Raw genomic sequence first — 552,760 nt, 5'->3', positions numbered from 1 at the left:
TTCCTTCCCTTCCCATCATTCTTTTTGATGGCTGAATAATATTCATATATATCTTTCTCAATCTTTATCCATTCATCTGTTGATGGACATCTGTGCTCTTTCCATAGCTTGACTTATTGTGAATATTGTTGCTATAAGCATTGGGGTGCATGTGCCCCTTCAAATCCCTATGTTTGTATCCTTTGTATAAATGCCTAGTAATGCAATTGCTGGGTTGTAGGGTAGTTCTATTTTTAGCTTTTTTTTTTTTTTTAAAGATTTTTATTTATTCATGAGAGACACACACAGAGAGAGACAGAGACACAGGCATAGAGAGAAGCAGGCTCCATGCAGGGAGCCCGATGTGGGACTTGATCCCGGGTCTCCAGGATCACACCCTGAGCTGAAGGCAGATGCTCAACCACTGAGCCACCTAGGCGTCCCTATTTTTAGCTTTTTGAGGAATCTCCATACTGTTCCAGAGTGGCTGCACTAGTTTGCATTCCCACTGGCAGTGCACAAGGGGTCCTTTTTCTCTTCACCCTTACCAGCATTTGTTATTTTTTATGCTTTTGACACTAGCCATTCTGACAGGTGTAAAGTGATACCTCATTGTGGTTTTCATTTGAATTTACCCGATAATTAGTGATGTTGAGCATCTTTCCATGTGTCCAGAGCAGCAGAGTTTTGAAGGAAAAAAAATCTGTTTATGAAGAGTTCTTCCTTCCAGGGGAGTGAGCATCATGTACAAGGTGTTCCTCATGAAAACTTGGTGAGTGCTCATTTTCCCAAGGAGATTTTTCAAATTTAAATAATTCTATTAAATGAAGGGGATTTTCATAAACATCTAAACTCCGACCTCTCAGAATAGGTCATGGGGAATTTTGTAAAGAAAACCTCTTCTCCAGGCATTTGAGGGCTTTTGTGTCCACTTTCAGTGCTTCAGAGGAAAAAGTCCTTAAGAATTGGCAAACAACTCTTTATCATGGCAAACGTATCTCTCATTACAAGAAATTTCACACATTTTTATCTCTCAAGGAAATTCAGGACTAAATAAAATGTTTTAATTTCTTGACTTGAGGAGACCAGCATTTTTTAGAAAGCTGCCAAATGCTCACCACAGTTTGAGAAAGAAAAAAGATTTTTACCTAAAGACTCTCAGTGTAAGAAATGTAAGGTATAAAAGGGAGCTACCTAGTTCTGCCTTATAGTAGAGGATGCCTGGCCCACACAGAGGATGGGGCACTGCACTGTGTGCCATGAACTGATGGGTTCCTGTACCCCTGGATCCAGGCAAAAGAAAACAAAACAAAAAGAAAAATAAAACTAGCAGCACACAGTTCACTCAAGAGGGCAAACCTGAATATTCTCACGCAAGCCCCATCGCATCTTGATAACGTCCCTCAAATATGAAATTCCATATGTGCAAATGTTTCCTAAGCAGAAAACTCAAATAACAAATACTTCATTAAAATCAAGATACATGGCAAGACTAAAGTCTGACTGTGTCGCTCCCTGTTTAAAACTTTTCTGGCTCGCCACAGTCTTTTGGACACAAAATCAAGTGCCTTAGAACACACACAAGGTTCTCTGTGATCTGACTCTTTCCTGCCATTGCAGCTTGATTGCCAGTTTCTACTTCTACTTCTCTATTTCTTTGCTATGCTCTCAGATGCGGAACCATTTGTAGCATTGGAATATACTGTGTTGTTTTGCACTTTTGTGCCTTTATTGAAGAATGCCTTCCCTCTTTGTGCATTTTCTTATGCACACTTTAGGGTTTAGTTTGGGTGTCACGTCCTCTAGGGAACCCTGCTCTCACCAGGCTGAGCTAAGAGCCTCAGTTTCATGCTCCCCAGCACTGTTCATCCTGTGGCTGCATTCAACACACTATTTCAACCTGATCTCTTTTTGTGTCTGTCCACCCACTGCAATGCAAGTTCTTTGAACGTATTCTTTTTGAATCCTTCAAATCACTATGGTGTATGGCACACCATAAGTTCTCCAATGTTAGTTTCACTAAACCAAAGCAAAATCATTTATGACATTCTGAAAGCTCTGACCTCAGGAGGGCTCGAGACCAGTAACTGCCATGTGATTGAATGTGCCCAAACACTTTTACATCCAGGTCACATCTCAGCTAGTACAAATTATCTCAGTCACTTTAGGGCTTTCCTCTTTGCTATATGCTAGAGCAGAGCTTGGAAAATTTTTGAGAGGGAATTGCCAAGAAACTGCTCCCTTTCACAATGACCTACAGCCTGGAGGGGTTTGCAGGGCAGGAGATGGGGATTGTTTTCACTTATAAGCCATAGGTAAGAGGCCAAAAATTTTGGAGGTAGATACATCTGAGGTTAGCACTGGCCTCAAGTGCTCAGCTCAACTGAGGATTAATATCCACAGAGGTTACTGAAGAGGCTGTGGCTTAGACATGAAGGAGGCAACGAGTCCAAAGGCCAGCTATTTGTGTGTATTTTCACCAATGCCTAGACTAGGAATTACTACCCTCAAGCGCAAGAGAATCACACGAGAGTATAAGCTATGTATACAAGATAGAGACATTAGGATTAGACAACTGGGGAGCTTGGAAGACACCCTATCCAGGTCATGGGGAGGATGAAGCATGAACTACCAAGAAATATGCTCAGACTCTGTGTCTGCTATAGTCTCTGTGTCTGTTCCCTTCCTCTCCACCGTGTCTGAGCATCAATTTCTTTTAATCTGAAAGGCAACAAATCAGTATAATAGGTAGAAAATATAAAAGTTATGAGCACTCTTCAACTTTGTTCTCTTTCAGTGTACACCAATTTCTGAACAGCCAGCTCAGTGTCTGCAATTTCTAATATCAAACAAGGTAATGTATCAGAGGATCCAGGCCTGGTTTCACTGATTCACACGGAAGGATCAGAGTGTAGGAAAGAAGAACACAAAGGATAATGTTCAAGATGAGCTAGAGAATTTGGAGAGTCAAACACACACAGATTTGGGTATATAACCATCATTTATTTGAGCTCTTGAGGAACGTATGAAAAGAAGATTCTAAGGATTTGTTGTTATTGTTATGGGTGCAATTCTCTTTGGCAATTTTTGAGAAACTTCATGTGCAGTGATAAGGCTATGGGTTACACCGGTTATAACAGTATTTTAAAAGTCTCCCTTTTTATCAAGGCCACCTTCTAGCCATCTAGCACAAAGGGATGTTTTTGATGTCTTCTCTAAGGAGGTGTCTCCATGCCTGACATGAAAACTGGAGGGAAAAGGCCAAGACACCATACTTTGTACAGCAGATGGGGTGGGGAGCTAATGATTTTTGAGATACGTTCCCCAACAGTCTCCCACATTGCACAGACTCTCCCTGACTCCTGTCACCTGGCCCTGGCTGTCCTGGAACACTATCTTCCATTTCAATAGAATTTTGGATTGTTTCATGGCATGTTTATATACATTGTTATCTGATCTTTCTAACAACTCTATGAGGAAAGCAGAGCAGGCATTTTTTCCTCTCTATTTTACATATGGGAAAATCAAGACTACAAAGAAAGGGAATGCCTTTCACGAGGTCATTTAAAAAAACGACCACAGTGGCAATGGAGCCCCCAAATCTGAATCCTTGTTCATTACTCCTCAAGACACACAATTCTTGCTTATAAACAAGTGTAAAGATTGTGGGAACTCATATTCAAAAGGGAGATGAAATGAAAAGGAAACATAACTAAAGACCCTGGGAATGGTGAGTGCCCATTAACACAGTGTGAAAGGCTGATGGCCAACTTGCATGGGATGCTGCGAGGATCTGCAGATCCTGATTCTGGGCCAGGTAGTGGGCAGGTCCAGAATCAAATCCCAAGAGAGATCTGTAGCTGTGGGCAATGGGCTAAATCTAACAAAATAAAATTAGAAGGTAAAAAGCAAAGTCGTAAATGCTGATCTGAAAGATAATCGCATAGAGGTGAGATGTGGAGATACTGCTTAGGATCTTTTCATTCAATTTACTTTTTTTTAAAAAAAGATCTTATTTATTTATTTGAGAGAGTAAGAAAGAGAGAGCTTGAGAGAGAAGACCAGCGGTTGGGGGGGGTGGAGCTAAGGGAGGGGGAGAAGTAGTCTCTGCTGAGTAGGGAGCCCAATGTGGGGCTCAATGTGGGCTCAATCCCAGGACCCTGGAACCACAACCTGAGCCAAAGGCAGCTATTTAACTGACTAAGCCACCCAGGTGCCCCTCAATTTACTTTTAAAATGATTTTTTTGGCACCTTCCATGTTTATACAATGTTCTTGGCACTGAGGTTGTAACCCCAGTAAACAGGAACAAGACAAATGAAGCCCCTACCTTCATGGAACTCAGATTCCAGTGAGGGAGACAGCCAACCTACAAAAAAATTAATGAGTTCATGAAATATCAGCATTATGGAGAAAATGAAGCAGAGTTATAGCCATTGACAGCTAAGAGGTAGGACAGTTTGGGAAGGGAGATTAGAGAAGTCTTCTCAAAGGAAGAAACTGTTCACACTGCTACCTGGAGATTAAGAAGGAACCCAGATATGAGGATTACTGGGCAGTGTTCCAGGCAAAGGGAGAACAAGTACAAAGGGTCTAAGGTAGGAATGACTTCAGAATGTTTGAAGGGTAGAAAGGAAGCCACCACAGCTCATAATAAGTGAATTAGGAAAGATGTAGGAGATGATGCTGGAGGAGACCAGGCCTTGAAGGCCACATTAAATATGACACACTGCTAGTCATCTTCCCAAAATCTATTTTCCTTTTCTTCCTTGGTAAAAGATTTTTTATCTGGGTACCTAGCCAGACAATATACTTCCCAGTCTTCTTTGCTGTGCGGTGTGCCCATACCACCAAAGTTATTACCAATGGAAAATGAACTAAGGAGATGTGTGTAACACCCACTTCACAGGGTGGCAGGGAAAATGCTTGTCTTTAACTTCCTCTTTTTCCCTTCCCTTGAGTGACCAACCTTGCAAATACAGACAATATGCTAGCCTATGGGACAGTGGAGTGAGAAGACAGAAGGAACCTGGGTCTCTGAATAGGCTCATGGAGCAGAACTGTCCTGCCAGCCTGGATCATTATGTGAAAGAGAAATAAACTTTTATTTGAGATCTTTATTATAGTGATGTAGTCTTTCCTATAATTATGAGATATTTGGATTTTTTCTAAGTGAGAAAGAATTAGAAAGTTTTAAATAAAAAAAAAAGTTAGTTTTAAAGAGATGAATAACATGACCTATGCTTTAAGAAGATCGTTCTGAGTTCTTCATGGATAACAGATGATAGGAAGGCCAGCAAGTGAGAAGGGAAAACAGAAGGCTATTGCAGATTTTAGGTGAGAGACAACGGAATAAGATGATAGCACTGGAGATGGATGTATAGAATGGATTATGAAGATATTTTGGAGGTTAGAGTTAACAGGTTTTCTGATTAAGTTCTGGAGATGGGGCAGGAAAAGTAAAAACATCTGATTCCTAGGTCACTGACTTGAATAACTGGTGAGACAGCGATAGATTTCCTGAAGTGGACAAGACTGAAGTACAGGGTGCGGTGGGACATTTTGACAAGAAAAAACAAAAACAAAAACAAAACAATAGAACAACAGTAATAAAACCAGAAATCTTGACACACACTGGTAAAAACAATAAGCAAAATTATTAGCTAACAAAATGTAGAACAGGCCACAATGGTTGGTTGTTTCAATGGCTTCAATTTATGTTATCAATGATCTCTTTCTAACTCTACTCTTTGTCATCCAGGTTGAAGCTTCATCCTAAAACTGATTCCTTTTGTAGTCAGCAACTGGGACAATGGATTTCTCTGCTCACACCCAACAGCATAGAAAGAGAAACCATTCCTTTTTAATATTTAATACTAGCCCTTTCTGCTAGCCTAAATTTGTTGTTTTAGGTCTGCCCTGTTCTGACTGGATTAAATGGATAAGTGCTAGAGGTGGAGTCACTGTCCTGAGTCAGGATTGCTGATTGGAGGGTAGAGGATGACACATTGAGGAGGGGCAGGGATCAAGTTCTCTTCAGAAGGACAGGAGGAAGGATTGCTTAAGAGCTTATAAAAACTTCCTTGCTTTATGAAATTCACTGCATTTTACATAGATTATCTGCGTTTTTATTTTCTACTTCTCTTTTATGATACACTTGACTTTTGACTTGTACCAAAGAGTATTTATGAAATATTGATCTCAGTTGAAAATGTTTGATGAAAAATGTAAGTCCCTTAACATTCTAGGATACATTAAATTTAAAGTTTTCTGAAAAAAAAAAAAGAGTTTATGTTCATGCACTTAAGCTTTTTGTTCCTTTCTCCCCATCTGTGAAGTGGGGGAAAGATATGTGCAGCCTTAACATACAGAGGAGAAGAGATTTTTGCATCCATCAGAAGAAAAAACTAGAGTTGAAGTCTCTCCAGCACCTATAAGAAAAGTCCCTTTTAATATCAAAGGGACCCACAGAGCAAACCTGCTGCCTGAATGATGTCATGTGAATATCAGTGACTTTATTTTTTTTAAGATTGTATTTATTTATTCATGAGAGACACAGAGAGAGAGGCAGAGACATAGGCAGAGGGAGAAGCAGGCTCCCTGCGGGGGGAGCCTGATGCGGGACTTGACTCCAGGACCCCCAGGATCACGACCTGAGCGAAAGGCAGGCGCTCAACCACTGAGCCACCCAGGCACTCTATCAGTGACTTTATTACGGTGACACGAATATGCTGAGACTGATGCGTCCATGTTGCCCTGTAGGGGAGCCAGGCAAAAGGCAGCAAAATAAAACCCTTTGGCTCTGGTTTCCGGGTCTTAGAAACCCAGTCTTTTGGTCTGGAGAGTGATCACAAAGGATTCTAAAACTGTCTCGCTTTTGTAAGTCAGGCCTGTAACATTTTCAGAAACCAGGCCTTGAATATAAAAAACAAACTGGGACTGTGCCATAGAGGTCAAAAGGAGCCTCAGTCCAGAATGAGGGACGTATGAGGAGGGAACTTCCAAGAATAGTGCAGTATTATAAGCCACACCTGCTCTCCAGGCAGGCCCAAACTGGGTGGGCTGCTTTCTTGGTTAAAGAGTCTTGTATGGGGGATCCCTGGGTGGCGCAGCGGTTTGGCGCCTGCCTTTGGCCCAGGGCGCGATCCTGGAGACCCAGGATCGAATCCCACATCAGGCTCCCAGTGCATGGAGCCTGCTTCTCCCTCTGCCTGTGTCTCTGCCTCTCTCTCTCTCTCTCTCTCTGTGACTATCATAAATAAATAAAAAATGAAAAAAAAATAAAAATAAAGAGTCTTGTATGTATGTATGTATGTATGAATAAACAAATAAATAAATAGTCCTGTCAAAAGCTGTTCACAGTTGACTTTGGAGAGGAACCGTTAGGAGAAGGTTTTAGTTAACCTTTGTGATAACCCTGGAAGCACCAATGATTGTCATATTGATGTGGGTTGGGGTCATCTGTCCCCCCCCTCCCAGAGGAAGAGAGCAGGGTTTATTTCCTGTCACAGGTGTTGCTGCCAAAAACCTAAGAAACTTAGGGGATGTGAGGCATTTGCACATCACCCAATTAGTTTGCATCAGACACACAGATTCTGAACCCTTTTAAGCCCCAGAGCATACCTCAAGCCATCAACCCCAATTGCTAAAGATACAAGTAGCCAAAGAAATGAGGAAAAGCTATGAAGCTATCAGTGCTTCAGTTCTGATTTTGAGTCTTCTTTGGGCATGCTCCATCTATCATTTTATATTTATTCAGGAAGATTTTGGCATATTGAATTCTAAAAATGAGTTAACAGTTACTACAAAGGTTGAACAAAGAAGGTAGGAAATCAGAGAACAAGCAACTTTTATATTTAATCTTAGGAATGAACTGGGAGGGATCCCTGGGTGGCGCAGCGGTTTGGTGCCTGCCTTTGGCCCAGGGCGCGATCCTGGAGGCCCGGGATCGAATCCCACATCGGGTTCCCGGTGCATGGAGCCTGCTTCTCCCTCTGCCTATGTCTCTGCCTCTCTCTCTGTGTGTGTGTGTGTGTGTGACTATCATAAAAAAAAAAAAAAAAAAAAAAAAGGAATGAACTGGGATTTGTAACGTGGAGTAACAGTAACTTAGCATTACCTAACACGGAAGGCCTGGCCTTTCACCTGTTTTTCCTGGCTGTGTTGACCTCACCAATCCCAGTTAGTTCACCTGAGCCCACAGTCAGACTTCTTCCGTTTAAATCCCATCTTTGCCACTTTACACCTCCTTGAATTTAGACAACATACAGGACCTTTCTGAGCCTTGGTTTCCCCACTTTTGAATGAGAATAAGAACATTATCTACTTCATAGAGTAGAACAGGCCATGACACAAAGTAACAATAAAATAAATGTCAGAGAATATTATGATTAACCAATCAATTACTGAGTTCTGTCGATTTTAGCTTTTAAATATATCATGCATTTGCCCTCCACGGCCATCTTAAAGTATGTGCAGTGAGATGAAAGGCTCTGTACTGAGGAAGCTGCTTGTTGTGGGAGGACAAATCAGAGGGAAATATGCTCACCAGCGGGCAGTGGCGGAGGGGCAGACATGGACAGCTCAGGCTTTTTGAAGGGGGTTCTTGTGAGGCAGCACTGGGGTGGTAGGTATGAAAGGACAACAGAGAGAAGAGAAGCTGAGGCTGGCAGGTGTGTGGAACTTTGAGGCAAGAGATGAGCATTTTTAAGAATTTTTCTTTCTGGGGGAACCAGGGTGGCTCAGTGGTTGAGCATCTGCCTCTGGCTCAGGTTGTGATCCTGGAGTCCTGGGGACAAGTCCCACATCAGGCTCTCCTCGGGGGACCTGCTTCTCCCTCTGCCCATGTCTCTGCTTCTCTCTGTGTCTCTCATGAATAAATAAATAAAATCTTTAAAATAATAAAACGAATTTTTCTGTTAATTTTTCATATAAACATCTCTATTGTGACTTCCAGTAAACCTAGAGTGAAGACCTACATTGTTTTTCTCTGATATTTCTTAATTTAATTTACATTCAATTAATTAATATATAGTGTATTGCTAGTTTCGGAGACAGAAATCAGTGATTCATCAATCATATATAATACCCAGTGCTCATACTTTTAAAGTAATTTGGGGCAATATTTGGATTTCTTTTACACATGGCACAGTCCAAGATTGTCTTTAATTGACCTATTTTATTTGGACCACATGCAGTGCCCAGAATGGAACACAGCACTCAGGGCATTCTCAGCATCATAGGACAGTGGAAGACCATCATCTTGCCTGAACCAGAGACCAGACTCTGCCAGCAGAGCCTAAGACCACACAGACTTCTGTGGCAGTCACATCACACTACTGACATACCGTCAACTAAAATCCTATAAGCAATATCACATATGCTGATACTTTTGTCTTTCATCATTCATTTTTCATATGGAAGCTTCAAAAAACCTATTCTAGTCGCACTGGCCTCCTTTCAGTTTCTTGAACAAAAATTATTATTCTTGATTCCTTCTAATTTTTAATGGCTCAATTTTAAATGTCCCTTCCTTGGAAAAGCCTTCCTGGTCAGCCTATCTGGTGCCTCTCTTCATCTCCCTATTTCCTTTATGGTGGAAGGTGCTATCTCATTAGCTCGAATATTTGTTACTTCTTTAAAAAATGTTTTTTAAGATTTTATTTATTTGAGAAAGAGAGAGAGAGCATGCACAAGCAGCGGAAGCAGCAGAGGGAGAGGGAGAAGCAGACTCCTCACTGAGCAGGGTGCCTTATGTGGGACTTGATGTGGGGCTCGACCCCAGGACCCTAGGATCATGACCTGAACCAAAGGCAGACACTTAACTGACTGAACCACCCAGGCACCCCTATTTGTTACTTCTTTATTGCCTCTCTTCTCCAGTAGTATAAAATGTGAGCTTACATGGAATATAAGCTTTATGAGGGCAAGAATCTTATTATTTTATCACTGTATTCCAACACTTCCTGGGAATTGTGTCCTGGTGAAGTATTTACTTAATTAATTAATTAATGTAAAACAGCAAACCATAAGGATTAAAAGATTTTAAAAGGCTATTTAAAAAAATAAGTACCTGAGAGTGTTTTATTTATATGTCCTACTCTGTGTAGAGATAGAGCTCTCAAGTAAAAGACTCTTAGAAGTCACAAAGTAATAGTGCTATAGTTGAAGAGATCTTATGGATGAGAGACCTAAGGCTTAGGGGTCTGTCCAGAGCCACACAGCTTGCTAGGGTCTATAGTGTGTTGACTGGTGGCTCCCCTCAAAATTTGTCTATATCCTAACCACAAAAATCTGTAAATGTAACTTTATTTTGGAAAAAAAAATCTTTGAAGGTATAATGAAGTTAAGGATCTCAAGACGAGATCATTCTGGACTATGTGGGTGGACCTAAATCCAATGACAAATGTCTTTATAAGAGATTGAAGAGGAGACACAGAGAGATAGAGAAGGTCACCTGAAGACAGAATTATGTAGCCTACAGCCAGGGAACACTGAGAACCACCAGAAATGGAAGAGTCAAGGAAAAAAGGGTTCTTACCTAGAACTTTCAGAGTGAGCATGTCCTGCAGTCAGACTGATTTCCAACTTCTGTCCTCCAGAACTGTGCTCTCACAACAGAATAAATTTCTGTTGTTTGAGGTCTTCAAATTGTGGTGATGTATTAGCGTAGCCACAGGAAGTTAATACAGGGGCACAGCGAGGAACTACACCCATATTTCTTAGTGCACTTTCTAATCTCTCATTCGTTGGGAGCACTGGGTTGACTAACCTCTGGTACCTGAGGACCAGTGGAGGTTGCTGCGGGTCTGTTGGGTGGCAGAAGTTTCTTCCTGTTTGGTGTTCTTTGCTGGTCATGCTTCTTGCTGCTCCCTGACTATGCAGATTGGTTTTCAGTTTGAAGGCCCCAGCTGCTGCCCAGGCCTGTCTACTGCCACCTGCTCTCCCAAGATCTCTCTCTCTCTTTTTTTTTTTTTTTTAAGATTTATTTATTCATTAGAGAGACAGACTGAGAGAGAGGCAAAGACACAGACAGAGGGAGGAGCAGGTTCCTCACAGGGAGCCTGATGTGGGACCCGATTCCGGACCCTGGGATCACGACCTAAGCTGAAGGCAGGCGCCCAACCACTGAGCCACCCAGGCGTCCCTCTTCCAAGATCTCTTATCCCTCCCAGTGATGGCTGAGCTGGGGATGGTAGTGCCGAGGGCCCTCTGTCTGGTGAAGGACCTGCCGCTGCTTCGTGTCTCTCTTTCCACCCCTCCTTGGCTGATGACCCAGAGCCCACTGATGATGGCATTCTCCTGGCAAGAGAAAAGCACTGTTGGTGGGAATGTGAACTGGTGCAGCCACTCTGGAAAACTGTGTGCAGGTTCCTCAAAGAGTTAAAAATAGAGCTACTCTAAGACCCAGCAATTGCACTGCTCGGGATTTACCCCAAAGATACAGATGCAGTGAAACGCCGGGACACCTGCACCCTGATGTTTCTAGCAGCAATGTTCACAATAGTCAAACTGTGGAACGAGCCTCGGTGTCCATCGAAAGATGAATGGATAAAGAAGATGTGGTCTATATATACAATGGAATATTACTCAGCCATCAGAAACGACAAATACCCACCATTTGCTTCGACGTGGATGGAGCTGGAGGGTATTAAGCTGAGTGAAGTAAGTCAATCAGAGAAGGACAAACATTATATGGTCTCATTCATTTGGGGAATATAAAAAATAGTGAAAGGGAATAAAGGGGAAAGGAGAAAAAATGAGTAGGGAATATCAGAAAGGGAGACAGAATATGAGAGACTCCTAACTCTGGGAAACAAACAAGGGGTGGTGGAAAGGGAGGTGGGTGGGGGGTAGGGGTGACTGGGTGACAGGCACTGAGGGGGGCACCTGATGGGATGAGCACTGGGTGTTATGCTATATGTTGGCAAATTGAACTCCAATAAAAAATAATTATTAAAAAAATAAATGCTAGATGAGAAAAAAAAAAGGACTTGACTAGCCTTTCTGAACTTGAACAGTTTCAGATTATATTTTATTTTATTTTTTGTACAGGTTCTGATTCTAATACATTTCAACATGCTTTTTTTTAAAAAAAAAAATCAGGAACCATGGGCTCCTGGTTCCTCAGAGTGACTGAATAATGATATAATCAAGTTCCAAGTGGCAAACCAAACCATTAGCACCCAAGTCTACAGGCATTTAACTCAAAACAAGTTACATATCAAAATCCCAGGCGAAACCTTTAAGAGCTAAAACTTGAAGAAAGAAAATCTGAATTCTGAATCCAGGGAAAGTTGCTTTCTTAAGCCACCAAAAGAGGAAATAAACTGGACTCTAAAACAGTCCTGACATTCAGGTAGGGATGGGTGGGTCTTGTGGCTCATGGGACCACATTTCTTCCCCAAACTCCATTCCAAGAAATTGAAGCATTAAGAAACTGAGTTCACTTTGCTCACGGGCAGCCTGAATACAAAGCCCATTTTTGTACAATTATTCTGAGCAAAGGTCTGTCTTTCAAGATTCTTCTCTATATCTAAGGTAGGAGAATATGTTTGAGCCAGAGGTAGACTCTTCTCTCTACCAGCTCATTAAAAATGCTCACCATGGGGCGCCTGGGTGGCTCAGTCAGTTAAGTGTCTGCCTTCAGGTCAGGTCATGATCTTGGGGTCCTGGGATCCAGCCCCATGTCTGGCTTCCTGGTCAGCGGGGAGTCTGCTTCTCCTTCTGCCCCAAACCCCGCTCGTGTTCTCTCTCTTTCTATAAAAACAAACAAACAAACAAACAAACAAAAAAATTCATCATGACATCAAGAGTCTTTACCAAGCAGTCAGTGTTTACAAGGGATGAAACTTAATTTCCCTTGCATAATTATAGCATTTCACAGAATTCCACAGGAAATTCTCTGAGCAGTGCTTCTCAAACTTTATTATGCATTTGAATCACCTAGTGATCTTGTTAAAAATTCAGATCCTGGGGAATGCCTGGCTGGTTCAGTCAGTGGAGCCTGTGACTCTTGATCTCAGGGTTATGAGTTTGAGCTCCATGCTGGGTGTAGAGATTACTTCAAAATAAAAGTTTTCAAAATTTTTTCAGATTCTGATTCAATAGGTCTCTATAGGACCTGAGACCCCACATTATTAACAAAGCTCCCAGGTAATGTTGATGCTTTGAAAGGTCCAAAGCAGCAAAGGAATAGAGCTAATTCTTGCATCATCCTTTGATTTAAGTGGTGAACTTTGAAACTCCTATAGATCTGTTTGCATTACACTTTTATGGAGTTGTCCCAAAATAACTCTTTCTCTTTCCCTAGACCACTTGTCAATATTCATAGTAGTGCCAGAGCAAGGAAAAAGGGGTATGAGTAGGGAAAAGCTAGTGTAAGTGTAGATAGATAGGATGTGAAAAATGCTAACAAACAAAAGAAATAAATGTTTGGCATCCATTGAAAAACCAAATGAAGAAATATTTAATTTTCTGAAATCCAGCTTCTTCTACGGACAAATGCTAACATAGTTAGTTGAACATACTAACTCCTGTCAGCTTATAAAATGAATTTAAATTAGATAACCTCCTCAGTTACAATTTGTACATAATCACACGATCAAAAGAATTTGGTTAGCATATAAGTGTCTGAATTCCCTCAGACTGTAAACTCTTTGAAGATAGCAACCATGTCTTTTCATCTTTATATCTTTAACACTAAGCACCTATTAGGTGCTCAAATATTTTTTTGGAAAAAAATAATGAACTATCTCATCATGTTATATAATGCACAAATGATGAGACAAGCTTAACCTTGCAAAGGTTCAGAGTTGTGCCCTCCCCATCCGCAGCAAGAATGAAAAGGGCCAGAGTCATGTAGGCAGATTATCAAATGAGAATCGGTGAGAGCAGAAGTGAACAGCACACATAGTGTGGAGGGTGTGTTTAGAGCCACCTGGTTATCTATCCTCTCTACATCTTTGTCTTAACATTTGGGCAGGAAGACAGTTTTACAATCACTTCAGGCCAAAGTGGGAAGAGGATGAAGAAGAAGGCATAACTTTGGCGGAGTTGTGATAGAAAAGGCAAAGCACAGGATGATCTCTCTAGCCAGAGGACAGCAGATGGAAGGAGCAAGGGCTTTAGAGGACATGAAGGCAGGAAAAAAATCCTATTTCAACATCCTGAATATGGGGCACTCCTAAATCTTCTTCTGTGGCCCAGATTCTCTTCTGAACTCCAACTGTGTAGCTTCCTAGACATTGCAACCCTAAAGATAATAGACTCCTTAAAGTTGACAGGAATAGTACCCAATCCATCTCCCCTGCTCTGACTCAGACCTGCATCTCCTATTGAGTTCCCTTTATTTTTAACTTAGAAACTGTACAGTCATCCTCAACCTGTTCTCTTTCACCCTGCAATGCAACCCTGACACTAGCTCGACAGAATTAGGTTAAATATCGCAGGTTAAGGGCACATCCCCTTATATGTCTGCTCTCATTTCAGATGCCAACTACAACTGGCTAAAAATTGAAGGGCTTTCCAAAACCTTTTCAGGTTTGATAATTCACTAGAATGACTCACAGAACTCAGAAAGTGTTATATTTCTGATTAGAGTTTATTATAATAGGATACAAATCAGGACAAGTCCCCCAAATAGACCATAGTACAAGGTCGGGGGGGTGTGTGTCTCACATGTAAAGTTTCTGTGTCCTTAGGACACAACACCCTTCCAGCCCACTAGTGTGAAGAAAACTCACTCAAGCCTCAGTGTCCAGAGTTTTTATTAGGGCTTTATTATATAGGCATGATTGCTTGAATCATTGGCCATGTGATCGATCTCTATCTCTAACCCTTCCATCCCTTCCCAAGGTTGGGAGGTCTGGCTGATAACACTTAGCTCAAAGTCCAACCCCCCAATCTTATGACTGGTCTTTCTGGCATGGCCAGCCCCATTCTGAAACTATCTAGGGGCTTACCATGAGTCACCTCCTTAGCATAACTCAGGTGTGGTCCAGGAGTCCATCATGAACAACAAAGACACTCCTATCACTTGGGAGATTTCCAGGATTTTGAGGTTACCTCCCAGGAACCAGGAACAAAAATTAAATTTTTTATTGTACAACACACTCCCAGAGCCATTACTAAGCCATGCCAACTTCCCTTCCTAAATATATTTTCAATATAGCCCCTCCACTCCATCCCTACTACTACTTCAATTAGGTCCTTTATTGGCTCTTAAGTGAACTATATCAATAGCCTTCTAGTTGGTTAGTCACCTTCCTCCTGGGCGCACTCACCCATCAAGCCATCCTTCACTCTATTTGTAGTTATAAAGCCCCATTTGATCACATTCTTTCCTTTGCACAAAAATTCTCAATGGCTCCCAACTGCCTATAGCAGCACTGTCCAAAATAAATATTGCATGAGCTAAATACATAATTTTAAAGGTTCTAACAGCCTCATTAAAAAAAAAAAAAAGATTTATTTATTTGAGATGGGGTGGGGGTGGTGGTGTGGTGGACAAAAGGAGAGGGAGAAAAGGTCCTAAGCAGACACTGCACTGAGCATGGAGACTGGCTTGGGGCTCTGATCTCAGGGTACTGAGATCAAGATCTGAGCCAAAATCATGAGTTGGAGGCTTAATCAACTGAGCTACCCAGGGGCTCCAGCCTCATTTTTTAAAAGTAAAAAGAAATAGGTGAAATTAATTTTAATAATGTATTTTTTAAAGATTTTATTTATTCATGAGAGACACAGAGAGAGAGAGAGAGAGAGAGAGAGAGGGAGAGAGAGAGAGAGGCAGAGACACAGGCAGAGGGAGAAGCAGACTCCATGCAGGGAGCCTGATGTGAGACTTGATCCCGGGTCTCCAGGATCACACCTTGGGCTGCAGGCAGCACTAAACTGCTGAGCCACCCGGGCTGCCCCTTAATAATGTATTTTATTTAACCCAGCATACCTAAAATATTATCAACATGTTATCTACCTCTATTTCTTTTAGACTATTTTCATTTTTAAATCTAAAAAAATTCTGTCCCTCAGTTGTTCTAGCCACATTTCACATACTCAAGAGCCATGTTTCGTTAGTGGCTATCCTACTGGACAGCACAGGCCTACCGTACAAGGTCAATTTCCTGCCCATGATGTACAAGTTGTTGACATGCTGCCCCCTTTAATCCTTTCTCCTACCATCCCCATCCCTCTCCTGCCCGCCCCCAGCACAGACACCTCTTCTTCTGGCCACCCCAAACCACTTGTTCTTCCTCCAAACAAACCATACTCTTTCTCACTTCCACACTCATGCACACACTTGACCTGTCTGCCCTCAAAGCTCCCTGTGCCCCCAAAAGTCACATAATTGGTTGAGTACTTTGCCTCCTGTGTGAAAACTTCTCAGACCCTCCAGGCTGAGTCAGTCATGGTCACCACTGAACTTCGGTGGTGTTTTTATTCATCTGTTAATGCAAACCATATTTTCTGCATCCAAGATGGCAACACAGAATTTGTCAACTGACAACTAAGCAGACTATCTGAAAATTATCCACATTGTTTTTGCAATTAGAGTACTTATTGTGTTATATGGAAATTGTTTGTACATGCCTGGGTGGTGAGCTCAAGGACACAGACTGCTCCTCTTCACTGCTGTACACCCCCAAGTCCCTGCCTGCTGACTGCTAGTCCCTTCCCACCTTATTCAACAGGACAGATATCTCTCCCTGGGTACAGCAAACACTCCTAGGAGAGGAAGAAAATGGACCAGTTATATACACTGCTCTTCCCCTTAGCCATCACTCCATTTTGCTTCATCAAAACACTCTTGGAATGTTTATTCCTATTCAAGGTGTACCTAATTGATGACAATGGAAATTGTGACCAATCGTATAGGGGTTTGCATTTTGACAGAGTTCAAAGAGTCAAACTAAGCAGATGAAACATAAGAGCAGAGGGAGAGACATCTTCAGTGAGAGAGGAAGCATTGATCACTCAGGAAAGTTCTGGAGAGTGTCTGAAAACATACCTCATATACGTACTGTTTGGGACAAGACTAAGTCATTTCAAAAATACAGTGTGCTGTACCACTTTTAAGTTTGGTGGTTTCTGACAAAACTAAACATAATCTTACCATAAAACTCAGCAATTTTACCACTTGGTATTTACTCGAAGGAGGTGAAAACTTATGTTCACACAAAAATCTACACACGCATGTTTGTAGCAGCTTTATTCATAATTGTCAAAACTTGGAAACAACCAAGATGTCCTTCAGTAGGGGAACAGATATATAAATGGAGGCACATCAGACAATGGAACATTATTCAGCGCTACAAAGAAATGAGCTATCAAGCCATGAAAGGAGATATTTAGGGAACTTAAATGCATATTTCTAAATGAAAGAAGCCAATCTAAAAAGGCTACATACTGTATATTCCAATTATATAATCTTCTGGAAAAGGCAAAACTAAGGAGACAATAAAAAGATCAATGATTGCCATGTATTAAGAGGCAGGGCACAGAGGATTTTTAAGGCAGTGAGACTATTCCGTATGGTACCACAATGATGGATATGTGTCATTATGCATTTGTCAAAACCCACAGAATGTACACCACTAAGAGTGAAAGCTAATGTAACCTATGGACTTTGGCTGATAAGGACAAGTACAATGATGTTACAAAGTACCTCTCCAATGTAGGATGTTGCTGGGGAGTATAATATGTACATATAGGGGCAAGGGGTATTTGGAAACAATACATTCTGCGCAGTTTTGTTGTGAACCTAAAACTGCTATAAAAAGTAAAGTCTATTTAAATAAACAAACAAACACTGTAAAATGAAGCCAATTCTGTCCATGCACTTCTGTGGTACTTGAGAAAAAGACTCTACACTCTCCCAGGTTCAGAAGTCCCGGGAATACCATGGTGGACTCACTCCACTGACCACCCCGACCAGGTGGATTTACTCATTCATCTCCTCAGCTAGGCTGGAGCCTCTTGAGGGCAGGGACTGCATTTTTTTCAATGTTGCCTCCTCGTTTGCCTGGCACAAGGCTTGGCATCTGTTTGGTGCTCAATCAATGAATCAGAGTGTGGGCAGCTACTTAGCTATGAGATTTTATGCAGTACATCTTTACATGGAAATATGTGAATGACATATAAATTAGGAAAAGCGAATTGCAGAACTATCTAAATCCCATTTTTGTAACAAGAGAATACTGTAATTGTGCATATGCACAGATGCATATTTGTACCTTCCTTGTCTACATATAGAAAAAAACAATGAAAAAATATCTCTGGGCATTGCAGTTGGAGTAGAGAAAAGGAAACTCCTGATGTCAGTTTTTTAAAATGACATATACAAAACATGTATAAGATGGAAAATTTACCAAGTAAAAGATATAAAATGAAAGTAAAAATTTCTGCCCTTGGGACGCCTGGGTGGCTCAGTGCCTGAGCATCTGCCTTTGGCTCAGGTCATGATCTTGGGGTCCTAGGATCAAGTCCCACATCAGGATCCCTGCAGGGAGCCTGCTTCTCCCTCTGCCTAGGTCTCTGCTTCTCTCTTTGTGTCTCTCATGAATAAATAAATCTTTTTTAAAAATTTTATTTCCTTTTCTTCACACCAGCTCACATCCACTAATAACTGTTTCCTGTAATTTACTGCCAAAAATATTTTAATGCATATATCCACATCATATGTAGATCTATTTGTCTATTCTTGTGAAAGTGTTACACATTGTCCTGCAACTTGGTCTTTTGAACCTTGAGCATATACAACTATTTTATCTTTTCTCAGGGCCATCCTATTCATCATATAGATTTACTGGAATTTAGTAAATTTGACCCCTATTTTTGAATACTGAATATTTCCAATTTTTTTGCTGCTTCACAATAATGTAGCAATAAATATTCTGGCACACACATTTTGCTAAACATCTGCAGCTATATATATTGGGCAAATTTAAGGCAGAGGGATTAGTAGTAAAAGGAGATGAGAATTTTGAGTGTTCTGATGGATATTGTCAAAGCATCCTCCAGAAAGAACACACCAACGTACATTTTCTCAACAATTTGAGAGTGCTCATTCTCTCCTCAGTCTTGCAGAAGCAGGCACCACTAAACATCAATATTTGCCAATTAGATCAGTGAACCAACAATCATATCTTTTTATTCACTGTAGCTTGTTTGCATTTATTTAATTATGAGTGAGGTTGTACATTTTGTCATTTGCTTTATAGACTATTGTTCCTTTTTTCTGCCAACAATTTCTTTTGGCCATTTTCCTCCTGGCTTGGTCATCTTTTTCATACTGATTCATATAAACTCTTTAATAATTAAAGAAGTTTAACCTTTTTTAAAGATTTTATTTATTTATTTGACAGAGAGTGCTTGTGCACAAGCAAGGGGAGCATTAGAGAGAGAGGGAGAGGCAGACCCCCTGCTGAGCAGGGAGCCAGATGTGGGACTTGATCCCAGGACCTGAGATCATGATCTGAGCTGAAGGCAGATGCTTAACTGACTGAGCCACCCAGGTACCCCGGGAGGTTTAACTTTTTACCAGTTTTCTTTGTAAATACATTTCCCAGTTTTTCATTAGTCTTTTGGCTTTGTTTATGGCATTTTCCCCATGCAGCTTTAGAAATGTTTATATGGTCAAATACATTGTTTCTTGATGGCTTCTGGAATTTGTTCTTACTTAAAATGATCTTGCTTATCACAGATTATAAATTCTTCTAGGACTTTTATAGTTTTTTATGTTTAAATCATTGATCCAGGCAGAATTTATTTTGGTAAGGAATGTTTACCTTAACTTTGTAGGCATCTGTATTATTTGAGTTGTCTAAAATGAGGATGTATTTGCTTTGGCAATTTAAAAATTCCACTTAAGGTAAAAAGAATATAAAGCATAAAAACACACAGGACAAAGCCAGGAGATGGAAATATCAGGTAAGAGCTATTTTAATACATTGACCACCTATTATTTGTCAGGCCCAGTGCTAGGTACTGAAGACATAATAAGGGCCTGGACTGCAGAACTGACAATGGTTATGGGAAGGAGGGGAAGGATTGATGGAAGTGTTTAGCTCAAGAATGATCACCATGGCAACAGGAGCCTGAATCATCACTATGGAGACAAAGTGCTTGAAATTATGACTAGAGGGATAGTGTGACTCTGTTGGTGAGGATTTTGAAAAAGGTAAATAGGTACGTTACAGATGTTTCAAAATGACACTATTTCTCTCAGTAGAGGTTATTGGCTTTTCCCCCAGTGTTTTACTTCAGGGAGGCTAGAGACAAAATAGTTCAAAGATGACATGGATTAAGACAAGCACAAGCTTTATTTGGTCATTGCTAGTCATGAATGTACCAGCCAGGGAACAGCCTTTTATTCAAAGAATTTAGTATCTAATATAACATGTATTACATATAAAGTGTCCTGATGTCTTAGAGCACTGATCCCCAGGATACCTTCCTTGCTGGGAGAGAATGCTCATATATTTTCTTCCCTGCAGCAACCAGAAAGATGTCCATCTAACACTAAAGGCCAAATAGAAACTTACATATGGTTGGGAGTGGGGCTTTGTTTTCATGGGAAATTTGAGTAGTGCTTGAGGTATACTCCTGAGCTATCAGATTATACCAATATGTGGTAGGCTTCACCGGCTCACCAGTATAGGCTATTATCAACGTCCAAATAATAATGCCTCTTTTCCCGTCTCTCCTACCCCTTCATATAGAACCTCCAGTCTCACTTTCAGTGGTGATGGGGACTCGGGCAGTCTCCGGGGCAGAAGGATCTGTACAGTGCCAGTCAATCTCTGACACCACTACATTACTGTCACTATTAGCTGTGGACACTGCTCCTTGCCCTGCCTGGGATCTCTGTTCATGCTATTGCTGACTCTTCTCCTGCAGTGCCCAGCCACCATGTTATCCTAAACAAGATTATCGCTCCTCTTTCACCAGCCCACCCTTAGACTCTTCCCTAATCCCCAGAGCACAGCTCAAACTAGACTTTCACTTTGGGTGTGTATTTTCGTTAAGTTCAAGGATAACCAAAGGGCAGCTCAAAGTTAGTTGTCCAATGACACTACTTTTGGGGCCAAGGCTCAGTCTCAACTTCCACGATGTGACAAAGGCCAACTTACTTCCATCCTGGAATGCCCTCAACATGTCTATATTCCTTAGTATAAAATGATCCTATATAATTGATATCTGATTTGATCTGTAGCAAACATACTGGAACTTGCCTCTTTTAATTCAATCAGATCAGCATCCTCTCCCCAGGAACATTTGAGGTTCCAAGCCTACAGGCCTCTGCCCTAAAGGTGCTGTAGGTACCCTGCACTGTAAGTCATGTTTAGGAGGGAAAGTATGAGGAATGGATGCACACTGACATCACTTGGTTGGGGGATGGGGAGCTTTGAAAAATACTGGTACCTGGGTTTCATTTCCCAGACATTCTCATTTAATCAGTTTGGAGTGTGGCTTGTGTGTGGTTTTAACACCAAAGTTGAGAAACTATTTTTATCAAAGTTATATTGGGGGGCAAATTAAACAGAAATAATTCTCTGTTAGGGAAAGCAAATCTCAGTAATCTTTGGCCATATCAGGTCCCAGAAATGGAGGGTAGATACCCTTCCTGTCTTCCATAGGCCCCTTTGGGCTTCCCAAAGTAATCAACTGGAATTAACTCCATTGCCCTGGCCCAGTTGGTTCCTAGGTATCCCCTAATGACATGGAAAACACTGGACTACATTGGACATTAGAGTGATTTGTGTGGACATATTAAGTGCTTGATAAATGTTTATTAGCAGTATTATCTGATCAGAAGCTGGCTGTGCTGGACATTAGAACACAGTGCCCTTCTTCCAACTGGCACAGGGAAGAAAAGGCTAAGGCCCATTTTACTGGGATTCTACAAAACCCTGTAACCCCAGTGGCCCAGCAATGTAATAGGTACTTTGGGATGTGAGGCTGCTCAGCAGTCCCTCATAGCTAGTAAAGAAGTGACTTCCAGTTACTATCCATTTGGTATTAGACAGACATCCCTCAGTCACTTGTCACAGGAGCAGCCAAATTTCATTAATCTGGTTTTATTTATTTATTTATTTATGATAGTCACACACAGAGAGAGAGAGAGGCAGAGACACAGGCAGAGGGGGAAGCAGGCTCCATGCACCTGGAGCCCGACGTGGGACTCGATCCCGGCTCTCCAGGATCGCGCCCTGGGCCAAAGGCAGGTGCTAAACCACTGCGCCACCCAGGGATCCCCTCATTAATCTGGTTTACACTGTCTATAACCTTCTCCACACACCAATTTAATGTCATAGGGTCCCTACAGATCATAATGATGGAGAAGTAGCAAAAGGCAAACTTCTAACCTTTTTTATTTGCTTTTGTTTTTTTGTTTTGAAGTCCCAAGCCTCAAGAAACCTACTGGGGAACAGTAAGAGTAAAGCCAACTAGGTCATGCTCTACCATACAGATACAATACCAAAGTTTATTTCAAACAACACATAGAAATGGTGGTAGTCCTACCTCCACATGGGAGAAGCCTGGATGGGACCTGCCTCATGTTCCTGGACTGGAGTCAACCACTCAGATACTATTTTCTAGGTTTGGATTCTTCAGTACACTTGGTAATGGGGGCAGGGAGAGAGGCAATAAATCCAGGCCTCAGACATTTGTGCCAAAACAAAACAAAACAAAACAAAACAAAGAAAAACAGAAAGAAAAGACTATTTTGCCCAAATCTCCTAACCTAGCTGATGTGCACAAGACAAGGTGCAGTGTGTAGAGGGGTCTCTCATAACATGGATGCAGGACATGCATGAACTCTGTCCCCACAGTACACAGGAATCACGGGGTTGCAAGGAGTTGTAATATAATGTGTAATGTAGATCATTGAAAGGATGGCATCAACTATAGTGGTTGGAAGGCATCAGGAATTTCACTCTTCCCTGGCTTGTCTCAGATGAAATTCTTGGTAAGAGGTGGCTGGAGGCACCTGTAATAGGGTGAGCTATGGTAGCTAGTGTATGCACTTTGATGTGGGACTGTCTGGGCTCAACTCCAGCTATACCAGTGATCAGCCATATAACTGTAGGCAAGTTTCTTATCTCTTTATGACAGTTTATCTCCCTGTAAAATAGTGATGATAATAGTACCTACCTTGCTAGTATCCAAAATCTATAAACTCAACACTCAAAAAACAAAAAATCCAGTCAAGAAATGGGAAGAAGACTTGAACAGACATTTCTCCAAAGAAGACATACAAATGGAGGGACCCTGGGTGGCTCAGCAGTTTGACACCTGTCTGCGGGCCAGGGCATGATCCTGGAGTCCTGGGATCGAGTCCCACATCCCACATCGGGCTCCCTGCATGGAGCCTGCTTCTCCCTCTGCCTGTGTCTCTGCCTCTCTCTCTCTATCTCTGTGTGTGTCTCATGAATAAATGAGTAAAATCTTTAAAAAAAAAAAAAGACATAAAAATGGACAACAGACACATGAAAACATGCTCAATATCACTCAGCATCAGGAATATACAAATCAAAACCACAGTGAGATATCACCTCACACCAGTCCGAATGGCTAAAATTAACAAGTCAGCAAACAGGTATTGGTGAGGATACTGAGAAAGGGGAACCCTCTAACACTGTTGTGGGAATGTAAACTGGTGCAGTTCATCTGGAAAACAGTATGGACGTTTCCGAAAAAGTTAAAAATAGAGCTACCCTACAACCCAGCAATTGCACTACTAGCCATTTATCCAAAGGATAAAAACATAGTGATTCGAAGGGGCACCTGCACCCCAGTGTTTATAGTAGCAGTGTCCACAATAGCCCGGATAGAAACTATGTTAAGAGCCCAGATGTCCATGGATATGGATGAATGGATAAAGATGTGGTATATATATACAACAGGATGTTACTCAGCCATCAAAAAGAATGAAATCTTGCCATTTGCAATGACATGGATAGAACTAGAGAGTATTACGCTAAGCAAAATAAGTCAATCAGAGAAAGACAAATACCATGACTTTACTTATGTGGAATTTAAGACACAAAACAGATGAACAAAGGGGAAGGGAAGAAAAAATCAGAAAAACAGAGAGAAAAGAGATTCCATAAGAGATGTTGAACTCTAGGAAACAAACTGAGGAGAGATGGGTGGGAGGAGATGGGGTAACTGGGTGATGAGCATTAAGGAGGGCACTTAATGTAATGAGCATTGAGTGTTGTATGCAACTGATGAATCACCTAGTTCTACCCGATACTAATACTACACTGTATGTTAACTAAATTTAATTTAAATAAAAATATTTTATTTTAAAGATTTTATTTATTTATTCATAGAGACACAGCTAGAGAGAGAGAGAGGCAGAGACACAGGCAGAGGGAGAAGCAGGAACCATGCAGGGAGCCTGATGTGGGACTCTATCCCGGGTCTCCAGGATCACACCCTGGGCTGCAGGCGGCGCTAAACCGCTGCGCCACCCGGGCTGCCCTAAATAAAAATATTTTAAAATAACAGCACCTACTTTATAGGGTTGTGGTGACAATTAAAGAGAGTACTCTGGTAACAATAAGGTACTGTATGTGGGGTAACCCCCTTGGGTGGAGCTGGCAGTGTGGGTGGTGAAAGAATTCACCCAAGGCAAAGGACGAAGAGGATAGAAGTTTATTGAATACGCTGCAAGGGAACAGCAGGCAGGACAGCAAAGAAGAGGCAGTAGGAGGGGGCTGTGGCTAAAGGCCAAGTGAGGAGTTATGGGAATGTCTGGAACTATCCCTTTTTTGGTACTTTTTGGTACCTGTGCCTGGTTGCAAGTAGCCCATTGGCTAGTTAGGGCTTATGGCTACTTCCAAGTGGGTGGCTTAATGAGCCTATTTGCATTCAGCTCAGTGGGCCCTGTGGGCTGCTCTACTTGCCCAGGAGTCCACGGCTCAGGTCTGTTGCTTAAAGGCAGCCATAATAGTACTTTCCTCATAGGATTATTGTGAGAATGAAATAAAGCATGGGAAGGGATGCCCAGGTGGCTCAGTCAGGTAAGCATCTGACTCTTGATTTCCACTCGGGTCTCAGGGAGGTGAGACCCAGCCCTCTCTGGCTCCGGGCTCAGTGGGGAGTCTACCTGAGATTCTCTTTCTCCCTCTGTGCCCGCCCAATTAAATACATCTTAAAAAAAAAAAAAAAAGCATTACAAAACATTCTGTTCCATGCTTGGCAGACATTAAATGCTCTGTGGAATTAACTTTTGTCATTATGGTTATCACAGCAGAGGGGATAAGCACAAAAACTAGTACCAGACTTGGGTTCCCGACTTTACCACTTATTTTATATCGTGGGGCAACTTGACTTTCCTGGGCCTCATTTTCCTCACCTATGGCACGGGGAGAGCAGGAGTCAGGACCTCACCGAGTTATGTCTATTGACATAACAAGAGCTCAGCCTGGCTCCTGGTAGGAGCTCGCTGTCATTACTGATTAGGGTCTGATGAGAAAGGCATTCCACAATGGACTTTCTGCTCTCTCGCTCCTTCCGGACCCAAGCTCTCAGGGTTGGGTCAGCTCTGCAGGCCTTCACCACCCCCACCACCCCCGAGCTCTAAGCCTCCCTTGGTCTTCAGCTCCTAAGCGTGGCAATTCCATTTCTTCCTCTAGGTGACTACCCTGCGTAGAACATGGCAATGATTTTCCAGCCCATTGCTGGCGGGGCTTTATGGTGGCCGACTGCACACCGTCAGCCAGTTAAACTTGAACGCTCCGTGGGGCAGTGTCCTGCAACATTCCTGGAGACCACCCCTGGACCACCAAGATGTGCGCCGGAGGGCTTCTAATCCGTAGGACGAGGGCGGCCACCTTTCAGATGGCCACCTGAGCCCCGCTAGTGGCCGATGGAAGCTGCCGGGGGCGGCCCGCGGGTGCGGCGCTCCGGGCTGGGCTGCCTAAGACGCGGCATCCTCGCCAGCAGCCGCCCATCCCCGAGGCAGGATTAGGGCACATCACCCCCGTGTGGCCGCCGGCGGAAACCGGCCGCGGCCGCGGTCTCTCCCGGAGCGGCAGCGGGTCGCCTCGGCCAGGCGGGCACTAGTCCGAATCTCCGCTTTGCTTCTCAGGGACAGGCGCCCGCACAGTCGGGTCTCCGCGGGCCCGGCCGCCCCGCCGCCGCACGCTGCAGCAGGTGCGCTCTTGAACTGGACACAGCCCTGCACCCACCTGTGTCGCTGCCGGCGACATCCAACCTCGGCCAAGGGGACCAGGATGGAGGCCAGCAGGTAGGCCGGCCTGGGCAAAAGGCTGTTCACTGCCCTGGGCTACCCAGACCTGCGCGATGTCACTGCCCGTCTGCGCGCCGCTGGTCACGGCTGGACCACCACCTCCTCGGGGAGAGGCAGGACCAGCCCGGACCCGGGGGGCGAGGGTCCGTTTTCTCGTGCAGGAATTACTTGTGGCTGCTCCGAGCGGCCTTGGAGGGGTACCCTTGGGTGGGGCTGAACACAGACTTGCCAGGCCGGCGATCGCTCCAATGGCCCAAAGGAGACGGGGATCCAAATTGGGTTTGCAAATCCAAGAGCCTCTTTATAAAAATGTGGAAAAACTGGGACCCCAAATTAGAGAACCCACAACCCCGGCTTTCCTTCATCATGTGACCCTCCTGAGTTTTCTTTGGAATAAAGTTTCCATGAATGAGGCCAGAGGTGGGGGCGATTCTTTGAAGTGTCAGGAAAATAGTGTTATCTCGCATCCACCAACATGCAAAGAAGGGGGATATGTTAATGGGATACTCATCCACCTTCGGCAGCCCATCCTGACCCCAGCAAAATAAGTACCTATCAACACAGAGCCCCTTTGAAAAACTTAGAGGAAATGGAAAAGTAGACAGAAAAACGCATCAATTAACAGAAGTAACTCGAGAAAAAAACAGGACACCCCAAAAATCAGAGAATGGAATTGGAAATTTTTAAAAACCTGCCCTTTTCTCCACCAGAGCAGGGTTGGATGATTTCACAGGGAAATTTTCTCAAACTTTAAAAGAACAGAGAAGCCCCTCTCCCTTTTTATGTTTTATTTTTATTCCCCTCTCCCTTTTAAAACACTGTTTCAGAGACAGAAAAGCAGGAAAACTCCCCAACTCATTTAATGATGTAATGTTTATGCCCAAACAAGGACCATATTCAAAAGTTTTAGATTGATACTAATATTACTCAGAAGTATTATCAATAGATGCAAAAACTCCTAAACAAAATGTGATCAAATCAAATACGCTAGTGTATTTTAAAAATGTATCACAATCAAGGAGGATTTATTCCAGAAATATGAGTGGAGAAAAAAAATCAGTATAATTTACCACACCAAAAAAGTAAAGGAGAAAAAACAGTACAATCCTCTGAATAGATGCAGAAACACATTTATGCGTTCAATGATAATGCATGATAAAACTTTCAGCAAAGTAGGAATAAAGGGTATTTTTTCTAAGTGTACAGCAAATATCATACCTACTGGTGAAATGTGAAAAGTGCCATGAAAACCAGGTGCAAGGCAAAGATACCCACTATGAACAGCCCTGTTCCACACGGTAATGGAGGGTCTGGCCTTGAGCTAGCTACTCAGTGACTGGAACTAGCCACAGGTGGGTTTTCAACTTTCAATGCAATAGATGAAAAAGATGTCTTTACAAAAGCAACAAAAATTTTTAAAGAAATCAGGCATAAATATAGAAAAGATATGTAAGACTAAGCTCCTTACTTTGGAGGAAGTGCTGACTCCCAGCGGGCTTACTGTTTCTGATAAGGATAGAGAGTGGACTCAGGGCTCCAGCAAGTGGATGGGATTGCAGCTGTAACTCCAGGCAACAAATCACCTCCTGGATTTCAAACACTAAGCACGGGCCAAATCTTCAAAAATTTACGAATCAAGTTCGTTCCCTAGGGTCAGGGCAACTGCAGGCAATTCACCTTTCTGGGTCAGCCCTGTGGCTTTCCCTCTGTCCAGAGGGTGAGGTATGTAGTCTGGTCTCCATCCAGCACAGTCTGGATGTCATGAGCAACTCCAGAGCCAGTGTGTCAGTTGACATCTCCCGAAGTGGCCTCAAGTGCCAAAGATCTCTCTAATGCTTGACCTCCATCATCACTATACAAAAATATTTTTTAGCACCTGGAGAAACTCTTTAAAAATTTTTTTATTTATTTATGAGAGACACAGAGAGAAGCAGAGACATAGACAGAGGGAGGGAGAAGCAGGCTCTCTGCAGGGAGCCTGATGGGGGACTAGATCCCAATGCTGGGATCACACCCTGAGCCAAAGGCAACGGCTCAACCACTGAGCCACCCAGGTGTCCCAACACCTAGAGAAGCTCTTGTTCACATTCTGAGTAGTGGCCAAAGGCTTCAGCTAAGTTTTCCAAATTTCAGCTTGACAAGCTGCTTACAGAAGTTTGAAGGGGTTGTTTCCCAGTATATGCAGTTTAATAATTCATGTTTTCCAAAGTTTAAAGGATGGCTCCACAAATACCATTGGTATGCCCACTAACTTCCTCCCTAATGGGAGCTCTTTGAGCCATCTCTGTTTCCCTACAGTCCGTCTGTAGTGTTCTTACTACCATCACAGAAACAGAACCAAGAGGGTCTTTCTGTTAGGCTGTCAGAGTGAGAAAGGGCAAAAGAATGAAGAGCTGCTTCTGAGATTCCCTCCAAGGCACAGAAATATTCTAGCGAGACCTAAGAGGCTGTGCCCAAGGTTCGCTGTCTCTCTGTGTCCTCAGAAGCTGATCTGTGGTCCAGCTCTGTCCCCTATTCTGCCCTTTTAGCTGGGTGTCTATTCTCTGTTGATTGTCCTACCTCTAGCCATTGCATCTAAAGTCCTCTGCTCTACCAGCTGAGCTATGGAAGGGCTCTCTGATTGTTCTAAGGTTTTTGTTTTTTTTTTAACAATACTTATATTTTTACTTACCCTCCCCTGAGGGGAAGGAAAATTGTTACAAAATAATTTTAAAAACAGATTTTAAAAACTAGACTAGCTAATGTTTGTAGAGTTATTTACATTTTATAATGTATAACATATGTACAGTTGACTATTTTTTTTAACATTTTTTAGAAATTTATTTATTCATAAGAGACACAGAGAAAGAGAGAGAGAGAGAGAGACAGAGACAGAGAGAGGCAGAGACATAGGCAGAGAGAGAAGCAGACTCCACGCAGGGAGCCCGATGTGGGACTCAATCCTGGGACTTCAGGATTACACCCAGAGCCAAAGGCAGACGCTTAACCGCTGAGTCACCCAGGCGTCCCTACAGTTGACTCTCTTAATTATTGTCCATCTATATCACAGATCATGGTTCTTCCGTTCTATCCCTTATATTCTGAGACTATTTTAAAACTAACTCCAGCAAAAATGCTTTGATCAAGTCAACCATGATAGTATCAAAACATATGTAAAAACAGTGTTCACTTTTCAGTATTCTTAGGGTTGCTTAGGTATCTTTCATTTACTAGAATCCCTAGATGTCTTCCATTTCTGAGAGTCCTAAAACTCTAATCTCCAAAAGATTAAGAATGGGAAACTCTTATTAACTTCCTGTAGTACTGTTTTGGACTGAATGTTTGCATCCCCCCCACCCCACCTCCAATTCATATTTTGAATCCCTAGCGCTCAGTGTGACCGTGTGTGGAGATGGGGCCTCTAAAAAAGTAATTAAGGTTAAATAAGGTCATAAGAGTAGGGCCCTGACCCAATAGGATTAGTGTCCTTACAAGCAGAGACCCCAGAGAGCTGCCATGCTTATGCTCTCTCCCTCTTACCCTCCCTACACACACACATACACACTGAGGAAAGGCCTTGTGAAGCCATAGAAAGAGGATGGCCCTCTATAAGCCAGGAACAGAGCTCTCACAAGAAACCAAACTTGATGGCATCTAAATCATGACTTCTAGCGTCCAGAACTAGGAGAAAATATATCTCGTTGTTTAAACCACTGTGGGGGATCCCTGAGTGACTCAGTAGCTTAGTGCCTGCCTTCAGCCCAGGGCATAATCCTGGAGTCTCCCGGGATCGAGTCCCGCATTGGGCTCCCTGCATGGAGGCTGCTTCTCCCTCTGTGTCTCTGCCCCTCTCTCTCTCTCTCTCTGTGTCTCTCATGAATAAAATATTTAAAAATAAATAAAATATTACAAAAATAAAAATAAAAATAAACCACTGTGATATTTTGTTATAGCAGCCTGAGGAATCTAAGTACTTATAAAGCTTCAGAGGGCTTTAAGCTGGGACTCAAGGCTAGAAGAGTTTCAATAAAATTGTTTAAAATGTAACCCTACATAGTTTATTTATTTAGAAAGATTATTCTGAGAAGAGAAGGGCTGCAGAGGCTTTTCCAGACTGGCGATGAAATTCGTGGCATAAAAAAAGATTTAGAGCCTCTTCACCTCCTTCTGGCAGTCATAAAATAAATATATGTGGTGTCAGGGTGACATGCCTCTCTAATTGTCTTCAGCCATAAATTTAACGTGGGCCTAATATATTCTAGTCTATAAACTTTAACTGTATTAAAATTTGTACCTCAATATAGAGATTTAAGAAGACTATTACATAGAATTTTCTAAAATATTTTATGCTGACAGACACATATGTTGAGTGTGAGCCACTGTGTACCACTGCGCATAACTATAAATATATACACACAAGTAGCCTAGTGTAGCATAATAAGTATTACAAATTACAGTAAGCGTTATAGCCGTTAATTCAACAGGGCAACTAAAAATATTATCAGTAATATTTTAAAGCTGAATAAGAGTCTTTCCAAGTGAAGCAGAGCTGCTGATGTCTGAAATAGAACAACAGCTCACACATTTGCTGGCAGTGCTCTGGGAAAAAGGCTAATGAGCCAATGTTAATGAGTGGAGTAAGAAAGCCAATCAACAAGTATTTGTAAAGAGGGAGCCAGTGGTTTATAAATAGGTCTAAAAATCCCAAATATGGTATCTGTGAAAAAGAATAACAATAATTTTAATTTCCAGAGCAGAGACCTCTCACAACTCCATCAACATCAAATCCTATTGCCAAAAATCCAATGCTTTATAAAATATAGAATGGGGAAGAATTAAGCAAGCAGAGGCCAAGCTTTCATAGATACCTAAACAAGATTGCTATGAAAATAAACTTTTCGTGGGGCTTTCCTTTGTATTCTATTTGTACACAATTATATTTATATAATCATATATTTATGGTTTATGTAATTACATACTGAAAGAAGTTGCATAAAAATAGGCAATGTATAAATACTATCAACCTTTAACTTTGTTTTAATGAAATGCAAAAAAGATATAATGTAATAGAAATTCTTATTTTATATTGCCCGTTCCCAATATCCTATTGAGTTGACTTTACTAGTTACTCTAAAACTAGTCTGCAACTGGGGAAGAGAAAATTACTATGAGATAGTCCAAAAAACAGATTCTGAAAAAATAGATTAAAGTAACATTTGTAGAATTCTTTACACTTCACAAACTACTTTAACCTACATTCTCTGAAGCTATTTAATAGTTGATTGTATGTAGTATGTAGTGTGTAACTATTGCTATCCCCAAAGAAGATTTAGAATCAGTTTCCTTAAAGTAAATCACCAAATTTCAAATTTTTAAAATTTAAATTCAATTTAGTTAACACATAGTGTAGTATTAGTTTCAGTGAAATTAGTGATTCACCAGTTGTATATCACATCCAGTGCTCATCACATCATGTGCCCTCCTTAATGCCCATCGCCCAGTTACCCCAACCCCGCACCCATCCTCCTCCTGTTTGTGTCCTAGAGTTAAGAGTGTCTTATGGTTTGCCTCCTTCTCTGTTTTTATTTTTCCTTCCCTTATGTTTATGTTCATCTCTTTGATTCCTTAAATTCCACATGAGTGAAATCATATGATAACTGTCTTTCTCTGACTGATTTATTTCGCTCAGCATCACATACCTAGTTCCTTCCATGTCGTTGCAAATGGCAAAATTTCATTCTTTTTGATGGCTGAGTAATATTCCATTGTGTGGATATGTGTGTGTGTGTGTGTGTGTGTGTATCTTCTTTATCCATTCATCTGTTGATGGACATCTGCCAAATTACAAATGTTTTTGATATTTATTTTTGTTAGGTACATTGGTCAGATTTCTGTGTATGTTATATTGTCTAACACTACAGTTTAGGTGGACATTTAACAATTACACTGAAATCAGTGCTAACAGGTGTACAAAGAGATGAGAGAAAAAAGGAATATAATTGAACTAGATGTATAGAGTTACGGGTGCTATGAAGCACAGATGTGATGAGCTAAGAGTCGTATTTCTCCTAGTGGATGGGAAGTGATGGAGATGAAAAACAAGAACTGTTCCTGGAAGATATACCTAAACACTTCCTGTGCCCTTTCCTAGTGCTGCTGAATTGCCCCTTAGCAGGTTCTTACACATGTTTGGATCTGTCTGCAAAAAATGTAGGTAGCTACCCATAGGTCTCAAACCTAGCAGAGGGGGAGAAAGGTGTAGAGGGACTGACTCATGTGGTTTGTTACAGAAAGTCAAGTAACTGGGATGCAAAATGCATCCTGAGGGGTGACAGGGACCGTCTAGGATGTGTGTGATCTGGACAGACAGGCAGAGTTCAGGTCATAAGAAAGTGTAAATGCCAGATTGAGGAGTCTGATATTTGTTCAATACTCAATATGCACCCAGACCACAGTAGGTGACCAGTGTCAGCCTTCTGTGACCATCTCAAGTCATCTCAAGGAGAAATGGACAACAGGAAGAACTGGAAGACCAGTTAATCAGAGGCACTCAAGCACTATTTTTAAATAGTCAGATATGATAGAAACATAATGTATTCAGATGACTTAAGGGTCCTTCTCACATCTGTGTGGACATCAGTAAACCTTCATTTTCATGACTCTAACAACTTATACCTTGTGATGCACAAGTATTTGGAGAACTGCTTGCAAACACACGAGCCCCTTTCCCCTTATGTATATACAATAATTTTATATACATAGTTTGTATACATAATATATAACAAGTTTTGGAGCAGTTCTTCAGAGCAATCTGAAAGACTGTTCCTGGGCTATAGTTCTCAGTAAGACAATGAATAAAGTATTTACTAGCTTACTTAGCTGGTGACTTTCTGTTTACAGTGGGGAGCCATGGAAAAGCAGAAGTGGATAACCACTTTTTAAAAAGTCAAAATTTTGGGGCACCTGGGGGGCTCAGTCAGTTAAAGGTCTGCCTTCAGCTTGGGTCATGATCCCAGGGACCTGGGATAGAGCCCTGCACAGAGCCCTTCATTGGGCTCCCTGCTCAGTGAGTCGTCTGCTTCTCCCTCTCCCTTTGCCCCTTCTCCCCTGCTCAGCTTCTCTCCTGTTCACTCTCTAAATAAATAAAATCTTAAAAAAAAAAAAAGGTCAAAAATTCTCTGGAGTTTCATGAACACAGATAGAAATACTTTACCTGGCTTGTTCATCTTTGTAAATCCAGCACATAAGAGTTCCCAGCAAATAATAGGAGTGTATTTTGCTGAACAAATGGAGCAGCTTGAAGGGGCCTTCGTAGAGAAATTACACAAGATTTCAAAGCAATTAGGATTATTTTCCATCTTTGGAAGGCAATTTGACAATATACACCAAGATTCTTTTTTTTTTTTTTATACCAAGATTCTTATTAATATTCCTATCATTTAAACCAGTAATTCTATTTGTGGGACTCTATCCTAAAGTGATAATCCTAAATGCAGAAAAGGTTTATGCAAAAAAGTTCATTACTTTAAAAATTGCTTTTAATAGAGAAAAAAAAATGGAAACAATCAGGCTAACAATTAGGAAACAAGTCACTGTGTACATTTTATCTGTGGGGTATTTGATAAGCTGTCATTAAAATGATTATAAAGACACTAAAATACCAGAGGAAAATATTTGTATTAGTATATTAAGCTTTAAAAACCGCCACTGTCAGGCTCCCGGTGCATGGAGCCTGCTTCTCCCTCTGCCTGTGTCTCTGCCTCTCTCTCTCTCTCTGTGACTATCATAGATAAATAAAAAATTAAAAAAAAAAAGAACTTTAAAAAATAAAAAAATAAAAAAAATAAAAACCGCCACCAAGATGCACAATAGAAGACAGAGCATGATTATAAATTATGGGGACTGTGGTGTGGGTAGAGGAGAAATCTCAGTTAAAGTTTGTCCGGAGGTAGTAAAACACATTTTTTTCTTTTTTCTTTTCTTTTCTTTTCTTTCTTTTCTTTTTTTTTTTTTTTTTAATTTTTAGCCTTCTGTGTCTTTTCCTTATTTTTCACAATTACTTCATTCATTCCGCAAGTACTTCCTGAGAGCCCAGTATGTGGGCAAACGGCAGTGAATAAAACACAATCCTGTCCACATGGAACTTACAATTTAGCTGGAAGTCGCAGAGAATTAAGACGAATCGATTAAGTGGCATATTACACGATCGGTGCTTGGCGAAAAAATAAGTCGAAGGGAACCAAACAGATACTACACTTACTTTTTGACCTGCCGAGAAAGGTAACTCCTGCAGGTGAAAGGACAGCGCGGGCCGAACCGGGAACTCGCCGGCGCGTCGCAGCCTGCAGGAGCCCAGAAGCACCAGCCCGGCAGGCGCCGCTGCAGCCCACGGCGGCCGCGGCTGCGGGGGGCGGGGCCACCGCGATCACGTGACCCCAGGGGCGGGGGCAGGAGGACCGAGAAAACGGCGAGTTTGCCGCCTCACTTTCTCTTCAGGAAGGCCGGCGGAGCCGAAAACCAAACAAACGTCTTCTGAGCGATTGGGGGCGGGGCAGACGCCGGCGGACTGAGCCTCCAGCGCCGAGACTCTCGCCGCGTTGGCTTTTCGGTTGTTGGTCACCGTGGCAGAGCCGTCTGCGGTCGGGCTGAGACGTGGGGAGCAATGGCGACCTTTGTGAGCGAGCTGGAAGCGGCCAAGAAGAACTTGAGCGAGGCCCTGGGGGACAACGTGAAACAGTAAGAGCGGTTGTGGCGCAGCTTCCAGGTCTCCGCGCCTGTGCTCGCCTGGCTTCGGGCTGCCCCCCGCCCCCGGAGACGCCCCTCGCCGCCCCGAGGCCTGCGCTGCCTCGCGTCCCGGGCGGCGGGGCCTCCGGTTTCTTGGGCCAGCGCGGGGCTGGAGGGCCGGGCCTCCCTGTCTCTGCGGGCCGCGGGCCGCGGGCCTCGGGGGGCGCCTTCGCCCGGACTCCCCGCCCTGCGCGGGCGGGAGAGGCACGTTCCGTGCCTAAACGGTTGCAGGCCTCCATGCAGAGTTCGAGACCGGTGAGGCCTGCCCCGGGCCGGGTGACCGCGAACGCGACGCTCCGCGGCGGGAGCGGGCACCGCGTGGGGCGGCGCGCCCCTGGAGGGCTTCCTGGAGGCGGAGGCTTACTGAGATCCGGGCCCTGCGTAGACCCTGCGTTTTAGAGCGTTGACAACAGTTTCGGAAGGCAGACAGACCCGCGGGTAGAATACCGAACATCACTGCAGTGATAGTGAGGATCTCAGTAGGGGACATTAATTGAACACTTTTTAAGTACTCTCCAATGTACTATCTCATCTAATCCTCACAGCAGGGATGTGAGGTAGGTACGGTTACCCTTCTCATTTGATGAGAAGACTGAGATCTAGAGAAGTTAAGTCTTCAAAAGTCACTGGGCTCCCCGTGCCCTAATTCCTGGCCCTGATACCTTACAAGGGGTTCTTCTTCTTCTTCTTTTTTTTTTTTTTTTAAAGATTTATTTATTTATTCATGATAGAGAGCGAGAGAGAGGCAGAGACACAGGCAGAGGGAGAAGCAGGCTCCATGCAGGGAACCCAGCGTGAGACTCGAACCCGGGTCTCCGGGACCACGCCCTGGGCCAGAGGCAGGCGCCAAACCGCTGAGCCACCCAGGGATTCCCCCCTTATGGGGGGTTCTAAAGGAACCTGCGCCCAGCCAGGCGGACACAAGCAGGTCCGATGTGGAATGGCAGGATGGAAGATCAATACTTCATCCAAGGCCGAAGCCAAATATATTTCTGAAATAACAAGGAGGTGTTTTAGAAGTTGTTGGAACATCAACTGTTATTACAGTTTTACTTTTTAAATTTTTATTATTTTTTAAAGATCTCATTCATTCATTCATTCATTCATTCATTCATTCATTCATGAGAGACACAGAGAGGCAGAGACACAGGCAGCCCTCCCCCCACCCCCCACCCAGCCGAATTCGGGACTTGATCCCAGGACTCCGGGTTCATGACCTGAGCAGAAGGCAGACGCTCAACCACTGAGCCACCCGGGTGCCCCCTCTATTTGGTTAGTAAAGACCAATGCTGGCTATCAAATGTTGGTCAAATATAGATGCTAAAGCTAAATTTGGTGCATATGTAGGGTGAATCACTATATTGCACTAATATTGCAACCAAAATATGCTTTTGTGCCAGGAATAATTAGTGGCACAGGGTTGGTATTTGTTTTTCCATTCTCTCGCTTTTTCCCCTGCTCCTTAAAAAGTGCCTTTTGGTTAAACACTCTGTACTATTGCTATACAGTAATTTCGCACGTTTCCTTCGTGAGTAGTTTGCTTTGGTTTATATAACCTGGCAGTTTAAACATGGTCCTGGGTGGTAGGTAAACCACAGAGAGTGTATTAAGGAACCCAGATAAGAGTTGCTTTCTATTTATCTAGTCCACATGTCCTTTATGTCAGGTTGCATGCCCACATCAGCTTCTAGAAAGACGTGGCCTTTGCTAGCTAATTCAATTTGTGTAGTACCCAGGAAGGTGTCCTATTTAAAGTGTTGAATTTTTTTGGTGGCTTGATCATATGTTATTTAGTTTTCTCTAAGTATCTCCAGTGCTTCCTAGTTTGACCCACTCCCATTTCTCTCCTTTTCATCCTCATTTTCATAGATGTTGACTCTGGTATTGAGGAAAACAGTCATTTGTCCATGGCTGTACAGCAAGGTAATATAGGGACCAGGTTTGGGGAGCAGGTCTCCCAGATCTTTTCGGCTAGGAAGTTTGCCATTGGAGAAGATAAGTAGTATCGATGTTGGCAGAGCTTCCTGTTAGAGCCTTGTTTTACATATAAGTTCACACTCAAAATTTTTGCATCGTTTTTGCCAAATAGTGACACAGGGCTTTTAAATAATGAAATTTGTCTCATGTTACTATCCTCTTTTGTTGGATAGAATGGGCCAGGAAGAAACTTGTTTTTTCTGTAGAGCTTTATTTCCTGTCCTAAAACAAAACAAAACAAAACAAAAAACACAAGCATTTAGGTGTCTGTTGTTAAGAAGTTATTATTGACTAATGAGCGTGTGTATCAGGTGAAATGTCCTGCCAAGCTCTGAAACTAAACATTTTGCTGTTGAAATGGGTCTTGGGCAACTTTGACCCCATTAAAACTATAGTTTTCTCCTGGGGGGAAAAAAGTGGATGTGAGCCCAAAGCTTTGCATGCAGTTACATGCACACATATCCAGTTACATACAGAGGTACATACTAAGATGACTTGAAGATAAGCTATGTGCAGGAGAAGCCCTGCCATGGGTATAATGCAGTGAGAGCATTAAACCATCTAATTTAGAAATCTTTCTTTTTTCTTTTCTGTTAGGAACTCAAATGAGAATTAGAAAATAGCTAAGTGTAAGTTGAAAGTGATTGTAAGACATGCACTGAGTAGTCTTTAATTCTGTTTGATGAACAAGGGCTGTGGATGTGAAAAGTCATATTTTAGTGCTCTGATAATGTTGTTAAGGTCTAAGGGATCAAATCTTTTTTTTTTTTTTTTTCCTCTCAGTGAACTGGTACCTTTTATGACTAGTGGTTGGTTTTCACTTTAAAAACCACTAAGTTTCTCACATCCACGGGTATTTTCTTTGTGGTGAGGTGTATTAGAAACTCATTACTCCAGCCAGTTAGATTAAAACTTGAGTTCATTTGAAAGGAAAAAGTTTATCAGGATCAATATTAATGACTACTCCCCAACCCATAAAACACATACACCTTTTAAAATACAAATCTTTTGGGATCCCTGGGTGGCGCAGCGGTTTGGCGCCTGCCTTTGGCCCAGGGCGCAATCCTGGAGACCCGGGATCGAATCCCACATTGGGCTCCTGGTGCATGGAGCCTGCTTCTCCCTCTGCCTGTGTCTCTGCCTCTCTCTCTCTCTCTCTGTGACTATCATAAAATTTAAAAAAAAAAAAAAATCTTTTTTTTTTATTGAGGAATGATTGACATGTAACATTATATTAGTTTTGGGTGTGCAACAAGTATTCTATCTGTATACTGCAAAATTATCACGATGAGTCTAGTTCATATCTGTCATGACACATAGGTAAAAATTTTTTAATGAACTTTTAAGATCTCTCAGCAAACTTTCAAATATACAATACAGTTTATTAACTATAGTTAATTATAAAAATTAATGTATTTGAAATTAATATTTAAAAGTTAATACTTTTAATAATAATACTTTAAAAATATATATCTCAAATGTAGGATTCTGGAGGGGAGGTCTTTTACAAAGGCAACAGAGAAGAAGGAAAGCTATGGCTGTGATTTTTGGCTAATTGACTCGTGAGTCCAATTGTGTGACTACCTATCAGTTCCTTTTTGGAAGAACTTCTTCCTTTTCCTTCTGTTGGTTTTCTGATTCCTAGGTGTATTCATTTTCAAGGCTGCCATAACAAAATACCACAGATGGGGTGGCTTAAACAACATAGATTTGTTTTCTCCTAGTTCTGGAGGCTGGAAGTCTGACATCAGAGTATCCTCAGGATTGTTTTTTTCTGAGGCCTCTCCCTTAGGCTTGTAGATGGCCACTGTCTGGGGTCACGGGTGTGGGTGAGTGTGAGTGTGTGTGTGTGTGTGTGTGTGTTCTTTCTGTCCTAATCTCTTTTTACAAGGATACTCATCAAATTGGCTTAGGGCCCACCCCCACCCTGAAGAAAACGCCATTTTAATTTAATTACCTCTTTAAAAAGGTTTTGTCTCCAAATACAGTCACACCCTGGGTACTGGGGTAATGATTAGGGCTTCAACGTATGAATTTGGGGAGAAGTGTATGAACTCAGCTCACAATACAGTAGGAAATGCAAAATTTCCTTTCCTCGGTTTTGGAGCAGGTAAGGTGAATTTGGGAAGCAAAGAAGCAGACCCGTTGGTTCTTAATACTGCTTCTGCCTTTGCAGATACTGGGCTAATTTAAAGTTGTGGTTCAAGCAGAAGATCAGCAAAGAAGAGTTTGACCTTGAAGCCCATAGACTTCTCACGCAGGATAATGGTAAAATAATTATCTGGAGAGTTACTTTACTGTTCTGAAGTTTACCCAGATTTGTAATAAATGACCAATAAATAATTGCAAAAATAAATGGCAGTACATTTTGCAGTAAGTCTTTTCACTTAAAAAATAAAATTGGGTTTAGTGGTGTGTAAGATTATTTTAATAATATGGATATTTGAAATAAAGTGTAAAGAATGGCAGGGTGGGGATAATCCAAAGTTAAATAATGGTTTCCTTACATTTTTAAATATTTCGTAAATTTACTTGTGACAATCTTCCCTTTTTCAGTCCATTCTCACAACGATTTCCTCCTGGCTATTCTTACGCGTTGTCAGATTTTGGTGTCTACACCAGGTAAGGGAGTGGAAATACTTCCGGGGATGTCATTCAGCAGAGCCATGGAGCAGTGGGCTTTAGTTTCCTATAACAGACACATCTGTTGTTTACAAGTGAAATGTTCTTTGAACTGCTCAGAAGAAAACATTTATTATGTAGGTAAAGATGGTTTTATAGAACCTTTGTGAAGTAGATGATTTCCCTGTGCTTATATTGAATTTTGGTCTTTACTGTCTACTCATCTTGATTTTGTTTTATTATTATTATTTTTTAATAAAAAAAATAATAATAAATTTATTTTTTATTGGCGTTCAATTTGCCAACATACAGAATAACACCCAGTGCTCATCCCATCAGGTGCCCCCCTCAGTGCCCATCACCCATTCACCCCCACCCCCCGCCCTCCTCCCTTTCCACCACCCCTAGTTCGTTTCCCAGAGTTAGGAGTCTTTATGTTCTGTCTCCCTTTCTGATATTTCCCACACATTTCTTCTCCTTTCCCTTATATTCCCTTTCACTATTATTTTATTCCCCAAATGAATGAGAACATATAATGTTTGTCCTTCTCCGATTGACTTATATTTCACTCAGCTCAGCTTGATTTTATTTTTTATTTTTTATTTTTTTTAAATTTTTTTTTAAATTTTATTTATTTATGATAGGCACACAGTGAGAGAGAGAGAGAAGCAGAGACATAGGCAGAGGGAGAAGCAGGCTCCATGCACCGGGAGCCCGACGTGGGATTCGATCCCGGGTCTCCAGGATCGCGCCCCGGGCCAAAGGCAGGCGCCAAACCGCTGCGCCACCCAGGGATCCCTCAGCTTGATTTTAGATTGCATAAATGAGAGGCAAGAGGGTGAGCAATCAGGATGAAGAAGCCAAGGACCGCTGGTATTAGGAGAGGGTTTCTGTGATCTAGGGAAGATGAGTTAGGGTTAGGCGGAGGAGAAACCACAACGTGGTGAGAATCTGGACTTTGACTTGTATTCTCAAGTAGGAGATTGGCACCTGGAAGATTACAGCCTTAGCTTGTTGGGGAGGTAGGTAGGGGCTGATTCTGTCACTTTACCTGAAATAGATACAGATAAGAAACAGTGACTATTTTGCCCTAATTTTTTGGAGCTTAAGTGGTATAAGTCAGTTTTTTCAACCATCTTATTTTAATCAAGTGATCAAAAATAAATGCATTAAAATTTGCCTCACAATAAAACCTATACTGAGCTCTTGTTAGAAATTTGGATTTCTAGGTATCTCGTGCTGTAGATTAAGTTGAATATTTTTGTTTTTAAAGGACTTGTGGTGATTGTGATAATAATCTTTATGGAGAAATGGCTAGTACTTTCTGTGTTTCTCTGCTAACCTTCTACTGTATAATAATGAACTCAGATGCAGTCTCCTAAAGTCCAAGTCCCCCACACTCAAAGAAGTTGTCATTGGTAAAGAGTAGTTAACAATGAGCATTTGTATATGGAGATTGGAGTTAATAGGGGCTGCTTCCCTTACCCCACACTGCCCTTTTCTGCACATTGTCACGTGTATCTGATTTTGCATGTTCTGTTTTCTTTAAATAGAAGTGGACTTCAGCTAGTTAGATCATAGAGATGATCCACTCCTTAGTGTAAAATTTAATTTGATCAGGAAAGACAGCATTGTGAGAACTAGATCTTGCTCTGTATATTCTGAAGTGGCATATGTGCAAAAGGTGAGTGGTATGTTTGGGGATAGAAACCCTGGTTGATTAGTCAAGAGACTTAGGTTTAAGTTTAGGTTTTGCCACTAGCTTAGGTAGTATAGTTAATTATTGGATGTTCTTAGCTTTTACATTACAGTAATATCTGCTCTACAGATATATATATAGAGGTAGATAGATAATTATATTTATACATATATGGATGAAAGAACATATGAAAAAGTGCCCTTGAAAGTAAAAAAAATGCCAAACAAAATGAAGTATTAGTTAGTATAAGTGGCTGATTTTAACTAAATAAAGCCTTTGATGTTCATGAACATTTGTTATTGATTATTTTAAAATAAATGATGAAATATTTGGAATTTGAGAGGTTATTTCTCTATCAAACACCAAAATATATTTCCTCAAAATGAAATTGATAGTTGCTAGCAACAAAGAGATGATTTCTATTAAAAGTGAAATAGAGGGCAACCCTGTTGGGACCTCTCTCACTTCTGAGAGCTTTCTCTGTATCTTTGCTTTATAAACTTCTATCCTTTTACTCAAAAAAAAAAAAAAAAAAGAAGAAGAAGAAAGAAAGAAATAGAGAAATAGTTCATTGTATGTATAATACTTAGGAGTGGGTTTTCTGTTTTTCTAAGTTAGGCAGGAAAGAGGATTTTAATTGAGTAACTGCAATGCAACACTTTCTGTGCATTCTTTTTAATTGTCACAACTCCTTAGGATAGGTCTTAACCTCCTCTTATGGATTAGGAAACAAACTTTAGAGAAAACAAAAAGAAAAGCAAAACTTACCTGACACTATATCCAACTAGTAAGTGGAAGTGTTGGATCCACACTGAAATCTGCCTAGCGCTGGAAAGCTGTCCTCTTTGTCAGTGAGTCGATACTCACCATGCTGTGCTTCCTTGCTTGGAGTGTGCTCACACATCAGCAGTGTCATGGAACACTCAGGCCGACCAGCAGGAATAGGTTTCTCTGGGAGTCTTCTGGGATTGGCTGACCTCATCAGTGAGACCTGGGTATACCAAAGACATTTAAAGTGGTGGAGAGGAGGAACTTGATTTCCCAAACAGTTTTTTCCCTCTAACATGCAGCGTTATATTAGTTTCAGGTGTACAATATAGTTATTCAACGATTCTGTACAGTATCTAGTGCTCATCATTATAACTGTCCAAACAGCTACTTTTTAACTGGCAAACTTGGAGTATTTTTTTTTTAAAGCTTTAAAAACTTCTTAAAAAAACATCAAAATGGAAATAGTATTTTTGCTTAGATGATGAGTGGGGTTTTTCTTCTGTCTTACAAAAATTTTGGGGAGTAATTTTTTTAAGTGTACTATAATGAGCTTAGATTACTTCAGTTTTTTTTTTTTCCTTTAAACTATATATGCATACACTCATGGTTAGAAATAATACAGAAGCTTTATAGTGAAATACTTCTTCCCCCTCCTGGACTTTTTCTCAAAGACACCTACTTTGTCTCTTGTTCCAGTAGGACTTCAGTAGCTCCTTACTGGAGCTTAAGTCGCTTTCTGCATTTACTGATTTTGGACATCTGTCTTCATGCTTTGTGTTTGTGAGATTTCCTCAGCTGTTTCAACCTTCCTGCCCAATGCGTTCTTTAATTCAGCAATTTTTATAATATCTTCTTTTTGTTTTATGGCTATATATCTTTCAAACTTCTGAAGGTACCAGTTAGAAATTACTTGAAGTCCTTTGTGTTGCCTGAATTCTTTAATCTGGGACCTTTATTTTCTGTTTATTTAGCTTGGTCTTCTGATCATGTTACAGACTATTGTCAGATGTCTGGTGATTCATATTTAAGAATGAAGCATACAATGCTTGGGGCTCCTTAAATGGCAGCATACAGAGAGCTGTGCTCTAGAATGCCAACATCTATACCAACTACGTGAATAGATCCCAGAAATTTTGTTCAGTTTAAGTAGAGGAGAGTCCTCCATTCACTTGTCCCCTTCCCCTCTCTCCCCTGCTGTTGTAGTTACTGTACTATGTATGGGCATGAGCCGGGCTGGCTTCAAGGCCTGTGAACTGCCCAGGAACTCAGACGGGCCCCATCCTTGGCTTAGTGCTCTACTGTGGTTGTCTTGAAATGGTTAATGTTTGCACAAGGGACCTACATTTTTATTTTGTACTGTGCCCACTACTGGTGGTGATGATTTTTGAATATAGACCTTCCATTAATCTTATTTTTAGCTTTATTGATCCCTCCGTGGTTTCTACTGCACTTACCTCCTCCAAATCCAGAATCTTTGTAGATTTCTGCTATGCAGGTAGACTGGTTTCTGTATTTCCCAACCTTGCCTCACCTAGGTTATAGCTTCCATATGTCTGCTTGTAAGTCAGACAGTTTTAGACCGTTGTTGAAATTTGTTGAGATATCATCTTGTTTCACTCATTTTCCTTTTTGTCGCTATTGTGCATATGTGCTGTTTACTTTCCACTGTTACCATTTTTAGTAGGGTCTTAGAGAAATTCATGTGCTCTGTTCACCATCTTGAACTAGAAAATTCTCTCTTACTTTTTTGATATTACTGCTACTTATAAGCAAACAAAACACCCAATAAACATTAGAGTTGAAAATATGAAAAACAAATTGTCTTCATAAAGGAATAATTTTGGCTACAGCTGGAAAAAACATGCTTTGAGATGATTCATAATTTTGTTTAGAGAAAAAAGAGAAGATCTGAATTTAAGCATTTATTATTTATTTTCATTACTTGAGCATTCCATAATTTTTTAGCCCAAAATGAAAACAAACTTAGCAGTTGACACCTATCATTATTTTCTCTATGGTTATTATTTTTCTGTCTCACAGAGGGTGCTGGATCTTTGCACTGGACCGGGGGTTCTGCAGCTAAACCTGGAAAACCAAAGGGAAAGAAAAAACTTTCTTCTGTTCGTCAGAAATTTGATGTAGGTTGTTATTCAATAGATCTTGGTAACAACTGATTTAAATGCTGATGTGATGAAACTGGCCCTAGTTTTTAAATACATCTTAAAATACTAGTAGTAGAGTTGGAAAAAAGGGGGGCATGATTTGAGGAGGAATGTTACTGTATTTGAAGTTGATGAGAGTTTCAAAGATTGTGAGCCCCAGGTATCTGAATTTTTATAATTCTAGTTTGTTATCGCATAAATATTAATATATTTTTGTTAATACCTAATGATTTTTTAATGATTCAAAAAAATATACCTGTATTCTTTCTCCTCTTAAGTATTTTTCTGGAATGAATAATGTTTCTTATATTGAAGATTTGTGTTCCATGGCTCCAGGACACTTGCCTCTGGCAGGATCCTGATGTTGCCCAACTAGGCCCTGAGCCTTTGGGGATCAGCAGAGAAGTCATGAAGGCATTTGGCTATAAAATTTGTAAACATTGTAGAATAACTTGCTTTTTTGTTTGTATTTGGAGAAGAAAGTTTCTCAAAAATATTTCTTTTATAGATTTGACTAGGTGTTAATAGCTTTATTGATTAACCTCACAAATATTTATTGCTACCTTTGTTTTCTATGTATTCTATAAATAATACTCAATCTGGAAGGCATTAGTACCTCCAGAGAGGCATTCCTTGGTTTGAAAAGGGATATTTGATATAAAATACAGTTTTGTACTTGGAAAATGGAAAAACAACCAGTGTTTTCTTTTGCGATACAAACTTCAAACAGGGACAGGTCATATTCGCTACTGTGGGTGTATCTCGCACTGACGATGGAGTATACAGATGGGCTTTCAGAGTCCACCAGAGGAAGGCAGAGGTTTTATGAGTGGGAAAAGGTTAAGAAACACTATGTTATTTTTTAAAGATTTATTTATTTTAGAGAGATAGAGTGCATGTGTGCGCACCTATGAATGGGGAGAGGGGCAGAGGGCCAGATAATCTCAAGCAGACTCCCCACTGAGCATAGAGCCCTATTTGGGGCTTGATCTCATGACCTGGAGATCATGACCTGAGCTGAAATCAAGAGTTGGATGCTTAACCAACTGAGCCACCCAGGTGCCCAAGAAAAATTATTTTAAATAATTAGAATGACTATGTTAGCAAGATTCTGTGTTGAGGATTGTAAGTAAAAGACTATATAAAATAGTTCTACCGTCTGGTGTTCTTTTAGAATACCTGTTATTAAATCTGTTATGTTGGTTGGCTAGGCTTTTTACAGCATAATTGGAGTATTACTATATATTTCTACTTTCAGAACTTGCTTACTTACAAGTATATTTAAAATGCTTTGACTTGTTTGAAAATAATTTTATATCTTCTCCTTCCCCCTAATTGTTATTTTTAGCACAGAGCCATATATTCTGTGGTTACCAAGGTATTAATTGAATAGAATAAACTGCTGTGCATACTACCATTTTTCCCCTTAATTCATGTCTTCATTATGTAATGGGTGTGAATCTGTGATTATTTGTACACAAGTTACTTTTTTTTTTTAAACCCCTCCGGTATGGTTTGGTGAAAATTTGTGAGATCTCAAGTCCAATAAATTGGTTACTTTTGTTGTGTCTCATTACTTGCCACTGTGATGAATAATTTTGAAAAGTTTTCTTACCCATAGCATAGATTCCAGCCTCAAAATCCCCTCTCGGGAGCCCAGCAGTTTGTGGCAAAGGATCCCCAAGATGATGATGACTTGAAACTTTGTTCCCACACAATGATGCTTCCCACTCGGGGTCAGCTGGAAGGGAGAATGATAGTGACTGCTTATGAGCACGGGTTGGACAACGTCACCGAGGAGGCAGTCTCAGCTGTTGTCTATGCGGTGGAGGTTGGTTTGCTGGTGGCAGAAAGAGTTTTACAGCTTGAATGTAACAAGCTTGTGTGTGTTGTTAATTTGATCCTGCAAGAAAAGAACCAAAATGTCATGATCTGAGAATCGTTGTCTTGAAATGGTTTTCTTTTGAGGGGAGAAACACCTCATAGTCCAAGCTGTTGCCTTTAGTTAACAGACTAAGCTTTTCAGAAAACTTACTTATGGCCTAACACTTCTGCTTAATTTGGTGTTTAATTTGTTAATAAGGGAGCAGTTTTTGCTTTTTTTTCTTTTTTTTTTTAAAGATTTTATTTATTGGGGATCCCTGGGTGGCACAGCGGTTTGGTGCCTGCCTTTGGCCCAGGGCGCGGTCCTGGAGACCTGGGATCAAATCCCACGTCGGGCTCCCAGTGTATGGAGCCTGCTTCTCCCTCTGCCTATGTCTCTGCCTCTCTCTCTCTCTCTCTCTCTCTCTGTGTATGACTGTCATAAATAAATAAAAAAATTTAAAAAAAGATTTTATTTATTCATAAGAGACACACACAGAGAGAGAGAGAGAGAGAGAGGCAGAGACACAGGCAGAGGGAGAAGCAGGCTCCATGCAGGGAGCCCGATGTGGGACTGGATCCTGGGTCTCCAGGATCACACCCTGGGCTGAAGGCGGAACCAAACCACTCAGCCATCCGGGCTGCCCCGATAAGGGAGCAGGTTTTATTTTTTTTTTTATTTTTATTTATTTATGATAGTCACACAGAGAGAGAGAGAGAGGCAGAGACATAGGCAGAGGGAGAAGCAGGCTCCATGCACTGGGAGCCCGACGTGGGATTCGATCCCGGGTCTCCAGGATCGCACCCTGGGCCAAAGGCAGGCGCTAAACCACTGCGCCACCCAGGGATCCCCAAGGGAGCAGGTTTTAAGGAAAAATTGAGATGTAGAATCCTAAAGATTAAAATCACTGATTTTTGCTGTGGCACAGCATTTAAAGAGTCTAAACAGTGAGATTCTTGTCTTAGCACACTCTTTCACTGAACCATTCACTTTATTCATTTAATTATTTGACAAAATATATTGGGATCTATAGTGTGTAGGTATGCCAGATGATACTGGGTAATTCCTGATACTTGGGGCCTCCGTTTGCTCTCATGTACTCCAGAGATTATAATAGCTGTCTCATCAAGTTGTAAACATTAAATGAATTTGGTGTGTAGAAATGACAAATTGTATCATGAAAGCCTGGATATGAGATTATTTTACTAGTTGAAACACCAGGCCTAATACTGACTCTCCTGTTATTAATAGTAGACTGGGACCAGCTCTCTCTCTTTATTTTCACATTTTCCATTCCTCTCTAATGTACTTGGCTCTCCTTAAGAGATATTAAATACCTAATTTTTGTTTATTTTCTATATATCTGTTATGTATGTGGTTTTTGGGGAGAGCCAAGCTTCTTTAATGCAAGAATTTTAGTAGATTGGGCATTGTAACCAATAAATTTTAGATCTTGAAACTTTCTGTCCTATTTTAAAACAGGTTTCAAATTAATTTGCCTCCTTTTTAAAATTTTATGTATTTGTTTTGTACTTTAAGGCTATCTGAAAATCCTTTTCTGAGAGGAGCCAATTTGGAGATATAAATAACTTCTTTAATAAATTTCATGTAGAGTAAGCCCATGTTAAATTGAACTAAATAAAGTAGCACATCTCCCTCTTTCCTTTACCCTCCTACTCTGGTGTGGCTTTGTGGCTCTTTGGTAAATAATATTCATTTGGTTCCAACATATGCTAGCTTGTCTCATATCTCCATCCACTAAATGCTAGTAAACATTTTTTGGTCAATGGAAGTTCTATGATTTGCTTTTAAACAAGAGTTCATGCTATTTTTCTTTTCTTTTTTGTTTTTACAGAATCACCTTAAAGATATATTGACATCAGTTGTGTCAAGAAGGAAAGCTTATCGGTTACGTGATGGTCACTTTAAGTATGCCTTTGGTAGTAATGTAACCCCACAGCCATACCTGAAGAATAGTGTAGTAGCTTACAACAACTTAATAGAAAGGTATATGAAGTTTCTTGTGATTTTTGCATCCATCCTTTCCTTTCTGGTTGGTATACTACTGTTACGCATTAGACCACTGTTAAATAATTGCTTATTATGTTTCTGTAAGTCTCAGGTACCTTTGAGGACAGTGCAGTTTTATTTTCTTTGGTGCATCCTTGGTGATAACTAATTAATTGTTTGGTACTGTGTATCAGAAGGGAAGTTGCAGAGTTTGGCTGCCACAAGTAGTTTACTGTGAGTGTGGATGGAGTGGTTCCCTGGGGTCCCTGATGGCTCCTAACCGGCCAGCATCTGCCTGGTGGTAGAAGTGGGCCTGCTCTGGGTCAGAAGTGAAGCCTGAGATTGTTGGCTCAGGGTTGGGTATCGATGGTGGGAGGAGGGCTGGGAGGCATTTCTCTATAGCTTCTGTAGCTATAGCTCAAGGGAGTGGCCTATGCTGGGTGTCATCAGATTGTTCTCAGCATGCCATTGTGCAGACCTGGTCTCTCGGCCCCACACCTGGGATTCCTCTGTCTGCCCTCCACAGAGGGGGCTCCCAAGACTTCTAAGGTCCTCCTGAGTCATCACTTTATGAGACAGCCTGGATCACCTTTCATCTCATCCGTGTGTTGTCTGATTTCACCTCTCCACCTTTCTTTCTTCCTTTCCCACAGATCATTTAGTCCACAGATTGTAAGCCTTTGGGAAAGAAAAAGGAATGATGTGATTTTTCTTGTGGTAACTGAAGTGACTGAATTTCCTTGGGCGCCAGTTATCTGGTTGTTTAGGGAGATGACAGGAGGTCCAAGGTCAGAGCAAAAAAAGTGTGACTGGGAAGACTGGCAGGAGTGATGATGGTGAAGAAGGAATAGGAAGGGAACGTAGGAGACGTGGTAGGAAAGCTGAGAAGAGAGTTGGACACAACAGGGAGGGGGTTGTACCTACTTCATGGCTGAAGACCTTTAGGCCCATTTTGAAGAGCCCCATCTTAAATTAGGTTCACTATTTTTATTTAGATTGCCAAATGTGAAGATTTACATTCTCAGTCTCATTCAGGCCTATCCTGTGTGGGAGTATTCTCTTTGTAAGTCATTCTTTTCTGGAAAAAAAACAAACCAAAAACAGGGAGAGGGGGCTCCTTTTAGTGGCCGAATGCTGGGAGCAGCCTATCTGACCCTGCTAGGCCTCCCGAACTGCCTCTCTCCCCCGCCGGCGGGCCCACAGGGCGTCACCTCAGTGTCGGGGCATCACCTCACTGTCGGCGCTTGTTTCTCCAACAGGGCTGCCTTTGTCTCATGCCCATACCCACGCACATACCCGCTTGTGCTTTGGTCTGAGTTACCTCCTCGTTGTTTTACCTCCTAGATGTTCTTGAGAACTGTAAAGGTCATCTCCTACAGTATTATGATACAAAAATTATGCCTGACTTCCCTGTTGATACTATATCTGGATCCTCTTTTCAGAAATTGGCAAGATTTGGGTTTTCTCCTTCCCCCGTTTTTGCCTGCTGCTTATTCTGTGCCATATCTTCTTTTCTTGCATGTTAATTTTCAATCCTGTTGCCTCCAGTTACATTTTATCTTCCTTTCCCAAGTCAGTTTTTCAATTTCATTCTCCTTTAATTAAGGTCTGTTTTTCTTCCCCCTGACTAGAAGCACTTTAAGGGCAAGAAACAATTTTGGTTCAGTATCTTGAGCTCAGTAAATATTTTATGTGTTTATGTTTTGTTTCCAGCCTGACGGATGGGCTGCCTATGATAATTAAAATTAGAGGCTACTCATGTATATGCTAGCTAAAAAAATAATTAGATTTGTAATTGGGTTTTTTGTTCCTTTTAAGATATTTTTAATAAGCTGTATTAAAGCCCATTTCTACTCTAGTTGTTCAGTTGTCTCCTTCCTAGTTACTGGGAATGTTTTTAAAATACTTTGTCTTCAGCCCTCCAGCCTTCTCTGCTCCTTGTGCTGGTCAGAACCCAGCTTCCCACCCGCCTCCTGATGACGCGGAGCAGCAAGCTGCACTCCTCCTGGCGTGCTCTGGGGATACCCTCCCTGCGTCTTTGCCTCCGGTCAACATGTACGACCTTTTTGAAGCTTTGCAGGTAACTCTTGGCCCCTTGAGGTTTATCTAGATTTATGGTTCAAAGTTCACTTGAGTTTACAAAGATAATTTGGTAGCTTTTCCTCCTCCTGATTTTGGTTTTCAATTTCTATTGTTTGTTATTAAAGCCATTAATACTATCCTCATTTTTCAAATCCAGGGCCCAGGCCTCCTTCCTAAAACTTACCTCTTCCAGCCCCCATGTCCCCAGTGAAAGAAAGAAAAGAAAAAAAAATTTATTCCCTTACTCCTATTTCAGAAGCTTGTTATTTCTTTGTTTTCTTGCTATCTAGTTTGAGCTTTATCATTAGGCATTGGCTTATAGTTTATAGGTATGTGCGTCTTTTGTGTGTTTTGTTGACATAAACCTTACTTTTTAATTTATAAAATGTTGGAAAAATATACTGAAACATAATTGGAGTCATGCTAATATTTTAATCACAGGTACACAGGGAAGTCATTCCTACACATACTGTATACGCTCTCAACATTGAAAGGATCATCATGAAACTCTGGCATCCAAATCATGAAGAACTGCAGCAAGACAAAGTCCACCGCCAGCGCCTGGCAGCCAAGGAAGGGCTTTTGCTCTGCTGAATTAAGGGGATTTGAGGGCATGGGACCCTCAGCAAATTCATTGGTTAGAGAATTGAATGTTTCTTGGGTCCACACTTCAAAACTGAAGTGTATAGTGTAAATATAAACTTTCCTATGGAAATGTGACACTGAGTACATTTTGCGTTGCTACTGTGAAGCCATTAATATAAATCTGACTTTGATAATGACCCATATCTCTGTATGTATATATGTATGTATGTGTGTGTGTGTTCCCAGTTATGGGAGTAAGCACTGATAAAATCCTGTGCCTAGAATGGAGATGTTTTTAGGCATCTGAGGCTTAGTATCCTGTGGTCTGTTTGTGAGGTAGATGACATTCTAGAACAAAGATGCTTTTATAACTTAGTTCCCATGATCAGCAGGACATCTGTGTGTTCAATGACAGCATATATTCTGTTATCTGGCAAGCCTAAAATTTCTGCCTTTTCCTAAAGAACTGTGCTCTTGGATTTGGGTTGAAATAATCCACAGTGTTAAAAATCATATACCTCCTTTAGTGAGCAGATATAGGTATCTCCCCCCAAATTCATTACAACTCTATAGAAAATAGGACTTAGAAATGCTATACTGTTAGACAAAATAAAGTCCTTTCTTTGCATTAAAAACCAAAATAAAAACTCTGGAATGTAACTAATAAAGTTTTTTCTCATAACTTACATTTCTTTTATACTTAATATGCCCAAAGACTTTGGCAAAATTCATCTCTTGATTATTCCTATAGAATAGGTTTTAAGAAGCCCATGTAGACATACTGGATTTATACTTAGAAATTCCCCACTTCCTGTGCAGTATCTGTTCTGTCCTTCCAAATGATAAAGTGCAAATAATTTACATTTTGCAGTGTTACTAATAATAAAGTTTGTTTTTTTAGAGGTGATGCTTTTTATTCAGAAGATAGTGTTGGTGACTAGATTAGAAGGTACAGATGGGTTGTGTAGGTCTAAGTAATATGTATAGATATGTATACATGGTTCAATATTTGTGTATTTGATTTTGTACTTCAAATGTGACAAATAAACCTTTTGGGAGAAAACTTTCCTCTTGTGTACTTATGAAACATATAAGGAATACTGCCGCCTTTAGAAGTTTGAAAAGCCCTGCTCTGTGAGATTTAGAAGACTGTTCAGAGAGGGATGTGGTGGATGAGAAAGATTAAAAAACAGGTTCTTTTCAGGTTCATTTCTTCCTTTTGTGATGTGTGGACTGAAAAGAAAAATTAAACACCTTAGTTTCAGTTCTTGGTGCAAGTCTGAAAAGTCCTTTAGAGTTTTAGATAATTTTTCAGGTTTAGAAGAATTTGGATGGATACTCAGCTGAATGTAATGATTTGGTTTGGGGCTATTCGTAGATCTGGGGCCTTACTGCTGAGTATGTGTTCAATCCATGCAGTCCTTCGATGGAAAGCAGCCAGGAGCCTCAGCCATGTCTGGCTGCCTGTTGCAATGGCAGCTCCCATGGAAGTCCTGCTGCTCCCTAGTGTGTGGTCCACATCCTCAGCCACCTACCCTGGTGGGACCACAGGACACCAGAGGACTCTGTTTGCCTCATGTCTCTTGTGCCTACATGAAAATCTACTTTCTGTGCCAGTTTTCCTCAGGAATCATTTTGTAAAGTGAAAGATGGGGTTGAAGGTAGAGGGATACTTAGGCTTTTTCAAGAGATGCCTTGAAAGATGTGAACACCTGTGTTGCACCGAAGGTTGGTTCCAACTCCCAACTGTTGCCAACTGTGGGATCCAGAGTGAAATCGTGACTGCTTATTACCAAGCATTTAGAAAAGTAACTCTCCCAGTGAGGAAAAAGCTGTTAGAAACTAGGTAATTTCAAAATTAGAATAAAGCTTATTTTTCCTGCAGGAGTGTAATGGCCTTTTAGCTACAGGTGTGTCACTATGTAAACCAGGTTGGATAAGGCCTGCCTTACTTTATACCAGGCATCCCGTGCTGGATTTGCACACATTCTCATTGCCTTGATCACCCCCTGCTGGGACCAAGTACAGGTTCCTCAGTCACTACCCACCCTGCGCCCCCCACCATTGCCTGAAGCGATCTGGATGTTTCTGACTGCACCTCACAATTAACTTCTAAAGGATTACTGTTTGACCATTAGATAAATGCCCATGGGGCAGCTCCGGTGGCACAGCGGTTTAGCGCCTCCTGCAGCCCAAGGTGTGATCCTGAAGACCGGGAATCAAGTCCCATGTCGGGCTCCCTGCATGGAGCCTACTCCTCTCTCTGCCTGTGTCTCTGCCCCTTTCTCTCTCTGTGTGTCTCTCATGAATAAATAAAAATCTTTAAAAAAAAAAAAGATAAATGCCTGTGTTCCATCATATTTTGGCTACTGCCAAAATGCCTCCAGGATGCAGAATAAGGGTAAGGAAGCTTGGTTTTAAGAGTCAGACTTAGGTGCTGTGGCCAACAGATTGGTTCAGCGCTGGATTCTGATGGCTTAAAAAAAGGAAAAATGTCTGGATTGTTCTTAGTAGACTACTAATTTCATTGAATCTGTGGGTATGGTAGATCATCAGGACTAATTTGATTTAAAGCACACCATGAAAAGGGATATAGGTTCTTCTTGCTTTCATTTTTTCAAGAAATTTATGAAAACAGGATACTGAGTTTTCTTCTCTGTTCATCAACTTCCTAGCATGCCTTCACTAAGATTAATATCCCTTTATGGATTTCCATGTGATTTGGTAACGTACCATCCCTGAGAGCATCTGAGATGTGACTGAGGAAAAAACTATTCATGCCAGGCATCCCAACACCTCCTGCCCGACTTTTAATTCAGTTTGAAACCATATACACCATTTTCCTTTGTCTTCAGACACCAACATTTATGTTGCCATCCCAGGATATTACATACACAAACATACCCCAAACTGAATGGAGAATAAAGCATAAATGATAGTTTGAAGTGTGACCTTTCACAATGCTAGCAGGGAAATAAAACCACCATAGCCTATTGTCTTTATTATCAAAGTTTATTGTTGGGGTCAATTTCTATCTACTGGGGAGTACAACTATGTCTCAATATGTGCTATAGTAATTCTAGGGTAATAGCCATTCTGCAAAATAGTTGTACTGGGACTCTGTTAAGCATAGATCATAATTAAGTCTGGAAGAATGAGCCCAGAAAAACCCTGACAGTAGAGCCATTACTCTAGGAAAGTTCCAGTGCTATGCAACCTGTAAGGCATCATCTATCAGCTGATGATGAGACTCAAGAAGGTGTTGGTGGAATGAAATAGGACTTGAGCCCATTTTCTACTCTTTTCCTTAAGAAAACTATGGCTCCAGTGCAGGAACCCAAAATTAGGTCTTATAAAATCATTTATGCTCCCAAAGCAAGTAAAACAGGACGTAAGAGGAAGGGCCAGGAACCAGGACAGTGGAGGAGAAATTAAGTGGAAGTGGAGGGGATGGAAACTTCTGGAATGCAAAGTAGCGGGATTTGGATGCCATTTGTGGTAACGCAAATGTGTTGGTGAAAAGCAAATGGGGAGACAATTCAAACACTGAAAGTTATTCAGATACCAGAAACTAAGTGAAATTATCTCCCCCATCCCCACAACTCCCCTGGAGGAAAACTGGTTTTAAAAAAATGAGAAAGGTGAATCACTAATAGGAAAATGAGTACCTGAGTAGAAATAGGTGTTTCAAGATGCCAAGAACAGTATGATCTATAAATGAGCTGAGTCTACAAGGAAAAGTGGTTACTGTTACTCAGATCTGACATTGGAATGACATTTCTAGCAGTGGCTTGGTCTATAAGGTCCTGGCATATTTTTTGTAGCACAGATAAGCTTAGAAGGAATGTTCTCATGACAACTTATGTGGGAATGCAAATTTCTATAATGTAAAAATTCAAAGACCTCCCATCTATTCCTGCAGGGTAGAGATTTAAAGTACTGAAACAGCTTGTGGCTAAAGGCCCATGTCCTCTCATACCCTTGTGATAAAAATATTAAAGAAATGAACAAGTATCAGATGAGTCAATGAGCCTTGTACCATGTAGACAGCAGATAATTTATGGTGACTTCTTCTGCAGGCAGCCTGAGAAACAGAAGAGCTTGTGTACTAAATGCTGCCCTATCATTACGTATAATGACAAACAGAGTCATTAAAGAAGACCCTAAAAAATTCTAGCTGCCGACCAGATTAGGAAGATAAATAAAACAGCACAGTTTATTTTAACCTGTATCTTCCACACTAACCTAATTTGTCTGTAGAAAAGCCATCTGCTGGCACCAGGCCAGTATGTCTGAATTTTGCTATCATTAGTATTTTCATTTTTCCAAAAGAGGAAATGTATAAGTAGCAGGTATACATAAAAGACTCATTTCCATAAAGCCTTTTCTGTAGTCTTAACCTGTGTGGGGACAGGTTCTACTCTTGGAAGCATTTTTAAAGGCAAAAGAAAACATTTACTTGAGGTTTGCTCCACAGAAAGGACACCAGTGGAGTTGGGCCCATATGAGTCTCTTGTTGGTGTTGAACAAATGGTCTCTTCTCCAGGAAATACCTTTGTTCATTCATATTTACAGGGTTTTTTAGTGGACACATGGATTAATCTCTAAACAAAAAATGGGGCAGAAGCAGTTTCTTCCCTAATCATGTCTCTGCTGAAATCGAGGGTCCCAGACACCTTTTCTGACACCTTGTGGATGTGGGGCGGGGTTAGGCTGTATCGCAGGATGGGGTACACAGGCTGCTGTCCAGATGGGCTTGTTCTGAGCCCTGTGGCCTTTTGCTGTTCCCTGTGCATCCACACTTCGAGGAATCTTCTTGAGGATTTTCCTCCTCACCTGTTTCAAATAGTTCCATTTGCTGGAAAACAGAGAGAACCGAAGTATGAATTAACCCTTGGATTTTGGATTTTAGAAATCGTATACATTTTAACAAACACAATTATTCCATTAGTCAGACTTCCAAAGACATGAGTAGAGGCAGTTTTATGGCCGTCTATCCCCTCCTAAAACTCCTGCTTCCTGAGAATCCCTACTTCTATCACTTCTTCAGCTCACAAAAGGGCAGCTGTAGAGAGAAGTGGTGGTCATCATGGGCAAAAGGTCACATTTGGTATCGGACGTACATGCCTACCTTCGCAGCTGCAGCCTAGCCCTGTCTCTTCCCTCTCCTCTTTTGGTAGTAAAGAGCTTAGAAAAGAAAAAAATGTTATCTAACAAGGAAGGGGGTGCAGAAAAAAGTAAAATGAGAAAAGAATTAAAAATTCACTATAACTCAAAGTTTGATATCCAGCGGAGAATGGTTAGCAGAAAAGGAGGCTGAATTCATGAAGAGAGAGGGAAGGGACATGAGGGGGGAGAAAGCAGTTTCGGTGATGTGAATGGAACAGTAAGACCACCCTGCTGGAGGACTGACAGAACTCCCAGTGGAGACAGTATCTAGGGGTCTCAGAATCACAGTGGAGTTCAGTAGTATGCGTACGATTCGATCTGAGGGCAGGGACAGAGACGGAAGTCACTCTTGCACTTATACAGCAAGGAGTGGGATGAAAGATTTGAGTTAGCACTTCCCTTGAAGAAAACAGCAAGTAGGATGGAACCTTCGAGTTACGCCACAAAAGAAACGTCAAGGTAGTTTTGGGTCCTCTGTAGAAAAAGGAATGACCCTTCATATTAAATACTGTGTGTCTAGGGAAATAAATTGACCATCAGGGAGACAAGAGCAAGAGGGTAAAATGAATTGTATATTCTTTCCACATGTTCCCTCAGTGTACCTGGTTGGCCGCGCTCTCATCTCAAGGTGTGTGTGTGTGTGTGTGTGTGTGTGTGCGCGCGCGTGTGTGTATGTGGTGTAGACTTGCCTCCACCAGTGGTGTGTTCATCTGCACTCCCCGATTCCTCTTAAAGCTGCTCCCCTTCTATATTCAACTTTGAAAATTCCAGGCCTGGACTTTATTCACTGTAGTCCCAGATATGTGCCCTGTTTTCTTTTCTTTTTTTGGTGCAAAGATTCAATTTAGAAATATCTCCCTTCAGACATCAGTGGGCTATAAGAAATTATTGCAATTGCTCATTCCATCCATGTGAAGGTCATGATGAGACTAAGAGATGTTTTAAAAACACTTTTGAACTTCATGGGAAAAGCAAGTCTAAGCTACCGTTTTCACGCCCCCGTGGGCTTCTGCAGACCACTCAAGCATGGAGATGAAGCCCACAACACACAGTTCTCTCCCCTACACCAGGGTGTTCTCCCTACATCATGGTCCTACAGGCCAGTCGGCTTTTTGGCAAAACCTCTTGCTAACTATGCTCTTTCAGGCCCAAATCATTTCTTTGAGCACGATGGCTCTCAGATGAAATGTTCTGGTAACTCTCTCTTGGCTCATGTTATGTACTATACAAGTGCTCCCAGGTCCAGGCCTCAGAGCAAAACACCCACAGAGTAAGCCACGCAACACAAGACTGACATACAGGAAAGGATGCTGGCCTGTTACGTAGGGTACTATACCATAGGCTTGAGAGTTCTCGGAAGCACAAGAAAGTAACGGCAAGAGGAAGGGTATCTGTGGACCACAAACCGGGCCGTCAGCGCGGGTGCCAGGTATGTGCCGATGGCTGCCTGGTTACCTTAGCTCTCCCCTCGGCTGTCAGTTGCCCTCCGGCGCACTCTCCGAATCGCATTCTTTGGGCGCCTCCCCTCCTCCTGGAAGCTCACTCTCAATCTCCCACAGGACGTCATCTTCATCTTCCAAATTACTGGAGATGTGGCACTTCTTGAACCCCTGGACAATGGATTCACTGGAGATGCTATTCCACGCCACCATGACCCACTCGAGGAAGAGCCCCAGGGGCGGCTTCTTGGCGTTGCCAGTGGGGCTCAGTGCCAGGTTCCCTGCCAGAAGCCAGTTGGAGTACTGGGCCCGGACACTGTCATTTAGCGGCTTGTAGACCACTACATCCAACACCTGCAGCTGCGACGTCAGGCCCCCAGGGATGATAACCATGTCGGTGTTCATGCTCTCCATGGAGCTCTTCACAGAATCAGTGGCGTGGCCACGGAAGCCGTTCAGGATCAGCATCCCACGCTGCTTGGGTGCCGCACCCGTCCTCCGCCGCCACACTACCTCCAACCAGTCCTGCATCAAGTCCTCTGTCATCCACCCGTACCGGTGGCAGCGGATTTCCATTCCACTGGGGAACTTCCCGGGGGGGATGTACGTGCCCCTCAAGATGATGTACGGAGGCAGCTTCCTCCCATCTGCCAAGACACCGAGCATCGCTGTGATTTTTAGTTTCTCCCTGCCGGGCGTCTTGACCAAGACAGGCTTTTCGCCCTGGTTGTCCACAGTCACCCGCGATGGCACCTCTAGACAAATGGGCGTCTCGTCAGCATTGCCCATCTGAGCCACCTGGTAGTCATGCGCCCTGCGCAGTGCCAGGACACTCCGCTGGTATGTGACAAGCTTCTCAGTCAGGTCTTCGGGCAGCTGCTGGGGCACAGGCACTTTATGCCTCAGGGACAGGTCATACCTTCGCATCATTCTTCGACACCAGCCCAAGCTAGCCTTGAACCCCTTCTCCGGAATGTTCATTTCTTGGGCGATCTCAAGAGCTTTCAGCTGCATCGCCTCCCTGGTGATCGGGTCCCCTTTGGCCTGCATGTACCTGACATACTCGGCCACACGCTGGTCCACCAGGGCGAAGCGACCGTTTTTGGGACCGCGGAAGGCCCGCCGCATGGCATGGGCATTCTGGAGCTGTGGCTTCACTTTGCGCCAGTCTCGAACATTCTTTTCCAGCACTCCAAACTGCTTGGCCGCCTGGCAGTTGTTGGTGCTCTCGGCATACTCCACCACCATTAACTTGAATCCCGCGTCGTAACTGCGCCGCATGCCCCTGCTGAACTGGAGCTTCCCGGCAATCTCGTCTGCTGAGAGGTCATACCCCGGGAAGCCCATGGCCATGTAGAAGGGGTACCCCTCACTCCACTCGGGCAGATCCGTGAGGTCTCGAGGCAGGCGGAGGCCAAACCCATCTAGGTGCTGGGGCTGAGCAAACTGTGGGGTGGCATGCATCTGGCCGGCCCAGTCTGGGGGCTTGACATCAGACTCTTCATTTTCTGGGAGACAAATGGGGAGGGGCAAAGATAATGACAGTACTTATAATAGTTTCTGGCCAGTTCCCTGATTTTTTGGGTTGAAATACTAAGAATATCTTAATCTGAAGTTTACCCAAAGCAGTAACTTTAATAACAGATAGCATTTCCTAAGTCCTTACTCACATGCCAATTCTTACGGACTGCTACATCCAATTCCATTAATACCTATATATCATCATTACTCCTGCTTTGCAGATGAAGCTACAGAAGTGAAGTGATAAATCCAGGTAGGTGAGCTAGAAAGTGCCAGAGTGGGGAACTGAACACATGTAAAACCTGGATCACATGGTTGTTCTGTGGGCCATGTTTGGGTCAAAATATTTTTATGTGGGGGAGAAGTCAAATAAAACCCATACTACCGGGCAGCCCTGGTGGCGCAGCGGTTTGGCGCCGCCTGCAGCCTGGGGTGTGATCCTGGAGACCTGGGATCGAGTCCCACATCGGGCTCCCTGCATGAAGCCTGCTTCTCCCTCTCCCTGTGTCTCTGCCTCTGTCTATGAATAAATAAATAAAATCTTTAAAAAACAAACAAACAAAAAAAAACCATACTACCATATAAGAGTCCAGAATTTAGATGCATCATGGCCTGCATCACATTCCTTAAACCAAAAAAATCTATGGCAAAACCATACTTAGCACAGCTAAGCTTTTAAGGCAGAAAACTAGTTCCTTCTACTAATGTCAGAACTGGGTTTCATTGTATACATGTATTTAGAAGGTGGTCACAGAAACTGAATAGGACTTGGAGAAATTATCCTATCTCACCAAAACTAAGATGCCATCAGTTGTAAGATATACCATTAAAAAAGGGAAAAAATGCCATTAATTCTAAGAGGCATTCTTAATTTAACAGATGCTAAATTTAAACATCAGAGATGTTAACAAGATGGGGTGGGGGGGAAAGCACGTCTTAGAATCAATGAAATGTGGCATTTTAAACTCTTAGCTATAGAGAAGGTGAATAAAACCAGTGGCTGCTTGAAAGCTGTATTTATCCAACTGTTGTCCTAACTATGATGCCTGATAAAGGACCATGTGCTTCTCAGATATATTTGCTCACATATGTACTACATTTGCTCTTGCTGGCCACATGCTTCGTCATGTGATTTTCCTTGGCTTTCAGAGGTACTTGGTGTACTACTGAGGTGGCCTCCTTCCCCTAGGATGTGCGCTGGACCAGATGCCATACAAGCTTCAGTATGCTGCATGCACATATAACACTGCACATTGAGACATATCACCCACAGCTAACAGAGGAAGAAATGGAGTCTCAGAGAGGTGAATGAAATGGCCTAAAGTCACACAGCACTGGAAAGATTTTGAAACTCCAAAGCCCATAATCTTTCTCCTCATAACCCTGCCTTACTGTTAAATATGCCACACAACATATATGGAAAATCCAGCCTCACAATGCTCCCCTATTGGATGGATGCTGGAGTGGTTTAATTGTAGTACCTGCAAAGGTTCCTCCATGGAGCTGCCATTCATCAGAATTCTGAGACTCCTCATCCCCTTCCAATCGAGTGATCATGTCTGGCTTAGGGAATGGGAATTCTGTTTATAGGAAATAAAACAGGTAACAGCTGTGTGTTACTGTCTTGAAACACTGCCAAAAGTAGTACTTTATAATACTTACGAAATACCCTCCCATGCACATGCTATTCTCAATGTGGAGATACACAAAAGACGGGGGAAAGGGCTCAGGGGTACTTAAAGAAAAAATATAATAGGAAGTTATTCTGTCCAAGGGAATTTATGGATCTTTGCTAAGGAGGGCTGGTACTAGCAACAACAAAAAAAGAGCTGCATTTAGCAGGGACTTGGTGGATCCAGTGACATTCTGGTACATGTATGAGCAACTCAGGAAATGCTTCCAACTGGTTACACTCTAACTATGTAGATTATCAATGCTGGGAGGGGAACCAGGATTCTCTGGTGGTATGTTCCCACGCAACTGAGGCTGGACAGGGCAAGAATAAGGCTTCCTAAGGAATATATGGAACATAGGCCCAGACTTGTGGTGACATTTCTTAGGTTATGTTTTTTTTTTTTTTTTAAGATTTATTTATTTATTTGAGAGAGAGAGAGAATGTGTGCACGAGCATGTGGTGGGTAGGGGGCAGAGGGAGAGGGAGAGGAAGTTTTAAGCAGACACCACACAGAGCCCAATGCAGGGCTCTGATCTCACGACCCTGATATCATGACCTGAGATGAAATCAAGAGGCGGACCCTTAACCGACTGAGCCACCCAGATGGCCCAGGTTATGACTCTATGTGAACACCTGGGTTGAATGAGGATGGTTCAGAGAGCTGGCACAAGTTGCTGAGTAGGAGGACACAATATTTATATGCTGCCTAAATCAAAAACAGGAAATTAAACAGGCACAGGCATCAAGGGGACAGAATCCAAGTTCAGGAGAAAGGGATGTTGGACACCAGAGAAGAGACATGGAAACAATTCTCTGGGCTCAGGGCTTCCAGGAGACAAAGGAAAACAAAGCTTTACCCAGGGACAGGACAGTTTCATAATTCATCCTCATGACTTCCCGGTAGAGGGCCTTTTGTTGCTCCGTCAAAACTTCCCACTCCTCGTCGGAAAAATATATGGCCACCTCATCGAATAGGGCGGGCACCTGAAATAGCGAACAGGCCTTTCTCAACGACTAACAGGCACACGCAGACACAGACTCACACCCTTTCATCCTAGAAGGGAGGGGCCTCGACATGCTCCATCACATTCATCACGGCTCCTAGAGGCACCCTAGGACACAGCACAGGCCCCGCCTGCCCTGCTGAGTACCCTTCACTGCCTTGGCCGACAGGCAGAGTAGCACCCCGAGGAGAAAAACTCCCCAGCACAGATCACCAGGTCACCAAGCGGGGACATCCACTGCGGGGACTGCTGGTCTTGGCTTAGCCCCCCACTCTGGAGCCAGGAGCACCCACACCCAAGCAGACACCCTGGGGCAGTTCCGCTACCAAGACAACACATCCCCTGCCTTCTCTCATCTGCAGATCCCTAGCCCAGTGGGGGCGGGGGGGCGGGTGGGGGTCCTGGGTACTGTTTCCTTTTCCAGGGGCACCAGCCTTAGCGTTTGACTCAGAACCCAAAGCCCGGGGAGGAACCAGTGAGAGAGGGGGCCTCATTTGGCCTTTTCCAACCTACGATCTGAGAGGAGAGCTAATTAGAGCTTAAATTTATGTAATGAGACACCAGAGCAAACTAGTTTGCTTTCATGCCTAGACCTTCTGCAGAAAGCCCTAAGGGCAGAGAAGGCAGCTCCAAAGCTCTCCCCACTGTCCCCCCTCCCCCAGCACTGTGGGAGGGGGCACTGTGGGAGGGGGCGCCGGCAGCTAGGCCACCCACACCAACCTCCTCTTGCTCATCCAACTACATGCCTTTTTTTTTAACCATGATGTTTCTTTCAGTCACTAAAAAGCCTCCAAAGTTCATCATATTCAGTGATCGGAGATCATTGGGCCAGGGTTTTGGGCTGGTTTCTTTGCATTACTGCTTTCAAAGCTATTCTCCAAGGCTGAATCCAGAGCCTGGGTGATGATGAACCCAGTTTTCATCAGCTTAGAAAATTCATGTCTGCACTGTCTGTAGCTTCTTCAGGTGTCCAGCCATCAGTCATGTGACTGGCATGACATACTGGCATTTCCCCTTATTCCCAAAGTCCACATCCTCCCTTCCCACTCTCAGCACCCTATATGCAGGGAGCACTTATTAGGGACAGGCCCCTGTAACTGCTTTATCTGTTTTTTCCAACAACCCCATTTAATCAAGAAGGAAATGGGCTCAGAGAGGCCTTGCTGCTGGTCAAAGTCACATGGCCAATAAATGGCAGGGTGGAGATTTGGACCTGGCACACTCTGGGTTCAAGGCTCCAGCCCCTACAAAGTAAACTGTCCTCCCTGATGACCGGCCGCCCCCTCTCCCCCACCTCCGTGCACAGCTATACTCCATGCCTACTCTTTGACCTTTCACATCCCTGCACATTGCTCTCCCACTGCCTCAGAGCTCCTCCTCATTCTTGATCCGGCTAACACCCATACACCCACCGTCCCACCCATCTTCCAAGACTTAGCCTAGATGTCCTGTTCCCTGGGAAGCCCACCCTGACCTGGGCTGTGTGCCCACCTACACGTTCCCATGATACCTGGGCTCAACACTACGGTGGCACTTAACACAACGCAGTATTCTTTTGGTTTCCTCGTCAGCTTCTTCTTCTGCAGTACAAGCTCACTGAGTGCAAAACCTATGGTTATTCCATTTCCCTCAGCCTAACACACTTCTCGTAGACAGTAATCACTTAAAAATGTCCTTTTGATTTAAGCAAACAATATCCGAATTTCCCTTCCCTTATTCCACTTAGAACGGCTTCAAATGATCATTAAATTTTATCTGTCACAGAAGTAAGCCTCCCCTTTGGAGTATGTGTGAGACACTAGGAGGTAAAAGTGGACGGATCTCTAGGCCTTCCACAGGCTTCATCAATCTGGAAAGCCAGGCAGCCAGGGATTCTCTACCCCACCCCTGCCCACTTCCCAGACTTTTGAACAACCCTCCCTCTGGCCTTTTCTCTCCCTAGGAAATTCCAGATCTAGGCCAGACCTATTTATAGTCCCTTTCCCTTTGCTGATAAAATGGGACACAGGACTAGCCATGCCTGTCATTTCAGAGGGGCTATCGATACTCAGAAAGGTAACACATCCTTGGCCTGGTAAAAACACCAGGAGCCCTGATGTTGTCAGAAGGTGGCTAGAGGCTGGCTGGGGCCAGATTCGTCTCCTCATACACTTATGACTGATCCACAGAGGATCTTCAAACAAGCCCACATTATGCTCTGGAGACACACAGTACAGTGGCTCAGAAATTCCCCTCACAGCAACCCTCTGTGAGAATTGAGCAAGCCTTCAGCCAGGCCCTGTGGTGCATGCCTCCCCTCTCTCCACAGAGGCTTTTCATCTGGCTAAGCACAGCAGAAGGTAAACAGGGCCAGCCCTGGGCCACACTCAGAAGTCAGGCAGCCTGTGTTCAATCCCCAGATACCCTTTCTTGGCCCCGTCCCCTTCCCTTTCCTCAGAAGATCCAGGACACATCAGATAGGTACTCCTGCCTCTAGCCGTGTACTGCCTTGCTCTGCTGGCAAGCTGGCGTTCTAATGCTCATCTCCAAGGGTAACACTGCACAGCCTCACTGATGAAGTGGCCTAACTACCCAATGAAGGTGGCAGGGATCTCAGGGCAAGGGGTTGTTACCAGTGCACCAAGATGGTGCCTGCTGGATGTCAGACACCGGGCAGGGCGCTCCTTCTTACACGCTTAAATAGATTACCTTGTTGAACCCTTTAAATTATCTTATTGAATCCTTTAAATAATATTAAGATATGAGCATCACTACTCACTATTTATTATGAGTGAGGAAACAGCTGCTAAGTAACTTGCCTGCAGTCAGAGTTAGAGAGTCTGATTTCCAAAGCCCATGCTTTCTGCGAGTCTGGAGTGCAGGCCCTGTCCCTCCCCCTGGCCACTGCCACTCGTAAGATTCAGTTCAAGGCGTGTTTTTCCTTTTCTCTACTTGAAACTCTATTTCTACTCCAACTCTCCTATGGAATATTATCCTAATACGTAGCAGGGTTCTTATGTTGGAAGGGCTTTTAAATTCTCTACAACCAAAATATCTATTTAAGGAACAGATTCATTTCTTTTCTTCCCCTAGCGTAATGTCCTAAAGAAGGGTTTTTCAACCTTGGCATGAATGACATTTTGAGCCAGATAATTCTTTGTGGTGGGGGCTGTCCTGGGTACTATAGATGGATTAGCAGTGTCCCTGGCCTCTCCCCAGGAGAGGCCTAGTAGGATCTTCCACTCCCCAACCCCTATCCAAATCATGAGAGCCAAAAATGTCTCCAGATATTGCCAAATGTCCCCAGGAAGGGATGGGCCTGGGAGTCAACCTGCCTACCGCTCAAGACTAGGTAGGTCCATGCTTCCCTTCTGCCAAGAGCCTCTTGAGTTCTCCAGTCTGAATGAGACCGCACCCCTGAGCCAACTTCCCCCACTGCACTCTGAATACCGTACTATGAATTGCATTCACTTCCCTACCTTCCTCACAAGAGTGGCAACTGCAGGAGACTAGAGATCTTGTCTTAAGAACATCACCACTGTGCTCAGTAACTACAGATGGCCTGGAGGCCCCAAAAGCCAGGCCCCCGCCTCCTTTCTCAGCCAAGCATGGTCTTCACCTTGATCTCTTCTCGCTGTCCTGCCATACTTCAATGTCCACCTTCCCTGTACTCATTTTCTAAGGTTTTCCATGCTATCAAGATGTTCTGGGATAGCCAATTTAGCCTTAAAGCCCGAGGTCTCTACTGCCTGGAAGTCTTGCTCCATGCTACATGGGACGGACTCCAAGGTCTTCCAAGGTCTCCCCAGCTGCAAGGGATCAGGCCACGGAGAAGGATGGGATGGGCAGAGAACACAAAAAGACAAGGGCAGTGCAGCCTACAGAGCCAGGCTGCAAGCCCAGGGGCTGGTAGTGTATTATTATTTTTTCTTTTTTTAAATTGAGATATAACATACAACAAAATGCACTACTCTTAAGAGTCCAGCTCAACATGCATTTTTAAGAACAAATGTCAGTGTGCATGCGTATCCTTGGGGCAAAGTAGATAACTCCTCTGCTCCCCAATTCCCTTGTGTGGGAGGGGAGCTGGGCGGGACATTTGGGAGTACCAGGATTCTATGAATACACATCTCCTATTGGAAACAAAGAATATAACAGATACTGATAATGTTCACACATAGAACTAAGCAGAGAAAAGAAATGTCAATTTGTTGCATGTTTAAGATTTTCACCATTCACGCCCAAATGTCAGGGTGTCCAGTATGTACTATGAATAATCATACGCAATTATAACAATAATTCTCTATTACACCCCCCCCCCCTCAGCCACCCACCCCGGTGTTTCCTGAAGCGCCCCTGGCACAAGCCCACTGCAGCCCTGCTCACTTCTTTGGGTGAGGCTTCCAGAGTGCTCGTGCTCACAGGTGCAACCTGGTGGGCCACAGCAGACAGGCAGAGACCGGGACGGACAATGTTGCGTCTACATGTTCATGAATTTACTCTGCTTCTATCAACTTTTCTGTTTGAGTATGTTCCAGATTCTCTGCTGCCCATCACCTCAACCCTTCAATTCAGGCCTGCTCGATGTGCAGCTCTCCTGAGTGTGCTAACATAAGAGACGTTCGCAGAGAACCAATTGTCCTCACCTCCTGCAGCTCTCATGTCAGCTCAACGCCCCAAGTCTTATTTAAAATGGTTCCCTTCAAGCAGCAGCAGACTCTCTCCTTCCCCAACTTTAGTCTGAACCCTCTTCTCCACCAGGCTACCATGTGGGTGCCCCTCCTGCCCTCAGCTAGCCCAGCCCAATCTTAGTAAGAATCCTGCTAAGTCACTTTAGAAAGAGTCCCCCCCCACCCCTGACATGTGATCAACCTAGCGTGCCTTTAGCAAGAATCTTGTTAAGTCAGTTTAGCAAGAATCCCCCCATTCTTGAAGTTTCCTCTTAGTAATTTTCTGTCCCCTGACCCCTCCACTCTGGAGGATTTTCTGGTTAGAAATCCCCGCTCGCCTCACTGTATTCAGTGTTGACCCCAGCTCCCCAGCTCCCTCCTCTACTGCAACAGTCCTGACACCTGTCTCAACAGTCCTGAACAGAATTTTTCTTACCATCTTCACAAACGTCAGAATATTTTTTTCTTTAACATAGGTCAGCAAACATTTAGTTGGTGTCTGCAGCATGCCTGGCACTGAGCAGGATGTAGGGGATTCAGGGGTAGGACAGAGAGATAAGCTCTCCCTGCCTCTCGGATTTCCACCCCGAAGGATGATAAGCTACATGGCTGGAGACTGTTCCCATAACCAGCTCCTCCATTCTTCACAGTGCCTTTTAAAGCCACAGGACTGTTTTCTCAGGAATGCAAACATACCGGGCTGGGCTGGGCTATTTTTACTTCCTATGTCTGCCTGAGGAGGAGACTTAACACAAGCCTGGCTCAGGCCTGCTTCTCTCCTCAGAGCTGTGTGGACCTCACACCTTCTTACTTACCCATCCACCCTCTGAGCAGATCCGGACTTTCTGCATATCTGTGGGGCCATCCTCCAGCTCCCGGCTCTGAATCTCTTCTTCCTCTTCTTCTTCTTTTAGGGTCAAGTTGAGAGTGTAGGCTGTGGACTCCATCTCTGCAAGCAAGATTCAGTTGAGAAAAATCAGGTACGAGTGTAAACTCTTCAAAGGCTAGGATGGGGGCAGCTTGCACAAACCTCTTAGCCTTGAGCACTCTTCAGGCTGGAGTAAGGGAAGGAAACAGAGTCAGGTCTGGGGAGGAACAGATTCAGGAAAGGCACTAGGAAGCTGGAAGGTGACGTATTTAATTACGAGAAGAGGGGCTGCAGGCAGACAGCATACCTGAGTGTCTTCAAATATTTAAAAAGCTACCTGTGGAAGAGACCAGACTGGTTCTGTAGAGACCCAGCAGCGGAACAGGCCTGGTGGGTAAACATTCCTGGACGAGGCTTTAAAGAGCACTGCAAGCCAGAACTTTCTCACAGCCAGTGCCCCCCAAACACGAAATACGTGGCAGGAAGGGGGTGTCGGCTTCCTATGGATGAAGGTGCTGGGATACAGATGGGACGGACACTTGCTCCACGGGGCTGTCTCCACAGCCGGGTTAGGCACCGGGACGTTGGTAGGCCCGGAACACCCGTCACCCGGATTTTCCAAAGTCAAAGATTCTGTCCACGAGCGGGCTCAGGAAACAGCCACTCGGCCTTCAGGGACACCTGGTGAGGCGTGCCCGAGCGCCCGCTGGCCGCCCTCCGCCCTCCGCCCTCCGCCCAGCAGCGGGCAACAAAGGGCCGAGCTCCTGCCCCTGGGGCGCGGGCAACTCCTGGGTGCGGCGAGCGCGCGCCTCGGGGGCCGCCGCGTCCTCCCGGGCCTCGGGGGCGAAGACCCCGCCGAGCGCAAAGTACGCTCCTGTCGAGATTCCACAAAGGGCGGCGAAGGCGGCGGGTCCCGGGAAGAGCCGGACGGGCTTCGGGGCCCCGCAGCCCGGGCCCGAACTTGGCCGCGGCCTGCCCCGCCCGCTCCCGCGCCGAGGCGGGGGCGGCGGCGACAGCGCCCCGCAGCGACAGTGCCCCCGGCGCGGCGCCCGCCGCCGCCCCCGCCCCCGCCCCCGGCCCCGCGCCCCCCGCGCCCCGCCTGCGGCCGCCGCGCCCCCGGGCGCGCTCGGGTGTCTCCAGCCATCTTGTCCCATTTCCCTTTCTCCGCGGCCCCGCGCCCGCAGCGCTCCCGCCGCCCCCGCCCCCGGCCCCCGCCCCCCGCCCGGCTCGGCCCTTCTCGCCGCCGGGCCCCCTCCCCGGCCCCGCGCACCTGCCGGGCGGCGGGAGCCGGCGCCGCCTGCCACCCGGGCGGGCCCGCAACAAAGGCGGCGGCGCCCGCCGCGGCTCCGGCCCCGCGCCCCCGCCCCCGCCGGCGCCGGAACGCCCCGGAGCCGCGGGAAGGGCCGCGCCGCCCGCGCCCGCGCCCGCCGCCCGCCGCCCGCCGCCCGCGCACTCACCGAGCGGCCGGGGCGCCGGCCGGGGCCGCGGGGGGAGACGCCGAGGGCTCCGGGCCGGCTGTCACGGCGCCATCCCTGCCGCCTCTCCGGCTTCCCGTGCGCGCGGCCCCTCGGGAGGGAGCGGGGAGGACACGTGGTGGGAGGAGGAGGGTCCGGCCGCGAGCTGAGGGTGTTGGGAGGCGAGGGGAGGAGCGCGGCTGATGTCAGCGGGCTCGGCGGCGCCGGCTCCGGACACTCCTCCCGCGCGGTTTCCGGCGGGCGCCGCCGCACGGTCCTCCGCGCCGAGCCCGGGACCGTCCTCGGGTCCCCCGGCCGGCCTGGCCGCCGCGCCCCGCGCCCCCGCGCCCCCGCGCCCCCGGCTCCGCCCGGCCCCCACCCCCGCCCCCGCCCCCACCCCGGGGACCGTCGGCTTCGGAGCGCTCAGGGCGCCCTCCGCGGGCAGCAGGCGGGAAGGGCCCGGCTCTCTGCTCTACCCGAGCGTGACCCGGCTTGCGCCGTCCCGACGCTTATTTGCATTCCGCGGGGGTTTGCATTTGCTGAGCTGAGCCCTCGAGGCGCTCCCCCCGCGCTTCAAGGAGTGCCTTGCGAAGGGTAGACCAGCAGGGGACCGGCGGGGACTGAGGAGGGGTCCAGGGCCTTTGGGGAAGCAAGCTTGGATGCAGGCGAGCCCACGTGCAGAACTTCCATCGCGGCCTACGTGGGCAAGGAACTTCCTGGCGTGTGCAGTTGTTACCTGTTAAAGAAAGCAAGCCCTTCCCCTCCCACCTCCCCTCCAACAACCCGCAGTTTGTTTCCTATAGTCAAGAGTTTCTCATGGTTTGTCTCCTCCGATCACAAGTGATCTCGTGGAAGTAGCTCTATAGAAGGATCTTCTCCGAAACGTTCAAAGGACAGCTCTGTGGACCATGAGCACGCGAGCCCCGCCCGTGCCGTTCTCATTCCAGAAAAAAAGATTCTGGGTTTGGGTTTTTGTTGGGAAGTCGTTAAAGAAAGAAAGAAAGAAATTACTCTGGCACCTGTTAAAACGGAAAGGAAGACTATATTCAGAAATATGGAAGTAGGTGTCAAGACTGTCACACTAGGAGAGAGCTGTAGACTGGACTCTCAATACAGCAAAGGCAAGTTGGGGAAGTATAGCCCAGGGACCGAGTGAGGGAGTCGGGTGGAGGTTTATTCAGAGGTGACAGTAAAGGGAGAGGATTCTTGCTGAAGGCAGGCCAGGCCGATGAGACAGCCAGGGTGGGGCGAGTTCTCCCTAAACGGACTCAGGAGGGTTCTTGCTAAAAGTTGGCTAAGGCCAGGGGCTGGAGGGGATTGTGTCCGGGCTAGAGAGAGAGGCCTCGCAGAGGAGAGGGCTCAGAAGAGGCTAAAATTTGGTCAAGGAGAGACTTTTCTCAAACTCCTTAGAGTGTTCTGAGATCTCAGTAGCTGCTAGGAAAAATCTCTCCGGGTTTTTTGTGGCCATTTCTATTTATTTATATATCACCCAACTACCCTATTCCTCCCGCCTCCCCTCCAGCAATCCTCAGTTTGTTTCCTATAGTTAAGAGTTTCTCATGGTTTGTCTCCTCTCTGATCACTTCCCATTCAGTTTCCCCTCCCTTCTCTTTGATCCTCTACGCTGGTTCTTATATTCCATTTATGAGTGAAACCATATGTCCTTTCTCGGACTGACTTACTTACTCATTTCACTCAGCACAATACCCTCCAGTTCTACTCATGTCGATGTAAATGGTATTTGTCTTTTCTGATGGCTGAGTAATATTCCATCATATATATATACATATATCACATTTTCTTTATCCAGTTACCTGTAGATGGACATCTGGGATCTTTCCATAGATTGGCTGTTGTGGACATTGCTGCTATAAACATTGGGGTGCATGTACCCCTTCAGATCATTACATTTCTATCTTAGGGTTAAAAACCTAATAGTGTAATTGCTGGTAAGAGAGTAGTTCTATTTTTAACTTTTTGATGGACTTCCATACTGTTTTCCAGAGCAGCTGTACCAGCTTGCATTCCCAACATCAGTGTAAGAGGGTTCCCCTTTCTCAGTATCCTCGCCAACTTTTGTCATTTGCTGACTTGTTAAATTTAGCCATTCTGACTGGTGTAAGGTGGTATCTCATTGTGATTTTGATTTCTTTTTCCCTGATGCCTAGTGATGTTGAGCATTTTTTTTTTCACATGTCTGGTGGCTATTTGTCTTTTTTAGAGAAATGTCTGTTCACGTTTTCTGCCCACTTCTTGACTGGATTATTTATTTTTGGAGTGTTCAGTTTTATAAGTTCATTATACATCTTGGATGTTAGCCCTTTATCTGATATGTCATTTGCAAATATATTTTCCCATTCCATGGATTGCCTTTAGTTTTGTTGACTGTTTCTTTGCTGTGCAGAAGCTTTTTACCCTGATGAAGTCCCAATAGTTCATTTTTGCTTTTGTTTCCCTTGCCTTTGGAGACTTAACTAGCAGTTGCTATGCCCAAGGTCAAAGAGGTTGCTGTCTGTGTTCTCCTCTGGGAGTTTTATGGATTCCTGTCTTACAGTTAGGTCTTTCATCCATTTTGAGTTTCTTTTTGTGTATGGTATAAGAGAATGGTCTAGCTTCATTCTTCTTCATGTTGCTGTCCAATTTTCCCAACACCATTTGTTGAAGAGACTGTCTTTTTTCATTGGATATTCTCCCCTGCTTTGTCAAAGATGGGTTGACCATAGAGTTGAGGGTCCATTTCTGGGTTTCCTATTCTGTTCCATTGATCTGTGTGTCTGTTTTTGTGCAGGTTTCATGCTGTCTTGATGATCACAGCTTTGTAATATAGCTTGAAGTTAGGCATTTTGATGCCCCAGCTTTTCAATATTCCTCTATTTGTGGTCTTTTCTGGTTCTGAACAAATCTTAGGATTATTTGTTCCAGCTCTGAGAAGAATGTTGATGGTATTTTGTTGGGGATTGCATTGAATGTGTAGATTGCTCTGGGTAGCATAGACATTTTAGTAGTATTTGTTCTTCCAATCCATGAGTGTGGAATGTTTTTCCATTTATATGTATCTTCCTCAATTTCTTAAGTATTCTATAGTTTTCAGTGTACAGATGCTTTACCTCTTTGGTGAGATTTATTCCTAGGTATCTTATGGGTTTTGGTGTAATTGTGAATGGGATCAATTCTTTAATTTCTCTTTCTTCCATCTCATTGTTTGAGTATAGAAATGCAAATGATTTCTGGGCATTGGTTTTATATCCTGCCACGTTGTTGAATTCCTGTATGAGTTCTAACAATTTGGCTAGAGTCTTTTGGCTTTTCCACTTACAGTATCATGTCATCTGCAAAGAGTGAGAGTTTGACTTCTTCTTTGCCAATTTGAATTCCTTTTTATTTCTTTTTGTTGTTTGATTACTGAGGCTAGTTCTAGTACTATGTTGAAAAGCAGAGGTGAGAATGGACATCCTTGTCATGCTCCTGACCTTAGGGGAAAAGCTCTCGGTTTTTCCCCATTGAGAATGATATTCGCTATGAGATTTTCATAGATGGCTTTTATGATATTGAGGTATGTTCCCTCTATCCTTACACTATGAAGAGTTTTAATCAAGAAAGGATGCCATGAATGCAAAAATTCTCAACAAGATACTAGCCAACGTGATCCAACAATACATTAAGAAGATTATTCACCATGACCAAGTGGGATTTATCCCCGGGATGCAAGCCTGGTCCAACACTCATAAAACAATCAATGTGATTCATCATATCAGCAAGAGAAAAAAACAAGAACCGTATGATCCTCTCAATAGATGCAGAGAAAGCATTTGACAAAATACAGCATCCATTCCTGATCAAAACTCTTCAGAGTGTAGGGATAGAGGGAACATTCCTCAACATCTTAAAAGTCATCTATGAAAAGCCCACAGCAAATATCATTCTCAATGGGGAAACACTGGGACCCTTTCCCCTAAGATCAGGAACAAGACAGGGATGTCCACTCTCCCTCTTCGCAGATGACATGATACTCTACATAGAAAACTCAAAAGACTCCACCCCAAGATTGCTAGAACTCATACAGCAATTTGGCAGTGTGGCAGGATACAAAATCAATGCCCAGAAGTCAGTGGCATTTCTATACACTAACACTGAAGACTGAAGAAAGAGAAATTAAAGAGTCAATCCTATTTACAATTGCACCCAAAAGCATAAGATACCTAGGAATAAACCTAACCAAAGAGGTAAAGGATCTATAGCCTAAAAACTACAGAACACTTCTGAAAGAAATTGAGGAAGACACAAAGAGATGGAAAAATATTCCATGCTCATGGATTAGAAGAATTAATATTGTGAAGATGTCAGTTACCCAGGGCAATTTACACGTTTAATGCAATCCCTATCAAAATACCATGGACTTTCTTCAGAGAGTTGGAACAAATTATTTTAAGATTTGTGTGGAATCAGAAAAGACCCCAAATAGCCAGGGGAATATTAAAGAAGAAAACCATAGCTGGGGGCATCATAATGCCAGATTTCAGGTTGTACTACAAAGCTGTGGTCATGAAGACAGTGTGATACTGGCACAAAAACAGACACATAGATCAATGGAACAGAATAGAGAATCCAGAAGTGGACCCTCAACTTTATGGTCAACTAATATTCGACAAAGGAGGAAAGACTATCCACTGGAAAAAAGACAGTCTCTTCAATAAATGGTACTGAGAAAATTGGACAGCCACATGCAGAAGAATGAAACTAGACCACTCTCTTGCACCATACACAAAGATAAACTCAAAATGGATGAAATATCTTAATATGAGACAAGATTCCATCAAAATCCTAGAGGAGAACACAGGCAACACCCTTTTTGAACTTGGCCACAGTAACTTCTTGCAAGATACATCCATGAAGGCAAGAGAAACAAGAGCAAAAATGAACTATTGGGACTTCATCAAGATAAGAAGCTGTTGCACAGCAAAAGAAAACAGTCAACAAAACTAAAAGACAACCTACAGAATGGGAGAAGATATTTGCAAATGACGTATCAGATGAAGGGCTAGTATCCAAGATCTATAAAGGACTTTATAAACTCAACAGCAAAGAAACAAACAATCCAATCATGAAATGGGCAAAAGACATGAAGAGAAATCTCACAGAGGAAGACATGGACTTGGCCAACATGCACATGAGAAAATGCTCCACATCACTTGCCATCAGGGAAATACAAATCAAAACCACAATGAGATACCACCTCACACCAGTGAGAATGGGGAAAATTAACAAGGCAGGAAACAACAAATGTTGGAGAGGATGTGGAGAAACGGGAACCCTCTTACACTTGTTGGTGGGAATGTGAACTGGTGCAGCCACTCTGGAAAACTGTGTGCGGGTTCCTCAAAGAGTTAAAAATAGATCTGCCCTACGACCCAGCAATTGCACTGTTGGGGATTTACCGCAAAGATTCAGATGCAGTGAAACGCTGGGACACCTGCAACCCGATGTTTCTAGCAGCAATGGCCACAACAGCCAAACTGTGGAAGGAGCCTCGGTGTCCATCAAAAGATGAATGGATAAAGAAGATGTGGTTTATGTATACAATGGAATATTACTCAGCCATCAGAAACGACAAATACCCACCATTTGCTTCTACGTGGATGGAACTGGAGGGTATTATGCTGAGTGAAGTAAGTCAATCAGAGAAGGACAAACATTATATGGTCTCATTCATTTGGGGAATATAAAAAATAGTGAAAGGGCATAAAGGGGAAAGGAGAGAAAATGAGTGGGAAATATCAGAAAGGGAGACAGAACATGAAAGGCTCCTAACTCTGGGAAATGAACTAGGGGTGGTGGAAGGGGAGGGTGGGGGTGAATGGGTGACAGGCACTGAGGGGGGCACTTGATGGGATGAGCACTGGGTGTTATTCTATATGTTGGCAAATTGAACACCAATAAAAAAATAAATTAAAAAAAAAAAAGAAAGGATGCCATAGGATGCCTGGGTGGCTCAGCAGTTGAGCATCTGCCTTCAGCTCAAGGCATGATCCCGTGATCCCGGGATATGGGATCAAGTGTTACATCGGGCTCCTTGCATGAAGCCTGCTTCTCCCTCTGCCTGTGTCTCTGCCTCTCTCTCTCTCTCTCTCTCTCTCTCTCTCTCTCTCTGTCTGTCTCTCATGAATAAATAAATAAAATCTTAAAAAAAAGAAAGGATGCTATATTTTGTCAAATGCTTTTTCTGGCTCTATTGGGAGAATCATATGGTTCTTGTTCTTTTGTTTATTAATGTCATGTATCACATTAATTGCTCTGCGAATGTTGTACCATCTCGAAGCCCCGGAATAAACCACACTTGGTTATGGTGAATAATCATTTTAATGCACTGTTACATCCTATTGGCTATAATTTTGGTGAGAATTTTGGCATCCATGTTCATCAGGGTTATTGGTCTGTAATACTCCTTTTTGGTGGGGTCTTTATCTGGTTTGAGGATCACAGTAATGCTGGCCTCATAGAACGAGTTTGGAAGTTTTCTTTCCACTTCTATTTTTTTTTTGAAACACCTCAGAAGAATAGGTGTTATTTCTTCCTTAAATGTTTGGTAGAATTTCCCTGAGAAGCCATCTGGCCCTGAACTCTTGTTTCTTGGGAGATTTTTGATGACTGCTTCAATTTCCTTATTGGTTATTTGTCTATTCAAATTTTCTATTTCTCACTGTTTCAGATTTGGTAGTTTAATGGTTTCTAGGAATGCATCTATTTCTTCCAGATTGCCTGATACTTTGGCATATCGTTCCTCATAATATGCTTTTTAAATTGTTTGTATTTTCTTAGTGTTGGTTGTGATCTCTCTTCTTTCATCATGATTTTATTAATTTTTGTCTTTTTTCTTTTTGATAAGTCTGGCTACGGATTTCAATCTTATTAATTCTTTCTTGAACCAGCTCCTAGATTTATTGATCTGTCCTACTCGTCTTTTGGTTTCTGTTTCATTGATTTCTGCTCTAATCTTTATTAATTTTTATCTCTGGTTGGCTTAGGCTTTATTTGCTATTTTTGCTCCAACTCCTTTAGGTGTGAGGTTAGGTTGTGTATTTGAGACGTTTCTTGTTTCTTGAGAAAGGCCTGTATTGCTATGTACTTGCCTTTTAGGACCACCTTTGCTGCATTCCAAAGGTTTTGAACTGTTATATTTTAATTTTAATTGTTTCTTTTTTTTAAAGATTTTATTTATTTATTCATGAGACACACACACACACACACACACACACACATACACACACACACAGAGCGAGAGAGGCAGAGACACAGGCAGAGGGAGAAGCAGGCTCCTTACAGGGAGCCCGATGTGGGACTTGATCCTGGGTCTCCAAGATCATGCCCTGGGGTGAAGGCAGCGCTAAACCACTGAGCCACGTGAGCTGCCCCAATTTTCATATGTTTCTTTGTTTTTCTCAAATTCTTCTTTATTTTTCTCGTTGACCCATTCATTCTTGATGGGTAGGATGCTCATTAACCTCCATGTATTTAAGTTCCTTCCAAATTTTCTCTTATGATTGAGTTCAAGTTTTAAAGCATTGTGGTCTGAAAATATGCAGAGAATAATCTCAATCTTTTGGTATCAGCTGAGACCTGATTTGGGACCCAATATGTGATATATTCTGGAGAATGTTCCTTGTGCACTCAAGAAGAATGTGTATTCTTTTGTTTTAGGATGATATGCTCTGAATATATCAGTGAAGTCCATCTGGTCCAATGTGTCATTCAAAGCCCTTGTTTCCTTGTTGATCCTCTGCTTTGATTATCTGTCTACAGCTGTGCATGGGGTATTAAAATGCTCTTCTATTACTTTATTATTATCAATGTGTTTCTTTAACTTTGTCATTAATTGATTTATATAATTGGCTGCTCCCAAGTTAGAGGCATGAGTATGTACAGTTGTTAGATCTTCTTGTTGGATGGACCCTTTCATTATGATAGTATCCTTCTTCATCTCTTATTTCAATCTTGGTTTAAAATCTAATTTATCTGATATAAGGATGGCCACTAAGCTTTCTTTTGATGTTCTTTAGCATGATAAATAGTTCTCCACCCCTGACTTTCATTGTAAAGATGGCTTTGTGTCCAAAATGAATCTCTTGTAAGCAGCATCTCAATTTTTTTTAAATCAATTCTGATACCCTATGTCTTTTGATTGGAGCATTTAGTCCATTTACATTCAGAGTAATTACTGAAAGATATTAATTTAGTGCCATTGTATTACCTGTAATGTTGCTGTGCTGGTAGATTGTCTCTGTTCTTTTCTAGTTTTTCTTACTTTTGGTCTCTCTTTCCACTCAAAGCATCCCCTTTAATATTTCTTGCAGGGCTTAGTTTTCATGAATTCTTTTAGTTTTTGTTTTTCCTGGGAACTCGTTATCCCTCCTTCTATTCTGAACGACGCCTTGGTGGATAAAGTATTCTTGGCTGCATATTTTCCCCATGTATCACATTGTATTTATCACACCAGTCTTTTGTGGCCTGCCAGGTGTCTGTGGACAGGTCTGCTGCCAGCCTTATGTTTCTATCCTTATAGGTTGAGGACCTCTTGTCCCAACCTGCTTTCAGGTTTTTCCTCTATATCTTTGGCATTTGCAAGTTTCACTATAATATATTGAGGTATTCACCTATATTTATTGATTTTAAGGGGTGTATTCTCTGCCTCCTGGACAGAGGCAGAGAATGCCTATTTCCTTCTCCAGATTAGGGAAATTCTCAGCTATATTTTGTTCAAATAAACCTTCTGCCCCTTTCTCCCATCATGTTCTAAGACCCCTAATATACAGTTATTATTTTGCTCTGTGGAATTTCTGAGTTCTCTGCCTCCTTTCATAATCTAATAGTTTTCTTTCTCCTTTTCAGCTTCCTTTTTTTCCATCATTTTATCTTCTGTATCACAGATTCTTTCTTTGTATCATTCACTCTCATTTTCATGGCCTCTATTTGGGACTGCATCTTGGAAGTAGCATTTTTTTTAAGGTTTTATTTATTTATTCATGAAAGACACAGAGAGGCAGAGACATAGGTAGAGGAAGAAGCAGGCTCCTTATGGGGAGCCTGATGTGGGACTCTATCCCAGGACCCCGGGGGTCACACCCTGAGCTGAAGGCAACCACTGAGCTGCTCAGGCATCCTGGAAGTAGCATTTCAAATTTTGTTTGACTAGATTTTCATTCTTTTATCTCTACACTAAGGGATTCTCTAGTGTTTCCTTTTTTTTTTTTTTTGAGCCCAGCTAGTATCTTTATAATCATTATTTTAAATTCTAGTCCCGACATCTTACTTATATTGATTAAATCCCTGGCAATGAGTACTATGTGCTGTTCCTTCTTTTGCGGTGAATTTCTCTGTCTCATCATTATGTCTGGAAAAGAAAGAAGAAAAAGAAAAAAGACAACAATAACAACAACAGGAAAAAAAAAACTCAGAGGAAAACAAAACTGAATGAATTAAGAAAAAAAATCAAGCCAGAAACGAAATAGAGCAAGACAGAAAACTAGATCCTCGTTGTATTTTGGCTGTCTGTCATAGGAAACTAGATCCCAAAATAGGAAACAATGAAATATATATATATATATATATTTTTTTTTACACATAGTATGTGTATATTACAATGAAAGGAAACAAAAAATAAAATATACATATATTGTATATATAAAAATAAAAATTAAAAAAGAAGAAAGAATTGAACAAATAAGAAAATATCTGCAAAAGACCTGAAAGACTGAAGAATAAGAAAAAAGAAAAAAAGAAAATCACGAATGCTGCATACTGTTTTCCCAAAGAGCTGAAGTTTAGCAGTTTTCTGATTGGCAACCTTGGTGCTAGCCAGTTGTTCCTGCAGGTATCCTGGGGAAGGGACCTGCCGTACTAATTCTCAGGAGCCCTTGCATTTGTGGAAATGTACCTCCCTTGCCAGGAGGTCAGGCTCAGTGAGAGAGGCTCTGAAGTGCACTATGTGGCACTCTTTTGCTCCTTGAAGTCTTTCAGCATCAATGAGGGGGATGACAATGGTGGTGCCCCACTCTCTAGCCCCAGAGCTGAGAGTTCATGCCCCTCCCTCTTCAGTATGCCCTCAGAGGAAAAAAAAAGGCAATCACTTTTGTCTCCCCGGCTTCCATCTGAATTCTGTGTTCACCCAGCATGTCACTGAACATTTTTATCTCAGGTACTCAACTGAGTTTCAAGTTTCCAAATTTTATGGACTCCTGTGGTGTGGACCTGCACTGTTCCCCCTGGGGGAGGGAGGAGGTTCTCCCCATGCTTCTGCCTTCAAAACTCCACATTTAAAAGGACCTGGTCAGGTTCTCGTCCACTCCTGTCCCCCAAAAGGAACAGCACAGGTCTGTTCCACAGCAAGTGTTCTGTGCACAGCACAGAGGTTTAAGCCTATTGTGGTTCACAGCATAAAGTTGTTAAGAGGTTTTCTGCCCTCTGTGCACACCTCTGACCCTGCTACTGAGCACTGCTCAATGACCCCCAGCTGGCCTTTTGTCTTTGGAAAGGCAAAATATACTCTTCCAAATGTACTCTGGGAAGGGGAGTGAGTGATCTCTCCTTGTGTGACCCAGGGGATCTCCTCACCATGGCTTATTGTGCAGTCCCTACCTGCTGCTCTCGCTCCCACTTTGTCCCACTTCCTGACTTTGCTCCACAAAAAGGGTTCCCTCCCATTTGGGACCCCTTGGGACCTCTAATTCTCAGTTCTCCCCTAATTCTCAGCTCTGAACCTTGCATCTGCCATGTTCTCTCCTCAGATTATCTTCCTAGTTATTCAAAGTAGTTGAATGTTGATGTGGCTGTATTTGAAGGATGCAGCAAATTTATGGGCCCCCTCCTACTGTGCCATCTTCCCACTCTTCCATAATATTCATTTGTTACTCCTAGGCTCGGCCTGAGATGACACAAAACAAATCTAATAACACCTGGTCAATATTTAAACACTTCTGTTTTGTCTCTTCAAGTCTTCTCTAACTATTTCTGTTTTGTAGTTCCTCATAGGGCATGGTTTCAAGTTTCTTGTCACGGAGATTACTTATGATATAATTCAGAGTTTTCCTCAGATTTTAGTAATACCATAATCTTCAAAGTAATTTTTCCACATCTATTTTCCCCTTATTCCTGTTTTCCTCAGCCAAATTCTTTTTATTTCCTTACTTCCTAATTCAGATACTCTGTACTTGTAGATTCATTCAGTTATCGAGTGTCCCCCATATTGTTAAATACAATATCCCTTTCCCACATCTATTTTTGAAGTTTTTTTAATTTTTAAAATTTATTTTTAAAATTGAATTCAATTAGCCAACATATAGTGCATCATTAGTTTCAGATGTAGAGCTTAATAATTCATCAGTTGCATATAACACCCAGTGATCATCACATCATGTGACCCCTTAATGCCCATCACCCACTTACCCCATCCCCCCCCACTCACCCCCCCTTCAGTAACCCTCAGTTTGTTTCTCAGAGTTAAGAGTCTCTCATGATTTGTCTCCCTTTCTGACTTTTTCCCATTCAGTTTTCCCTCCCTTCCCTTATGGTCCTCTGCACTATTTTTTATTTTCCACATATGAGTGAAACCATATGATAACTTTCTTTCTTTGATTGACTTATTTCACTCTGCATAGTACCCTTCAGTTCCATCCACATTGATGCATATAGTAATTATTCATCCTTTCTGATTGCTGAACAATATTCTATTGTGTATGTGCATGTATACACACGTATATACCATATCTTCTTTATCCATTCATCTGTCAAAGGGCATCTCTGCTCCTGCCACAGTTTGGCTATTTTTGAATGTGCTTTTTCCTCTCTTCTTTTTACAGAGAAGCCTCTTTATTGAAAAGGAAAAAACAAACTAGTTCTTCAGCAGAAAAAGTCTTCTCTAGCAGTGAATGCTAGATCAAATTTCTCATGTGTCTTATATAAGGAACACTGAATGATATAATACAGAATGTCCTCAACAACACTTTGAGAAAATATAGTCCCAAAATTAAAATAGTGTAGTAGTCCACTTTTGCTGCACAACAATGGGATGTTGGTGGACATACTGTGAGCAGAGAATTGACCTGTGCTTGCGCAGTGGGACTTGCCTTGGATGCTCTGGTGAGTGGCAATGAAGTTTCCCCTGGGTAGCTGCTTCTTGAACCTGGTCTCCAGACAACAGCATGTGCAGCAGACCTTAGGCCAACCCATAGTCTGGAACCCACTGTGCAAGGACATGTCAATCCTCTGCTCATATTATGTTCACTAACATCTTATAGGTCAAAACAAATCACATGGCCAAGTTCAACCTTAATACACTCTGTCACCATGAGGTGATGGTAAAACTATTGTCTCAGTCTGCTCGGGTTGCCTTAACAAATACCATAGCTTGGGTGGCTTAAATAACAGATATTTATTTCTCACAGTTTGGAGGCTGGAAAATCCAAGATCAAGATACTGGCAAGATAGATTTCATTCCAAGGCCTTTTCTCTTGGCCTGTAGTAACTGTATCTTGTGTGCTTACATGTACTTCTGTTAGTGCTGCATGTAGAAAGAGTGTGAGATCTTTCTCTCATCCTCTTTTAAGGCCACTAGTCCTATTGGATTAGGGAGCCACCTTTATGACCTCATTTAACTTTAATTAACTCCCAAAGACCCTTTTCCAAATATAATCACATTGCAGGATAGAACTTCAACATATGAATTTTGAGAGGCCACAATTCAGCCCAGAGTGTCAATGTATACAACTATGACAAGGGAGTAAATAGTTAGAACCAATAATTTAGCCAACAAAATTATTCACAACCCTCCCTCATGCACAATACACTCACACCCATTCTAAGATCCTGCAAATTTTATGTGATCATGGCATCAGCTCAATGTCCAGACTTTTTTTTAAGATTTTATTTATTTATTCATGAGAGACCCAGAGAGAGAGGCAGAGACACAGACAGAGGGAAAAGCAGGCTCCATGCAGGGAGCCTGATGTGGGACTCCATCCTGGGACTCCAGGATCATGCACTAGGCCAAAGGCAGGCCCTCAACCACTGGGCCACCCAGGTGTTTCAATGTCCAGACTTTTATGACTTCCATCAGATCTGCTTGGTCAGGAGACCTATGAACTAAGTAGGCAAGTTATCTCTTCTCCACCCAGCATCCTCCATATAGAGTGGTGGTGCAGAGATGGGATGACCACAATCAACATTTTGATGTGAAAAGGGGGAAGAATGAGAGGCTGAGAGGTCATATTCATAGAAATTCTGAAAGCCCACTGGGAAAATGTCAGGTCCTCCTGTTCTAAGGGTAGGGGATATTTAACCCTTGGTTAGGCCCTGGGCCTGTTTCTAGGAGTGGCTCCAAGGGTCGTGTTCTTCACCACTATGGCTCTATATTCTGGGAGGTCTTTCATTTTCCATCATTTTCCTTACCCTCTCCTGAAGAAACCATAGGAGAAGAGGCCTTTCTTGGGGGCAGAGTAGCTTTCTCAGTCTGCTCCTTGCTTTTATTTTATTATTATTTTATTTATTTTTATTTTTTAAAGGTATTATTTATTTACTCATGAGAGACAGAGAGAGAGGCAGAGACACAGGCAGAGGGAGAAGCAGGCTCCATGCAGGGAGCCCGACGTGGGACTTGATCTGGGGTCTCCAGGATCACGCCCTGGACCGAAGGCGGCACTAAACCGCTGAGCTACCCAGGCTGCCCTGCTCCTTGCTTTTAAAAAATAGAAACCCAGAGATCCTTTGTGTCTTGAACAGAATCAGGTATTTTTGTTTTGTTTTAATAGCCCAGGTCTGACCTGTGTGGGGCACTTTTTGCCAATATAGCTCTCTTAACAATGTTGTAAGTTTTCTAAGCATTTGATTACAGTTTATATCACATGCCCAGAAAGTCATGTTTACTAGTCTTTTGGGATATGGCTTTCTCACTAGGCACAGTTAAGGAAACTTTGGGGAACTCAGGCTTTGGGCAAAGCTTTTAACATTTTTTTTTAGCAGTCCTTTTGTGCAGCTGAAAAAATCTACTCTATTTTACCTTTACTTTATTTTACTTCACTTTATTTTATCCTAGTCCTTTTCAAGGTCTTACCAAAGAGTCATACATCTGATTTGGTCTTTTTCTTGAGGCTGTATTTAAATGTGATCTCATGAGAAATACTTTCATTTTTACAACTCTGCAATTTTTGTGACCTCTATATTCCCTCTAAGTTCTGCTTGAGACTGGTCAGTTCTTTTCTCAGCTCATTTCTTAGCTCTTTTTAGTACTTTATCAAATGCACCTAGTGGTAACTAGTTTACAGCTAACATGTGCCTTTAAACTTAATTCCTCAACCATTTCATTAGGTACATTATTTGCTTTCAAGTAACTGCAGATCTGGTTTTACCAAATGTTTTACAACTACATAATATGCAAACACACTTTAAGTCTCTGGGCCACCTTCTTCCCAGTCTGTAAACACCTGGGTGGCCCAGTGGTTGATTTTCCTGTATAACAAACTACTTTAAAACTCAGTGTCTTGGGATGCCTGGGTGGCTCAGCAGTTGAGCTTCTGCCTTTGGCTCAGGGCATGGTCCCAGAGTCCCAGAATCAAGACCCACATTGGGCTTCCTGCACGGGGCCTTCGTCTCCCTCTGCCTGCTCTGTCTCTCTCTGTCTCTCATGAATAAATAAAAATAAAATCTTTTAAAAAAAACTCTGTGTCTAACAAAAATAATCATTTCTTTTTATGCTCACTGGCCTGCATGTCAACTATTGTTTAGCTGATCTTAGCTTGGTAGCTATGCTTCAGTCAGTGGGTTGACTGCACATGGCTCCAGCTTGTAGGCTGGGTTCAGTCGCGCTCATGTGTACTCCAGATTAACACAGTAGCAGCAACTAGATGGAAATTCTTCTCATGGTGGATTACTGGAACATGAGAGGGGAAGACTTTCTGTAAGAGCACTTTTCAAGTCTTCACTTACTTACCAATATTATTGTCCAAACAAGTCACAAGGCAAAGCCCAAAGTCAAGGGGTTTACCATGAGGCCGTAGCAGGGGACTCTTAACTTAAAACCCTGAGATCAAGAGTCACATGCTCCACTGACTTAGCCAGCCAGACACCTCTAGGTGTCTAAAGCTTGATCTAAGGAGTGAATTTAGAAATTTTGGAGGAGTAGATGGATGCTCATTTGTTGGTCTCTTTTCTGAATATTATTGTTCCCAGCCTAGCTTTCGCTGGGAGCTAGAAAGGACACAATTTGCTAATGATAGATGGAAATGCTGGTGCCTTATATTGCTCACTGGAAATTTCTGTCTTTTTTCTTTCTTTTTTGGAAGTTTCTATATGCTTTTGAATTCACATCAGCAGAGGGAGAGTTGATATCCAATTATAAAATACCAAAAAAAAAAAAAAAAAAAAAAAGCTCTAAAGAGAAGAGCACCTGTAGACAAAGCCAAACTTTTCTTAAATTTTATTTTTAATTTAAATTTGATTAATTAACATATACTATTAGTTTCAGAGGTAGAGTTTAGTGATTCATCAGTGCTCATCACATCAAGTGCCCTCCTTAATGCCCATCACCCAGTTATCCCATCCTCCCACCCATTTCCCATCCAGCAACCCTCAGTTTGTCTCCGATAGTTAAGAATCTCTTATCATGGGCAGCCCGGGTGGCTCAGAGATTTAGCGCCACTTTTGGCCCAGGCTGTGATCCTGGGGACCCGATATCGAGTCCCAAGTCAGGCTCCCTGCATGGAGCCTGCTTCTCCCTCTGCCTGTGTCTCTGCGCCTCTCTCTCTCTCTCTGTCTCTCTCTCTGTGTCTTTCATGAATAAATAAATAAAATTTTAAAAAATACTGTTTTAAAAAAAGAATTTCTTATGATTTGTCTGTCTCTCTGACAGTGTCTTATTTTAATTTTCCCTCCATTTCCCTATGATCCTGTCTTGTTTCTTAAATTCACCATAAGAATGAGATCATATGATAATTGTCTTTCTCTGATTGACTTATTTTGCTCATCATAATACTCTCTAGTTCCATCTTTGTCTTTGCAAATGATAAGATATCATCTTTCTGATGGCTGAGTAACACTCCATTGTACATATATATCACATCTTCTTTATTCATTCATCTGTAGATGGACATCTTGGCTCTTTCCATAGTTTGGCTATTGTGGACATTGCTGCTATGAACATGGGGATGCATGTGCCCCTTCAAATCACTAGTTTGTATCTTTAGGATAAATGCCTAGTAGTGCAATTGTTGGGTGGGGTAGGTCTATTTTTAACTTCTTGAGGAACCTCCATACTGTTTTCCAGAGTGGCTGTACCAGTTTGTATTCCCACCAACAGTGCACGAGGGTCCCTTTTAAAATACTTTACCTCTTTGGTAAGATTTATTCCTGGGTATCTTATGGTTTTTGGTGCAATTGTGAATGGGATTGATTCCTTAATTTCTCTTTCTTCTGTCTCATTGTTAGTTATAGAAATGCAACTGATTTTTATGCATTGATTTTATACCCTGCCATGTTGCTGAATTCCTGTATGAATTCTAGCAATTTTGAGGTGGAGTCTTTGGCTTTTCCACATACAGTATCATGTCATCTGCAAAGAGTGAAAGTTTGACTTCTTTGCCGATTTGGATGCCTTTTATTTCTTTTTTTTTTTTTTTTTCTTGTATGATTGCTGAGGCTAGGACTTCTAGTTGAACAACAGCGGTGAGAGTGGGCATCCCTGTTGTGTTCCTGACCTCAGTTTTTCCCTGTTGATGATGATACTTGCTGTGGGCTTTTTATATATGGCTTTTATGATATTGAAATATAGTTTCCTCTATCCCTACACTCTGGAGAGTTTTAATCAAAAAAGAATGCTGTATTTGTCAAATGCTTTTTCTGCATCTATTGAGAGGATCATATGGTTCTTGGACTTATCTTAAATTTTAGATGAGTTTCAGCACATGCTTGGTGGGATCCTTAAAAGTTCTAAACCTCAAGCATGGTGAAATAATTTTGGCCATGAACAACTTTAAAGAAGATGTTACAAAGGTTATAGAGAAATAATGGTCTCTATATTTGCCTTACAAAGGTTATAGAGAAATAATGGTAACATGAATCTCTATTGGATAATTTCTACCAGTATAGAAGTATGTTGCAAAATTTCTCATTAAATACAACCAAAACTTTCTACATCATGTCTCCCACCATGTACCTTTTCTTTGCTCTCTTGCCACAAAATCCCTTGAGCTGTCTTGTTCTATTTCCCATGTCTCTCTCCATCTTCCTCTTGGACACTCTCCAGACATGTTTTCTCCCCTATAACAGAACTTGTCAAGGTCATCAGTGAAGTCTACGTTGCTAACTTGAATGACCAGTTATCAATCTGCATCTTACATATCTATGATAGAATGTTACATTACTGCCCTCTCCCCACCAAATCATGGCTCTCCAGATTCATCCATGTGTCCCCTTCCACACCAGCTCTGGACTTGGACATGGAGCTTATTTTGACCCACAGGACATCAGCAAGTCTGAAGCAAGCAGAAGGAACACATACGCTCCAGCTGCCAAGGAACAAATCTGTGCTGCTTCGCTAGAGAGATGATGTGGAGGAGAATCAAGGTGTACAACCCAAATGGACAATCAGATCTGTGGATGAAGCCATCAGAAAAGTGCCAGCTCCTAGCCAAACTGTTGTCTGACTACAGCTGCTTAAGCGATCCCAAAGAAGTCTATCAGGTGTGCTGCCTAGGAGACAGACATCTATCCATGAACAAAAATACTTTTGTGGGTGTTGTGGGATTTAGCACCATATGCTAAGGGACCTGGAAGGAAACCTGTACACCTATGTATCTAGTAATAGAAGAACACACCTTAGTATGGGCTTAGTATGGGCTGCCAAACCAGGGAAGCCAGTCAATCTGCTCAGACCCTTCTCAGTCTAGTTGGGAAAAAGCCTGGAGAATACTGTACTGGCCTGGGTAGATACTCATGCATGGGAAAGAATTTGCAGAAGTCCAGCCTTCCCGAGATAGGATTTTAGCACACCAATCTAGAAAAAAAATAGGAGTTGTGTCACAGTGGAGGTGGTAGTATAAGAAATACTCAGTGTGCCCACTCAAGATCTCCAGGAAATACTTCACCCAGGCTGATGTATCTAGCAGCTGTGACCTCTCTTAAGGGAACAAGATAGCAGTAAGTGAGTGCCTGTACTGTAGCTATCAAGTAGTGACTGGAGAAACTTGTCATTTTTTTCCCAGCAACACCCAGAGTACTGATGTGGGACACCTCCATGATTGGGGGAAGAGAGGATATTGGGACAAGAAACAGGTAAGAGACTCCATCTGCTAACTGCAGTCGTCAAGAAGTCCATTCACACAACTTTGGGAGTACCATGTCCAGGCATCTCTCTATTAGATCCACAGGCACGCACAATGCCCCAAGTGCTAAACCCAACCTCTTCCCACTTTGTGGCCAGCTCCTTGCACCCACTTCCACATGAAGCATCAAGGGAGAACTCCTCATAGATAGTGAGCAATCAGAAAGTCCACCACTGTCTGTAAACAAAGAGTTCAGACTTGAACTGTAGTGTCATCTTCTGCAAAACAAAAGAGGTTTCCAGTAGCCAGCCTGGTGACTTGTAAGAACCAGAGAAGATACAAAATCTTAAGAATCCTACCACAAAAGGAGCAAGAAGAGTGGAGTAGGTGTACCAGTACAAAGAGATTAAACCCTAGATAATAACACCACTGAATAGAATACTCCATCTAAGAGCAATTTGCAGAGATTTAAGGAGGCATGTGCTACTTCAATGTAAAAACAGCAATGCAAAACTACAAGAAATATGAAAAATCAGGGAAATATATAATCACAAAGAGAAAATGATAATTCTCCAATAACCAAGTTCAAAGGCACAGAATTTTGTGATCTAGCTGATAAAGACTCAAGATAGCTGTTTTGAAGAAACTCAACAAGCTATAAGAAAACACACAATTCAATAAATTCTCAAAAAAACCCACAAAATTAAATGTATTCCAAATTTAATTTAATTTCATTTAGAAATTTTAAATTTAATTAAAAAGAGCCAAACAGAGATCCTGGAGCTGAAGAACTCAATAAATGAGATGAAAAATGCAATAGAGATCATCTGCAGTGAGTATAACAAATGGAAGACAGCGTGAGTTAGAGGATAGGAATTTTGGAATACCCCCCTTAGAAGTGAACAACAGCAAAAGAATGAGAAAGAGTGAATACAACCTAGTGTGATCTATGAGATCCATACAAAGCAAACATAATAGAATAATTAGGATTTCAGAAGAAGAGAAGGAGGAAAAAACTCAGAAAACTGATTTAAAGAATAATAGCTGAGAACCTCCCAAACCTGGGGAGAGAATTGAACATCCAAAAAGTGAAGCTAAAGGATCACTTTATTATTTCAGTGCCAAAAGACCTTCTCCAAGACCTTCTCCAATAATAAAACTGTTTAAAATCAAGGATAAGAAAAAATTCTAGGGCAGCCTAGGTGGCTCAGCAGTTTAAGTGCCTGCCTTCAGCCCAGAGCATGATCATGGGGTCAAGGGATCAAGTCCTGCGTCGGGCTGCCTGCATGCTTCTCCCTCTGCCTGTGTCTCTGGCTCTCTCTCTCTCTCTCTCTCTCTCTGTCTATAATGAATAAAATAAATAAATCTTTAAAAAATTCTAAAAACATCTAGGGGAAAAAAAGATCATAACAAGAAATAAAGAATTTCTTAGACAATCAAAGCTGAGTTAGTTTACCACGCTAGACTTTCCTTGCAAGAAATGCCAAAAAAAGTTCCTAAAACTGAAAAGAAAAGGAAATAATCAGCAGCACAAACACAAAGAAAGTATACAACCCACTGGTAAAGCTAAACCTATAAAACTTTAAAGCTGCAATAGTATGATGTGTTGACCACTTAACTATAGCATAAAGGTCAAAGGATCAGATTATTAAAATAATTATAGATACTATATTGTGTTAATGAATACACAATATAAAAAGAAGATTATAAGGACATCAGAAATATTTAAGCGCAGGAGTAAAAGATGAAGCTTTTGTAGACAAAGTTAAGTTGTTATCAGCTTAAAATGGACTACTTTATCTATGAGATGTCTAACATAAGCCTCATGGTAATCAAAAATCAAAACTTAGAGCAGATGCACTAAAGATAAAAAAAAGGTGGGACATCTGGGTGGCTCAATGGTTGAGTGTCTACCTTCAGCTCAGGGCGTGATCCCAGGTCCTGGGACCAGGTCCCATATTGGGCTCCTTGTATGGAGCCTGCTTCTCTTATCTCTGCCTCTCTCTGTGTCTCTCATGAATAAATAAAATCTTTTTTTAAAAAAAGGAAATTGGTTTAATAAATAAATAAATAAATAAATAAATAAATAAATAAAGGTAAAAAAAGGAGAAATAGAGCATATCACCATGGAAAATCACCAATTTGCAGAGATAGGCAGAAATATAGGGGAAAAGAAACAACAGAAATACAAATCAACTAGAAAACAACAGATTGGTGTTAGTAATCCTTCACATGTCAATAATGACTAAATGTAAATGGCATGAATTCATTAATCAAAAGACACAGAGTAGCTGGATGGATAAAAAAAGAACAAGATTCAACTGTATACTGCCTATAAGAGGCTCAGTTCCACTTTAAAGACACACACAGTCTCAAAGTGAAGAGATAGAAAAAGACATTCCATGCTAGAAAAGTGGGAATAGTTATACTAATATGAGACAAAATAGGCTTTAAGCCAAAAACAATAACAGGAGACAAAGAAGGCCATCATGTAATGATAAATAGATCAATGTATTAAGATGATATAATAACTGTAAATACATATGTACCCAACATTGGAACACCTAAATATATTAAGCAAATACTAAGATCTAAAGGGGGGAATAGACAATAATACAATAATAGTAGGTGACTTAAATAGCCTATTTTCAGCAAAGGATAGATCATCCAGACATAAAATCAACAAGGTAACAATAGACTTAGACATTTATAGAACTTCCCTTTCAACAGGAGCAGAATACATGTTCTTCTCAAGTGCACATGAAACATTCTTCAGGATAGACCTTATGATAGGACACAAAATAAATCTTAGCAAATTTAAGAAGATCAAAATCTACCAAGTACATTTTTCAACCACTGTGTTATTAAACTAGAAATCAACAACAAAGGGAAACTGGAAAATCTATAAATATGTGGAAATAAACACATGCCTAAACAAACAAGGAATCAAAGAAGAAATAAAAAATGAAACAACATATATCATATGATTTTACTCATGTGGAATTTAAGAAAACAGATGAACATAGGGGAAGAGGGGGGAAAAATAAAATAAGATGAAATCAGAGAGGAGGCAATCCATAAGAGACTCTTAATTATAGGAAACAAACTGAGGGTTATTGGATAGGAGGTGGGTGTGGGGGATAGGGTAACTGCATGATGGGCATTAAGGAGGGTACTTGATGTAATGAGCACAGAGTGTTACATGCAACTAATGAATCACTATGCCTTTGAAACTAATAATACACTATAAGTTAACTAATTGATTTTAAATATATTAAAATCTGAAAAAAATGAAAATGGAAACACAGCATGCAAAATTTATGTGTGCTGCAAAAGCAATTTTGAAAGGAAAGTTTATAACAATAAATACATTAAGAAAAGAAAAAGATCTCAAATAAACCACTGAATTTCACATCTCAAGGAACATAGAGCAAGAAAAGAGAACAAATTTGAAGCCCAAAGTTAGCAGAAGGAGGGAAACAACAAAAGTGGGAATAAATGAAATAGAGACCAGAAAAATAATAGAAAAAATCAATAAGGCTATTTAAAAATTTTTAATTTTAGTACAATTAGCATAGTTTCAATTTATAATATAGTGATTCAATAATTCCATACATCACCCAGTGCTCATCACAAGTGCTCTCCCTAATCCCCATCATCTATTTCACTCATCTTCCCACTGACCTCCCTTCTGGTAACCATCAGTTTGTTCTCTGTAGTTGAGTCTGTTTCTTGGTTCATCTAAGCCTTAAAAAAAAAAAAAAAGATAAACAAAATTGACAAATTTTTAATTAGACTAAGGAAAAAGAGAAGACTTGTAAATAAAATCAGAGATGAAAGAGAAAACATTACAACCTATACTACAGAGATATAACACATCATAAGAGACTCCTATGAACAATTACATGCCAATAAATTGGATAACTAGAAAAAATGGATAAATTCCTACAAACATACAACCTACCAGGACTAAATCAAGAAGGAACAGAAAATCTGAATAGGTCAATAATGAGTAAGGAGTTGGAGTAAGTAAGTAAAAACCTCCCAACACAGAAAATTCTAGGACCAGATTAGTTTATTGGTGAATTCTACCAAATATTTAAAGAATTAATACCAATCCTTACCAGACTCTTCCAAAAAGTTGAAGAGGGAATGCTTCCAAACTCACTTTATGAAGCCAGAGTTACCCTGATACCAAAGCCAGAAAAGAACTCCAAAGAAAACTGTAGAGTAATATCTCTGATGAATGTAGGTGTGAAAACTAATCAACAAAGTATCAGCAAACTGAATTGAACAACACATTGAAAGGATCATACACCACAATTAAGTGGGATTTATTTCTGGGGTGCAAGAATGGTTCAACATACACAGGTCAACAAATGTGAAATATTAATAAAATTAAAAATAAGACTAAGATATACCATATTAATAAGAATGAAAGATAATAATCTTATGATTGTCTCAAATGCAGAAAAAGCAATAGGCAAAATACAATATCCTTTCATGATTAAAATGTTCAACAGGTAGGGGGCAGAGTTAAGATAACAGAGTTATCAGGGGGACCCTGAGCTTGCCTCATCCTTCAAATACAGCTAGATCAGCATCCAACTACTTTGAACAATTAGGAATATTATCTAAGGATTAAGAAAACAATTTGCACAGTTGGAGGGAGAGAATGCGGTGGATGTGAGGTTTGGAGGAAGAACCAGGGGAGAAGGAAGCTGAGGAGCCACGAGGGGCAGGTAACCTTTTTCTTGGAACAAATTCAGGAAGACAGAGAGAGCACAGTGGGTACGGATCACACAATAAGCCGAGGTGAGGGTCTGGGTTGCACAGAGAGAGACCTCTTCTCAGAGTACAATTGGAAGAGCATATTTTGCCTTCTCAAGGACAAAAGGCCAGCTGGGAGCCATTGAGTGGCCCTCAACAGCAGGGTCAGAGGTGCGCACAGAGGTCAGAAAAACCTCTTAACAACTTTTCACTGTGAGCCACAATAGGCTTAAACCTCTGTGTGTGCACAGAGTGGCTGCTTTTCTGTGGCAGAAATGGACAGAGAGCAGACACAGGCCGACTGCCACCACTTGTCACTTTCTGCCACAATGGATTCAAGCTTCTGAGGCACTGCTTTTCTGGGACAGAATGAAATTATACGGTATTTATCTTTCTCTGACTATTTTGCTTATCACTATGCCATGCACATCATTGCAAAAGGCAAGATTTCATTCTTTTTGATGTGTAACATATATATATAAAATCTCTCATCTTCTTTATTCATTCACCTGACGATGTGGACATATGGGCTCTTTCCATAGTTTGGTTATTGTGGACATTGTTCCTTAAACCTCAAGGTGTATGTGCCCCTTTGAATCACTATGTGTGTATCTTTTGGACAAATACCTAGTCGTGCAATTGCTGGGTCGTGGGGTAGCTCTATTTTGAACTTTTTCAGGAAACTCCATATTGCTTTACAGAGTTGCTGCACCAGTTTGCATTCTCACCAGTAGTTTAAGAGGGTTCCCTTTCTCCATATCCTTGCCAACTTCGGTTGTTTCCTACGTTTTTCATTTTAGGCATTCTAACCGGTGTGAGGTGATATCTCAGTGTGGTTTTGATTTTTATTTCCCTGATGCGGAATCATGTTGAACATTTTTTCATATGACTGTTAGCCAAGACTGAATGTCTTCATTGGAGAAATGTTTTGTCTTCTGCCTATTTCTTGACTCGATTTTTTTGTTTCTTGGGTGTTGAGTTTGACATATTCTTTATAGATTTGGATACTAGCCCTAAATCTCTTATGTCATTTGTGAATATGTTCCATAGGTTACATTTTAGTTTTGTTGATTCTGATGTTAATGGACTCCTGAAAATAACTTACAAGTGACACTGTGGCCCAACCTATCCCACAGTCACAAAGACTTGTCCAGAAATCCCAGTTTACAGTAGAAAATATTTCTTTGAAACACTGAGTCGGAATGGCCCCCACAGTGAAACTAGTTTGAAAAAGTCAGAATGGCCCCCACAGTGAAACTAGTTTGAAAAAGGAGGAAAAAGATGGAAATGGATATACAAAGAGCCAAAGATCTTTTATTTTTATTTTTTAAAGATTTTATTTATTTATGCATGAGAGATACAGAGAGAGAGAGAGAGAGAGAGAGAGAGAGGCAGAGGGAGAAGCAGGCTCCATGCAGGGAGCCTGATGTGGGACTCGATCCCCAGGTCTCCAGGATCAGGCCCTGGACTGAAGGTGGCGCTAAACCGCTGAGCCACCCAGCCTGCCCCAAAGTTCTTCATTAGACATGAAGATGGGATAATGTTGAGAAAGAAGTGTCTAGCAGTCTTCTAACAAGCAGTCTGCCTCAGGAATAACAAACATCTGTGGGTGTGGGCGATGGGAAATCTCCACTGCCTACACCTAGGAGCCCTGTCAGTAAGCGCTCTGGATTCATCCCTCAGAAAGACAGGGAAAGCTCCTGACTTTGTCCATTTATGTTTTTCACCCTGCTGAGCAGTGGATGGAGGGAGCAGTGATCCAGGCATAGCAGTCTGCTACTCCAGGCTGATGTTCAAGAATTTAGAACCAAGTGTAGGTATAGCATTCTTTGAAAAGGTGCTTTCTACAGTGACCAGGTCTTGGAGAATACTGTACCTGTGAGAACCATCTGCTCCTCAGAATGAAGGCATCTCTACCAGCCAGGGAATAATGGTGAGCTGGCTACTCATAACCACAACTAAATCAGCTAGTCATGCACTAAGCAGAGAGACATGATGGCCATTTTCGTTTTAATATATCAGAAAGTGACAGACTCAGCACAGTGCCAGAGTGTGAACTCACCAACAATTCCTGTGTACTGGCAGTATTAGTGACAGCCCACTTTCCTCTGACTATAAACCAAGACCTTGTTAGAAAATCAGCGTGAGGCTGGGATGGCTACAAGGAGATCCAAAAATCTACTTTTATTTATTTTCGTTAAATATTTTATTTATTTATTTATTTATTTATTTATTTATTCATTCATTCATTCATTCATTCATTCATGAGAGACACACACAGAGAGAGGCAGAAACACAGGCAGAGGGAGAAGCAGGCTCCATGCAGGAAGCCCGATGTAGGATTCATCGGATCCCAGGACTCCAGGATCATGCCTGGAACCGAAGGCAGACGCTCAACTGCTGAGCCACCCAGGTGTTCCACAAAAATCTACTTTTAGAAAGAGAATGGGACAAACCTGGGAATAAGCAAAGGTATGAAAATGGAAACATGGAAAACTAAAGTTTCTCTTTAGAGATGAGCAGGAACAAAGCTTTCTTTTTCTTCTCTTTTAAAAATTGTATTTATTTTTTAGAAAATTCGATTAGCCAACATGTACAACACCCAGTACTCATTACATTAAGTTCCCTTCTTGTTGCCCATCACCCAATTACCCCATCCCCCCACCCTCCAGCAACTCTCATTTTGTTTCCTAGAATTAAGAGTCACTTCTGCATTGACTCCCTCTCTGTTTAATCTTATTTTATTTTTCCTTCCCTTCCTTTATATTCATGTTTGTTTCTTAACTTGCACATGAGGGAAGTAATATGGTATTTCATTTAGCATAATACCCTCTAGTTCCATCCACATCATTGCAAAAGGCAAGATTTCATTTTTTTTGATGACTGAGGGATATTTTATTATATATACAGCTATTGTAGACATTACTGCCATAAATATTAGGGTGGAGGTGCCACTTCAGATCACTATGTTTGTATCCTTTGGGTAAATGCTTAGTAGTGCAATTACTGATTCATGGGGTAGCTCTATTTTTAACTTTTTCAGAAACCTCCATACTGTTTTCCAGAGTGACTGCACCCAGTTTGCATTCCTACCAGCAGTGTAAGGGTGTTCCCCTTTCTCTGCATCCTCCCAAACATGTGTTGTTTCCTGACTTGTATATTTTAGCCATTGTGACTGATGTGAGGTGGTATCTCATTGTTGCTTTGATTTTTATTTTCCTGATGTCAAGTGATGTTGAACAGTTTTTAATAGTACTAGAGAAGAACATGGGCAGTAACCTCAGCCCCTTCAACCTCAGTCAGTGCAATTTCTTACTAGACACATCCCCAAAGGCAAGGGAAACAATAGCAGAAATCAACTATTGGGACTTCATCAAGATAAAAAGGTTTTGCACAGCAAAGGAGGACTCAACAAAACCAAAACACAACCTACAGAATGGGAGAGGATATTTGCAAATGTCTTATCAGATAAAGGGCTAGTATCCAAGATCTATAAAGAACATATGTAACTCACCCCCCCCCCCAAAAAAATAATGTTGTCAAGCAGTGGACAGAAGACATGAACAGGCATTTCTTCAAAGAAGACATACAAATGGCCAATAGAAAGCATTTTTCAGAAGGAGGGAGTGAAGATGCAGGAAGAGAAGGGGGCCCTGCTACACCTGGTCCCTTGAATTCCACTAGATAGCTATCAAATTATTATGAACACCTGTGAGTTCAGCCTAAGCTCCAAGAAAAGAATTGCTGAAATTCTACAACTAGAAAAGTGACCACTTTCTGCAAGATAAGAGGTGCAGACAAGTGAATCTGAAGGAATGTATTGGAAGATAAACTGCAAGGGGAGGGAGCCACTATAAGCCAGCTACTGGAGAGTGATATAGGTGCAGAGTGTGCAAAAATCAGAATTTTTAGAGGTTTTCTCCTAGGAGGGAAGTCGCTGCCTGAAAGGTGCTTTCGTGGTGAAGAAGGGCAGAATCCTAGGTGGGAAAGTGTAGTCCCAGGGTCCCCAGGGCCACAGAAAGAACAGGCGTGCCTACGTGCAGCAGCATCCCCAAGCGTTGGAAAGAAGGCTGCAATCAGCAAGCCCAAGAGAGGGCTTTCATCTTAGTGGTACCATAAACCATGAACTGTGGCACAGTCAGGCAAGTGCTCTCCAAGCAGGGGCCCAGCTAGCCTCAGAATGCCAGGGACCCTCCTCCCTCCCCTGGGAAGATCAGTGCAGGTGTGCACCATAAGAGTCTGCAGAGTTTGGCACACACAAATGTGACTGAGTGCTCTTCGCTGAGGGTGCACTGAAGGGTGAGGGCCATGATCGTTCAGCTGTGGAGCTAGAGATCAGGGCACCATGTTTTCCCATCCTCTAAAGAGGCTCAGAAAGCCTTCAGGGAACAAAAGCTACATAGAGCAACCCAAAGCAGCTTACACTGAGGGGTGGTGCAACTTCCCCCAGGCAAAAACACCTGAGAATCAGTGCAACAGGCCCCTCCCCCCAGAAGATCAGCAGGAACAACAGGCTAATACTAAGTTTGTGGATCACACAGAACTGAAAAACTCCTGCACTAGGAGAAAATAGTATATATAATTAGAGGATTTTTCTCATGAGTATTTAGTCTTTCAGTTTGAAAATTGATTTTTCTTCTTTTTTTTTCTTTTCAATTAGTTTATTTTATCAACTCTCTGTTTTTGAGATTTTTAAATTATTTTTACATTTACATTTATATTTTATAGATATATTCTTCATTTTTGGCTTCCTTTCACTGTATCCAACTTTATTTTTGTATGTATATAGGATTTGCTTTCTTTACAATTTTGGGATTTAATGTCTTCTAACATACAGACCAGAATACACCCTGGAACAAGGTTATCACCCTGTTTTGTTCACCTGTGAGATTATATTCTCTCTTTCCCCCCTTTTTTATATTCCGGTTTTGGATCTCTTTGGATTTGTCTGGTGTATATTTCACTGGAGTCATGGTTGGTAGCCTTTATTTTGTACTCTCATTCATCTATTCTTCTCTGGAAAAAATGAATAGAAGGAGAAATTCACAACAAACAAAAGAACCGGAAGTAATACTCTCGGCTATAGATTTAATCAATATGGATATAAGTATAATGTCAGAGTAGAATTCAGAAAGACATTTCTAAAGATACTAGCTGGGCTGGAAAAAAGCATAGACACTAGAAACTCCCTTAGTACAGAAATAAAAGAACTAAAATCTAATCAGGCTGAAATTAAAAATGCTGTAATTGGGATGCAGTCTAAACAGGATGCTTTATTTTTTATTTATTTATTTATTTTAAATAGGATGCTCTAATGGCTAGGGTAAATGAGGCAGAAGAGAGTCAGTGACATAGAAGACACAATGATGGAAAGTAAGGAAGCCAAAGAAAAGAGAGAAAAACAACTAATGGATCATGAGGGGAGCTTAAAAAAATCAGTGATACCATAAAACAAAACAATATGAGATTTATTGGGATTTCAGGGGAAGAAGAAAGAGAGAGAGGGATAGAAGGTATATTTGAGCAAATCATAGCAGAGAACTTCCCTAATCTGGGGAGGGAAATAAGCATTCAAGTCCAGGAGGTAGACAGAACCCCACTAAAAATCAATAAAAATAGATCAACATCCCAACATATAATAGTGAAGCTTACGAACATCAGAAATAAGGAGAAAATCCTGAAATCAGCTCAAGGCAAGAGCTTCTTAACCTACAAGGATAGAAATACTAGACTGGCAGCAGACCTATCTGCAGTGACCTGGTAGGCCAGAAAGGGTTGGGATGGTACATTAAGGGTACTAAATGAAAAAAAAAAAAATGCAGCCAAGAATACTGTCCTTCAGAATGGGAGGAGAAACAAAGAGCTACCAGGACAAACAGAAACTAAAAGAAAATGAGACCACTAAACTAGTCCTGCAAGAAATATCAAAGGGGATCCTGTAGGCAAAGAGAGAGCCCAAAAGTAAGGTGGAGCAGAAAAGGACAGAGAGGGGATACAAAAATGGCAACTTTACAGATAATACAATAGCACTAAATTCCTATCTTTCAATGGTTACTCTGAATGTAAATGGGCAAAATGCTCCAATCAAAAGACACAGGGTATCAGACTGGAGAATAAAGCAAAACCCATACATATGCTGACTACAAGAGACTCAACTCAGAGCCAAAGATACCTGCAGATTGAAAATGAGGGGTGGGGAACCATTTATCTATCATGCTGATGGACCTCAAAAGAAAACTGGGGTAGCAATTCTTATATCAGACAACGTATACTTTAAAACAAAGACTGTACTAAATATTTGCACAAGGACACTATATCATACTTAAAGGGTCTATTCAATAATAAGATCTAACAGTTCTGAATATTTATGCTCTTAACTTGAGAGCAGCCAATTATATAAATCAATTAATAACAAAATTAAAGAAACACATTGATAATAATATAATAGTAGGAAGGGACTTCAACACCCACTCACAGCAATGGACAGATAATCTGAGCAGAAGATCAACAAGGAAACAAGGGCTTTGAATGACACATTGTAACAGAGGGACTTCACAGATATATACAAAGCATTCCATTCTAAAACAACAAAATACATATTCTTCTCAAATGCACATAGAATAATCTCCAGGATAGATCACATATTGGGTCACAAATTAGATCTCAACCAACACCAAAAGATTGGGATTTTTCCCTGCCTATTTTCAGATCACAATGGTTTGAAACTTTAACTCAAACACAAAAGGAAATTTGGAAGGAACCCAAATACTTGGAGGTTAAAGAGCATCCTACTAAAGAATGAATGCGTCAACCAGGAAACTAAAGAAGAATTTTTAAAATCCATGGAAACAAGTGAAATTGAAAACACAACTGTTCAAAACCTTTGGAATGCAGCAAAGGCTGTCCTAAGAGGGAAGTACATAGCAATACAAGTCTCTCTGAAAGAATTAGAAAAGTCTCAAATACAGAAGATAACCTTACACCTAAAGGAGCTGGAGAAAGAGTAGCAAAGAAAGCCTGAACCAAGCAGGAGATGACAAATAATAAAGAAAAGATCAGTGAAACTAGATACTGGCCCTTTGAAAGATTTAATAAGATTGATAAACTCCTGGCCAGGCTTATCAAAAAGAAAAGAGAAGGGACCCAAATTAATAAAATCATGAACAAAGGAGGAGAGATCATGAACGACACCAAGGAAATACAAACAGTTTTAAGGACATGTTGTGAACAACTATATGCCAACAAATTAAGCAATCTGGAAGAAATGGATGCATTCCCTAGAAATTTACAAACTATTGAAACATAAATGTGAAGAACAGACCCATGACAAGCAAGAAAATTGAAACAGTAATAAAAAAAATCTCCCAATAAACAAGAGTCCAGGGCCAGATGGCTTCTCAGGGGAATGCCACCAAACATTCAGAGAACTAATACCTATTCTCCTGAAGCTGTTCCAAAAAATAGAAGTGGAAGGAAAACTTCCAAACTCGTTTTGTGAGGCTAGCATTACCTTGATACCAAAACCAAAGACCCCACCAAAAAGGAGAATTAAAGACCAATATCCCTCAAGAACATGGATACCAAAATTCTCACCAAGATACTAGCCAATAGGATCCAACAGTACGTTAAAAGGATTATTCATCAGGACACAGTGGGATTTATTCCTGGGCTGCAAGAGGGATTCAACATTCACAAGTCAATCAATATGATATATCACATTAATAAAAGAAAGGACAAGAAACATACAATCATCTCAATTGATGCAGAAAAAGCATTTGACAAAATACAGCATCTATTCTTGATTAAAACTCTTCACAGTGAAGGGATAGAGGGAACATTCCTCAGCATCATAAAAGCCATCTATGAAAAGTTCAGAATGAATATCATTCTCAATGAGGAAAAACTGAGAGCTTTTCCACTAAGGTCAGGAACATGACAGGATGCCCATTCTTACCACTGCTTTTCAACATAGTACTAGAAGTCCTAGCCTCAGTAATCAAACAACAAAAAGAAATAAAAGGCATTGTTCGATGCAAAAAAAAAAAAAAAAAAAAGCAAATAAAGCTTCAATGCAAAAAATAGCAAATTAAGCTTCAATGCAAAAAAAATAGCAAATAAAGCTTCGATGCAAATAAAATAAAGTAAAAGGCATTGAAATCGGCAAAGAAGAAGTCAAACACTCACTCTTTGCCGATGCCATGATACTGTATGTGGAAAACCCAAAAGATTCCACCCCAAAGTTGCTAGAACTCATACTGCAATTCAGCAATGTGGCAGGATACAAAATCAATACGCAGAAATCAGTTGCATTTCTACACACTACCAATGAAACTGAAGAAAGAGAAATTAAGGAATTGATCCCCTTTACAATTATGCAAAAATCATAGGATACCTAGGAACAAATGTAACCAAAGAGGTAAAGGATCTGTGCTATTTTTTGGACCAAGATCACAGAAGATTGGGATTGAGATTTCACAAGACTTGGAGGAGATCTTAAGATTTTTGAACAGAGATCAAATGAAATTGGGACTGAGATCCCATTAAAATCAGAAGAGATCTTGTGAGATTTGGACTGAGATCACAGGAGATTTGGAGATCTCATGAGATTTGGACCAAGATCACTTAAGACTCAGAGGTGATGTCACGAGATTTGTTCCAAGATCATGTGAGATTGGGACTGAGATCTCGTGAGAAATGGAACAAGAACACTAGAGAATCAGAGGTGATCTTGTGAGCTATGTACTGAGATCAAGTGAGACTGAGAAGAGATCTCAAAAGATTTGGACTGAGATCATGTGAGGAGATTGGGTGGAGATTTCATGAGATTTGCACTAAACTTATAGAAGAATGCTGGCAACCTCCCAAGATTTGGATGAAGATCACATGAGATTGACTCCCGATATCACGTAAGATCTGGTCCAGGATCTGGCTTGTTCATGCAAGTGGTGACTCTCACACACTCTGGCCGAAATCATTCCAAGCCTAGGAAAACCCCCAGGGGGCTTCCCTGGGTGTTCTGAGGACCCAGCTCCTAGGCTTCTTGCCTATTCCTCTACTGAATGCCCTCCTGGGTGGATCACCTCTTGTATCAGGATCATAAGGGAAGTGGGGGCCCCTCCTTCCCCATTTCAGGGCTCCAATGGGATCCAACACCACAATGGGGTCTGTGGGCTTAAGTGGCATGCCAAGTATTCCCAGGCTTCCCCACACAGGAATCCCCAGGGCATTAAGGCATTAAACCCATCCCTGCCAAGGGCCCATGAGATTTCTCTCCAGCTCTCAAGAGCTTGGCCTCTAGATATGAGAAGATTGGCCCCACCTCTCAGGGGACTTGGACCCAGTTCTTGCAAGTGAGTTATGATCTCTGAGATGTATCCAGATCCTCCTGAGATGTGTTCTGAGGACATGAGGTAGCCAGAGAATTGGCAAGATTGGCCCATGGATGACAGGAATTGCCCCTGAGGACATCACAGTACTTGATTTCAAGCTGTATTACACAGCTGTGATCATCGAGACAGTATGGTACTGGCACAAAAACAGACATATAGATCAATGGAACAAAATAGAGAACCCAGAAATGGGCCCTCAACTCTGGTCAACTAATCTTTGACAAAACAGGAGAGAATATCCACTGGAAAAAAGACAGTGTCTTCAATAAATACTGATGGGATAATTGGAAAGCCCCATGTAGAACAATGAAACAGGGCCATTTCTTACACCATACACAAAGATAAACTCAAAATAGATGAAAGAAATGTGAGATAGAAATCCATCAAAATCCCGGAGGAGAACACATGCAGTAACCTTTTCGACCTCATCTGCAGAACTTCCTAGACAGATCTCCAAAGGCACAGGAAACAAAAGGAAAAAGGAACCATTGGGACTTCATCAAGATTAAAAGCTTCTGCATAGCAAACACAACAAAACTAGAAGGTGACCTACAGAATGGGAGAAGATATTTGCAAATGGACTATCAGATAAAGGGCTAGTATCCAAGATCTACAAACAACTTATCAAACTCAACACCCAAAACACAAAGAATCCAGTCATGAAATGGACAGGAGATATGAACAGACATTTCTCCAAAGAAGACATACACATGGCCAACAAACACATGAAAAATATCCCACATCAAGTGACACCAGGGAAATACAAATTAAAACTACGGTGATATATCAGAATGGCTAAAATTAACAAGACAGTAAACACCAAAGTTAGCGAGGATGCATAGAAAAGGGGACCCTCTGACACTGTTGGTGGGCATGCAAGCTGGTACAGCCACTCTGGAAAACAATGTGGAGGTTCCTCAAGAAGTTAATTTTAGAGTTAACCTATGACCCAGCAATAGCACTACTGAGTATTTACCCCAAAGATGCAGTTGTAGTGAAACAAAGGGGCACCTGCACCCCAATATTCATAGTAGCAATGTTCACAATAGCCAACTGTAGAAGGAGCCAAGATGTCTATATGTCTATTGACAGATGAATGAATAAAGATGTGAGACTATATATATAATATATATATTGGATGGAACTGGAGGGTGTTATGCTGAGTGAAATAAGTCAATCAGAGAAAGACAATTATCATATAGTTTCACCCATATGTGGAATATAAGAAACAGTGCTGAGGATCATAGGAAAAGGGATGGAATGCTGAATGGGAAGTCATGAGAGAGGGAGACAAACCATGAGAGACTCTTAACTTAGGAAACAAAGTGAGGATTGCTGGAGGGGAGGTAGGTGGGAGGATAAGGCAATTGGGTAATGGCATTGAGGAGGGCAGGTGACGAAATGAGCACTAGTTGTTATATGTAACTGATGAATTACTGAACTCTATATCTGAAACTAATTATGCACTATATGTTGAGTAATTGAATTTAAATAAAAACATAAAATAAAAGAATTATTTTAAAAAAACAGAAGGGGGATCCCTGGGTGGCGCAGCGGTTTGGCGCCTGCCTTTGGCCCAGGGCGCGATCCTGGAGACCCGGGATCGAATCCCACATCAGGCTCCCGGTGCGTGGAGCCTGCTTCTCCCTCCGCCTGTGTCTCTGCCTCTCTCTCTCTCTCTGTGACTATCATAAATAAATAAAAATTAAAAAAAAAAACAAAAAACAGAAGGGATAAAATAAGATATTCCCAGTAAACAAAAATGGGGAAATTTATTACCACTAGACCTGCCCTACAAGAAATTCTAAAGGAAATCCTCCAGATTGAAATGAAAGGATGTTAGAAAGTATTATTTAGTAACTAGACACTAGCAACTAGACACCATATGTACAAGTAAAAATCTCAGGTAAAGGAAAATATATGGGTAATTATAATGGCAAGTATTATTGTTATTTTGATTAGTAATTTTACAGTTTTCTATATGATTTAAGAGACTAATGCATAGAAAACATTTATTAGTCTATGTTTTGGGTTACATAATACATAAAGATATAATTTTGTGACATTTTTAACTGAAAGAGAACAGAGATGGACCTGAATGGGAACAGGGATTTTGTATGTTATTGAAGTTAAGCCTTAAGCTATAGACTCAATGTTGCATCTCTCCAAAATTCACATGTTGAGACTTAAGCCTCACTGTGATGATATTGGAGGTGATTCCTTTAGGAGTTATTTAGGTCATGAGGGTGGAGTCCTCAAAAATGGAATCAGTGCCTTTATAAAAGAGTCCCTAGAGATCTCCCTTCCCACTACTGCCATGTGAAGACACAGTGAAGACAGCCATCTGTGAACCAGGAAGGGCTTCCTCACCAGACACCAATTTTGCTAGACACCTTGGAACTCTCAGCCTCCACAATTGTGAGAAACAAATTTCTATTGTTTATAAGATACCCATTTTATGGGTTTTTTTTTTTTTTTGGTATTTTTTAAATAAAAGCCTGAACAGACTGAAGTGTAATCCCTATTGTTTTTTTTTCCAAATAAAACTTTATTTCAAAGCTTAAAAATTACATAATAATTTTAATTTACCCATATTTTTACTTCTGTTATATAAGAGGATATTATTAAAATAATATATCTAATAGATACTCTTAAAGGAGTATATATTATTTAGACAATAAAAAATTTGTAAATAATATTTGTGGGAGTTAAATAATACACTCGTAAACAACCATTGGGCCAAAGGAATAAATGATAAGAGAAATGAGAAAATATTTAGAGATGAATGAAAATGAAAGCACAACATACCATGCTGATGGGATGCAGTGAAAACAGTGTAAAGAGGGAAATTTAGAACTTTAAATACTTACATTAAATAAGATTTCAAATCAACAGCTAAATGTACAATTTAATGATCTAAAAGAAGACATTAAACCCAATGCTAGCAGAAAAAAGGAAATAATGAAGATTAGAGCAAGATAAATAAAATAGACAATAGACATTAAAGAAAATCGGACATGCCTTTAGTTGGATTGATTGAGAAAAAAAGAATATCCAAGTTATTAAAATCATAAATAAAAGAGGGAACATCACTATTAATCATACAGAAATAGAAAAGATTATGAGAGTACTATGAACAATCATATGCCAACAAATTGCATAACCTAGGTAAAATAGACAAATCCTAGAAGTAGAGACCCAACCAAGACTGAATGACAAAGGAAATCTGAATAGATCTCTAACTACTAAGGAGATTGAACAAGTAATCAAAAACCTCCCAACAAAGAAAATCTCTGAATCTGATGACTTCACAATATGAATTTAGAGGGACGCCTGGGTGGCTCAGCAGTTGGGCGCCTGCCTTCGGCTCAGGTCATGATCCCAGGATCTGGGATGAAGTCCTGCATTGGCCTCTCTGCAAGGAGTCTGCTTCTCCCTCTGCCTAGGTCTCTGCCTCTCTCTCTCTCAGTCTGTGTCTCTCAGGAATAATAAATAAGTCTTTTATAAATTGTGAATTTAGAGGAACTGATACCATTTGTTTTCAAATTTTCCCAAAAAATCAAAGAGAAGGAAATACTTCCTAACTCATTCTATCAGTCCAGCATTAGTCCTAATACCAAAACCAGACAAAGGTACTACAAGAAAATAAACTACAGACCAATATCCCCTAAAAGTGATGCAAAAATCCTCAATATATATTGGATCCTTGGCCTATGGGGTGAAACTCACCATAGAAAGGAAAACCAAGTGGAGGCTCAAAAGTATACCCCTGCTCCAGAGTGAATGTTGCATCAAGGAAAAGGGCAGATATTAGCGCCATCCTCAGGGGTCTAAAGAATGCAGGGATAGCATCTCCATCACGTCTGACTCATCAGTCTGGTCCCTTCAGGACACAGATGGACCCCGGTGAATGGCTAGACTAGGGATCTGCAAAATACAGATTTCAGGCCCAAACAGGCCATCATCTATTTTTGTATGTGTGGAAAAAAGAAAAAAAAACACAAATAGGAATAATATTTTGTAATGTGTGAAAATAACATGAAATCCAAATTTAAACATTTATGAATAAAGATACATCAGAACACAGAGGGGCACTTGCTCATTTATGTATCATCTGGCTGCTTTGGCACATTACAAATCACAGTAACCACAGTGTTTCAAGAGCTGCTTACCACGGAAACCACTACCATGGTACTGAAAGAATAGTTACATGTCTATTACCAGACTAGGCAGTTATCCCAATATTCTCAATTCACAAGAAAGCAATGATTAATAAAATTAATTAATATTTAAGCAGGAATATCTCAACAGAACTAATTTTCTTCTTAAAAATAAAAAGTGGAGAGAGAGAGGCAAGATGATGAAGAGTAGGGGTCCTTGTTTTATCTGATCCCCTAAATTTAGCTAGATAATTATCAAACCATCCTGCATACCTATGAATTCAATTTGAGGTATAAAGAAAGAATGGCAGGAACTCTACAAATAGAAAACCTACCACTTTTTGCAAGAGGTGCAGAAAACCTTCAGGGAACAACAAAAAAAACCTCACACAACAAACAGCTTACAGTGAACCTGGCCATCTGGCAAGCAGGCAGTACAACTCCACGCAGGCATAGACACCTGAGAATCAACACAGCAGGCTCCTACCCCAGAAAATCAGCTGGAAGAACAGTGTGTATTTGGCTTAGGTTGTGGTTGATATTTTTGACTCTGCTCACTCATATAGCCCTTCTGCACTGGACAAAATGATGGAGTAATTTACCACAAAAGAAAGAACCAGAGGTTATACTCTGCTACAGATCTAATGGTTATGGATTTAAGTAAAATATCAGAGATGGAGTTTAGGATTACAAGTATAAAGTTACTAGTTGGGCTTGAATAAAGCATAAAAGATTCTAGAGATTTTCTTTCTGCACAATTGAGATCTAATCAGGCTGAAATTAAAAAATACTTTAACTGAGATGCAGTCTAAATTGGATGTTCTAACAGGTAGGGTTAAAGAGGCAGACAAGGGAGTGAGTGATATAGAACACAAGTTGATGGAAAGAAAGGAAACTGATGAAATGAAAGAAAAACAACTAAGAGCCCATGAGGAGAGACTCTGGAATTAAGTGATGGCTTGAGAAAGAATAATATTTGTCTTATTGGTATTCCAGAGGATGTGAAGAGAGAAAGAGGACCAGAAAGTATGATTGAACAAATCATAACTGAGAACTTCCCTAATCTGGGGAAGGTGACGGGCATACATATCCAAGAGACAGAGAGGAGCCCTCCCCACAAATAAAAACTGATCAACACTCCAACATATAATAGTGAAACTTGCAAATTTCAGAGATAAAGAGAAAATCCTAAAAGCAGCTTGAAACAAGAGATTGCAAACTATATAGGGAGAAACATCAAATTAACAGCAGACCTATCGACAGAGACCTGGCAGGCCAGAAAGGGCTGTTATGATATATTCAGGGTACTAAATGAGAAAAATGTGCAGCCAAGAATATTTTATTGAGCAAGGGTGACATTCACCTTTGAAGATAAGATAAAGATAAAGAGCTCCCAAGATAGACAGAAACTGAAAGAATATGTGACCACCAAACCAGCTCTGCAAGAAATATTAAGGGGGACCTTATAAGCGAGGTGGGGACCCAAAGAAACAATCTGCAGAAATGAAGACTGTATAAGTAACACTATGACATTAAATTAATATCTTTCAATAGTTACTCTGAATGTGAATAGGCTAAATGATCCAGTCAAAAGACACAGGGATCAGACTGGATAAAAAAGCAAGGGCTCCCCTCCCTCACAAAAAAGCAAGACCCATCTAATGCTATCTACAAGAGACTCATTTTAGAACTAAGGACACCTTCAGACTGAAAATGAGTGGAGAACCATTTACCATGCAAGTGGACCTCAGAAGAAAGCTGGGGTAGCAATCCTCATATCAGATAAATTAGATTTTAAACCAAACACTAATAAGAGATGAAGAGGGACACCATGTCATACTTAAAAGGTCTACCCAGCAAGAAGACTTAACAATTATTAATATTTATGCCCCTAATGTGATAGCAGCCAATTATTTCAACCAATTAATAACAAAAGTAAACAGATACATAGATAATAATACACTAATAGTTAGGAGACTTCAACACTCCACTTTCAGCAAGGGACAGATGTTCTAAGCAGAAGATCACCAAAGGAACAAGGACTTTGAATAACACACTGAACCAAATGGATTTCACAGATATACACAGAACTTTCCATCCTTAATGCAATAGAATATTCATTCTTCTCAAGTGCACATGGAACTTTCTCCAGAATAGACCACATACTGGGTCACAAATCAGGTCTCAACCAATACCAAAACATTGGGATTATTCCCTGCATATTTTCAGACCACAATACTTTGAAACTAGGACTCAATCACAAGAAGAAATTTGGTAGGAATTCAAACACTTGGAAGTTAAAGAGCATCCTACTAAATGACCAATGGGTCAACCAGGAAATTAGAGAAGAATTAAAAGGACTCATATAAATGAAAATGAAAGCGCAATTGTTCAAAACCTTTGGGATACAGCAAAGATGGTTCTAAGAAGGAAGTATATTTCAATACAAGCCTCTCTCAAAATATTGGAAAAATATCAAATACACAAGCTAACCTTACACCTAAAGGAGCTGGAGGAAGAACATCAAATAAAGCCTAAACCAAGCAATAGAAGAGAAATAATAAAGAGTAGAGCAGAGTTCAATGAGATAGAGACCAGAAGAGCAGTAGAACAGATCAATGAAACCAGGAGCTGGTTCTTTGAAAGAATTAATGAGATAGATAAGCCCTTAACCAGCCTTATTGAAAAGAAAAAAGACTCAAATTAATAAAATCATGAATGAAAGAGGAGAGATCCCAACTAACTTCAAGGAAATATAAACAATTTTAAAACTATATTATGAGCAACTATATGTCAACTAATTAGGCAATCTAGATGGATTTCTGGAAACTTATAAACTACCAAAACTGAAACAGGAAGAAATAGAAAATCTGAACAGACCCATAACCAGCAAGAAAATTGAAGCAGTAATCAACACCCCCCCACCCCCACCCCAATAAACAAGAGTCCAGGGCCAGGTGGCTTCCCAGGGAAATTCTACCAAGAATTTGAAGAAGAACTAATACCTATTTTACTGAAGTTGTTTCAAATAATAGAAATGGAAGGAAATTTTCCTAACTCATTCTCTGAGACCAGTATTTCCTTCATCCCCAAACCAGGCACACACCTCATCAAAAAGGAGAATTACAGTCCAATATCCCTGATAAACATGGATGACAAAATACTCACCAAGATGCTAGCCAATAGGATCCAACATTAAAAGGATTATTCACCATGACCAAGTGGGATTTATTCCTAAGATGTAAGGGTGGTTCATCATTCATAAATCAAACAATGTGATAAATCAATTAATAAAAGAAAGGACAAGAACCATATGATCCTCTCAATTGATGCAGAAAAAGCATTTGACAAAATACAGCATCCTTTCTTGCTTAAAATTCAAAAAACAAAGAATCCAGTCAAGAAATGGGCAGAGGACATGAACAGATATTTCTCCAAAGAAGACCTGCACATGACCAACAGGCACATGAAAAAATGCTCCACATCACTTGTTATCAGGGAAATATAAATCAAAACCACAATGAGATATCACTTTACACCAGTGAGAATGGCCAAAATTAACAAGACAGGAAACAACAAATCTTGACGAGAATGTGAGAAAGGGAAACCCTCATATACGCTTGGTGGGAATACAAGTTGGTACACCATTTCTGGGAAACAGTATGGAGTATTTTAACCTCAAGAAGTTAAAAATAGAGGTATGCTATGACCTAGCAATTGCAGTACTGGATATTTACCTCAAAGATACAAATGTAGTGAAACAAAGGGGCACCTGCACCCCAGTGTTCACAGAAGCAATGTCTATAATAACCAAACTGTGGAAGTAGCCAAGATGTCCATTGACTGATGAATGGATAAAGAAGATGATGTATATATACAATGGAATATTACTCAGTCATCAGAAAGGATGAATACATACCATTTACATTGATGTGGATGGAACTGGAGGGTATGATGCTAAGTAAAAATAAGTCAGTTGGTGAATGACAATCATCATATGGTTTCACTCATACACCGAATATAAGAAATAGTGAAAGGAACATAAGAGAAGGAGGGGAAACTGAATGAGGAAAAATTAGAGAGGAAGACAAACCAGAAGAGACTCTTAACTCAGAAACAAAGGGTTGCTGAAGGGGAGGTGGGTGTGGGTATGGGGTAACTGGGTGATGGGCATTAAGGAGGGCACGTGATGTGATGAGTACTGAGTGTTATACTATATGTTGGCAAATTGAACTTAAAAATAAAATAAAAAAGAGTGGAAATGAGGCTGCAACCAAAGTAAGTTGACAAGAGGCTCATATATTTTCCAAGTGAGGAAAGCCATTTACTGAGGGTAAGTTAATTCAGTCATGTTTGATCACAGCAGACAAAGAAATGTATTCAGAGAACATAAACTTGTTGAAGACTATTAGCTTTTTGAGGACATTGGGAGAAACAATAGTTAATTTTACAAATGCATAATTTCCCAGCAGAGGGCAGCATTACTCCATGGAGCCAAAACCTTCACCATCAGGGAAAGGATTTACAGGGTCTGAAGCATGGATCTGTGCTCATTTGCCAAGATTTAATAACCAATGTATTAGCTCATTTAATCTTCATGAAACCACTATAAGATAGGGTTTGGTTTTATCTTTATTTTATAAATAAGAAAGCTGAAACTCAGAGTGGTTAAGTAACTTTCACAAGGTCACATACCTACCAAGTCCAAGCCATTTGTTTGATTCCAGAATTTGTCTTTTTAAGTAAGTAATTATAAAATGCTTGTTATGTGCCAAGCATGATCTAAGGTCTTAATATGTCTTAACTCCTTTAATCCTTATAGCAATCCCAGTATTTAGGTACTACTAGCAGCATCCCCATTTTACATCTAGAGAAACTAAGGTACAGAAATGTCAGAAATTTTCCTAATGTAATTCCACTAGTAAGTGGCAGAACTAGAATCTGCAAACTGTTGGTTCAAGTTCCTGAAGCTCTTCACAGCCCTGAACCCTGCTTTCTGCTGATGGGCTCAGCATCAAGATAGGCCAGATCTTTTCAAAGTAGGGGTTAGCATCACTTGGGAACTTTCTAGCATTGCAGTTTTGAGACCACAGCCCAGACCTTCTGAATCTGAAACTCTGTGGGTAGAACTCAGCAATCTGAGTTGAACAAGCCCTTGAGGGGCATGTTAAGAGGTATTGATTCTCATTGTGGTTCTCTCCACTCCAGCACCCTCAATACAAACGAGTAAATATGTAACACACACTTGACAGTTATGGGTTGAGGCAAATGTGTTTGTATTGAATCCAGTTCTTGGCTTCCTTTTAATTACCAGGAGCAAGTTTTCTGGGGTGGGGCTTTGGCTATCTATTTACAAATTATTACAACAATAATAACCTTTCTTGGTCCTGCCTCATATCTGTGTAGCTATTCTCATTATGAAACTCTTCCCCTTTCTCCTTATCATTTATTATATCATATCATACATAAACATGATGGTTTTCAAGCATGTGTAAGACCTTGTAGTCCTCTCTAGGGAACTGTGACTTACTCTGATCTAGCACTTTCAAGAGAGAGAGAGAGAGAGAGAGACAGTCAGACAGAGACAGAGACAGAGAGACAGAGAGACAGAGAGAGACTGGCTAGACGTCTATAGAAAAGCTAGGGTAAGGTGCTACTTTGTGTGGCCAGGATTAGGTGAGACAGGTGAGGCTCCCACTACTCAGGCTTGGCTGGGTAAAATGTGAAACAGTGTCTGGTATAGGAGGGGACACTCCTTCAGTGAATCCCTAGCTGGGCTTCTGAATGACTTGGCTACTTTGGATGAGGGGATAAGGAAGTGGAACACCAGTGCAGGGGGATGTGGGAGCTGCTGGATGAAGAACCTGAATAAACATGAAATAGGAGCCTGCCATTTCCTCCCCCAAACACCCTTGTTTCATTTACAGTGCTTCCTTTCTTTATTTTCTTCTTGCTGTTTACTGTCTCTTGTTTTTCTACCTTCTTTTCCTTCTCTCTCTCCTTTCCATCTTTTCCCTCTCCTTTTTATTCTCTTCTTTTCTTTTTCACAAAACAGAAGTTATTTGTATCCTATCAGTAGAAATCCAGTCAGGAGAGAGGAGCCACATACTATTTGCCCAAGAAGGGTTTCATATAAAGAATTACAGTAGCCACCTTCCCCACTGCCAAAATTTCACTTTTCACAGTTTCAGTTACCTAAAGTCAACTGAGGTCCAAATATGGATGGTCCTCCTGACCTACTGGCAGAACGCCAATAGTAGTCTAACACAATGTCTATGTCACAATGCCTATGTCACTTCATCTCATCACATGGGCATTTTGTCATCTCACATCATCATCATCAGAAAAAGATGAATGAGTACAGTTCAACAAAATATTGAGAAAGATCACATTCACATAACTTTTATTACAGTATAGTGTTATAGTTGTTCTATTATATTATTAGTTTTCATTATTCATCTCTTACTGTGCCTGTGCCACTGTTTTAGTATTTTTTAATTGTGAAAATGCAAATTATCTACTGCACGGCCTTTGCCTGCCTTTGACTCAGGCTTAGAATAGATGTTCTGGGCTGGGCCAGGTCTGTCTGTCCATCTGGGCCTTTCTATAGGCTGCCTTGCCCTTGTTCACCACTGCCAAGCCCACCCCTCACAGGGACTGTCAGCCTCTCCCAAAGCCCTCTTGTGGCAAGAACTGTGGAGCATAGCAGGGCAAATTTGCTTCTGCCCCAGTACTGGGAAGACTGAGGTGCGTCTCCCCTGGTGACCCTGGCCTAGAGCCTAACATGCTCCTCAGGAGCTATAGGCACGGGATTAGGGATTGCTGGAGATCCAGGAAGACTTCCTGTAGGAGGCAACATTTGATCTGGCTCTCAGCCTTAAACATGGGGAGGACTTTCTTTTTAAGCACTAGCTCATTTGTCTTTTGAATTTAAAGAAGTAGATGTTCATTGTAGAGAATTTGGAAACTATAGAAGAAAAAAATTAAAATCAGCTGTTGTTAATACCTAACAAACTAAAAAAAAAAAAAAATGACAACCAAGAGAAAAGGGTAGACAGAAAAAGGCCATTTAAACTTCCCATTTTCAACTTTAGCAGTGATTACTCCCAATGGACACCAGAAAACTGAGGGTTTATCTCCCCATGACTTGACATTTGTTTCCATTTTTCAAAAGAATATACATTTTGTGCAGCACCAGGGTGGCTTAGGAGGTTGGGCATCCAACTGTCAGTTTTGGCTCAGGTCATGATCTCATGAGTCTTGGGATCAAGCCCCATATCAGGCTCTGCACTCAGCAGGGTCTCTGCTTGTGATTCTCTCCTTCTGCCTCTCCCCCAACTTGTGCTCTCCCTCTCTAGGATAAATAAATAAATAAATCTTTTTTTTAACAAAAAGAATATGCATTTTTTTACTAAATATAAATTTATTTAATAAAAAATTAATTCTGCTAATTCTTTTCAATGAATGTATACCAAAGGTAAAAACTACTATCTATCTATAAAAACTATTTATCTAGGATAAATAAATAAATAAATCTCTTTTTTTAACAAAAAGAATATGCATTTTTTTACTAAATATAAATTTATTTAATAAAAAGTTAATTCTGCCCTTATAAATTCTTTTCAATGAATGTATACCTAAGGTAAAAACTACTATCATATGGGAGTCAGTCACATAACTAAACGCTCATGTATACACACACATACATTAAAAGAAGTACTTAAATGGTTGAAAAGGACTGCATTCACATAGTCACATTAAATGTTCTAGAAAATAGAGTGAGATTCTAGGGCCTTCATCTCAATATAATGATTTTTCACATTAAGGGAAAAACTTTAGCAGCACAAATTTAACTTTGTAACAGTTTTATGACTTAAACTTTATAAATTTTATAAACTTAAATTATAACAAATTTTAAGTCAGGATTGAACTTGGGTCAGCTCTAGCTAAGTCAAAAGTTATCAATAAGGACATGAAAACAAGATGTACTCCCTGAAGGAAGATGATGCACATACCTTGGTTTACAATGCAACAGTGGGAAAAAAATAAATGAATTTAAACCACTGGATATGTGAAATTCACAAATCATCTGTGGTATCACCTCAGGAGGTCAGAGTTTTTACCTTGTAGTATTACCTAAATTTTCATTCCCATACTTATCCAAGCCTTTTTTGGTGGTCTGACCTTTACTGCGTTACCACAGTTTCCTGCCAACCAGTACCACAGACTAGGGAGTACTAAGAAACACAGTGAGTGGACTGGTTTCCCATCATACTACTTTTTTTAGTGGGTAGCAGTAGCCTAGCTTCATGTGGCATCCCAGTAAAGACATAGACTATCTTTTAATTTTGTTGATTGTTTCCTTGACTGTGCAGAAGCTTTTTTTTTTTTTTAAGATTTATTTATTTATTTATTGGAGAGAGAGAGAGAGAGAGAGAGAGAGAGAGAGAGGGAGAAGCAGACTCCATGCAGGGATGGGACTTGATCCCGGGTCTCTAGGATCACGCCCTGGGCTGAAGGCAGTGCTAAACTGCTAAACCACCAAACCACCGGGGCTGCCCTGTGCAGAAGCTTTTTATCTTGATGGAGTCCCAATAGTTTATTTTGTTTTCATTTCCCTTGCATATTTCTGTATGACTAGTAAGAAGCTGCTGCAGCTGAGGTCAAAGAGGTTCCTGCCTGTGTTCTCCTTTAGGATTTTGATGGATTCCTGTCTCACATTTAGGTCTTTCATCTATTTTGAATTTATTTTTGTGTATGGTATAAGAAAGTGGTCCAAAAAAAAAAAAGGTCCAGTTTCATTCTTCTGCATGTGGCTGTCCAATTTCCCAACAACACTTGCTGAAAAAACTGTTTTTCCCCTTTGGGTATTCTTTCCTGTTTTGTCAAAGAGTAATTGACCATATAGTTTTGGGTCTATTTCTGGGTTCACTACTTTGTTTCGTTGGTCTACGTGTTTGTTTTTATGTCACTATGATACTACAGCTACATACAGATACTACAGCTTTGTAATATAGCTTGAAACCGAATTGTGATGTCTCCAGCTTTGCTTTGCTTTTCAAGATTGCTTTGGCTATTCAGGGTCTTCTCTGGTTCTATACAAATTTTAGGATTGCTTGGTCTAGCTCTGTGAAAAATACTGGCAGTGTTTTGAATGGGATTGCATGAAAAGTGTAGTTTGCTTTTGGTACTATAGAAATTTTAACAAGGTTTGTTCTTCCAATCCATAAACATGGATGTTTTTCCATTTCTTTGTGTTATCTTCAATTTCCTTCATCAGTATCTTTTTGTTCTCAGAGTACAGATCTATCAGCCCTTTTGTTAGGTTTATTCCTGGGTATCTTATGGGTTCTGGTGAAATTTTAAATGGTTTTGATTCCTTAATTTATCTTTCTGATGGGGTGCCTAGGTGGCTTAGCAGTTTAGCCCCTGCCTTTGGCCCGGGGCGCAACCCTGGAATCTCAGGATCGAGTCCCATGTCCGGCTCCCCGCATGAAGTCTGCTTCTCCCTCTGTCTGTGTCTCTGCCTCTCTCTGTCTCTGTGTCTCTCATGCATAAATAAATAAAATCTTAAAAAATAATCTATCTTTCTGATGCTTCACTATTGGGATATAGAAATGCAACAGATTTTTGTGCATTGATTTTATATTTTGTGACTAGTGAATCCATGTATCAGTTCTAGGAATTTTTTGGTGTAGTCTTACAGGTTTTCTAAATATGAAATATCATCTGCAAATTAGTGAAAGTTTGACTTCCTTGTCGACTTGGATGCCTTTTATTTTTTTGTTGTTGTCTTATTGTTGTTGCTAGGACTTCCAGGACTATATTAAATAACAGTGGTGAGAGTGGACATCCCTGTCTTGTTCTTGACCATAGAGAAAAAACTCAGTTTATCCCCACTGGGGATGATATTAGTTGTGGGGTTTTCATATATGGCCTTTATAATGTTGATGTACATTCCCTCTAAATTTACTTTGGTGAGGGTTTTTATCTGTTGAATGCTTTTTCTGCATACATTTAAATGATCCTATCATTCTTACCTGTTCTTTTATTAACGTGGTGTAACACATCAATTGATTTGTGAATATTGAACAAGACTTGCAATCCAGGAATAAATCCCACTTGATCATGGTCAATGATTTTTTTTAATGTATTGTTGAATTCAGTTTGCTAATATTTTATTAGGAATTTTTGCCTCCAAGTTCATCAGAGATATTGGCCTGTATTCGCTTTTTTACTGGAGTATTTATCTGATTTTCATATCAGGGTAATTCAGGCCTCATAAAATGAATTTGGAAGTTTTCCTTACTTTTCTATTTTTGGAATTGTTTGAGAAGAATGGGTATTAACTCTTCTTTAAATGTTTGGTAGAATTTGCCTGTGAAGCCATCTGGCCCTGAACTTTTGTTTACTAGGAAATTTTTGATTACTGATTCAATTTTTTTGCTGGTTATTGGTCTGCTCAAGGTTTCTATTTCTTCCTATTTCAGTTTTGGTGAATTATGTTTCTAGGAATTTATCCATTTCTTCCAAGTTGTCCAGTTTGTTGGTATGTAGTTTTTTATAATGTTCTCTTACAATTGTGTTTCTGTGGTGTTGTTTCTTTTCTCTTGTTTGTGATTTTATTTATTTGGGTCCTTTCTCTTTTCTTTTTGATAAGTCTGACTAGGGGTTTGTCAATTTTTTTTTTTCAAAGAACCAGGTCTTGCTTTCATTGACCAGTTCTATTGTTTTCTTTTAGTTTGTACATCATTTGATTCTGCTTTACTCTTTATTACTTCCCTTCTTCTCCTGGATTTAGGTTTTTTAAAAGATTTTATTTATTTATTTGAAAGAGAGAGTGAGCAAAAGAGAGAGAGAGAGAGAGCATGAGCAAGGGGGAGGGCAGAAGGAGAGGGAGAAGCAGGCTCCTCACTGAGCAGGGAAGCTTAACATGAAGCTCCATCCCAGGACCCGAGATCATGACTTGAGCCAAAGGCAGACATTCAGCCAACTGACCCACCCAAGTGCCCCCGGATTTAGGCTTTGTTTGTTGTTGTTGTTCTTTTTTTTAAAAATCTCCTTTAGGTATAAGTTAAGTTAGATTATTTATTTGAGGGTTTTTTTTTTTTTTTTTTGCTTCTTGAAGTAGGCCTATATTGCTATATACTTAATTCTTTGGAGCACTTTTGCTGCATCTCAAAGGTTTTGGACTGTTATGTTTTCAGTTTCATTTGCTTCCATGTACTTTTTTATTATCTTCTTTGATTTCTTGGTTGACCTATTGATTGTTTAGTAGCATGTTGTTTAGTCTCCATGTGTTTGTGGTCATTCCAAATTTTTTCTTGTGGTTTACTTCAAGTTTCATAGTGTTGTGGTCAGAAAATATGCATGGTATGATTTGAATTTTTATATACTTGTTGAGGCATAGTTTGTCACTTAGTATATGATCTACACTGGAGAATGTTCCATGTGCACTCAAAAAGAATGTGTATTCTGCTGCTTTAGGACAAAATGTTCTGAAAATATCTGTTAAGTCCAACTGGTCCAATGTGTCTTCAAATCCATTGTTCCTTGTTGATTTTCTGCTTGGATGATCTGTCCATTGATGTAAGTAGGTTGTTAAAGTCTCCTATTATTTTTATATTATCATCAATTAGGTACCTTATTTATTATTAATTGATTAATATATTTGTGCTTTCCTGTGCTGGGGACATAAATATTTATAATTGTCAGATCTTCATGTTGGATAGAATCCTTAACTATGGTATAATGCCCTTCTTCATCTCTTGTTACAGTGGTTTAAAACCTGGTTTGTCCAGTGTAAATACTGCTACTCCAGCTTTCTTTTGATGTCCATTTGTATGATAAATACTTCTCCTCTCCCTCATTTTCAATCTGCTGGTATCTTAAGTCTAATCTGAGTCTCTTATGGGCAGAATACTGTGTTTTATCCATTCTGACATCTAATGTCTTTTGATTGGAGTGTTTAGTCCACTTGCATTTAGAGTAATTATTGATAGACATGAATTAGTGCCATTTTTTACTTGTCTTATCATTGTTTCTTAAGATTTCTCTTTTCATTTCTTGTCTTTGTCACTTTTGGTGTTTCTACTCGAAGAGTCCCTTTTAGTATTTCTTGTAGGACTGGTCTGTTGGTCACAAATTCCTTTAGGTTTTGTTTGTCAAGGAAACTCTATCTCTCCTTCTATTCTGAATTTTAGCCTTGCTGAGTAAAGTATTCTTGGCTGCATGTTTTTCCCATTCAGCACATTGAATATATCATATGCTGGGTTGCCAAGTGTCTGTGAAGAGATCACCTGCTATACTTACTCATCTTCCCTTTTAGGTTAGGGATTTCCTTTCTCGCTGCTTTAAGGATTCTTTCCTGATCTCTGTATATGGCAAATTTTACTACAGTATGTCTTTACTATGTCTTTACTATGATACTTTTGTTGATTTTGATGGGAGTTCTCTGTGCTTTCTGGATTTTAATGTCTGTTTCCCTTTCCAGATGTGTGAAGGTTTCAGCTGTATTTTGTTCAAATAAACCTTCTGCCTCTTTTTGCCTCTCTTTTTCTAGGACTTCTATGATATGAATGTTATTACACTTTATGGAGTCACTGAGTTCCCTGTCTACATTTATGATCAAATGCCATTTTTCCCCTCTTCTTTTCAGCTTCATCATTTTCAATAAATTTATCTTCTCTATCACTCATTCATTCTGCTTCTTCCATCCTTGTGGTCATTACTTCTAGTTGGTTTTGCATCTCAATTATAGCATTTTTTAATTTTGGCTTGACTAGTTTTTAGGTCTTTTATCTCTGTGATAAGGAACTCCCTGGTGTCTTCTATGCTTTTCTCAAGCCCAGCTGGTGTTCTTATGATTTTTGTTTTAAATTCTGGTTCTTCAGACATATTACTTATATTGTTTTGATTAGAACACTGGTCCTGACCTCTTGTTCTTTCTTTTGGGATGAATTCTTCCATGTGGCATTTTGTCTAGGTCTCTGTCTTGTGTGTTAGGATTATTTACCACGACCAAGTGGGATTTATTCCTGGATTGCAGAGGTGGTTCAACATCTGCAAATGAATCAATATGATATACCACATTAATGGAAGAAAAGACAAGAACCATATGATCCTCTCAATAGATGCAGAAAAAGTATTTGACAAAATACAGTATCGTTTCTTGGTTGAAACTCTTTGCAGTGTAGGGATAGAGGAAACATACATCACTATCATAAAAGCCATCAATGAAAAACCCACAGCAAATATCATCCTCAATGGGGGAAAAAGAATTTTACCCCGAAGGTCAGGAACACAGCAGGGATGTCCATTCTCACTGATTTTGTTCAGCATAGTACTGGAAGTCCTAGCCTCAGCAATCGAACAACAAGAAGAATTTAATAGCATCCAAACTGGCAAAGAAGTAGTCAAACTTTCAGTCTTTGCAGATGACATGATACTCTATGAAGAAAACTCAAAAGCCTCCACCTCAAAATTGTTAGAACTCATACAGGAATTCAGCAACATAGCAGGATATAAAATCAATACACAGAAATCAGATGCATTTCTACACATCATTTCTAAATGCTAACAATGAGGCAGAAGAAAGAGAAATCAAGGAATTGATTCCATTTACAATTATACCAAAAACCATAAGATACCTAGGAATAAACCTAATCAAAGAGGTAAAGGATCTGTACTCTGAAAACTATAGAACACTTATGAAAGAAATTGAGGAAGGCATAAAGAAATAGGGAAACATTCCATTCTCATGGATTGGAAGAATAAATATTGTGAAAATGTCTATGCTACTCAGAGCAATCTACACCTTCAATACAATCCCTATCAAAATACCATCAACATTTTTCACAGAGCTGGAACAAATAATCCTAAAATTTGTATAGAACCAGAAAAGACCTTGAATAGTCAAAGGAATGTTGAAAGAGAAAACCAAAGCAGGAGTCATCACACTCCTGGACTTCAAGCTGTATTACAAAGGTGTAATCATCAAGATAGTATGGTACTGGCACAAAAACAGATCAGTGGCATAGAATAGAGAACCCAGAAATGGATCCTCAACTCCATGGTGAACTAGTCTTTGACAAAGCAATACATAATATCTAATGGAAAAAAGACAATCTTTTCAATAAATGTTGGGGAAATTGGACAGCCACATGCAGAAGAATGAAACTAGACCTCTTTCTTACACCAGACACAGAAATAAATTCAAAATGAGTGAAAGACCTAAATGTGAGATAGGAATCCATCAAAATACTAGAGGAGAACACAGTAAGCAACTTCTTTGACCTCGGCCACAGCAATTTCTTCCTAGACATATCTCCAAAGGCAAGGGAAACAAAAGCAAAAATGAACTCTTGGGACTTCATCAAGATAAAAAAAAAACAAAAAACTTTTCACAGTGAAGGATATAGTCAACAAAACTAAAAAGCAACCTACACAATGGGAGAAGATACTTGCAAATGACGTATCAGATAAAGGGCTAATATTCAAGATCTATAAAGAACTTATTAAACTCAATACCTCAAAAACAAACAAAGAAAAATACGTCAAGAAATGGGCAGAAGACATGAACAGATATTTCTCCAAAGAAGAGATAAAATGTCCAACAGAGACATGAAAAAAAGCTCCACATCATTTGGCATCAGGGCAATACACATCAAAATCACAATTAGGGGCACCTGGGGGGCTCAGTGGTTGAGTGTCTGCCTTTGGCTCAGGTTGTGATCCCAGGGTCCTGGGATAGGGTTCTGTATCAGGCTCTTTATGGGGAGCCTGCTTCTCCCCCTGCCTATGTCTCTTCCTCTCTCTGTGTCTCTCATGAATAAATAAAATCTTTAAAAAAAACCCCACACATAATGAGACACCACCTTACACCAGTCAGAATGGCTAAATTTGACAACTCAGGAAACAACATATGTTGGTACGGATGTGGAAAAAGAGGAGTCATCTTATACTTTTGTGGGAATGCAAACTGGTGTTGCCACTCTGGAGACCAGTATGGAGGTTCTTCAAAGAGGTAAAGATGGATCTACCCTAGAACTCAGCAATTGCACTTCTAGGTATTTGTCCAAAGCATACATAGTGATTCAAAAGGGCACATGCATCCCAATGTTTATATTGGCAATATCCACAATAGCCAAAACCTGGAAAAAAACCCAGATGTCCATTGACAGATGAATGGCTAAAGAAGAGATGGGATACATACGTATACAATGGAATATTACTCAGCCATCAAAAATGAAATCTTTCCATTTGCAATGAAGTGAGTAGAACTAGAGGACGTTATGCTAAGTGAAATAAGTCAGTCACACAAAGACAAATACCATATGATTTCACTCACATGTGGAATTCAAGAAACAAAACAGATGAATACAGGGGAAGAGAAGAAAAAAAAATAAAAGGAAAGCAGAGAGGGAGGCAAATCATAAGAGACACTTAACCCTACCAAACAAACTGAGGGTTGCTGGAGGGAAGATGGGTAGGGACATGAGGTGACTGGGTGATGGGCATTAAGGAGGGCACTTGATGTAATGAGCACTGGGTGTTATATGTCAGTGATGAATCACTAAATTCTACCCCTGAAACTAGTAAGACACTTTATGTTAACTAAATTGAATTTAAATTTTTAAAAAAGGTAAAAAAAATCTTCAAAGAAGGGTAGAAAGGAAACTTCTAAGAAAATCTACGTAACTTTTTATTTTGATTGATGTAATCTTAAGGCTGATGAAATCACTATATAGTTAACAATCACAAAATTGGCAAGCATTCATTCTTCTTGTGACAAATATGTCTTTAAACTCTGAGGTGAATAAGCACAGTTCTGCTGCACATGGTTTCCTGTAACAAACATTTATAATTTCAACATTATAAATCAATAATCCTTGGAATTGCTAGATTAAATATCCAAATATTTTCAAAAAGTATCAAAAGTCTATGATTCAAATTTATGATGACAAAATATAGAACAATTATAAATTTAAATTAAAATATGGAGTATGCAAATGTATTCATATGCCAACCCTTCATTTGGGACTGATAAGTGAAGCCTATTTCCCTGGTTTGGGAGAGAGATAAAACAGTGAGTCAGAGTCTCTAGAGTCAGATTGTTGATGCCCAACACTTACTAGCCATGTGATCCATGATATTACTTATTCTTGCTAAGCCTCAGTTTCATTCTATCAAAAATGCATAAGATCCCAAACCTGCCTTACAGAGCTATTGACTAAATGATATAAAGCCTACACTCAGCTATGTTCACCCAAAATGTGAGTTGTAATGGTTATTAATTACTACTAGTATTGTCATTACCACTACTCGGTGGTATGATGAGTTGACAGAAGCAAAATGCCTGGCTTTCTTAAATAGAGAATATGTAGAGTAGGAAGCAAGAGCACTATGGATGGGACTACATTGAACAATATTTAAAGCCAAACAAAGAAGAAGAGCCATAAAGGGAAATTAAGGTAAATGATGCAGAAGAAAAACCAGGAGGCAAACCTGAGAAAGCAAAGTAAAAAAGAGGGTTAGAAAAAGAAGGGGATAGTTGACATTTTAAAAACACTATATAATTCCAATGGGATGAAGACTGAGGAAAGGTAATTGGATTTTGATGTAACAAAATTACTGGTGATTGAAGCAAATGTAACAGAAATGAAATGTATTTAGTAACTACTAAGTACACTTATAGATGACTTCCTGAAGAAGAACATAAGAATAACTTCAGTGGGGTTCCTGGGTAGTAGAGTTGGTTAAGCATCTGACTCTTGGTTTCCGCTAAGATCATGATGGCAAGCTTGTGAGATCAAACCTGCATAGTGCTCTGTACTCAGCAAGAGTCTGCTTGAGATTCTCTCTCTCTCCCTGCTCCTCCCACTTGTGCTTTATTTAAAATAAATAAATCTTTAAAAAATAAAAAACAAAAACAAACAAAAAACGACTTCAGTAGATTAGGGAGGGAGAGCTCATACCAGAATACCACTAATTAAGAAGTAAATGGAAAGTTAGAAAATGGGAGTGTATTAGTTTGCTAGAGCTACCATAAAAAATTACCACAGATTGGATAGCTTAAACAACAAGAATTTATCTCCTCACTGATTTGGAGGCAAGAAATCCAAATTCAAGGTACCAGCAAGGTTGGATTCTTCTGAGGGTCTCTCTTCGGCTTGTAGATGGTCATCTTTGCCCCAGGTTTTCACAAGGCCTTGCCTTTATGTCTATGTCCTAATCTACTTTTCTTGTAAGGACACCAATCATGTTAGATTAGAGCACACCCATTGTACCCTAATTACTTCTTTAAAGGCTCTGTCTTCAAATACAGTTACATTCTGAGCATTGGGGGAGGGGGGATTAGGACCTCAGTATATGAACGGGGGGCAAAATGTAGTTCATATGGGAAGTATTACATGTCCTTTGTTTAAGACATTCAAGTATAAAGCTAAAGTCAGACACAAAGTTTGAAAGCAAGCAGATTTATAGAAGGTAGACTAAAGATTTAAAGAGAAACTTGGTAGGCAGAGGACAGGTATCCTGAAAGGAATTAGATGAATAATCACAGTAGGGGGGAAAAAAACTTGCTTCATCAGAGGCTGTTAGAGTTGGAATATTATGGCTCTTGATAAGTGATCTTTTAAAAAAGATTTTGCTTATTTGTTCATGAGAGACACACAGAGAGGCAGAGATACAGGCAGAGGGAGAAGCAGGCTCCCTCAGGGGAGCCCGATGCAAAACTCCACCCTGGTACTCTGGAACCATCCCCCAAGCCGAACTAAGGCAGACGCCCAACCGGTGAGCCACCCAGGCACTCCTTGATAATGATTCTTGAGAGAAGAAATGGTAGACATGAGATGAAGCATAAATAAACCAACATTCAACATTCAATGGCTTTGATTTTCTGTACCATATTGGCAGTTATTTGCTGTGAATGAGGAAAATACATGTAGGGAAGACCTTGAGGAGGGATGAGGGATGTAAAGAATTGAAATGCCTCTTGAAAGGAATGAAAAAAAGAAGGTAGGGACACCTGGGTGGCTCAGCGGTTGAGTGTCTGCCTTTGGCTCAGGGTGTGATCCTGGAGTGCTGGGATCGAGTCCCACATAGGGTTCTTTGTGTGGAGCCTGCTTCTCCCTCTGCCTGTGACTCTGCCTCTCTCTCTCTTTTTCTGTCATGAATAAATAAATACAATCTTAAAAAAAAGAAGAAGAAGAAGCTAACAGTTGAATGCCAGAAGGACTGAGGGGTAGCATGCAAAGGCCTGGATGAGTTTAGAAACAATATATTAGAATCAGTATGGTTACAATGCTTCCTCAGGAATAGCCAGGTAAACTGACAGCAGATGGTTGAATTAATCCAGAGTTTGAGGTACACAGAACCACTTAATTGCAAATTATGTAAAATTGGTGGAATATTCTTGTATATTAGTCATCTATTCCTGTGTAACAAATTGCCCCTAAATTTAGGGGCTTGAAGTAACAGACATATATTATTTCATTATTGCATATGGGTCGGAAATCTGGGTGCAGTTTAGGTAATTCTGACACACAATCTCTCATCTAAAGCTTGACTGAGAAAGTTTATTAGTCTATTTAACCTGCTATAACAGAATACCATAGACATGATCTTACATAAGAAAGAGAAATTTATTTCTCACAGTTCTGCAAGCTAGAAAGTCCATGATCAAGGTACTACTAGATTTGATGTGTGGTCAGGCTTGCTTCCTAGCCAGCCATCTCCTGTAACTTCATGTAGCATGAGCAACGAGGCAGCTTTCTCAGGTCTCTTTCATAAAGACATTAATTTCATTCATTCATGAGGGATCCACTCTAATGCCCTAATCATCTCCCAATGGCTTTATTTCTTAATACATCAAAATGATCATTAGGTTTCAACACATGAATAGGTAGTGGGGGCTGGGTTGTGGGGGACACAAGCATTCAATCTGTAGCAGGAAGGATCTGCTTCCAAATTCATTTATGTGGTCGTTGGCAAGATTATATTCATTGGGTATTAGATTGAGGACCTCAGATCTTCCATAGCTGTTGGCTGAAGGCCTCACCACTTGGGGGAGCTCACAACAGAGCCTATAAGTAGAGGGACAGGCAGGCAAAGAGCAACAAGAGAGATGAAGTATTAAAGTATTTAGATCTGAATATTTACCATTTACATCAATGTGAATGGAACTGGAGGGTATTATGCTGAGCAAAATAAACGAATCAGAGAAAGACAATTATCATATGACTTCACTCATATGTGAAATATAAGAAATAGGACAGAGGATCATAAGGGAAGGGAGGGAAAACTGAATGAGAAGTCAGTCATCAGAGAGGGAGAAAAACCATGAGAGACTTTTAGCTATAGGAAACAAACTGAGGGTTGCTGGAGGGGAGGTGGGGGTGGGGATGGGGTAATTGGGTGATGGGCATTAAGGAGGGCACCTGATGTGATGAGGACTGGGTGTTACATGCAACTGATGGATTATTTGAACACTACATCTGAAACTAAGTATGTACTATATTATATGTTGGCTAATTGAATTTAAATTAAAAAAAGTATTTAGATCTAGTAAGGCTTTAGGGGACATGGAATCAGTGGTGGAGATGAAAGTAGAGTGACCAGAAGCAGCCAAATTGTAAAGAGACATGGGTGTTCTGCTAAGATGTTTATATTTCACTTTATGATAAATTTATCACTTTATGATAACAACTAAGGATTTTCCTTTCTTTTTTTTTTTTTTTTAAGATTTTTATTTATTTATTCATGAGAGACAGAGAGACAGAGAGAGAGAGGCAGAGACACAGGCAGAGGGAGAAGCAGGCTCCATGCAGGGAGTCTGATGTGGGACTCGATCCCAGGACTCCAGGATCATGCTCTGGGCCAAAGGCAGGCGCTAAACCACTGAGCCACCCAGGTTTCCCCTTTTCTTTCTTTTTTTAATTTAAATTCAATTATCCAATATATAGTACATCATTTATATATATATGTAAATGTGTATCACATATATATAAATCACATCTTTTTAAAAAATTTTTTATTTATGATAGTCACAGAGAGAGAGAGAGAGAGACAGAGACACAGGCAGAGGGAGAAGCAGGCTCCATGCACCGGGAGCCCGATATGGGATTCGATCCGGGGTCTCCAGGATCGCACCCTGGGCCAAAGGCAGGCGCTAAACCGCTGCGCCACCCAGGAATCCCTAAATCACATCTTCTTTACCCATTCATCTGCCAATGGACATTTCAGCTCTTTCCACAGTTTGACTATTGTGGACATTCCTGCTATGAACATGGGGGGCAGGTGTCCCTTTAGATCACTACATTTATATCTTTGGGGGTAAATACCTAGTAGTGCCATTGCTAGGTCATAGGGTAGCTCTGTTTTTAACTTCTTGAGGAACCTCCATACTGTTTTTCAGAGCAGCTGTACCAGTTTGCATTCCCACCAACAGTTCAAGAGGGTTCCCCTTTCTCCACATCCTCACCAACATTTGTTGTTTCCTGTCTTGTTAATTTGGGCCATTCTCACTGATGTGAGGTGGTATCTCATTGTGGTTTTGATTTGGATTTCCCTAATGCCATGTGATGTGGAGCATTTTTCATGTGTCTGTTGGCCATGTGTATGTCTTCTTTGGAGAAATGTATGTTCAAGTCTTCTGCCCATTTCTTGATTGGATTGTGTGTTTTGGGCTGTTGAATTTTATAAGTTCTTTATACATCTTGGATACTAGCCCTTTATCGGACAGGTCATTTGCAAATATCTTCTCCCATTCTGTAGATTGCCTTTTAGTTTTGTTGACTGTTTTCTTTCTTTCTTTCTTTTTTTTAAAGATTTATTTATTTATTTATTTATTTATTTATTTATTTATTTATTTATTTATGATAGACACACACACACACACAGAGGCAGAGACACAGGCAGAGGGAGAAGCAGGCTCCATGCCGGGAGCCCGACGCGGGACTCGATGCAGGGACTCCAGGACCACGCCCTGGGCCAAAGGCAGGCGCCAAACCGCTGAGCCACCCAGGGATCCCCTGTTGACTGTTTTCTTTGCTGTGCAGAAGCTTTTCATCTTGATGAAGTCCCAATAGTTCATTTTTGCTTTTATTTCCCTTGCTTTTGGAAATGTGTCTAGCAAGAAGATGCTGCAGCTAAGGTGGCAGAGGTTACTGCCTCTGTTCTCTAGGATTTTGACGGATTCCTGTCTCACATTTAGGTCTTTCATCCATTTTGAGTTTATCTTTGTGTATGGTGTAAGAAAATGATCCAGTTTCATTTTTCTACATGTGGCTGTTCAATTTTCCCAGCATTTGTTACAGAGACTTTTTTCCATTGGATATTCCTTCCTGCTTTGCTGCAGATTAGTTGACCATAGAATAGAAGGTCCACTTCTGGATTCTCTATTCTGTTCCATTGATCTATGTGTTTGTTTTTGTGTCAGTGCCATGCTATATTGATGATTACGGCTTTGTAATACAGCTTGAAGTCCAGCATTGTGATGCCACCAGCTTTGGTTTTCTTTTTCAACATTCCTCTATTTGGGGAATTTCTGGTTCCATACATATTTTAGGATTATTTGTTCCAGCTCTGTGAAAAATGTCAATGGTATTTTGATAGGGATTGCATTGAATGTGTAGACTGCTCTGGGTAGCATAGACATTTTCACAATATTTATTTTTCCAATTCATGAGCATGGAACATTTTCCATTTCTTTGTGCCTTCCCCAATTTCTTTCATAAGTGTTCTATAGTTTTCAGAGTACAGATCCTTTGCCTCTCTGGTTAGGTTTATTCCTAGGTATCTTATGGGTTTTGGTACAATTGTAAAGGGGATTAATTCCTTAATTTCTCTTTCTTCTGTCTCATAGTTAGCACTTAGAAATGCAAATGATTTCTGTGCATTGAGTTTGTATCCTGCTATGTTGCTGAATTCCTATATGAATTCTAGCAATTTTGTGATGGAACCTTTGGGTTTTCCACATAAAGTATCATGTCATCTGCGATGAGTGAGAGTTGACTTCTTTACCAATTTGAATGCTTTTTATTTCTTTTTTTTGTCTGATTGCTGAGGCTAGGACTTCCAGTATTATGTTGTACATTGGCATCCCTGTCGTGTTCCTGACCTTAGGGGAAGCCCTCAGTTTTTTCCCATTGAGAATTATATTCCTGTGGGCTTTTCATAGGTGGCTTTTAAGATATTGAGGTATGTTTTCTTTATCCCTACACTGCAGAGAGTTTTAATCAAGAAAAGATACTGTATTTTGTCAAATGCTTTTCCTGCATCTATTGAGAGGATCATATGATTCTTGTCTTTTCTTTTATTGATGTGACCTATCACGTTGATTACTTTACAAATGTTGAACCACTCTTGAATCCCAGGAATAAATCCTGCTTGGTTGTGGTGAATAATCCTTTTAAGGAACTATTGGATCCTGTTGGCTAACATCTTGTTGAGAGTTTTGTCATCCATGTTCATCAGGGATATTGGTCTGTAATTCTCCTTTTTGGTGGAGTCTTTGTCTGGTTTTGGGATCAAGGTAATGCTGGTATCATAGAAAAAGTTTTGAAGTTTTCCTTTTTTTCTGTATTTCTATATTTGAAGCAGCTTCAGAAGAATAGGTATTAATTCTTCTTTAAATGTTTGGTAGCATTCTCCTGGAAAGCCATTTGGCCCTGCACTCTTGTTTAGTGGGAGATTTTTGATTACTGTTTTCATTTTCTTGCGGGGTTATGGGTCTGTTCAGATTTTCTATTTCCTCTTGCTTCAGTTTTGATAGATTATAAGTTATTTAAAGAGCTTTAATTTCCTAATTTTCATAATAACTCTGACTGGCATTTTTCCTTAACACTAATTTTCATTTTGTGGCCACCTCTTTGTTTTTCTTTGACTAATTTTTTCCATTTCACTTATTTTTCATTTAAATATCTTTTTTATATCTCATACATCATTTTTAATCTATAAAATTTTAAAGGAGTTTCTTGGGAAGATAAAGTGAAATATCCCTAGCAATAACATGTTCACTTCATATACTGAAGATAGTAGCATCTGTTAGAGAGAAAGATAGAATCTTTTCCCTGGAATTAGGTTACCCTAATGTTCACATACAAAAAACTAGATTGAAACTTTCATTTACAGAAGGAAAAATGCTTTACAGACATTTATTCAAGTGATATTTTCCCTGTTCTGTCATAGACTGAAAACTCCAAATGTACAGAGCTTGTTGATATGCCACAAACTAAGCACTTAATGGATTACATTTCAGTGATAATGCTGTAAAGCCATAATGTAGTCCAGTAATTAAGGGTTAATTTGTAGGAATTTTTTAAATACTGGGAACCACATCAGTAAGGACCAAAGATCTATGGGGCAATTGTATGCAATTTTACTCAAGACAGACAATGTCTATCCTACTAATTCAAGTGGTATGCAAACCTTGATTTGAATCTTGAGGAACAGAAATGCCTCTAAAATACCAGAGTTCTGGAAAATTCTCAGTAATTTTTGTCACTTTCCAGTAATTGGCTAGTTGGCAATGTGGTTTATAAGGCTGCAAGCATACTATTGGAAACCAGTGGATAACTTTTTTAAAAAGCTCACAAAAGATCTTAAAAAAAAAAAAAAAGCTTTATTGAGGTAGCCCCAGTGGCTCAGTAGTTTAGTGCCACCTTCGGCCTGGGGTGTAATCCTGGAGCCTCGGCATCGAGTCCCACGTTGGGTTCCCTGCATGGAACCTGCTTCTCCCTCTGCCTGTGTCTCTGCCTCTCTCTCTCTCTCTCTCTCATGAATAAATAAATAAAATCTTTTAGAAAAAGAAAAAATAAAAATAAAAAAAGCTTTATTGAGATATAATTCACAGATTATACAATCCACCCACTTAAAATGTAGAATTCAGTGGGTTTTAATATATTCACAGAGTTGTGAAACCATCTTCACAATCAATTTTCTCCTTCCCAAATCCATACCCATTAGGAGTCACTCTCCACTTCCCCCCAACCTTTTCCAGCCCCTGGCAACCATTAATCTACTTTTTGTCCTTATGGATTTGCCTGTTCTGTGAATTTTACATAAATGAGATCATGTAATATGTGGGATCTTTTGGTTTTAAGAGAAAGGGTAGGGAAAGAGCACTGCTTTGTTTTTCTATTATTGTGAGTTTCTTGTCTTAGGATATTTAGAATCCTTCTGTTCTTAACTATTATTTTTCTAATTCCCAACACAGCTGATGTCCTGGTTAATTATGATGTTTCCCAAAAGCAAGAACTGATACCTTGCTGTACAAAGTACATGCTACAATAGGAATGGGAGGGCATGTCAAACTCATACTCTTTTCAGAAAACAAATGCTGATTCTGGGTTCCCTAGAAACATAAATCACCCAATAAGGTAATTCAGAGTAGGAAGAAGTCAGATGTATACGTATAAGCTGGAATTCAGAGAAAGTTGAGAATCCAACACTTGAGAAATGAGCTAAAACATTGAATGGTGTAGACAAAAGTAAGATTAAAGTTATGATATGGCAGCTAGTGTTTAAAGTTAGAAAACAGATCAGAATAACAGTAGGTAAGAAGCAAGCAATTAATATTCACCATGTTGGCCAAACTTTTTGATAGACTTAATCTAGAACATAGATCTTTTTTTAAAATATTTTATTTATTTATTCATGAGAGAGAGAGAGAGAGAGAGAGATTAGAGAGGCGGAGGGACAAGCAGACTCCATGCAGGGAGCCTGATGTGGGACTTGATCCCAGGACACCAGGATCACGCCCTGGGCTGAAGGCAGGTGTTAAACCGCTGAGTCACCCAGAAATCCCCTAGAACATAGATCTCCTGTTGGAAGGCACTGAAGGGTCAATTATTCTGTGCCATTCATTTAAGTCTTTGTGTTCTTGGAGAATGGTTAGACATTTTTGGTTGCCTTCAAAGTATTTATCTCTCCCTCTCCCTGCTCCACCACAAATCCCTTCCTCCACTCTGGCTAAGTATATGTCTGAAAATGCTAGGTATTATATTTCCATTTCTTCTTACAGGTAGAGCTAAGAATAAGATCCAATCATAGCCAATGTGACCTGGTGGAAGATTGCTGGTAGACTTCCTGGAATGGATTTATTCCACCTACACCCCCCCCCCAAAAGATTCACAAAAAATTAATATTCCGGTAAGACATTGTCTTCATCGGATCCCCAAAAGTGTAATAACCATCTTAATACCATGAAGGGACAAGTCAAAGGATGCCAAAAAGGAAATATAGAATACATCCAAGTCCTTTTTTTTTTAAATTTAATTTAATTTATTTATGATAGGCACACAGTGAGAGAGAGAGAAAGGCAGAGACATAGGCAGAGGGAGAAGCAGGCTCCATGCACCGGGAGCCTGACGTGGGATTCGATCCCGAGTCTCCAGGATCGCGCCCTGGGCCAAAGGCAGGCGTCAAACCGCTGCACCACCCAGGGATCCCTACATCCAAGTCCTTGATGTCAATGTTGTACTTCCAATATAACCGATCATGGAATGCCTCTTCTCAGTTTTTGTTTGTTTGTTTTTGCTTATTGCTTTCACTTTTAAGTAGGCTTCATGCCTAGTGTGAGGCTCAAACTTGCAGTCTCCAAGATCAAGAGTCCATGCTTACTGACTGAGCCAGCTAGGTGCCCCACTTTTTTTCATCTTTTTCTTATATAAGTTTAAACTACATTTAATTGGGTATTCTGACACTTTTTATAGAAAGTATCCTAGAATGGTATCCTGGAAGAAATATACTACTTTTGGAGGATCATCGGTTATGAATTTTGGTTACCATATCACATCTATATTTGTACTTCCTGTGTGATTTTAATCTCTTTGATTTCTCCTTGAAAAAACCCTCCCAGTTGGTGCCATACTTGGTCAATATTACAAGATCTGGGGATGATGTTGTGGAATAGAAGATCCTAAGAACCAAAGATAGCATTTTCAACTTTCCTTGGCAATGAATACTTTCTCAGAAGCAGTGAGACCATAAAAACACCAAGGTACAATGCCAGAAATTGGCTGATGGAGCAAATCAGCAACTTGAGGTGGGAAGGTATGGGGGGAGGTGCAGTGAGGGAGGCTGATTTTCTTTGTGTTATGGATTCTAAATAATAGGCTTTCACAGGTAGTGCTTTGGGTTGAATTATAGCTGGGCCCACTGACTGGGACTTGTCTATACAACAGCTCATATTTCTATAATTCTCTTCAACAAAGACGTTAAGACTGGCCTTAGCTAGAAACCAGAATACATCATTTTGATTATGGTTTTAGGTAGCAAAAGCTAAAAGCAGGGCCCAAACTCACTATGATCAACACATTGTGACATTGCTCAGAAGAAGTTTTGATAGCTCTTGAACAAGAAATAAATTTCTATTTTTTAAAAAGATTTTATTTATTTACTCATGAATTACAGAGAGAGACAGAGAGAGAGACAGAGAGAGAGAGAGAGAGAGAGAGAGAGAGAGGCAGAGACATAGGCAGAGGGAGAAGCAGGCTCTCTGCAAGGAGTCTGATGTGGGACTTGATCCCAGGCCCCAGGATCACACCATGAGCAGAAGGCAGATGCTCAACCATTGAGCCACCCAGGTGTCCCTAAATTTCTATTTTTAAGTTAAGATGAAGATGATACAATCATACTGCCTAGTGGTACTACCCCTTCTAGAAAGTAGTAGGGTCTTATGCCAAGCAACTGGGCTGTACACCTGTCTTAATTCCCTACCCTTACATTAGAGAAAGTCAAGAACCATCAAAAGATGTATGTGAACACTCTCTTCAATAAAGTACTTCCATATTCAAGCAAAAGCCTGTTATGCAAAAGGCTCTTTGGACTCTCCCAGCTAAACACAGAGTTCCTCTACCTATGCCCACAATGAACCACATTATCAGTCTTCCTCACAGTTTTACCTCTATAAACCGGTGAGATAGTGGAAACACCATGCTTCCACACAAATGATGGGTTCTGTATGTTTATTTAAAAAACACAAACACAAAACAAAGCGAAAAAAAAAAAAAAAAACTAGGCATGGTGGTTTGCTGGATTTCATGTAAATTTTTGGTTGTGGGGAATAGGAATGAAATTGGGATCTTACACATCTGTGAACACTAGTCAAGTGGCTTCACTCAATTATCTCATAAGTTGAATAACACATTGGATACCAGATATTAAGAATCTTTATTTCATGTTTAGGAAAATGACCTTAAAGCTATTGCAGTTTCTAATCTGAGGACATGATTAGACACTTCCACAGCAAGTTTCTCTAATTCTCATGTCTACATGGCCAGGCCCTAAGTGTGGATGAAGAAGCCATGTGGAGATGGTGATGAACTATGCCCATGTAAAGGGGACTATGCTATCCAGCTTCATTGAGGTTTTTATCATCTGATGATATAGGCTAGTGTCCTCAGATCTTTAAAATTTTTCTTGAAACGTATTTGACAGATAGTATTGTGTAAATGTAAAGTATAAAATGTGTTACTTTGATACATTTATATATTGTAATATGATTGCCAGTGTAGCAATAATTAGCACTGAATCATGTTACATAATTATTATTTCTTTTTAGTGGTTGGAATAATTAAGTTCTAGTCTCTTAGCAAGTTTTGTAATACAGTATAATCATTCATATTCATTATATAGGCATTAGATCAAATCTTTAAAATTTTTTTTAATCTTTAAAATTTTAAAAAGAAGCCAGAACACCAGCTACATGAAACTCCTAATTTTTTAACATTTGGCAATTAATTTAAAACCAAAGTTCTCAGCAATTTTTTTGGCCAAGCAAAGCACTTTTACAAGCTGGATGTGTCGGGTCTGAAGGTGTCTAGATGCTTACTCAGCACTACAATGCTGCAAAGTAGATACATTGCATGTGTATATCCATTTTCATGGTTTTATCATAATGAACTTTTAAGCCAGATTTGAAAACCTGAAGTACTGAAAGGGTTAATTAGTGCCAATGCAGCTCAAGAGACAGGCTGTACATATGAACTCTAAGGTTAGAAGTCTGGCCTTAAGATTGAAACTGATTTATTCAGTGATCTTGAATAAGGTTGTTTTCCAGGAGTTAGTCTCCGTATCTGGGTCTATGTAACACAAAGATAGGAACTGCTAAGCTATTGTGAGAAAAGCTAATCAACAGGATTTGAAACATTTAGCTCCTTCCAAAAAAAAAATGCTTTAAGCATTCAAAATAGGGGTGCCTGGGTGGCTCAGAGGTTGAGCCTCTCCCTTCTGCTCAGGGCTTGATATGGAGTCTCAGCAATAAGGATCTAGTCCCGTATTGGGCTCCGTGCAAGGACCCCACTTCTCCCTCTGCCTTTGTCTCTGCCTTTCTCTCGTGTCTCTCATGAATAAATAAATAAAATCTTAAAAAGAAGAATTCATAATACTCTCTGATAAATGCAGTGATCCAAAGGGGCACCTGTACCCCAATGTTTATAGCAGCAATGTCCACAATAGCTAAACTATAGAAAGAGCCCAGATGTCCATTGAAAGATGAAGGAATGAAGAAGATATGGTATAGATATACAACAGAATACTACTCATCCATCAAAATAATGATATCTTGCCATTTGCAGTGATGTGGATAGAACTAGAGGATATTATGCTAAGCAAAATAACCCAATCAGAGAAAGACAATTATCATTTGATCTCACTCATATGTGGAATTTAAGAAACAAAGCAGAGGATCATAGGGGAAGAGGGGAAAAAATAAAAATAAAATGAAATCAGAGAGGGAGACACATCATAAGAGACTTTTTAAAAAAAGATTTTATTTATTTATTCATGAGAGACACAGAGACACAAGCATTGGGAGAAGCAGGCTCCATGCAGGGAGCCTGATGCAGGACTCAATCCTGGGACTTGATCTGGGGATTCCAGGATCATGCCCTGGGCAGAAAGGAGGCACTCAACCACTGAGCCACCCAGGCGTCCCAAGAGACTTTAAAAAAATTTTTTTTTTCCCCAAGAGACTTTTAATCATAGGAAACAAACTGAGGATTACTGGAGGGGAGATGAGTGGGGGGCATGGGGTAACTGAGTGACAGGCATTAAGGACCGCATGTGATATAATGAGCACTGGGTGTGATATACAACTGATGAGTCACTGAGCTCTACCTCTAAAACCAATTATACATTATGTGTTAATTAATTGAATTTAAATAAAGTCTTAAAATTAAAAAAATCATAAAAAGTTAGGTACTCCTTTTATAAATTATAACATATATTTTCCAGGAAAGAATATTTCCATTTAAGTCAATATTTTCTTTACAATTCCTTAAGCTCTGAAACTACCTTGTAAGGCATACTAGAAAAATGAAAACATATTCAATATTTTAAGCCTCATAAATAAATTGGTGGAAGGTAATATTTAACTTCTTTGCTAATCCACTCATATCTGTACATGAGCCTTGAGTTGAGCTATGAAGAGTGTTTATTTACACTATTCCTTATTAGGATATTGTAGTCCATTAACTATAAAGGGCTCTTTTTTATTTTGTTGCTAATGCTAAAGTGTATTTAATATCCCCATGCTGTATTTTATAAATCTAGATGTGAACCGCACTGGTATGCAAAATAACTATAATTTTGAAAGTTCCAGCTCAATTTAGTAAATTGTATACACTTCAAAATTATTTCATGGTATGTAATACCATATTTTACCTATTCGTCAGTACAGAAAGTTTTACTTTTGGATATGGGCATTTTAGTAACTGATCTTTAGTAACTCCCTCAACATCCTCCAACCCATCAATGGCATTAAAAATGAATCCTTATGTTTCTAATTTGCAAACTTTTGTAATTTTCTTCAGCATTATAAATTAGTTGATTGCTGTTCTCAAACACCTATACCTCCTTTCTCTAAAAAATTTACAACATTGATCTCACAAAATCAACATGAACATTTCATTTTTGTGCATCCTTAGTATCCTGACATGTTCCCCACCTCATCCCCACTGTTCATTTCTCCTCCCCCACCTCTTTAGCCACAGATCACCAGCTCCAATAATTCTGCCTTTCTTTGCTACTTTTTTATCTGAGCCTCTTTTTCAGCATCCTCTTGCTTCACACAGACCTGATTCATTTGGCATCTGTGCGCATTTCTGACCCTCCAGCCTCCTACATGCAGCTTGCTTGCGCTACTCTGCCCAAGCCCATCTTCTGACTGCATGCTTTGTCTCCATCACCCACTCCCAAACTCCATCCCTTGTTTTTTGTTGACCTTTATCCTCAGAGCTGCCTCCCACAAACATTCATAAACCTCCTCACTGTGCTCCCTCAGATCATTTCCCCAGAAGAGCTTTGTGGTCTGCAAGCATCCTGCTTTTGTGTCTGTATGTCACACTCCTAGCTGTTTCTGGTTCATTTATAGCAATTCACTTTTCCTCCCTGAAAGACTTTATATGGAGACTTAATTTGTTCTGGATACTTTCTTTACAGAAATAATCCGGGGGCGGGGGGGTTGCCTGGGTGGCTCATTGGTTGAGCGTCTGCCTTTGGTTCAGCTCGTGATCCTTGATCCAGGGTCCTGGGATCAAGTCCCGCATTGGGCTCCCTACATGGAGCCTGCCTCTCCCTCTGCCTCTCTGTGTGTCTATAATGAATAAATAAATAAAATCTTAAAAAAAAAGAAATAATCAGGGAAAGTACAGCAATGTAAGTTAAATAAAACTGTATAACATTTATTTTGAAGTGAATTATGTAAACACACAGGCAGGAGTAATACTGCCTGATGATCAGATGGAACAATGATGGGAGGATCTAAATAGTTTCTCACACATCTGGGAAATTTACATCTTTGCTATAGTATTTAATAACCACTACTATTAGGAATTTTGAACTTTTTAAATAATAGTGCCAGGTTGATCTAAAAGGCTTTTTAAAACTGACTTTATTATAGACATAAGAACACCTTATTAGAATCCCCAAGCAGTTTCATTCTGTATAGTATATGTCTTGAACTGAATGAATTTGTATGCATTTTAAATCTCTTTGAAAGCAAACACTATTATTACATCTTTTTCAACTAGAGCAATTACCAAACAATCTTTAGGAAAAAATATTTGTCCTGTGTGTTAGTCTCAGACTCAGCATTACATTGATCCTATGTACTTAATTTAAAAGTAGAAATAAAAGGTATGATGTGTGCTTTCTTGGTGAAAATAAAAAGGAGAAAATATTTGTCATCTACTTGCTTCAATAAAACTTGAGGCAGTTTTTAAAGATTCTGTGTTTGAAAATCCCCTGTGATCACTTATAAACTAATACAATAATAATAATGATAATAAAAATTACAAGCTTTTGGACTCATTGCAAACTAAGGCCAGAGGGCAGGCTGCCAAACCTCTCTTTAGAACGATAGCTCCCAGTCTAGGAAAAGATTGATGCTAAATAAATAGTTCACTGCTTTGCCCAAAGGCTCAAAAAGTGCCCTTTGTCCTAGATAGTAAAAGTAGTGAAAAAGAAGTGGAGGTCCAAAGTCTTCATTTGGTCTTCTCCAGACATTCCATCAAGCACAATCTCCCCTTCTATTAAGCTATTGGCATGTTATTTATTTTGACAATTACACATGCAGTTTTTTCTTTCTCCAGGTGTTTGTCTTCCTTATGTAGGATTGCTAGCGGTGGGGACCATAGAGTATGTTATTTGTGCTTGTCACTTCAGCATTGGTACAATGCAAAGTGAGGTACCTGAATTCATTCAGTAAATATTTGCTGCATATTTATCAAGTATGCACTAGGCCCTGTAAAGGGTCCTAGAGATACAATGATAAAAAAGACAAATTCTTCCACTTAGAGAACTGAAATCTAGTGGGAGTAAAATAGGCAAGTATCATAAAAGGTACTGATTGTCACTGAAGCCAGGATTAAGGGTTATGAGACCACATTTGGAGGGATTTGAACTGCTTGTAAAGAGTCCAATACGAGCTCTCAGAAGAAGTGGTTTCTATCTTGCAATCTGGAGATAAGTGGAAATTAGCACAGTAAAAAAGAGCTGGGGGAAGCCGACAGTTTAAACCCATCCTAAGAAGTAAGAGAGAGCATATTTTAAGAAACAATAAATATTTCAATATATTTGAAATTTATAGTGGCAGAAGAGATTCAAAATGGGGGAAAGAAGGTTTAAGGATGAGCAAAGCCAAAGAGATAGAATTTTGGTCTTGGATCTTGAGGGTCATGAAGGGCAGGTTTTGAGCTGATGTGTGGCATAATTACAGCTGGCCTTGGAAAGGTCTTTCTGATTGAACCATGATGAGATGGTTTGAGGAAGGTTCAGTGGCTATGGCAGTGATCCAAGTGAGGGAAGGAGGGCCTGTCCTGGGTAATGATGAAGAATGGAGAGAAGTGATTGCACTCACTTCTTATTTGGCACAGAGAGTAAATAAACAAGACCTGGTGGATGACTTTGTGTGAAGGATGTAAGAGAAGGAAAATCAAGAGGGCATTATGTTTCCAGGTTAGTCAACTGAAAGTAGGCTAATAATTCTAGAGTAGCAGTTCTCAAGGTGTGGAACAGCAAACTCTCATCACCTGGGAGCCTATGAAAAATAGAAATTCTGAGCCCCACTCTTGACCAAGTGAATGAGAAACTTTGGGGATAGAGACTAGTGACCTGTGTTTTAACAAGACTCACAGGTGATTCTGATGCCTGCTTAAGTTGGAAAAACAATGCTCTAGCTTGCAGATGTTCAAATTATTTTGCTCCGTAACCGAAGAAATCTTTAAAAACATTGTATCATTCACACATTTTAAATTTGACATCTAAAAATGTTCTTTACAAGTATAAATAGTTGCAAAGGATATAATTTCCAGCATATTAAAAAATGTTATGTATTTTAAATAAATTCAAAGGAATCAAAATACTCTAGCAATTTAGTACCCACCATCACACATTAAGAAAATGAACAAGTTATTTTTTATTTTTTCAACAACTATAAATTTTATAGTGTACTTTTTATGTATTTATTTTATTTCTTATTTATGTTTTTAAATTTTTAAAAATCTGTTTTTAACCATGGAAACCCCTGGCATGGAGCCCAGTGTGGGGCTTGAACTCACAACTCTGAGATCAAGACCAGCTCAAATTAAGAGTCAGATGCTCAACCAACTGAGCCATCCAGGCACCCCTATAGTGCACTTTTTTCCTGAAACATTTATATCTTTTTAATTTCCTTAACTGAATTTTAGACTATATTATTAATCAGCCTACCATATTTATCTGCAAAAAATATGAATGCAATAAAATATTTTCCTCACTTTAGTTATAATGATTTTAGTGCACAATTGATAAAAATAACGTGTTTTTATAATTTTGATAATAACTACAAAACATGAAAAAGTAAGATATTTTTGAAATACATCTTCTAATGAGATAAATAGGGCTTTTGAAATTTGATTTTTATTTTCATATTTTTATTTATATTCTAGTTAGTTAATATATAGTGTAGTATTGGTTTCAGGAGTAGAATTTAGTGCTCATCACTTACATATAACACTTACTGCTTGTCATAACAAGTGCCCTCCTCAATAACAACCATCACCCATTTAGCCCATCCCAAACCACCTTCCTCCACCAACCCTGTTTGTTCTCTATCCTTAAGACTCTCTTATGGTTTTCTCCACCGACCCCCCCCCCCACCTTTTTTTTTGTCTTCCCTAGGTGGTGGATCATGTGGTTCTCAACCTTTCTTTTACTAATGTGGTGTATCATATAAATTGGTTTGCTAATATTGAACCACTCCTGCAGCTCAAGAAGAAATCCCACTTGTTCATGGTGAATAGTTTTTTTAATGCACTGTTTGATTCCTTTTGCTAGTATTTTATTGAGAATTTTTGTATCCGGGTTCATCAGGGATACTGGCTTGTAATTCTCCTTTTCTAGTGGGCTCTTTGTTTCAGCATCAAGGTAATGCTAGCTTCATAGAAGGAGTTTGGAATTTTTCTTTCCATTTCTATTTTTTTGGAGTAGTTTGAGAAGAATAAGTATTAACTTTTCTTTAAATGTCTGGTAGAATTTCCCTGGGACCCATGCTGTCTGGCCCTGGACTTTTGCTTTTTGGGAAGTTTTTGATTACTGATTCAATTTCCTTGCTGCTTATGGTCTGTTCAAATTTTCTTTTCCTCCTGTTTCAGTTTTGGTAGTTTGTAGGTTTCTAGGGATTTGTCCATTTCTTACAGATTGCCCAGTTTGTTGACATATCATTTTTTATAATATTCTCTTAGAATTTTTTGTTTTTCTGTGGTGTTAGTTGTGATCTCTCCTCTTTCACTTGTCATTTTATTTGTTTGGGTTCTTTCTCTTTTCTTTTTGATTAGTCTGGCTAGGAGTTTATTGATCTTATTAATTCACTCAAAGAACCAGTGCTTAATTTCATTGATCTGTTCTACGGTTTTTAAAATTTCTATAACATTTATTTATTCTCTAATCTTTATTTCCCCTTCTGCTGGATTTAGGCTTTATTTGGTATTCCTTTTCTAGCTTCTCTAAGTGTAAAATTAGATTGTGTATTTGAGATTTTTCTTGCTTCTTGAGATAGGCTGGTATTGCAATATACTTTCCTCTTAGGGCCACCACCTTTGCCGCAAAGGTTTTTGCATTTTCATGTTTTTATTTTCATTTGCTTCCATATAATTTTTTATTTCTTTCTTAATTTCCTGGTTAACCCATTCATTTCTTAGTAGGATATGCTTTAGCCTCCATGTATTTGTGGTCTTTTCAAATTTTTTCATATGATTTATTTCTAGTTTCATAGTGTTGTGGTCAGAAAATATGCAACACATGCTCTTCATCTTTTTTGATTATTATTTTTTTTTAATTTTTTTAAATTTTTATTTATTTATGATAGTCACAGAGAGATAGAGAGAGAGAGGCAGAGACACAGGCAGAGGGAGAAGCAGGCTCCATGCACCGGGAGCCCGACGTGGGATTCGATCCCGGGTCTCCAGGATCGCGCCCTGGGCCAAAGGCAGGCGCCAAACCGCTGCGCCACCCAGGGATCCCATCTTTTTTGATTATTGAAGACTGATTTGTGTCATGGTATGTGATCTATTCTGGAGAATATTTCATAGACACTGGGAAAGAATGTGTATTTTGCCACTTTAGGATGAAATGCTCTGAATATATCTGTTAAGTCCATCTGGTCCAGTGTGTCATTCAAAGCCATTGTTCCCTTGTTGATCTTCTGCTTAGGAGATCTGCCCATTGCTGTAAGTGGGGTGTTAAAATACCCTACTATTATTGTATTGTTATCAATGAGTTTCTTTATGTTTGTTATTAATTGATTTATGTATCTGGGTGCTCCCAAGTTAAGGACATAAATATTTATAATTGTTAGATGTTCTTGATGAATAGACCCCTTAATCATGATATCATACCTTTCTTCATCTCTTGCTATAGTCTTTGGTTTAAAATTTAGTTTGTCTGATAGTATGACTACTTTAGCTTTCTTTAGCATGATAGATGGTTCTCCACCCCTTCACTTTCAATCAGGTTGCCTTGAGCCTGAACTGTGTCTCTTGTAGGCAGCATATCAATGGATCTTGTTTATTTATCCATTCTGAAATCTCTTTTCTTTTAATTGGAGCATTTAGTCAGTTTACATTTAAAGTGATTATTGATAGATATGAACTTAATGCCATTGTGTTATCTGTAAAACTAGCATTTCTGGTGATGTTTTCTGTTCCTTTCTAGTCTTTCTTTCCTCTGGTCTTTCTTTCCCACTCATTGAGTCCCCTTTAATATTTCTTGTAGGGCTGGTTTAGTGGTCATAAAAATCCTTTGGTTTTTGTTTGTCTGGGAAATGCTTTGTCTCTTCCTCTATTCTGAATGACAGCCTGCTGGATAAAGTATCCTTGGCTGCATTTTTTCCCATTCAGCATGTTGAATATATCCTGCCACTCTTTTTTGGCCTGCTAAATTTCTGTGGACAGATCTTCTGTGAACCTGATTTGTCTTCTGCTGTAGATTAAGGAGTTTTTCCCCTTTGTGCTCTCAAGATACTTTCCTTGTCTGTGTATTTTGTGAATTTTGTGTGTTTAGTTATGACATGTCTTGGTTTTGGTCAGCTCTTGTTGAATTTGATGGGAGTTCTCTATGCCTGTTGGATTTCAGTATCTATTTCCTTCCCCAGATCAGGAAAGTTTTCAGTTGTAATTTGCTCAAATAAACTTTCTGCTTTCGGGCAGCCCGGGTGGCTCAGAGGTTTAGCACGCCTTCAGCCCAGGGTGAGATCCTGGAGACCCGGGATCCAGTCCCACGTTGGGCTCTCTGTGGGGAGCCTGCTTCTCCCTCTGCCTTTCTCTCTCTCTGTCTGTCTCTCTGTCTCTCATGAATAAATAAATAAAATCTTAAAAAAAAAAAACCCAAAACCTTTCTGCTCCCTTTTCCCTCACATCTACAGGAACTCTTATGATACAAATGTTATGCATTAAGGAGTCACTGAGTTCCCTTAGTGTACATTCACAATCCAATACTTTTCTTTCTCTCTTCTCTTCAGCTTCATTGTTTTCTTTAATTTCATCTTGTATATCACTGATTTGTTCCTCTTCTTTGTCCATTCTCATTGCATCCAGTCAGTTTTGCAACTCAGTTATAGCATTTTTTATTTTTGGCCTGACTTGTTTTTAATTCTTTCATCTTTTCAGGAAAGGATTCTCTAGTGTCTTCTATGCTTTTTCCCAAGCCCAGGAGTATCTTTAGGATTGTTGCTTTAGGGACGCCTGGGTGGCTCAGTGATTAGGGGTCTGCCTCTGGCTCAGGACGTGATCCCATGGTCCTGAGATCAAGTCCCACATCAATCTCCCTGCATGGAGCCTGCTTCTCCCTCTGCCTCTGCCTCTGCCTCTGTCTCTGCTTAATAAAATCTTTTAAAAAAATAAAATGAAATTTGTTTATTTGTTTTTAGTTAGGTTTTTGTTTTTAAAGAGAGAGACAGAGTATGAACAGGGAGGGGGCAGAGGAAGAGGAAGAGAGAGAATCTTAAGCAGACTCTATGCCCAGCACAAGCCCAATATGGGGCTTGATCTTATGACACTGAGATCATGACTTGAGCCTAAATCAAGAGTCAGATGATTAACTGACTGAGACACTCAGGTGCCCTTCTTGAGGTTTTTAAAAAATAAATATTCAATTTATTAAAAATCACAGATTCAAAACCCTAGTTCTTCCCAAAGTTTTTAAGTCCATATTACAATATTCTTTTTCTATTTTCAGCAATAATTAATTGTCATTTCTGGGGAGGTAGGGGGCGATGCTAAGTCTCATCCTTTTTGATACATCCCATTTCCCCTACAAGTATTTTGACCTAATAAACAAAACCTAAGTACTAGATAATTCTTATAAATGTAATAAATTGAATTTATAAATACAGTGAGGGTTAAAGTCACAAAAAGGTTCCAACTCAGGAAGATTTTAACTAAAATCATGAGTATAAATCAATTTCTCAATCTCACATTTTAGAATTATAAAGCTGAAGTTCTGGTAGGACAAATTATTTTATAAATTAATAGAATACTTAACAGAATATCATTAATACTATTAATACTATGGTTTTACTTTCCTAAACATTCAGAATTTTCCTAAAACTGAAAAGATGCTATCCATTAAGGAAAACAGCTATACATGTCAAAACACAATTTCATCAATTGTAACAGATGTACCACTGGGGAGCAAGACAACCATAGCAGGAAGGTTATATGTATGGGGGGATAGAGAGTATATGGGAACACTCTGTACTTTCTACTCAATTTTGTTGTGAACCTAAATGGCTCTAAAAAATACAGTCTATTAATTCATTAAAAGGAAAAAAAAGACATTCACCATCTCTATTAATAGGAAATTTTAGTTGGAAGGCTACATTTTTTGTCCACAATCCTCAAACCTATTTGTAGTTGCCATGTCAATGACTCCGTAATTTCAAGAGGTAAGGCATTCCCCAGATTCAAGTTATACTCACTATTACATAACTCTTGAGTCTTTTACAGAACTCTGTAGTCCATGCAAGTTAATCACTTAATTGAGTATTGCGTGGTTTTGGCTTTTAAGATATGGCAATATTTCTTCTTTACATGAAAAGATCTTTGAACATTACTAAATACCTGCATTTCATATATTTATTTTATATATGTGTCATAGGCACACAAAACAGATATTAAAAGTATATCTCTGAACTTGTGTATTTTCACGTCTTCTCTGATGTTGCAATTTACAAGGTCATTTTAATAACAATGCTCCCAAAACCCTAAGAGCTTATAGAAGAGATGTAACTAAATAAGTGTACCATATGTTGAAATATTCAATTATATAAGCAACTCACATAAGACAACGATATTAGAAGATAAACTAATTCTTGGTGGGGAGAGGTATCATGTATGTGTTTTCAGAAGACTGATGACTAGAAGAGTTTATTTATTTTTTATTTTTTTCTAGTAAGCATTTAAAATGTTAAACTAAACTTACTAGTGTCATGTTAAAGGCAAATGCTAGGCAACTAATACAGAAAGAAATTCCAACAAGGAATGAAATATGTCCAAATCCATACAGAATAGTTGACCTAGGACAGTGCCTGACAATTGTATAATGCTTAATAACCATTTCTTAAGTAAATGAATGAATACATGAATTGTGAATAAATACAGCATAAAGTGCTTATAGAAAAAATAGAGCATAAAGTGCTTAGTTTGTTATTGCTAGAGTATAAAGTAAAAGGGTTATGGATTTTGAGTTATAGTAAAATAAAATCCATTGCACCCTAAAACCCCGTTGTGCTGCCCCTATTCATCTGCCCCCTTCTCCCAGAACCTATGGCAACCACTGATCATTTTGCTATCCATGTAGTTTTGTATTTTCCAGATGTTGTATACTTGAACTAAGTAATATGTACCTTTTTCATACTCGCTTCTTTCATCTAGCAATATACATTTAAGATTCCTCCATGTCTTTTCATGGCTTCTTTTCATCACTGAATTATGCCCCATTGTATTGGTGTACCACAGTTCTGTTCACCCATTCAGCTAATGAAGGACATTTTTGTTGCTTTCAGTTTTAGGTGACTATGAATAAAGTTAGCAGAGACATTTTTTTGGAAGGATTTTGTGTGAATATAGATTTTCTTTTTTTTTTTTCCTTTAATATTTATTTATTCAGAGAGAGAGAGAGAGAGAGAGAGAGAGGCAGAGACACAGGCCGATGGAGAAGCAGGCTCCATGCAGGGAGCCCGAGGTGGGACTCGATTCCGGGTGTCCAGGATCACACACCGGGCTGCAGGCGGTGCCAAACCGCTGCGCCACAGGGGCTGCCCTGAATATAGATTTTCAAATCCGTTGTGTAAATAAGATTTCTGAGTCATATGGTAAGATTGCTTGGCTTTGTAAGAAACCACCAAACTCATTAAAAAAAAAAAAAAAGGGATCCCTGGGTCGCGCAGCGGTTTGGCGCCTGCCTTTGGCCCAGGGCGCGATCCTGGACACCCGGGTTCGAGTCCCACATCGGGCTCCCGGTGCATGGAGCCTGCTTCTCCCTCTGCCTATGTCTCTGCCTGTCTCTCTCTCTGTGTTACTATCATAAATAAAAATTTTAAAAAAGATGTGTGTCTTTGCAAATGTTTTCTTACTGTCTGTGACACATCCTTTCATTATCTTAATAGTCTTTCACAAAAACTTTTTAAATATTAATAACGTCTAATTTATCATTTTTTCTTTGATTAAATGTACCTTTGGAATTGTACCTAAAAACTCATAGCCAAACCCAAAGTCACATAAATTTTCTCCTGTTTTTTTTTTTTTTTAAGATTTTATTTATTTATTCATGAGAGACAGAGAGAGAGAGGCAGAGACACAGACAGAGGGAGAAGCAAGCTCTGTGCAGGAAGCCTGATGTGGGGCTCGATCCCGGGATCCTGGGATCACACCCTGAGTCAAAGGCAAATGCTCAACCTCTGAGTCACCCAGGTGTCCCATTTCTCCTGTTTTCTTATAGAAGTTTTACAGTATTGTGTTTAATATCTAGTTCCATAATTGTGAAATAATAGGAAAAGTATTGACTTCTGTCCCTAGGCTGTGGCATAGAGCTCCTAAGATGGTTGTAATTTCCTACATGATAAGAATATCTGATAGAGATACCTGGGTGCCTCAGTGGTTGAGCGTCTGCCTTTGGCTCCGGCATGATCCTGGGGTTGGGATCGAGTCCGGCATTGGGCTACTTGTTGGGAGCCTGCTTCTCCCTCTGTCTGTCTCTGCCTCTCTCTGTGTGTGTCTCTCATGAATAAATAAATAAAATCTAAAAAAAAAAAAAAAAGATATCTAACATAGAACTTCCAAATCCCTTGGAATTTCATGAGTGATAAAAATGTGTTTTTTTTTTCCAATGAGAGAACTATTGTTGGACTCCTGGATGAGATCTGGTCACCAGAAAGATCAAGCCATAATTAGAAGTTTGAAACTTTCAGCCCCACTTCCCCTCCCTAGAGAGGAAGAGGGGCTGGAATTGGAGTTAATAATGGATCATGCCCATGTGATAGAGTTTCCGTTAGAATCCCAAAAGCATGAGGTTCAGAGAGCTTCCAGGTTGATGAATATATCCACATGGCAGGAAGATGGTACACCTCAACTCTTTGGGGGCAGAAGCTCCTGCACTCAGGACCCTCCTGGACCTTGCTATATGCATCTCTTCATCTGGCTATTTGCCTGTATCCTTTATTATATAATGAACTTGTAATGTAAGAACGTATTTCCCTAAGTTCTCTGAAGTGTTCTAGCAAATGACTGACCTGATAAGGAGATTGTGGAAACCTCTGATTTATAACCAGTAGGTCAGAAGCACATACATTACTCAGTGCTTATCATAATAAGTGTACTCTTAATTTCCTCCACCTATTTCATTCATAACCTCACCCACCTCCCCTCTGGCAATTATCAGTCTGTTCTCTAAAGTTAAGAATCTAGGATTTTCGTTTGTCTCCTTTTTCTTTGTTTTGTTTTTAAAATTCCACATGAGTGAAATCATATGATATTTGTCTTTTTTCATGTCATCTGCAAATAGTGAAAGTCTGACTTCTTCCTTACCAATTAGGATTCCTTTTATTTCTTTTCTCCCCTCCCCTCCCCTCTCCTTTTATTTATTTTTGTTATCTGATTCCTGGAGCTAGAATTTCCAGTACTATGTTGAATAAAAGTGGTGAGAGTGGACATCCTTGCCTTGTTCCTGAACTTAGAGAGAAAGCTCTCAGTTTTTCACTACTGAGGATGATGTTAGCTGTGTGTTTTTCATATATGTAGTCTTTATTATGTTGAGGCGTGTTCCCTCTAAACCCACTTTGTGAAGGTTTTTATCATCAATGGATGACATACTTTGTCAAATGCTTCTTCTGACTCTGTTGACATGATCATACGGTTGTTATACTTTCTTTTATTCATGTGATGTATCACATTTCTGAATGTGATTAATTTACGAATACTGAACCATCCTTTAAACCCAGGAATAAATCTCACATGATCCTGGTAAATGATTTTTTAAATATATTATTGGATTCAGTTTCCTACTATTTTTGCACCTATGTTCATTAGAGATATTGACTTGTAGTTCTTTCAGTGGTGTCCTTATCCAGTTTGGGTATCAAGATAAGGCTGGCCTTATAGAAGGAATTGGAAGTTATCTTTCCTTTGTTGTTGTTGTTTGGAATACTTTGAGAATAGGTATTAACTCTTCTTAAATGTTTGGTGGAATTCATCTATGAAGCCCTTTGGACCTGGACATCAGCTTGCTGGGAGTTTTTAAAATTATTATTGACTCAACTTCTTTGCAGTTTGTTCAAGTTTTCTAGTTTTTCCTCTTTTAGTTTTGGTAGTTTAAATGCTTCTATGAATTTATACATTTCTTCTAGATGTCCAATTTGTTAGCATATATTCCTAATTCTCTTAAAATTGTATTTCTGTGGTGTTGGTTGTTATTTCGCCTATCTCATTTGTGATTTTATTTGAGTCATTTTTCTTTTTTTCTTTATAAGTCGGCTAGGAGTTTATCAATTTTGTTGATTTTTAGAGAAGAACCACCTTCTGGTTTCATTGATTTTTTTTTTTTTTATCAATTTATTTCTGCTCTAATGTTTATTCCCTCCTTGTACTGTTTTAGGTTTTATTTGTTGTTATTTTTCTAACTCCTTCAGGTATAAGATTAGGTTGTTCATTTGAGATTTTTCTTTCTTTTTGAGGTAGGTTTATACTGCTATAAACTTCCCTCTTAGAATCACTTGCCACATCCCAAAGGTTTTAGACCATGTGTTTTTATTTTCATTTGTTTTCATGTACTTTTAAAATTTCTTGTTTTATTTCCTGGTTGTTCCATTCATTGTTTATAGCATGTTGTTTAACCTCCATATATTTGTGATCTTTCCAGATTTTGTTTTGTGGTTGACTTCTAGTGTCATAGCATCATGGTCAGAAAAGATGCATGGTATGACTTCAACATTCTTGAATTACTTGAGGCTAGTTGTGTGGGCTGATATGTGATCTATTCTGGAGAATGCTCCATGTGCACTTGAAAAGAATGAGTATTTTGCTGTTTTAGGATGGAATGTTCTGAAAATGCCTGTTTAATCAATCTATTCCAGTGTGTCATTTAAAGCCACTGTTTTCTTGTTGAGTTTCAGTTTGGATGATCTTCAATGTATGTGAGTGTTAAATCTCTCTACTATTATCGTACAGTATTAGTATCTATTAGTTCCTACACGGTTATTAATTGTGTTATGTATTGGGTGTATGTTGGGGGCATAAATATTTACAATCATTATATATTCCTGTTGGATAGTCCCCTTTATTATTATATAGGGTCCTTCTTTGTCTCTTGTTATAGTGTTTGTTTTAAAGTCTATTTTTTCCAAAATAAGTATACCCTTTCTTTTTACCCTTTCTTTTGACATCCATATGCATGACAGATGTCTCTCCATTCCCTGACTTTCAGTCTGTAGATGTCTTAAGGTCTAAAATGAGTCTCTCATAGGCAGCATATACATGGGTCTTATTTTTTTAATCTGTTCTGTCACCTATAGATTTTGATTTGAGTGTTTAGTCCATTTACATTCAAACTAATTATTGATAGATATGTATTTATTGCCATTTTATTACTTGTTTTGTTATTGTTCCTGAAGCTTTTCTCAGATTCTTCCTTGTCTTTCTCTTTTTCATGTTTTGCTGATTTTCCTTAGTAACATATTTAGCTGACTTTCTCTTTATTCTTTGCATGTTAATTAGTGCTTAGTAACATATTTAGCTTACTTTCTCTTTATTCTTTGCATGTTATACCATTAGGTTTGTATATACCCTCTTCTACATATAGCAGTATTTTACTAAGTTGATAATCTTTTGAGTTTGATTCCATTCTTTTCTCCTCTTCTCTCCATGTTTTAGGTATATGTATGTATCCTTTTGTGTGTGTGTGAATTCCTTCACCGATGTTTAGAGAAATACTTTCCCCCCACCCCCCATTTTTGTGTTTTTTGTGTGTCCTATCCTTATACTTTCACATTTGGTCTCTCTTTTCCACTCAAAAAAGTCCCCTTTAATATTTCTTGCAGGGTAGGTTTAGTGATCATGAACTCCTTTAGTTTTTGTTGGAAAGGAAAACTCTTAATGTCTCCTTCTATTCTGAATGATAGCCTTGCTGGATAGAGTTCTTGGCTTCAAATGTTTCCCATTCAGCAGTTTGAATATATCATGCCACTCCCTTCTGATCTGCCAAGTTTCTTTTAAAAAGTATCCTACTAGCCTGATAGGTTTTCCCTTCTAAGTTAAGGGCTTCTTTTGTCTTGGAGATTTTAACAAGATCTTTAAAAAAAACTAGTCAACAACCTGACATATAATAGTAAAACTATAAAATTTCAGGGATAAAGAGAAAATCCTAAACAGCTCGAGACAAGAGATTCCTAACTTATATGTGGAGACATATCAGATTAACAGCAGACCTATCGACAGAGAACTGGCAGGCCAGAAAAGGCTGGCATGATATATTCAGAGTACTAAACAAGAAAACATGCAGCCAAGAATACTTTATCCAGAAAGGCTGTCATTCAGAATAAAAGTGGAGATAAAGAGTTTTCAGGATAGAAAGAAAGTGAAAGAATATGTGACCACCAAACCAACTCTGCAGGAAATATTTGGGGGAACCCTATAAGTGAAGAGGAGGCTCAAAAAAAAATCTGCAGAAATGGAGACTGTATAGGTAACACTATGAGACTAAATTCATATCTTTCTTTTTTTTTCTTTTTTTTTTTTTTTCAAAATCCAAGCAGACTCTGTGCTGAGTGCAGAGCCCAACACGGGGCTTAATCTGACAGGCCTGAGATCATCCCTGAGCTGAGACCAAGAGTTGAACACTTGACCGACGGTGCCAGCCAGGCGCCCCTGTATTTTGTGTAGTTCTGATCCTCTGCAAATATGTTCTGCCATTTCCGTGTAACATTAGTCCATTGGTTGAGTTAAAGCTATTTTATTTTATTTTTAATTTTTATTTACCCATGATAGTCACAGAGAGAGAGAGAGAGGGGCAGAGACACAGGCAGAGGGAGAAGGCAGGCTCCATGCACCGGGAGCCCGACGTGGGACTCGATCCGGGGTCTCCAGGATCGCGCCCTGGGCCAAAGGCCGGCGCCAAACCGCTGCGCCACCCAGGGATCCCTAAATTCATATCTTTCAATAGTTACTCTGAATGTGAATGGGCTAAATGATCCAGTCAAAAGACACAGGGTATCAGACTGGATAAAAAAGCAAGACCCATCTCTATGCAGTCTACAAGAGACTCATTTTAGAAATAAGGACATCTTCAGACTGAAAATGAGGGGTATGGAGAACCATTTACCATGCAAATAGGCCTCAAAAGAAAGCTGGGGTAGCAATCCTCATATCAGATAAATTAGATTCTATTATTATTATTTAAAGATTTTATTTATTTATTCATTTGAGACACACACACACACACACACACACACAGAGAGAGAGAGAGAGAGAGAGAGAGAGACATAGACAGAGGGAGAAGCAGGGTCCATGCAGGGAGTCTGATGTGGGACTCGATCCCAGGACTCCAGGATCATGCCCTGAACCAAAGGCAGACACTTAATGGCTGAGCCACCCAGGCATCCCTAAATTAGGTTTTAAACCAAACACTGTGATAAGAGATGAAGAGGGACGCTATATCATACTTAAAGGGTCTTTCCAACAAAAAGGCATAACAATTGTGAATATTTATACCCCTAATGTGGGAGCAGGCAATTATCTCAACCAATTAATAACCAAAGTAAACAGCTACATAGATAATAGTACATTAAAAGTGGGAGACTTCAACACTCCACTCTCAACAAGAGACATATATTTTAAGCAGAAGATCACCAAAGAAGCAAGGGCTTTGTGGGATGTCTGGGTGGCTCAGTGGTTGAGCATCTGCCTTTGTTTCAGGGCATAATCCTAGGTCTGGGATCAAGTCCCACGACAGACTCCTGCATTGAGCCTGCTTCTCCCTCTGCCTATATCTCTGCCTCTCTCTCTCTCTTTCTCTCTCTCATGAATAAATAAGTGAAATCTTAAAAAAAGAAACAAGGGCTTCGAATGACACACTGAACCAAATGGATTTCACAGATATATACAGAACATTCCATACTAATGCAACAGAATATACATTCTTCTCAAGTGCATATGCAACTTTCTCCAGAATAGACCACATACTGGGTCACAAATCAGGTCTCAACCAATACCAAAAGATTGGGATTATTCCCTGCTTATTTTCAGACCCCAGTGCTTTGAAACTAGAATTCAATCACAAGAAGAAATTTGGATGGAACTCAAACACTTGGAGTTTAAAGAGCATCCTACTAAAGATCAATGGGTCAACCAGGAAATTAGAGAAGGATTAAAAAGATTCATGGAAACTAAAGAAAATGAACACACAACTGTTCAAAATCTTTGGGATACAGCAAAGGTGGACCTAAGAGGGAAACACATCTCAATACAAGCCTCTCTTGAAAAATTGCAAAAAATCTCAAATATACAAGCTAACTTTACACATAAAGGAGCTGGAGAAAAAACAGTAAATAAAGCCTAAACCAAGCAGGAGAAGAGAAATAATGAAGATTAGAGCAGGGGTGCCTGGGTGGCTAGGTGGTTGAGCATCTGCCTTCCACTCAGGGCGTGGTCCTGGAGTTCTGGGATTGAGTACCACATTGGGCTCCCACAGGGAGCCTTCTTCTCCTCTGCCTGTGTCTCTGCCTCTCTCTGTGTGTCTCTCATGAATAAGTAAATAAATAAATATTTAAAAAAAAGATTAGAGCAGAACTCAATGAAATAGAGACCAGAAGTACTGTAGAACAGATCAGTGAAATCAGAAGCTACTTCTATGAAAGAATTAATGAGATAGAAAAACCACTAGCCAAACTTGTTAAAGAAAAGAGACAAGATTCAAATTAATAAAATCATGAATGAAAGAGGAGAGATCACAACCAGTACCAAGGAAATACCAACAATTTTAAGAATGTATTATGAGCAACCATATGGCAGCAAATTAGGCAATCTGGAAGAAATGGATGCATTCCTTGAAGCCTACAAACTACCAAAACTGAAACAGGAATACATAGAGAATCTGAACAGACCATAACCAGTGAGGAAATTGAAGTAGTCATAAAAACCTCCCAAGAAACAATAGCCCAGGGCCAGATGGCTTCCCAGTGGAATTCTACCAAACATTTAAAGAAGAAACAATACCATTTATACTAAAGGTATTTCAAAGAATAGAAATGGAAGGAATACTTCCAAACTCATTCTATGAGGTCAGCATTGCAGTGGTTCCAAAACCAGACAAAGACTCCACTAAAAAGGAAAATTACAGACCAATATCTCTGATGAACAAAGATGCAAAAATTTAAAAAATTAGATCCTAGCCAATAAAATCCAACAATACATTAAGAGGATTATTCATCACAACCAAGTGGGATTTATCCCTGGGATGCAAGGGTGGTTCAACATTTGTAAAACAATCAACGTGATAGATCACATCAATAAAAGAAGAGACAGGAACCATATGATCTCAATAGATGCAGAGAAAGCACTGACAAAATACAGCATCCATTCTTGATTAAAAATCTTCTAAGTGTGGGGATAGAAGGAACATTCTACATATCTTAAAAGCCATTTATGAAAAGCCCACAGTGAATATGATTCTCAATGGGGGAAAAATGGAGAGTCTTTCCCCTAAGATCAGGAACATGACAGGTGTCTACTCTCACCACTGTTATTCAACATAGTACTAGAATAGGCCTAGCCTCAGCAATCAGGCAACAAAAGAAATAAAAGGCATTCGAATTGGCAAAGAAGAAGTCAAACTGTCTCTCTTCTCAGATGACATGATACTGTATATACAAGACCCAGAAGAGGGGGACCTGGGTGGTTCACTGGTTGAGAGTTTGCCTTTGGCTCACGTCATGATCCTGGGTTCCAGGGATTGAGTCCTGCATCGGGCTCCCCACAGGGAGCCTGCTTCTCCCTCTGCCTATGTTTCTTCCTCTCTCTGTATGTCTCTCATGAATGAATAAACAAAATCTTGAAAAACAAAAAAAAGGAAGAAGAAGAAGACCCAAAAGACTCCACTCCCAAATTGCTAGAACTCACACAGGAATTTAACAACATGGCAGGATACAGAATCAATGCAAAGAAATTTGTATTTCTATGCACTAACAATGAGATTGAAGAAAGAGAAATTAAGGAATCAATGCCATTTACAATTATGCCCAAAACCATAAGATACCTAGGAATAATCCTAACCAAGGAGGTAAAGGATCTATACTCTAAAAACTACAGAACACTTATGAAAGACATTGTGGAAGACATAAAGAGATGGAAAAAACATTCCACTCACATGGATTGGAAGAATAAATATTGTGAAAATGTCTATGCTACCCAGGGCAATCTACACATTCAATACAATGCCTATCAAAATACCATCAACGTTTTTCACAGAACTGGAACAAATAATCCTAAGATTTGTAAGGAACCAGAAAAGATCCCAAATAGCCAGAAGAATGTGGAAAAGGAAAACCAAAGCTGGGGGGATCACAATGCCTGACTTCAAGCTATACTATAAAGCTGTGATTATCAAGACAGTCTGTTACTGTCACAAAAACAGACACATAGATCATTGGCACAGAATAGAGAATCCAGAAATGGACCCTCAACTCTATGGTCAACCCATCTTTGACAAAGCAGGAAAGAATCTCCAGTGAAAACTGACAGTCTCTTCAATAAATGGTGTCAGGAAAATTGAACAGCCACACACAGATAACTGAAATTGGACCATTTTCTTACCATACACAAAGATAAATTCAAAACGGTTGAAAGTTCTAAATGTGAGACAAGAATCCATCAAAATCCTAGAGGAGAACACAGGCAACAACCGTTTTGATCCTGGCCACAGCTACTTCTTGCAAGACACATCTATTAAGGTAAAGGAAAAACAAAAGCAAAAATGAACTATTGGGACTTCATCAAGATAAAAAGCTTCTGCACACCAAAGGAAACAGTCAACAAAACTAAAAGACAAACGACAGAATGGGAAAAGATATTTGCAAATGACATACCATCACATAAAGGGCTAGTATCCAAGATGTATAAAGAACTTATCAAACTCAACACCCAAGAAACAAACAATCCAGTCATATAGGCAGAAGACATGAATGGACATTTCTCCAAAGAAAAGATACACATGGCCTACAGGCACATGGAAAAATGCTCCTTGTCACTTGCCATCAGGAAAATACAAATCAAAACCACCATGAGATACCACCTTACACCAGTGAGAATGGCTAAAATTAACAACACAGGAAACATCAAATGTGGGAGAGGATGTGGAGAAAGGGGAACCCTTTGGCACTGTTGGTGGGAATGCAAGCTGGTACAGCCACTCTGGAAAACAGTGTGGAGGTTCCTCAAGACTTTAAAAATAGAGCTACCTATGACCCAGCAATTGCACTCCCGGGTATTTACCCCAAAGATACAGATGTAGTGAAATGATGGGACGCTTGCACCCCAATGTTCATAGCAGCAATGTCCACAATAGCCAAACTGTGGAAGGAGCCGTAATGTCTTTCAATAGATGAATGGATAAAGAAGATGTGGTATATATACACAATGGAATAGTACTCAGCCATCAGAAAGGATTTATACTTACCATTTCCATCGATGTGGATGGAACTAGAGGTTATTATGGTGAGTGAAATAAGAGAGTTATCATACGGTTTCAGGCATATGTGGAGTATAAGAAATAGTGAAAGTGTCCATCAGAGAAAGGAGGGAAACTGAGTGGGGAACAATTAAAGAGGAAGACAAACCATGAGAGACTCCTAACTCTGGGAAACAAAGGGTTGTAGAAGGGGAGGTGGGTGGAGTAATGTGGTAACTGGGTGATAGGATTAAGGAGGGCACATGATGTAATGAGCACTGTGTGTTGTACCATATGTTGGAAAATTGAATTTAAATAAATTATAAAAAAGATTTTGTGTTTATCACTAAAATTCGCAAGTTTCATTATAGTCTGTCTTGGTGTGGCTCTCCTCTTGTTGATTTTGATGGGAGTTCTTTGTGTCTCTGGGATTTGGAGATCTATTTCCTTCCCTAGATCTGGGAAATTTTTTTTAAAGATTTTATTTGCTTATTCATGAGAGACACAAGAGAGAGGCAGAGATATAGGCAGAGGAAGAAGCAGGCTCCCTGCAGGGAGCAGGATTCAGGACTCAAACCTAGGACCTGGGGATAATGACCTGAGCCAAAGGCAGATGCTTAACCACTGAGCCACCCAGGTGCCCCCTTTCCTATCATTTTTTTGTGTAGCTTCCTCTGGATATTTAACTGTGGACAGTTTGTTCTGTTAGTCTTTGGGTCATTTTCTGGGTTAGTTGCACTGATGTCAGTGTTATCTAGGTGTATATGGGATGAGATGAACCTATGATCCTCCTAGTCCACTATCTTCTCCAGAAGTCTCTCTTTATAGGTTTAAGTTCTATGTATACAGTTTTTTGTTTTTTGTTTTGTTTTGTTTTGCATCCAGAAGTCCAATTGTTCCAGCAGCGTTTGTTGAAAAGATTCTCTTTTCTCCATTGAATTACCTTTGTTTGTTGTCAAAGATCAATTGCCTGTATTTATGTGGATCTATTTCTGGGGTCTCTTTTCTTTCTTTCTTTCTTTTTTTTTTTTTTAAAGATTTTATTTATTTATTCATTAGAGACAGAGAGAGGCACAGAAACAGGCAGAGGGAGAAAGCAGGCTCCATGCAGGGAGCCTGACGTGGGACTCAATCCCGGGTCTCCAGGATCACACCCCAGGCCGAAGGCAGTGCTAAACTGCTGAGCCACCCGGGCTGTCCTGGGCTCTCTTTTCTGTTGTATTTTTCTATCTGTCTATTTTTTTCCCTTAAGTTTTTATTTATTTATTCATGAGAGACACAGAAAGAGATGCAGAGACACAGGCAGAGGAGCAGGCTCCATGCAAGGAGCTTGATGTGGGACTTGATCTGAATCCCGGGAATCGGGGATCACTTCCCTGAGCCAAAGGCAGACGTCCAATCACTGAGCCACCCAGGCTTCCCTATCTGTCTATTCTTTTAGCAATACCACATTGTCTTTTTTTCTTTTTAAGATGTATTCATTTATTTATTCATGAGATACATAGAGAGAGAGAAGCAGAGATACAGGTAGAGGGAAACATAGGCTCCCTGCAGAAGCCTGATGCCGGACTCCATCCTGGAACTCCAGGATCAGATCCTGAGCCAAAGGCATCTGCAGGTAAGGAGCACCTGGGTGGCTGAATGGTTGAGCGTCTGCCTTTGGCTGAGCCACCCAGGTGTCCCAATACCACACTGTCTTAATTACTGTGATTTATTTTTTATTTTTTAAAAGATTTTATTTATTTATTCATGATAGACATAGGGAGAGAGAGAGGCAGAGACACAGGCAGAGGGAGAAGCAGGCTCCATGCAGAAGCCCGATGCAGGACTCAATCCCGGGACTCCAGGATCACGCCCTGGGCCAAAGGCAGGCACTAAACCGCTGAGCCACCCAGGGATTCCCAATTACTGTGATTTATAATAAATTTTTTGCCTTTAATACAAACTTTAGAGTTAATTTGTCAATGTCCACAAAATACATTGCTGGGATTTTGATTAGGACTGCTGAATCTATAGATCTGATTAGGAAGAATTGACACCTTAATAATATTGGGTCTTTCAATCAATAAAAAGAGTACCTACTTATATAAATCTCAATTTAAATATATTAAATAATGAAATGAGTTTATTTACTCACATAACTGAAAATTTCCAAAATAATATAGCCTTCAGGAATAATTTCATGCAATGCTCATGTTATCACCCTAGGACACACGCTTGCCCTGCAGAGGCTAGATTGCCCTTAGTGGGCTTTCCTCATGGTGCTAAATTGACCTCTAGTATTCCAGGCCGTTTATCCATCTACCACCCTACCCAGAGACTTTGTGCATGAAATTCTATATCCATGATTTGAGCTACCAGAGGTTATATGCACATTATTTTTTTAATATTTTATTTATTCATTCATGAGAGACACAGAGAGAGGGGTAGAGGAGGAAGCAGGTTCCTGTGAGGAACCTGATGCAGGAATTGATCCTAGGACTCCAGGATCACGACTTGAGCCAAAAGCAGACGCTCAACCATTCAGCCACCCAGGTGCTCCTTATAGGCACATTTTTTTTTTTTTTTAAATTTCACTTACTTATTGAGACGCGCGCGCGCACACACACACACACAGAGGCAGAGGGAGAAGCAGCCTCAATGCAGGGAACCCGACGTGGGACTTGATCTCAAGTCTCCAGGATCACACCCCAGGCTGCAGACGGCACTAAACCACTGCGCCATCGGGGCTGCCCTATACGCACAGTCTTGAAATAGTATTTCAGTATTAAGTCACACATACTAGCTATGGGGTAAGGGTGGGTGGCATCAGCTTCCCTGTAAGCCCATGGATTTCTAAATGGAAACTGGGTACTCTTCTTAGAGAAGCAATCATATATACAGCTATAGAATGAAACTGAAGTGGTAGTGATCAGATCGTTTTGTGTAACGTAAAGTAATGGATGGATTTTACACAAGAATGTGAACTGGTTAGATTTATATGTTAGAATTTTTTCTGTGGTCCACTTGGAATGAATTGAAGTTTATATGCCTTGAGGTAGATTACTTAGGAAGCTGTGACAGTGGTCCTGAGAAGCTGAAGTTTTTGAGATTGACTGTGGTGGCTGTGGCAAGGAGGAGAGCAGATTTGAGGAATACATACGATTTTAAGAACATTCCAAAAAAAGCACTTAGAATCACTTTCTGATTTCTCTGACAACCTCACTGATGAGGGAAAAAGTAATATTAGGGCATGTGGGTCAGGGTGGGGTAAGTTGGTGAACTATTGGGAATGTTGGATGTGGAATATCTTTGAGTAAACCCAAGGAAATATGAAGTAGGGAGTTGGGGATGTATTATAGTTAGACTGAGGGCAGAGAAAAACTGGTTATCACCATATATGGGGAGATTAAAACCAAAGAGCAGGATTCAAGCAGACTACATTTTTAATAAAGAATTGGAAGCAAGCAAGGGAAACAAGCAAAAATGAACTATTGAGACTTCCTCAAAATAGAAAGCTTGTGCACAGTGAAGGAAATAATCAATGAAACTAAAAAGCAACGGACAGAATGAGAGAAGATATTTGCAAATGACATATCCAATAAGGGTTAGTATACAAAATCTAAAAAGAATTTACCAATCTTAACACCCCCAAAACAAATAATCCAGTTAAGAAATGACAGAAGTGAAATAAGTCAATCAAGAGAAAGACAAATATCATATGATTTCATTCATATGTGGAATTTAATAAACAAAACAGATAGACATAGAGGAAAAGAAGGAAAAAAGAAATAAGATAAAAACAGATAGGGAGGCAGGGATGCGTGGGTGGCTCAGCGGTTAAGCATCTGGCTTCCGCTCAGGGCATGATCCTGGAGTCCCGGGATCAAGTCCCACATCAGGCTCCCAGCATGGAGCCTGCTTCTCCCTCTGCCTATGGCTCTGCCTCTCTCTCTCTCTGTGTCTCTCATGAATAAATAAATAAAATCTTAAAAAAAAGATAGGCAGGCAAACTATAACAGACTCTTAACTATAGGACAAATCTGAGGGTTGCTGGAAGGGGGAAGGGTGAGAGGATGGGATAATTGGGTGACAGGCATTAAGAAGGGCACTTGATGTAATGAACACTGGGTGTTATATGCAACTGATGAATCACTAAACCCCACCCCTGAAATGAATAATACATTATATGTTAAATAAGTTTAATATAAATAAATAAATAAATAAAAAATGAGCAGAAGACATGAATAGACACTTTTCCAGAAAAGACATCCAGATGGCTAACAGATACAGGAAAATATGCTCAACATCATGCATTATCAGGGAAATACAAATCAAAACCACAATGAGATACCACCTCGCATCTGTCACAATGGCTAAAGTTAACAACTCAGGAAACAGCAGATGTTGGCAATGATGTGGAGCAAGGGGAACCATTTTACACTGTTTATGGGAATGCAAACTGGTGCTGTCACTCTGGAGACCAGTATGGAGGTTCCTCAAAAAGCTAAAATAGAACTACCCTAGAACTCAGCAATTGCACTTCTAGGTATTTACCCAAAGGATACAAACATAGTGATTCAAAAGGGTGCATGCATCCCAATGTTTATAGCAGCAATATCCACAATAGCCAAAACCTGGAAAGATCCCAGATGTCCATTGACAGATGAATGGATGAAGAAGAGATGGGATATATACACAATGGAATATTAGTCATCAAAAATGGAAATGGAAATCTTTCCATTTGCAATGATGTGGGTGAAACTAGAGGACATTATGCTAAGTGAAATAAGTCAGTCAAAGACAAATACCATATGATTTCACTCACATGTGGAATTTAAGAAGCAAAACAGATGAACATAGGGGAGGGGAAAGAAAAATAACGTAAGATAACAGATAACAGAGAGAAGTAAACCGTAAGAGATCTTAAATATAGAGGACAAACTGAGCTGGCTGGAGGGTAGGTAGGTGGTGGGATGGGCTAAATGGTGATGGGCATTAAGAAGGCTCATTTGGGATGAGCACTGGATGTTACATGTGATGAATCATCAAATTCTACTCCTGAAATCACTACTATACTATATGTTAACTAACTTATTTATTTATTTATTTATTTATTTATTTATTTATTTATTTATTTTTAAGATTTAAAAATAATTTATTCATGAGAGACACAGAAGGAGAAGCAGGCGCCCCACAAGGAGCCCGATTTGGGACTCAATCCCAGATCCCGGGATCATGCCCCGAGTTGAAGGCAGATGCTTATTCCGTGTTTTATATAAACACTTGTGATTGCGTTGGGCCCTCCTGGATAATCCAGGATAATCTGCTCATCTCAAGGACATCTATCAGTTTAATTCCTTTTACAGCCATAATTCCTCCTCTCCATGCAACATATTTACACATTCTGGAAATTATAATGTACATCTTTGGGGGCCATCATGCTACCTACCATAGTGAGTCTATGTAACCATGACAGACCTTGTGACTCTTCTTTCCTGGCCTGAGCAGGTTGGATCAGGATAGATGCTCCTCATTGGTGGAACAGACTTTAGTTGTGATGAGTCAAACATTGCTTAGTACTTGAACTGTAGGATTATATGGATCCTGGCCTTGCTCAGTCATTTTAGGTCACATACATGCTGTATAGTAAACAGAAAAGACAGGAAATTGTAGATACATGGAGAGCAATAGAGGCAAGAAAGTCCAGGGAGACAGATAAAGTAGCTGTGTGATGACTTTTAAGTCTCTGTGTATGGTTCAGTGTTCTTCGTTTCAAGTTCTTTGAAGTCCATGCAAATGCCTATCATGTCCTTGAAAGAAAATCTTCTTACCTGGACTTTGAGTGAATATTGTTTCCTTGCAGCTAAGCTACAAGTTCCCTAATTGAAGTTGTTTATACCTATATGAAGCAATAATGATTAATCATTATTGAATATTAATTTGAGGATTGGAAAAAAAAAATTTGGGCTTGAATTTAGTTTTTCATACTCCTATTCTTTCCCTTCTAAGATTAACATCTCAAATCAATGAAGAAAGGAGTTAAAAGATTGATTCAAAAGAGTTTCCTTGCTGGAGATCCAAATATTTGATGGTCTCTGTCACTCCCACTGGTGACTAATAGATTTTCAGCCCATCTTTCAGTATAGCACTTTAAAATATGTTTTATTCTCTTTTGCTCTTTTATCACTAAAAGGAAACATTACAGTATTTGGGGATTGGCAATATCAAATTCATAATGTGTATGCCAGCTGACCTGTTACTATCAATAATACATGACAAACCAAACTAGAGTTCCCTTCTTTACTAAGCTTATCTAGTGAGAGCCATTCCTCAGCAGCCCCACCCCTTATGATTTGGAACAGTCATCTCTGGAACTCATTTGTAATTCCTTTTGGATCTGAGACGCGAGTCAAATTTGGGCACCCAGGCCAACACTGCAGAGCAATAGAACCTAGGCCATTTCTTGTCAGGAAATCATTGCCGCTAAGCTGAGGCCCAAAGTGAAAACCATTCACTTTTTATTTTTTAATTTATTCTTACTTTTTAAAAGATTTTATTTATTTATTCATGAGAGACACAAAGTGAAAGGCAGAAACACAGGCAGAGAGAGAAGCAGGCTCCTTATGGGGAACCTGATGCGGGCCTTGATCTTAAGGCCTCTGAGCCAAAGGCAGATGCTCAACCATTGAGCCACCCAGATGCTCCCCATTACTTTTTTTTTTTCATCATTCGCTTTTTAAATTAGTTTTTTATTAATGGTTTTGTGGAGGTATAATTTACATATGATAAATTCACCTGTTTTAATTCCGTGACTTCTTAGTATATTTACAGAAATGTATAACTATCACCATGATATATTTTGAGTGTTTCTACCCCTATCCTCAAATGAAACCCATGCCCATTTATAGTCAGTACCCATTCCTGCATCAGCTCCAGGCAACCACTTGTGTACTATCTTTCTCTATAGAATTGCCTTTTCTGGACATTTCTTATAAAAGATGTGGCCATTTTTCTCTCTGGCTTTTTCACTTAGTGTAACATATTCACCCCTTGTGTAATGCTTTTGAGGTTCATCCATATGCTAACATGATCAGTACTTCCTAACTTATTATTGCTAAGCAGTATTCCATTGTTATGAATATACCACATTTTGTTTATCTGTTTTCTAAAATATTAATTTTTACTCTTAGATCATGAAAATGTATTCTAGCTCAGAAAATGTACTCACAAATCTGCCAGATGTAGTCAGATCTAGGGTACCAGGGCAGATTCAAATCTTTCATTATAGTTGGGAATTCTTGAGTCAATGTTCTTTCCCTTGAAGAGGACTCAAAGTTCAGCTCAGTCTGAATCTTCTGGTTGGGAGGCCTGAATAACTGGCTCCAAGTTCATTTTCTATGGACTCACATCTCCACAGCCGTGGTAGATAAAATCTAGCATTTAGGGGCAGGAAAGCTCTAGACCAACAGAAAAATACTCACCCCTTGGCACACATCTGAGAGTAGCATAAGTATAGGATCTTGGTTGGCAGGAAAGCAATAGTTCAGAACACCTAACAGAATTTGAGAACATCGAGCTCCTCATGCCTGGCAGGCTTTCTCATCCTTGGTGAATTAAAAATTTTGCCTTTTTGTATTTCTAGGATTTCTCAGCTGTAAGAGGTCTGGAAATTTGGGGATTACATAACTGGCTCTTATTTCCTTTGTTCAACATTTATTGAGCACCTATTATGTGCTTGGCCATTTGTATACATGGTCAATTAAATCCTTGTAATAATCTTATAAAGTAGCTACTCTTATATTTATTTTACTGTTAGAGAAATCAAACCTCAGAGAGATTTTTTGCCCCAAATACCCAGGCCAAATGGTAATCAAGATTTGAACCCACTTGATCTAAGGCCAATTCTTCCTACACAATAACAAGCTGCTTTAACCAGGGAGCTTTAAAAAAAGGAGGTGGAATTTAATTTATTGTGGTCAAATGGCGATAGAGAAAGTAGGAGATAGTTAAAACAGATCTTTCCCAGTGATTTTAGGGAGAGAAAAATGACATAGGCTTGATAACTATCAGAATCATGGAGGGAGGGTGGGATCAGGGGAGGAGATGCTCACCTGTTCAGTTTGAAAGTGCTCCTAAGGTGATTCTATTAATCACGGTTCCCCCAGTCCATACCATTGCTTGGTTCATACTCTAGTTACATAAATAATTGTAAGGATCAGATAGTTGTTAAAAGATAGATAATTAATACTTCATTCTGTTGTGATGAAAATAGGTGATAAGCAGAAATACAAAATATTAAGAGACTTCCTAGGAACTTAGATGCTGTGAAAGTAGGGTCATAGATTCTGAGGCATAGAACTAAACTACTTGTTTGTTTTTTAAAAGATTTTAATTTATTCATGAAAGACACACAGAGAGAGGCAGAGATATAGGCAGGGGGAGAAGCAGGCTCCCTGTGGGGACCCCGATGTGGGATTTGATCCCTGGACTCTGGGGTCATGACCTGAACCAAAGGCAGATGCTCAACTGCTGAGCCACCCAGGTGTCCCAACTACTTGGTTTTTATTTTATTTTTTTATTATTTTTTAAAGATTTTATTTATTTATTTATGATAGTCACAGAGAGAGAGAGAGAGGCAGAGACACAGGCAGAGGGAGAAGCAGGCTCCATGCAGGGAGCCCGACATGGGATTCGATCCCAGGTCTCCAGGATCACGCCCTGGGCCAAAGGCAGGTGCCAAACCGCTGCACCACCCAGGGATCCCACTACTTGGTTTTTAAACCTTGATTCACACTTTTTCCTCTGCCCAAATACTTTTCTCACACATTTTGCTTGTTTGAAACCTTCTCAACCTCTATTTCTCATCATGAATGCCAGCCCTTGCAGAAGACTTCCCTAAGGTGAAGTATAAATAAACCCACTTTAAAGTATGTTAGTCTCATTCTTAAAGCACCTGTTTTTAATGTCTTTGTAATGATCACAGTTTGTAATTACATAGTATGTTGACTTGTTTAAGGTTTGTCTTACTTCATTCTTTACGCTGTAAATTCCTGGAGGGTAGGGAACAAGACTGTTTTAATCACCACTACAGAACCATCTGCTAGTGTAGTGCTTGAAGGATCTCAGTGAAAAAAGTTTGTGACTGTATGAGGCTGGATGTTACCTAAACTTATTGTGGTAATCAATTTGCAATATATGTTGTATACAAACTTTTATGTATTATATGTCAATTATACCTCAAGAAAACTGGGATTAATTTAATATAAGTTAATAAAAATAAATTAACAATATAATCAATATATTATTGTAATATAATTAATATATTTATATATAACATTTTAACATAATTTTAATAGTAAAATTAGTAATGTAAATTAATATAAAAATTAATTTATATTAATTAAAACAAAACACTATCAGTAATAAACAGGTCAGGCTTCAAAAATGCTTTTGAAGCCTACTTTCAAGCTCCATAAATATGTTTTTAAAAAATATTTTACTTGGGTAGCTCCAGTGGCTCAGCGGTTTAGTGCTGCTTTCAGCCCAGTGTGTGATCCTGGAGACCTGGGATTGAGTCCCATGTCAGGCTCCCTGCATGGAGCCCGCTTCTCCCTCTGCCTGTGTCTCTGCCTTTCTCTCTCTCTGCATCTCTCATGAATAAATAAATAAAAATCTTTTAAAAAACTTATTTATTTATTTATTTATTTATTTATTTATTTGAGAGAGAATGTGAGTAGGTGGGGAGAGGGAGAGAGAATCTGAAGCAGACTCCACACTGATTGTGGAACCGGACATGGGGCTCTATCCCATGACCAAGCTGAAACCAAGAGTCCAGAGCTCAATTGACTTAGCCACTCAGGTGCCCCAAGCTCCTTCAATATTAAAGGGAATTGACACTGTGGGAGTTAACATATCTTGTAGACCAGAAGGCTGCTGGGTACACATACTTCCAGTTGCACTCAGCCCACTTCAATCTGGCAGCTGAAATTGATCCACCTGGAAGCTTTCTAAAGTCGTCATTGCCTGAGGACCATAAAACTATTGTTTTGATGGAGACAACTTAGCAAGCTTGGCACCTTTCTCTCTAGGCACCATAGATCTGACAACTCAAGAAAATCCAGAGAGGACCTTCTACATTTTAAAATAGGGATGCCTGGGTAGCTCAGCAGTTGAGCGTCTGCCTTCAGCTCAGGGCATGATCCCAGAATCCAGGATCGAGCCCCACACTGGGCTCCCTGTGAGGAGCCTGCTTCTCCCTCTGCCTATGTCTCTGCCTTTCTCTGTATCTCTCATGAAGAAATAAATAAATAAGTAAAAATTTAAAAATAAACTTATCAACTGCTTAACAGCTGTTTTAATTTTTGTTGTCATTTTTTAGATTTTGCATGTGCATATATCTTAAATGAAGTCCCAGTAGCTTTAGTAAGAGCAGAGGAAGAAATGCCTAGAAAATATTTTCCTTGGGTAGAAAGCATCTGGAAGACTAGATGAGCACTAAAGTGCCAAATAGCTCTAGCAGTCTTAAATACAATGCCACAAGCAAAGAAAGGCAGACTTCAAAACAGTTTTCTTTTCCTGCCAATCTCTGAGGAAGTATTTATTTATTTTTTAAAGATTTTATTTATTTATTCATGAGAGACACAGAGAGAGAGAGGCAGGCTCCATGCAGGGAACCTGATGCAGGACTTGATCCCAGGACTCCAGGATCACATCCTGGGCCAAAGGCAGGCACTCAACTGCTGAGCCACCCAGGTGTCCCTCTGAGGGAGTATTTAAAGTGTAGTAGTAGAGAGGTGCCTGGGTGGCTCAGCTGATTGAGTGTCAGACTCTTGACTTCAGCTCAGGTCACGACCTCAAGGCCTGGGATTAAACCCCCTCTTGGGGTCTGCACTAGGTGGGGAGTCTGAGGATTCTCTCTCCCAGTGCCCCTCTCCCTACCCCTGCTCCTCCACACACTCTCTCGTTAAAATAAATAAATCTTAAAAAAGTGTAGTAGTAGACACTGTTAAATTAATTCCCAGTAAGTATTACAATCATTTTGTCCTGAGATTCTGATGATAGCCATTTCTAATCTGTTACCAGAACCTAGTTATATTTTTGATAGTAAAATTTTCCCATTTCCCAGCGAACGCCTTGAAATCACATTTGTACAGCTGAAGCACCAACACAGGTGAGTGAAATAAAATCTCCCACCAGCCTTTTCCTGCTTTTCTGAGGAAAATTAATCTGAAGCAAAGCTCCACACTGAAACCACTGTGTTGTGTGGCAAAACAAAACAAAAACCAGCAACCAGCTGTTTTCTAGTGAGGTATAAATTATTTGTGGGTAATTCTCAGGAAAGATCTTCAGTGAGAGATGTGAGTTTCAAACTTCTTTTGGATTCTTGTGATCAGAACAAGTTTCTCTTAATTTCTGTGTGAAAATGCAAAGGTTTAAGGTATTTGTTTCATAAAGAGCAGGCAAGCCATGCCCCTAAACTGAAACATTTATTTTCTTAAAAAAAAAATTATTTATTTGAGAGAGAGAGAGCTATCAAGAGAGAGCACATAGTTGGAGGGAGGGGCAGAGGAAGAGGGAGAAGCAGACCCCCTGCTGAGCAGGGAGGAGTGTGGGACTCTATCTTGGGATCATGACCTGAGCTGAAGGTAGTAGTTTAACCAACTGAGCCACCCGGGGAACCCCTGAAACATTTATTTTCTCCTCTTCACCTTTTTTTGTCTTTTTCCATTGTTAAAAAGAAAACCACAGGCTCAAAATGGAATCATTTATGTTAAGGCTCCATGTTAGCGAAACAAGACTTAATACTGAACTTAATTGAGGCTTCAGCTTCCTCCAAAATGTGACCTTTAACCAGGTAAGCTGAAATTTCCTGATTAGCACTTGGAGATAATTCATTGATAGACCGATTTCTTTTTCTTTAGGAGGGTGACCTTGACTAAAACAACACATTCTTTGCTAAAAGTTTCTTTTTTTTTCTGTTCCTTCTCTTCCATTACCAAGTTTTCCTTTTCTGCAGCTTGATGGAGTTCCTTTCTATTTGCTACATGAGTTGCTATCCAATTCATGAATTGCTGAATAAAGCCAATTTAATCTTTAAATTTAATTCAAAGAATTTCAATTAATATCATATTGTGGTGATTAGGTTGGCTCTTAAATTTGAAGAGAAAATGCTGACACTTAGAATTCAATGTAAAAGCACCTTTAAAAAATATAAATTGTGAATATCTTAGGGAGCAGTATTGTTTAAACCAATGTTAAGATCATCTTCTGGGATATGCATAGACAAACTAATGTCTCTTAGGACAAACACATATGTATGCATGCTTTTTGTGGTGTTTTGGTTTAATGAAAATCCATGTTTAGCCTAATTTTTGTGGACAGGCCCTTATTTTAGTAGTAAAGGCAGAGAAAAGATTAGCAAAACCAGAGTGCTCTGTGGAATATAGTTTTCTCTCTTCTGTGTATATACCAGAATCTCTCTTTTAAATTTTTTTAAAGTAAGGCTCGAGGCTCAGTGTGGTGCTTGAACTCACAACCCTGAGATCAAAAGTCATATATGCTCTACTGATTGAGTCAGCTAGAATCTCTTCCCATGCCTGTTTCATGGATTTTTTTATTGTAATGGTAGCAAGCTCTGTCAAGAGCAAGGACTTAGCCCAATTACATTTCTATTAAAATGAATGGTTAATAAAAGGTTTATAATTTTTTCCCAAAATATGTTAAATAAGAAATGTTATGCTTACATATGAGAACATACAGTGTTCTACTACCTACATGTCATTTTAAGTCTATCAAAATACATAATACTATTTTAAAAATAGCACAGTTTGGATTAGTGTTTGCAGGATTCTAAAAGTTGCTCAAAAAGCTCTGAAAAATCTAAGGCTAAGGCTGCACTGTCCAAAAAGAATGACCTTTTGCCATAGATGGCTATTAATCAATTAAAATGTGACTAGTCTGAATTGAGATGTTGCCATTAATAAAATTCACACTGGATCTCAAAGACTTAGTGTGGAAAAAAGAATGTAATGTATCTCCCTAATAATTTTCATTGATTTCTTATAGTAATATTTGGGATATTCTGGGTAAATAAAATGTATTCTTCAAATTATTTTATTTCGTTTAGGCTTTTTAATATGGCTACTAGAATATTTATGTTACCAATGAGGCTTACATTACATTTTTATTGGAGAGCAATGTTCTCCAGGCCAAGGATTAGCTGTTTCAATCTTAATTTCGTATTGGATCTGTCTTTAGAATGCTTTTTGTTGCTTCTTGCTACTGAACATGGTACATTATGGCGTTACAGTAGGCTTTCTATAGGTAATTCTGAATAGTTGCTGATTACTCACTTGAGAGTCCCCCGATGGTCCCTTTCAGGCAGAAAGGCCAACTTCACTTACAAAGGATACATCTGGAGAATCAATACCAGGACTCTTTAGTTTTGTAGGAGATTCCTTGTGACATAAGAACAAAATAATGTTTTTCTTCCTTCCTTTGTTTCTCAGTTACAAATAATCCAAAATCTTTTTGGCTAATCTATGTTGAAAGCTAAAGTGTATTCACCTATCTAGGAGGGAAGTTTATGTTTCGCTTGTAGCAGTGAGAAAGACATGTGATTTATAATTCATTACCTTTAACTCTTTTCTAAAATAGAAATTTGTAGTGTATTCTGTATTGCTTAGGGACAGTAACGTTTTGACTTTTTCTCAGTTTTGTAAGCACTTAATTTCCACGCACTGCATGGGTGATAACATGAAAGAGGATGGTAAAAATGGAAAGCTACCTAATTCTTATGTGTAATCCACATAGTAATTTCTGTAAAAGAGCTCTCAGGATTCTGTACTGAAATTTTCGGGTAAGATTAAGGGCTTTTTATAATGTTAGCAGGTACATGAACAACTGAAATATTTATACAGATATATCATTTCATAGAATATGAATGTTTCAGAGGAGAATTAATTCTCCATTTAAGATATAGGTACTATAGACACAGTGGTTAAAATCTTATTTGTCCTGTTAGGTTCTGCTTTCAAGTTTCTGATTTGGCTTGATTAGCTGAGAAATAATTTTCAAAATAATAATTTTCATTCCTTTTCTCATTCATTAAACATTTATTGACTCAGCTCTGGTAAGGGGCTTCATGATAAAGCAGGTGCTCAACCACAGCATTATTGACATTTTGGGCTGGATCATTCTTGGTTGAAGGGAGGGGGCTGTCCTGTGCATTGTGTTTAGCAGCATCATTTCTGCCAGCAGCACCCATTATGACAACCCAGAATATCTCCAGAGAAGGCCAAATATTCCCTGGGGGAGCAAAACATCTCCCCAGTTGAGAATCATTGATGAAAGCAAGAAAGAACAGATGGGATTTGGAGTGAGGTAGGAGAAAGATGAGGGAAATGACATTTGGGATTGAAGAGATGAGTGGATTTAAGAGATAGAAGGAAGAAGAATAGAGATGTCTCTGTTATTGGTAAATTGTGTGGAATTAAGGAAAGGCAGGAGTTAGCAACAAGTTGGATTTGTGCAACTGGAAAAATTGTGGTGCATTTCCCGAACAAAAAAATAAAGGAGGATGAAATATGCAAGAAAGAGGAGTCCCATTTCAGATATGGTGGGTTTGAGTGGGGGCATGGCAGTGGAACTATTGTCTAGGAAGTGGGTCCAGGAGTCTGTAGTATAGGAGTAAGTCAGGACTGAGAGATGGATTGAGGAGGCCAAGTCTCAGTAGGTAATACCTGGACAGAGTTATCTTTCAAGATAAGGTCATTCACCTGCTGGAGAGAAGGGCAAGTTGGATATTATCATCCAATCTGATTGTTTTGATAGAGATTCTCAAACATTCCACCAAGATGAAGTGGAGAGAAAACTAAAAACACATGTATGAAAACATTTTAGTATTGAGAGATACTGAATTGAGAGAGTGATGGAGGAGTGGGAGAGCTGAAAGAAGAGAGAAAAATGATGTTTAATTCAGACAGATAGGTAAAAGTGAAGAAAGGAGAGTTTGCTTATTCATTTGTTGTTTATTGAGTGCTATTAACCATTATATGATTTTATGGGACACCTAGGTGGCTCAGCGGTTGAGCATCTGCCTTAGGCTCAAGGCGTGATCCTGCCATCCCAGGATCAATTCCCATATCAGGCTCCCTGCAGGAAGCCTGCTTCTCCCTCTGCCTCTGTCTCTGTCTCTCTCTCTCTCTCTGTCTCCCATGAATAAATAAAATATTTTTAAAAACCATTATATGATTTTAATTTAAGAGAAGCTGGGAAATTCACACATTCTTACAACCCACTTTCTTATACCACATTTTAGTGTAAAAAATTTCAAACATACAGGGGATCCCTGGGTGGCTCAGCAGTTTAGTGCCCTTTGACCCAGGAGACCTGGGATCGAGTCCCCTGTCGGGCTCCCTGCATGGAGCCTGCTTCTCCCTCTGCCTGTTTCTCTGCCTCTCTCCCTCTCTCTGTGTCTCTCATGAATGAATAAATTCTTTTTAAAAAAATTTCAAACATACGAAGAGTGGAAAGAATTTTACAGCAACAGCATATATCCATCACCTAAATTATACAATTAAAATTTAAACATACTTTATTATGTTGTCTATCCATATATCCATCCATTAAAGTATCTTGATTTTTTAAAAAAAGATTTTATTTATTTATTCATGAGAGACACAGAGAGAGAGAGTTCAATCACCGAGCTGCCCAGGTGCCCAGCATCTTAATTTTTCGATACATTTTTGACTAAGTTGGAGAGTTTAGTACATTTATCCCAACTATATTCACATATGCATATTATGAACTGGAGTTCAACATTTGTTAAAAATTTTCCAATCTACTTATATTATTTTTAAAGTCCATATCCAATTCCCTCTATTGGAAAATATTGGGTAGCAACTCATCTTATATACTTTTTTTGTGACCTGTTTGGGATGCTAATGCTAAAGACTTTTACCAACAATTATGCTAGATTGGATTCTTGAATATAGAGGCTGGCCACATCTATTTCTTTTCTGTACCTTGGTACATGGCATAGTATTTGGTCAAGCATAAGGTAGGGATCTCTATATGTTAAATATGGTTTTTTGCAGCTAGAGATATGACATCCCGTCTTGATCAAATGGCTTAGGCCATATCCCAGACATCTTTGGGATTACTAAATACTATCTGCCTTCATGATGCTCTTACCAGTCTGTGAAAGAATAAACTATACAGTGTTGTTTGTTATAAAGAATTTGGAACCGGCCAGCCTGGGTGGCTCAGTGGTTTAGCGCCTGCCTTCAGCCCAGGACCTGATCCTAGAGACCTGGGATCGAGTCCCACATCAGACTCCCTGCATGGAGCCTGCTTCTCTCTCTGCCTGTGTCTCTGCCTCTCTCTCTGTCTCTCATGAATAGATAAATAAAATCTTTAAAAAACAAACAAACAAACAAAAAAAGAATTTGGAACCTAAATCTGTAGGTCCAAGTATTGTCTTTGCTGCTATGTGACCTTTGACAAATCTTTTAGCTTGATCTTTTTTTTTTTTTTAAGATTTTATTTATTCATGACAGACACAAAGAGAGAGAGAGAGAGAGGCAGAGACACAGGCAGAGGAAGAAGCAGGTTCCATGCAGGGAGCCCAACGTGGGTCTCCATCCCCAGTCTCCAGGATCACACCCCAGGCCAAAGGAGGCACTAAACCGCTGAGCCACTGGGGCTGCCCTTTTAGCCTGATCTTAATCATTTATTAAATTGGATTGAGAGAACCCACTTACATTTGATGCCCACACTTGTGAGTTTCCAACAAACCTTTGCATGTAGTAGAACTCTGTAGCCTGTGACCTCCTACATAATTGTCATCTGGTATTTTGCATTTAAAGGATGTGGAAGCATCAGCAGTCTTCACTCTCCTTTTCTTCTCTCCTGTCCTCCCTCCTTGCCTTCTCCTCTCCCCCCCCACTTTTTTTTTTTTAAATCTCTGGAACTTAAATATATCACAGAAGTAAACAGTAAACACACAAACAAAACCCCCCAAAGACCTCCAAATAGTTCAGAGTCAAAGATATATTATTAAAGAAAAAGCAAAAATAAAAATCCATACTACCTCAGTGTTCAAAGAGGCAGAAAATTATAATGGTCTTAGGCAAATTGTTCCCTCTGAGGAGCCTACATTCTAGAAGAGAGCAGTCTTGTGAAAGAGGGGAAACAAAGGCTTTTCAAACACTCCAGAACTGTTGAGAGACAGGGTTGTTACTCTGCTAGAGTTATTAAAGTTGACTTCTCCAAACCGTTTACTCAAAAAAGACACCTAAAATGACTGGCTGGCTGACTTTAAATTATCTATATTTAAGAACATAATTTGAAAAAGGCTAGTAATTATTGTTGCATAATACTTTTACACTGGAAGATTTGTAGGACTTTTTTTTTTAAAGATAAAAATGCTCTAGGAGAGAGGTTTAAAATGCAGTGCACAACATGCAAAAGAACATTTGCTTGCTGCATTTAAATTGCATCATATAATATGTAGTGCCTTTTCCTCCTTTGGGCTTATTTAAAAATACTAGCATGTTGGATAGCTACTCCAATATATTTTCAAAGTGTTTAACAATGAATTTGCAACTCAAATACTTGTAACATCATTGATTAATGCTGCTTTAATCTCTTGGAACTTCTTTATTTACCAGTGATGTTTAAACTTTTTTTTTTTTTTTAATATGGGTAACTAAATTTACTAAGTAACAGTGACAAGATTTACAATGAAGGATATTTTCCTATTAATACAGGAGCCAGAATGTTAAGAGACTCTGTTATAGTAAACTATTATACACTTTTATAATAAGGCAAGGACAAAATTTGCCTTGAAGGGTTTGCTTGGGAAGCAGTGGTTTACACCATAACATCTGATTTCATGTGTTTGTGCCAAGGGTGTTTCCTTTTTTGTCTTTTTCCTTTTTATATGCAACAACAATAGAAGCATGTTTAATATTGATGAGCTTGACCTCCTGGGAATTATAGTATATGTACCCTTTTGGAATACAAATGCTATTTGATTTATATGGTAAATACGTAGAATTTTGGAGATTAGCATTTTAATCAACTCTAATCTCTTAGGATTTTTTTTTTTATTCCCCCACCTTGCCACTTTGTCAGGAAAAGTTTGAAAAATGAACTTTTGATATGGCTAATGTTCTCTCACGTAGATGGATGCTAGGTCTGCCTCAAACATAAAAGTAGCCCTGTATGTAGTAATCTTTCCTAAACCATATGCACAAGCAGATTGAGCATTGAAGATCAGTTATTAAAGAAAAGAATAATCCATTCACTCAACAAATACTTCTTGAAGGGCCACGCTTCTGCACGCGCGTTGAGGGGAGGGTGGGTAGTGCATGTGGCCTCGGTATCACAGCACCTCTAAAACTGGAATGTAGCTTGTTTTCCCCCCATTTAAAATTCTCTTTTTTTTGTGTGTAACTTTCTTCCCTGCAGCTCCCAGAGCTTTGAAGTTCCTTGTGCATCTTCCAGCTGACGAACCTTTTCCACGGGGACAATGCATTCGATTAGCACGGTAGAGATGAAAGTCCCCGAGATAGAGCAAACATTTTTCGCGCCCCGCTTGGGCGAGGAGCCCAGCGAGGGCGCAGGGGCTGGCGGCGGCCATCGGGGGGCCAGGCCCGGGCTGTGTTCTGCGCAGCCATTGGCTGGCTCCGAGCACCGCACTGAGCATGTTCGAGCCCCACTAGCTCCCGGCGGCAGCGGCAGCCACGGCAGCCGCGGGGGCAGGCGCGCATTGTGCGAGGAGGCGGCAGATGCGAGCAGGGCCGGCCCCGCGCGCGTTGGCCTCCTCGCGCCGCGGCTCGCCTGGCCGCCTCGCTGGCCCCGGTGCCTCCACCTCTGCGGGCTGGGGGCCAAGCAGCGCTGGCATGGCCTGAGTGCTGGAGGCGCCTCGGCTCAGCGGCGGGATTACAACATGGGGAACCAGGATGGCAAGCTGAAGAGGAGCGCAGGTGATGCCTTGCACGAAGGCGGAAGCAGCGCAGAGGATGCTGTTGGGCCCAGAGACCTGGAAGCCACAAAGAAGGGGAGCGGGGGCAAGAAGGCGCTGGGCAAGCACGGCAAGGGGGGAGGGGGCGGCGGCGGCGGGGAGTCGGGCAAGAAGAAGGGCAAGTCGGAATCCAGAGCCTCCGTGTTTTCCAACCTGCGGATCAGGAAGAACCTATCCAAGGGGAAAGGCACTGGAGGCTCCCGCGAGGATGTGCTGGACTCCCAGGCCCTGCAGACTGGGGAGCTGGACAGCGCTCATTCCCTGGCCACCAAGACCCCAGACCTCAGCCTCTCCGCGGACGAGACGGGCCTGTCGGACACCGAGTGTGCTGATCCTTTCGAGGTAACCCGCCCAAGTGGCCATGGACCCACTGATGCTGGGGTTGGGGGCAGGGTGGTCTTGGAGGATTTGGAAACAGCCGTGGGGGTGCAGGATGGACAAAGGACCAGTTCAGGCTCGGACACAGACATCTATAGCTTTCATTCGGCCACGGAGCAAGAGGATTTGCTCTCAGACATCCAGCAGGCGATCCGCCAGCAGCAGCAGCAGCAGCAGCAGCAGCAGCAGCAGCAGCAGCTGCTGCTCCAGGGCCCCGAGGAGCCTGCAGCACCTCCCACAACCGCCTCCCCCCAGCCCGGGGCCTTCTTGGGCCTGGACCAGTACCTGCTGGGGTCCAGCCGCGCAGCCGGGGAGGCCCCTTGCAGTCCTGACACGCAGCAGGCTCCGTCTGCGCTCTCTGACCTGCCTGGTAGCCTAGTCACGGAGCCCCAGGTGCCCGAGCAGCCGCCGCCCCCCGGCAGTCCCGGAGCCGTGGCGGTGCCTGGCCTGCCGGTGGGCCAGCCCGGAGCCGCAGACTCGCCCTCCTCCACCGCCTTCCAGTTCCCGGAGTCCTCAGCAGGGGAGCAATCGGCCGGAGCCCCGGGCCCAGGGGCTGGGGACACCGACGAGGAAGGCGAGGAGGATGCATTTGAGGATGCCCCTCGAGGCTCGCCAGGGGAGGCCTGGGGCCTGGCGGTGGGAGAGGATCCCCCGAGGCTGGGGGCAGAGCCCGAGGGGGAGCGCAGCGGGCCTAGCGCCCTGGCGGCTGCCTCCCTCCCCAGCAGCCCCGCGCCCAGCGCCCGCTGCTTCAAGCCCTACCCGCTCATCACTCCCTGCTACATCAAGACCACCACCCGGCAGCTCAGCTCGCCCAATCACTCCCCCTCGCAGTCCCCCAGTCAGAGCCCCAGGATCAAGAGGCGGCTGGAGTCCTCCCTGAGCCGCGGGCCCAGAGCTGCCCTGGTGTCAGCCGCCGCTCCAGCCAAGAAGCACCGGGCTGACGGCGGCCTCGCCTGTGGCCTCAGCCGCTCGGCGGACTGGACCGAGGAGCTGGGCAGCCGCGCGCCCCCGGCGGGGGGCTCCGCGCACCTGCTGGAAAGCGGGGCGGCCTCGGAGGGAGGCGGTGCGGCGCCGCCCGTGCAGGCAGCCAAGGTGTCTGGGGCACAGGCGGCAGCGGATGGCTTCCAGAACGTGTTCACAGGTGAGTGTGCCCGCTGGGTCGCCTGCCAATCAGAGCCTTCCCCTGTCACCTGCTGTCCTCACTCTGAGAAGCCTGGGCCAGCTGGTTGCATGTCCTGCCTTCTTAGGGCAATCCTAAAGTCCTGCACGCCAGTTCAGTAAAATTCATTTCTTTTTCTTTTCTCTACTTTTTTCCCCCTATCTTTTCTTTTACAGAATCTTCAAGAGAACAACTTTGTTGTGTCTCTTAAGTCATCTCAAGAAAGGGCTCCTCTGTCCGTTTCTCCAAAACATGTGGTGTTCTCTATGTCCAGGGTGTCACCAAGCAGATTAACTTTTTTTTTTTTGGGGGGGGGCATAGTTAGCTAAACCATCATCCTCTCTGTCCGTCCTTATCCTCACAGCACTAAAAAGCACAAAATTGTTAATGATTCTTTGACAAGAGTCAGTATTGGAGAAATAAATAATTTATTCCAGTACTATCCTCAGCAATGAGGCGATCTCTCATTGCTCTAATATATATGTGTATGTGTATGTATGTAATATGCAGTTTCTATTTTGCAGCAATCTGGGTAGACTACTCAGCGAAGTGAAGGGGGCACTCCTGTTTGCTGATGCAACCAAATCTGATACATGCTATTAGAAAGTTAATACATAATGAAATATAATATTAGGGATAATTTTCATTTGGTTTTATGTCCAATCAAAACAAGATATAGGTTGGAGATAGTAAAGGTGAGAAAACCAAAAGAACATGTAATCCAACTAGTACCTCTCTTTAGCTTTTGTTATCGATTCTGATGGGCACCATAAAAGCCTAGCTAAGGAATCCCTACTTACTGTGGTAAATAGCAAGTAGTATAATGAGTTTCTCCATTTTTATAGGCTTAAATGTCCCAAGGCCTTACCTGAAGTACCCACTGGTAGAGTGACAGTTTGTTTCATGTTCTCTTCTACTCTTAATTATTAAAGATTTTATGTATTTATTTATGAGAGACACAGAAAGAGAGAGACAGAGGCAGAGACATAGGCAGAGGGATAAGCAGGCTCCCTGCAGGGAGCCCGAAGCCAGGACTCGGATCCCCAATCCCGGGATCAGGACCTGAGCCATCCAGGCATCCCTCTACTCTTAATTATTAAAGGAAATATTCACTATAAGAATTTAAGGAGTAGGAAACAGTGGAAATTTATGCAATTACTGGTAGGTTTGTGATAAGTATTTGAATGATTAAAAATTTCAAATGTAATTTGAAAAGCTTAACAGCTTCTATTACTTTAATAAATGGGTTATCTATAAAACATTCTTCTTATTTTAAAGATTTTATTTATTTATTCATGAGAGACACACAGGGAGAGAGAGAAGCAGGTTCTCCACAGAGAGCTGAATGCGGGACTCTATCCCAGGACCCTGGGATCACAACCTGAGCTGAAGGCGGGCACTCAACCAGTGAGCCAGCCAGGCGTCCCCACATTTTAATTTTCACCTATGGGTTACCTTTTACTTTACATTTATAGATTCTTATACTTAAGAGTAACCTTTTTTCATTCATTTATTTATTGCTCCTTTTCTCTCTCTCTCTCTCTCTCTCTCTCTTTTTTTTACTTCTCTCTTCCCTTTATTGTATAGGTTAAATGAAAAGTAATGTTTATTGTCTAATACCTTTTACATAAATTGTAAAAAAAAATTTAAAAACCCTCCAAATCCCTGGAAGACCATTTTTGAAGGATGAAGATAGGAAAGTTCTTGAGTTAATTTTGTGAATTTAATGTTGGTGAGAAATCATGTGTTTCCTCTTTAGTTAAGTAATCATTCATTTACAAATATATATATGTATATATATATTTTAAAGATTTATTCATTTGACGGAGAGAGAGTGCAGGAGGGGTTTCAGGTAGGGGCAGAGGGGGAGAACCTCATGTAGACTCCCTGCTGAGTGCAGAGCTGGACTTGGAGCTGGATCCCAGGACTCTGAGATCATGACCTGACTGAAACCAAGAGTCAGACACTCAACCCATTGAGACACCTGGGCGCTGCTATAAATATATATATATTTTAAAGATTTTATTTATTCATTTATGAGAGACAGAAAGAGAGAGAGAGAGAGAGAGAGAGAGAGAGAGAGAGAGAGAGGCAGAGACACAGGAAGAGGGAGAAGCAGGCTCCTTGCAGGGAGCCCGATGTGGGACTCGATCCAGGTCTCCAGGATCATGCCCTAGGCCAAAGGCAGTGCTAAACCACTGAGCCACCCGGGCTGCCCTAAATACATGTTTTTAAATGAAAATATCACCATGATTTAGATGATTATTTCTTAATATTAATGGTTGCTCTTCCTAATAGCATTAGAGTTTGGATATATATTCATTTATTTAATTTAACAAATATATATATGTATATACATAGATATACCCGCATACATTCTGGGTAATATGTTAGTGGCAGGACATATAAAGTTCATTAAATCATGGTTCTGCCTCTCCAGGGCTTCCTGAGTACACTAGAGCAATAGAGACATGCCGTGCAGTCTTCTGGGACATCAATTTTGTAAAAGTCCCCTTTACAGGAACTGATTTCCTTTGCAGGGGTCAGGGAAGAGGACTTCATAAGAAGATTGATCAGAGTCCTGAAGATCATAGGCCGTATTTAGGTTGAACATTTGTTTTCCTTTAGAGAAAAAACAAAACTCTCGCTACTTGGATTGTATTTTAATTTGCTGAGTATTTCCTAATTTGAAATTTTAGACTCTTAAAGGAGTCCTGTTCAGTAAGTATCTGTGTTCTGTTGCCCTCTCCAGGGAGATTTTTACTGTGCTGGGCAAAAGTGCAGAGTGAGTTCTTTCAATATGGACCTCACCGATTTTGTTTTCGATGGTTGAATATAGCTGCTCAGTGATCCATAGATATTTGTGTGGCTATTTCCATATATTTATCTCAGCCACTTACTTTCTTAAAAAAAAAAAATTGATAAGTTTAACCCAGTCTTGAAACTGGTGGGGAAATGCAGGTAGGTAAACAGATGAAATAACTTTCTCAAGGTCACACTGTGATTCATTCTGAGGCAGAGCCAGAAATAGAAGCTGAGTCTACTGATTTAAGTCTGAATGTCCTTGCTTATTACTCATTTTTGAATGTTGGGTATTGTAAGACAACTTTACTTTAGTAAAAACTTTACTTTAGTAAAAACTGATTACTCTTGACTACAAGATTTTCTAGTTTGTCTGTTTTTAATAAGGTCAATCCCTTTAATTGCTGAACATCTGGGCTTCCTTGGGCTGAAAGTAGAGTGATTGTTGGTCAGACTGAACCAGATTCTCTCGAAGCAGCTCTCAGGGAAACTGTACTTGTGGTGGTAGAGTGAATCCAGATTGACACATGCTGCTTGTTTTCTTGTCATCTGGCATCACATTTGCTTCTTTACCATCCTCTACAATTTAATGGGTGTCTTGGATATTACTGGGGAACAGTAATAGGATAGGCCTGGGGAACAGTGGCATTCTCCTTAGGGAAATTGGGGTTTTTTTGGCCTTTTTTTTTTTTTTTTGCACGTCTTTGGATCTATTATTAATTGCCAGCTGCCTTTGAAGCAGGTGATCATTATATGTATAAGATTCCATAAACATCTTTTATTTTTAAACCATAGAATGAAGGTTGTCAACTCTATAGAAAGGAACAGATGTTTTTCTCTTTTTACTGTTTTCCAAACGTAGGGAGAAAATTCAGGCAGATAGAGATCTTCGTGGCACATGTTTTTATTTGTTTGGTAGATATAACAACATTTAATGATGACAGAGACCACAACTTTATCTTGTTTTGTTGATGATGTTTTAGGGCATTGCACTGAAATATTTCCACAGTTAATTTGTTTGACATACATCTTTTTCAGTGTTGAGTAGAAAAAAGGCTTCTGAAATTTGAGAGGTTCCTTTGCACAGTAAATCTAGCAGAAGCTTGTTAATAGATTTTTGCAGTTAAAGTTTAGACATGTAAAATGTTAAATTTGTGATGCTAAATCACTTTTGATGGGAATCTTTCCAAAATCAGTTATGTGCTTATCTGTCTTTTTAAACACATGGAATCAAAGTTTAATCTGTTTTAAATGGCTTAATGTCCTCTTCAGACAGGTCATTGTTACATGCCGTGAAAACATTGGGGATGCCCTCCACCGCTGTTGAGGTATGCAGGGTGCTGGTTCCAGTCTGCTGTTTCCTGACTTTGTTTCTTGACTCTTTGCACTTTTGTTTGCACCTTTGTTTCTTGACTCTTTCCTTTCTGTCAGCTCTTCATTCATAGAGCTGTCTTTGTCTCTTCTCCACCCCCCATAATTCTAATTTGATTTTTCTGATCAATTTGTTATTGGTTGGCAAATCCTTTCATTATGATATAAAGTTATATTTATTGCACTTCTACTAAATGCCACTGTGTGGTGCATTATATAATTATCTGTAATCCTTAGAACAGTCTTGAAGTATAGCTATTTATTTCCATTTTCCCAGTGAGCTAAACAAGGTTCTGACAAGTGAAATAACTTGCCTAAGGACTTTAAGCCAGTAAAAGCCTCATCTAGGATATGTACTTAGATAAGCAAATCTGTTGTTCATGTGTATAAAATAAAATCGAGGTTATCATTGAGCTTTTAAATGACTAGCTAATTAGTAAATGGGTTGCACATTAGCATTTGGATCGTATGACTCTCATTTTGGCTTTTCTAAAGGTTATCTTGATTTTTATATCCATAGAGAGGGACCCACTATAGGAGTACAGTACAGGTTTTCTTATATAGCTTGTTAAATTATTAAACTTCTGAATTTGTTAAGGCCAGTTGCTGTCTTATTTCTAGCATCTGACAGAGTATCGATGTCCTTCATGTCCAATACATGAAGTCAGAATCATGTCTGATGTGTATATATAATGCATCTGTCTTACTATATAACAGGAGAGGGGATTGATTATATGAATACTGTCCTTTTTCCTTTATCTTGATTTACTGGGTTCCATATATCAGAATAGATTTTGGTAACAAAAGCTGGGACTGGAAGCACTGTTCTTAAATCATTTTAGTTTGGTCTGAAATATCCTTTCCTCATGATGTTTTTTTAAGACTGTGGTTTGGATTGAAGTCAAGCACCCCAGTGGTGAATTTTCATGACTACTTTATGAGCTGAGGACTGGCCTACTTTTAAGTGCATTTAAGTATGTGGATGTAAGCCATGTGTATTTGAAATTCGACAGGTGCTTTTAGAGCTGTGTTTCCTTCTGATTCTATTAAAAACGTTCTGAACGTATATACAGTCAGGTGATGGTACAGCAATTATTCAACTATTATTCTAGATTAGTTTGTATCCTAGCTTTTTTAAGTGACTCTCAAGTAATTTTTTCTTACATATATGAAGGTAGAGGAGTCATTTCAAATTGATAATGTTAAGATTAAATGAAATAGTATATATGAAGCCACCACAACTCTTCCTGGTATGTAGGAGGTCCACAATTGATGCTATTTGCTTTCCTCTCCTAGTTTAATAAACTTCATTGCTCAAAATGGTCCAAAACCAAATTGGTTAAAACAAAACAAAACAACTCTGGAATTGTATACAGAAGTTTGATTAATATACCTAATCACTATTTTCCCCCCAATCATTTATGCATCATTTTTTTTCTTTTAGCATTTTCTATGATTGTTGGTTTCCTTCAGGGTTTGGATAAGGAAAGCATATGATGGAGGTGTGGCTGTGTGATTAGGTGCAGGTGCTAATTTTTAAAGGAGGGGTGGGGAAGAGGAGGTAGCAGGCAGATATCCTCAGTATTTATGTTCTGCATAGCATCTGGCTGCAATGCCTGACTTTGCAGCCTTAACCTCCCACAGTTTCCTTCGTAAGCACTCAGCTTTAGACAAGTTAATCTGCTTACCCTCCTATGAATGTGCATTACATTTTCCTGACTTGTGCCTTTATGTAGAAGTTTTTACCCTCTTGGACCATACTATTTTCTCTCTTGATTTAGCATCTGAAAGGGCTAATTAAATTTCCATTTTCATTTTTTAATGTCTTTACCGATGACCTCTAACTGGTGTCATTTACTTCAGTATCTCTACACTTACTGTCTGCATCATATTATGTATACGTCTTGGGTTTAGGGATTCCTTGTCTTTTTTCTCACCTGTTTCTGCTCTTCTTTCCTCCTCGTATGCTCATCTGATTCTGTCCATCATTTAATCTTCTATCAGTACATCCACCAATATCTTTTCTGTGCTGCTGTGTGCCAGTGAATGTGATGGACACTTAGCATAAATGGACTCCATTTATACTGTGGGATAAAGAGGTCTTCATGTGGGGTCTCTCTCTGCGTATTTCATGAATTAATAAAAATCTTTTTTTTAAAGATTTATTTATTTATGATAGACATAGAGAGAGAGAGGCAGAGACACAGGCAGAGGGAGAAGCAGGCTCCACGCCGGGAGCCCGACGTGGGACTCGATCCCGAGACTCCAGGATCGCGCCCTGGGCCGAAGGCAGGCGCCAAACCGCTGAGCCACCCAGGGATCCCCTGAATTAATAAAAATCTTAAAGAAAAAGAGGTCTTCATGAATAATACTTTGCCACTTTAATGAAAATTTTTACTTGTTTTTTAAACTATTTATTTATAGTGAGCGTGAGTAGGGGGAGGAACAGAGGGAGAGGGAGAGAGAGAATCTCAAATGTATTCTCCACTGAACGTGAAGCCAGATGCAGGACTTCATTTCATGACCTGAGCCGAAATCAGGAGTCTGATGCTCAGCCAACTGAGCCACCCAGGCAGTCCTGCCATTTTTTAAAAAACAGGCAAGTTGGGTATCTAGGCTTCTTATTGGTAACTTCCTATTGAATTCAGGCTGGAAAATTATTAACATTTTTGATTAGTTGAAATTAATTATTTTCATTGAGTTGTGATTGAATCTGATGAAAGTAGAATGATATTTTGATAGAACTTGTTTTGAGAGAACATCTATTCCTATATTTGTTGGTTGATTTTAAAATAGCAATGGTAATGCAGTAACTGAGCTTCCAATTATAAATTTTATTGGTAATGAAAGAAGTAAGGAAATAGAGAAACTTTTATTACTGTGTTTATTCGTGCTTATGCATTATAAGTAATAACCTGATGTTAATGAAATTTAGCATTAAGGGACCATTAGGAAGAAACAAATAAGTACTGCCTGTAACTTGATAGTTATTGGATATAATTTAGTTACTGGAAACTTTCCCAGGCTTTTTTTATATTAGAAATATAAATATATGACAAATATGACTTCTAATCAATTTGAAATGCTATTTAGTAAAGCAAGGTGTTATCACATCAGTGTTATATGAACAAATAATGACAGTTATTGGATGCTGTAAGAGGACTCTAACCATGCTGGAGAATTGTTACTCTTTGACACCTGTTCCTCTATGGATGAGAGAGAGGGAAACATGTATGTCTTCCTCTTTTCCAAGAATGTCTTGGGAGATGTTGACTGGATAGGAAAATAGCTATGACTCTTCTGTGATCTGGTCAGTTTCTGCATATCCTGGACCCACTTGAAGCTGTATTTTCTGTTATACCAGAGCCATCATGGCCTGAATATTGTCCTTTTTTTTCCAGGGGGAAGGAGATGATTTTTTGAAAAAATTAACCCTGTATTGATGTTTTTTAAATATTTAATTTATTTATTCATGAAAGGCACAGAGAGAAAAAGGCAAAGACATAGGGAGAGGGAGAAGCAGGCTCCCCTTGGGGAGCCCTATGGGGGACTTGATCCCTGGACACCGAAGGTAGATGCTTCGAGCTACCCAGGCTCGAAGCCACTGAGCCACCCAGTATCCCCTGTATTGGTGTTTTAAAATGATGCTTAAACACTACTCAGTTGCATCTCTTTTTTATACTTCAAGCAGAAGAGTTCTTTGTTGTAATATAGTGTAATATATGTATGGAAATCAATTTTGTGTCATTTAATTTGTTGCTTTGCATACACAGGAAGGGAAAGTGATGTTTATCAGTAAGTTCCTAGCACTGCTAATGGCAGTAGTGCAGGCTGAGAAGTCTTTCAATCTGCCTCCCTTTTAAAGTATCTCAATGATTTCCTGGAAGACCCGAGGCAATAATTTCTTACCTCTTCTTGGTACCCTGGTTTCCTAGATACAAAAATGAAAGATTTTTCGTCCAGTTCTCTAACTTTGAGTTCTATAGATGTGACAGTTCAGCAATTACCTTTTCTCTTAATGGCGATACTCTGCATGTTTAGTTTTTCTTTATTGTTAGAGCTGAAGAAAATCCCTGTGCTGGGGGATCCATTTATACTGTGGGATAAAGATACTTTGGATATTGGTAGTAAGTGATGGTGAGAGCAATGATGTTTTGATCTTGCTAGTTATGACCAATTGTTGATTGATACTACAGGAGATTTGGATTGGTTGGACTGCCATTACCTAATGCATATTGAGGATCTGGTGTTTTTGGACACTAAGTTAGTGACTATGTGTGGTGAGTGGTTGACATGTTTTATGAAAAGGAAAATTGTGTTGTACAATGTATGATGCCAGGAGTATAATGAGTAGAAGTATATGGAATCTTTCTAATATTGACACCAAACATATTGAGAAAGTCCTTTTTGTACTTATTGTCTACAATATAAGTCATCTCCTATTTTTGGATGGATAATTGGCTTTGCATTTTTCTTTTAGTTTATACTGCTCAAGAAAAATAGTACTATTAATTTTCTTATTTCATTGTACTTTCACATTCATTTGACCCTTGAACAACACGGGGATTAGGGGTGCCAACCCCCACCCCTGCAGTCAAAAATCCTTGTATAATTTTTGACTCCCCCAGAACCTAAATACTAATAGCCTACTGTTGACCATAAGACTTACCAATAACAGTCTACTAAAACATATTTTGTATGTTATATGTATTATTTACTACATTTCTTATAATATGGTAAGCTAGGAAAAAGAAAATGTTATTAAAAAAAATGATAAGGAAGTTGAGGCACCTGAGTGGCTCAGTGGGTTGAGCATCTGCCTTAAGCTCAGGTCATGATCTTGGTGTCCTGGGATTGAGCCCCATTTTGGCTCCCTGCTTCTCCTTCCCTCCTTCTCTCCTTCTGCCCCTCCCCACCCTGCTCCTGTGTGCATGCTCTCTCAAATAAATAAATAAAATCTTAAAAAAAATAAGGAAATTAAAATACATTTACAGTACTGTATTCTATTTATATATAAAAAAATCCACCCATGCAGTTCAAACGATTGCTGCTCAAGATTCAACTACATTGGTTTTTGTATGTTTTCAAGTTTCCCTTCTGTCCTATATGCTTACTCAAAATTTTTGTTAATCCCTGATGTTCCATGTAGAATTTTTCATTGATTTAAACTTTCTTAGAGACTGAGGCTAAAAGATATTGAGAACTCCTAGGATTTTTACTTTTGTTTTGTTTGTTTGGTTTTATTGTCCTTAAAAAAGTACATCTTGTTTAAGCCCATTAAGAAGCAAATAGACTAGAAGAGAACTATTTCAGCATCACAAATGAATTCATTTGAATACTCTGGAAAGTTATGTAAACAATGATTCTCTTCATTATTAACATACAAGTCTTATCTTTCAAAAGATGAATGAAAACAATGGGATAACTATAGAGATAATCTTTTGGAACTCATTTTTTAACTTGTAGATCATTGGCCCTTCCTCTTTCACTCCACCCTCTTTTATTTTATTTATTTATTTTTTTCCCACTCTCTTTTAAATCTGTAGACTAATACTTTCCCTTTGGAGACATAAGGTATGTAAATTCTTTATGGGAGGTGTTATGTTTTGCAGCTACCCAAGATGTTCTGCAAGACAATTATATCTTACTGTCCTTATAGTGCTATTTTGGTTAAATGGCTTTAAGACTGTTAAATGTTTGGATAGTATCCTGGTAGTTTATTTCGGGATATAGGGTTTGATCTGTCTCTTCTAATTTTAGAAAATTCCAACATTGTGTTGACGCTGTTGGATCTAGCATATAAGGTTGTATAAGAACTGCAGTGATTTCTGTAGCGAGACAGTTGTCTGGGCCAAACATGTGATATAAGTGAAAAAGTCATCCTTTAACAGATGACTTTTATCTCTGATTTGGATTATTTCTGTAAGGAGGCTTATTTGATTCTAAATTCACAGATCATTTTCAGTACCATCTGCCTTGTAAAAGCTGGGCATGTAGATTTAGGTAGCTTTAGCCCAACCCCAAGGTTGAGCTACCAGTTTCCTTTGTATGTACCTTCTTGGTTTTATTACCAACCAAAGTTACCAATCTGTAGCTCCTATCTCTTCTCCTGGGTATCAGGCAGATCCCACTTAGTATCATGGCTCTGGCTCTTTGATTATTCTCTATAAGGTGGGATGCTTGGGTGGCTCAGTGGTGAGCATCTGCCTTTGGCTCAGGGTGTGATCCTGGGGTCCTGGGATGAGTCCCGCATCAGACTTCTTTTAGGGAGCCTGCTTTTCCCTCTGCCTCTTTCTTATGTCTCTCATGAATAAATAAATAAAAATCTTTAGGAAAAAAATCTCTACAAGGCAAGAGAGTAAACTAATAACAATATAAAGATGAGCTAAGATGAGCTGGTGATTGCAGTTTAGAAACATTTCAGTGATTCCCTACTGCCCTGAGGCTAAAGTTTAAAATCTTTACTGTATATGTCTTAATATTCTAATGCTCTGTGGTTTTCTCCCCTTCTTGTTGCGCAGTGTCTGTCTGTCTCATCCTGTCTTGAATACTTCAGTTCTTCAGATATCTCATGTTCTCTCTAGTAGTTTTAAGTATTAATGACACTGTTTCTGATCTGCAGGATAAAATACATTTATTCATATCCCTCAGTATATGGCATACCCCATCATTAGTCCATGCAAGACTCTTCATTTTGTCTGTTATTTATTCCCTGTATGGAGTTACCTTCATCATCCAAAAGCACAGCATTCCTACGAAAACTTTTGTAAGCTGAAATGGTATAAAACAAAGAAATAATTACCATTAACTTATATGGGAAAAATTTTGAAGGTTCCCAGACTCAAAACAAACAAACAAACAAAAAAACAAAAAACCCCTCTCTGAGACTTTTTCTGATATCTTAGGATGCATCTTGCTATTGGCTGCACAAAATAAATCAAGGTACAGAACAGATGCCCACAGACACTGGTCAAAGCTCTGGTGGCATGATGCTGACATGCTAAGTCATTCCTGGGGAAGACGCTGGGGTGGGGGGTACCACTCTTGTGTGGGGTGTAAAGATGGCTTGAAAACAAATGCTGAATGCTATTTTTGCCTTTTGCCTTTTTTCAAGAAAGCGAAAGTCCTTTTTGGATTTCTTTTGGTTACTGTAAACAAAGTACTAACATGGATCTTTTGCAAAAACAAACTGGTGTTTTGCTACTTTTCAAAAAGCAGGGAATAGCTGTATGTTCATTTTCTATTCTGCTCTTTCAATGGGCATAGGAAACTGCTTTTGATGTTTGATTGATATCCTTGGAATTGTATGTATTTTTGTAAAGTATGTAATATTTCTGTATATGTTTAATTTAGTTTATACAAACACTCTGATTTGGACTTCTTTCTCTTCTTATTTTTTATTTTTAAAGATTTACTTATTTACTTGAGAGAGAGATTAGGAAGGGGCAGAGGGAGAGAGAGTGTTAACTAGACTCCTGGGTGAGCAAGGAGACCCACACCAGGCTTGACCTCAACTTGAGTCAAAACTAAGAGTCATTTAACCCACTGCATCACCCAGGTGCCCTTTGTGTGCTGGGGGAGCCCAGTTATGGGGCTGACAGCAGATGTAACACCCAGCCATGAGACTTCATAATTCTAGCAGTCAGTGGGAGTGTGCTGTGGAACCCAGGACTTTAGATCAGAGAAGAGACAGCCACTTCCTTGGTGGCCTGGTTTTAAATTGTGTCTTGGTGAGTGACGGAGGAACAGGGCTAGCTGAGGACAAAGCACAGCTGATATCTCACAAACAACCCCACTTAGAGTGGGATACGTGTGGTATTCCTCAGGAAGCTTCTAGTCCTCTTAATTTTTTTTTAATATTTTATTTATTCATGAGAGAGAGAGAGGCAGGCAGAGACACAGGCAGAGGGAGAAGCAGGCTCCATGCAGGGAGCCTGATATGGAACTGGATCCCGGGTCTCCAGGATCAGGCCCTGGGCTGAAGGTGGCCTGAACCACTGAGCCACTGGGGCTGCCCTAGTCCTCTTAATGTTAATGCTTTGCTAGAGGGAAAAACAATCTTTAGCTTGACAATGGCAATGCCTCCAATATCTTGTAGGTTCTCCTTAGCATTTGAAAATCCTTTTGAAATCTTCCTTTTCCTTACTTCCCCCAACTCCCAAGTATATAATCAGCTACTTCTCACAAACCCTAGGCAGCAGCACTTCCTGCCCACATGTCCTGTCTTTGTGCTTTATTTATTTATTTTTAAAAGATTTTATTTATTTATTCATGAGAGATGGAGAGAGAGGCAGAGACACAGGCAGAGGGAGAAGCAGGCTCCAAGCAGGGAGCCTGGTGTGGAAATCGATCCTGGGTCTCCAGGATCATGTCCTGAGCCGAAGGCAGACACTCAGCTGCTGAGCCACCCAAGTGTCCCCTGTCTCTGTGCTTTAATAAAATCGCCATTTTGCATCAAAGACGTCTCAAGAATTCTTTCTTGGTCAATGGCTCTGGACCTTACCTATATTCCAAAACTTCATCAGTGAGTAGTAGTTCTAAAAAGATTGTAGAATCTTTTCCTTCAACCCTTCCAAGATTCTGTACAATAAATTCTTCTTACTATTTAAACTATTTGGAGTGGATTCAGTTGTATGTAATCATTGGAATCTTAGCATATACAATCAGTTTTACGTATTATATATATTTATTATATATATTTATATATTTATATATTATATATTTCACCCTTTACATTTAAGCTTTCAATTTATCTAGTATCCAGTGTATGATGTGATTAATGTAGGGATTCAGTTTTATTCTTCTCAACATCATCCCCTGTATAGTTTTTACTCAGTGATTTTTCATACTACCTTCATGTGATTCCCATATATAGGTAAGTTTGTTTTTGAGGTCTATTCCTTTTATGCTTGATTTTCTATCTTCATTCAGTACTATACAGTTCTTTTATTTTATTTTTTTTAGATTTTATTTGTTTATTCATGCAAAGCACAGAAAGAGAGAGAGAGAGAGAGAGTGAGAGAGAGAGAGAGAGCCAGAAACATAGGCAGAAGGAGAAGGAGGCTCCATGCAGGGAGGCTGATGTGGGACTGTATCTTAGGACTCCAGGATCACACCCTGAGCTGAAGGCAGATGCTCAACTGCTGAGCCACCCAGGCATCCTTGGTACTATATAGTTCTTAAAGTGTGGCTTTGCAATGTGTATAATTCCTGGAAGTGTCCTCCTTTTTCAAAATTGATGGACCTGTTGTCTTCCATAAGTGTGGAGTTTCTTAAAAAGTCCTAATGGTGTTTGATTGATATTTTATTAGGTTTATAGATTAAATTAAGGATTATTGTTGCTTCTGTAATATCACCCATGACTGAAAGGCATCTTCATTTATTTAGATTATTTATGTTCTTTTACTAGAGTTTGGACTTTCCTCTACAGAGGATTTGTGTTTTCTTTGATGAGCTAGTTTCTGAATGCTTCATATGTTTTATTGTTAAGGGTCGTGGTATCTTACTTTTGTATTATTTCTAGTTTCTATTGGGGATAAAGACATCTTTTCACTGTCTTTCAGTTGTATGGTATGATTTCCCTTATACATATTTTTTAAAACTAAAGGTTAGTAATATCTAAGCTTTAGAGTTAAGATTCTTTTTTTTTTTTTTTAAAGATCTTATTCATTTATTTGTGAGAGACACAAGAGAGGCAGAGACATGGGAAAAGGGAGAAGCAGGCTCTATGTAGGGAGCCCCATGTGGGACTGGATCCCGGGACTCTGGGATCACGCCCTGAGCCAAAGGCAGATGCTCAACCACTGAGCCACCCAGGAGTCCCTATAGTTAAGATTCTTTTTTTTTTTTTTAAGATTTTATTTATTTATTCATGAGAGAGAGAGGAGAGAGAGAGAGAGAGAAAGAGAGGCAGAGACACAGGCAGAAGGAGAAGCAGGCTCCATGCAGGGAGCCTGATGCGGGACTCAATCCTGGGCCTCCAGGATCAGGCCCTGGGCTGAAGGTGGCGCTAAACCACTGAGCCACCCGGGCTGCCCTATATTTAAGATTCTTATCCAACTCTGATGTGTGGGTTTTTCCCTCCACAGCACTAAGCAGTTCTTTATGACTCCAGCTAGATGTTTTATAATTCAACTTAATTTTGACAGTATCTACCTGGAGATAGTGTAGTACCAGATTGCCCCCTCATCACTTGCCAACCAAAATTCCAGACCTGGGCTTCTGACTGACCAGTTATACGTTCCAACAGCTCTCTCCTTGGGTTCAATTAGTTTGCTAGAGCATCTTACAGAACTCAGAGAAACATTTTACTTACTAGATTACCATAAAAGGATATAACTTTAATATAAAAGTTTATTATAAAAGAATATGACTCAGGAACAGCCAGATGAAAGAGATACATAGGGCAAGGTATGGGGAAGCTGTGGAACTCTCATTTTCTCTTAGCATGCCATTCTCCCCAAATCTCCATGTGTTCACCAACCAGGAAGTGCTTCTAAAGCAGTCCTTAAGTTTTTAGGAGGTTTTTAAGGAGGCTTCATTAATCAAATTCATTTGATTAATGAAACACAGGGCGCACCTCTTTTCCGTGCAGCTCATACCTGGTGGAGTGTGGTAGTCGTGGAGGTGTTCGAGTGTCTCGGAGGAGACACTTGAACATAGGGAGGTCAAGAGTAGAACTAAAAGTTCCAGCCCTCTAATCACAAGGTTTTCCCCCTGGCTAACTGTCCTCATCCTTAGGTGCTTTCCAAATGTCATGTCATTAACATAAATGCAGCTGTGGTTGAAAGGGGTTTGTTGTGAATACCAAGATGCCTTTAGTGCTCTATCACTTAGGAAATTCCAAGAGACTTAGGGGCCAGAAACTGTGTGAAAAACAAATATATATTTCTGTTTATAAATCATAATATCATGAGGCACCTGGGGTGACTGGCTCTTGGTTTTAGCTCAGGTCATGATCTTGATCAAGTTTTGGAATACAAGTGAGGTCCGGAGCCGACGACCAAGAAAGATTCTTGAGATGTCTTTGGTGCAAAATGATGGTTTTATTAAAGCATGGGGACAGGACCCAGGGGCAGGAAGAGCTGCTGCCCCTGGCCCGTGAGGGGTGGCTGATTATATACCTGGGCGTTGGGAGGGGTTTGAGGATAGCTGTACTCTAAGGAATTTTGGAAGAAAGGTTTCCAGGACCTTGAGGGGGCTAGCCATTGGTGGGAAAAGGTGCACTTATTACTGTCTAATAAAAACTGAGTCATGAGACCCTTCAGATGTGTATCGGTGGGCCATGTCCTTTGGCAGATGATTGCCATCATGCATCTTGGGGGTTTAGAGATAAAGGAAAATTTTTTAAAAAGAATTTTATTTATTTATTCATGAGAGATACAGAGAGAGAGAGAGAGAGGCAGAGACATAGGCAGAGGGAAAAGCAGGCTCCAAGCAGGGAGCCCGATGTGGGACCCGATCCTGGGTCTCCAGGATCATGCCCTGAGCTGAAGACAGGCATCAAACTGCTGAGCCACTCAGGCATCCCAAAGGAAATTTCTAAAGGAATTTTTATATGTTAAAGTAGGTTTACAGGCTCTTGGGGGTTGGGCTAAGATTGCCTTCTGCCCTTAGCAAAGCATTAACATCCAGGCAGTTGAGTCCGTAGAAGGTCGCACTCCCTATTTCAAGGACTTGTCAATGTGCTTTGTCCTCAGCTAGTCCTCTGTACCCTCATCAATCTCAGGGTTATAAGATCTATCCCCACATCAGTCTCCGTACTGGGTGTGGAGCCTGTTTGGGATTCTCTCTCTCCTTTCCCCTCTGCCACTCCCTCACTCCAATTCACACTGGGTCTCTCTCTCAAAAAACAAAAAATCATGGTATCATAATAGTCATATGGGTTTTAAAAAGCAATATTTTTTTTACAGCAAAATGATTGAAATATAATCTTATGTCATGATATGAATTATATATATTCTTTTGAAAATACTGTGGTTGTTATGGCTTTCTTTTTGTCATTGTATGTGATCAGTTTTTGTGTCTGTGCCTCTCTTTGGGGAGTCATAATCCTAAAATCCAGAAACATTTCTAACATTTTAATTTAGAAGGTTGTGTTTTACACTCAACATTAATAAAAATCTCTAGTATTTAAAGTGCTTCAAAGGCACCATTTAAACAATTATATAATATTTTACCAATCAGAAAAACATCCACCCGTCAGTGTTCATTACATACTCTTCCTTGGTTTGCCCACTATATATTGGGCTAACTTTTCACACCTTCATTTGGTCTTTGTCCACCTTAATTTAACATCCACCCTTGCGTATCCTTTCCATGCATATCTCAAATTTCTGTTTCAGTTCAATAATGAATTCCAGGCATAAATTTCCTATTGCCTTAAAAGTATGATTGTAAGGATATGGGCGTAGATCCAAACTCAACTTCTCTTTCCTCTAAACCCCAAATGCTCCCTTATTTATTGCCTGTCCTGGTGCATGGTTAACAGTTCTGGCACAGCTCTTTACCCAGTTTCTTAAGCCAAAATCTGGGAGTTATGCAAGTTAGCCAAGTTCCTCACACTTACTCTTTCTTAAATCCAGTCAGTCACTAAATCCTGTTAAAATACATTTCAGAACATCTTTCTTAAAATACTCATCCTATTCTTTGCAGGGGAATGATTAATGCTCTTCTCACAATTATTCAATGGCTCTGCATCGGCTTCAGGGACAAATTTTAAACTTTAGGTATATATTCAAGCAGAAAGTTGAATGTGTTAAAGGACAGCGAACTAGATTTGCTAGCAGTTGTCTGATTTAACTCAACATAAAGAAGGCTGTCTCTTATAGAATGTCCAGCCTTGGAATGGATGATCTTGAAAGGAGTGATTTCACTGGTCAAGTGAACACTGGAGATGTTCAAGTAGAGACTAAATGGGGATCTATTGGGCTACTCATAACTCTGGAGAGTCTGAACTTGGTAACCACTGATATTCCTTCCAGAAAAGAGAATGCTGTTTGACTTCTAAAGTAAGAGCAGCCTCTGTGGTCTGTCTTATTCCTTTGATTTGACACTGCTTTAAAGAGATAAAAAACTCTTCAACTAGAGGTAATTTAGAAGTTGCCATTTATTAGGTTCACTTTTATGGATTTAACTTAATAGATTAAAATTAAGTTTTTTTCTTTTAAAGCATTTCTCTCTCTCACATGTTTAAATTTTCCCTTTGAGCTTTGATTTGCTTCAGGTATTTTATTTATTTTAAAGGTTTTATTTACTTATGAGAGACCCACAGAGAGAGGCAGAGACATAGGCAGAGGGAAAAGCTGGCTTCCCACAGGGAACCTGATGTGGGAATGGATCCTGGGACTCTGGGATCACACCCTGAGCCAAAGGCAGACAGACACTCAACCACCAAGCCACCCAGGCATCCCTGCTTCAGGTACTTTAAAAATGTTCCCAGATAAATCCATACTCTAACATAGGTCCTAAAAATGTTTGGTAGTCATTGTTATTTATGTTCTATGATATTCTTTGGCCATTTTTTAATTAAATTTATGAGATTAAATTTCTTGATCTGTTTTTGTCCAATTTCATCTCTTGATTAATCAAAGTTGCATAACTCCTTTTTTTTCTTTCTCAGAGAAAAGCCTTGATGGAAGCCAAATATGAACTGTATATACATTTTTAATAGGCTGTTTTGTGACTCTAGTCAGAGGTCTGTAAAAAATTACCAAAGTAATTTTTTTACCTTATTTATTTACTTATTTATATGTGGTTGACACATAATGTTGCATTAGTTTGAGGTGTAGAACTTAGTCATTTGACAAGTTTATATAAATATTATGCTGGGTTTACAAGTGTAACTAACATCTGTCAATGTACAATGCTGTTATATCATTGATTGCATTTTTTATGCTGTGCCTTTTAGTTCTGTGACTCATTCATTCCATAACTGGAAGCCTGTACCTCCCTCTCCATTCACCCATGTTGGTCAATGTCCTCAGTCCCTCTCTTCTTGCAAACATCACTTTGTGTTCTGAATTTATAGGTCTGATTCCACTTTTTGTTTTATTCCTTTTTTTTCTTTTGAGATTTCACTTATCAGTAGAATCATATATTTGTCTTTCTTAATCTGACTTACTTCACTTAGCATAATACCCTTTATGTCCATCGGTATTGTCACAAAATGGCACGATGCCAACCTTTTTATGGCTGTGTAATATTCCTCTGTGTGTGTATGTGTGTGTGTGTGTGTGTGTATGGTGTGTACACCATATTTTCCCATTTCATTTATTAATGGATACTTAGGTTGCTTCCATATCTTAGCTAATGTAAATAATATTGCAATAAACATAGAAGTGCATATATCTTTTCACATTAGTGTTTTCAGTTTGAGTAAATACTTAATAGTGGAATTATTGGATCCTATGGTATTTCTATTTTAACTTTTTGAGGAACCTCCATACTGTTTTTCACAGTGGCTGCCCCAATTTACATTTCCACTGACCGTGCAGGAAGACTCCTTTTTCTCCACATCCTTGCTAGCATTTGTTATTTCTTGTCGTGTTGATTTTAGCCATTCTTACTGGTGTGAAGTGATATCTCATTGTAGTTTTGAGTTGCATTTCCCTGATGATGAGTGATGTTGAGCATATTTCATGTGTCTGTTGGCCATCTGTATGTCTTTAGAAAAATATCTATTCAAGTCCTCCTCTCATTTTTAAATCAGATTGTATCTTTTGGTGTTGAGTTGTATAACTTCTTTATATATTTTGGATATTAACCCCTTATTGCATATGTCATTTGCAATATCTTCTCCCATTCTGTAGGTTGTCTTTTACTTTTTTTGGTGGTTTCCTTTGCTATCAAAAAGTTTTTTTTTTTTTTTAATTTTGAGGTAATCCCAATAATTTATTTTTGCTTTTGTTTCCCTTGCCCTAGGAAATGTATCTAGAAAAATGTTGCTATGGCTAATGTTTTCTTCTAGGATTTTTATGGATTCAGGTCTCACATTCAGGTCTTTAATCCATCTTGAGTTTATTTTTGTGTATGCTGTTAGAAAGTAGTCTGGTTTCTGGTTTCATTCTTTTAAGTGTAGCTGTCCAGTGTTTGTAGCACCATTTATTGAAAAGACTTTGTCTTCTCTGTTCTGTATTCTTATGTCCTTTATCATAGATTAATTGACCATATAATCATGGGTTTATTTCTGGGGTGTCTATTCTGTTCCATTGATTTCTGTCTGTTTTTGTGCAGTCCCATACTGTTTTGATTACTACAGCTTTGTTTGTGGTATATCTTGAAATCTGGGACTGTGATACCCCCAACTTTGGTTTTCTTTCCAGGATTGCCTTGGCAGTTTGGGGTCTTTTGTGGTTCCATACAAATTTTAGGATTATTTGTTCCTAGTTTTGTGAAAAGTGCTGCTAGTATTTTGTTAAGGATTGCATTAAATCTGTAGATTTCAGGGATGCCTGGGTGGCTCCGTGGTTAAGCATCTGCCTTTGGCTCAGGGTTGATCCTAGAGTCCCACATTGGGCTCCCTGCATGGGGCTTGCTTCTCTCTCTGTGTGTCTCTCATGAATCAATAAATAAAATATTTAAACAAAAATAAATCTGTTGATTGCTTTGTTTAGTAGGAACTCTTTAACAATAATTTTTCCAGCCCACGAGTGTGGAATATCTTTCCATTTGTTTGTGTCATCTTCAAGTTGTTTCATTAGTGTTTTATAGTTTTCAGAGAAAAAGTTGTTCACTTTTTTAGTTAAGTTGATTCTTAGTTATTTCATTCTTTTTGGTACAGTTGTAAATAGGATTGTTACTTAATTTCTCTTTCTGCTACCTTGTTACTAGTGTATAGAAATAGTATCAATTTCTGGGTATTAATTTTGTATCTTGCCACTTTACTGAATTAATTTATTATTTCTAGTAGCTTTTTGATGGAGTCTTTATTTTTTAAGCTTTTAAAAAAGATTTTATTTATTTGAGAAAAAGAGAGAGAGAGAGAGAGAGAGAGAGAGAGAGAGAATGAGTGGTGGGAGGGTTTGAAGGAGAGGGAGAAAGAGTATCTCCAACAGACTCCATGATAAGCACTGAGCACAATGCAGGGCTTGATCTCATGACTTGAGATCATGACTTGAGCTGAAATCAGGAGCTGGATGCTTAACCAATGAGCCACCGAGGTGCTCCTTAATGGAATCTTTAGAAATTTCTGTGTATAGTATCATATCATCTGCAAATAGTGACAGTTTAAGTTTATCTCTTATTTCTTTTCATTGATTGTTGTGGTTAGGACTTCCAGTACTATGTTGAAAAAAAGTGATGAGAGGGGATATCCTTGTCTTGTCCCTGCCTTAGAGGGAAAGCTCTCAGTTTTTCACCCTTGAGTATAATGTTAGTTACGGGTTTTTCATAAATGGCCTTTATTATTTTGAGGTATGTTCCTTCCTCTTTTTGTTGAGTTTTTTTTTTAATCATGAATGGATGTTGTACTTTGTCAGATGCTTTTTCTGCATCAACTGAGGTGATCATATGATTTTTATTTTTTGTTTTGTTGATGTGGTGTATGACATTGATTCCAAAGTCACTTTTTCTTTTTTAAAAGTAGGCACCATGCCTAGTGTGGAGCCTAATGTGGGACTTGAGCTCATGATCCTGAGATCTTAGACACTTAACCAACTGAGCCACCCAGGCACCACCTAAATCTTTTTTTTTCCCCCAAAGATTTATTTATTTATTCATGAGAGACAGAGAGAGACGCAGACATAGGCAGCAGGAGAAGCAGGCTTCTCACAGGGAGCCCGATGTGGGACTCGATCCTGGATCACACCCTGAGCTAAAGGCAGATGCTCAACTGCTGAGCCACCCAGGCATCCCTAAATCCTTTTTAATGCTCTGTTGTAGTGTGGCATTTTATTGTAATGATGTCAAATACATTTATTACTACTCTTTTCCATATTGTCAGTGTTAGGTAACAAAATGCAGCAAATGTGAGTCCCCTTTCACCACGCAGAGCAGTCAACTTCTTCAAAAAAAAAAAAAATGATAAAGGTACATAGAATTGAGGACTCAGAAAACCAGCACATCTGCAGGCCAGTCTGCAAGTGTTTTATAAAGTTTAAATATCAAAATATTTCTTCCTTATCTGGAATTTTGAGCTTGATGATGTGCTCAGAGGAGGGAATTTCCTGCAAGAGTGGCTAGTCTGTGCTGTCCACAGTTGCAGGGGGTTCTGTTCAGAGGGAGCAGAGAGCTTCATCCTCATCTGTTCACATCCCTTCATGAGCTGAGGTCATCTTCTCTGCAGGTAGGGACTGAAGGTTAGTTATCTTCATGTGTCCTATGATTTATTTTTTCTATGACATGTCTAGCAGTTTGACTACACATATGTCTTCTTGCCTCAAGACAACCCTAGATATTTATACCGAGGAGGGTCTTCTTCTTCTTATTGTAAAAGTTGAAGCATTGGTGTCTGAAACTAGACATGGTAGTTTCTATTTGATCATAATTGGCCTCTCATACCTGTTTTTTCTTATTTCTCCAGCACAGATCATCAGTACATGGTAATATACAATATGTGATATCTCTGTATTCACCAACATCCTAAACTCAGTTATGTCTAACTAGATTTGCTGTCAACAACACATTTCCTTTGTCATTTCTATTGATGGTTACTATGGGCTTTCAGGAGAAGTTTATCAGATAAGTCTCAGCTAGAAGATCAGGAGCTTAGCATAATAAGACTTCTGTTTAATTCTCATTTTGCATAAGATATAGAACCTGGAAGAAACAGAAACTTATACTGACCCCTTTCAAAATATAGCAGTTATATTTTGTTCATAATTATAAATGAATGATGTTATGGGCCATAAAACAGCATCAGACTCACACTCAGCTCTTCCCCATGTATGGCCCGGGATATATTAGTCAACGATTTGAGTACACTGTCATAACGTATTATTATTATTGTAAGGGACAGGGAGCATGTTTTCATCATGATTATATCCTCTGGTGGACCTAGGACATTCTTTGCAAATGATAGACTCTTCAGTGTTTGGTTATATCTTGTCTTTGCTACTTTCTCTTTTTACTATTTCTGCAAAGGATGTTTAATTAAGATACTGTATTCTAAATGGACTGCATTTAAAGCATTCCTTCATGGGCTTTGGTCATTATAACTGTCTTGTCAACCCCAGCAGGGTGCATGCAGATCATGTGGTCTATTTCTTTTATATTGTAATAGAGAATGTTGGTCAGAAGCTTTTCCCAGAGTTGCTGGCTTACTCAGAAGTAGAAGATCCCTGGAATAAAAATTAGGAGAGCAGAGCATGCATCCAGTTTTGGCACCGTTACCCTCCAGTCTGTAGCCTGATTCTACAACCTTTTCATCCTTTGGTTAGTTGCTTTGAAATCGTGATGGTAAATCCTTGCTTTGCTTCACAAGCTGACAATAGATGTGGAAGTGCCCTTTATATTATATCATTCTGTCTGAAATACAGGTTTTCTACTTTTTATAGCATCACTGCTCACTGCCCAAAAGAACTCCAGTGCCAGGGACTCATGATTTTACTTTTTCCTAGTGTTGGAGGATGACTGCATTTGGCCTTGTTTCCATGTTTGTCCAGCTCTGTGAGTTTTGCTTAGCAATGCAAGAAGAGTATTTGAGGATAGTGTGTTATTACAAAGCTGATACCACATGCTAAAGTGAGTATTTTTACTAACTAGTGGGTAAGTGTATGCAAGAGGAAGTAGAGGGGATTAGTGTAGAAATAATTGGAGAACATTAGTGATTAATAGGTTCTCTCTCACTGGGTGAATATTTTTTAACATGAATTTAACAAATATAGTGAAACATAATGCAAGTTAAAAAAACATAAGTTAGGAATTCTAGAAAGCAGAGTCTTAAATATTACCTTAATATCTTTTTTTTTTAATTTTTTTTTTACCTTAATATCTTAATGGTGTCATTAAGAGCTACTGAATGTAAGAGAAAAAACAAAAATGGAAAGGAAAACTTGGTGGACAAAGATTTTAATCTGTGATCATCCTGCTTATTATCATACGTTCTAATGCGTTTAGGTTAGAGGTATATTCTTAGGATTACATTGATTAGTTATGATTTCCTTTCTCTAGGTTAACCAAATTTTTATTTATCCTATTTAAGAGTACAGAACCTTTGAAATGAATCTTGATAAAAGTAATGATAGGGTCATATTATTGGACACTGTTAAACTTGTTACAAAAATTATTTTAACTTAGTTCTTTTTTTAATAAAGATTTTATTTATTTATTCATGAAAGACACACAGAGGCAGAGATATAGGCAGAGGGAGAAGCAGGCTCCCTGCAGAGAGCATGATTCAGGACCTGATCCCAGGATCCTGGGATCACTACCTGAGCCAAAGGCAGACGCTCAACCACTGAGCCCACCCAGGCGTCCTTCAACTTAGTTCTTATAACAATCCTAAGTGGTAATGAAGATGATTATTTCTGATTATAGATAAGGAAGCTGAGGCTTCAGAGAAATTAAGTAGCTTGTCTGAGGCCATAGCTTGAATAATGATACCATCACGAAGGGCACCAAGGCAGTTGGTTTCTATAGCTTAAGGTCATGGCTGCTGAACCATACTTCTTTCTCTGGGTCATTTTATGAAGTCTAGAGATAGATTCCATGTATTTGAAGTGGAAAAGAATGGGCAGATAATAAGAAATGTTCTCTATTCTATATAAAATAAAAGAATTAACCATGGGTGTACTCTTCTAGACTTCTTCGGGTTATATGTTAGATGTGTAATTTGTGTGATGAGTGAGATAAGCTTTTCTTGGATCAAAATAGTGTGACCTTGGGCAAAATATCTAATATCCCTGGTCATGCATTTCTTAATTGATGAAATGACAGGTAAGGCTGGATTTGAAAGATAGAAAGATTGCTCTTCCATTGGGTCTTTTATTTGGGTCCAGGGAAGTAGGGGAGAAGAAGAGAGAGCCTGAGAAAATTTGCCTGTCTCCTGCCCATGCACTTAGAGTCATAAATCCACCAGAAATGACTTTTTATGTACCAATGGAATTTATAGCAATCTGTACTGTAGAGAATGATTTTATTGGCTTTTAAGAATTTTCTCAAGTTGTAGTGTTACTGCAGCTACCAGGGGGATATTGCCTTGGCTGTGGTCAAACCTAGCTCTTCCTTTACCCGTGGTACCTTTTCGCATTTCCTTGGTATAAGTAGCCCAGGACTGCATGCACTTCTGAGGGGCTGCCCTGGCTGACCCTGTGGCCTTAGCCATGGGGCTGACCTCCTAGCAGGCAGCACCCCACCAGCCCCTGTCATGCTCACCGCAGTTTTTCATGACTTGTTGATTCAGCAAATAGGTTTTTGGCTAATTGACTTAGAGCTACTCTGCACCTAGAAAGAGCTTGGGAGATATTGTTGATTAAATAATGAATGAAAATCTGAAGTGAAATGAACACTTAGGAAAGTTATGCTTATGCATATTCTAGGACCAATTATTTTCAGTTTTTGGTGTAGCCAACATGTCTCAGTCTAGTATAGGTGCTTTGACCAAGGAATGATGTAAGGTGACTAGGAGTGATGGGACACCCTGTTTGTAGGTAGGGTGTAGAAGAGGGTAACAGAGCGAACCTGGGGCCTCCGAGTCCAGGTCCTAGCCAGCCAGTTTGTACAGTTAAGAAGTAAGGTTAAATTCATAAGGTTTTATGTTGGCTCAGTCTCTCCCTAGTTTGGATTCAAGGCATTCCTGTAGTAGGTGAGTGTGTCCCAGTTAAATCCCCATTTATCAGCTGTGAGAAGAAAAACAGAAGTTCATGTCTCTCTGTTCCTTCCACCCTAGTCAAATTATATTCATAGCCAGAAAGGGAGCTCAGTACAGTCCAGCTAGAGTGCAGGTCCTAGAAGTAAAAACTTATGATGTTCCTACCACAATCATTTGACCCTTTAATAAATTGAATTCATGTCTCTTGTTTTTGTAGAATAAGGAGGACACCTTGTTTAGCTTTGCAATCTTAAGAGTCTCATGTTCTGACTGAGCCAGTCAGGTGCTATCTATCTATCTATCTATCTATCTATCTATCTATCTATCTAGCCTTGCAATCATTAATGTTTTTAATGGCATGATTTAAGGTATTTGTTGTGAAAATTTGATTGTACATACACGTAGAGGTATGATGAGCCCCATGTACTCATCACCCAGCTTCAATAATTATCAACGCTGTAATAGTTTTATCTGCCTCTCCCAAATACACACTTTCTTATGGAATTATGAGAGGATCATGAGGATCATGTTAACTTCAAGTACTTTAATATGCATCTCAAAAAAGGACTTTTTAATATGCTGCAATGCCATTATTATATTGAATGCAAATCAAATTTATTGTTTAATATTATCTGGTAACTAGTCCATTTTCAGAGACCTCTGATACCTTAGATTAGAAGTTAGGTCCAATCTGACGTACAATTCAATCTTCTTCTCTTTTTCTCCCAGGGATTAGGGATAGCACATGTGCTAGATGGACAGTGCTATATACTTTCTAAACCCATATCCAGGAGTCCTTACTGTATCTGCCTATGTCAGTTGTATTGAAGCTGTGAATGATTTGTGGGTTTGTTGGTGGCAGCCTGATTCCTTCTTTGCAAATTTTTCAGTTGGCTTCTTCTCTAATGGGTTTCCTATCCATTGGCTATTCATTAAGTGAATCATTAAGGATTGCAAAAGGGCAATTTTCTAATTTTGTCACTTTTTTTGTTCCTTTTGGCTAGAACTTTTCTGTGTTGAAACTTTTCTTTATTCACTAGGTGTATTACCCTGAAATCAGTTCATACTGGAAATGTTTCTGGTATCTCCCATTAATTCTCTATTATCAGTGATGTTTGTGCCCTAGTATTCTCCAGTGATATCTATGTTTTATTTTCTTCTTCCTTTTCAATATGTTTAAATTAATTGAGTTACTATTTTTTCTATAATAGCATGGTTTTTAAAAAAGATTTTATTTATTTGTTTGATAGAGAGTGAGAAAGAATGAGCAGGGAAAGTGAGAGAGAAAAAGGGAGATGCAGACTCCCCACTGAGCAGGGAGCCAGATGTGGGGCTCTGTCCCAGGTTGCTGGGATCATGACCAAAGGCACTTAACTGGCTGAGCTATCCAGGTACCCCTAATTGTGTGATTTCAATGGCTACATGTATAGCCATTTATATAAAGCCATCTTTTTTACCCGATATTTTGTTGTTACACATTCTAATTCCTTTCAATTCTTTACTATTAATAATTTATTATTGCAGCAGGAACTGTGCTGAGCACTTGATTTGTAGTATGTCATTTAATCTTTGCAGTAACCCTGTGACACATCACTCTTTGGATATATCTGAATATTTATGTAGGATTGATTTTACAAAGTTGAATTTGTGGGTCAAGGGTTGAGATTTTTCAGATCATGGACACATCACAAAATTGCCCCTTAAAGCTCTTCCTGTTAATTCTGTTGGTCCCTTCTGGATTTCAGCTTACCTTGAATCCAGGTTGGAGAAAAAATAAATGACAAACTCATTGGCCATTTGGTGGTCCTTAGAATTCTAATTTTTTTCTCCCAGTCTCCTACTATTACCATATAGTTCAGGATCTCACTAAGCTTCCCTGTGCATACTGTCCATATATGATGTCACTCCGCCACACTCAGTTGATGCAGTGAGAAATCTTCCTGGTTTCATGTGGAAGATAGACTGGGTGAGATTATATGAAATAATAAACGAAGACTAGAGAATAAGCATAGAATGATCTGGGAAGCACTCACTCATACATTGACATGTTGAGTTGAGAAAGCAGTAAAGGGGACTTGAGAGACAGTGGCCAGTGAGTTAGAGAAAATACAATGTGATATCATAGAGGTGATAGGAGAGTATTCTAAGGAGTACAAGTGAATCAACAATGGAAATTTTTGAGAGATTAAGAAATTGAGTAAGATGAAGACAGATGTCATTGGTACAGTGTTGATTATCAGTTTCTATTGCATTGCAAATTAGACTGACAAATTAGACTGCTCAATGTGAGAAGCTAGAAGTAACAAGCATAGGTAATTCTGGTCAGTAGTTTTTTTTTTTCTTTAAAGATTTTATTTATTCATGAGACACACACACACACACACACACACACACACACAGAGACACACACAGACACAGGCAGAGGGAGAAGCAGGCTCCATGCAGGAAGCCCGATGTGGGATCCCCTGGGCTGAAGGCAGGTGCTAAATCGCTGAGCCACCCAGAGATCCCTGGTCAGTAGTTTTGATGCAAAAGAAAATCAAGAAATGGGACAGTAGTTGGGAGTAAAGAGTGATGTGGACTAAGGGAGAGTTTCTTTTTTTTTAAATTAAGCATGTTTGTGTGATTCTAGAAATGCCTAGTAAAGAAGGAAATGTTCCTGATTCAGGAAAGAGAAAGAGTATAGGAGTGAAGTCCTGACCATGCCACAAGGAATTCAACTAGGACAACGAGGGGAAGGTCTTGCTTTTGTTTGGAGCAGGGTCTGCTTCCTCTTTAAGGAAAAAGGGAGAGAAGGCATATTTGCAGTTTGTCTTGCTTTTTTCCATTTTCTCCATACATTATTTGAGAAGATCATATATCTCATAATTGGAAAGACTGGATTAAGGGGGAGGAAAATGTATAAAATTGTTTTGGAGACTATATGCTTAGATGAGAATACGGAGCAGTGTTGGGCCTAATTCAGGCTTATAGTCACATGATTTTAAAGTGAAAACAGGCTATGGGTGAGTGTCTTTCCTTCACAGTGTTCAATTGCTTTGGTGTAGGCAGAAAAGGTGGATGTCTAGACTGGAATGAATTGGAGTTTTGGGGTTTTCCCATGCTACAATGGTGGGAGGGAGGGGCAGAGGAGCTGGAGTGTTTGAAGGATGTGATTGCAGTGATCAACATGGAATTTAGGCAGGTGAGGAGGGAGTGATGGATTGTGTGATGGTGCCAAGGATGACTGACTCAGGATCGCTGTGGATAATGGAACTTCAGAGGGGGTTCTAGAATATAAGCTGAAATGATAGAAGGTAGTGGTCAGGGATTAGATGTTTCTTCCAAATATTTGTTTATAGGTTGATTCATTTATGATCAAAACATTAATTGATCAATTACACTGTGTCAGGTCTTTCTTGAGGTACTGGGTAAAAGATGGTGACCAAACAATGAAGTCTGCTAACATGGAGTTTACCTTCCATGAGGAGGAGACAGACCACAGTCTCACATAAATTTAAAGGCTGAGATCTCTGAAGAATAAAGAGGAATAACGGAAAAAAGAGTGACTAGCACGCTATTGAGTGACTAGTCAGGAAGTTCTCTCAGTGTTGAGACAATTAGGCAAAGGTCTGAATGAGATGAAAAGGTGGGTCATTTAACTATCTTGGGAAGAGTGTTCTAGTACAAAAGACTGAGGTTAGAGTGAGCCCTGTGTGTTGAGGAGGAGAAGGCCAGTAAGTAATCACCTTCAGGGAGAGCAGGAAGAGGTGACAGGTACGGGGTGGGGGGTGCTCTTTAGTTGTGGTGAGGAGTTGGGTTTTGCTTTAAGGGTGATGTGAAACCATGGGGGGCTGGAGTAAAGTTTGAAATTGGTCTTCTGAATGGATTGCTTGTGTGGGGTTGAAACACTGGAGGTGAGGATTCAGGGTCTCAGCTGAGTTATTTCTCCAGGTGTTGGTTTGATCTCCATGGGGATGTCAGAATCACTGATAGAAATAGGGGTGGAAAATATAGTGATTGGTCAGGAAGTAAGGTATTTAGTGAATGGTGGAGAGGCAGTAGGGAATGACAAGAAGTTACTGTATGGCAAAAAGGAGAAGGATGGCAAGTGGTTTAGTCAATGGCAGGAGTTAAAAAGATGCTGATGGTTTCAAAGGAGAATAAATCATTTGACAGTGCTCAGGGGATCAAGGAAGTCACTCACTCACTTCCTAACCCTACTATATGTGGGATTTGACACAAAATGTCTCCATGTGATAGGACTGCTGGAGGAGAACTGACTGAATGACAGCAGGTTACTGTCTGTGTGAGCAGGTGCAGTTTCCTTCAGAGAGGCTGAGGCAGGGATTCTCAAGCTAGGGGACATTTGGCAATGTCTGGAGACACTTTGGTTTTTAAAACTGGAAGTGCAGTGGTTATGCTGTTCGCATCTAGTAACTAATGGCTAGTGATGCTGATAACATTCTATAGTACACAAGACACATGGGATTTTCTGTCCCAAGGTGTCAGTGGAGTTATGGTTGGGAAACCCTGGTTGAAGGATTGAGGGGTATTTGTTCATCATGGAGCTGAAGTTCCAGGGAGCTATATGTCCCTCTTTTCCACATTATTCCATAACCCTTTCTGATAATTTTTGGTTTGATATACACATACACATTTACTTGCACACACTCAAATATTCTTATATAGGGGAGCTCCTATCTATCTTTCTGTTATACACAATTTCTGTCATACACAGTTTCTAAGCAAGCTACTTAGTTTCCTGGCTGTTTTCAGTCATAAGATGTGTAAGATGGGTATACTGCAACAATAATTAATCATTTGAGAACTGAGGGATGTGGTTTCCTTGTTTTTGGTGCCAGCTAGATACAGGGAAACAAGTTCTATAGAAGAAAAATCCTTTATTTCCTTTCAGAAAATATCATGGGAGACCAAAGAATGTTCTCTAGTGACCAAAAGGAAAGAAGAAAAGAAAAAGGCCTCTTTTGCCTTGCTTTGTTATTCTACATATCAGAGGAAGATTTTTAAATGAGTTTTGGTAGATAGACTTTTACAAAATGGTGAAGGAGTAGGAGACCATAATTTTGTCTGGTCTCAGGAATTCTGCTAGATAGTTATCAAATCATTTTGAACACCCATTAACTCAACCAGAGATCTAAGAAAAGAATTGCTTCAATTCTGCAGATAGAAAGCAACCACTTTCTGCAAGAAAGACAAGATGGAAAAATTCACTTCAAAAAAGAGAGTAAGAGGCAGTATTGACTGCCAGGGACCAAATGAGGTGGATATAAGTAAGATGTTGGAACTAGAGTTCAGAATAATGATTGTAAAGATGCTATGGGCTTGAAAAAAACATAGAAGACACTAGAGAATCCCTTTTTAGGTGAAATAAAAGAACTAAAATCTAATCAAGTCAAAATAAAAAAGGCTATTAATGAGATGCAGTAAAAAAAAATGGAGTCTCTAACTGCTAGGGCAGAAGAATTCATGATCTAGAAGACAAAATGATGGAGAATAAACAAGCTGAGAAAAAGAGATAAACAACTACAGGATCACAAAGAGAGAATTTGAGATAAGTGATACCATAAAGTGAAACAATATTAAAATAATTCAGATAGAAGGAGAAGGAAGAATAGAGACTGAAGATATATTAGAGAAAATTACAGCTGAGAACTTCCCTAATCGGGGGAAGGAAACAGGGATTCAAGTCCAAGAAGAACAGAGAACCCCCCTCAAAATCAATAAAAATAGGTCAACACCTCGACATACAATACTGAAGCTTGCAAATCTCAGAGACAAAGAGAACATCCTGAAAGCAGCTCTGGGACAAGAGGTCTGTAACCTACAAAGGTAGAAACATTAGGCTGGCAGCAGACCTATCCACAGAAACTTGGCAGGCTAGAAAGGACTGGCATGATATATTCAGAATGCTAAATGAGAAAAATATGCAGTGGAGAATACTTTATCCAGAAAGGCTGTCATTCAAAATAGAAGGGGAGGGATCCCTGGGTGGCGCAGCGGTTTGGCGCCTGCCTTTGGCCCAGGGCGCGATCCTGGAGACCCAGGATCGAATCCCACGTCAGGCTCCTGGTGCATGGAGCCTGCTTCTCCCTCTGCCTATGTCTCTGCCCACCCCCCCCCCTCTCTGTGTGTGTGTGACTATCATAAAAAAAAAAAAAAACACAAAACAAAATAGAAGGAGAGATAAAAAGCTTACAGGACAAACAAATTAAAACAATTAGTGAGGGACACCTGGGTGGCCTTTGGCCCAGGGTGTGATCCCAGGATACTGGATCGAGTCCCACATCAGGCTCCTTGTGGGGAGCCTGCTTCTCCATCTGCCTGTGTCTCTGCCTCTCTCTCATGAATAAATAAATAAAATCTTAAAAAAAAAAATAAAACAATTTGTGATCACTAAAACTGCCCCTATAAGATATATCAAAATGGATCCTTTAAACAAAGAGAAATCCTAAAAATAATATAGACCAGAAATGATCAGAGGCAATATACAGAAACAGTGACTTTAGAGGTAATACAATGGCACTAAATTCATATCTTTCAGTAGTTACTCTGAATGTAAATGGGTTAAATGCCCATTCAAAAGACACAGGGTATTAGATTGGATTAAAAAGCAAGACTGTTGATATGCTCTCTGCAAGAGACTCACTTTAGACCCAAAGACACTTCCAGATAGAAAGTGAGGGGGTGTAAAACCATTTATCATGCTAAATGACATCAAAAGAAAGCTGTGGTTGCACTCCTTATATCAGACAAATTAGATTTAAAACCAAAGACTGTAATAAGAGACAAGGAAGGTCACTATATCATAATTGAAGGATCTATCCAACAAGAAGATCCAACAATTGTAAATATTTACGCCCCTAACATGGGAACAGCCAATTATATAAACCAATTAATAAAAAAATTAAAGTACCACTTTGATAACAATACAATAATAACAGGGGACTTTAACACCCCACCCACTGCAATGGACAGATCATCTAAGCAGAAGATCAACAGGGAAATAAGGGCTTTGAATGACACACTGGACTGGATAGACATCATAGATATATTCAGAACATTCCATCCTAAAGCAACAGAATACACATTCTTCTCGAGTGCACATGGAACATTCTCCTGAATAGACCACATACTGGGTCACAAAGCAGGTCTCAACTGGTACCAAATGATTGGGATCATTCCTTGCATATTTTCAGACCACAGTGATTTGAAGCTTGAACTCATTACAAGAGGAAATTTGGAAAGAACTCAAATACATGGAGGTCAAAAAGTATCCTACTAAAGAATGAATGGGTCAGCCAGAAAATCAAAGAAAAATTTAAAAAATTCATGGAAGCAAATGAAAATGAGAACACAACTGTTCAAAATCATTGGGATGAAGCAAAGGCAGTCCTAAGAGGGAAGTATATTGAGCAATATTCAAATGCACAATCTAACCTGACACTTAAAGGAGCTAGAGAAAGAAAGAATGGCAAATAAAGCCTAAACATGGCAAGAAAGAGAATGAATAAAGATTAGAGCAGAAATCAATGAAATAGAAATCAAAAGAACAGAACAGATCAATGAAAATAGGAGCTTGTTCTTGAAAGAATAAGATTGATAAGCCCCTAACCAGACTTACCAAAAAGAAAAGAGAAAGGACCCAAATAAATAAAATCATGAATGAAAGAGCACCCAATATGAAGGAAAATACAAAATGAGATCACACCCAATATGAAGGAAATACAAAAAATTAATATAATATTAATTTTTAAATTAATATTAAATTAAATTAAAATATAAAATTAAATATAAAATTAAATATAAACAAGTATATGACAACAAATTAGGCAATCTGGAAGAAATGGATGCATTGCTAGAAACATATAAGCTACCAAAACTGAAACAGAAAGGAATAGAAAACCTGAACAGACCCATAACCAGCAAGAATATTGAAACAGTAATCAAGAATCTCTCAACAAGAGTCCAGAGCCAGATGGCTTCCCAGGGAAATTCCACCAAACATTTAAAGAAGAATTAATGCATATTCTTCTGAAGCTTTTTTTTCAAAAAATAGAAATGGAAGGGAAACTTCAAACTTGTTCTGTGAGACCAACATTACCTTGATCCTAAAACCAGACAAAGACTCCAGCAAACAGGAGAATTACAGACCAATATCCCTGATGAACATGGATGCAGACATTCTCAATAAGATACTAGCCAATAGGATCCAACAGTACATTAAAAGGATTATTTACCACAACCAAGTGGGATTTATTCCTGGGCCACAAGAGTGGTTCAGCATTCACAGATCAATCAATGTGATATGCTACCTTAATAAAAGAAGGGACAAGAACCATATGATCCTCTCAATAGATGCAGAGAATGCATTTGACAAAGTACCGCATTTGTTCTTGAGTCTTCTAAAAGTCTTCACAATGTAAGAATAAAGGAAACATACCTCAGCATCATAAAAGTCATCTATGAAAAGCCTGCAGTGATATATTCTCAGTGGGGAAAAACTGAGAGAGGAGGGTCAGGAACATGACAGAGATGTCCACTCTCACCGTTCAACATAGTATTAGAAGTCCTAGCCTCAGCAGTCAGACAACAAAATGAAATAAAAGGCATCTGAAAAAAGAAAAATCAAAGGCAAAGAAAAATCAAACTCTTAGTCTTTGCAGATGACATGATATTCCATATGGAAAACCCAAAAGACTACCCCCAAATTGGTAGAACTCATACAGGTATTCAGCAATGGCAGGATATAAAAGTCAAGGCAGGCATGCCTAGGTGGTTCAGCGGTTGAGCGTCGTCTGGCTCTGGCCCCGGGCATGATCCTGGGATCCCGGATCGAGTCCTGCGTTGGGCTCCTTGCAGGGAGCCTACTTCTCCCTCTGCCTGTGTCTCTGACTTTCCCTCTTCTCTGTGTTTCTCATGAATAAATAAAATAAAAAAAGTCAATGTACAGAAATCAGTTGCATTTCTACACACTAACAATGAGACTGAAGAAAGGGAAATTAAGAAATCGATTCCATTTACAATTGCATCAAAATCTATATGATACCTAGGAATAAATCTAAGCAGAGAGGCAAAAGATCTGTACTCAGAAATCTATAAGACACTCATGAAAAAAATTGAGGAAGTCCTAAAGAAATGGGAAAACATTCCCACACTCACAGATTGGAAAAAAAATATTTTAAAAATATCTATGCTACCTAGAGCAATTTTGCATTCAGTGCAATCCCTATCAAAATGCCATCGACATTTTTCACACAGCTGGAACAAATAATCCTAAAATATGTATGGAACCAGGAAAGACCTCAAATAGTCAAAGGAATGTTGAAAGAGAAAACCAAAAGCTGGTGGCATCACAATCCTGGACTTCAAGCTTTATTACAAAGCTAATCATCAAGACAGTATGGTACTGGCACAAAAACAGGCATATAGATCATTGGAACAGAATAGAGAACCCAGAAATGGACCCTCAACTCTATGGTCTACTAATCTTGGACAAAGCAGGAAAGAATGTCTAAGGGGGAAAAAAGTCTCTTCAACAAATGTTGGGAAAATTGGACAGCCATATGTGGAAGAATGATACTGGACCATTCTTTACCCCATACACAATGATAAACTCAAAATGGTTGAAAGACCTAAATGTGAGACAGAAATCCATCAAAATCCTAGAGGAAAACATAGGTAGCAACCTCTTTGACCTCGACTATAGCAACTTCTTGCTAGACATGTCTCCAAAGGCAAGGGAAACAAAAGCAAAAATGAACTATTGGGACTTTATCAAGATAAAAAGTACAGCAAAGGAAACAGTTTTCAAAGCCAAAAGACAACTGACAGAATGGTAGAAGATATTTGCAAATGTCTTCTCAGATAAAGGGCTAATATCCAAAATCTATAAAGAACTTATCAAACCCATCATCTAAATAACAAATAATCTAAACAAGAATCAGGCTGAAGACATAAACAGACATTTCTCCAAAGAAGACACACCAATGGCTAGTACACATATGAAAAAGTGCTCTGCATCACTTGCCATCAGGGAAATACAAATCAAAACCACAATGAGATACAACCTCACACCAGTGAGAATGGCTAAAATTAACAAGTCAGGAATCAACATGTTGGCAAGGTTTGGGAGAAAGGGCAACGTCTTAAGACTGCTGGTGGGAGTGCAAGATGTTGCAGCCACTCTGGAAAACAGTAGGGAAATTACTCAAAAAGTTGAAAATAGAGTTACCCTATAATCCAGCAATTGCACTACTAGGTGTTTATCTCAGAAATGCAAATGTAGTGATCTAAAATGGCACCTGCAATCCATGTTTACAGCAGCAGTGTCCACAATAGCCAAACTATGGAAAGAGCCCAGATATCCATCAACACATGAATAGATAAAGAAGATGTATACATGCACACACACGTACACACACACACACACACACACAAAATGTAATACTGCTCAGCATAAAAAAAAGAAATACTATTTGCAATGATTTGGATGGAACTAGCGGGTATTTGCTAGCAAAATAAGTCAGAGAAAGACAATGGTATGTTCTCACTCATGTGGAATTTAAGAAACAAAACAGAGAATCATAGAGGAAGGGAGGGAAAAATAAAACAAGACAAAATCAGAGAGGGAGTCAAACCATATAATAGACTCTTAGTCATAGGAAATAAACTGAGGGTCATTGGATGAAAGGGGGGTTGGGGGAGATGGGGTCCCTGGGTGATGAACATTAAGGAGGGCATGTGATACAGTGAGCACTGGGTGTTAATATGAGACTGATGACTCACTGAATTCCTCCTCTGAAACTAATAATATACTATATGTTAATTAATTAATTTAAAGAATAAAATGAAGCGCCAGGAAAATTGTATGACTAGTATCCTGATAGATATTTATACATTTGAAATTTAGTTGTTCTAACTGAAGTACAGACCTGGACCTCATTTTGCACAATCACAAACTTAACATGCTTTTTACATTTTGAAACCTATTCAGAACAAAAATCAAGAAGAATGTGCAACATAGACCTTCCATTACCTTCCAATCCTAAAATATTTACTGTTTGACCCTTTATGGAAAGAAAAAGTTTGTTGATCTCTGGTATAGATGTATTTTCTATCTAGTTTTGACCATGATAAAAGAGTATTTGTCACAGAGTCATAGCACTGCATTTATTCAGAAATCCTAAAACTATTTATTGATACTCCTTATGTGCAAGTGGCTACATTTGCAGGATATATGCTGGTTGTCAGAGAGTTTATTTTAGTACGAGGTGTAGGTTTTTATTTTTTTTAAGGATTTATTTGAGAGAAAGAGAGAGAGCCAGGAGTGAGGGAGGGGCAGAGGACAAGGGAGAAGCAGGCTCCCTGCTGAGCAGAGAGCCTGAGGTGGGGCTGGATCCCAGGATCCCGGGATCATGACCTGAGCTGAAGGCAGATGCTTAACTGACTAAGCCACCCAGCACCTGCATCCTTACAGAAAGTACTAAGAAGGGTTTCAAAAAAGTATGGGAGGGGGGTCATTGAAGGCTTTTTTGGATAAGTGATTTTAATCTAACTTTGAAGAGTGAATCCACCAATTGGAAGGATGGGCAGGAGCTGGGCAAGAACTGAGAGGCACTTGTGGCCCTGAAATGGATCCTTTCTTATACCAATGACTAATGGAGAATCAGCTAAATCAATTTCTAAAGGATAATAAATTAGAGAGAGAGTAGTATCAGAAATGGATTAGGAACTTGCAGTTATTGTGTTGTCCCAGATGAATCTAAGGTATAGCTAGGTTTGAGAACCATGGCACTAGGTTGATGCAGGCCCTTTGGGGTCCTCTGCCAGTGGCCTCTTCTCATCTCTTTTGTCTCTTTGATGGAAATAAAAACTAAAGTTTGCACCTAGTGTAGAGCTATGGTTCTGAGGAGCATGTGATAAAATTTTGAGTCTGTATATCTTTCTTCAGGGTGATGTGTTGGCTGGCCAACTCTTTCCTCAGGGGTAAGGGCCTTTGTCTGCCTACTGTCCCCTCATTCCCTGTCCCTCCCCTTGGCCATGCCAGAGACTGTGAATGTCAGTTACTGATATTTTTTAGCTCACTTGGTGGTTGCTAACTGCTCCCTCAGAGAGCCATCAGCAGGGTAAACAAAGAGGAAGGAGGGTTACCAATGAAATCCAAAAAGTTGGGCACTCTTCAGGTGGAAAATGTGCAGCCAATCATGTGGCCTCTTTTGGGGCAGGAGATGTTTTGGGAGATGGGAGAGCAAACCAGATGTGACTTTTTCCAAGTGGAATCCCAGGCCTCAGACTGCAGTTCTCTGTGATTGGGAAGCTGCTGTCGGTGCATGTGAGTAGCCTTGGCAACAGTGATGCTCACTTGTGTTTTCTAGGCCTCACTCCTCTGGGATGGTTCTGAGCTAGGTGACCTGCCAGTGTTCCTTCCTAATGACTGTTTCATCTGCAGGGCGAACTCTGTTGGAGAAGTTGTTCAGCCAGCAGGAGAACGGGCCTCCAGAAGAAGCAGAGAAGTTTTGCTCCCGGATTATTGCTATGGGCCTTCTACTTCCTTTCAGTGACTGCTTCAGGGAACCCTGTGATCGAAATGCCCAATCAAGTTCAGCTCCATTTGATGTAAGTAGGAACATTTACTTCTCTGTCTGTGAGGCAGATTGCAGTAAAAAAAGCAACTGTGAAGTGTGTGCCCAATCACTCTATAATTTAAAAGCCAACATGTGATGCAAGCTATTCTCTCCTCCACCACTCAGCAGCTAAGCATGTCGGTGTCTACGCTTTCCTTGAATAATCTTAAGTATATTGGCCAAACCTCCTTTTCTTAACAGATGGCCACACTCTTGACAGTTTTCCAGCCTGTTTTAATCAGTGATGATTTTAAAGTGGCTATAATTTAGGACTGCTGACTTTGCTGGTTGTGGACATTACTTCAGAAGCAGTACCATAGGGCTAGAGCTTTGTTCCCTGTAGGCCTTTGGTTTCCATGGGCACCTAGAACACTATTTCAGTGCGATCATAGCTCATCTGTTATTAACTATTGGTATGAAGCAGCGCTGTCTGCTTCTTCCCTAGCTCCCATTCACCAAGAGAATAGTGATTATTGCAGAGCAGTAATCCAAAAGGCATATAATTCCTAATGAATATCAGCACAGCTGGATTATCATTTTCAAGCCAGGTTGTTGCTAATCTTTCTCAGGTATGTGGTACATGTGTGATATTGGTAGTTGTGTTGAGTCTGCATCTAAAACCCAGATATAGGGGATCTCTGGGTGGTTCAGCAGTTTAGTGCCTGCCTTCAGCAGGGTCTGATCCTGGAGTCCTGGGATTGAGTCCCATGTAGAGCTCCCTGCATGGAGCCTGCTTCTCCCTCTGCCTGTGTCTCTGCCATTCTCTCTCTCTCTCTCTGTGTCTGTATATGTGTCTCACGAATAAGTAAATAAAATCTTAAAAAAAAATAAAACCCAGATATATAAGAATTCTTCTGTATGATTTTCTCAATAAAAATTGAAGGTCTAGTTGGCTCACTTGTGTGGAGCCCAGTATTTATAAGGCAGAGTAATGGGTTCTCAACCATATGGGTTAGTTGCAGTTGTTCTTTGCTTCTGACTATACCCTTCTTCTGTGCCTTCAGTATATGTACTATTGACCAATGAATGAGACACTGGTGAATTTTGAAAGACGATGAGTCCCAACTGAGATTGAGGTATAATAGTAAATAATAATATGTCTATGTGTCCTGTATTTCTTCCTCCTCTTCTTCATACATTATGACCTATGTTCTTCCTTGATCTCCCTTCAGTATTAGAATTAATCACAGAAAATATTGTGAGATCTTCTTGATACTTCTTCCTATGTGAAAGAAGTTTCCTCAGTGACTTGTGAAAGTTGCTTAAGATCTTTTTATTTATTTAAGTATTTTAAAATGACATAGATAATTACTGCTAGGTAGATCTTTCTCTTCTGTAGGAAGAACTGGACAATTTAAATTTTTTCCTTTTTTATTTTTCCTTTGTGTGTGTGTGTGTGTGTGTGTGAGAGAGAGAGAGAGAGAGAGAGAGAGAGATGTATGTGTTATTATAGACACAGGACCTGGGGACTGTGTTGTGCTAAAAGTGTTGTAGAGCTATATTCTAGAAAATATATCAATTTGCAATTTGGAATTAAAATCAATGTGGTATAGACAAAGGAAGACCCTAGGCATGTCTAAAGCTTGCCTTTTGATTGAAACTATTCCCAAGTTGATTGCATTTTCTTCTCTTAAAGTTTAGATGTAAACAGTTTTATCATTCAAAAAATGTGAAATTGAAATAAATGAAAAGAATAGAGTAATTTTATACCTTCTTTTTTTAAAAAAAATCACTGAACTGGCTGCTTCTTATCTCCCACCTCTTGTGTTAGAGTAGTAACTCCTTCCATCATTTACTATTTGGAAGACAGTTGGGTGTGGCATGAAGAGGGAAAAGCAAACAACAAATAAAATTCCTTAATATGGTAGGAAATAATTTCATCAGATTGAGGAATTTGTTTCCTCCAACTTTATAGGTTTGCATTTTCTCCTTTCTTTGTTGGCTCTGTAGTATATCTCTACTCCCTCTGCCAAACTAAACACAAAACAAATATGAAATTAAAGGCCCTGTAGTAAGAAATGTTACTCCATATACCTAAGCAGCAGTTCAGTCACAGAACTGTGCATTTGCTGTACGTGTAGTTAAGGATTTTCTTCAAAACTCAGAAGAAGTAGCATTACAAGGAGTTATGTAGACTGAAGTATTGGTGGAATGGGGAGGAATGCATTTATTTGTATGGAGATAAGTTTCTGATAATTAGTGTCTCTGCTGATTTCCAGAAAATTGCTGTTGGGAGGATTTCTAACCAGAAATTCTCTTGAGGACAGTTGCCTTCGAGACAGAGCACCATATGGGACTAAACTCATAACTGGCATTCTTCCCACCCCCAACTTTGTTCCCTTCTCTGAGAGCATTTAGTCCACTCCCCCTTCTCCTCTCTCCATTTATACACATAACTAAAGTAGCAAAGGGTTTTGATTTAGGGGTCTTACTGATCCAGTTTATGGCTTAGCCTTCTTCATTCAACCCTTTTGATTTTAGTTCCATGTTAGGTCATTCATTTTTGGGGCCTAACATTTTGCTTTAGAAATGCTATAGAAAATATGAAAGGACTTGACATTTTCTCTTCATCTTTTAACTTGGTTAAAGTTTCAAGAACCCTAAAAGGCAAAGAGCTGTGAGTGATAATGTTAATTCATTCACAAATACTGACTACATTCTGTAGGCAGTGTTGCATTATGAGGAAGAGAAATGAGATTTTTTTTTTTTGAGAAATAGTTTTCTGTTCTCCTGAAATTTGTATCCTTATCACAGTCGGGAGAGACACATAAAAACCAAAAACCAAAACATCAATAATAAATAAGAGCATAGATCATGAATTTCCATCAGATTGTAATAAATGCTATAAAGGAAATAAACCCTAGTAATATGATAGGGTGAATGTAGAGGAGGCCTCACTAAGGATCCATGATGGGAGGTCTGAAGGAAGGTCATTCTATGAAGTTACTTGGCAAATACAAAGGGCCTGGGGAGAGCATAGGCATGACCTAATCAAGGCACAGCTTGAGTGCCTATGTAGCTGAAGTTTCACGGGAGGAGGGCAGAAAGGACCTGGGGCTGGAATATGTAAGTCTTGAAGGCTATGGAAGGAAATTTTTTTTTTTTAAGTAGGAGATTTTGGAAGGTTTTGTGCAGGGAAAGAACATACTTTACATGGATGACTCAGTCTGGTCTTTGGGTAATGGAATAGAAGGGTGGAAGTAGAAGCAGGAACACCAGGTGGGTGACTGTAGTAGTGGAGTGAGGGACAGTGGCAGTAGCTTGAGGTGGGATGCTGATGAGAGTTAGAGAAGAGTTCTTAGGTGTGGGACAGATTCTGGAGGCAGAACTGATGGGACTTCCAGTGAGTTGGGAAGTCAACTACAACTTCTTGGTTTTTGATTTTATTTTATTTTTTTATTTTTATTTTTTTGGTTTTTGATTTTAAATAGCTGTGTGGATGGTTGTGACATTTATTGAAATGGAAAGGACAAGTCCATTTTAGGAGGAAAATATTGTAAGGATATACTTTTCTTGAGTAAAATTCTGTTAATTTAGAAACTAATACTGAGCATATAAGCTGACAAACATAAACTTTTGATTTTTGCTTGTGGAATGATGTTGACTTTATTAGCCAATCAAAATTAGGGCCATGATACTCAAAGACATTTCAGCCATCAGAAGGGTTGGTCGCCCTTTCTTTGCATTGCCATGTCTTCATAACAGAAAGAAAGATTGGGCTCCTTTAAGGGCATAATAACATTGTCCATTATCTTTTTCCATTTCCATTACTAATCTGGGGACCCAAAAGCTATCACCTTACTTCGTATTCTCTGGTAGTATGCTCACATTTGCCTCTTGCTTTGTTTGTTTCTTTTCGTTTTATATCTCAGAATTCTAAGCTAGATCATTTCTTTTTCTTTTTTTTTAAGCTAGATCATTTCTAATAAGAGAAAACACACGCATAATAAAACTGCTTAGTAGATTGTATTGTTTAGTTGTAAGTCAAGTTATTTCTTGTGATGAGGAAAGACTTTTTTCTTTTTGAAGTCTGTTCTAGTCATTTCTCAAGTGTGAGGAAAAATATCTCTCCTGAAAAGGTTTACTGTAAATCCTTAGAAATAGCAAAACCTTTGTTATTATGACACACAGTTGACCCTTGAACAACATGAAGTTTAGGGTCGCCAACCCCCTACACAGTAAAAAATCCACATATAACTTTTGACTTCTCCCAAATTTAACTACTAATGACCTACTGTTGATTGGAAGCCTTACCAATAGCACCAACAGTCGATTAACACATTTTATATATGTATTGCATGTTGTATTCTTACAACAAAGTAAGGTAGAGAAAATGTTAAGAAAATCATAAGGAAGGAAAATACATTTACTATACTATAAAAAAATCCACATATAAGTGAACCCACATAGTCCAAACCTGAGTTATTCAAGACTCAACTTTAATTTGCATTTTTGGGTCACTGCCCTGCTACCTGTGAATAAGATATTGCTAATCCTCACCCTGTGGCTGACCACAGGCCCATGCTCATTGTCTGTTAGGTGTGAGATGGAGATTATTTTGCAAGAGTAGGTCCAGTATATAGTCCCTTAAGATTCATTTTCTCTTGAATACTTTTTTTTTTTTTAAAGACTTTAATTTACTTATTTGAGAGAGAGAGAGGTAGAGCATGGGTGGGAGGAGGGGCAGAGAGAGAGGGACAAGCAGACTCTCCAATGATCCAGGATCCCAATCTGTGCTCAATCCCAGGACCCTGAGATCATGATCTGAACCGAAGTTGGACACTTAACTGACTGAGCTACACAAACACCCCTTCTTTTGAATACTTTTATTCATATTGGTTTTTCTGGGTCATATTCATCAGTGGCTGTTGTCCAGCAAATTACAGTTATTTCACATAATTTTTGATTATCCATTAATAAGCTCTTCTAGGGTTTCTTCAGTCATCACTGTGTTAGATATCACAATATCTCTTTATAATATGAAAAATCAAGCCCAAAGATTTTGGCTGGAGTAGATGATTATACCTACTTAATCCTTTAGAACTGATTCTATCTATCTATCTATCTATCTATCTATCTATCTATCTATCTATCATCTATCTATCTAGAAAGATTTATTTCTTGAGAGAGAAAGGGAGAGCATGGGGGAGGGGAAAGGGTAGAGACAGTCTCAAGCAGACTCTGTGCTGAGTGTAGAGCCACTCAGGGCACTATTATAACCCCGAGATCACAACCTGAGCAGAGACTCAGGGTGGCCTGCTCAACTGACTGAGCCACCCAGGCACCCCTAGAACTGATTTTAAATGTCTTTCTAGTAAAACATTTTTGGATGCTGGGCTTTTTTGGGGTTGGCAGATTTGCTAATTTTACTAAATATGCAGTGGTCCCTATGCTTACCAGATGGATGGGAGTTTCTTGCTATGTATATAAATAGACATAAGTTTAGATGAGTGCATTAGCAGGGCCAGAATTAGCGAGAAGAAGACATAAAAGTCTAGGCTAAAAGGAATAAAGGAAACCTGATCCTGAACCTGTTGGAAAAATAATTCATTAATCAAAACCAATAGTGGTCTCGACCAGAAAACTAATGGAATGTACTCTGCTCACTGTCACCAATAGCCAGAATGAAGACTTAAGTGAATAGAAATGATCATTTGTATTGGAATCCAACTTTTTTCCAGAGTAGGAAGAACACTTGGATGCTATGTAGTGAAGCCCACACGCATCTTTTACTGAGAAGCAAAAAGAGCCATGACACAGCTTTCAGCTCTAAGAGCACGTACACACACACACTCACACGATCATATGATCATACAACACATATATATATTACTGCTCTACTTTTATTCTTGAAACATTGTTTTTTTTTTTTTTAATTTTATTTATTTATTCATGAGAGACAGGGAAAGAGGCAGAGGCACAGGCAGAGGAAGAAGTAGGCTCCATGCAGGGAGCCCGATATAGGACTCGATCCCGGATCTCGAGGATCAGGCCCCGGGCTGAAGGTGGTGCTAAACTGCTGAGCTACTCCGGCTATCCCTACTCTTGAAACATTGTGTAGAGTATTAACTCTCAGGAAGTTTTTACCTGTGATATTAAAATTGTACTTAATTTTCAAACCAGCTTTTTAAATTATTTTAGCTGAACATTTCTTTTCCTTGCAGACTTATCTAATCTTAACATAGGAGTCAGTAGTAAATAGATTTCATTTACTGATTCATTTTGTAGGCACATTTTACATCTATTCCATACTCAGGTAATCATTGCCTAAACTCATGAGAAGTGGGGTGACAACAATAGGTTGGAAACTATAATCCTTTCTCTCAGTTTTATTCTAGTTTTTGTTTGTTTAATTTTAAGGACTTAAGGGATGTCTAAGATACTACATTTGCCTCTTAAAAAGCAGTTCTGCTCCTCACCTGGCCCCTCCACTCCAGTCCTACCCCAGCCTGGTTCTCCTTATTCTTGTTTTTCTGGTTTTGACTTTGATATTTTTAAGTTTGCTGATTCAGTTTGGTTAGCAACATTGCTATTGTCTTTGGGCTGTCACAGATTAGGATTTAGGTATTTCTCAACACTTCCCCTCCCCATTCCTTCAGTATAGTTAATAAATCTTCTAACTTCCCTTTAATAATTCTCCCTTTAACCTTAACTTATATGCTTCAGGTTATTTTGCTGTTGTCTCATCAATTCAGATAATGTCTGCTGCAGTCCCACCCACCTTATACAATTAGGCTGTCGCCTTCCCCTCTACCTAGTTTAAACCTCAACTGTTCTAGCTTAAACCAAGAGTACATTGATCCTAAAGTATATTTTTAAGGTTAAGTTTTAATTTAATTTATTTTTATTTTTAAAAAAGATTTTATTTATTCATGAGAGAGAGGCAGAGACATAGGCAGAGGGAGAAGCAGGCTCTTCACAGGGAGCCCAGAGTGGGACTCGATCCCCAGACCCGGGATCACACCCTGAACCAAAGGCAGATGCTCAACCATTGAGCCACCCAGGAGTCCCTTAATTTTTAATTTTAGTTTAAGAGTTGAAAACCTATGGACACATTACGACTATTGCCCTGCGGAGCCAATAGTGTGCTCTAATTTTATTTCTTTCTTAATACCCCAATATCACAGCCCCCAGATCCCTCAAACAGGGATGTTCCTGGGGTTAAGTTCCAATGGATTCTGTTATTTTAAGAAACAATCACTTGCTTAAAAGTGATATTTAGTTCAGTGTAGTTCAGTTTACATTGGATTTATCCCTTTTTTATACAGGGAGCCCTCATCTAGTACAACAAAGTTTTTGATTGCCTTTTATTTTATTTTGGGAGAAGAAACCTATACCTTTCTTTCTTTTTTCCTCTATATTCTCAATATCTTTGAGTTTGTACCTCATTCTTACCATTTAGTGGAGTTCTGTCAATTTTTCTTGAAGACTACTGCTGTTGTCTGAATATTTGTGTCCAAAATTCATAGATTGGAATCCTTAGGTCCAAAGTGATGTTGTTTGAAGGTGAGGCCTTTGGAAGGTTGACTGGATCATGAGGATGGAGTCCTCATGAATGGGGGATTCCATACAGCTGTCTCTCCTACCATGTCAGGGTATGGTGAGAAGGTACCAGCAATGAACTGAGAAGAAGGCTCTCACCAGATAAAGAGATCATGTTGGTTCCTTGATCTTGTACTTCCAAGCTCCAGAACTGTGAGAAATAAATTCTGCTAATAAATTCTGTTTATAAGCCACCCAAACTGTGATATTTTGTTATAGCAGCCTTAATGGACTAAGATACCTACTAGCTTCCTCTTCTAATTTAGATCAGGTTCTTGATATGTAATTATGATTTCTACTTGTTTTTTTTTTTCAGCTCCTCTCTTTTCTCTTGCCCTGCCCCTACTGGGGACAGATAAATGAAAAAAAAAAAAAAAAAGAAAAAAAAGAAAAAAAGAAAGAAAAGCTTTTATTCTCAACTGATTTATAGCCACTTTAGAAAAATAAGATATGCAAAGAAATTATTAGACTATGGTGGTTGAAGAGGGTTCTGTAGTCAGACTGTCCTGGATTTGAGTGCTGGATTTCCCACTTACTGTGTTAACTTAGGTAAATGGCTTAGTGTCTCAAAATTTGTTTCTTCTGTAAAATGAGCAGTGATGTAGTAAGTTTCTAAATAAGAAGAAGGTATGAATACAAGTAAAGCATTTTGCACCTTATGGGGCAGGGCATGCAGTTAGTGTTCAATGTATGTTAACTGTTACCACAAATCATAATCAAATTTGGAGTTTAGTGGAGAAATGTATAGCGGGGGGAGCAAAGGAGAGGATTAATGTGTCTCTTTGGTACCTCAGGAGATAACTTTTGGGGTGAGACTCAAGAGTGTACTTGGAATTGGTTGCGGGGATCAGCCAGATACAGAGAAGTCTATGTGTGAGGTATACAGATGTAGGTGACTACAGTTTGTAATTATTCTGGAGTATAAATTGGGAGAATGATAAGTGGGAGGAGGACAAACATAAAAACAAGGATATTTATGTCACTTTGGAGATATTTTTAGTATATGTGCTGCTGAAGCAAGCGCTCCTTGGGGATATTTGTAAATAATTTTTTAGGAGTTAAGCTATAAACAGATTGGCATTTATAAAAAAATCATTCTGGTGGCAGAGTGGAGAATGAAGAAATGTAAAATTTAGTGTCTGGGTGATCAGTAAAAATGCCTAAACTCAAACAGGCAGTGCAGATGGAAGGATATAGCTATGGGGAATATATAGAATTTAGAATTGACAGGACTTGTCATTTGATTAGGTATTGGGAAGTAAAGGAGTAGATGATTTCTTTGGTTTCTGATTGGCACCTCTGGGTGGATGATGATACTCCACAAAGAGGCGGAATATTAATAAAGGAATAAGTTTTAGGGAAGATAATAATTCGTGGACATCTAGAATGTGTGGTTATTTGGGACATGATGGTTGGCAATTCCCAGAGGGTGAAGGAGCTGATGTTACTAGCATCACCATTGTTGCTTAAAAGATAAACAGATGTAGTAAATTTAAGACAGAGAGTAATTAAGATTAAAATTCTTAAGGACAGTGAAGAATAGGTGTGTACTGGGAGGGGATTCATGAGAGGCCAGAAGATACTGGGATTTAAGAATTCAGAGGTGAAGCTGTTCTATTGATTCCAAAGTCCAGTCTGTGGAATGCAATGTGCATTGTCATTGGAATTGAGGCTTTGATGGTATTGGTTTGGATTCAGTGTCTCACCAAATTGTGGAGGAGTAGGTATTGAGGTGCAGACACAGGACCAGGCCATATAGTCCTCCAGGAGTAGAAGTCCCTGTGGAGTTTAGTCAGTTTTTGCATTAAGAGTGGATGATGATACTACTGCTTGATACGGATTTCAAAGATGCAGAGGATTTTGCACAGAATGAACAAGGAATATTCTCTAGATGATTATGGAGGGCTATATTACAAGGCCATGTTACACTGAACTTTTAGTTCAGTTCTTACTTGCTTGATTTATCACATCAACCTTTTTAATTACCTTCTTGCATCTGCCCATTACTGGTCTCCAGTCTGGTCTCCTTATGCTTTCCTAGGAATTCATTGTTGGAGCCATGTTCCTTTCCAGATATATATGGCAATGTCTGAAGACATTTTTGGTTGCCACAGTGGGGGAGGGCTGCAGCTGGCATCTTCCCTCCTCCACGAGGGATTTCCCAGTACAAAATGCCAATAGTTGAGAAACACTGCAATGTATATCCTGCATAAAGCCTTTAGTGGTTTCTCTATCAGAGTGAAGTACCAGTTCCTTGGACTTCCGTGATTTGCCTCTTGCCTTCACCTCTTCCATGTTTTTCTAGCTCACGATGCACTTCCTTTCTGTTCCTCCAAATTTTGTCTTTTATGATGCTGAAGTGCTATCAGTTTCACAATTGTCTATACGTTCTCTCATCTCTGGAGCTCTGTGAGTACTACTGCTTCTGTTCCCCAACTATTATTATCCAGTTAAGTTCTACTTTTTATTTTTTTAAATAGAATGATGTTCAGAGATCCCTCTGAGATACCTTCTTTAACCAGGTCTCTGTCGAAAGGTCTGCTGTTAATCTGATATCTCTCCCCATATAAGTTAGCAATCTCTTGTTTTGGGCTGCTTTTAGGATTTTCTCTTTATCTCTGAAATTTGCAAGATTCACTATTATATTTCGAGGTGTTGATTGTTTTTTTTCTTTATTTTAGGGAGGTCTTCTCTGTCTCTTGGATATGTATGCCTATTGCCTTTCCAGATTAGGGAAATTCTCAGCTATGATTAGTTTAATCATACTTTCTGGTCCTTCCTCTGTCCGCATGTCCTCTGGAATCCCAATAAGATGAATATTATTCTTTTTCAAACTATCCCTTAATGTCCAAAGTCTCTCTTCATGGGCTCTTAGTTGTTTTTCTCTTCCTCAGTTTTCTTCCTTTCCATCAACTTGTCTTCTATGTCACTCACTCCTTATTCTGCCTCATTAACCCTAGCTGTTAGAACATCCAGTTTAGACTGTATCTTAATTAAAGTATTTGTATTTTGCTCTGATTAGATCTGCATTCTGCAGAAAGAGACTCTTCAGAGTCTTCTATGCTTTTTTCAAGAGCCACCAGTAATTTTTAAATTTTAATCCTGAATTGTATCTCTGACATCTTACTTAAAGCCATATCCATTAGATCTGTGGCAGAGAGTATTACTTCTGGATATTTCTTTTGTCGAGATTCTTCCTTCTAGTCATTTTGTCCAGTGCAGAATAGCTGTATGAGTCAGCAGGGTCAAAAATATCAAGCACAATCGAAGTAAAATACATTCTAGACAATACCAAAGAGTTCAGGGGCCAGAAATAAAAGGGGGGGAAAACAGACAATGAAAGTGAAAAAGAAAAAATGGAGGGGAGGCAGAGGTGGTGGAGAGAGAATATAGTCTCAGAGATTGGACCAAGATGGTGATCATCTGGTTCTCAGTGTATTTTGGTGTGTACGTTAGAAGGCGGTAAATTCTAAATTTATGTTAAGAACCAAAACTTACATAGAGAGATGACAACAACAACAACAAAAAGAAAAACATGAAGAAAAAAGAGGGGGGCAGAGTGGATAGGAAGATAGAATATAATCTCACAGAGTGGACCAGCATGGTGCACCACTTGGTTCTGAATCTATTTTGGTATATAGTTTAGAAGGTACTAAATTCCAGAAATGTGAAACAAATCAAAACAGAAAATCCAAAATACCCCCCAAACTTAAATGTATCTACAAAAATTAAATTGAATACATTGAAAGGAAGCCAAAAATGAAGAATTTATCTATGACATGTAATTATAAAAAATATGAAAGTCAAAAAGGAAAAAACTTAAAAATGAAGTTTTGATAGAATATTGCAGTTAAGACATGAAAACGATAGAATATGGGAATTTTTTACCCTGAACAATAAACAAATCTTAAGGAAAAAAGTCTCGATTTCTATATACTATTTCCCCTCAGTCCTGGAGGTTTCCAGTACTATTTGATCAGTAGACTTGCTGTTTGCTTGTTCTTCCAGCTGGTCTTCTGGGGGATGGGCCTGTTGCACTGATTTTCAGTTGTCTCGGCCAGGGTGGAGATGCCCTGTCCCTTGCCTGGTGGTCAGGCTCCATGTTAGCTGTTTGCCCTGTAAGGTCTTTGTTCCTTGGAGGCTGAGCTTCTGCAGGTTGAAAGGAGAAAAAAAAATGGTGGCAGCCAGATCTCCAGCCTCTAAGCCAAAACCTCCCAGCCTGTAGCTACCTGTGGTTTCTTTGTCTGCACTGCCTCAGATCCCTCTGGGGTCAGTCATGGGGGCAATGACTCATACAATTTGAAAGGTAACAGGTGGTGTGAGAGGTTTCCCAGTCTTTTTTTTTTTTTTTAAAGATTTTATTTATTTGTTCATGAGAGACACACACACACACAGAGGCAGAGACACAGGCAGAGGGAAAAGCAGGCTCCACGCAGGGAGCCCGATGCGGGACTCGATCCCGGGACTCCAGGATCACACCCTGGGCCAAAGGCAGGCGCTAAACTGCTGAGCCACCCAGGCGTCCCAGGTTTCCCAGTCTTACGTAGTCACGAGCTCTACCTCTCCTGGAGGAAGTGCAGCATAGCTTGCTTCTATCTGCTGCTGGGTGGTGGGTTGGAGAATGTTCACCTGCTCTAGTGCTACCCAGTCTGCCTCTCTTGGAAGATTGCTGCATTCCAGTCCTTTATTGGGACCGGGATGGATGGTGTTTTGCGGTTTATGGCACAGGTTGAGCTTTCTCCGGGGTGCCCCTGTTCTTTCTGTGCCTCTGGGAATACTGAGACCTCACTGCCCCTCCTGTGATTCTGCCCTGTTTCTCCACTAAGCATTTTTCAGACAGGGAATACTGCCTCAGGAGCAGATTTCTAAAGGACCTGATAGTGCACCCGAAAGCTGTATTAGTTTCCCCCAGCAGGCTTGCAAAGGCTCCCTCCTCCAGCCATATATCTTCTGATATATCCCCTCCCTTTCTCTTCTCTGGACTCCTACTTTGCAAAAAGCATTGACTTTTCTCCCTGTAGCACCCATTGATTCTTTCTTTATATCTCAGGTTGAATTCATAGATTTTTCACAATGGTTTGAAATTTATCTGGCTAAATTTGGGAGACCAGATGAAAGGAGGACCCCTGCTCTTCCTCCATCTTGCCTAAAATCTGTATTTAATAATTTTTTTTTAAATTCTACTTATTTATTTGAGAGAGAGAGAGAGAGAGAGAAGCAGAGGGGGAGAAAGAGAGAGAGAGAGAGAGATCATGAACTGGGGGGAGTAGCCCCCAACTGAGCAGGGAGGCCAATGGTGGGATCAATCCCAGCTCCTTGAGATTATAACCTGAGCTGAAGGCAGACACCCAACCCACTGGACCACACTGATGCTCCCCTGTTTAATAATCTTTAAACACCTGGAGGGAGAGCAGATAGAGAATGGGATGGAATATGGATTGCTTAGAAATTAGTTGGCTTGAGAATTGACTCTGTTGGATATCTGCTTCTGGGCTTTTTGCCATTCTTCTTTCTTAATCCATTTGCTACTCATGATTTTACTGCTCTCATTGCCATATTTTCCCCCCAACCTGCCCTCTCCACTCTTTCCGGATGGAGTCAAATGGAGGTGGAGAGAGTAGGAGAACCTATGGAGAGGTAACTACAAACTGTGAAGGGAAGCCAGCATGCCCACTTGGTCCTGTGTTCATGACCACTTCATATTGACTACATGCTGTCTTTTGTTCTGAGAAGTATTACTCATATCTTGGCAGATAACTTACATATTTGCTGCTTTAGCTCTCAGTGTTTGTGAGTGTGAATGTCTGGCATACTTTACAGATAATGTGGCATGAATGAATGGCTTTCTGTAACACCTCCCCAAAGAATAAGGACCTCTGTTTCACTCCGCATTCCTAAGATAGAGAAGCCAAAAAGGCAGAGATTTGTTTGCTAAACAACATTTCTCCTCTTTCAAAGAACTCTACCACATGGAATAAGTTTGATTTTGATTGGATAATTCAATAAAAAATTGAAGGGACCAGTCAATAAATATAAACAAGGAAAAAATGTGCTTATTATTATTTGTTTTCTCCAAAAGACATTTTTTTAATTTAAATTTATTTTTAGTTATAAAATAGATTTATTTCACAAAGAATATAATAAGCAGGTATGTATCAAGAAGTTCCTACTTGATTTCTTTCTTTGCAAGCTGTACATTTGTAATGGTTTTAAAAAAAATTGCCATACTAACCTTTCTTTACCACGAGATTGATTATGTGTTGTGTTAAATTATGTCTGCCATGTTTGTAGTCATACAATTCAGTGTGAATTAGAGGACTTTGATATATATTTTAAACACTGTTATTTTTCTGGACTCCATTATTTTAAAATGTGTTCTGTTACATTCTTTTTATCCTGACAATTTATAGTGACCGGTCCCTGGTTACTATTCAGTGAATGGTTCTATGACTGGATCCTGTGGTAATCAGTGTCCAAGTTTTACACAGTTGAGTTTAAGCATGTATATTTTAAGATTATTTGAATTTTTTGATCTGATATGTGATTTTAGTAAATTTCTAACACATGTGCTTTTGTTTATTTTAAGAAGGTAAAACAAGGTTATTTAAGAATAAAAGGGGGTCATGAGTTCAAGCCCCACAGTGGGAGTAGAGGTTACTTAAAAAAGTAAAGAAAAATTAAAACAACAACAACAACAAATACCACGGATTTGGTGGCTTAAACAACAAAAATTGGGGTTCCTGGCTGGTTCAGGCAGTAAAGGGTGGGGCTCTTGATCTCAGGTTTGTGAGTTACAGCTCCACATTGGGTATAAAGAGTACTTTTAAGAAAAAGAAGATAAAACAGGTGAATCCCCCACCCCACCTCCAATTAGGCTGAATTCAAGAGTGTTGTTATAAAAGTGGTAAGGGTAACTAATTGTTTATTCCTTCTCCATAGAATTTTCTGAGTTTAGAGGAAGTACCACCAGTACATTGTGGATTTTAGAGTAGTCTCCAACCATAAAGTTAATTGAAGTTTAGAAAAATCAGTTTCTAAAAATACATTATTGGCAGTCATACTTTCTAAGGCAGTGACATACTTTCTTCATGATTTGTTTTTTTCTCAGTTGAGAGTATTAAGCTATTAGAGATACCTATTTCAGCTTTTACAACTGGTACTTTTTATCATCTACTTGGCAAACTGTGCTGAGTGACTCAGAATTCATTTTGAATTTGTATGATGGACTTTTATTAAAATGGGCGACTTAGCCCAACTTTTCTGTCATGATTTCTTTTTGTATTCTTTTCCTGGATATGCACTGAATATTAATAAGTTCTGTTGGTTATTAAGTTTGTTTCATGTGATCTTTCTTTTTTTTTTTTAAGATTTTAGTTATTTTTTCATGAGACACACACAGAGAGAGAGAGAGAGGCAGAGACACAGGCAGAGGGAGAAGCAGGCTCCCTGTAGGGAGCTCGATATGGGACTCTATCCTGGGATTCCAGGACCACGCCCTAGGCAGAAGGCAGGTGCTAAACTACTGAGCCACCCAGGGATCCTGTGGTGGCTCCTGTGACCTTTCTTATATCAAGAGCCAGGAGAAGTAGAGAATTATGAATCTGTGGCACAATGAAGGTGACGTGTATTGAGAAAACATCACCCACACAGATAGTTAGAGGGTTATTTTTTTGTTTTTGGGGTACCTGAAAGAAGAGTTATTCCAACGCGACCAGATAGAACATATTTTAGGCTTCAGAAAATATTTACAGTCTTTGTCACAACTGCTGTTATATGAAAGCAGCCACAGACAATGTGTAATGAATAAGCATGGCTGTGTTTCCTAATGAAACTATTTTCAAAAATGGGCAATTGGCCAGATTTGGCCTGTAGACTGTGGTTTGCTGACCCCTGGTCTATACTCAGGTAAGATTTTAAAAGTGAATCTGTTGTGTGAATTGATTTTTCTGTCTTTATGTGTGGTTACTGGCCAATTACACAATATTTATTGAATTTTTTCCATGAAAAATGCAGATAGTCTCTTGTATTTATTTGCTTACTGTCAAAAGAATGGAAAGACGTAGCAGCATACTGTTTAATAGGGGGGTGATGGTAGAAGAGTTTTGAGCTTTGAGTGGTCAGTATGACCAGAGCAGAGTCACACCAGGAGACAGGGACAGAGGAGACAACATTAGATGTTGGATGGTATCCAGAGCCATTTATGAAGGCTTCTGAAGGAATGTTTAGAAATTGGAACTCAGGGCAGCCCAGGAGGCTCAGCGGTTTAGTACTGCCTTCAGCCCAGGGTGTGGTCCTGGAGACCTGGAATCGAGTCCCACATCAGGCTCCCTGCATGGAATGGAGCCTGCTTCTCCCTCTACCTCTGCCTGTGTCTATGCCTCTCTTTGTCTCTCATGAATAAAAAAAAAAAGAAAAAAGAAAAGAAAAAAAAAAGAATAAAAGAATAAAAAAGAAATTGGAACTCAATCCTGAAAGCATGAGGGTTTTAGGGGGAGGAATGTGATGTAATCAGATCCATGTTTTAGAAAGAACATTCTGGGTGTTTGTGGAGTATCAACTGAGAGGTGTTAGATGGGTATGGTTTGTAGGCCGGAAGATTCTGAGAAGATGTTGCAATAATCCAGGAGAGGGGAGATAATTGCCTTTGACTATATAAGTAGTAGTGAGGATGAACAAAGGGGAATTCTTTTTTCTTTTAAAGTTTTATTCATTTATCTGACAGAGAGCATGCACAGGCAGGAGGAAGGTCAGAGGGAGAGGGACAAGCAGACTCCCCACTAAGCTGGGAGCCTGACATGGGGCTCCATCACTGGACCTTGACATCATGATCTATGCTGAAGTCAGATGCTTAACCAATTGAGCCACCCAGGCACCCCAACAAAAGTCAGTTCTGATGGTTCTTAGTTTTGAAACTCTAGTAGGCATTTGGAATCACGGAGGATTTGTTGAAACACTGATTGCTGGGCTCCACCTCTAGAGTTTCTGATTCCATGAGTCTGAGGATGGGGTTGGAGAATTTGCATTTCTAACAAGTTCCCAGTTGATGCTGATATTGCTGGTCTGGGGGACCGCACTTTGAGAAGCAAGGGTTGAAATGCTTTAGAAGGTTGAGTAGACAAGCCTTGAGAATTAGGTTGATTGTGTAAAGGGGAGGGAGAGGCAGAAACAAGAAGGATGTGCCCAGATTTCTGGCTTGAGTGAGAGGGAAGAGGGTGATGCTATTTACTAACTATAAAACACAGAGGAAGTGGGCTGGGAGGACAATTTAGGTCTTACTGAATTTGAGGATATCTACTAAAACATGTGCAAAAATAATTAGTTGTTTGTATTTAGGGGTCAGGAGAGTGAGCCTATGGGGAGAGAGATTGAGGAATCTTTAGTGTGTAGATGATACTCAAAACCATTATTCATTGAAAAGTGCCTGCAGGTTGAAAAGGGATAGGGGCCTGCTATATATGGATGAACATTTATGCAATGGGCAGTGTTAAAAAGGATGCTGCAGGAAGATAGAGAAGGATCAGTCATAGAGGTAGGACAGAAAAAAAGATTTTGGAATATTAAGTGGTACCAAATGTTGCCAAGAGGTCAAAGTAAGATTAAGACTGAAAAGTAGTTACTGAAGGTACCAAAAGTTAATAACCTTGTAGAGAGGAATTTGAGTTGGATGCTGTGCATACAATTCAGATTTCAGGAAGCTTAGGTTTGAATGGATCTTGTGTGTAGATCAGAAATGTGTTAGATTTTCCTGAGATCTTTGAAGTTGGGAGAGAGCTCTCCTTGAGGATGAATCGGCATCCTCCTTTTTTTCTAGGGCTAAGATTCTCAAGGTTCCAGTTAGACTCTATGGAAGATCCTATTGACCATATCAGAAGCATGAAAATAGGGTATCCTTGGAAAGAAAAAGCATCTGGTGCAAAGCCAAAATATAAATTAGAGACTAGCATTAATAGAACTTTATTGAATCTGAAATTGGCCTCATGTAGTAATAAATTGACTGTATATCATATCTATATTTACTGTAAGTGAATGAAGAAAAGGACTTCTGAGCAAGCAGAGAATAACAATGCCCCTACGATCACAAGACATAGTGGAGAAAAGTATTTATTTTTAATATTATATTTAGAATACAGCCAATATATACTACAATGTGAGGTGATTTTCAAATTCAAGATAAATGGCAGCAGTAGCTAAGGCAAGGTCTGAGACAAATCTTGTTATTTACCATAGAATGCTATAGCTCTTGACCAAGTACCCTGCAAAAAGGGGGTGCTTATTAGATAGATAATGAGATCAAGCAAGAACTATTAAAGGTCTTTGAGGTGCCATCTCTTGGTGCTTATAATCACTCTTCTTACTATGTGTGAATTATGAAGTTGAAAGACAATGGTCTAAGTATGGTGTTTTCAAAGTAATTTGAAAAAAATGTATATATTAAGGAATTTAATGTCTAGTTTGCTATCCAATAAGAAAAAAAATTTACTCTTAACGTAAATTATAGTGATAGATATTTAAGAGCTTGCCCCTGAATTAGCAGACATCAATCTTGATATTAGTATTGTGCCATTACTGTTGACAACTGCTATAGAGTGTATCCTTTAAGATGATATCTTGACAAAGTGGTAATTCAGACTCATTTTGGATATAGGCAATGAAGACCTAATGGTGGGTGATGTTTTCTTCTATGTAAGTAAGAAAATGGGAAAGGGAGTGATTATATCCTATGGTGAATGCAAATTAGTGAATCCACATGTCTGTTTGGTTTCCCTAGGCCAAGTGGGGAATACAGAAGACAGTCAGAAACTGGTGCAAGCCACCTTTGTCTTGTGTCCGGACCACAAAAGTAGTGTCCTAATTAGTCTACCTGGTTCCATTCTTGGTCCCTCCAGTTCCTTCTCTGCAAAAGAATGATCCTGGTACACTTGCTAGAGATGCTTTATCTTTAGGATAACACCAGAGCTCTTATTCATGGCCTCTAAGGCCCTCCCTTACTTACGTCCTGGCTAGGTCTGCAGCTTCATCTCCACATGTCTGTGCTTCCCAGGAAGCTTCCTAAAACGGTAACTTTGTGGTTCCACTTAGGGAATGTCCAGTCGACTAGGTATGAGGATGGACTCTGGATATAAGGGATTTTGATCAGCCAGCTTTGGGAGAGCTTTGCTCTAGAAAATGTGTTCTTTCAATATAGCTTAGATGTGGAAGCTGCTCTTGGCTTTTTGTAAACTCCAAGAAGGGCCTACCTTGAAATCTCCAGGGTTTTAGCTCAGCTAAAGCTGAGAGCTGCTGTGCTAGAACTAAGCTTAATGAGGGAACATTTTCCCCAACTGCTTGTTAAGGCTTTTCTTCCCTTTCTGTAATTGAGAAGCTGCTTAGATGTGAGAAAGAGAGAGAGAGAGACAGAGAGAGAGAGAGAGAGACCAAGTTGGTGTCTAAGTGGTTTATAGGATCTTCAGTAGAACTAATGCCACTTTTAATTTCTTACAGGAATGTCCTCTGTTTAACTTTCATTCCTCTTATTAAAAAAAACAAAAACAGAAAAACACCTTGAGATGTAAAATGCAGATATTCAGACCAGGAAATATAACTTTGAATAAATCCTTATCTTTAACGAATAATATATCAAATTTAATCTTATTCAATATTTACGTGGCCCCAGGCCTAACCCTGGGATTTTTCTTCCTTTTGATTCTTCCTTTATAGATTTATAAGTGTGTTCTTTTGGTTTTTACCTTTGAAGTATTAGACGTTGTGTAACATTGAGGTTACAGAACATTAAGGATAAACTAATTGCTTATAAATTTATCGAAGTTTCAAATCTGAAAGAAAAATTTTAAAACCTCTTCAACAATTTTGTCTATAGAGTGTGTATTTTAGATTAAGGAACTGTTATGGAATGCATATACAGATACAAATTACATTTGTAGATTAATTTATATACATATTTTTATCTCTACCCTTAGCACATATACCATGTATTTCTGATTTGATTTGTAAGCTATTTAATTGTACCACATGTATGGCATAAAATGAAAAAGGTACTATTAATGTTACATTATTTCATTTGTTTATTCTGTTAATTTCAAGCATTTCTACTATGGTTATTTATTCTGTTGCAGTGTTGATTTTATTTCCCCATTTGTACTAAAGAGAATTTTATTAGGTTGACATTTCTTCTTGACATGTCTCCAAATTCAGCAAATATAGCAACTGAGGTGTTAAATTTCAGTGAAAAATAGAACTTGTCAGCCTCTTTTTGGAAATTTTTTCTCATTCATGCTCAGGATTCCAGGTATCAAATGTTTAGTTTTGCCCTCTGCTGGTCATTTCAAATTATGGAGAGGGAATTGGAATTCTCAGAATGGTCTTAATTTCCTTCCAAGTTTAGAGTAGCCAGAAGACATTTTAAAATGTCAGCACTGCAAGGTCTATTCACTAGAAAATTAATTGTAATAGTCTTGATTTTTAAAATTTAAAAATTTGTTCATTTAGTAACTTTAAAACTGGAGAGAAGTTTCTACTTTTTATATTGCTCAAGAAAATAGCATTTGTGGTTTTCTTCAAGTAAGATGAAAACAAAAATACATGTAGTTAAGGTTACAGTAACATTAGAGAATGTCCAATATTTTAAATGCTGTGAGGCCGCCTCCTGCCCAGCCTTCAGCCGCCCCCCCCCCCCGTTTTGTTTTTTTTTGACCCTTCAAGAAATTTACTTCTTAAAAATAGCCACCTGAGTGGTGATGGTGCAGGGAAACAGTGGTGATGAAGACTATGGTCTCAGGGCCCATGCAGAGGGAGCTCTGTGGGAGCCCATTCCCTGCCGGAGGGATACCTAATATTACAGCAGCCACACAGGGTCAATAGGAGGCTCAGATGGAGGCTCAGGGAAGGAAGAAGTGGAAAGGAAGCTGACTTGCCCTCTGAAGGGTTGCTGTCACCAGGACCAGAGCCCCCAAGGGAGCTGGGTCACCTAAGGCAAGCAGTGGCTCATCCTCCGCTTCGACCACCCAGACCCCCGGCTCAGCCAGTGGCAACAGAAGCACATCATCCTCATCCTCTGGGGACAGGACCATTGTGTGGAGTTCGGGTGGCGTCCGAGTTGGTCCTCGCAATATTTTAAATGCTGATGTTGATAAAGTTAAAGGATTTTTTTTTTTTTTGTACTCTACTGACACAGCACTTACTCATTTAAAGCTCTTGATAAGTCTCTTAAGTTGTTTTAGGTTAAAACAGTATACCTTCTTTTTTAGATAGAACAGATTTTTCATTAAGTTCAATTTGCTAAGTGATTATCTCCTTTAGCTAAAGGATTAATTTATTGAAATATTCCTTCATTTTAAGGATTTGCACAGAACTTTGTAAAGGAGCTTATATCAAGATTTAAAGGTAATGGGAGTTTATATGTAGGATGAGCTGGAATTCCAAATTTGAGGAATTAAAATGATTAAACAGGACTTCAGTCGATCCTATGTTCTCTTTAGCTATGACAGAGAAGCTGTATCTGTAAGCATGAAGAAAGTTTCCACGGGGTAAGATTAAGCACTACACAATTAAGGCATATATTGCTCAGAACCTTGTTGGATCATGCCTTTAATTAAGGTCACACTGACTTTGAATGATTTGAGACTAAAATCCTGCTAAAGAGGTACTGAGCTGGTGATGAGAATTGCTTTTGTTTTTAAGTTACTACCAATTCTGTGACCTCACTGGTAAAATGCAGCATAGTTCAGTGACCCCTAATGGCCTTTTAAATAATAATAGTTACTATTTTTTTTTGTGTGTGTGTGTGACCTTACTTTGCTAAGGATTTTCCACAGATCATTTGATCCTTATAACACCCCTGGGAGCTATTATTATGTCCATTTTAGAGAGAAGGAGACTGGACATAGTAATTAGCAGAGATATGGTTCCCATCTACTAGATGATGTTCTGTTGAACTTTAACTGCCTGCTCTTAACTCTCATGCCTATTATGCAGGTCTGTGAGTCTATTTTAGAATAATCATTATAGGCTGTGAATACAAATGTGTTAGCATTTCACAAGTCTGTTTAGAAGCAAAGGAGCAAGTTCTAACAGGAGCCTCTCTTTCATCAGTAGTTTCAGAAAATAAGTAATAGGTGGTAGAGTAAGGTAATAAGCTCTCTTCCCAATGGAACTGTACATGGATATATTGATAAATTTGCTGCTTCCTAAGAGTCAACTGTTACATCAGTTTAAGGACTTGTTTTTTAAGAAATGGTTGCTCAAAGCCTATTTTGTGTAGTCCTATTTAAGCTCTATAGATCAAGGCATTGCATTTGAAGATAGCCCTTGTTTTTAAATGGTGATGATCATCGCTCTAACCATAATGGCAATGCATTCTACCAATTATTGAATCATTTTCCCTTTTAAGCATCCTGTAGGTGTTCTTGTCTGTAAGTAGCAGAGCTTATTACAGATCTTTATCTCACTTCGAGGTTGTTTTCTCTGCTATACATGGTTGGTGACAACTTTTAAGGCTGAGACTTTATTTTAGCTTTTCTTTCTGTGAATAGAAGCTCAACATGCCGCTTTAATATATGTGCTAATTCAGCTTGATATGTGTTTTCCTGGAGCAAATTATCAAAACTCACCTTCAGCTAACACCTTTTGTTTTTTTTAAGATTTTATTTATTTATTCATGAGAGACAAAGAGAGAGGCGTAAACATAGGCCAAGGGAGGAGAAGCAGGCTCCAAGGAGCCTGATGTGGGACTTGATCCTGGGACTCAGGGATCGCACCCTGAACTGAAGGCAGATGCTTAACCACTGAGCCACCCAGGCATCCCTTCAGCTAACACCTTTTGGAAAGTGTTAGCTCTGCTGTGTGAAGCCTGGATTCTGAGGGAGGGGAGTCCTACAAAATCAGGAATGTTAGTTTTCTACAGTACTTCCTTATGGTTAAGAAAGTTCCAGTATTGGCATCCAGATATTCTCCCTCTCAATTTGAGATTTGTTGATATTTAATTATAAGACTGGATTGCTACTGAGTGTGAATCTACCTCTCACTGAGCAGAGCTGCATAGTACAAGCAGAGGGACTGATGGGGCTTGTGAATAAATGGTTAGCCCCTGCCCTCAGGAGTCTTCCTTTTCCCTCATTGGTGGTTACTACCATGAGCTGTGATATTTACAGTTTACACATCATCTAATTGAGCTCTGACGCTGTGTCTCCTTCAGGCCCAATCTGAATCTAAGTGTCCTTCTCTGGGCCCTTTTGACACTCTGAGCTCATTTAAAAAAATAAGCTTTTTTCCCCCCTCAACAAATTCCTTTTACTTCTTTAACTCAACATTGGTTTTCATTTATCAAACCATAGTTTTTTGAAATCCACTTCTTTTTGGAACTTCTAATCTCATAGTGTCAGGAGGTAGGGTGCACATTTGTGTTTGGTCTAGCTATAGCTTCCTACCATGCTGTCCTCTTTTGGGGCCTGTTTTCATGTCATTGGGAACCTCAGCACACTGCCTGTGCCTACTTCTGGTGTGAGCTGGAGGGTGAGGCACACATAGAAACTAAAGTTATGCTGGAATACCAATTGAGGAAATTCTGCTTTTGGAACCTTTGCTGCTCTACTAAACAGATCTGTGCAGAGATAAGCTTGCTACTGAGAATTTCACAGATTTTTGATCTGGAGTTTTTACCTTGCTACCCACCACCTGCTCTCTTGTGCAGAGCTGACAGCCAATTACTGGAAAAAGCCACAAAACGGTGGCCATAAAGTCCACCATGTCTTCCAGAAGCCCAGTCTGAGCTGCCTGAGGACTCTTGACTGCTCGGCTGACATTTCATTCCCATTTGAAACATGCCTTCTCTTCTCAACAACCATATAGCCCACTGACTCTGAACTGGGACCCTCTAATTTTCCTGGGAAGTTTGCACTTTTATGTGATCTTTCTCTTCCTCTTATAGGCATTGGCATCTTAGATTCAACATATCTGCTTCCTGAGAGTGGCATTATTTTCACTTTTTCTCCTAGGTGCAAAGCCTTGACTGCCTGTCTGCACTGATGGCACTGTGGCCTCTTGCCTGTGTCCAGTCAAGCTGCAGAGGGTCTGCCTCTTGAGCCTCAGGGTACTACCACTGCTCTGCTCCAGGCTTCTTGCCAGGATCAGTCCCCCTAACTCTGGTGCCTCTACTTATTCCAACTCATTTTTACAGTGACTGAGTCTGATTTATTTTACTTTAATTTGCAAACATCACTTTGAGCTCCCCAGTCCTACCTAATGTAGACATACCCTGACTACATTCAAGGCCCTCTTCATGCCTTCTCTTGTACTTTCCTTCTCCCTTTGTTGAGTTGGACTTGCTGCCCCTGGCATGTCTCATAATTCTGATTTGCTAACAGCCCCCTTTTCCTGAATGCTCTTCAGCCATTATTTTTGGTTTTTAATTTTATTTTTAAAATGCTTTTTTAAACCTTTTGGAAAGGTTTTCCTGGTAGCCTCACTGAGAAGAAATCTTATATTATTTTGATTACCATAACACAGGTGTTTTTCCTATGGTACATATTGTCTTTTCTCTGTTTTATAGTTTTTTTGTACTTTTTATAATCTAGCATTTTGGCTGAAGCACTTTGAGTTTAGACACAGTTGGGTTTGAATCCTAGCTTGTTTGCTCTGTAGCTGTATCATTTGGGGGCAAGTTATTTACTTGAGCCTCAGTTTCTTCATCTGTAAAATGGGGAAAGTAGAAGGGATTTTGGGGAGCATCAAATTAAATATTGGTCACTTAGGGAAAGTGAAATAGCTTTATAGAACTTACGATTGAATCCCCAGTTGTTTGATTCTTGGCTTTGCCTCATACTTGCCATGTGGCATTGGTCAGCTCACTTGTCCTCTCTGGGCCTCTGTTCCTAGATAATGAATGGGGAGGCTAGTGGCCACATCAGTTGTAATGGTGATAATGCAATGCACGGCACAGAATGGGTGCTCAGTAGGTACCAGAGCCATTTTATATATTGTTGTGTTCATGCCAAGACTTTTTCAGGCAATGTTCATATATCGTTTCATTTTATTTTCGTTTTCAAAAAGATCCCTCTCTCCCTGTGAGCTGGTTGTACTACCAATTTATACACAAGGTAGAAGCCAGGATTCCATGGTTGTTTCTAGAAAAAGATGGGACTATGATCTATGATTTAAATCCGGAAGTTGCCTGGCTTAAACTTCATGGACTTTTTGTTAGATCATGATAAGCTAATATGTAGTCGGTGATTCAGTAAATGCTAATATCCATATCCACTTAAGAACAATACATAGTCCACGTCTTAGGAAATCTTATCGTCTAATTGGGGGTAGGGAGTGGACAGACAACATGAGAGAGAAAGAGAAGTCAACTTAGAGAAAACGCTGCTACGGAATCTACAAAGAGTTGTGGGAATATGGAAGATGATGCCATTAACTCATACCTGGGAAAGGACAGAGGAAGAAGATCCCTACTTTAGAGAGATGACATTTGAATGTCACTTGAAGGTTAAGCAGAAGTTTGCTAGGTAGAAAAGCTGAGTTGTCTTTTGGGAGAAGAACTGAATTCTCTTTGAGGGGCATGGGGCTCTGAAAGATCCTGGCACATTCAGGAAATGGTGAGCATTCTCCAGTGGCAGAAACAAAGGGTGATGGAAAAGGATGGGAGCAGAGAGGAATGGGTCATTGGCCATTCATAGGATGGCTTCACATGCCAGAGCAGCAACCTGAATTCTATCTCAGAATCATTGGAGATCTGAATGGTTTTAGCAGCAAGAAATGAACATGTTCATCTTTGCTTTTGATGAAGACTTACTGCATAGTGGGAGGTGAGGTGCGGGGGTGTGGTGGCTGCATATGAGAATTTTGAAATCTTTTAAACTGGGTCTGAGTGGCTGGGATATGGAGAGGCTAATTCTAGAGACACATGTGAGATGGAGTTAATTGGTTTTGCTAACTTACTGGATTTCGGAGGTGCAGGGTTGTCAAAGATCAAGGTTTTTAATTTAGGAGACTAGATAGGGATGTGTAGTCATTTTAAATAATTCATACTCTGAAAATTTTTGATGAAGAATTCACAATTTGTCCACATGTGGACTCTTTAGCTATATCATTAAAAAAATAAAGACGGACCATCTGTATACTGGCACAGCAAACCTAATTAAATGCCGTCGTCGTCGTCTTCTTCTTTCTTCTTTTTTCTTTCTTCTTTCTTCTTTCTTCTTCTTTCTCCTTCCTTCCTTCCTTCCTTCCTTCCTTCCTTCCTTCCTTCCTTCCTTCCTTCCTTCCTCTCCTCCTCCTCCTCCTCCTCCTCCTCCTCCTCCTCCTTGTGGCTAACACTTGGGATTTTTAAAAAATGTGTATCACTGAAAAGAGTCCCAAGCAGAGGACAACATTCAGCTGGGTTTGAAGCAGATCAAAACCATTTGTCTGAATTCCAAACCAGTGGCTGCTTGTGAAATTTTATTTTAGTATACTTAAATTTTATTGATTACCTGCTCAAAAGCTTTAAATCTCTGCAGAGGGCTTTCTTTTTAATTCATCCATGTTGCTCATGCTGCATTTTCAAAGGAAATGCTAGGGAGAGAATGCTGAGTCAGGAAACTGGTTCCAGTAATGGGTGGGAAGTAGTAAGAGCAGGTTTGAGTCTGAAACAGAGACACTGAACTTGCTTCAAAGGAGGGATACTTTTTCTCTTTAAAAACACTTCCAACAGCTAGAGTAGAGCACACTAGAGTTGGCAGTCTGGAGATCCTGGCTGGCCCTGGGATCCTAAGAGAAATAATCCACTTTTGTTCTGAGAAGGCCTCATGCAAAATAGAAAACATGTGTCATGACCCATGTCCCAAAAAGATAAAGCAAAATGTTCTGACCAAAATGATGGAATTTAAACATCTTATGAAATAGTATATGTGTCAGATTAATAGATATAATTGTTCTTCATTTGAGTCATAATATATAGGAAAGACACGCAGAAAGAAGAAAAATATAGTCTAGAAACATACAAAAGATTTATTTTGCCACTTGAGAAGGCTTTTTAAAAGTTTTAGGAAGAGTGGCACAGCAGAATTACACAATTTTAAGTCCATTTACTCTTTATCATACTTGCTGAAATCTATAAAATGAAATTAAAAAAAATTCTTTTTGATGATAGCAGGTGTGTAACTACCAACTTTATAAAATGTAGATTTGCCTAACAGCTTACATTGTTTACTGTGACAAATTATTGTTTCCCCTACAGTGCTTTGCTATTAGCAGATGCTTTATAGGATGACCATCTTCTGAAGCTGTAGAAATGTAATTGACATTATAGTATTTTCCGGTGTATCTGGAATAAAGTAGTTGCTCACCATTGATTACTCCTGAGAACTGAAGTATGTGTGTCATAGTGAGAAATGTGTGGGAGTGTGTGGCTTCATTAAAAATGGTACTTTTTCAGTCATCGTTATATTAGTTCAATGCTTTCTTTGAAATCTCAGTTACTTAGAGAACTAATTGCTTTTGTGATGGCTGTGCTCTGCTATGTACTATATGATTTATTTCTACTTTTTCCAGAAGTATTGTAATAAAGCAATCTCCTTCATGGCTGCGTTATATGAAGGTAAAAGTAGTAAATGATTATAATATTAACTATTATTAATAATTATATTTGGTACTATTTATTGAATATTTACCAGAGATTGAAGCACTGTGATTTGCAAAAATTATAATTTTCTCATTCTAAAGAGGGAATATTGAGGTTCAGGGGGATTAAGTAATTTATTCAAAATTAAGAGTAGAATCCAAGGTTTAAATTAATTTTTTAAAACTCTAAAACTATCCTCCTAATTGCCTACCTCTTCCACTTGTTTTTTATTTCTGTCAGCTGGATAATGCTAGAAGCTGTGTTAAATATTGAATCCAACCAGATGCCAAGTTATATTCAGCTTGGATTAAAAATATATATATATATACATTCTTCTTCAAGGTCTCAGAATAATAAGCTCTGTGTATTCTAGGAAAATTTATATATTTAGCTGGATGTAGGAAAATCTTACTTTCTTTTTCTGGATTGGCTATGACCTTGGGTAAGTTGACTGACCTTCTTGGGTGATATTCAGAGCATTATTGATGTTAAATAATATATTCTTATCTATGCTACAAGCAAGATTGATTTGACATGTTTCCTTCCTAATGTTTGATGAGGAAAGAGAATTTTAGACTAAGGTGATTTTTTTTTTCCACCCTCATGGTCAACCAACATTTTAGATATGACAAGTTGAACAGAAATTATTTAAATATAGGTACAATACTTTTTAATAAAAATCACATAACTGTGTCTCCTTTCCCATGCCCAAATTTGATCCACCTACTAAAAAGATCTCCGCAGGTCCTGCCCAGCTCCTCCTGTCAGTACATTACTGAGCAGGGCACCCGTCCCATATCTGTGCCTGATTACTTATTAAGGAAATTTCTTCTGAGCCCCTAATGTATCCTCTGTTGTGACCACATTCTGTTAAAGTCTCTAGTGGAGAAAATGATAGGCCGAATATTGTGAATTTCAATATTTTAATTCAGATCTAATAACTCTTAAGAATTGAGCTAATTAATAACATGTTTATATGCTTAATATTATATTATTCATTCTTACTCTTGTCCTAATGTGAATACTCCTTCTTTCCCACTGTTTTAGTGGTGTCTGGTAAAGAAAACTCGTGTGATACTTCCTTTCAATTGATATCTTAAGTATTTGGATTAACAGTAGTTATAGTATGACCAATCACATCCTCTATAAAGATAATCAGAAACAGGAGTTACACTATTTCCAGTTCCTATCTTTAGTTGCTGTGGGAGTAGTTCAAGTGCTGCATAATATTTATACACACTCTTTTATCTGGAGCTAACAAAAAGATTTGAGAAAAGTCATTAAAAAACTGTTTCCCTCTAACTTGACAGCTTTGTTCTGTTTCCTTTAATTCTGTGCTTATATATTATTTGCTTTATGTTGCAGATGGTAGAATAATCTTGCATTACAAATTAAGAGACTCATAAGAAACTGAGTTGGCCTATTCAACCAATACAGAGTTATAAAGATTACCTTTTTATGTGGTTTTCTTAATATACCTTATGAAAAATTTTTAAATATTTGTCTTCCATCTGATACCCCGGAGCTTAAAGTAAGTTGCAGTAGCTTTATTAGAAATGAAAGATATTGTATTAGTGTCTTGTAAATGGCCTCTAGTCTTTTGGAAGATATTCTCCTTTATTCCAGGCTCAGTATTATTTTTCTCTGATCTTGTTTTAACACCTTTGTCTTCTTTATTGGACAATAACAGCTTCACTTTCAAACCTCAACCAACAATCTCTACTTTTGGTATAGAGTTCAAAGTACTACTCCTCACTCTTCTAAGAGGCAGATGTTACTTTGTTCTGACTGTGGGAAGTGGAAAACTAGTGAAATAAATTAATAGTATCTTCAAGGTGAAACACACTTTATTCCAAACTCATAGCAAGTCAGAAAGCCTCTGTGCAACATCATTGTGGGGTCAGAACAGAGAGTGGGAAGAGAGCCCAATCCATTGATAGACAACTCTGACTGCCATTTATTTTGGTTCTAGTTAGAAATAATGCATGTTCACTGACAAGTTTTGAAAAATTTATGAAAGCTCAAGAGAAAGTAAAAACGTCCATACTTCCAAGATCTTGGGCTTTTACAAATTTTCAAACTTTTATTGAACAATAATTATTTGTATTATGTGTATGTACACCTATGCACCGTTCACATTTAGTATTAAGTTTGCACACACCCCTACCTTTTGAAATATTTTTGTCATTAATAAAACAAGCTTGTTAACAGAACAAAGAACACCTGGGGTTGAGGTGGCTTCATTGGTGAGTTTCACCAAACCTTAAAAGAAGAAATAATATCAGTCCTACATAAGCTCTGTCCAAAAATAGAGACAGGGACACTGTCCTTTTTATTTATGAGGCTAAACTTTCCCCAATACTGGAACTACACAGAGTCATTAGAAAAATGCAGAGAAGTATCCCTGATCAAAACATAACTAGGGCATTCCCTAACAAAATATTTGCACATTTAATCCAATATATATATATATATATATATATATATATATAAAGGAATGTGAGGTTGACTTAACATTTGAAACTCAACTAAGTATAAAGGAGAAAATTTTTTTTTGTATTCATTTTATTTTATTATTTTTTTTAATTAATTTTTATTGGTGTTCAATTTACCAACATACAGAAAAACACCCAGTGCTCATCCCGTCAAGTGTCCACCTCAGTGCCCGTCACCCATTCCCCTCCAACACCCGCCCTCCTCCCCTTCCACCACCCCTAGTTCGTTTCCCCGAGTTAGGAGTCTTTATGTTCTGTCTCCCTTCCTGATATTTCCCAACATTTCTTTTCCCTTCCTTTATATTCCCTTTCACTATTATTCATATTCCCCAAATGAATGAGAACATACACTGTTTGTCCTTCTCTGATTGACTTATTTCACTCAGCATAATACCCTCCAGTTCCATCCACGTTGAAGCAAATGGTGGGTATTTGTCGTTTCTAATTGCTGAGTAATATTCCATTGTATACATAAACCACATCTTCTTTATCCATTCATCTTTCGATGGACACCGAGGCTCCTTCCACAGTTTGGCTATTGTGGCCATTGCTGATAGAAACATCGGGGTGCAGGTGTCCCGACGTTTCATTGCATCTGAATCTTTGGGGTAAATCCCCAACAGTGCAATTGCTGGGTCGTAGGGCAGGTCTATTTTTAACTCTTTGAGGAACCTGCACACAGTTTTCCAGAGTGGCTGCACCAGTTCACATTCCCACCAACAGTGTAAGAGGGTTCCCTTTTCTCCGCATCCTCTCCAACATTTGTTGTTTCCTGCCATAAAGGAGAAAATTACATAATCTCAGTAGATGCAGAGAAAGCATTTTAACAGAATTCAAGCCCATTCATAATAAAAAATCTGGGCAAACTAGGAAGAGAAAGGAAGGGCCTCACCCTGGTAAATAGTATCCTATGAAAAACCTAGAGCTGACAACGAGTTTAATGGTGAAAGACAATATTTTCTCCCAAACAATGGGAACAAGTCAAGGATGCCCACTTTTACCATATCTGTTCAACATTATACTGCAGATTCTAGCCATTGAACTAAGGCAAAAAAGGGAATAGAAGACATAAAGATTAGAGAGGAATAAAACTTTCTTGAAGTGCAGATTACATGATTGTTTATGTAGAAAGTTCTGGTGACAGTACTTTTTCCTTTTTTTTTGTTTCAAGTTTTTATTTAAATTCCATTTGGTTAATATATAATGTAATATTAATTTCAGGAGTAGAATTTAGTGATTCATCACTTACATATAACACTAAATGTTTATCACAAGTGCCCTTCTTTTTTTTAAATTTTATTTATTCATTCATGAAAGACATAGAGAGGCAGAGACATAGGCGGAGGGAGAAGCAGGCTCCCTGCAGAAGCCCGATGTGGGACTCGATCCTGGTATTCTGGGATCACACCCTGAGCCAAAGGCAGACGCTCAACCTCTGAGCCATGCAGGCGTCCCACAAGTGCCCTTCTTAATACCCATCACCCATCTAGCCCACCCGCCTGCCCATATTCCCTCCAGCAACCCTCAGTTTGTTCTCTATAGTTCAGAGTCTGTTTTACGGCTTCTCTCTCTCCTTTCCCCCCATGTTCATCTGTTTCATTTTTTAAATTCCACATATGCATGAAGTCCTATGGTATTACCTTTCTCTGACTGACTTATTTCATTTAGCATAATACACTCTAGCTCCATCTATGTTGTTGCAAATGGCAAAATGTTATTTTTTATGGCTGACTAGTATTCCATTGTATATACCATATCTTTTTATCCCTTCATCAGTTCTGATGGCAATACTAAACAACCATTACAACTAATATATGAATTTAAGTTTATTAAGCAAAGAAAAACATATGAAAATCATAGTTCCACATTTAGCAAAGAACATTTGGACTATAAAATTGAAGAAATAATACCATTTAAAATTGCATGATAACTGGAACTTCGATAAAAACTAGGAGGAAGAAAAAAATACCATGAAAAACATAAAATATTTAGAGATAAATTTGATAAAATCTAGGCCAGATCTATATTCTGAAAACTACCTAACATTGCTAAGGTTACTTAAAGAACTAAGTTAAATGGGAGATTTCTCACCATGAATTGGAAGATGCAATATTAAAATCTCACTTTACTCCCAGATTGATCCAGAGATTCAGTATAATCCCAATAAACATTCCAGCAGGCATTTTGTAGACATTGACAATGGATTTTAAAAGATATGGTGAGGTGCAAAGGAATTAGAAAAATAAAAATAGTTTCAGAAAAGATAAAGTTGGCAGACTAACAAATACTTTCCACATATATGCCAAGGCACTCAATCTTTTTTTTTCCTTTTGAGAGAGAGAGTGCACGTCCATACACACACACGTGCATGGGTGTGCACACATATGCACGCACGTCCATGGTCAAGGATGGACAAACAGAGAAGGAGAGAGAGAATCTTAAGTCGGCTCCACACCCAGTGCAGAGCTGCACACAGGGCTTGATCTTACAACCCTGAGATCATGACCTGAGCTGAAATCAACAGTTGGATGCTTATTTGACAGAAACATCCAGGCACCCCAAGGCAGTTCATTTTTTAAAAAAGCTTTAATATTGGGAAATACAGCTTACATATAGAAAAGTACACGAGTGTAGCTCAGTGATTTATCACAAATATATCACCCATCTTACTGTTGCCCAGGTCAAGAAATAAAACATGGATAGCATCTCAGAAAATTCCTCCCATTCCTGTTCCTTGTTGCCAAAAGTGATTAATGCTCTGACTTAAATGGTAATCACAACCTACTTTTCCTTATGATTTTACTACACTAGTTTCTTTCTTTTTTTTTTTAAAGATTTTATTTATTCATAAGAGAGACAGAGAGAGAGTCAGAGACATAAGCAGAGGGAGAAGCAGGCTCCCTGCGGGGAGCTTGATACAGGAATTGATCCCAGGACCCTGGGATCACACTCTGAGCTCAACCACTGATCCACCCAGGTGCCCCACTATACTAGTTTCAGTCCTAAAATACTGTAGTTTAATTTTGTATGCTTCTAGGACTTTGAATAAATAGCCAAAAGTATGTATTTTTCTGTGTCTACTTATTTTGCTCACATTACGTTTGCAGTTTGTGCAGAGTTGTAGTTTATTTTCTTTTGCTCCATTGTATGAAGATTTCATATTTTACCTAGCTGTCCTGCTGTTTATGAGCATATCTGTTTTCTGTTTTGAGTGATGACAATACTGTTATGGATATTCTTGTACATTTATGTGGATGAACAGGTACACATTTCTGTTGGGTTATAGGATATGCATATATATTCAGTTTTATGAGATGTGGCTAAATACTTTTCCAAAGTCGTTTTACCAATTTACAATCTCAGCAGCAACATATGAGAATTCCCATACTTTACATTCATGGCAATTTTGGTATTGTCACCCTTTTATAATTGTTTTTGCTACTATTTTGATGACTTTAACCACTTTGATGGATGTGTAATGTTATGACACTCTGATTTTAATTTACCTTTCTCTGATCATTAATGTGGGTGATAATTTTTTCATACATTTATATATATATACTTTGAAGTTTCTTATTCATTTTTTCTATGGGTTGATTATAATTTCTTGGTGACTGTAGCAACTCTTTTCTTATGGATTCAAATCCTTTGTTTTACTTTATGGTGTCCTTCAGTGATTACTTTAAATGTAGTCCAAATTATTAGCCTTTTCTTTGACAGCTAGTATATCAGATATCCTGTTTAATTAAAAATCTTTGCTTACCATACAAGCTATAAGATATCCTCCGATATTATCTTTGCAAAATTTTGTTGGTTTTGGCTATTTGGATCTACAATCACCTTAGAATGACATTTTAGGTGTGTAAGGTAAAGACCCTATTTTATTATCCGTCTGTATGGGTGAGAGACTGGTATGTGAATCTCTATTCTGTTCCATTGTTTGTTAAGTCTTGATGTCTAGAATAGCAAATCTTTCCACTTTGAGTTTTTTAAAGACTGTTTTAGGTCCCTTTAATATACAATTCAGAAACAGTTTGTCATATCCACCGAAATACACATGCGTACTTGACATGTTGATTAGAATTGCATTTAACTATCAGTTTAGAGAAAAGTGAGATAACCGAGACCTAAATACACAAATGTTATAAATCCATTCATATATATTTAAGTCATTTTTATTTCCTCTCATTGCAATTTGATAAGTTTCTTCCTAAAGGCCAGGCACATTTATATTCAGTGGCTCCTTAGGGATTTGAGTTTTTATTTTTATTTTTATTTATTTATTTATTTTTTGGGGGATTTGAGTTTTTAAATGCTACTTTAAAGTACTTTTTTTCAGCAATATGGGGGGATTTGAGTTTTTAAATGCTACTTTAAAGTACTTTTTTTGATGGAATCTTGTCTCACATTTAGATCTTTCATCCATTTTGAATTTATCTTTGTGTATGGTGCAAGAGAGTGGTCTAGTTTCATTCTTCTGCATGTGGATGTCCAATTTTCCCAGCACCATTTATTGAAGAGACTGTCTTTCTTCCAATGGATAGTCTTTCCTCCTTTATCGAATATTAGTTGACCATAAAGTTCAGGGTCCACTTCTGGGTTCTCTATTCTGTTCCATTGATCTATGTGTCTGTTTTTGTGCCAGTACCACACTGTCTTGATGACCACAGCTTTGTAGTACAACCTGATATCTGGCATTGTGATGCCCCCAGATATGGTTTTCCTTTTTTAAAATTCCCCTGGCTATTTTCCATCAAAATCCTAGAGGAGAACACAGGCAACACCGTTTTTGAACTTGGCCATAGTAACTTCTTGCAAGATACATCCACGAAGGCAAAAGAAACAAAAGCAAAAATGAACTATTGGGACTTCATCAAGATAAGAAGCTTTTGCACAGCAAAGGATACAGTCAACAAAACTAAAAGACAACCTACAGAATGGGAGAAGATATTTGCAAATGACATATCAGATAAAGGGCTAGTTTTCAAGATCTATAAAGAACTTCTTAAACTCAACACCAAAGAAACAAACAATCCAATCATGAAATGGGCAAAAGACATGAAGAGAAATCTCACAGAGGAAGACATAGACATGGCCAACATGCATATGAGAAAATGCTCTGCATCACTTGCCATCAGGGAAATACAGATCAAAACCACAATGAGATACCACCTCACACCAGTGAGAATGGGGAAAATTAACAAGGCAGGAAACCACAAATGTTGGAGAGGATGCGGAGAAAAGGGAACCCTCTTGCACTGTTGGTGGGAATGTGAACTGGTGCAGCCACTCTGGAAAACTGTGTGCAGGTTCCTCAAAGAGTTAAAAATAGACCTGCCCTACGACCCAGCAATTGCACTGTTGGGGATTTACCCCAAAGATTCAGATGTGATGAAATGCCGGGACACCTGCACCCTGATGTTTCTAGCAGCAATGTCCACAATAGCCAAACTGTGGAAGGAGCCTCTGTGTCCATCGAAAGATGAATGGATAAAGAAGAAGTGGTTTATGTATACAATGGAATATTACTCAGCCATTAGAAACGACAAATACCCACCATTTGCTTCCACGTGGATGGAACTGGAGGGTATTATGCTGAGTGAAGTAAGTCAATCGGAGAAGGACAAACAGTGTATGTTTTAATTCATTTGGGGAATATAAGTAACAGTGAAAGGGAATATAAGGGAAGTGAGAAGAAAAAGACTCCTAACTCGGGGAAACAGACTAGGGGTGGTGGAAGGGGAGGAGGGCGGGGGGTGGGGGTGAATGGGTGACGGGTACTGAGGGGGGCACTTGATGGGATGAGCACTGGGTGTTATTCTGTATGTTGGTAAATTGAACACCAATAAAAAATTAATAAAAAATTAATAAAAAATTAATTTATTTTAAAAAATAAAGTACTTTTTTTGGTTAGTTTGTATTTGATGTACAACACTGTGTAAATTTAATGTGTACCGGTTGATTTGATACTTTTGTATTGCAATAAGGTTGCCATGGTAGCATTAGTACCTCTGTTTTGTGACATAGTTACCATTTCGTCTAGTTTTGGGGACAATTAAAGTCTAGCCTCTTAGCAATATTTACAATATGGTTTTGTTGTCTGTAATCACTGTACTGTATTAAGTCTCCAGGACTTAATTTTCTGTTTGGAAGTATGTGCTCTTAAACAACATCTTTCTCATTCCCCCCACCCCAACCACTGGTAACCTCCATTTTACTCTCTGCTTTTAAAATTACAATTTTGGGGATCCCTGGGTGGCGCAGCGGTTTGGCGCCTGCCTTTGGCCCAGGGCGTGATCCTGAAGACCCGGGATCGAATCCCACATTGGGCTCCTGGTGCATGGAGCCTGCTTCTCCCTCTGCCTGTGTCTCTGCCTCTCTCTCTCTCTCTCTGTGTGACTGTCATAAATTAAAAAAAAATAATAATAAAATAAAATAAAATTACAATTTTGATCAAATAATTTCCATATATAAGAGATACCATTTCTCTGTCTGACCTATCTCAGCATAATGATCTCAAGGCCCATCTGTGTTATCGCAAATGGAGAGTGTCCTTTTTTTTTCTCATGGCCAAATAGTATTTCATTGTATATTTATACCACATCATCTTTGTCCATTCATTTGTTGGTGGACACTTAGGTTGTTTCCATATCTTGGTTATTGTGAAAAATGCTGCAGTTAACATGGGAGTGGAGATAATCTCCTCAATACTATATTTTTTATTTCCTTTGGACATATATCTAGAAGTGGAATTGGTGGATCATATGGCAGTTTTAATTTTCTTTTTTAATTTAAATTTTAGTTAACATACAGTGCAGTATTTGTTTCTGTAGTAGGATTCAGTGATTCATCACTTACATACAACACCTAGTGCTCCTCACAAGTGTCCTCTTCAGTACCCAGCACCCATCTAGCCCATCCCCTACCCACCTCCCCCATCAGTCCTCAGTTTGTCTCTATCCTTAAGAGTCTCTTATGGCTTGTTTCACTCCTTCCTTTTTTTCTTTACCTGCTTTCTATATGTTCATCTCTTTCTTAGATTCTACGTGAGTGAGATCATATAGTGTTGCCTTTCTCTGACTGACTTATTTCAATTACCATAATGTGCTCTAGCTCCATCCATGTCATTACAAATGGCAAGATTTCTTTCTTTTTCATGGTTGAGTAACATTTATCCATTCATCAGTTGATGTATATTTGGGCTCTTTCTATACTTTGGATATTATTGATAATGCTGCTATAAACATTGAGGTGTATGTATCTCCTTGAATTATATTTTTGTATTCTTTGGGTAGATACCTAGTAGTGTGATCACTGGATCATTGGGTAGTTCTATTTTTAACTTTCTGAGGAACCTCCAAACTGTTCTCCAGAGTGGCTACACCAGTTTGCATTCCCACCAACAGTGAGAGAGTTCCCTTTTCTCCACATACTTACCAACACCTGTTGGCTCTTGTGTTACTAATTTTAGCCATTCTGACGTGTGTGAGGTGGTGTCTCATCATGATTTTGATTTATATTTCCTTAATGATGAGTCATGTTGAGCATCTTTTCATGTGTCTATTAGCCATCTGGATGTCTTTGGAAAAATGTCTATTCATGTCTTTTGCCCATTTCTTAACTGTATTATTTATTTTTGGGTGTTGAGTTTGGTAAGTTCTTTATAGATTTTGCATACTAGCCCTTTATCAAATACGTCATTGACAAATCTTCTACCATTTTGTAGGCTGCCTTTTAGTTTTGTTTAGTTCACTGTGAAGAAGCTCCTATCTTGATGAAGTCCCAGTAGTTCATTTTTGCTTTTGTTTCCCTTGCCTCCAGGGATGTGTCTAATAAGTTGCTCTGGCCAAAGTCAAAGAGGTTGCTGCCTGTGTTCTCCTCTTAGGATTTTGATGGTTTCCTTTCTCATATTTAGGTCTTTCATCAATTTTGAATTTGCTTTTGTCTGTGGTATAAAAAGTGATCAAGTTTCATTCTTCTGCATGTTGTTGTCCAGTTTTCTCAACACCATTTGTTGAAGAGACTTTTTTCCATTGGATATTCTTTCCTACTTTGTTGCAGATTAGTTGACCATATAGTTGTGGGTCCATTTCTGGGTTCTCTGTTCTGTTTCATTGATCTATATGTCTGTTTTGGGTGCCAGAACCATACTGTCTTGATGATCACAGGTTTGTAATACAGCTTGAAATCCGGAATCATGAAGCCTCCATTTTTGTTTTTCTTTTTCAGAATTGCTTTGACTACTTGGGATCTTTTCTGGTTCCATATAAATTTTAGGATGTTTTAGCTCTGTGAAAAAAGATGGCATTATTTTGATAGGGATTGCATTAAATGTGTAGATTGCTTTGGGTAGGATAGACATTTTTAAATTTTTTAAAAATTTTTATTTATTTATGATAGAGAGACAGAGAGAGAGGCAGAGACACAGGTAGAGGGAGAAGCAGGCTCCATGCACCGGGAGCCCAACGTGGGATTCGATCCCGGGTCTCCAGGATCGTGCCCTGAGCCAAAGGCAAGCGCCAAACCACTGCGCCACCCAGGGATCCCAGGATAGACATTTTTAAAATGTTTGTTCATCTAGTCCATGAGATTGGAATGTTTTTCCATTTCTTTGTGTCCTCTTCAATTTCTTTCATAAGCATTCTATAGTTTTCAGAGTACAGATCTTCAACCTTATTAGTTAGGTTTATTCCTAGGTATCTTACTGTTTTTGATGCAATTGCAAATGGGATTGATTACTTGATTTCTCTTTCTGCTACTTTGTTTTTGGATATAGACATGCAACCAAATTCTACAAGTTGATTTTATATCCTGCAACTGTGATGAATTCCTGTATTGTCCTAGCAGTTTGTTGGTGGAGTCTTTAGGTTTTCTAGATAGAGTATCATATTGTCTTCAAATAGTGAAAGTTTGGTGTCTTCCTTACTGATTTGGATGCCTTTTACTTATTTTTGTTGTCTGATTGCTGAGGCTAAGACTTTCAGTACCATGTTAAATAGTAATGGTAAGAGTGGCCATCCTGTCTTTATTCCTGACCATAAAGGGAAAAGCTTTCAATTTTTCCTCATTGAAGATGAGATTAGCTGTGGGTCTTTGTATATGGCCTTTATGATGTTGAAATGTGTTCCATCTATCCCTATTTTGTTGAAGATTTTTTATCAAAGTAGCCTGCTATATTTTGTCAAATATTTTTTCTGCATCTATTGACAGGATCATATCATTCTTATCCTTTCTTTTGTTAATGTGGTATCACACCGATTGATTTGCTAATATTGAACAAACCCTGCTGACTAGGAGTAAATCCCACTTGAATGTAGTGATAATTCTTTTAATGTACTGTTGAATTTGATATTTTATTGATAAATTTTGCATCCATCTTCATCGGAGATATTGACCTATAGTTATCCTTTTTAGTGGGGTCTTTGTCTTATTTTGGAATCAAGGTAATGCTGGTTTCATAGAATGGGTTTGGGAGTTTCCTTCCATTTCTATTTTTTGGAACAGTTTGATAAGAATATGTATTAATTCTTTAAATGTTTGGTGAATTCTCATGGTAAGCCACCTGGCACAGAACTTTTGTTTGTTGGGAGAGTTTTGATTACTTATTCAACTTCTTTGCTGATTATGAGTCTGTTCAAATTTTCTATTTCTTTCAGTTTCAGTTTTGGTAGCTTGTAGGTTTCTAGGAATTCATGCATTTATTTCTTCAAGATTGCCCTGTTCATTGGCATATAATTTTTCTTAGTATTCTCTTATAATTGCTCATATTTTTGTGGTATTGATTGTGATCTCTCCTCTCATTCATGATTTTACTTATTTATATTTTTTCTGTTTTCTTTTTGTTAAGTCTGGCTAGGGGTTTATCAGTTTTATTAATTTTTTTGAAGAGCTACCACTTAATTTCATTAATCCATTCTATTGTTTTTGTTTGGTTTCTACATCATTTCTTTCTGTCCTAAGCTTTATTTTTTCCCTTCTTTTGGTGGCTTTAAGCTTTACTTACTGTTCCTTTTCTAGCTCCTTTAGTTGTAAGTTTAGGTTGTGTACTTGAGACTTTTCTTACTTCTTGAGGTAGGCCTATATTGTAATATACTTCCCTTTTAGGACTGCCTTTGCTGCATTCCAAAGCTTTTGGACTGTCATGTTTTCAATTTCTTTTTATTTTTTAAGATTTTTTTAAAAAATTATTTATTCATGGAAGACAGAGAGAGAGAGAGAGAGGCAGAGGGAGAAGCAGAGAGAGAGAGAGAGAGAGAGAGAGAGAGAGACATACACAGAGGGAGAAGCAGGCTCCCTGCAAGGAGCCCGACATGGGACTCGATCCTGGCTCCCCAGGATCATATTCTGGGCTGAAGGCGGTGCTAAACTGCTGAGCCACCCAGGCTGCCCATGTTTTCATTTTCATTTACTTCCATTAAAAGAAAAATTTAAGTTTCTTCTTTAATTTCCTGGTTAATCCATTCTTTTCTTAGTAGGATGTTCTTTAACCTCCATATATTTGTGGTTATTCCATGTTTTTTCTTGTGATTGACTTCAAGTTTCATAGCGTTGTGGTCTGAAAATATGCCTGATATGATCTTGATCTTTTTGTACTTGTTGAGGGCTGATTTGTGACTCAGTATACTATCTGTTATCTGCACTCAAAAAGAATGTGTATTCTGCTGCTTTAGGATGAAATGTTCTGAATATATCTGTTAACTCCATCTGGTCCAGTGTGTCATTCAAAGCCCTCATTTCCTTGTTGTTTTTCTGCTTAGATGATCTATCCATTGCTGTAAGGAGGGGGTTAATGGCCCTTACTATTATTGTATTAATATTAATGAGTTTCTTATGCTTGTTATTAATTGATTTATGTATCCGGGTGCTCCCAAGTTGGGGGTATAAATATTTACAATTGTTAGATCTTCTTGATGGATAGACCCCTTAATTAGGATATAATGCCCTTCTTCATCTATCATTACAGTCTTTGGTTTGAAACTTAGTTTGTCTGATACAAGTATGGCTACTCTGGCTTTCTTTTTTTTAAATTTAATTTTATTTATTTATTCATTAAAGACACACACACATACAGAGAGGCAGAGACATAGGCAGAGGGAGAAGCAGGCTCCATGCAGGAAGCCCAATGTGGGACTCGATCCCAGGACCCCGGAATCACGCCCCTAGCCAAAGGCAGATGCTCAACTGCTGAGCCACCCAGGTGTCCCTACTCTGCCTTTCTTTTGACATCCATTAGGATAGATGGTTCTCTATCCCCTCACTTTCAATCTGCAGATATTTTCTGTCTGAAATGAGTCTCTTATAGGTAGTATATAGTTGGATTTTGTTTTCAAATCCATTCTGATATCATGTATTTTTTAGAAAAGATTTTATTCATTCATTCATGAGAGACACGCAGAGAGAGGCAGAGTCATAGGCAGAGGGAGAAGCAGGCTCCCTCCCTGAGGGGAGCCTGATGCAGGACTTGATTCCAGGGCCTCAGAATCGACCTGAAGCCACCCAGATACCCATACCCTATGTATTCTGATTGGAGCATTTAGTCCATTTATATTCAAAGTGATTATTTAAATATATGAGTTTAGTGTCATTGTGATACCTGTAGAGTTGGTGTTTCTGGTGATGTTCTTTGGTCATTTCTAGTCTTTCTTGCTTTTGGTCTTTCTTTTTCCCCACTCAAAGAGTCCCCCTTAAAATTTCTTGCAAGACTGCTTTAGTGGTCATGTACTCCTTTAATTTTTGTTTGGGAACCTCTTTATCTCTTCTATTCTGAGGAACAACCTTGTTGATAAAGTATTCTTGACTACATATTTTTCCCTTTCAGTACTTGAATATTTCTTGCCATTCCTTTCTGGCCTGACAATATCCTGTGGGAATCCTTTTCTGTCTTCCCTTGTTGGTTAAGGAATTTATTTTTTCCATGCTGCTTTCAGCATTATTGCCTTGCCTGTGTATTTCCTGAAGTTGACTATGATATACTTTGGTTTTTATTGAATTTATTGGGTGTTTTCTCTTCTTGGATTTGAATGTCAGTGCCCTTGTCCACATTAGGACAGTTTTCATCTATAATTGTTTGAATAAACCTTTTGTCCCTTTTTCTCTCTCTTCATCTTAAGGGCTCCTATGATATGAATGTTACTACATTTTAATAAGTCGTTGAGTTCCTTATATGTAATTTTGTGACCTGTTACCATTTTTTCCCTCTTCTTTTCAGCTTCATTATTTTCCATAATTTAATCTTATATGTCACTTATTCATTCCTCTACTTTGTCCATCCTTGTTTTGATGTCCTCCCTTTGGTCTGCATCTTGGTTACGGCATTTTTAATTTCAGCCTGACTAGATTTTAGTTCTTTTATCTCTTTAGTAAGGGTTTCTCTAACTTCTTTTTTGCTTTTTTCAAGCCCAGGTAGTAGCCATATAATTGTTATTTTTAATTTTAGTTCCAACATCTTACTTATATCTGCATTGATTAAATACCTGGCTCTGAGTTCTATCTCCTGTTCTTTCTTTGATGAATTTTTCCATCTCGTTATTTTTTTCAGAAAAGAAAAGAAGATAGAAAGAAAAAACCCAAACACAAAGCAAAGGAAAAACAAACAAACAAACAAACAAAAAACTAGATCCTGAGTGTGTTCTGGTCTGCTTGTTAAAAGAATCTCCATCCCAATATAAATAAAAAATAAGTGAAGGTTAACTATATAGAGGTAAACTATATGTATTCTACATATATAAAGATAAAAGTCTAAAAAAATTAATAATGAAAAATAAATTGAAAAAAATTAGAAACTAAATGAAAATAAAATAAAAAAAAAGATTATAAAGGAAGCTAGATCCTACTTCCGTAGATCTGAAGCTTTGCAGCACTCTGATTAGTAGACTTGGTGTGAAGGAGTTATTTGGGCTGGTTTTCTGGCACCCGGGCCTCTTGTGCTGATTCTCAGGTGGACCTGCCCAGGTGGAAATTGACCTCTAGGATGGAGGGGGGGGGGGGGGCTTAGCGTAGGGTGCTCTGACCTCCACTAGGCGGTGCTCGCTTGCTCCCAGGAGGCTTTCAGCGCTGATGGGTGGGACGAATATGGCTGCACCTGCTCCCTAACCCTGGCGCTGAAAGCTCATGCCCCTGCCCCTACAGTGAGCCCTCACAGATGAGCAATCACTTTTTGCTGCCGGATTTCTGTCAGAACCCTGCGTTCACCCTGCCTGTGCCCAAGATTTTTATCTCAGATGCGACTGAGTTTCAAAACTCCAAATTTTAGGGACTCCCGCAGCATGGAGTTGCACTGTTCCCCCGGGGTGGGGGAGGGTCTCCCCACACTTTTGCCATTTGCTGGCGCGTTCCAGGAAAACGATCTTATTACTGCAGAGCAGTTCACAGTTTCTTTCAACATGAAGCAGAAACATGGCACTAAGACCCCAGCTTTCAGCGGGCTTCCTTGCTAGTGTGCCTGGGAACAGTGCAGAGTTTGGCGTCCCCATTCTTGCGGCCCAGGGGATCCTCAAGCCACGCTGTTACACCTGGGATTCCACCTGGCCTCACCATCCGAGCACCTTTAAGCTATGCACATTTCCCACGGTAGCAGACTTCTAAAAGTTCAGATTTTGTGGCAGCCTCTGGAAGCAGGCCCCCTCTCCTCCACCATATTCGGTCATATCTCTCCTGTGTGTGCTCTCTGCACCTCCTACTTTCCAAAAGGTGATTGCTTTTCTCCTTGTAGACTTGCAGTTTTTGTCCTCTCAGACCTCTGGTTGATTTCTTGGTTGTTTGGAATGATTTGGTAACTATCTAGCTGTGTTTGAGGGAGGAGACAAACCTAGGGTCCCCCTACTCCTCCACCATCTTACTCCTCTGGCAGTTGTATTTTCAATATTTAGAGAACCTCTGTAGTGAACTCCATAGTGGCTGAACTGGTTTACCAGCAGTGCACCGTGTTTCTCTATATCCTCACCAGCACTTGAGCTTGTCTTCTTGATGGTTACTACTCTTATAGGTGTGAAGTGATACCCCATTGTGGTTTTGATTTGTATGTCCCTGAAGGTTAGTGATATTTAGCACCTTGGGATGTGCCTATTGGCAATATAGATGTCTTCTTTGGAAAAACGTCTGTTTAGTTCTTCTGCCCATTTTTCAAAATCAGTTTTTTTTTCTTTTTTGTTACTGGGTTGTATGCATTCTCTATAAACTTTGAGTATTAATGCCTTATCTGATACATAGTTTGCAGATTTTTTCCTCTCATTCTGTAGGTTGCATTTTCATTTTGTTTCTTTTGCTGTGCAGAAGCTTTCTTTCTTTCTTTTTTTTTTTTAAGATTTTATTTATTTATTCATGAGAGACACACAGAGAGAAGCAGAGACACAGGCAAAGGGAGAAGCAGGCTCCATGCAGGGAGCCCGATATGGGACTTGATCCCTGGTCTCCAGGATCAAGCCCTGGGCTGAAGGCGACGCTAGACTGCTGAGCCACCGGGCTGCCCTGTGCAGAAGCTTTTAAGTTTGATGTAGTCCCATTTGCTGATTTTTTTCTTCTGGTGCTTGTGCTTTTAGTGCCATATCCACAAAATCATTGTCAAGACAGATGTTGAGGAGCATCTTCCCCATGTTTTATTCCAAGAGTTTTATGGTTTCAGTTCTTATGTTTACATCTTTGATCCATTTTGAGTTAATTAGTGTTACAGGTGTAAAATAGGAGTCTAGTTTCATTTTTCTGCATGTGGTTATCCTGTTTCCTCAACACCATTTGTTGAACACTGCCCTTTTCACACTGGGTGTTTCTGCTCCTTTGTCAAATATTAGTTGACTATATATGCAGGGGCTTAATTCTTGGCTCTGTATTCTGTTTCCTTGGTTTGGGTGTCCCTTTTTTTTTTTTTAAGATTTATTTCTTTATTTGAGAGAGAGTGTGTGTGTGTGGAAGGAGGAAGGAGGGACCAAGGAAGAGAATCTTCAGGCAGACTCCCCACTGAGTCTAGAGCTTGACTCAGGGCTCCATCCCATGACCCATGGCAGCATGACCTGAGTTGAAACCAAGAGTTGGGTGCTCAACTGAGCTACCCAGGTGCTCTGGGTATCTATTTTTTATATCAGATTATAAAAGTATGATGTTTAAGCATTTTTAAAAGTTTATTTTATGTTTGTTCATGGAGAAATACAATTGATTTTTTATATTGAGCTTGTATTCAGAACCATGTGATATTTATTTATAATAGTTTATCTGTAATTTATTTGAAATTTTTATGTATACAATCATGTCCTCATAAATAATGGCATTTTTAATTTCTTCTCCAATCTCTTGTCTGTCTTGTTTAACAACTTCTAGACTGAATAGGGATAATTTTGAAATACAATACAGAGTGATGATAATGGCATTGTTTTTTCTTTCCCAGATTTAGAAGGAGAAACCTACAAAATTTCAGCATTTAATTACATAACCAAGTTTCTTCTATTCCAGAGAGTTTCTATCATGGATGGGTTTTATCAAATGCTTTTCTGATACTTCTGTTGGGAATACCTTTTTCTCCTTTGTTCTGTTCATATGGAATATTACATGAATTTAATTATAAAATACAAGCTTACTTTATTTTCCTGGAATCAACCAACTTACTTGTGATATATCATTCTTTTAATGTTCTGCTGAATTTCGATTGCTAATATTGCGTTTTAGATTTTTTTCATCCATGTTCAGGAAGGTATTTGGCCTGTAATTATCCTTTCTTTTAATGTCCTTTTTATATTTTGGTAACTCTGTTATGTTGGTCTAATAAAATAAGTGTATTTTATTAGTGTTCTCTCTTTTTCTAATCTTTGGTGGAATTTGTGTAAGATTAGTGTTGCTTTTTCCCTAAGAGTTTGGGTAGAATTTGTTCATCTAGCAACATGAATGTGCCTAATGAGACATTTTAAAAATTTTAGTTTAGTTTGAGTTATGGGGGACACCCAAGTGGCTCAGTTAGTTAAGCATCTGCCTTTGGCTCAGGTCATGATCCCGGGGTCCTGGGATTGAGCCCCATGTTGGGTTCCCTGCTCAGCAGGGAACTTGCTTCTCTCTCACCCTCTGCTGCTCCCCCTGCTTGTGTTCTCTTGCTCTCTCTTTGTCAAATAAATAAGTAAAAAATCTTTTAAAAAATTTGAGTTCTGGGATTACTCACATTTTTCCATTTCATTTGTCAGTTTGGATAAATTCCTTTTTAAAAGGAGAGATAATTTAATAATTTTATCTGATGTTAAAAAATGTTTAAAGTTATTTTAAATTCTATTTTTTAAATGTCTGTAGGATCCGTATAATGTTTCCATTTTTATTTCTGACATTGCTTAATTGTATCTTTACTTGATTATATTTGTCAGAGGTTTTGAATTTTATTCACTCTTTTAGGGGACTTCCTTTCTTTTATCTTGTGAGTTTTTATTTAAATTCCAGTTAGTTAACATACAGTATAATAAATTGGTTTCAGGTGTACAATTTAGTGATTCAACACTTCCATGCAGTGCTAGTACTCATCACAAGTTCCCTCCTTAATTCTTATCACCTATGTAACCTAATCACTGCATTTCCTCCCCTCTGGTAACCATCAGTTTGTTCTCTATAGTTCCTTGGTTTGCATCTCTCTCTCTCTCTCTCTCTCTCTCTCTCTCTCTCCCTCTCCCTCTCCCTCTCCCTCTCACTCTCCCTCTCCCTTTCCCCCTCCCTCTCCCCCTCCCCTCCATCCTCTCATTTTCTTTACCCCATCACTTTATTCATTTATTTTGTTTCTTTTTTTTTATTTATTTTGTTTCTTAAATTCACATATGAGTGAAATCCTGTGGATTTGTCATTCTCTGACAGATGTATTTCACTTAGCATAACATTCTCTAACTCCATGCATGTCATTGCAAATGGCAAAATTTTGTTCTTTTTTATGGCTGAGTAATATTCCATTGTGTGTGTGTGTGTGTGTGTGTGTGTGTGTGTATGTATGTGTATTCTTTATCCATTCATCAGTTGCTGGACACTTGGGCTGTTCCATAGTTTGGCTATTGTAGATAATGCTATTATAAACATTGAGGTGCATGTATCTCTTTGAATTAGTACTTTTGCATTTTTTGGGTAATTATCTATAGTGCCATTGCTGGATCTGTAAGGTATTTCTATTTTTAACTTTTTGAGAAACCTCTGTACTGTTTTCCGCAGTGGCTGTACCAGTTTGCATTTCTACCAACAGTGAAAAGGTGTCTTTTTTCTCCACATCCTTGCCAACACCTGTTGTTTCTTGTGTTGTTGATTTTAGCCACTCAGACAGGTGTGATATAATATCTCACCTGTGGTTTTGATTTGTATTTCTCCTGAGGATCAGTAATGTTGAATATCTTTCCATATGGCCATCAGTATGGCTTTTTTTGAAAAATGTTTATTCATGTCTTTTGCCCACTTTTTTCATTGGATTGTTTATTTTCTGGGTATTGACTTTTATAAGGTTTTTCTATATTTTGGATACTAACCCTTTATTAGTATATATCATTTGCAGATATCTTCTCCTATTCTGTAGGTTGCCCTTTTTTTGGGCTGTTTTCTTCAATGTGCAGAAGCTTTTTATTTTGATGATGTCCCAATAGTTTTTATTTTTGCATTTGTTTTCCTTGTCTCAGGACACATATATAAAAGGAAATTGCTACAGTGGATGTCAAAGAGGTACTGGCTGTGTTCTCTGGGATTTTTATGCTTTCTGCTGTCACATCCACTTTGAATTTATTTTTGTGTTTGTGGTAAGAAACTGGTCCAGTGGGGATCCCTGGGTGGCTCAGCGGTTTGGCGCCTGCCTTTGGTCCAGGGCGCAATCCTGGAGTCCCGGGATGAGTCCTGCATTGGGCTCCCGGCATGGAGCCTGCTTCTCCCTCTGCCCCACCACCCCCCCTCTCTCATAAATAAATAAATAAATCTTAAAAAAAAAGAAAGTGGTCAGTTTCATTCTTTTGCATGTTGCTGTACAATATTCCCAAGAAGAGACTGTCTTTTTTCCTGTGGGATATTCTTTCCTGTTTTGTTAAAGATTAATTGAACATATAATTAGGGATTCACTTCTGGATTTTCTGTTCCATTTTTCTAGGTATCTATTTTTGTGCCAGTGCTATACTGTTTTGATCACTACTGCTGTGTCATATATCTTGATGTCTGAATTTGTGACACCTCTAGCCTTGCTTTTCTTTTTCAAGATTGCTTTGGTTATTCAGGGTCTTTTGTGGTTCCATAGAAATTTTAGGATTCTAGCTCTGTGAAAAATGCTGGCAGTATTTTGGTTGGGATCACATTGTGTAGATTGCTTTGGATAGTACAGTCATTTTGACAGTATTTGTTCTTCCAGTTGATCACCATGAAATATTTTTCCATAGCTAAGAAAACACCCCTTTTTTTATATTACACTGAAACATTTTCAAAGACCTCTGCTCTCCTATAGATTTAGTCTTTATGATGTTACTCTTATTATTCTTTTGTATATATCATTTTTATATACCCTTCCAGGTTTATAACTTCTTTTTTATTTTTATTTTTTTAAAGATTTTATTTCTTTATTCATGAGAGGCAGACATAGGCAGAGGGAGAAGCAGGTTCCCCACAGGGAGCCTGATGTGGGACTCGCTTCTAGAACCTCAGGATCACACCCTGAGCCAAAGACAGATGCTCAACTGCTGAGCCACCTAGGCATCCCTATAACTTCTTTTTTAAATGCCGACCAGGGATGCTTTGAGCAGTCACATTCACATGTTCTCTTTAGAGTTGATTGAGTATATTGTAATGCTAATTGTGTCAAGACTGTTGCAGAAATATAATTTGTAAGCATGACTATGATGCAGTGATTTAAAAAAATCTGTAGTATGTTATTTATTAGAAAGCATGTACACCATGATTACAGCTACATAAATAATTCAGTATAGACAATAGATAATAATATATTCAGTGCATGCTGTCACATGTGGTACTGGTTAGATATTGTTTTTCTTATTCCCCTTACCCCAAAGCAATTCTATAGAGTTGTGCTATTGGTTTTTTTTTTTACAATTAAATTGTCAATACAAACCAAAATATTGTGAGTACAATTTTGTCTACTATCATGGATCTACTTTTTATCCAGTCAGATATCTTACAAAAAGTTCAAATGAGCTAAAATAGGCATATGAATGGATCTTTCTTCATTTCTCTAATACAAATTATGTGTTTATTGCTAGCTTATTTCAAAAACTACTTAGAAGATTAGTAAGAAAAGTAAGACATCATAAAATAAAAAAATTAGCTATCAGTATAAAGGAAAAAAAAAAAAACAACAAAGAATAAAATGGAGCCAGAAATGGGGTTGATAAAAAACATGTATTCTGTTAACTCCAAAACATGAGGCAAATGGAACATATGCTTATTTTAAGTTTTTCAGTAGCCAAAACAATAAACAAATTTGGTTAACACAGTGGTCCATAAGATGAAAAAAGTACAAAAAAAAAAAAGTACAAATAAACTCAAGATACCATCCAACTATTGAATATTTAGGTTAGGCTATGAAATTCTAGTTTAGAAATAGTTATCTTCAGAACTCTCTCATAGAAAATATTGTGTGATGGGATGAATATTTTCAGCTGTCTTCTTTTAGTGAACCTAGCAGTCTTTTTTTCTTAGAGGTCACACCCAAGCGCAGTTTAGCTGAAGTAATTCTTGAGGAAAAAGAGTCCTTGGGTGGCTTGAGATAGGTTTTATCTATGCACTCTGTGGGTGAATGGAATATATGTAAAGAAATGGATGAACTGTATACTTTTTTGAATTTTTTTTTAGTTTTCTCCCACAAACATAAACATATTATTTATGCATAATTAGACATCCAATGTTACATTAGTTTTGGGTGCACAGCATAGTGGGGTTAACTAGTAGCCAACTCATGATTTCAACCATGATTTCAGGGTCCTTGAATTGAGCCCCACATCAGGCTCTATGCTCAGTGGAGAGTCTGCTTGTGGATTATTTCTCTTTTGCTCTTCCTTTGCCCCTCCCCCCATTTTCTTTCTCTTTTTCTCCCCCTTTGAAATAAATAAATAATCTTTAAAACAATCCTATACATTTTACACAATAACTATAATTACCATCTGTCACTATATGCTATTATAATATTTTTGAATATAATTCCCTTTCCTGTACTTTTTATCTTCCTTTATCTATTTTATAACTGGAAATTTGTACCTCTTGAATCCTATTCACCTATTTCTCCTATATCTTCTGGTAACTACCAGTTCTCTGTATTTATGAGTCTGTGTCTTTTTTGTTTTTTCATTTGTTTTTCTTGTTAGATTCCACATATAACTGAAATCATTTAGAATTTGTTTTTCTCTGTTTTATTTCACTTAGGATAATGCCTTTTAATTTGGTCTAGGTCACAAATGACAATATCTTGTTCTTTTTCATGCCTGAGTAATAATCCATTGTGTGTGTGTGTGTGTGTGTGTGCGCGCGTGTGTGTACCCCACACACCAATAGACCACATCAATCACGTCTATTGATGGACACTTCAGTTGCTTCGGTATTTTGGCTATTATAAATAATGCTGCAATGAACATGGGGACAGAGGACCTGAATACACATTTTCCCAGAGACATGCAGATGGCCATCAGATATAAGAAATGATTCTCAACATCACTCATCATCCAGGAAATGCAAATCAAAACCACAATGAGATAATACCTTACACCAGTCAGGATGGCTAGTATCAAAAAGACAAGAAATAACAAGTGTTGGTGAGCGTGTGTTGATAAGATTATCCCTGTACACTGTGGTAGGAATGTAAATTGGTGCAACCACTGTTGAAAACAGTATGGAGTTTCCTTAAAAAAGTAAAAATAGTATTACCATATGACCTGGGAATTCCATCATGGGTATTTACCCATTTAAAGTACTGCCATGGGAACATATTCTTGTTTTAATCCAGATAGAAAATTATGATTTGATTTGTCACAAAACAATTTTTATTGCTCTTGACCCTTGTAGTTCATGTGTACAGAATAATATCCTGGGGAAAAAGCGGGATATAGAAAAAAAACCTCAAACACTAATTTTACTTTATTTTATTATTTTTTTCAAACACTAATTTTAAAATATGTATTCACCCTCAGTCAGACTTCTGATTTTTTTATTTTATTTATTTTTTATTTTTTTATTTTTTTTAGACTTCTGATTTTTGATAGGGGATTGTACTTCTTAGAATATCTGAGATACAGTTCTATAACTTGCCACTCAAATATAGATCTATCAGCCTTGATAGACACTTGAGTAGGGGCAGCACTGAGGAGTTTCTGAGGAAGTGAGCAACTCCAGACTAAGACTTATTCCCGTATGTGTGGACATCCAATCCCCACTCACTGATGAGTCATAGGAATACCAATGGGAGGACAGTACTTCTCAGAGAGTAGTTTATTTTATTTTATTATTTTATTTTATTTATTTTTAAAGATTTTACTTTATGAGAGAGAGAGACAGAGGGAGAAACAGGCTCCATGCAGGGAGCCCAATGTGAGACACAATCTCGGGACTCCAGGATCATGCCCTGAGCTTAAGGCAGACGCTTAACTGCTGAGCCACCCTGGCATCCCTCAGAGAGTAGTTTAGATTGTGCTTTAACATATAGACTAATGGACCATGACATTTTCTTGCATAAAGCACTATCAGAAAAATGTTAACATGAGATATTTTAAACTGATAAACAAACCTTACTTTGGGTTGAAAAATCTCAATGAAATACTCTTTAGAATGCTTAACTTTGAGTATTATATTTTCCAGTGGGTTCTCTAAAATAAACTATTTATGCATTATAGCTCTGAGTTATTTTGGGGTTATTATTAACTATCTGCTATAAGTAGCTATTCTTTCTTTTTTGAAGTAGTAGGCTTATGGTCTATTTATGTCATTTTTGGTATGTGATTTTAAATCTTCTGATCTGCCTATGGTAGAAAGCTTATATTTGTTTTCTTTAACAAGAAGAAATGATCCAACTCAACAAAAGTTAAAACAGACTTCAAGAATTTAAAGTACTGCCATGGGAACATATTCTTGTTTTAACCCAGATAGAAAATTATGATTTGATTTGTCAAAAAACAATTTTTATTGCTCTTGACCCTTGTAGTTCATGTGTATAGAATAATATCCTGGGGGAAAAGTGGGATATAGAATATGGTAGTTGGAGCAAGGGGCTTATAACCCTCCTTGGGAAAATAACAAATATATTTCTGGAATATTAGAAAGAAATACAACAAAGAAAAAGAAATTCATGGATGGTTGAGGAAAGATCACAGGGCAATCATTACTTGAATTAAGAAGTTAGGAACAATCAGTGCAATTGCCAAGAGAGCTCTGGAGACCAAAGTGTGCTGAACTAGCTTCCTACCATAAAGCAAAGATTTAGTGTTGGTTTTATATCTTGATGTGTACATATGATGACAATTTTGAATTCCTCTGAAAAGGATTTTTTATTTTATTTTATTTTTTTTGAAAAGGATTTTTTAAATACAAGAAATGATCTAATCAAAAATAGATTTAAAAAATCAAAACAAGTAGTACTCATGATGTATTATTATTATTTTTAAAGATTTTATTTATTTATTCATGAGAGACACACACACAGAGAGAGAGAGAGAGAGAGAGAGAGGCAGAGAGAGAGGCAGAGGGAGAAGCAGGCTCCATGCAGGGAGCCCGACGTGGGACTTGATCCTGGGTCTCCAGGATCACACCCTGGGCTGAAGACGGTGCTAAATGGCTGAGCCACCTAGGCTCCTCATGATGTGTTATTTTTGAATAACAGCATGTCATTATCATAGCTCTTTCCACATAGTATTTGCTCCTACTTCATGCTAGCCATATAAAAAAAGCCGTATAAAAAAACGGGCAGTCGTTTTTCCTGATTTACTGATAAGAACATCAAGACCTTGTAAAGTTAAGAGATTTGTCTATGATGCAGCACTGATAATGTCCTAGGAGTTTTGTCTACTCCGTATTTTTCTTTATATTGTATATTTGCCAATAGAATTAGGTAGAACAGATTATTTAATAGCTTTGCTTTACATGTGATGTCCACAAAGTACCTTTTCAGTACCTTGTTAAGTAAATGAAGAAAAATGGGATTACCAGCTACTGTCACTGCTCATATTGATAAGCCATCTCTTCTATTTCTTTTGTATCTGATAATTCTGTTAATTCAGTAGTCAGTTAAATGACTTTTATGGAGTCATCATCACATTATCAAGTGCTAGGGGAGATTTATAGGACCTGTGTACATACTTCACATGCTGAAGGAGTTTTCGGTCAATTTGGGGAAAGATCAGATGTACTCAGAAAAGTGTTAAGCCACCATCCTGGATGGCATACCATTACTTCTCAAAATGAAGGATGGCAGGGTGCTGTATTGGTGTTCTGATGGAGGAGTGGTCCAGGTGAGGTGGGACTTCAGCTAGACTTTTACTGATAGATTAGATTCTATGAGTGGAGAGAACTGGAGAGGCATTGTAGTAGAGTGAAGCTTGATTTAGGGAACATGGAGAGATAAATTGGGGTGGGGGTGGATGGAATTTAGAAAAATTTAAATGATAGGTTGAAGAGTTGACATCTGTATGTTTTAAAAAGCCACAAAAGAAATTTGTGTTTTGCTTCTTTTCTGCTAGTGGAGCCATGCTATGAAGGAGCAATTTTGAGATTACCATCATAGCATTGTGATATATTACAATCCTGGGGTGTGGCTTCAAAAACTGGAGGACTGACCAAAATTTATTGTTGTTGTTTGTTTATATGAGGCTTATAAAGTGCTTTTAGCATACTTTGTATTTTGGTGAATTGTGAAATCCTAAGTGAAACTGTTTATCTTTTTTTTTTTCTTTTTCTGTTTATCCTCTTGACTATTGTTGCCTTTTTTTATATGGCGCCAAGTCTGAGGTGGAGTGGGTCTGTTATTAAGATGATGAAGCTCTTTAGGCAAGAGTTCCTTTGTCAGGGAATGTACAGCTTGCCACCCGGCTAGGTGCTTGACTACACTTTCCATGAAAGGTTCACGTGTTGCAGACACGAAGGAAGCAGAATTCTGTGTTTAATGGTTGGCAGCAGAAAAGGAGACATTTTTCTAAAGCAGTGACTGGATGCTGCACTGCATCAGGCCTTGACATTGTCTCTCACCCAAGTCTTACTCTGTTCTCATAGGGATGAGGATATTCTCTGATTATGGTATATGTTTTGTTTGTTTGTTTTTAATTTGCTCTTCACCTCTATCATACTGTTACTCTCTTTACTTTACTTATGTTGATCAAAAGGTATGGGGAAATATACCTATAAGTAAGGAAAATGTCACAAAGAAACCTAGGGCATACGTATATTGAGCGCATGCATCCTAAAATGGTTAAACATGTTATTCTGAAATCCTAATGAGCAATTTTCCAAGGTGTTTATAGGCCTCAAAGTGACTTCCTTTGTGAGATTTCCACTTTGCTCTCTGGCACTAGGTATAGTTATGAGCATTCTCATTCTGTCCAGATTCTGTTGGTCGGCAGCTGGGAAGCACTTTCTTTGCCAGAAGATCCCTGTCCAATTCTTTTATTCTTGGCAGGTTCATTTACTTTTTCATGGTTTCAGTTCCAAACAGTTCCCAGCCTGGACCCAAGATAAGTCGGTTTCCTAGGCTTTTTGTTGTTGAAGGCAAGGAAGCTATTATTGTCCAGTGGTGCCCAAGTACAGCCTGTCCTTTGACTTTGCTACGAGTGTTTAAACAGATTTTAAAGGGACATCACATTCAAATGTCTTAAAGATGCTAGTTCAGGGAGTTCTCGGATTGAATGTCTGGATTTTCTGATAATTCCTTGCAGACCCCTATGGCATCTGTACCACTGAAGAAACACTGAGTTTTGCTATAGAAAAGCAGTTGAGACAAGTGTAGTCATGAAAATGAAATGACTATGTGAAAGGATGTTTATGTTATGAGTCTACATTGGATAGTATGAAGTGTTGTTTTATATGTGTATATACAACCCCAAAATGAATGTATATATATATATATGTGTGTGTGTGTGTGTGTGTGTGTGTGTGTGTGTGTATGATAGAAATGAAGTTGTAGTGATCAAAGACTTCATTTTTTTCATGATTGATTAAAATAGCTTTACATTGTATTTATTTATTTTTATTTTTTATTTTTAAATATAGCAAGATCAACTTTATACCTGGGCTGCAGTCAGCCAACCCACTCACTCACTGGATTACACAGAAGGACAGTTTCCCAGGCGAGTCCCATCTGTTTGGCCACCATCTAAACCTCGTGATGAAGAACACAGGCCCAAGGATGCTGAAACAGGTGGGACCCCAGGAACAGTGCATGTTCTGAAAGTGCATAACATAAAGTACCTGTGCAGTGCTTACTGGCTAGTGAGTCTGCATTTCTTTTCTAAGTATTTCTTCGATTACAGTCTGCAGCTAACTCAAGTAAAATCACTGGGAGTCTTGTTAAATTGAAAATTCTTATGCTCCACCTTCAAGACTGCTGAGTCAGAATTTTAGGAAATGGGATACTGGAATTACACAGTTATTATTGTGTATACAAAAGTTTGCGAACTACTGCTTCAAGTGACCATCTATAGCCACTACCTGAGCTTGAAGCTCTGTATCATGTGTGGACTGAGAACTCCAAAGGGAAATTTCTGTCTCTTGCCTTCAAGGATGGTGACTACCTTACTTCTCTACTCTGACTGTCTTGCTTTACTGCTTTTCCTTATGCTTTTCTTGATCTTTTTCTTTACCTTCAGAGTGATAGAGATAAAAATTTCATTAAACCTAAATTTTAAATGATCTTTTCAAAACTACAATGTTCAGATGTATTTATTCTTCTTTAAAATTTTTCTTTTTGGTTGTTTTTGTATCTTTTGTTATCTTAAAGTCTTTTGTGTTATTGGCTGGGAAGATAGCATGAGATTAATATCAGCTTTATATGGAGTCTGAAAGTGGGAAAACACTTTGTGTTTGTTTTAGGAATTAAGAATCATATTTGTGTAAGAATATTTTATGAAATTTGGTTGTTTAATTCCTTTTCTTACATTCTTCAATTTGGAATAATAAATTCCGGATTTCTCAGTGGACTGACTCATAAGTGGAAACTACATGGGAGGGCACCATTACTCTTTAGAAATCTACCCTCACCAAATTTTCCTAAATAGTAGCATGAATGTTAGAGTTAAGAATTTTGATTTTTTTTTTAAAGGTTCCTGGGTGGCTCGTTTAAGCATCTGACTTGTGATTTTGGCTTAGGTCATGATCTCAGGGTCATGAGATTGAGCCCCAAGTTGAGCTCTGAGCTCAGCAGGGAGTGTGCTTGAGATTCTCTCTCTCGCTCTGATCCTGCCCCTGCTCATAGAAAGAAAGTCATTAATCTGTACTTGTAATAAAAGAGTATAACATAAGAGCATGGAGGTTTGTTACCTTGGGCAAATTTCTTAATCCTTGTACTCAATTCCCTTACCTGTAAAATGTCAGTAAGAATAGCATCTACTACGTAGCGCTGTTTTGAGGATTATATGAATTAATGCATGTTAAAGCACAGTTAGCATTTAGGGTGCAATGCCAGGCTTGGTTTAAGTGTTTGCTACTGTTATCATTATTAGCACTATTTGATATCTTTATTAGTTTTCCATGAGTTCCCTTTAAAACCAACAATGGCCCACAGTGTCAAGGATTTTATTCTAGGCCCCTTTCCAAAGTGAATATGGTGTTTACAATCCAGTCTCGGGAGAGATGCATTTATTTACCTTTCTTTCTATTAAAGATCACATGTCCAGCTAAGTCAGAGTTCTTTCTATGGGAGCCCACACTCAACCGTGCATGTCCCCTTTTTAATGTCTAACTAAATGCTTTTGAAACCCTACTTAATGCTCACTCTGTGGACTGTCACAACAAATGGAATGAACAACAAATGAAAAAGAGAAAGTAGGAAACATTATTAGTGTTGGGCTCTGAGTTTCTTTTAACACAGAACAGTTGATCAAGGGCCAAGGTGTAGAGTTCCTTAATGCCTATGCTTTCCAAGATGAAGGGGTTCTAACATGATAGCACCTGAAAATAAAGCAGTCACATAAAAGCATATTTAGTTTTAAAAAGTTTTAAAATATTGTTCCCGTTAAGTACACTATGTTATTCATGTTAAAAATTACTTCAGCTTCTTGACAGGAAAAATCCAGGTGTAGGTATAGTAGAATTGATTAGTTTCATTGAGAGCTTTCTTTCCTGCTTTCCATGTCTTGTGTTTTACATCATGATTAGTGTGGTATTTTCATTTTTTTCTTCCCTGGTATATTTTTACCCACTTTTTGGAAACATTTATATTCTCCTCTAAAATTTTAAGACACTTTTAAAAAGTTTGAAATATTTTATATTACTGATTTTGTATGCTGGAAGAGGAATAAATCGAAAGCTAGTGATAATCTAAATTTTAGTTTGGTAAAAAGTGATAACTGGAATTGATACCAGGAACTTCATAATGTAGTTTTCTTTGTTATTTGATGTAGCTTGCAAAATGCCAGATCAAGTAATTTTTAATATAGTAACTTGTATCCTTTTAAAATATGCATTCTTGAAGAGGATGATGGAGGTAAGTAGAAAATAATATTGTGTAGTGATTTTTTTTTCTCCAGTTGATCTGTTATAAACCTCAACAACTGTATAGCATTCTTTTGTCCAAATGATCTAATGGCACTTTTTAAACCTTTCCTGCTGTGACTTCATAGGGCATTCTCATTCTGAGGACCATACTACCTTCTCTCTCCTAGTCAGAGTAAGAATATCAGTAGTATAGCAAAAATCTTGCATAGAATCTACTGCTTTAAAAAAAATATATATATGGAGCAAACTTGATAACATAAATATTAGTAGTAATAAACTCTTTGTAGTACACTTAATGACTGATTGCTATACATTGTTGTGTAATGGCACCATGGTTAAAACCAGTATAAAATTAACATGTGGCCCCTTTCAATTTTAGATCAAAGTAAAACAGTTCAGTGACTTTTTTCTTTTTGAAGAAAAAGACTTTCAGTTACATCTTAGAAAACTGAAAACTTGTTAATTTTGGTCTTGCGGCTCTTTTTCATATTGATTACTAATTCACATGTCCAGCTAAGTCAGATTTCTCATGCATCTGACTTAAATATTTTTATAATTCCTTCTGTAAGAGAGGTTTTTCTCCACCTTTCATATAATGATAAAAAAAAAAAAAAACCAAACGTCCTTTATATGGATTTGAAGTGCTGAGGTCAAGGTGAAGCCTTGGTGTCTCTCCCTACCAGTAAGCTGGACAAAAGCTTCAAATTCTTGGGAATCTTTTGCAGTTGGCATTGTCACCACAGAAGAGCCCAAGGTGTGAAAATTGACCTTTTGAAGTCTATAGAATGTCTCCTGGAAGGATAAGTCTAGCTGGACAGGAAATTAGGAAGCAACGTTTTGCAAAGTTTGGTGGTAGAAGCATTGATAAGAAGAAAACCTTTCCATTTAGGTTGTTTTCTCTTTATCTTCTCTCCCTTCATTTTCCTTTACTTATACTATGCAACACCCTCCTCACCCTCTCTGGTTGTTCTTTTTTCTGGAGTCCCATGGCATTTTATTCATATCTGTATCATTCAAATTACATATGCATTATAATTTATCTGTACATATCTGTCTTCCTTGGAGTCTCCCAACATTTCAAGACTTTTGGGCACATAGTATATGTTTATATATTTAAGCCAATAAATTAAGATCTTTTTTTGGAAGAAGATCAAAAATAAATATCTACTTAGCACATTAATACAAGTATTTGAGAGAGTTTTGTGTGTGTGCTGGAATAGCCCATGGATCATTTTCCAGACTGAATACCAAGTTTCAAAAATTATTCACTAGATTCACAGAGATGAAAGAGATAATAACTTAGTTATGGAGAATAGGGGCAGGATGTCTAGATGTGTGTAGGGACTTGATCATTCTTTGTTGCCTCTTTGAAACATCAAGCCTTTTATCTTTCTCTGAAAATGTAAAAGGCTGGAGAAGTAATATTTAGGAAGACAATTTTGGGGCAGAAAATCCTGGAGGAAAATACGTGGAAGGAGAGGTGGTAGAAACATGGCAGAGACTATTTATATTGAAATTCTAAAACTCATGTTTAAATGTTGGCTGAAAGCAGTGTAACCCACCTTTGCTCTAGAAGAGAATTGAGCAGCATATAAATATCTAAGATATACAAAAGGATTACAAAGGAAAATAAATCAAGCTGAAAGGAATTTAGGATAAACAGTAAAATGAAACTGAGGTAAGGTAGCACACAGATGTATTTCAGAAGCACTTGGAATTTTCAAAGGTAGTTGGAAATTTTTCCTCAGATTTTTAAAAAAAATTTTCCTCAGATTTAAAGCAGAAAGGGAAATGGAGACAATTCTCTCATCATTCCCTATGTCTATGAGATTAAAAGCAACAGTGTCTCAGAGAAGCACTTTTCTGGACTTCTATATAAAAAAGAAGTGTTCCTAATAAGAGAGATTCTGTGTGATGTAAGGCAAACAGTATCATCAACTCATTTCCAGGTGTAGTCTGAATGCTTTAACATATATACATTCCATTGAGGTAATACAGAAATTCTATAAGGAACCCAGGAAGAATCTGATAGTGTTCTATTTCTCAGCTTGCCACTTGATTAAGGGATAAAATGTGCTAGAAAATATTGAAAGATTGACCATGTCTCCTATAGGTAATTCTTTCTTTTTTTTTCTTTTGTAATTTTGGCCTGCATTTCTTTCTTATGTATGCAAGCTAAAGCTTGTGTATCACAATGACAATGAGGGGTATATCCATACTGTGAGATAATCAAATAAGCAGAACATAGAGTTGAACTCTTTTAGGAAAATTGCATGTTTAATTCTATCTTCATTTATGGAAGGACATGGTATACCAGAATTAAAAACATCTCCCATTTATTAGGTAGCTAACCATAAGTCATACTATTTAAATAACATTTAATAAGTTCTCCCTCAGTTAAATTGACTAGACTTGAATCAAATTGATGTATGTATCATTAAATAAACTGTATTTTGATAATTTTATGTAAGTGCATTTTTACTTAAAATGTAAAACTGGAGACTGCTTAATTCATTTTTAGAAGGCATACTTTATAAGCTTTAAAAAGGTGATTTAGTTTATTTTCCATTCATTGCACAGAGGAATATCCTCATTTTCTTTCTTTCTACAAATATAAAACTCATCCAAGTTTGTTTTGTTTTACAAGTCATAGGCTTATTTTGTGATGATTAAGAGCTCATTTCTGAAACATATTTGGAATTGTGGGGAGCCCAGAATTTTAGATTATCGATTTATTTAGAATACTTAAAGTTTTGTCAGGAACGTTCTTTCTCCTACTGTGCTTCAGAGTGATTTTTGTTTTTGTTTTTGTTTTCAAAAACAGTCTAGTTTCTGAATTCTTAAGAAGGGTCAGTGAAGGAGTTGGCAGTTTAAATGTACCCTTGAGAGAGCTCTCACTGGGTTACTCTTTAATAACAACTATCCTGGGTGATGAATATGTAATGGGGACTGGACTGTCAGTTCCAGAGCTGAATGGAAAGCAATTCTCGAATGCCTCTGGATGCTGGGAGAGGAAAGGGTTGGTAATAAGTGTCATGGGCGTTTGTACCAGAGGTAATTATTCTAAGAATGTTAGAACTAAGTGGATTTCTCAAATTCACTGGCCCATTGACCCTAGCTTTTAGCAGCTACTCAGAAACCAGCTTACTTATCATTTGCTGCAAACATGCCATTTTCTCTCTACTCACACTACTTTGTGCTATATCTCATGCTTCTTTTTATTTTCTCCTTCCTATGCCTTGTTTGTTTTTTCTTTACTTGTCTTCTCCTTAACTTTTTTCTTTTCTCTTAGTTCTCTTTCATTTTACCTTTGTTTTGCAGTGCAGTTACTCTGTACATCTTTTTTCATCTTAAAATCTTGACACTTTCGATAGAACTCCTATGCTTCAGTTTATGATTTTGAAGAAAGCATTTTCCATAAATTTCTCTTAGATGTTGTAATACACTCATTCAAAGAAATAAGAAGTATAATGGAAGAGAGGGAGTGGGGAATGAATTAAATTCTGGCACCACTGAATTTTTTGACAGAGGGAAACTGAAAGTTTGGGAGGAGGAGGATTCAGAAAAATGACTGTCTTTCTAGTTCATTATTCTAATAAACTGTATGCATTCTTCTTTAACATCAGAGCCCAGAAGTTTGCTTTTTTGGGGTGGGTCACCAAGTCTATGGCTATAGGGAAAAAAAGCTAAGAAACACTGTATGTATTTCTAATACAAAGAACTGTTGGTGTTCCACCAGGAGATCCTTTGGGTTCTCCCTGAACTATCAAAATAGAAAACAAAAGAAGAAAAGTGTTTTCCATCAATACAAAGCACCAGGACCTTATCTAGAATCTATTGTGTTTGGGGATTTGGAGGTAACTAGAAACAAAAGTGTTCAAGAGTTCAGATTTGCTCTAATATGAATTGCTGCTTGGCTTTGATGTTAGGATCCTTATTCAAAATGAGCTAACTCTGGTGTTAAGTTCAGAGCAGACGTAAAAAAGGACACTCCCTTTTTAATTACCTCAACGAAATCGAATACTTGTCTGGGAAAATGCTTATGTTTTAATGTAAGGCCACTTGTTAATATTCTATGGCCACAGTGACCTCTGTTGGTAAGTGACTACTTCATGCTCTTTTCAAGGATTTTTCTTTTGAAAGATGAACTCTTAGCTGAGGTGCAGGAAGTAGCTAAAGGCAAAGTGGTATCTATATTGCCCCCTTTAAAATCCTTACTCCCATTCTCCCTCCCCCAGAATACCCCTTTCATGATTTGATTATTCTCTTGATCACCCCTTCCATTCACTCCTACAATTACTCAGCAAGTATTTTAAGCACCTACTTTGTGCCAGGCACTATTCTAGATGTCAGAGATATCATGGGGAAAAAAGGACAAAAATCCCTGCCTTACGTTATAGTAGAGTAAGAGAGAGAAAAATTGGAGGCGATCACATGTAAAATAGGCATCACATATAACATGTGAGGCTCCATGTTACAAAGAAAGTAAGAGACAGGGGATGAGGAGTGATAGCAGTGCGTGGGATTGCCACTTTATTCAAAAGAGTGCCAGGAAGTCTGAAACAAAGCCCTAGGGAAGGGGCAAGGCAAGGGGACATGCCAAAAGATATTCCACCTCAGCAGAGACCTTGTGGAGGGAATATGATTGCACGTTTAAGGGTAGTGAGAAGGCCAGGGTGGGGGGAAAGGCAGAGATGGTCAGAGAGGTCAGGGACTGTGGACAGATGGAAGAAGGTCAGTGGGCCTGTCCAGAGACTGTGCTTTATTTAATCTCTGTGAAATGCAAACTTTCAATGTAGTTTAACAATGTTACAAAGTTTAAATAGTAGGCATATTTTATTTTTCTATGGCATTGTAACATGTATCAACTAAAATCCTGCTAAATTAGGAATGTCTAAATTATCCTCAAGAGTGACTGCTATTTTTTGTCAGGTGTCCGGTCTGCATGCTAGTTGTGGGTGGGGAGCCATGTGACTGGAGACAAACTCTCATCTCAACTTCCCACCAATTGCTTATAGTATAGCCTCTGATTTCCCAGCTATAAATCTGGACTGAGGACACAATGAGTTGGTTTCAGATTATGCTCCGTGGAGCACTGGGGATTTCTGAAGGCGCTTTTGTTTTTATTTTTTGTTTTTAAATTTTCATGCAAGTTTCACTTAGAAGAAATTGCTCCTTCACCTAAAAAGTAATCCTGGAATTGGTTATCCCTTAGGTTTTCCAGCATGAATTTGCCGACTCATAGAGTCTCAAAGGCAAATAAAGGAACAAAATCCCTTCAGAACCCCTTATTACTCAATGCCTCTTGATGGCAGTGAAATTAGAAGGTAATTTGTCAATAGATAAGACAATTAAATTCTGTCTTTAAGATTGATGAGTTGGCTTCTGTCATTGTACAGACTTTGGCTAAGTGAATAATATAGTAAGTAAATGTTTCAGTAGAAACACTCAGTTGAAACTGGCAACTGAGAACAGTAATTATGATTGATGTGTCAAGAGCCTGAGGCTATTCTAATTTTAAAAATAATGACGTGTTAGTCATTAAATGTGTTCTATATACTGAAGAGTAGTTATGTCCTCATAATACAGAAATATAACTGGAAGATAAATTGGATGTTTTTGGTAGTTCGGGGTAAAGATATATTTTAGTTCATTTTGTTTTCTGTTGAGGAAATGGGAAAATTTCTTCTCTAAGATACTGACTACCTTCTTCTTTTCCAAACCAGAATCTCAGTCTGCTGTTTTGGAAACTCCAAAAAAATGTTCAGATGCTGTTCAGCGGGTAAGAAGATCTTATTAGGATGTTGAATCCTACTCTTTCTTTCTTACTTTCTCTCTTGCTTGTCTTAAAATTGTGACAGATTCTGATTTATTTTTTCATCTGCCAGCTAGCTTAGGCCACCCTTATTTCTCTTAAGCCTTTAGGGGAATCTAGTCATGTGGAAGGGAATGTTTTCTTCCATTTAGGCTTTGCAAAGAAAATCAACCTTGAAGTGGAACTGACTACAGGCTTTTTAGAAGCTGCATCATTCTATATCTGGCCAAAGAGTTGGGCCTGACAGCAGCTGACTCCAGGAAATGGTGGCCATTCCAGATGTCACGTGGAGATGTGCCTGGATGAAATAATAGTCACATGGATACGAGTTTTAAAAAAAATTCCAGAGCTTTCCTAAAATCAAATCATTTTCCTAAGTTGCTTTAGTGGATGAAACATTAGTTAGTGTCTGTTTAATTTCCACAGAAATATTTTTTTCTGTTACTAAAAAAGCCAAATTTTATGTGTTTTTTTTTTCTTATATCAAAATACTATTAAAGGAAAAAAGACTTGAAGAAAGGAAATGCTTATATGGAATAGTAATTGTGGATAGCAGTTTTTCTTTTGGATACAAAACCATTTTTTAAGAATGTATTTATACTTTCCCCCAACTAATCTTTTGAAAATAACTTAGTATTACAAATTATCAGTAAGAAGAGTCTGTCCTCCAGAGTGGTCTAGTAGGTGACAAGACTTTCTTGTTAGTGTATAACAACATACGAGGCAATTTGGGACATAGTGTTTTTCTCAGTATAATTAATGAATTTGATGGTTTTTTGAGAGCTTTTCCAAGTTAAAAAATGACTTCCCTTTTGAAAAGGAGCAGTCCTGCACCAGACATGAAAAGTTGTGCTCCTCCTGAGGAGAAGTGAGGATGTAACACTGGTCAAGAATTTTATCTTAAAACTTACTCGTGCTTTAAAACAAAGATAGCTATAAAGTTATTACAATATTACAAACACCCATGCTATACTTTTCATCCTTATGACTGGTTTCTTTTATTACTGGAAGTTTGTACCTCTTAAATCCCCTTCACTTATTTTACCCATCTGAAACTAATATGTCAACTGTACTTCAGTTAAAAAAATAATAATTGGAGTGTCTGGGTGACCCAGTCAGTTAAGCATTTGACTCTTGATTTTAGCTCAGGTCATGATCTCAGGGTTGTAAAATTGAGCCCCACCTCAGGCTCTGTACTGGGTATGGAGCCTGCTTAAGATTCTCTCTCTCCTTCTGTGCCTTCCCACCCCCATGTGTACTCTCTCTCTCTAAATTAAAATAATAATAATAATAATAGTAATAGCAATTCAAAAAAATGTAGCCACATTTGCCCATTATTGTAAGGTTAAGGACACTCTTAAGGATAGTGTCATAAAACATGTTCTTTTAGCTTTTTGTCAGAGCAGAGAACTATATGAGGCCAGGGCACTTGGAGAGGGATGGTGTTCTCAGTTAATTAACTGTGTAATGATTAGCCAGTAGTGATTGAGATGAAGAAAGATAAAAAGAGGTAAAGAGAAATAAGTTCAGGAATAATTAAGAAAAATAGTGCCCTCAAAATATCCTCTCATTTTTATAGCCTTTTTTTTTGAGGCATGACTAAGTACATCTAATGTAATATACTAGATTTACATGTTCCTAAATTTACATGTTACTTAATTTTGTGATACATGATAATGCCAAAGAAAGCCTCAACAAAATATAATCTATACTATCAAAAATGATAAACGTGCAACTTTGCTCTATGTACCAAGATTCAAGGTATCTTATTCATGTATATAAAATTAGAGTGATTTTTCAGGGAGGCTGGGTGGCTCAGTTGGTTGAGCCTCCGGTCATGATCCCGGGATCCTGGATTGACCCCGCATTGGGCTCCCTGCTCAGTGGAGAGCCTGCTTCTTCCTCTCCCTCTGCTACTCCCTCTGCTTGTGCTCTCTCTCTGTCAAATAAATAAATAAAATCTTTAAAAAATTATAGTGATTTTTCTATTTTTCTTGAGCTGTGAACCGTGGTAAAATATATCGTAATAAGCAGAAAACCTGATGGCACTGGGTGATTTACAAATGCTTGATGTTCTAGTTTTGGAACCTCAGCGGTGAAATAGATGGATTTAAATTTCACATCTTTCCTTGTTGCCTGTGAACTCTCTAGAAGCCGAAAGTAATTGAGAGGAAAAAATAATTTGGAAGCAATTAATGTTAAATCCTCAACAATGACATTGCTTACTTTCTTTGTCATCAGTTTACTTATAGATTGGTTCCTTCCTTTGATATGTGTATGTTTCATAAGTGCTGAATCTAAGTGGCCATCAAAGGGATACAGGAAAATTGAATTAATTACCAATCTACTGTGCACATACTCTTTCACTGTATTATTTTATGCAATTCTTATAATAGTTCTTTAAAATAGCTATTATAATTAATGTTTAACTAATACAGAAAAAGATGTTTATAGTAGTTAACTTATTTACAATCAGAGAATTAAGAAAGGGTTAAGAGCCAGGACTCAAATATAGGTCTGTTTGATTTTATACATGTTTGCTATAGTATGATACAAATTATACTTAAACATGAGCAATTGCCTTATGAACAGTTGCCAAAATCATTAGATTGATAGATGAGAAGTTTATTTTAAAAGTTGTCCTATTATATTTAAACTATATAAGTTGTAAGAGGCAGAGGTCAAGATATGTTTCAGAGGCACATAGACTCATTAGTTTACCTATACATTTTTAAGCTTTAGCATGACTTTGGTGTGCTACATCATGCCAATTTTGCTAACCTCAGTGTTTCATGACTCAAAAAACTTACAATTTAGTTTTCATGTGAAGTACCCTGCTTTTTTCTTCTTAGTCACTAGATGGCAGTTCAGTATCTCTCTAAATTACCACTGCTGAAGGATATGCGAGATTTTAAGCCAGTTTACTCTGTACAAATGATGAATAGAAGAGTTTTTCTGGTCCATCCCAGGCTGCCTGCATTATTCTGTGGTTGTAATGCGAGATCTCTAGGACTGCTTAGTCAGAGGCATGGAGCAGGGTTGGAAAGCACCCTCTTAAGTTTTTCTTCAGATGTGAGTTCAGGCACCTGTTCTCTCAATCTGAGCACACTGGAATTTATTTGAATGAGTTTTGACTTTTACTCTTTCCGTGTAGTTAATAATTCTGAGAGCTCCATATCCCTAGAAAAAACACATGACTCATAAAATCTTTTCTCAACTAAAAGAAGGTAAAGGCTGTGGTGTTGTCAGAGAGTCTGATGCTTAAAGCAAATAGAGCTGGCACTTATGCGAGGAGAAAGAACTATAGCTTTCTCACTGAGGCTTTTATTGATGGCTTTATAGAATTAGAAAGTTTTCAGATAAAACTACATTATTTAGGACCTCATTAATTGATTATTTTCAAGTGCTACACTCTGAAAATCTGCTATGCCTAAAGGATTATTTCAAAAACAAATAGGACTGTCTTTCAATTCTGTTTTAAAAATTTTCATAATTTGAAATACTACTTAAACTGTAAACTCTTTTATATTCTACAACATATAATTATAATTTCTAAAAATGTTTGCCTCTATATTAAAGATTAATATACGATAGCAAAACTGGTTACTACCCAATTTTTAACTTTTTTTTTTTTGCATTTGAAATTATAGTTGGTTCCTGAACAACCTGGGTTTGAACTGTGCAGGTTCATTTTTATGTGGATTTTGTTCCCATAAATACAGTACTATAAATGTATTTTCCTTAAGATTTTCCTAATCCTATTTTCTTTTTTCTAGCTTACTTTATTGTAAGAATGCAGTACATAATGCATATAACATACGAAATATGTGTCAATCAACTGTTTATGTTATCACTAAGTCTTTTAGTCTACAGGTAGTTAAGTTTTAGGGCAGTCAAAAGTAATACAGAGATTTTTGGATGTGTGGGTGGTTGGTGCCTCTAACTGTGCTATTCAAGAGTCAACTATACCTATATAATGAAGCATTTTCCTAAAACTCCTTATACCTTTCTAATGCAAATGGACCAGTTGAAAGGTAAATAGAATAAAATTTGATGTTTAAAAATTCAAGCTTTGGGTAAGAATTGATAATATCAGGCAGTTGAAAGTTAAGGCTCTCTACACATTATGGTTTTTATGAATTGTGTATAGCCATGTCTATTACAAGTCTTGGATAATGAAAAGAAATTAAACAATATCAGCTCTCTCTTACCCCATATGTTGTATAGTTCATCTGCAAATAAATTCTCAAAGTTCAGCAAAATGCTTATGACTTGAGATAACTGGCAAAATCCTATATCAGTCCAATTTTAACTTTCTTTGAAATTGGCTTAAAAACTCTTCTCAGGGAACACCTGGTTGGCTCAGTGGTTGAGCATCTGCCTTTGGCTCAGGTTGTGATCCCAGGATCCTGGGATGGAGTCCCACATTGGGCTCCCCACAAGGAACCTGCTTCTCCCTCTGCCTATGTCTTTGCCTCTCTCTCTGTATCTCTTATGAATAAATTAAAAAAAAATCTTCAAAACAAAACTCTCTCTTAGGATCCTGCTCTGATCAGTGCTCCTGGATCTCCTCAATGCCTAATTTATCACAAACTCATTTGAGGAATTAAATATTTTTTCCATTGGTTCTCCGTAAAAGTGTTTATTATAGTGCTCTTCATACAATAACCACCCAGTACAATTTATTATTAGTTTCAGAAACATCTTTATTTGGGAACAAATCAAGGAAATAGATGTGAGTAATATGAGGTAGCCTAGTTGATGGTGCTTGAGAGTTACTCACATGTGTCTTAGGATAGAAAAATTTAGAGAGTAAAAGAAGTATGGGTCAGATCAAAAGAAATGTGTGGGGTGAATATAATTCTGAAAGGATAATGATGACTTATAAAAATAAGAAGCCACTTGAATTTTGTTGGAATGTATTACACATATCAAAGGGTTGGAAAAAATTGTTTAAGTTCCTTCAAAACTCTAATGATGAATTTCCATGGTTATTATAAACCTACAAAGTGATGATTTACAAGACAAGCAAACAACCAAAATATAAACCATGGTAAGGAAAATAGAGGTTAAAGGAGAGAGGCAGAGAGATGGTTGAAGGGAGAAAACATGAGTCAGTCTAGCCATCCTTGAAGTTACCTCAGGCTGAACATTCTTAGGCGTTTGACAAACACATTGACCCAGTGAGTCTGGAGAGGGGCAGGGTGAGAGGTGGTTGGGAAGGGTAGAGATGCAGGACACAGTGGTGGAGGCACTCACATTGAAAATGGGTAATATTTGGGCAAGGTATTTACCATAATATGTTAAGAGGAAGAAAGGATTTTTCTGGAAAATATATTTTCATTTTGTGGAAACCCTCTACTAGCTCAGAGAAAAATTAAGACATTTTAACTACAGAAATAAAGAGAAAAGAGAAAGTGTTCTTAATTTTAAGAATGAAAACCCATTAGCATCTGAAAAACAGTTAAAATTTGAGATGAGAATGTGAAGAAAGAATTAGATCTTACACTGTTTTCTCTTTACTCTAGGGCAGTAGGGCTGGAAGGCGAAATGACGTTATATCTTTGTTCTGTTGAATGTTAGATGGTATAAACCTCATTTGTGCCAGACAACATTGTTGATGTCCTACAGAGAATGACAAATAGTTCAAGCAACTGACCTGAAAGAATAGCCGAGCCAATAGAAGTTCTTAGCTTGGTTGCTTAACCTTTATTGGACATCTGTTGAAATCCTATGCACAAGGTATTTGTGGTAGGTATTGAAGGAAATTCACACAATTGTAAGGTCCCAGGCTCTTCCACATACAGGAAATGATTTGCAAGATATAATGTGATCCTGCTGAGATGTTTAGTATAATAATGTATTGCAGAACTTAAAAAAAAAGGGAAATATTATTGAGAAAATGTAATTAAGGACAACTTAGGGAGGCTGAAATTTAGATCAAGTCTTCAAAGTGATCAGTTTTGGACAGATGGAGGGAAGGAGAGAGAATTTCAGGTGAGAAAAGAGAATAAAGGCACAAAGGTGAACGTGAATGTAGCATTTTGGCAAGGGGGCTTGAGGGAGGACACAATAGACAGAATAGTTCAGGTGACCTGGTGACATTAAGAGATGGCTCAATTTATTCCTCTAGCAACCCAGCTTTGCTTTCCACCTCCTGGGCCTCTGCCTGGGGCCCAGTCTTATCTGGATTGCAGGGATAGTCCCCAACAGGACTCTATACTTCCTCTCTTAATCCCCTCTAATCTTTCCTCCACAATGCCTTGAGTCATCTTTCTAAACTCCAGATTTACTTATGTCTGATATCTGCTAGGACTCATTCAATGACTGTTCCTAGCATTTGAGGGGGAAAAAAAAATCAGGCCCCTGAGCTTGACATACAGGCTTTTCCTTGCCTCCTCCATCTGCAGCCTTACCACCCACTATTTCCTATGTTTGGTTTGTTCTAGCATTAAAAAATACCCTAGTTTTCTGAAAAATAGCCTAGTTTTGGGATCCTTTTTTATATGTTTTGTGCTAATTCCTGTTTCTTAATCTAAACTCATGTTAAACTTTACTTCCACTTAGAGAATTTCCCTGAGACTTCAGTCTGGAGAGTTCTTTTGGCATCCCTACTCTGGGAAAAATATTTTATTTTCTCTGTGCCTCCCGTATCTAACATAGCACTTGACATTTTTTTAGGAGCTCAGAAAATATTGATGAATGGCTAATTAGTCACCACACTGACTAGAGCAGAGGGTGCTTATTGGGAGTGATAGAAAATTCGCCTCTATTCATACATGGTAGTTGAGGATGTGGGCTTTGGACCAGTTTCCCTGGGCATAAATACCACTATTCTTTTAGCTGGCAAACCTAAGCATACTATTTTACTCCCTGTGCCTTAGTTTCCTCATCTATAAACTTTTATCTCATACGGGTTTTGTGAGATTTAAATGAATTAATTTAAGTGTATTCATTTAAATGCATTAATTTAAGTGCTCCTGACAGATAGTAGGCACTCTATGTTAGCTGTTATTTTTGTTATTATTGTTGTTATATCAGATTTTGAAAGTTGTTTTCATAATTTAGTTGATCCTCATTATTCATAGATTCTGTATATGCAGAATACGTTCTGCGATGTTTGTATCCCTAAAATCAATACTCACAGGCTTTCATGTTCATTTGTAGACATGCACAAAGCGGTGAACAATTTGAGTTGCCCTACATGCACTTTCCCAGCTGAGGTGGACCAAGGTGATACTCTACCTTCTTGTTTCAGCTTATACTGTAAACAAGTATCCTTTTTGCAATATATTTAGTGCCATATTTTTTGCCTCTGTGCTTTTTGTTGTTCTCACTGTTTATAATGACCCCCTGGGCATAGTGCTTCAGTGATGTCTAGTGTTCCCATGTTTGGGAAGATGTGACGTGCCTCACGGAGACAATGCATATATTAGATCCGCTTCATTCACACAGGAGTTAATAGTGCTATTGTGTGAGTAAAATGGCTATAAATCCACAATATTTATTACACAAGGTGACTTTAAACAGAAACGAAGAGAAAACAAGGTTATGTATTGATCAGTTGATGAAAATGTGGCCAAAGGCTTGTGGGAACCTAACTCTGTATTTTCCCTAGGATCTATGGTTGAGTATTCACTAATTAATTATCCACTTTATAGAGTATAACAACTGTGAATAATGATAACTGACTGTATCTGTGTAATCCTCACAATACCCCATTGCAGTAGGCAGGGTATGTAATAGGGTATCTACTTTTTACAAGCTATGAAAGACCTTGTGAGCCAAGTAGAGAATTTAAAATGTCTTATGCATAACATATGAGCATAAGAGCCATAAGTTTTTGAGCAAGAAAGTACATGAGTTAATGCTTAAGATACAATTATCTGGCAAGAGAATGGAGAATTAATAGGGAAATAGGAGGGAAAATAGAGCAGAAAAGAGGACCACTTATTAAACTCTCCATATGTCCCCATAGTCAGGTAAGGAGAATCTGAACTAAGGTGCTGATCTGATAAAGGGGAAGGTAGTAGCCAAAGGTTGAAATAATGGATTTGGCAACCATGTCTAGGATATACTTTGGCTGTAGTTCTTAAAGTGTGGTCCCTGGACCAGTAGCATTAGCATTTGGGACCTGGTTAGAAATGCAAATTCCCAGGCCCTTCTCCAGAACTACCAAATTGGAAACTCTGAGGGTGAGAACTAGGAATTTGTGTTTTAACTAGTCCTCCATGTGATTCTGGTACACAGTATGGGCTAGTGAATTAGAAAAAATGATTGAAAGATATTACTATTCCTAGATAAACTATAAGGCATGGAGTTGATATTTCTTTGGAAATAAATGCATTTTAAATTTAAGGAAAATACAGAGTAATCAAAATGCAATGATAGCTAAACGATCACAATATGGAAGAGAAGGTGAGGAAAACAAAGAAATAATCATATAGAGATGAAGACTAAAGACGTAAAAATTGATGCTCTTGCAGCATACATGGAAAAGATAGTGGGCTAAAGGACAAAGTCTTGGGAGTTACTGTAGGTTTGGTACCTTGCTCCCCCCCAAAAAAACAAAAGAGGGAACAGAGAAAAAGAAATGGGAAGGAGAGAGCATAAAATTACAGACAAAAGAGGAACAGGAGGGATTATGGGGACAGTAATGTAAGAGGATAGCAAGGTGCAAAGCAGCTCTACCACTCTGGCTAACATATCTAATCCATTGATTTCCTCCAAACTTTGCTTTTTATGAAGTCTTTGATGTTGGGGATTAGTTGGATGTTAAGGAAGGTGGTAAGGAGGTAGAAAACTGAGGTGTACCTTATATCCATAGATCATTAATGAAAATAAAACTATAATAAAATAGTATTTTTTTTCCCTTGCACTATTTGGGACTATATTGCTTTAGAACATGGTTCAGAATGTTGCCACAACTCTAGCTCAAATAACCAGAGAGAAAATTCAGAAGATGTAGGGATACCAAAAAGCCAGGTTCTCTTTGCCATTTCTTTCTCTTTTTTCTGACCCCCTTTCCTTATTATGTTTATTACTTCTACTTTGGTTATGCACTAGGGATGTTGACTTTCCATTGATCAAATTGTTATCAACTATTGCAATAAGGAGATGTTAAAAGGAATACGGCCAATTATGAGTTCTAACTAATCCCTCCCCCTCACATTTCTCATCTATGCAATGAAGGGATTGGAAGAGATTTGTCATATCCATTCCAGTTTGATGATATTATAATTTCACTAGTTCATCTGTTTCATTGTAAGGATTCCAGAAGTACCATTTTAGCTCTCTGTGTGAATCTCTTTTTTTCCCGTAATATGTTCTGTTTTAAGAAGACCTAGGTAAGTTATTTTCTACTTATCATGTATTCTGATATTCTCTCCTTTCCTGAGATTTCCTTTTCAAACTTGAAATTGACAGTACTTTATTTTTGTCCATAATCTTATCTATTTAAAATCTGGATTTTTCCTGCCTATAATCATGTATAGCATCTGTTGGCTTATTGTAAATGTGGAATGCCATTGGTTTGTTCAAAAACCTTAGAATGTTGTTTATAATTTAGATCATGACAGAGAATTTATATGCTTCTCTGAAGAGTAGGATTTATATTTTACAGATGTCTAGAGGTATCTTAACTTGCCAGTAACATGGCCTTAGAATTTAGCAGAACTTGAAAATCTGAATATGATAGAAAATAAATTACATATCTCATATTAACATTTACAAAATAAATTATCACAGTCTTAACTTACCAATAGCTGTTTTTGTATTCCAGGCTCTGAAAGTATCTTGCTTACATTATAAACATCATAAAGTTTCAAAGACGAGCAAATTAACTTTTCACCAAAAGCTTTACTTGAGTGTATCTTGGCTTCCTTTTTGACAGTTTTAGCCTTAATGTTACATTAATGTTTCTTTTTCTGGGAATCAGATAATCTTGTAATTGGAAAAAAATTTTGGTGAACATTTTATTTTTTAATGGAAACTTGTATTTTGTGATATGCAAGTGTTCAAACAATTTATAAGAACTAACCATCACCACCCACATATAAGATTATACAGGAATAGAAGAATTTTGGCTGATGTATTGTATATAATTGTTCAGCCAAAGTGGATGGCAGACTTTACTACTTATAGTGATTTAGGGGATTGAAGTAATATTTTAAAATACAAACAATCTCAACATTAGTAATATATAAGGTATATTACATACTGTTTTTTTTTTTTACATACTGTTTTGAATAACTAAAGTCGACTTGTTATCTTTTCCCCATTTATAGGATGTACCCATTATTTGGATTCTGTGCAAAATTATAAAGATTACTTATTTTCTATTCTCCTTTTTAAAAATTTGTTTATTTTAATTTTTAATAGTGAGAACCATTAGTGTTGGGTAAACCGTCACATAATTATTGGAAATGCTGTCTTTTTGAAAAGTTTAGAAGTCTAAAGGTAATAGAAAGTAGTGTTTTACCATAGTTAAGTCCTTTGAGGATCTGATAGGCCTCTATCTAGGTATATATCCTAAAGAGATGGAAGATTAAGTACCAGGCACAGGACACAAGGAACAGGCTCTCCACTTGAGGGCCCTCCATGGACCACTGAGTGCCTGGCAGGCTCTTAGGAGATTAAATCTGAGCTTTGTGGGTGGGCCCTAAGAGGACTTTTGTTTAAATGGCCAGAGAATAGGCAGTCTTTTTTTCTTGATAGGAGTTATTATTTACCATGTAAATTTCTTTATAAATCTTTGAAAAAAAATGAAAAATATAACCCAAATAAAAACCAACTCTTACTGATGATAGGCAACACAGCCTTCACTAAATAGCTGTATAGGAATGTCCTCAGCTGATGAAATTGGTACTCTCTGAGAGCCAGCCAGCTCTCCATTGATAACTCTGGATAAGGAAGGTCAGATAAGATTCTTTGAAGACTCCCCGCTGAATTCAAAACCAAAAATCTTACATACATTTGGCTACTCTGTAAGAATAGATGGCTGGCCTTATTTTATGGGTTAATCAGTTAAAGTTTGAGATGAGCTTAATTGTTTTTTCCTGGAATGGAAAAGGAGGATTGCAACATTGATTAGGGCTGGGATGTTGAAGGTAAAGATAGGGTCATAGAGGGGAATCCAAATTTTAGCAAATTGGTTTTTTGTTCTCTCTACACTGGAATTAATGTAAGAAGCAGATAGTCTCTCACTCCAACTTTTTTCCATGTCCTCTGTCTGTAATAATTATCTCTACAAAACAATCCTCTATGCAAATATCAGCCTTTTGTCTTTGTGGTCTGTTTATTCTCTATGAATTCTTTGACTTCACCACCTTCCTGGCACCACAAGTTTAGCATCACTATATTTACTGCAAAGTCAGTTTTTGAGTTTCATTGTCTATTTCCTCTGCCATTTCCTCCTCATTCTAGTTCTTATTGTATCTTACATTTGAAAACCTATAAAGTTTATGGAATGTGTCATTCCCTTATTTTCTCATCTTTTTCTTATCTGAGTGCCCTCAATTATCACTTTTTAAAGAACGTAAGTAAAATAAGTAACAGAACAATATACTCTAATAAATTGACCACTTATAAAATTAGGTCCAACCCCAAATCTATCCCTACTTAACTTAGACCATCTGTTATTATCTACCATGCTTTAGTTTGGGCAGTGTCATTTTATCAATGTTTTTCGATGTTTTAAGCCACATGATACAAATACAATGTAAGGTTAAATTGTTAGTCTTGCAGTAGGTGTAGAATTTCCTGAAGTCAGGGGATGGTGATGGAGAACCTGAATCACATGCAAAGTGATTGATTAATGAGTACCTGACAGAATTAGTTAATTTGGTAAGGATAGTAATTGACATATATGTATGAAAAGATTATTTTGCTTATCAGAGGATTGTCAGAGGCCACTGGGAAAAAAGGATGAATTTCTCTAATGTTATAATTGATATTACAAAAAAATGACTGTCTTTTCATAAAAGTTGTTATATATCATGGCATTATATACTTTTGCTGGAAAGTTTGTGCTGTAGAAAATTAAAGTTGGGTCATTTTAATTCTAACAATTTGTTCATGCTTACCATTAGGAGAAAAAATTGTTTAAGAAATAAGAATATAGTTGTTTTATTTTTTTCATTTTTTAAGGAAGAATTTTTTTCCACAATTAAAATATATTAAAAAAAACCCACTTTTATATGCATTTATTTTATGCTGAATGGATTTTTAGGCTTTAAGTTTTCGTTTCTTAATTTTCTTCTGGAATCTCTCTCTCTCTCTCTCCTTTTTCCTATGTAATCTCCTCTTCTAGTTTAGAAACTACATTTTCAGTAAGGATCATCTCATTGTGGCAATGGGAGATCATGTATGGGTTAATCTGACTGTGAGCTATATAAATCTGGCAGTATGTGTTTGGGAGCTTCATGTATGGGTTAATCTGACTGTGAGCTATATAAATCTGGCAGTATGTGTTTGGGAGCTTTTGTTTACGTGGATATGCTCCATGACCAGATAATCATCATCTAAACCCTTAAGTTCAGCATTATTTTCTGCATTTTAGTAACATAAATAAAAATTCAGCAGTCTTTTTGGGCCACTGACCCTGTGTCCAGCCTTAGTGTTTGGCCTGGATATGCTTACCAATAGCACCATTGTGTCTATGGAATGGCGCTTGTTGCTTCTGTAAAGTGACATCTTTCAGATACTTAGTGGCTTTTCCCATGTGCGTGCCCTGGGTGATGTTCTTAAAGTGAACATGAAGATTTGAACCTCTTGATTTGCATAATGTTTTTGGATTTTCTGAGTCAAATGAAAGTGAATCATTTTTAGAGATCACCTTAGGCTGCTTACAGGAAGATCCTTTTTTCCCTTCATATTTTAATCTGAAGTATTAGTAACTAGTTATTATCAATCAGGCTTTATTGACGAACAAGAAACCATACTAAATACATTAAACAGAAGGGTTTACTATATAAAGTTAACTTTTTCATGAAAAGGTTAAAAAATTTGAAAGATCTGTGTCTAGCCTGAAACTTTTCAAAGGGATCATATACAACTGGTATACCAGGGAAGCTAAAATCTTTGAGGCTACTGTTGGAAACTGGAGAGTGGACAGTAGAACACTGTTCTAGAGCAGCTTCCAGTTAGCAGATCTTGATTGCTAAGAACAGTTAAGGACACTGGAGTATGGTTCCTGTCTTATTCCACTTGCTAAATCTCTGGGCAACTGCATCTAATTGGATGAACCTAATTGCAAGGGAGCTATAAATGTACTTTTTCTTCCCACTTCTGCATATAGAAGGAGAAGGAGCTGGAGGTTGGGAGAGTCAATCCACAATAACTGCAAAATTGTCTTGATTCCATTTAAGAAGTCTTTTTCTGGTATAGCATATATAATGGAATACTCTTCTACCTTTTTCTTGCTGGCTGTATAAGTAATCAGAAAAGCTTAAAAATCTCAGGAATCTTTCTAGTCGCTGGTACTATGACCTTCTATGCTTATGGTCTTTGAGTGCTGTGTTGGACTAGTTGGCTTGTAAATGTGGGAGCATAAATTCATGTAGAAAGAAGTGTAATAGTTGCTATTACAATAGTTGCTAAGCTGTCATGATTTAGGATTAATTCCTCCTCTTATTTGTTGTCCTCCTTCCTGTCTTTTATTTTTATATGCTTTCATTATATTCTTTCCCTAGATGCAGAAAGTTTTCAGCTATGATTTCCTCAAATAAATTTTCTGCCCCCTTTTCTCTCTCTTCCTCTAAGACTCCTATAATGTGAATGTTATTATGTTTAATGGGGTCACTGAGTTCCCGAAGTCTATTTTTGTGTTCCATAATTATTCTTTCTCTCTTTTGTTCAGCTTCATTATTTTCCATCATTTTATCTTCTATATCACTTATTTATTCCTTTGCCTCTTCTTTCCTTGTTTTCATTACATCTAGTATGTTTGTAATCTTGGTCATTTCACTTTTCATTTCTGACTGTTTTTTAACTCTTCTATCTCTGTGGTAAGGGCCTCCTTGAAGTCTTCCATGCTTTTCTCACGTCCAGTGAATGAGTATCCTTATGATTGTTGTTTAAAGTCTCCATCAGGCATATTACTTATATGTGTTTCAATTAGATCTCTGGCCATGACCTTATCTTGTTGTTTCATTTGGGATGAATTCCTTCATCTTGGTATTTTGTTTAAGTCTCTGTCTTCTTCTCTGTGTTAGGAAAGCCTGTTATGTTTCCTGCTCCTGAGACTAATGGCTTTATGAAGAAGAGGTCATATAATGCTTTCATTATATTCAAATCTACAATGAAAAAGAGCTGGCCTTGGTAATAACATTTAAGAAATGAGTGCTCAAAAAGGGTATTATTTATTATAGTTTCTTTTTTTTTTTTTTTTTTACCATGGACTATTTAGAAAATGGCATGATTTCTCAAACTATGCATTGTAATACTTTTGTCTTTTGTAGACACCAATGTAGACATCGGTGAAAAGTAGCAACAAAGTACCTATATATATATATATGTATGTATATATATATAAAATCTATATTTACAAATAAATAGCCCCTCAAATTTTGCCTGTTTAAAGTAAATTACATTCCTTTATTAGTTGAAAAGTAAATTAGTTTCCTTTTTAGTTTTCGTCCATAGTAAGGACTATGTGGCATTACATGACAAAGCACTTTGTGGAAAGGCCATGCCTTTGAGGTTACAAGTTCTCTTTAGTTCTCAACAGGCATCATAACTGATCTGAAGGAAGTTAAATGTTGTAATAAAAGATAGAGTTTCCAGGGAAGAAGTTACAGGGATTAGTATTAAGACTACTAAATTAAAAAAAAAAAAAAAAAAAGACTACTAAATTAAGGGACGCCTGGGTGGCTCGGTGGTTGAGCGTCTGCATTCAGCTCAGGGCATGATCCTGCTCTGGAGCTCGAGTCCCGTATTAGGCTTCTTGTAAGGAGCCTGCTTCTCCCTCTGTCTATCTCTCTGCCTCTCTCTCTGTGCCTCTCATGAATGAATGAATGAATGGATGAATGAATAAATAAATAAATAAACAAAATCTTAAAAAAAAACAAAAGACTACCAAGTTTATATCTTCTTTACTTCCCATGGGAGGGATAGGGAACTAGCTCTGAGGACTTTTTTTTTTTTTTTTGATTTTTAAGAACTATACACATAGCACCAAAATTCTTCATTTATAGTACATACAATATAGTAAATATTGTACATACATTTATAGAAAGAACATTTCTGTCTTGTCCATCTACAAATTTTCCATTGCAGATGGGTTAGGTGTTTGTTTTGGATTTAATAAAAGGGAAATAAAAAGCTTATTTTTTATTTTGTGGAGAGTTTCCTTGTATCCAGAGTTTAACCTTGGGCAAGCAGAATATGAGTTTAGTTTTATACTTAACATAATCTTGATATTACCTCTTAATTATTCTTGCATTATTTGTAAAGAGCAGGTCTGAAGTGGCAGGTTCAGGCTCCCATATGGGGAAGGTAATAGATGTGTATGTCTGTGGACTATGGCTCTTTATGGAGACCCCTGTTGGGATCATCTGCGGAAAGCCCTGGGACACTCTGGAGAAACAGCTTTTACTATGAGAACTCTCCCACATTCTCTTTGCCTTGTATGCGAGCCTTGAATGAGCAAATCCATGTCTGCCTGAGCAGTTGTCCAATGTTGCAGCTTCACATAGCTGGGGTTTGTCTCTCATCTCTTCTACCTTCTCCTATTCCTTTTTTCCTCCTTTTTCTTTACCCCTACCTTATTCTTCTAAACGCATTTTGCTCATCTGTTATTTTTATTTAATTTACCCATAAGGCTTTCCCCCTCCTTTGACCCCCAAAGCATTTTCTTTTTCTTAAAGTATTTCTGGTTGATTCTATGCCTTGGGAATGAAAGACACTGTTTAGAGGTGAGGGTGATCCATACATTGGCACAGTTGTTATCAGGAGTCTTCATAAATTGTGCAGAGTCATAGACATCACTTTCTGAAATGTCTTCGGTAAAAGATTAAAGTTTCAGTAAACATGATGTAAGTGAAATGGTAACATGTGCATATGGATGTCAGAGCTGTTTCAAATAATCTTATTGGAGACTCTTTCAATGACTACCTTTAAAAGGTAGTGATAATTTTTAAAACAGGATTTAAAATGTCTTTAGGGAACATAGTAGTAGCAAGTGTTACTGGGCAGGTATGAGAGGAGGCTGTCTTGTAAATAAACTCGTTTATTACTCAGAATTTTTTCCCCCTGTTGTCAGTGATCCACTTGTCTTTAGTAATATCATTTAAAGATTGAACAAACAAGAGCCTTTGGACTTTATGGTAATGTGTGTAAACCACTTTGAAGTCTAAGGGTGGGAAAGAAGGGATACATAGAAACACTAATAGTATCTTTCTGTGGAGGGATATTTCTGGAAGTATTACAACAAACAAATATAATTTGCAAGTTTTAAAATTATTATTTTAATATTTTTGATCATATTTTATATTTTAATATATTTAACTTTGTTACCCCTCAGGAAGTTTTTGAGATGAAGTCTGAAGGACAGGCAACTGTAATTCAGCAGCTGGAACAGACCATTGAGGATCTGAGGACCAAAATAGCTGAGCTGGAAAAGCAATATCCTGCCTTGGACATGGAGGTGGCCAGCGGCCGTCATGGGGCTCAGAATGGAATGGCACCCTTAGAAGGTGTCTGTCTTGAAGCTCTCAGGTTAGGAGAAAAGGATGTACGTCATCAAAGGATTTTAGAGGCAAAGTCAATCCAGACGTCCCCGACAGAAGAGGGTGGGATACCAACATTGCCTTCTGTTAATGCACTGCCAGAGTGTCCTCCCCACCCACCTGGGGCCGAAAGTGGAGACTCAGCTGTGCCCTCCTCACCTTCTGGACCTCAGACAAAATTCTGTTCAGAGATTTCTTTGATTGTGTCTCCAAGGCGAATATCAGTACAGCTCGACACACATCAGCCCAGTTTGCCTCCACCACCTCCATCCCTTCCGTGGTCTGACGGTCAAAGACAGGCCGGGTTACAACCTTCCCATCCTTCTCTTCATACTGAATTTGAAACCAGCCATGAACAGTCTGTTTTCTCTTCCTTTGAAAACAGCCATAGCATCCAACCCTCACCACCTCTGCCTTGCACAGAGTCTTCCAGCTCCATGCCTGGAGTGGACATAGTGGCTCCCTCACCTCCCCCTTTCCCTGCTCTGCCCAGTACAGCCATCCCCCCACCTCCTCCTCTGCCTGGTAGAGAAATGCTACCACCCCCTCCTCCACCTTTGCCTGGTGAGGGAATACCTCCTCCCCCTCCTCTTCCTGTAGTGGGGATACCTCCTCCCCCTCCTCTGCCAGGTGAAGGAATACCTCCTCCCCCTCCTCTGCCAGGTAAAGGAATACCTCCTCCCCCTCCTTTGCCAGGTGAAGGAATACCTCCTCCCCCTCCTCTGCCAGGTGAAGGAATACCTCCTCCCCCTCCGCTTCCCAGTATGGGAATACCTCCTCCCCCTCCTCTTCCTGTAGTGGGGATACCTCCTCCTCCTCCTCTGCCAGGTGAAGGAATACCTCCTCCCCCTCCGCTTCCCAGTATGGGTATACCTCCTCCTCCACCTCTTCCTGGAGTGGGGATACCTCCTCCCCCGCCTCTTCCTGGAGTGGGGATACCTCCGCCTCCTCCTCTTCCCGGTATGGGAATACCTCCTCCCCCTCCTCTTCCCCATGTGGGAATACCTCCTCCCCCTCCACTTCCCAGTATGGGAATACCTCCTCCCCCACCTCTTCCTGGAGTGGGGATACCTCCTCCCCCTCCCCTTCCTGGAGTGGGAATACCTCCTCCTCCTCCTCTTCCCCATGTGGGAATACCTCCCCCCCCTCCTTTGCCAGGTATGGGGATTCCACCCCTTCCAGCTCCCCCTCCCACTTCTGGAGCAGGCATTCCCCCACCCCCTCTGCTTCCTGGATCAGGCCCTCCACTCCCCCCTCAAGTTGGAAGTAGCACTTTATCAGCACCACAAGTATGTGGCTTTCTTCCTCCTCCATTGCCAGCTGGCTTGTTTGGATTAGGGCTGAACCAAGACAGAGGGAGTAGGAAGCAGCCAGTAGAGCCTTGTCGGCCCATGAAGCCTCTGTATTGGACGAGAATTCAACTGCATAGTAAAAGGTAACATGAATTGGAGCTCATCTTTGCACAGTTTGTCAATATGAGGGAACATTTGTCTTTACAACTCTTGGGGAAATTATATTTTAATGAATTTTTTAGTACTGTTCTGAAACTTTTCTGTAGATTTTTACATTAATGTTTAGTGAAGCATCTGTTATTTAGATTTTTAGACTTTTCTCCAGAAGTATCAGAGATATAAAACAAATGACATACATGTATCAATGTATAAGGTGTACAGCTATCCATCTGTATATCCATCTGATCAACCCTGTATAAAGATGGAGGGATATATTTTTCTTAGCATACATGCTCTATTGACTAGTTCTAGAACCTCACTCTGACAAATAGCTTATAAATCATAAATCAAATTCTTAAGACAGACTGAGCCTCGAGAATATTTTTTGCAACCTTTTGAAGGCACAGCCTTGTCTTACTATTCCAGTTTTATCTGCAATAATCTTTCTCTTCAAAGATGTGCTATACAAAAATACACAAATCCATATGCCATGTGTGAAATAATTTAGTTTTGAGAATTTCCTGGCATTTCTATAGATAATTGGTGACACAGTGTGAAGTTATAAAATCATACTTGGGAATGATATTTATAAAAGAATATTTCCCAGAAGGTAAGCTTAAGTATGGTATACTTATCCATGCCTAGTCTATAGTTGGTTTCCCCGATTCCTAGGACAGTGCTCTGATGCTTGGCTGAGGAATGTGCCAGTGGGAGACAAAACATACTCTTTAAACTTCACTGGACTTCCTTGTTATACCTTTTCATGATTCCTTGAATTTTTTTTTTGTATGATATGGCATGCATTTAGAATAGGATATTTACCAAGCCTCCTCATATGTTACACTAATATTCTCTTCACTGAATCAGAGTAGGGGAGAAGAATCTATATAGTTTGACTACTTCTAACTTCACAGCTTATTTTCTGTATAATTGCCATGTCACTTATATACACTGATGCTTCATTTCAAATCATGCTCCAAACTCGTTTTATCCAGATACATTATATGAAGTTATTTTATTTTGTTGTTCCTTTGCTCTAAAAAATAGACCTACCCTTTTTAGGTGGTATGACATGAATCTGCAGTCACTGTAGAGTAAAGGGAAGTGGTAGGGAGATGGAGGATGCTACCTTGGATCATAAAATTTCTTTTTTTTTTAATAATTTTTTTAAACATATGCATAGTCCACAAAGCTGATGAGTAAAGTTGGAATTGTGAGATAGTAAGCATTCCTGTGTTTATAGCTTATACTGAGAGGGGTTTTTCTTCTACATTTTTATACAGGACTTGATAACTAAGAATTCTTAGAAATTATTTTTCTTTTTAGGCAAAGGTTTCATTCTGTATTGATGGTATTTTAACTTTATCATCAAGTTGATAAAACAAATGGCAGTGTTAAAAAGAGTATTCTTTTCCTCCTTATTGCTTTCCTCTTGCCCTCCCTTCTCCCTGCCTCCCCCTATTCCCTTCCTTCCATACTTCTTTTCTTCCTACCTCTCATCTTTTTTTTCCTCTCTTGCCCTTCTTTCCTTCTGTTCTTCATTTTTGTTTATTATACTCACAATGATATCTTATAGTTCAATTTGATAGCTATTTCATTGGTTTTTTGCTTAACTTTAGAGACTCCAGTGCTTCACTTATTTGGGAGAAAATTGAAGAGCCATCCATAGATTGTCATGAATTTGAAGAATTATTTTCTAAAACTGCTGTGAAGGAGAGGAAGAAACCTATTTCTGACACCATTACAAAGACCAAGGCTAAACAAGTGAGTACTTTTGTGCACTTCCTGATATTGGAAACTATTTTGGGCATAAATGTGAACTTTGATTAGAAAAAAAAATGAAATTGTTTTCTGAGCTGTGTAACCTCCATAAACCTTATAGATAGTAGAAGTTAGAATTTTGGGACATGTGGACAAATAAGACTATCCCAAATAGAACAATAAATCATTGTCTCTACCAAGTGATAATGTCCTGATGATTTTATTTGTAACCTCGTGATACATATTCCCAAAATTTCAGCTATTGCTTGTTTCTAGAATTAGTTGTCTAGAAAGAAACTGTCAGTTGATTGAAATTCATCTGAGAACTAGTATGGATAGAAAGGTTAAAAGTGGGCAAAGAAATACAAGTAAGTAAGAAGTCTTAGTAATCTATAATGTGTTTGGTATTTTGTGGAATTGGACATTCTTTAGAGTCCAGCTAAACAATCACACTGTACTTGACATATGAAAGTCTTATATCTAGTACCAACATCTCTATTCTGTGATAGATCCTTTGATCTAGCTTGTGACACCTGAGTTAGAAAAAGAAAGAATATGCATTTGGAGTAAAACATTTCCAAGCAACATTTCCCAGCTGATCCACCCAGTGGACTTAATCATGAAATGATATTGTAAATTTCTCAAGGGTGTCATTTTCAGGAAAGTATAGCAACACTCCACAATAATGAGCCCCAGATAGGAGTTATTGCTATTGGTATCCATCGTTTACCCTAAAATGGGGTGTGGCTACATTTCTTAACTTTATTGGGTGAGTGAAAAAGTGTATGGAAGTGAGAGAATGGTGCATGGTCTTAGGGGGCAGTAAGAGAGAGAGAAATGAGACCCAAAGTTCCCAGTGTTCTCCTGGACTGTTATCTCCAGATGAGTGGTAGCCAATGGAATTTCTGCCTCTGACCTGAAAGCTGTAGCTAGTAGTGTGACCCAGTTGTTTCCGTTGATACTTATTTCAGAGCACACAACTCCCAGCATATGGATACTGCCAAATCTAGCCAGGGAAGGATAGATTTGAATGGCACAACTAGACCCCTTGAATGTCTAGTTAAGTGGATTGACAGGCTCACCCCAGGCATTTCTAATAATCTGAAAATGACGCAAACCTAAAAATTACGCAGTTGAATTTTGAGAATCATTTATTGTAGTAAAGCTAGCCTCTGGTGACCATAGGTCAGGAACTATGATGAAGTATACAGCACCTGGTATATTGTAGGCACTGAATAAAATTTTGTTAAAAATAAACCAACTAACTGAGGGAGGAGGACCTTATAAATATCAATGACTATGCCTAGTAATTATTAAAAAAACAGAAAATCATTCATCTCATAATAATTAGTATGGTCAAGGTGGCAGTGCTAAGGGGAATAAAGGTAAATGGAAGTCACATTTTCTCTGGCAGAGATAAATATTAAAAAAATATTTTTCACAGTACATTTGCATATAGCACACTTAGTCTGAATCATACTTCTTCTCAGGGACTGTCAGAGATGGGAAAATTAGGCAAGGAATCTTGTCAGAGTGACTATATCAAGGCCAGTGAGGCAGCTAGGATTGTCATTTAATGAGGTGCCTGTGCTGGGCAGATGTGACACAGAATGTCTCTTGTCTAGGGATGAAATGCTCAGAAAGGCAAATGATGCCTCCCTCACCTTCCATCATCACTTTTTTCTATTGAGTGAACACAGATAAGGAAGATGCTTCATATGTTGCCAGCAACTATCGGATTTCATGACTTATTTGATATAATATTCAGTTTTAGCTTACTGAAATACAATGTTAAAATCATCAAAACTTGAAATTCAACTAGTTGGTATGAGATGGCCTCTTTGCACATGAACAGTTCATCTGTACTGAACATCATCTGGACACAATCACCTTACTCTGTTATTAGGACATTTCATAAACTGTGGGTAAGAGACTTCGCCAATGTCATAGTTAGCACTTATTGATGGTGATGCTACTGTTGACCTTCAACTTCAAACAGGGTTAATGGAATAGTTTCTCTCCTGACTCCTGATAAGCTTGCTCTGCATCTCTTTGGCCTGGCTCTTGGTACTGAGCCCTCCACTTCAGATCTGGTTTTGGAGGGATAAGATTTGTTTTCTTTCTTTCTTTCTTTCTTTCTTTCTTTCTTTCTTTCTTTCTTTCTTTCTTCTTTCGTATGTTGGAGAGAGAAAAATCTGTGAAGTGATATATTGCTGAAGAAACCTAGTTTTATTTAACTTTGTTGTATTTGGAAGAAAAATCTATTCATTCCATCTACTTGAGACATTTAAAATTTTGTTTAAGGAAAATATATTTTCAGGATGCATGCAAATAGTTCCCCTTTTTATGGGAAATGTATACTGATTGTATGTGCAGACATTTTGGTACCTCATGATTCATGTCCAGTGAAATGAATAGCCTTTAATGCTCTGGCATATGTTTATGGAGGTATTTCAAGCAATTCTTCTTATATACAATGGAAGCTAGAAGTTCTGTTTTTCTTTAAATATTTAAAAATAGCCAAATAATTTTTCTGTGATCTGTCTTCTTGAAAGTAAGACTGTGGTCAAATGCACTGGTATTTAATGAGGTGCCTGTGCTGTTTTTACTCTTTCAGAAGAGACATTTTCAGCTTGATAATAGAAGATTCTTTAGCTGGGCACATTGCCGTTAGGCATGAGGAGAAAGAAGGTTACTCTTTGGGTATCTAGTCTAGTAGTAATGATGGATATCTTGTATTTCCAGACCCCTTTTCCTCAAGGAACCTAAAACAAAGCATTTCTTATTTTTTTCACATAACATATATATTTCTGTGATGACTTCTTAGTTTATTCTTTATTTTAAAGTATTTAAACATTAGAGGATTAGCTGAGAAGGTATATGTGAGTTTATCAGACTTTGATTTGACATAGTTCTTAACCAAATGAGTGTGATACTCATACATCACAATTAAATATCAATCTACTAGCTTAATAACAATAACTCCATTTCATAAGGAATCAAGAGGAAAATAGGAAAAATAGTTTTTTATGAGGCCTGTTTTAAATGCTGATAGGCATACATATTTGATCATTATTAAGGAATGGTCTAGAACTAATAAACACTTAGCCCAATCTCCTCTCTATTGCTGGGGTAATCCAGAAATATTAATGACGATAATGATAATGATCTTAAGTCACTTCAGGATCTTCTGTGTTTCACTAAAGGTTAAGTTTAACCTGAGCAGAAAAGTAAAGTAAGAGCTGCCTCACAAAGAAGTTTCTAGTTAATCCTGTGTCAAACGAGGTCATAAACAAGTATATTTTGGTAAACATGGCAGCAGTTGTAGTAGTAGCAACAGCAATACTAATAATAGCGCGAATTCTGACAAGAAACCACAAGGCATACTATACTTTACCATGTACCAGTCATTGCTGTTAGCATTCTGCTTATATTGATTGACTCATTTAATCCTCCTTGTCATATGAGGTAGACAGCATTATCACCAGTATAGAGTACAGAAAACTAAGGTGTAAAGGGATTAATGCTTCCAGGCTAGTTTAAACTCTAACCATCTGGCTTCAGAGACTGTGCTCTTGATCATTAAGTAATATGTATGAATGTGAAGTATTTTATGTAACTATGAATATACTATTTTATTTATCTGGAAACCAGAATAGATACTTTTAGAAAATAATTTGAATTTGTATTGGTTTTTATATATGCTCCATATTTAAATGACTAGTTACACTAACAAAATTGTATATGAAGATACTTTTAAAGCATTTTCCATATTCTAACAGTTTTGACAAATACATAAACTATGATGCCACCAAACATGACATTTGCCCAGTTAAGTAAAAGTTTATCTGAGAGATGTGAACTTGAGACACATAAACTTCTGCAAACAGTAAGAATGAGGGTCATTTGCTTGTTTGGCATGTAAGTACTGGTTGGAGGTCTACAGCCACTTTGGTTAAACCTCCTCACCAAATGCCAAATGATGATACCTTTGATTCATTCCATGACACAGAAAGGAGCCATCTCTATAAATATGTCTTAAGTAAATAAAATCTAATCATACTTTAAAAGTCTGTAAAAGAACATGCTATGCACAATGGAAATTTACACACAGAAGTTAACAAGAGTGAATAAGAAGAATCTGTGTTATTTTTAAAGTAAACTGACATTTGTATAGTCATTTAATGTAACACAAATGAATCTCTTTCTGGACTTCTTCTATTTATCAGATTAAAATGCTCTGCCCAGAGAATGGCAGAGCAAAACAAGTCATGATAGTTAAGTATTTGTTGGGATTTAGCCTCTGGAAATATGATTAGAAAAATAGTTAAATCTGCTACTTATTTTAAGGAGAGGTAATAACAGAATTTGTTAGAATTCCCATTTAATACAAATATAAATGTTAAGGAATTAGACATTTGGTATCTTGTTCTATTTTCCATTGTGTTTGCTAACCTAACCTCTAAAAAGGCTGTTTTTGTGTGTATTATAAAAACCCATTATCACAATGGAAAAAGAAGTGTTCATTATTCAGATGTTCCTATATAGGGGTGTATAATGTAATGCTATCAAATGTTCTTACCTGAAATAGTAATTGCCATTATAAGGCTGCTTTCTACCATGTGGAGGCATTGGGAAATTGTATGTACTATACTTCAAATATTGTCTGCTGCTGTAATATTGACCTTCATGAAAAGGAAAAAGGGGTATGTATTTTACTCATGAATCTCTATTTATTGCAAATGTTTTACCATCCTCACGGGATATTTTAGTGTAGGCTGGGTGATAATCTGAGTAGTAGAAATCTAGTTTTTTTTAAACTGATGTTAATTTTTCCTATTGTAGCTGACAAGGGTGTGTTTTGGTTGATTTGGATAGTTATATTGGTGATCTAGACTGAAGACCTAAAATAATGTCTGAAACAAAAAATATCTTACAATAAGACAATTTAGATTTGTTTTGGGGATACATAATAAACATTTGGTACTTTGTAACTTTTAGCATAACATCTGTTTTTAATAGAATACATTCCTATTGCAAGCCTTAAAATGTATTTACATAGAAAACCACATCAAAATACAAAGCTATAATTAGACAAACATAGGTTTTGTGGAATCTGGATTTGTTTTAGATGTTGAAAGATTTATTATTTTTTGAAGATGCTATTCCCATAACTATTTGTAGAGCATACCCAATCAATTCAAAGAATGCAAAAATAATAATGTCTATTTTTAAATTTTCTTTCAGCCAAAAAATTGTTTTTATACTTCTAAGTAAATGGCAAAAAAAACACCCCAAAACTACTGGCATAATGAAAAGGAAAAATAATTAGGCTAAAGTTCCTTGACCTTGCTATATTACATATTAGGAAAATTATGTTTGATTAATTATGCATTGAAATCGCACAAAACCTAATCATGATCCTGAAAGTTAATTGTTTTGGACCTTATATTCATATATTATAATGATACTAAGATTCTTTTGTACTAGATGTATAGGAAAGAGTTGTTGGTATTTAATGACTGAGATGTTCTGTTTATCACAATCCATAGGTATTGAAGAAATGGTTGTTTGGAAAATTCATGTACAATTCATTACCTTATTATGATTATTTATGAACACTGAATGTCATCCTTGCAAAAGTAAGGAAAGATTTTTCATCATTCACAGAGTCTAAATTGTATAATTTGGAGCAGGTGATGGGAGGGTATTTTCTCAGTACTACTAATATTGTGTGGGACAAATACTACAGACAGCCCTGAAAAACCAAAGAAAGGGAGCACCCCGAGGAGAGTAGGATTTATTCATTTCAGCAAGGAATACAGTAAAGAAGAGAAGGCTGCCAGGCCAGAGAAGTTTTCTGGAGGGTTGATTTACTACTGTCTCCATGAGACATGGTATGAAGTAATTCAGGTTTAGTCACTTGAATTACTCTTCAACTTTCACACTATATTCTAAAATAATAAGTGTTGTGGGTGGTCAGGAGGAGTTTAACAGAGCACACTGGCTGGACTTAGTGTGAGGCTGTGTAGAAGAGACGAGGCTTGAAGTAGGCCTTGAATTTATTGTTTAGATATGTAGAGAGGATTAAGGATGAATTTTGAAAATAGCACCATGTGCAAAAATTTCCTTGAACCTTATTTAAAACCATAGTAAATCAGTCAGTTTTTTTTCTCTTTTTCTTTTTCTTTCTTTTTCTTTTTCTCTTTCTCTTTTTTCTTTTTCTTTCTCTTTTTCTTTTTCTTTCTTTTTTTTAGTACTCCTGTGTGTGTGGAAAGCTCCTGTTTGATGGTTTCAGGACTGCGGATAATTTGTTTCCTTAGCTGAGTATGTTTCCTTCTCATCCCAAAGACTGGAAAAAGTCTTTAGGCTTGTCTTAGACATAAGAGTGGAATGGAATTTCATAAATTAGACCTGAAGTTGGTTTCTGATGTCTTGATATTACATAGTGGAAGGTATGTTTCTTTACCATGGACAGCAACTGTGTGTTAAATTATCCTAGAGTGGAGAATTTATCTCATTTGATTCACATAGTTACAATTATTATAGCTCCTACCTTTTCCCTGTGGAAAGTGATGCAGATGACAGTAGTTGGATAGTTCACACTATACTTTAGTGTAAGGTAAGCTGAAAAATGATTCCAATTATTTGAGGATACAAGTTTCAGACTTAGAAGAAAATGATGAAGTTTTATCATGTCTCTATATTTTTATTTAAAACTTTTTTGTGGTTTCAACTAAAATGTAGATTTGTTTCTTTTTCCAAAACCCTGTTTATAATGAAGATTTCCATCATTTATGCTTTTATTTTGTTAAATGTTAATATAAGAATTTTTAAAATTACTTAATTATAATTAGAAACTATCTGAAGTATTTTAAAAAAATATTTTATTTATTTATTTGAGAGAGAGAGCATGCACAAGCAGGGGCAGGAGCAAAGGGAGAGTCAGAAGCAGGCTCCCTGCTGAACAGGAAGCCCATTTTGGGGTTTGATCCCAGGACCCTGAGATTGTGACCTGGGCTGAAGGCAGATGCTTCATCAACTGAGTCACCTAGGCACTCAAAACTATCTGAAGTATTATTTTACAAAAGAGGTGGGCCTTCTAGATCAGCAGAACAAGGAATTTCGTGGGTTCTTTTACCAGCAAAACTGCAATTAACTGTGAAAAATATAACAAAAATATTCATTTAAAGTCTCTGACAGTTGGCCTAAGGGTATAAAGGAAATAGAGAAATAGTCATTCAAGAAAATCTACCAAGGCGCTGTGAGAATAATGAATGTCTGAGGTATTTGAGTTCTGACCCACTCTAATACCAGCTACCTTAACTCTGTGTGAGGAGATTTCTATCCCTGGTGTGTATAGCTGAGAACACATAACCTCAGGTTATGGTTACTTTAGAAGAGGAAGGCATTCTTAATTCCCCAGTCCTCTGTTGCAGAAACTCTATTCCAGGCAACCAGGCAACCATGGAAACTAAGGAAAGGGCCCTCCAGGGATCAAAGTCATCTCTGGAATCAGGAAGATTGTGCACTTGTGCTAGGTGGTATACTCTCAGGAGCAGTCAGAGTAAGATATGAGATACCATGAAAGCATTCCTCAAACCTCATACAGATTCATCAGAACTGAGTGCAAGAAGCTTCACCAGCACAAGTTTTAATCACACCTTTGTTGAAACATTGAACATAAGCTACTTTGACCCAAACACAACTGCTAAGCCAGACTTAAAAATAAAATTGGTCATTCCTGAAAGTCTGGAAGCTATGTATATGCCCAGGGCTATACTTTGCCTGAAGCAATTAGAGAAAATCCAAGTTGCTATCTTCTTCATGGCTGAATGTGGGGAAAAATTTCATAAACTTGAAACTGTGATAGTCGCCTCCAAGGCACGCATCCTACCCCACCCCCCAACATACACACAATAGTTAAGGGTAAAACTCTAAGGAGTGAGAGGAACTTTAGTATAATATTTGGCTCAATAAATGGTACCTAGGTAGTCAGGCTAAAAGATAAAATGATAGAGGAAGAATGTGTGTAGGAACATCAGATCATACACTGTAGTAGATAGATTTCACAGAACTAGTCAGGCCAAAATAAACAAGTAAAAAATAAGCAAACGGACAACAAAAACAACTCCTGGGGCAAGGAAGGAGAAATCAGTATCCAGAGTTGCTAGAGTATATTATCTGAATGTCCAGTTTTCAACAATATGAGAACTATAAAAAAATAATAAAGTGTCACCCATATACTGGAGAAAAAAATAGACAAACAGGCACTAGAAACATTATACAAAGAGGCCCAGATAGGATATTTAACAGACATAGACTTTATTTTTTTTTTTTTCAGACATAGACTTTAAAGCACTCATGCTAAGTATCTCCAAAGAATTAAAGGAATCTATTTCTAAGAAGTAAAGGAAGGTATGATGACAATATTTCATGAAATTGAGAATATCATAAAGAGACATTATTTAAAAAATTTTGGAGTTGAGAAGTATAACCAAAATGAAAAAAAAAAAACCCCACAACTATGTAATTTAACAAGTGATTTGTGGTAGCAGAAAAAAAGCTAGCCACATTTAAGATAAATCAATAGAGGCTATGAAATCAGAAGTACAGAGTAAAACAAGTGAAAAAAAAAAGACAGAACCTTAGAAAAATGTGAAACACCATCAAGTGACAAATATCAATGAAATGTGAGTATCAGGAAGAGAGGAGAGAGAAAGGTGCAGAAAAGAATTGAAGATGTGTCCAGAAATTTGATGAAAAACATTAATAAATATACCCAAGTTCAGTGAACATCAAGTAGTAAACTCCAAGAGATCAACACCTTGATATCCCTTAGTCAAAATGTTGAAAGCCAAAGACATAGAAAAAAATTCCTGAAAGCAGTAAGAGAAAAACAACTCATCACATACAAGGAAACCTCAAAAATAACAGCAGACATATCAGAATGAATGGCATCCCGAAGGATAACTTACAGTGTTGAAAGTGAAAGTGATCAACCCAAGATCTCATGTCTAGCAAGACAATTTTTCCTAAATGAAGGTGAAATAAAGACATTCTCACATAAGCAAATGCAGAGAATTTTTTACTAACAGATTTGCCTTTCAATAAATGCTCAAGGGAGTTCTTCTGATTGAAAGTAAATGACATCAGACAGTAATTTGCAATCATATATACACACACACAAAAGCACTAGATACATAATTTTTATCTACACAAATGATATAATTGTATATTTCTTCTCCTATATTCCCTTGTCTGACTTTAAAAACATCTTCTTAAAACAGTATGTATATTGTTGAACCTATGACATACAGAAATATAATGTAACAGAATAATAACACAAAAGACCAGTGGAAACAAAGCTGTATTGGAGTAAGGAGATGATACAAGGTAAAGTCAAAGCTATAGAAAGAAATGAACAATGAAGGGTAAATGAAATGGTTAATATAACAACTGTATGAATATATATTCCTCTCCTCTCAACTTCTTTAAAAATTGTAAGATTATATAAACTAGTGATTATAACAACTTGTATCATATATTAAACAAATGCACAGAGAGTATATCTAACAGCAATAGTATAAAAGGGTGAGAAGTGAATGGAGCTATAGAGGAATAAAGTTTCATGTTTTTGGAATTAGATCAGTAAAAATTTGAGGTAGATTCTGATAAATTAAAGATATATTGCAAGCCCTAGAGCAACCACTAAGAAAACTGAAGTATAAGAAAAATCACTAATCTTTTTAATAAAAAAGAAGGTAATGAAGAATGGGGAATAAAAAAGATGAGGTATATTAAAAACTTAAAAATATACAGATGTAAATCCAACCATATTGATAACATTAAATGTAAATGGGTTCCATAATCCATTCAAAAGGTAGATGTCAGATTGCATAAAAAATCGAGTATATTTGTATTTGTATTACTAGAGGCACATTTCAGATTCAAAGATATAAATAAGTTGAAAGTAAAAAGATAGAACAATTATAAGCAACCGTAAAAAAAGGTGGAGTAGCTATACTGATAGCAGATAAAATAGACTTTAAAAAAATTACTAGAAAAAAAATTACTAGAGATAAAGAAGGGTGTTCCCTGGTAATAAAAGCTAAATCTATGAGGAAGATAGAGCAGTTATAAACATATATGCATCTCACAGTACTGTCTCAAAATACATAAAGAACAAAGTGACAGAATTAATGGGAGAAATTAGTAACATTTGGAGACTTCAATAGTCTGCTTTTAATGATGAATAGATGGTAAGCAGATCAGCATGCAAGGAGGACAAGACTTGAACAATAGTATACACAAACTAGATCTGACATCTCTAGAAGATACCACCCAGTAGCAGCAGAAAAATGTATTTCTCAAACATACATAGAACAGTCTCTGGGACAAGCCATATGCAAAGTCCACAGAACAAGCCTTAATAAATTTGAGGAGATTAAAGACTTAATAAATTTTAAACTATAGAAAATGTATTTTTCTGATCACAGTGGAATTAGATTAGAAATCAGTAACAAAGAAACTTGAGGGTATTTGCAGATATGTGTAGGTTAAACCTCATGCTCCCAAATAATGTTTCAAAGAAGTCAAGGAAAAATTAGAGAATACTTTGAAATGAACATAAATGAAATCATAACATACTAAAATTTATGGTTTGCAAGTAAAGCAGTGCTCAGAGAAATTTATAGCTGAAAATACCCATCTTAAAAAATCTGATATCAATAATCTAAACTTACATCTTAAGAAACTGAAAAAAGAATAAACCAAATCCAGCAGATAGAAAGAAGGTAGTGATAAACACTAGAGTGGAAATAATGAAATAGAGAATATAAAAACAATAGAGAAAATCAACAAAGTCAGAAGTTGGTTCTGTCAGATTAAGAGTACTGAAAAACCGTTAGCTAGATTGACCAAAAAAGAAGACAAGATGTGCCTTCTCATCACTTCTGTTTAGCAGTATCAGCACTTCTTTAGTTACGAAAAAGAAGCAAATGGCATTCAGATTGTGATGAAAGAAATAAAAACTACAGGTGACATCTCTAATATAAAGTATCCAAAGGAATCCACTAAAACCAATGATAGGACAGGAATTCAGTGTGATTACATAAGATACAGAATTAATGAATAAAAACCAATTATGTTTCTAGACATTAGCAATTAACATCATGAAATGTAGTTAGGAAAACAATTCCCTTTATTTAATCAAAAAAGTAAAATATTTAGTATAAATTTAACAAAAAATATGTAAGACGTATGAAATGAAAACTAGAAAACACTGTTGAAGGAAGATAAGGAAGATCATAATAAATGCACAGCATGCCATGTCCATAGATCTGAAGACTCAACATTGACCTATAGATTCAACAGAATGTCTAGCAATATCCCAAGTTTTCTGTTTTTGTTGTTGTGTCTTTTTTTCAGGAATTAACAAGCTGATCTTGAAAATTTATATGCAAACACAAGGGGCCCAGGGTAATCAAAATAATCTGGAAAAATGACAAAGTTGAAAATGACACACACTTTCTGATGTGGAAGTTATTACAAGGATAGCAATTAAAGTGTGGTACTCTCACATGGATAGACATACTGGTCAATGGAATAGAATTAAGAGTCCAGAAATAAATCTTTAGAATTTGATTTTTGACAGTGCTACAAACATTTCAAGGGCAAAGGAAGTCTTTTCAACAAATGGTGCTGAGACAACTGAATACTCATACAAAAAAAATGAAGTTGAACCTTTATTTCATACCATGAACAAAAATTAATCAAAAAGTATCATAGACTAATTGTAAGAGCTAAAACAAAGAAAAATCAGAAGAAAACATAGGAGTAAGTCCCATAACATTGGGTTACATAATGGTTTTTTTTAGATATGACTCCCAAAGCACATGACAAAAGAAAAAAATAAATTATACAATAGGATGATGAACAATATTTGTGCTACAAACAGTACTATCAAAATGAACAAGGTGACTCACAAATTAGAAAATATTTGAAAACTATATACTTGATGAGTTAATATTCTGGATGTATAATGAACTCTTCCAACTCAACAACAAGAAAACAGACTGGTTAAAAAATGGTCAAAGGATGTGAATAGACATTTCTGCAATTGTACCAGTGGCCAATACATGTATGAAAGGCTACTCAATGTCAATGACATTAGGGAAATGAAAAAATCACAATGTAACACTACTTCATATGTATTAGGATGGCTAAAAGCAAAGAGAAAGACAATAATTGGAATGATAAGGATGTGGGGAAATTGGAACTCTTATACACTGATGGCAGAAAAATAAAAATAGTGCAACCATTTGGATTTCAATAAAAATTCAAGTCTTAATCCACTAATTCATATATTTACCATAAAATTCTATTTTTCATAAGAGAAATATTTTTTTCTGACAGCTCTAATTACCCATCAAATAGTCATAATATCAGATTATAATTTGGGGAGATAAATTTTCAAGCTCAGAAAACTTTTAAGATGAAACTTTTCCCCCTAAAATATATTGTCAAAAGTGTAAGCTATTTTTAACTTGAAGCACATATAATTTTATTAGGCAAAAAGTCCATTAACATCTGACAGAGAAATCGATGTATTTTCTCTTTGCTTTTGATGAAGAGGCTAGACACATATGGACTATGATTTTCTCCTTAAGTGTGTAAGTCCTGGGAATATAATTAAACCCCTTTAGAAACCCACTGGCCTTCAGTGAATGCTTTGGGACAGTCACCAGACTCCCCCAGAGGATAGATTTGCTGTGTTATGAAAGTGACATCTGCTGTTAGCTTAGTATTGACTATAAACTGGCTTATTGCTTATTTTCATCAGAGCTTTGAATAATTTTTCTTCCTTCAAGTCTTCATATCTGAAATAGAACTAAAAACAGAATTTCAAGACTTCTGTGCTTTTTAACCTATATATGCTGCAGAGGAGATTTCCATTATTGAAGATGAATTTATGTGAGTAAATTAAAATTAGCCCATACTGGCACTCTTCAGCTCATTCTCTATCTTACTCTCTCAGTCTCCCTCTCTCTCTCTCATATGCGGTGGTATGTGATGTTTGATGCTGTCCTGTGATCTGGCATCTCTTACCCTTTACACAAATGTAGAGAGCAAAAACCAAAAACTGTTGATTTCCTGATGACATAGTTAATGATGCCTCCACAGAACATGTAGCACTTATTTTGCTGCTGATTATGTTACCATTGTAATTGTTTATGTTTAGGCACAAAGCAAAAAATGACTATTTTGGTATTTGTATTGAATTGTTTTATATGAAGTTGTGCCAGGATTAAAAGTGAATGAAATGCCTATCCTTTCATAATTGGCAAATTATAATGAGGGTAGGGAATGTGACTTAGAAATATCAAGTTATAGAAAACAAACTCTAGACTAAATCATGCTATCTAAAACTAATTGGAAGGTAAAATGGAAGTAGTATAAAGAAACTTGAGAGCAAGGAAAAAAAAATGAGAGTAAGAAAGAAAAACAAGAAAGACCCGAAGTCAGCTAAGGCTTTGCAGAGCATTTAGATATTTTTTTCCTCATTTTTTTGTTATAGTCATAAAAATTATTGTTTTGAGATGAATGTTAAGCAGGAATGTAGGCAAGGTTTTTCTTTAATTGCTCCATATGGCAACCTTTATGTATGGTTTTGTGTATTTCTCCATATGGATTTTAATGTCATTAAAACATTTTCACAAAACATAAACAGGTCATTCTTTATAGTTCTTAGCTCTAAGTATAGTACAAAATCGTTTTTTTTTTCCTTAAATTTTAGAACTTTTCTATGTAATGTTGATGTTTTTACTAGTGGTCCCTTTACTAAGTTTTGTATACTTTAATCAATTACTGTTACAAGTAAAGCTTTTCGTAATTAGGATGGAATTTCTCCCGCTTTTTTCTAGTGCCAAAAAAATAAAACTAGCATGTTCTTCAGGCATCACTGGAAGCTAGAATTTGAGTTGATATCCACTTGAAATTGCGGGCTTTTAAAATTATCAGCCTTTCTTTTATGGCCTATGTTGGCACAGGGCCTCATAAAAGTTGGCTTTGAGCATGTCCCCATCCTTTGAACTGGCAAGGAAAGACAAAAATCACATTTTTAAATGTTGTTTTTATTTTAATTTCATAGTAGTCAACATACAGTGTTATATTGGTTTCAGGTATACAATATAGTGAATCAGCAATTCCATACATCATTCAGTGCTCATCACAAGTGTATCCCTTAACCTCATCATTTATTTCTCCTCCCCCCACCTCTGGTAACCATCAGTTTGTTCTCTATAGGTAAGAGTCTATTTCTTGGTTTTGTCTCTCTCTCTCTCTCTTTCCTTTGCTCATTTGTTTTGTTTCTTGAATCCTACATATGAGTGAAATGATATGGTATTTGTCTTTCTCCGACTTATTTCACTTAGCATTATACTGTCTAGCTCCACCCATGTTGTTGCAGATGGCAAGGATTCATTCTTTTTTATGCCCAACTAATACTTTATTGTATCTTCTATATCCATTTATTCATTGATGGACACTGGGGCTGCTTTCATACTTTGGCTATTGTAAATAAAGCTACAACAAACATAGATATGGATGTATCCCTTTGAATTAGCATTCTTATAATTTTTTGGGTAAATAGTAGTACAATTACAGGATCCTATTGTAGTTCTATTTTTAATTTTTTGAGGAACTTCCATAATTTTGGGGGGAACTTTTCCCCACAGTGGCTATACCAGCTTGCATTCCCACCAACAGTGCAGGAAGGTTCCTTTTCTCCACATCCTCAGCAACACCTGTTGTTTCTTGTGTTTTTTATTTTAACCATTCTGAGAAGTGTGAGTTGATACCTCATTGTATTTTTGATATACATTTCCCTGATCAAAAGTGATATTGAACATCTTTTCATGTATCTGTCAGCCAAGTGGATATTGTCTTTGGAGAAATGTCTGTTCGTGTCTTCAGCCCATTTTTTAAAAAAAGATTTTATCTATTTATGAGAGGGAGAGGGAGAGAGAGAGAGAAAGAGAAAAAACACTAGCAGGGGGAGAGGGACAAGCAGACTCCCTGCTGAGCAGGGAGCCCCATGCAGGGCTAGATCCCAGGACCTCAGGATCATGACCTGAGCTGAAGGTAGATATTTAACTGACTGAGGTGCCCCTCTTCTGCCCATTTTTAAATTGGATTATTTGCTTTTGGGGGGTTGAGTTGTATAAGTTCTTTATATATTTTGGATACTAGCCCTTTACCAAATATGTCATTTACAAATATCTTTTCCCATTCAGTAGATTGCCTTTTCATTTTGTTGATTGTTTACTTCACTCTGCAGAATCCTTTTATTTTGATAGAGTCAGAGTTTTGTTTTTGTTTCCTTTGCCTCAGGAGACATATCTAGAAAAATTTGCTATAGCAAATGTCAGAAAAATTACTGCTTGTGCTCTCTTCTAGGATTTTTTAAATTATTTTTATTATTTATTATTTATGATGGTCACACACAGAGAGAGAGAGAGAGGGGCAGAGACATAGGCAGAGGGAGAAGCAGGCTCCATGCACCGGGAGCCCGATGTGGGATTCGATCCCGGGCCTCCAGGATCGTGCCCTGGGCCAAAGGCCAGCGCCAAACTGCTGCGCCACCCAGGGATCCCTCTTCTAGGATTTTTATAGTTCCAGGTCTTTCACCCATTTTGAATTTATTTGTGTATGGTGTAAGAAAGTGGTCCAATTTCATTCTGTTTATGTCTGTCCAGTTTTCCTAACACCATTTCTTGAAGAGACCATCTTTTTCCCATTGGATATTCTTTTCTGCTTTGTCAAAGATTAGTTGACTATTGAGTTGAGGGTCCATTTCCGTGTTCTCTATTCTGTTCCATTGATCTATGTGTCTGTTTTTGTGCTAGTACCATACTGTCTTGATAGATTTAATGTCTTGAATTCTGATACTTCCAGTTTTGTTTTTCTTTTTCAAGATTGCTCTATTTTGGGTCTTTCATGGTTCCATATAAATTTCAGGATGGTTTGTTCTAGTTCTGTGAAAAATGCTATTGGTATTATGATGGGATTTACAAGAACTCTGTAGATTGCTTTGGGTGTCTAGATATTGTAGCATTTTTTTTTTTTTTTTTGGAATCCACAAGCAAGGAATGTCTTTCCATTTCTTTGCATCCTTTTCAATTCTTTCTTCAGTGTTTTATAGTTTTCAGAGTACAGGTCTTTCACCTATTTGGTTAAGTTTATTCCTAGGTATCTTATTACTTTGGATGCAATTGTAAACGGGACTGTTTTCTTGTTTTCTCTTTCTGCTACTGCATTATTACTGTATAGGAATGCAATCAATATTTACTTATTGATTTTGTATTCTGCAACTTAACTGAATTCATTTTATCGGTTCTGGTAGTTTTTTGCTGAGGTCTTTCGAGTTTTCTATATGTAGTGTAATGTCACCTGCAAGCAGTGAAAATTTTACTTCTTCCTTATTAATTGGGATACCTTTTATTTCTTCTTGTTGCCTGATTGCTGTGGCTAGGACTTTTAGTACTATATTGAATAAAAGTGATGAATGGACATCCTTGTCTTGTTCCTGTCCTTAGAGGAAAAGCTCTCAGTTTCTCTGATCAGGTATGATGTTTGCTATATGCTTGTCATTGATGATCTTTATTATTTTGCGCTATGCTCCCACTGAACCAATTTTGTTGAGGATTTTTATCATGAATGGATATTGTATTTTGCCAAATATTTTTCCTGTATGTATTGAAATGATCATATGGTTTTAATTCTTTCTCTTATTGATGTGATGTATCACATTGATATGCAAATATTCAACCACTTGTATATCTGGGAAATAAATCTCACTATTTGTGGTGATTCATTTGTTTAATGTATTGTTGGATTTGGTTTGCTTGTATTTTGTTGAGGATTTTTTGTGCTTATGTTCATTAGTGATATTGGCCTGTAGTTCTCTGTTTTTGTGGTCTCTTTATCTGGTTTTGTGATCAGGGTGGTACTGATATCATAGAATGGATTTGGAAGTTTTCTTTCCTCTTCTAATTTTTGGAATAGTTTGAGAAGAATAGATATTAATTCTTCTTTAGATATTTCATAAAATCACCTTTGAATTTGTCTAGTCCTGGACTTTGGTTTGTTGGGAGTGTTTTGATTGGTTATTCAATCTCCTTGCTGGTAATCTGTCCAAATTTTTTTTTTTCTTCCTGCTTCAGTTTTATGTTTCTAGGAATTTATCCATTTCTTCCAGGTTGTCCAGTTTGTTGGCATATAGTTTTTCCTAATATTCTCTTATAATTGTGTTTCTTTCTTTTTTTTAAAGATTTTATTTATTTATTCATGAGAGACAGGGAGGGAGGGAGGGAGAGAGAGAGAGAGAGAGTGCGTGAGCGAGAGAAAGGCAGAGACATAGAGGGAGAAGCAGGCTTCATGCAGGGAGCCCTATGTGGGACTGGATCCTGTGACTCTGGGATCACGCCCTGAGCCAAAGGCAGATGCTCAACTGCTGAGCCACCCAGTGTCTCTATAATTGTGTTTCTTTAGTGTTGGTTGTTATTTATCCTCTCTCATTTGTGATTTCCTTATTTAGATCCTTTCTCTTTTCTTTTTGATAAGCCTGCTAGGAGTTTATCAGTTTAATTTTATATTTTTCAAAGATCCAGGTCCTGGTTTCATTAACCAGTTTTATTATTATTATTATTATTATTATTATTATTATTATTAATTTTTAGTTTATATATCATTTACTTTTCTCTAATCTTTACTATCTTCTTCCTTCTTTTGGTTTTGGGTTTTATTCGTTCTTTTTCTAACTCCTTTAAGTATAAGGTTAGGTTGTTTATTTGAGATTTTTCTTCTTGAGGTAAGCCTGTATTACTATAAACTTCACTCCTAGATCTGTTTTTACTGCATCCCAGAAGTTTTTGGTCTGTTGTGTTTTCATTTCTTTCCATGTACTTTTTGATTTATTCTTTGATTTCTTGGTTCACCCATTCATTGTTTCATTGTAGCATGTTATATAACCCCCATGTATTTGTGGTTTTTCTAGATTTTGTGTTATGGTTGATTTTTAGTTTCATAGTGTTGTAGTCAGAAAATATGCATGGTATGCCTTCAGTCTTTTTGAATTTTTTGAGACTTGTTTTGTGACATAATATGTGATCTATTCTGGATAATGTTCTGAAAATATCTGATAGTTTCATCTGCCAAGTGTGTCATTCAAAGCCACTGTTTCCTTGTTGATTTTCTGTTTGGATCATCTGTCCATTGATATATGTGAGATATTAAAGTCCTCCGCTATAATTGTATTAGTACCTTTTTAAAAGATTGTATTTATTTATTCATGAGAGAGAGAGAGAGAGAGAGGCAGAGACATAGGCAGAGGGAGAAGCAGGCTCCCTGCAGGGAGCTCAGTAGGACTTCATCCCAGGATCCCAGGATCACACCCTGAACTGAAGGCAGATGCTTACCCGCTGAGCCACTCATGTGCCCTTAATTGTATACTATTGATCAGTTCCTTTACATTTCTTATTAACTGTGTTTTATGTATTTCAGTGCTCCTGTGTTGGATGCATCAGTATTTACAATTGTTATATCTTCTTGTTGGATTGTTCCCTTTGTTATTTTAATGTGTCTTTCTTTGTTTCTTTTTACAGTCTTTGTTTTAAAGTCAATTTTTTCCCAATATAAGTATTGCTACTCTAGCTTTCTTTTAACAACTAGTTCCAGGATAAATATTTCTCCATCCCCTCATTTTCAATCTGCAGGTGGCTTTAGGTTTGAAATGAGTCTCTTGTAGGCAGCCTAAGAATGAGTCCTGGTTTTTTTTTTAATCATTCTTATACCCCTTATCTTTTGATTGGTGTGTTTAGTCCATTTCAATTTAAAGTAATTATTGATAGGGATGCCTGGGTGGCTCAGCGGCTGAGCATCTGCCTTTGGCTCAGGATGTGATCCTGGAGTCCCAGGATTGAGTCCCACATCAGGCTCCCTGCATAGAGCCTGCTTCTCCCTCTGTCTGTGTCTCTGCCTCTCTCTCTCTCTCTCTCTCTCTTTGTGTCTCTTAGGAATAAATAAATAAAATCTTTAAAAAAAACAAAGTAATTATTGATATATATATATTTATTGCTATTTTGTTACTTGTTTTTTGGTTGTTTAGGTAGTTTCTCTCTGATCCTTTCTTCTCTTGCTGTCTTTCGTGGTTTGCTGATTTTCTTTTGTGATACACTTGGGTTCTTACTCTACATTTTTTGCATATCTGTTAGTGGTTTTTGATTGGTGGTTACTATTAGATTTGTACATATAACCTCTTCTGCATTTAGCATTCTATATGAAGGTGATGGTTGCTTAATATCAATCCCATTATTTACTCTTCTCCCACTTAGGTTTTAGGTTTATGGTATCATGTTTAATATCCTTTTATTTTGTGAATCTCTTGATGATTTTTTAATAGAAATAGTTATTTTTATTGTTTTTGTGTTTCTTCTTTTTACACTTTCATATATGATCTTTTTTCCACTCAGAGAGTCCCAGTCCCCTTTAATATTTCTTGTGGGACTGGTTTAGTGGTCATGAACTCCTTTGATTTTTATTTGTCTGAGAAACTCTCTTTTTCTATTCTATATGACAACCTTTCTGGGTAAAGTATTCTTGTTTGTGGATTTTTTCCTTTTCAGCAGCAAAGTAACATTTTTTTTAAAGTTAGATTGCAATATTCTGCTGCCAATATCAGATAGACTGCTGGTTTTTTGTAAGCAGAAACTTTCATATTACTGTAATGCTTAGCCTCCTTTTGAATATTGCCACACAAGAAGCAGTTAGAGAGGACTCATATTCTGATGACAACAATAAAACTCTCATTAGACTCTCTTTTTGCATTCTGTATTGTTTCCCCAAAACCAAACAATGCAAAGCAGCCAAGTATAAGACCAAAACAAATTTCCCATTCTATAAAGATTAGAAATATTTCCTCCTTTTTATGCTGAGTATGGGTAAAGCTTGGTGTTATTTCAAAATCTGACCATTACACAGTACACAGGAAGAAAATAACCAAATGACAAAGTGGATTCAGTTTATTCTGTATGTTTTGGTGATATAAAAAATTAAACAGGAAGATAATTAATTTAATTTAAGATATATAGATGGTAGTTACACTAGGGAGCAGAGCATAACATATAAAGGTGTCAAATCACTATTGTACACCTGAGGCTAATGTAACCTTGTCAACTGTACCTCAATTAAAAATGCAAATTATGCAATTGGCTAAATTAGAATAGTACCTATAACTTGGAGGAAAAACACAGCTTCTGAAGGCATAGACATTTGAGACCTTGAGCTGTTGAATCCAAAGTGGTATCCCAGGGGCTTGGAGTAGTTACAGGTAGGACTTGAAATGATTTGATGGTTTGCATTTTTAAACTCACGAAATAGCTAATTGAGAGAGATTTTTCTACTTAAACACTATAAAGTCCCTTATGAGGTGATCCTCGTTGGTGTCATGTTATTCAACAGATGTCTTCAGGAACCAGAAATAATGGTTAGGAATAAGTTTTCTTGTCAAATTTATCAGGTCTTTAGTATCCTTCTGAGTTTCTCCCTTTTAAAATGGCCCCCTGTTCTCCAAAGCATTTCTAGGCACTTCTTACACTCATTTATCTTCATTGTGTGGTTTTCTTCCGGGTAACATGTTTCATGTGTTTCCTCCACTTTTCCAGGAAGTATTACTTATATTCTGTATTAACCGTGAGTATCCTAACATTTATATTACCGAATCTCTTCCATTTGATCATTCTTTTACCTAATTTGAATTCATGCAACATGATGGAATTCAAAACCTACTTTAAGAATCTTTTTAAAAATATATTTATAACCTTATTTTTAGCCAGGCCACATCAGCTCCTAATGTTTCCAAGAATGAGAATGGATATCTTAATTATACTTAAAATTTCACATGATTCAAGAATCTGTCCTCTTGTATATTTCCTGTTGTGGTAGTATTACTGTTTCATTTATTGCAATCAATAGTGCATGCAAAATTGTAGAAAGGAATTTAACACATGATTCATACCTAATTTGTTGTTTGCTCTCTCTCTCTTTTTTTAAATCCCACTTAGTAAGTTATGCTTGCCATTCTTGATGTTACTAATATGATTTCATGGATTTCATTGCTCTGTGTTAATACCTATACCATTCCTCCTTCATAATAGTCTCCTATACCTTTTTCCCCCCACTAGGCCACCCAGGACTACATTGAGTCTCTCATTGTCATCACTGTCTTTCTTACTCATCTTACTGTGGTCTTGCCGTTTGCTCACATATTTATTTAATCTTATATGTGTTTTCATTTACACCAATATTGTATTTTTAAAATGTAATCTGGTGTAAATTTTTAGTAGTTTATGTATTGTCTATCCGTTTTTTTTTTCATTGATTAAACTTTCACAGGCATTTCATAATCTCAAGTTTTTAGAAAAGTACAGTTTTTGTTTGTTTGTTTGTTTGTTTTTGTTTTGTTTTGTTTTGTTTTTGCTTTTGTTGCACTTGCCTGGGGAGACAGATCCAAGAAAATATTGCTCAGACCGATGTCCAAGAGTTTACTGCCAATGTTTTCTTCTAGGAGTTTTTTGGTTTTAGGTTTTACATTTAGGTCTTTAAAACCTTTTGAATTTATTTTTGAATTTGATATAAGAAAGTCATTCAGTTTCATTATTTTGTGTACAATTGTCCAGTTTTCCCAACACCATTTATTGAAGAGACTATTTTTCCCCATTGTATATTCTTGCCTTTTGTATCATAGATTAATTGATCAAATAAATGTGGTTTTATTTCTGGAGTCTTCATTCTATTCCATTGATCTGTGTGTTTTTGTGTCAGTACTGCACCATTCTTAACTAGATTTGTAGTGTAGTTTAAAATTAGGGAGTGTTATAACTCTAGTTTTCTTTTTCATTCTTAAGATTGTTTTGGCTATTTGGGGTCTCTGTGGTTCCATACAAATTTTAGGATTATTTGTTCTAGTTCCATGAAAAATGACATTGGTATTTTGACAGAGATTGCATTGAATTTGTAGATTGCTTTGGGTAGTATGGACGTTTTAACAATATTATTTTTTTTCTGTCCATGAGTACAGTATATTTTTCCATTTATTTGTGTTGTCTTTAATTTCTTTCACCAGTTCTTACAGTTTTCAGAGTATAGGTCTTTCTTTCTTTTGATTAAATTTATTCCTAGATATTTATTCTTTTGGATGCAATTATAAATGGGAGTGTTTTCTTAATTTCTTTTTATGAAAATTTATTGTTAGTATATGAAAGTGCAACAGATTATATATATATATATATATATATATATATATATATATATATATTAATTTTGCACCAGTAAAGTTTCAGTAAAGGTTCTCTAAAGATTCAGTAAAGATTCATTTTTCAGTTTAGATTTTTTTGGAGTCCCTAGAGTTTTCTATATTTAGTATCATGTCATCTGTAAATAGCAACAGTTTTACTTTTTCAATTTGAATACTTTTATTTTTCTTTTTTCTCAGTTGGCTGTGGCTTGGACTTCAAATACTATACTGAAAAATAGTGATAAGAGTTCGTCTGTGTTCTAAGCATGTGAAACTCTTTTGCTAAGATTACTTTATTGATTTTTTTTAACTACACAGGTCATTTTTAGAGATTAACATAATATCTTTATGAAGACTCATGCTAAGGTTCAGAGAAGTTGACATTTGAAAAGATATTACTTATTCTGAAAAACTCAATACAATTATCTTAGAGGGAATAGGACCTAGTTTCCCTTACTAATTCGGGATAAAATGAAAATATTAAATTCCTCCCTTTTCTATGTTTTTAAACAAAGAATCAGAAGCAAGAGAATGATCTCAAACATTACACATTGATCTCCCTACCTTGACAAGTAAAGTGGGCCATTCCAATTATTTGGGAACTTTGGAAATGGGTTCCTGAGAACTATTGCGATACCTACTGGTAACAATGTGTGTATTTCATAGTTTCTTTAAAGAGTGGGGTATATGTGAGTCAACCTTTCAGATGGATGAAAGAGATGTGGGTACAATAGAATTGTTACAGTGCATGAATTCACTTTTTCCCTGGATCCTTTTAATTGAAAAGATATTTTTTAATTGCTTGATGGCTGTGATAATTGGTTCCTTTTCATCCATTCCAGTTAGCCTGTCCTTTAGCCCACAGTGTCAGCTGGTTTTCTGTGGGGACAAAGCAAAAAATAAAATAAAATAAAAAGAGAGAGAGAGAGAGAGAGAGAGAGAAAGAAAGAAAGAAAGAAAGAAAGAAAGAAAGAAAGAAAGGCAGAAAAAATTCGAAGAAATTATTGAATTTTTTTTGCATTAACAACCTCCTCAGGTGACACTCATCCCCCCTACCCTCGCCATGATTCTTACCCTGAAAAGAGGAGGAAAAGGTGAGGAGGGCCAAAGAAATTTTACACACTGGGCAGAACTTCTGTCGGAGAAGATATCAAGGGTATAGAGAACTTCCAGAAAAGGGAAAACCCATTGTAGAAGAAAGGGAAAGAGGCCTTGGAAGGGTGAGTGCACTTGAGCATTATATGTGAAGATGCCAATTTGTGTCTCTTTAAGCCCAAATCTAGTCTGGGTTTGCATGTCTGTTTCTTTTCTATCACAGAGACATATGTCACACTTGTCATAATTGTATGTTGCAGAATAATTATATAACTTCTGCCTTAGGAGATGTATAAGAACTTCTGTTGTTACCAAAAAGGTGCATATGTACCAGTCTCTCCACAGATTAGATGTAATTAGAAAATCATGTTGAATTGGATGAGAATAATTCCTGTATTTCCTGTGATCCTGAGAAAACACAAGACGTTATTTTGCTCTTTACTGGCTAGCTTTCTGACCTTATGTTTTATCATATCAGGCATGTTTTATCAGACCAACTGTAGAAACTTGAATCCTTCTCTTTCCTGCCTTTACTTTAGTTACTAGGTTTTTTACTTCAGTTCAAAAATTGGAATGGGAGAAAAAGAAGCCTGAGATATTGTAGTAAATCAAGAATGATTCTTTAATGTCCTAGGGTGTCTCCATAGTAGTTGGGAAAAAGTGCCTGAGCCTGGGTATCATTCTTGCATAATTAAATAGAGGGACTTCTAGGTCAAGTTATCAATCTGAGATGAAGTTAAAGAATATTTGTAAAATTGTTGTGATACTTTTTTTTGTGATACTTCTTTTCTTTTCTTTCTTTCTTTTTTTTTTTTAAGATTTTATTTGTTTATTTGAGAGAGAAAAGAGAGACAAAGAGAGAGAAAGCACAAGCAAGGGAGAGGGGGCAGAGGAAAAGGGAGAATTGGGGAGTTTGATGCTCCCAGGACCCTGGGATCATGAGCCGAGCGGAAGGCGGATGCTTAACTAAGCTATCCACACATCCCTTTATTTGCTTTTCTTTTAAGAGATCTTTTTATTTCGATCAGTTACTGATTTGTTGAATATGTAATCTTGCATCAGTGAACCTGAAGATTTTCTTGTCTTCAGGTGGTAGAAGTCACCTGATAACCTCTGAGAATAAGGGTCCGCCTCTGTTCTCATCCCTCTCCTCCAATATCCAATTTGGAATGGCAGATAGAATTCCACTCAGAAAGTTTAGTAACTTACTCATTAGTTACTCATGATTACTCATATATCCTTAAAAAAAAGTGTGATGATATTTTAATACTCTAGGATATTTGTGTCTATTATGTTATATGTGAGGGCTCCCTGTTTCCCTCTTAAGAAACTGTTTTTGGTATAGAATTAGCTTGTGTTTATAGTGGGATGGACATAAAAGTGTGGGTTGATGATTCTGTTCAAGCAAATTTAGTTAATGAGTGACCTGTGAAAGTTAGATGAGATTCTCTTGAGAGTCACAGCTTCTTTTGCATGGCTTCTGTTCTTTGCATTCACTTAGTTCTGTTGGTAGAAGAACAGTTTCCTTTTAGAGGATTACCTACAAATGGATTTTTCTTCCTCCTCTCTAGCAACATCTATTCTCTTTACAACGGAAGGTTTTAGTTTTGGGGAATTTAGCCTGGCCCTTAACTGTATACTTCAGGCCCCTAACACCGTAAGATAGCTCGTGGAATGGGTCCATTACCAGTCTTATAGATGATGTGTTTCCTAATCATTAGACTTTTTGACAAAAGGCCATATGTAAATTACATTGTTCTTGGAGTTTCAGGAGTTTCATTTTCCTCTTGTTTGCCATCTTGGGCTTAGCCTTTTATGGAAGTGCCTTAGGAAATTCAAAGACATGAAAGAAAGTCTTTACCATGTCTTCTGCAAATTTGGTATTGCCTTCACTAAGAATAGCTATGTATAGGATGCAGGTGATCTTTTAGACAAATTGGACCAATTATGGAAGAGGCTTGCATTTGGAACTTGGGTCCTCAGGTTATATTTCTACCTCTTGCCCTATAAAACAAAACAAAACAAAACAAAACAAAACAAAACAAAACAAAACAGTAATCTGAAGACTGGGGTAACAATTTTGTTTTCATAAGAGATAATCCATTTATTTGACTACAGAATTCTATTCCATGTATATACTTGAGTCTTTTTGCCTTCTTGCTGCCCTAGACTCAAGAAAACAATGCTGAACTGAGAGAAACAAACTTGTAATCCCAAATAATATCTGATTCTGATATTGCTTTTATTTGACTTTTGAATAAATCCTTTTAAGAAAAATAATTTGTTTCCTTATTATTATGATTTGACTTAGTTTCCTGGTTTTGATTAATTTGATCTGACTTGTCTTTTCTGAACATATTACACACAGATTCTAGGAGGGAATGATTAAACTGTTGTTCTATGAGAGTGTGACAATTATTTAGTACAGTAAAATTTTCTTTAAGTGGAATTGTTGAGGGGTACCTTTGTGGCTTGGCAGTTAAGATTCAACTCTTGGTTTCTGTTCAGGTCATGATTTCAGGGTCCTGAGATCTAAGGCCTGCATTGGGCTCTGTGGGGAGTGTGTTTAAGTTTTTCTCTCCTTCTGCCCCTCCCGCCTCCACTCCTTCCCTCTGTCTAAAATAAATCAATAAATCTTTTTAAATAAATAAATAAATAAATGGAATTGTTGAAGAAAGGGAATATGTTAACACACAATCCCTCAAAATGGTGCCATCAGAAAGACGACTATTGGTCTGTAAAGGCTTAAAATCACATATTGAAACTTTTATTCTCTAAAAATGAACATCATAAATTAGCTCACTGACAAGTCCATGTTTATCACTCTTTTACTTCCAAACTCTAGGAGGTCTTTGGAAAATCAGCCCGTTGCTTAGTCAGTATGTCATTTCCAAAAATAAAGATTGTACAATTGCAAAAAAGCTGGACATGTGTTCTTCAACAGGGTAGGATCAAATGCAATTTCACTCTTATATATCTTCACACTGCTAAAAGCACCATAATGTTCATAGATAGAGCCAGAAATCAAGTTTTGTCTCTCTCTGAGGGCAGAAAATAATGTCATTGCCAATGGCAGAAGAATAGGAAGAAAAGCAGCCTGAGCAGGCCACAAACTGAAAAACATTCACTGAAAAATTAAAAGTTTGTTATGTGATTCTACTCAATAAGCTTAAGTTAGGTGGTCATTCATATCCTGAATATTTAACTTCTTCAATATAATACTTTTAATCTAGGGGCCCCTGAGTGGCTTAGTTGGCTAAGTGTCTGCCTTTGGCTCAGGCCATGAACCCAGTGGGACTGAGGCCTGCATACAGCTCCCTGCTCAGCCGGGAGTCTGCTTCTTCCTCTGTCCCTCTTCCTGCTTGTGTTCTTTCAAATCTCTCTTTCTCTCAAATAAATAAATAAAATCTTAAAAAAAAATAACACTTTTAATTTGAATTTATCTCTGACATGTTGTTACACTACAAAGGAAGGGAACTATTTCAGCTTTTGTTTTTAATATTTTGCCTGAAATTGAGTAATACAGAAAACAGAATATCCAGACAGGGGGTTTTGGTTTAAGGTTTGCATTTTAGCTAACAATTTGAAAAATAAATTTATTCCCATGTGTTTTATCTGTCCTTCATTTTATATAATAACACAGGATACTGAGGAAGTTGTGGGAAAAGTGAGGCATGGTGGGTGAAGTGCTTTGTCAGAAAGTGTGCTCTTCGTATAGAAGGTTCCAGGTGGTGCAGAGAGTGGCTCAGAGGGCAGGACCTGAGCCTGACTGCGTGGGTGCACATCCTGCTCTGTCGCTACCTGGGTGTGTGATGAGCTGTAAAACATGGACAGTAGTAGTCACTGCTTCACTGGGTTTTTTCAGCAATTCCAAGAATCAACAGCCTAAAGTACTTTATTATTATATGCCAAGTAGTATTGTCTCAATGTAGTTGCCATAAGATAATAATAAATGTGAAAATGGTTTCAATAAGAATTGTTTATTCATTTGGGTTTGTCATTATTTTACCTACATCATATCTTTTATTTGTGATGATTAGCATCACTCATTGATAATAATAAAATATGAAGTGAGATGTTGATGTCCATATTCTGTAGAACCATTTGATCCAAATATTTTTAGTAATATTATGCAATATTTAGATGTACTGACGATTTTTTTGATGCTTTAATTCTAATCCTAACCTGTAAGAGTTCCCAGTGAATTTTAAATGCTAAAAACATAAAGTTAACATTTAAATATCTAAAACCAGATTTTTAGAAGGAATTTTAAAGAGAAAAATGCAATTTAATAGACTTGCATGTTATCAGATAGATGCAACATTGTTTTCTGATCACCAAGATATTTGAAATGAAGGACCAAGTTATATCTTTCATGTATCTATATGACAAAACTGGCTACACTGGCAAAAGGCTATGTCTAAATAACACAAGAGAAGTTTATGTATGTGTGGTTTGTTTATTTGTTTGTTTTTAATTCAAGGAGCTTAAACATCTCTGTATGTTTTCTCTGTGTTTAAGAAGTAGAGAGAGATGGGGATTTATGGTAGTTGGTTTTAATTAGAAAAATACTGTAATATCACAGTGTTATTTATTTCAATGTTTTATTCCCTGTTACTATATTTATTAAATGAAATATGAAATTTGGAAATGTAACAAGCATTTTATTAAAATCTAACTTAATATACTTTTTTCTCATTAATTTAAGTATCATTTTAGATTCTTTTTTTAAAATTATTTTTTATTGGTTTTGTTCTGTTAGCCAAGATCATTCTAAAGACTTCACTATAATATAAGAAAGGGGAAGTTGAGATAATAAAAATGGAATTCTTTCTTTGTTCTCTCTCTCTCTTTTTTTTTTTAAAGAGATAGTGAAAGGAGTGGAGGGGGGGGAAGGGGCAGAGGGAAAGGAAGTGAATGAGAGAGATTGAGAGAGAGAGAGAGAGAGAGAGATTGTTAAGGAGGCTCCATGCCCAGCAAGTAGCTGGACACTGACATCATGATTTGAGCTGAAACCAAGAGTCAGATGCTTAACTGACTGAGCCACCCAGGGGACCCAGAAATTGAATTTCTAATTCTTTTAAATTTTTCCCTTTAACAAAAAATCTCATAAAGCCCAAGATTTCCCCTTGTTTTATTGTTAGTGGATTCTCATACAATGTTTGGTACTCTATGTCAAGGGTACTGCAAGTGATGTGTGTGTGTGTGTGTGTGCGCGTGCGCGTGCACACGTGTGCATGTGAGTGGCTGAAGGGGCCTAGAGTAGGGGCAACAAGTGAGCTTTGGAGTCAGGCAGAGCTCAGTGGAAATTCCAGCCTATTCCATGTTGTTGTAGATCTTTTGCCAATTTTACATTCTGAACATTGCTTTCTTCTTTTGTGAATCAATACATAATCGTTATTTTTTTGGCAGACGTGATTTGAATATGCTGTCTATGGACCGAACTTTTTAGGATACTTAATTACTTCATTCAGTTTGAATTTATTGAGCACAGGCCTGTGGCTCTGCTCCTTTTCTTTACCTGCCTGCATCTTAGGGTGCAGAAGAGAGGAATCAAACCACTGAGTGGATAAATGAGAGAGATCTTGTGGTCCAGATAGATATGACTCTCTATTTGAGAGCACCATTCTTGAAACAAGGAATGACACATATTTCTTAGAGTTTATCAAATGAGCTTTATGTAACATACATTTGATGTTTCTAAATAAGAGTTTTGTGTCTGACTTGATTTCTGATATAATGATTTATAATGGTCCATGAGTGTACAAAATATAGCAGAGGAAGATATTGTTATTGAAAAACAATGGAGATCCAGGTGGATAGTAGTTTTTATTTGGTGAGATGTCCCATAGACTTATTGTACTTACTTGAAGTTCACGCTTCCAATTATTTGGGACAACCTGGGATATGGGAGCAGGACACTGGTCTCAGGATCATGGACTAAATGAGAATAAGAGCAGGAACCAAAAAGATGGTGCCAGAACAGGTTGAAACAGTTAACTCATTTAGTCAAGGAACAGCACCCAGATTATAATAGAACCAGGAAACACAGCTTTTTAAACTGACATCTAAAATTTATATTAACACAACCAAGTGAGGGATGTTGACAGTCAGGGAGAACACACATAGGTTCTTACTGATGACCTTACCAAACTCTACAGCTCTGTCTCCTCCTGAGGTTGACTCAGACTCACAGGCAGCTCTGGAAGAGCAAGTAGCTCCCATCGAAGCTGTAGCTTGACACCTATGCCAAGACACTCATCCAGGACTAAGTTAAGAAGCAGGTAGTTTTTATCATAATAGAATGTGATTTTCAAGGTTGACTTCTAGATTCTTAGTCAGTGAAGGATTCAGATATCTCACCAATTAGCAGACTGTACCTGTTTTGTTTCCCAGATTGTGCTGAAGCTGCCCAAGTACACAGGGTTGTCTGGTGCCAACCAGATAGTCTGGAGATATCACTCCTGGGCATGGTCAGTGTCAATGCCTCCTCTGGTCTGTAGTGCCTTGGAATGCTGTTGGATGCCTGTGAGGCCGACCACCCTGCCCTGAGGCTTAACAGTAATCGGAATAGGAGAAGGTGGTAGTGTAAATAAGACTGCAGTCCTCCTTGCCTGTGTATGTGGACTAAAAAATCCCTGATAACCTCTTGCTCTGCAAAATCCCATACAAACATTCTTTACTTTTGAGTGCAGACTATTTAAGATCTAAGATGTTTGCTTTTTTCTTGAAATAGTATCAGACAGTACAGAGAAGTCTCTTGGTTCCTGATACTCATTGGATCAAATATCTAAAGATGACCATATCTTTCCAAAGTAAAAAAACTGAGTCCATATCAAGGTTATGAGATGACCAACAGTATAAAGAGTTCTTAGAAAAACAGCACTTTGCAAATTTGTGAGGGGGTGGGGATTAGCTAATGTGTGAGTTGTTCTCTTAGTTCTAGAGTTAGCCAAACTTTCTTTAGTTTAGTCCTTATGACTTTCTATTATTGCTTGTTTTTTTGTTTGTTGGAATAAGCTCAAGTGGTTTTACAACATTATAAAATATAACTGCTACTTACTGGATTGTTAAATTAATACCAACACCTTGTATTTGCTAGATGTTTTATACTTTAAAACTATTTCATGTTGCATATTTGATTGTCTTAAATTATTGGCATATTGCATGTGGATTATTAACTATATTCCACAGAGAGGGAAGTTGAGATCCACTGGATAAAGAACTCGTTCACAGTTACATAGCTGCTAATTTAAGCAAAGACATGAAATGAAATACAGATTTCTTACCTCTACACAATTCAAATTGTTGGGAATTCTAAGACTGGCAATTATGCTCTCTCAGCATCTCCTCCTATCCTTAAGCTTTTTAGTTTTTACTGTTTCATATTTCTCATATTCTCTTGTTACTTTCTCATTAGAGTATTCTTGGATGCTTTTTGCATCTGTTGCTCCTTGAGTGCATTGCATACCATTTGATATACTGCCTTGTGCTCTAATATCTGTGTGAGAAACAGCAATTTTTACATTCTATAATTCTGCTTTGGAATTTACCTCTACCTAATCTCTGTAGTTGACTCTTCTTATCTTACCCTACTCAGAAAGGATTTGCCTTATTGGATCTGGCCATTTATCCCTCTAATCTAATATCAGTTTCCAGCAAGGCCCTGCCAAACCATTTCAGAAGAAAGCAGTGCACTCTCCCTGACTGGGAATTAGGAAACAAAACCCTTGCTGTGACTGCATTTAGGCTATGAGCAAGTTATTTGGTTTCTTTCTTTAGTGTGTGATTTCAATAGATTGTAGTAAGAAACTGCAACTTCAAGTTATATGTTTGTTGGATACTTAATGTGTAAGCCTTTGATGCATCAGCTTAATTATGTATGTCGCATGGAATACTAGATAAAATACATACTTTACTAAAAGTTCTGAATTAACAACAAACACCATTGTGGATTGATTAATCATTTAAACATGGTTTTAGTTACATAATAAATATAGTTCATATTGGCTTTCTACTATGTCTTAACATGACTGTCAAATTACATAAGTTCTTATTTTTCAGTTCTTTTTTTTAGCTTTCAGTTCTCGACTTGAGTTTAGTTGTGGAATCACACATAAATTAGCAAATATTTAAATACTTTCTTAACTGCATCACCATTAGCTGTGGAGTGTTTAAGAAAATGTATATTCCAGAGCTTTATCCTAGAGAAAAATGACTTTTCAAAGCAGAGAGTAGGATCCTTTGTTTAAGAAGCTACTTAGATCATTCTGATCTATAGCTAAGGGTGAAAACTATTTTTTGAAGGTATGGGAGTGGAAATGCTTCTGGGGTAAGCTGAGTAGTTTAGACAAAGGTCACTCATTCAGCAGACATGTACTGAATATATGCCTGTGGTATATTCATCTTTGTTGGAGGAACTGAAGCACATGGTAGGATAGCTTCTATCTGGAGGTGCTGGTATTATAGTGAGAATTACCCCAACAAGTACTTTATGGTGTGTATATTATAGAGGAGACTGTACAGTTTCATGACACTAAAGAAGAAGGTCTTAAGTCAGCCCAGATAAGACTTGCATGAGAAATGGGAGGAGGTTCAGAAAAAGTCTCTTAGAGGAATGACACTTGAACATCCTTTCTGGAGAGTTGTCTGAGTTTGTCCTTTTGATAGTAGAAAATAGAACAGAAAAATAAGAGGCCACTACATGTCTGTTAAGAGGAGTGGCACGGTGAAAGCAGCCTTTTGTGAGAGCAGGACTGTGGTTCTAGAGGCAGAAAGTTCCCATGCTGTGTGAGTAGGGGGAAAGAACTGGTAACAAGGTGGTGGTAGTTGAAGAGAGGAAGGTAAGAAAAGGAAACATCAGTGGATTTTGATGTGTGACTTGTTATGGAAATGAAGAGAAATGGGTCAAAGTTCTCCACCTCGATATCAGGCTGGTGGTGCTCCTGGGTAAAATACAGGGGTTGTGGAATAGAGATAGGTGAACAGAGGATGATGAATTCCTCCCTGTTTTTGGTCTTATGTGCATTTGCCCCTGTGTCTAATAGAATGCCTATACTTAGTGGATGCCTTAGTTAAAATATTCATTTGGCTGCATCTACTGGAACCTATAAAGGATGGAAAGTTAATCTTCCTCTTTATGGAAATGTCTGGGCAGGTAAGTGTCCAGGGAGGTAGAGTGGCTCAATTCCACCAGGTTGTCCAGGGATTGATTTCTAAGCTCTCTTGTTGCTTCACTGCCCCTAGGATATATTATGGCGGAAGATAGCTTATTTCCATAATTCTGCCTTTAAGCAGGATTCAAGAAGGAAAGAGGAAATAGAAAGCAAAGAGATTCCTTTTTGAGGCTGTGTTGTATTGCTTTCTATATTCTGTTGTCTCTCTTGGTCACATGGCTATATCTAGGTATCAAGTAGGCTGTGAAAAATGGTGTGTTAGCTGGCCAGCCATATAACCACTAAAACTCAGAAGTTCTATTGCTAAATAACCAAGAGGACTTTGTGGTATAAGTTCTTAAACATGGGACCTGCTGCAAAGGTCATTAGTTTTGTTGACTAAGTATGTTAGTATTTGGTCAATTTTGAGTTGAAGGAGAGAGGGCCTACAAGTGGAAGTGCCCAGGAGGAAATTGAAGACATAGACTTGTAGTCAGAACTGTGAGTAATCCATACAGTATAAATATGTGAGGCCCTTCTAAAGACTATACATGTGCTTGTTAGAGTAGAGAGAAAAGCAGTTTAAAAAAAGGCAGCAGAAGGGCCTTGAGGTTCTTGTAGTTTAGGTGGTTGGAAGTGGAGAGAGAATCCAAGGAAATAATTGGAGAAGTAACCCTCTAAAGACCCTGCAAAATATTGTTTCCTGAGGCAGGAAGAAAAACAAGATAAAATGATATTGTGGAAGGGGTAACAAAATTGAGAAGGACAAAAATAAAAGATGTAGGGGCCAAGGCAAATGTATGAGGGGAGAGAGCTGACTACTGAACAGAACAGAGTATTCAGCTAAGATTTCTAGCTAGCCAGTATTAGACTCCATTCAGAGTCTCAGATCAGATGGACCAGTCTACAGAAGGAATCTGTTCTGTCACAGAAAGACATTGTTTAAAAGATATATAATAAAGTAAAGGTTCTATTGAAAGTATGGAAATATGTCTATGAAACTGTTAGTATGGTTGTATGTGAGAGCTGATACTACGCTGGATAATTATTTCCTACTATTTCAATGCTGAAATTGACACTTAAAGATTGATTATAATTTCTGTAAACAGTAAAAAACAACATATTATTTTAATTTCTATAAATAGCTTCATTTAGGTTAGTTGATTATAATCAACAAGTAGTATGAACCACATTTGATTAATTGGAAAGTTCAAATCCAGTCTAAAATGATTTTCAATATATGATGTTTCAGTTCTCTGTAGTATTGTGTGGTGGAGAGAATTATCTTCCTAACTAACTCAGGGGCCTCATATTCTGGCATTTGTGTCATGTCATTCCCTCGAAGTATACTTTTGACTTGTTTTGCTTATACTATCTAATAGGGAACAAATCTGACATGTTTTTTTGTTTGTTTCTGTTTTTGTTTTAACTGACCTGGAAGTGAGACCTGTTTAACAGCCAAGAAAACTTTGACACATGCCATCATTAGCTTCCTTTATTTTTGAACTTAATAGAAAGGAAATCTAGGTACAAGCTAAATGGTTTAGTGATTTGTCTGAATTTGTTAGATCTTATTGATCCGTGCTGCCCAGTAGAAATATAATGCAAGCCACATATACAATTTTCCATTTTTTAGTAGCCACATTAAAAAAATGCATGAAGAGACAGGCAAAATAATTAAAAAACAAAACAAAACAAAACCAACTCTTTTAAGTCTGCTTATTTCAAGTGCCTGACTAGCTATATGAACTAGTTCAGTATTGGACAGCACTGCTCTAGAGAATTCATCAATCATCTTCTGAGAGTCCTACTGCTATCTTTATTTACCCTGAGGTTGTAGGGAAAGGTACGGGGAATTATGAGTAGATTTTGGGTCAGTGTCATCCTTATCATTCTGGCCTTCCTTCCCCAGGCTTAGTCCATTCAAGCTGCTATAACAGAATGTCATAGACTTGGTGGCTAATGAACAACAGAGATTTATTTTTCACAGTTCTAGAGGTTGAGAAGTCCAAAATGAAGGCACTGGCAGATTCACCATCTGGATTAGAGCCTTCTTCCTAATAGCCATCTTTTTGTTATACCTTCACATGGGAGAAGGGTGAAGGGTCTCTTTGGGGCCTCTTGTTTAGGGCATTAATCCCATTTTTAAGAGTTCCACTCTTAATTACCATCCTGAGGCTCCACATCCTAATACCATAATGTTGGACACAAGGCTTCAACATAGATTTTTGGAAACACAAATATTCAATCTGTGGCACATCAGTACTGTCCTTTGCCCAGGTGCTCCCATCTCAAGCTGTCGTAGTGGAGGACCAGTTTTTAAATCCCTAATCCATTATGTTCTGAAACTTTTGTAAACTACAATATAAATGAATTACCACATAAATGAAATTAGAAAAACCCCAAGAAAGATACACAAATCCAAATTCAACATATAAAATATCACCCCATCATATTGCTGTAAAATTTCTAGTTCTTGCTCTCAATTTCGTACTGGACAGGTAACACAGAGGACTTGACAGCAGCCTATGATCTGCATTTTGAGTAGGCAGCACTTCTTTACATCTGCAGTAATCCTCATATTAACCTGCATATAAAGCATGCCCTCTCTTTTTCAGATCAGGACACAAATATCAAAGTGACTTAGTAAGATGCCCAAGGATGTGACAGTGATGGAGCTGGAATTTTGAACCAGAGTTGCAGCTAACCCACAAGGAGTCTTGTTAGAATTATGGAAAGGTATCCCTTCCCCTGGGCTGGCTGGCTCCCTGCCCTCACTCTACATGCATTGTGGAGCATAGCCTGAACAATGTAGGATATGGTCCTGTCAGACTTACTCATGCTCTCCCTGTCTAGCTTTGCCAGGATAGAAGGGTAAGTGAGTGAGCAGTGAGAAGAAGAGGTAAAGGGAAGACTATGTTTTGTCTCTGTCATTCTACTGTACATTTTTAAAAGAGTATTTATTTATTTATTTATTTATTCATGAGAGACACAGAAAGAGGCAGAGACATAGGCAGAGGGAGAAGCAGTCTCCCTGCGGAGAACCTAATGTAGGACTGGATCCCAGGACCCCGGGGATCATGAGCTGAGCCAAAGGCAGATGCTCAACTGCTGAGCCACCCAGGCATCCCTCCACTCTGCATTTTCATAGAAAGGTGGTTAAAATTGAGATAAAACAAAATTTTATTTAGTGAAAATGAGTAGTTTTCAGAATTCTAGTTTTAAGTTGTGTTCAACCTTAAGCTTTTGGTGTACCTATTTAATTACTGTATGCTGTCCTGCAACTCCAATTATTAGAAATTTCCATACAGTCAGCCAAGTTATGGGGGTTCAAGATAACACAGAAACTGTTTAGCAATCTACAGAAATATGTGTGAACACATCCTTGTTATCTTTGTTGCTCCTACCATCATACATCTACTCTTAATTTTCTAGTACTGGTTTAGTTTATAATTTAATGAAGAAATTTTTTAATAGTACAGACAGTGGAAATAGACCAAGGATATATCTCCTTGATATGATAATCATTCACGATACACACTAGTTAATGTTAATTTGAAACACATTTCTAGTTATGCAATCTAATTATATTAACTATATTAGGGTTGTAAAAGTTTGACTGGGGCCATGTGTATGCTTTTGTTCTCTTTCTATGGCCTAAAATTGCACCTGGTCACAGCAGACATGCCATTGGTCATGTACAATGCCAGGAAGAGAATTAAGGGAGAAGTCATTTGCACATTTCCACCACTGGAAAACTATTTTGAAGTAATAAAAGTCTGGATTTCTTAGGAAATTATCTGGAGGAAGAAGAGATTATTAATTCTCTCATAGACTTAAACTGAGTAATGACAAGTTGGCAGATATTTTATTTTTGAGAAGCCATTTAAAATGCTTCCCTAATTATTTAAACTTTGTATAGCTATTACTGTCCAAGTGAGTACACTTTTTGCTAAGTGTATTCCCAAGACTGTCAAGTGCATTATGCTGAATATTCACTACAGTTTTTTGAAATTAATGGTGCTGTTATTTTTTAAGATGAGGAAACTGAGACTTTAGGATGTTGATGTAGCTTTTCCAGAAAGCTGTATCCAGACCTAGGAATCAGAATCAGCATTTAAAAAAGATCCCAAATAATTCATGTGCATAATAAAGTTTGAGAAATAATGCTTTATTTTCCAGAGTCCATGTTCATAATCTCTACACAGTCCTGCCTCTTTGGGTAATCTAAGATAAAAATTTTAGTAAGAACAGTAGCTGAATCTAATATGTGAATTTAGATAACTTCAAAATAATCCTTTTTTTTTTTTGGTTATATGTTCTAATTTTGTAGATCTCAAATTTGTTAATTCTGCATTTTCCATTTTTCAGCTAAGTTTTCTGAGATCATCTTCTAAGAGTCAACTCTCTCCTCTCCATCGCACCTGTGGTCACTGGGATTCTAAGAATGTTCTAGTTTGATAGCTTCAGGTTCTTGTTATCCAAGGTGTTTTTTTAAAGGATAAATAGTGACTATGGTAGTGTTAATCTACAGAATTATAGAGTTGATATTTTTAGACATCTATCCTCTGCCTTCTAGAATATGATGATAGCTTATTATTTCTACCTTTAATCTTAGGCATTTAAATGTAAAATACAGTTTGTAATAAGTTCATTTGAATTATAACAGAAAAAGCAAGTGAACAGTCTATGAGACATTTAAACATTTTTTAAAATTGAAGTATAGTTGACACATAGTGTTACATTAATTTCAGGTGTACAACATAATGATTCAACATTTTTATATGTTATGCTATGCTTGCCGCAATTATAACCACCATCTCTCCTCATACATCACTATTATAGTATCATTGGCTATATTCTCTATGCTATACTTTTAATCCCATGATTTTATTCATTTTCTAATGGGAAGTCTATCTCTCCCACTCTTCCCCCATTTTGCCCATCCTCCTACCTTCTTCCCCTCTGACAACTAATAGTTTGTTCTCTGTGTTTATGGGTCTATTTCTGTTTTTTTTTTCGTTGTTGTTGCTATCTGTTTGTTCAAGTGTTTTCTTTTTTAGATTCCACATATATATGTGAGATTATATGGCATTTGTCTTTGTCTTGTCTGACTTATTCACTTAGCATAATAACCTATAGGACCAATTATGTTGTCAATGGCAATATTTCATTCTTTTCTTATTGCTGAGTAATATTCCAGTGTATTTGGCTTTCTTCCATATCTTGGCTATTGTAAATAATGCTGCAGTAAACATTGGGGTGCATATGTCTTTTCAAATTGGTGTTTACATTTCCTTTGGGTAAATACCCAGTAAAGGAATTACTAGATCATATAGTATTTCTATTTTTAATTTTTTGAGGAACCTCAGTACTGTTTTCCACAGTGGTTGCACCAATTTTCATTCCTACCAATAGTGCACAAGTGTTCCTTTTTCTTCATATCCTCACAGGTACTTGTTATTTCTTGTATTTTTGATACTAGCTACTCTGACTGATGTGAGATCATATCTCATTATGGTTTTGATTTGCATTTCTTTAATGGTTAGTAATGTTGAGCATCTTTTCATAGGTCTCTTGGCCATCTGTTATGTCTTCTTTGGAAAAATGTCTATTCAAGTTCTCTGCTCATTTCCTAATTGGATTATTGTTATAAATAATAATAGTTATTATTTTTATTAGTGTTGAGTTATATAAGTTCTTTATATATTGTTGGATAGATCTTTTTGCCAATATCTTCTTCCATTCAGTAGGTTACCTTTTTTTGATATACAAAAGGTACATTTTTACATTTAATGTAATGTTACATTTTGTTGATATACAAAAGCGTTTTATTTTGGTGTAGTTCCAATGATTTATTTTTGCTTTTGTTTCTTTTGCCTGAGGAGACATATCTAGAAAAATGTTACTAAGGCCCATGTCAAAGAGATTACTGCCTATGTTGTTGTTCTAGGAGTTTTATGGTTTCAGATCTCACGTGTAGGTCTTTAATCTACTTTGAGTTTGTTTTTGTGTATAGAATAAGAAAGTTGTCTAGTTTCATTCTTTTTCATGTAGCTGTCCACTTTTCCCAGCACCATTTATTAAAAAGACTGTCCTTTTCATTGTATATCCTGTCTCCTTTGTTGTATGCTAATTGACCTACATAATTGTGGGTTTATTTCTGGGTTTTCTGTTCTGTTACATTGATCTATATGTCTGTTTTTTTTGTGCTATACTTTTTTGATTATTATAGCTTTGTAGTATCTCTTGAAATCTGGGATTGTGATACCTCCAGTTTTATTCTTCTTTTTTCAAGATTGCTTTGACTACTCAGTTTCTTTTGTAATTCCATACTAATTTTAGGATTATTTGTTGTAGTTCTGTGAAAAATTCTATTGGTGTTTGATAGAGATTGCATTGAATCTGTAGATTTCTTTGGGTAGTATGGACATTTTAGCAATATTAATTCTTCCAATCTATACTCTGAAAACTATAAAAAATTGATGAAAGAAATTGAAGATGACACAAACAAATGGAAAGATATTCTATGCTCATGGACTGGAGGTCTGTATGACCTTTTAAAAGACTAACTTGTAAACATGAGCCACTCAGGTTTAAAGAACAAGGAAGGATATGCAAATATCAGAACTCTCAGAGATGGTACTTGGAAATCAGTTTGGAAAGTGGACAGGAAGCAATGAGAATCATCAGTGATCCTAGAGTCACTTAAAAGGCCTTTTGAAGTGCAGATTGAGGAAAATCTGAAGCCCATATTTTCTGGCTAGTCAGTTTGTGATAGGGCCCATTATTTTGCATTTTTAATTAAGTTCCTAGGTGATGATCATGCCTGCTGATCCAGGGAGCACACTTTGAGAGCTACTGCACTAAATTTGGGAGGCTTGTTAGAAATTTTTTATATTGATCTATGTAAGATAAAACATATAAATAGATGCTGATAATAGAATTGAAGAGGAAGAGTGGGTTCTAAAAATATAGAGGAATTATAATTGACAAGACTAATAGGGCAGAATGTACAGCTGAAGTAGAGGTAAGAATCTAGATTGATTTCTAGATTTCTAAGTTTAGTAGGTGGATGGAAAACGGTGGTGCCATTATCTCAACATATGGAATAAAAAGAGAAGATGGATAGGTTTTGGAGTGGACTTGATGATGAGTTTGGTTTTAGACATGTCAAATGGAGTTGTGCAGATGCCTGTTAGGAAAGTAGGATACTGTAGAGTTGAAGATACAGTTACAAGAATGAATTTATAAGTGCTGGCATGTATATCTATAGAGGAGAAATGATAGGTCATAAAGTGAACAGAATAAGGTGCTGAGAATAGAACTCTGAAGATTGCCAATATTTAAGGTGAAGTCAGAATAATTCACCTTGAAAGGCTTGAGAAAGGCTGCCAGGAGCTGTGAAATAAAGAGTTTCTATAAAGATGTGATTAGCTTGTCACCACTGCAGAAAGGTTAATTGATATATGGATTCAAATACATTTAGTTTTGTCAGTATCATAGATGGGACCCAGATTGTATTTATCTGAATTTAGAAAGTGTTTTTTTTTAGGACAGGATACATGCCTTTTGTTTTTCTGGTATTAAATTTCTGTTCACTTCTGAAGAAGATAACACTGTTGATAGAAATACTTGGTGTATGACTGGATTCATATTCAAGTTCTAAGCTAATATTTTATCTGAAATTTAATAAAATGTTTAAAGAGCAAATGAAGAATCATAATTTACATATATATGTGTGTATATATACATACATATTCTTTTGAGGAAGCACTGTCTCTTGTGGGGTATTACTCCTTTCTACAAGAAGCTTGCATAAATGAGTGTGGAGGTTTTTGTGGTTGGTCCTTCTGAAAGTGTTTCGTTTTTTTCTCCACCCCCATCCCTTCTGGGGAACCAGGAATGCTGTTATTGCTATTAAGAATATTGTTTTACTCTGTGACTTTATGACAGCTGGGCATGATTATTTTATTAGTTTACTGATTGGTCCAAGTTAAACGAAAAAGAAAGACAAGGTCATCAAATGTGATAACTGTTAGGGCAGCTGTCACTTCTGGTAATCTGACCATAACCTTTTTTTCCTTTTCCTCTAGTGTTTTTTTCTAAGCAGACTTATAACAAAACCATGAGAGTTAAATAGAAATTGCTGCCCTTCAGGACCTGGGATAATGGTTTCATAAGCAGGATTTATCAGTGGTGTGTTAGTATCTGGAGAAGATAGTTTAAATGTGTATGTCCATAGCAGCATGCCTACCTCTGTTTTAGGAAAACTTCTTGTGGGGTATGTGGATTGACTGACTCGTTAGGACTCTCTGGAAAGCCAGATTTGAGATTGAGCAGACATAGCCGTTTGGATTTGCTGCTTGTATTCCTCTATTAATTAGTTGGAAAGTTCCCCACAAAACATGGCCAAATGCAGAATGAGAGGGACTGCCAGTAAAAGAGTGAGTTTTCTGAAGGACCAGAATCAAAGCACGTTTTCTGTTTTGTGCTCACACAGATCTGTTCTAACAGATTCTCTGTGTGTAGACTTTACTATTCACTTGTTGAATACTTTTAAAAATTCAGGCTGCAAATTATCGAAACTGTGTTTATTGTTTCACAGAGACCAAACTAATACCCTAAGCTATTAGAAATTTTACTCAATGACAGATCAGTCTCTTAAAAGACTGGTAAAGGGCATGCTATTGAGGCTGATGGCATGAAGATGGTAGATTTTGAAGATGTAAGACGTAAAACACAAAAGTTCTTTTTAGATCAGTTTTGAATACTTTAAGTAAAGACCTTAAGTTGTATGTTCTTCATTTAGGATTAAAAAGAACATGTTATCGAGCATATCATTGGAGTTCAAATTGACATTTCCCCCTTTTCCTTTCTTTGAGCAGGTGGTCAAGTTATTAAGCAACAAAAGATCACAAGCAGTTGGAATATTAATGTCTAGCCTTCATTTAGATATGAAAGATATACAACATGGTAAGTATAAAAATAAAAATTCAGGTTTTGAATACCCAAATTTGGGCTGAAGGATGTGCTGTTTGGTGGTAAAGTTATTTTAGAGCTTTTGAGATTAGTATGTTTCCTATAAGTGTTACCAAACTTTCTATCATGATTGTTTCTGGAGGAGTTACTAGTAATGTGTCTTTTATGTTGTTTCTGTATTTTGCTAAAAGCCTAATTCCCAGGCGACATAGTCTGCATTAATAAATACTTAATTTTTAATTCATCAGAAATACTAGTCCCACTGTGCTTTGTAGCTAATTAGATAATATCTGAGGGTATTTACATCTGGATGTCCTGCTCAGAGTGACTGATAACAGGAATGATAGTGGAGTATGTCTCAGCCATTGAAAATACCTGAAGATAGTGTACTGGAGAGATAAATATGTTGAGATTTCAATCTCAAGTGTTTGATGAGCTAACATAAATGTTCTAACAGATTGGCTTCAACCAATGTAGGAGTTACATGGATGCTTGTTTTGATTGTTATTATTTTAAGAATGTTTTTATGATTAGAGATGTTGACTAGTAGACTGGATTGCTATGTGTAGTAATTAAATGAAAACTCAGATGTGCTTAAGAGGCTGAATGATCATTTGTTTCAGATGTCTGTAAGCATTGGACAAGTAAGGAGGCATTTTCTCTTAGTCTTCCTTTTCCGAGATACGATGAGATGCTGAAAGAATCACAAAAACAAATTTATCGTGTATAGCTTTTTAGGGTAGAAAACTGTTCCTCTTCTTTCAGTTATTTGGTGTGACTATATGTAAACTCCTGGGCTTTTCTATGCATGGAGGGATTGAATTATTTTTTTTAAATAAGCATCAAAGATAGTTTCAAATGATTCTTGCCCACTGATACTGTTGGTGATCCAGACATATGGAAGCAGTAATATCATGGCCTGGTGTTATTTCTTTTATGTTGTTGTTTTAATTTATATTTTTAACAAGGCTTATAAAATATTCTCCTATGTTTAGAGTTAGGGAGACTTTAACATTTTCTAAGTGGCTTTAATGTCAATATTTTAAATACTTGAAATCCATCCTCTCATTAACAGGCATTCCTATACTGTATCTTCCTATCACATTTGTGCTGAGAGATATTGTCCAAAGGTGAATAGAGGAATTAAATTTATATTCAGATTGTCCCATAAGCTGCCCCCATAGCCTTAGAATAGATTTAAAGCAGATTGAATTATCCAATGGAATGCCAGTTTACCTATTAAAGAAATGTGGTTTCAAGTATAACACAGACTTTATAAATCATGAAAACATTTAACTGGCTTTCTAGCTTACCCCTGTATGAATGTGGATTCTATTTGTTAGCCTTAAAATATTGTGTGGAATAATTCATAAATAGCACAAGCCTGGGATGCTTTGTCAATTGATGAGTAACTCTTAATCATAATTTAAGTTTTTATTAAACTGTTTTGATGGTGAGGAGACTTCCTCAAACTGAAGCATTGGGGGTAGTAGTCATAGAACAGGACGCCAAGGCTGGCGCCAAGAAGTACTTGGCGTTTCTAAAGCTGGCAGATGTAGTCCAGTTAAGTCATAGAATGAAATCTGAAAATAATGATATGGTCCTTTCCTTCAGTCAAATATTCAACCCGGGTTGAGTTAATAATGAGAACCTTATGAACAAAGGAGTCCGCCTAACATCTGTGTCTGTGGTAAAGCCAGTGAGAGTTCATTGAAAATTTGCTAGCTTAACATGCAACGCTAACAATAACATGGCATGAACGTCAGTAGTTGAAGGGTCACACAGAATTATGCATAAACTTTATCCTATTAGGATATGAAGTGGTTGCTTGAGTCACTTTGAAACCCTGTACACGGTTTTCTAAAAAACAACCGTCTTAAAATTAAAGTCTGAAGAAGCAAGTAGTGTGCCTCTCAGTGAACAAAGTCCTGTTCTGTCTCAGTATGTTGTCTGGAACCATGATTTACATGTGTGAATCACTTGTGGCCTCTAGAATAAATTTGACTTCTATCAGGATATGCCTCCACTGAGAAATCCACAGAAGCATAAACATCATTGATTTTGGTTGTAAAAGCAGCCACAGAATTTATCTAGACCTCAGTGTCATCTTGTAGAAGAGCAAACAAGACCTTTTTGGTCATCAGGTTTCTTTTTCAAGGTCACAAAGCAGGTTAGTGGAACAGACTAAACTTGGGCTCAGCCCACTTCACTCTCTGGTCCTGTTCTTTTCATTCATATCAGCTGCTGCTTCAAGATTATGCTTTTTCTACAAGCAGCCTCAGTATCTTGAAACAAAATCTATGTAACCTTGTATAACAAGAATAGTTTTTTTTTTTCTCTTTTTCTCTTTTCCCTTACCAAAACTCTGGAAAAGTTTAGAGTTGAGTTTACTCTGTAATGTTTCTATTTTTAAAGTGCCACATTAGAGTCATCAGTGTAGAAGGTTTGGATGAGAGGTGCCAAAAGTCTAATCGTGGTCTTCCCACCATATCCAGTGAACACCACACCCTGCTCCAGACTCAAAGGTATTTTCTACAATAGCACATGTAGAGTCCTCAGTGTCACACAGAGTCAAAGGGTAGAGAGGGAGAAAGGATCAGTTTCTTACCTAAGTTTACTAACAATACAAGTGAAGCAGTCCCAAATAATTAACTGTGTGCATGTGCGTGTGCCCATGTGTGCATGTGAAGGTTATGGTGAAGACGTGAGCTGCTCTAATACAGTGTAAATGTGTCTGGTACCTTCTAAACTATCCTGTAAATTATAGCGGTTTTCCAATGGGAATGGTGAGATTGTGGTGTGCCACCTCTAGAAAACAAAACATTCCAATCCTTTAGAATAATTTGGAGTCTAGGATGAAGGTGCTTTTTAGAAATGACTTACCTAGTGTGCTAGAGTGTAGGGTCATTATGGCTTTAGGATCTCCTTAAATTGAGCTCTAAGGATCCCCTGGAGTAATGCCTGAGTTTTTTTTCCCTGGGTACATAGCACTTTGAGTTCCAGTTTATTGTCACGTATGTAGGTCTAGAATCTCTACTTTGGGTGGGCCCTGTGTTTTAATATTTGGCCTTTGGCTGCATCTGGCTGTCAATAGTAAGTTAAGATTTGTTGGGATAGGGCTAAAGCAGTTTCTGAACTGGCTTGTTTTTCTGCATTCTCTCTTGATTAGCATGGTAATTCCTATCTTGCCTGCTTTTTGATGCTTTTAAGATAATTGATAAATATTTCTTTTTTTTTAAAATTTTTATTTATTTATGATAGTCACAGAGAGAGAGAGGCAGAGACACAGGCAGAGGGAGAAGCAGGCTCCATGCACCGGGAGCCCGATGTGGGATTCGATCCCGGGTCTCCAGGATCGCGCCCTGGGCCAAAGGCAGGCGCCAAACCGCTGCGCCACCCAGGGATCCCTGATAAATATTTCTTATCCATGATTTTAAATTGCTCTCAATGGGAGGATTAATTCCAATCATCTAGCCTATTATTGTCACTATGAGAGTATCCTGTAGCTCTCTAATTGAGTTGTGTGGAAAGAGAGGAAAGTTTCTGTACAGCATTCCATCCGTATTTCAGAAGTCAGTGTGGTAGTCACAGCTTCAGGCTCATTCTGGTAGAAAATAGTAGCTGCAGAGCAGTTTGAAATTTCATGAGGCTCAGTTTTATGTCACACAGTCTCAGTACTAGGTAGAATATTGAACTGTGATAATTTTGTGAGTGGAGGGGGTTGCTATGACTAATATCACTTGGGCAGTCAGTGCAAAGTGGAAATTTTGCAGGCACATCAGGAGTAGGGTAACTCTCCTATCAGATCAAATGGAGATAAATTTCTGACATGATTCTCCATTATATATTTATGTATTTATAGCTTCCTTTATATTTCGTTTATAAAACAACTATTTATTGGCCAGGGAACTAAACCGTTTGAAAAGCCTGCTTTGTAAACCTGAGGTTGTCTAGTGCTCTGTCCTTTTGGTACTCATGTCCAAAAGGTTTGTTCCAGATTGATGCAAACACATCACATAGGCAGGAAGCTGTTACCCTTACAGTCTGCAGCTGGCAACTAGAAATCTAACTTAGCCAGTAGCTAGACCCAGGACCAGTTAGAGACCGGTCTCCAAACCTCCAACAGCATCCTTAAAGATCCAGGTGATAGAACTCCACTAAATTTTCCTGCTCTGTCTGTGAAAATGGGTGGAGCATCCCTAAGAGATTTAAGTAGCCTGTGTGTCTTGTATCTTTTTAGTGTCACCATTAAATACCTAATTGAGCTGTTAGAATTATTAGTTAGCAAGCCTCAGTTACTGATCTAGACTTGAAATAACTACCTCTGAAGTATGGCTTTTCTTACAGAGTGCTGGCCCACCATCTCTGAGGTAGGGATGACTGCTTCTAAGTTGAAGCTTTAACTGGCTCATATACACTATTACATTCCCTCAGTATGCATGTTTTATAATAGATTAAAGATACTGTAGCAAAGGAAACCCAAGATGTATTTAATGATCTCACCCATAGAAATAAGTTTTTTTAACCTTCTAGAATTGTCCAGCCCAAAGTATTAATGGTTCTTGTTCCTTTTTTCCTTTCTTCCTTTTAATGTCTGTCCTGTCTAAAGCCACCTGGCATTGTGAGCCCATGGGCAACAAATACTAATATATGTCCTTGTTGAAATTTCTATCCTTTTTCATCATGATTTGTCGAGATCATGTATCTTGACATCAAATATGATAATTTTGTTAACTCCCTGGTCAATAAAATCATGGATATTTTTCTTCTTTGGTCTCTAAGCCTATTAACTGCTTTTTTTCAAACACTTTAAATAAAAAAATGCAGGTAGGATACCTTACAAGGACAATGACATTCTTTTAGGTTTAAATCAGAAATTCCAGGGGCACCTGTGTAGTACAATTGGTTAAGCATCTGACTCTTGGTTTCAGCTTAGGTCTTTTTTTTTTTTTTATAGGATTTTATTTATTTATTCATGAGAGACACAGAGAGAGAGAGAGAGAGAGAGAGAGAGAGAGAGAGAGAGACACAGACACAGAGAGAGAAGCAGGCCCCATACATCCCTGGAGCCTGACGTGGGACTCAATCCCGGGTCTCCAGGATCACACCCTGGGCTGAAGGCAGCGCTAAACCGCTGACCCACCCAGGCTACCCTCAGCTCAGATCTTGATGTCAGGGTTGTGAGATCAAGCCCTGTGTTGCACTCTGCACCCACACAGAATCAACTTGAGATTTTCTCTCCCTGCCCCTTTGCCCTTCCTGTGCACTCTCTCTCTCTCTCTCTCTCAAATAAATAAATAAATCCTTAAATAAAAAATCAGAAATTCCAGTGAAGTCTTTGTGCTAATTTCTGATTCCTTACTGGATCCTGTATCATGTTGACGTTTTTTTGATCTTCTGTGACTGACCTCCCTCAAAAGGGCTCAGAGTTATTAGAAGCCTTATCCCAATAACTGTGTAGGAAGATATCTAGTTTTGCAGGTCTTTAAAAAGAGAATTACTTTTGACAAACAGGGCACATACTCTTTCATAATCAGATCTTTTTATTAGTATCTGAAGAGGTGAAATTAAACATTGTCTTGAATTTTTACCTCTCCACCCCTTTCTATCATTTGCCAATATAGGCATATCTCAGATATATTGTGGGTTTGGTTCCAGAACAGCAGTAAAGGGAATATCAAAATAAGCTGAGTCAAGTGAATGTTTTGGTTTCCAGCGCAAATAAAATCTGTTTACACTACACTATAGTCTATTAAGCACACAGTAGCATTTATTTTAAAAAATCGTATATGTACCTTCATTAGAAAATACTTTATGGCTAAAAAATACTAACCATTATCTCAGTTTTCAGTGAGTTGTGATAATTGAGCACAGATCACTGTAATAAGTATAATAATAATGAAAATTGAAGTATTGCAAGAATCACCAAAATGTGACACAGTGACATGAAGTGAGCAAATGCTGTTGGAAAAATGGTGGTCATAGACTTGCCTGAAGCCAGTTGCCACAAACATTCAATATGTAAAAAATAACAGCCAAGTCAGTAAAACGAAGGGCAAGAAAATGAGGTAAGCCTGTAGCTGTGTAAAGTGGTCCAGAAGGGAGTTAATTTTCATTATACAATGGAGGGAATGAAGGCTTATAGATTAAGCCTGCCTGGGGCTTCACCTTAATAGGACCAGAATTGGTGTCCAGTTCCTTTGGATCCCACTTTGTTGCCCTCCATAGCATTTTAGCTTTTTTTCAGAATGAGGACCTGTGTTTCCTAATAAAATGAGAATATGCAACATATGCAAAAAGAGAACTGGCAAAAAGGCACAATACTTCTGGCCAGCAGTTTTGTTTTTTTGAGTTACTAAAGCACTAGAAAATATATTTAGCAAATTTCCTTTATTCCTTTGTCATTTCATACAAATTCCCCAGTTTGCATATTGACTCTGTTCCTTAGAGAATGAAATGGATTTTTTTCACAGCTATGAATTAGGGGGAAAAATATTTTAAAGGGAATTATTAATGAAGTTGCTTATTCTTGACTGAACCAAGAAAAGATAAACACATTTATTAGAGAGAAAGCAAGCTGGGCTGAGCTTATCAATGAGCAAAAGCAGGTTGTGATTACTTGTAGAAAGCTTGTGATACATAGGGCATGGGACTTTCCCTGCCTTTTTTTTTTTTTCCAAATTACTGATGGTCAGAGAGTTTAGAGAGAGATACATCCTCATTAAATCCTTGGGGATGCTTGCTTTCATTTTGTACTCATGCTCTAAGCATAATTCTTTATTCCTTTTGTCTATAGTCCCTGGGTTTTCCCTTTATTTTCAAGTGCAGACTAACGTTGATTAAGAGCCTGATTCCAGAGCCACACTGCTCAGATTTTATTTTGGACAGAACATTTGTCTCCCCTCAAACCCTAATTCATCTGTTGAAAGCCCTAATCCCCAGTGTGATTGTGCTGACCACAGGGCCTGTGGGAGATAATCAGGTTTAGATGAGCTCATGAAGGTGGCTCCCATGATAGGATTAACATCCTGTAAGAAAAGGAACAGAGGCCACAGGTTCTGCACACTAGCAAGAGGGTCCTTACCAGTTCCAGCCTCCAGAACTATGAGCACTAAATTCCTGTTTAAACCACCCAGTCTGGGAGATTTGTTAGTGGCACCAGCTGACTAAAACAGACTGGAATCCCAGTTCTGCCTCGGGTTAGCTGAGTAACAACCTGGGCAATCCTCTTCATATCTCTATGGCTCTATTTCCTCATTAGTAGAAAAGGCTGTTAAATGAGTTATTTCCTGTAAACACACACACACATTAGTCAATATTCATTCTGTCTTTGCCTTTCTGCATTTCTTAGGAAATGAGTTGTGTTAATAGGCTTTGGAGGTGCTTGAAACTCAGAAGTTGGCCAACCCTAGTGAGGAGAAGAGAACATAAAGGTTATTTATTCCCCCTTCTGTTGTGAAGAGGTCTGCTACAAGCCTTTACCATGAGGAAACAGGTGGTGGAATGCAGACGCTGCTCCTTATGGCATTTAAGAGCCCAATGAGAGGAAAGAAGTGGGAGTCTAAGTTCAAGGGGCACATAACTGGGGCAGATTCGATTGTTCTGGAGCTTGGGTTTTCTGTCAATATTACTGAAATAATGAGTTAGTACTGGGCTGTGTCCATCTCTGTTTTCTGGATGGAGATAAATATGAGGATTATTTATATGAGCAGCCCTTTAACATTGAGCCCTGGCACACCTTTGGACTGTACTTTATCTGCAAGGAGAGCAATTTGCTTTTGAAATTTGAAAGGTGGGGGGATCTCCCCTAACTGTGTGGTTTCTTAATCATTGTCGCTGGGTACTGTGAGCTCACCATATTCCACATGTTCTGCTGTTGACTCTGGGTGGCTTTTGAGGGTAGCTGGGAAGGGAGTTTAGCGTTGTTACTACAATGAATCTTGGTAAGGAGCAAGAGTAGAAGAAGTGGAGGCATGGACAGACGCTTCTGTTTCTTGATTTGAGATATTATTAAACTGACAGTTAAACTGGTTTCTAGGTCTGAGTGTAAAGTGTAAAAATCTGGAAATTCCCTTTTGAATACAGGAACTTATGGTAAGTCTTCCCATGAATTTTGATAGCCTACACACGTAGCAGTTTTTTTTACCCTGTTGGGCTGCCACTGAATAGTGTTTTTCTTATGAAATTTTCTACCAAACAAGTTGTAGATTACAAACTCCTGGTCTTTTTCCTGGAGTTTCTGGTTTCATTCTTGGAGACACCAGCTTTTTCACTTGCCTATTAATTACCATAAGAAAGTTTATCCATAATCATTTGTTTGTTTTTGTAATATTTTCAAAAATTGGGTTTAGTGTGGACAATGTTTTTCCCAGTAGGTTTTCCAGTGTCTGGTTTCTTTATGAAACTCAGGTTTACAAGGCTCACTTAGAAATTGCTTCATGCCCTTTTTTTTACCTTTATTTTAAGTGTTTTCCTCACATGGGATATGGAGTTTTAAGACCTGTTTATTATATTTATTGAGACATTAAAATCTAGTAAATGCTGTTGGGAGGTTTAGTGAATGGTTTTCATTGAAATGTAAAGTCACTTAGAATTAGAAATTTGAGAAGAAAGTAGGCTCCATCTAGTGAGCTGTGTAACCTTTTCATCAATTGTAGCCTTGTCATGGAGAAAAGTGCATGTGCAATTGGTCCACTTTCATTAAAACCTACTTTTAGAAATTTAATATCAGAATATGTTTTAATTTAAAATATAAATTCATTACCTAGAATTTCTTATAAAAAGAAAGACCTCCTAAATCATTTTAAGTCACACATAGATTATTAAATCAAGGGAAAATGAATTATTATAAGTCTTTCATTACAGGTTCAGAAAAAACCTGGGTTGAACTTAGCTTATATTTTTTTTATGACATTATTCCACAGTTGGGCTTTTTGATTATGCTTTTATGGGAAGGAGAAACACAATACTTAAGGCTGTTCTGAAACTGTGAGCTTTGGATATGAATATTCTTTTCCTTCATTGCCCTTAGTATCTGATTGTGTATCAAGTGTTTGGGTGTTTATTTTTGCTGGCCTCCCCCACCTCCCACCCTCTCTCCCCTGTAAGCTCTTTGAGACCCCAAGACAGCCCACTGCAGCTCAGCTCAGTATATTTTTGCCCCTATAATGCTTTACCTGTTCTTCGCAATTATCAAGTGATTGTTAAAGGACTTGTCTAGGACCAAATGGGGCATGTATAAAAGGTGGAGCTCAAATTTGAGCTCAGAAACTCAGTATCCGAGTACAAAATTAATCACACCAACTTTGACTCTTGACTCACTGTGTGTTAAAGGTGCACTTATTGCAAAAATATTCCTTTTGCATAATCCTTGAGAGGGGTGGGAATGCAGACTGTTATTTTTTGCTGGGGAGCCTTTTTGATAACTAGAATCCCGTGTGTATCTTAAAATTGACTTCTTAAAATTCTGTGTGTTTTGACAAGTGCTTTTTCAGCACCCAAAGTGGCCACCCTCAAGATGCTTTCTGGTTTTCTTTATCCTTTGAGATGAAGTAAGAATCTGAGAGTACTAGAGATGAGGAGAGAAAGGAGTGATTGTTACTTTCCACATTTCCCTTAGAAGCCACCTGTGTCCTATTCCTACTAGGTACATTCTAGAAATATCAGAAATATAATCAGCCCTGCGTGCTAAGACATCAGATAAAATGGCTAAAAATGTTACATAATGGCATGTTATCTTTGAGCATGACTACAGTAATGATATTTCATGCTGATGACTATCTTTCCTCTTTCCTCATGGTCAAACATGAATACAATAAGATCTCTACTTCCCCAGTAGCAATTTTCAGCCAAATACCTTTGAATTTGTTGTAAAATTTATTTAACAGTTTCAGTCAATTATTATTTACATGTAATTAAGAATCCAATAGTACAGAAGGGCTTGCAATGAAAAACCCCAGTTCCCAGTTCTCCATATGGGCTTCGTCACTTCCATGATGGATTGTAAAGGCGTATTTTCCCCTTATTTGGGCCATTGTGGAATAATCACAGCCTCTTTCAAGGAAATGGTGGAATGTAAGAGAAGGATTCTCTATCGTCAATGACAGTATGAAGTCCTTATGAATTAAATTGTTGTGAAGTGAATTCTAAATTGAACGTGATGTTTAAATGTATTTTCTGCAAGTTTTTTTTTAATTCTAAGATTTGTGATTCTAAGTTTATGGTTGCACAATTGCTGATGATAATAATATTAATAGCCAGCATGTAAAGTTATTGCTGTAGGGTTTGCAATAACTCAATGAGGTAGGTAAGTTATTATTTCTATTTTAGGGATGAGAAATTGAGAGAAAGAGGCAAAAGAAAGTTAAACAGCAGGTGGTGGGCTGTGATTTAATCACTGGTGGTCTGGTTGCAGAGTCTGCTTTGAAGCCCTGTGCTGTACTTTCTAAGAACTCTCAAATGGTAGTAATTGTATTAGTAACTTAAGCTGGAGAAAATAGTGCATGATTTTTATCCTCCATGGTTTGTAACTACCAAATCAGCAAAGAGGTTACTTAATTGATAGTGGAGGATTTGTTTTAAAATTCCTTTTATTATCACGTCTTGTCCTGTCTTTTGTCAGTTCTGTGACTTAGGTGATGCTCAGATATGCTTTGCCAGAGAAAGTTGCAGAGTAGAGGCTGTCTCTATGCCCAACTTCTGTGCCAATTAAAGGGATAAAGAGGAAAATGTATTCAAAGGCTATGACCACTTTAGCAACATATTTTCATATAAGTATCAGAGTGTATTAGGGTGACTAATTATATTGTTATAACCATTAGCCCCTATTATAAAGATGTCAGAATTGATATTTAACTTATAGTAGGAAGATCTTGATTCATTCATTTCTATTCTACTATCTTCTTTCCTTTTTTCTTTTTTTCTTCCCATAGTTAATTATTCACTTACTCAGATATTTACTGAGTACTTACTTTGTGCCCAGCTCCATTCCTGGCACTAGGACATTAAGATGAGAACAAAAAAGACTAAACAACAACAATAGCAGCACACGGCTGTGTGGAACTTACATTCCAGAAGGGGAGAAGACTTTTTTAAAGTTTCTAACTCAAATTCACTCCTCCTAGATGGAGGAGGATGGAAATCAAGTATTGAGTTGATCATTGTCCTCAGTTTCCAGAAATAATGTGAGTTTTCACAACACCTTCAGGATTATAGCCTACTTGAATCTACTGTGATGTTGCTTAGAGTATTCTAGATGGGTTAGGAATTAGATGAAGTGGAAAATGAAGAGCAATGAGAGATATATTTATATTGAACATATTATATATTTTTAGTGGTTCTATCTGGAAAGAGGAAATTATATAAGCTTTCTTTATTTTTCCTCATTTGTGCATCAAACTTGGTTCACTAAGAAAAAGGATAATTGGAAATTGTTTAAAATCAGATTGTGTTTTTATATTATTTCCACTAAGCAGTTGGTTCTATTAATGATTTATTTCATAAAGAGGAACATAAACAGGAACAGCTTTCTTGATTTGCTAACACTCATGTGAATATAAATTTGAAATATTTATCTTTAGAGAAAATATTAGTAGCTAAAATGCAAGCAGAAAATTTGATTCTATTTAGTGAACTGTGTGATAACATTGTGAATTTGTCATAATAGCCATTTGGAAGAGAATACAAATTGAATATGTTATACACATTGATAGTATTTCCTTTGGGAACAAATTTCTTTTAATTCTTAGCATTTTTTCTTTTAAAATTCAAAATTTTATTATCAATCTGTTTTAGACCTATTGGCACATATGCTCTAGAACTGCTATATATCGATGTAGTTCAATTATGTCTTTCTTCCTTTAAAAAGTTTTAATTAATCGAGAATGGAAGTGTGTTTCATAAAGGTTATGCCTCAACCAAAATGTCTTACTTTTTTTTTTTAAGATTTTATTTATTTATTCATGAGAGACACAGAGAGAGAGAGGCAGAGACACAGACACAGGGAGAAGTAGGTTCCTTGCAGCGAGACTGATGTGGGACTAGATCCCTGAACTCCATGATTACACCCTGAGCTGAAAGCAGAGCTTAACCACTGAGCCATTCAGGCGTCCCTGTTTTACATTTTTGAAAATCTCTTATAGTCCAGTTTAATAGATAGCCAGAGTCTCATATCTGCTTCTGCTTATATTCTTTTGTTATATGTTGTTTTGGTTGAAATGTATGAAGAAAATCTGTGTTCACACAGATATGTAGTTGAAAAGAGTGAAGTTATTAGTCTTTCATACTATACCATAACTTAATAAGTAATAATTTCCTAATGGTTAGTTGCAATGTGGAATTTGAAAGCCACATAAATAACTTATAATACATTAAAGAAAAGATTATGTCTCATTCAACATTAAATACCTGGATCTGCTAACATTATATAACTGAGTTAAGGCATTTAAATTATTTAGATATTTGGCAGAAAACATAAATTTAAGAATATTGAGTTGAGTTCATTTAAATGAAACCCAGATATTCATTTAAATCTGAACAGGCTCTGCTATGTTTTGAAGTGTTGGAGATGTTTAGAATAGTTCTAAAACAGCATACTTTGCCTTTTTGAGATAAATTGTATATTTATTTTTAACTAAAATTCACTCATTGGCAGTTTTCTGGATCCTAATGCCAGTTACAATATGTGTATGTTAATGTTGGTTGCTCAGTGCCCTATTTTACGTTTAACTTGGAACTGTGCAAACAGACATTTGGGCCTTCTGGCTTCACAGCCGAACAGTGTAAACTAGCAAGCAGAGCGTCAGTCATCCTTATCTCAGTCATAATCTCTGGAATGAAAGATTCCCATCATCTGTTGCACGTAGCAAAAGGTCTGGGTGTCACAAGGAAATGACATCAGTTTTCTAGCATCTGTGATACCCTCGAGTAGTAATTTCAGAATACTTAGCAAAGGGCTTACATTGTTGAAATATGATGTAGTCTGGGGAGTTAACTTTTAGTCTCAATCTCTAACTCTTTTATTCTGTGCCAGAAAGGAATTTTGCAAGACAGGATGAGTTTTCCTTTATGGTAGCCTGGCTAGTGGGGATGAATACACCTACTCTCCTCTTTACTCAGAAGAGAGGAGAATGGAAGGAGATGTGATATTCGCTGGGAAATCTAAGAATAGGAAATTGATTCTTCTTGAACAGTGAGGTTCATGATATCGGCTGAGTGTATTTTTAGTGCTTTGGCAAAGTATGTTAGCCAACCAGCAACCATTTCGCCTACACAGATACACTCAGATGGACTTTGTCCACCTTGAAAGTAAGGAACAGACACAAAAACATATAAAAGAATATGTATGGGAATTGTGAAATTTGAAGTCTGTGTTGTTCTGTTTTGTTTTGTTTGAATGGTTGAATTTTTCATGGGATTATATATGTACGGAACAGCTAAGGAAAAGATATTAGCGAATTATTGTGATGGTGGAAAACGGTTCTCCTGGTCAGTTGAAGCAATAGGTATGGGAATGTGGAGAAAGTTTCTAAATATTAATTCAGTTCTTTGGGTGGAATCTTGAAGAAACATCTATTATTCATATAGCACTCTCATTTCTTTTAAAGACTTTATTTATTTATTCATGAGAAACACACAGAGAGGCAGAGAAAGAAGCAGGCTTCCTGAGAGGAGCCTGATGTGGGACTCAATCCCAGGACCCTGGGGTCATGCCCTTGAACCAAAGGCAGACGCTCAACCACTGAGCCACCTACGTGCCTCTAGAGTACTCTCATTTTGAACTGTAATTCTTAACTAGTTGTGGGGAAGAGACTGGTAACTTGTATTTTATGATGGAGGAGAACTGTGGTGAACATTCAGGATGCCCAGGGTAGGTTAAACCTCTTCTCCCACCAATGTCTTCCATCTAAAGCATTTCTAAATGGTGATACCCACCCTCTGTTTTGCACATATTGCTAGTCATCCAAGGAATGCAGGAAGCTCTGACCATGAAAAAAAAGCTTTCTTTAATTAAAAAATTTCTTACAAGCCACAAGAAGAAAAGAATAGATGCATCTTGCTCAATTAAATGAAACATTTTGAGGCATTGTAGTTGCAGAAATGCTGAAGTCACTGAATATTGAAAGTAATGAAGGAAGAAGGGGGAGGAGGAGAAGCAAAACTAATAGTCTCCTTTGTACAGGCACGATTCTGAGCAGTGGGTGGTCATTACTGAACTCTAGAGAATGGGCACAGTGGTGACCGAATAGCAGATACAAGGAGGAAAATTGCCCCAAGGGTGGCCTTACCATTCACCAGACAGCCCCTAAAGCTTAATTAAGGCACAAAAGTCTGAGTGGATGAATTAGAGGCAGTTCCATTTTACATTTAAAGAGTTTGTTTTCTTAGAAGCGATTTTTATTCCTTAAAAGCATATCAGAGATCAGAATATTTGGAACTCCTCCCCATATTTATCTGATCTCTCATTCTTGGCAATGAAACATCGCACTAATCCTTACACACAAATATATACATCATAAAAGAAGAGAGACCTTCATTAACTGAACAATGACAAAATAGACTTAACACACACATAGACTAGTGCATCACATTTTTGTACGTATTAACTACATTTTAAGCTAAGCAAACCACAAAATTATTCTTAGGGGAACAAAAGTATTGTGTGTAGTCTTTAGATTTTTCATATTTTTAAGTTTTTTTGGCAAACTAGTCACGAGACAGAAGTTGTTAGTCAAAGTCATGTCTGTGGTGCAATGAAAGGAATTACCTTACCATGTCACATCTTGGTATGCAAGCTCTTCATATTCTCAGTCATATATTGTAAGGTCAAAACTATAAGTTCTCTTTGGTTTCTGATGAATTTTTAATTTTCAGTGACTAAGCTTCTTGGTTCCTTTCCCATCTCAACATGTCTGCCAGTATATAAATGATATTATATAATATGCTGAGGAAGCTATGTAAGTGCATGTTTGAGTAAATTCTTTTAAAAATTATTTTTCTAAACCACAAATATAATCTTTGTGTTTGTAAATTTGAACTTTCTCTTTACGGTTTCTTTTGAAGTCAGACATGTTTGTGAAGAATCACACTGAAAAAGTATAAGTATTATCTGTGTGGATGTTATTTTAGCATCAGTCATTTTTAAATTTCTGATAGATTGTGTATTTCTGGAGCAGTGTATATGCATGCATTCAAAATAAAAATTAATAGTGTTCCCCTTTTACAGCATGTGTTAGAAAACAGTGGCAAAATGTGATCAGAGTTAGGGTCTTATTTTCAGGGAGACTCACTAAGCTCTATTTTACAAGGGCATAAATGTTTACCTAAGCAAGAAGGTGAAGTCCGTTATGCCCAATAAAGGACATTTTGGAGTGCTGGTTTACGGAAAACATTTAACAGACAGTGGATCTTTTACACAAAGTACGGTGCGTTGTTTGAAACTATTTGCTCATCTATACACTATGCTTAAAATAAACACTGGGAATATGCCAGTTTTTTTTTTCCTCTACCTTTTAATTCCACACCCTAGATTTTGTCACCTGCCAAAGTCAAATAAATCTTATCTAAACAGTTGAGATAAGCTTTGAGTTGTACCCAGTATGGTCAAATCAACAAACCTCTTCAAAAACAGAAATGAAATACAATAACGCTAGATTAAACAGTCTACAATGGCAATTGTGTTTGCATTTAAAGATTTTATTCCAAAAGGATTACAGTCTTGGTATCCATTTTTCTCCCCGCTGCCTAGACAAGAAGGAGACATACTGAGTTAAACAAAATGCATTTGTTCTCTAACAATTTAACTTGTACGGCTCTTATAAACAAGGCCCATAGGTGTATGAAGCCTACTGACTTAATCACTAACTTATGTCATTATCCTTGTATAAGCAAGTATGCTTGAGAGGTACCAGTGGTGGATTGAGTATCAGATTTATTTTTTCCAGCAGGAAAGTCTTTCTTTATATAGCCTAAGTACAAAATCTATAGAATTCTGGCATTTTATTGTCTGTACCCTAGAACAAATCCCCACCAGATTAAGCTTCCTGAAAAGAGAAGATAGTATAAATGGATATGATTTCTAAATTAATAGGCTATTATAAAAATGCAAGTTTCTTCCCTTTTAGGGCATACATCATTTTAATTGCTAATAAAATATATACTCTTACAAGGGCAGGAAGTATGTCTGTCAGGTTTACCATCATGTCCCCAGGGCAGAGAAGACTACCTGGCCTGGAGTTTGAACTCTATGAGTATTTATTCAGTGAAGGAGTAAATGATATTTTCAAGAAGAGGCTGTTTACTTTGCAGATAAATACAAACATTTCATAATTATTTAATCAGTTATTGATATTTAAAAGTAAGTTTCTGAAGTGAATACATTTTATCATGGAGTTAAATGGTTCCCTTTCAATGTTACACTATTTAATTGGCAGTTTATTTATGTGTAATCAGTAGTAAACAGATGTTATTATTTCAGTCATTGTCAGATAGTATTGACTTCTGTGCATTTCTTGACCATAGCGTAATTTATACACTGCTTGGTGATTTTTCACTGATCTTTAAGTACATCTTCACCTACTTGAATTTAACCTTTAGCACATCTGAGAATTAGCCAAACTGGGTATAGAATTGGGATGCTGATGTGCTGCCTTTGTCTTATTTTTAAGGCCCAAACAATGATATAAAATATATATTTTCATTTTACAAACATGATACATAACATAACTTATGTTGTTTTGTAAGAGCAATTATATCTACAAATGTGTGTATGATATTGAGACATTTAGAGACAACTAAGAACTTTCCATTTTTGAGTGCCTGCTATGACAAGTACTGTGTGCTACACAGTACAGGAATTACCTCTAATCCTGATAATAACCATTTGAGGGAGATATTAACACCATTATTTACCCATTTCACATGTGAATAAACTAAGTCTCTGAGAGCTTACCATGTCTCTCCCAAGAGACATGCGCTAGTCTGTGTGAATCTAAAGCATTGAGGTCTAAGGTTTCAAGTAATTTTGGAAAAATCCAGGCTTGTGAGTTATTATTTGAGTAAATTAAAACTTTTCAACTCAATAAATACATTAATGTGTAAACCAGGGATTTGAATGGAAGGAGCAATAATAAAACTTAGAACTCTTATAAATAAAAGGAATGGAGTGCGGTATTTTAATTTGGAATCTTTAAAAGAAAGCTATTGACATATTTGCCATTAAGTTTATATGGTCTTAAAAAAAAGTTTATATGGTCTTTAGATAATCCAGAATTTCTTGAAATATTATTGAAGAACTTGTGTGTTTTCCATGTATGTTAAAAATGTGTAGCAACATGTATTCTGGCAAGTTTCCCACGGTATGCACATGCTGGGTGTATGTTTGACAAGCATGTTTGGTAGTAGGATGTGTAAACACTGCAAATGTAGTGTTTCCTCTTATTATCAAGGGTGAAATTTAGATGAATATGGTACTGAGTATTTTTCTTTCTGAGAAATGTTAGTTTTTTAACTTGTTGGGTATGTTTGGTTAACTAAACCAAGCAAAATCAAACAAAATCTTTAAAATTGCTTCACTGCATCATTAGGAATTTTTTGTTAAATAATACATTTCAACATTAAAGGCATTCAAATTGGCAAAGAAGAAGTCAAACTCTCCCTCTTCGCCGATGACATGATACTCTACATAGAAAACCCAAAAGCCTCCACCCCCAGATTGCTAGAACTCATACAGCAATTTGGTAGCGTGGCAGGATACAAAATCAATGCCCAGAAATCAATGGCATTTCTATACACTAACAATGAGACTGAAGAAAGAGAAATTAAGGAGTCAATCCCATTTACAATTGCACCCAAAAGCATAAGATACCTAGGAATAAACCTAACCAAAGAGGTAAAAGATCTATACCCTAAAAACTATAGAACACTTCTGAAAGAAATTGAGGAAGACACAAAGAGATGGAAAAATATTCCATGCTCATGGATTGGCAGAATTAATATTGTAAAAATGTCAATGTTACCCAGGGCAATTTATACGTTTAATGCAATCCCTATCAAAATACCATGGACTTTCTTCAGAGAGTTAGAACAAATTATTTTAAGATTTGTGTGGAATCATAAAAGACCCCGAATAGCCAGGGGAATTTTAAAAAAGAAAACCTTAGCTGGGGGCATCACAATGCCAGATTTCAGGTTGTATTACAAAGCTGTGGTCATCAAGACAGTGTGGTACTGGCATTTCAACAGTTTTTAAAGTAACTCCCCAGGTGTGTGGATTCTCAGTTGGGGATTAACACATCAGTATTTCCTTATAAAGGATTCTTGATTCCATTGTCGTCAGATTGCACAGTGACATACACTTACCAAAGGTTTCTATGCTTTACTGAAACTCAAAAAAAAAAAAAAATAAGGATAGTAATTCTAGGCATTTCTACCTAAATTGTTTTTCCCTCTTTTGTTTTCCTTTTTATATCTTCCTGGCAGGACAAATAAAGCACTTCTAGAAATTCCTGAATCCATAAAAACTGACCATTTGCATCCACCACATTTTGTAGATATGAAGAAGGAAGAGGAGGCTTCTTCCTCTGGAAATATCTTTTACTCTGTATGCCTTAATTTCTTCCTTCATTGTCGTGTGGATGGTTATGCGTATAGTATTGTTTGCAGCAGTTATCACTGCCCATGCCAATATTTGGCTTTAGCTTTCTCAGGTGTTGCTGTCTTCATGGATTGATGGGACCAATAACACAGAAAGGTGACTGGTAGTGTCTCTCTGTTAAGGTCAAAGATTATGGCTTCTCTCTGAAGATTCAGTAATGACTTTATTTTTCACATTTTAAGCTTTTTAAGTTTTCCACTTTATGTAGAACACTGGCATGTGCTGATGATATCTAAAGCAAGATCCCTGCTATTAGGCTATTTAAAATCTCCTTGGAGGGACAAAGCACCTAAATTCTGTATGAAAGAAGTACTTGAAATTATCAGGTGATTTGTATTTATGTTAAAGGGTTCAAAGAAGAGGTCAGGATGTCATCATGAGCCATGGCACTTAGGGAATGTTTCAGAGATTACTTAGGCTGGAGCCTGAAGTTGCTATTTGTTAAAGATGGTGGTTTGTCACCTTGCCCACATTTTTCAGCTTACCCTCCATTTTAGGTAACCACTGGAAACTGTTCTGGCCAGTGAGACATAAGTAGAAGTTCACTAAGAATTCATATTTAATAAGCATTGCATATGTTTTCTTATTGCTTTCCTTTTCCCTCAATTTTTCCTGGAATGTGAAAGTGATGGATGGAGCTATGGCAGCTATTTTTCCACATGAGGAATAATTATTTAAAGACCATAAAAAAAAAAAAAAAAAAAAGACCATAAAAACTTTTTTGTCCCTAACCTTTTTTTTTTTTTTTTTTTTTACTTTCTGAATCAATGCCAACCTATCTCATTTTTAAGTCATTATTTACTCAGGTGTTCTTTGTATAGCGAAAGACAATTTTTAGTCAGTGCAAATATATTTAGTACTTTTGCCATATTATCAGGTAGCTAATTGTCAAGAATTTATTCATATTTCACATGTCTTTTTACTCTACTACAACTAAATGGTTGACATCACTCCCTACAATAGTCTAAAATGAGCCAAACTATTAAGTTGGGTGGAGGGGGGTGGGGGGGAGGGAGGACTAAGTTATAAACAAACATGAAGAATGACATTTTTTTTCCCTCCACCTAGTGGAGGGAAACCTTTTACTTCCTAATACATCAAAGGTTTTGGAATTCAGCTCTTATTTCTCCTTACTCCACCAGGATCTAGGTACTCTTTTTTAAAAATTTCCTTCCCTTCCTCAACTGTCCTCAGTTTGCATTAATCACCCTTGCACTTGGAGGAAGCTCCACCTATGTAAGTATTTATTTATTTTTTTTAAGATTTATTTATTTATTCTTTCATGAGAGACAGAGACAGAGAGAGAGAGAGAGAGAGAGAGAGAGAGGCAGAGACATAGGCAGAGGGAGAAGCAGGCTCCATGCAGGGAGCCTGACTTGGGGCTCGATCCCTGGTCTGACCCAGGATCACTCCCTGGGCTGAAGGTGGCACTAAATCGCTGAGCCACCCAGGCTGCCCTATGTAAGTTTTTCTCAACATATTATTACTTTTGCCAAAACTAGAGACAACCACAAATTGAGTTAGGTAAGAAGAGGGCAATATTTCTATTAATAAGGAAAGACTTATAAGAGAAAATAAGGTGATCAAAGTTTCTAGCCTATGGTCTCTCTTTTAGCTTCAGAGTCCCTAAAGTTTTAAGAGCACTTTTGGGGGAGTAGGCAATATCATGAATGAATTTTGTGAATACCGAGATCACTAGGGGCAGGGCTTCTGGCTGTGCTAGAGTATGAGTCAGGTGCTGTATATCTAGCAGAATATGGTCAGAAGAGAGTGTGTGGGATCTCTGTGAGGAACTGGCCAAAATTATTATTTTTTCTCCTAAAACTCCTTTATTATTGGGATATTGACTTTCTTGAATTGGTTCAATGTTCTTAATGTTTTCTTTTTGATGTACTTTGGGCAATGCTCTCACATTTATTTCTCATTCTTTCCATGAATTTTTCTACTTATATTACCATGTTTTTATGTGTGAAGAACCATTTTCTTTTTCCAATTTGGAGGGTATTGCAGCAATTCAGGCAATAGTTAAGAGTGTCTGGGAACAGGTTGGTAGCAATGACAGTTATGAAATGAAGTCATATTCTACATGTATTTGGAATGTAGAACCAGGAGGATTCATAATGTATTGGATGTAGAATGTGAGCAAAAGAAAGGAATTAAAGATAGTCCGTCTGCCTATGGAGTCTCCATCATGTAAGACAGGGGATTGTATGGGCAGAGTGTGTCTACCTCTAGAGTTCAGGTGAGCTAGCTGAGAAGGCTGTTGGTTCTACAAGCTGGTGGTTCAGGAAGGAGGTTGGAGGCTAGAGAGGAAAATGTCTCAAATCTGCCATGAGACTAGAGGGACATCACGAAGGTTGGAGAGTAGATGGACGTGAAAAGAGGTAAAAAGATCAAACCCTAGGATCCTTCAATAATAAGAGGTTGGGGAGAGAAGGAGCCAGCTTAAGAGAATGAGGAGTGGAAGCATTAGGAACAGGAGGAAGAGGAAGAGAGTGGCATCCTGGAAGCCAAATTAAGCATGTGTATCTGGAGGAAGGAATTAGTTGCTGCATCAAATGCTGCTGAGGATGGAGTAATGTGCATTTGGATTTCACAGGACTGAAATTACTGGTGATTTAGTAATTTGAGCAAAAGCCTCATGGCGTGGGATTAAGAAGATAAGGGCAGAGAAGAATGTGGGGACAATCAGTATTGGCATACCTTAGGAAACTATGGAGAGTAGTGTTCTTCCCCTGTTTTCTGGTCTCTAGTATCTGTGTTAGAGGCATTCTGTAGATGATTTGATCTTTGGCTCTCCTGGCTGAAAAGTGGCAGAGGTAACAGCTAATGAGAAGCTGTGAACCCTCTTCCACAGCCTTTGACTCTCAGTTCAGTGTGTTATTATCTGGCTATGTTATTTTTTGGGCAACCACCCAAGTCTTTTTGTTCTTTCCTCTTGGAGTGGTGAGATGCTCCAGAGACTTCCAGTTTCTAGCCTGAGAGAATAAAGGTCTGTCTGGTAGTTTTCTGGGCCCCATGATGGGGAAGAGAGTTGGCTAGAGGTAGCGGGGGACGCGGGATGGGGAAGAGGTTCTGTCTTCCATAATGCAGTACTGCATGTTGTCCTCATGTTTTCCGTGTAGTCCTCTGGTCTAAAATTGTGCTTGTCATCCCTCTGCCCAGAGATTTTGTTTTAATTTCTCAAGAAAATGAACCTGACATACTTGAGGAGGACATTTTCAGAATGGAGATATAACCAATGGACATATGCCACTCACCCAGAGCTCCTTGTTTCTGGCACTCCCCACTTTTACTCTCAGCTGGACAGCTATCTGGTGCTGCCAGTTGCTTGGCCTTCAGAGTTAGTTCTCAATGTTCCCCCGGACAGCTGTAGATTCGCCATTTGCAGGTCTGCTAAATTAGGTACAACTAGTTTCCATATTTTACTGCTGTCACCACCTCATCTTTCAATCCTTATGAATTTATATTTAAAAAAATCTCTCTACTATGGAGTAGAGAGTGGAACTTTAGGGGAGAGCAAAACTGAATACACATTTTCCCTCTGCCATCCAAGGCAAAGATGCTTCCGTCAGTGTCTCTGTATCACCAAATAAAATGAAGCAATTTAAATGCTATTAGGATTTATACCGTCTATTTTAAAAAAGATTTTATTTATTTATTCATGAGAGACACAGAGAGAGGCAGAGGGAGCAGCAGGCTCTATGCAGGAAGCCCGATGTGGGACTCGATCCCCAAACTGGGATCATGCCCTGGGCCAAAGGCAGGCGCTTAACCACTGAACCACCCAGGCGTCCCTATACCGTCTATTATTCATTCACTTTCAGAATATTCTTTGAGGATCTTTTCCACTTGATGATTGCATTATTTGTCTCCCCTTTGCACAAGTTCTGCTGTGCACTTACAATGCCATATAATTGTATGCTAATGTCTTTCCATTTCACCAAACTGTGAGCTCCTCTAGACAGAGGAGCTTACATCTCCAGATCTGCAAAATGGTTTACCGTGCATTTACAGAAGAGATAATAAATATTTTCAGAGAAAGTTAATAGCAACTACATCCCCCCTCAAAGGGGGAAATTTTTAATTGAAATGTACAGTGAGTTAGAAATTATCTTCACATACGTCCTTTTCCCTGACTTTAAAGTATAATGACAAGTTGTTTGCAATTCCTTGAAGAAATCTTTTAGAAGATTTTGGTCCTCAGTGGCTAGGAGATGATGACAAGCTTGGAACCATTTTTAACCAAGAGATGATTCTGATCTTTGCTACTTAAGATGAGTTTCTACTTGAACAAAGGTCTTTGCTTTGCTTCTAAGCAATTTGCAGAGCTGACTTCGTCTTAATTTTTCCTGTGGCTTCTGAATTCCAAATTCAGAAGTTAAGATGGTTTCTCTAAGCCCTTATACTCTTTCTTACTATGTCAGTGAGAAGAGGGCATGAACTGTAAATACAGGCTGATTTGCACTTGTTTTGTGTTTAAGCTTCTGCTGACTCTGCTCCCTTCTCATATACCTTATCCAAAATTAGTGTTGATGGTTTCCCTGTGGGTGAGACATGTTTAGTCTCCCATATTACTATGGTACAAGTAAAACTCATTTTTCTTTTTGCTGGGAGTGTTTTCAACCTAGTTTGTCTAAAATCTTTCAATCAAAATACTGATTTGGAGAGATAACACTATGATATTTTTCATATACGAATGTTAAAGGGGCCATAATAACAAACACAATCAACATTTTCTGAGTATTTGCTACAGGAATGGCAGTGCTTCTGGGTGTTTTACTTGAATAATCTCCTGCAAGAATCCTATAGGGTGGATGCTTTTATTCCATCCATTTTTATAGATTCAAGCAAATTGAGACATCCAATGTTACACAGATAATAATAATTGGTGGGGCCAGTTTGACTTCAGAGCCCTGTGTGTTCTACTACCTTCCATTGGTCCTTGTCAAATGATATGATCTTACATATTATTATCTTTGCGTTTTATGATTTTGCACCAAAAAGTCATCTAGAATGAAGTTAATTATTTATGAAAGGGCAATCGGGGTAAGCGCATAGAATATTTTGTTTGTCTAGTTAAGTTAAAGGTACTGTTAATTTTCAGGAATTACTAACCTCCCAGCCTATTTCAGCCTGTCAACATCCAGCAAAGATTTTTTCCAAGCCTCCTTTTATGTACTTGTTTTTTTAATTTTATATATGGTGAAGTACATAACAATAAATTAGGCATGATCATGTAATTGTAGAGGGAAGGATCTGTTAATATTATCTCATGTCTCTGTATGTCTTTATATCATGCCTCAGATAAACTCAATCCCATTGAGACTAGGAGGCTCAGCTGATTTGATAGGCTCTGCCTGTATGAGAAGTCAGCTTTCCTGACTAGTGCGTTTCTTCTGTCTGGTAAATCATGATGCCTCTTCCATTTATTCTGTGCCCTTAGAGTCTAATAGAAAAACAAAAACATTGATGAAATTAATACATGGTAGAGAATAATAGAGAGCCACAAGTTGAGATTTGAAATGTAAGGAACAAAGAGCCAGAGTTAGCAACCTGGCATGGTGGGCAGCCTCTTAGATGGCCTCCAAAGATCTCTTATTCATGCTCTTGTATGTGGGCTGAGTCTAGAGACTCATAATCAATAGAATATAATGGAGATGATGGAATGTCACTTCTAAGATTAGGTTACAATGAGAAAGTGCTTATCTTTTGTGCCCTGTCTCACTCCCTCTGAAGGAAGCCAGCTGTCTTATTGTGAGCTTTGCTATGGAGAGACATATCAGGCAAGAAACTGAGGCTCATTTTAAGCCAACAGGCAGTGAGGAGCTGAAGCCTTTACTCTGAGGAACTGAATCCTGCAAACAACCACATGAGCTTGGGAATGGATCTCCCCATAGAGGCTTCATAGAAGATCTCAGCCCCAGCCAATACCATGACTGAAGTCTTATGAGAAACCTTGAGGCAGAGGCACCCAGCTAAGCTGCACCTGGATTTCTGACCCACAGATAATACACTGATAATATGTTTTAAGCCTCTAAGCTTTAGTGTAATTTGCTATGCAGAGATGGATAACTAATATTCTCAGTAATAAACACCATGAGGTTTTTTACTTTTGGGGGTCTCTACCTTCAGTTTAGCAGGTCATGTGGGAGGGAGGGATTAAGGCAGGAAATCATAGCAACTGGAGTCAGTGTTCAGGGAAGAGGCCATCAAAAGCAGCCTCAGGGCTGTCCTATCCCACTGGGGAGACCCCAGCTTAAGAAAACCCAAATAAACAAGAGTGGAGTCGTCAAACACTAACAGTGTTCCATTGCTTAAAATACTGCATTCAGTGAGAGTGTATCATACTGAATTACGCCAATAAAGTGAACTACTTAATCTGGCTGCTCAAAATATATGAAACATTTACAATTTGGCTAATAATTAATGTTTTGGGAACTTTTGTGTGAGTTTCTTTTAACATAACCTCTTTTATGCACTTTTTATCAGAAGCAGAGGCTGGATTCTCATTATCATGCAGTAATTCAGACAGATATGTTATGTTACACTCTAGTCTGTGAGTGATTTAACATTGTAGTAAGTTAGAATAAGCAACATGTCCCACGTTTCTGGTGTTGAAGAAGGTAGCTATGTGTAAATAGCAAAGACTGAGTATCCAGGGAATGTAATACAGGTTTATGACTATCAACTGTTTGTGTCATTGTGTGTACAATGTCACGTGTCCAACACACCATCATTTCCCATGTTGGATCTAGAATTCTTTTTGTGTAATGTGATATCTTAAAATTAGAAGGAAATATATTTTTTCTTCTGTTAGCATAGTTCATTTTGATACATTTTTATTACCTTAGGTTAAATTGACTTTTTATATTCTAAAATAGGCTATTTTACTCTTCATTTTGTAACAGCATGGTCTAATGAGAAGGTGTTGGATGTCAGCAAGTGTGTACCAGTGGAGTTCATGAACTAAAGGACTGGTCTTAACTTTTGATTATTGAAAACAAATGTTCAATCCCAAACCTAATTTTAATCTAACACATTCCCAGCCTGTCTCCAGTTCTAACCAATGTGTTCACAGATAATACACATTTTAAAATTAATTACACAAATTATTTCAAGGCTTCTTGAATTATCCTTCTTACTATAAAATTGCTTATTTTCTCCACATGATAAACATATGCTACAGACAAAAGTTATTATCCCACTTGATAAAATCTCAGAGAAGATTAGTGTCTTGATCAACAATACACAGCCTGTTGGTAGAAAAGCCAGAAAGAGTACCATGTTCTACTTATCACATCCTTGGCATTTTATAAAAGTTTAAACTTAAAAATAAAAATGCTATCCACTTTGGTCTGGAGTGATTATTAACACATGATCATTTATACATTGTTTAAAGAGAATGGTTAAAACCTCCATATGTTCTAATCCTGGAAAGTCCATGTCCTTTACAAATAAATTAATAATCTTTTAACATGCAAAAAAGGCTAGAATTTCCTCTCAACACTTAGTCTTGCACTCTTCTGCATAAAAACAGGTGCTTCTTGGCTAAATACAGAGTAACAAATTTATATATATTTATGGGAAAGCAATTAAAACTGCTCGGTAGACCCGCAGAAGAATGTTGAGGTGGGAAGTGTGATGAGTCCCAGTCAATGATGGCTGCTCCTGAAAGTCCTAGAGCAAAGTGTAGGAAATGAGTATGAAATATTTGCATAATCTGAAGCATAATCACATAAGCACCTAGTGGACTGTTAGAGAATAAAGTAATCTGAATTCAAGATTTATCACTAAATATCCTTCCTAATTTGGGATTTGTATTTTGAAATCTAAGTCTTATGCCTAACAGTTTAAAGGCCAAGTAAAAAGAGTTATGATGAATGGATTACAGTAGCTGTAATGTAAGCCAGGCTGTCATTTAGTTGTGGTAGTTCATTGTTCAGGTGAACCCCTTAATAAATACAGGTGGAGTTTTTCTTTTTGGTTTATGAGGGCACAAAACACGAGGAGGAGAAAAAAGGAACTTGTTTAACCTGAAGTTAGATAATAAAGCTTATTAGAGCCAGAACAGTTGAACTTTTGTGAAAACTTGAAGAGAGAAATATAACTAACCAACCACGTGCTAGATTATTTTTTTTTAAGATTTTATTTATTTATTTATGAGAGATACACAGAGAGAGGCAGAGACACAGGCAGAGGGAAAAGCAGACTCCTCGCAGGGACCCCGGTGTGGCACTTGATCCCAGCACTGGGATCATGCCTTGAGCCACAGGCCGATGCTCAACTTCTGAGCCACCCAGGAGCCCCCACATGCTAGATTTTTTTTTACTTATTCCTACCTTTGGTCCCCAAGAAACCCAAAATCATCCTAATATTTTCTACGATTTCCTTTTCCCCTCACCCCTGTCCCCCCTAAAGACACTAAAGATTGTCAAGTTAAGTGACAATTGAAGTAATGCAGCACTAAAGAAAAATTTAAACCCAGTAAGTTCATTTCCATGTCCTGGGTTCTTTCTACATCAGTAAACCATCCTATAAAGATAGAATTCCTTTTTGGGGGAAAAGAGGAACTATCACCTTGTTATAATCTCAAAAAAAGATGTTTTCCTCTTAAAGAAGGCTGAAATTTTGTACATGGAATCAGGGAATTTGTGAGGTGCTTTTTCTTTGAATCTTTTGCCATCTTAAAAAATGTATGTGTATTTCTATTTACAAAAATTCCTTAGCATTGCCATGCCTGGAAATCCTAATTGGAGTGGTCTCTGAACATCTGGTTGTCTGCAGCCTTTTGAGGCTGAGAAATTGAGAACATCCACATCAAATAGCTTCAGTTTCAGGTCATTGTTTCTCAAGTAACAGTTAACCTGTGTAGTAAGTTGCCTGAATGATAAGAACACTTTATATATTATTGAGTACATGAGTGAGTGCATTGTTTTATTTCCTTGATTTTAGAATTTTATCAGTTAAAAATATACAGATTTTAAGGAAAGGAGCACTAGAAGGCACCACTAAATAGTAAGATATGAATTTTAGTCTGAGTTTTGATTTCTGAAATGTTAAAATGTGCTTTTTAAACTGAATGAATATAGCACTTCAGTAACCTTAACCTTTCCCCCATTACTTCTTTTGCCTTTATTGCCCATCTTAACGTCCTGTCATTCCATTCATTCATCTGCCTGTATCTAATCATCTCTAATTTTCAGCTAGTGAAACATGACTATATTGTTCTCTCAAAATTGCAATTCCCATCAAATTGCGTTAGCATCTCAAGTGTAAAGCTAACTAGGAGAAAATTGTGAGGAAAAATAGTAACAGTATTTCTTTCCATGGTGATTTCCTTGTGGATGACTAAAAGTTAACTTTTATGGATTAGGAACTTTGGAGGACTTAAAGCCATACACCTATGGTTAGCACCACATTCCATTTATTAAGATACTCTTAAGGATCTGACATCGTGTGAGATAAATCAGTATATATGTAAAAAAAGCTTCATGTGTGGAAGCTTATAGGAATAACATGTTTTAAGAGGATGGTTAAAGTCGGAGGACAATTGTAACTTTTATAAAGAATTTTGACATAAGTATGAATGATTTTATTGTGTCATTTTACCTTGTTCCAAGAATGAAATCTTACACTAAGTTGACTACTGGCATTTCCTTCATTGTTTTCCCATCAACCTTTTGCTGTATCATCAGAGGAATGTAGAAATACTGGATTATTATCTAATGAATTCCAAAGTCAGAGATCTTTGGATTTAGTGTAAGATTTTCTTTAAGGGCTAGCTCGACAATGCACAAATCCAAAGGGATAATTCCACACATGAATTTGCTGTCTTTTGAGTTTAATTCATTTTGTTACATTATAGCCATATTACCACCAGTGAAAATTTTTTATTAATCCCTTTCAATTAATTTCTGAAATATAATCAAAGTTAGTTTGGTCATGTTTTTACTACTTTGAGTCATTAAATAGATTGTGATATGTTTACCTTATGTGGTCTAAGGAATGAATAGATTTGTCTGAAAATCTTAATCAAATTCTTAGATTGATATTTGAGACATAATTTTTTGGAAATGGAGATAGTGGAATATTATTAGGGTGGAAGTATCATATTCTACTTACTACGATCTTTGTTGGTGAATCTGGGCTCTGTTCCCAGCTCCAAATAGAAATGCTAAATTATCTTGGTTAGATTTCTGATCCATCATATGCTTCAATTTCCCACTTGTCTTTTTAAATTCTTTCTTGGTATTTTGCCAGAGTCAACTAGAAAATGTCTCATGTACTTTAGGTTTTAAGAGAGAAGACAGTATAAAACGCCTCAATTATCAGAATAAGTCTAACTAATTTGTGATGATCCACTTTGTGATTTTTCTCCCAGAAATCTTTAATCCCATAGGAGCTTCATTGGCTACTTGGCACATATCTGATCAGGGCAAATTCATGTCATTTCTAGCAAATATATATGTAGGTAATGCAGAATGTTTTTGATTAATCTGTGCCCAAACTGCATTATAAAGCATACTGACTCCAAAATCCAACGTGCTTCTCAGGCCAAAAGAAATGTATTTAAGAACATATTCCCAGTTTTTTTTATTATTATTTTTTATTTTTTATATTCCCAGTTTTTGATTATCCAGTCCTCTTCTTCCTTATATAAGTGTGGGTAGTTTGTACTTTAAGAATTGATTTTGGAAAAAAATAAATAAAATAAAAAATAAAAAAAAATAAAAAAAAAAGAATTGATTTTGGGGGTGCCTGGGTGGCTCAGTCAGTTGAACGTCCAACTCTTGATCTCGACTAAGGTCTTAATCTCAGTCTTGATTGGAGGCCCACATTGAGTTCCACGCTGGGCATGGAGCCTACTTAAAAAAAAGTGAGCTTTTAAGGTTGTATCTGTGTTAATCTCAATATCATAATCAATGAATTCTCCCTTGATTATAACAATTTAAAAAATTATAACAAAATGCATCTTTCATTTTTATATGAAGTCCTTCAGTTTAGGGATTAATTTCACCTTTGTCATAAGTCTAAGAATTGGCAGATGTGAGTGCTTACCTCACAAAATCGGGTATTGCAGTAACAGGACTGATTTGCCTGTTTCTCTAGTATTAAGCAAATTTTTCAAATTCATGCATTTGGGCCTTGAAAGACAGACTCACAGTTTATCTTTGACTTTAGACTGGGTCATATTCATGGGATTTTGCATTTAAGGAATAAGTGAAAGTTTTAATACCCCTGCACCCATTGAAATTCCCTGGGCACAGTATTGGTAGTGGGGTAAGTGTGTACATTTAAGTTAGAACATTATTCTGGAGATGGTCACTGTTATTCAAGATGGTCAAACATCTTTTCACAGCTGGCTTATGACAATTTATATTCTTTTGTGTTTTTTCATTTTTTTCTACAGCTGTTGTGAACTTGGACAATTCTGTGGTTGATCTGGAGACCCTTCAAGCTCTCTATGAGAATGTGAGTAATAGAAGGAATTTTATGTGTGAGTATATAATACATACACAATACTTGCCAATATGCACATCTAGACTCATTGCCTTAATGTCCTTTAAGAAAAATTGATCTGGGTGCACTGAATTTACTTAAGTCTAAATTTATTAAGATATGGTCTAGGCAACCTACTGGACAAATGTGCAGTCTCATAATTTCAAAGATTGTAGTTCAAAGCTTGCAGCATATGAAGTCATTCACATTCCCTCTTTTGAAATATAATAGTCAATGCTTAATGTAGGGGTTAATTTGAGCTAAGCATTGTTCTGTGTACTAACTCCACATGAAAACTCTAGGTAGGATCTACTATTATCTCCATTTTCCAAACTTTAGGAATTTTGTGGAAGTTTAGGCATAGCAAGGTCAGATGACTTGCTCAAAATCATACAGCAAATGTAGTATAGCTTGGGGTTTAATTCATTCTGGCTCCATTGTTCTAAACTGCATAGTTTGCTTCACCAAGTGGCTGAACATTCAAGCTTTCTTCTCATAGCACTTTTTCTTAATTAGGCAGGAAAATGTATAAGTAACGGAGAAGTATGACTGTAGCATGATGTAGTCTGTGCCTTTGGAAAGTGCGATCTGTGTGGTGATATATAAAATGGTTTTAGATGAGACATAGCATTTAATAACATTGATTCACTTAGTAAAAAAGTGATTATCTTATTGGGGCCTTTACAGTGCTTCTGGATTATATTTAGGAGAAAGTCTCATCGTGACTCTATTTTGTACTTGGTATCTTTGGGCTCTCTCTCTCTTTTTTCATTTTGTTTCTGCTCTTGACGCTAATGCGCCTGGTATGTAAGCCTCTGTTCTCTTTAGGGGCATGGCCTTAGTTGGTCCTTGACTTTTCAGCCCCAAGTTAAAGACTTCCTGGCTCTGGAAGACACACATGGTCAACAAGGATGCAGACTTTCTTCCCTGACTACTCCCTTGGGAACAGTGTATTGCAACTGCTTGTCCACTCTTGAACTTGGTACTTTTTAAACTTATGCATATGTGGTCTCCCCTGTGAAATTTAGACCTCTGTAGGAGAAAATATTTCTAATGGTATATCACATAGAATCTCTTGGTCAAGTGTAGAGTCGGTACCTGGTCAGCACAGCGAACATAGCAGTTAGATGAAGTCATTCAGAAACCCTGAGAGGGCAGATTTGAGTAGTTGATTATAGAGTTGCCACTACATGATGGAAAGCTGTAAAAAATAGCTCATGTATTTAGTATATTAGTATCCTAGTGAAGTGGGTATTTAAAACATATCTATTCAGAGGTATAGAGAGTTTTCATTTCTCTTGAATCTTTGATACTAACCCTCCCCCAACCAGGAGAGCCATATGGAAGAAATGAGGAAATACCAGGGAAAGGAATTTCTTCAACAAATCATAATGATATATGATGTTGGTATATGTGTAACTGCTTCTTATACATACATTACATATACATATATACAAGTGGTTAGTTATATACATAATTTATGTGTGTGTATATGCATGTGTTGTGTATATTATATGAAGATAGATGAATGTCTTAACTTGGTATATCCATGTGCACAAGTATACATAGAAAGAATACATAAATTGGGCACAAGTATATTTATGAGGGAAGTTTAATTTGCAGTGATTCAAAGTATTTTATTTGGAAGTTTTTAGCCTTTAAGAGCAAATTAATTTCATGAAATATAAATTTCTGATTGAACAAACTAGATAGCTACCCAGAATTTGTGTCTATTTCTTATCATCATACTTTGTGAAAGTCAATTGAGTGTTAGCTGGAACTGGTTGAATTTGTGGCTTTCTTTTTATTGTTGTCGTCAAACAGTGGTTCAGGCTTTTGTTGTGTCAAGGAAACAATAGTGAGGATGGTTCACAGTAATATTAGTTCAGGTAGGAATAGTCTAGATTTCTTTGATAGCTATCTATGGTAGAAGAACTTAAAGAATCCATTATGAATAATAGATAATTGTATATAACATATACAAATAGAACTCATTTTAGTGCCTGGTTAACTTCCATTAAAGTACAAGCCCAAAGAGGGAGAAATATTTGTTTTATCCATTGACAATATCTCCAGCATCTAGAGTTAAGGAATATTGGGCACATAGGAAGTATTTAGTAAATGTTAAATAAATATTTATATGAGTTAATGAGTGAAATCTACTGATAGGGTTTATTTCAAAACCTCTTTAGGGCTATCATGTAGTTTTAAGATCCAGTTTGTCTGTTCAAACTGTTTGGTACCCACTAGAAATAGGGATCTATATTGAATATCTATTTGTGCTATTTTTATTTCTTTAGTAACTTAAGAGGATTTAGTGTCCAAAATAATTAATGATTCTTTTCTAGGGATAAATGCTGAGAAAAAAATTTGTGCTTTTTTTGAGTAATATGCAACAGTTGTCGATAAAGTCTTCCTCATTTAGCAAATGAATATGCCTATAACAAAGCAAGGATCTCCTTCTAAATTAAATAATTGAAATACATATTCCCAGCTCCAGCAAAGATGCATTTATTCAAATTCCTTCTTTTCAGTTGCTTAGTTAAGTCCCTTATATGTATGAATTAATTTAATCCTCTAAGTGGCCTTGCCTATGATTTCTGAAGAAGAAATGCTATTGTTATCTAACCCTTTTAGGAAAAATGAGACAGAGAGAAGTTCTCACAATTCTGAGCTGGATTGACACCTGGTCACTTCCCCTCAGGAATGTGCTCTAAGCACAGAATTTCCTGGCTCATGGTGATAACTGAATAGAGCCTTCAGGGGGGCCTGAGATAGCACATTGTGGTGGAAATGAACATGAGATAAAAAGTCATAAGAACTCTGTTCAGGTCCTAGCACCACAATTAAATAGATATATGTCATTGTTTTCAGTTTCCAGATTCTCATTTCTAAATGGGGTTCCTAATAATTCATAATAATATCACCTTTTTCATCACTATCAAATCGATGTAGAAAGACTTTTCTGGATTACTCAATACTTTTATACTTTAATTTTTTAAAATAAAAATAGGTGTGGGCATAGAACTATGTCAAATTGCAGATGATTTCATCTAGGATTGGCAAGATTGAGGGTAACAAAGTTTGTGTGCCACGTAAATTAATGCAAAATTGGACCTTTCCCTCAAGGGTCTCAAGATTTTGCCAAGTGAAGCAGATTAACATTACATGTTTACAAGCAACATCAGTTAATAGAGAATACTTTTTAAGTTATAAAACTCACAATGATACTACTTTACTCACAATCATTTTATAATTTGCTTTAGCTTTTGAAACAATCTCAAAATAAAGTTGCAGGTGTGGCACAAAGATAGATATATCATAGCTATAAATTATATATATATAATAAATTGCCAACATTAGGCTCTATTTTCTCTGAATACTTGGGTGCATACTATCTACAAATAACAAACCTTTAACCACAATGCAACCATCAACATTAGGAAATTAACGTTGATATATTACTATCATGTAATCCTCGGAACCCAGTCAAATTTTGCCAGTTGTTCCAATCGTGTCCTTTATATTTTGGACATCTTTCAAATATTGTTGTGTTTCCTGTTGTCCTTTCTTTGGGCACTTGCCTCTTTTGTGCTTTATATTAATTATCATTATGTGTGTATATGTCATATCCTTCAACTGAACTATAAATTCCTTATTAGGATTTGTATATTTCACATTTAAAATAATGGTTGGCATATAATATAATAATTACTAATTAATTAAGGAGTGGCCTGTTTTTGTTCTCGATATAGTTTTATAATGGAGGTGAAAACTGTTTATATCACTATATTTCAAATGCTGTATTTTTTGAAAGATCAGTGTAAATGTGATGATCTCAGAAATATATTTTCAAAGATTCAGAATTACTGTGTAAATAAAGTTAACCATTACTATACCAGAAATATTTCATTATATTATGTGTGGTTTTCCAAAAAGCAGTTTGAATTAAAATAGCAACATTCTTTTGTAGGGTAAACAGCATGTTTGTTTCATTTATGTTGTAATTTTGGAGATTATTGCCTCAAGAGTCCCTTGTTGCTAGCAAAATCTTGCCTTTTCTTAGATTACCTTGAACCTTTTGAGTGTCCAGGGGATTGTCAGGCAGCTTGGGCTTTCTTTTCTCAATTGACACTAAATAACACATACTTCAGTGAACCCAGATGAACCCAAGACCATAGAGCCAGTTATAGTTTATTTTTTGTGCACAGTGCAGATAATTTTTTCCATGTTTTTTAGTTGCTGTCTGTATATTTACATGTGACTGATAAAAATAAGGTAGCATGCTGTATGAATGCACATTTCTGGCATACCTTAGTGGGAGTCCTACTTCCCACTTCCCAAACTTTACAGCAGTATCATAGCTAGATTAAAGTATACCATAGTTTCATTTAGCGTGATGATATGAACATACTTTTAGTACTCTTTCCCTCCTCTTCTACTCCAAATCACACAAAGGCATACCCAGAAGAAGTTATAATTCTAGCTACATGAAACTATCCTAAGGTGACAGATTCTTCCTATTTTCATCTACAGTGTATCAGATAGGGCAGCAACCTATGTAATTATAATAGAAGTTTTATATCTTCTCTATGCTATTTACTGGTGTGGAATGAATGAGTGAATGAGCTCTTTGAAACAGCAGCTCAGCACAGTAAAATTTTCAGGCTATTTATCACTGCAATTCCTTTCCCTTTCACACTTCTAATTCCTTTCCCTTTCACACTTCCAGCTTCCTAACTCACATATACATGGAGATTAAGCCATCTGATTCATATACACCAGTTTTTCTTCATTGGCCATTACCATTTTCTCTTTTTCTAAAACAAATTCTATAAATACCTTTGTGTCTTCTTATGTTCCAACCAGTGAGATGTTCTCATTCTGTACTCATTTCTTCTCCCAGCTCTCCTTTGTCAAAGCATGCTCAGATGTCACTCAAATTTAAAAGGAAAATAAATAAGTAGCTTACTCTCTTTGCTTAATTATTTATCTCATTAAAAATATTTACAGAATGCTAACTAAATGTCAGACACTATGCTACGACCAGTGCTCAGTAGTAGTAGCTTCTGTGGTTTGTCTCCTCCAGATTTCATAAATGACGCCTTCCTCTGGTTCATGTACACACACACTCAGAAAGAGAGAGAAGGAGAGTTAGAGAAGTCAACCACAAATGGGCTCTGAACACATGTAATCGGTAGGGAAAGCATCTCTGAGGAAGGGATGTTGGGAGTGAAAGTAGGAGTCACCCAAGAAGGAAATGAAAATGTTCTAAGCAGAGAGCACAGTGTGTGCCAAGATTAGGAAGCATGAAAGGAGTTAGAGTTAGCACACTGGGGAGAAGAAAGTATGTGTGAGTAAATAGCTCTGGAAGGAATGGGCAGAAAGATGTGGAAGCAGACAGTGGCTAGGTTTAGCTAGGGATTTTAGGGCATTTTAAGAGAATTGTGAAATTTAAAAATTTTCCTTTTAATTCTGTCAATTTTTACATCCTATATTTGGAGGCTTTCTGATTAGACCCATACACATTTAGATGTATTTTTGGGTTAAATGTCGCATTTATCATTATGAAATTATTTCCTCTGGTAATACCTACCTAGTTTTGAAGTTTATTTTAACTAGTACTTAAATAGCCATTCTACCATTCTTATACTTACTGTTTACATGGATTTTCTTGTTCTATCCATGTACTTCCAACTTACCTGTGTCTTTTTAAAAAAAAGATTGTTTATTTATTCATGAGATCCAGGATAGCCCTACAATTTTGCATTCCAACTAACAGTATACGATGAATGTTCCAATTTCTCCACATACTCATCAACACTTATTGTTCTTGTGTTTTTTGTTTGTTTGTTTTTGTTTTTTTGATAATAGCCATCCTAACAGGGGTGAGATAATATCTCATTGTAGTTTTGATTTGCAGTCTTCTGATGACTGGATATTGTACATCTTTTCATATACCTCTTGGCTGTTTGTATGTCTCATTTTTTTTTTTTTTTAAAGAGAGAGAGAGAGATAGAGTCAGAGAGAGAGTCAGAGTGCAAGCAGGGGGAGAGGGAGAATCTTAAGCAGAGATCATACATGAGCCAGAATCAAGAGTCAGACACTTAACCAACTGAGCCACATAGGTGTCCCTAACCTATTTTTTAATCATGTTATTAGGAGTTTTTTTTTTTTTTTTTGCTATTGAGTTATTGGAGTTCGTTATACATTTTGAAAATTAAGCCTATAAAATTTATATGATTTGCAAATATTGTAATCCCACTTGTCTGTTTTTGCTTTTGTTGTCTGTGCTTTTGGTGTCATATCCACAATATCCTTGCTAAGACCAATGTGATGAATCTTTTCCCTATGTGGTCTAGGAGTTTTATAGTTTCCAGTTAAGTCTGTGGTTCATTTTGAGTGAGTTTTGTGTATGGTATAAGAGTCCAGTTCCATTCTTTTGCTTGCGGATATCCTATTTTCCAACACTACTTGCTGAAAAGGCTGTTTTTCTCTGTTATGTATTCTTGGCACCCTGGCTGAAGATTGTATTGAATTGATTGTATATCTATAAATTTATTTCTGTGCTCTCTGGCCTGTTCTATTGCTCTATATATCTGTCTTTATGCCTGTATCATACTGTTTTAATTACTGTAGTTTTGTAATATAATTTAAAATTAGGAAGTTTGATGCCTCTAGATTGGTTCATCTTATTCAAAATTGTTTTATCTGTTGGGGTCTTTTTGTTGTTACAAAAGAATTTTAGATTTATTTTTCCTACTTTTGTTCAAAACAAAACAATCCAGTTGAGATTTTGCACTGAATTTGTAAATGGCTTTGGGCAGTTTTAACATCTCAATAATATTTAGTCTTCTAGCCCATGAGCATAAAATATCTATTTATTTGTGTCATAATTACTTTCTTTCATCAATGTTTTGCAGTTTTCAGTGTACAAGTCTTTCACTTCCTTAATTAAATTTATGGTTAAATATTTTATTTTTTTTTGATGTTTTTACAGATAGGATTGTTTTCTTAATTTCCTTTTCAGATAGTTCATCATTAGTTTATAAAAACACATCTGATGTTTTTCCATGTTGATTTTGTGTCCTTTAAATGTTTGGTAGATGGGGTGCCTGGGTGGCTCAGTCTGTTAAGCATCCCAGTCTTGATTTCAACTGAGATCATGATCTCAGGGTTGTGAGATTGAGCCTTATGTTGGGCTTTTATTTGTTGAGAGTTTTTTTTATTACTGATTCATTCTCCTTAGTTATTATATTCAGGCTTTCTTTTTCTTTTTGATTCAGTCATAGTAGGTTGTATATTCCTAGAAACTTACTCACTTCCACTTTGTTGGCTTACAATTTTCATAGTTGTCTCATGATCCTTTTTATTTTTGTGGTATCAGTTGTGTTTTCATTTACATTTCTGGCTGTATTTATTTGAGTCTTCCCTTTTTTTCTTGGCTATTCTAGCTAAAGGTTTGTTTTTTTTTTTTTTTCTTTTAATTTTTTTTTTTGCTAAAGGTTTGTTAATTTGGTTATCTTTAAAAAATATCTCTTAGTTTCACTGACTTTTTTTCTATTTCCGTATTCTATTTTATTTCTGCTCTATTTTTATTATTTCTTTTTTTCTTCTAATTTTGGATATAGTTTATTCTTTTGTAGTTAGTTCTTTGAAATGTAAAATTAGGTTGTTTATTTCTTCTTTTTAAATATAGGTGTTTATTGCTATAAACTTTCCCCTCAGTACTATTTTTGCTGCATTCCATAAGTTTTGATATGTTGTATTTTCATTTTCATTTGTCTCAAGATATTTCCTGACTTCTCTTTTGATTTCTTATTTGAACCATTGGTTGTTTAAATATGTCTTGTTTAATTTGCACCTATTTGTGAATTTTATAGTTTTCTTTTTGATACTGATTTCTACTTTCATTCCACTGTGATCAGAAAAGATACTTGGTATTAATTCAGTATTCCTAAATTTCTAAACACTTGTTTTATGAACTCTAACATGTTTTCTGTTCTTGAGAATGTTCTATGTGTGCTAGAGATGCATGTATATTGCATTTTGTTGGATTAAAAGTTTTGTACATGTTTGGTCCATTTGGTCTATGGTGTTAACATATCCAGTGTTCCTTTGTTGATTTTCTGTCTGCTTATCTATTCACCATTGAAAGTGGGATGTTGAAGTTCCCTACTAATAATTGTTTGCTGTTTATTGCTCTCTTCAGATCTGTCAGTATTGCTTTATATTTTCATATGTGTAGATGCTGGGTGTGTATATATAATGTTTTATCTTCATAACTGGCCCTTTTTTCTATATAATGACCTTTGTTGGCTCTTATAAATAGTTTTTTACTTAAAGTCTGTTTTTTTTTTCTGATGTAAGTATAACCTCTTTTGCTGATTGCTATTTGCATGGAATATCTTTTTCCATCACTTAACATTCAGCCTATGTGTCCTAAATCTAAAGGTAAGTCTTGTAGATAGCATATAGTTGCATCTTATTTTTTAAACCATTCAGCTACTCTCTTTGATTGATGAGTTTAATCTATTTACATTTGAGGTGATTATAAGTAGCGAAGTATTTGTTACCATTTTGGCAATTGTTTTCTGTTTGTCTTTTAGATCTTTCACCCATCTTTGCTCTTTCTGTCTTCTTTTGTGTTTTGTTGTCGTTTTTTGTTTTTCTGTTTCTTATTCACATGCTATGATTCCTTTGTCTTTGTGGTTACGTGGGGTTATTTAAAATATCTTATAATTAATTTATTTGATTTTATACTGATAATAATTTACCTCTACTTGCATGGAAAACCTAACTTCTATTACTCTGCCTCCCACATTTTGTTATTGATTTCACAATGTACGTATATTCCTATTGGGTATTTATTAATTTATTAATTTTTTAATACATTTGTCTTTCAACTTTTATACCTAGATTGAGTGATTTTTTCACCACCAGTTTAATAATACAGATTATCTACATGTTTACCTTTAGTAATGAATTTTATACTTTCATATGTGATATGTTGTAATTTAGTGTCTTTTCATTTGCAGTTAAAGAACTCTCTGTAGCATTTCTTGTAAGATATTTTTACTGATGCTAAACTCCCTTAGTTTTTGTTTTTCTGGGGATGTTTTAATCTCTTTTATTTTTGAAAGGCAGTTTTGTTGAGTACAGTATTCTTGACTGGCAATTTTTTTCTCTTAGTGCTTTGAATATATATCATCTCACTGCCTCTTCTTTTACCATGTGTCTGCTCAAAAATCTACTGATTGCCTTATGGGGATCTTCTTGTTTGTGACAAGTCACGTTTTTCTCACAGTTTTCAAAATTCTGTTTGATTTTTGAGACTTTGATTATAATGTGCCTTGAAATAAGCCCCTTTGTATTGATCTTGTGGAAGATCCTTTGAGCCTCATGAAACTGGCTGTCAACATCTATTCAAAGATTTTGGAAATTTTCAGTCATTTCTTTATTTTTTTTAAGATTTTTTTTTTTATTTATGATAGATATATAGAGAGAGAAAGAGGCAGAGACATAGGAGGAGGGAGAAGCAGGCTCCATGCTGAAAGCCCGACGCGGGACTCGATCTGAGGACTCCAGGGATCGCGCCCTGGGCCAAAGGCAGGTGCTAAACTGCTGAGCCACCCAGGGATCCCAAGTCATTTCTTTAAATAAGCTTTCCACCCTTTCTCTTCCTTGTCTAACTACTGGCACTACCATAATGTATATATCAATCTGCTTAAAGTGTCTCATAAGTACCTCAAATTATCCTCATTCTTTTTCATTCTTTTTTTTCCCTTTTTGCTTCTTTCTTCTAGTGGATTAATTCCAATGTTTTTGAGTTTACTGATACTTTCTTCTACTTGATCTAGTATGATTGAATCCCATTTTTTAATTTTTCAGTTCAGTTATTGGATTCTTCGGCTCTATGATTTGTATTTGTCCTTTTAATTACTTTCTGTTTCTTTGTTGAAATTCTCACTTTGTTCATATATTGCTCTCCTGACCTCAATGATCATCTTTAAGATAGTCATTTGAATTCTTTATCAGGTAAATCCTCTATATCTATTTCATTAGAGTTATTTTCTTGACGTTTATTTTGTTCTTTTATCTAGAACTTATTTCTCTATTTATTCACTTTCCTTGACTCCCTGAGTTGATGTTTGTGCATTAGACAAAACAGCCTGGCTTTGTACAGAAGACCCTTTCTTGTCACCTATTCAAAGATTCTGAGTACCTCTTAAACCTTCATGCTAGTCCAAACTACTATCTTTGTTTGTAGAGGCCTCTAGGTATCTAGAATATCCTACAACCCATTAGTTCTCTGAGACAGGTTAGATGGAGGCCGGTGTTTTGAGAAGCTGCTAAAAATTTGGGATGCTATATGTATGGTCCAACTCCTTTACTCCTTAGAAAATACTGGGAGGTAGAATTTATTGCCTTTTATTCTGTGCTGAACCAGGGGAAGTAGCTGTGGCAAGGGCCTGCATGCTTTTCAAACTGCTATTTGTTTTGTAAACTCCTCATGAGACTAGTGAATGCTGCTGTCAGACACCGATGAATTAGGAGTCAATCTCTTTGGTAATAACCAGAAAAGTTGTAATTCTAGATGACTAGTCCAACTCCCTTACTTCTTAGAGAGAAGCTGGGAGCTGGAGTTTGCTGCCCATTCATTGTGCAGTAGGCCTAAAGGAAGGTCTATGGCAAGTGACCTATGAAACTGTTGCTCTGTTCTCTATCTCTGTCTCTGTCTCTGTTTCTCTCACTCTCGCACAGGTAACGGTGATTGCTGGGGTCTGTCAGTTCTCAGGGACAAATGAGTTAGAAGCTAGACCCATGGGTGATAACCAGAAATATGGATTACTTTCTGTACATCCCAAAATACTTACTCTGGGAGAAGGTGAATGATGGAGGTTGTCTCCCAACTGTATGACACTGTGCCAGTGGTGCAGATTATGACAAAAGTGCATGTCAACTTTTCCTATTAGTTTCAATATGGCTTGCTTCATACTTGCCCAGAGTGCAGGAGCCTCTCATCTAGCTTCTATATTTCTCACAAAGTGAAATGATAAATGTGTTGTTGTTGAATCTGTGTGTTCATGTGGGAAAGAAGAGTTCACAGCCTCTCATTCCAGCATCTTGCTACCATTACTTTTTCTTCCTTTGTTCTTAAAGATCAGATTTCCCTCCAATATAATTTCCTTTCAGTCTGAAGAAGTGTGTTTAATATTCTTTAAGTAGAGATCTTTCCATAGTGAGTTCTCCTTATTTTATTTTATCTTAGAATGTCTTTATTTACTTAATTTCTGGATGACATTTTCATTGGATATAGAAATATGAGTTGACAATTTCTTTCTTTGTGTATATTAAACATATTCCATTTACCTCTGGACTTCACTGTTTCTTGTGGTAACATTAAGATATATCTGGGCATTGTTTTCTTTGTTTATATTGTGATTGAGTTTGATGAACATCTATTTGTTTTTTGTCACATTTGAAAAATATTCAACCTTCCATCATTCAACTCTCAAAAACTCTTTGTATCGCATCTCGCAATCCTCTCCTTTTGAGTTTCCAGTGACATATATTTTAGACCTTTTGATATTTTCATAATGGTCCCTGCAGCTGTGTTCATTTGTTTTCCTCTGTCATCTTTATTTCATACAATAACAAAGTTTCATTTTCAGTATTGTAATTTTCTTCTTTAAAATTTTCATTTGGCTACTTTTTTAATAAATAAAGTTCTATTTTTGTGATTATTTTTGACATGCCTTTTTGTGCATTTTTAATATATATATTTTTAACATCATGGAGCATAGTGATAACAGTTGATTTAAAATCTTTGTCGGGGGGCACCTGGGTGGTTTGGTGGTTCAGTGGTTGAGCATCTGCCTTTGGCTCAGGGTGTGATCCTGGGGTCCTGGGATTGAGTCCTACATCGGGTTCCCCACAGGGAATCTGCTTCTCTCTCTGCCTATGTCTCTGCCTCTCTCTGTGTCTCTAATGAATAAATAAATAAAATCTTTAAAAAATAAAAATAAATAAAATCTTTGATAATTTGAACATATGAGTCATTGGTGTTGACATCTGCAGGTTTTTTTTTTTTTTTTTTTTTTACTTTTTTCAGGTGGTCACATTTTCCTAATTTTTCATTTTTTTCATACATAGGATAATTTTTATTGTATCTTGAACAACATAGTGTACTTTTTATATGTATAATCGTACTCAATTCTTTTCTGAACAAAGCATTTAAGTGAATTTAGTACTCTACTGTACAGTTTGAGTTTTTTGAAAAAGAAACATTCAGTTTTGGAAGCGTGTATTCCCCAGTATTGTGTTTTTTAAAATAAATTCGGTGAAACACTCTTCTTCTTCTAGGTTGTAATGAAAAATGTGTTGCATAACCAAATAAGTTGAGGGAACTGTTAACTTAAAGTTAAAAATAAAATTGTCCAGTCATAATATATGCTTAATTAAATGATAATTTTCAGATGGGGAGGCATTTTTAATTGAATCCTTCATTCAATCAAATTTGTTTTGTTTTGTTTTGTTTTTCTTTCAAGACCTTCAACCAAATTATTAACATAGTGAGAACAATTTAACATTTTGTAGTTTGGGAAATGTTACCATAACACAGTTGAAGTAAACTCAGACCTTCAGAATTATGTCTATTATGTAATTCCAAAGAAGTATCTATTATATAATTATAACTTAATATTATTACTATCCTACTTATTAAAAAATCATTGAGTATGTAGCCCTTTTATGTGTTTTTTCCATTTACAGTTCTTACTGTAAGAATTATTGCATGAAAATGTCATTTTAGAATTTTAGAATGTTTATAATAATTGGATATAAATAGTAATTATAAAAAGTCAGTATAATTATTTTAAAGACCTCAAATGTAGGGTTTTTTAGAATAAATGTATGTATAAAGTTTAAACTTTTTTTGTGTTATGGAGAAAAAAATCAACTTGAGGAAAATGGAAATTGCTCAGGCTGGTAGGTACAATTTAAAATATTATTTAAAGATGACATTTTAAATAGGAATTGCAGGAGATGAGGAAGAAAAGCTGTGTGGATGTCCTGGAGATGGTATCCACCTAAGGTGTTAGCAAGTCTGATTTATTCAAAGAACAGCAGGAAGGCCCAAGTGAAATGGTGCCAGGGAGGGAAGTATATAGTCAGAGATAATCAAAGATGTATTGAGGGGACCAGCTTCACTAGGGCCATATAGGCCTTTGTAACATTTTGACTTTTACTCTGTGCAAAATAGGAATTTAATACACAGAGAGTTTTAATCAGAGGATTGCATTTTAGAAGGAAACTTTTGATTACTGAACAATAGATTATGGGGAGCCAAGATAAAATGTCAGAGACTGTTAGGAGATAAGAGATGATAATGACCTGGACCATAGTAGAAGTAGTGGAACTGGTGAGGAGTGGTCAGATTCTAGAAATAGTTTGAAGAATAAGTCCATAGAATTTGCTGATGATTTAGATACAGACTATGAGAAAGAAGAATCAAGAGTGATCTCAAGAACTTTGGCCCAGGCAGTAGAAACAATAGAGTTGCAATTAACTGTTATGTGGAAGCTCTTTGGTTAAGGATAGGAAAATAAGAATTTTGTATTGATCCTGTTAGGTTTGAGTTGTCAATTAATTCATACAAATACATATGTCGATTGGATATCATGTCTAGTAGTCTCAAGCCAGAAAATGATGTGGGATGGTCTATTAGTCTGGGTCCAGTCAAGGAACAGAAACCATGTCATAATATATATGGAAATTTAATATAATGAATGATTAGCCTGTGATAGGGGAGCACAAGGATGTAAAGGTAACTCTAAGTGGTACCCTAGGATTGAAGGAATGTACTCAAGGAAGGATAAACTTGAAAGGGGAGCTTTCTCACTAAGGTTGGGCTGCAGATTTCCCTGGAGAAGGTATGGTTGTAGCCCACTGGTTTGTCTGGGTCAAAGCTGGTTCCCAGTCTCTGAGTGAGCAGGAAACAAACTTCTGGGTAGCAGGTAAGCCACAGCTGGTGAGCAGACATGCAGGAGAAGTCAGTATGCTGCACAGGGCATGAAGCCCAGAGTGTATATTACCTGTGTTGAGAGAGCCCAGGAAAGAAATCTCATTTCACAGGTAAGCCATGGCTGGTACCAGTGCATAGTGTGCATGGTGTTCACATCAGGCACAAAGAGGTCACCAGGCTTAGGCTGCATGATGTTCTGTATGTTGTGCTGCTGCAATTTGGGCAGAGGACCCCTAGGGGTCCTTACACACTCATACTGCTGATTACCTGTGCAGCAGGAGGAAGAAAAGGCAAACACCTATATACTAGAATCAGAAAGAGGAACTCCCTTCCTCCTGCAGTGTCTCTCCAGAGCTTCCTACCAGTAAAGGTTAACATTGTGTTCACCGTAAAGGAGGAAATTCTAAGAGCTCCATCCATTATCTCAGAGTGGGTTCTATGTGGTAAATTGAAGGGTCAGAGGCAATAACTGGCATGGATGGTAAAGAGGGTTGAGACATGAGGAGGTTTGCTTTTATTTGGTGACTCGTCACTGCATATACATGAGCCTTGCTCATATGAAGGTATCTCCAGAAGGAAACAGTGATATGTTCATGTTAATACTTGGCTTGAGTTCTCCTTGGAAATCTTTCAGAGTTTATTGTGTTAATAACTTCAATTATTCATTTCAGATCCAAAAGAGTATCTGAAAGGTATCCTGGTAGAGTTTTAATTTTGCTTTAACAGTTTCATAGTGGTATTTGAGGGGACATTTAAATTTTATGTATAAAAAATAAATTAATCTTTAAACTCATTTTTTGTTGTTAAATATGAGTAATAATCATACTTACCATTCCACTACTTATTCTTAAGGATAAAAAACATAGCTAACCTGAATCCTTTCCCATAAATACATGCTTTCTTTTTGCCAGATGCTTAAATGTCATCGGACTGTTTTAAAGTAGTTCTATTTGATCTCTGTGAAACAGATGGAAGTATTTGTTATACAAACCTTATTTAGAATGTAATCTTTTTTTCTCCCCTCATTGCATATGTTTGGCAGTCAGCTTTCTCTTCTAGATGTGAATGAATTTTGGGCAGTCTCCAAATCTAAACACACCCTAATTTCAAAAACCACAATCCTCAGGGCCCAATTCCTGTTTACTGAGGAATTAAAACCTAGTGAAACCACATAGTTACTAAATACAGTACATCCTACTAGGATTTTTAAAACAAAAATCTATACAGTTTATTTAGGGTTAGTGACTATCATTGAGTTCAGAGAGTAAAGTCCCTTCATAAATAGCATATAATAATTATAGTTAGTTAAAAATATCTATCGTTCCCAATTCTTAATATGTGCCCAAGTGAGTTTGTGAGTAGGTGGGAAGTGATGGACTGGGGAAAGGGAATGGAGGAATAGTTGAATAGTTGAAGCCTTATTTTTTCGTTAGGGTTTTGAGTGATTAACATCAAGCCAAAAATGTGTCTGTAAAAATGTCCATGTATAACTATCAATTGAATTTTTTTTCAGATAATGGTTCATTTTTTCCTTTATTTCATGTTCAAGAAATGAAACTGTTAAATATTCAAACCAAACCAAACCCTGAAGTGAATTCTATTAGAAGTTCAGCTGAAAAAAATATATAAAAAATATAGGAAGCGAAAAATATCCCACACCCCTTTGTAATTAAACAGCTCTAATCCAATTAGAAGGAGAAAAAAAAAAGCAAGTAGGGTAGAAAGAATTAGAGGTTTAACTTTACACTTCTCAGGATTGGATTTCACAGGCAGGCTTTATAGTTTAGTAATCTTTACTTAGGGTAGTAGTTGACATACCATAAACTTTAATCTGAAAGAAGAATATAGCACATGTCACATGATATAGCATCCTCAAAAGTGTATACCGTATTACATTAATGAAAATGAATTGGATTAACCATCTGTGTTCCCATAACTTCCTAGAGGTATTTAACTGATTCATGTTTTAAGAAACATTTAATCATTAGTTTCTTCAAACACGTGAGAAGAGTATTGGCTTTCTTCACATAGCTTTTTTAAAACCATACTCATATTTCATTGTTTTATTGAGTTGGTTCATGGAATTCCTGCAAGTATGCTCATTTTCAACTAAAAATGTGCTTACGGTGAATTTCAGAATTAAAAAAGAAAAGCTTTAGATCTTGAATCACTTACAGATTGACTTTGTAGACTTAATAAAAACCAGAAAATACATTTCTTTTTTGTTCATCTAAGATGTGATAATGCCTGCCAAATCATAATGTTATTGACTAACTTTTTGATAGCTCTGCCCCTTTTTATGAAACAACTATCTCCAGTGAATTTGTTGGAAAATGAGAGTTAACATGATTAACACTACTGCATTGGAAAAAAAACAGCATGAGATTGTTCATATACATTTTCACTTTAATATGAGATTTTAATTTGATTGATTATTTTAATATATTGACTTACTGGAGAACACTTAATATTTTCATGTTCACTATTGGCTTGTAGAGTTTATGGATATTTATTATTTGCAGGTAAGTTCTCTGAGCACATCTCTTCTATTTCACCTTCTTACACAAGCACCCAGCTATCTGGCCTATCCATTTCTCACATCCTCCTGGACCCTCTACTAGAACAGAATGGACAAAACAATTCTCTCAGCAAATTTCTACTACCATCTCACCCTACTGAACGTTTTTGAATCTTCAAGTCTTCGTCCTTCCTTCCTTAAGCATTTTTCCCTGTCACAAATCCTCCTCTTATAGATTTATAGCAACATATATCTCCTCTGTTGAGCACATGGCCTAGATATTCCACACCCATATATTGATTATCCTTACTCTCATGTTCTCTAATTTCATGAAATATCTGTCTGTTCCCCCCCCCCTAGTATTTTGTATTGCTTTGGCACCCAGTAAGTGCTACAAAAAAATTATTTTTTATAAATAAATGCAAATGCAAACTCTAACACTAGCCTTGATAAGTTTTCTTATTTGGACTATAGTTGAACAACATGGATTTAATTGCATGGTCCACTTCTGCATATAGTTTTTTCAATAAATACATTGGAAAATGTTTTGGAGACTGGCAACAATTTGAAAAACCTTGCAGCTGAACTGTGTTGCATAGAAATTCTGAAAAAATTAAGAAAAAGTGAGATAAAAAATACAGAATACACAGTACATATAACATATAAAATATGCACAAATTAACTTTATGTTGGGGGTAATGCTTCCAGTCAACAGTAGACTATTAGTAATTAGTTTTGGGGGAGTTAAAGTTGAATTTTTGACTTAATGGGATGTTAGCCCCCAAGGCCCTTGTTGTTCAAGGGTCAACTCTATCTTTAAAAATATTAATATTTTGATCATTAATGATGTCACGTATATCAAGGAAGAAACAGTAACTATGATCAGATATTCCACAATGTTAATTCGAGGATCAGTTTTAACTTTTACATAGGAAACACTCCTGCTTTCTTGTCAGTTGTGACAGATAGCCAAATATCTAATGGTGTGTTACAGAATCTGCTACCCCAAGTAAGATATAGTTGTTGAGTGCCTCACACATTTCCCTAGTGCTAATCTATTTTCGCATCAAGATTATTGTCTTTCTTGTATGCCAATGAGGGAGAAGTGAGAATTTTAGCACTTCTTCCTGCTTCTGACTTCCTTTATTCCCCCCCACATACCCACTCATCTTGTTTTTAATTATTAGACTCACTGCAGAAACTAGTCCCTTGAAATTTACCATGTTACTTAATGTGCAGCATTTGTCTTCCAAATTAACAGTATTCGCAATTACACTTTCCCTTTTGAATCTCTTTCCTAAGAGAGCTGCCTATAGAAGGATGAGTCCTCCTGAATGCGCAACTGCTAGACTATGCCATTAATTCTCCATTCTACCCATCCACTGCTTCCTTATTCTAACAAATATTTATAATGTTTCTTTTACCAACCTGAAAAGAAATTGATGGATAATACAATCTATCTACATATATAACAAATCATCTCATGTAAGCCCTATAATATAAAATAGAAGTAACAAAGTAATCCACAGAATTATATGATCCATTTAATTAAGTGCTTGAAAATGATTGAACCAAAAGATATTATGAAGTAAAAAGATATTTGTCCTTTTATTTATAATACTTTAATTATAGCAACTAAAAATAGCTTTATTACAACTTACAGGATTTTATAAAATGGTAGATACTTGGTAAAGTTGAAGTGTGTTTTTTTCTGAGATATGCCTGGTTGCTGCATTTCTGGAAAATTCCATATATAATAATGTGTACATTATGGTCTTGAATATTTAAATATTTAAAATATTATATATAAAATAATAATATTTATTAATACCTCAAAAATATTTCATGCTTACGTGTTTTGTTTTCCAATTTATGCCTTTGTATATGATATAGAAAATACACTTACCTATTACCTGCCTAATACCTATTACCTGCCTCTGCAAGAAGAGCATAGTTTTTGGGGGGAGAGAAAATATGCATAAAAAACGTGGCTATCATATAAGAATTCAAGTGCTATCATATGTGATGAAATAGTGGTTTAACATAAAATATAATATGCTTTAAGTCTCTCCCCCTAAAAAGGGGGCAGACCATAAAGACTGCGCTATCTTGAGGAAAGGAGATGTGGCCCCCAAATGTAGCTAAGAGCACAAACAAAGCTTAAGTGGAAAAAATGAAGGATTGTTGTATTACGTATGCCGTATTTCATACTTCCTTGAAAAGTTCTGATTCAGCTACTGACCTATTACAAATCACAAGCCTGTCTTCAAGAGGTACTAACCTGAAACTGTAGGATATTCCAGTTTTCTACTACTTGCAAAGAGAAGAAGAGAGAAGAAAAAGGTTATGCTATTACTGCTGTCCTAAATTCCTTATAAAAGTAGATAGAGAGGGGCACCTAGGTGGTTCAGTCAACTGAGCGTCTGCTTTTGGCTCATGGTCCTGGAATCAAGCCCTGCATTGGGCTCTCTGCTCAGCAGAAAGCCTGCTTCTCACCCTTTCTCCCCTGCTTGTGCATGCACTCTCTCTCATGCAAATAAATAAAAAAATATTTTTTTAAAAAAGTAGATGGAGAATAAATCCTTAATAAATTTTAAAAAATGGAAGAATGGCTTGTATGTTGGCTTAACACTAGCTTTAATTCCTGCTATGTTTTCTTGTGTTTTAGTTCTAAGTGTAAATCTTGTTTGATAATAGAAGCACTTGTTTGCTTCTCCTTTTATCACAACTTCTTCCCTCAGAACATGAATTGTATATCCTTATGTGTGGTGTCAAATTGTTTATAAGCACCCTGTCTATCCACCAGATTTTTATATGAATCCTATTCTACTGTGATCTTTCTCTTGTTTCTCTCCTTGAGAACATTAACAACCCTCTTAGCTTGGAAGGGCAGAGAAAGTATTTTTTGCAGATCCACCCAGTCTCTTCTGACACACATATGCTAAACATTTCCCAGTATTTTTTTCATGATGGCTAGCAGGCATTAGAAAGATGGTGGAGGCACTTAGATGACTCAGTGGTTGTGCATCTGCCTTTGGCTCAGGTCATGATCCTGGGGTCCTGGAATTAAGTTCCACATTAGGCTCCCTGCAGGGAGCTTGCTTTTCCCTCTGCCTGTCTCTGCCTCTCTCTGTGTGTCTCATGAATAAATAAGTAAAATCTTAAAAATAAAAATAAAAATGGCGCAGTTGGCTAGCACCATGATATACTTTTCCAACCTAATGCCATAAATGTTCACTATACCTTCTTAAATCCCTTTATTCTACTGATATCACAGGAATGTACTTATGAGTAGGAATCTTACTTACAGTTTATGTAGAAGACTTTCTAGTTTGGCTTGTGTATGGTCATATAAAGTAGAAAGCTTTCAGTGGTGGCAAAAATTTATTGTTTTAAGTACCTGCTAAGAGCCATGGTTAATACTAAAGTTGGGTCGTGACTTGAAATTATATGACAGGTATAATATTTGATGGCTTTGACATATCAGCTTGAGAGCATCATTCGCCTTCCCTCCTTGTTGCCCATGATTGCAACAACTAAAATTTAAGTGGGCAATAAATTTATTAAGGGAGTAAGTAGTCAACTCTTTTAATAAAACTCTTATCATATTTCCCTTCAATAAACTTATTTAGGAAGTTGAATGATTCCAGATGGCATTTCTTGTGTATTTGGCTCAGAATTTCTTGTTTACTCGCATATTTGCCAATATATGGTTAAGTGTTCAAGGTTTCCAGGTCTCTGAAGAGCTGTTCAGCCCTTAGACATACAACTTTAGTTTGCTATGTGTATATGGCAACCATTTTGCAAATTGCCCTCAGCCCTTGGTATTTAAAGATATCCCAGTTGTTTATTGTACCTAAGGAAGAAAGATCTGTGGGACTATAATTCGTGTCTGTTGACTATAGAAAGTATATCTCTTAAAAAGCTAGTGTTCATGATTAGAGGAAGTATGAGCCAACAAATAAGTATACAGACCACCCATAAACTCTTGAGTATGTAATGTGCAAAAGTATATTTTAAGTGGTCATTTAATAATGCAGAAGCATTTTCCCTTACAATTCCTGAGAAGTCCTCAGTCTGTTCCATAATGTCCATAACATACAGATTTTTAAAACTGAAATAAAATGAGAAAACCTAACCATCAGGTGGAGGATTATCAGATCAGATGGTTGAATGCTATAGCCTCTAACAATTATTAGAGGCTAATATGGTAAGTGGTGGACTCCAATACTATAGAAAGAGCAGGATAGTTGCTAAATAGGTAACAATTATTTACTGTCAAGGGAGCTAGAATAATCGTCATAGTGAGGCTATAGTGTTTTGGGTTGTTCTTAAATGTTGGTTGATAATATGCTCGAGAGAAGAGATGAGTGATGTTCTCAGCAGATGGGGCAATTTGATCAAAGGCTTACATGTGGAAAAGTATAATGTATTTGGGGTAAGGAATGTGTTGCTAGAAAGTAGTACAATAGGGGAATTAGAGTTGGAGTTGGGGCAGGTGTTGAAACTGACAGGTGTGGATGTGGTCAGATGGCTCTGGGGTGGGAGTGAGATTGGGGAGGGAGAAATTTATTTTTGAGTCTTCAGGGCTGAACTAAATAGGAAGTGTTGCCTAACTGGGTGTGGGTGGGGAAGGATTGGAACTAGGCTTTCTTCTTGGGTGTTTGGAGAGGATGGTCATAAGCAAGATTAGGTTCCTAAAAAGATGAACAGATTTGGGAACATAAAGGAACAGTTCCTCAGTGGGTCATGTTGAGTTTTTAACTTTTCATTTTGAAATAATAATCAGGGATCCCTGGGTGGCTCAGCGGTTTAGCACCTGCCTTCGGCCCAGGGCATGATCCTGGAGACCTGGGATTGAGTCTCACATCGGGCTCCCTGCATGGAGCCTGCTTCTCTCTCTACCTGTGTCTCTGCCTCTCTCTCTCTCTCTGTGTCTCTCATGAATAAATAAATAAAGATCTTTTTTTTAAAAAAGAATAATAATTTCAAAGGACATAGTGAAAAATACATACAAGCCCCATTAGCTTTCACCTAGTTTTCCCCAATATACCATCTTAAAATCATAGTATAGTGTTAAAAACTGGAAATTAATATTGATATGGTCCATAGACATTTTTTTAGATTTCACTATTTTCATATGCACTCCTATATGTGTGTGTGCATGTGTGCGTACACATGTATGTGGACATAACTCCTATGCAGTCTTATCACATGTTGATTCATGTAACCATCACTATAATTAGGATGTAGAATTGTTCCACTTCTACAAGGTTTCTTGATGCTGTCCCTTTATAATTATGCTAACTTCCCTTTTCCCATTCCTAACCTTTAGCAGTCATTAATCTTTTTTCCATTTCTTCAGTTTTGTCATTTTGTGAATGCTATATAAGTGGAATCATATGGTATATAACCTTTTCAAATTAGCTTTTTTCACTCATTATAATTCCCTTAGATCTGTCCACGTCTTGAGTGTATCAAAAGCTCATTTCTTTCCATTGCTGAGTAGTATTCCATGGTATGGACATACCAATATGTTTCCTTCATTGAAGGCCATTGAGATTGTTTTAAGTTTTTATCTATTGCAGATAAAAGTGTTGTGAACATTCATATAGATTAAATTCTTTTGTGTGGAGATTTAATTTTCTTTTCTTTGCAATAAATGCCCAGGAATACAATACAGTTTTGCATGTTAAGTGTATGTTTAGTTTTTATAAAACTATTAAACTATTTTACAGAATGGCTATCCTGTTTTATATCCTCAGCAGCAATATATCAAAGATCAGTTTTGTTGTACCCTCTCCTTGTATAGTCACTATTTGTTCATTCTAGCTGTTCTCATAGATGTATAGAGGCATTTCATTGCAGTTTTAATTTGTATTTTCCTAATGGAAAACAATGTTGAACATCTTTTCATGTGCTTACTTTTCTTCTATGTCTTTTCTTTGGTGAAATATCTGTTTATGTCTTTTACCCATTTTCTAGTTAGATTGTGAGGCTCACTAACACTACCAATAACCACTTAATTCTACCTCATTCCTGTTGGGTCAGGGGTGGAAGTTCAACTGGCAGCTAGGCCCCCTGGACACCAGGATAGGAGGACATTGGGGGAAGCAGATTGCTGAATAGCATTGCCTCCTACCAAGTAGCTTTACCTCATTGCTGACACATTGGGTGAAAGGGCAGTTCTGTACTTTGCCACACTGATTCAATGAAGGGTCAGTTTTTCCCTTTGATTTTTGGCTAGAGTAGGGCTGTATTAAGAGAAAAGTATTCTATTTTGCTAGATATTGTTTCCTAGAAATAGGTTTTCCTAAAACCTATTTTTTAACCTGTGTCTGCTGGTGGTTCCAGGTTCTGACTTCTCCAATATCCTATCTGATCTGAGCTGAATGGTTGGGGAAGAAAACCTAGGGAGCTCACACCATTCTTTGATTTGTGAGGGGGCTGCCCACCCAAACTGCCTTCTATTTTTGAAAGCCTTCCTCTGTTTGTTTGTGGAATTAGGATTTTTAGTTGCAGAAGGACTTTTAGTGTAATGACTTTATCTTGGCCCTCATGTTGATTTTTTTTTTTTTTTTTTAAGGATCTAGGATCCTTCAGTAGGTAGCTTGGGGCTTAGAGTTTTCTGAAGAAATGTAGGGCCATTGACATCAATAGATGATAGATGAGCCACTCTTTGGATCTTGGCTCCTGTATTTACTAGTTGAGACTTTAAAAAAGACTCCACTTTCTCATCGTAAAAATGAGGATGATGTTGCTTACCTATTAGGGGACTGTAAGGATTATATTAGATTATGCATGTAAAACAGTTGCAGGATTTGCCTGACAAATACTGAGTACTCAATAAATATCAGCTCTTGTTTTATCTGCAGAGAAATCTGGCTTTTAGAAGATCGTTGTTGAGTTTAGTGAGAGTGATTTGAATGAGAATTAAAGCTAGATTTCTCGGATTCAAAAAGCAAACAAAATATGAGGACAGAAGTCCGTATGCCTTCAGGATACTGTGTTGGAAAAGTAGAGGAGGCAATAGAGGGTTGTGGAGGGATTCAGGAATGTGGTTGGTTAAGGGAGAAGTAAGTTTGAGATTTAGATAGAAAAAAAGAGAGGATTATTTCAAATAAATTTGAACATGAACAAAAGACTGAGGGGAAGGGGTTAGTAAACTGAGGGAGAAACGAACATGTAAATTATAGAAATGGTAAGGATGCTGATGATGCTGGATTAACCGCACAGGTATAAAGAAAAGACAAATTTATTCCTTGGAAATCGAGCTCACTCTTCCCTCCAACATCATCCAATATAGACCAGTTTCCTGGGTGTTATCATTGATGTCACCAAATATCTTGACCTCTATTTCTCCAAAAATAGTCACTGGAAGTGTGACCCCCCCCCCCATTTCAGTTCTAGTAGTTTTGTTTTTATTGCAGAAAGGAAAGACACAGAAGAAAAACTGAGACTGAATGAGGAGATAGGATAATAGGAAGAAATGAGGGAATTTGGAAGAATTTATATATTTAAGAACTCCATTCATTCATTTATTATTATTTCATCAGATAATTATAAAGTGTCTACTGCAGGCATGTGCTGTCTTACAGTGATAAAAATAGATATTATCTTTGTGTTTATGGAGCTTTCTTTCTAATATGGAGTTAGACTCAAATATTCATTTACAATTGTGATAAGTGTTATGAAGGAAATTGCATTTCTACAGTGAGAATGAGGTAACGGGAAGATTCATTGTTGATGGGGAGCTTAAGAAAGGCCTCCCCAAAGTAGAGAGTTCAGAGCTGAAACAAGGAGAGGGTGGATACTGTGGAAGATGAGAAGCATGGGGAATGTATTTGGCACAGGGAGAAGCTAGTATGAAAGAGGAATTGTGATCTGTTTGAGGAATGAAGGGAAGCCATGGAGAATAGAATGTATGTAGCATGTGGATATATGGCATGAGATGGAATGCAGAGGGAGGTGGGGTATGGGGGTAATGAACCATGTGGGCTCTGTAGGCACCTTAAAGTCTGTGGTATTATTCTAAGAATAACAGCCATTAAAGAGTTTAAAGTAGAGTATACATATTCTACTTAACAACTTTAAAAAAATTGGGTGCTGTGTAGGACATCTGTTAGAGCCAGGGATGATTATGGAGAGACCAGGCATGGTATCAAAGTGGGTGAAAGGTGGCAGCAGTCTAGACAAAGGTGATAACATTGGAAATGAAGACAGGTCTTGGTGATTCATAGGACGTAGAAGTAAATTACAGACATCCAGCATGATGCCCAGCTTTCTGATTGGTGACTAGTTTTCCAGTTTACAGGAATCAGAATGACTGAGTGTTTGGGGAAAGTATACATGAGTTTATTTTTAGACTTTTTTTTTGTCCGTGATGTTTCTGAAGTATCCAGGTTAAAATGCGGACAAAGTAATTGCATGTCTGGATATAAAGGGAAAACATGGGCTAAAGACAGTTGTTATATAGTATTTAGATAGTGGATGCAATTCTGGCAGTGGAGACTGACAAGGTCCAGCAGAGAGGTAGGAGGATATCTAGGAAAAGATGTAATGTAATCAAAGGGAACAATATTGGAGGTAAAAATCACCTAGTAAACATCAGGGATGATGATGTTAAAGAAAAAGATAAAGATTTAAGGATTGACTTTAGTTTTATTGTGAATATTGAAAGAAACTGGACAAAGGAACTGTTAAAATTTGGCTAGGGACAATGTTTCCATGTTCTATCCCTAGAACACTGCTTCTCTGGGAGTGTTACTGTCATTTTCTCCTCTGTCTGGCTGTCTCTGGCATGCATGCATTTTTGGTATCAGTTAAGTATGAGGATTGCTCTAGAAATAGTCTTTTCAGTAATATAACTTCTACGAGTATTTAGCATGTGAGTCTTAAAAATGGATATATAATTCCTAATGAATTTCAGGAATCTAAGTTTGTATTCTTTGGAACACTGTTTGAGAAACATTTGCTTAGCACCATTAATAAACTAATGCAGTGGAAATGCTTACTGTGGAAATGTATACCAACTGATTTCAGTGTTCTTCCCTCCCTCTCCACCCCTTGCTCCCCATTTCCTTACTCTCTAGAAGTAATGCTTCTTCCCAGGAGTTGGAATAGCAGGATTCAGTTTAAGGGGGTGTATGGGCCAAGGTAGTGGAAGTCAAAATATATGGTGAAATCAGTGTTGACAGCCTGGAATCTGGGTCCATTTTGGCCAGCGGTTAGATAACGAGTTCTCCAGGGTTTTAAATGTGATGAATCTTTGGTAACTGTTGAAAACATCCAGTTTAGCAGCACCTGAGGTCCATTTCATTCATAGGCAAACACACTAAATCCTGGTACAAATCTGCAGGTGATTGGGGAAGGTGCAGGACGGGCTAACATTAAAGAAAGAGACTGAAATGATTTAATCATTGAAGTGAGTGGGACTGGGAAAAGGAAAGTTTGTAATTTGAATATCTGGAGCTTAGAAATTCCTTTATTTTATTAATTGATGTTTAAGTTTGTAGCGTTGTTGCCCAGGTCTTTGACCATAACGAAAAATGAACTTGGGATATCCAGGTGGCTCAGTGGTTGAGTGTCTGCCTTGGGCTCAGCTTGTAATCCCAGGATCCTGGGATCAAGTCTTGCATCAGGCTCCCTGCAGGGAGCTTGCCTCTCCCTCTGCCTATGTCTCTGCCTTTCTCTCTGTGTCTCTCATGAATAAATAAATAAAATCTTAAAAAAAGAAAAAGAAAAATGAACTTATTTCAACAAATCGCTGTTGGTGTGGTAGTGAGAACATTAGCATCCTCTTCATATATGGGGAGTCATATATAGTTTTAAAAAGCAGTGGAAGATCACTATAGAAGGGTTAAACAAGTAAGAGTGATATTATGAGCTACTTGGTACATTATGTTTTAGGATTTTGCTTGAATCTGAAGGCTAAGATATATATCTTTTTATCCCCAGTACCTGGTGTAATGCTGGTAAATGCTGGGCCTTTAAATGAATGGATGAATGAATCCCTAAAAGTCATTTGTTTTAAAGTTTGATCTTGATGATTACCTACTAGTGGACCAGAGAAGAACACTTGACACTAAATTTACTGTGAAGGCCAAACAGAGCCAAAAGTATCCAGATGACCTCTGGTTCTAGTACCAATTTATAACCACTAGCTTGACATAAGTTGTGTGGTAGCTATTAAGAACAATAATATGGGGGCATTAGCAGATAAAAAATATCTGACTTTTGCTTGATCTCTCATGCTTTGCAAGGAGCAAGCCAAGATGATGGGCAAGATATACACTGATCATGGTATATTAATGAATAGCAGAATCTTGCTGAATTGGTTAACATTGCTTAAACCTATTATGGTTTAGTCCTGCTTATTGTACCTTTAGACACGTAAGTATTTTTGCATGAGATGAGTGATGGGGCACGAGAGTTGTGTTGAATGTATAGATGAGTGAATTCATATGTACTTCTGCTGGGCATAGCTTTCTTATTACTTTTATTTACTTATGTTGTACTAGCATTTGAAGTGACTCACTCTGTCTCACACATTCACATTATCAATTTTGGAGTTCAAATGACCTCATAGCTGCCCTCATTATACTCTTAGGATGATGATAAGCAGTTGGAATTATCTGCATATCTTTATGTCCTCAATACTTCTTAGATTGTTCTGTCATTATGCCTCCTCTTTTTCCTGTCTGCTCTCCATGACTTGGAGGCCTTTTTTTTTTGTCATATTCAATTACTGATACAATTATTCAGTGTTTAAAAAAATATCACTGACTGCTTACCACATACCATAAGCTCTACTGGTTACTAGGACAATAAAGATACGTGAGATGTGATCTTTCTCAAGGAGCTCCAATCAATAGAAGGTGTAGACATATATTTATATCACCACTAAGATGCTGTGATAAGCATAGCATAAAACAAAGCAACTATTGGTTCTCTGTTATCATTTTGGAAAGAAAATAATTATAGTGGAGATCAAGGTGGTTGAGGCAGACTTTCCAGAGGAGGTCATTCATAAACCAAGCCAAGAGCAGCAAGCCAAAGTGAATGCTACATATTCAGGTAGAAGATCTGGTGTGATAGAGTCGTCAGGTCCTGTGTCTTCAGCGGTGACTGCGAATACAAGAAGCAGAGAAATTTTAGAGGCGAGGCAAATCAATGAGATTAGTTCTCCATCTATTTAGGGTCAACGTATTCTTCAAACTCGGGTCTTACCTCTTTTTTCTGAAGCTCTACCCTAGCCACGTTACCCTAGCCCAAAGTATTTGCTCCACAGTATTACAAATTTATGATCTCAAGCTATAAAATCTTAGAATAGTTGATTATATGTAGAAAAAAATAACAAGTGTGTTGTTGTGCTTGAGTCCAAAATAATCAGTTTCATAAATACAGAATAGGAGAAGCAGAATAGAGTCTATAAACATGAAAAATAATGCAAAGGTTTTAGACCACTGATAAAGGATATGGGGCTCCTCCAAATATTGTCCTTAATTTTAGGCTACACTAACAGCAGCAGTATTTCTGGAATGATGCAGTTGAGAAGCAGACTGTACGATGGGAGAGTTATATGACACTGTTGTGTGTGCCTCATTTGTAAGCCATCAGAAAACTACTCAAACAGCAACTGTAATTATAATAAGCTCACATTCATACCATAGGAAATGTAAAGAACCAAAATACTTAGAAGACAAAAGAGGAAAAATTTAGCTTTCCCAAATATTTGAAAGGAATTTTCAGTTGTTTAGGGTGAGAATGAGTTTTTGTCACTGGAGGTGTTTGAGTATGGTGAATGTTGAAGATAATATAATCATCATTTGGATAAGAAGATTTTACCAGATGTCAGTTTCCAAACTCTGCTCCGTGGGTGCCCAGGGACTCTACTTTTTTCCCCAAAGGGGTCTGCAAGATAAGAATGATTTTTCGTAATAACACTAAGATATTACTTGCTTTTCTGGCAGTGTAAGTGTTTGTACTGATGGCTCAAAGGCAGTGAAAGGTAAACATTCTGGCACCTCTGCCAGTATCAAGGCAGTAGAACCACACATTTACACGTCATTATAATTCTTCATTGCCATGCAATTGGCAGGGGCGTAAAAAGATGACTTAGTTTAAGAGTGTCCTTTATGAACAGTGAAAATTATTATATTTATTAAAATTCAACTCGAGTATGTCTTTTTAATGCTCTGTGTGATAAAATGGGAAGTACACACAAAGTGTTTCTGTTACATGGTACAGTACAACAGATAGTTTGATAAAAACCACTTGTCACTGGACACCATTTCTATTTGAAAATCTGATTGGCAAACTGGGATTATTAGTAAGTTGGGGTTTGGTAGATATTTTCTTCAAAATGTACAAAGTAAGTGGTCACTTCAAGAAAAACAATTGATGATTGTTGCCAACCATAAAATTCAAGATCTGAAGTAAACAATAGAATTTTGGAAATTTTATGTTTGCTACCATAAGCTTGAAAGCTTCATTATATTTAAAGACTTTTTAAAAATAAGATGAATAGTGATTTTTTAAAAATTGATTTAATTTTTTTATTTTTAAAGATTTATTTTTTATTAGAGAAAAAAAATGAGTGGGGGAGGAGCAGAGGGAGAGGGAAAGAGAATCCTCAAGCAGACTCCCTGCTGAGTGTGAAGTGGGACTTGGGACTCCATCCTAGAACTCTGAGATTATGATCTGAGCTGAAATCAAGAGTTGGATACTTAACCTACTGAGCCACCCAGGCGCCCCCAAAATTGATTTTATTTTTAATGCCATAAAGTTACATACGCCAGTATTTGGAAGAAGAATGCAGTTTATGGGTCGTGGATATGAGACAAAGCAAGCACCAGATTCGAGTCCCCTCAGCCCTGACTGTGAAATTCAGTGTTCCTTGGCTGCCTCCATAAGGGAGGCTGAGGGGAAGCTAAAACTCAATGCCTTTTGAGTAGCCCATCTTGCAGGAATTTGGAAAGAGGATGCTTACCACAGATTGGTGAAGACTGGACCAAACCAGTCTGTGCCAAGATGCATCCCAGCACTGACCTTTCCCCAACTTTTCTCTTCAATGTAATCCTAAAAATTATGCCCAGGGGTGGAGATCTAACATGTTGATTAGATATGTGATGCATGAAGAAGCATAATCTTTAAGTGCACAGGTGCTAATAAGTCCCTGCCTCTACATGCTTAGATGTCACCCTTTTGCCACCTAACTTTTTTTTAAGTTCTTTTTTTTCCATTTGTTTTTTTGAAGTTTAATTTGCCAACATATAGTATAACACCCAGTGCTCATCCATCAAGTGCTTTGGGGAGCTTTATCCTTCTCTTGTGTATTTAATTATTATTAAGATTTACTTAGCCATCTTCATTTGTCTTGTTGCTGTCTCTTGATGTGTGTGTGTGTGTGTGTGTGTGTGTGTGTGTGTGTGTATGTGTCTAAGCCCTAGGGAAATTTACTCCTCAGTGCCTGTTACCCAGTTACTCCAACCTCCTGCCCACCTTCCCTTCCACAACCCTTTGTTCATTTCCCAGAGTTAGGAGTCTCTCATGGTTTGTCTCCCTCTCTATTTTTTCCCACTCAGTTCCCCTCCTTTCCCTTATGATCCCTTTCACTATTTCTTATATTCCCCATATGAGTGAAACCATATGATGATTGTCCTCTCCGACTGACCTACTTCACACAGCATAATACCCTCCAGTTCCATCCACATGGAAGCAAATGGTGGGTATTCGTCCTTTCTGCTTGCTGAGTAATATTCCATTGTATATATATATACACCATGTCGTCTTTATCCATTCATCTGTCAAAGGACATCGTGGCTCCTTACTCAGTTTGGCTATCGTAGACATTGCTGCTGTGAACATTAGGGTGCAGGTGTCCCAGCGTTTCACTATATCTGTATCTTGGGGTAAATACTCAGTATTGCAATAGCTGGGTCGTAGGGTACCTCTATTTTTAACTTTTTGAGGAACCTCCATACTGTTTTCCAGAGTGACTGTACCAGTTTGCATTCCCACCAACAGTGCAAGAGGGTTCCCCTTTCTCTACATCCTCTCCAACATTTGCTGTTTCCTGTCATGTTAATTTTCACCATTCTTACTGGTGTGAGGTGGTATCTCATTGTGGTTTTGATTTGGATTTCTCTGATGGCAACTGATGCAGAGTATTTTCTCATGTACTTGTTGGCCATGTCTTTGTCTTCTTTGGTGAAATTTCTCTTCATGTCTTCTGCCCATTTCATGATTGGATTGTTTGTTTCTTGGTGTTGAGTTTAAAAAGTTCTTTATAGATCTTGGATACTAGCCCTTTATCTGATATGTCATTTGCAAATATCTTCTTCCATTCTGTAGGTTGTCTTTTAGTTTTGTTGACTGTTTCTGTTGCTGTGCAGAAGCTTTTTATCCTGATTAAGTCCCAATAGTTCATTTTTACTTTTGTTTCCTTTGCCTTTATTGATGTGTATCTTGCTACAAGTTACTATGCCACCTAACTCTTAAAAAAAAAACAAATAAACTCTCCCTGACCTCTCTTCCAGAAATCAGCTTGTGGACATTTTTCTTTTGTGCTCTCTCCTTTGTGCTCCAGCATGAGCCCCAATAAAGCCTTGCCTGAAACTCTGGTTTGGCCTCTGATCAATTCTATTGTTTAGAGAGTCCAGGGACCCAATGTGGTATGGCATAGAGTGGCATTTAGTTCCCTTTATCATCCATAAAGTAGCACTGTCAACCCAGGGTAGCTTGCTTTCTAGAGTCATCAGAAATGGTTTAGTAGAGCATAAGTATAAAGAACTTTGCAATTAGTAATTTATGTGTACTAAATAATTTAGAGAATAACTCTATAGTATTGCCAGAAAGTCACTATGTTCTCAAGACATTGGGGAGCTTTGTCCTTCTCTTGTGTATTTAATTATTATTAAGATTTACTTAGCCATCTTCATTTGTCTTGTCGCTGTCTCTTGATATGTGTGTGTGTGTGTGTGTGTGTGTGTGTGTGTGTGTGTGTGTCTAAGCCCTAGGGAAATTTACTGAGTCGGTGGAGTCAGCTTCTAGTCATTGATCTTCTTGTACCAGGACTCAACTAGGTTGAGTCTATGTCAAAGTATCTAAAGTTCAAAAAACAAAAATTAAGCCAACAAATTTGATTACTTTATCAGATTGTAAGAAGGTGGATTTCCAATCCACCCCCCACCCCAACCCCGCCCCTGAGGTTTGAGTATTGAATGTGCTTGGGCTTGAAGATAGCAGACTAATTTTCTGCTTTGGTAGAACTTATTTCTTTTAAAAGAATGAGAGATTATAGGGACTAGAAGCCTTTATAAGGTATAATTTGGTATGGACCTATAGTTCTTTTTTTTTTTTTTTAATTTTTTTATTCATGAGAGACACAGAGAGGCAGAGACACAGGCAGAGGGAGAAGCAAGCTCCATGCAGGGAGCCCAATGTGGGACTGGATCCCAGGACTCCAAGATCACACTCTGAGCTTAAGGCAGATGCTCAACCACCCAGGCATCCTCAAGCATGGTTATTATTAAAGGTCATCTTGTTACTTGTTTTTAAGTGGTATAATGATAGTATCCGTCGAGCTGACTTCTGGGCGGTAACTATGATAAATAAATGAGGTGGTGTTTACCCCCCTAAAATTCTGGGGCAAGGCCATAATAAACTGAAGGAAAAAAGTAAGATTATTATGCAATTTAAATTCTAGGAACAGGTTCTAAAACTTTCAAGTAGCATTAAACATATTCCTTTTATACCTTTGGATCTTTTGTTGTATTATTTTAGATAGAAAATTTATTTTCAAATTCAAATCCTCAGAAGATTTACTGATCTGCTATCTAATCCCCTGTTAAAAGAAGCTTCATTTGGGGTACCTAGCTGATTCTGTTGGTAAATGTGTTACTATTGATCTTAGGATCATGAGTTTGAGCCCCACGTTGGACATAGAGCTTACTTAAAAGCAAATAAATAAAATTTAAAAATGAACAGCTTTTGGGTCATCTGAGGCCTCCATTGGTTAACTGTCTGCCTTTGCCTTGGATCACCATCTCAGGTGATCCTGATCAGGGTCCTCGGATCTAGCCCTGCATGGGGAATCCCTGCTCAGCCAGGAGTCTGCTTCTCCCTCTCCTCTACCCTCCACTTGTGCTCTCTCTCTGGCTCTCTGTCTCAAATAAATAGTCTTTTAAAAAAAATGAAAAAAAAAAGTAAAAAAAAAATTTTTTTAAATGAGCAGTTTTTTTTAAAGCTTCCTGTGAGAAACTAGTCTTTGCCAGTTAATCCTATTACCTGAAAACTTGTATTTCAAAACAATAAGAAACAGAACATAACTGTTTTTCATATAATATCTTTAGTTTCTATAAATCTATCACATTCTATTCTATACAGTAGTCCTTGGCTAAACTGCTTAATATTTAAACAAAAAAAATAATGTGAAGGGAATTTAAGTTCTCATGATTAGACTCAAATTCAAAGTATGGTAGTCTGGGGCGCCTGGGTGGCTCAGTGGTTGAGCGTCCGCCTTTGGCGTGATCCTAGAGTCCTGGGATAGAGTCCTGTATCGGGCTTGCTGCAGGGAGCCTGCTTCTCCCTCTGCCTGTGTCTCTGCCTCTTTCTCTGTGTGTCTCATGAATGAATAAAATCTTTTAAAATAGGAAAAAGTATGGTAGTCTACTGACATTTCTTAATGCATAGGAATATTGTATTTAGCTATTTTGGAACATCTTCATGAGTTATAAACTAAAGACAAGACTACAAATAAAAAGCATCCAAGTTTTTCATAAAGAAGAATAGATTAGTGTTTTTCAATGTCTATAAACTCTTCTATCATATATTGAAAATTCAGGAGAAACTCTCCTACAAAGAAATTTAGTAGGAAGGATAAAAGGAGATACTTTGGGAGAAAAGAAGCCTGAAGCCATTTTTGTGTCAAAAAGAAAACTCAGCAGAAGAATAAAACCCTTTTATTTTTGTCCCAGCACTTAATAATTCTATTGTATTTTTCCCTTAAAAAAAGCCATAAACAATGATTGTAATAGTAAATAAGTACTTTTTTTCCTTTAAATTTCTTATAACATTAGGTTCACATTACTTCCAAATTTAACTTGGTTGATTTCTGAATAAGACATAACACTTTAAAATGAAGTTCTTGTATTCTAGAGAGTATTACAAACAGCCAAGAAACAAGAGAGGAAAACTGTATTGTTTTAAAGCATACTTGAATAAATAAATGCTTTGCAGATCACTAATAGCCAATAACATTATTTGGAAGGTTTAGAGGTGATCTGGTTTGCATTTAAACATATTTACACTTTAAAATGCCTTCATGAATTAAGTCAAGCTTTACGGCAAACAGATGCTAAGAAATATGAAAACATATAGAGGTTTTCTATATTAAAATTACCATTATCTAAGAGATTAATTTCACCAGATTTTGAATAACTGCTTGGCATTATTTTTTCCAGAGAGCACAGTCAGATGAACTTGAAAAAATCGAGAAGCATGGCCGGTCCTCCAAAGACAAGGAAAATGCCAAGTCTCTGGACAAACCTGAACAGTAAGCACACCTTGAAAGCTTGTGAGGGTGGCCAGGCTATGGGCAGCCTGTTTCCATATGGAAAATATAGTGTCTTCATAATTGTTCTGATAGGAGAATAGACATCTGTTTATGTGAATTATATTTTTCCTCTTAACTTGGCTTTATTTCCTTAGGTTCCTTTATGAACTGTCACTAATCCCCAACTTTTCAGAGCGAGTCTTTTGTATCCTGTTCCAGTCCACATTTTCAGAAAGTATTTGCTCAATTCGTCGTAAACTGGAATTGCTACAGAAATTGTGTGAGGTGGGTTCTGGTCTGTAGAATGCTGACAATTGAGTTCTGATGCAGAATTGTATTCAGTCGTGTTCATATTTTAAAAACTTTTTTTTACTGTATTCTCTAAGTATGCATAAATTTTCAGGAGAGCAGTTCCACAGAAGAGAAGGTACCACAATGGCTTCCAGATCAAAGCAAACGATGATTGGTGCACACCGTCACAGGGTGCTATTGCTGGAGTATGCTTGTTGGGCTCCTACCTCTAGGGATTTCTGTTCCCTCTGCTTTTGCCAAAATGGTCTGATCCTGTCCTACCTCAGACTCCAGATTCGATGTGATTTGAAGGCATTTCATTTACTTTCCTTCAGTTTTGGAAGGGGCCTTCAACAAACTGTTAATGATTCTATCCAAATAGTTTAGTAACAGCTGTATGACTCAACAGCAGATAAATATTCTTCCAAAAATAAAGAATAAATGCTTGGCAGAAATTGCCAATATTTCCATTTAAAACAATTTGTCAAAAATCAATTGTACCATTCGTTCTCGTTGTGGTAAATCATTTTGAAAACTAGTAAGATGTTATTAAAGACACATTTTCAGAGGAAAGGAGACATGCAAATTGCAGCTGAGCTTTGTGTTTTGGAAGAAGTGAGTGTGAACTTTTCAGGGATAAATCTAAATTTGGAAATTAATCTTTATAGCTGTGTTTTGGCTTCCCACAGCTTGTGCCAAAAGTTTCTATTGCTCCAGAGTTAGGTACAATTAGGGTGATGGCAATGACATTATTTTGTAGTAGTTCTCCTATTACAACCTTATTTGTTTTCTGTGCAATTATATCATAGAAATAGCCTAGAATGGTATCTCTCAGTTTACAAATGTATATCTGAATGATGTAGGTGGCACAACTTCTTAAAATTAACTTTGGAAACACTGCTCTTAAAATACCCTAATAATAAGCACCGATACATTTTGATTGTCACCCAAAATTATTAGTGTAATATCTGCCACTGATTTAAGATAATTCAAAGAAAACTTTGTCTGAGAGAGAAAATTTTCTTTATGCTGTTTTGCAGACATTAAAAAATGGTCCAGGCGTTATGCAGATTCTGGGTTTGGTTCTTGCTTTTGGCAACTACATGAATGGTGGAAACAAGACTCGAGGACAGGCAGATGGCTTTGGATTAGACATTCTTCCGAAGCTGAAAGATGTCAAAAGCAGTGTAAGTATTTTGTATGAATGAATGTAGGCAATTTGAGGATTAGATGTTTTGTTTAGTAATAAGTTTGACTCTAAACCTGTTGCAATAAATATGTTCCGAATTCTTTATCTTCTGAGTCAGATAAAAGTATATGGCCATCAAAAGTTTATGGTTTTGTGAATAATAATACTTTCTAAAATGAGTAATTGTGAATCCTATGACTAATGAACAATTGAGTAGAGAATTTTTAAATAGAATGAAAAATAATTATTTTTATCATTACCATGTCTGCTAATATTTATCGCTTTGGACTCTGAGGACTAATTTTCATAAATTAGACATTCTTCTTCTCTTCTGTGTTAAATAATGGAGGCGAACAGGCTTGTGCTTTTAAAACAAAGCAAAGATGGGTGAAAATAGATTGTAAACAAAATGTAAAAGATGATCCTGCTTTTCTACATATCATTCTCCCCTTTATACTGATATGTGTGAGAATGCCTAAGCCTTTTTGCAGGACTAATTAATTTTTGATCTGCTTCTATACTTGTATTTGTTTAAAATTAACATCTCAGATTATGAGTGTCAGTAAAAATAGAAGATTAAGGAAACAACTATGATGTTTAGAGTTAATGTCTGAGACTGTAAACTTAGAAAATAGTAGAATTCTGTTTCTCTGATAAAAGAATCTCCACACAGAACTGTTTGATAAAGGAAATTAGGGTAATGTTTTTAAAATAGTAAATTTAAGTAAACAACTGACTCATAGAAATGGAAATACTAGAATTGTTTTTCCTAGATAATGAATATAGTTCACCCTTGAATGATGCCGAGGCACTGACCTCCTGCTCAGTTGAAGATCCACACATAACTTTTGACTCTCCCAAAGCTTAACTACCAATATCCTACTGTTGTTGATGAGAAGTCTTACAATAACGTTACTTGACACCTATTTCTTGTTACATGTAATGTATACAGTATTCTTACAATAGAGTAAGCTAGGGAAAAGAAAATGTTATTAAAAAGATCAAAAGGAAGAGAAAATATATTCCCAGTACTGTACTGTATTTGTTGAAAAAACCTATGTGTAAGTGGACCCACACAATTCAAACTCATGTTATTCAAGGGTCAACTATAATCTCCCACATAAGAAAGACATACTTCTTTTTGTTTTTTCTATTGGCCCACAAATAATTTGCTCATTCATTCATACTTCTACTCATACATCCATTTACCATTCTTTTCATTGAGTTCTGTGATATGCAACACACTGCTCTTCCAAAATTCAATAAAGCTATCATCCTGTTTTGCAACACCAGCAGCATATACTTTTTGTGATTTTTAAAATTCAGATCCTATCATATTTGTATGTCACAAGTTTTCACAGGAACCTCCAATTTGTCAACCTAATAAATCATATTTATCCAAAAGCAAAAGCTCTCTTTGAAGCACTTGAATGTGGCTCATAGTTCTTCTTCTTCAAAGCACTATGAATGTGGTTCATAGTTCTTAAGAACGATGGCTGGTTTGAAGCAAGTAACATTTGCAAATAACACTGGAATATAAATATCATCAACACAATATTTAAGTTACAAAAGTGGATCTGAAATAGATTCTGTAATCATAATTATATATAAGGGATTATTTGTTTTTTTATTGGTTGATATATCTCATTCAATCCCCCAATAAGTTAAATTTTATTAATTTAAATAACTAAGGAGAAATCTAGATAAAATTACATAATAAAATCAAGAAGCAAGATTTTATTTTATAATTTCACTTGCAGTCTCACAATATATAAAGTCTTCCTGATTTGGTTCTTTCTCTATAAAACAAATATAACTGTATCTACTTCTTAGTAGTATTTGTAGACCTACATGGACAGAGCTGTTATTTAGATGACTTAGAATTTTCACTCAGCATGCATATCAGCACACATTTAATAAATGCTTTGTTAATTGATTCATATACTGTTAACCATTGCATTGATATATGTTAGGAAAGAGAAAGGTAAGTTGCTTAAATTATTTACAAGCAAAGTCTCTAATAAATACACTGCTTTTATTATTGTAATATATTACTAGTAATATATTATTATTATAAATTACTATGAGGGAAGTCTCTAAAAGGTGAATTCATATCAAATTAAATTATAAAGGGATATTGCTTTTTATAAATAGAGGGAAAATGATGTTTAGGCTGAACACTTTAGGAGATGTAGTTTGTGTCATAAGGTTTTTAAAAATATATATATATTTGTCCTCCCACATTCAAATTATCTAGCAGTAATTTCAAGTGATGCAAAAAAAGAGAAATAATTAAAACTTAATATCTCTAAGTATGCCAGAAAGAGAGTGTAAAACTATTCCTTGAAAACTATTAGAATAGAAACAATTCTACATGTTTTTCTATAGTTGTAAATACATTGCATTATTTATAGTTGTGAGGATATTAATTCCTCAATCTCAGTTGCTGACTAGCAATTTATAATATGCATATTTGCATTTTTAAAGCTCCTGCTTAGAGGCACCTGGGTGGCTTAGTGATTGAGTGTCTATGTCTGGCTCAAGTCGTGATCCTGAGGTCCTGGGATCGAATTCCACATTAGGCTCCCTGTGGGAAGCTTGCTTCTCCCTCTGCTTATGTCTCTACCTTCCTCTGTGTGTCTCGTATGAATAAGTAAATTTTTAAAATTGTAGAAAAAGTAAAGTTCCTGCTTTTTAAAAAATTTTTTTAATTTTTTTATTATTATTTTTTTAAGTTCCTGCTTACTTAAAATAACACTTAACTTTATTTTCCTAATCTATATACTAATAAGCCTTTGTCAAACTTACTGTTGGAGTGATACCTGCTGGTCCAGAAATGGTATAGAAATGCTGGCAATATTTAGTCATTTCAGCTAAAATAATAGTTATACCTTTTAATAATAAAACATGACAGTTAATGAACTAATTTTCTGACTGAGGAGGGTAAAAACAGGAAAGTATTCACAGCTGAGACTCCACCCTTGAACAGCTGTGCTTCCACTTGGAGCTTAGATTAGAACATTGGGAAAAACAAGATCTTCTGTGCCATTAAACTCCTTAGATGCAGTGGCTGAAGTTCTTTGAAACATGGACTTTCACATTTTATTCTAAATGTTTCCATTTATATATTGATTTACTGGTATTTATTTTATTTGACATTGTATATTTAATATTTCAAAAAATATATTTTTACTTACTTTGGTCTTTCTGCCTAGGACAATAGCAGAAGCCTTTTATCATATATTGTTTCCTATTATCTTCGAAATTTTGATGAGGTAAGACATTTTTTACATATAGTTGATTTTGTTATTCTTTGTTGTTGAATGATTGGCAGTGTTTGTTGTTGTTTCACCGTTAGCATTGTTGTGTTATTCTTATTTATATTGATGATGATTTGTTTTAAAATTATGTGTTTCTTGCTAATTAGGATGCTGGAAAAGAACAGTGTGTTTTTCCACTGCCAGAACCCCAGGACCTTTTTCAGGCCTCACAGATGAAGTTTGAAGATTTTCAAAAAGATCTCAGAAAACTCAAGAAGGACTTGAAAGGTAACTCATAATCTTAAAGAATCATGTTTTGTACTACTTATGTTTTTTTAATGAGAAAAACACAGACTTTTCAATATTTTTCAAGAACGTAAATCTTTAATAGCTATGTAAAACTACAGTTTTTTTTAGTGTGGCAAAAGAAAAATGATCTCATTCATTTGTTGTTTAAAAAGTTATATGTATTAGACATTTAGCTATTGAGTAGTATATTGGTTATTTGAATAGCAATCCCTTTCATCAGAAGCAAATTTGATCATCTTGTTTTCACTTTAAGCCAAGCATTTGTACATTTATCATGTTATTGTTAAAAGAGAAATAGTTCTTCCTATACTCCCTTGGTATACTTTGCACAAGATGTTGTGGCTTATGAACTTTCCTGGGAACAAAAATAATATTCTTCTTTCACATATTTGGTAGCATTTTATTTTTAGTAGAGAAACCTTGTATCAATTCATTTTGAACTGAGTCTGGAATTTTTCAGGTTTTTAAATTAAAAGTAAATTTAAAGGGCACCTGGGTAGCTCAGTCGGTTAAGAGTCCAACTCTTGACTTCATCTCAGATCATAATCTCAAGGTTGTGAGATCAAGTCCCAGGTCAGGCTCTGCACTCAGCAGGGAGCCTGCTTGAGATTCTCTCTCTGCCTCTGCCCCTTTACCTATCTCTTTCCCTTTCTCTCTCTCTTAAAAAAAAAAAAAGTAACATTTAAAGTAAAAGCTCTCCAAATTGGAAAGGAAGAAGAAAAACTCACTATTTGCAAAGGATAATATTTTGTATATAGAAAACCTTAGGAAAAAAGAAAAAAGAAAAGAAAACCTTAGAGACTGCACCAGAAACTATTAGAACCAATAAGTTAAGTTTCAGGGTACAAAATCAATAAATAAAAATCTATTGCATTTTTATACACCAACAACAGACTGGTGTATAAATTCAAAAGAGAAATTAAGGATTTGATCTCATTTACAATTTCATCAAAAAAAAAAATACCTAGGAATAAATTTAACCAAGGAAAGACAAGATGTATACACTAGAACCTATAAGACATTGGTGAAAGAAATTGAAAAATGTACAAATAAATGGAAAGCTATTCCATACTTATTGTTTGGAAGACTTAATTTTGTTAAAAATGTCTGTATTACCCAAAGCAATCTACAGATTCCATGCAGTGCCTTTTGAAATTTGAATGCCATTTTTCACAGAATTAGAACAAATGATCCTAAATTTTGTATAGGAACTACAAAAGATCCCAAATAGCCAAAGAAATTTTGAGAAAGATGAATAGAACTGGAGATATTACACTCCCTGACTTCAAGCTATATTACAAAGCTATAGTAATTAGAAGAGTATAATATTGGCATAAAAACAGACACATTGGTCAACTGAATAGAATAGAAAGCCCAGAAATAAGCCCATACATATACAGTCCATTTAGGACAAAGGAGGCAAGAATATTCACTGAGGAAAGTATGGTCTCTTCAATAAATGGAGTTTGGGAGAACTGGACATCCAAATGCAAAAAAATGAAACTGGACAATATCTTATATCATATTCAAAAATTCACTCAAAATAGGCTAAAGACCAGAAACCATAAAACTTGTAGAAGAAAATATCAAGCTCCTTGATATCAGTCTTGGTGATATTCTTTTGGATCTAACTCCAAAGGCAGTGGCAACAGAAGCCAAATAAACAAATGGGACTATATCAAACTAAAAAGCTTCTGCACAGCAAAGGAAACTGTTAACAATAGGACAAATCAACTTACTGAATGGGAGAGAAGATATTTGCAAATGATAAATCCAATAAGGGGTTAGCCACGAAAATATATAAAGAACTCCTACAACTTAAAAACAAAAACACAAACATTCCAATTAAAAAATGGGCAGAGGATCTGAATAGACATTTTTCTAAAGAAGACATACCAATGGCCAAGAGGCACATGAAAAGATACTCAGCATCACTAATCATCAGGGAAATGCCAATTAAAACTATAATAAGCTATCATTTCACACCTATTGGAATGGCTATTATCAAAAGGACAAGAAACAGCAAATGTTGGCAAGGATGTAGAGAAACAGGAATCTGCTTACTCCGTTGGTGGGATTGTAAATTGGTGCAGCTACTGTGAAAAACAGTATGGAGGTTTCCAAAAATTAAAAAATAGAACTGTCATCAAATCCAGCAGTGTTACTTCTGGATATTTATCTGAAGAAAATGAAAACACTAATTTGCAAAGCTATATGCAGCCCTCTTGTTCATTGCAGCATTATTTACAATGGCCAAGATATGGAAGCAACAGAAGAGTCCATCAAGAAATGTATTGATAAAGATGTTTTATTTATGTGTATATGTATAGTTTGTATACATGCACACAGGAGTATTACTCAGCCATAAAGAAGGATGAAATCTTATTTGCAACAACATGAATGGACCTTGAGTGTATTTTGTTCAGTGAAATAAGTCTCACAGAAAAAGACAAATACTATATGATTTAACTTATGTGTAGAATCTAAAAAACAAAGTTGGAAAACAAAACAAAGCTCATAGATACAAAGAACAAATTGGTAGTTGCTAGAGGGGAGGGGTTTGGAATGGTGGGCAAAATGAGTGAAGGGGATCATGAGGTACAAATTTCCAATTATGACATAAATATGTCATGGGGGTGTAACATAAAGCGTAGTGAATTTAGTCAGTAATACTGTATTACAAATTTGAAAAATGGTTAGAAAGGAAATCTTACGAATTCCCATCCCAGTTGGGGTGCCTGGGTGGCACAGTGGGTTAAGTGCTTGGCTCTTAGTTTTGACTCAGGTTGGAATTTCAGAGTCATGAGATCAAGCTCTGCGTTAGCCTCTGGACTCTGTGTGGAGTCTGCTAAGGATCTATCTCCCTCTGCCCTTCCCCACCTCTCTCTCTCTCTCTCTCTCTCTCTCTCTCTGTCTCTATCTAATAAATAAATCTTAAAAGAACTCCCATCACAATAAAAAAAATTAACTATATGTGGTGACTGATGTTAACTAGACTTATTGTGGTGTTCATTTCACAATGTATAGAAATGTTGAGTCATTATATCGTACACCTAAAACTAAAATAATCTTGTATGTCAATTATACTTTAGTGATAATTTTTAAGATAAAGAGAGTTATAGTGAAAAAAGGTAACATTTCCAGGGAGTCAAATAGTTTATCATTTTTTTTTAGTTTTATATGTAAAATCTCTTTATTCCCTTTATGATCATGAGGGTTCTTGTTGCAGAATTGAGAGTGCCTCTGCTGTCTGTTTCAGCTCACTCTTGCTAAGTGTGTTTGTTAAGTACAGACAGACAGGGAATAAATAGATTTATGTAAGATTTTCATTTGAGGTTGTATTACTAGATGAGAAGAAGTGACTTAGTTACCTCTTTCCATAAATCAAATATGATATCACTTTTTAAGAGATTGAATCCTAGTTTTGAAATAGTCATCCAAAGATTTTGTTCTGTAAGGAAATTTATGAAGTTGTTAAATTCTTATCACAGATGCTTATAAAACTTAAATCAACAGAGCAACATTATATAGTTTGCTTATATTTTCTAAACACTCTACAACATTTATTTATAGCCCTGATGCATGTTATGCATTTGCTTGTGCTATGCATAAGAAAAGTTATAATCATCACTGCCAAGGAGGGGTGAAATTCTGTCCTGTAGATGTTCTCGCTTAGAACCTCAAATATGGGTGCTCATTAATTGAGCCCAAGAATGACTGCCTTGTAAACAACCCAACATTCATGTATAGTATGTATTATACTTCAAAATTTGCCAGGTATCTTGGTTTCCTTAAGAAATTCTGTATTTTCTCTCTCTCTCTCTTTCTCTGTCTCTTTAATGTGATGCTACGGGGAATTTCTGGAATATCTGCAAAGTACTTTGCACTTTGATTAACAATTTGGTCTTGCAGAGAATTCTGTAGTTTGCAGGTGATTTATTACCAGGGGATTCCTGTTTGCTTTGGATTCCTGTGCATCACTTTGGAATGTTACCGCATTTATTTATCTACATAGTTTTTTACTATAGTTATTAAATATACATGTAGCCCTGAAAATGCCACGTTCTCACAAGTCTCTTTGAGCTAAAACAAAGAAATTAGCATATACCAGATAGTGGTTTTGAAAAGGACAAGTAACCAGTGCCACTGAGTACTGTTTCCTCTTACACATCTGTCTTGTGATAAACTACACAGATTAAGCATTGAGGGGGCATCTTGGCAATTTTTAGTACCTCAGAGGGGTGAGAAGGTGACGATTTTAAGCCCTACCATTTATACTTTTTGTTGGGATACGACTAATTTCTCTAAAAAGCCTATTCCCTAAACTAGGACCGATAGCATTTGCTCATCCAGTATATTTCCTCATTTGTGTGTGATTGTTAAAATTTGCTGCTCTAGAAATGGAACATTTCATGACCAAATGAAGATAAGAACTGCTGGGATAAGATAAATTTAAAGGTAATTCACAGGGATCCCTGGGTGGCGCAGCGGTTTGGCGCCTGCCTTTGACCCAGGGCGCGATCCTGGAGACCCGGGATCGAATCCCACATCGGGCTCCCGGTGCATGGAGCCTGCTTCTCCCTCTGCCTGTGTCTCTGCCTCTCTCTCTCTTTGTCTCTCATGAATAAATAAATAAAATCTTTAAAAAAAAAATAAAGGTAATTCACAGTCTTCTCAGAAAGAAGGGTTGGCAAGCAGTTCTCTAATTTATTTGACCACAGAGTACATTTTTCAGAGTATCTGGTAGTTTCTCTAGTTGGTGGAACACATTTTAAGAAATGCAAGCCTGGTACCATGTTAGTAGCAGAAGCATGGCATTTGCCTCAGAGGAGCTCACAGTGAAAGTGGGGAAATGAAACTATAGTTTAAGAACTAATGTAATTATGTATTACTATTCTTGTAAAATGATATTAGCTTGAAGAACTATTTACAAGGCTGTCAGACTCTGAGGCATCCATTAAATACTGACAAAAATCATAATTTAATCATACCTATTATGTTTTGCTTTTCTAGAATTTAAGTTTTTCCATTTAAAAAAACATTTCGTGATACAAGGAAGGAAATCTTATGAGCTGAAATTTAAATTCAATTTCTGGGAAAGTTTTAGCATATGAATACAGCATTTTATATCAACAAAGCATAAAATAAAATTGCCTTGTGTCCCTTTTGGAATGCGATGGGTATAAATAGATATATACATTAATTTTACTGAATAGGAGTCAAATGGGAGAATATTGGGTTGTATTATTTTTTATATAATTTAAAGTAATGTCTACTTTGACAAATAGCCTATTAAAAATGACTCCTCCTAAGTGATCAAATTAGATAATTCATTTAGGAAGAGTCAAATAGCCTGTTCACTTTTTTTTTTTTTTTTGGCAGAAGCAAGTTGTTTCAAGATGGTTTAGAAAATGAGAGATGATGTGTATAGGGAATTTATCCTACTACTTCCCACATTGTAAATGTCCAATAAATATTAACTACTCATAATAAAGAACAAATAAATGGTGTGATTAGTTTGATAAAAAATAAACTATACCCATTAAATTACTTGTTTTCTGCCTCTATCACTTCTTTTTTTTCTGCTTACAGATGTGATTTTTATTTCTAAGGAAATACTGGGAATGATGTGTTATGGCTTAGGCATTTTAATAAAACAACTGAATCTCGTCTTAGCATTTGATAAGAACATCCACTAAGTTTAGTTTCTATACTTGTTTCCCAAGATTTCCACAGCTCCTCAGGGTGCTCCCCTGGCTTTCTTAGCTCAGTGACATGTAGTTTGTTAAGCAACCTGATCTGCTTTTGATCCTTCTGGCTGTCAGCAGCTTTTCTTGATGCAGTCCTGCCAAATGACGACTTCTATTCCAGTGCCTTTCTCAGCTAGAAATTGTAGCACTTGCCACATGACTTAAATCAACTCAACATGTACGGGGCATTGGGTAATTAAATTACCGGAACTGGGCAAGAATGTTCTCATGCAAATTATTTCTGTATCCTCCACTCCTACCCCTGCCTTCAATAATCAACTTGAAAATGTTTGAAATTCATGAACTATATCTTCAAGTTGAAGTCATGTCTGTGCTCAGAGATATACAGGAAAATTCAGCCTTCAAAATTGCTAACATAGACATATTTGTGCATAGCAATTTTATTTACAATTGTAAATTTCTAATGATTTTTGTTTGACAGATAAATGATATAAACTCCATTCAAATGTAACCAATAGCCTTTTAAGAAGCAACATTTTATTATGATTATAAATATCAGTTCAGCATAGGAACATCAAACAACACTGAGAAATGTAGAGAAAATATGTTTATCTGTGATTCTACAGTGCAGTGATAAATAATATTAGTATTTGATATATTTTTATCTAGTATGAGTGTTTATTTCACATGTAAGCACAAATTATACCATTGGAGCCATGACACATATAAATTTTGTCTATTGTACTTTCTGCCTTATAGTTGGGTAAATTAACTAACATTTACATTCTGTTTTTCTGGTTTTCTTCTGTGTTCACAAATTTTTCAGTATTCTCTCTCTGATTCCTCTAATGCATTTTGGAAGCTATAGATAATTTCTATTAATTTGTGGGCTGATCATAAATGTTTAACATATTTTCTTTATATAATGTTTAATATGCTGTAAATTTATTTAGTGTATCTTCCCAAATAAGATGGAAGTTTTAGAACATTCTAACTAATAAAGTCTCATCTTTCTTCTAGGATTTTTTTCAGGCTTCTAGTCCCAACATTTTTCTTCTGAAAATTACTAGTGTTTTATAATCATTACCTAATAACATTTATCGGTATTAAATCAGTCACTATGCTGCCATTATTGCATTCCATTTTTCTCCTTCTCATTTGGTTGTTCTCTCATTGAAGGTTGGTACATTTGAAATTTAGTCCAAAAGATGATTGGAAAGAAATCCTTATTTTTAGTTATTATTTTGTTGGATAGATAATTCTAGATTGACTTGTTTTTATCAGTATTTAGAAGATATCTTTTTTCCTTCTGTCATCTGATAAGACTGTATTAAATGTAATTGTGATTCTATTGTAGATAATCTATCCTCTCTTTGGATGACTTTTATAATTTTCTTTTTTTAATAATTTTCTTTTTTATTGGTGTTCAATTTGTCAACATACAGAATAACACCCAGTGCTCATCCCGTCAAGTGCCCCCCTCAGTGCCTGTCACCCATTCACCCCCACCCCCCACCCTCCACCCCTTCCACCACCCCTAGTTCGTTTCCCAGAGTTAGGAGTCTCTCATGTTCTGTCTCCCTTTCTGATATTTCCCACTCATTTTTTCTCCTTTCCCCTTTATTCCCTTTCACTATTTTTTATATTCCCCAAATGAATGAGACCATATAATGTTTGTCCTTCTCTGATTGACTTATTTCACTCAGCATAATACCCTCCAGTTCCATCCATGTCGAAGTAAATGGTGGGTATTTGTCATTTCTAATGGCTGAGTAATATTCCATGTATACATGAACCACATCTTCTTTATCCATTCATCTTTCGATGGACACCGAGACTCCTTCCACAGTTTGTCTATTGTGGACATTGCCGCTATAAACATCGGGGTACAGGTGTCCCAGCGTTTCATTGCATGTGTATCTTTGGGGTAAATCCCCAGCAGTGCAATTGCTGGGTCGTAGGGCAGGTCTATTTTTAACTCTTTGAGGAACCTCCACAGAGTTTTCCAGAGTGGCTGCACCAGTTCACATCCCCACCAACAGTGTAAGAGGGTTCCCCTTTCTCCGCATCCTCTCCAACATTTGTGGTTTCCTGCCTTGTTAATTTCCCCATTCTCACTGGTGTGAGGTGGTATCTCATTGTGGTTTTGATTTGTATTTCCCTGATAATTTTCTTATTATCCCTATTCATCTTTGGCTTTGCTTTAAGTGCACAATATTCATTCATTCATTCATTCATTCATTCATTCATTCATTGTCTTGCTCTGTACTTAGTGAGAACTTTCAGCTTAAAGACTGATATTTTCCTTAATGTCTTCAGAATTCTCAATGATTATCTGTTAGTTTTCATCACTTTTCTCTCTTTACCTGATGCTGTTTTTAGATGTACATTGGAGATACTTAGCTTACCTCTCTGTCTCCCAACTTCTCTTTCATCTTTTAAAAATCCACCCCCACCTTTTTTTGCTATAATCCTCAATGTTGTCTTCTAGCTCTTTGTCTCTCTTTGACTTTGTCCAATTTGATATTTGTATTAACAATGCAACTAATCATGATAATATTTTTGTTTGCAATATTTCTTTTTTAAAGAAAAAAGTATTAAATATATTTTTAAAGAAAAATATTTTTTCTTCTTTAAAAAAAGAAAAAAAAAGAAAAATATTTTTTCTTTTTATTTATTTATTCATGAGAGACACAGAGAGAAAGGCAGAGACACAGGCAGAGGGAGAACCAGGCTCCATGCAGGGAGCCTGATGTGGGACTCGATCCTGGGACTCTAGGATCATGCCCTGAGCCAAAGGCAGGCGCTAAACCACTGAACCACCCAGGCATCCCAGTTTGCAATATTTCTAATGTGATTTTTATCACATACCTTTTTAACTTTAAAGTAATTTCTTGTTCTTATTTTAGATATTATCTTTCATTTATCTCTTTGATATTTATAAAACCATATTGAAGACCTTTTTTGATTTTCTTTAGTTCTTGTTTCACCTGAAACGAATTAATATTTCATTTATTAATAGTTACAAGCTATCTTTCTATTCATTAGTTTTATTTTGGTGTTGCAATGTTGATTTAAATCAAGTGTCAGAAATTCACAGCCTATCTGTTAATTGAGCCCTCTTTCTGTAAATAAAGTTCAGTTGGTACATAGGCATAGGCACACAGTTATGTCTGTATTATTTAGGATTGCCTTTGTATTGCAAGTTGTGGATTTGACAGAAACTGTCAGTCTGCCTGTCTTTTGTTCTTTCCCTTCTCCTGACCCCCGTAATCCTTAACTGTCTCATTTTTTTTTCAATGCTTTGACACGGCCTGTTTTTGGCCTGCAGGCCAGAACCAACGCCTCTATTAGCAGCCTGTGCCCACGTATATGTATGTATACTTGCATATTAGGCTTATTACAGATTCAGTATCAAGATAGTGAATGACTTAGCTGAGGTCTTACCTGAAGGCTCTGTCTGCCTGTGCATCCTGCTCCAGTCACACAGCTGCATGTAGTCAATAACTGTTTTCTTCCTCCTTTCATGATTTGGAGAGCTCAGTCACAGCTCTGGTTTTCTAGTAGTGAGACTGGTTCCATTTCTGGCTATGTGAACTCTTTCTTCACTATAGTCTCTATGTAAGCCAAGATCTTTACCTTCTCTACATGCATACTACAGTGACCTCTCACTTTAGGTCTGTTTATTAACTTGGGCTACTCTAATATTTCTGGTCTAAGGAGATATTACAGTTTTTAAAGCATACTGTGTTGTTTGGTTTTCTCTTTTTATGTTTTCATTTATTGCTATGTGTTTTCAGCAGTAGGAAGGCTCAGCCTATGAATTCATCATTCCATTTGACTGGACATCTGTATTCACTTTTATAACTTACATGTTTTTTCCCACTGAAAATTATAACATGAGCATTTTCCCATGCCATTTAATACAATTCAAAAACCATTTCAGATGATTTCATAATAATCCTTCTTATGATTGTGCCATAATTGAGTAATTTGATTCTTGTAAGAAAGAAATTAGACTTTTCCCAGTTTTCCCTACTCTTAAGAAATATGTTGAACATCTTTATTCATAATGTTTTTACTATATCTCTGATTATTTCCTTAATAGACTCTTAGGGGGGATCCCTGGGTGGCTCAACAGTTTGGCGCTTGCCTTTGGCCCAGGGTGTCACCCTTGGAGTTCCGGGATTGAGTCCCACGTCAGGCTCCCTGCGTGGAGCCTGCTTCACCCTGTGCCTGTGTCTCTACCTCTCTCTCTGTATCTCTCATGAATAAATAAATAAAATCTTTAAAAAAAAATAGACTCTTATAATTACGAGATCAGAAGCAATGAACTTTTTTTTTTCAGATTCTTGATAATTTATTAGGTTTAGATTGTAAGGAATCTTAGAGATATTATAGTCCAACACCTTAATTATCATTCAACACATGTTTATTAAATTATTAGAAAGTCCAAATAAAAAATAGAGCTTTCCTTCATAGTTCATCAATTAATAAGAGGCCAATGATTATATGGATAACCACTTTGTAGTATAACAAATATTTTTTAGTTATATAAATAAGATACTATAGAAACACAGAAAAGGTAATGATTAAATATAATTGAGAAATTATATTTAAATCAGACTTTGAATCAGTAAAATTTTCTCCAGGAGAAAGAAAAAAATTCAACAATGGCAAAGAGCATGAGCAAGTCACTGGTCTTGCAACTATTTTGGCTTTGATTATTGACCCATGAGGCCAGAGTTTTCTTAATTTATATCAGGTTTACATCTGATGGATAAAAATACTCATACCTGAGTTGGCTCATTGAAGAAGAATTCATAAGTAGGGTCAGAATTGTGCATATATATGGTTTGATAAGGCTGCTCAGCCAGTAATTTTGATTTGCCTTTCGAGGTAGATTGCTTGCCTACTCAGTGTCTGTGTTTTACATGCATTAACTCAATTTAATTCCTATGATGTTGATATTATCATTAATCCTCTCCTCAGTGATAAGGTAGCTACAAATTAGAGATGTTAAATACCCTACAAAGGAGGCTCTATTTGAACCAGGGGAACCCAATCCAGAGCTTTATGTCAACACTAGTATAGCTCCCTGTTAATGGAATTGAACCCTTCAGTGAGGATTTGACATTGACTGTGCTTAGCTCTTAGCACATGCCTGACTTGATCTGGACTCAGTAAGTAAGTGAGTGAACCAATAAAGGAAAGAAATGGATGGTAAAATCTGATAAAACTAGAGTATAGAGTGGTCAGGAATGTGCAATTAGAGGATGTCAAGGCATCCTTGGGAAGGGTCTTGAGGACTGACTGAGGAGTTCGGACTTGATTCTGCAATTGTTGCTTAGACATGGAAATGTTTTTAGGCAAGGATGCAACATATTTAGACATGCATCTTTGAAAGCCCATCATGAGGATTGTGTGAATGATGGTTTACAGGGGAGATTGGAAGCAGAAGACGTAACTAGTCATAGATGTTGATAATATAAATTCCTTGTGGGGGAGCCCGGGTGGCTCAGCGGTTCAGCACCACTTTTGGCCCAGGGTGTGATCCTGGAGACCCGGGATCAAGTCCCACGTTGGGCTCCCTGCATGGAGCCTGCATCTCCCTCTGCTTGTGTTTCAGTCTCTCTCTCTCTCTCTGTCTCTCTCTGTGTGTGTCTCTCATGAATAAATAAAATCTTTTTTTAAAAATTTTATTTATTTATGATAGTCACACACAGAGATTGAGAGAGAGAGAGGCAGAGACATAGGCAGAGGGAGAAGCAGGCCCCATGCACCGGGAGCCCGATGTGGGCCTCGATCCCAGGTCTCCAGGATTGCACCCTGGGCCAAAGGCAGGCGCCAAACCGCTGCGCCACCCAGGGATCCCATGAATAAATAAAATCTTAAAAAAAAAAAAAAAAAAGATAAGTTCCTTGTGGTTAGAATGAAGAGGAGAAAAAGTTATAGGAGTTTTCCAAGATACACTGGAATAAGATTCTGTAATTGTACTGATCTATACAAGGTAAAGAAAAGAGAGGTACACAATTTTTTTAATTTTAGCTTGTATACCTGGATTGATACAAAACTATTACAGAAGGGAACACAGGAGGAGTAAATAGAGATGGAAAGTAGTCTCTTGACTTATTTTAGACATGTTAAAGTTCTTCAGAACTTGAGGAAATTATGTCAAGAATGAAGTAAAAAAATACACAAGGAGCATGAAAAGCCCACAATCCTGTTGTGACTTGGCTAAGATCAGAGCTCCAAGCTGAGTCAGGATCAAAGACCCCCCACACACACATTTTGGTTCAACACACCTCACTCACTTATAGTGAGTTCTATAGCCCATTTCCTATTACATCTAGAATTGTTATTCCTACTAAAAGTCAAGAGCACCCTTATTATAAGGATGATATGATTTTAAAATTAGTCTATTAAGGTATTCTAATTTTAATTAGAAATAGGTGAGAACTTGAATCTTTGAAATTATAGTGTACTTTAGCATGGCATATGAAAGAGTTGAAGGGATACTAATAGAAGTACACAGTAGTTATTGAGCTGTTTTCTTTTTTTTTTTCATTTTTAAAAATTTTATTTAAGTTCAGTTTGCCAACATCTAGTTTAACACCCAGTGCTCATCTCATCATGTGTTCTCCTTAGTGCCATCACCCAGTTACCCCATTCCCCCCAACCTCTCCTTCTGCAACCATTTGTTTGTTTCCCAGAGTTAGGAGTCTCTCATGTTTTGTGTTCCTCTCTAATTTTTCCCTACATAGTTTCCCCCCTTCCCTTATGGTCTGTTTTCTCTTTTTATATAGCATTTCTACATGACCTTGTCTTCTGTTATGTGTGTCTCATGTAATGTGAAATTTTTACAAGTAATCTATCATTTTCATTATTCTTATATTCTCATCTGAAATATTAGAGCTGTATTTTTTTAATTAATTTTTATTGGTGTTCAATTTAGAGCTGTATTTTTATTGTATGTAATTTTATTGTTGGAATTTAGTATGTATCAAGCATGTCTGTAAAGTACTGAGCTTGTCTTTTTAAGTCAACAAAGTTTATCCAAATAGGTGTTCTCAGCTATACTCAGAACTGGCATTTTTTGAGCACCTGTTAATGAAGATGCTTTGCTCCATTCCTAGAGTGAAAATATGAATATGAAATTGGTTGTTATACTTTAAGAATGTATTTTATAATCGAGAAGCCTAACACTGGCATGTAATTATACCGTCGTATCATAATCATGTTAACAAATTGGTATAGAGAGCAGAGTGGAAGGTAAGCCTGGTGCTACCTAATTGGTTAGGGTAGGCTTGAGTTAGCAATTGCTGTTAAATGGAATCACGACAATAATTTACAGGTGAAAAATTTATGGAGGGAGATTTGAGGCAAATCACTGAGTTCCATTGCATAAGATGAGTGTGTTCTTGGAATTGTGAACAATCCTTTGTGACTCAAATACAGGCTTAGTGCAAGGAAGGAGAAAGTGATAAAACCACAGAGATATGCAGCAACTAGATCACAAAAGCCAATACAGGCATACTGGGCAGGAGGACTGGAAATGGATAAGGAGCATGTATGTACCTGGAATAGATGGGAAGGAGAATGAGGAAGAGCAGAGAAGCATTTTGGGCAGTGGAAAAGTCTAAAAGCCTCTGTATTCTGAGAACGCAGTGAGCATGACGTGAGAAAGTTTTCTGGGGATCCCTGGGTGGCGCAGCAGTTTGGCGCCTGCCTTTGGCCCAGGGCGCGATCCTGGAGACCCGGGATCGAATCCCATATCAGGCTCCCGGTGCATGGAGCCTGCTTCTCCCTCCGCCTGTGTCTCTGCCTCTCTCTCTCTCTGTGTGATTATCATAAATAAAAAATAAAAATTAAAAAAAATAAAAAATAAAATTATAAAAAAAGAGAAAGTTTTCTGATCATATAGAGTATACAAGTTTATGTGTTTTATAAGTTTACATTTTATCCCAAATGCAATATCCAGCCCCTTAATGATTCTACTTACGGAATTAGAGTGATATGACTTATGTCATGAAAACATTGCTCTGAAAGGCATAGAACTGGGGAGACCAGTTAAAAGGGACTCAAATGATGATAGTAGTTTTTACCCAATTTGGTATAGAGAAGATGGAGAGAACCTAACAGATCTTTCTAATTGTTAGGGGCAGTGAGGATGGTGTAAAGTATTACTCCATAATCTTCTAGTCAACACTATGCAGGTTACTATAATGTTTTGCTGTTTGAGATGTTTACATTCCTTTACGAAAGTTTTGTTTTTATTTTTTTCTTTACAAAAGTTTTGAAAGAAACTTTTCATTTTTGTTATTTTTTCCAAAGTTAGTAAGCTTCAAATATCTTTCTCTTCTCACCCTGTCTTTTCTCCCCTATATTCATATCCATATGCACTCAATTCAGATAAACATTTTTCAAGATCCTTGGACTTTTCATGCTGTAAATCTCTTGAATCTCCATTTCTTTCAGTGGTAATTTTGCTAGTGGAAGGGAGAGTTGATGAGAAGAAAATCAGGTCATCAGTCATTCAATTTGAAGATTTGATGCCATTTATCCATATTAGAAGAAACTAGTAAAGTTGTACTTCCTCATTTTCACTAATCACTTGCTTTTCTAACCTGGCTGTGGTTCTTGAGAAAAACACAGATAATTAAAGGTGATTAGTTCTCTGACACTTTGAGTTAAGATATATTTAATTTTATAAATTACCCATGATTGTGTTACAAAGTATACTCTACAAAAATGTTTTTCTTTTTGTACAACAGCCAACTTAGATTAATTCAAAGACGTAAAATGCATGTTTGCACAGGGACCCCGTAAAAGCAAATCATCACTTGATGATTTGGAAGCAAAGTCTTCCCATATGTAGTATGTGGTCACTATTGGATTAAAGTCATTTATAACAGTCTGTATGCGAATGTTGCATCCTCTATGACTGAGGTTCTCCAGTTATTTCTTTTTTCATTAACATTAGCAAACTCCTATTCCTCTTTCTGTACTCAGCTATAATGATTTCTCTTCAGGAAGCTGTCTGGTTGGACTTGCCCTATAGGAGAACATTGATAAAGGTATACTGGTAGATGGAGATTTGCAGGTGCATGACAGCTTGTTAAACATGAAAGTGTAAGTGTCATGAGCTTTTTAAATCACACCTAGCATTTCATTTCACGATATAGATTAGTATCCTTTTCAAAAATATAAAAAGTCAGAGAATGTGAAATTGGCAAAGATGTGGATGGATTAGTGAGAAGTCTTATTACACTGATAATGGCAATAGAAATTGATGTCCTTTGTTTTGAAAACTTGAAGGTAATGATTGGCTGTGGGCCCCAGGGTGGGATGTAGGGAGCACAAGGGACTTTTCCAAAGTATTCAGTAAGTTTTATTTCTTTTTTAAATTGTTTATTTAAATTCAGTTTAGTTAACATATGGTGTATTATTAGTTTTAGTGGTAGAATTTGGTGATTCATCAGTTACAAGTTCTGTTAAGTTTGAAACTGGTTAAATGTTAAGTACATGCTAAATATGCTCCTCTATAGGATGACATTTTTAATAATTTTATTTAAGAGGAAATAAAAATAGGCAACCATCCAGGAATAGATTTAAATTAGAGTTGAAATTCAGTCATCTGGGCCCCACTAATTTAAAATGTCTGATTACTCAGCCTTTTTTTATTCTTTATGAAGAAATTATATAGCTTAGCAAATTCAAAAGTAAACATAATTAAAGAACATATGAAATTTTTTTTTTTTTTTCGGTTTATTTTTTTTTATTTATTTATTTATTTTTTTTAAATTAACTTTTATTGGTGTTTAATTTACCAACATACAGAAAAACACCCAGTGCTCATCCCGTCAAGTGTCCACCTCAGTGCCCGTCACCCATTCCCCTCCAACATATGAAATTTAATTAAAAGTACAAGCTATGTTTTTTTTTTTAAAAGAATTTATTTATTATGAGACACAGAAAGAGAGGCATAGACACAGGCAGAGGGAGAAGCAGGCCCCATGCAGGGAGCCCGATGTAGGACTCGATCCTAGGACTTGAGGATCACGCCCTGGGCCCAAGGCAGGCGCTCAACCGCCGAACTACCCAGGCATCCGCACAAGCTATGTTTTAAATGACTTTAAATATATGTTTGTAGGTGAATGGTACTAATAATATATAACATTTTGGGTGGAATATTAATCTGAAAAACTGGCGCATCTTCTGGTGAACATTTCAAAAAAACATTATGTACAAGCAAGTAATAAAAATTAGATTAAATACTAGTGCCAGTCAGAAAGCTGCTAAATACTTAGAAAAAGATAACTCATTCATTTTGATTTACTGTTGTACTAGTTCTGAGTGATGTCAGAAAAGCAGAACCACACTTATTATTTTAATAGAATTAATATAGAGAATTAGGTTAGCACATGTTAGGACAGAAAAATCAAAAAGGGAATGCTCAGATAAGTAGTGGAGTAGCTCTCATTCCTATGGCAAGGGGAACCAAGTGAAGAAAGAACTAAGTTATCAAAGAACCTAGAAATTCTAGGTAAGTGCTCTGTGGGGCTGGACCCTAGACCTCTGTGGAGAGGGTACAGCCTGGGCAAAGAGTACCTGAGCAGGTTGGATGGGGACTCTGCAGAGCTGGATTGAAGAAGACAGGATATGAAAGACCCTTCAGAAGAGAAATCAGGGAGTGGTTTTAGCAGAGCTGGGACGAAGGAGTTTGGAGAGAAGGGGCTGGATTTGGGGAACCTAGAGGAAGGGTTTCTGCCTGGCTGACTGGTACTTTCAAGAGGTGCAATGGTGCTGGATTGGGGCCAAAGAAACAAGCCAGGACCTAGAACTGATATTGGCGGCGGAGGAGGGTCTGGGGGCTGTGCTGAAGGGAGCAGCAAATCCCCATCAGCTGCACTCCTCCCACTCTCTTTCCCCTTGGGGAAACCTGTGAGAAAGCCTGCTGGCAGAGGAGAGAGGTAGTTTGTGGAGACCCAGTGTCCCAGACCTCAGTATGGATGTGTAGTTTGGGAGCTAAGAGACTGTTTACTTATTTTATTATTTAATTTATCTATTTAAATTATTCTAAGGTGGCCTTACATGTTTCTGCTATGGCTCTGAAAGCTAAAAATAAGTCAAGGAGGTTTATAGTTTTTGGAGATGCTTAAACCATCCTGTTTTATTCTCCAGTCAACATTTCTTTTGCTGTCTTCCCTCTTTATTTAGTTCTTTCTTTGCTGCATTGTAGACACTCTCACAGGTGATTATATCCATTTCCAAAACTCAGAGAAGAAAAAATCAGAATAGAAGATGGATAGATAATTCTAACCAATGTCTAGTAAAATAGAAAAAGGGTATGCCTATTTGAGTAACACATTACAGTTAATGGTACCCTATGTGTACCACAAGAGTTTGGTTCTGGCAGTTTTGACTTGTTAACTTAGTTATCCCCATGATTTGTGGGTCATTTTTCACAGATCTCTGCCGCCTTTCTGGGCTATGCATGTTCTTTACTTCTGCATCACAAGGTGTCTTCTTTATAGACAGAAGTCTATAAAGTCTCTGTGTCTTTTGAAACTCATGGCTTCTGATAAACCCTATAATTTATCAACAATGCTTAAAGTTCTTGTGCTGTATTTGAAGAGTTCAAACTTCATAGAAGTTTCTAATTAATTTTCTAATTAATGAAAGTAAAAACAGAATAATAGATTAACATGTACTGAAGCTCTCCCACAGGTGCTGTGCACCTCATATACATTAACCCTTGCATTAAATTGCTGGAGGTGAAGGTTGCCAGCTCCATGTTGCAAATGAGATAATTGAGGTGAACTAGATTCAGGAACTTGTCTGAGGTCTCAGATAACGAGTAGTGAAAAACCAGTTTGAATCTAGTTCCCAATCTTGGGTGAATATCCTGGTGTGCTACTTCTCTAGTTTATAAAAGTGCTTCCCATTTCTTCATCTACATTAATAGAATATTAAAGGATATCTAGAGATACTGGTCATAAATCCAGCAGATTGGATCCTAAATGTTATTTCCATAAAATTTCTCTCTTAACCACTGGGGAATGTTAGAGATGATCACAACTGCATTGATAAATTTCTTTGAATTCTTACAGTAGTTTAAAATACTTGAGTCAGAGTTACTACCCTCTCTCTGTTTTGCTTTGTTTTGTTTTTGTTTTTGAGATATGTTTAGTAGACTTTACTACTTTCCCAAACTTAAAACCTACAAATACCTTAATCTTTAACTTCATCCTATTTCTTTCTAACACTTACTGTTCCTTTGAATGAGAGACTAGCTGGTACATCATTAAGCATTTTGATAACTCACTCTACATTTCAAATGCTTCATAAATTTCTCAGCATTTCTTATTGTTCTCTCCTCCTGCATATATATTTCTCTTTTTTGGTTCTTTCCATACCTCCTCCTCCTTTCATTCTATGATTTTAGGAAACTCAAAGGAACAAGACAAGACATTTAAGCCCCGAGACTTTGCTTTAAATATCTTTTGCTAACTTTATGTTTGTAGGTCCAAACTAGAAAACATTTCCATTTGGAGGTGGTCTGTCTTGAATTTTGATTTCTTAGGCACTGGACAAAATTTTGGTTTATATCTTGAAAACACACCAGTTAAGAGTTTTACTCGTTGGGTACAATATGCTTCATCTTTAAATATTTTTAAAATTATAAACTACTGTTATACCTCAATGGAGCCCACTAACAAGACACCATTCCAGTAGCAAATAACAGTCCTAATTGGGACTGTTAGGGCTCTGTTTGAGTTGATGGATGCCACCCACTGCAGCTTGACTGCATGGGACATTTACTAAACTCTTCTATCTCATTGAACACCTGCCATGTCAGTTACTCCAATTCCAGCACCAGTGCACATCAGAACTGGAAAATATTGGCAACCATAGTGACAGTACTACTCCAGAACTCTCAAGGAGACTGAGATTTCTAGGCCAGTCATAGATGCCTGCAGTTATACCTCAAGTCATCATCTAATAACGAGTATGGTGGGGCAGTCAATATGCAACCAGGCACCTGGCCAGTATTATCAAGATATTGTTATTTCCTTCTGTGAAAGTCATTTATACCCTCAATAAACATTATCACCTAGTCCTATGGTTTTACTGTATCTTTAGAAAATGTCAGAGGCTTTGCATTAAGCTCACATATGCAGAATATTAGGTACATTGTATAATACTTCCAGTTTTGTGTAAATCACTTTTATACTCAAGACATTGTAATGTTTATAGTATTGTTTAATGTTAAAGAATTCATTTCTGGTGAATGAATTCTGGTGGTTCAGTGTGGTGGGTGTCTGCCCTCAGCTCTGGTCATGATCTCAGGGTCCTGAGATCAAGTCTCTGAGTCATTTGGTCTGGCTCTCTCTTCAACAGAGAACCTGCTCCTCCTTCTCCCTTTTCCCTCCCCCTGGCTCATATGTGTGCATGCTCTCTCTCTCTCAAATAAATAAAATTTTTTAAAGCAAAAAATTTAGAAAAAAGAACTAATTTGATAGATCCTAAATATTTGAGCAACTTGCTAATTCTTGAAAATATTATGGTTAAAGATATACATATTTGAAGAATTCTAGAACCATATGTCAAATATTATAAACAGGTTAGTTTGTGGTAAGGGTACTCTTATTATTTTATTGTAAGATGCTACATCTGTCATCTTAAATATGGTTTAAAACTATGAAGTAATAACCTTTTACAACCATCTTAGGTAAGTTGAATATCTTTACTTATTTGGAAGAGTAGAGTTTGTAGTCATCTTTAAAAATCTGCCTGGTAACCATTACCAGTGTGTTTGCTGTCACCCTGAAGTGCCAGTCAAACCATCAGCTAAAGAGACACTTGTATCTGCAGCTGTAGATCCTTTAACACTCTTAAATTGAAGCCAGATGTAAAAGAAAACCAAGCTTCACACTATTTTTGAGGCATACCTTAACTGTTCTTAACATTCTAAAGAAGAAATTCTATGGAAGCCCCCTAAAACCAGGTCCTTTGGAGTCTCAAAAGTCTAAGTTAGACCAATTGGGGCATGTTGTCATTCTTTGTTGTTTGTTTACAACTTTTTATTTGATATAAGTCAAATGTATAGAAAACTTGCAACCTGGTACATGGAATTCTCGTCTATTCTTTCCCTAGACTATCAGTTGTTTATTTTTTGTACCACTTGCTCTATCATTCCTGTCCTCCTGTCTCCCATATATAGACATGGATGTATGCATGCTTATGAAGACACATGTGGGTGTACATAATTTTATTTTTCTGAATCATACATCAGCAAGTCAGAGATATAATGCTTCTTTACCCCTGAAGACTTTAGTGTATATATGCTAAGTATTTGGGCATCCTTTTATGTATGCACAGTATAATGACAAATTCAGTAAATTTAACACTGATAAATACTATTATGATAATAATCCAAAGACCATATTCAGAAGTATTCTTTATAGCTATTTTGCCAATCCCTAGATCACACATTGCATTTAATTTTTATATCTCCATAGGCTTATTTAATTTAGAGCAGTTTCTTAGTCTTTATCTTTCTTGACCCTACCATATTTAAAAAACTACTTATTTTGTAGGCATCTCCTCCATTGGATTTGTCTGCAGAAGTGGTATGTGTTCTTTATGCAGGTCCATGATACCAGCTTGTCTCATTACTGCTAATGCTGATGCATCATTTTGGCCACTCTTGTCACTTTGCTTAGGTGGTATCTGCCAGTCCTCCACTATGAAGTTATATAGGATTTTTTGTTTGTTTTTAATTAGTAAGTAATTTGTGAGGTGACTCTTTGAGAGTATGTAAATATTTTATTTCTCAGCACCTTTTACCCAGGAATTCTAGTGTCTATTAGGGTTTCTAGCCCATTATTCCATCTTAAAAAGCTTGCCATTCTTTTGAATGCATTTCTTTCAACAGATTTTGGCATTTTTTGATTCCATTTTACATTAATTTAATCTTTAAAATTTGTGAGAGATTAGTCAGTATGAACTGAGGAGATGTTAAAGGAAAACTTGGTATGCTTGTTCCTATGAAGTCTCAGTGTTATCTTCAGAATTCCTGCAAATTTCTATAGTTTGCTTCATGTTCTGTGAAACATTCTGATCTAGTACTAATGTTCATTCTCGGAAATCAAAAATTGCCCCTATGAAATATGATATAATTTGGAAAAGGAGAGATGCTAGAAATAGTCAACTTTATTTTTTTAGTAGAAAATAGTCTTTAGTAATGTCATTATGTCATCATTTATCATATTGTTGTATTCCAAAAGACATTTGATTTTAAAAGATTAAGTTTGATTTATGTATGGTTTTATGGAAATTTATCACTGAATATAAAAATTCCCTAAGACCTTTCCTTTGGCTGGTTTGTGGATGGTTCAGAAATTTAGAAGAGATACAATGATCTGGAAATAAACAGATCATTCTTTACTACATAAATGCCTTCTTTTCACTTTTTTTTTCATACTATAAGTGATGCATGATCTATTCTAATGGAAGAAATATGTGAGTATCTTATGTATTTAACCTCTAAAGGAAATACTGTGGCAAATGTATTGTTTTAAAAGGGAACATCATGTTGCCTTCTGAAGTTAAATAAGAGCAGATCTCCACCTTTAGGAAGTGTTGTGATTCATCATGTTGGTACCTTTTTCTGTTTGCATTGTTGACCTTGTTAAAAAAATAAATATTCAGACAATGGGATAATATATATATTTATATTTATATGTATAAATACATATATTTTTCAAGATTTTTTTTTTATTCATGAGAGACTCAGAGAGAGACAGAGACATAGGCAGAGGGAGGAGCAAGCCCCCCGTGAGGAGCCTGATGTGGGACTTGATCCCAGAACCCTGGGGATCATGACCTGAGCCAACCTGATGCCCAACCCCTGAGCCACCCAGGTGTCCTGGGAAAGTATATTTTAGAACATCAAACCTCATCCAAATAAAAAAAACAATAGTCATTTTGGAAAAATCACAACAGAAATATTGCATCATTTCTTTTAGTCCTTAGAGAGTGAAGTGGGTCTGTGTTTTATGTAGGATATTGTTATAATATCCTTTTTTAAATTATTTGTGCACATGCATGCGTTAGCATTGGGTAGATGCAAGACTGCTAAAAGATCTATCACTATAGGTCATCGCTATTCTATAGTCTTGAGAGTCGTTTCATTATTTGCAATATTATAACATCTGTTATCACTCCTCACCCAAACAGACTCTGAATGTCTTAGTGGAGACCAGTTATTTTAGCATTCTTAACCAATCATTTTTTTTCTTCCAGCCTGTGGAGAGTAAAGTAGATGGAGTGATATTTTAAAGTTGAAATGAAAGTAGATAGAATTGTTTTCAAATATATAAAAGGCTATCTTAGTTACTTCCTTTGATTCTGTGACATACATCTATTTAATGGTGTCTTTTCTGTCGAGTTACACATAGACTCTTCAAAATCCTTTTGAAAAACATGCTTCAAGTGCCCACTATTATACAACCAGAATTGATATTTGAAATAAAACTTGCTATCCTAAGATTATACTCATTCTGTGTTGTACCAGTGGACAAGACCTAAGGTCAATATGTGAAGCTAAAGGCAGAGAATTCAGTTCTATATAAAGGAATGTCTCCAGATAGGAACTGAAACAGTGGAAGGGCTACCATTAAAAGTAGTGAGCCCCGCGTCACTAGAAATATTTACGTACAGGCTCAGAATAACTGTATGGTCTATAATTGTCATGACTTTATTGCTTGCAAATGTTAAGACACTTCTGTTTCATTCAGTACATTGAAGGTTGAGTCAACATCAGTGTCTCCCCCCAAAGTGTATGGAGTACAAACTTGTGGAAAGTTTTGTTATATAAAATGATGTTATTTTCACAGATACCATATATTTCAATTGATTTTGAATTATTTCAATTTGACTTTGAATCCCCTTATTAACAGAGTGAATCCATTTAAATGATCTAAATGACCACTGTGTTATTGCTTATGATAATAAAGCATTAAGTTTTCATGTTTCCCAAGGCCAAATGTGAAAAGCAAATGTATTGCCAACGATGTACACTCACAATTTGTCATGTGTTTGTATATGTATAAATATATATACAACTCATTTTCAGTTGTCCCTATGGAAATATCATACTCATATTCTGAAGCATGGCCTTCTCTGCTTCTTTAGATTTAGAAATAGAAATAATGGTCCAATTCCTTGTTGTGTATTAGTAATTGTGGTGTATGGTGGTGGTAATAGTGTCACAGGAATTATAGCAAACATATTACTCTTACAAAGCATGAAGCACATATTATCTCTCATATTGCAGATGAAGAACTGAGGAACAGAAAAGACTACTTTTTTGAAAATCATAGCTATTATGTCTTATTGTTTTGTAACCTGTAGATTATATTTGTCCATGGAAGTATATCATATTTGAAAACAGTGACTTGTATATGTGAATTGACAAACAAAAAAGATAATTCCTCTTATAGAAATGATTATTTAAGGAGCAAAACTATATGTATTGCGCTTTCATCATTTCAATTTAAAACAGTGTTCACTTCCAAAACCCCTCAGTTTGAAGAGGACACCTGTGAAACACCTGTTAAAACGTATACTTATACAATCGTTCAGTTCAGTTTAGCTTTGTTTTGAGGTATAAACTGACGAGCTCAGCGTGACCTTAATATATTGCACTGGCAATATTGCTAAGTCTACCATGTCCAAACTAAGGTACTGTGGGATTTGTGTGTGTGTGGTGTCTCTGTCCTCTTTCATTATATTTACATGCTAAAGGACTACTTTGACATTAATTTGCAGACATTTAATTCTTAGGGATCAGATTTTTCTGAAATCCATCTTTAGGACAGATACACAAATTTTATAGTTAACACACAGCTGAATCTATGGATGCACTGTTGGCAAGACTAGGATATTTTGAATATTATTCAGAAGTTTTAAAGGATTTGTGTTCATTTATTTATTCATCATTCTTCCCATTGCCCATTGCCACAGCACACCTCTGCTGGGCAGGTTTTCTGGGACTTTTCTGCTCATAGGCCAAGATGTTAACGTTCCTGGTCTATTTCTGGGTTCTTTGATTCACTACTTCTCATTCCTTCCTCAGTTTGCTACAGTGTGTCTTTTTTCTCTAGCACAGTTTGCCAACTTCCTATCTCTGTTGCATTTGACTTGCTATCACTAGCCTGTTGGCTTCATTAGTCGTACTTACTGTTGATTCTCCTTATGGTATCTGACAATTCCTTCTACATCTTCTTTCTGCAGGGCCTTCTCTTTCTCTGCTTCTTCATAAAAGTTGATATACCTCAGGTATGCTGCTGTGGCTCAGTCTTCTCACTGAAGCCTTTCCCAAGTGATCTTATTCAGTGATTCTATTGTCACTCTGATCTGCAGAGTTATACACCCAAGCACTTGGTGGAAAACTACTCATGGATGTTCCACTGGCATCTTAAAATGCAGCAAGTTCAAGACGAATTCATTTTCTTTCCTTCTACAAGCTACTTTTCTTCTTGCATTCTCTCTCCACAAAGCACCTGCACTGCAAACCCAGATGACATCCTTCATTCCTCCCCTCAGTCTTACTTCACACTTCTGTGTGCATTAGAATCATTGTGTGGACTTTTTCTGAGCCTTATCCTGGAGATTACTTTTCTCCAAGTATCTCCCAGGAGATGGGAGCATTGGCAGGCAGATTCTGAAAAGGCCCTCCAGTTGACTTTCAGGTTTGTCTCTTCATGAAGGGATGGCTTATATACAAACTACTCAGTCACCAAGCTTTGCTGTTTTCCCCTAAATATTCCTTGAGCTTGTGCATTCTTCTGTGTCTGCATATGATTTTGCTTTTGTCATTGCATATACTCTTGAGATATAGTGAAGTCAGATAGTGTCTTTTTGCTGCTTCTATTTTAATTTTGTGGTTTGGATTTTGTTTTATTTTTTGTTTGTCACTTTTTGTTTTGCATGTTTGGTTTTTTGGGGGGTTTCCAGGCTTTCAAGTAGTGACATGGAGAGGTTGGATTTTACTGAAGCAGTATGACAGTCCGCCGCTGTCACCAGCTCCCTGAGTGTTGAGACACATTTTTTTTTTTGATGGTGCATATTTATCAGGTGAGATTTGAGTCTAAAACCACAGTTGAGACTGTGGTATCCACTATACAGTTTAGATACTGAGTGGCTCAACTAGGGCCACTTCTGCAGTTTTGTTCTGGGAGCTGTTCCTGAAGACCAAATGCAGAGCCAATTTCTCTGTTCTTGCAAATATTTATAAGTATCATTGGCTGCATTGATCTGCTTTAGGTAGCTAAAATGACTTCTGTTTCCAGAAATTGAATCCAAAATAATAATCTGAACCAGGTGTACATGGGAAACAATTTGGTGTTAGAAGAAAAAATGTCTGATTACTCAAGTTTGTTTCTTTTCTTATGTGTCTGTTATGTGGCTTCATTCAAAGTTGCTAAAGCAGGTTTATAAATTCCAATGACCTTCTGGAACTCATAGAAGAGCAATGACTCTAAACTGATTAACATTGATTGAACTTGGAGACTTGTAAAAGTTATAGCTGGAATATTTCACTTCCCTAAAAAAGTAACTAAACTGCTCATGAACATGATTCATTTTAGAGAGTGATATGTAATGTTCTTGTTTTAAAATGAAAGTGATAAGATGGTGTTTGCCGAGCCCCCAAACATGCCAGTCTGTGGATGGCATTGATGTTTTAGAACCCATATTGCAGTGAAAATGTCTAAGACATTTTTGTTCTTCCAGTCCCCTAGCTAGATTTTTTCTTTGTATTTGGAAATTTATGCTTTCCAGTATTAGCTCTTTAACCCAATACAAAATCATTTGGGATTAGGAACTTCTTTAAATCAAACAAAAAGCCAGCTGATTGGAATTATTGAGTTATACCAACATCCCTTAACAATTTTTTTTTTTTTTTTTTTTTTTTTATTAACTTTTATTGGTGTTTAATTTACCAACATACAGAAAAACACCCAGTGCTCATCCCGTCAAGTGTCCACCTCAGTGCCCGTCACCCATTCCCCTCCAACACCCGCCCTCCTCCCCTTCCACCACCCCTAGTTCGTTTCCCCGAGTTAGGAGTCTTTATGTTCTGTCTCCCTTCCTGATATTTCCCAACATTTCTTTTCCCTTCCTTTATATTCCCTTTCACTATTATTCATATTCCCCAAATGAATGAGAACATACACTGTTTGTCCTTCTCCAATTGACTTATTTCACTCAGCATAATACCCTCCAGTTCCATCCACGTTGAAGCAAATGGTGGGTATTTGTCGTTTCTAATTGCTGAGTAATATTCCATTGTATACATAAACCACATCTTCTTTATCCATTCATCTTTCGATGGACACCGAGGCTCCTTCCACAGTTTGGCTATTGTGGCCATTGCTGATAGAAACATCGGGGTGCAGGTGTCCCGACGTTTCATTGCATCTGAATCTTTGGGGTAAATCCCCAACAGTGCAATTGCTGGGTCGTAGGGCAGGTCTATTTTTAACTCTTTGAGGAACCTCCACACAGTTTTCCAGAGTGGCTGCACCAGTTCACATTCCCACCAACAGTGTAAGAGGGTTCCCTTTTCTCCGCATCCTCTCCAACATTTGTTGTTTCCTGCCTTGTTAATTTTCCCCATTCTCACTGGTGTGAGGTGGTATCTCATTGTGGTTTTGATTTGTATTTCCCTGATGGCAAGTGATGCAGAGCATTTTCTCATGTGCATGTTGGCCATGTCCATGTCTTCCTCTGTGAGATTTCTCTTCATGTCTTTTGCCCATTTCATGATTGGATTGTTTGTTTCTTTGGTGTTGAGTTTAATAAGTTCTTTATAGATTTTGGAAACTAGCCCTTTATCTGATATGTCATTTGCAAATATCTTCTCCCATTCTGTAGGTTGTCTTTTAGTTTTGTTGACTGTATCCTTTGCTGTGCAAAAGCTTCTTATCTTGATGAAGTCCCAATAGTTCATTTTTGCTTTTGTTTCTTTTGCCTTCGTGGATGTATCTTGCAAGAAGTTACTGTGGCCAAGTTCAAAAAGGGTGTTGCCTGTGTTCTCCTCTAGGATTTTGATGGAATCTTGTCTCACATTTAGATCTCTCATCCATTTTGAGTTTATCTTTGTGTATGGTGAAAGAGAGTGGTCCAGTTTCATTCTTCTGCATGTGGATGTCCAATTTTCCCAGCACCATTTATTGAAGAGACTGTCTTTCTTCCAATGGATAGTCTTTCCTCCTTTATCGAATATTAGATGGCCGTACATTTCAGGGTCCACTTCTGGGTTCTCTATTCTGTTCCATTGATCTATGTGTCTGTTTTTGTGCCAGTACCACACTGTCTTGATGACCACAGCTTTGTAATACAACCTGAAATCTGGCATTGTGATGCCCCCAGCTAAGGTTTTCTTTTTTAAAATTCCCCTGGCTATTCGGGGTCTTTTCTGATTCCACACAAATCTTAAAATAATTTGTTCTAACTCTCTGAAGAAAGTCCATGGTATTTTGATAGGGATTGCATTAAACGTATAAATTGCCCTGGGTAACATTGACATTTTTACAATATTAATTCTGCCAATCCATGAGCATGGAATATTTTTCCATCTCTTTGTGTCTTCCTCAATTTCTTTCAGAAGTGTTCTATAGTTTTTAGGGTATAGATCTTTTACCTCTTTGGTTAGGTTTATTCCTAGGTATCTTATGCTTTTGGGTGCAATTGTAAATGGGATTGACTCCTTAATTTCTCTTTCTTCAGTCTCATTGTTAGTGTATAGAAATGCCATTGATTTCTGGGCATTGATTTTGTATCCTGCCACGCTACCAAATTGCTGTATGAGTTCTAGCAATCTGGGGGTGGAGGCTTTTGGGTTTTCTATGTAGAGTATCATGTCATCGGCGAAGAGGGAGAGTTTGACTTCTTCTTTGCCAATTTGAATGCCTTTAATGTCTTTTTGTTGTCTGATTGCTGAGGCGAGGACTTCCAGAACTATGTTGAACAGCAGTGGTGAGAGTGGACATCCCTGTCTTGTTCCTGATCTTAGGGGAAAGGCTCCCAGTGCTTCCCCATTGAGAATGATATTTGCTGTGGGCTTTTCGTAGATGGCTTTTAAGATGTCGAGGAAAGTTCCCTCTATCCCAACACTCTGAAGGGTTTTGATCAGGAATGGATGCTGTATTTTGTCAAATGCTTTCTCTGCATCTAATGAGAGTATCATATGGTTCTTGGTTTTTCTCTTGCTGATATGATGAATCACATTGATGGTTTTACGAGTGTTGAACCAGCCTTGTGTCCCAGGGATAAATCCTACTTGGTCATGGTGAATAATTTTCTTAATGTGTTGTTGGATCCTATTGGCTAGTATCTTGTTGAGAATTTTTGCATCCATGTTCATCAGGGATATTGGTCTGTAATTCTCCTTTTTGGTGGGGTCTTTGTCTGGTTTCGGAATTAAGGTGATGCTGGCCTCATAGAACGAATTTGGAAGTACTCCATCTCTTTCTATCTTTCCAAACAGCTTTAGTAGAATAGGTATGATTTCTTCTTTAAACGTTTGATAGAATTCCCCTGGGAAGCCATCTGGCCCTGGACTCTTGTGTCTTGGGAGGTTTTTGATGACTGCTTCGATTTCCTCCCTGGTTATTGGCCTGTTCAGGTTTTCTATTTCTTCCTGCTCCAGTTTTGGTAGTTTGTGGCTTTCCAGGAATGCGTCCATTTCTTCTAGATTTCCTAATTTATTGGCGTACAGCTGTTCATAATATGTTTTTAAAATCGTTTGTATTTCCTTGGTGTTGGTAGTGATGTCCCCTTTCTCATTCATGATTTTATTAATTTGAGTCTTCTCTCTCTTCTTTTTAATAAGGTTGGCTAATGGTTTATCTATCTTATTAATTCTTTCAAAGAACCAACTCCTGGTTCTGTTGATCTGTTCCACAGTTCTTTTGGTCTCGATATCATTGAGTTCTGCTCGAATTTTAATTAACTCTCTTCTTCTGCTGGGGGTGGGGTCTATTTGTTGCTTTTTCTCTAGTTCCTTTATGTGTAAGGTGAGCTTTTGAATTTGAGATCTTTCCAGTTTTTGAATGTATGCTTGTATTGCGATGTATTTCCCCCTCAGGACTGCTTTTGCTGCATCCCAAAGATTTTGAACGGTTGTATCTTCATTTTCATTAGTTTCCATGAATCTTTTTAATTCTTCCTTAATTTCCTGGTTGACCTTTTCATCTTTTAGCAGGATGGTCCTTAACCTCCACGTGTTTGTGGTCCTTCCATATTTCTTGTTGTGATTAAGTTCTAATTTCAAGGCATTATGGTCTGAGAATATACAGGGGACTATCCCGATCTTTTGGTATCGGTTCAGACCCGATTTGTGACCCAGTATGTGGTCTATTCTGGAGAAAGTTCCATGTGCACTTGAGAAGAATGTGTATTCAGTTGAGTTTGGATGTAAAGTTCTGTAGATATCTGTGAAATCCATCTGGTCCAGTGTATCATTTAAAGCTCTCGTTTCTTTGGAGATGTTGTGCTTAGAAGACCTATCCAGGGTAGAAAGAGCTAGATTGAAGTCACCAAGTATAAGTGTATTATTATCAAGATATTTCTTGAGTTTGGTTATTAATTGGTTTAAATATTTGGCAGCTCCCACATTCGGGGCATATATATTGAGGATTGTTAAGTCCTCTTGTTGGATAGATCCTTTGAGTATGAGATAGTGTCCCTCTTCATCTCTCACTATAGTCTTCGGGGTAAATTTTAATTTATCTGATATAAGGATGGCAACCCCTGCTTTCTTTTGAGGACCATTTGAATGGTAAATGGTTCTCCAACCTTTTATTTTCAGGTTGTAGGTGTCCTTCTGTCTAAAATGAGTCTCTTGTAGACAGCAAATAGATGGGTCCTGCTTTTTTATCCAGTCTGAAACCCTGCGCCTTTTGATGGGGTCATTAAGCCCGTTCACATTCAGAGTTACTATTGATAGATATGAGTTTAGTGTCATCATATCTATTCAGTCCTTGTTTTTGTGAATTGTTCCACTGAACTTCTTCTTAAAGGGGAATTTTAAGAGTCCCCCTTAAAATTTCTTGCAGAGCTGGTTTGGAGGTTACATATTCTTTCAGTTCCTGCCTGTCTTGGAAGCTCTTTATCTCTCCTTCCATTTTGAATGAAAGCCTTGCGGGGTAAAGTATTCTTGGTTGCATGTTCTTTTCATTTAGGACCCTGAATATATCCTGCCAGCCCTTTCTGGCCTGCCAGGTCTCTGTGGAGAGGTCTGCTGTTACCCTAATATTCCTCCCCATAAAAGTCAGGGACTTTTTTTCTCTTGCTGCTTTAAGGATCTTCTCCTTATCTTTGGAATTTGCAAGCTTCACTATTAAATGTCGAGGTGTTGAACGGTTTTTGTTGATTTTAGGGGGGGATCTCTCTATTTCCTGGATCTGAATGCCTGTTTCCCTTCCCAGATTCGGAAAGTTTTCAGCTAGGATTTGTTCAAATACATATTCTGGCCCTCTGTCCCTTTCCACGCCCTCAGGAACCCCAATTAAACGTAGGTTTTTCTTCCTCAGGCTATCATTTATTTCCCTTAATCTATCCTCATGGTCTTTTAATTGCCTGTCTCTTTTTTCCTCAGTTTCCCTCTTTGCCATCAACTTGTCTTCTATGTCACTCACTCGTTCTTCCACCTCGTCAAGCCTCGTCGTTAGGACTTCTAGCTTGGATTGCATCTCATTTAATTGATTTTTAATTTCTGCCTGATTAGATCTAAATTCTGCAGTCATGAAGTCTCTTGAGTCCTTTATGGTTTTTTCTAGAGCCACCAGTAGCTGTAAAATAGTGCTTCTGAATTGGCTTTCTGACATTGAATTGTAATCCATATTTTGTAACTCTGTGGGAGAGTGGGCTGTTTCTGATTCTTTTTTTTGAGGGGTTTTCCTTCTAGTCATTTTGCTTAGTGCAGAGTGGCCAAAAACAAGTTGTATTGGGAAAAGGAGAAAAAGAGAGAGAAGGAAAGAAAAGAGAAAAAGAAAAAAGAGAAAGAAGAAAAAAATAGGGGAAAAAGAGAAGAAAAAGAATGAAAAAGAAAGAAAGGAGAAAAAAGAAAAAAGGGGGGGTGGGGGAAGCAATCAGAAATCAAGAAGAAAGAGAGAAAAAAAAAGCACAAAACAAAACAAAACAAAACAAAACAAAACAAAAACAAAAACAAAAAAACAAAAAACAAAAAAAACCACGGGGGAGTATCTTCCGATTCTGTGTAGTTTAAGTCCCTTGATTTCCCTTGGAACTGGTCCCTGTCGCTGGTCTTCTGGGGGAGGGGCCTGCTGTGCTGATTCTCAGGTGTTAGCACTTGGGGGAGCTGCTCTGCCCCTGCCTGGTGCAGGGCTCGGTGGGGGTTGTTCACCCCGTGAGGCCCCGGGAGGAAGCCACAGTGGCGGGGGCAGCTCTGGGACCCTCGAGTCAGCTCCCGCAGTAGCTCCGGGGCTCTCCGTCTGCAGGGCCTGGGGGCTCCGGGGCGGGGCCGCTGATCTGCTCAGTTCCAGGCAGGAGCGTCCTCGCTGTCCTGGGCCCTCCCGGCCTCTGCCTGTCCCGGGGGAGGCCGGATCCTGGGCTGTGTCCCGGCGCCCTGTGCTCCGGGGCCTGCGCTGTTGGATTCGCGCTCCCGGCGGTGCAGCCCCCTCCGCGGAGCCGCCGCCCGAGCCTCTCCGAGCTGTTCCCGGAGCCGCGCCGCCCCCTCCGCGGAGCTTCTTCCTCTGCCCGAGCCGCCACCGCCGAGCTGTTCCCGGAGCCGCGCAGCCCCCTCCGCGGAGCCGCCGCCCGAGCCCCTCCGAGCTGCTCCGGGTCCCGCCGAGCGCTGCAGCCCTTAGGGAGCTCGGCGCACTCTCCCGGGGCGCAGTTCCTCTGTTACTGTCCCAGGGAGCCCGAGGGCGTCCCCGCCTTTCTGGGGATCCTGCTCCAATTCCCGGGGAGCCCCTTTCCGCGGGGAAGGTCGGTGCAGCTCCTGCTCCTCCGGGACGGGGCTCTCCTGTCCTGGGGACACTCGCCCCGGCCTCAGCCCGGCTCCTCGGGGCCCCTCCCCCTTGGAGGCCTTTTGTGTCTTTATTTCTTTTTCCCCGTCTTCCTACCTTGATAGAAGCGCGAACTCTTCTCACTGTAGCGTTCCAGCTGGTCTCTCTTTAAATCTCAGGCCGAATTCGTAGGTTTTCAGGATGATTGGATGGTTTTCTAGGTAATTTGCTGAGGACAGGTGACCTGGAGACCCTACTCCTCCGCCATCTTGCCCCTCCCCCCCTTAACAATTTTTTTAAAATTTAGATTTGAGTATAATACAGATTTTCCAGGAACACTGTCATTGTTATGTTTTTAGTAATGTTTCTAAATGACCAAGTTTATAAGATTATAGCAGTTGGCATTTTTTTTTTTAAGTTTACATAGTCACCTACCAATTTTGAAGATGATAAGTGATAGCTAGGATGATACGTTATGTACCTTGATGCACTACAGTTAAGAGAGGAATGGGGTTCAGTCTTACAAACAAATTTCCTTATTCCTGGGACCCCTGGGTGGCTCAGTTGGTTAAGTGACCAACTCTTGATTTTGGCTCAGGTTATGATTTCAGGGTCATGGAACTGAGCCCTGTGTTGAGCTCTATTCTCAATGTGGAGAGCTTGAGATTGTCTCCCTCTCCCTCTGTCTCTCTCCCCCACTCCATCTCTTTCTCTCTCTCTCAAATAAATATATAAATCTTAAAAGAAGAAATTTCCTTATTCCATAGCATATTGAATATATTCATATGTATTATTGAATATATTAGATGTATAAAAGAATTATGTCTATATAGGAGTATATATAAACTCTACAGCTTGATATTTTATTTTTATACTTCTCCAACAGCCTCTTCCTTCTTAATACAGTGAATAAGTAAAACAAGAACCATGTACAAATAATTGTATAGGTTGTGTATCACATTGAAGAACTTTGGAAATTTGGATTGGGTTTTTGTACATTTTGCATAAGACTTATGTGAAGTTACAAATGATTCACAACTGAAGGCTTAATATCCAGATTAAGGAAAGTCATAATTATTGACATAGTTGAATGTGAGAAAAGCACAATGTGCTTTTTCCTTTAGCTTTTCCTTATATTGCAGACACTAGGCACAGAGAAGTAAATAGACAATCCTTGACTTCAGGAATGAAAAATAAAAGTAAGTCAAGGACAAATATGCATAAACAAATAAATGCAATGAGATAATATCATTAACAACAATATGGTTTTTTGGGAGTTTTCAATGGCTTAATGCTTTAGCACTCAAGTGCCACATCTTCATCATTCCAATTTCTAGTTAGGCTCAGATAACTTAAGGAACCACTTCAAGATCACATAGCTACTAGTAGAACTAGGCTTGGGTCCACATCTCTTATCCTAAGATTTGCTTTTATCTTATATCATTTACACATGTTGTACAGAGCAGAGAGATAGAACGTTCAGGGGGAAATTGACTCTCTTGGCTTGGGTTGAAAATTGAAACGTGGGATGCATAAGTAGAAGTACATTGGTTCTGAGGGGTAAGAGTATATCAGATGAGTGAATAGTATACATAAGGTGTGAAGAAATTTGAATAGGTATGACATTTTGAAAATTAAGAAAAAGTTCATTGTGCCAGGAGGGTCTAGTTCATTTATCCATTCATTCCACAGATAATTGTTGGATGCCTATTGCCTACCAAGGAATGTTAATCAGTAAATGAAGAATGGTAGGAGATCAAGGTCTTCATCTGTCTTCAAAGAGGGTAGAATTTCTCTGTAACTCACTAAAGACCCAAACTATCTATGGTGGACTTTATTTTTTTTTACCGATTTTTTAAATTACATAAATAGTTATATGACTATATCTGGAGCATTTTATTACTATTATTTTTTCGAGAGGGTGTAGCGGGATAAGGGAGAGAGGGACTCTCAAGCTGACTCCACGTCCAGCACAGAGCCCCACATGGGGCTCAGTCTCACGACCCTGAGGTCATGACCCGAGCCTAAATCAAGAGTCAGATACTTAACTGTCAGAGCCACTCAGGTGCCCCATATCCAGAGTATTGTATGTATGTATTGTATGTATGTATCTATGTATGTATGTATTTATTTATTTATAAAAGACTTTATTTATTCATTCATGAGAGATACAAAGAGAAAGGCAGAGACTTAGGCAGAAGGAGAAGCAGACTTCCTGAGGGTAGCTGATGGGGGACTTGATTCCAGCACCGCCTGATCCTGACCTAAGCCAAAAGCAGATGTTCAACCACTGAGCCACTGAGGCGCTCTTTCTGGAGTATTTATTTATTTATTTATTTTTCTGTAGTATTTCAAAGCAAACTCCAGATATATCATTCCATAGGAGAATATATCATAGAGATTTCTGCTTAATATGTAGTTGAAAATTCCAGTAATTAAAACAACTCAGTAAGGAAGAAGCTGCCTGGTAGGGAAATGAATGGACATCACTGAGATATATTACAAGCATTTTTTGTCGCCTTCTAGAAAGAAGACTGAAAATGAGATGAGGTTGTTAGTAAATGACCCAAAAGAACTTCTAAAACTAAAATTCTACCTTGTTCTTACTGTGTACATGAAAATCTATAAGTGAGGTAAAAAGAAGAAATAGAAAAAATAGTTTTTGTTTACATTTATGTTAAAAATATTAAGTTCGTATGAATGGGCCAAGGACAGTTGTGAAAATAAGAGAAAATTAGAATAGAACTTTCCCTCAGTTTTTTTACATTTTAAGTATTTATTATAAATTCTGTTGTTTCAAAGTTACTGAGTACAAATGAATACTTAGAGAAATTTTGGCACATTTTAGAAGACTTTCCTATGGACTGTCTTTGATCTAACTCTGCTTTCCTAAGTAGTGAAATCCTTCTTAAGTCACCTGATCCATCAGATGAACTTCTGCAAGTTCCTAGTGTTAGGGTCTTCTTACAGCTCACTACGCTTCTAGACATAGTGTAGTATCATGAAAACAAAGACAGTTACTACTTTCATTCTCTAGTAAAAAGTAGCAGATGAAGCAATTGCAACTAATTGTCAAAACATTAATCTTTCTTGCCTCAAGCTTTTAAGTTTTGAAACTTAGACCAAGTGGAAAACTAGATCCTTTTTTGCTTTTATTTTTTATGTTGGCCTAATTTATTAGATACTAGGCTATTAGTTTTTACTTTTCTTGTTGGAATTGGAAAATAGTTAATTAAAGACTGTGTATTTTCAAAAAAGGCAAGCCCTCTGAGGACAGGGATTTTTGTCATGGCAGCTTTGTCCCATAGGTTGCATCATGCGGGAGTAGGCTGGTTAGCAATTACAAGCTACTGAAGACCATTCAGAACAGCTCTTCATGTGATTTTGCCAAAAATGATTCATTGCATGATGGGAAGGGCTGATAAATTTCTACCTCATTCCTTTTAAATAATGCAAACTGTTACTTTTAGAAGATACCTAAAGTATGACACTAAATATGTCTTTTGTATCCATGTAGAGATATTACAGAACATGGAATTTCTGTTACATGGGGCTGTCATAAGTGAACATTACAGAGGAAGCTGAATGCATGTTTTCTCCTCAGACTCATCCTCTTTACCACATTTCTGACAAGTAGCCCACTATTTTCTGAAGAGTACCAGTGATGAAATGCTCATCTCCTCATATGACTGGTTACTTCACTATGGGATTGTCCTAAACATTAGCCATCTTTTTTACTTAGAACCAAAATCTTTCTGTTCTCTAATTTTTGCTTGTTTAACTCCTTCCTTCCTTGGCATCAACATGAAAATTTACACACTTTTGTCCCTGAGACCACATTTTAAGAGCAGCTATGATATTTCTTCTCAGACTTCTCCAAGCTACAGCTCATTCAGTGCATGCTGAACTAGAATATAAACCCTCTATCTCCATCTACTAGTTTCCAACATCTAGTATGTTCTTTCTTCAGCAGGAGCTATTTATACAGCCATTAACCCATCCAACAACAATTTGTTGCTTGTATCAGGTACTAGGAATACAGATGAGAATTAGATTTCCTCTATGTAGCTCTGTCTTGTGAAATAGAATAGATACAATCACAAATAAGATTAAAACAGTGTGGTAGCTGATGTCCTTCAACAGATGAATGGATAAAGATCTGATATATATATACACACACACACACACACACACACACACACACACACACAATGGAATATTAGCTAGCAGAAAGGACAAATACCTACCATTTGCTTTGACATGGATGGAACTGGAGAGTGTTATGCTGAATGAAATAAGTCAATCAGAGAAGGACAATCATCAGATGGTTTCACTCATCTGTTGAATATAAGAAATAGTGAAAGGGATTATAAGGGAAAGGAGGGAAATTGAGTGGGGAAAAATTAGAGAGGAAGACAAACCTTGAAAGACTCCTAACTCTGGAAAACAAACACAGGGTTGTGGAAAGGGAGGTGGGTGGGGAGATGGGGTTACTGGGTGGGTGATGGGCACTAAGGAAGGTGCTTGATGGGATGAGTACTGGGTGTTATACTATATGTTGGCAAATTGAATTTAAATTAAAAAAAATTTTTTAAAGTGGTAGCTGATACAGAGTTCCACCTTCTCAACTTATGAACTGTGTAAACTTGGATAGTCTCTGTATTTTATTTTTCTCTGACATAAAGCAAGCATATTACTAATCTATTTCAAGGGGTTTTTTTGATAATGGAGAACATATGCAAAGTGTGTAGCAGTCCTTGACATATAGAAAGTACCCAACATTACTTTAATTCTGTATGCACAAGATGCTGTGGGGTCACAGAGGAAAGACCCAGTCCTAGCTGAAGACAGGAGATAAGAAATGGAGAAAAGCCGGGGTTGTAGGAAACTGAGAGGAAATACGTTTTAGGGGCAACTACATTGAGGGTAAGTCATGAGGTAATATTGAGAATGGGTGAGATGAAGGAGATAAGATAAAGGAGGTAAAGTAGTGAAGCATTCCAAGTAGAGGAACCAAGGTTATGGAGACTCAATATGCATTGAGTCTGCAAAAAACATCAGGAGTAGAGGTGGATAAGTAGAAAGTTGGGCAAGGCCTAGACTTTGAAAAGTTCTCTACTTCATATTATAGCATTTTATTTTTTTAAAAGATTTTATGTATTTGAGAGAGAGCATGCGCCTGCGTGTGCGCATGAGTAGGGGTAAGCAGGAGAGGGAGAAGCTGACTCCCTACTGAGCAGGGAGCATTATATGGGTGCTCCATCCGAGGAACTAAGGATCATGACCTGAGCCGAAGGTAGATGTTTAACCAACTGAGCCACCCAGGTGCCCCATATACTATAGGGTTTTAAGTCATCCCTTTACTCTGGGTATGGTTGTGAAGATTGAGGTCATTGAACAGTTTTAGGGAATTGGTCAGGTTTCTTATGGATGACTTTAATTTAATTTAATTTAATTTTTGTTTATTGCTGAAGTATAATTGACATACAGTAAGTGTTACATTAGTTTCAGGTGTACAATATAATGGTTCAACAATTCTATACATTACTCAGTGTTCATTATTATATGTATAATTACCGTCTGTCACCACACAAAGTTATTACAATATTATTGACTATATTCCCTATGCTGTATGCTATATCCCCGTGTCTTATTTATTTTATAACTGGAAGATTATATCTCTTAATCCCCTTCACCTATTTCACCTATCACCCCACCCACCTTTCCTCTGGCAACCATCACTTTGTATTTAAGAGTCTGTTTTTGTTCATTTGTTCATTTGTTTTTTTAATTCCATGTATAAGTAAAATCGTATGGCATTTATCTTTCTCTATATTATTTCACTTAACATAATACCATCTAGACCCATCCATGTTGTCACAAATGGCAAGATTTCATTCTTTGTATGGCTGAGTAATATTCCAATATTCCATACACACCACATCTTCTTTATGCATTCTTCTGCTATGAGGAGAGTTGATCTATGTAGGACTGGTGGTGGAATTAAGTTATGAGGCTTTCCTAGTAGCCCAGTGAAGAATGATGAAAGCATTTGAACCAGCATAAGGCAGTAATGGAGAGAATAGGTAGATTTCAGAAGCATTTAGGAGGTAAACAAACAGGATATTAGGATAAGGAGAGGAAGTCCAGGGTAACTCTCCTGCTTTGGTATGAGTTACTTAGGTCAGATCATGGTACCACCAATAGAAGAATAAATAAGGAAGTAGCAAGTCTAGAGAAGGCTGTAATGAATTCTAAATGAAAATATTGATATGTGAGAAAGTTTAATGTATGAATCTGAAGATACAAGGTATTGGACTGAATGTGGATTGGGTAGTCACAACTTGTGAGAGCCTGTTCTGGCAGAGTGAGGAGTGCTGGGGAATGTGGGCAGAGAGAACACTGCATCTATCTAACTGGTCTTAAGTCTTACTAGGCCTACTTGTTCTTCACATTTGATGGGAATAATAGGTGCTAACAATACAGTTCCCCTATATTCTCCTGCTTAGACAAGCTAATAACCTGGAAGGAAAAGAAAACTATATTTAATAAGAGAAAAACATATTTTAAAGAGTGGAATTTCAAAGTTGCCTTGAGGAATTAATTGACAACCCCACCTTAAGAATTGTAGTGAGAAGTATGTTTTCCTGATTCAGACATTTATCTGCCCTAAGTTTTGTCTTTCACATATATGCTTTTTAAATTTTGATTTCTTTTTGCCAGTATCACCATAATGGCAGGAGTTTCCTCAGAAATTTTCTTAGAAGTACTTCCTAATTAACCCTTATGGGATCTGCAGCCCACTAAGGCATTTACGATGGCATGGACATAGAAAATAAGCTCTCGAGTCAGGCCAGGATTTCATTTATGGGTCTGGTACTTATTATCTGTGGATGCATCAGCAAATAAGTACCCTCTGAGCCATTATTTCCTCACCAGTAAAATGGAATAATGTCCACTCTTACTAATTTCTTCTTAAGATTAGGTTAACTAATAGGTTAAAAGTATCTGCCATCTAATAGATGTTCTGTAATTATTGATTTCTATACTAACATTAGCAGTTATCATTTGTTGTTATTTGTAGGAAATACTGACATATTGCTTTACTGTCTGCCAAGTACTACTTGAACACTTTGTATCTATTAACTGATATGATCCTCGTGACAGTCCTGAGAGGTAAACATTAGTGATGTACTCATTCTACAGATGAGACTGAAGCTTAGAACTTAAGGGACTTGCTAAATTTGCACAGTTTGGTAGTGACCAAACTTGGATTATAGATTCTTAAGAACTTTCTATAGTCCCCCAAAATGAAGCCTTGATCATAGACTTCTTATGTCAGTATTTGGATGTTTCCAAAATATGTAGAACATATATCAATTAATGTGGTTAACAGGGACTTTTAACAGTAGCTAATATGTTTTAAAAATTGTTTTAATACTCCATTAATACTGTGACATTTTAAACAATGTCTTTCTCTGATTTCAGCCTGTGAAGTTGAGGCGGGGAAAGTATACCAGGTATCCTCAAAAGAGCACATCCAGCCTTTCAAAGAAAACATGGAACAGTTTATTATTCAAGGTAAATTCTAAAGAGACATGTTGCATTTCCCTTTTTTTTCCCCCGCAGAATGGTAGGTAGAAAGCATTTTTAAAAATATGCATTGGTTTAAAGCAGATTATTTTGACATCACAGAAAAACAAATTATGTTTAATCAAGAGTCATACAGGTGTGAGTAGCAATTTGGTATACATTCTACTATGGATAATTATCATTATTGTTTTTTAATGACAGTAAATGTACTAGGTTAAAATAGCACCTGTTTATAAAGATATTAAAATTTTATGCTTTTTGTGATAGAAAATTAGACATTCTTCTGAATTTTAACTATGTTTATGACTTCAGTTCAACTTTGTATTTATTTAATTTGTCCAAACACTGAGCCAAAAAACAAAGTATATTTATGTTTTCCAGATCTTAAAACATTACAGTCTATTTTTTGTAGGATGTATAAATACCTCTAGATATTTAACACCTTTTTTCTAGAAAACTTAAATACTTAATAAATATCTTATTGACTCTTCCTGTTACATAAGCAAGGATGAAGAATTTCAGAAAATATATTTAAAAATTGTAGGACAGAATATCTATTAAAAAAGTCTTGCTTGGGATGCCTAGGTGGCTCAGTGGTTGAGCATCTGCCTTCAGCTCAGTTCCTGATCCTGGAGTCCTGGGATCAAGTCCCCCATCAGGCTCCCACAGGGAGCCTGCTTCTCCCTATGCCTATGTCTCTGCCTCTCTCTGTGTGTGTCTCTCATGAATAAATAAAATCTTCAAAAAAATAAAAATAAAAACATCTTGCCATTTTAAACATACAATTATATCAAAGCATTTATTACTCAAAACATTTCTGCTTTGGAATGTTACATCTCCTCTGAAGATCAGATTTGTGTCATGCCATGCTCTCGAAAGTTCTTGTTGTCAGGAATTTTCCTAGAGGCCGACATGGCTTCAGACTGAGGCCAAGTAATACTCTGAAGATTGGCTCCATCCTGTGTTTATTAGGTTATGGTTTTTATAGGTTGTTCAAGTGTCATTAATGATAATTTACAATGAATGAGTCGTATTGGAATTTGATTAAACATTAAACACACAAAAAACCATTAAACACAGCTTATTTTAAAGATGGGAAAATACTATTTAATCACAAGACAATCATGAAGATTGAAACAAAACTTTGGTCAGATTCATAAATCAAAGGAATTGTTATTTCTAAATTCTCAGGTCCTCATGACTTAGAGTGGAAAATCTACTTAGTAATTCCTAAATAGTCCTTGGGATAAAATCAGAGTCCTGTAGTTGGTTATATATTAGAGGACACTATAAGCTCACTACAGTCTTAATGATGAATAAAAATGAGTTTTGCTCTCCTCATTCAGTGAGGTTTTAGGATCAAGAACATGCAGTTTTAGAGGACTATATAGGTAAAGGAAGAGATAATCTTTTTGCTTATGGGATAAAGGAGTCCTTAATTCATTAACTCAGTAAAGAAAGAATGAATCTTTCTTCATAGTTCTTCTTCCAGTACTTTCAGTGACCTTTTTATTTTATGTTTGTCTGATTCAAGTGTTCTATGATTACATGTTCATTGAAGAAAAATTTGAATACCTCCTATGTGCTTAGCCATTCTTTTGGCTCCTGAGTTATAGCAATGAATAAGAAAATATACATTATCCAGAAGACAGACAATGACAATAGCACATTCTTTGGAACATTTTATGTAGATCAAATATGTCAAAATGTAGAAGAAAAGAGTCCAGCTTTAAACATAAGTACTTACGAGCCTATATTCAATTATTTCAATCTATAAACAATAGATTTCAAAATGTTTCTCTTAAGATAAAGATTTTAGAATATAGCCAATTTATTTTTTGGTCCCATGTGCCCTCTAGTTATCAGTACATATTCTGCAATTAGGTTTATATTTTTAAAAATGAATTCCACCTTAGTACAAATAATATATGCCAAATCTTTGCTTATAATTAGACTTTCCTCAATAATAAATAGTATTCTTACATTAACCTCTGTGTTCAGATTACCTTACATAGGTAATATTAATGTTTTATATATCCCATCAAAGTCTTTTTAAATGTGCCACATTTCAAAATCTAAAATCTCTCTTCAACAATTAGGAGACTATGCCCAATACTGGCCAAACATTTTTATTGCATTAGCTGCCACAACATTATAGAAACATCTCTTATCCTCATAATTCAGTTATTGTGTGACCTATGGACACAGAGTAACAGTCTTTGGATTTCATCTAGCCCTATGATCTAGTGATTCATCCACTTTTTTACTCCCTGCCTTCCCAGTTTTCCTCAAGCCAAGATTTTTATGGTCTCTGCTTAAATATTTCTTCCTTGGGAATGTCCTCACCCCTGTTCTAAAAGAGGCAGATTTAGAGAATTGAGTCCTGCCTCTACAAGGCATGTATTGTTTGTAATGGTGCCAGCTATGTATGATCTTTGGGAGAATTGAAGTGCTCAATTAATGATATTAACACTAATAAATAAGTATTTGAATTATTTATTGAATTATGTCCTGAACTCCACCCAGCATCATTTCTTCATAACACTTAATGTTTTCTACAGTTGTATTATTTATTTGCCTCTCAACAATGTAAGCTCCATTAAGAAAGCATCCTTGTTTTGTTCCCAGTTATCCTTATACCTAGAACAGTGCCTAGCATGTTGTACACACTGTCTTGCTCACCTTACAAAACCCAACAGCCCTCATTAAACCCATCTCTTTGCACCAGGGTAGCTCAACGTTTTTTTGTTTTTGTTTTTGTTTTTGTTTTTGTTTAATGTGGGAGTGGTCTGAACACCAACTGGTATCCTGTAGAAGTCATGACCACAGACCTACTGTTAGAACTCATTTCTATTCAGCACTTCTATAAGATTGTCCTTGCAAATTTGATTTTCTCAATTTCTGAGATTTGTTCTTCTATTTTCCTCTCAAACCTCCAAGGCTTTCTCTTCTGCTTCCTCATGACTCTAATGATAACCTCATTTTATCCTGGGATGAGAAAACAGATGCTGTTATACAGAAGCTCCCACACCTCCCCACCACACGTTTACAAATCTGGCTGAGGGATTTGGGCTTCATCCTGAATCCTTGGGGACCAGACGTTTAAAGACTTAGAAAGTTTACACTGGCAGCAAGTAGGATAGACTCAGTGGAGATAGATCAGACTTGGAGGCAGGAGTTGTAAAATTGGTATGAAACATTGTTAGAGAAATGAGGTGGCCTTGTTCTAAGGACATAGTGTTAGTACTGAGGAGAGGACATATTTAAGGAGTAATAATAACATAGAAGAAAAAGTACTTGGTGACCGAAGAAACTTAGAGGTGATGCATAGGTGTCTAGATTTCAGGTTTCTGTGGCTGGGGATTGGTGGTGTTAATCACTAGGATAGAGAATGTAAATATAGGAAAAGCTCTGAATAGATAGCATGACCATAAGTGGATAACATGACCATAGAGCAGGTGGATATATGCCTTAGACATGGCAAAGAGTACAAATGGAGGACTGGGCATTGTAAGCCAGGTGATTGTTGAGAAAAGAAAAACAGACTCAGGGATAGAATTCTTAAGGAGGTTACATTTATAGGATGAACAGAGGAAGCCATGACAGGTGTTAGTGGTGAGTTTAAGTAGAAAGAAAAATAAGAGGCTGTTGTGATAGAAGCCAGAATTAGGAAGAGTTTCAGAAAGGAGGGAGTGATAATAGTAGTTACTGGATGGAACATTTTTCTTGGATCGATAGAGACAGAAACCAGTTTTCTGAGCATTTAACATTTAAGAGAAGTGAGGATATAGAAGGGCACAATTCTGCAACAATTTTAAAAGTTACTGTAGGATATTGTAATGTGCATAACTGTTAGACAACTGTTTAATCAAAGTTACTATAATTTAGCTTATTTCTGATTTATGCCAACATATGTGATGATTTTATTTTTTTGGATGTATTATGATGAAAATGAATTAGTAATGACCTGACTCTTATTGAGCCTTTATCTACCATTTTTGTTAAATTTTCTTTTGTGCTTCTTTTTTAAATAGAAAATGAGAGAAGAAGTAAATGAGACAACTAGGGAATCTCATGCTAAGCTAATATTTCTTTCAGAACTCAGCACTCTCCTTCCTTTTAATTTTTCCTCTTTCTATTTGAATCCAAGTTGTATTGTAGACAAAGTATGCACATGAAAACCATACTTCGGAGCTATAAGTAACTTAGATCTAGTGGATTGTCTTTATAGGTGTCTGAGTATGGTAAGATTGCCAGGAAAGAAATACCATCCTAGTTCTATGCTGTTGGCCTCCACAGCCTTTTTACTCATATGATATATTTTGATAAGTGTATATTTTAAAACTCAGCTCAACTGTGTTTTTAAGTGAATGGCAAATTTTGTAAAAAGGTAGTCTCCCGCTATTAAATGAAGTCAAGTCCTTATTGTGATTTTATAAATCAGAAATGGCTAATGATATTTTTATTAGCCTAGCTCTCTATATCCCCACCCCCTCCCTTCCCAAACATTTTTTTTCCTTAAATGAAGCATAGTAAATTATAGCTGAACTAGAGGAATAGAACCAAAGTGAAGATGCATAAATCTGTAATCACATGCTTATCATTACAAGGGTATTGAAACCTCAACTTTCAATATACAATCTTTAGTGTTGGCAATTCTATGATTGAGAATGAAGGGATTGGGAAGGCAGTAGCACTAATCATGCCAAAGACTTAGATGAGAAGTCTGACAGAAGTATCTTCAACTGGAAACAGTGCCCATGGCATCCAATAAGCAGTACTCCATATTCAGCATGAGCATGTTTGGTCATGTCATGTTTTAATTTCTTTTTCTGAAAATATAATGAGAACACGTTTTAGTGATGACAAAAAAGGTGTATCTAATTTTTGAAAGTCTTTCATTGACCATTTAAAATAAAAAAATAAATAATTGTCATTTAAGCACTCAACTTTTTAACTTATTATTCATATAACAACAATAATATTAAGCATTAATACCAATTTGTTGTAGTAAAGAATTAACTGAAGTCGTTTTGTATTCCACATGATTTTAATTTCATAATTCTTCAGAACAGTCTTAAGTAGCCACTGTTATCCTCATTTTCCAATAAGAAAATGAATGCTCAGAGGGCTCGATACTTGACTAAAATCACGAAAAGAGATGGCAAAGTCATGTTAGAACTGAGACTTTCCATAAGAAGCTTTAGCTATATTTTATTTTAATTTAAACACTATCATTCAGGACTCCAGGAGGTAGTGGATAAGTCAGTTGTGTAATATCAGGTGGTAGAAACCATAATGCAGAAAAAAATCACATGTAATTAATAAATTAATTAAACCCATAAGTCATAATCAGAAAGTGCAGACACTTCTATATTCATGCAATATGCATGCTGACACTTTGTACCAGATAGACAAAGCTCTCTCCCCTGGTATATTGATAAATGATGATTCCATTGTACTGCTCTTGTCACTCTTAACACAGAAGAAGCATAAATTTGAAGTGATTCTTCTGAAAAGAAGAGTAGTCTATATTACTACTTCTCTCTGAGGGTTAGATTTCCACCAGCCGCAGTCATTCATTCTGTGTCGTGGATGAGAAATGATCAAAGAGCCTCTGAGGAGTGGTGGGAATTGATTCCATATGCGATTTGCTAACAACTACCTCCTGCATATTTCTACTTAGATGCTCCCACTGATGCCTCATACTAAACATCTCCATAATATGTTCCATGCTGTATCCTCTGCACTCAGTACATAACAGATTCCAAATAAATATTTATTTCATAGATAAATGAATGAAGGGATGACTTTATCAATTCAGTCAAGCCCCTCAGGTCCTCTGCCCTTCCTGTATTCCTTGTTGTTGTGATAGAACCCCCATCTGGTTGTCCATAACAGGGACTTTGGCCTCATTGTCCATTTTTAGTGGATGATTACAAGAAATAATTTTTAATAATGCATGAGTTTATTATAAAATTCAGGTATATAATGAAATGTAAATCATCTTACTATTACTTTCCTCTATTTGGACAATGTTGTATTTCAGTTCTATCCTTCCAGAGGTAATTTGTGCATATACATATACATATACATATACATTTGTATTTATATATATTTTACCAGTGGTTAAATCCTACTTGTTGTTTTTGTCCCTTGGTTTTTCATTTTTATGACAAAATATTTTATCTTTATGTGTATTTTATATTTATATATAATAGACATAGCATAAATATACATGGATGCATGCAAGTTATAATTTTGTATGTTTTATGTTCATTTTTTATATAACACAAAACTATATCTTATTATTCATTATTTGCTATTAAGTATGTTTTATAAAGTTGCCACAATACTGAATTAATTAACACTGAACCATTACTCATAGGAGCAAATACAAGGTTCAGTTTCTTCCAGGATCTGGTTACATTGGTCTCATTTTCATCAGTCAACATACAATATTGTTTTTTATGTGTGTTCATGTTTTTTTATTAAATAGGGTTTATTTTTCTCAAGTTTATGTGTGCTTATGTTTGAAGACACCTCGTTTAATATACATTGTTGATTCATAGTACCTTGCCAACAACCAGCAGCATCATAAATTGTACCGGAACCAAGCGTATCTAACACATGTACTTTCTCTGTAAGACACGTCACAGACTTTTGTGTGCTTAGGAGTGAGCACTAGACAGCACTATAGCACTGTATTGATGGCCATTTTGAAAAGATAAATTACCAAAAAAAAAAAAAAAGAAAGAAAAAAGACACCAAAAATGCAAGAAAAGTCACAATATGGACTAAGAAAAAGACATTAGTTTGTTTCCCAGTTAGGAGTCTCTCATGTTCTGTCTCCCTTTCTGATATTTCCCACAAACTAGAGGTGGTTAGAAAGGGAGGTGGACGGGGGCGGGGGGGTGGTGGTAACTGGGTGATTGGCACTGAGAGGGGCACTTGATGGGATGAGCACTGGGTGTTATTCTATATGTTGGCAAATTGAACACCAATAAAAAATAAATTAAAAAAAAAAGAAAAGAAAAAGACATTAGGGTATTTGAATCATCGGGCTCCTAGACAAAGCTTAAACAAAGTTTTAAATGTTTTAAAATGTTTTAAAAAGTGATTAGTTCCGATCTACACTTGTATCAGCTGAGTTCTAGTTGTATCAAATACTTGTCAGCATGTGGGCCTTAGATACAACAAGTCTATTATTTAAAATGATATTCAACAGAGGTTTTAATTTGCATTTGATTTTTTTTATGAGAGGTTAGTATATTTTCATGTCTTTATAGTTGCTTCGTCTTCTATGAACTACTTTTGAGTCTTTTGACTATTTTTCTGTAAATTATTTCTCTGTCTTTTTCTTATTGAATTATTAGGAACTCTTTATGTATTTAGGATATTAAAATGTTGCAAGCATGCATATCTCCCACTTTGGAGATTCCCTTTCCACTTTTCTTGTGCTGACAATTGATGAACAGAAGTTCTTTATTTCTGTATAGTGATATTTATCAACCTCCCTCTTGATGAGATACAATTTTTATCTTATTTAAGAAATCTTTCCATGTTACAGGGTCATAAAGATATTGTCCTATATTATCCTGTAAAAATATCATAGTTTTACTTTCAAATTTAGTCCTTATCAGATTTTTATGTATGTGTATAATTGATTTTTATGTATGGTCTATAAAAGTCAAACTGATTTATTTTACATAGATAATGTTTTAGTCATTGAGTACCATGTAATGAATAAGCCATTCCTTCTCTTCTAAAATGCAGTGCTATTGTGTCATGTACAAATTTTCTGTATATGTATATGTTGTTTTTCTGGGTTTTCTCTGTATGATTGCATTGGCCTATTTCCAGTATTGATCTACATAATGTAACCTATTACTATCTTATTTTCTGTAGCCTTCTAAGAATACTTGAAATTAGATTAGATTTCCATTTTCTTTAGGAGCGTTATGCCTCTTATTATTAACTTATTCCATATAATTTTAGAATCAAGTTGTCAAGTTCCACCAAAAATAAAATTCTGTTAGGATTTTGAAACCATTAGGCTATACATCAGCTTGGAGAGAACTGACATCTTATGAATTGAAACTATGAATATGAGGAAGACTAGCATCCATTTATGCCTCCTTTGAAGTTGGTATAAAAAGTTGTACAATTTTCCTTAAAGGCCTTTACATCACTTTTTTTATAGTATATTCCTAAAGATCTTATTTTTTACTATAATACATTTTGTGAATTGCATTTCCTATTAGTCTCTGAAGATATTTAAAATTCAAATAACTATTGTATAAAGCTGTGACATCCTAGAAACTTGGTGAACTCCGTTATTAATATAGTAATTTGTGAACTTTAAAAAGTTTTCTCATAGAGATCACTATAAATATTGTCCATTTTATTTCTTAGTTTCTTTTTTCTGGCTGTGTTGTACTGGCTGGTACCTTCAGTATAATATGGACAGGAAGCATGGAAATGTCCTATTGCAAAGAGGTATGGTTAGAGGAATGGAACTTTGTAAATACATTACCACTGATTGATGGTTTTCTTCTCACTCAACATTTCTCCTCTGCTATGCTGCAGATTATATTCTGTACCTTTATTCTTTTAATGCATACCTTTGATATTTCAATAGGATTCTTTAACAAAATCTAAGATTTAAAATATTAAAAGTCCCTAGAATGCTTCAACTATAACCTCATCCATTTATCTTATATGCCATTCTTTTCCAATGTTTCAGTATCATCTTCTGTTTTGTATAAATAATACTTTTTTGCTCACCATACCCTCATACTATGCCTTCCTTCACAATACTGTCTTTTTCTGCTCACCTTACCCTCATACTGTGCCTTCCTTCTAAGATGATTTTTCTTCTCTTTGAAGTACATTCTTTAAAAGTTAGTTTGGTTTGAGATTCTGGATTGTAGACTCCTTTTTTTGTCTGTCTTGAAATATACATCACGTTATTTTTGAGAGATAGGTCTGCTAATTATAAAATTCTTGGAGGAAAATAGTTCCTTTCAGGTCTGGGTGCCTTAGACTCTTCCGTCATTGGGTTAGCAACTCTTCTTTGTCCAATTTTCGTGAATTTGTTTCTAATCTAAGTTTTCTCTCAGGCTCTTTCATATTTTCTATTTCTCTTTATGTTTGTTTTGGCTAATCATCAGGGGGCACTACCAACTGAGAACTATTTTAAAATACATTCTTCCCTTGCATTTTAGGATCACATATTGTGGATTGAGGCCCAATGCAGAGTGATTGCCCATTTGGGATTATGGCTTCTCATGTGGGAGGTTTTCCCCTCCCACAGAGCCACGGGGAAATGGACACATTTTCTCAGTGTGTACTTTACTGAGGTATAATGATTTTCAGTTTCCTCTTCACTGAGGGAGGGAGTGTCTCTGGACACTTTTGAGAATTCAAGTCCTATTCAAAGTGTCCCTCCATGGCCTTTTAAACTCCAGCTCTAAGTTGCTGGATTTAGTGATGTCCCTAAGTCAGTGCCCTTTTACACCCCTTTGGAGTCTTGCTTCTATTTGTTTTTATGGCCTCAGAGAATTTTCCTTATTTTCCAGCCAACTCAGCCATGCATTCAAGTTTGTTTTTTATTTTTTTTCTCATGCATTCAAGTTTATTTTCATCCAGTATCTTTGTGGGCTTTGTTGTGAAACTTTGATATCTGGTCCTTAGTATGGTTGAAAATAGAGGTCTATCTTGGAGTTTTTTCAATTAAAATATCTTTGAGATGATTTTGTATCAGTACATGCTTCTTAATGACTTTATGGTATTTCATTATAAAAATGCATCATTTACTTCCTCTTTTTTTTTTTTTACTTACAAATCTTCTTTCCTACAGCATTGATTTCAAAAGAGAAAAATTATAGAGGATCAACATGCATATTTCTCATATTGCATATGTGTACAGGATATTCCTAAATATTAGGTCAAAAGCAATTTTGGCCTTATTCCCAATGCCTCTGTTTCCTGTTGTTCTTCCCAAACTTGCTTCTCTTATCTGCACATGACTGAATCCTGTATATTTTCTCAAACATATCAGCTTCTCTCAAGCCCCATTGCATTCACCATATCCTAGCTCAAAATATTTCTTGTTTCTATAATGCTAGCCCCCTCCTAAAAGGTCTCATTTTTCCTTGTTATCTTCATTCTGTTGTAGCACAATCGCCAATGAACCTTGTAATAACCTATTCTCTTCTGGAAAAGATTGAATTATGTTCAGTACCATGATTATTAATATATATAAGTGATCATTATAATTTAGATCTATTTAAATTATATCTAATATATTTTAAAATATGTCAAATATCTGACCCATATTTAAAAGATATTCCTTATTTGCCCTCCATATTACATAATAAACTATTAACTGCATATTCTTTTATAATTCAACCTCAACTTTCTTTCCATAGGTCCTGGGTGCTTGGAAAGGATCCACTATGAGAATCCTGACCAGATTGTTATGTTCTTATAGCAGAAACCCAAGTACATTCCTTAACGGATGATCTGGCACTTTCTAGATTTTTTGAAGAAAACTCAGCTAGAAATGGAACTGATGACTATTACTTTTAAAGTCATAAACATTTTTTGTTAAAGCATTTCTGGTGTAGTAAAACCAAAGAATCCTTTTCTGTAATTACTTAGGAAATAGCAACATGTTGATGCAGAGGGAAATACTCATAAATTTAACCATTTCGAATTATAAAGATTTTTCACTAATATTTAAAAATCTGTCAGTCTATTAGTTTTCTGCTTGACAGGTTTTTTTGGAGGTTACTTGGGCAACAGGACTATTAGCAACATTAGAATTAAGGAAGTATGTCCATATAGGATGTCTCTCATTATCTGTGTCTACTCTGAAGATGAGCAACACTTATGAGGCATAGATCCATGGCACATAGGAGTGCTCAGGTATGATGACCCCTCTCTCCACTGTAAAGGAATAAAATTTTTGTGAGATACTCATAAAGCATATTAATCTAAGAGAGAACTCATCTGACCCAGATGGCAAATGATATCCTCTCATGTGCCACATCTAGTAAGTTGATGAATGGCTTCTTGGAGTCTTGTTTGGAGGATAATTCTTAGGTTTTTAACTGGATTCTTGAATTTTAAAGAGTAGCTTGAGTAATTGGCTTTGTTCTGATTAATGCTTGTGTAATGCACCTTTATCTATTTTTTACTTTTAACCTAAGTGTATATTAATATTTTATGTGGGATTCATTGAGATTGTATATAGTTAAAATTTTTCTAGCCAATTTGAAAATCCTTGCTTTTGAATCACATACATTTACTATAACAGTCAATATAGTTGCTTCATTCACTCTCTTTATATTTGTCTTTTGTCTGTCACATTATTTTCCTTTTTTTTTTTTAAGATTTTATTCATTTATTCATGAGAGACACAGGGAGAGAGAGGTAGGCATACAGGCAGAGGGAGAAGCAGGCTCCATGGAAGGAGCCCGATGTGGGACTCAATCCCGGGTCTCCAGGATCACGCCCTGAGCGGAAGGCAGGCGCTCAAGCCCTGAGCCACCCAGGCATCCCTATTTTCCTTTTTATCTCTTTTCCTGCCTTCTTATGGATTAGTTGAGTATTTTATTTGTATACTTGGCTTATTATCTTCATCTTTTTGTTTTCTCTTTTTAGTGGTTTTTCTACGATTTAGATTGTACTTCTTTAATTTATCACAGTCTACCTTCAAATAATTTTATTCAGTTTCAAATATAATCTAAGAGCTTTATGACAGTATATTCCCACTCTCCCTCCTGTTGTGTTGTTGCCACATTTTTACCTCCATATGAATCATAACTAAAATAATATATTGTTTGTACTTTTGCTTTTAACAATCACTTATCTTTTAAAGAAATGTATAAATGAGAAAATGTCTTTTATATACTTCCACATATTTAACATCTCTAGTTCATTTCTTATGTAGGTCTGCCATTGCCAAAGCTTTTAGCATTCGATTGCTTACAATGTTTTATCTATTTGTTTTTTTCTTCATTTTTGGTAGGTCTTTTCACTGGATGTAGAATTGTCAATTGACAGATTTGTTGTTTTGTTTTGTTTTTTCTTATCACACACCAGGATATTTTTCTCTTGTGTTCTGTTTGTGTAATTTCTGATGAGAAATATGTATTAGTTTCCTATTGTTGCTATTTTAAAAATTACCACAACTTTGTTCACTTAAAACAACACAGATTTATTATCTTACAGCTCTGGAGATCAGAAATCCAAATGGATATTGTTGAGCTAAAATTATGATGTCAGCAGGGCTTTGTTCCTTCTGGAGACTCTAAGGCAGAATGCATTTCCTTGACTTTTTCAGATTCTAGAGGTTCCCGCATTCCTTGACGCTGGGTTTTCTTGCATCTTCAAAGTCAGCAATGGCTGATAAAATTTTTCTTATGCTATATCACTTTGACACTGACTTTCTTGCCTTTTTGTTTCACTTTTATAAGGACTTTGTGTTTACTTTGGGCCAATCTAGATAATACAAAATGACTTTTCATTTCAACATCAGCTGATTAGCAACATTAATCCCATCTGCAACATCAGTTCCCCTTTGACATGTTACATAACATTCACAGATTCTGGGGATTAAGACATAAACATTTTTGGAAAGCCATTATTATTCTGCCTCCCACAAAATCTTTGGCAATTTTTATTTTTTGTTCCCTGATATTAAATATTTCCTCCCACTTGTGGCTATTTTAAAATCTTGTGTTTATTGCTGATTTTTTAAGATTTGGATAATAATGTGCATTTTTGTGTATATTTATATATATTTTTTATTGTTTGGAATTAATTGACCTGTGGGATCTGACAGTTTTTATCAGATTTGAAAAATCTTTGACCAATGTTCTTTTATCTACTTTTCTGCCCTGGCTCTCTCCTTTTCTTTCACTATTCCAATTTCGTCTATGCTGGACTGTCGACTATTGTCCCAAGGTCTTCAAGTCTTGGTTAGTATTTTCAGTCTTTTCTTCTGTATGCTTCAGGTGGAATAGATCCTATTGTTATGTCTTGAAGTTAATTCTTCTTTACTTCTGAAATATCTAGCTTTATGTTATTTTCATTTTTAAGTGAATTTCATTTTTTAAAAATATTTTATTTATTTATTCTTGAGAGAGAGACAGAGACCAAGAGAGGCAGAGACACAGGCAGAGGGAGAAGCAGGCTCCATGTAGGGAGCCTGATGTGGGACTCGATCCCGGGACTCCAGGATTACGCCCTGGGCTGAAGGCAGGTGCTAAACCGCTGAGCCACCTGGGCTGCCCATGAATTTCATTTTTAATTCAAGTCAGTTTTTCATTTCAGATACTGTCTTTGTTTCATCTCTATAAGTTCCACTTGGTTCTTTCTTTTGTATCACCCATTGTTATATGCTGCACATTTGTGTCACCCAGAGTTCGTATGTTGAAACCTCACTGTGTTGGTATTAGGAGGTGAGGTTTTGAGAGGTGCTTAGGTTATGAGGATGGAGTCCTCATAGATGGGACTAATGCCCTTGTAGGAAAAGACATGAGAGAGCATGCCTCTCTGTTCTGTGGTATGTGAGAATGCAACAAGAAGTTGCCTGTCTGCAAACCAATAAGAAAACTCTCACTGGAACCCTATTGTATAGGCACCCTGATCTCAGACTTTGGGCCTCCAGAACTTTGACAAATGAATGTTGTTTAAGCTAGCAAGTCTGGTATTTTGTTACAGCAGTCTGAACAGTCTGAGACATCCATATTTCTATGTTGATGTTTTTCTTTAATATTTGAGCATAGTTATAATCACTGCTTGAATTTTAATGCTTTTATTTTATTTGTTACTTCATCTCTTGTTATTCCTGGTTCTTTTTCTATTGATTTGTTTATCTTCTGATTATTGATTACATTTCCTGATATTTGATTGGTCTAGTAATTTTTTTTATTAAATCTAAGGTACTGTTATTGTTGACTGTGTGGATTTTGTGTATTACTCTAAAGAATATTTGGATTTACTTGTGTAGATAATTTAAATTACTTACTTCTCAGTTTTGATCCTTTAAGTCAGGTTTATGAACTTTTCTGCAGCTAGTTTATTTTTTGCATCAGTGATAATTCAGTCCTAATAAGGTGCCTCCACAATCCCCACCCCACATCCCCTGCTGGGGTCTCCAGTAGCTATCCTGTCTCAGGTGGTCAACAACAGCTGTCCATTCCCAATTTGAAAATCTCTTGGCTCCCTGTATGAGCTCTGAGAATTATACAGCTTATAGCTCCTTGATTCTTTGCTTTGACTAACCAAGTCTTTGCTTTACTCTATATATGTGCCACCTAATACTCAGCAAAAATTCAAAGAGACCTCAGTACAAATTTCTGGCCTTCTTTTCTGCAAGGCCCTTTCTTCTCTGGCTTTCTGCCCCATAACTTTCAGCTACTTGACTCCCCCAAATCCTATCTGTATTTCCTCAACTCAGCAAGACTGACTGGCTTATTTGGGTTCCCTTTCCAGGCCCACAGTCTAGAAATTGCCTTTAGACAGAAATCCAGGAAGATTTTAGGACTCAACTAGTTGGTTTATTACCTTCTTCCAGAAAGGAGAGCTTTATGCTGCCAGTTGTCTAGTATATGAGAACTGTTGTTTCATATATTTTATACAGTTTTCTGGTTAATTACAGAAAGAGGTAAGTTTAGTTTTTGTTAATAAAATCCAGAAGTGAAAATCTCTTTCCATTGGTTTAAAGTGAACAAAGTTCAGTCTCCTTTGCCTCATTTGTTATGCTATCACACCATAAGAGGCAGAATCTGTCTCTGTTCCACAGCTTTTTGGCCAACTATTTTCCATTATGTTTCCTGTCTTGTCTACATTATATCCTTTCTTCTTGAAATCCTGTACTATGTAGCACTTATGTCTGTTCATTTTTTCCTGCTGTTTTTTGTTTAAATGTCCTCTGTAATCTCTACTTTTTTTCATTTGACTGATGCTTGTCCACCATTATAGTCCTGGCTCAGCATTTTGCCTTTCTCTTTTCCTTATTAACATCTCTCCCAATAGGTAAATGTTTCACTTAAATTGTTCTTATGACTGACTTGGCAGTATGGCTCTGGGGTCAGACTGTGTGAGTTTGATTCCTGTATGTTTCTCTTAATTTCTGGATTTCTGATATGTTGGGCAAGTAATTTATTTTTATTTATTTTTATTCTTTTATTTTTTTGGGGGGGCAAGTAATTTAACAGCTAATTTTCTTCTTGTAAAATGGGAATGATTATAGTGCCTCTCTTATAGGGTTTTATTATTGTGGATTATTATATATAAAGAATTAGAATGGTAATGCCATCAGCTGTATCTGTATTCTCATTGAGCTTCCTCTGTAATGCTTATTTGCATGATGATTTGTCCCTCTCCTCAAACATTTTCTTTTTTTTTTATTTTTTTATTTTTTATTTTTCTCAAACATTTTCTTGAAAAGAAAGATGCTGTAATAGTTATCCACACATTAGCCCCTAACAAAGTATCCAAAACATATTGGATGCTCAAAGTTTGGTTGAAATATTGTAACATTAAATCATGTGGCTTTTGTTTCTAAGATTGCAGTACCCTAACCTTTCTACTGTAATTGTTGCATTGTGTGGGTGAGTAAAGTTGAGAGGAAGAGAAAATACATCAGGAAAGATTTCCAGATTTTCGGATTTTTAGTTTAAGCAGTTTTGCATTTTGATATTTTGAATTTACAAATTAGAATTAATTAATACTGCATTTAATATGGAAAGCTCAGTCTTAAAGCATGCATTTACATAGTTTTGGTTAAAGACTCAGAAATTTTTGTGTTATTTGAAGGGTGCTAATTTAAGTTAAGGTTAGAATTAGTAAGAGGGTGTTCTTAATTCATCTTCAGTGAGGTAGCTTTTACTTGATAAAAAAGAACAGGATTTGCTACAGATCTTTTGTTTATGCTAAGATTAGTGAAAGTTTATGAGAGATTTACTTAGAATATAGGTAGAATAATATGTAGACTTTGTGATTTTATTTTAAAAATTACGTTGTGTAAACAATATTTCATTTGGAAATCAATAGCTATTTTATAATGTATTGTTCACAGAATGTGAAACTCATGCATGCACATTACGTTTTCCCATGTCGTTTTCACTTTAGTTTTAAAATAAAGATTTAGAAAGGAATTTCACTGAGGACCACTTCAATAACTACATCAGCCTGGGTGATAATAGCACATAGCTTTCTTGTATTTTAGGTTTGGCCAGAAGCCACATATATCAAATTTTTAAAGTATGCATCATTTACTATAGTATGTACGTTTCTTGAATTTTTATAGCAAGCACCTATTCATTATGTTTACAGATACCTATATTCCTAGGGACACAAATCGTATATATTTTTATGCACAAAATAGGAGTAACCCTCAATATTGACTCAAAGTTGGCTGTGGACTATTGCAAAGGCCAAGCTGTAATTTTATACTCTAGATATTGTTTTTCTTCCTCCCAGGAATATCCTACAACATTTGTTTTATTGTCCTAAGAACATTTGCAGCATCAAGGAAGGAATGCATTGAGAGTTAGGTATTTCTTTTGCTGTCTAAGGAAAGAAATTCTGATACTCATTCACTCTCTGATATATATAAACTGCCTAAATTTACTTGACTTTCAGTTCATTGTCTGAACTGAACAGTGTCTCAAACTGTCCAGGAGCAGTGTCTCAAAATTCTCAAAACCAAAGCAATATATCTGCAATTAAATGACAACTTTAAATGACTCAGAAGAAAGGCACTGCATGTCTAAAAAATAACCCATACTGGCTGCACTTAAAAGCAACTGAAATGCACATTCATAGCTAATTATAAACAAAAACTAGTTAACACTTTAAATAAAAGGAAAAATAGCAAAAAAGATTTAGAGCCTAGACAAGCAGATGAAAGGGTTCTAAGTTGCCTTCCATCTGATATTACTCAAATGCAACTCTGTCTCCAATTACCTGGGAATATGTGGTATTCCCTCATGAAAGCTCCAGATCAGAAAGGGCGTCCATTCCGTGCCTCTGCTTACTCACAGTCATTTGGAACCAGTTCAGCAGAAATATTTAACATTGCAAAAGAGTCTGGAGCCAGACAAGCGACTACAGACGCTAATCACTGGGTCAAAATAGTAACTTAGTAGGACAACAACTGCCAGAAAATATTTGTGGAAGCAGAGATTTTAGGGAGGAAGTATTTGTGCTGTTGGAGAAGCTATCACTGAATGCCAAAGTGCTGAAACAGAGTCATTAAAACACTTTTTAACCACTTGCAGGTTTGGGGACATAGCAATGTCCATGCCAATGGCCTCTTTGCTAGGTTTGGATTTGAAGGGTAATCTTATGCCCTAGCCCTAAAATAAATAAAGAGGGGAGGGGAAACTAACCAAATAAATAAATAAAGGCTGCCTGCTAGAAAGTTCAGTGTTTATTTTATTATATGATTTTAACCACAAGCTTCCTCTGCCTCAAATTGCAACTTACTAGTTTTTGAGATTTGGGGAGCAGAGGGAAACCATCACTATAACAATTAGAATATTCTGATTAATATCTAAGACCCTATTTGCCCCTGAAGTGCACCATTTGTTTGATCCACTTCTGTAAGGTCCATTTATTTATACACTTTTAGATTTTAGGTCTGTTAATGTGAATTATGAATATTCTCTGGCGATTATTTCTCCGTAGAAACCGCTAATTATTTGCACTACATTGCACTTTTCTTCCCTCCAGTACCAGTATAGGATTAATTGCTTTATTCCAACATTTCATTTCTCTTCTCCATACTTCAGACTCTGTTTTCAAGATATCCAGTCTCAGAACATTTTCTTGGCAGTGGAACTTAGATGAGGATGGTTGCCCATAGTATATATATGGAGTAAACAAAAAAATGTATGCTTTAGAGGAACACTGCAGCCTTTGAAAATATCATCTTATCTTTTGAATTTATGTAGTTTCTCCCTAAATTTACAAAAGGTATTGTCTTATTCCATACAGCAATTTCATTTACTGCTGTTCTTCAAAAAAGGGACTGAGAAACTGTTAGCCTCTGCTTGCACTATAAGGATTGGGAGTTCCCCAACACACACCAAATTAAGTAGAAGTAAAAAACAAAAGATATTAAATACAGAGTTATTCCTTGATTTTTGTAAAAGTTTTTGAGTCTCCTGTGATACTTCTTGGTCCATAACTTCTTTATATTGTTATAAGGAGGCACGCTTATCTTAACAATATATGTCTCATTCTGAATCTGGGTTCTATCTGTAGAAGCATTAAGAAGAAAATATTTGGTGCTCCTACAATGGAGAAGTATTTGCATATCCCAATCCTTTTTTATAGTCAAGGTAATGTGGAGAGGAAAAGAAAGAAAAATTATTACCTATGGAGCAGGTGATTTATACATTATTTAATTAGGCAACTCAATGCAAAACAAATTATTACCCAGTTTTAATGATAAATAAAAGTCATTAAATCAAACGTGATTACTAAGGCTATTGAAGTCTCACATAATTTAGTGGCTGATCTAGAACTCATATATTGGTCTGTCTGACTCTGAATATCATGCTCTAATTCCAAACAGAGCCCGATGGGAACTGAAAACAAGAGTTTGAGTGGTAAGAACCTTGTCAAGGAAGTGTGGCTTTTTCATAAATGATACAAGAGAGGTAGTTCCCAGAGATTGAGACCAAGGAGGCCCTTGGTGTCGGTTAGGGGTCACAGCAATTCCAGTTTCCTGGGCAGCTGGGTGCAGGGAGCCTTGGTGATTGGATAACATGACCATCCCTCCAAACCAAGCTTCAGACATGTTGGTCTATTTTAAATGCTTTAAAAAATGTTTCTATAGTTATCATTATCATGAACAACTAGAAGGCCACCATCCTCATTTGATAGGTCAAAAAAGAAATGAGCTATATGCTTTAAAAAATGGGAAAATTAATCTTACTTTAAATAGAAAAGTGGAAAAAAAATAAATAGAAAAGTGGAACCATTTCAATCTCTCATCTATCAAATTTACATATTTTGTTATAAAAGTTTATTGACAGTAGGTTATAAATATATAGGAAAGGGCTGCTAAAAGTAAATTGGCATTCAGAACTAGTCACAAAGCCCTCTGTGTCATTAGAAATGACCTGAAAACAATATTTATATTTCTGAAAAAGTACGTCAGGAATAAAAGAATTAGAAATAAAATATTAACCTGGTGTATAGAAAATAATCTTATTGCTATGTCACCTTTAGCTTTTACTAAAAAAGATGTATATATAACACAGATGGCCACAACCTCTCAGAAGCTTTTACTCAGACTTAAAAACACAGTCTAAGATTTTGTCACTGCATGTGACTAGCTTGAGTACTCCCTAAATGAATGGCTGTGTTATTCTTATTTTGTTTCTAAAATATACCTTAATTTTCACTAACTTAATTACGTTTTATTTTACTTTGGTAGATTTCATCCTCATTAACTAAAGAAACTGAATCCTGCATTTGTCACTAAGTTAACATAATAAGTGTTTAAAAGAATCATGACAACAAAATATTGATGGAGTGTTTATACAAGCAGCATGTTTGAAAGTGGTATCTCAGTGTTCCCAAAAACGGAATTGCACCCCAACTTTTCCAGAATTTTTGTTTCTAAGATTGCCATACAAAGGAAAATCTAATTCATTGAATTGTTGACTCTATATCAACAGATGAAATGTGTACTCTGATGTACTTTCTTTGATCTCTCATTTGACTGTTTATCAAAGCTGATTAAACTCTGGATACACAAATCCTCTTAGTTTCAAAATCATGTAAAAATAATGGATAATAGAGCATTTTAAAGCATTCTCTGCTATTCCAATTTGGTTTTATGATTGTAATATGGCTATTAGGTCGGGGAAGAGAGTCTGTTTTTATGTTTAGTTCCCTTGGTAAGATCCAGTCTTTTGCCACATTGAGTTAGAGTGTTTTTTCAGCCAAACTTGCTCATGCAGTGAAGCAAGAGCTGTTTTAGTACACATCAAAAGGAATCATTACGAACATATGAAACTCAGTTCATTCCACTCACCACAATTTAGGGGCTTACACTTTTTGAAAAGTTGTGTGTGCTTTCTTTATCTGTATATAAGTTGAGACATAATAGAATAGCAGTTGATGTATTCAATTATAGATAATTACATATTATATCGCTTTATGAATTTCAAGAGCTTAACGTCCAACATTTTCAAAGAACATATATTTAGTCCCTGCTTATTATTGGAGGCACTATGCTAAATATTTTATATATGTTAACAGATTAATCTATTTGCCTAAGATTACATAGCTAATGTTAGTGGAAGAATCAGGAATAGAACATAGATCTCTAGTATCTTATTCTAACACGTTTTAAATTTCGTAAATCATTTATTTGATTCTTCTAACATAATCCAGAAATTTTTCTTCCAATCTCAGTCTTAATCTCTGTATTTTAAAAAAAGGGATAGATATACACATGAGGGTGATTAGAAGAATGTCCTTCCTGAAAATGACATGCATTATGGTGCTATGTTGTTTCCCCTTACACACTTTATATGGCTCTAGAATTGCTTCTTGAAGTAAACCATTATTATGCTAGGCAGCCCAGAGCAGATTTTATAAGATGATATGCTCATGTTAGAACCTTTTCAAAGTAAAATCATGGAACACTTATTCTGTTTTTTAATATGGTTAACAACTGACTTGTAAGTTCACATAAACAACTAAAGTACAAAAATGAAAAGAGGGAAACAATGCTCTCTGCTGCCAGCTCAGATGATCCCTGTTAAATTCGACAATCCTGGCCAAGAGTGGCAGTGTGACCCTCGATTATGGCTTTGCAGATACTGTACAGACCTTTGAACAAACACTATTTTGAGGTTATAAAACATTAACCGGCCCAAGGGGGACTATTGTGTTTTAAGTAGTGATAGAGACACTTTGACAATTCTCAAATGACCATGGGTTTGATTTCATGCAGTTCTGATTTTTTATAATCAACTTTCCCTATTCCACTTTCTCTTCATTTTCCAAATGGTCACAAGTGTGACCCAAAAGAAAGTGATTATAAACAGGCAACTTCTTCTAGCAGTTCTAGGTTTTCTTTGAGTTTTTTTAACTTTTTGTTCTGTCGCTCAGTGATTTTCAGAGTGTGTGACAAACTATTAGTGAAGCATGAAATCAATTTAGTGGGTCACAACTACACTTTGAAATCTAATAGAATGGACTAAAAATATTTGAGAGTATTGCATGAACTAAGTGCATTTGTGAAACTTTTGTGTCAGGTGTGTGTGCATGTTAGAGTGATACATAAATTCCTAGAATGCTTGCTGGTCAAAAAAAGTAAAAGTCACTGCCACACCTATTTTGTGTGATGGAGTTCCTATGTTATTTTAAATAACTTCAAATAGTGATATAATTGCTTTCTCAAATGTGATCTATTGGTTTATGTCAGGCTGCCATTTATTTTTAGACAAAAATGATAGCAAATAAATGAGTATACTACTGCCTCCCTACTTTCAATTAGTAGAAAATGTTAGTATCTTGTACCTCTGTAGAAATAGTCTTTGGATCTGTTCACTTGTGATCTGGTGCAGAGAACACTGGTCAAGGTCACATACCATTTCTGTTTAGTTTCTTGACTTAGTTGCTGTACCTTTGCTTGGGAGAATTATTTTTAACTAATTATTAGCATTTATATCCTTGACAAACGCATTTAATGTGGATATGAATTTAACTACTGTTTTGTTTTCTCAAGTTAATACGACTGACTTAAAGAAATTAGAGAAAAAGAATTAGAATTTTAAATTTGTAATTCATTATATATCTTATGTGTGTTAATACATATTTTTAACATAATGAAAATTAAATATAACCTATTTAACCATATTTTATATAGATTTAAAACAAACTCTGGAATCCATTAGAATTAATTAATGAATAAAAGTATATTTCATATTATTTGGATCATATTTTGCTTAAGATAGTATAATTATTATGTATCTCATTTTTTTTTCTTTTCTTGCATTTTCAGCTAAAATTGATCAAGAGGCAGAGGAAAACTCACTGACAGAAACTCATAAATGGTGAGAAATTACTTTAATATAAAAATTTATTCTCAGAATAGGTTTATAAAGTACTTATTAGTATGCTGTATCTGAAAGAACCAATTATTAGCTCAGTTTTTATTTTCAAGCATAAAAGAAAAAGAAAATAATAGTTTACTTCAATATTATATTGAATTTCTGAATCTTGTTTTTATGACTCTGAATGATGTATACATCTGTTAAGTACCAAATTATTGTGAATGCTTTAGTACCATCTCTTTTGGATGAGATTTAGGACTGTGGAAGTACAAGAGAAGGGAAGATAGCAGAAACCCATTTCAAGAAAGAAGGGTGAAAAGTTTGGTTATGGGAAACTATTGAGTTTCCACATTTAAAAGTGGAGTTTAAGTTGGAAGCCTGGTGCTTCCCTTGCATAGACTTTTACTTTCAGAATGGAGATTTGGCAATCATGAGTGAGTGTGCATAGAAAAGTATCTCACAAATCTCTTGGCTTCTCTGCCTCAATTTTCTCCTTTTCTCCTTTCTTTCTATATTAGTGTTCTCCAGAAAACAGAACCAGTAGGGGTGTGTGTGTGTGTGTGTGTGTGTGTTTACAGAGAGACTGAGAGAGGTTAAGTAATTGGCCCCATAGCAGGTTGGAAATTCCTGAAAGGAGTTGATATTACAGTCTCAAGTCTGAGAGTATTCTGGAGACAGGATTCCAGAATTTTTTCCTATTAAGATAACCATGGTCTTTTTTTTCCCTAAGACCCTCAGCTGATTGGATGAGGCCCATCCACTTTGAGGGTAACCTGCTTTTCTCAAAGTCTACTGATTTAAATATTAATCACATCTTAAAAATATTTTCACAACATATAGATTGGTTTTTGACCCAAAACTGGTTACCATACTTAGCCAAGTTGACACATAACAAATTAACCATCGCATTCTATAAAGAAATCTGACAACTCCTGAATGAAAATTTTGATTAAAGAAGTTCTTTACCATTACTTTATTAGGCAAGATCCTGTATATTCTGTGAACAGATATCACATTTTTAATTGTTGTTTATTTAATATGACATATTGTGCTAGACAAATTAGTGAAGAGAATTCACCAGTTTCCTTTTCTTAAAAAAATTCTTTTTACTTAAATTCAATTAGCCAACACATAATGCATCAATTATTTCAGATGTAGAGGTCAGTAATTCAGTTGCATATAACACCCAGTGCTCATCACATCATTGTGCCCTCCTTAATGCTCATCACTCAGTTACCCCATCTCCCCACCTCCCTCCCCTCTAGCAACCCTCAGTTTCTTTCCCACAGTTAAGGGTCTCTCATGGTTTGTCTCCCTCTGATTTCTTCCCATTCCATTTTCCCTCTCTTCCCCTATGATCCTCTGTATTGCCTCTCATATTCCTCCTATAAGTGAAACCGTATGATAATTGTCCTTCTCTGATTGACTTATTTCACTTAGCATAATACCATCCAGTTCCATCCATGTTGATGTAAATGGTAAAATTTCATTCTTTCTTAAGATAGAGTAATGTTCCATTGTGTATCACATCTTCTGTATTCAATTATCTGTCGATGGACATCTAAGCTCTTTCCATAGTCTGACTATTGTGGACACTGCTGCTATAAACATTGGGGTGCAGGTGCCCTTTTGGATCACTACATTTGTATTTTTGGGGTAAATACCTAGTAGTGCCATTGCTGGGTCATAGGGTATCTCTATTTTTAACTTATTGAGGAACTCCATACTGTTTCCAAGAGTGGCTGCACCAGCTTGCATTTCTACTAACAGTGTATGGGGATTCCCATTTCTCCACATCCTTGCCAACATTTGTTGTTTCCTGCCTTGTTAATTTTAGCCATTCTTACTGATGTGAGGTTGTATCTCATTGTGGTTTTGATTTGCATTTCCCTGATGGCAAGTGATGTGGAGCATTTTTTCAGGTGTCTGTTGGAGAATTGGCCAATTTCAATGAAAAGCAAAAACAGGTGAAAACAACAACAGCTTCCAGGGAAGATGGCAGAGTAGGATGCCCTATGCTCACCTGGTCCTATGGATACAACAATATAGTAGCCACCTCAGTATAAATAGCCTAGAAAATTATCCAAAGACTGGCAGAACAGAATCTCTATAGATAAATGTAGAGAAGAGGCCACACTGAAGAGAATAGGAAGGGTGGAAACACAGTTGGGAGCTAGAGGGACCTATAGGACAATCCACAGGAGGGAGGGACACTGCTGGCACCAACATGGAAAGAGGAGAAACAGAGTCTCACACCAAAGATCCCACACAGGAAAGATGAATCCCTATAAGATTTGGCTTTGAAAACCAGAGGGGTCATATTTTGAGACATCTTAAAATTAGCAGGGGCTTAAAACCTGGAACATTAAGAGTCAGCAGGGCAAACAGAGAGAGGAAACTGAATCTTCCATCCTTAAAGAGATAGCAAAACAGCCCTACTGAGGTACAGCATAGAGGCAGCAGTTTAGAAAACACCTGCGGTATATAGGAGGGGGATTTGTTTACCAATATCAGAGCATATGCTGGAGGGGCAGGGATCTTTGGGAGATTTCTTCAGGAACAAAGTACTTGACAGGCACCATTTCACTCCTCCACCCCATAGCCTCAACACATGGTACTTCTGGGAGCCACCATTCCATGATGCTCTCTATCTAATGTGATAAGAGCATGCCCAGCCCAGGCATTCTCCTGTGGACATGCTGGGTCAGCTCCAGGTGTCCTTCCACAGTAGACCCATGCAAATCCTGATAACACTGAGCATCCTGCTCCCACCTACTTTTGTGGATACCCCCCTTCCAACCCTGCGTGCTTCAGTCCCCAGGAGCTGCAGGTCACCTCCCACCTAGGTGGACCTTTCTGGCACCACACACCCTGCTTTCACTGTGTCCTAAAGTTCAGTGCACTGAAAATCTGACAGACACCTGGTAAGACTGAGGCCCAAAGTGGCTCCAGATACTAGCACTACGGGGACCAAAAAGTAAAGCAGCCAATAACAAACATAAAGGAAGTAATTGATGGTAGTACAATAGTAGTAGGGGACATTACGTCCACTTACAGCAATGGACAAATCAAACAGAAAATCAGTGAGGAAACAGTAGTAGCTTTGAATGACAAACTGGACCAGATGGGTCTAACGGATATATTCAGAACATTCCATTCTAAAACAGCAGAATCCACATTCTTTTCAAGTCTACATGGAACATTCTCCAGAATAGATCACATATTAGCCCACAAAACAAGTCTCGACAAATTCAAAAACATCTAGGTCATACCATACATATTTTCTGACCACAGTGCTATGAAAGTAGAAATCAACCACAAGAAAAATTCTGCAAAAACCACAAATACATGGAGGTTAAATAATATGTTACTAAACAATGAATGGGTCAATCAGGAAATAAAAGAAGAAATAAAAAAGTACATGATAACAAATGAAAATGAAAACACAGCAATCCAAAACCTTTGGGATGTAGCGAAAGCTTTTCAAAGGGGGAAATTTACAGCAACACAGTGCTACCTGAGAAAGCAAGAAAAATCTCAAACTTTTAGTCAGACTCATCATCAAAAGAGAGAGGTGGGAAAAAGATTCAAAACAACAAAATCAGAAATGAAAGGGGAGTAATCATTGACACTACAGAAATACAAAGGATTATAAGAGAATATTATGAAAAATTATATCCCAATGAATTGGACAACCTAGAAGAAATGGATAAATGCCTAGAAATATATAACATACCAAAACTGAACCAGGAAGAAATAGAAAATTTGAACAGACTGATTACCAGCTGCAAAATTGAGTCAGTAATCAAATAATTCCCAACCAACAAAAGTCCAGGACCACATGGCTTCACAGGCAAATTCTATTGAACATTTAAAGAAGAGTTAATATCTATTCTTCTCAAATTATTCCAAAAATTGAAAAGGAAGGAAAGTTTCCAAATTTACTCTTTGAGGCCAGCATTACCCTGATAGCAGAATCACATAAAGACATTATAGAAAAAGAGAACTATAGGCCCATATCTCTGATGAACATAGGTGCAAAAATCCTCAACAAAATTTCAACAAACTGCATCCAATATGTTTAAAAATCACTCACAATCAAGTTGGATTTATTGCTGGGGTACAAGAGTCATTCAATGTTCACAAATCAATCAATATGATACATTGTATCAACAAAAGAAAGCATATGATCTTTTTAATAGGCCCAGAAATAACATTTGATAAAGTAAAATATCCATTTATAATAAAACTTCAAGAAAGTAGTTTTAGAGGGAACATACTTCAACATAGTAAAGGCCATTAATGAAAAACCCACAGGAAACATCATACTCAATGGTGAAAACTGAGGGCTTTCCCCTTAAGAACAAGAATGAGAACAAGACAAGGATGCCCACTCTTACCACTCTTATTCAGCATAGTACTGGAAGTTCTAGCCACAGAAATAAGTCAAGAAAAATTAATAAAAGTGATCTAAATCAATAAGGAAAAAGCAAAGCATTCACTATTTGCGGTGACTGTTACTGTATGTGGAAACCTGCAAGACTCCACCAAAAAACTACTAAAACTGACAAATAAGGGCAACTCCAGTGGCTCAGCGGTTTAGCACCGCCCTCAACCCAGGGCGTGATCCTGGGGACCGGGGATCAAGTCCCACATCAGGCTTCCTGCATGGAGCCTGCTCCCTCTGCCTGTCTCTCTCTCTCTCTCTCTCTCTCTCTCTCTCTCTCTCTCTCAATTAAATAAATAAAATATTTTTTAAAATAATAATAAAACTGATAAATAACTTCCATAAACTTACAGGACACAAAACCAATGTACAGAAATCCATCTCATTTCTATACACTAATAATGAAGCAGCAGAAAGAGAAATTAACAGTCCGTTTACAATTGCACCAAAAGTGATAAAATAACTAGGAATAAACTTAACCAAGGAGGTGAAATTCTATTCTCTGAAAACTATGAAGCATTGATGAAAGAAATTGCAGGCAAGAGAAACAAATGGAAAGATATTCCATGCTCATGGATTGGAAGAACGAATATTGTTAAAATATCTGTACTCCTCAGAGCGATCTACAGATTTACTGAAATGCCTAGCAAAATACTAACAGAATTTTTCATAGAATGAAAACAAATAATAATAAAATTTGTATGGAATGCCAAAAGCCCCTAAATAGCCAAAGCAGTCTTGAAAAAGAACACAACTGGAGATATCACAGTCCCAGATTTCAAGATACACTAAAAAATTGTAGTAATCATAGTAGTATGGTGCTGGCACAAAAATAGACACATAGATCAATGGAACAGAAAAGAGAGCCCAGAAATAAAACCCACAATTATATGGTTAATTAATCTTTGACAAAGTTGAGATTGTATAATGAGAAAAAGTCAATCTCTTCAGCAAATAGGTGCTTGGAAACCTGGAAAGCTACATAGAAGAGAATGGAACTGGAGCAGTTTCTTACACCATACACAAAAATAAGCTCAAAATGGATTGTGAACCTCAGTATGAGACCTGAAAGCATAAAAATCCTAGAAGAGAACACAGGCAGTAATTTTTCTGACATTAGCCGAAGCAACATTTTTCTAGGTAAGTCTCCTGAGGCAAGGGAATCAAAAGCAAAAATAGACTGTTGAGAATAAATCAAAATAAAAACTTCTACACAGTAAAGGAAAGATTCAACAAGACTGAAAGCCAGCCTAATGAATGGGAGAAGATATTTGCAAATGACCTATCCAATAAAGAGTGTCAAAATATATAAAGAATTCATACAACTCAACACACACACACACACACACACACACACACCTAAATAAAAAGTAGAAGACCTCAACATGCATTTCTCCAAAGAAAATATCCAGATGACCAATAGACATGTGAAAAGATGCTCAACATCGCTCATCATCAAGGAAATGCAAATGCAAACCAGCATGATATATCACTTTATAATTGTCACAGTGGCCAAAATAAAAAACAAATAAAAATACCGGAATAAGAAGTGTTGATGGAGATACTGAGAAAAAGGAACCCTCATGCACTGTTAGTAGGATGCTACTAGTGTAACTTTTATAGAGGTTAATCAAAAAAATAAAAATGGAATTATCATATGATCCAATAATTCCACAACTGTGCAATTACCCAGAGAATATGAAAATACTAATTTGAAAAGATATATGTACCCCTATATTTATTGCAGCATTATTTACAAGATCTACATTATGAAAATAGCCTACATGTCCATTGCTAGATGAATGGATAAAGAAGATGTGCTATATATACAGTGAAATACTACTCAACCATAAGAATGAGATCTTAACATTTGCAACAAGGTGGATATATCTAGAGATAATAATGCATAGTGAAATGTCAGTCAAAGAAGACAAATACTGTATGATTTTACTCATGTAGAATTATGAAACAAAACAAATAAAAAAGAGACTAATCAAAAAACATACTCTGAACTATAAAAAAAAAAACTGATGGTTTCCAGAGGGAAGATGGGTCAGTGGATGGGTGAAACAGGTGAGGAGGATTAACAGAACACTTACCAAAATGAGCCCTGAGTTTGGCATTTCTGAATCACTATATTGTCCACTTGACTAATACAACATTGTATATCAACTATACTGGAATAAGAAGAAAAATGTCCACATTATAACAGAATTTTCAGTTAGTTGCATGAAAGAAAAACTGCCTAATGGCCAACTGTTAGGAAAAAGCCATTTTTTTATAATTAAACAATTATGAAATTCAAAAATAAAAATTAAAGGATGCTCAGGTGGCTGAGTCCATTAAGTGTCCAACTCTTGTTTTTGATTCAGGTCATTATCTCATGGGTCATGGGAGTGAGCCCTGTGTTGGACTCCACTCACCGGGGTATCTACTTGAGGATTCTCTCCCTGTGCCCCTCCCCCTGCTCCCCTCTCTCTGTCCCAAATAGATACATGAATCTTTAAAAAAATAAAAATAGCATTTCTCAAAGAAATATATCTTTGTTCCATGTTTGTAGCAATCTCACCTGACCAGGTCAGCAATCAGTAGTAATTCTATTCAGGAAGGCCCCGGCCTCATGGCCTTGTAGTCCAAATCCTGCCTTTCACGTGTTAGCTCTGTGATTTTGGGCCAATACTTTAACAGTACCTACTTCTGTAGGTGAGAATTGAGTTAGCTAATATTTGCCAGATGCTTAGTTTTTAGTAAATGATCAGTAGATGTTAATTGCTATATTATATTCACATTATCTTAATTAGAGATAAGAAAAATTTGGTGGTAGTAAAAGAAACCACAGACAGATTTCAGACTCAGTCCTTGTATTTATTTGTTTGGTTTATGTTCTTTACTGTCTCCACTGGATCAGACATTGGGCAGCCTCATATGGTTATAGAACATAGATTTTGGTATCACTTCTGTGTATCTGCACTTACTCCAAAGTGCTGGTGCTATGGCTTCAAGGATTATCATAACTTTTGAATCTTTGTCCTTATCTGTGAAATAAGAGAAACAATACCTAGATTGTAAATATATATATTATATATATATTATATAAATATATATATAGAACCCCTTTGTCATATAGATTTTACTAAAATACTTGAAAATAAAATAAAATACTTGAGCTTAGGAGACTGACTTCCAGAATGAACTCTCATCCCAAAAAATGAACAGTTAACTGGAGAAAATAATCTAAAACAATCATTTAACAGCTCAAGAAAATGTTCTAAGGGCATCCAGCAAATGGAGAATCATTCATTTAAGACAATCTACTAAATCTTGTCAAGAACAGTGGGAGTCTGTGGCATTTAAGCCACAACCCATTCTTTCCAAGTTTGATCTTATGGAAACTGCTCTCAGAACTCTAATCCAAGCAGGTAGTCTGTCCCTAGGTACCAGTCTATTATTTCACCCTAGGATCAGCAGACTGCCAACATTGCTCATCCTGCTAGCTGCAGCGTACTGTAGAAGCTCTATTCTAGATGAATGATGTAGAGAGGAGGGGCTCCTTTCCTTAACCCAGCCCCCATCTGCAAGGTGTAAGCTCTCTCCCTGGGGTGGCAAATGAAGAATATTGGGCCCCCAATTTTTTTCTCCAGCTGACTGTTAGGATGAGGGTTCTGTATACACCAAGAAGTGCAAGCCAAGATGAGTAGGGGCTACCCACCTCAGCTCCTGCTTGTAGAACAGAAGTCTCACTTTAGGACAAGTGGGCCACTTTCTCACCTCCAGCTTTAGCTCTTGTGCAGAGACACAGAGGTCCTGCCCAGAGATCTGCAGCTCTATCTGAGAAGACTGACTGTATTTGGGACAGAGGAGAATTCCATGGCTAGATGTTTGTTGAAACAATGGAGGTCTTAGTGTAAAGTAATTAAGAGGCCACTCACAGCTCCTGGATACAAGGAGCAACAAGCAAAATGATTTAACAGACAGAATCAGGAAGGAGATAGGATCATCCTGGGATTGCAGTCCACCCGAGGGTGGGGAAGGCTGTGTGTAAGTTTCCCAGGTGGCACTTCCTCATGAGCCATCAGACGAGGGTGTAGAGCTGACTTGAGAACATTCTCCAGGATGTATTCAGACCCATCAGCAAATGAGATAGAAGCCTCTCAGGCGCTAGGGGCTTCAGTGTAACCTCTGACCAGTCCTTTGCTGATGATAGCTCTTCTGAGCCAGGGGTAGGTTTTAGGAAGCTAAGCTTAAAATAAAATCACACACATGCCTGGCAGTCTGGAATATACGAGACTCTGTGGAATTCATGGCTTCTCCTAGAACTGTATGTAAGCAGTCAAAAGCGTTTCTTCCTGACATGCTAAGGGGGTTTCACAAAGCCAGGTTGGCTGCATCCTCTCCTGCAGCTGAGGGAATGGTAAGTTCGACTGAGATTCTCAAGTCTTGGGTCTCCTTCCCAGCTATGAGGCCTTGGCCATCTGGTTAGCCTCTCCCTTCTCATTCCTAGCTCCAAGGGCTCTCTCTACCAGTATAAACTTCTTGGGAACACAAGGCCTCAGGCTTTTACAGTTTCTTTGTACTTGTGTTTCTTTGTGAAGAAATCCCTCTACCTAGGCTATCCCCCCCCCCAAAAAAAAACCCCTAAATTTAAAATGAAATGCCAACTCTATATTTTGTTTGATCTCTTTGAGTTGCCTAGGCAAGGCCCTGAAGGAGAGGAGAGCCAGGAATATGTATTTGAGCAGAGAGCTTCTCAGTCTCCCATTCTTCCTTTATTTTCTGTTTATTACAGGTTATTATTATGTTCTATGTGTCATATTATTAAGCCAGCTGCAATCCATTTTGGAGGTAAGATGGTATATAAACACACTAATTCTACTTGGTCTGCATGTCTAAGTACCAACAAAGCTGAACTTTTTCATTTTCCTGACCTTGAGGCAGTGAATATACAGTAAAGTTTGGTTGTATGAATATATTGGAAACATCTTCATCAGAGGAATTTCTTTGTGAGGTTCTGTTTTTATCTCTGTGATGCTATTACAACACAAGACATTTTAGTTTTACTTTGTACCCTATCACAGGAGGCCCTGTGACAATCAGTGACAAATGTATATGCTTTTATTTTTAGAACTAGTTGAGAATCATTTAGAAATAATTGTGATAACTGAGTTGGGCTCTAAGTGTCCTGAAGATCATATTGTGATAGAACTTTTCTGTTTCTCAAAGTTTTTGAGGCAATTTAGCATTCCACACACTCACTGCAGTTGCTATGAAAGAAGGCAAATCAGTGTGGTGGACAGGGTCCTGACAGTTCTACCTTACAATTGCAGTCGGAAAAACCACAGAAAGTGCCTGGACCTCAGCTTCCTTGTTTGTAAAAGGTATATAACCCAATTCTTCCTTCTGTGTTCTAGGGCTGTAGGAACAGAATACCTTGCTTGTTCTTTGCAATATACAAAGTTTCCTCAAGTTCCCTCAAGTGAGGCCAGTAAGAGGCTTTTACTAGAAAAGTGTATTGATGAGAATGGTTCGTGAACTAGGCAAACTGAATCAGCATGCTTTGAAAGAAATTGTATACTAATTCATCTTTATATTTGAGTACTTACAAAGAAAAAAAGAAGTCTGGGCTCTTAGTTTAATGGTTAAGTGAACTTTTATCAAGATACTAATTAGAATTTTTTCCATAATGGAATATTATGGGGTTTTTGGGTCATTTTATAATTTCCTTAATAAATAAAAATATTCAAAAGAAACAATGGTTCGTAAATTTTTTAAAGCAAATCAGACTTTTTTATGTGCCATTTGTTAACATAGTTTTATATGCTAATTTTTTCTGTTTACTCACACATTTTTGCTATGAATCTGAGAAGTAGGACTGTGTTCCTATTTCACATGAACAAAAATGTATGGCTTTTGAATAAATAGTTTGAACTCTTCAATTCTCTCAGAAAGTAAAACAACTGAGTAGATGATTCTTGAACATTACCCAAAACCCAAATACAAATGGATGAACATACTCTCATCTTCAGATGATTTCACTGGGCAAGCCAAACTATCGTATTGTATTACAAGATGGGTTTCAGCAGAATCTTGTTGAGATTGGCTGCATACATACTGTATGTGTTTATTTCAGCTTCTGCTTTTATTTTATTTTTAATTAACATAAGCGCTCTCTTCAATTGTGGAAAAATATTACCAGACCAAATATGTTGTTTTTATTTTCCCACAGAATTACTCAGTGTCTGTCTCAGCTCACAAGCAGAGAATGTAAGAGATTCTGGATTTGTCTAATAAGTGGCCATTCCTTTAAATCTCTACTTAAAGAATAATGAGAGTGGGAGTTATAAGATTGGTTTCTAATACTCAGAGATCCTTTTTTGTAAATTGTGACTAGCTTGAATTTTTTCTTAGAATTTTTACTATTATGTTCCACTGGTAAAATACATGTTTTATGGTGAAACTGGCTTTTGAAATAGAAAAAGAGCAGATTTTAGAAACAATTTGTTTCAGCTACCAATTCCTGTAGTTTCACTAAATTTATTATTCTGGCATCAATAAAGCAGATACAAATGACCAAAAATAAAATTTGAATTATAACTATTACATTAGATAGTTTACCTTTGTCAGTTAACTTATATGGAGTTCCAGATAAAGTAAAAAAGAGGTGAGAAAGATATAATTAACTTGTGACACCTTATGTGGATAATAGAAAACAAAGCAATTTGTTTGTAGCACTTCTTTATTTTAAAGGGAACTATTTTATTTTTTTAGAAAGTATGTGATTTTTTTTACAAATGAAAAAATTTGATTCAAATATGTTTATATTTTCGACAGGACATATATCCTACTGAAATTTTTATGTAAAGTTCTGTTTTTAAAATGTGTTTCAGAATGAAAGTCCCCAATGCTATCCCAGGAGCTAAAGACAGGAAAAAGAGTAGAATGTAACTAATCTTCTAATCATAAGTGAGATAACAGTAAATTTAACTAGAAAAGCAATGATTATAATCATACTTCAGAACTAATAAATTAATGTGCTTCAGTTTGGCATTTTGATGTGATGAAGAATGTATAATTTTAACATACACTTAATGTACCTCATACTACTAATATTTTTTTATTTTTAAATTGAATATACTAGTTCCCCTCTCTCCTCCATTTAATATAAATAATAACAAAGGCAATTGGAAACAACCAGTAATAAAAGCTGAGAAATAGTAGGGGAAGAAAGCACATTTGTGAAAGAATTTTCAATCACATGTTTAAAAAAATAAATACTATTTCTGCGTGTAATATTGCTTGAGTGGTATTTTACCAAAGCCAAGATTGCATAACGAATGAGTTGAAATGGAAAATTAATCTTTCGTGCAAAATAGAGACAAAATAAAGGAAAGAAAGAAAAGGAATGTTGGTTCCAATCTTTTCATATAGTATGTAACTGTTCATTTGTCATGGGAGAGAAAATATTTAATCAGTCCTGAAATGATGCACACATACTTTATCATGTTTAGTGACTTTTAGAGTGTCAGTTTGTAAAGTGTTTATCCAAGGAATGGACTTCTGGCACATGGATAAAATGAAAAGTGAAATGTTTAGTTCATAATAGGCATATTTTCCAGAATCTTTCTGAGTAACTATCCGGAGATGAATAGAAAGACTACAGGTCTGTGTTTATCTGGCTTATGCTGGCAGACCAGGCAGGCTCCAGCCTGGTATTAAAACTGAAGTGACATGGAATGTCTTTGCAAAACCCCCAAACAATTACATCATTCTCTTAACAATATTGATAAAGTAAAACAAAGTTGGAGTTTGTTATTTTCCAATTTGGATTTCTAGTTAACTACTTCAAATCCTGCTAGAAGGTTTAGCAGTTGGAGGCTCATAGGAGGAAGGCTTCCTAGACTCAGTGGTAGACTCCATTTTCCATACCTTTTATTCAGGCGAGGTTGTAAAGTTTAGATATGGCACTTTTCTTTGTACAAAGGGATTTTCTCTGTGGCTGCATTATTAAAATTTTTATAAAATCCATTGATTTTCAATAACGTGGGTGCCTATGACATCTGGTGCAGATTTGCTGGCTTTTGTCACTTATAGAAAATTATTCCTGTTGGTCTCTCCTGAACATTTTTGTTAGCCTTTGTGTATTCTGAATAGGAGGACTTCAGGACCTTCTCTCTCAGAGTTTGGTATGTTTCCTTTCAATTTTGGTTGATAATTGTAAAGGGCAAAGAATACATCACAGAATTACTACCCTTTTGCAAAGTTTTGTTTTCTTTTTTTTAATAATAAATTTATTTTTTATTGGTGTTCAATTTTCCAACATACAGAATAACACCCAATGCTCATCCTGTCAAGTGCCCCCCTCAGTGCCCGTCACCCATTCACCCCCACCCCCCGGCCTCCTCCCCTTCCAACACCCCTAGTTAGTTTCCCAGAGTTAGGAGTCTTTATGTTCTGTCTCCCTTTCTGATATTTCCTACCCATTTCTTCTCTCTTCCCTTCTATTCCCTTTCACTATTTTTTATATTCCCCAAATGAATGAGAACATATAATGTTTGTCCTTCTCTGATTGACTCATTTCATTCAGCATAATACCCTCCAGTTCCATCCACGTCGAAGCAAATGGTGGGTATTTGTCATTTCTAATAGCTGAGTAATATTCCATTGTATACATAAACCACATCTTCTTTATCCATTCATCTTTCGATGGACATCGAGGCTCCTTCCACAGTTTGGCTATTGTGGACATCGCCGCTATAAACATCGGGGTGCAGGTGTCCCGGTGTTTCATTGCATCTGTATCTTTGGGGTAAACCCCCAGCAGTGCAATTGCTGGGTCATAGGGCAGATCTATTTTTAACTCTTTGAGGAACCTCCACACAGTTTTCCAGAGTGGCTGCACCAGTTCACATTCCCACCAACAAGTGTAAGAGGGTTCCCTTTTCTCCGCATCCTTTCCAACATTCGTGGTTTCCTGCCTTGTTAATTTTCCCCATTCTCACTGGTGTGAGGTGGTATCTCATTGTGGTTTTGATTTGTATTTCTCTGATAGCCAGTGATGTGGAGCATTTTCTCATGTGCTTGTTGGCCATATCTATGTCTTCCTCTGTGAGATTTCTCTTCATGTCTTTTGCCCATTTCATGATTGGATTGTTTGTTTCTTTGGTGTTGAGTTTAATAAGTTCTTTATAGATCTTGGAAACTAGCCCTTTATCTGATACGTCATTTGCAAATATCTTCTCCCATTCTGTAGGTTGTCTTTTAGTTTTGTTGACTGTATCCTTTGCTGTGCAAAAGCTTCTTATCTTGATTAAATCCCAATAGTTCAAAATAGAAACTCACCCTATTGTGCAGAGTTGGGAAGATCTTCTCCATTCCAATATTCAAAAATCTATTTGGCCTTGTGTCGACTAAAGTCTTTCCAGAAGCTACGTTCTCCAACTTGATAGAAGTTAGAACTCCTAAACTCCTAAAGCAGTTTAAAGGAGAATAATGAAATCGCCATATTATCATTGAGGAAGCCTATGGTTATGTTCTTAGGAGGGGGTTGGAGAGGGTGAAGATAATGCAAGAAAGACAGATTAAGCTATTTTGACCACTGTTTTACATTTTAGAAAATGAAAGTAGAAATAGTAGGGGTTAATTTAAGCTAGCAGGTATATTTAACTGTAGTATCATGACTCCATTAGGGTTGTTGAACAAAAACAGTTGAACAAAAATAATCTAAAATCATTTACAGAGGGAGAAAAATATTTTTTAGAAAAGATTTATTTATTCATGAGAGACACACACAGAGAGAGAGGGAAATACAAGCAGAGGGAGAAGCAGCAGGCTCTTTGCAGGAGCTCCATGTGGGACTTGATCCCAAATCCTGGGATCACGACCCAAGCTGAAGGCAGATGCTCAAGCGCTGAGCCACCCAGGTATCCCAGAAAAAGATTTTTTATTGGTAAATGAAATTAAGAGAAAATGAAACTGTTCTAGGTGACTTTATCTATATACATATTTCATAAGGCAAATTACAAATCTGCTTTAAAAATAGTTATTAGAAGACTCATTTGGTTATACATTACAGAGAACTACCTTAAATTAAGTCACACCTCCAAAGAGATTCCCAGAGCCCTCTGGAGTCCAAGTAAAGGTAAGCAGCTTCAGGAGGGGTGGCGAAAGGAGAAGAAGCAGGTGAAAGTACAGGGTCCCCACCCCTGGCCAGGTGATAGTGGAGTATTCAACAAATCCAGGTTTACCTTTTTGTTTCAAAGTTGTTTAATGTGGGGAATGTTATTGAAACTTTCTGTACCTCTGTTTCCATATTTCTAAAATGAGAATAGTAGAACAGTGCCTTGCACAGAATAAGGATAATAAAATTACTTGATATTATCGTTACTTTACAATGTTTGTCATATTGACCTACCAATAATGGCTCACATTTGAATTTTCTCTGTTGTGATTATTGCAAATTCTCAAAAGATGAATCTGATTGACTCCTAGACAGGTGACATGGGCTGCCCCAACATGGGCTATGGATGAGGCAAGTTTTCTAAAGTTAATAACTAGCAATATATGAAAATGAAGGTTGAAAAGAGATAATTTTGTAAATGATGAATGAGCTTTTATAAATTGATTTTGTGTGTGTGTGTGAGAACTTCTACTTCATAAAGCACTTAAATCATCTCATTTTTTTATTGCTGTTATCAGATATGGATAAACTTAAGTGAAAAATAGCATTACCGATTTTTTTGAGGGGTGCCTGTGTGGGTCAGTCAGTTAAGTGTCTGCCTTCAGCTCAGATCATGATCCCAGGTCCTGGGATTGAGCCCTGCATTGGGAATCCCTGCTCAGCGGGGAGTATGCATATTCTTCACCCTCTACTGCTCTGCCTACTTGTGCTTGTTCTCTCTCTCTCTCTGTGTCAAATAAATAAATAAAATCTTAAAAAGAAAAAGAATTTTTGCAACTGGTTTATTCATCATCTGTTCTGAATGGCAACATAGTTATAGACTGAGGCCAATAGAAATTATAGCTGCATTAACCTTGCAGATTTTTAATCAGAAGTGGAAGAGGGACATAGTGTATATATTCTGAAGTTATATGTCTGCAGAAAATGTCAAGGAGGAAGATAACAACTACTTTCAGGTCCATGGCAGGCTAATTAGTATTTCAGATCTTGGTTTTTCTTCATTTGTTGTGAGAAGTCAGTGTGATCATATAAATATTGTATTTAGCACAGTAGCTAAACATGTAGTATGTGTAAAATAAACACAGCTTTTTCCCAAGGAGTATGCAGCTTTCTACTTTTCAAATAGCAATTTCTTTTAATGGTCCACAGTTTTCCACAGCTCCTCTACTTCCTCCCCCAAATAGCATCAACCCATCTGGGTGAGACCACAAGGTCACACTCCTAATTCTGGTCACACAGTCTCCTAAACAGAAACATTAGCATATTTGCAATGAAAATATATTTTAATCCCTCTGGTAATACTGTGGTGTGGAAATTTGCATCTATACCAGTTTTGAAAGAGTAAGATTATTATTGGCACATAAAACCCAAGATTAGCATGAATAGATGTAGATTTTACATTCTACTTCCAGAAAGTTGCCAAACCTTATTGTATATTATTTAACCCACTAAAACGGTTCCCAAAGTGAATGGGGATTATTTTTAGATGTTATGAAAATATAACTTTACAAAATAATTCATCAAGTCTTTTTTTGTTTTTGTTTGTAGTCTTTACATAGAAATAAAATCATGAGTATTTTGGGGAAAAATTCCCGAATTAATAAAAATTCTTTGATTTGAGGGTATTGAAATCAAGTTAAAAAAAAAAGAAAAGAGAACATGTGACATAGTTTTCAAGATTGATCTAAAAAAAATAAGAGAAACTAGGCCAGAAGACTCTTGACTTCGAGCTACTCGCAGTCAAGAATCCACCAGGAGGAGAGTATAGGATGGAAAAGGCAATACAAGATCAGAAAATAAGTTTAATAAATAGAGAAAGGGAGAGAAAACCAGAGGTTGGAGATAGTTAAAGACATTGTAACAATTACTGTATTTTTTCTTTTCTTTTCTTATATGAGGGTGTTTGAGTAACTAGAAGAGTGTCATAGACCATGTTATTTTTTACAGCCTGAAATGTAGAGTTAACCCTTTTAAAGTTGATTTTCATTTCACGTATTCAATGATAGCTGAAAACAAGGCTGCATATTGGTAAGAGAGGTAGTTAGTTATTTAAAGAACTTAAAATATAAGCTCATTAAAAATAAGAACCAGAGAAATCATTGTTTCTAACATTTCAATTGTAAGTCACCTATCTGGTATAACCAAAAGAAAAAAAAGGTACCTTTGTACCTCCAAATCTGCCCTTAAAACTGAGCTGCTTTTGTTTCTGAAGGTTCTCAGAATCCTCCAGTTATGTCTCTGGAGAAACAGGATCTTGTAGTTTGACATACATACTTTTAAAATCTCTGTTAAGGACCTTTTAATTTCTATTCTTATTTACAAACATATAATGGAGGTTTCTTTTTTTTTCAAAACTCATGCAACTTATCTATCTTTCTTCTCTTTAGTTGCATCCCATTTGTTCCTGGTTAGATAGGAATAAATTAAGATAATATTCCAAACCTCTCAACTTTATTTGAAATATGTATTTTTATCAACTCTGCTATTTTAAGTGGCTAACCCATGTTCTCAGATATAGGCTTACAGCATTTCAACCTCATTTTAAAAGCAACCTCTACAGTTTGGGTATGCATTTGCATAGGACATTTTACATTTTCATAATGGTAAAAGGCATTTCATACACAGTGCCTACAGAAAATGTGAGATTCTCTTTTAATGGATTATAGGATTTAAGTTCCTAATGTAAATCCTTGGAGGTAGGGGTTAGCATCCCTTCCCTGTCCTCCCAGATCACGTGTGCACACAGTTATTCAGCTTTGAAATAATTGTATAAACTCCATAAATTATCTTGCATTGCAGTATTTTAATGGAAATGCCAAATAATAAGTAAGGCATGTAAGAGGTTAAATAGTGATAAATGTCTTTATTGGTTTGCTAAATCTGCAGTTGGTAAATATTATATTGATTTAAGACAATGGCATTTCCCCTCCATAATCTAATACGTAGTTCAAGGTCAAAATGTACTAGCAGTATGAGGAAATGCATACCTGAGTAACTTTTATAATATTTTTTAAAGCAGTAACTAGCTACTCTAGTACTATTTTGACAAAAAATTTAAAAATCTAATTTTAAAGAAAACTAAATGTCAGAATCCAGAACTTGATAGTTTATATCAAGTATAATGTTTAGCATATGATGCAGAATAAATTTAGCTAATTATAAGATTTAAAGGACATTGAGTGAAGGGTGAGATATCCTGCCTTCCCCAGTAGTAGTTGATAATTTAGAAAAAGAGAGAGAGAGAGAGAGAGAGAGAGAGAGAGAGAGACAGCTATATAGCTAGCTGATATAAAAAAAATAGATAAAAGTTAGAAAGGTGCCAGCATTTTAAAAATAATTATTTCTTAATTCCATTCTAGAAAAGACATTTAGGTTACAGCTTAGAAGCAAAACACTACTGTTAAAGTTTTCTGTTTGCAGTTTTTCACTAGATAAATCTAGCAATCTGAAAAATTGACAATGATAGAGCAGCAAAATGAAGACATTTTGAAATGATGAAGCAAGGTCTTAGAATTCAGAAGGGAAGTTAACCTTAGGATAATGAGGTTCTGCTGGAAGTAGATACAGATTTCTGAATTTCTGCCTCAGGTCATCAAACAGAAAAATTGCAAAAGGATTAAGGAAATAAACATTAAAATTGAAACATTAACAAGAAGAAAATATTGGGAAATACTTATAGGGTTTAGGATTGAGAGGTTTGTAAGCATCATACTCTCAGAATATCAATGTTTATTTCTATTTTTGTTACTTATTTCTAAGTGAATCATTGTTTGTTGGTGTTCTACTAAGTAACAAATTGCAGAGGGTACATAGTAGTCAAGTTAGTTTAGAAAAGTATTGCCAGCTATTGTTACCCTTATATTTTTTCAAGCATATACTTCCTCTCTAGTTCATTTCATTTTTTGTTAATTTTATCTCTCAGTTTTAAGTGTAGAAATATTTGAAAAAATTCAATTATTCGCACAAGGCTTATAACAAAAAGCAGCAGCTTCCTGCCTTGCCCTCCCCTCTTCCCTCTACATTTCCCTGTGCTGTTTCCTCTGATATTTTCTGCCATAATTCTCAATCATATCCTACTGGTATGTCATTATTTATTAACTTAGCCATTATCTACTATTTTACAATAATAAGCTTTTAGTTCACTCTTATCCCCATCTTATTTCTTTATTCTTCTAACCTTCATGCGATTTTTAGTTAAGTGTTTTAGTGTTTGCTTAATATCACTATTTCAATATTATTCACTGGTCTATCAGATTGTGTGATATGGTTGTTTCTTTCTTAAATGATTTATTTTTTTTCACTTGAAGTTTAGAATTATTATTTTTTTCATTTGCTTAGTTTCCTCTGAGTCCATTCTTAGTTCTCACTTAACCATATGTCCTAAAGGCTTTCCCTATACTATTTTCCATGTGGTCAGACAGATCTAATAAACTATGATATTTATTTTTATTTTCCTCTTTAAGGTCTGCATCCTCTTGATTCGATCTGCATGGATTTCTTTGAGCTTTTTGCTCGGATATCATCCTGAGACTGTTGCCAGCTACTCTCCTTTGTTGGGCATCTCTTTCTCAGATTTTGTGTTTTTCTTCTTCTTGGGCAACCCCCCCCCCCCTTTTTTTTGAAGAGGGAGTACATTCTAGAGTATATACTTCTTAGGAAAGTTATCTGAAAGATGATGTTTTCAGACACACAATATCTCAAAAAATGTATTCTTCCCTCACTCTTAATTGATAGTTTGTTAGACATAGAGTCCTAACTTGAAAATCATTTTTTTCTTAGAAACCCAAGGGCATCATTTCTTTGTCTTCTACTTTTCAGAAGTCTTCAAATATTCTTAACGGCAGGCAGTCCCTTTGTAAAGTTTGTCCTACAGCATTTCTCACAGGAACACTTAGGTTTCACTCTGTTGTGGTGTAGAAGTGTATACTTCTTAGGCCCTCGTGATTGCCTTTTTTACTCTTCTGGAAAGTTAGTGAGTTTTTTCTGTTTTTTTGTTTTGTTTTGTTTTTGTTTTGTCTCATGTGCTATTCTGGGGTTGCTCTTGGAATGATCCTCACATTTCTTTTTTTTTTTTTTAATTAATTTTTATTGGTGTTCAATTTACCAACATACAGAAAAACACCCAGTGCTCATCCCGTCAAGTGTCCACCTCAGTGCCCGTCACCCCTTCCCCTCCAACACCCGCCCTCCTCCCCTTCCACCACCCCTAGTTGGGAAATATCAGGAAGGGAGACAGAACATAAAGACTCCTAACTCAGGGAAACAAACTAGGGGTGATCCTCACATTTCTGATGTAGAGGATTAAGATGGGTTTCTAAACTGAGGTAGGGATAGGATAAAGCTTTAGGTGTATATGAATCAACCAAGTAGAAATGATAACTATTTGGTTCAGTATTTGAGTCTGAGGCTCAGGAATGTAGCCTGGGAAATATCACTATCACAATCTGATAGTGAAGTGATTGCACTTTGTATATTATCAGATATACATAACCCAACAGAAGCAGAAACCATGGAAGTGCATGAGACTACCCAAGGAGATGATGTCCCCGTATTATCAGGGCCACAAAAAAAAAAAATGACCAAACCACACACACACACACAAAAATCACATCCAAGGTGCTACTAGAGAAGGAGCACATATTAGAGAAAGAGGTCACTTCAAAGCAGTGAGAAGAAAAAAGAGGAGAGGTATTAGAGGTATTAGAGGTCTTGGTAAATCAAAGGTGGCAGGAAAGCCCAACAACAACTATGATCCATAGTTAAAAACAAAGTATCTGTTTGTTTTAGTGATGGCAAAACAATTTGTACCCTTATCAAAAATAGTTTTGAGTCTTGACCCAGTTTAAGTAATTGGGTCAGCAGCTGTATTGCAGTAGGCTAAAGAGAATAAGGAAGTGAAAACTGAGAGTAGACCACTTTTATCAGAAGTTTGCAAAAGGACAGAAAGAGAGACTGGATGGAATATATATTTTTTTTTTCAAATAACTTTTGATTGCTACACCTGAAGATGTAGATATAGCTCCGTAACTGGAGAGATAATCCACATTTTAGGATAGACAATTGTTACAATAGCCACAACACAGAAGAAAGCTATGATCTAATTGCTCTTGGGTGTGAGGGAGTTAGAATTATGGAAGAAGTTGAGTAACTATGAGTGAGGTGTGGCTCATCTGATGAAACAGTGGTTGCGAAGGGCACTGGAGGACAAAAAACAAGGAGATCCCTTCTTGACTCCCTGAATTTAAGAGGGTTTTGAGACAGAAATGTAAGGATTCCACCGAACATTATGGGTGACATGGGATCATCTAGTGAAAGCTGTACTTTTATTAAGGAAAAAAAAAAAAGCAACTAAATATATTGGAGAAAGAAAGTGTGGCTATAAATATATCTCCCCACTCCCAAACAAGCAGGAACCAGAGGACTTGAGAATAGAGCTAGTAGAGCCAGTCAGTGATTGGTGTTACAGACTCTGATCCATAGGGATGTAGGTACAAGAAGAAGAAAGGGAGTCGAGGTTGGAGGGGCTTGTACCTAGAGAAACAAGCTTGTCTGTCAGTGAGGAAAGGTAGACTGGAGGTTCATAATAGTAGCACAAGAACTGAGTGCTTTCTTGACTAAATTATTTTAATGGTGAGTGTTAATAGGTTGACTGTGGTGCATTGATTTGTCGGGGAATATGGTAGCACATCCACTGTGACATGACCTCCTGGATTTGTTGGGCTTAAGATGGGTCTAGGAATGGCCAATAGAAGTAGATCCTGACTGGCATTCTTGGGAGAAGAGGGGCTCGTTTCCTCTGAATCAGAAAGAATGGGAAAACAAATAAATAAATAGGGGGTTTATCTTCAAACTCAATACAATAGAAGGGTGTCAGAGTTACCCAGTGGCTTATGTTACCTTACAATGCTGTCTCCTTGATGGCACTTTTTCTTTTTTCTCATATGTTCAGAAATCATAGGAGATAGGCCCTGTAGAGATGGTCTAGAAATGGGCTATTTCTTTATGTTTCAAACTGCATTAGTGTCTTCAAAAATGTCAGGAGGCCAAATAATCTAATTAGCTTGCAGATACTTCTGTGGTAGGGCTTGTTTTCCACCTCAACAACTGCCATGAGTCTCCTTGCTTACTCTCATAAGAAAAGGTATTCCACTCAGTATGACAATGCTATGCAGTTTTCCACATGCCACAAATATCTTACAAATATTGTTGAGCTAGTAATGCAGAGATTTATCTGAGCAGCAAAAGTACATTTTTTAAATGCCAGATATTGTTTGATTATTATTATTATTATTTCTTTCGCCAGCCTCAGATTCTGAATTTACCTCCGTGGAATTTGGGTTTCCATGGACCTGGTTGTGATTAATTGCTACTGCCTGTGAAGGGAGCTTTCTAACATGTCTAATTCCTATTGTCACAGAAATGAAGGTTGTATCTTCTCTACCTGAGACCAAGGATGGGAGGGCTTGGGGACCTGAACCCACCACTTCACACACTGTTCTTATGAGAAAAGGATAGGGGAATTACTAATGCCCATTTTACAGATGAGGAAACAGGGAGAATTTTATTCCTGTTAAATTATTTCCCCTGTATCAAGGAGAAAAGTAGCACAAAGCCAAGAATGGAATTCAGGCCACTCTAAAAGTTGTTAAATGTTAAATGTTGAAAGTAGTCTGTTATGAAGTTGCAGCGTTCTGACATTTTAAAGCCAAAATGAACTAGTGTTTGTGAGCATTTTTGCTACTATTTAATTCTGCCAAATAATAGCCTGTAACTCATTTCTTATCGTGTTCCTGCCTTGCTGACAGAAATGTAAAGATAAAACTAGCAATATATTTTAAAACACTTTGTGAATTACAGGGCTCCTCGGTAGTACATTCAGTTAAGTGTCCAACTTTTAGTTTCAGCTTGAGTTGTGACCTCGGTTATGAGATTGAGCCCTGCATTAGGCTCTGTGCTCAGGGTGGAGTCTGCTTAAGACTATCTCTCCCTCTACCCCTCACCCCCCCAAAAAATAGATAAAATCTCTTTAAAAACTACTTTGTGAATTGTATGGTGAAATATAAATATGAGATATTTGAACTGATATTACTTTATTTACAAGTATATGGGCTGTTATTGCCTTTAATTATGTCAGTGAGAATTCAGACATAAAATAAATAGTATTTGTGATGCTCATATAAGTCTATTATTTTGACTTGTGTTAGGAAGGCCTTGCATCTAAAAGTGGAACCCCTGCATAGTAGTATACTTTTAAGACTGATGGGAAATCTGTTATATTTCTGAAGAGCGTGGTTGCCTATATGTCTATTCTATATGTCTCTTCTGAAAATTATATCAAAATACAAATGTCTGGAATTAAAATCGTCATCTTCATTCTGAGAATTAACATTGATGTGGCATAATAAGATTTTTGTACTGTTGGCCATGAAATACCCTGTTCTGAAGAAATAGCTGGGGAAAAAATTTAATACTGAAGTTTCCACCTGAGCTGGGAAATCTCTCTTCTGTGTATAATGATTCCTATAGTATCGGTTCTATACAGTATCTCCACTGTATGTGTGAAGTCAAAACAGTGAATGTGTTAGATGCCTTAGCTTCAATGTGAAGAATTATGTGTAAATACACCTAGAAAACAGGGATGATAAGCCTTTCATGAGAAGTAGGCTTGAAGTTTGCAGTGCAATGCAGTCCATACTTATTCAGTGATTAATACAGGTAAGGACTGTGATAACTGCCATAAGAACTTTGAAGTTTAAGGTACATGCCTGTTTTCAAAACACCACTATGAGATTGTCAAATGCAAGAAATGTTTCCTCAAAACACTCTTGTTTCAGGGCACCTGGATTCTTGGTCTCGTCTAGGTCATGATCTCAGGGTCATGAGACCAAGCCCTGCAAGGGCCTCCCTCAGCATGGAGTCTGCTTAGAATTCTCTCTCCCTCTTTCTCTGTCCCAGTGCTCTCTCTTGTATCTCAATCAATCAATCGAATCTTTGAAAACAAAACAAATCACTCTTATTGCACAGTTTATCCAGACTCCTTAAACTTCTGTTCTCTCTCTTTGCTGCTCTGCTTGCCCTAATTATTTTACCCACTCCTAATTTCATAGAGTAAATCCCCCAGGCCAGAACTCTTTCCTCTTTCTGTTATACAACTGTCTTCTTTTCTTCTTAGAAGTCTTTTCCCATCAGACAGTTCCTCTAGATCCTTCTGCTTGATTTCACCTTCTCCCTTACAGCCATTCATGCCCCTATTTCATTATTATCATGATATAGCTGCTTAAAAACAAAGAAACAAAACGTGGTCTCTTGCCTCAATATCTTTCTGTCACCATCTACCATCTCATTGTATCTGTATTTAGGTTCCTAAATAATATTTCTTCCTGCCTTCTTTTACAATTTCATGACCAGTCCTTTAGGAAAGTTGTCTATTTTACCATTCTGGCAAAATAACCAGATATTTTAGTTTATTGAGTATCTCCTTTCCTGCCCCTTTGGAGGAGGAGTTCTTTCTATTTCACACATTTCTACCCTTTAATTATCCCATCTTTCTACAATTTATGGCCATTGTTGTTGTTTTTTGTACTTGTCAGTTGAATGAATAATTCATTTATTTTAAATTTTCCTGTTTTTAAACCATACATTTACAGCTATAAATTTGCCTTTAAGTTCTACTTTAACTACATCCTATTAGAAATAAAATATATTTTTGGAAATATATATAGAAATATAAAAATATATTTAGAAATAAAATATATGTCATTGCTGTTAAGTTATAAGTTGTCATTTCATCTTCAGGTAATGAGTTTTTTTGTGTACATTCATTGTGTTTGTTTCAAGTGTATGGGTTTCATTTGTTTTTTTTTTTTTTTTTGCGGTCATTTTCCTATTGATTTTCAGTCAATTGCATTGCAGTCAAAATCGAGTCAGTATGATGCTCTTTAAAAATCCATTAAGACTTCCTTTTTACACTAGTGTACATACTCATATTTAGTAAATACTCATATTTCCTTGTGCACAGTGTGTTGTGTGTGTGAATCTATAATTTATCAATTTTCTGATGCACACTTTTTTCACACTTTGTATCTCTGAAACTGAGAATACATCTTATGGTTGGCCACATTTTATGATTGATATGGGCCTGTCAACTTCTTCCAGAGGGCTTCGAATTTGTTTTCACCAGTCAAATGAGGGTATTGTCAACCCCAAACCACTTTAAATTAAATTCTTGGCTTTTGTCTGAGATTATTTGTTTTATGAGACCTGGTAGTGTGAGTTCACAAGAAAACTTGCATAATTTCTGTCTGGCTTATGATTCAGATTGTCAAAGAAGTTGTTTTTTGTTTGTTTGTTTGATTGGTTTGGATTTCATCTCTTTACCTAGTGCCTGAGTTGAGACAGTAAGTTTCCTTACTGTGCCTTTCTGCAGTGGGGCTTTTAGAAAGAAGCCTTTGGTATCTTGGTATGAGCCTTTGATAAGAGCTCTTTGGTGTCTTGATTCATGATGCATGGAAGTAGTAGAGAGGGATTCTTCTATAAAGATTCTTCATATTGGTTTATTTTTCTTTATTAATGGTACTTAAAATAATGTTAGTTTTTTCAAATCCATAGTATATTAAATTAGTGAAATCTAACATCTTAAAAATAGAAATTGATTATAGTTATTAAATCTACATCATTAGTAATTTTTAGAAGACTCCATTATAATCTCCCATTATAATTGTGGCTTTTTCAGTTTTATCTTTTAATTCCGTGTTTTTAAACTATATATTTTGAAACTATGTGATTTTTATTATCTTGGTGGAATGTTTGGGGTTTTTAAAATCATCACACAATGTCCCTCTTTATTGCCACTAATGTTATTTGTCTTACATTTTATATTGCTTAATATTAGAATCTCTTTACCAGCTTTCTTTTAATATTCCCTTGGTATAAATTTTTTCATCTTTATTTTTATTTTTCTGGGGGTATTTTGGACTAGACATGTCTTTGTAAACATGTATCTGAGATTTTATTTAAATATCCATTCTGAATGACATTCTTCAATAGGTAATTTAAATGATTTTACATGTGTTATGATTGTTGATATATTTTGATTTATTACTACCAACTTAGTATATGCTTAAGTGTTTGGGTTTTTTTTTTCCTTTTCTTTTTTCCTTCCCTCTACTAGAAGGAAAAGTTTTCTTTATTCTACCTTTTGACACTTTGCTGGATTAAAATTTGTTGATTTTATTTCTAGTATCTTGGTAGTTACCTTTAAAATATAGGCTTTCTAGCAGATAATGAAGTCTTTAATTTTATCTCTACTCCCAAACAATTCAAAGAATAGTTTGTTCTCCTACCTTAGTTTTAGTCACCAGTTTTTAGACACAAAAAAATGAACATTTAAGAATTTATTTTTAAATTTATTGAACAAATAACTATTTAATGACTCTCTTTACAACTGTTTCCACTCTTCTGGATTAAACTTGTCTTCTTTCTGAAGAACTTTCTTTAGTAGTTCTTTCAGTGAAGGTCTTATTAGGACTTCTTTGTCTCAGGAGTTAAAAGAAGTGTATTTTTAAATTTCCCAAATGTAAGAGATTTTAAAAGTTGTCTCTTTTTTCTGCTTTTTAATTATATGAAGGTTACATAAAAGAACACTATCTGTATGAGATTAATTCTTTGAATTTTTTGAGACATGCTTTATGGCCCAGAAGAAGATCAATATGTACAAATATATCAGCTGAGTCTGAACATAATGTTTCAGAGTTAAGCATAATGTTCTCTATTTGCTTATTGTTTTAAACTGGCTCAAAAATTGTTCAAATACGCAGTATCTTTACTGTTTTTTTTTTCCTGCTTCTGTCTGTCAATTACTGAGAATGGATAGTGAAGACATGGTAGATATGTCAGTTTCTTCTTACAGTTTGCCATGTTTGCTCTGTGTATTATTTTGCACATGTTTTTGTTTTGTACATAGAGATTTAAAGTTGCTTTTTATCATCCTGATAAATTAAATCTTGTTTTTAATGCTGCCTTTTTTTCTGGTGATGTTTTTTGTATAAATTTCTATTTTGTCTAACATAGTTTGTCTAACATAAATATACCTCAACTTTTTTTCAGTTAATATTTATTTGTTATGGCACTGCCACAATTTACTTTCGACCTTCCTGTATCCTTATGGATTAAAAAAAAAACAATTTACAGATTATTCCTAGTGCTCTAGTATGGTCATCCCAATTGTATGCTCAGTGAGAGACTGTGTGATTGAACTTTATACTTTAGCCAGGATTCTGTTATTACCTGGCCATGTGAACCCCTGCGTTAGTAGAAGTGGCCATGGTGAAGCTGTGGGTGTCTGCTCAGACCCTGTGTCTCATAGTCCTCAAAATGTCTGCATATTTCCCTTTATCCAGTGTGCAGTCACCTGAGTGATGGCTGCCGATTCCTTTGGACAAGGACTGAGGGAATCAGTACAGTATATACTTGCTGTTTTTCAGGGTTGTTCCTGAAAGCAGGAACAATTTCTCCTCCTTTATCCTCTTGTTTCTCTATTCTTGCCCTTTGTTGTAGATTTAAGCAGTGCCCTATTTTTTCCCTTAGGGTACATGATCTGTTAACCATCTCCATCTTCCTTGCAGGTCAAGCTTCTGTATCTACCCCTTACCTTGCCTTTTACCAAGGTAATCACAATCCCCAGGCTTCTGGCCATGGAGCCTCACCATTTGGCCCCTGTTAACCTCAGGGGTCTATCCTCTCCATGGATCTGAATGAGTTCAAGCTAACCCTCTCCTCCTGTCTCTCCAGACCTACAAAGAAGAGCACCTGGTGCTCCTGTTACTAGTGCCTTGTCCTTCCATAAAAAAAAATCCTTTGCTCAGTTTTCTAGACCATGCAATATATACAGGTATGCTTATTGCTCTCAATGTCTTTATTCCTTCCTCTGCCTTTTGCCTGGGGAACTCACCATTTTTGCTTTCCTCTGCATTGGCCATCACTTATTCTAGGCCTATAAGAGTCACTACCTGACTCCTGCCATGGCATGACTGCTAATTCTTACAGCTCCTTGGGTGTATAATCTCTTTTTTCTTTTCTCAAGTCTAGCACTTCCCTAGCTGGGTTATGCTGGGATTTTACCTTAATTATTATCCTAGCAGCTAAGAGAAGAGGCAAGGCAGCTTCTGAGGGCACCATTATTATTATTATTTTTTTTTTTTTTTGCTTTTCGTAGTGTCTTCTAGCACAGGGAGGGACTAGGGAAGAGTGGACTACCTCTTCAAACATTGAAGAGTTTCAAGGATCTCCATCCTTTGTTTCAGGATCCAATTTTTCCCAGCCAGGGCTCAACATTAGCTTAGCAGACTTACTTTTTTCTGAGCATTGAAGTATCTCTGGAGCTCTGCAACTCTAATTCTTCAATCTTCTTCTTGCTCAGCTGTGTCTATCATTTCCTTGCAGGAGATAGGTGCCTCTTTCCCAGCTACCCAGGAAGCCCTCTGACAGTCCTTTTTTTTTAAGATTTTATTTATTCATGAGAAACACACAGAGAGAAAGAGAGGCAGAGACACAGGCAGAGGGAGAAGCAGGCTCCATGCAGGGAGCCCGATGAGGGACTTGATCCTGGGACTCCAGGATTACACCCTGGGCCAAAGGCAGGTGCTAAACCACTGAGCCACCCAGGGATCCCCTCTGGCAGTCTTTAATTGCTTATTAACACCCTAGCTCTCTCCTTATCCCTCTGCAGGTGTCTATCCAACTTAGCAGCAGTTAGCTAACTCTACTGTCTGTATGGCCTTGTTCTCCCCTTATAATCAATAGCTTGAATCATCACACCTGTGACGACATTCCCAGACCAGGACATTTTTTTCAGCTGAGGTGATATCTTTGCAGTTCATGGCCATCACTGTATTGGGATCTGTCTGTACCCCACATACCACTCAGGACAATGGCGTGGTGAGTGAGCCTATTCTAGAACCCCACCTCACTGCTTGTGTTCTCAGGACACTTACAGCCTTACTTATGTTATTTTAGGTTCTTCAAGAAACAAGTGCTAAGACTGGCTTTATTGGGAATACTAGGAAGGGGGCCAGAGAAAGCTGGGACAGCTATTCGGCCTGGATGCAGATCCAACCCCTGTGGAGGAGAGGGAAGGAAGGCAACATGGATCAGAAAAGTCTTAGGCTGCCGTGCTAGTTACAAGAAAGTTTTGGCAAAGCCAATAGGAAGTTCTTGATCCAGAGTTGCCCTTTAGAGGAGTCTTTTGTCCACTGGGATTACACCTGAATCCGTATCTCTGCCATGTCCACTCACTAGCTGGGAGGCACCACTGGACTTCTGTGCAAGTAAAATGATTGCTTTCAGAGCATGCATCTGAGGGACCTTGGTCATTTTTGTTTTCCAAATGGAAACCTGGGAGATCTGAAAAATGTATACTCATGGCAGCCATGAAAACAATACATTTTATTTCTCTTACTTTTGATGATTACCTTTAAATTAACAAATATTATTAATTTATTTTATTGTTCCTGCTTTCCAAAATAGCATACAATCTTCAAATTATTTAACTTTTCTTACCCTCATTCCACAAGTTGCTGATCAATTATTTTAGATCTTGTGTGTGCGTGTGTGTGCGTGTGTGTGTGTGTGTGTGTGTGTGTGTCGATTTAATGTTATACCTTTGTATTCCATTTGGGTTCTATAGTAAAAAATATATATGTATATATAATATATATTACGTATGTATTTATTTACTTTCAAGGTTTAACTGGTCAGTGCTGATAGTAATGGAAACAAAAGGAAAGCAATTGAGTTTTATCTATTGACCTATATCCTTCAATCTTGCTATATTTGTTTATTAATTTTGTGAAGTTATTTTGTAAGTTCATTGGCATTTTGTACATAGACCTACTCATCTGCCAGTAAAGATGGTTTTATGTCTTATTTTCCTATGTGTATACATTTTATTTCCTTTTTTCATCTTATTATATTAGTTAGGACTTCCAGCATAATGTGAAATAGGAGTAATAGAGAGGATGCCCTTAATTTATTCCCAGTCTTAGGAAGGCATTCAGTCTTCTCATCTTAAGCATAATGTTAGCGGTAGTTTTTTGAGGATGTTCCTTATAAATTTGAGGAAGTTCTCTTTTCCTAGTTTGCCAAGATTTTTATTACGAATGCTGTTAGATATTTGTCAAATGTTTTCTCTACATCAATTGATATGATTTTTTTTTTTTTTGGTTTGTTGATGTGATAGTCTACACCATTCAATTAGAATCTTGAACTCAACTTGCATAACTGGAATAAATCTCACTGGGTCATGGTGTATAATTCTTTTTATTCTTGTTGAACTCTATTTGATAATATTTATTGAGGATTTTTGCATCTGTGTTCAAGAGAGATACTGGCTTATAGTTTTTGTCTCTTGTTATGCCTGCAGCTTCTTTTGGTATTAAAGTAATGTTGGCTCATAGAATGAGTTAGGAATTGATTCTACATTTTGGAAGAGATTTCAAAGAATTGCTATCATTTTTTTCTTTAAAGATTTGATAGAATTCACCAGTGAAATCACCAAGTCCTGGTGGTTCCTTTTTAAGAAGGCTATTAAATATTGATTTAATTTCTTTAATAGATATATATGCTTTTAGATGATCTGTTCCTCCTTATGAGTGTTTTGGTAGTTTGTGTCTTTCAAACTATTGATTCATTTTATCTAAGTTATCAAATTTGTAGATGTAGAATTGTTCATAATATTCCTTTAAATGCCCATAGGATTGGTAGTGATAACTTTTCTTTCATTATTTTTATAATACTAATTTGTACCTTTTCTTTTTTCCTTAGTCCAGCTAGAAGTTAATCAATTTCATTGATCTTCCAAAATTTTTATATGCTGTATTTTCAGTTCAAAAATCTTTTCTAATTTCCCTTGAAATGACCTCTTTATAAATTATTTAGAAATAATGTGAAGATTTCCCTATTATTCTCTTGTTGACTTCTAATTTAATTCCAGTGTGGTCAGAGGACAACGTATGATTTCCATCCCTGTTCCTCTTTTTTTTTTTACCCCAAATAATTATGAAACAACATAAGAACTTTATATAAATTAAAACTGATATCATTATTCAGTATCCTAAGGACAGGAGGCCAATGCCAGTGTGGTATGACCACCCTTACTCATTCCTCCATATTCATCTATGCAGTTTTATCTCCTTTCTCTCAGAAGAAACTTTGCAGGAGCTCCTGCCAAGAGAATTTCTCTCACTTTCATGGTACTGATGTTAATTTCTTAGCTTTGACAAATGTATTGTGATTATATAGGAAATTAATACTGGAAGAGGCTGGTTGAAGCTATATGTGGACTCTGTATATTTTCAACTTTTCTACAAATCTAAAATCAATCCAAAGTAAGGTGATGACATAGATAATCCAAAGCTTCCATAATTGAGATTCATGAAGGGAAAATGGAAATAATGTATTTTATTCCATTGGCATAGGTCACTGTAAGGAGTAAAAAAGATGCTCTGTTAATAACTTCTTATTTTTGAATTCAAGTAAGCAAGATAGCAATGGTCCCATTTTAAGGACATGAGAATGAAAATTGCTAAAAGTCATAGGTTTTTCTTGGGGAACCCTGAGAGAAGAAATATGGAAGGGTAGCCTATGAAGCCAGATTTCCAAATGTCTGAGGACACAGAAGCATTAAGTTGTATAGCAATAATACATAAATTATGGTGTCTCTCAATGAGTCTACATGACTATGAGGAGTATTTTTTAATGGAAAAATCTATATTTGCTTTCAGGATCAGAAAAAAAACTTATGATAATAAGAGAGTTATTAAATGCTGGAAATAGGAAAAAATGGAGTTGATACCTTCCTAAAGGAAATGGTTGTAGATAGGATAAAAGCCATGTAGGTAAAGAACTTAGTCTTGATTGAGAGGTGCCAAAAGTCCCCCTGCCTTTAGAAATAAAAATGCAATGCTATATATAGAAAAAAATTAGAGTGATGATTTTACTAATTATGTAGATTAGCAAAGTGAGGTTGTCATGGAAGAGAATTCAGGACATCGTAAAGAATAGAAATAATTTAGTAACAAATTTAGAGTATATATATGTATAAGCTGCAGGAGATGGAAAAAGAACTGCCTTCACATTGTTGACCATAGTTACTGTCCGGTTCCTAGTTTTAGAGACTTCTAGTTGCTTGGTGTTGGGCATCTCTGTGACTTACATTGTCCTCTTAGGGCCAATCAGTGCCTGAAAATGTGTCATATACATTTTTAAGCTTCTCTTCCATGTTTTATATAAACTGATACTTGTTCTTGTGTTGAACTACCTTTTTTCTAAGAGGAGTTGGCTGCTTTGAGAACACAATTACCCTGAAGGTGGAAATACCATAGTTCTTCATTTTAAGAGAAAAGAAATACCAGTTTGTCTTCTTACCATTCTGAATTCCTCTGACTTTCCATTGCCTGAAGCAAAATCATTGGCATGAGAGTATTCTGTGTGCTTTTTAGAAGGGATGGAAGACCCCTCAAAGGCCTTTTAATGATGAACGAAGGGGATTTATTCTTCCTTATTGGGGTAATAAAATTTGTTACACTTCATGTAAGTTCCTATGGGGGTGGAGGAAGGACGTGGAAGTGAGGAGGATGATTTGGATTCCAAAAACTGCAGTTACTTGTGAAAGGTTTTAACTGAAAATAGATCTTTCTCTTGAGATTTTAGTTTGTTCTGGAGAATAATGTTACAAAATCCAGCATTGCACAATAAAAAGGCAAAAGCAAGAGAAGATTTATGATGATGATCCTTGGCAGTTCATTTAAACTGGTATGCTCTCTTGGCCTCATTTTTAATACTGAGATGCTTTATGTTCTTGGGTCTGCCTATATGAACTAAATTAAGTCATAAATGTGCAACTTTTATTCTGTGTATAAACTGTCATTTAGCATGTGACCTTTTTGCTATACTCCAAATGGACAATGGCATTGAGAGAAGGAAGGGATAGTCACAGAGGCAACAAAAAAGAAAGCCCCCACCCCCACCCCAGGCCCACTCAAATGGGGCCAGGACTAAATTGCTGACTCACTGAAAGGCCACTCTGATCATAGAATGTGCATAAGAAATGACCTCATCAGACCCCTTCACTTCCACCCACGAGTACAAACATAGCAGTGTCTCAAAATAGCCTTAACTGCCACGTTGGCAGTTGAGCCAGGGAGGGAGGACTTTGGTCCTAAAGCTTGTTGGCATTAGCATTAGAGAGAGGGGAAATTAATAAATGACCTGTTCCTGTCTGCACAAAGCTTGGAGAAGCAACAGAACATAAGAACAACTCAGATGTAAATTGTAGTATTAGCTTTACTGATAACTCCAGCTATATTTGTAGTAGGAAGAAGGGGAAGTTGGATTAAATGGATTTATTACTTTCAGCAGGCCTCTTTGCTTAGCTGGGGACTGTGCTATGTCTGTTAACGAGGTGCCAGGAAAATTGGTGCCTGTGTGGATGCCTGTGTTTGTGCATGTGCACACACACATAAATGAAATATATGTCATGGAATATGAGCCAGTCACATGAAATAGACTCAAGAGTGGTACCTGGGTGGCTCAGTGGTTGAGTGGTTGTCTTCAGCTTAGGTCGTGGTCCCAGGGTCCTGAGATCGAGTTCCACATCAGGCCCCTGAGAGGGGAGCCTGCTTTTCCCTCTACCTATGTCTCTGCCTCTCTTGTGTATCTCTCATGAATAAATAAATAAAATCTTTAGAAGAAAGAAATAGACCCAAGAATAAAGGATGAAATCCCTTACTGTTCATCTCTTACATGGTGCCAGGGTAAAAGGATGTTTTTTCTCTCTACATAAATGAAGTGAGAGGAATTCTTTCAACAGGAGTTACTGCGAACTTTTTCCTAAACAGAATGAGATAAACTGCACAGGTGAATAGGGAAGAATGGGTAATGTGGTCACCCCACTGGGCACTGGCCTATTGTCTTGGGAGACTGGCACAATGATATTAGTTTTAATTTGTAAATTAGCCCTGTATTGTCTCATAATTATGTGAGTTATCAGAAAAAAAGAAATCATTCTCCTTAACTTATCTGTACAAGCAACAGGCACCAAATCTTCTTATACTCTGTGAACATACCAAAAAGTCTGAAGAAGTGGTGGCTAGTGATAATAGAACCATCACTTATAGATCTTACTATACTCTTGGCAACTCCGTGAAGCATATTGCCTGCTTGATCTCATTAATCCTTATAAGGATCTGCATAGGCAGGAAGCACTGCCATATTCACATTACAAATGAGGGGACAGCTTACAGGAGAGTTCATTAAGTCAGCAAAGGTCCACTTTGGGTAGAGCCAGAACTAAATCTTGGTTCTTCTGATTCAAAACCCTTGTTTTTTGATGTCAAGCATTTTTTTCTACTACTGAGTTTCTAAAGATCAGAGTTTTTTTCCCCAGAACTATCTATGCCAGTCGTTCAGTGGAGAATCATTCTCTAAGCAAATATTTGCTGAACAACTTCTATGTGCCAGGTATTGTTCAGATGCTAGGGATAAAGCAATGAACAGAAGAGATAAACATCCCTCATAGAGGATGAATTCTGGAGGAAGACAACCAACAGTGAACAAGTAGACAAATTATCCCCTATTTCTGATGGCAGTGAGTGCCTTAGAGAAAAATAAAGCAGGGATATTAGATAAGTCCAGTGTTGCAATTTTTCTTTGGCTTTTCATGTAGGATCTCACATGAGGAGGTAAGTTTTGAGCAAAGATCTCAAAGAGGTGAGAGGCAGCCATGTGGAGTTTGGGTGAAGAGCATTGCAAGCAGATGCAAAAATGCAAAATTGGAATGTCATGGCCTGTGAGTCTAGATGAATGGGAGCAAGAAGCCAGTGGGTAAAGATCATTTGGTATTATTATGTTAACTGGAGTGGAAAGTGTCTTTGACATCGATAAAGATACTGATGACTCTGAAAATCAACCTTTTCTTTTCTTTTTCTTTTTTAGGTTTTTAGAGAGAGAGAGAGAGAGAGAGAGAATGAACAGAGTTAGGTGCCACCAAAATTGTTAGGCTTAAAGGCAAGGTTTTATATAGTGCTTGACTGGGGATAAGCCCTGCTCATAGATGGGAAATAACTGATAGCAAGAACAGACAATATATTATTTTTAAATATTTTGTTTGCAAAGAACATGCTTCTCCATATAGATCATAACCTGTGGCTAGAAAATGCTATTTTAGGATAATTACTAGCACCTCTTTTGTAATAAAAACCAAGTTTTGAGTCATTCTTTATGCACACAGTTCCCAGACAGAGAACTGCTTTAAAAACAGATGAGGAGTTTAAAAGAATATAATTCTCATTTTGTGGTATGGCCCCTTTTCAAATAAGAAAATCAAAGTGGTCTGTTTTGATTATCTGTGGAACATAACTCATAGTCAAAAATGCTACCCACTAGAGGTCTTTCAAGCAATGTTCTAACCTTTTAAAAATATTTCTAGAATGCCATTTTGAAAGGTGCTTATAATAGCCATTCTTTGTGTTAGCCTTTTGTATGTGTATTTGTAATTCAAAAAAATTCTTCATTATGGAAAATTGAAGACATGTTCTAAGTTAAAGAGTGTACAGTGATCCACCATATAGCCATCACCCAACTGCAACAATTACCAATGTGGTTTCATCTATACCCCTACCAACTTGGCCCTCCCATGGTATTTCTGAAGCAAATCCTCAACAGATCTAATTTCATCCATGTCTATTTTAGTATGTATCTCTGAAAGATCACTTTTAAAGAACATAACCACTGGGACACCTGGGTGCTCAGTGGTTGAGCATCTGTCTTTGGCTTAGGTCGTGAACCCGGGGTCCTGGGATCAAGTCCCACATCGGGCTCCCCGCAGGGAGCCTGCTTCTCCCTCTGCTTGTCTTTACCTCTCTGTGTGTGTCTCTTATGAATAAATAAATAAAAATCTTTTTAAGAAGAGATAACCTAACCACTTTTAACCCCTAAAAATAATAAGAACCCCTAATGTTACAAAACACCCAGTCTCTTTCAAAAATCTAATCAGTTCGTATATTTTATAAATGTTTTTAATTCGTTACAGTTTGTTTGAAACAGGATATAAAGAAATTCCAATCTTTATAGTTAGATTATATCTTTTAAGTCTTTATAATAGTTTCTTCTTCACTACTTCTTTTCCCCTTGAAATTTATTTATTGAGGAAACTAGATAATTTTTTCTTGCCTTGGTTCTAGCTTTTGTAACAAAATACCATATATTGGGTGGCTTAAATAATAAGCATTTATTTCTCACAGGTCTGGAGGTTGGAATGTCCAAGATCAAGGTGCCAGCAGATTTAGTGTCCTGTGAGGGTCCTCTTCCTGGCTTGCAGACCAGCTGTCTTCTTGTTTCTTCACATGGCAGAGACTGACATTCAGGGAATAGCTCTGGTTTCTTCTTCTCATAAGAGTACTAATCTCATCATTGGGGGGCTATATGCTCAATACCTCATATAAACCTAATTATCTCCAAAAGGTCCCATCTCCAAATACCATCACACTGAGAATTAGGTTGTCAGCATGTGAAAATTTTGGACACAAACATTCAGTCCATAGCAGTAGTATGGTGTTTCTCTAATGTCTGGATTTTCCTGATCTTATCCTATTAATGCAGGTAAACATGATCCTCTGTCCTGTATTTCTTGAAGATTAGTAAACAGCTCTAGATGCTTAGTCAGTTTCCGATTTAAATATTTTGACAATTATTTTGTAAATTGTGGTATGTTACCAAGTGGAAGTATATCATATTTGGTTGTCTTTTTTTGTGATATTACTAGCCTTTGACAATCAATGTATAGATGAATTAATTTATAAGGAATTGTAAAATGGTGACAATTTTGACATTTTTCTCAGTTATAGAAGAAAAAACATTCTCTCATTTGGCATAGAGCTATTCAGTGATTTGGTTCATATGGGAAATGAATATTCTTTTTCCTTAGTTTTCCAGTTTTCAGAATAATGAGGTGGTTATCTAGCATCTTCCAACATTAGGTAAATATATTTTTTAAAGTTTTAAGCATTATGATGAGTTCATTGAATGAAATATATTTTTAGAGATTTCAGTTCTTTACACTTATTAGTCTTACTAATACAAAATATCCCATCTTTAAGTTCACTTCTGAGTTATTTTTGATAGGACCTTCCTTACTATCTTCTTTGATAGGACATTCCAGATTCATTTTGTACCTTTTTTCCCCCGTCCTGGATTGAGCTATTTATTGAAGCAGCACTGGGTTCATTATTTAGAATGGTCTTTGGAGATCACAAACCTGGGTTGTAGTTTTATTGGTATTGTAATTAGTACTATAACTAGACTTGTTAGTAAACAGAGCTAGAATTAAAGTACATTGTTAGTTCATACCAGCACTTCCAGTTCAAATTCAGGACAGAGTTCTTAACTGTAAGATTCGACATCCTGCATCCTTTCCAATGTTGAGAAACCTGAGCTGCCCATCCTTACATCAGAGTCTCTTCTGTCGTCTTGACTTCCTGAATCTCATTTTCAAGTAGATTCTTCAATAATTGGGTGTTAGAACAATATTTCTTCAATTTGTTCATACTAAAAACAGTCCTCTGCCCTTTACACTCAAAAGTCAAGTTTGGTTGGATATAAAACATTTGGTTCACTCTTTCTTTAGTATCTTAAATATATTATTCCACTGTCTTCTGACATTGGATATATTCTAAATATACGATGATAGTAAGGGGTTTTTTGTTTTGTTTTGTTTTGTTTTGTAAGGAACTTGGGTTTTTTGAATGATGACCAAAGCAGGTTTTTTTTCTAATTTTTTAAAATACAGAAGTTTTACTAGAATATGTCTCAGGGTTGATTATTGACATGCCCTTTTAACATGTAGTTTTAAATATTTTTATTTCTTTCAAAATAATTTTCTTGAATTCTATTTTTAAATATGTGTTCTATTCCATTGCTTTGGTTATCTTTTGTAGGGCCTTAAGAATACATCTGTGGGAATGTCTTGGCTTCTATATTTGTAACTTTCTCTTTTCTTTCTTCATTTCTCTTTGATTTAAAGTTTTTTCTTTCATTTTATCTTCTATTTCTACTATAAATAATGCCCTTTTTATTAACTCTTTGGTTTCTAGTTTAGTGTTCATATGTGAAATATTTTGTTTTATTTTTTATTTTTTTATGTGAAATATTTTAAATTCCATGGTTCTTTCCTAAATTCTATCACCTCATTTCTGAGTTTTTCTACTTTAAATTGTGTTTTTTTATAGCCTCTATTATTTTATTAATTTCTTTTAGCGTGACTTTAAATTATTAGCCAACAGTTTTCATCTGTTTATAGCTCTGTTTCTGGCAGGTTCTCAATTGGTCTATAGAGCCATTATTTTATCCCTGGTTTCTTTTTTCTCTTAATAACTATTAAACATAGGACTTAATCACAATCTCCTTTCAGTTCCTTCTTTTTCACTCTCCTTCTCTCTTTTTTTTTTAAATTTCTTTCATTCTTTTTTTGTTCATCAAGGCATAATGTATATAATAAAACAAGTTCAATGAGTAGCTACCATTCAAACATGATTCAGAACAGCTCTGTTGCCTCAATCTGTTTACTCCACACCCTCTGAAGAGACAATCATTATTTTGACTTCTATCAACATAGATAAATTTTGTATATACTTGAACTTCATATAAATGGAATCATATGCATAATTTTGAGAATGATATTAGCTATAGGCTTTTCACAGATGTCATTTATCTAATTGCGTACTATCCCTATCTTATGAAGAATTTATCCTTTTTATAATAATGAATTAATGTTGAATTTTTCCAATTTTTGTTCTCCATTTATTGAAATAATGTGACTTTTCTTCTTTGCTCATGTGGCAGGTTACATTGATGGCTTTTCAGATGTTAAAACAATTTTGTATTGGGATAAACTCCAGTTGTACATGACATAGTATGCAGTTTTGAAATTGCTCCATTCAATTTGTTAATATTTTATGAATGATTTTCTACCTATGTTCACAAGGGATATTGGTCTATAAACCTTCCCTTTTTCCGTTCATTTGTTTTCAGTTTTTGTTATCAACATCAGAGTAACTATGGCCTCATAAAATAAATTGAGAATGCTCTCTGTTTTCTGAAAGAGTCAGTGTTAAAGTGGCATTATGTCTTTATTAAATGTTTGTAAATGTACCTGTGAAACAATTTGGACTATAAGTATTTGGGAAGGGGTATTTTTTATTAACAACTTTATAAAAAATAATTTATTATTTATTTAAATAACAAAGTTTATTAAAGTTATTGGTAAAGGGTTATCAATTTTATTAAACTTTTCAGTAATCCAGCTTATGATCTTGCTAATTTTCTGTAAGGTTTGTTTTCCATTTCTTTGTTTTGTGCTCTTTGTATTATTTCCATTCTTCTGCTTAGTCAAGTTCAATTTGTTCCTTTTTAGTTTCTTGAGTTAGATGCCCACATTATTCATTTTATACCTCTATTTTTCTAATTATAAGTATTTTAAAGTTATAAATTTTTAAGTATTGTTTTATCTGCTCATACATATTTTGATATTTTATGTTTTCAATTTTAGTTCATTTGTAGCTTTACTGCTCTAAGCTTTCCCTTTTGTTACTTGTGCACAATGGTAAAAAAGAAAAAAAATGATCTCATACTGCCTGCAAATTTTGCCCTCTAATATATCTGCATTTTCAATTTCCTTTGTCCTTTTGCTATCCTGCACAATTTGAATCTACTTCCAGCATTTTCTATCAATGCAGAGTTTTGCCATAAGAGGGAGTTTCTCTTGGTTGGTACTTAGACTTGATATATTCCAGACTGTTGCCAGCCCTTTCAGAACTTACTGTAGATCTTTTCTTCTCTTCCATGCATTAAAGTGTATAAAACCCCTTCCCATTTCAGCTACAGTTCTCAGATGTCCCTTAAACAATTTTCAGGAGTGCCTGTTTGTGATTCAGGAATTCTTCTGCTTTTAGGGAAGTCCCCCTGTCACTTTGCTCTGCCTCTTTCTATACAGACAATGTTACTAGTTGGGTTTTGTGTTATCAATGGTTTGTCTCCCCTGTTTGCATTTTGAGGTGTGTGGTGATATTGAACACAGTGTCTTTGCAGATATTTTTCTATTAGCTTTGATTTTTAATATTTCAGGTGCTCTTTCTGTTTTTATGTGGGGATTCAGAGAAATTTCAAAACAATTCTGCTGGAACTATCTTTTCAGAGCTCTATGGCAAGCTCAGTTGTATTACAGAGCAGTATATTTATACTGTTTTGTGTTTGTGGTGAAAGAAGCATAGTACTGATCTCTTCTAGAAAGAGCTTTTTAAGAATCCTGATTATAGGGTTCTTGATTGTTTGGTGACCTCTGGAGTTGTCTCTTACTATGCTCCATTTTCTTTGTGTTATAACTACAGTTCTTTACTGGCTCCTAGTGTGTCATGGTCATTTCAAGAAAGTCTCACAGAACAGCCAGTAGTGAGGAAGGCTCCAAATAAAATGCCTGCCCTCTTTTGTGTTCTTATGTTGCTGTGTGGTAGATGGGACCCTCCTGGATTCAGATTTAGAAAAAAGAATAATTCAGAAAGAATGGAACCTATCCTTTCTACCCATTATCCAAGTGGGTATCTTTCATGTCATATAAGTTTGAATTAGCTGAATTGCCACCTAATACTGCACAGGATTATGTAACCAAAAATGCCTCTAGTATGCAAATTGCCTTGATAACTTGTAGAAATTATTGCCTATACTTTATTTGGTTATTTTTGAAAAGTGCTTCTGCTTTATTCTAGGGAGTGGGGTGGTTGAACACAGTTGAGATAGCATTTGGGATCCTCAGATAATGCTTTACTCTTCGTGTCATACTTAGTTGATAAGTTCTTTCACTGTGGCCACTTCCAAAAAAATGACTACATATATATTGTCGTCACTGACAATCATACTCAGCAGTTTCATGCATTGACTTCAATTCAGTTGTAGGCTACTAATGTGTCTCACAAATTCATTAAGTTTTGCACAAAGAGCACTCAGTGAAAAATGCTTGATTTTATAAAGTTAATACATATATTGCTATTTTAGTTTATAATACGCAAGTACTTTTCATTTAATCTTTATGATAACTTTGAAAAGCAAACATATCATTCACTTTAGAGAAGAAACTGAAAAACTCAAAAGTTGCTGTCTTAAAGCTATGTAGGCAATATATGACAAAGCCAAGGGGAAATTATTCAATAATTACAATAATTACTACCAGTATCAGAAACCTCTATGCATGCCAGTAATTCAAAAATATCTCTAGGGAACATGATCACATGAGTATTTTTTAATAAATCAACTTCAATTGAATTAGTTACAGTATAGAGATAATTTTTAGTAAATATATATTTGTATTTCTTAATATACAATATAGAATATGCAGTATATGTAATGGGAAATAATATGCAGTACAAAATAAATTTGTCTCGTGTTAGAACAATTTGGAAATTAGTTTTATGGAATTCAATTGTTTATTATAGTCACTACTTTATAGATGAAAAAGCTGAGTCAGAATGATGTGAAATGGTTTGTCCATGTAGCTAGTCAGAGTCAAGATTCAATACCCTGTGTCTTCTCATTCTAAATCCTATATTCCCTCCTTTATACCCTGCTGCCTCATAATAGAACTTTCAAAATGGTTTAAGTGGCTGAACAGATGAACCAACTCTTGCAATTTAGACATGTCTGCTCAAACAAATTGGCTTGGTCTGTAATAATCAATTTATGAAGTATAAATACCAAGAAATAATGGGAAGAATAAAGGATTTGAGACCTAATTTCTGCCATTCAGGTCATAAATAGTCTTTAAGCACATAAGGAGAATGACCTGTTTTCTTAGGATGGAAGTATGTGTATACTTTATCAGTTTTAGTAAAATATGACCCAGATATGTCTTAGACTATTCATGCTCCCTGCCATCTACTCTCCTGGCAGTCCTCACCCCATCAACACATTCTGCGGACACATTCTGATGTCATTACGACAGCTTAGGGCAGCCAGATTCTCACATACCATATCCACTTCACAGCCTGACTCTCAGGACTGACTGACTTTACTGCGTCAATTTTCCTGCTAGGCTAACTAGGGAGAAATACATAATTCCCAGGAGCTACACATTTGATCAAATAAGTGATGCCATCTCTCCCTAGAATCTAAAAACTGGTGTCCTGGGGAATCTTGATGTTCAGAGACTACCATGAGGCAAGCTTATAAACAGAACAGACTAGCCCATTGGTCATAGTCAGGGTGGCTGTGAATTCTTGATTTTGTGTGTGATACTCAGTCTCCTTTACCTTCTGAGCAGATTCACCCTACACGTCTCATTTTATTAATGCTCATCTCAATTAGACATTTTTCATGTATTTTTCAGGATAAGGATTTGAAATCAGCTATATGACAAATTGAATATATACACAAATGTGTGTTAATGTATGTATGTATATACACATATTTTTAACCAAGCAATGCAATATGGCAAAATCAAATTGCCTTAGAAATTTTTACTTCATAGTAAATCAAACTTGAGCTTTGTGTGACAGCAAAAGTGCTGGCCCTCTGCCAGGGTAGGAAAAAAGGGAAGGAGGGGCAAAGACTATTGGACTGTCATTCCTTTTTTGCTGCAACTCTGGCCATACACTGACCAGCTGCCCAGGTGTCCTCACTATGACATTACCAGTTTTATTGGCCTAAGTCCTTTCCAGGCCATTTTTTTTTTTTTATGGGAATGGAAGACTTTTTGTTGAGTCATAAAGCTACCATTTACCAATTGTATGTTCTTTGTGAAGTAGGCCTTTTGAAACTCTTTGGAGCTTCATGTAGTTGTAGTATGAAGCAGCACCTTTTAAAGACTGGCACTATCTGTCTATTGTCACAGTGCTGGCTGCCATATTGGTACATTGGTATCCACTCAATGATATTTCCATGATCTGATGAGAGACTTCTTTACCATTTCTTGGGACTCACTTTTTTTTTTTTTCTTCAGCAATGTAGGAAGCTGAAGTACATGTAAGCAATGTAAAATGCATGTAGAATACATATTAGTTTGGGGACAAGTAGCTGATATTTTACTTCTTTAGAGTGTAGGAAAAAAGTATAGACCCATTACTTACAACATGTCCCAAGTTGACTACAAGTTTATTTCTGAAATATGTCAGGCACTTAGTGATTCGCTTTGAAAATGGAATTGAATCAAGGGTAGTTATCAGTATGTGAATGATTCTTATCAGCAGCTAATATCTGTATCCAAAACTCTTAACATGAAACCATAAGAGACTACTGTTCATGCTTGAAGAGTTTGAGTCTTCTTAGTAACAATAACTGCATGAATGAAATCAGCATTTGGATGAAGAAAGAATATCCCATATTGGAAAGTAATCATAGCTTTTATGCTTGTGTGTGTGTGCTTTGACAGCTTTTTGGAGACTACAGCCTATTTCTTCATGAAACCAAAAATTGGAGAGAAGGAGGTGTCCCCAAATGTTTTCTTCAGTATCTGGCATGAATTCAGCTCTGACTTTAAAGACTTTTGGAAGAAAGAGAACAAACTCATTCTACAAGAAAGGTAGGTTTTTTTCATTTCACAATGGCATTTTAAAACTGGTATTTTATTAAGTATGACACCATTGGGGTTGCCAACTTTTATAGCCTGAATGAAAAATTAGATAGCCCTCAACCTGGGATATCAAGTCAAACAGGGTGCTAAGAACTGGCAAAATTTGGAGTTTGAATAAGAAAGGTTGGCATACAAGCTATGATGCTACAGAGAATAGCTGGGGAGATGGTTTGCCAGGACCACCGTCTGGTAAAACAACTTCTGTGATGAGGAAACCACACAAAAGTAGACCATGTAAGTGGAGTGGAACAACCCTGCTGAGATGATAAACCTACTCACCTCAAAAGATCAGTAGCAGAGACTGTATGAAGGTAAGATGAATCATTTTTTGTTTTATTTTGTTTTTGCTCAATTCATAAGATATTGTCCAAATTTCACCATTTGTATTAAGATTTCTGCCAGATGTCACCAAGAAACAGATGATCAATATTTTTTAAAAGAACTTCCAGGATTCTTGTAGAATTACACCACATTTCCTAAAGTAAATTTTTCAGGATTGAAAGAAAATTTTTTTCTCTTAAATATATGAAATAAAGTCTCTGTCACTGATTATGAAATTCCATAGAGACATATTAAATATTAATTCAGGAGGAAAGCTAGCCCTCCCAGGACAGCAGCCCCAAATAGTTGGGTCTATCAGGAGAATGAAAATGAAACACGATCAGCACTGTAAGCCAAACCCTAACACTGAACCAATTAGTGTACTTTCCAACATCCCTACACTAACAATGACTTTGCTTTAGATCTTTAGAAAACTTAACATCCTAAGGGACTTTGTTCATCATACCACAAAATTCCACAATTTCTGCTTGTTGTCTTCCTTACATACAGAACTGTGATTATCCACCTAACTGTGATTATCCATTATCATTATCCATTATCATTATCATTGTATCCATTATCATACATCCTTAAATAAGATGAAATTTGCTGGCATATATTGAGTGCACAAACTGCTATGAGCGCTAACTCATATAATTCATTACTTAGATTCCATAGAGTTATCATAGAAGAAACTTTACCTCAGTGACTAGTAGATGGAAAAAGAGAGTGGTCTGAACAGAAGGGAAAATAAGCATCCACTCTAAAGATAATGAGAGTATTCTACTTAAAAGTGGTTCATTAGGGGTTAACCTAAGAGATACAATTTTAGTCAAAAGTCCATGCAGGTAAGATAGGAGAGATAATTGCTGAAATATAAGCACATTAAATTGTCATTCATGTCCTTCAAATTTAGCTATATATTATCTTTGTGGGGTTTTTTGTTTGCTTTTTGATTTTGTTTTTTTGTTTTGTTTTTGTTTTTGTTTGTTTGTTTTTGTTTTTACAGAGCAAGGGCTGTCAGTTTGGAAAATTGTAAAGAGGAATCTTTTTTTTTACTGCAGCCCAGCACCTACAATATCCCTTCATGTCCCTCACTGGTTCCCATTGGCCTCCTTGCATCTCTAATCTCAGTTTATTCCCCCGGAAAAGGGCCAACAGCTCAGTCACATCAATGTACAAATCTGACAGATGAGTATTCCTTTTTCTTTAAAAAGATATTTATTTATTTATTTATTTATTTATTTATTTATTTATGGGAGAAAGGGAGATAGACAGAGAGAGAACATGAGCAGGGGGAGAAGCATAGGGAAGAAGGACAAGTAGACTCTGCACTGAGTGCAGAGCCTGGCATGGGGCTCAATCTCATGACCTGAGATCATGACCTGCACTGAAATCAAGAAGTTGGATGCTCAGCTGACTGAGCCACCCAGGTGCCCCCGACAGATGAGTATTTCACCATGTACACCTATTTGCTTGTGGCTGGGGCTAGAGAATGAGAGTGGAAGTAAGGAGAGGTCAGCATCCACAAGATAAGGCTGGTAGAGCTGTAGTTTTGGAGTAACTATTCTGCTAGCACATCAGGGAAGTAAGTAAATCATAGCAAGGCTGGCATATTCCTATGGTGGCACCCCTGGAGATCCTAGGGCAAGAAGGTAGGTAGACACTCTCATTGTAGTTTGCCTTTACTCTGTACATGAGTACATGAGTTGGTGAGATGCCATCTCAAGGGGTTGTTGAAACTGACCAATTCAGTTACACAACTCTCCAGTGATACCCAGTCTCATCTAGCCTGTGCTCCATGAGGTAGAGTTGTGTCTCTAGGTAACACATTGATACCAATCCACTGTTCCATGATATTTTATGCATTTAACATAACCAAAACTAGCTTTTCTTTACCGAGTATCTCATAAAATCAAACAGATGCTTCCTATGCTTGTCATGTCCCAGGACTATGCTGTGGCTTTTTTGACCCAACCCTTGGTTGATTTTGCTTTTTGATGCAAACTTTGGTGACTTTGCTCACCCCTTGGTGGCAGTGTTGTGATTTGGCAGATTACAAGTGCTCTTCACTGTAGACTTCTCATCATTCACTATCATTTGCTTTATTTAAGAGCTAAGGAGGACTATGTGGCAGGTGAGCCAGTGCTTCTTTGCCCTTTAACTTCTGAAATATATTATACCTCCTGGCAAATAGCTGCTTTGATAAGCAAGACCATTGGTCTGACTCATCTGTAGAGAAACTTTGTCCCTTTCCTTTAATATAGGACCAGTGACACAATTTCCAGGAAACAGTGCTAAATGAAAACATTGGGCCCCTTTTTCAAAAATTAATAAACAATTTCAAAACAGGAAGTACAGAGCCCTTCCAAAAGTGTGCAAACAACACCCATGAAGCCAACTTTGCCCTAGTGTAAGCTTTGTATCATATTTTCTGTAGGTAAATGGAAGGATATTTTAGGAATGCTTCATACCCTCAGACATCAATTGGAAATGGGATGTGGTCAGTTAAGGGTCTTACACTTCTGGTACAGTCTGTGTTGATCTAAGTAGAGCTTCACATAGCACTAACTTCAAGCACTTAAAATGGGATGTTGTTCTGCAACCTGATTGTTCCCTCCTCTGTACCCTGTATTTATTATCTGCATATTTTGTTTAGTCAGTTTTATACTATGATAATGCCTAATGATGTGTCTGTTTTTATTTTATACCATAACCATTTTGATATTTGCATTTTAGTCTTTATTTCCCAATGAGATGTTTCACATCTTCATTTCTGATGTAGCTCTCCCTGTCATTAAGTTGGAGTGCCTTTCCACTCTTCTGATCTCCATAAATATTTGCTGATTTGACTAGTTACATCATTGTATTTGACACAGACACAGGAAGAACTTAGGTTATGAAGTAACGAACATGCTTTTCTACATACCTTAAACTTATCATTGTAAGTAATAAAAAAATACCATTCCAAATACTTTAGGCAAAAGGAAAGGCATTGTTTAGATAGTCAAACCACAGAAGGGCAGGGATGGAACTTGTGTGTGGATTGCCTGAATACAGAAATTCTAACTGCAGTCTGTGGGAATTGGTCAGATGTGTCCATGCCTATCTCTCATGATCTGTCTTAATAAATGTTCTCTTTCATCCTGCTTCCTCTTCTTCTCCCTCTCTCTCTTTCTCTCACTCTGATTCTCATGTTCTCACTCTCTCCCCCTCTCATCTCCCTACCATCACTCTCCTTTGTGGTTTATCCTAGTTTCCAAGCCAGGCTATTCCTTTAAGGGTGGCCCCATGGCCACTGGTCACAGCCATGACTCACATTCTCACAGCCCAGTAGGAGAGAGCACTCTCCACAATCTAGAAAAATTCCAAAGAAGAACTCCAGATGAGTTGTGCCCAGTTCTAGATCAGGCACTGTGGTCAGAGATTTGGAGTACTATTGTTCAGCAATTCACAAACCCTGTTGTACAGCCAGAGAGGAGGGCTGCCATGATTGACATTCTCCTTCATTGCAGTCACTGGAGTTAGGTAGGGAAGAGCAATTTCTAAAAAAAGTAAATAATATTATTATTACCCAAATTTATTAAGCCTTTAAAAATAACCTGTGTAATTAGCAGAATGTCTTAGCATGGTAGAAAGAAACCTGAATGGTTTCATGATATAGTTGAATGTTTACTTTCCACTGTTCCTTGATCTAATTTGGAATTCACAGACTGACTATCTTTAAAGTTGTAAATCCTGTAAGAATATTTCTTATCCTATAATTTCTCTTTGGTTCTTATTATAGAGTGGTAGTAACTTTGTGTTTTCTGGCTTTGTCCTGATGATTCCTATGATTGAGTAAATGTATTTTTTGAATTGGTGAATTTCTACACATCCATGAAAGGTCTTAAAAAGGTCTGCTCTCTTTCTAATTGATGTGGTTTGGAAAACATGAGGATTTTTATGTTAGTTCTTCCACTTACCCGCCTAGTCATAGAAAGCCATAGTGTCCTAAACTGCAAAATGGAAATAGTAATATCTCTCTTGAGGCATTATTGTGTACACTAAGTGAGATAATATATTTAGAGTATACAACACAGTATCTACATGCCAAATGCTCAATCGTTCTTCCTCTATCATTTAATATAAATGATTTCCTGATCATAACTACCTACAAATGTAACATATTGTTAAAGCATGTTAAGAATGTATTCAGTGGATACAAGGCATTTTTGTGATTCAGTTACTTTTTGGTTAGGTAAAATGTTTTGATTCTTAGTCCAAGGGAAAACTTGTTCAAGAATGTTCACACAGTCCACCCCTCCATTATTTATATCATGCTATGCAAAAGAATTCCTGTTTTAATGCTTTTAGACAAGTGACCCATTGGTTTTGTCATGAGTCAGAAAATGTGTTTTTTTCATATACTTGGAACTAGGCGCATACAATTGTTAATAAGAAACCCTTCTCTAAAAAGAAATCTAGACTTGTTATCACTGAACAGCCCAAAACATATGAAAAATCATTTTAAAAAATGAACTCAACTATATCCAGAAGGTGAGATAAACCAACATTTACTCTGCTAAACATCTCTCCAAAAGGCTCACAGAGCACAGTGTTAATATGGCAGGAAATGGGCAGTCCTTATCTCTTTTATTTTCAGGTAGGCAGTAGCATTAGTATCACCTAGCTGCCAATGAGGCCCTATGGAGCTTGAACAATAAGAGTTTTATTAATTAGAGGAAAGAAGTATGGATTGATTGGGAATACTTGTGCTTTTTGACCTTGATGGGATTGTGGTTCTTGGAGAAGATAGTGGGGCCCAAAAACAACTCCACTTCTCACTGTTTTGTTCTGTTGTAAGTGGTCTTTAGTTTTTTGGCAGTCTTTGGCTATGTAAAATTATTTGTAATTATTCTCACATTCCATATGGGGGAGTTTTTACTATGCATAAGAGACACTCCGTGCAATTGGTGACACGAGCTAACAACCTAGCCAGGTATGGTGTTATATGCAATGGGAGAAACTGGGGGCAGGAGTTAATTCTGTCCAGAGGATTTATGACAAGGAGACTGGAGTTGGACTAGGATTTTCACAGGCAGTCCAGTGTGGTAAGGGCATTGTAGGCAAGATAATGTGGCTCTGGCAACTGTACCTCAAACCCCATAGTGTGCAGTGTAGCCTATCAAAATTCTGTTTAGTGGGCTTAAGACATTTTAATTTAATAAATCAGTTGTGACATTAGGAAGGGTTATGTTTAAAGTATTGTCTAACTTAATTTACAGGTTTATTTCATTTTGAGACAGGTAGTCTTTGATAACCCAGGAGAAAGGATAACTACTCCTCTAATTTGTGCAAGCACTTGGTAATCAGGTCTGGTTTCTGCCCAGTTTAAATCTGCAATTAGAGGGAAAGGATTTCAATGCTTGGCTTTAGAAGGTTATGCATTAAATTGGAGAGCACCTCATGCCATGTTAACGTTCCTGTTTCCATAATTTATATTTAAGTGAGCTGTATGTTCAGATTTAAGTTGGACATTATTAGTGTAGAAAGAAGTGACCGTTATAAACGATTGAAAATAAAACTGAAGAATTGAGGTAAGGGAGGAAGGTTTATTGTTATATAATAACGTATTTGCTGAATACCTAGATGAAATTGCCTCTTGGACTGCATTGTTGCATTGCAGCATTAAATGAATTTATCCAACCATTTACCCCTTTAATTGAGCCACCAATGTCTAGAAAAACAACACAAAGAAATTCTCTTCCTACTTCTGTCTTTTTATAGCAGAAACTTTGGCACAAGAGCTGACAAACAAGATAGAATCATGGCTAAGGGGACCTGAGAAAGTGTAGGAAATGTGATCTGAAGGAGTAATTAATATGCATTAAGACATAATAGACGATTCATTTATTTATTAATTTATTCAAAGTTACTTTGTCCTACTGTGTGCTAGCCAAATTTTCTGGCGATATGGTTCTTACCCTTTAGTTAGAGAAGCAGACAATTTAAAAACCCACAATTTTAAATTATAGGTTCAAATTAGTGCTATGAGGAAAATAATGAGCCATTTTTGCAAAGCAAAAAGCAGAAGAGGTTCATTTAGAAAGTGTGGTCAGAGGAGGCCTTTCTGAAGAAGCAACATTTATGCTGACACTTGAAGAATTTGTGAGAGCGGCTATGTTAAGGGGCAACACAGTATATGAGCCTGCCAGGCAGAGATGTAGGAAGTTCAAGATAATATGACAAAAAAGATCGGGTGGACTCCAAGAAAGATGAAAGTGATGAGATGAATTAATGAAATAGGCCTTGTGGATCATGGTAAGAGATTGACTTCTATTATGAATGCAATAGAAAAATCATCAAAAGGGTTCTTAGAAAGGGAATAACCTGATGTGATTCATGTAATGAAAAGATTATTAATTCAAATGTGTAATAAATTGGACAGTGGTATTGAGAAACAAGTTAGGAAATTAGGATAGTAGGCCAGGTGAAAGATGTGATGTTGTGGACCAGGGGGAAGGTGACAGAAAGGAGAGGAAATGGGTGTGTTGGATATATAATTTGGAGGTATACCTATACAAACTTGCTATTTGCAGATTACAGCCTCTACTAGTTATAGAGGGTCAGAAAATTCTAAGTGTCAGCTCAGATACTGACAAGCTCATGTTAGCCAGGATGTTAGAGATCAAGAATGCAAACTTTCCCTTTCTCTTCTAAAATGATTTTCAAAGGCAAGGTTAGGGAAAGATGTGAAACCTCAGATATTAGGAAATTCACTTTCCAAAACTTAGTTCTCCAAGAATGATGTAAAATCATAAGGTGAACGTAGGATGGAAAAGATCTTTGCATTTCTTCTTCATCTTGCCATGTTCCAAGACATGTTTTTTAAATCTTAGAAAATCCTTTCTCAAAAGCTTCATGTTCAAAAATGGAAGAAACTCACCCTCAGAATCTCTGGTTCCAGCTCCCCATCAAAGAATCAGAACTAAGAGCCAAGAAAGTAGCCTGTCCAAAGATATTTTTGCTTTGAAAAGGATTTAAACATTGAGGTACCTTCCAGTAAATTTGTAGAGACTTGTAAAGTTATCTGAGCAATTATTAATTTCTCTTCAGCGTTTGCTAAAAATAGTTTTTGACGTCTTAGCAAAGTTTGTAGTAAAACCGTTTTGGATCAAAATATACTTTATGGAGGAGATATTTCAAATTACCCATTAAAAATAACATCATGTAGCTTATATGGGCTGAAAACAATTTCTATATAAGCTGTTCCTTTACAAGCAAGATGGTATTTTTAAGGGGTCACTTTAAGTTTTGTTAGGATATTCTTAAACAATGTCATGATTATAATCTGCTAGAGGAGGAGATCTAGATCTGCTAGATTTGTATAACGTCAAATTAACAAAATCTTAAGTTTGTGTGGGCTTCTGCTAGAGCCTGGATTTTTAAGATAGTGACAAATTTTAGAAGCCAGAGGCTCCCCACAATTCATTCTCACTATAATGCTCTCCATACTGACTCTGACCTTTTTAAGCAAGGGAATTCCACCTGCTTTGCTTCAGGATTCCACTCTCAAGACACTACTCCTGTTCCCATTAGTGATAGTGAAGCTTTAGAGAAATGAGAAATGCTTCTTAAAAATTTGGGATTCTAAGGTAAATAATGGATAGTCATAGACTAGTCATGAGAGGTAAAGATGGAAGAGATTGTCTTCACAATGTTTTAGGTATTGGTCTCTACAACAGATTTGAAGTTGATGGCAAAGTTTAGACCAAGATATGTCAGCAGTTATTATATTTGACAAATAGCAATTAACTTACTTGGTTTTGCTGCTGAAGTCTGGTTGATTTAGAAGCAACTGTGAGAAGGCATCAAACTCAATTTTAAAAGAAATCATTTGTGAAAGCATGTGCTGAGTTTATATGTATGTGTAGTGGAGGGGGGACAGGGTATGTGTGGAAGGACCCCAAAATGGAGATCAGTACTGAAGAAATTTAAGAGTGTGTATTTTAATATAGGGCACATAAAAGAAATTAGATAATATTTGTATGTCTTTGTGGAGAGGAAATGGAGAATGTTCTTAAGCATGTAGAATGGCTAATAAACATATGAAACAATGCTCTGTATCATCATCCTTCATGGTAATGTAAATCAAAACCCCAAAGAGACGCATGCTCATTATGATGGCTATACAAAAAAAAAAAAAAAAAAAGCAGGCAATAGCAAGTGTTAGGGAAGATGAGGAGAACTTGTGAAACTCTCACACTGCTGGTGGGAATGTGGCAATGGTTCAACCACTTTGGAAAACGGTTAGGCATCCCCTAAGAAAATTAAACCTGGAGTTACTGTGGAACCCAGGAACTTCTTCCTAGGTTTATACCAAAGAGAAGTAAAAGCATACATCCACCCAAATGCTTGTACACATGTGATCATGGCAGCATCATTCATAATATCCAAAAGATGGAAACTACTCAAATGTCCATCAACTGATGAGTGGATAAATAAAATGTGAATATTACAATGGAATATTATTTGGCAATAAAAAGAAATGGAGCACTGATACATGTGCCATGAATGAGCCTTGAAAATAAGAAGACAGTCACAAAAGGCTATATATCGTATGATTTGATTTATATGAAATGTCCAGAATTGTCAAATATATAGGGTCTGAAAGTAGATTAGTTGTGTCAGGGGTTGAGGAAGAGGAGAGGGATCGTTAGTGAAGTTTCTTTGGAATATATGGGATGTTCTAGAATTAGATGGCTGCACAACCCTGTGAATATACTAAAAGAAACATTGAATGTCCACTTTAAATGGGTAAATTTTACAGGATGTTAATAACTCAATAAGCCTTTATTTTTTAAGTAAATAGATCTCTCACATCAGAGCTCTAATCATAAACACAGACCACATAAGTCTTTTAACTACTAACATGAACATTAGCTAAATCAAAAATAGAGAGATAAATCTGTTGGCAAAATCTGTAAAAAAAAAAAAAAAAAAAGAAAAGAAAAAATTGTATAGCTCGGTTCAAAATCAGAAAGGCCCCCATCAATTTAGATGATTAATAATTTATAATAACTTGACTCTAGTGATGAAATGAACTAGTGCTTTTTCTATGTAAATCCATTTCAGGAAATCACAAGTCATGTTAAAAATACACACAATGTAATAGATATTGTGTGTGTTTATGTATGTGTGTATTTTGAAATTATTCATCTACTGCAAATAAACATTTTTTTCAAATCTTATCTCCATGGGAGGGGATTGTCAAGTTTTCCTAACTTATATTTCTGATGAAGTGATCTACAAAAATAGTAGATATAATAAATGGTTAAAAAAAAAGAAAAGGGAAAGAAAAAAAAAGAAAAGGGAAAGAAATTTGTGTTTGCTATGGGGTAAAGCCTCATGTCTTTCACTTCTGTCTTGTTAACCCTTCCTTCACCCTTTTGCTGTAATGTCTCCAGCCCTTTCCTGGTCTTTTTAGTGCTCATTCAGGACTCTACTCCTCAGGCCTTCTGGCCAATGTGCTGCTCAAGGTTTTTGCTTCTGCTTGTCATAAACAGTTGGGTTAGCAGTGCGAATCATGGGCAGCTGCTAGGTCACGAGTGGAATTTTGACCCATGGAAAGAAGACATTTCTTTAAGGCAGACAGTAATAAGGACAAACCATTGATATGGTGCACCTTAGCCAATGGGCACTCAGTGAAAACCAACCCTGTTGATGCCGAAGAACTAGCTGTGGAATTATAATGTGGTCTTGGATATTGCCATTTCCAGTCAATTCAAGTGTCTATCAATTGAACAACTGTCATGGCAAATTGGTATCACATAAGCTTGGATTCTTTGGTTTATATAGAAAGCTGTTGTTTACCATTTGCTCCTCCTTAAAAGGACCTTCAGATCAATGTTCTCATCATCATCATTTTTGTTATTTTATGCATATTATAATTTCACTTCTAATTCTAATGCTCTTAAAGTTTTAGGAGCTATGGTTTTGTAATTTTTAAGACTAATAATGTAACAGAACTATAAAATGAAAATTGCATCATACCTAAATATAATTCCTAAAATGGTAATTTTTTTGCACTTTAGGTTTTCTAATTATAATATTATCAATATATAAATACATGGAGAGTTTGCTTATTCCTTTCGAATGTTGTGTTATGTGAAACCTGTGAGCATTTATTTTATTTTATCTCATTTCATTGCATTCCATTGGGATTTATTTTGCTTTTGTCTCCTGAATAGACACTGTAAAAAAATACTTAGAATCCTTGATGCCTTGGATGTCTTTCTAAGTTTGAAAACTGTATTTAATCAATTTCATCTATCATTTTATCTTATTGAATAATGTTAAACATTCTCTAAATAATCCATCAGCTTTGTCTCCATCCTCTTCCACACACCCCTGGACATGTTCCACCTCCAACTGATTATAAAGGTTGCCCTTCCTTTAGGAATAACAGACTGGCACCCGTGTGTCACACTCTATATCTAGATGAAAGAAAGTGTTCCTGGCCAACATGTCTCCACAGCTCATTGATCTCTCTCTGGAGAAAGGCTGGTATGTGTCCTTACAGATTCCTTCTTTGAGTGATTTAAAACTTGATGCTGAGCTATATAAAGTCCTGTTTGGATAGCTGTGCCTTACAGAATGAGGTTCACGCCACTTCTGCATTTACAGAAAGGGCACACAATCCTCTCCTACATGAGCTGCATCTCCTATTGCATTGTATGGAATTAAGTGATAGTTGCACTTGGCAAAGTAAAAACTAAGGCTCAGAGGAGAATCAAAGTATCTGGTGCACAGTCAGGAAGTAGACCTGCCATGTCCTTTGGAGGCAGATTCAAGCTCTCTGGCTTTTTATAAGGAAATAGTAATTTTCAGAAAGTAGCCATCTCCGAGGACAGAATTCTGGGTGTGTTGGTGGAGGCCATAGCTGTCTTGCAGCAAGCAGAGTGAACCCAGAGCCAAGAGGTCACGACTATCTCTTCCTGGGCTTCTCAATGTTGTTCTGTCGAGATGAGATAGGAAGTAAGAGATGAGATAGTGGGAGAGTGCCCTGGAAGGAAAGGTGGCAGTGAGGTTAGAGAGGGCTCTATCCCCTGAGTTCCATTAACCTAAGATGACCCTCATCTCTACCAAATTAGAACTGGGGCAGTGGTGGGGCACCTGGGTGGCTCAGTGGTTGAGCATCTGCCTTTGGCTCAGGTCATGATCCCAGAGTCCTAGGATCGAGTTCCGCATAGGCTCGCCATAGGGAGCCTGCTTCTCCCTCTGCCTATGTCTCTGCCTGTCTCTCTATCTCTCATGAATAAATAAATAAAATCTTTTAAAAAAAATTAAAGAACTGGGGCAGAAGTGTCTTTGATTTAGTATTCCATCAGGGTAATCTTGTGTCATAGTCATGTGTAGCAGAAGCCAGTAATAAGACATAAGTGCAGCTTTTTAATTTTTTAAAAAAATATCTTTTGAAATTTTTAAAGATTTATTTATTTTATACATATAAATAGAGAGAGAGAGGGCACGAGCACAAGCATGTGGTGGGGGAGGGGCAGGGGAAGAGAAACTGGCTCCCCACTGAGTATAGAGCCCAACCCAGAGCTGTCTTATGCCCTGAGATCATAACCTGAGCTAAAATCAAGAGTTGGGTGCCTAACTGACTGAGCCACCCAGGTATCCCCAGCTATTCTATCTTTTTTAATAAACAAAATAATCTATCATCATAATAATGAATTAGTACTTTATTCCATATATTTAAGCCCTATTAATATTCTTCTATTGTTTTTATAATATGGGCATCTAAGGTGGGCTGCATTTACCATCACTTTGAAAAATGATAAAACTTAAAATTATGCCATATTACATAAGCATTCATACTTTTTTAAAAGAGTGTATTTAATACTCATGTCTTTTAGGCTTTGTAATATTATGGTTTATAATAAGAAATATGTATTTGATCTTCAGCTGAATTTTTGGCACAGAGTCCCTAAAACATGTGGGATTTCCTAAGTGATGAGAGTTATAAAGATGTCTTCTGTTATATTATCAGGTGGCTTTTAGAAAGCCCTTGGGTCACGTAAGGATGACCAGGGAACCAAACTTGTGATGAGAGGGTTGAAACTTTCTGTCTTATCCCCTGACCTCTGGAAAAGGAAGAGGGACTGAATCAATCACTAATGGCCAATGATTTAATTAATCATGCCTATGTAATAAAGCTTCCATAAAATCCCAAAAGGACCCACACATCTTGCTCTATGCCTCTTTTTCACTGGGCTCTTCTGAGTTCAAACCTTTTATAATCAACTGGTGATCTAGTAAGTAAAATGTTTCTTTGAGTTCTATGAGCTGTTTTAACCAATTAATTGAACCCAAAGAGGGGGTTATTCTAACCTTTCATCTCTAGCCTGTGATTCAGAAGTACAAGGACAACCTGGACTTGCCATTGGCGTCCGAAGGGTGGTGGAGCAGTCTTGTGAGGCTGAGCCCTCAACCTGTGGGATCTAAAGCTATCTCTAGGTCAGAATTGAATAAATTGCTTGGTGGTATGAGAAAAACCCACAGGTCAGAATTAGTATCTTTATCAGGTGAGGAAAAGGGAAGGAGTAGCAGTACTAACTCTTTAAAATATTCTAATTATCATTATACATTTAGGTAATACATATATTGCGAGGATAAAACATCAGAAATAAAAGCATATTCATAGTTTTTCTTAACTTTATTTAAAAAAATTAACCTCTTTGGTTCAAAGGGGTGAACATTGGCCTAGGGGTGAACATTTTGATAAAATTCCATTTGGCCACATTAAAGTTTTCCAAATGTATGGGGGAGGTAAATGAGATGAAGAATAGTTACAAGAAGTGTATTTCAGCACGTAAGACAATTTCAGATGCTCACAGGTAACTTAAAAGCTTTCATTTCGAAAGTCCTAGATGTAATCAATGTATTCTTAAATTCATGTGTTGTTTTTAGGGCAGAAATACTCTTAATTCTGTATTGAGTTTGTACATGGGTTTATTTTTTATGGTCTCTATTAATTTTTTTAATATTTTCATTTTACAAGGGCCAAATAAAAGAATCATTTCAGAGTACTAGAGCATGAACTAGAAGCTAGAGAATGTTGATGGACTAATTATTTTTTTTTTTTTATTTTTTTTTTTTTTGTTTTTTTGTTTTTTTTTTTTTTTTCTTTTTGTTTTTTTTTTTGATGGACTAATTAGATAAAAAAGTCAAAAGGCAATTGTTTTTTAATATCATAGATAAATGACTAGATGGCTGAACAGGTGGATGGGCTGTGGATCGAGAGTTACTGGAAATTGCACATAAAACCATTCAGGAAAAAAATAGAAATCCAAAAAAGTAAAAATGATGTTATTATGAAGAAAGCTTAAATTGACTCCTATTTTTTTAAAAGCTTTCTACTTCATCTATCATTAATAAAGAAAAAGAACTCACAGCATACTTTACCAGTAGTTATGGTCTATTACTGTGTCCCTAACATTCACATGAGATTCAAGGACCATGCACAACCACTTAGCTTAAGAGAGACAAGAATGGGACCATCAGAGAGCTAGTGGATCATAGTAAAAAAGGAAAAAAAATGTGCTGACTTCAATAAAATATATATTTCAGCATTTGCAGGTAGTTACTGAAAACAAATTTCCTAGTAATGCTGATCAAAGAAAAATTAAGAATTAAGTGTTCACATCCAAATTCTCAATTATTAGTGTCCATTTCCTATTTTCTACCTGAGGGTATAACGAATTCCCTAACAGGGATAATAGAGTTCACAAACGCTGAGAACAAGTATTATTACAGATTTGGCTTTATTCATTCATAGTTTTATAGTTCAGAGCCATAATCCCTTGTCTACAATTTGGAGATCCAGAACACCTCTGACATCAAACATTTTTTCATAAGTTTTTGGCAAACTCAATTTATGTGAGACTATTTATGAACTTTTTATTCATCCCACTTACTATGAATGTTCATATGTCTACTGCAGAAATGGTAACATCTTTGATTACTTCATGCTATGTCAGACCCATTTGGTAGTGTTATGTACCATCTTTCTGTCTGAAATTAGAAGGTTCTGAATTCTGTAATCCAACTGGCCCCAGAAGTTTGGGGTAAAGGATCACAGAATGAAGAGTTATCTGGCTGACTGAGCACTGTATTCACTAGTCCTAATTCTACTCCTTCTCAAACACACAAATAAATCCAATCCTTTGTCCATGTAATGGGTCTTCACATTTAAGGTTAGCTATGAAAATACTATCAAGTTCTCCATCACCATGATAGAACATTTGTGGTTCTTTCCATTGTTCTAGAATCTCATCCATTCATCCATTCATGGATGGAGCTTCCTGCCCAGCCTGGGCCACATCATCTCTTATTCCTGCTGTGCCCTTACTGGCATTACACAACCATTATGTCTTACACAACCAATTATACTTCTTAACACTCCCAGTATCAGCAAGGCCATACCCTTCACCTTTCTTGCTCTAGGAGAAATTTCCTAGCAGGGCTATTTAAAAATCAGTGTTCTCCAGCCTAAGGTAGCTTCTCTAAGGAATGGAGATTCTGAGATAAATCCTGGGAAACATGAGGGGGATGAGAAGTCAAGAATGCTTTTATGCAACTTTTAATTGTCCTTTATAATTGTTCCCTGCGGTGCCTTCTACTTTCTTCCAACTCTGAACACCATTTCTGCATTCTTCACTGTGAACTTATGACTTGTCCGCATGTTTTACTGAGGTCATTCAACAAGAATTTATTAAGTGGTTACTATATGCCAGGCACTGGAGCTATAAACAAAACCAAATCCTGGCCTTCTGAATCTAAATTAACATACACTATGAGGACTGATACAGACTTTGACAAAAAAATAAAGTAGGGTGAAGGAAAAAGCGAGTTGTAGGAGGTGGTGGTCTGACTATAAACAGAGACTTGAGGGTTGTGAGGGAATAAACTCGTGGATACTTGGAGACCGAACATTTCAGACAGAGAGAACAGCAAGTACAAAGCCTGAGGAAGGAGCATGTTTAGGGAGGAGGCTGAAGTTGCTGGAACAGAGTGAGCAAGGAGGGAGAAGTAGAAAGTAGGTATGGAAAGGGTGTGCCTGCCAGGCAGGGTGCAGAAGGGGCTTAATTAAGGAGGAGGAGCTTAAAAGAAGAACCATGTGAAATGCTGCTAGTATTCACATGAAGGAGGTGAGGACCAAGAAGTGACCTTGGAATTGGAACTGGAATTGATGGCATCCACAAAAATAGTCTATCCAGTGGCTGGGTACGGATGTCTGATGAGAAGGGAGCAGAAAAGTGGAGACAGTGAGCACAGGAACTTGTGCGTAGAAAGGGTCACAGAGAAAAGAAGTCCAGCTGGAGAGGAAGGTGAATTAGGGTTTTTTGTTTTTTGATGATGATGGGATAAACAGCATATTTTTAGCCGGATAGGAATAATCCAGGAGAGGAACTATTATGACCCTTATTCTCCCTTAATATGTGCGTTTCCTTGATCCCATTCCTGCCTTGTATCTCCCACATCTTCCTCTTAATTAAGCCGTACTTCCTCTTGCATAATCCTAAAGCATCATGATATAAATAGCTTTCTGGTACTCTTTTATGAGTTTTACAGGGAGGAAATGTGATAAACTCTCTATAAACTAATTTCCATGTCTAATAGCCCTTGAATTCCTCCCCACGACAACAAAAAAAAAGTCTTTAAAAAATAGGATCCAAGTTATTCATACATGTCATCTTTTGCTAGAGAAGTGTCAAAACAAAAGCCATGGTGTATGTACCAGCAGCTTGAGTTTATATCTCACTAGCTATAATCAAAAATGTTTCTGAACCATATGCAAAAAAAATCACTGACATTAAGAAAATAACATGTGGAAAGAGTAAAACGATGTTTGCATGAAAAATGTCAAATGTAGTAAACACCATTATTCTCCTGCAATAAAAGATTAATTTTGCTGTCACATGTGATTTTGTTATAGTTTTGATCATCATGTATGACAGAAATTTGTTTTATTTGCTATCATAAATTTGTAGAACCAGGGATTGTCATTAGACCATTTTCTTAGGATATCTAAAAATCTTCAATATATATAGAAAGAACATGGTCATTCTGTTGGGACTCAGATAAAGGGCACATCAGCTGAGCTACTTTTGTAAACTCCATGTAAATCCACATCTAATATAGAATTAAAATAGTCTCTATTGCAAGATCCATGAGAAAAACAAACTTTTTTTAATAAACCAGAGATTTGGGCAGCCTGGGTGGCTCAGCGGTTTAGTGCTGCCTTCAGCTCAGGTCGTGATCCTGGTGTCTCAGGATCAAGTACCGTGTCAGGCTCCCCTCGTGGAGCCTGTTTCTCCCTCTGCCTGTGTCTCTGCCTCTCTCTCTCTGTCCCTCATGAATAAATAAATAAAATCTTTAAAAAATAAATAAATAAACCAGAGATTTTAAATTAGTGATGAAAAATATGTGATGAGGAGTTTAAAAATCCTAGCATGTGTATGAACTCAAATATTCCTATTTTCAATGACTGCTGAAAGCTTATTGTCTAAGCATCTCAAAAAGTTCTAAATAGTACCTTCCAGATTTCTCAGCTTTTTCTGATGCCATGTTTAATTCCTGTGGAAGAACATGAAAAAAAAAAAAGAAAGAAAGAAAGGATACTCTTGGTTTGACAGAGTTTAGTTCAGGTTCTTTATTTACACAGTTGGAATGTGAACCTTGCTGTTGATTCCGTGAAGCAACTATATTTTCCTTCTTCAGTAGCACAGAACGTCAGCCTTTCCAGCACTTGCCACCTACTCCTGTTTAGTTCAGAGCATTGCAATGTGCTGCAATTAAGGAAATATGCTGACTATCCTGGATTTTTCAGACTTTTATGTCTGTATCAGATTAGGTCACCAATGAGCACCTGAACATACTTGAAGAGTGTGTTGACTTCCCTGTCTTCAGAAATGTCTTTACTGAGTTAATAGTTTAAAATATATATTGAAGATTTGTGTAAAAAAGCCTCTTCCTTCTGTATTTTTTAGGTTAGTACTGATTGCAATTCACATGCTTATTCAGAGAACTACATCAAAAATAATCTTCTAGAAATTAGAATCAAGAAAATGTGGTAGTAGCTTTGTTTTCTCCAGTCTTACACACTTTCCTTTTTCAAAGATGAACACTATAGCCTGTTGTGTTTCCACTGCTACTTTTCCTTGAGTAAAGTTCAAAATTTGTGCAATTATAGTACTTCTCCCCAGTATGTAATAAAATACATGTACCCATTTTTCTCAATAGTTTCTCTTCTCAAAAATCACGTTGAACTGCCACACTTTATATGTTCAGGGTTGTAAAAGATTCAGTCTTTAAGAATCAAATGCTTCTAAATATATAAATGATAAATATAAATTAATATAGCAAGTGGAAATATATAAGTATATGATAAATATATACATGGAAATAAATAGAAGATATCAATGGTTATGTATTTCGTTTTACCTATGGATTTGGGTAGTAAAAGGCAAATTTCGGTGGTTAAAACCAAACTGTGAAGGTTGATTTTCTTAGTTTGACTGGATTTGAACCACAGCCCTGCCACAAATTGGTATATGGCCCCAAGCAAGTAATTTGACCATTTTAGGTTTCAGTTTCCTCATTGTAGAAGTTGGGAAACAATAGTATCTACTCCATGGGATTATTATTCTCCTCTATTTAGAGGAGATAACATCTGTAAAACCCTTTTAGCCTAGTGCCGGGCATATAAGGTGTCCTTAGTAAGTGTTAGATGTTACTGTGATGAGCCAGATGCTGTGCTGGGCATGAGATATGAAAAGGAAAGACATTGCATTCTTTGACTTCAAGGAGCTTATATCATAGTGTCTTTTAAGACACTTACTCTGTGGAAGCTTTCTAAAAGGAAAGAGAAGTAAAATAGGAAGTAAAATGAACATCATCTACCCTAGTTTACTTCCCATTATGGGAATACCATTTTTTTTACAGTACTAATAGGTAGACATTAAGCCCATGATTTTGTACCCTTTCTAGTGGGAATGATATGGAAAGAGTGCAGACTATGAAGTTGACCAGATTATTCATTCCATTATCATGTGACCTCAAGAACCTCACTGAGTCCCAGGCTCCTCCTTTTCAGAAGAGCATAATGGCATCTCTCATGCTTGGTTGCCAGATGGTTGGATGAAGTGGTACACATGAACCACTCACTCACTCACACACTGTGTCTGGTACACCACTGGCTTACTGTAAATGTTCACTTTCTTCAAATAAAAAATCATCTCAGTCAATTTTTGGACATCTGTGATTGCTAAGACAGTTTATTAAAACAGTCTCTGTATAAATTTTACTAGTTAATTGTGCTTGATCCTCTTCAATGGGTTGCTTTGTAAAACAGGAACATAATCATATGTAATGACACCCTGTTATCTTTTTTTTAGTATATTTGACCATCATAAATTCATCTAAGTATCCAACTCCCTATCATTTCTCTTTCTAGTCTGCAGACATCCCATTAGAGATTCTTTAAATGCTTTGTTGAAAAGAAGATTTATTACATCTATGTCATTTATCTTTTGCTACTAACCTAAGGGCTAATAAGAGTTAGTGACATGATTTCATGTGGAATCCTTAAAGGCTCCTAATGATTCATATAATGTATATAAACTTAGTTTTTCTTTAAGATGGGAGAAAATGAATATGATACACTAAACTCTTTCATAAATTTTATGTACATTCATTTAACTACACTGTTATTTATAGATGGAATTATAATAGTAAATCAGTAAACTCAAAGGTCAGGTCAAATAGAACTCTGCATAGCTTACTCAAAATGTGAATTGGACATCCAGACTCATTGCTGCAGGGTTCACTGGAAGAGAGAGGCAGAAACAAGAGATTTAAATCAAAGTCCTAGTTATTTGTCAAAATTTATCCCTGTGATTTTTTTTAGCTTACTTTTAATTTCCCTGTTCATCATCATTTATTCATTTAGTCAGTTATTTTTCAAACATCTAGTGAATACTTACCTGTATCAGCTTTATTATTATCCATGGGAATGTAAAAATGAATGTACATGATCCCTAATCTACAGGACTTACTATTCAGCAAAGCAAAAGACAGATATATGAATAGCTGTAAGTCTTTAAAATAAGCCTTCCTAGACGGTCAGATGTACTTTCTATAGGAAGACTTTTTTGAGCTTAACTTGAAGGAGCCATGGAAGGAGGAGAAAAAAATGGGTAGACCCAAAAGAACAGTTTTAGCAAAGACCTCCCATTGAAGTGGGGAGTGTTTCTGCATGGTTGGAACCAAAGGAACATTGTAGAGACTATGGAGAAATTAGGTTAGTTTGCAAATGGCCTTGAATACCATTACTAAGAAACTTAAACAGTATTTTCTTGGCAAATGAGTAAGTGGCTCAGATGATTCCCATGTTTTGGACATTTGTAAAGGATGGATTAGACCAGTGTGAATGCCATTCAAGCAGTGGTCTAGACATAAGGAGAAGCTTGAAAAACAATCAGGGGATCCCTGAGTGGCGCAGCGGTTTGGCGCCTGCCTTTGGCCCAGGGCGTGATCCTGGAGGCCCGGGATTGAGTCCCACATCGGGCTTCCGGTGCATGGAGCCTGCTTCTCCCTCTGCCTGTGTCTCTGCCTCTCTCTCTCTCTGTGTGTGACTATCATAAATAAATAAATAAATAAATAAATAAATACAATCAGGTACAGTGGAATTTAGCTTGGGACAGATTTAAAAATCATTACTAAGGAATCATTAGTAACAGAACTTGTTAACCATTTGCATATATATGGAGGGCTGGTGAGGAGGGAGAGAAAGGATTCAGAGGATGAATAGTTATGGATGGTTGTATTCTTAACCAAGGAGGACCAGGTAAGGGAGGAAAGAAAAATGTCCACTGGTATCTGGAGCTCGGGGGAAAGATCAGAACTAGAGGTATGGATCTGAAAGTCTTCATTATAGTTAGAATTATAAAGTAGAGATTACCTATAGATACCACAGAGTCAAGATTAGACCCTGGGTAAGGGAGAGAAGTTTAACAAATAAGCACCAAAAGAGATTGAGGAAGCATGTCCAAAAAAATACTTGGAAAACTCAGAAAGTCTTCAAGGACAAAGAGTAAGAGAATTTTAAAATTAGGGACTAGTTAACCACTTGAGTGATTATCGTGGTGGAGGAGGTAAGAACTAGAAAGTGCTAGTGGGCTTGCCAGTTAGGAAAGGATTGACAACTTTTATTCCACAGAAGGGCTAATATGAATGACGATTTGTGTTTGTTGGGGAGAGGGGTGTTTTGTTTGCTTTGAAATGAGAGCATAGTGGCATACATCAATGGTCATCTTTTGTTATCTATTACCATTCCAAAACTATAGGAAAGTTTTTTTCTGAGGTAGCTCATCCTTGTTCTACATTTTTAGAATCTTAGACAGTCACCAAAGAGATTTAGACCGTAGGGATCGATTGGATTGGTTGAATATGTTTTCTTCTGAATAAATGGTGCATCTCTTTTCACCCACATATACCTCTAGGAAACACTGATGAACCTTATTCTGCTTATTGGCTTTATGTATATATTTGCAGTTTTTAAAACATAAACAGAGAACGTGTATTTTGTCATGGAATCCTAGATTTTACACCATGTATATTTCTCAAAATTCAGCTACTATCGTTGATAGAAGTGGCCTGCATGCACCATGTCTTACCGTGACATGAGTGCAGTACCATGTGTGAGGCATCTGTGCCAACCCCTTCTTCAGCTCATACTGAGCCGTTCTCTTGTTACATCAAAGAAACTGAAAGGTATTCTTAAAGCTTGGTTTTCTTGAATCAAGGGCAATTTTGTGTTCCTTCTGATTGTTCTCCATAATTGTTTGAGGTAACAAGTATAATGTTCTCTCTGAAAAGTCTGAGATTGTCAATAATAACATTTAGAAATTCATATATGCCTGAGAAAACTGAAGTTCTTTTTACTTGAGGATAATGATAAGTGGCATTTCTGGTTGATTGTTCCCATTATATTGTCAGGGGCTTTGTGGTACTTTTGTGTGTGTATTTTAGATCATTAGTTATATAGGAGAGAAGATAGACAGGAGTAACCTCCCCCAGATCTACCTTTAATTCCAGAAGGCATCTAACACCTATTTCTGTCTTTTACCTGGAGGGAGAGAGACCCACAACTTTAAAGCTGGCACTCCTAACCAGCCTTTGTCCAAAGGCTGCCTGCCTTCTCTGTGTGTATATATGTGTGTCGTCCCCCCCCCCCATTCTCTTAAAAAAAATTGTAAATTTGTTGGCAGACATGATGGTGTTGTATTTCAGTGAAGTACATTGTGAATTGGTAATAATGATAATTATGTCTACTCTTAGCTTTTTAATCTGTATATCAAGACCTCCAACATGTGACATCCCAGCGCCAGGCTGTGCTTAAATCTCTTGCAGGCTGTAGGCTCCAGTAAGGAATCAGGCTACTCCCAGCAAGGCTCATTGGAGCCAGCAGGAAATGAATCCGTCTGCCACAGATACTTATTTAGACCAAATTATTAATGTTTAGTGGCAGAAAAGTGACTCCCTTTCTCCTTCGATTGAATGATGAGAGCGTATCTGTTTTCTTGATAAGATTGTGGCCAGCCTGGCTTGTGCTCTAGAAGGTAGATAAAAATTATTCTGCCTGCAGGCCTCAGGGATGTCTGGTTTCTTTTCTCTGTTTCTGTGCCAGAGTGTATCTCCCTTATTCATCTCACAAACTGTCTTTAAACTTAATCACACTGAACTTTTTGTATATGTTTGCCTGACAATAAATGGGTCTGGGGATGGGGGGAAACGTGCAGAAAAAAATACATCTTTATTAGGAGAGAAATAAGAAACCACTCTCTCTGTTTAGAATAACCCTTAGGTCAAATGTGTCCGGTTATATTAAGGACAAAATTTGAGAAACTTTTCATTTGTTTTTAAAAATACCAAAATAAAAATAATAATTGGAATGCAAATTAGTTTCAGGAAATTCTGTAATTAAAAAGTATTTTTTTTCATTCTATCATCTACCTCTGTCTTGTCTCTAATATAGACTTTAAAAACATTTTCATTGTCCTGGGCAAATTTTCTATGCTTCATAACTTCTGAATTCATAACTCTTTAAAAGCAAATGAATATGTTACAACTTAGGGTATTTGCATAGAAGGAATAAAAAAATCCTATAGATGTATTAATATGTATTTTTCTTTTTTACGTTATATTTACAACTTTATTTTTTTAGAAAATAAATTTAATATAAAGTTTTTTAAGTAAGTTTAAATTTAAGCTTTAATACTTAAAGATGTTTTGTTTTTCTTGGTCGGTTTGCCCTGGACTGAGAAAACAGTTTCAACTGAGGGATAATCTCAGAGTCCTGTTCCTCACCAAATGCTTCCCTCCCTATCCTGTAGGTGGTTCTCTGATGCATCACAAAATCTGTCATTACCAATTAATGATGTCACACTTCTTTACCTTGATAAGCTTGAATTTCAGATTTTACCTTGATTCCAGCATTACTTTCCATCTTTGTGGACAACCCACTGAGTAAGCAGGTTGGGTGGTACAATATGGTGACATGGTCCTAAAATCTTATACTCCTAGACAGTTAGAGCAGTAAAGCCCTGCCTATCCGTAAGTCAGAATTCTGGCCTCCCCAGCCTTCCAGACACAGTTGGGAACTCTGAAGTATGTGGGAGGTATGCAGCATAAGGGAGAAGCCCCTGTGGCAGCTGGAAGTACTGCCTCCAGGTCCAGGAACTCTATTCGTTTAGCTAGAATTGAACTCAGTCTTACTGCTCTAATTTGAAGCCTATTTAAATTAGCTCTGTAATCTGGTTTTCCCATCTAGAGAAGATAGAAGTTATTAGAAGAAGATAAAGTCTCTACTCAAGGCAGGCATACTGGCACCAGCAAGATGAGAGCACAACTTGCTGTGTTAGCCAGAAACACAAACCTTAACAAGTGGACACAAAGTAAAGCCAAGTCAGTGTTAAATCCATGCAGGGGCAAGCCACGATGTATGTACGTATCTTAGGAGGCCGTGAGCATAGCCCTGTATCAGCACATTACAGCAGTGACGAAGGCTGGGACAAGCATGGGCCATCAGGTATGAGGTAAATCGTTCTAGTTAATAAAGAGAAAAGTTTTATTTTTTTCAGAAAAACTTTATTCAAAATTGGTTATACAGAGCTGGCCCTTAACTGGACCAAGTTTCTATTTTCTGGGAATCACACACTGATTCCTGTCACTCTTCCCAATTGTTGTCTGAATGAAACCTTTCTTGTGATAAAAATTGTTTTGTTCAAATTGGTCTCCTACTCTGTTTGCCGAACCTGATTCCATATATGTCTTCTGGTTATTTCCTATAATTAAATTCTCCCTTAAAAATAAAGAATGTCTCATTTTCTGATTACATTTGGTCTTCCATGTAAAGGATAAGTACACACGTTTGATATTTATTCAGCATAGTTTTGCTTTGGAAGTTCTGTAGTCAATAGAAGCTATGATGGTGAAATATTAACATAAACATCAAATTTTATAGCCATTATATACTGCTCAGTATCCTTTTCCTTCTCTTCTAAAAGGTAATGCTATATTTCCTTTTTTTTTTTTTTTTGGTAATGCTGTATTTCTTGTTTTCTAATCCCTGCTTTTCTGTGTTGTTGTTTTTCCAAGACCACTAAAAATGATGAATGAAGAATTTTCATTATCATATGGTTTGTTTTTTGCTCCTGTTTTCTTTCTGTAATCTAGATTGCTGATTGGAAGTTGCAACTGTTAAGTAAGCCTATCAAAGATGTCATCTGAAATTTTTTACTTCCCTTTTTAGTTCTCTGAGAGGGTGAAATCGTGATTTACAAATGCCCTGGCAGTCCCCTTTGTGTGAAGGCAGCCAGATTCAAAAGAACATGTCTTCATGAATCAAGCATTAGAGCTTTGTCTGCATACCATCCATAGCCCTCACCCTAAATGGAGTTTAAACTCAAGTGCCGACGACATTTGGAAGCCAAGGACTTTCTTCTTCCACCTAGCCTTTGTTTCCTCTCTCTCCTTTCTCTCTTTATAAAGTATCATTCGTCTTTTTACTCCCCACCTCCTTTCCAAGCAGGACGTGGTGGCCATTTTTACTTCTTGTTTGACATGTTATCACCGCCATGCTTTTTCACTTAAGGCCTAGTGATGTCTAGTTATGAGATATACATCTTTTTCCTACTCAGTTTAAGAAATTTTCAGTGTGATTGAATGAGGGGTGAGGCAGGAGGGAAAGAGGATGGAACATGTACAAGTAGTTACTCAATAGGCCTCACTTGGACGAGCCAGCTGACGAGCCCGCCACGCTCGCCCAGATGGAGAGCGAGCAGGAGACACTCATATGGACAGCTGCCTCGGCCCCCTCCTTCCCGGCTTCTCCCTCGTTATGCTTCTTATTTCTGCCAACTCTGGCAGCGTATCTCACCTCCAGGGACACATTCTTTTTTCCTGCCTAAAGTGTGGAAAAAATTTCTTGTTGTCAGAGTTTTGTTGAAATAAAATTGGCATTTGTAAGAAGCCACATTTGCTGGGAAGCTTAGGAGGGGCACTAGCACAAAGTGCTGAAGTGAGCAAGATCTCAGGGTGTGGGCTGGGACCCGGTGTGCACTGGAAGGAGAGAGGGGTGAGGAAACACAGTGGTCGGGGCTCAGTGCAGCTGCCCAGTCCAGGCTTCAGGGGAATACCTCGGGGCCGGGGCAAGCAGTGTGGCCTACAGGCTGTCTTCATCATGTCCTCTAGTTAGGAACTACTTAGAAACATAGCCCTCTCCCCAAGCCACCCCCCACCGGGGGCTGCACCAGAGTAAAACAGATCCAGAAAATTGCATTTTAACACATGCTCCATGCTTGTGCTTCCAAATCCAAAGAACAGCTCCTTGAGGTTCTGGCGCTTAGTTTCTCAGCTCCTCACATCATTTATTTGTGCCTGTCTTGAGGTGCCTAGGATGCAGTGACTGACTCACCTCAGCCATGGGCATCAGAACCTGGAGCATAAAGCCAGCCAGCTCTCTAGCACTGGCCTCTAGGGTTATGGAGATCCTGTGGCAGCACAGGCCAGGAGTGTGTATGTTCTGCTATACTCCTTGTCTTACTTGGCCTTTGCATGTATCATCCTGTATTATTCTTCATCCTCTGTCCCATTTCCCCTTCCAAGGAAAGTATGAGCAGTTAAGATTTCTCTTTGAAGCAAGGCTCAGCTGTCAACCTGCTCCAGATTTTCACAACCTCTACCCTCCTGGGACACAGCTGGACCTCTCCAAACCTAGGTAGTGCTTAATGCACATTTCATATTTACTTGCTTGTGTGTGTAGCTCTTATTAGACAATGAATGTAATTGTCCTTATAAAACAGCCGAGCCCAGTGCCTGACCTGGAGTTACTGCTCCATAAATGATCGAAGGAGTAAGCTAGATCTTGTGAGGGTTCCTTGACGCACATTCTCTTTTGCTTTTGTCATCTCTACTGTAAGGAATGGCTGAATTTCTTTTTGCGTAAAAAATTAAATCTGTTTGTATTAGATTTGTCTCCCTGTGATCCTTAGAAAAAATGTGTTTTAAAAACAAAATAAATATGATGGTGAGAAAATTAAGATGCTTTGGTGATCTAAATACTTGTAAAGTATATTTTTTTTAATAAATGTTATAAAATACTTTAGAGTTCCAAGTAAAGTTAAGAGGGGATCTACTGGATTTTGGCTAAGTGCTTAAAAAAAAAGTTTTTTAATTCCCTGTCCAAATATTTCAACTTAAATTTACTGGTAGCTATTCCAAAGGAAGATGGTTACTCTGCAATCCTTTGTTTGTTGTAAAGAAAATGTCTTTGTCTTCAAATGTTTGGAGGAAGGATTAAAGGCAATTTATGGCTTGGGTAGAAAGTAATAAAAGTAGTAACAATGAAGTGTCTTCTAAATTGTCATCATTTTCTGGAATTACTAACAATATCAACTCAGCAGGCATTTTATGTCCAAAAGGAATTACTTTCATTTGTTATGTTTTAATGTAAACTCTAGTATCAGTCTTATAGCTGCTGTGCTGGATCATTTGCTTCATTCCACTGTTTCAAAACAGGATTCATTCAGTTGTAGGGCAGAGGAATTCTTGACCATAGGGCTTAAAAAATATATTTATAGTTCATTTCTTTCAGGAAATAAGCTTCAAGATCTATATAAAAAATCTTTATTAAGATAAGTCATGGCCTTTTTAGTTTCTCTAGGAATACTCCATTTTTAATTCCCAAGGGAAATTGTAATAATAAATAAATTAACCTGGCAGGTTATTTTCCTTTTTATGGCACCCCTTTTTACTAATATAATCCTAGTTTACAGATTCCTTACCATTTGTTTGATTAAAACAATCACATATACTTTATAGCATTTTACAATTTATAAATTACTTTTTAAATAAAAATTTTGTGATCTTTGCAGCAATTCTGTGTAGTAATAATAATGCTATTATATATATAAAAAATAATGCTATTATATATTATTAAGCCCTTTTAGTATTTCAGGGAATACAAGAGTTGGTGGTATCAGGACATTACCCAAAATCAAATAGCAGATCTAGAATGTAATGAAGAACTTACCTCCAAATAACATCCCTTAACTGTACCTCTGGTAAATTCAATGCTGTTTTCCTTGGGATGTGTTTTTAAAAAGAAATGTCAAAACATTATTATTGCACACACTCTATTTTCTGTTTTCAAATAAATGGTTGGTTGTTGCTTAATGAAGCTCAATTTTTTAAAACCTGCCCAGGGATTTACTGCTAATGACTTTTATGCATGGGTAAGTATGATGTGGAAAGTGAATCTGAAATAATTTTAAATAAGCATATGAGTTTTTCGATAATACTGTTTAATTATTTTAATGTTTCAGATTTATGTAATGGTTGCCGATCCTGTTTAATGGAGCCACTCTCAGTACCCTCACCTGAAAATGAGCGCTATTTCCTTAATTCCTTCTACATGAGACTCCTTTAATATAAGATGAAATGTAGATAATTAAATTTTTTAATGTGTTTGTATAACATTCTTTTTGACATCCTTTGATTCCAAGGTGAGAACCCCTGAATGAGTTAGTCTCTAGCTCTAATATTCTGTGTTTTTGAATTACATGTTAATAATGTTCCTGTGTATACGTTATTATTTTCACCAATAATTCAAATCCTGAATGAGTTGATAACTTGCTTACCTACCATAAGGTGGCTTGCAGTGATCTGTATAGGTCTTTGTTTAAATACATGTGTCTTCTCTCCACCCAGAGTAAAAGAAGCCGAAGAGGTGTGTAGACAGAAAAAGGGAAAATCGCTTTATAAAATAAAACCAAGACATGACTCTGGAATTGTAAGTATTTAACTCTTCTCTTTTTAACTTGTGATTTGCTTTGACTTTTAAACACTGTCTTCACAATATATACAAACTCACATAATAATGTTTTAATTGTTTTTCTCCTAAGTGTGAATGAAATGCTCTGACTTGAAGGATCTCCTTTTCTTTATGCCTTTAATCAGGCCTAAAAGGCTAGGAGAATCTCAGTATCTAGTACCTGAAGCTTAAGAATAAAGACAAATCTACTAAGGGAATGCGATACCTGGATATGTGTGTGTTGGCGGGGGTTGGGGGGCAGTTTCTCACTTTCTCCATTACATAAGCATCACCAGCACAGGGCTGCATTTGAATCCAGAGTGGCTGTTATTGGGTTAGAACCAATGGGATCTGGGATCCCTGGGTGGCGCAGCGGTTTGGCGCCTGTCTTTGGCCCAGGGCGCGATCCTGGAGACCCAGGATCGAATCCCACATCGGGCTTCCGGTGCATGGAGCCTGCTTCTCCCTCTGCCTGTGTCTCTGCCTCTCTCTCTCTCTCTGTGACTATCATAAATTAAAAAAAAAAAAAAAAAAAAAGAACCAATGGGATCTAAATGCCAAGTGTGGTATTGTCCTTTGCTCAGACCAGGGAGCTCAGACCTGGCTTGTACCCATAAGTGGCTCTAGAGAATTGGCTGTTTGACAGCTGTCAGCCAGTAGACTGAGTTTAACAAACTAATCTAAGATTCCTCCTTGCCCACTTCTTTAAAATGCCATATCGTGCACCCTAGAAGCCAAGACTTGGTAAAAATAATGAGTTTTCCCTTGTGACACTGTCAATATTGTTTTGAATGTTTTGAGAGTTTATCACGATACCACAAGAATAAGTAAATGATGCTGTTTTAAAAGTTGGGTTGGGCTTTAAAAGAGGAACATTTTGAATCAGATTAGTCTAATGTGGTGTAAATGGTAAAGATATCAAAATAACCCAGATTGAAATTTGAGTAAACTGTGATTAAACCCTATTTATGTTAGGGTTTTAGGAACCCTAAATGTTAGGAAGTATATCCTCATTTAAAAGATATTTTTCCTTTAGTTTCTCTACATCATAGTCTTCTCTAATAGTAAGTATTATATTATGATTTAGTTTATTTTCTTTTTGATTAAAGTACAACCTTAGGGTGCATTGAATGAGGAGGAATAATTATTAATTAACCTCAATCAGGCCATTATAAGGATAGAAGAGAATTAAATCATTAACCATGAAATGAAGCAGCCAGTTCAATTTTTCATATTTATGTATTTATGCATAGAATTGAGAATGAGAAAGATGAGTTGCCACGTTTTCATGTTGGTTAGAAGCTAAATTTTTAAAGTTTTTTTTTTTTTTCCCCTAAAAAACATTTGGTGATTTGGCTGGTGAAAAATATTTTTTTTTTAAGATTTTATTTATTTAGTTAAGAGAGAGAGAGCACAAGTAGAGAGGATAAGAAGCAGGGAGCCTGACGTAGGGTTTGATCCCAGGACCCTGGAATCATGACTGAGCCAAAGGGAGACACTTAACTGATTGAGCCACCCAGACTCCCTTCGACTGGTGAAAATTGTTAAAGATAAAACAGATTTTACTTATATCTTTTTCCTTTATGGGTTGGTGGATCTTTTTTTTTTTTTTAAAGATTTTATTTATTTATGCATGAGAGACAGAGAGAGAGAGAGAGAGGCAGAGACACAGGCAGAGGGAGAAGCAGGCTCCATGCAGGGAGCCCAACATGGGACTTGATCCCGGGTCTCCAGGATCCCACCCTGGGCTGAAGTCGGTGCTAAACCGCTGAGCTACCAGGGCTGCCCGGTTGGTGGATCTTTAACCTCTTCCCACAGAATTTGATCCAAATGAAAAGATCTTGTTTGGGCTATTCTAAACTCCGTACATTTTTTAAAGTTCTTCTTACTAACTATAACTCTTATCTGGTGCATTTATTTTCAGAAAGCAAAGATAAGCATGAAAACCTGAACAATGAAAAGCAGAATGAATATGAGTCACTGCAACCACTTCCACAAAATTCAGCTGACCTGAGGGCGGGAAGGAAACTACATCATTTTGTTCATTTTTCCTCTTGACCTCTTGCATAATATTTGTGTTTTCTAGGCAGTTCACTGATTGTTGAATTTTACTGTACATTCATAAAAATGCAAAATCAGTAGACCAGTGGAGAATTTGACACCTTTTCTTTTTGTAAAGTTTATGGTATTATATTGATAGACCAAAACAGCATGTATAAGAGGCAATATTTGCATTAATGCTGAACATGCTAAATGTTAACCTAAAATTTACTTTTGTGAGAATATTCCTTATCCCAGCAAAACACTTTACTTTCTACTGACAACCAGTACTCCATGTCACTGCATTTAGATTTATGGTTAAAATGTTATTTCTAGTGAATTGTTTGTATCAGTTTCATGTCTACATATAAATTTTCTATTTTAAAATTTAAGTACCATTTATATATCATGATCAAGGCTTTCCCAACTCTTGGGTTGCTCTCCATAACTATATATTTGTGAAAGAAGATTATCATTTTTTACTCAAGTCAGATAATGAATAGAAGAAATATAGTAAAAGGAAAACCCCTTCCTATAAATCATCTAATATAGGCAGGAATTAGAGTTTTAAGTTTAATGAGGGCTTTTATCAGCCCTGTGTTCTTTGAGACTCTACATAAAGCTTATCTTCAGCTAAAGTAAGTTAAACTAAAGGTGTGCCTCTCTAACTTTACCATTGGCCTTCACAAAGAAAACATGACTCAATATTTTGAAGGAATTTAAATAAATGATGCTCATAAAATTGCCAAACATCACTAATTGTTGGCCAAAAAAGGGAAAAAAGTAAGTTTTTGGATGGATTGGCATCTGTTAATTAAGCATACCTGCCTGAATATTTTTACATGATTGGGATTATCTTTATATGTTATAGCAGGTGACTAAAAGCTGTAAAATGAGTATGTAATGATTTGTTATCTGAAGGAGCATAGGAAAGGACTTTATTTTATTTCACGTTGAGGGGTAAAAAAGTAAATCTCCCACTCTTTGTGAGAGTATGTTAAAGTCATCTCATGATGCATTGTGATGGTTTTGTCTAATATTAATAGATGGGGTTCCGTAAAATTCTTTTTAATGATATTTGTTGGCAGTTATGGTCATTGATAAAAGGGGAGAATTTCTTGCTATTGGAAACCAATTATTGGAAGGAACTTAAGAAAATGTTCTGAATCATAACTCTGTTTGCATTTATGTGAAATATGGTCTCTTACCTTTTAGTTTGTAGTTTAAGTGCAAAGAAAGAGTAGTGGATTTTGTTTGTTTTGTAGTCTTCCTGTCTCCTTCAGTCCCTCCAATGTGTATATTACCATTCTTCACTGAAATAATAGGGCATTTAACAAAGATCGCTATGTGCAATACTGTATTTAGTGTTTCTATTTCGATTTTTCTAGGATGTTAATTTATATGAAAATAAAATGAATAATAAAATTAGAGTTCTGTGCCTGTTGTGTGTGTATTGCCTAAGGATACTTGCAAAATGTAGTCATCATATTTAACACTGGAGGAAAATAAGTTAGACTCTTTGAAGTTTTTTTTAAAGTTCTTATTTCAAGTATAACAGTTGTTAGTAGCTGAGTATTTGAAAAAAAAATTGAAATGCTTCTTATTCAATCTTAAGGAAGAAGTACTTCCCGCTTATGAGCAGAAATATATTAATATTTGAGAAATCCTTTTTCCAAAAGTTAAAAGTTAGATGCAAAAATTCATTGGATATAGATTAAGTGGTGAAGGGCTATTGGGGAAAAGGGGAAAATTGTGGTGCACATGGGATGTATATAGAAGAGGAAATAGAAAAAATGAAAACTAAGCACTCTGCTAATGGAGAAGCATGAAAAGAGTTTTCTTCATAAGGTAAGCTTTGTGTTTAGGTCTGATCATTTTTCAATATAAACTCTTTTATCAGCTGTACATTGGCTTATCATCTACTGTGTCAAGAAGGCATGGTGATATTAATGTCTCAAAGATCTTCAGCAAGTTGGGAGGAGGGGAAGAGTATAAAGCAACAATTATGTTCACTGTAATGTCTAATTCAGAGAGCACAAAAAGCTGAGGTGCCTAGCTGGCTCAGTTGGTAGAGCATGCGACCCTTGATCTCAGGATTATAAGTTCAAGCCCCATGTTGGTAGTGGAGTCTACTTTAAAAACAATGATGAACGAGAGCACAAAAAGCTAAATCTAGAGGGATGAGTGGGTATTAGGCAAGTGAAGGGAGGAGAAGAGAAATCTGCAAATGGAAAGATAGTGCTTAAAGGCATAGAAAGCATCATTTCTTTTAGGAGTTGTACCTAATTCAAATTAGAGGGAGGGAGCAGAGCATAAAGTTCAAGAAAGAATGGCAAAAGATGTTGCTAGAGACAGGAAAAACATTTATAGTAAAACAAATTTTATAGTAGAGTTTTATGACGATTTGGGGTCAAGAGGATCTTAGAGTTATCTATGCCCTTGCTACTCAGTAGGGCAGTGAATCAGCAGCATTGACATCACCTGAGAGCTTGTTTGAAACACAGTCTTAAAAGTTTTCCTAATGGTTGGTAAGGAGGGGATGATGATGCACTTCTGAGAGAGGTAACAAACTGAGAAAAAAAAAGCATGGAAAACAGGTGCAAAATAGTCTGTCACACCTGTGGAAGAATTAGTTCTACACCAAGAAGAAGAAGAAACAGTATGAAAAAAAAAGGGAAAAAAAGTATGTAGTATATTGTGTAACTAATAAGTTATTTGAAAGTGGTAACATGAACTGGTTTTGATATAATAAGTGCTATTCTGGTACCAGTGTTGAGAAATATAAGTCCAGAGGCCAGAACATCTTTAAAGAAACTATTGCAACTCAAAGGAAGAAATAGGACTTGATAAAAGTAGTAGAGATAGAAACTTGGTGCTGAAGAAAAGATATGTTAAGGAGATAAAATATATATGAGAACTTCTTAAAACTTTATACGTGAAAAACAGGAAAGCATATTGAACTTAAGATGACAGTCTGGTTTCTTGACTGGGTTATTTGGCAAACTATATAGCTTTGTGCATCAACAAAAGTGATAGGAGGAAATGCTTCAGTCCAGTTTCTTCAAAAATGTCAGTGCCTCAGAGACACCTCTGATAAGCCTAACAAGAAAAGCAACTCTCAAGTCTTTATCTCCTTAAATCTACTTCATTTTCTTCAGAACACCTGATATTAAGGAGTTATATAGTTATTCATATATAGTCTGTCACCCACTCAAGTTTAAATCCAGAAAGAGACTTTTTTCCTTTAGGACTAAATGTAACATTAAAAGCACTATGTGGCACTCAGTAAAAATGTATTGATTTAATAAATAAATAAATAGATAGAGGAAGAGAAGGGAAAAGTTCAGATCTGAAAGGGAATGAAGAATCCATAATGTGTGCTGGACATGCAGTAATATTTCTAGTAGCTGGAAAATATTGATGAACTCATGAGGGAGGTTTAATCCTGGAGATTTTCATCTATATTTGGATGATAAGTTGAAATCTGGTAGATTGTTAAAATTGTCTTGGAAACCTAGAACAAGTTTTTTTTAAAAATCACTGAGATGAGGTTGAAACCAGTGTTTAAAAGAAAAACGGAAATAAGTCATAAGAGGAACCTCAGGAAGATTAACCAGGGAATTAAAAGCAGAGAACCACAAGGTAGTATTGCAGAAGCCAAAGTAAACAACACGTCAAAAAGAAACACTTTCCATGGTCACCATCCTTTTGCCCTTCAAACATACTACCATTGTAAATAACAAATGTAATAAAAAATATATAATGGATTGACTTATTCGACGTTTTGTTTAAAACTTCTTTAGAGAAGCGGTGTAGAAAAGAGATTTAAAAAACCAACAAAACACATGGGTTCTGGAGTTCTACTCCTGGTATGACTGTGTAAGCTTCTAAGATGCCAATATTCCCCCAGACAGTAACTGGAACTTCTGAACAAATTATAAAAGCAATCATTCGAAGGCCCTGGATAGTGAACAAAGAAGGTAGGTTCTGGGGCACAGGGAAGGTGGAACCTTAACAAGGGCCTGAGAGAAGGCGTCAGTAATAGCACTGCACTCAAAGGCTAAAAACTCCCAAACAGGCAGTCTTTTTGGCCAGATGACATCATCTTTAAAGTCCTGGGAGTAGGGGGTGGGGAGAGGCCCTGTCGACCAAAATTCTTTTTTTTTTTAAGATTTTATTTATTTATTCATGATAGACATAGAGAGAGAGAGAGAGAGAGGCAGAGACACAGGCAGAGGGAGAAGCAGGCTCTATGCAGGGAGCCTGATGCGGGACTCGATCCCAGGATCATGCCCTGGGCCAAAGGCAGGCGCTAAACCGCTGAGCCACCCAGGGATCCCTCCAGAATTCTATTTCCCATGAAAACAGACTTCACCACTGAAGGTGAAGTAAAGATACTTGAATTTATAAGAAAACTACTGGGGATCCCTGGGTGGCTCAGCGGTTTAGCGCCTGCCTTTGGCCCAGGGCATGATCCTGGGATCGAGTTCCACATCAGGCTCCCTGCATGGAGCCTGCTTCTCCCTCTGCCTGTGTCTCTGCCTCTCTCTCTCTCTCTCTCTCTATGTCTATCATGAATAAATAAATAAAATCTTAAAAAAAAACTATTTGTTACGAGTAGAAATGTACTACAAGAACACTGAGATAAGTTTAAGTTGAGGGAAAATGATACCAAAAGAAAATGTGCATCTTTAAGAAGGAACAAGCATTGGAAATAATAAATGCCTAGGAAAATATGAGACTAGTCCTTTTACTTTTATTTTAAATACAGCTTAAAGCAAAAAAATACATAACATTTTGTTAAAGAGTTTATAATGTATTTAATATAGTGCATAAGGCAATTTCAAAGGATGTCAAGGATGAGGGAATAAATTGCAAAATTTCTATGTTTCACATGGACTGGTAAAATATTAATTCCAGGGATGCCGGAGTGGTTCAGTGGTTGAGCATCTCCCTTTGGCTCAGATTGTGATCCCGGGGTCCTGGGGTGGAGCTCCACATCCAGCTCCCTGCAGGGAGCCTGCTTCTCCCCTCTGCCTGTCTCTGCCTCTCGCTCTGTGTCTCTCATGAATAGATAAATGAGATCTTAAAAAAAAAATTAGTTCCAAATAGACTGAAAAGGTAAGGATATTCACTCTCAGAATGTATAGTGTAACCCTTAGTGCAGCCACTAAAATGTAAGGGAAAGAAGTATAGCTAAAGAGCCAACAGGTACATTGAAATGGAATTCAAAATATACTTGAATACTTGGGGACAAAAGGATTGGAGACAACAGAATTAGAAAGGACAGGACAAACAGTAAGATTATATCCTTAAATGCAATCTTATTGATAGTTATTTTATGTGTAAATGGCCTACGAGGCAGAGATAATCACTCTTATTTTTTTCTGAAAGACAACATTGTGCTGCCTACAAAAACACAAATTAGAAAGATACAAATAGATGTAGTCATAAATATGTATGCATTGATAACAGCTTTAGAATAAATGAAGTAAAAATGGACAGAACTAAGGAAGAAACAACTCCATTATCCTAGTTGGAGGTTTTAATACTCCTTTCCCACCAACTAGTAGAACTAGACAACTGATGGAACAGGAGAAGGGGTTGTAAACTGGGAAGGAGGAAGGAAGAGGAGGGAGTGTAGGTGAATGAGAGCAGAATCTCTATAGGGTACTGTGAGCTAATCAAGCCTCACTTATGGAGGGAAACCAAACTAGACTTAACCACCAGAGATGTGGGACTAGAGTGAGAGTCAATAAATAACTATCAGTGAGAATCAATAAAAAGTAATTATGGCGGATGCCACACAGTATGGCAAAGAAAGCAGCAAGTCATAACAGGAGCAAACCCATAATAGGAGCAAACTGTCATAACAGGAGAAAGCCACACCGAGCAAACTGGGCCGGCTAACTTGGCCCATGTCTATACCTGCAATATCTCCAATATCACTGCTACACAGGAGCCAAGTGCCCCCCACCAAAATTTGTTCTGAATGGGGAATGGATGGAAATGACAGAAAATGACTAGATATAGAGAGCTAAGGGAGAAAGAGCATGAATACCCCCTCATGACAAGTCTGCAAATACACTTCCCAAACCACTTAAAGAAAATTGTCAATAAGAAAGAAGAAATCAATTCAATAAGTGAAAAAAAATTCACTTTCAAAAGTGCAAACAATAGGGCAAAATTTACATGAGTTAATAACCATGTTTAGCACTTGCAAATAATTTGAAATATATAATCATTGAAATAGAAATACATATGTAAGCCAATAATTCTAGATGGACTCAAGAGATCATTAGTAATTTGGAAGACAGTACCAAGGATTTCACTGAGAACCTACCACAGAGAGAGAAGACATTTTTAAATGTGTAAGAAGAGTTAGATACCAGATAGACTGAGAAACCAATCGTAGAAACATCCCATAAGGAGAAATGAAAGGAAGTGGTGATGAGCAGCCAGGTGATGGCTTGAGGAATGGCTGAGAATTCAGAGAATCAAAGAAAGACATGAATTCTCTGCTTGAAAATGTATAACAAATTCCAGGCAGGATAAATACTGATAAATTTGCACCTAAAAATATCAAAGTGAATCTCCAGCCACATAAAGACAAAATTTCAAGGCCCCCAGAAAAAAATACATATCACATACAATGGAATGATAATTATACTGGAAGCAGATTTGTCTTCAGCAACAATAAATATTAACAAAGGGTAATACTGCCTTCAAATATTGTAATGAAAACAACAAATCAAGACCATTATACCCAGTTTAAGTATCATTCATATGGAAGAGGAGATATTTTCAGACATATGAAAACTAAGTTTACTATCCAAAAACCTTCCTGAAAGATCTGCTCGAGGGCACACTTTAGCGAGGACAAAAGATAAAGTTAAGAGTTGGGATGTAAGAAATGGCAAAAAGTATAGAAATCAGTGAAATAGATCAACTCTAAATTGTAAACAGTAACTATACCGAAACTATTTGTAAAGGAGACTAGAATTTTAAGTAAGAAGATGAATAGGAGAAATTAAGGCTATAATTCAAGCGTGCCTAGTCTCCTCATTCATATTATTCAGAAAATATTTATAAGTGGCTAATATGTGCCAGAAACTGTTGTTGGCTTTGGGAGTGATGGACTAACAGTGAAGGTTCCTATCTTCATGGAACTTATATTTTAGGTGAGGAACCAAAAAACAAAACAAAACAAAATCATGAAAAATAATGTCAAGTGCTATGATAATTTAGTTGGGTCATAATTTTTTTCCAAATCAGCATACCCTTGAGGGTGCAGAGAGGTACTCTTATGCCAGGAAGATGCCACAAACTAACCCATCCCATACAAACTGTGGCCACCCTGTGTGTATGTGCTATGTAAGCTTTAAGGGCTATGATGAAAAAAAGGCAGAGGATAGAAACACTGAATATGTTTATACTTTGTTTCAAAAATATGAAATTAAATATAAATGAAAAATTTAGGGTATTCTTTAAAATAATGGAAATAATTAAAAACAAAGAGGGAATTAAACTATCCATTCAACTAAAGGCCAGAAAAGCAAGAAAAATCAAAACAAAACAAAGTATGGTAAGAAAAGAGTGACTAGATGCTACGTAGGAGGACTAGGGAAGAAAAGAAATTGCCAGGACCATGCTCTGGAATCCTATGCAACCCTTCCTTGCAACCCTGGAATCCTATGCAATCCTTCCTTCCTCATGTTACATCCATCTGTCATGATCACTTTCACTTCCCAGCCAATCAGCGAACTCAGACTTTGAGAGGCTGTTATTTTTTAATTTTTGTTTTCCACGAAATGCGTCTTGTGTATTATATAATCAAAAGCAATAGGAAGAGGTTTAAGTTTTAAAATGGTGTGATAAAGGGAATATTTACCCTTTCTCTTCTCAGAAATCATCCCAAAGCAATAAGGAGCAAAAACACAAACTTCATCTTTGATTAAAATTAGAGGTATTGAAAACCCAAACCACAAATTACATGGAAGATCTTCCAAATGTGTGGGTATGGAAGGAGGCAGAGAAGGGATGCTCATGGAGGCAGATCTCAGAAAAAGCCAGGAAAGTCTTCTCCAAGATGAGGTCTTAGGTGCCACCTCAGAATGCTATGTTTGCCAAATGGACCTTGGTAGACCAGTTGGTATAAGAAGCCTCCCTATATAAGGTTTATTTTTTATTTTATTTTATTTTATTTTATTTTATTTTATTTTATTTTATTTTATTTTATTTTATTTTATTTTATTTTATTATGTTTAAAGATTTTATTTATTCATGAGAGACACAGAGAGAGAGAGGCAGAGACACAGGCAGAGGGAGAAGCAGGCTCCATGCAGGGAGCCCGACGTGGGACTCCATCCCCGGTCTCCAGGATCAGGCCCTGGGCTGAAGGTGGCGCTAAACCGCTGAGCCACCCGGGCTGCCCCAGGTTTATTTTTTTTAAAAGCAAGGAGGAGACCTAAATGACCAATGAGGCAGACAAATCCGATTTGTAGTAAGATGTCTACCAATACAACAAGGTGGAGAAAATTACTCTGAATTGGAGTACTAAGTGCAAGAATAAGTCATCCTCTCCATATTACTGCATCATGAAATATTTGCTAGCTTGAAACACAGCCCAATCCTCTCTCCAACATACATCTCCGGCCAATAGCTGGTGAGCTTAACCCCGTTAAAAATTATTTGAAAATAGACCAACATATTTATAAGTAGTACTACAAAAATAAAGAGTAAAATACTAGCAAACACAAGAAGGACCACAAAGAAGTGGGGTTTATTTTTGGAGTACTGGGACGATCATATGTGTATCACATTGTATGTTATTATGTATGTATTTGAAAATAATATTTATGTGTGGTGAAAAATTATGTGAGTTCCTCCAACTTCTAAAAAATCATTTATGCATTCAACATAAATTTTGATGAAAGAAGCTGAATGATGTAAATATGTCTTTCAAAGATCAAATACCTCGGGATCCCTGGGTGGCGCAGCGGTTTGGCGCCTGCCTTTGGCCCAGGGCGTGATCCTGGAGACCCGGGATCGAATCCCACGTCGGGCTCCCGGTGCATGGAGCCTGCTTCTCCCTCTGCCTGTGCCTCTGCCTCTCTCTCTATCTCTCTGTGACTATCATAAATAAATAAAAATTAAAAAAAAAAAAGATTTGTTAAAAAAAAAAAAAAAGATCAAATACCTCAAGGCAAAGTCAGTTTTGACCATAATGAGAGCATTAGGAATGTTCCCATTAAGAATTAGCAACATGACCAGATGTCCATTTTCACCATTTCTATTTATCACTCTTCTGATAAGAAAAAAATTAAAAGAATAAAATTGAAAACGTGCAGGTAAAAATAATTTTTATTTGCTCTTTATCAGATTACATACTCAGAAAACAAAATAATCAGACAAAAATTTATTGGGAACAATAACAGAATGTGGTGAATTAACTAGGAAAAAATTAACATATATGTATGTTATATATATAACTTTAATGTATACAAACGATGTTCAGTTGGAAGATATAATTGGGAAAATCCCCCACTTAAATAGCGACCAAAAAGGGTGAATAGCATGGAATGAATTTAATAAATAATATGTGAGGACAGCCTGGGTGGCTCAGCAGTTTAGTACGGCCTTCAGCCCGGGGCCTGATCCTGGAGACCTAGGATTGAGTCCCACGTCCTCTCCCCGCAGGGAGCCTGCTTCTCCCTGTGCCTGTATCTCTGCCTCTCTCTCTGTCTCTCTCATGAATAAATAAGTAAAATCTTTTAAAAAACAAAAAATAAATAAAACTAAATAAATAATATGTGAGATCTATATGAAGATAACTGAGAGAAACATGAAAAATAAAAAGGTGTATGATCAGCAATATCAGTCCACCCTAAATGAATCTTTAAATTTAATGAAATCCAATTAATCAACAGAATATTTTGGGGTGTGAAGACAGCAAGAAATGAAAAAGCTGACTTTAAATTTTATATGTTAAAATAAACAAGAACTGTCATGAAGGTTTTTTTGGGGGGCGGGGAGAACAGTAGAAGGAGGAACTGGCCCAACTATGTATTAAAATATTAGAAAGTGACAATAAATATTTGTAACAGCAAAATAGTGGAAATTCTAAATAAAGAGGTAATACGCAGGCTTTAAAAAGGCAAGAATGTGGGGCACCTTATGTACTGTTTTAAAGATGTACAACATTTTGTTAGAGAAAAGAATCCATGAAAAAATTATAACTGTCATTTTGGTGTGGAAAAAAAAACAAGAAGCAAAACTGTATAGTGCACTCCACTTTATGTAAAAATGGGGGCAATGTGATTACTGAATCCAGAAACTAACTTACATAGGTGATCTCTGGAGGCAGTCACGATAAACTGCTAATATGAGCTGCTTCTAGAGAAGGGACACTGGTGAGCTGTGGAATAGGTGAGAGAAAGACCTCTTCACTGTTATTTCCTTTGGATCTTTTGGATTTTGTATAATTTTGAAAAGTAAGTCAATACAGAAATATTTTATAATTTTGGGAATGTGTCTCATTTCAATTATCAAATGAAACACCTATATGGTCAATTCCATTGAATCAAGAGACAATATGCTTTGGGTAATTTATGATGCTTGCACATCATTATAGCAACTCAATCAGATACTGTTCACGGGGAAGATCTGGAAAATTCTCACACTATGGAGACTTGTAAGGGTGGGAAGCCAAAGTTACTCATCTGTTATAGAATGAAGAAAGGGAAAAAATATGTCAGGGTGGTCTGTAGGCCACTGGACACATTTTCTCCTATGGTGGTCTGACTGTTACAGTAACACTGGGCTTTTTATTTCACAATGGCCCATTTTGGTAATTCTCATGAAAAACCCCATTCATTTCAATTTTGGAGTTACTTCATACAGCCCTCGTTGACTTTATGTAAATGTTTCTAATTTATAACTATAATCCTATCATATAAGGTAAATTTTCCAGAGATTAACATCACTTTCTAATCCATGCAGTGGATCCCAGGGCCAACTCACTCCTTACAGGCTAATGAATGAGATTTTCCTGTTGGTTTTAGGCTTTTGGATTCAGAAACTGGCAATATGTTTAAGCCATGTTATAATAAGCCATATTACAATAGAATTCAATTAATCTAAATTGGGCTCCATTATACTGGTTATTTCATATCACTTGGTAAACGCTATCTGTAACTTGTCAGTATATTCTTAGAGAGCTTATTTCTTTTTTCAAGCAAAGGGTGAGAATTAAGAATTTTAATATTTAGTTTACAGAATTCCAGGATAAATCTAGAAATAGACCCCATCAATAGAGTGCCTTCCAACACATGGAAAAACAAACATGCGGTGCTTATGGGAACACAAGTTGTATATTGTTTGGCTCCTCAAATAAAACAAAAATTAGAAAAAAATATACACCACCACAAAACAAAAACAGAAAGCAAAAAACTACAAGATGTAAATATTTGGATAACTCTCAAACCTTTTTGCTGAACTTTCAAACATAAAATTTAAAGTTTCTAGCCTTGATTAGACACCCAATTCATAATTTGGTATCCAATACCTATTCCCCAGACATTAGAAATTGCATCATTCTCATGGCTATGTCTTGTTAGATGAAGAATGTCCTGGCAGCAGAATTTTATGGCTAGAGGTAGTGGTTAGGGACTCTTTATGTGTGCCAGGTTTTTAAACGTGCTTCTTTCCTTCAGGATTGGAGTTGGGATTGGGACTCAAGCCAACAGCGCTTCATCAGGAAGGAGTGGCACTGCCCAAATAACAGAGAGGTACACAGAACAAGGGAAAGGTAGGAGCATTATGTGAGACAAGAGTGGCATAGCGAAATGGGAGTAAGGCCTCATTTTTTACATTAAGTAGTAAGC

The 552,760-nt window shown here is 37.6% G+C and overlaps 3 protein-coding genes and 1 non-coding gene across 6 annotated transcripts; 2 read left to right on the top strand and 2 right to left on the bottom strand.

Annotated features, from left to right (window-relative positions):
• Positions 1-34,675: 34,675 nt before the first annotated feature.
• TADA1 (transcriptional adaptor 1) lies at positions 34,676-51,839 on the top strand. The gene is made up of 8 exons (XM_041768665.1): positions 34,676-34,956; positions 39,158-39,249; positions 39,538-39,603; positions 44,114-44,211; positions 45,857-46,066; positions 47,955-48,106; positions 50,027-50,189; positions 50,633-51,839. Exons 1-8 carry the CDS (start codon positions 34,883-34,885, stop codon positions 50,783-50,785), a joined length of 1,008 nt encoding a protein of 335 aa, XP_041624599.1. The 5' UTR covers positions 34,676-34,882; the 3' UTR covers positions 50,786-51,839.
• A 1,933-nt stretch (positions 51,840-53,772) lies between these two features.
• On the bottom strand, positions 53,773-68,949 carry POGK (pogo transposable element derived with KRAB domain). 2 transcript variants are annotated; one of them, XM_041768844.1, is made up of 6 exons: positions 68,559-68,949; positions 67,049-67,182; positions 61,438-61,564; positions 60,387-60,485; positions 57,401-58,892; positions 53,773-55,634 (listed from the first exon to the last, which is right to left on the bottom strand). In XM_041768844.1, exons 2-5 carry the CDS (start codon positions 67,178-67,180, stop codon positions 57,421-57,423), a joined length of 1,830 nt encoding a protein of 609 aa, XP_041624778.1. In that variant the 5' UTR covers positions 67,181-67,182; positions 68,559-68,949; the 3' UTR covers positions 53,773-55,634; positions 57,401-57,420. The 2 variants fall into 2 exon arrangements, with proteins under 2 accessions (XP_041624778.1, XP_041624785.1); XM_041768851.1 differs by lacking the exon at positions 68,559-68,949 and adding an exon at positions 67,439-67,711.
• LOC121475330 lies at positions 65,902-66,035 on the bottom strand. The gene has a single exon (XR_005983724.1). It is a non-coding gene; the product is annotated as a small nucleolar RNA SNORA52 (small nucleolar RNA).
• Positions 68,950-173,207: 104,258 nt separating the features above from the next.
• Positions 173,208-542,305, top strand: FMN2 (formin 2). 2 transcript variants are annotated; one of them, XM_041773378.1, is made up of 19 exons: positions 173,208-174,898; positions 212,290-212,456; positions 267,266-267,413; positions 269,685-269,696; positions 275,434-275,489; positions 292,045-292,238; positions 295,320-295,464; positions 336,954-337,041; positions 367,113-367,174; positions 401,211-401,302; positions 401,458-401,587; positions 402,634-402,780; positions 405,998-406,057; positions 406,210-406,330; positions 445,596-445,688; positions 467,752-467,803; positions 510,890-511,039; positions 538,733-538,814; positions 540,760-542,305. In XM_041773378.1, the coding sequence occupies exons 1-19, from the start codon at positions 173,305-173,307 to the stop codon at positions 540,784-540,786; spliced, it is 3,420 nt and encodes a 1,139-aa protein (XP_041629312.1). In that variant the 5' UTR covers positions 173,208-173,304; the 3' UTR covers positions 540,787-542,305. The 2 variants fall into 2 exon arrangements, with proteins under 2 accessions (XP_041629312.1, XP_041629318.1); XM_041773384.1 differs by lacking the exon at positions 269,685-269,696.
• Positions 542,306-552,760: the final 10,455 nt, after the last annotated feature.

The sequence above is a fragment of the Vulpes lagopus genome, chromosome 1, assembly GCF_018345385.1.
Source record: "Vulpes lagopus strain Blue_001 chromosome 1, ASM1834538v1, whole genome shotgun sequence".
NCBI classification, from domain to species: domain Eukaryota; kingdom Metazoa; phylum Chordata; class Mammalia; order Carnivora; family Canidae; genus Vulpes; species Vulpes lagopus.
The sequence above is the reverse complement of the archived record's forward strand: the minus strand, read 5'-3'. Positions and strand labels throughout refer to the sequence as shown.

What these genes read in the sequence shown, in the direction of transcription:
- FMN2 (XM_041773378.1), top strand. Translation starts at nt 173,305, where the DNA reads ATGGGGAACCAGGATGGCAAGCTGAAGAGGAGCGCAGGTGATGCCTTG. An exon ending in CAAAGACCAAGGCTAAACAA is followed by an intron (nt 295,465 to 336,953) that starts GTGAGTACTTTT and finishes TTCTTTGAGCAG; the next exon opens with GTGGTCAAGTTATTAAGCAA. An exon ending in TGAAAGATGTCAAAAGCAGT is followed by an intron (nt 402,781 to 405,997) that starts GTAAGTATTTTG and finishes CTTTCTGCCTAG; the next exon opens with GACAATAGCAGAAGCCTTTT.
- TADA1 (XM_041768665.1), top strand. Translation starts at nt 34,883, where the DNA reads ATGGCGACCTTTGTGAGCGAGCTGGAAGCGGCCAAGAAGAACTTGAGC. An exon ending in CTGTTCGTCAGAAATTTGAT is followed by an intron (nt 44,212 to 45,856) that starts GTAGGTTGTTAT and finishes TCTTACCCATAG; the next exon opens with CATAGATTCCAGCCTCAAAA. An exon ending in ACCTTTTTGAAGCTTTGCAG is followed by an intron (nt 50,190 to 50,632) that starts GTAACTCTTGGC and finishes TTTTAATCACAG; the next exon opens with GTACACAGGGAAGTCATTCC.
- POGK (XM_041768844.1), bottom strand. Translation starts at nt 67,180, where the DNA reads ATGGAGTCCACAGCCTACACTCTCAACTTGACCCTAAAAGAAGAAGAA. An exon ending in TCTGCTCAGAGGGTGGATGG is followed by an intron (nt 61,565 to 67,048) that starts GTAAGTAAGAAG and finishes TCGCTATTTCAG; the next exon opens with GTGCCCGCCCTATTCGATGA. An exon ending in TGAAACTGTCCTGTCCCTGG is followed by an intron (nt 60,486 to 61,437) that starts GTAAAGCTTTGT and finishes TCCTATAAACAG; the next exon opens with AATTCCCATTCCCTAAGCCA.